Raw genomic sequence first — 576,716 nt, 5'->3', positions numbered from 1 at the left:
AGTCAAGTAGATGACAAGTGTCCCTTCCCTGCCTTGTGGGGTGGCTGATAAATTATTCATACGGCTAATGAGGATTTTGAATTTTCAGGCAAACTGTGATGGCATTTTTAAAGGCTTGCATCACTTCTGCAACATTTCTCCCACACCTGCATGCTTCAGGCAATCAGGTGTTTAAATTACCAATGCAGAGCTTTGCCCCTTCTCCACCTGCAATTGCTTTGCTCAACAAGGGAGTCTTGTGGCTATTTCATCTGTTTGAGGATTTTTCTGTGCTAATTAGCATGAGGGGAAAGGGGAATCCAAGAGGGCTGTCTTAATTAGTAAAAGGCATCACATACCTTGCCTTATATTAATTTTGAAATGACAAGACACATGTGCACTTTTAGTGGCACTTGAATGTATGTTAGCATTTAAGGTCCTTTCATGTTTTTTTCCTTCCTATGGATTGATCTTACTTTAGTGGGAACATATCGGGGAAAAAAAATCTCAAAGTAAGGAAGCTCCTGCTGAAGCAAAGAGCTACATGATGTGAAAGGGTTAATTATGTTTATATTATATGTTCTGTGAAAAAACTAAGCCCCCCAGCTAGTAGGGGAAGAAAGGTCACTGGAACTGAAGAAATAACTGACTCAGTGTCTTAATTCTGAAGGAAATGAGCCCTTTGGAGATGAGATGGATTTTTTGATCTAGATCAGTGAAAGGCATGCAACTATGAAAATAAGCTTTTCCTGTTATGTTGGAGAATAAAGCAGTGAATTAGGACTGGGGATTGAAAGGCAAAATAAATTAATTTTCATTTAGTTTTGTTTTTACCTTTTAATGCTCCACAAGTGATGGGCAATGCTGGATCATTGTCCCAGGCTACCATCCACACCATCCTTAAGAAAACTTTGAGAATGAAGGATTAACAATAAATGAAATTCTCCTTGTATGTGGCAGCCAGCCTTCCATGTCTGGGCTGTAAATAGCCTTACCATCACTGGTCTACCAGATGGCACTTGGTTCTGAGGTTCTTGCATCTCCTCTTGTACCCACCGCACATAAAAGTTTGAACATGAAGGAGATGGTGGAAGGCCTACTGTCTGAAAAGTCCTGTACAGGGAATTGTGTATGTATGTATTGCACTTTGTATATGGACCTGAGCTGATGTTTGAGCCCAAACGTGCCTTCAGCCTACCCTTTGTGGAGCTAAATTTGCAGTGGCTTTTGCTGAACGTGAAGATTAGAGCTTGTATCACTGCTGGTTCACACCTTGGTGAACATCCTAGACAGGTTGGCCCACTTCACCTCCCTAGGGCACTTCTGTCTTTCCTGCTTGCCCTTACAGGTATGTTTCAAGAGTACAAAATCCTTCCCATATATCACTTGCCACAAGGAAAAGTCTGACCTATGGGCGGCATGCAGCAGGGATGCTTATGCAACAGTTTGGGCTTCTACAGCTGAATTATAGATGGCAAATCGAGTTTGGATATAAACAGCAAAAAAATATCTTAAACTTAGCTTATTCTTTTACTAGGCATCATAGAGTTACTGTTAACATAGTCTTTGTAGTCATGGGTGGGTACACAAGAATTCATGTGTGGTGGTAGCCAGTCTTTGCCATAGGTTGTTTTGGTGAACCATAGGTTGTTTTGGTGAAGGCCATGGTAGCTCTTGTGGGGCTGCCAAGGGTTTAGAAATGTGCTGAGGAATCTAAATCCTTGTAGAAACTGCAATGGCATTGTAAAGTATGAACCCTGTAAATCTTTCCAGATTATTGGTCACCTGAAACAAATATACTTGAGAGCTTTGGTGCATATGCCAGTCATTCTTGGGCAATAGTTTTGTTCTGAAAGAATGCCCGTTGAGCAACTACAGCTACTTCACATCACAGCAGTAGGCACAGAGCACGTGTAGTGCTATGCTTACAACAAAAAGTGACCATTTTGAAAAAGCAGATCACTGTGGAAGTTGATCAGAAATGCAACAGAGGATTGTTTTTAATGGCTTTGGGGGGAATATTAAGATTTATTCCTGTAAAGACTTACTCAGCATGTTGCACAAACTCCTCTTAGCGCACTAATAAGTCAATGTGTTACTGAATGCTTAGCCATTATAATTACAGCCACATGTTGTCCTTTTTACAAATAGGTCTGGCTTAATTGCATCATTTTTCAGCAGGATTTATGTGGTCCTGTTTAATCTAAAATTAGTACATGCACAAATGAAGTGCAAACTATTTTCCATCACTGAACTGTGAAATGCTCTCCAGAATAGAGATATACCAACGTGTTCCTAAAAAGATGCAATAAGCAGTCAGGCAACTTTGTGATTTGTGTGCGTGTCTGCACCTATACAATTTTGCTAAAAGTAAGAAAAAACATACTAAAACATACATTAACTGCAAAATGAACAAAAAAGTCAGTTAAATGATCTAAATCAAGCCGTCTTTTGATTATCACCTGTAAAACAAAGGATGGAGGAAATCATAAATCCATCTTGATATTGCTAGCTTTCAGCATTTATTAAATACAGTAAGAGCTAATGCATTTTATATATTACATCAATCTATCGCATGTAAATATATCACATTTATAAGATGCTCTATAGGCCAAGATTGTGTTGGCCTAACTTCTAAGTTACTGTGACTAATATTCCATATTACCTACGTAGCTTTGAGGGCCTAAGGATATGTGTAGGACATAGGGGTTTATGGGTTACCTAAACCTAGGTCAGGTACAGGAATTGCAACACCTACATACTGATTTGAAGTTTGGAACATGTATGATTTCCCAGGGGTGTTGGAACTTAGACATTATAATAGAAATGCATGACCAAATCCCAATTAGACCCAAAAGCCTAATGCTGGAAGCAGATGAAATCCTCTTTCAATCTGTATCTGATAGGGAAAACTGACTTCAGTAGAGTGGAGATCTTGCCATCCAGACGGGAGATTTCCTTACTGTTGGGGGGGGGGATTCTTCTGATTTTTAGTGGGTAAATCAGAAAGCCAAGAAAGGTCCACACATTTCTTAAGCACTAATATATAAGTGCAAAGGCTTGTTCTAGCTCTAAACATGGCAGCTTCTCTATCATATTTTTTTTTCTGGTATCATCTTGGTGAAAATGTGTAGCTGCAATGTAGATAAATGCAACTTTTGAAAGCTACTCAGTTCTCTGTGATACATAAATTGGATAGACGGTAAGAGAAAGGCTCTATTAGTAAAAATGTATGAATATTGAAAAGAGTCCTTTTGGATGTTCCTGATTTTTATGGTGTCAAGGTATTTTTCTTTTGTATGTCTTGATGGACCAAAATTCCAAAGGTTTACTCGAAGCAAGGTGCCTAGTGACCTGAACAGTATGATTTTAGCCATGACAAATGATCATCGCTGTGGGTATGAATAGGTTAACATACTTACAAACAGTACCTTGCAGGTCACTTCCATTTCTCTCTGCTTCAGCATGTCACCACAGTAATTCACACTCTGAAACCTTAAGGCTGTATCTGGTAACACGCTGCAAGCAGAAGCTTCAGCTGAGCTGTCTGTTAAATAGTGCCAGTCCTGAATGAGCACAGTGATCCTTGGTGGTTCTCACCCTCCACGAGACACCTGTCTGTTACTCTGTTTGGCTTAAAGTGACATTTATGGTGGTGTGCATTATCCCAAAAGCTGGAAGATCTGATAAACCAGTAGTGGTCGGCTAGACTCATCGTTCCTGGCAGCCCTCTACTCTAGATCCTTTGAGATGACAGCGAAGATTTGCCTGAAACAGGGCCCATGGTTTCTCCAGTGCTTCATGATTGTGCTGATGTTTGAACCAAGGTACCAACCTTGACATCTCCCTGCTGTCTTCTGCACATTCACAACTTCTGCTTTTCCTGAGAATGTTTATTTTGTAAATTAAAGGCAAGTGCCCAAGCTGAGGGATTTGCTAACATTTGTAAATTGTTTTTGTACCATTTACCTGGTATTTCTCCCACAGGCTTTTCCAAGTGTACTTTTATGAAAGCATTGAAGCACCATTAGCTTCACTTGATAAGAGCAAGTGTGATGCAGGAGTAGAATGCAGGTCCAAGAGTCACACTTGGAAAAACTGTATGTGCGAAAAGGAGACACCGTGGAATTACAGAGAACACTTTCCTAAAAAGGTGTGAAATCTTCCGTGGATGTCACACCACTCTGAGGGAATCAGGCTTGACATAAAGTCCTTCCTGTTGCAAATGAGTTTTGGACCATTTTGGCTTCCTGTGCAGGACATACAAATCTTGCAGAGAGCAGGGAACTGTCCTTGAAGCATAGAGCTTGGGTCTTGTAAAATAATGGTCTACTAAACAAAAGCAAGGGTAGAAGGATGCTCTGCCATCTACTATGTAAGCTAGTAATTTATGAGGTTCTGTGATTTTTGGTTACTACCACAACTGAATAAGCTTTTTTTTTTTTGGTGCTGTATATATGGGTTTGAACATCTCCAGGTAAACAGCTTACAACTCCTCTGATTCTGTTGTTTCTCTGTAGCATGTTCCTCTCTGCACAGCGCGACCTTAGCCTGTCTGCATGCCAGGGGAGCGATCTCCATCTGTTGAACACTTGTCAGATGAACTCCTGACCTACAGTGATCTAACACTCTGCAACACCTGCAAGCTGCTCAACCATGGCCACCGGGCCACTGAGTGACATGGAGCAAGATGCACCCGCAACAGCTTGGAAGAAACTGGGTCACTTTTTTATAGGCTTTAAAATATAATACAAATCAAAACTCCTGATAGTGGTAAAGCTGGAAGCAATTTCAAGCCTTTCTTAAGCAGAAAGGCTGCTCTTGACTGTTAATTCCCAGAAAGGAACGCTGAAACACTAACCTGTCATCCACTGACCACTTCAACGATGTTAATGGAGGCACCTGGACTCGAAAGATAGATGCTCTGCTTGGTTTTCTCAGGCTGGATATTCTGGTATTTCTGGTGTATCTTGAATATATAGAAGCAGCAAAACTTGTCTCAGGGAACAGAGGCATCAGCACAGCGAGGGGACAGATGGTGTATGTTACCGAGACCAAACTACAGTTCGATGTTCCCAAAGAGAGCGATTCCTGCAAGGTAGGAGCAGTTTTAAATGAGCCAGTGAGACAGAAAGTTAGCAAACAAATGCTTCGGATGTGGGTTTGTTCTGATGCCGAGGGATGGGGTGGTCCTCTGCCCTGCCAAGATGCTGAGGGCAGTGCCTGGGCGTGGGAAATCGGTTGTTTGTTGTCTGGAGGGCTCAGCTCCGGCAGACTTGAGAGGAGCCAGTGGAGAGATCATCACCTGCTTTGAAGACTTAGTAAGTCATTTTAAACCGAAGTGCAAGTGTTGGTTTAGGTAAGTTCCATGTTTTCAATGGGGAAGGTCTTTTCCCAACATGCCCTCTGACGAATGACATTCCCTGAATTGTGAGAGTTCATAAACCTTTCAGAAAACTTCTGTTTGATATTCAGGCTTTATTACAGTACATTGATATGGTTTTATTTGCCATATAGTTGTTCCTAGTGTAATTGTTTTTGCAATTAGAAAAGAATATAGACTAAGTGATAGTTACAGTTTTGTTTACTGTGTTGCAGAAGACTTACATTTATATTTTGCCTTCAAATTTTGCAATTTAAAAGAATTTTTAAAACTGTAGAATTTAGAGGGAGTGTTTCTTTATCACCAATTCCTGTAGGCTGTCTGCAGCTAGTCTTGGCTGCAGATGAACTTGAAAAGGATACTTATATGCTCCTGGAATATAAATTAATCCCTAACTTCTCTAAGTTGAATTCATGATACCCTTTTTTATCTTCTCAGAACAAGAGAAGACATCAGTTAAATTGTCACAAATAGACCCTAAACTGTTGCGAAACAGCATCTGATATCCTAGATTAATCTGAAAGGTATGTTTTCAGATTTCAAAAACCTCTCCTTAACCTCCGTTCCACAAATAGCTTTACGCTGAGATGAAGTGTAGACAAATACACAATAGAATCTAAATATCAGTTTCTAATAGGAACTGCTGAGGGGTGTGTGCTATATCCTCTCATAGCAACCATAGGCCACATCTCAGATTTGGAGGCTGAATGGATCCTATTCAATCGTTTCCATGGTTGCACAGAGTTTCATGTACCCGATAACATTAATATTTCAGACCTTAATAGAATAACTTGTATAAAGGTAATTTTTTCCTCTTTATTTCCTACCTTAAATTATTACTGTGTAAATGATTGAATAAAGTTATAACATGAAAGTTATTACATTAAAACTTCAAATGTTGTTGAGATTGTTTAGCATGAGTTCAAGCTGACAGTACTTATGTAAGTGAAATTTCAGGTGCCTCTGGTTTGACATTGTAGAATTTGGCTGGTATAACAACAACGTTTATTTCTTTACTAGCTTGTTAGTACCATTTATCTTAACAAAAGCTTGACTGCCACTTCTTGTCTGGCAAAGTTAAGGATGCTGACAATAGCTGACCGTTTTTGGAAGATAGTGTGAGGCTGAGAACTTATAGGTGGGATGTCAGCTGCGGTAATGTGACATATTTTAAGCCCAGTTAAGTTACATCGGATCAGTGAAAAATTGTTTTTTAAGGGAGTGCCTCCTTTTGTGTTTTAATACTGATGAGTCGGAGATGATTATTGTCCTTGCCTTTGCTGTCACCTAGGGTTTTCAAAGGCTCATCTCTGCTGGAAGTTGTCCACTACGTCATTTTTTATGTCCTTCTGAAAAATTCAGCTGTTAAATGTGGTAGCTATTAGGATAACAGCGCTTCGGAACTACACCTTAGCCAACAGTTAAACTCCCTGATAAACATTGCTTTGCTTGGGCAGCTCCGGGAGACTGGGGCTTTCATACAACTTAAAACCGTAAGTGCTTAGGCTGTATGAATGATTCCTTTCAAAGTACCAATAACTTGTAGGTGCTGTCCTTCTGGGACCAGCCATGGCTGATTGAGGGGGTAGGATAACAGGGAAACCTTGCTATGGGGAAGCAGCATCGTGTAGCTGTCCGTTTGATTTACTGGAGAAAGAAATGTTCTGGCAGTCCCATTTGACATTTCAAGCCTCGGTGGGTATATCCAGCCCTAGTCAAGCATAGGGTATAAGTATCCATCTCAGTACCACAGAATAAAATATGCAGAGGTTTCAAAAGAGCTCTTCAGAAATACAACAGAGAGCTTAAAGAAATTGTCCAAATGTGTGTGACTTTGATATTTATAATGGTTAGTTGCTACTGAGATGTAATCAGCACTGAGTTTTGGCCTCTGCTTTATAACTGAAAGCCTGTGAGAGTGCATAGAGCACCCTAAACCTTCCAGTGATTTATCTGAAGTTTTTATTATCTGGCTCACAGATGTGTATTAAAGTACTGTTTACAAAGAAGAGCTCAATGTGCAAAAAGGTTAAATTCTTAGCTTGTGTAAACTGTTGTTTTCCCACTGAAGTCAACAAAGTTGCCTTGTGATGTACCCCAGCAGAAGATCTGGTCTCTAACGAACATTCGATGTAGCGTTCTTGGCTGCGTCCATGAATATTTCAGAGTGTGCTGAAGCTGGGCTCTGAATGTATTCATTCATAGACCACTGTATAAATGATCAAAGGAGAGACTTCTTGATCTTGTATGTAATAAATCCTTGCTTTCAGGTTTAGTGAACTGGAGACTATCATAGAAATACTTGTTCCTCACGTACAGATCAGGAAGCTGGAGTCAAGTATTACTCACACTGGAAAATGCATCTGGAAGCCCATGAACTGCTTGTCACATCTGACAGAGCAGACAGAAGCATCTCAGCCTTCATTTACTGTGGAGGTGTGCATCATGTCCTTGGAGACATTGCTTGTTGCTTGAGGTCAAATAGAGGCAGAGGAGAAAGGGGCATTTACCTGAATATCTGAAAAATGCAAGCAAAGGAAAGGTGACTGATTTGAAAACAACCAATATGTGTTGGGATAAGCTTATTTTTGGATTTCAAACCATGCATTATAGAAATATTGCCTAGATTTTTAACAAGGATTTTTTTAACAAGGATTTCTCTTAGTTTGCAATTCATCTAGGGGGTTTTTTGCATCTTGCAGGTTTCTTTACAGAACAGTGGTAAATCCTTAGAAAAAAAATGATATGACAGTTTTTCTTGGGTTATGAAAGAAGTACAGAATGTCTTTTGCCGGCCATCCAAGCAGTTGTACTCACATAAGAACTGTCTTAAAGCAACATTTTCTAAGGTTGCTTACAATCTGAAGATATTAGAGAAACCTGTTGTATAAGGAAGACTAACAATGAAAATAAAGATCAGAACTTTTTCACCCTTTCAAGGTTTCTTAAGGGGATGTTAATTCGTCAATAGTGTACAGCAGTGATTCATGGGACTGACAGTGCTCAAATCTGATCTCAGTCAAATAAACACTTTAAAATATTGTAGCAGGGGGATTTGCTTATCTCATGTACATCGCTGTGAATGTTCCCTATGGTACACTGGCTGAAATTTTTTAAAGAAAAAACATCTTCACCAAGGACTTCTGTGATGGATACCCTCCTTGCAAAGGGCAGAGAAACAGTGACAGGTGGAAAATACAGCCTGGTGAGGCAATATTTCCAAAGAGAAATACTTTTCTTTCAGGATAAAATATTTTAACTTCAAATATTAACTCCTTTCAATTCTTTCCCCCCCCCCCCCCCCCCCCCCCCCGTAGAAATGCTCACCTTACACTGACAACGGTACAGTTTGCCAGAAACTCTAAGCGTGTGCCTGAAGATAGACACCCACACACTTCCAAAGAATCTCTGTAGGACACTGATGCATAAACTTACTTTCATACTTCAGTTTGTATTTAGATAATATTTTGCCTCTCCTTCTCCTTCTGTTAGGGAGAGTTATCCAGAGCTGCTACTACTGTTTAAACACGAGTGATCAGAGTGGTCCACCACGAGATGCTTTAGCATTAGTTGAGATGTGATTTCTTTAAATGTGAAATAAAGCCCTTTGTGAATTGTTTCCTTTAGATGGCAAGCTAAGTTATATTGCCCTAGTTACAGGCCTGCCATCCAGGGTCAAAAGAATTATGTAGTATAAGGACTAACAGTGAAGACCCGGGGTATGGGTCTGCAATACCAGTACCAAAGCCCTGCATCGCCCAAGATGGATGACACTCCCATTCACTTAGAGATCACAGATAAAAAACAGTCGGTTTCAATTGGACAGCAGATATTGGCTGTTTGACATATATTCAGTGATTTTCTAGAAAAGTAGCAAGGTCTTGCCAGCTACACTTAGGCTGTACTGATTTATTGGCCCAGTGTTGCATTGCTGGGCATGAGTGGGGATGTTGTGGCTTCCTGGTACCTGGACTCATCATACCTTTTTATGATCGGCAGTCTGAAGTGCCTTGCCATGGCTAAATGACATAAAAAGGAAACAGTAGTCCATCACAATCCTTGGCCATATCAGCTATACAAAGTATGTAAGATTGCCTGCCTGTATTGAATTGATGTTATTTATTAAAAGTAGAGCTGGGGTAGTTTGCTAACATTTTTTTATTTTTTATTTTTTTTCCTGCTAGCTGGGTGATCATCAGAAGTAGCTATGGCCACTTCTGCACACAAACAAAATCACTTTTGTGAATTTTGAAAACCCCGTGGGTTGTCACCCCTGTGGAGGGTGTATGCATCTTTCCCATTCAGAATTCAAGTTGCCTGGATGAACAAGCACAAGCTGGGATTTTTATCATTCGTGCCATGTCTTCCTACACTTAACTGACATAACTCATAAAAAACCAAGTACCAAAATATGCCAAATTAGTGATTGGATTGCTCTGTGCATCTATGCTAACCTGTGTATCACCCCTCTTTGTGCACTTGTTTAAGAGGTTAACAGAGAGTCCTGCCCTTTTGAATGGGAATTTTGCCAGCAGCATCAACTGGGACAAGATTATTGACTGTCTGAGGCAAAGCTTAGAAGATAATTGTTGTGTTTAACTGTTAATTCTATAGCATTATCCCAGTAACTTGTTAGTGCATCTAAGAGTTGCTTGATGTCTATATATATACACACCCACACATGTGCACACACTTGCCTTTGGGAATTCACATGCTCCTGCTAATATGTATGCAAAAGATTCACTGGGCTTTCTTATTTGTAAACAGAAAATGTTTGGACTTACATCCTGATAAAGGGAGCTATTACAAACACAACATGAAGCTGCGTTTATATCTTATGTTCATCTTAGAAGCTTATCAGTTCAGCCTTGCGCACTTACAGCCACGGTTCAAGACGCTGAAGATGAAGAAATGCCAAAAGACAAAGTAATGTTGCATGTTGCTACCCCCTGCCCCCACTACAGGGATAGTTCACCCATTTGGAGAACTGTACACAGACCATTACATCCTTCACTCGGCAGGATCTGTATGATCTGAGAATTGCTACCTGCCACCCGACGTGTCTCATGCTGGGAGACAGGTCTATGAAATAACGGAGTCTGGCTGTCTGCAGTCAGGACTGCTGTACTATATCCAAAGCAAGCTTGCCAGTCAGCAAATGCTGCATTAATCTTTCAGGGAGTGTTTGTTTTGCTTGTTTTGCTAGGCTGAGTTTCAAGCAACTGATAATGTGTTCATGAGCAGTTCTTCTGTTGCAGTCCATTTTTCAAAAAGTGCGAAGACTGATGCTCCCAAGGTTGGGTGGAACATGGGTATGAAGGGTTATATACGATGTCACTTCAATGTGTGAGCTTACGGTGCTTTTGAGTACACGTTAATATATCTGTGCAGGTACATTTGGGACAGTGGAGTTATGGCTCTTTGAAGTCTGCTGAGTGTTTTTACAAATATGCCTTGGACATGGTCCTTCTCTGTTGGCACTAATTCTGCTAGTGGCGTTACCTCACTGCAAATGAGATGTGCATTTGTTTGCTTAGTAGTAGTCAAACCTTCAGACTGCTGAAGGATAAGGCAAAAACTTTATGGCTCACATGTATTTAAATATTGAAATACCTGGAATTTCAGGAGGTAAATGACAGTGTGTCTGGCTTGTTCCCACTTGTACCTGCAGTGCTGCTGCTCTGTCCAGCTGTATCACTGAAGTTACCGTTCTCACAGGCACTCAAGCCCCACCCTTCTAAGTATTTTTCATTTAGTTGCTCCAAGCAAAAATTTAGATACCAAAGTACCTTTTAGGAGGTGGAAAAATCAAGTGTGATTCTGGAGCTTCCCGTGTAGGGCCTTTAAATTAAGAGACATTTTTCTGTCTCTTCTTTTTGGTTTCTTGAAGATACTCTGTGTTATTTGTTGACTTGCAAAATAAAATCTAGCAACGTTTCTACAAGTCAAGAGAATTTTAGCATCCAGGGTGAGAGCAGAAGGATGTACTGTGATCTCGAGGCCTTTTAGCCTGTTTACATACTCTGAAAGAATGTGACTGGGCATTCAGTCTGTTAGTGATGCTGATCAATGATGATTTTTACAGTGTTGGGATAAGACAAATCCAGTGGATGTTCCATGTGCACATACTTCCCCTGGAAACTTTTGCTGAGAAGGGATCTTAAAATCTACTCTGCTAAGAGTACTCCAAAGGAAATACTACACTTTTAAGTGTATTTTTCATGGAAATACATATACCCTGCGTTTAAATTTAAGGTGGAAACGTACTCAGAGAAAGTTACACGTGGGGAGAAAAGGGGAACAGCTCAGTGCTCTTCTGTTTTCTGGCTTTAATTTTAAAGAAATTTTCCTCTCCTTTACTGTTACCTTAATCTTGCACCTTTTCCTAGTCACAATAAAGATGATTAAAAAGGTAGAAATGAAAAAAAAAAAAAAAGCCCCGAAATTCACCACTTTGGGGGCTGGGTTACGCACATTTTTTTGTTTCTTTTTGGTTTTGATGTTTTTACTCTAAAGGTCAAATCGCTTAGTTAATATACTGGTCTGGAAGGACCGCAGGCTCGTGCAGACCTGGCATGCAGCAAGCGGGCTGGCTAAATGGGGAAAGCTGGCACTCTTCCTCGCCTCCTGCAGACATAAGTGCCATGAGAATTCCCTCGATACGGGGAAGTGTTGTGGTATTAGACTCAGCATTTATTGGTGTGATAGCAGGATAGTTCTTCCAGGCTCGAATAAACATTATAAAACCTCGCTTCTCCAAATCCATTGCTTAAATTGGATGTAAGAGAGGGTTTGGCATCTTCTATTTTGCTGTGAATCTCTTTGTGAAGAGTAATGCAAATCCTTATGATCAGTCCTCGGTTGTAATATATATGTGTATCATAGGGCTCAGCTTTGTAGGATGGTCGTGCCCTATTATGTAGCATACTTTAAAGGCTGCTGGTAATGATAACCTGAATACTGTCCAGCTCTTGGTGACGGAAGGTCCCAACATGGACGGATCACAGTGCGGGGTATGATGTGTCAGATGTGAGTTGAACTATGGGATGCAATGCAATGCCTACAAAATACAAGCATGATTTCTCTTGTAAAACTTATCCTCCTAATTTCCTTAAGCAAGGTTTGATTCTTTTGCACATATTCTAGAGAAAATAACATAAATTCCTTGGAAAACCAAAAGATTTTGATATCTTTTGCAATTCCTGCAGTGAGAGCATACAGACTTCAGGCTGATTACTAACTACAGTGCCATGTATATCTGAGGGTGAAAAAATAATAGTGTCATTTCTTTGGAACGTGATCTAAAGTTCACTGAAGTGAATGAAAAGGCTCCTGTTGGGTTTAAGTAGATCCAGCCTTTACACGGTGAACAGAAGACGTGTGTCTGATCTGCTTAAATGTGAAAATGTTATTGGTAATTTATGTTGATAGAAAGAGCACATGGTAGCTTTCTTCCTGCATTTATATAACAGGAGGCAAAAGCCTCAAGTGCGCAGTTCAAAAACTGTAAAGATGTAGTTGCCTATTATCAGCATGATGATAGGGAAACAACAAAAGGTTAGGCTGTTTTAAGAATATTCGATGGAAGGCAAAGCGTTAGGCACTGGTTTCCCGTTAGGCACTGGTTTTCCATTGCCATCCCACCCAAGGATGACAGCTTCCCATTCCTGGCAAACAGTGTCATCTTCAAGCTTTCAAAAGGGGAGATCGTTCATACTGAAACGCCCATATTGATGATTTCTGATTTTTATTCAAGTGATGATTATACTCTCTCTAAAATAACCGAGCTAACAAGTGCAGGAGAGGTTATCAAGGAATCCTGTGCAGCTGGGCCAGGCAGGGTGTTGCAGTCTGTGGAGGTGACAGTCTCCTGGTACTGCTCAATAGCAGAGCAACTAACATTTGGGAATGCGGGAGTGAGTTGTCTACACCAGCTAACAATGCATACAGCTGTTGCCCCTGTGTTATGATGAGTGAGGTTACCTTGGACTGGAATGAATAGAGGACTAATAGGAGAAAAGAAAAACAGCAAATGACTCTCTAAAATGATCTGTGATGGATCCTGTATTTTTAAGATGTCCCTGTGTCAATGTGCTTGCAAAGGGATATCTCCTACAGCCTTGTTTACCATCATTATTTTGGAGAGGAGATTTTTCAGGATTCATATGAATTAATTTTAGTTGATAGTCAAGAACCTCTTAATCTTTGATGATCAGGGAAGTGCAGCTGCCTTTTTTCTTTTCTTTTTTTTTTTTAAGATGACATAACATATGAAATATTTGAAAGCCATGCAGAAGAATATTGCATAGTAGGAAAGTGTGCAGGAATAAGATGGCTAAAGCTGCTCACCTGTAATAACATGATGCTTCATATGTCCAATTCCTGTTTTACATTAATGACTTGATTAAAATCAACATAGTTGCTCTGGATTTTCACCAGTATTAAAACAGGTGAGAGCAGAGGCAAAAAGACCAAGTGACTTCTTTTCTTTTTTAAGTACATTGATTCAATTTGTTTGTTTCTTTGGAACACTTAAATACAGAAAATTAATAGAAATGTCAAGACACTGGGAAAAAACAACATTGAAAGGGAATTTCCATGAATTGATGAGCTGAGAGCTGAGCTGGTACCAGAAGAGTGGGATCAGTCATTGGTCAGATAGTGTATGCTGGATCTCCACGTTTTTCAGCTGTCTTCAAGACTGATGCCTCATGTTACATGAGCCAGAGAAAGCCTGGAACTACACAACCTGTTGTCAGAGAAACATGCATGACCACAAAGCATGAACTCCACTCTCCAGACACGCAGTCTCCAGGCAATTAACTTCTGTGTGCTGTTAGTACTTTGTTTCTTTCACGTCTCCTGTGTATGTATAAAATTCTTGAATTATACTTTACAAGGTGATAGGAGAAAAATCTAACATTTATTTTGCCCTTCTGCAGATTTCTACAGTGTGGGAAAGCTAATTTTTACAGTCTAAAAAGCAACCAAACAAAATAAGTCCTGTTATTTCTCACGTGACATCTTTCAGGTAAACATGAAGTGCATCTGACATAATTTGAATTATTATTACCATTTTTAAAAAAATATCTGTTTTCATAAGCAGATGTTGGGACAGGCATAAGAATAAATCTAAATTTTGGAAATTTGGAATCTAAATTTTGACATTAAAGTACAAAAACAAGAGCACAAAAGTAGAAATTTGGCCTGGGCAGAAGTCTGGCATCACCTTCTCAATCCCGCTTCTGACCTTTCTTTAAGGGGAAATTGAATATTGTGCAGGTTCACTGCAAAGAACAATGTTCCCTGCCATATGCATATCCCTGTCAGTGCATATACTTCATAGATTCGTAGAATCATTTAGGTTGGAAAGAACTTTAAGATCATCAGGTCTGACCGATAACCCAGCACTGCCATGTCCACCACTAAACCATGTCCCAAAGTACTACAGCTACGTGTTTTTAAACACTTCCAGGATGGTGATTCCACCACCTCCCTGAGCAGCCTGTTCCAATGCTTGACCACCCTTTTGGTCAAGAAATTTTTCCTAATATCCAGTCTAAACCTCCCCTGGCACAACTTGAGGCCGTTCCCTTCTGTCCTGTCTCTTGTGACCTGGGAGAAGAGACTGACCCCACCTGCTTACAGCCTCCTCTGTTCCCTCAGCTGCTCCTCATCAGACTCGTGCTCGTAAGACTTGTTCTTGAGACCTTCTCTGTGATCCTTGCAAAAGGAGGCCACTGATTTTCTTGCTGTCTCACTGAAATTTTCCTGTGTAGACACCAGTGCTTTCCAGAAATGTAAGTGTTTTTCATTTTTCTAATGAACAAGCTATATATTTCAAAGACCTACATAAGCTTCTGGGTGCATGTTCACCATAGCAGACAGTTCTGCTTGCTCCTGACTCCCTGCAGAGTAAGAGATTTGCAGTTTCTGTGCCAAACCAGTCAAACCCCACATCTCACATCGTTCACTAGAAAATGAAAATGGTGAGCTGTACATGACGCTCTTGTTTCTGTTCCCTGCCAGCACTTTGACACATCTGGCAGGGAAGTTCACTGTATGAAGTGTTTTCTGCCTTAGTGAGATCTTTTTATGATGTTGCTTGAAAAATCCAGGTTTGCCAAATTCCTTTGTTGTATAATAAGCTATGCAGTTTGTTCCACACATTTATTGCCTGGCGGCTTCTTGTAGTTTTGCAATTTTCTTGTGTTGTACCACTTGGTAAGCAAGACCCCGCTAAAGTCAGAGCATAAAGTTTGTTCAAGGTGCTCGCATATTTTGAAAGTAGCCAGACAGGCATTTTCTACACAAACGCAAATTATTCATTGAATTTATTCCATCTGGGGTTAGTATGTGTGCCTGTATTCTTTGCTAAGTGTTTTAGCAAATACTGAAATCCCAGGTATGTTAAGGGGATCAGCGAAATTCGTGCCAGTATTAAATGAGTATTTGTGGAAAGTGAATTTTAAGTACACTGTGTAAAGCCTATAATGCTTAAAGCTATTTTTTTCAGGTAAATGGTTAAACTCTGCTCTAAGATCAATTTGTCCAGAACAGTAAGAAAGGAGAAAAGAAGTGAAAGTACACTTGTAGTGAAGAACATACAAGCATATGAGAGGATTATGTGGGAAATTAAAATAGGCAGTTGAAGTCTTAGAGGCGTTCAAGAGACTTCATTGCTTCCAATAGCAATTTGTTTATGGAGACAAATAAAGCTAAACCTATTTGGTTTTTTCAAGTAGCTCTAGTAACTTGTAAGATTTGTGTCAGACTCCAAGTAGAAAATGATCACAAATTACATTCCAGAGAATAACAATAAAAGCTTGGTAAGAGGAAAGCAATACTGAAGCTTCTTCAGTGAGCTCAGTAGCTTTAATTGCCTTTTTTGGAGGATTTCATAAAACTCTGAGCCCATTTTCTCTTCTATAGAAGTATTGCAATTCATCTGCACTGGTTTTTTTGCTTGGTCTTGTTCTTGTCTTTACCAAACTCACATTTCAGCTGTGTGCCTCTGGTTATTAACCCTGTGGATTTCTTTGAGATATGAGAGCTTGTTTTCAGTAACCCATAAGCCTCCAAAACCCACCACAATAGAGTGACACTCCACTCACACCCCGCTTTTAAAGTCAAACAGAAAAGCATCCTTGTGCTCTTGTATTTCTAGGAAGTTACAGAAGCTTCACTTCTGATGCAACAGCCTTGGTCAGAAGTGGGTAGCCTTTTCCTCCTTGGGGTTTTTGACCTTCTTTTAAACTGGGAGGAAGGGATTTATCCTCAGAAAGAGATAGCATTCTTCATAAACTTATGCCCTGTGGATAGTCTGTGGTTTCCCAAGGGCCCCACACTATCCTTGTTATCTAATAGAGGATGGCAATACTGGGAGATGTAGAGGCATAAAACCTTTCTGGGGCAGGGAGATTAAGAAAGCTTTTCATTCTCACTGGTGTTAGAGGCCAAGAGAGATGAACTAAATAGTACATTATCTGCTTACGGTTTTACTCAATGGAGTGGGCTGTATTGTATTTTACAGCAGTACAATGGGAAGAAATATATCTTTAAGCTGGTTTTCTACTCACTGCTTTGATTCATGGTGGCAGGTCAGAAATGTTATGGCTCACCTGGTAGTCTGAATGATCTTTCATCAAATTTTAGCCTTGCAAGTTGGACTCCACATCCTTTTAAGTACAAGCTTTTCATCAGAGGACTGAAAATGGTTACTTGTGCCAGTTAGACTCCAGGAAGTCTTGTTAAGCTCTAAAATAGGGACTTGCAGAGCCTTTGGATCTGCTGACAAGCATTTCAGGCCTTTAAATCTGCAGGGCAGAACCTGAGGGAGGAAGACTCCTGTTCCAAAAGCACAGGCACACTTGTTTAACATCAGAGGACCTCTTACAGCCCCAAACAGCAGGCAGGTTCACTGGTGGAGTGGTCAGATCTTGGCAGGGTCCCTCTGGCTGCTTCATGCTCTCATGAGGATCTGGACATTTTTTCTAATGAAGAAACCTCCTCTGCCTGGGCTTGTTGATCTGCATGGACTTACCATGGTGGAAGCAGCTTTGTTTGCAGGCTTTTAAAAACAGTTGCTCAGTTTGGGTTCTTCCTTTAAAAATCTCCATCACTGATTTACTGCTTAAGAGTTTCAAAAATAGACACTGCTGTGGGATTTGGGGAGAAAGTGAAGATGATACCTTCTCCATAATTGTGTAATTGTTTCTGATAATTCATATTTTTTAAGAACTGTTTTAAAAAGGAGCCTTCTGGTTTTGCGAGGAGGAATCCTGACAGGGCAGAGGGAAGGAGGTGGAGGGGAGCAGAGGTCAGGGAAGACTGTGGCATAAGCTTTCCCTTCTGTTACCTGCAGCCACGTTTAAACCAACTGTTGCTGTATTAAAGAGGATTTTTTTTAACATCTAAGATATATGCATAAAAATATGATACATTCATTCTGTCACTTTAACCAAGCATTTAGAAACAGCACCCTCTACTTTAAATACTTCTCCAAGGTAGAAATGACTGGAGCTTTTCCCCTGCCATCTCAGCTGGGTGACAGCCCACACGGTAAGGAGACCTGGTTCAGCACAGCTGTTCCTCCTCACACAGGTAGGGATTCCCAAGGTTTGCTGTCCTGCCCCACCAGAAGCTTTGGCTATGGTGTATGTTCTTTAGGTTTTTGCTGTCTCCACACCCTCATGTGGATGCCAGTCATCAACCCTCTTAGGTCTGACCACCTCCATCTGGCAAAATAAAGCTGAGGGACTCTGTCCCCATGGCAGGTCTTAGTGAAACACCAGCGAAACCATGGGGACTGATGGTGCTAAATCCCAAGTCCAGAGCAATATTTTAAGTGGGAGTAGCCAACATGATCAATGGAGAAAGTGGGCAATGCTGGACCTTAGTTCTTCCCTTGCTCTCCTCCCCTCATATTTATAGGTTTCTAATTTCCGCTGGATAATGAATATCGCTCTTCATTATAATTATGTTAAAAGGTACCAGCATGATGATTCAGAAACCCTTGAAGATATAGTCATATTTTCAGCAACAGATGGATTTAACACTGCAGATGGAGTGTTAAGAGTGCAGGTAATAACAAACTCAGCAATGTACTGTACTGAAATATAATTGGAAAGTATTAATCATATATTGGTTACTTCAGCTTCACTAAGTAGATGTTTAATTTTCATCAATCTTTTTACCAGATTCCCGGAAAGATTTCTGTGTAGACAGAGTGTGGCTTCTAGGTGAAAAGATTGCCGAAGTTATTAATGACTAAGGCCTTGATCTTGCAGGCGTGTGCCCATGGCTTACCCAGGCATGCAGAATAAAAATCATTTGTGTTAATAAGGCTGTCAGATGGGGCCTCATTCATATGGCCTAAGTTTCAGCTGGTGACTAGTCAGTAGTAAAACTGAGACCCCTCTCAACTTGGGGGCTGCTGGAAACTCGTCAGCAGGAACAACTGGCTGCAGGATTTGGGGCAGAACACGGGCAATTTGAAAAAACCCTTCATAGAGGGGAACCATGAGTCTAAGCTTTTACAGGACTGGGAGGCAGCATGTAGATAAAACTGGGAAAGGCTGGGTGGGGTTTTTTTGCCATTCCTTATTATTTTTTCTAAGGATAGACCTTCTGAAATTATATGTATGCAGAGAAATGTCTGCTGCTATTTCCATAAACCTGTCATCTTAATGTGTTTTTTTAAATGTGCCTCTTCCTAGAGGTTGCATTTGAAGCCTGGGTGATCCAGGGGAGTTCCTCCTCTAAGCAGGCCATGCAGGACCAGGGTAATCAGTATTGCCTGGTTGCAGACCATGCCTCTGGTTCTATAATTAATGCTACTTATAACTAGAATTTCATTTGTAGGATCAGAAAGCGGTCCATGCTCTGGTGTGCCACCTGGGGATGCAGGGAGTACTGTAGGGCACCATTCCAGCTCATGCAGGGAAAATCAGCTCTTCTACAGCAGGAATATAAAATGTGATTTTTGGTGAAAACAGAAATTTTATTCTTTTGAATATATTTTTATAGATGGTTTGTGTTCACAGTCTTCTCCATGGGTTCAGGCATCTGGTGAAGCTGCGCCTCCACTGATTTCCTTACGAGCTTTCCTTTCCCTGGTGGGAGTCCATTGCCGTGACTATGGACTGATCAGGCTTGTAAACAACAACATGAGCATTCGACACCTAACTTTTAAGTTTGGCTGAATGCTTTGGTCTATTGCTGAACTATTTAGTTTTCTAGCTATCTGCAGACCCTGAAAATGTAATGAAAAACTGTAATTCACTCTGGAAAGTTGACTCTCACTTGATGGTACAATATCTTTATCTTACCTGATGGGAAAAAAAGCTCAGGTAATAAAATTCAATGTGACTGGAAATAAAATTAAGCATGACTAGAAACCACAGATGAACATGCTTAATAATGCAAAATTTGTGTGCTGTCTACTTTCTAACAGGCCAGAGAGACTCAAACAGGTACTGAATGATTGACCGTGATAATAAAACAACGGAATGTGAGTATAAATGACTAAATATGGTGCCTCTTTAAGGGTATGGGTCAAGATGACTTGTTTGTAACACAGGTGCCACATTGCTGTTGTTGGCGGGGTGGGGGCGGCTTGTCGCTAGAATGTGAAGAAAAATAGTATTTTTGCTTAATTTTCAATTACACTTGGACATAATTTCTCCCTTATCTTCCCTTGCCATTTAGTCCAGATTATGTGGATGAGCAGTGAGACCCAGAGCTGCAACTGGGATGGCAGGCAAGGATGGGCGTCTGGAGGGGGAGGATCAGCCAGAATCGCTTCTGAGCACCTCTGTGCAATGGATGCTGAAGGTGTTGGCACAAAGCTGGTGTATGCAGCTGCCCAGGCTCCGACACATGGGGTGATACAAAGGACAAAAGTCAGGGTGTGTCAGTTTTCCCAGTTGGATGCAATCTGGAGATCCTTCTCCTATCTGCATACTGGTAGGGTAGACTTTTCATCTTTCTGGCAATGTTCAAACCTTCCTTCTCCCTTTCCACTCCGCCCCCCCCCACCCCGCCCCCTTATTTATGAGAATTAATTGAATCAGGTGATTTAAATTGTTGGGCATCTTTGTTGTGATTTAAGTAGTGTGTTTTAAAACTTTTTCTGCATTTCTGGCATGGAGTCATGTTGCTTGGGAGAGGTTCAGTCTCATTGTTTGTGGCAGGACAGGACATTTGGTACCCATTTGTGAGGAACAGGTGGGTAATGCATTGCCTATACACATAATAATGTAACTTAATACAAATCAAGAAGATGTCTAGGTCTGTAGAGAAGATACTAGGAGGCGATAGATCCCCTTTAATAAATCATCTCACACTTCACTCTGGAAGGCTTAAATCTAGCTCAACCAAAGGGGATTGAGCAAGGAGGTGTAACTTAAATCACTGAGACCTGTGAATCCTGCAGAGCCTCTGTTGTCTCCCCACTGACCTTGGGACTTCTACTTGCCCCTGTTTGCCCTGCATCATCTTAGGATATGCTGCTTGATCTTTCCAATTACTGTGATGATTTTTTTCATTTGTGATTCATGACAAAGTGCTTTCAGATGAAAACTGTAATTCACACAAAATCACAAACCACCAGCTTTATGAAGGCATTTTATTTGCAAGCTCAAGCTGTGTGAAATTTGCTAGATGTATCAGAAAATTAAGGTAAATATCTTGTATTGTAAAACTTGCTAAATTATTGACAAAGGAAATATGCCCTGAGTTAATCAGATGATTTTGTCACTATTGGTGCCTCAAGGATGTAGAAGCAGCAGATCATGCTTTAACACTGGTCTGCTCTCATCATTTGGAAGAGAAAACAAACATTCCTGCGTCTCAACTCCTCATCAGTGTCTGAACTTGAATGAATCAGCTATTGAGCTGAAGGAAATGAAATATAAATTGACATGAAGAAAATGTTCTCCCTGCAGCTGCAGAAGCAGCTATAGTTGTTAAAAGCTGATTTTTATCCCTTCAAAGACCAGTATTTTGGGTTACACCATCCTATTCAATAGCTGGACTTTCTATAAAAGTTTGGCCTAAAGGTACTGATTTAATATTATTTTTTTAAAATTTATTAAAGTGAGTTTAATGAAAGATTGTCTTAATTTCATTTGTGACTTCTGGCACACATTTAGAAAGGAAAATCAGAATACAAGCTACTTTTTTTAAATGTTGGTCCTGTTTCTTCTTTGTTCATTGTCACAAACAGCATTTAGAATTCTCACAGAGTAATTTAAAAAATATGAGTTTGGGGTTGGTGGGGGTTTTTTTATTATTTTGAAACTTGTAACTCAGTAGCTTGTGAGTTTGTGTTGCAGAAGTGCTTCTGTCTGGAGGTCAGACAGTTGCATTTACTCCCCTTGGTTTTGCTGGACTTGCATGCACAACTGTGCAGTGACACAAGATGGTAACTTACTGCGCAGGCATCCTAAACAAACACTAAATAGTCTGTTTTGAGGAGGGATTTCAGACCATTTAGGTTTCCAGGACTGCATCCTGAACCTCTATGGCTGCTGCGTTGAATTACATGGAGTAAATTCCTCCAAATCAGGTTACCGTATTATCTTTGTTGTCTTAAAGGGAGACACTATTTAAATGTTACATTTTTCTGGGCAATTTCTTTGCTATGCAACTGTCCTGACTTTATTTTGAAACCATGCTTAAATACATAAGGGAACATGACACAGTTTCTCCCTGCTTCTCTTCTCACGTATGCTTGGATACCACTATGATACCATTAAGAGAGTATCATCTTCCAAAATGCGTTCATTATACAGGGGAGAAAAAAGAAACAATTCGTTTGCTGGTGTTTTGGAGATGCCTTGTCCAGACCTGGTATCACTCAGTTCTCTACCACAGCAACTTACTCTACTGTAGTACAGGTATCAAACTTATTATTAAAATTAGTTTATTGTTCAAGCCATTGGCATGGAGAACTCCTCCAACATGTTAATCTTTCTTTCAAGTTCAAAACCTGCTTCTTTCCTTCTCCATCTACTTTCAGGGTTTCTTCCCCGACCTGTGATGGCAGCATCTTCTGGGATAGGAAAGAGCTTTCCTTGCTGCTTTGCTCTTTCTCCCAGCAGCTCAGTTAGGCAGAGCGGACTTTTTAATCACTGCCAGTGTTGCACTGCCCATGTGAATACTGCTCCTCATGGGTATGTCTTCTCTAAGTGGATGGCTCCTAGTTGCTGTTGAATAATATATATCTACCTTGAGATCAGCTGCACTGAGCATTTGTGGAAGTTTGGTCTTTTCCTCTTGGATCCTTTAAAAACTATTCCCTGAGATGCCTTCAGTTTTCTTAGAGCCTTTTTTTTTTTTTTTTTTTTAATTAAAGATGTAGTTGATTTTGGACATGACAAAAAGTCTCTTTGGTACAGCATTGAGACCTGCTCAATTTACAGGATTGAATGCTACATGTAAACATCTTTCCTTACATAACTGATATTTCTTATTTTAATACAGTACATTTTTAAAGCTGAACTTTGAAGCTGATCCCTCTATGATGTTTGGTGGTGCTCTCTAACTAAACAGAAGCCTTTTATTATTTTTAAAGGAATTGTACACCATCAGATGAACAGATGCTAACATGCACCTGTAGTCTGTCTCCACTGGGAACCATATTTACTGCTACTGTTTAGAAGTGTTCAGAAAATTTTTGAACCAACTTCATGATGAAAGAATAAGCTTTTATGTGAAAAAGCTTAAGCGAAAAGCATCTGCTTTGTATGTCTAGTTTTTTGGTTGGGGTTTTTTTTGCTAGAACTAAAAATTGATGTATATCTTTTGACTTGAGAATTTCTGTTCAAAATACCAACTTTCTGTGGAAAAAGGCGATGGAGGAGATTTATCTGAGGACTTGTCAAAATTATGTCCAGACATGGTGATGACAACTTCTGTGTTTTAGCTACTTATCATAATTTGTTGATGTTTCAGATACTCTTGTTTGATATTTGTATTCATGTGGCTGAAGTAAATGGCTTATTTGGGGTTTATTCTTGATTTTGACATTAACTTTAATTTTCCAAGACGTTGGCCAATATTTTGTGCTTTGTTTTAGGAGCTGGTGGATGAGGGTAAAGGTGTGGGGTAAGCAAGGCAACTTGGAGACCTTTTAGCCTTATCTCTGCCATGCTTAGTGCTCATATCTCCAGTCAGTCATGAATTTCCAGCATGAATTAAGTATTGTCTGTTGTAGAGCACTGGGCAGGCATCATCTGGACACACAAGACCCAGAAAGACAAAGTCCAACCAATACAAGCATAGAGAAAAACTAACAGCATGATCAGAAGAATGAGGGGTCTATCATTAGAGAGGATTAAGAGTTGGGCTTATTGAACTCAGCAAAACAAAGCCTGAGAGGGAGAGTTACCTCCAGGTATCTTGAGGAAATAAACAGTGGGGGTAAATAAACCCTAGACTATTTAGGCTAATAGGCACTATTGGCACAAAACCAAACAGGCTTAAACTCCTATGAGAAAATTCAGGCTAGCAATTAAAGGACGGTTTCTATCCAGTAGAGGGAAAAGGTTCTGAGCAGCTCTCAAATGGAGGCAAAATCCTGCAAAATTGGAGCATAGCCTGTCTGTGAAATGGACTTTGCATCCTGTTTGTTGAGGGCTGGAGGGGACAGAAGGTGACAGTCAGATCTCTGCGTGCTCCCTTCAAAACTTTAGCTGTGATTATCCCTCCCACCACCAGCGAACCCCCTACAACCCACATTTTTATAGCTCTGTTTCCAGCTCTTCAGTTGGTTTGTGTGGGTTTCTGGACCCGTGCTCTCTGCTGCTCACCAAGGCATGGTCCTTGTGTGGGCACCTTCCTCCAGCTCTGAGGGAGAGACAAGTGCAGTGACTGGTTGCTCTTTTGATGAAGCTCTTCATCCACCTTTATCACCTCATACTGCTCTCTGAGTTCCTAACCTGAATGCTACATCCCTGCCTGCTGACAACCATTGGCCTGAGACTCATGTGGGTACCTTGAACATGATTTCACTTCACAATTAACCTCAGTTACTCTCTGCATGTATTTTTTTGAGTCTATATTTAAGCCTGCATTGTTTTGGCCCAGACTGCAGCAGCAGGACTTATCCTGGGCTAAATCAAAATCACGCTGTTTCCCCAGTTGTAAACCCCATCATTTAGCAGGTGGAGACTGTCATGCTGTCACAAACTGGGTTGCATGGGAGCCAGCAGCAACACTCTGCTTCTCTAGAGATGAGTCATGCTTTTTCAAACTATTTGGCTAATCAGTAAACTGAGATCTGCTGCTTTACAGACAATATTTAATATTTGCTTTGCCTTTGTGCAGTACTTTACATTTTGGATCCTTTGCCATTAGGATTCAAAGCATATAGACTGCATCTAATCCAATTTATCCTGTTCATCTTGGCAATGCTTGCAATGCTGACAGCTTAAAGAAAACACTTAATTTGACTAAGTGTTTTCAGTTTACTTCTCAAAATATTTGAAATCATTAAAGCCAGAGTACCCCTGCACTGCAATACACACAGTTCTGACCTACTTTAGCAAGTTAATTGCAATTTGTGTGATCCTGCCATCTTTCCTTATGCTGTAGGCTGAAGTAGCTTACCTGGTTAAGGCTGGGCTAAGTGTTGGAGAATAATTCTCTTGGTATGATGCTTTTTAATCTGACTTTTAAAGAAGCTCTTAGACCGAAAGCCAGGAATACTGGGGACCTGGTGTGACATGTTGTCTCTCCTGCCGTGCTGTGCTGAGTAGGACAGAAGGGGGGCTGAAAGCTGAGCTTCCCGTGCAGATGCTCTCCTGCTGTAAGGCTGTTTGAGCCCATGCATTCATAGCTATTTGTATTCATTGCTACCTGCCAGAGGTGAGGCACAGCAGAGGGATGTAGAGCAGCCCTGAAAGTGCCCTGATGAGCACAGGTGATTATGAAGGCTGGTTCAGTAGCACTGGAGCGTGCCAGTGCTGATGGGGTCACAGGCGGAGTCCCCATCCTCTGCACAATACACCCATAGCTGAGGATTTGTCACAAACTCTTCTGTGATGGCATCTCACCCTTCCCCTGCTGCAACCCAACAGAAAGAAATGTAATCTAGGCTTACTGTAATTGCCAAACACAGATCCCAGACACCGAGCAGGATGGAAAAGAAGGGAGAAAGCATACAGGAGAATAGAAATGGACCAAATGGATTTATCAGTGTGAGCAGTAACACGTTATGCTAGTGTGAGGCAAGTACAGTTGCAAATGCTATCATAGATAACGCTGAGGTGGCATAAGCACTGATACATGCTAATAAGCAGAAAATACATCCTGAGCTCCTCAGTGGTCTTACACCTTGGCTAGCTCATGCCACTGTGTCTCTTCTGCCAGGGCAGGTTACAATAGCTCATTTAGCTGCTGTGCCTGAAGTTTTGGGCAATGTCAATACACTCCCAACATTCTGGGTGTCTTATGATCCAATTTGTCATTTGGATTCATGTTTACTTTAGTTAATGATAAAAAAAAAATGTGAAATAGTTATCTAATCCTAATTTCTTACAAAAATTGCATTTAAAAAATCCTGTTATGAATGGCTGATTTTGAACTGCTGCATAGGACCAGGTGATTCAATATTGTGGTTTGGTAGCACTGGAGCATCTATCTGCAATGATGAGGCAGCCTGAAATTGGCAGTCATTGAAGGGCAGGTGATATAATCATACTACAACAACAGAGAGATAGCTTCACATTGACGTGATATAATTTTCCTCTGTGATTTCCCACCCCCTTTTAAATGATTTGCTCAAGACTTCCCTTTCAGAGATGTGTGCTGGCAAGTTGCAATACCACAGAGAAGGGAAGGTCCGGAGCTGCAGGAGTAAGGAACTTGGAAAATGCAACTGGTGCGGAAGAGCGAACAAGGTCACTGGTGACAAGGCTCTGCTCCATCTGTGCAGGCACACTCATGAGCAGAAGCATTCCAGCAACGTGGCATTTTGTCACATTATTCCTTTCCTTTTAAATTTCAATAGCTAGTTATTTGCCTGCCTTTGGTTAGGAGACAAAGCCCCTCTCTGTGCAGCCACACAACGGCAGCTATCTCATGTAATGGAGAAATGAAATGCAAATTTCTCCGATAAGGCAGGAATGGTGCTTGTCTGGGGAAGAAGGAAGCATTGTCTGGCCACAGGAGCAGAAGAAGGTGGTGTTGCCTGGTGCCTCTGACAGTCAGTCCCAAAAGGTGGAAGAAACCACAATTTGTGGAGTCTTCCGATACTGCTGACATTAAACCCTTCAATGTTCCCATTTCATCTTTCATAGAATAGGGATAAAAATTACTCTGCTGTTTTGTGCAATTCAGCAAAGCATTTTAACCTGCACTTTTTTTTAAAGTACACAAGGTGATCCCCAACTGTCTGCACAGAGTAATATACATGCTAAAGCATTTTGTAACATTGGGTCTGAGTAACTTGTAAAGGACCTGGAGAAGTTTAAGTGAGGATCATTAAAATAACTGAGTAAGAAAATCAACCATCCTTTTTTTTTTCTTCTTTTAAAATCCATTTTTCAAGGAAGTGGGAATTTTTACATTAAATGTCAATATTTTTCTTTACCTTTTTGTTTATCTGTGGTACAGAGTAAATTGCTAGTAAAAAAAATAGTAAAGTAAAAGAAAATTAATGCTGGAGCAATGGTAAACCTTTGCGATATCGCTCTGAAATTCATTTGTTCAGCATCAGCACCCCAATAAGAGCAGTACTAACATGCATCATGCACACGAAGAGCTATTCAGAGTTGAAATTGGTGACTCAGTCAGGGGACAGCTTAACCTCTGGCATTAGCTAGAACTGGGCAGCAACATGAGCCAGTGCAGTAGTGCTAATTAATGCACCCTGAAGGGACACAACGAGGCATTGGCCCTGTATACCTGAGACATACTTCTGTCAGCACTGAGGTGCCAATTAGCGTTCTTTCATAAAAATAACCCATGTTAAAAAAAAATAGCGGCAAAATTCCAAGTAATATAGATAAAACAAGATTTAGACATAAAATAATAAAGTGGACTCTGTAATGCATCTCTCTAGTTCATTAATTCAATCTAGTTCAAGGCAGGATGAGCTCTGCTGTAGCTGCTGTTATTGAAATGCAGAAGCTTCGTTCCCAGGCTGGGCAGCAGCATCTTTGCTAACCTCGTTCACCCTGCCTGGGCTAACAGCTGACAGCACTTGCACCCATCATCTCGGGGCGATCTCCAGTGAAAAGCAAGGATGAACATCTCAGGGCCACCACCTGTGCAGCTAGCATAGGTGTATCTGGGAAAAGATCTCTGCCTACACTGGTGGTGGACACAAAATAAACTTATTTCAGACTGGACAAGAAACAGGAAAAAAATTGATCCTGTTCTGCTTCTGGTTTAATATTAGTAGTGCATTGTCCTTTGCAGGCATTCAGTCTCAATGAATCTGGGGATAAGTCACCACTCAGCAGTCCTCAAGCTGAAAACCACTGCACAGAGAATCAAGATGTCATGGGAGTATGGCAAGCTCTTGGCTTCATCAGATGATCCATTCTTGATAACTGAGGCCAGGAAGCAGTTTGTCCAGACTAGCTAGAGCCATGTTAATCTGAGTTTGTCTCAGCAGATGCTTTTGGGGTGAATGGGGGGTCTTAAACATGTATCTGTTTGAAGTGTCTCAATGTTTCTGATGAAGACAACCCCAAGGACATTAACTTCGTGTCAAAGACAAACCTTCAGCACAGCTTGCTAGAAAACGCTCTACCCTCAGCCAGCTCCAAGAAGATCAGTGCTGGGATTGATATGTAAGTATATACCCTACAATATGCTACTATTCCTCTCAAAAATATTTTATTGGAGTTTAACGTGGTAATAGCGCATAGTCATACGGACACTACTTCACAACTGCCTGGATGGTAGGAGTGAGGAACCATTTGGCAAATCAGGCCAGACCAAGTGGCATTCATTTGGTTAATCACTAGCTATTAAAATAGCATCAAATCATAGCAACCTATTTGTTTATCATTCAGTGCACAATTTTCTGCACAGTATATTCATAACTGCTGTACCCAAGCTAATTTTAAATGAGCCAACAAAACTACTTTCCAGCTCTTTCCTGGGAAATGGGTCTGTGGACTGATGATCTCTCTGCTTCTGGGGCTAAGCCCCTGCAAAATTGGAGATGATGACATTGGTGTTTAACTTTGAAATAAGCTGATTTTGGATTTAGACTAATTTTTAAAGCTTTATGTGGTTTTAATCTCTTGCATTACTCCAAAGTTCATTCAACTTCCAGTACCTCCAAGAAGGTTATATCCACTATGTTGTCTCAGCATATGAACGGTCAAACGTCACTGCAGATCGCTTTGTGATTTCTGTTAGAGACAATCTTCAACAGTTCCCTGGGGCTCCTCTTTGTCACCATGAATTCAGCAAATGATGAAATCCCTTGTCTTCAACTCAGAAATGTATCGGTAACTTTGATTTTGGTCTTCAAAGTGCTGATCTTCTGTTTCTGAGGGCTGATATCTCACTGGTGGTGTAGGAGCCCTTCGCAGTTACAGGGAGCAGAACAGTAGAGCTGTGGTCTCTGCAGTGACTATGCAATTTTAGTAGTAATGGCAGAAATGGATGAAAGTGTGCTAGTCATGACAGACAATGAAGTTCTCTCATTGTATTACAGTAGAGCTTAGGAGTTGTAGTGATGAACCTCTGGTATCGGCAAAAGCTGAGGAATTAGAATACCTTTTTCACAGAAATAAATAGATAGAGGTTTCAAAATTTCTCCTCTGACACTATTTATGTCCTCCTAATCTAGCTTCCTCACCTTTAATGTAGCTGCAGAAAAATGGGGATAAATTCTGGCTCTGAAGGCAGATCTAGTCTTGCACATATTCCCACAGTGTCCACACTCTCATGTCAGTGAAACAGGTATGTGCTTATTTTTAGGGATGCGATACAACATGGTGAAACCTCAGAGCCATCTTAAGGCTGGCTGAATTGTTGGTTTGGCATTTCATTCTGCACATCAGCTGACTGGTCATTTTATCACCTGTTACGAAATGAAATTAGATAATCTCAATGCCATATGATATACAGTATTTATAGTTTAGTATGTTTTCCATATATGTGCGCTAAAGCCTGTTTCAGGGTCTTTTTAGGGTCCTTGTATTTACAGGATTTGGGTCTTGGGTGAACGAAGAAATTGACAATTGCTAACATTTGATTTAAACCGATACATTGGAGGCCACGTGTGATCTCTCATTAAAGTCCACTTATGCTTTCTGTCCTTCACTAGGGAGGCTGTCAGGGCTCTCCAGGACCAGACCCCATGTCCACCCCACTCTGCTACCTCTGGTAGCAATCAGGAGGGGGTGACCCTGGGGGATGGGAGGAGAAGCCTGTGGGAGGCTGGGGATCCACTCCCAGCTCCCCTCCCAAATGACCAGAGGTGTGCAGTGCCTCCTCCAGGTCTCTGACACAGGTAAGCTTAACCCTGAGGCACTTCTCCAAGGATTATTGCCTGTGTTAGGTTTAACTTCAGGTTTCTTGCTTTCCATCAAAATGCTCTATTCCCCTTGAAATCTTGATAAATAAGGAGCTACAGGATTAATTATGTGGGACATTAGTCACTCAATATGTGTCATTATTTTTTCAAAACAAGCCTAAATGAGCACCACAGAAGGGTCTTAGAGATCTCCATTTGGATCTGATTCAAATGTAATAAAACAGGAGCACATTCTCAACCCCAAATATCAGTTGCCTGATACAGGTACCTACACTGGAGACCTTAGTGAGCTGTATGGTGTGAATACCCTTCACACAATTTCTTGGCTGCTTCTCACCAAAAAAGACCCCTGCGCATATTTCAGCTCCAGAGGAAGCAGGAGCAAAGCTGTGCTAAGCTTTAGAGCACACACAATTTGGTCTACTTGAGACCCACATCTCACGTCCCGCTCCTCACCTCTGTCTCTGCTGCCATGCCTTGGGCACCCTAAGTTCTAATGGCAGCCACAACAGAAACTGGCTGAAGCTGGACCAAGAGTTTTTAAAAAGCGGTAAATAATAATAATGAACAACAAACCCTGAGAGAGGAGAAGCCATGTTCAATTGCCCTGTAAGAACCCAGTGAGCACTTGAACAAAGAGGAGTTAATAAATGTTACAGTCAGGTTTTTTTGGATAGGATTCTTGCAGAATATGATTTCATAATCCGCTGTCTCTAGTGAACAACAAGACCTCTGTAAACACTCAGTATTCAAATAGAAAATTGTTTCTTGTAGGCTTCCATGGCACAAAATAAAAGCTCTGTAAATCTGGGCCTCCATATGTGGTTCTCAGCTGGTGTAAGTCCCTGAATGAATTACATGTGAACAGAGAAATTAATGCTACACACATGGTGGCCAAACTTGAAAGGAAAAATTGCAACTGAGAATATACTGCAGTGGATTGTGAAATATTTGAAGATAAATGGAAGCTTGAGTCCTTGTTGATATAATGCAACATTGATGCATTTCAAGGGATACACAACTATCACAGCGAGGTAGTACGATACTGAGATCATGTCTGGGAGAGTGAGAGGACTCGCTTTTTAAAATCAAAGACTGAATATAAGCAGAATGCAAGATAAAAGGGTAAATATGCAATATTGATTCTCTAGCATAATTTTGAACACAATTTGGGTAAAATACTTCCCCCTTTTTAAGATCTGGCGACTTACTGTTGCAGTAGATGCATATCCTGACCAGGTTTTGAAGTGATTGTACTCTAAAGCTGCTTTTGTTAATCGGTCAATGTTGATGGTGATTTACCCAAGTGTTTTGGTACTTTTGAAACAGTTACGGTCTTTTTGTGGTTTTTTTCCCCACTTCTCTCAACAGAGGAGGAGGGAAGAATGTGCATGTTACAGTGAATTCTAAATGAGGACTGTGCCTCCCCTGTTTGCAAAAAGCCAAGCAGAGCAGTAAAAATAATAAATAAAACAAATGAAACCCTCTTTAATCCATTCATGAGCTTGAGTGTTTCAAGTAGGCCATAATATTAAGACAAAGAGTTCTGAAAGAGATGCATCAGAGGAAAAGGCTATTGCTTAAACAATGTCAGCCTATTTAATTGAATTACGTATTTGTCAGCACTGTATTTTCCCATGTCCAGGATTCTTACTGTTGATTCAAGGCTTAAGGCCTAAATAGAAAGGGCAACAACTGCCATGTATTTTGATCCCAAACAAGCTGTGTCCTTTGAAATGCCAGAGCTCGACATCTGGAGAGTGCTTTGCCATGACAGAGGGCACCAGCCAAAGAGGTAAGGAAAATATGTTACCCCCACAGATTTGACTTTGCCACAGCATACTAAGGGAACTTGACTAAGAATTTTTAAGCCTGATGCTATTTTTGTAACAGTTTATTTGTATTTATTGCAAGGACAACTGGGTCGGGGGTAGTGGACCTAGAACAGGGCCAGGAGCCAGGAAGTCTCAACTCTTTCTTTGAATTGATTTGACAGGGTTTTTTTTTAATGGATAAAATCTATAGCAAATGTCCATTGCCTTATGATCAAAATTTAAACTGTATTCCTTGTTGATCTATTGCACAAAATAAGTGCTTGTATATCCCTTCCCTCAATGGATATCTTATGCCTCATAGTCCACAGCAGGGCTGGAGGGAGCCACTGGCACGTGGATGACAACAGCTCAGGCTGGAGTGGGAGATAAGTAAAACTTGCAAGCTTTAGGCCAGGGTATCTGCTCTGTTTCTGTAGAGAGCTTCCCACCCTGGAATGCCCCTCTGCCCCAGTCCCCTTGCTACTACTACCTTATACATAAGAACAGATAGAAATTTGACTATTCTTTCTCTTTGCCCATACTGGTTTTGTTGATAGATTATTTTGAGGATAACAAGTAATTATGAAAAGCACGACTGGTCCTCTGTCCAACTGTTTGAGTCATGTTTGCCAAAACTTTGGGAGCATGTTCCCACTGGAGTGTCAAACATAAACCATACCGTAGCTAGAGTAAATGTGTTGGCAGGGCACCCTGACTTTGATAGAGATGACACTACAAGAAGGATGCTTGAAATTGGTCCCTCCAAGCAAGTCTCCACGTAAGAAAACACTGCTGAGTCACTTTCTAAAACTCAACAAAATACTTTACGAATCTTACCGAGTGATATTTTCCCAATTTACTGTGCCCAGATCCTCAATCACCTTTACAGGGAGTGTATATAGCCCAAGTACCTCCTTTTCCCTCGCACTGTACTCCAAATGTCCATGCATGTCTATATTTTTTTTAGAGGCTTGGAACAGCTCTTCCCTGATCCGTACATGAGTGACACAAATTAATGCTTACTTCTGTTTATACTGATGTTGGTGGCATAAAATAAGTTGACTTTGGTGCTGTGGGATCATGCTTTCAATATCCTGAATGCTGAGTAAAGAATCTGGCTGGTTTAGACTAAATTGCACTTGTGCTTGAAGCATCATGACAAATGTGACCGTGGGCACCATGTTCTTTGAAACACACCATACGTTAATTGGGCCAAATAAGTCACATTTTTATCTGCCAAAATTGGTAAATATGGGATGCAATAGAAGCAGTGTGTGTTGGATTTATTTTTTTTTAAGCTTTCATTTTTGGATTGGGTGTTTTACTTGAATACCTTAGTGAAATACAGGTAACCAGGCTCAACAGAGCAATGATAAGGAGAAATTCTGTACGTTATTGTCCATGCAGGGGTCTGAGCACTTTAGCTGATAGATCTTGAAAATCTTCAGTACTTCAAAGTACACTTGTCCACCATCTCTCTGCCACTTGCATCAGCTTTTTCCAATGATTTTTTCTGACACTAGAAGAAGTGTCTCATTTCGCCTAAAGTTCAAGGTGAGATGATATTTCTTTCAGTTGGCTCTACTTCTCCTATGCTGTGTCAAGGCATTACTTTTCCTCCTGCTGAACACACAATTTTAGCAGCACTAATTGTAGGCAATTTTTTAAGAAGTGCTAAAATAGGTTCCATAAATAGAAATGTTATGACCCAAGGAAGCGACTTACCCAGGTGGAAGGGTCTGCCTCTAGTGCATCTGTCAACCCGGCTCAAAAAAAAAAAAAAAAGTGCAGCAAAAACTCCCTGGAGTTTTAACCTGCCTGTATACACAGTGGTTTCATTCATAATTCCAGTTCCATGGAGACTAGGACCACAAAACCAGCTCATGGGGGTGCTTTGGTCTGTCTAAAAAGCCTGTGTGGTCCTGTTACCACAGCACTAGAGTCTTCATTTGCCCTCCCAACAGGTTGTAGGAAAAGAAGTGCCACCACCTCCATTCACAGAGCAAGAAGCAGGATGTAAGCAGGTTAAAGAGTTGTGTGAACTAGCTCAGGGATAATGTCAAAGCACTGGGCTAATCATTAGCTTATCCTTCTGCAATAGAGCAAATGGGCTGTGCAGTGACACTGAAAATTTGAAGGACGTTTTGTAAAATCACACTTAAAGTCTTTTGCCGCTCTCTGGCTAACTGAGTTCAAAGACAAAAATGTTTCTGTGGAATCTAAAGATTTCATGTGTCATCTTGCTTAATTATTTTACGAGGCTTTTAGTTTAAATATGATTTCAAATAACACCTGAAATACTTTAAATGCTCTTTTTTCTTTTAAAATACTGCTATTTCACACATTACTTTTCTCAAGTTTTGAGGGATTTGTATTTATTTTAATTGAAGCACTTCTTTTTTTTTTTTTCTTTTTTGCCCATCATGCAGTTCCAGGTGCTTTTAAACTTTTAAACAGTTTCAGCTCATGTCCAAGCTCTGGTTCTGATGTGTACGAAGAACACGGCTGCTCTGAACCCACCACCTGTTAAAAGGATGAATATTAACTTTTATTTTTTCAAAGTGACTTTTTAATTGAAAAATTAAATATTTAATGAGCTATTTCTATCCAAAAGGGAAGGAAAACAAAATTTCTGCAGTTTGTTCCCAAGCAAAATTCACGCTGGCATCTGGTACACTCTCAGCAATGAGCTGGCAGGAATTAGTGCTAACACAGGACACCCTTGGGGGGTACTGGTCTGCACCCCCAGCTCTTCTCCCAGTCCTTGGTACCTTACCTACACCCCTTAACATCTAGCCTGTGTCCAGTATTTCAACTGGAAAACATCTCTGGCTGTGGTTCTTTATACAAGTCCTTACTCCATCGATGTATTTGGGTAAAATTTGGTTCTACTAGCATAAAACCTTGTAATCAAAACAAATGGCATTTCTAATTGAGCAAGGCCCTCTTGCTAATGAAGGGCAGCAGTGCTGTTATGATCACTGGTTCGTGTTTCTCTCCCTGTTCAGGATACTAAACTAATTTATTTATGAAATCAAAGCAACCCACCAGATTAGCCATATAACTAGCTAGCTGCGTTGTTTAGATTCACTTGTTTGCTACCTCATGACATCCAAGTGAACAAGCTATATGTCAATGAAAGCGTTGGCGCTCTATCGTATATTATAGACTAGTCTGAAGTGCAAAAAAAAAAAAAAAGATCCTGCAATGGGGCTACAAGCAGTAATATTTTTTTTCCAGTGAGCATATGCTGCGAGTGGGAAAAGGACCGTATAATGTAAACGGAGGTTTCATTAGCGATGATATGTGGCAGTCCCCGGGTAAAGGAGGAGAAAGCAAATCTGGGAGTCGCCTTCGCAGGCTTCTACGCATCAGGAAGAGGCACGTGAAGGGATGTACTGAGGGCAACGACAGGATCTGCTCTTCCCCTCGGCCACCCCGCGGCCTCCCTGCAAAGGCAGCATGCTTGGCAGGCTCAGGCAGTTTGGATGCAGAATAAGTCCCTCTCTGTGCATCTGGCCTCCAGAAACCACTTTTTGCAAACAATAGGCAAGCAACTCACTTCCACTGAAGTTTTAATATTTCTATCAGAAAAGGCAGAGGGTCTGTTGGGAAATACTTGTGGTCAAATTTTCCCCATGTACCCATCATTCTGGTCTGGAAAGTTCTTGGGGTTTTTTTTTTGGTTTGGTTTGGTTTTTTGTTGGGTTTGTGTTTGGGGTTTTTTCCCCCTAGAAATCTTGATGATTGTCCTGGCTGTGTTTCCTCTCCCCTGACTTCTTCCTCACAGCAGGTCGGGGAAGGTGCCCCGCTGTTTCACGGGGACAGACCAGGCTGCATGCTGAGGACCTCAGCTGAGGGTCTCCATCCCGCCCGCCCGTGGGCTGATGCTACCGGGACTCTGAGGTGGAGGTCCTGGCGGCCCGAGTTCAGCAGGGCTTCCCCAGGGCTCGCAGGTTTTTTGAAGCAACGAGTGAGGGCACCGTGGCCGCCTTCCCCTGCTTTTTATTGTTTAGCTGCTTGGCGCCGCACCGGGGCTCCCGCTCCGAGGGACGGGGCGCGGGCTCCCCTCAGCCAGCGCGGGAAGCGCGGGCCGCGGATGGCCTCTGCTGGGGGCCGCCGCGCACTGCAGCGCCCGGGCCCGCCGGCCCTGCCAGCGGGCGCCGCCGGGGAGGCGGGCGGGAGCGGGGCTGCGCCGCGCCGCCCGTCCCCCGCACCGCTGAACCCTTGAGCTTCGAAAAGGCTTTGGGATCCTCAGGTCTGACCGGTAGCCCGGCAGTGCCAAGCCCACCGCTAAACTGTGTCCCCAGGCGCTGCACTGATGCAGTTTTTAAACACCTCCAGGGATGGTGACTCCGCCACCTTCCTGGGTGGCCTGTTCCGGTGCTCGACTGCCCTTTTTTCTGTGAAGAAATTTTTCCTAATATCCAGTCTAAAGCTCCCCTGGCACAACTTGAGGCCGTTTCTTCCTGTCCCGTCGCTTGTGACCTGGGAGAAGAGACTGACCCCGCCTGCTTACAGCCTCCACTCAGGCAGCTGTAGAGAGCGAGAAGGTCCCCCCTGAGCCGCCTCCTCTCCAGGCTGAACAACCCTGGTTCCCTCAGCTGCTCCTCATCAGACTCGTGCTCGTAAGACTTGTTCTTGAGACCTTCTCTGTGATCCTTGCAAAAGGGGGGCACTGATTTTCTTGCTGTCTCACTGAAATTTTCCTGTGTGGACACCAGTGCTTTCCAGCAATGTGTTTTTCTTTTTTGTAATGGACTTGCGGTCTAGACTCTTTAGCAGCTTCGTTGCCCTTCTCTGGACATGCTCCACTGTGTCTCGTAGTGGGAGGCCCAGAACTGAACACAGTCTTCGAGGTGTGGCCTCACCAGTGCCTAGTACGGGGGATGACCTTTCAGCAGACCCCTTTGCTTTTGCTTTATTTCCCCCCTGCCCCTGGCAGACCCCTCAGGAGTTGCTGCTCCAAAGATACCAGTGCTTTCACTGCCCTCATGCCACAGCCCAGTCGAAGGCAGGCAGCCACCCAAAGGCATCTGCCAGCACAGCCGCCTGCAGACTCACTCCACTGAGGAACCAGATGCAGCAGGAGAGAGGGAAAGAAAGGCGGGGGGGGGGGGGGGGGGGAGAAAAAAAAAAAGAAAGAAAAAATCCCTTCCGCAGCTTGGCATCTGCGCAGCGCACATGCCAAGTGATGTGGGAGCAGCGGGAGAGGAAGCAGCAGTGGGCTGGGGGCTATTTGGCACCCCTGCAGCCTGCAAACGGTTTGGGTTTGAGCTGAGAACCAAACAACGTGCGCTAATGTAAAGTGTGTGTTTTCTGAAATTTGAAAAGCCTGTATTGAAATTAAAAAAAATAATGCCAACTGGTTGATTCTGCAGGCTGAGTTCAGCAGAGTCAAAATCCTCCTAATAAAGGGGGGCCTTTCGCATGCAGGTACGTGGGGTGCAGTTGCAAGGAGAACCCCCTAACTTCTACCAATTTCAGGAGGCAGGAAGGTGTCCCAGGACCATTCAGCACTGACGGTCGGTTTGTACCCCTAACAACCCACCAGACTGTTTAATGCTCAAGCCTGTACAAGCTGGTGTTAGAAGCCTCTGGAAAGTTTGCTGTCAATTACTGTGATTTCCTCTTCCCGACAAAGACTTAAAAGCTGAATGGATCTTTTCAGTTATGTAAATGCACTTTTCCATAAATACTTATTTTGCAGCAGAAACCAAAAAAAAAAAAAAATGCCTGTGGAGGCTGGTGTGTCTAGTTAGGGGCTGATCTAATTCTGCTCACATCGGTGAGGTCGTGGGGGTATTCGGGCTGGCAGCAGCCTAGGTCAGCTCTGAGCGTGGGTGTCCAAGGCTGCCTACCTGCTGTGGATGTGGGCGCTCCCAGGACGGTTTGCAGGGCATTTCTGCAGCCCTCTGTGCATATTCTGTTCTCTGGTGGGCAGCGGGACCAGGATAGGATGTGTTTTTCAATATTGCAAAATCTGAGTTGAATAGGAATTGTCTCACTGCTACTGACATTTTAGGAGAAAACCTTCCCCCTGCCCTCAAATTTGAGACGGCTATATCTGCACCAAGGCCATGAAGATGAATCCATTGCTCCTTGTTTCTGAAGAGCCAGAGGTTTATTCAGCTCCTGGTTTGCCAGCATGGCTGGACGTGAGTTTTTTTTCTCTTCACTGCAAAGGCTGTGTGCTGGGGAATAGCAATGAAATGATTGAGACTGGGGGGACTGGACTTAAGCTTCACTCTCAAACCGGTGGATGTCTGGTGGCTTCAGTAGATGACGATGCCTGCCACCAGCAACGTGCTTTTGGGGAGAGCAGTCTAAGGGAAACTGGGGCAGGCTGCCTTTATGTGGCATCTGAAAAATCCTTGGAGAACAAGAAAGTGGTAAAGATTTTGTTTCTGTATCTCATTAGTTACCCAGGGTGACTTTTAGTGGATTAAGCAAATTATTTCCAGGAATGTTTTTCCTTTAATGTAGTCTTTGCAATTCAAAAACCATTCAAATATTCTTTTTTTTTTTTTTTCTTTTTTTCCCAGTGCATGCAAGCACCTGAAGTTCAGCAAAGTCTGGATGTATTTACCTGTGTACACTTAAGCTGGTGACTACTCCAGTGCTAGTTAAGCCTGTTCTGTGAACAGCTTGATCCTGTGATTCCCCATTACCTTGCCCCAAAATGCATTGAAGAGCTGTGTATAGGTAGGAACCTGCACCAGGTCTCCAGGAGCAGTTTCAAATCTTCCTGCGGTCACTGACTTTTTAGGTTACTTGTTAAATTTGGCTTGTGCCCGCCTGTGTTTTCCTATCACATCAAGGGTTTGGCAAGCCGAGGCCACTGACCGAGTGTGAAGCATTTGGATGCCATGGAGACAAGGGCTATGCTTGTGCCCAGAGAGCACGGCGTTTAGGGAGAGCTCTAGCCTTGCAAAGCAGACATGTTGAAGAACACATCATGTATGAGTCTCTTTCAAGTGCCCCCAAAATTTACTGGAGAAATTGCCAGCGATCGAGGCTTCCTGCAGGGACTGCTCCAAAGTGTGCTGAGCTTGGCTCACTCTCTGCTCCGTAAGTTAGCTGGGGAATGACTTCCAGAGCCCCGTGGTGCTGCTTCTGCTCTTGCATTTGCCGGAATTGCAGCAAGAATAAAGCATTCACCAAGGGCTGCTAAATACGGACTTAACCCCTTGGGAGGGGTCCGAGCTATAAGTCACTGTAGGCAGGAGACCACGGAAGAGCAATATCAAAGTCCTCTCCCTAAGAAAGCGCTGCTGTGAGAGAAGGCAGCTGTGAGGGGACCCTGTAAGAGGGGCAGCACCCAGTTTGGGTGTTGGCATTGGGCTATGAGTTGTATGGGTTTGCATGCAGCCTTGCCAGGCAGGTCCCACTGCAGGACTGGGCATTGGTATTGCAGCAGCAACAAGGATTTCTCTCAGTGGAAGCAGGATGAGCTTTCTGGGACACCAAAGCTGTAGATGTAAAGATAGATCACAACTGATGTCTTAAATTCCAGGGAGTTGGGATGCTTTCCGCCCCCCCCCCCCCCCCCCCCCCCAATAATATGATCTCTATGTTCTAAGTTTTTAGAGAATCCAGGGTTTTCATTTTAATTTCCTTCTCTTTCCTGTAGGACTGATGCTGCTGTACATGCATAATGACACAGAGAGCCTAGAGGATAGTTTTACCGTGCAGCTGACAGATGGCAAGCGCACAGTCCAAGGGACACTTTACATCTACATCACGCCAGTCAACGATGAAATCCCTCATCTTTCCAGGTTAGCTATGTAAGTGACATTCAGTGCATAAAGACTTAGAAAGAAAAAAAAAAAAAAAAAAAGAAATGGAAGTAACCTATCTCCCCACCAGCATCCCAAGCCCACCCACAGTACAGAGGGGATACTGCTTTTACTGCATGTGTTATTCCTGAAAACTGGTTCATAGCAAGGCTGTGAATGCTGCTGCCTGGTGCAGGACCATGAAAAGTCACACAATACCATCCAGCAAAAAACATTCATCCAGAAATAGCTGGTTTGTGGTCTCTGGGTGGAGGCTTGTTTGTATTTAAGTTAGTGGCAAAACTGTGGTTGTCTTCAGTTACGATAGAGTTGCTCCTTTTTCACACTCTACATCTCTCTCCCACTTCCTTTATTCCTTTCTGTATGTATTCTCCATTCCCTTTAATCTATTTTTAACATTGAATCTTGTTGGGAAGAACATGGTGGGGGTTATTTTTAATATTTAAGGTCCAAAGCCAGTTGAAGGCAGTGTTAATGCTCGCGTTCCTTTCAAGAGAGCCAGAGTGCCACCTCTGAGATTAAGGCTTCAAAGAAAGAGGGGGGAGCTACATGGAGAGTAATATTAATTAATTGTCTGTGTTCATGAGCAGTAAAGTCCTTTTGTCATCCTTTCACCATAAAATAGTCTATCATAAGGTTTTCGTATGGGATGACAAGTCTAAACCCTGTCATGATTGTGCAGATATGAGCTTTTGTTTATTGGTTTGTGGAACATAGGAAGAAACAAGGACTGGTGTCATGTTGTGAGACTGAAATGTGGGAATTGTGGTTTCACTCACTTCATGACTGTAACACATGTTTTGGCCTTGATTAGGGTTTCTACTCTCAAGAATTCACATGTTGAAAAGAAAATAAATCCTGTGGACCTGCTGAATCCCTCCTGAAATGCCAGATCCAGTCCAAAAAATTAAGATTAAAATACTGATTTTGATTCTTGTCTTATGTAGACCCTTTAAAAGATCTCCATGGGCCGTAGGGGGAAAAGCATCAGTAAGGCTAATACTTCAGTGCCCTCTCTGCGTAGTGATGGTAATGACATTTTATTGACTCACAAAAATAGTTTGTAGAGCTAAAAATAATTTCTTTTCTCATCCCACAAGAACTATTGGGACTTGGAAAATAAAACTTTTCTCTCAACAATAGAAGAAATCAAGCACAAACTTATATTCAGGTCCAGCTCTTCCCACTAGCAGGGTTTGAATCCCCATTTTCAGGACACTAGAAACCTGTCTCATCACAAAATACCTGGTGAACTTTTAGCTGTGAAGATAAATACAAGTTCTGGTTTTGAGGCATAAATCAGTGCACATATGAAATCCCACATTCTTCTGCATGGGTGCCTGAGGGCCCTTTTATGGGATCCTTTTTGCAGAGGAAAGAAAAAAAAACCCAGTGTGGTTGTCCCTCTCTGGAGGGGAGCAGCAGCCTGTGATGTGCACAGGGAGGGGATCAACACTCCAAACAGCTTTGGCTGTGTTCCCAGAGCATCACGTGTGTGTTTTGAAAAATTTCATATAAGTAGTAAACAACAAGAAGTGATAAAATGGACACGTGTCCCTGCTTCATACCAGCATTTCCTTAGGCGCTTGCGGGTGCGGAGCCATCAAGCCCCTTTGCTCGAGGTAGGATGCTGCCCCCTTCCCTATCCTGCCAGGTCCTTGCAAGGTTCAGATCTGCTGCTGTGCCTTCTCCTTCATCCTACTCTTCTCTGCCTAATCCCTTGGTCTGGTTTTCTTATGTTTCACATCTTTCCTTACTTTCCCCCATTTCCTGCAATTTCCCTGTTGTCGTCTATCTCAGGACAGTTCCTTGCTGCTATTTCTGTTTTCATGCACGTGAAACAGCTTTGCTGGATCCATATGTTTGTTCCTTCCTAGTGTGAGCAACCCCATGGAGACGCCCCTTTTTTAGACTTTTAGTTTCCATGTTATTTTTTAGTCCATCAGAGGTGAGCTTCAGATCTCAAATTTCGTTTATGCATTCCCAGTCCATGGAGCACTTTTAATAAGGGAAGGAAATGTGCCAGTATTACCACTTTCCACCAAGCTATGGAACTGGGAGCGTGCACTGCTTCTGCACAGAGCCATGAATCCAACTTGTAGTTTCATCAAACCCCGTGAGGCTGAAGGGCACCATAAGAAAAAATAATGTACACGTACATGGTAAAGCTTTCTGTCCCAGTCCCATGGGAGCAGATTTGTTGAAATGTTTTAAAAAATTCTATCTGCTTGATGCTAAGATAAGCCTGTTTATGCTTAATAAATTGGAGAAATTGTTAAAAAATACTCCATCCATATAAAAGCACGAGCCCTGTACTGCTGCCAGGAGATGTGGGACCTGTGGTGTCATACTGAGTAAGTGATGGTCACACAAATTAGAAAAGCTTAGGTAAAGATCCCTCGCTACCACAGTTTTCCCCAGGTTGTGAAAATGTAACAGGGAAAATACTAAGCAGCATTCAATCTTTCTAGCCAGATCTGCCTCTTTTGGACATGATCATAGGCCGTGTACCAAGTGGTGGAAGAAAGAGAGACGAAAATAACATCTTTAAACAGTTTGAGCTCCCTCTTCCACCACTTTGAAATTAGAAGTAACTAAGAAATAAGGAGCCTCAGGAGGAACTGCTGCCCATTGCCCTGTGCTGGGTGCTCTATCAACACATCCGTGCCCTTTCTGCTGCAGGTCATGCAGAAAAGCTGATGGCCTTGTATTGTAATTATGGTTACCCAGCTTCATTATCTTACCTATTTTTTACCCAGACTCTCTCCTTAGTACAGCTGCTTTTCCAACATCAGCCTGGAGAAATCTGTCAATTTCTAGGCACTTCAACTTCTATCCCGAGGAGCAAGGGTGACGTTGGAGGTGTTGGAACATAAATTGTGCTTTAACTTTGGATGAGAAAGTGTGTGAATTGTGTAACCTCTGTGTAACGTGGAGATACACTGAGATGGAGGAAGCCTGGCTTGAATCATTAAATCCCCCTTAGTAAAGGGACAGTGACTTCAGCTGGTGTTCTTTTTCACTGGTGTGTTGTGTCCCTTCCTATTTCTTTTTTTTTTTTTTCTCCTCAGAAATATGGGTTTGGAAGTTGAAGGAGCTGAGAAAAAACATTTTCAGTGCTGGGTCAGAAGCAGACTCCAAAGATGGTGCAGGGGATGAGCTTGACTGAACTGTCCCTGTGTGCCCAGGTCTGCAGTTGAAGGCAGTGGTAGCTTTAGGGCTTTTATTTCTCCCTTTCCTGGGGACAAGTGAAATCCCCAGCTACCTTCTGCAGCAACAGACTTATTCTGGAAATGGTTTTGTTCTTGGTTGATGGGGCAAGCAGCAAGACCAAACATAGGATTTTATTTGAAACTCTCCTGTTTTTAGGTTGCTTTGCCCCTATACCACCTGGAGCTAGCACAACACACCTATGTGACATCAGGGCAAGCTAGAAGCCATCCTCCAGCATCGCCCTGAGGCATCCCAGCGCTGCTGGGGAGTGACTCGGAGTAAAATCTTTGCCTCTTGAGCTCAGACCCTAGAAACTACTTGTTACAGGTCTCCCTCCACCATTCCTCTCTGTAATGACACATTTTAGTTGACTTTTATATTGGTTCACTAAGCCACTGTGCTGTCTTCTTCCTTTTATAATTAAGCAACTCGAGAAATCCTTTGAGGTCAATAAATTCTGAGGAGGCTTACATAAAACAGAATATAAAGTGGAGAGCCCTGCCATCAGAAGCCAGTAAAAGTCAGCCTCTTTGTGCGACACCTCTGCAAATGGCATTATGTCATTGCCTAATATTAGTAAGAAACAGTAAGATTATGTTTTTTGTTCAGAGCTATAAAAAGTAATGAGTCTCACATAATCTGCTGAAGGGAAGGGGATGGGGAGAGCATGAGAGGGGAGGAAGGTGACTGTAAAAGTGAACTTCCATTTTTTTGGCCATCCTGAGTACATTAGGAAATCTAGCTCGTAACACCAAATAGACTTTAATGTGCTCTGTCCCATGGATTTAATTTATTTTGTTTTGCTTTGCTTGCCGGGAACACACACAGAAAACCTTTCAGGAGTCAGGTGGTCTTGTTTCAGTAAATACAACTTAATAATCAGAAGCTGGAAAGTATTATGGGGTGGGTGAGGATAGTGTTATTCATCCTGGGTCATGATACAGTGCTGCGAGTGTCTCAGATGCTGCTGCTCCCAGCTTGATGAAGCCCACAGTATTATTCTCAGGCTTCAAAAACAGGGTGACATATTTCTGGTGCTAAATATTTACTTTCTCACTGTCGGAATGTAAGTGCCCAACCAACAGATCTGTGGAGTCATTCATTTTGGGAAAGGAAAGAAGCGATCCTCTAAGGGAGGCTTTGTGCTACCAACCTGAATATGCAGGTTGTGTGAGAGTTAAATATGAGCTGTGAGGGCTGGGGACACAGCAGACCGCTTGCCCACTGTAAGCCAACACGTTTGTGAGCAATAATTGGTAATAAGGACCGGGCTTTACACGGGGAGTCAAGCACTATAGGCAATAGCTAGTTGGCTTTTTGTCCTGCTTGGTCCTAGTGAAGGTGGAAGGATGTCAAAACGGGGTGGGAAGAGAGCTCTGCAGCCTGTGCTTAGTAAATACTGGTACTAAATCTCAGACTAGGGTGAGGCAGGGGGAAATATTTTAGCAGTGATATTCTGCAACCAAGAGTTAGGAAGGCTTTTTTTTCACACACCATAACTGTTCACTAATGCATGCATGAACTAACTGTCCTTTCTGTCAAGTGCCTTCATTAGTATTCTTTTTCTTTCTGTATTGGAATTAGACTGAAAGAGAGATTATACTGAAAGTTGGCTAGCTATCAGTTAGTCCAATTTTATGTTTTTTTAAATGTGTGCTTTTTATAGGGCTAAAAATTGGTCCGGAGCCTCTGCATTAGTAGCAGCTACTAGGGCTGGTGGCTGTTAGCTCTCTCTTTAGATCCCCAGTTGATTCTCATGTGCTGTGGGATATTCATCCCAAATACATGCAAGTCCCTCAAACACCACTGAGCTTTTCTGGAGCTTGTCAGTGCTGATGAGCAGGGAATAGCATAAGAGCCATCAGCGACAGCTAGCGTTGGGATGCGATATAATCAATATTAATGCATGGAAGTGCATGTCCAAAAAAACAACAGATATGGTGGCAGCCCTAGAAGGTGTTACAGCTTAGCGGGTTTTAAGTGGTTCTGGGTTGGAAAAGATGCAGGGTTTTCATGTGCTAAGTGACTTCCCGCCCATTTCTGCTCCTCCATGCTCTAGTAACACCAGGCTGCTGTTCTCAGGGTACTGCAGTCCTGCTTCCCTTGTGTATGTCTCAAGTGATCCCTCTCTACATATTTCCAAGAGATCACTACTGTTTTCTAACTTGTCTTCCTGATATATAGATATATATTTATTTTTTTTTACCTTGCCATCGTGGCAAATCAAAATTATCAATAAGGGGCTATTTGCTTAGGACCATCAGAGCTGCTCTTGCCCTTTTCTCTTTTTCCTTTCTGAAATTTTATCTAACAAGTGAGAACCTCTGGATTTACCCAGAGTAGCAAGGTATGGGGCCACATAACAGGCATGTGTGGGACCAGTAACACCTCTGATAATGTCAGCAAGGGTTGCCAGCCATCCAGAAATCTTGCATGGGCCACAGCATATGTATGGTGCATGGCTTTATAGCCCATGCACTGCCGATCCAAGGCTTCCTGGAGTGAGCCAGTGCTGCGCAGTTGCTTTCCACATGTGCCGCAGGTTTGGCACGTCTTTGAAGCATTGGACCCTGCTTGTCCGTGCTGCTCCAAACGCACCCGCTGTAGACAGCTGGGAAGCCCCCACCAGCCAGATGGTCAAAAAGCTCCCTGCACCTGAATCCTTAAAAGCATTTGTGCTCCAAAAAATTGTTTGTTCTCCAAAAAGGGTTTAGCCTAGACATGGGCAACTCTAGTTCCGTGCAGGGGGCTGGTGTGTGAAACCACACCGTGTCCCTTTGCCCATCCGCTACAAACATTACCGTGTCACCTGGGGTGTGAAGCTGCTGCTTGTGGTGTCTAGACTTGTGATTACTGAAAATTAATTAAACTGAAGGAAATTAGGCTGGAAGGGGAGTAGGCTCCTGGGAGGGGAAAATGGAAGAGAAAATAGGATGCTGATGTTAACCCTTTCCAGCTACTGAGACAGGAAGGGCTCTTAAATGCTCTCAAGGCCCTTGAATATGTGTAGATAGTGAATTGGTGTGATTTCAGGAGCTCTGCTCCTTACATGCTCAGACCCTGTGCAGGCGGTGTCTGTAGCCCAGGTGTGACGAACACGTCAGAAACGGGCAGCCTGTTCTCCCTCTCCCCGTGTCTTTTAAGTAAGTCTTTTTATTGCTAGCCAGACCTGAAATAACTTGCGGATCAGCAGTAGGTTTGAAACGAGCTGTTCTGATTGTGGATAAGGTCAGGGGAACGAAGATGCTCAGATGTTAATCTGGTAATAAATCAGAGCTTTACGGGGATGGGATGGGAGGTTGGGTGGGTGGCAGAGGGAGGTGGTTGCTGGTGGACTGGTCTCCTCTTGCTTTTGCATAGCCTCTTACCTGCCCTTCTGTCTCTTAAAATCTCCCTTATATAGCTTTTCAGCATGGTGTCGGAGTGCTTTGTGCCTTCCCCTTGGCATACAGCCACCGTCTGGCTAGCGAGCAAGTACAAACTGTAACACCTGGGTGTCAGCTATGAACATTAGGGTGTGCTACAATGGACCCATCTGTAGTACTTGGCACATGCCGAGGATTTTTATATGTGGTTGGCTGAAAAGCAGGATCAGAGAGAGAGAGGAGGGAGAGCAGGGGAAGAGGACCCCACTGGGCACGCGGAGAACATCATTTTGGCAAAGGTGCCAGTAGGTTTCCATGGGCTTGTCTGCTTCTCTGCTCAGCTCATGCGTTCAATAAAAATATCCAGGTTGTTACTAAGAAAAGCAGGGGTAGATTTCCCCAAAGAGCAAGCTTAGAAGCCTCATTCTTTGTCTCTGGAGAACAAATCTAATGCTGTAACTAGATTTAATAAAAATACATTTAATAGTAATAGATATAATAAAAACCTGATTTAATAATAACAAGTTTTATTGTTCTTCCACATGAACCAGGTCCTGTTGACTGACCCCCTGAACACCACAGGGTTTATAGCTGGGTTTGGAGGAGGGAGTGCTCTGCTTTTTAGGCTGGGGCAGCTTTGACAGTGTTGTGTCCTAGAATAAATTACAGTCAGGAGGGTATGGACAAGGGCTGCCTTTGGTAACTCCACACTGGTACCTTGAGCCCAAAGAGTCATAATGGTTTCCAGTTTTACTCAAAGGATGGAAAAAACATGTCCCTACCTGAAAATGTCTATGTATCCATAAGAAATCCCAGGTAGGGAATGAGTTTACAGCAGTAAAAGGAAATGTAGCCTATTGCATCAGGTTCACCTAAGTGAAAACTGCAGTGCACTGAAAGGAGAGGAAACGTGGTTTTTTTTCCCCCTTTATCTGGCACTGATGTGTTTTAAAATGCATGGGCAAAGTTTGTAGTTTATTTCCTCCAAAGGGGCCAAGTCCTCCTGGCATTCTTATGAACAAGCTCATTAGAATAAAATCCATTATGCGCATAACTAATGACACAAATTTACAAATCTGTTGACAATTATGACCACATCCCTCATTGCATTTGCTTGTAGCTCACTGAAGTGACCAGGTGAAGGAGTTCAATCCAGAAGTTTTACAGCTCAAGAGCTCCAAGTGCAGCCATGTGAGATATTTCCCAACTGGATTACAAAGCTGTCATTAGGCAGGGCAACTCAGGAGGACCAGGGCATGAGACCGTAAACTGTCCTCAGGAGATTTGAAGTCATTTTGAAGGCAGGGCGAGATATTTCTGGCTGCATAGACCAGGATTTTTTTATTATTTTACTTTGGGGGGGCGGGGGAGCACATGCGCATGCACACAAACGAGGACTGTTCCAAGTAGTGCCTGGCGTCCTCTGGAAATGAATAGAAATCAAATTGAGATGCTGGTGTCCTCCGAGTGTTAAATATTTCCAAGTTCTTGCCAGGCGGGTGTAATTTATTGAATGTAGGTTTTGTGAAATAGTGCTCCTGTCAGGGGGAGATTGGCACCAGAGAAATGAAGGCGGCTAATTCTCAGGGGGTCCTCCCTGGCAAAAACCCTCTATTGAGTCCTCATGCTACTTGTGCTCATAACTGCCGAAAAACCAGGAGTGCCATCTGCAAACTGTGATTCATAAACACTCTGTCAGTCTGCCATCTAGCCTGACATCATAAAATAACAAGAAGCAGCATTGTAATAAAGAGAGGAGGTTTGCAGTCGACCAATTAAATGCATCTAATTTATTTCTGTTACAGCTGAGGCTTTATTTATTAGTAAACAGCTGCATTTGTTACACTTCCCCCCCCCCCCCCCTTTTTTTTTTCTCTTTACTAGGAGTGTGCCAACTGGCACTTTTGATAATCCATTAATCCTAAATAATCATCTGGATACTTCATGGTTGGTAGGAAAAAAAAATAGCAAAATAGGTTATTAAAAGTTAAAATGTAACCTTGCAAGGAGGCTGGAAAGCGCTTCTCTGCCTTGGGTTTGTATGAGTTATGGCAAGCTTAAGTTTGCAGGCCAAGTCCTACGCTCAATTTACACCTGCAAGTAACTGGCACGACAGCCAGCTGAAAGGGCTATAAATCCTGGAGCAGGATCTGGCCCTGTGGATATTTTTTTTAAGGACAGCCTGTTTGTGGTACAAGAAGATCATTTGCTTGTTTGGTTTACTTGCCTCCTCCTTTCTCAGCACTAACTTGATTCTCAGCACAGCTAAAAATCTGCTAATTGGTTGTCAAAGTCTAATTAGCTGATATTACAAAAAAAAAAAAAAAAGATAAGTTTGCCTTTTATAATTGGAGTTGACCCCCCCCCCCCCCCCCTTCCCCTCCCCTTGAACCCCCTGGTGTGTGTTAATTGAGCTCCAGGACTTTCAGTGTATTTTAATGCACTCTCTTTTTCAGTGCCCTGGAAAGCTTTGCAGTTAATGAGACAATAATATGTACAATCAAGTAAAAATGTAGTAAAAAAACGAGGCAGAGCCGTATGGACTCAGGATAGTGTGAAGGTGTGTGGAAGGAGGGAGCAGTTCATCAGCATCCCTAAAGCAGCTTCATGCAGTCAATAATGTCCCGTAATTTTTAATTTACCTTCCTGGGCATTTCCTTCCCCTCACCAAGGGGAATCCTTTTTTTGCTTGAGAATGTATTTTACCAGTTGAGGGAAGAAGCCTGTACTCTGTGCAGGAGTCAAATGAACACAGTGAGGGTCCTCAAGAGGCCAAACAAGGTGAAACATAGGTCTCCACTACGTTTTATTCTCTCTGTATGGGTGTATACAGATATAAATACAAAATCCCCACTGTAGCCAGAAAGCAAGCCCACCTTGATGTCTATATGGGCTGTCACACCTCCATCCTGCCCTGTACCATTCTTCCCATAGGACCCCAGTACCTCCCAGTGGCAAGTTAAACGCTGTGGAGAACATCTGCCCTGTACTACTCCTGCCATGGTCACCTCTGGGGGAGCAGCGTGTGTTTTCTTTTGGTAGCTCAATTTTAAAGCCTATCTCTTTTTATATATTAAAAAAAAGCAGCGTTAAAAAGAAGTGAGCACAGGTGGGTGCTCTATATATGGGTGCTCTTTTTCAATATGTACAATAACATTGAATTTACTTACTCAGTCATGTTTTCCTCTTTCTCCTCCTCCCATCTTCCTCCTCCACACCTGCTTTCAATCAGTCCCCTCTGCCCCGCCTGTCATCCTATCCTCTCTGCTGCTTTTACCACAAACCCACTAATGTTATATTTCAAGTCAAACTTTCAAGCCCACGACATTTAAGCAAGTGAATCAAAAAATCTAAGTGGCTTCACCAGCCTTGCCAAGCAGGGAGCTGACATGGCCCCAAGGAGTGTGCAGAGGATGCTGGTGACGGCTGGAGTTGCAGCTGGTCACAGGGTTTCACCCATCCTAGCAGTTGAAGTCTGTTTTTTTCCTAGACTCTAAAAAACAAAACCAACCAACCAAACAAAATAAACCACACCATATTAAGGCTAAATGTTGCTGCTAGATGAACAACTTCAGATGTACATGTCTCCTTGTCGTATGTCGTATATACTTAGCAGTGTGTACCCTGACCACAATGGTTATCAGGCCAAAAAAAAGAAACAAATAAGAGAAGTAGTGAATCAAACTACCTAGAAAACCAGATGTGTATTTACTTATTCTTTTGATTATTGGTATAAACCTGGAGACTTTTTAGGTAAGTTGTTTTAATTAATACCTGCTTCATGGTAACTAAACTGTACTGGTTGATGGCTGACATCCCAGTTCAGCCGTGTGCTCAGATCAGTGTGGTTTAAGTATAGGCTTGAAAGCTTCATCCTTGGTCTCATAATTAGGGACATAAGGAGCCTGATTTTTCCCCCAGCATTAAGCAATGGGAGTGGTAACCTGCTGCTCAAAGGAGCAATCAGGAGGGTTCTTTCCATGTCAAGGGTTTGGGGGCAATTTCCCATCATTGCATCTCTGGAGCAGATCTGATGAGGTTAGCAAAGGTCAGGCTCTGATTCTTGAAAGGCTTTTGGTGTTTTTGACAGACTCCTGTTTGCAGATGTCATCAATGGGGCAACGCAGCAGGGTGGCAGGCAGTAACAAAAAGCTTTTCTAATAGGGACAACCTAGGTGACCATCACTGTCCTCTGCTGAGCATCTAAAAAATGGGAGTTTTCTCGCTGTGGGAAACCTGGCCCTTTTTTCCATGTGGGCAAAAATGAAGTAGGGTTAACTGCACTTGCCTGTTTCACTGTTGCCTCCTTATTTTATCTTCTTTGTTTGGAGTTCATGTAAAGAAAAAGAGTCAACATGAGCACTGCATCTATTCAGTCAGCTTGGGCTTGACTGTGGACTTCTGTAACCCTTGAGCAGAGTGTACGGCAGGTTGATGTCCTGCATCCCTGGCTGCTTCCTACAGTGTTGTCCCATCCTTTGCCTTTCTAGGTCCTCTCTCCTTTGCACTCCTCCTTGATCTTAGATCACATTTGAAAATAGCCTGAAAGGGGTCCCTATTCAGTGAGGTCTCATCCAAATTTAGTCTTTTTCAAAGATGCAACCCAAAAATAAGAAGGACCTAACTTCTTCTCTAACACAGCACAAATGTGTTAACTGATGCCACGCACTCCAAGACTGCTGGGTTTTGATAAGACTCATTGCACTGGGGAAGGGGCTGGGTACTTTTACTTTTGATGATTTTTCTCAAACACAATCATATTTTTTCTATATGAAGGCAAGCTAGCTAATTGTATTTATATTTTGAATGACTACAATGTCCTTAGACTGATTTCCTCAGATAGTAGTAATTTCTTGAATGCATCAAGTCTCATTCATGGTTTTCATTTGCTATGCTAGCTGCAGTGGAGAAGTGGTGTTAAAGGGGATAATAGCAAAGGTGAGCCATCAAATGGGGTGGAAAGCATGGAAATTGTTGCAGATTTTGTTGTGGAAATAAGTTTTTAAAAAACCCAAACCTTGACAAGATGCTGTTGGCATCCATCTCCATTTAATAGACACCTGTTGTTTCTGAAAGTCAGTTGGCAACATAATAATAAGGCAAGAAACAGAAAAAAAGCTCCTGTGGAGTCTGGGCTAGAAATGCCACTATTGTATATTGTCATCACCAGGCTGACTGACAGCAATGGAAGCTGATTGACGTTATTCTCTTGGTTTTGCAATATCCTTGGATAAAAGCTTGTCTCTGCCTCTGCCTTTGGCAGGTCAGCCATTATGCTGCCACCCTGATTCAGATAAAAAACAAAGAGGGTTATGATAGAAAAGGATGAACTGGATATGACTAGGTAAATCATCGCTGCTCCTCTTCTGAGAAGACCAGTTGTTCAATTTTCTAGCAGCCTCAGTTTTCTGGGGCTACTCCTTTGTAAATGTGAAAATTGCTCTGGCCCTTGGGTGATACGGTGGAGCTCTTCATAAATAAATCTACTGGAGCCAGAACCTCTGTTGCTGAGGTTACAGAATCACTATCGGCTTAAAACACAGTGTTTGCACTTAATGCTTAATTCATTAACACGTTCTGTCCATTGGCTCGTTTGGATCTATTAACATAATTGTTCTTCCTAAACAACTGGGTCATTCTGTCTCCCCAAACAGAAAATCAGAGCTGGCTTCAGTATTTTGGACAAATCATGCAGACAGATAAATGCATGTGCTCCTCTATAAACTCACCTGGGCTGAGATTAGATAAAAATGTTGCAATTCCACTTAGCATCAGCCTTGAAATGAGACTCACTGTGGAGCATATTTGAAAACAAATGAGACAGCTCTGCAGCTTTTTCTGTTGTAAATGTCCTGTCTGCCTCTAAAACCTAAAGTAAAAATATTTTCCCAAGCTATTTTGATAAAATTCTTCTCCTTCCCCTGAACTTAAGGACTGACTGTTATCCCACTCTCTCCTTCTGGTCTGGGATGTAACAAGGAATATTTGCCTTTTTAATTTCTCTCCCTTTGGTTTCCCCTTTTACTCATTTCATTTTTTTTAGGTGACATTGTTCTACTCGCCAAACCTGTAACTTTAACAGAGGGTGACAGGGTGACCTTGACGACAGATGTTCCTGTGGCAACAGATGGCACTAGCAAACCCGAGAAGCTGCTGTATGCTGTCTCCCTGCCACCTGTGCATGGTCAGATTGAGCACATCAATTATCCCGGCATACCCATTTCCAGTTACAGCCAGTTGGATGTGGTGGCCCAGAAGGTCTCCGACGTCCATGACAATAGCCATGGAGCCGGTAAGGAGTCACTCAGGTGAGAAGACCTCCCCTTTGCACACCAATGTGCTGAAAAGCCCTCAGCCAGCGAAGGGTTAAGCTTGCCTCTCTTTCTCCCCATACCACTCGGTGCAATTTTGATGACCGATATGGTTGTGGGGAAGAGACTGCTGCAGACAGTAACATGATGTAATTTTATCATTATGGCAATTACATACTTTATTAACTGTAATAGTGAAGTTGTACAGCCAAAGGCAATAGGAGTCTTGCAGGCTTAATTTTGGGGTGTACCAAGGTAGGCTTTCATGATCAATTAGCAAGTGAAATTGAGTGATTTAGGTACATATAAAGAGTTTACTATGTTTCTCAAGGTTGCCAGTGGTGGGAAAGGAAAAGCAAAAATTCCCCATCTGTGGCTGTTGTTACTTTCTGGGCAGTTTGTTCTCCTGAAGGGGAAAAAAAAATAATAATCGTAACATTGTCTGAAATGATCAGGAGAACTTAATCCAGATGGTGGTGTCATTTCTAAGAAAAAGCATATGTTGGCCATTATGATACTTAAATATAATGGTTTTACATTCCTCTAGTGGGCACAAAAGGCACACAACAGAGTTGGCGGGGTTTTTTAATCTTCTGAATGGTGGCAGTGGTGGTGGAGTGGTGGGAGATTTTATCTTCCAAATGGTGTGTTTCCCAGAAGATATGGCAAATTCAGTTGAAGAGAGCCTGCTGTAAAAGCCATGCTCCTATGTAATGTAAATTTGTGCCTTCCTCTAACCAGTAACAGTGGAGAGGCTTAATTTACTGGGCCCTTCAGATTATCATCATTTTATATATATTCTTCTGGCTTTTGCTTTTTTCTTTTTTTTTTTCTTTAACATGTTTTTCTTTCTGATTTGCTTTAAAAGTTATTTACGCTCCCTTTGCAGCAAAGTGGGCACTATAACTAATTTTATTCTTACCATGATTAACTATGAATAATTTCCTAAGAAATGAGTCAAATTAACAAGGGGAAGAAGGAATCAATAAATCATGAAAGCAGCCTATTTCTAAGTGGGGTTAAAACCACCATTAAATAAATCACAGACTAAATGATGACCCGCTTGGATATGAGGAGAGGGGGGGAAATGTCCATTTAAATTGCAGTGAAAGGAAATATGAAAGTGTGGGCCAGCATCTGTGGCCTCCCCATGCCACACAAGGAGGGGTGCACAGGAGAGGGAAGGAGCTTTGGGGAAGGACCCGGGGACAAGGCAGAGAGGAAAGATGTGGTTTCCCTGCATTTCTTGCTACAGCCCAACTGCGGGGAAGCAGCCAAGCAGGGATCAGAAAAGCTCTGGCTTTTGGATGTGGAAGCATAAATGTTGTTTAATAGCACCTTCTGCCTCCATCTCTGCTCTGCACGGGAGCTCAGGAATGCAGAGGCTGACCTGACCTTGCTTGAAATATCTGAACTGTTTTCACTCTGCTTTGATATTTCATTTTTTTTTCATTGGCTTTCATCAGGTTAATCACAATTTAAACTATTTGGAGACAACTTCAGAATCAGGCCCACCATGCTGCTTAGGTGCTTTATATTATGTGCTTTTAATCTGGCATTAAGGATCATACTTTGCCTGACGGCACACAGAGTGCAGTAATGTTACCTAGGGCTAGATTTTCATCTTTCTTGCTCATTGAGACTTATAAATCTAAATTTTACACAAGGAATGCCATCACTTTTGCAGGAGAGTGGCTCATCCATCTTTACACCAGTATATAAGACACCTTTAAACTGTAGAAAATTAGGCAGAGTTTCCTTCTCAAGTTTTCTGGGGGAAAGAAGGGATCAAAATGCTTATTTGTTGGTTAAAAGAAAGAAAAAAAAGGAAGGAGAAGCAAATCAGCTTGTAACCTCCCATTTGCAATTCTTTTTATGATCTTTTCTCCTCCCTGAACACATGTATGAAATGGCACCAGCTCCCTGCTCACTGGGAAGAGGTACCTATTACCTTGTGTTATGGGCCAAAGATTGTCAGCTGGTTTAAATCAGTATATCTCCATTTGCTGAAATGATGCCATAGCCATTTAAACTGTGGCTTATAAAGTCAGTTCATAAAGTAGCTGAGAGGGTCTCTTTCCTAATGTACTTTGTGGCTGTGGGAGCTCATCTCTTTTTTTTTTATTTGTGGGACCAGGGAGCATCCTGTCGACTCCAGGTGACATGGTGTCTCAGGACCTGTTTGTCCTCCCTCTCCTTTGCCCACCTGGCTGCCGTGGACAGGATTTGGTGCAGGACTTCTGGCAAAGCTATGCATGAGATCAGAGGGCCAGAAGACACAGTGGTCGCTCCCTGCCCACAACACCTCCAACTGTTGGTGAGAGGAGGCACTTCAGAGCTTCCTCCAAAAATGAACGTGAACCGGTGAAGCCTCGTGCCTTCATCTGTCTTTCTGAGCTGGCACTGAACCAGGGGAAGCACACAAGCATCTCCACCCCAGTGTCCTCTGTGGTGGTCTCAGCAGGTGAATCATGCTTATCTAGTGCTTCTGCACTGATTTTTAATCTTGGTCTTGCTCTTTAATAATAGATGCTGCTAAACAGAGTAGTGCTTACAGAGCAACTAAGAATGAAGCTTGTTTTTTCCTAAGCACTGTATAAACACAGCCGACTGCGTGTCCCTGGAGTAGATGGACATGTGTGGGGAGGACTGGATCCATGCGACAGCCACAGAGCTCATCTCCGTTTCCTGCTGCTTGTGGCGGACAGAGAGATGGGGGCCATGGAGAATAGGCAGGGAGCAGAGGAGCAGCAGCGGGGCCAGTGCAAGGTGAGCTGGTCCAAGGAAGGGATTGCAAAGGGCAGGACCGGAACGGATGGTCCAGTTGTCTCCTGCCTCCCTCCTCTTCACATTTCCTTCAAAAAAAGGTGTTTATGAGCAGATATGGGACTACCTAGCCCAAGGATGTCAGTGGCCAAGTTCTCTCTGAGGAACCTGCAACTATGGCCTCTCTCAAATATGAGGGAGATGCACCTGAAAGGGAAGGTGTAGGAGGAACCTGAAGGATAGGGCACCTGCTGCCTTTCTCCACCACAGGGATGTGAACGGGTCCAGCAGCTTTGCAGGGAAGGGCTAGGGTTGAGGGAGAGAGACAGGGGACTTGTCTTTCAGACATGAAGGGGTTAAAACACAGGGATTTAAAAAAAAAATCCTTAAAAAAAACCCCCACACTCACACACACACACTCACACACTCTCACAAAACCCTGCACCCTAAATTAATTTCTGCTGGTAATCTATATCGGGTTAAATAACGCCTCATTATTCTGCAACACAGCTGAGGCTTCTCAAAATGTTTATCTTGTTTTGTAACTGGTACCTTCTGGCATATTCCAGTGCCAACTCTCCTAGCTCTTGCTATATTTCATTCTCACTATTTTTGGAATGGAGCTGCTGGTTCCAGGTGATTTAATAAATTGCTTTTTTTTGTGTTCCTTTTAACTTACCCATCTGCTCAACACATGCGTAACTTGCAATCTGTCGGCAGTTTGCAGAAAGACAAACTGTCAGAGCTGCATGCATTTGACAACTTTGTTCCCAATTAGATTAGTGGTAATTTTAACAGATTTCAGGGCAATCGAAAAAAGGGATGACATGTTATTAAAGCATCAATTTTGACAGACCCAAGCACATACAATTTCAGTGTAAATTATTTTAAATGCTTTAATTAAAGCTATGAAAGATTTACCCTTTTAAGCGGTAAGTGATTGCAAGACAAATATAAAGGGAAAGTGGATAACAGAGTTTCCTAAATGGTTTATGCTGCGCATGGCAGTCCACAAGTCACCACCACCATAATCTATGACTGTAATGTTGGAGGCATAGTTAATTATTCATAGCCTCATCTCTGGAGCAGACGTGATTAAGAACATGAGGAGCATTCAGAGATCTAAGCAGTACCTATGCAAACCAGAGTTCAAGCCCCTCTTAGATCATTGCTCTTAGGAAACAGTTTAGGGGTATCTCACGTCGTGGATATTTTTATAAATACGCTTTCATTTTTGCCCCAGTTCGGCTCTGGTTTAGATGGCCAAAACCCAGTGCTCGGGGTGATTGCAGATTTAGAGCAACTGGGTTTTTTCTATACTTGAATACACTTTACAGGCTGTACAAGTCCTATTAAAAAAAAAAAAAAAAAAAAAAAAAAAGAAGAAAAAAAAAGAAAAAAGAAAAAAATTACAGCATTTATTATTTAAACAGAATACAGCACTAAATTCACCACTCCAGGAGCACTCTGCCACATGTGTAGCCCATTTAACCATTTAAATGATGTTGTGAATTATGGCCCCCTTCCAGCAACCTTCATTCAGGCAAGGCTGACCTTGGCTTCATGGCAAGAGGGCTGGCCTTGGCCCCTTTTACCCAGCCCTTGGGTCCCAGCTGGAGGACCATTGGCCTCCCTGCAGTTGCACCTTGATTGTACACTCAAACATTGGTCTGAATTAAGAGTCGAAACCTTCCAGGACGATCGCTCCAAGGGTTTTGTTTGTTTTCTTTGTGGCTGACTGTGCAGCGCAGAGCTGTCTCATTTTCAGATTGTTAAATGTGCATATTACTTTAGTGTATAAACTATTGGTCCCACAACCCGCACTGAAAGTTTATTTCCTTTTTAATTCAGGGACTGTAGGGCTTCCTGATGCTATTTGGAGGGAAAAGCAACAAGCACACTGTTCCCACCCTTCCCTGCTTCTTAAAATCAAGCTTGCATGCATCTGTTTTGGGGTTTTCTTGCTTCCTTTGGGTATGGGTATGACTTGGTATGACTTTCTGAAAAGCTTATAAGTTTTTCTTTGGAGGTTGCTGACCCAAAGAGTTGCAGTACCAAAATGCAGTGGAAGTGAGAGAAGCTGCTCCAGCGAGCACTGCAGGAAGCTGGTCAGAACCCATGATCTTGTGCACTTTCCAACTGTTTTGACTGCTGGAGTATGCGGTGATTTGTAACTGGCACAATGAGGCCAGCAGATAAGATGAAAACCTGATGGAAGCATCTCACCACTTTTGGGACTGGTTTTGATCTGCATGCACGTACTGCCAGTCTGTTCTCTGATTTGCAGATCTGTGAATCAAACTTTAAAGGGTTTTGCAGTTGGGACAGCTCCTAAATCCTCTCAAATCCCTTCCTCTAGTGCTCTTCTCAGCTGGTGTGAATCAACAAGGCTCCATTTGATTCAATCAACTTATTCAAATGTGCACTGGTTTAAGATCCACTTTATTGTGTGTCTGTCGATGAGTGCTGGCCTCTTGGGATGCCTGAGTTTGCCATGAAAAATCACCTTCCTTCTTAAAAAGTGAAGGAGACTGTGCGTGAGAGATCAGACTGTAAGAACAAGATTATCCTGGTCAGCCCCCAAATTGATGATATTAGAAGGCCAACAAGAGGATGAGACCAACGTGATAGATAATGGGCAAGCAGACAAACGTGGGCAACTAGAACAGATTATTTCAATACTGCTTGCAGACCACCAGGCTCACACATAACAAAATGCCTGCATGGTGGACAACAGCATGGGAATCCTGTCCCCAGGTAGCCCTGCACAGCCTCTCAAAAAACCTTTTGTGCAGATTTTCTCCTCGACCTCGTACAGCCATTTGTTTGTGAAAGAGACTGTTGTACGTTGAGGCCAGTTTAATAGGATGACAGTATTCCACTGGCAGAAGGGAGGTGCTAGGAAATTTGGAAACTTTTATTTCATTGGTATGGAGTCAATCATGGTTTTCTTGTCAACAGACCAAGAAAGGAGCCAATAGGACCTGTAATGCAGATGAGTCATTAGCTGTCTACAGTGGTCTTCTGATGCACCACTGAATAGTATTGAATGGCAAGAATATCATGTAAAGGCTAAGACCTGGCATGAAGAAGGTTGGAGTAAGCAATCTTTTGAATCTTGTGGCCTTCTCCTTGCTCATTAGCGCTTCCCCTTCCGAAGGAGCTCTTAATCATTTCAGTTCAAAAGACGATACACTGGAGATACTAGAGACCTCATCTTTATGATGAATTAGAGTCATGATCGGGGCTCATAAAGCTTGAAGTCTGAAAAGTCTTTCAATTTTTAGTAAAATTATCTAAAGATTGTGGACCAATTAGAGTTTTTGAGATCAAATTACTGATGAAGGTAGTCTCTGTAAACTAAGCAGAGACCTAAAATTGCTTAATTAATCAAGTCACATACAAAACAGAGAAAAAAACCCTGCTTGCATACATATTGAGCTTTGCTGCCTAATCTATTTTATAATGTTTTGCAATTAACAGGCCAATGTTCATCAGCTGATAAATAATTAACAGCTGTTGTTGTTTCTAGGGCATGACGTAAAAGGCTTACATAGGACAAAAACTAGCTTGAGTTGTTTGCCAAAACTCTGACCAAACATACACTTACAGCTCACAAAACCAACTTTCTCTGAAAAATTGCACTTCATGGTATCTTCAAAGGAGTCCTTTTTATGAGTCTGCCAAGCTTACTAGAAAAAAGAATTAACCTGCTCTTTTTGTCAGCCAGGTACTGGAAATCTAAGATGAAGACTTCTCTTTTTTGCTGGCGTTATTCAGACAAATCAAGGATTCAAGTGTAAATACAAAGGTTTTTTTATGATTCATCTGCAGCTCACTAGTATCTATAGTTTTCCTGACAGTACACACAGGGTTCTTTGATTGTTGCTCAAAATCCTCTGATCTGGGAGGAGGGAGATCTGGATTTGGTGAGATGTGACCACCCTGAGCGGGTTTAAACAAAGGTAGTGGTCTAGTTGCTATTAATCTGAAATAACTAAAAATCAACTTGCTGTAAACTCTGGTGACAAAGTGGAGATGCAGAAAACAGATCAATTGGGAACACCCTCTGAATGCATCTTGCTGACTGTCTCGTCAGCTTGCAACTCTTTTATTTGCTTACTCACATCTGTTTCAAGTGAGAGGTGGGTCTGCATGAGCCTTGAATGCCAACAAGAGCAATACCTGCAACTGGATTCACACTGGGGGAGAGCTCAGTGGCTTCCTCCAGAGCTGTTCTGATTTATTTATTTTTATACTACAAATTCATCAAGCAATTACAAGTGCTCTTGCCTGAGAGAGGGGGATAACTCCTGTTTACAGCACGCACAATCATCTATGATTAAGCAAGTTCATACCATGCTCATGCAAAAGTTCAGTCTCCCACACAGACAGGCTTTACTCCGGTTGTAAAGGCTTCTACTGTACCAGAAAAACATTTCTCTCGACCGTGGTTTTTATACAATAGTTTCACACAGTTATTCAGATATCCTACCTTCAGGCCAAGGAGCATCAGAAAGAAAAGGGCCAAAAACTTGAACATGTCTCCAAATAAAAATTGTGAAGCTGTTGTAGACAGTTGAGGATAGATGTGATGTATTTGTGGCAGTGAGTGTCACTGAAGAGGTTTTCTGTAACATTTTGTACTATTTGGAGTTTCCTAAGTGTTGCAGGCTTCATGCCCAGCTATATCGGTTTGCTGTAATACAGCCAAGTGACCAAGGTGTGAAAAACTAAGGCCAGGTCAGTATCTGCCAGGATGAGATGCAGTCTCTCAGCCAACTGGGGATGGTTGGAAGTGATAATTGCTGCTATGAGAGAGCTGAATGTACTTGTGGATTCTTCTGGGGTTTTTGTATATAGGTGCTCAATCGTGAATGTGTGCTTTAACCACAAACTTTTCCAAATTCTCTCCTCTGCATGTCGACATCTCCTGTCACTCGGGTTCAACTTCACCTACCTGTTGTGTATCCCTCAGGTTATCTTGACTCAGCATTGGGACCTCGTCCTGGAATTGGCATGATTGCATCTGGGGAAAAATAGAGATGTTTGTTTGCTGTGCCTTGCCAGCACTAAGAACACTTACCCTCACTTGTATATAAATATTGAAAGAGCTGGAGATATGTCTTGGCCGATTTGATACCCCAGGGTAAAGAAACAGGCTCAGACTTTGCTCTGGACTCACGTTGCTTCTTGCAGGTGAGATGGCAGTGCCCAGTCTAAGTGGTGTTGTATAAACACAGAGAGACCGGGAAGGATCAGAGTGGATCATCTTCCTCTCTGTTGGTGGGAGGGGACCTCGAGCTGGTGGCAGCAGAGCTGTTTCAGCTCTGGGTCTGGTGGAATCTGGTTTGTGCTAGGGTAGACCACAGATCACAGCAATACAAGCATTCAGCTTCCCCGTTAGAGCAGTCTAACTATCCTGATCAGACTTCAGCGCTTCATGGTGGACATTGGTTTACTAATGTACGTAGAAGGGACCTCTTTAGAGGTGGCTGAAGGAGCAAAGAAACACTGCTTTTCTGTATTACACCAGGACTGTTTGGTTCAAGAGAAGAACCAGTCGCCTGTGGCTCCTCCTCCAAACCATGGTGCTAAAATCAGGATCATTCGTGGCTCCTGTTGACTGCTTGTCTCTTATAAAACTCTGGAGAAACCATTGCTGTAATATGATCACAATCTGTATTACCAGTGGTTGCAGTGCCCTCAGAATTAACAGGGAGGCTGAGCATGCGGTCAAAAGTGGCTTAGATCGGAAATTACTTGAGATCCTTAGCCAAGGGTGACCTGTGTATGAACACAAAATCTGTAAGGTTTTGTCTCTCATTTTCTTTTGGTAGTAACTTAGGTTTTATCCTTTCTCCCCCTTTATCTTTCAGACTTTCCTGAAAGCAGATTGTGCATCATCTTGCAAGAGTAGAGCTCTGTATTTTAGAAAGGACAGATTTTAAAACCAGGGTAGGTCTCTCCACCCCAGTGGGATGCGTACCAGCCTACTGGCAATGGGGTCCCACCACTCTCCTCAAACGTTCCTAAGCCTCCTGGTACATATATAAGCCCTCCATCTCACCCACCGAAGGAAACCCTGTGCCTTTAAACGCCCTCCCCATGACGGGTACAGACTTTTCTGCTTATTATGAACTGACAGGTTTAACATGTCGCCTGCCTGGTCACCGGAGAGAGGTACCTCTGGCAAAAGTTCAGAAGTCAGTGTTTTGGAAAGATTGGTTTGACCAGCTCTCAAGTGAGAGCAAATCCCAGACCAAAGGCAGTCAAATCTTCAACGACATTTAACCGCTGTGGTGCTGTAGCTTGCTGGCATCCTTTTAACCTGGAGAGGAGTGTTCATTACGTTTAAATCTTTAAGTTTTATTTATTATTTCTTTTCTGCTCTGCTGGCAGTGGAAACCTGGGGTGAAAGCAGGTTGTTTTGACTTAATTCTAATTAATTAATTAGCTTGCGTATGGTTCTGGCCCAAGACTACAGGAAGGACTGGCACTTTTGGATGTTGCCTTGGTATCTAGCCTTCTGTAATATATGGCATTGCAGTAAGAACACATATTCCCTTATTGCCTCTTCAGGGCTTGTTATTGAAGGGATCTTAAGATTTGCTGCATCTTGCTTTAAAATTGCCAGTTCACAAACTTTTTTTTCATCCTTTGGTATTTACATTGAAAGGTAACAATTTCTTGAAAAACAAATGAACAAAAAAGAGCATGCAAACAGTTAATAGTAAGTGGTGCCCAAATTACATATTTCTTAAACTCGTGGCCTACTTTACTAATCAGTTGTCATAAGATGTCAGATGGGGACCCATCACTGAAGAATTGCAGAATGCAGCCAGTGAAGCAACTAATTAGTTGGACAGTGGCATGGAGGTGTGTGTCCCCAAGGAGCTGAAACGATCAGAGCAGGTGAGGAAAGTTTGGACGGATCAGTATCTCTGTAGTATAAAACCCAACACTTGGCTGAATCACAGGGATGCCAAGGGTGAGGGCAGCACCGGTCCCCCATCAGGGACGTGAACAGTAAGGGACTGCAGTACTGCCGTTTCCAGAAAGAAAGGCAAGTCAGCTGAACGCTTGAAGGAACATGACCTGAGATGTGCAGGAATTAGAATAGTTGAGCAGTTTCTGGGTTTCATTAGGGAGAGCTGTAGCTGGCTAGCTTGCTCACCGATGGCTTGTTACTCACTCCTGAAGCCTTTGCTCCCCTGCCACTGCAAGAGCTGGCGTTGGTTATTCCCTGCAGGCACCAGGCATGCCAGCCATCACAAGTTAGGTGATGGTCATTGAGCCAGCCAGAGGGGAGGGTCCATTGGCTCTTGCTGCAGCTGGGGACAAAAAACAGCAGTAAAGGACCCTCAGACTTCTGGAACAAACATAAAAGCCTCTGTTGTGAGCTAAAAGATGTAAAAGACTAAAGCTTATAAACTTCTGTAGGTGGCCCATACACTCCTTTAACACAATTGAAGTTGTTTTAAGAGTGCTATGTGACTTTGTTCTCTCTTCCCTTCATCCTACCCCTTTACAGGTCCACCCCTGCTGCACTTCTGAAGTGTTGACTCCCTATACAAACTCCAGAGCTGCAGCAGCAAAACAGATGCGCTCCAAAACTCCTCCAAAGGGAAAGCCCCACCACCCCACAGGACCTGAGAAAGGGTCAGTGTGGGACACCAGGAACCTCTTCACATCAGCAATTCACTCACTTTCACAGCAAAAATGAGGATCTCAGCCTCTTCTCTTTGGGTAGGTGGAAAACTCAAAACCAAGTATTTGATTTGGGGTCTTTAGTGCAACAAGTCCTCAGTAGAAAATCTTCCTTTTGGTGCTTTGATTTTCAAAATGTTATTGCACATTGTAGGAGCAGTTGCACCAGATTACAAGAACAGTTGTATTAAGTATTAATAAGTCATATGAAGCCATATGGTTGTACAGATTAAGCACAGCTATGTCACAGGAATTACCAGGAGATTCATTTCCAGACCTGCAAGTCACTTTTGGAGCCTTACTCCTGTAAGTGCTTAATTCAGTGCAGTGGACAACTGCCACCAAATGGGACTATCCAGCGTTCAGCCTGGATCAGCAGTTTCAGGACTGGCCCTACCCAAGGAAGAGGATGCTGATGGAGGACAGTGATCCTCCCGTGATTGTGTGGCCAAGGCTGGTGGGTGGGTTTGGAGGATGCCTTGCACAGGTACTGTGCACCACATACACACAGCAAACCCACACAAATGCTGTCTGGAGGTGTAAAAGTAAAAGGACACCAGTTCTTTTCATCCTGTTGCATTCAGACAAGGTACTTGCTCAAGGGACAGATTCTCAGTTCCAAAAAAGCTGTTTCGACCTTTGAGCTGCCAAATTCCTTCCCCCCATTACCTCCCATCTTTCTTTCCATTATAGCACAGCTACTCTGAGTCATTGTTTATCTAATTTAATTAACATTTGCCAGTGCCTGCAACCTAAAACACTGTCTTAAAACATTTGCTTGAAAAGCCTCCTTGTCCCAGAGCTGTCATTTTTTAGCATGATGGATAATGGATAGAAATAATTATCCTGAACAAGGTTAGACAGCTTAAATAATTTGAGTTTCAAGGAATTAGTAAGCTTAGCTAAACATCTTATTTTTCAAGACATTAATAATAAAAGCACAGTGATGACCATAATGGATTGTAAAATCTGTACTCTGCTGAAACGTATGTGGTCTCTCACAGGTAGCTGTGTTTGCAACACTTAACCCAGGGAGATCTAAATCAGTGCATCATGTGACACATCATCAATCCCTGTGTTGAAAGGACTTCAGGTAACTTTGAATCCCAGATGAAATGCTTCCAGGGCTGTGAGTGCTGGTGTCCAGTTCAGCTGGTCCAAGTGGGAGGGCAATGCATACACAGGTCCTTGGGAAGACCTGGGTCCTTAGAAAGCCAGTGTTGCAGCTGCGACCCCTCTAACAGCCCTGGGAAGGCCAGAAGAAATCAGAAGGTGGAGACTTGGTGCAAACAGAGTGAGCTATTTCAGGTTTACAGAGGTATAACAGAGAGTGGAATTGGGCTCACTGCCCCTGCATTATTTCCCCAGTCCATAATTTTGGGGAAAATACAAGTTTTTAATTAATCATTGACCTTTAGCTTTGAAGAAAAACAGAACTTCAACATGAAATTGCCAAAAAATGAGAGTAACAATTTGTAATTGCTTGATTTCGCTCCTATAAACCCAGGTGCAGCCAGCCCTCTGCGGTGCTTTGCACTGCGCAGAAGTGGGCTCTCCTCCAGGGACTCTCAATCCAAGGCAGACAAAGAAAACGCGGAGAAAAACAAGCATCTGGCAGAGAAGTGCCAAGCTACATGCAATGGGACATGGGAGATGCCTCCTCTGTGCCCTGCACATTGCACTGTGACACCTTTCAAATAATAAACCTCCTCCACCCAGTGAGATTCACAGACCTGATGTTGTTCCCCTCAGTGCAGAGCAGAGAGTCGCATCCTGCTGCCCATCGGTCATAGTGAATGTTCTCAAGAGCTGCCCAGCCATCCTGCATGGACCCGGCCATGGGAACCAAGTCTGGGTTATAGGCTCCTGTAGTCTAAGTTGTTGAATGGATCAATGTGATGGAGATTTCTGCTTAAGGTAGATTTTTTTTTAATTCTCATTCACCAAGTTTTTCTATTTCTGGGGTCTGCAGGCAAATTAAATAAAAAACTTCGTCCAAAAATGTCCCTTTTCACTTCTGAGAGCAAATAAAAATTGTCTTTGTACAAGAATTTGCAGACCCATTTGGTAAAATCCAAAAGTTTCACTTTGACACTCACTTCTTATGTTTTAAAATTTGTTTTTTAAAGATCTCTGCATCGGTGTAGAACGATTTAAAATTCCTCTGGCAAAGTGCAGTTTTATTGCTCCAGAGCTAGCATAAAGCTGAATGGGTGGCTGTATTTCAAGCGAGGAGCTGTGGGAGAGTGCAGCTTGCAAATGGCAATAGAGCCTAGAAATTGAACTCTAGCCTTTCTATTCAGTGCTCTTTTTATTATTAAGTCACAGAATAAGTAAAATGTTATGGGGACACTTTAAATCTACACTTGTTTGTACAGCATCTGATGAATATGTGATGGGGAAAGAAAATGAAAAATGTGGGGATGCTGAAAATAAGGAAAAGATTGGATGTTGAAGAATCAAGTATGGTAAATTATATGATACAGTAAATCTGTAATGCTAACCTGAAATACAGCAATACAGTTTTGGTGTGCTCTCATGGTTGTGGGGATTCTTTGGGGTAGGTGCCTTCTGTTTGGTGGTTCAGAGGATGGGACATCTCTGTGGCTCAGCAGAAGGCAGCTATGGCCAGATGCTGCCTCAGCTGTAGCAAAAAAATGTTATTTTAATATCTAAAGATTCATTTTGTTTTGATTTTCTTTTCAGACATGAAATAAAATGGTCCAGAATTGAATTGCACAGAACTTTTTATCATGCTCATGAAAATGCTGGTACAGGTGGCAAAGACAGGTGAAAATGTGGAGCCATCATTCACACCAGCATCACGGTAGGATATGAAAAAGGTTTGGGTGGAGGATGCCTGCAGGCTGCTATTAGCAACTCTTAATGATATGAAGACTCAGTGTCTGGTTGATGCATCTAATTTAGACTAATGAGTCTTGTTTTGTTTTTAAGGGCCAAGAATTTTCAGCTAGAGCTGGCTAAGGTTCACCTGCAGGACTACAGTTTAATGCAGGTGGATCCTGGTACTGCGGTTACTGTATTGTTTTGTTATGGCTCTTGCAGCCATCATTTTAAAAAGGCACATACTAAATACAGTTCAGGGGAGAGATCTGTAGTGCCTCTGCCCCTGCATGTGAGCTGGGCCAGGGGAAGGCTTTTCTCCATGAACATTCCTGAGGCTGCAGATCCCTGAGGAGCTTTCTCCATGATGCTTATTGTTACTGACACCAGTCATGACCGTGGAGGAATGAGGGGGCACAAAGACATTCATGCTGCTCCCGTGCTGGGGTGAGACCCCACTGCCTGTTACTTCCACCGTAAGACAGTGCAGGTGATACACCACCAGCATTTACCCAGTGTTTCCCATTGGGATCCAGCCTTCCTGAGTGTTTTGGATAAGTATCCTTATCCAGACAGGTGTCAACATCTCCCAGCATGGAGAAAATAGGAAGAGGCAGAGGACCGCAGCCACTTTTAAGGCAAAGATGACAGACAACCACCCATAACGCTTGCACTATGAAGGCTGTGATTTTAAGAAATGGCCTGCAATTTTGGAGTCCTTAGTTGTGTTTTTATAACCCAGGATAGGAGACAGAATGCAAATAATGCTCCTATTCCTATGTTCTTGAGTGGGATGGAAGAGAAACCTGCTGCCCCTTGGAGCAAGAGAAGCCAGCTCTGCCTTTTTACCAGAAACAGAAATCAAGGGAAAGGAACCGTAACACATGATGGGTATTTGTTCCTTGGGTTTTTCTTTCAGTAGCACAGTTGGGGTTTTGATGTAATTTGTTTCTCATGCTTGTGGATGTGTAATATGAGGCAGAGCACTTATTATTGGGGAGCCACAACCAATAGATGAATAACACGGTTGGGTGCCAATGTTAGCGTTGGCTCTGAGTAACCATCATGTTGGTAACCTGCATTAATTGCTCATGGCAAAACCAATGGGTTGGTTTTCCTTAGCAACTACTTTGTAATTACAGAGTGAGTCCAACAAAAGCAGTAGTAAAGTATAATTATGTAGTTACTTTTTTTTACAGTTACCAGGTCGTTCTTGGAGATATATGTCTATAATTAATGTGTTGCTGCTGTGTGCTGGGTGGCTGGGAGAAGCCAGGCTTTGGAGCATGAAGTAGCTGCAGTTTCCTCTGTTGATGTTTTTTTAGGAGGTGTAACAGCTTCTGCTTACCCTTTTTAGCAAGGAGGAAGCATTGCTTTGCCCCCTGCCTTTTGGTCATGGTGCTTTGGACAGTTCTTGACATGCCTTTGTCACCTCCTTCCATCTGATGGCATCTTTGCTTCTTGCCTGCCCCATGTCTGTGAAGCATTTTTGGTTGTCCTGCAGAGATTTTAGCCAAACACCATGGCAGAAAGTGCTCTTAAGACATTAGGCAGCACTGAGGAAAATGTGTGTGAGCACAGAAAACTGTTGTTAATAAATGCAGCTGTATTTTTTAAAGACAAAATGCAGAATGGATGCAGTGGGTCTGCTTTGGTCATGTCCTGACTCTTCCGCACTGTGCATGATGCGTAGAGCAGATTGTTTAGGATTTTTGTCTATTGCAGGAAAAGGAAATTTCTGTGCAATCTCAAATTTTCCACATGAAAATTTCAGGTTTGTTACTGCATATTCTGATGGGGACAGTCAAAACGCAGATCTTTGTTCTGGATTAGTTTGGGATCACACTGATATGCTGAAGTCCAGCAGCCTCAGCTGAATACCCTCATCTGATGACATCATGGTGCCCCATTGTATGTCCCATCAAACATAAAACAGTTCTGACTTTATTTTTACTCTGAAAAAAAAAAAAAAAAAAAAAAAAAAAGCAGTATTTCAGCATTTGGCTGAAAACAAATGCCAGTTGATGTTCTTTATGTCTATTAAATAGGAAATCAGTGAATAAGAATGCATGTGAAAAATGTTCTTTAGTAATTTGGGGTTTAGTTGATAATAACGTCGATCTTTTACCCAAGATTTGAAATTCAAGCAATTAGCCAACTTATGCAATATTTAGAAAACGTGTGATCTTCTGATTATTCCAGTGGAAAATGTTTAGGAATTTGCAGACCAGTCTCTCTGGTGAGTTTAGATGGAGGGATTCAGTCAAGCATCTGCTTAGGTCCCATTGATGCTGTAAGACCTAAATCACATTCCTAAATAGCAGTGCTTTCCCAGATGAGGATTCAGGTTGGAAAAGTGCCTCCCTGTTGAGTCTATTTCAAGCCTTTCTCACCACTTGTCCTTCAGTGGGATGGATGTCCAGGGGAAGGGAGTACTTCCCCCAGGTATCTCCTGTTCCCTGCAGCTGGATCCAGTCTTGGCTGTGAGTTGGGCACAGCCCTCACAATTTAGGAGGTGGTTCCCATAAACCCAGAAAAAGGCTAATTTCAGGCTGTTAAGAGTTTTGGCTCTCAAAGCCTTGGTTCCCCCCTTCTGCTTTCTGCTCAAACCCTGGCAGGTAGGTTTGTGGCTGCCTAATGTGAGTTTACTCCTTGTACAAATCTGGGGTGTTGATGAATACTACAGAACTGCTCCACCGTTTGACCAGGGTATGTTATGTAGGACACTTGCCACTATCTCTCTGCTGAGCTTTCAGTGATTTTCAAAGGACAATTGACTTTTTCTAAATTTAAAATGTATTTCTATGGAAACTGTGAGGCTAGAAGAATGATTTGAAAAAGTTTAATACCTAAAGGCAGATAAGATGACGGCAATAGACAGATGTACAATGGTGCGTGGGATATCCCCATCACCCTAAACAGTCGAGCTGAAGGTGTAGGCAGGTGGAATGGAGGCTATGTCCAGTGTTCACCACTCAGCCTGCATGCCCTGTACACCCCTTGCATGGTGCTTAGCAGCCTGTCTTGTTCCCTGGGACCACGGGCAGTCACGGCCACTGGTGCTGGGAAGCAACCCAGGCAAACTGGAACCATGGAATTGAAATGGGATGTGATAAAAGCACACAGAGGAGTAAAGCCTGCGCAGCTCACTTGGTGCAAACTGCAGTGTGCCCTTGTCTGGGTGCGGAGGTCGGTGGTGGTGCAGCACTTCCACAGCAGCGCCTGCATGGAGGCTATTTCCGACTCCCATAAAAATCTTTATGTCCCTGTGATCAGGATTCTGTGATGCAAATTTGCTGTGTCAAAGGAAGATGCTGCTGTAAATGAATTAGTACAAGAAGAACTTCCTATTTAAGAAGTGCTGACTCTGCACTCTCCCCTATGCCCTCGCTTTTAAAATTGAAGTCTGGGTTTGCTGCTTGCTATGATCTATATTTAGATACTTGTAAATGAAGTTTTGCAGTCACATGGCTACGTTCTTGTATGGCTTCATGAAGCTGGTTTTTCACATTACAGAGATTTATACGTTTGTGTTTACATATTGCAGGTGTTTCCATAAAAGCTTGGAGTAGCCACATTAAGGAGGATGGCCTGAAAGAAAACCAAGACGTGTTTAAAATTATACCGAGCACACCTAAAAACATTGTCCTGGGGCAAAAGAGTGAAGTGTCTGCAGAAATGAGGGACTCACAGACAGGTAAGATTGATGGATGTAGGCTTTTTGGGAACACCCCCTCCAGGCAGAGGGTTGAGCTGTGCAAGGGGGCAGCATCCCTTTCGGGATGTATCTCATGCGATGTCCCCAGTAAGCTGCTGAGCCCCTAGCAGAATATTTCAAAATGTCAGAGAGTGCTGCAGTGCTGAGCTCATGCTATGTAAATGATAGTCTGATGAATTATGTGCTGTACACACTACACACAAATCCTGTCCAACCAGCCCTGGAAGAGGAGATAGTATTCTTGCTGGTGTGTCCTCTGCTCCAGGAACCTTGCCAGGAGGACACACCATAATTTATGCTCTGCTGATGCTTTATAAAAGTTGCAGCCTGTACCTTGGCTGCCGTGCTGCTGACCCCAGCATCCATGTCACCCACTGGCCCCTCTGAGCCTGGTTGCTGCCCACATCCCCCTGTGCCTATCCTGAGAAGGCTGATGTGTCAGCTAGCCCTCCGGCTGGCGCATGCAGAGCAGGCAGGCAGCCCTGCCTTGCCTAGGCTCAGCACCACATCAGACAGAAGGTCAGCGCTCTCCCTTCTTCGAGACTGCACCCAGCGCTGACTCGACCTCAGCTTTGCCCTCCTGACTACTGAAGCCTACAGCCTGACAGAGAAAACAAGGTGATAATTCATAGGGTTCTCCTTAGCTGAAGAACCAGTCTCTGCTAAGTAACAGCTACCAAAAGCAAAGGATGATCAGCATTTAATTTAACCGGGTTCAGGACTCAACTCACCTAAAGCTTTAATGCAGCATCTTCAAGGCACTGCCTGGGTGGGAAGGGGCAGGCTGACTATGGGAAGCATAGGGAAATTTCACAGTAAACTAAAATACTTTTGAGACATTGAAGGGAGATGGCCGAAGTTTGGGGAGAAAGAGTTTGGCTGTGGGGGAAGAGTGCTTTCTTTCACTCTCCATCTCTTTTTCGATGGTGTGCTGTAAGCTTGGCCCAGGGAGGACCGTTGGGCAAACCCCACGGTGGCTCCAGATAGGGCAAGGCAGGGTGCAATGGGGGGCGACGGGGCACCCGGGTGGGTCACAGGGCCGGGAGCAGCCAGGCGGATAGGTGCCCGGGCCAGCACACCCAGAGGTGCCAGCCTGCCTTTTTTTGGAGGTTTGTTGGGGAACTGAAAATCTCCAATTTCCTGCTGCCACAGACAAGGCTGGGTGCTGGCCCAAACGTGGGTCAAGAGTGACACCCTGTGGACAAGTTGCTCTCTTCGTAGCTCCGCCAGGATTTCTCTTCCGCTGCCTTTTTTTTTTTTTTTCTTTTTTTTCCTTCCTCCCCCGCTTTGGCTTTCTATCCCACCCACCCCCCCTCCCCGTTCCCTTTCTATCCCCCCCCCCCCCCCCCCCCCGCCAACACTTCCTTGCATACTCCTCCTCAACCCCCACAACTAGCTGCTGCAAGCCGCGCGGTGCGCTGGGACCAGCGTTTCTCAACTCCTTACGAGTGAGGGGCTGAGCAGACCCTCAGATCCCTCCCCCGTTTCGTTCCTTGTTGCGTTTTCCCCTTTTTATCCATGGTTTCATCCGTGCGGCTCAGCGAGGGGCCGCCGCTGCCGACCCCGCTCCTCGCCGCCGCTCGCCCCGGCTCCTCCGCCGCGCAGCTCAGCAGCTGGAGCCGGCTGCGCTCCCGGGGCTCGTAAATCTACTGGCTGCTCGCAAAATTTGGCAACTATGAGCCCAGGCTGTCTGTTAAACCGGGAGAGAAACTGCGTGGGCTTCCCTGCAGCAAGCCCCTCGCCCTCCCTGTCCTCCGCAGCAACCCGAGCTGCCCCCCGGGGTGAGGGTTCCTGCCCAAACGCGAACACTTCTCCCTCCGCCAAAAAAAAAAAAATTACAAAGCCTGCTTATTTTCTGGTCACTGTTACAGTCCCTTCCCAACCTTGGACCCGTTGGGCTTGCACTGCACTGTCCTGATGCTCTTGGTGTTATCCCCAAAGAGGAAAATCTGGTGTCCCAGAAGAGGTTGATTTGACACCAGCTGATGACCTGGAGAGGGTACGGCTCTATTTTAAGCAACAAATAATTCAATTTTATATTGGTGAGAATTTCCTCATCACTCATTTCATTCTGCAAGTCTAAAAGAAACCATAAGGTTTTGGCACACCTGAGTGGGAGAGGGGTGTCAAAATCCATCCAAGAGTTTCTGTCTTTTCTTACCCCCAGCAGTTTAACCCTGGCAAATCTGCACAGACCTATATATATACACACACACAAACATCCAAGGGCAGAGACTGGATGGAGATTCCTTAATACCCACAAAAGAAGCAAATATAAAGGCAGTAATTTTTTTCCAATTACATTTATATGCCTCCATTAACTCTACTTTAGCTGGCATAGTTTACATCTTCCAGAAAACCAACTTCAGCTGCACCAACTACCATCTGTTTTGCTGAGAGGAGCTGCAGGTTTTGCCTGGATGGCCTATGCAGATTCTCTGCTTTTCCCATTGTATGCAAAATCTTGAAGAGGTGCCCTAGAGCAAAAAGTCTTCCTTTATTTTTATGCCCTTATGCCATTTTCAGCAATTCAGACCTGAGCATGCATCCTATCCTTTTCAGATGAAAAGAAAGACATCAGGTCTGTTAGTCCAGCTCTGGGATTCTGTAGAACAAGGTTAGGTCCAAAAAAATTGGAGTCCGTATTTTTCCAACCATACTCATGACGTACCATGTGTTGTACTCTAGCCCTTAAAATTAGGAGGCTGCACCTGAGCAGGCTTCAGAAGTGCTCAGGAGGCATCAGAAAGAAAAAAAAAAAGGTAGGAAAAGCTTCAAAAAATTTGCATCGTCCTGGGAACTTCCTAGTGAACATCAGAAGTGGGAAGATCCAACAGGTAAAGACTGTGGGTCAAGGAGCTGCTGGTGGCTGAAGAGTAGGTTGGTTGGTTGGTCTGACTTCAGCAAGTGAACAAGGAAGGTTGTGGCAATGCTACTGGGCTGTGGAAAATGGGGGTTAGGGACCCCAGCATGAGTACAGGGAGCCATGTGCCATCTCCAAGATGTGGCAAAGCTGAGAAATCCCCTCTTCTCTTTTAAGATCCAGGGCCACGTCTTGGTGAGAAACATTTCAACACAAGTCCTGCCTCCTTGGTTGAGATTAGGCCACTTTGGCTACAGGAAGGTGTCTTCTTGTGCTCCTTTTGGTCTTATGGGATGGTGGGACAATATGTCTGTGTGCCATGGAGCAGGTGATACAGTCCACCCCAGAGGAAGCTGCCACTCACAGGAAATTTATTACTCATAATCTTCATCATTGTATTGGATGGTCTTGCTAAAGATGTGCAGCCCCAAGTCCACCTGGCACCAGAGGCTTGGTGGGAGCTGTGCAACAGCCCAGCTACGACAGTTACTGGCAGAGTTAGCAATGAGGTCAGGCCATAATGGTACATTTTAGAATTAAAATTTTGTTGATTTGAGGTGAATAAAATAACTGTGCTGCCTAGTTTTCAAAGAATCATTTAGTTTTTTGAAAAGTGGAGTATGCTTTTGGAAAATGTGCAGGCATCTTTCAGGATGAAGAGCTCCATGTGCAACAATCAAGTTCTTACCTTTTAATTAACAAAGCTTTATAAAGAATTTCAATTCAGAATTACTAAACAAAGAAACTGTACAGGCCCCAGATGGGATCTAAAGTTTCCAAAAGACATTAAAAAAAGAGAAAAATACTGGGCCACATGTTTTTTCTTATGTCTCTTGAGTCCATTTAATCCAGACATCTGACACGCAATTCAAATTTCCAATAGTTTTAGGTAACTATGTCCAATTTAGAAACCACAGCCTTCAGCTAAGCCTACCTACCTCCCAAACCAATCCGGAAAACCAGCGCACTTGCTGATACTCTGCATTTTCAGATTTGCAGAGCTTTGTTGTGCATGTTCCATGTATACTTGGGTTGAGTTTTCTGGCTCTGTGCAATCCATTTAGATACATTTCATAGACCTGCAGTCAGTGGTCACAGTCAGATAAATTATAGTTGCTAATGGAGAGCCTGTTTGTGCTTTCAAAGAGTAAAACCACTATAAAATTGATCTCCTCTGTTGAGATGCCTTGGACAGTGGTTGTTGTATGGCAGTTCAGATGAGATGGAAGCAAAGGGCTCCCTGTGGATGAAGAACTAATGAGTGTTATTTTTGGCTCTGAGGCTTGGGCTGAGTTCTTAACCTTTCTGTGCCTGAGGGTTTGTATCTCAGAAGTGGAGATTAAACCGCGTCTTCATGGTGGACAAAGCCAATCTGCAGTGGAAATCCTGAGTTTAGATATGGGCAAATAACGTCCTGCTATGTGTCCTTCCCTAATTCCCTGCAGCAGCCCTCCTTGGTGAGGATTTAATGATGTTTAGGAGGAGGCTGGTAAGGCAGGGGATGCATTAGGTGCTGCTTTCCAGGCCACCCTTCTCACCTTACTCCCTAAAGCTTGTGTCATCCTACCCCACAGACCCCAGTGCCCCAGTTGAGCTCGTACTGTGCCATTGCTGCAGAGGTTGGCATCAAACATCCTCTCTTCCAGGGCCCCAAGGAAATACTAGATGGTCAAACGTTACTTCCAAGAGAGCTTGGCTGAACAAAAATTATGGAGCAGATTCTCTGCTGCGAAAACACAAAGTCAGAAGAGATTTTGTCAGTCTTCAGCAGTGAATCCTCTTCAGCTGGTAAGCGGCCATCACTTTATCCTGTAATCTCTCATTCATCTAATCTATTTTTATCTTTCCATTTCTCTTTCCAGTGGGAGCGCTCGTACACAGTCGCAAACTCTGCTACTGGGGAAAAAAATAGGATTTGAATCAAATTTATTGCTGTTAATTTCTTTCAAATGAATCATGAATCGGAGGGGGCAGCTAGCAGTGGTGAAATGTCTGTTCATCGGCAGCGTAAAAGAAGCTTTTGACATTGGTGATCAGGGAAGAGGCCAAGAGTGGAGCTGGTCCCTGGTAGGATTTAGGGACTGGGAACATGGGAAAGCAAAGGGGAGAACTGAAAAAGTTGCCTAAACCATTTTGCTATCCTTTACGGTTTTCCTGAGCATCTCCCCCATTCTCCTTCATGCAGAGGTGACCTGAGCAGAATCAATATCCTTCCTTAATAATAAAAAGCAATAAAAGAAAGTATAGAATGAATCAAGACATTCTCAGCTGATGCCTCATTTGGGGTGATATTTATGCCCTTCAAAACCAGCGGTGCCAATTGCTGCAGCCCCATTGACTTGGGAGGACTTGTCCTGATTTTAAGGAAGTGTCTCAGAATGCAATGCATTTTGAGCAGAAAACTAGTGGCCAGATTATGGTCCCCCGGTGAGAACACAACAACAGACTTTCATCAGCCTCTTTTTCTGTATATATGAGGGCTGAGAAGTAAGGAGGGAAATGCTGAGTCTGCTAAAAACTGATCAGGTTCTTGTGGGTGCTTTGGAAGAGCTGGTATACAATTATGAGGACATTCTTACTGCTGGCAAATTAACAGCTTAGAAAAATTACGGGGGGGGGGGGGGTGAGTGAGAAAGAAGACATGGCAATTCTGTTAATGAAACAGAACAATGAAAATCAAAGCTAAAGATGGAAGGAACTGAGTGGGCCCCATCCAGTTCATTGCCTGCTAGGCTGGATTTCTGCCTATGGTAATTCATGCCATAGCCCTTGGAAGTGAAAACAGATTTCATTTACTACTGAACAGTACTACTCTGTGTAGACAGAGTTCATGGCCTCACAGCATTTCTGAGAAGGTATTGTGGGATTATTGCTCCCACTTTGCAGATGGGCATGGCAATGCGGCTTGAATTCTTCAATTTAGGCCCTGGCAATGGAGAATCTGAATTAGGACTTGAGTGTCTGAGGGCTGTCCCTTGTTTCCTGCTGTCACATTGCTTGGCCACTCTAGGAAGTATTGCGGTTGTAGAGGTCCTGGTTAAGACTGGTGTTCATGTGTGCAAGGCTCTGCACAAAGATCATCCCTGGCATCAGGGATTTATGCCTCAAGGGTCTGATGGCGGAGCTGGACATAAGATGCTCCTCTGATCGGCAAAAATCAGCTTCAGCTTTAGCTGCACCTTAAGGGAAAAAAGTAATCTGAAACTTTTGGCTTGCTTTTCTTTTTCACTAGTCTGACGGGTAACAAGGAGAGCCCAAAGCTACAGCCTGCCCTACGAACTAGCGTCAAGATAGTGGATGGCGAGTCCCTGCTTGCTCACATCACCAACACCGCCGCAAGCGCAGCCTTCCTTGGAGAGCTTTGGCTGTGAAAAATGCACGGTCTGTTGCAAAATAGCATAAAGCAGGTAAAATTAGCATTTGGAGAAAAGTTCTTATGGAAAAAACTATACATTCCCTGAGAGCCAAATGAAAAAAAACCAAAACCCAACCAACAACCAACCCTCAAACCCAAGCTTGCAGAGTCTGCTGTAATTTATGATATACCATATGAATCTAACTATAGAACTTCATTTAAAAATTTTATAAAGACTGTAAATCTACAGTGGAATGTTCTAGGGACAATCTGCTGGCAGAAACCCGCACTCTGCAGACTGACCTATGGGAGAACCAGTTTGTCAAGGGCTTGATCCGAAGCCCACTGAAGACAATGGAAATACTCTCATTGACGTCAGTGGCCTTTAGATCAAAAAGCCCCCAAAGCCCAGCATGGAAAAACGAGTAGTAAGGAGAAGCAAACTGCTCTAATCAATAGATGCTGCTGTACGAAAGTCTTTAACAATAACTTAATGGGCCATGATGAGCTGCTTTGGACACTTTTATTTTGTATTGTATGTATCTTATAATCTTTCTCCTGAAACTTTTAGTGGAATTTATTTCACTGGAGAATTTGGGAGAACATCTGCTGCAAATGATGGGTAAAGACATAAGCTGTTGTGGGTGGGGTGAACCTCAGGAGGTTCACAGTTTGGGTTTGGCTTCTGCCTCAGATTCTTATCTGAACTATACAGATCTCCTGTGGCTGAAAAAATTGGACTGGAAATCACAAGAGTACAAGACTTCTTGTGAGATTTCCAGCACTTTTCTTATGGTTTTGACTGAACACCAGATGTGGAAAAAATATTTAACAAAACTGGATCCAGTTTTTTTCATGTCTGGTTCTAAAAAGGGATGAAGGTTCAGGAATCTAATTTTATCCTTTCCAGTTTCACTCCTTGGTAAGATTCAGTTTAGTTTAAAAAAAATCCAAAATGCAATTTAAGCCCAAAATGTAGCTATTGCAACCAGCCCCCAAAGAATCGTTCAAGTAGATGAAACTCTAAACATTACATTGACCGTGAACAAAATTAAAACCTTATGTCTTTGGCAAGTGGAGTGCAAAGAATGAACAGGGTGAATGGTGACCATTAGGAAACATCCCCTAATATTCTTACTCTTCAAAGATTATTTTTATTTGCTTTCCGTGGAAGTGTATTTACATTTTTGACCCTTTCCTGCCTGCTTCCACCAAACAACCAAGCTCTTAGGCTTTGCCTAGCACAGATATTTTTAAAAATACTTGAGCAATTGTGCTTGCCACCTGGAAATTTTAAATTTTACACCTGACTGCAAAACTTCCTATTCATCTAATAGACTTTGCAGGCTGCTCACACAAGCCTACATTACCTTTTGGGTGTAATACCAGTACCGGGATGCTGAGTCACTAACCAATGGCAAGTTCTTCTGATCCATACATTCTGTATGTTCTTTGTGGACAACTCACAGCTAGAAAGGAGGGTCACTTTTTTAGGTGGTTTACTCTAATTGTATCACCTACTCACGCTTGCTTTTAAACTGGTGGTGTTTCGTTAGAGAGGGAAAGAAAAGGGGGTTTTGAAGCCATATAGTGAAGATAGGTTAGGGGAGCTCTTAAGTCACAGGAAGATTTCATGATGTGTGTAGGCATCTTTGGGTGATGGAAAGTGGCCTGAAGTAAAGTGAACGTCATATCTCAAAGGATTTGAATCACAAATGCTGAGAGCAAAGCTGAGTAACAGAAAATCAAACAAATCAAATGAGGAAAAAAAGTTTAAAAGTGTCTGTGCTGGTGTTGACCTCACTCACTCCAATATTTTAGCACTCATGATTCCCTCTGAAATTCTTTGATTCCATTTGGAACAGCAAGTTTGTCCCTGTGGGGTACATAAATCCAGGCTGAATGGAAACTGAGCCGGCATATCTTTTAAACTCCTCATTTGGTTTGTAGTCTCACATGCAAATCAAATGCAACTGATGAAAAGGCAGAATATTGTCTCATCCAGAAGCTGTGGAGCAGTGAACCGTAGCTCCAGCACCCGAGGAGACTGCCTAGAGCTCACCATGTCTTGTCATTTGACTGAATTTTTGGCAATATCGGGATATTTTCTCAAAGATCCAGAGCCAAGCCTCCTGTGAACCTCCACTGTCGTTTAACAAATAGCAAATAAACCAATTAATAGTGGCAAGAAACAGCTCTGAAGTGTGGACACCAACGCTGGAAAAGGACAGGGAAGAAAAACCCCAGGGTGTGTTTTTAATCCTATTATTTTGGGGGGAAGGAGGAGCTCTGGTGAGCTTTCAAAGATTTTATACATGTCTCTTTGGGCCTGGGGAAGGAGCGGCTTGTGGAACGAGACATGCCAAGACCCTGTCAGTGCCTCTGCTCCCACTGGAGATGGGGCTCCTGGCCCCGGCGGGAGCAGGACAGGTTTTGTGCCCGGGGATGCAGCTTCCTCAGGAGCCGATTTCTGTGCGTGCATGGGGAGGTGAAACCACTCTGCTTCTTCCTAGAGGTCTAGAAAATGGCCACCAGGATGGACACTCCAAGAAAAATACTGGGTTTTGAAATGCAGCTTGGGAGAGCACTAAAAAAGGCTGCAGAAAAAGGGTAAGGAGAGGAGGGAAGAGCCCTCCCACTGCTCTCCCCACACTTTGCTCACAGGGCTGTTACCTCCAGCCCATGTGGAAATAGTTACCTCCAAATAACACATCCTGCGGGACTATTTCTAGTCATTTCACAGAAGCCTTATTAAAAAAATAGAGACTTTATTAACCTGAGATTCAGGGACTTGAATTCATGATAGAGGCTGTAAACTCTCAGCCTATGGTTCAGTTTTACAAGGACGATTTGAGGGTTGGAAAAGGAAATCTTGTGGAGAGAGGCTTAAGGAGCTCAATTTGGTGAACTTAGCAAAAAAGCAGATCACGCAGTGACCTGACTCTGTGCAGTAAATGCCTTTGGAGGAAAAAATACCGCATACAAAAGGGCTTTATAGTCTAATGGAGGAAAACATAACAAGATGCAATGGCTGGAAATTTAAGACAGGCAAAATTGAGAGACTGGGAACGGAGAGGGGGCTGACTGCTGGGACAGACTGTTGAAGGGGGCAGGGGATTTGTCATCCTTTTGCATCTTGAAATCAGAACTGGAGGCCAGCCCAGATGACTTTGGTGAAACATATAGTAGTAGGCTCAATTAGCAAGTGGATGTGTGAAATTATTTTCTTAAGGATTTATATTGAGCGTTAAACTAGATGATCTGAATTGTCCCTTTCAGCCTTAAGATTGAAGGAAAGATGCCAGAAAAGGAGCTAGATACCCAAACTCTACCAATCTGCAATTGCTGGGGCCTCTGGGCCCCTTTGGAAATGCTGTGAAAGTGAAAGGAGAAGTGCTGTATTCTGGGCACTGGGCTTATGGAAGGACAGACAGAATTATGCATGCCATCACATGCTGCTAGCACAAACCCATTTGTAGCTGGTTTTCCTTCTTGGCCCCCCCAGCACACTTTTCATTTTTATATTTATTTTGTTGAAACTAAAAATATATCCTCAGAGGCATTAGTCATTCTGCCCACATATTAATAAATTGCATAATGATGCCACCAAGCATCCAAAAACCTTTCAAACCATTATATATTATTCCTTTCAATAATATTCTAAAAGGCCAGTGAGGCTTAATGGAGCCACATGGTATTGTATTTAATCCAGAAATCTGGAACTGTCTAAAATCTCATATATAAATTAAGATAATATACAATATGTTTTTTCATTTAATTTGGTTCTCCCCATTTGGGTAGGCTATAACTCCATAGGGCTATGTCTTGTGCAAAAGATTTTTGTCTACCGAATCTTAGATTTGTAATGTTGCTCTTGCTTTTAATTGCTCGGGGCTGTTCTCTGTAATAACTCAACCAGTCCTTTGCCAGCTAAAGGAAAGTTTAATGAAACCACAGTTTAACTGGGCAAACTTTAAAAGTCATGCAAGTTACAAGAGGTTTCCTGGGACTTTTCCTTATGGTCTCTCCCATACGGCTCCTTTAGTGTTGCTGCTGAGAATCTCACTGCTGTGCAATGGAGATGGTGAGCTCTGCAGAGCACTGAACACTGGTTTGCAGGTGTCTCCTTCTTGACTCTCCTTGGACTCAGCTGGGTATCTGGCATTTACACACAGGAATTTTTAGGAGATCAGGAGCTATTGAGTGAAGAAAACCAAATCCAAATGCAAATATTTCCCAGTCTGGAAAAACATAAGGGCTTTAGATTTGGATTCTGGAGCTGGGGCTTGCTTTCATATGTGTCAACTCTGAACAGGTCCACCTCTGCTGTACAACTTCTCCAGAAGTTTTTCACATACTTTGCCAAGTCATGGCAGATGTCACAGACTATAAGATACAAAGCTACCTCTTTCTCCTCCTTTCTTTTCATCCTGAGCACCCTTCATGCTTTCAGAATCTCTGGCTATCACTGCACTAGAGTGAAACAGGGCTGTGGAATGGGAATGGTGTAGGTCAGGACTAGAATTCATGATTCTTCTTTTTCAAGTCTTGTAATTTGTAAACCCAAAAAAGTGACCAAAAAAAATACACACCCATTTTCTGGATTTAGAGATAAAGTGCTCCAGAAGGTGAAGGGAGAAAGTAAATGTTCTTGGGTATATTCTGCTCTGTAGTTTGACATCCTGCAGCAGAAGAAAGCCAGGTGTGGAAAGTGAGATGATTTCTTGTGGGGATAGTGGAGTAGATGCAATGGAGGTGCTGAAATCTGGGGCATACCTTTCGTTTGAGAGAATGTGTAGGAGAATTAAACACAATCTGGGAAGTAAGAGGCTTGTGCATTACAAGTGAACAGCTTTGAATCATATAAGCCCAGGTTTTGGTTGATCACGTGAATTAAACCTCCTTCAGGCTTAAATACTTCTCTTTGTTGTTTCTGGTTTGCGTTTGGTTTGGGGTTTTTTTTCAGTTGGCTTTGAATTTTCCTTGGCTTCATCAGGACTAGACATGACCTTGGACAGAAATATTCTCAAGGCTATATAACCTGGTTTTGACAAGATTTTGGTAGGAGCAGAGTGTACAGAGGCCCCTTGCTCTCCCCATGTCCACAGAACTGGTCCAGTTTTAGAAAGCTGTGTGACAGATGCTTATTATATTGACAGCTCTCCTTATTTTCTTTCCCTCCCTTCCCAGTGCCCCACTCACCAGAAATGAAATCTACAGCTTTCTCATCACTTGATGGAGTATGGGCAAAGCTGCTGGGCTTGTGTGTCCTAATGCCTCTCCAAGCTGGGCTCTGCATTGCTGCTGCTACGCAGATACCAAACTGCAATTGTAATAAACACCTCTAGGTGCTTTATTTGTTAGACTGAGAGTTTCCCTCCTAGAAATATCTGGGAAATATAACCAGACCTGTGTTGGTGTCCTTACAAACTCCAGCATGGAGGGCAGCTCGGATCACAGCAGGATGCATCACATGGGAGGCAGGAAGATTATCCTTGACACCATGAAACTTCAGCAGCAGCAGCTGTGAAGAGAAAAACAGGAGCGAGTGTTGGCCCTTGAGGCCACCGCAGCCCCATCACCTCTGCCCAGGAGGCACTAAGCTGTATCACACCTCCCTCACCACCTCTGTCCTCTCCTGGGTCCTTCAGGACCCACATTTAAAGTCCAAATTTGCTCCTGGGGCACTGATCCAGCACTTGTAAAATGTTATTGTAGGGGGTAAGTGAAAATTTACTCACTTTTGAGCAGGATGGCAAGGTATTTTTCTTGCAGTCCAGTAATTCCCTTAGTTTTTATTGGTGGTGTTATAGACTAGCTTCTCCGTGGTGCTGGGACTTTGCCTATATTGCATCCTTCTTCCTATCCAGTTCCAACAATAAAACCCTCATGTTTTTTTGATCTCTGGCTTTCATGCTTGCTGACACACTCTGGAAAATTTAAGAAGGGTGCAAGGAATGGGGTAGTCACACTTGTTAATACTTATCCTGTTGCAGAAGGAGCAGGGCTGACCTCAGAGCTTGGGCTTTGGAGAATAGTTATGAGAACGATTCCACTCAGCTGAAACGAAATCTGCATGCAAAGCTTGTTTGGTGCCTGGAAAGAGCTAGAAGGAAATAAAGGTCTTATATGATATATTTCCACAGTTAATGTTTTTTCCTGTTTACAGAATCTCACCAGAATACTGGGGGTTTTGTTTTGTTCATCTGTTTTTCATAAGGATAAATATCCATGCAGTTTAAACATTTTCATTAGATTCAGACAAGAAGGAGGATGTGGGGCTATTTTTTTCTTTAATTGTTGATATCTCTCTCTCTCTCTTTTTAAAAAATGGCTATTTCTTAAAACACTCCTCAGAAATAAAGAGTCAGGTAAATCAAAGAGACGGGGAAAGTGATTCTCTTTAATTATTTTTAGAGCAATTTTGAGTAATGTAGGCTAAATTAAAAAAAATACACAAGCAAGATATTTTGGCTAGGAAGCATGTGTAATGTATGAACAGCAGGAAAAAGAAAGCCTTCCTTTCTAAATAGAAAATCTTTGAAAGTAACAGGGGGAAACTGATGGGAAGGGCTGAAGTCCATATATTCCCACCTCCTCCGCCTTGTGCTCTCTTAAAGGTGAGCTGCAAAATGCAAAAGAGAAATGTGTTAAATTCAGATGACTCGCTTGGGTGTCAGGAAGTGGCTCGAACAACCACATAAAGTTAACTAACACATTTCCAGGTTTTTTGTTCACCGCCCTACCCCCAGTCTTCCCTGCTCTTCCCATGAAATCTGTTTTTTTGCTGCTGTGGTTTCAGCCTCCAGGTGGGAGCGCAGCCACTTGTCCACGCGCAGCCACTTGTCCACCCGAGCAGCACCCCAACAGCCCCCCCCCCCCCCCCCCCCCCCCGCTCCGGGGGCTTGCAGGGAGCCAAGACTTTCTGGGAGGATTTTACAGAAAGTAAGAAAGGAGGAGAATTTTAAAAAATGTATTCCTAATCTAAACACCCTGGCTACAGGAGAAACAAGACAAGCTGTGAGGAATTGTCTGGTGAGCTTGCTTTGCCATTCAGCTTTTGTCTGGTCAATGCATCTTATTATCATTCACCTGCTCAGCTCTAGGTCTTCTTCAGCAACATGGTTCCTGGCATCCATGGTGTTGAGCACTGTGGCCACAGGAACCCAAAATGTGAGTAATGCTGTGTTTGCCAATGACTGCTTTCAGTTGTAGGCATGGAGAGAAGCAGTTGGATGTGGGGAAATGCTTTTTGAGCTGCAAGTGGCAGAATATGTTTTGCAATTCAATGTGTGAGATGAGAGTAAGTCTCGTTTAAAACACTTCGAAAGTGGATTAGGTCACCAAAAGAAAGTGTCAAAGGCAAGACACCCTGATCCATCAGAAACAATGCCACTGCCTGTTGCAGTGTTTCCCATCCCATGGACCAAGCATCCTGCAGAGCCCTCCACTGCAGCAGCCATGCCAGGGAAAAGGCACAGATATGTGGCTGTTTCTCATTAGCTTCCCCTTTTCCCTTTGGAAATGCTCCCCGTGCCTTTCCCACTGCTGCTTGGCAGTAGGTGTGCTAGGGAGATGTTTTAAATCTAAGTGGGGGTTATCTGATTTACAGCAAATAGATTTTTCATTTGAAATGGCAACACACAGCATCCTGTGCATTACCTTGCTTCAATATAATATATACATGCACACATGCCATGCATTTATACCTAGGATATAAAAATATTATATCATTGCAGTGCTGTGTATGTGTCTGCATAGAGCTAATTCGTGTACAACAGCATGCTTATCAAAGAACACTCCTTAATTGCATATTAGTATTTTTTAATTAATTATTAAGTTGTAAGACTCTGTCACAAGTCTCTCTGCTGATTTATGTTCTCTTTAGCTAGTGAGAATGACTTTTGCAGCAGTTCCTAATTTTAGTCTTCTGTCCTTTAATAATACACGAGACCTCCAAATCTGGGGGCTTGTTTAAAGAATAAACCCAACTATACATCTGAGACTCTTTAACTAAGGAAAGCCAAAATGGTGTATGAAAACAACGGCTGCTTTCCCTCTCTTAGGGCCACTTTGATTCTGTTTTCCCCTCTAAAAAATTTATCAGAATTGTTCACTCTCTATTATGGCCAGAGAAACAAGCTGTGGATTTGGAAATATCTCTGTAGCTTAGTCTCTGGAACAGAAAGTAAGTAAATTGAAATAAAAAGAGAAAGTGAATATTAATTCATGTTTCTCCTTTGGGAGAAAGATTTAATGAATTTAAAAAGGAGGTTCTGCTCCTACTTCACGTCGAATTTTATGAAGTTGCCCAACTTATCACGGCTCAGTGGAGGAGGCACAACATTTGATAAAACCATAACAAGAGAAATTCAAGAAGCAATCCCCTTGCAAGGAGGGGTGTTATTCATGCAAAGGATCACTACTTCTTCCGTTCTGTAGCTCTTTTTTTTAATTTTTTTTTTTTCTTTCTGGTGTAAGCACTTGTCAGCAATGCTGAAGGAAAGAAGTTAATACAGCAGTGTGGGGACTTTGGGCCAAATGCATGAAATATCTGTCAAGACATTTGTGGAGGTGTTCAGGATGTGTCTCCCATGTTCTCTGGCAGGAGCAGCAGTGGACCTGGGCCTCACCAAGGGCTGCTCCCAGCTCCACCTTTGGAGCCACCGGTTGGTGACACTGAAATGCCTCCGCCACAGAACACGATGACAGCGTGGCTGGCGCCAGGTAGGTTTGGCAAAGCACAGCCATGAGCCCTGGGCTGATGTGCCCAGGGGTCTGTGCACTGCCATGTTCACAGTACCTTTGGCATTATAAACTGGCTAGCCTGCATTCCTTGTTTCATAAAGTCAGAAAAAAACCAAGAACCCAATGTTTTCACCCTGCTCCTTTCTTTTTCAAAGTGTCATGGCAATTTTCCCTTCACATCCTGCTCTGGCAGCCCAGTAGAAAGATGGTGATTTTGTACTGTGCTGTCTTACCTGAACCTGTTAGGCGGTAACTGGACACTGCAGGAGGTGAGAAGGATGGGATGCGATTTAGCTATGGGAGAAGGGTTTCTACATTGAAGTGCTGATGCCAAAACATATTCCTGCACACCGCTGCAGTAGCAGAGCTTGTGCAGGGAAGGGTCAAGGCAGCTGCTTGCATTACTGCATTATCCTGCATCCCTCCTGCCTTCCCCCTGAAAATCCTGATCATCTGCCATGGCCACACTGATGTCAAGATGTTATGACCACAATTGCTGCAAGTGGCTTTATTTTTCATCGCCACTTACCTTTTCTGTTCTGTCCACCTTGCTTGTGGGTGGTGCAGGGATCTTGTTTTATGTATTACTTTCTTAATACAGTGCAGCCACGCCATGGTTTCCCTTTGGCAGGAGGGACTGCATGGCAAGACTCATGTTTACAACACATTGTGGTGCAACAAGCATCTCCAAAATGTCCATTGCTATGAGAGCCTGTCGCCTTCTCTTTGCAGCCATCCTCTCCCCTGTCACCTTCTCTTTGCAGCCATCCTCTCCCATGACATGTAATGGCCCCCCCCCCCGCCCCCCCCCCCCCAATTACCAGTTATTGGAAGTTTTGAAACTTCATAAGATGCAGTGGCTTCATTTAGACAGCAAAGCTGTGTATTGAAATATGAATTAGTAGCGTGTGTATCGGCAGGATAGACCATCTGCTATGCTCAGCACCCGGGTTTGAAGCTGGTTGGCTGGCAGGACAGCATGTGTTTACAGAAAACCCTAACAGTTGTAAAGGAGCCATTTAGGTTTATCGTGTCAATTCCTGTACAACTCCATGAGGAGAGATTCCTTTCACAAACTCGCATAAAAAAGATAGATAGACTAGTTTTGACCTCTCTCAAAACATTTGACGGTTGAGCTTGTTGCAAGTATAAAATATCTAGAAGAGCAAAAAAAAAAAATATCTTGTCATTTCCCCCTCTTAAGCATTAGACTCCTTGAATGCAACATCCATTCATAGCTTAGTTCTTGCATTATAATTTAACTGCCTTTTATTTTCCTTCTGAGATACAAACACAGGAGCTGTACATGATTTTCATACCATATTATGTGAGCCATTGTGAAAAAGCTGTCCGGAGTAATGGCTCCATTTCAACATGATGCATATGCCAAGATACAGAGATCATTTATTTTTCTTAAAAGTGAAATGAGGATGAGATTAAAAACGTTATGTTTTGCCTATATGAGCAATATTCCTCTAATCAACTGTTCCAAATATATTGCCTCTTTGTAGCTTCTCTGTAATACAAATCGTCCAAGGTAAGGCACGTTGTAGCACACCAAAGGGATTTATGTTGCCACATAAGCATCCCTCTTACCGGGGCTATCACTTGCAAAGCACTGATATACCAAGGACAGGGCAGAATAAAACCAGATTGGCCCTGGGGATAATTCTGGAATGAGTGCTCAGTTACTTTCTCATACATGGAGGAATTACTAAAAAAAACAAACAATTACACTCGTTACTGAATGTGCTGAAACCCTTGCTACTGTTTAACAGGCATCTATATTGTACGTATAGTTCATGTGCATATGGAGGCAGAGTAAAAAAGGACCATTCTTCTATGTAAAGCTGAGGCTGAGACCAAGACCTCTGGTCATGGTCTCCCATGCGTGACTGTGTTGGACCGAGAAGACAAACTAAGAAACAGCCAGATTTGAAGCATCTCTGAGATAATTCATTCCAATGTGCAAAAGAGAAAAAAAAAAAAAAAAGTATCTTAATATATCAGTCTTAAGACTTCAATCATTTTTTTTTAAAAAAGTGCTTGTTCCTTTTGATGGAAAAACCTATGAAGCAAAATGAAAGCTGACAAGATGAGAGTTGCCAAGCTGGGGGAGAAAGCTGGCTCTTGCAAACATACCCTGGCCAGCCACCTGTGTTATTAAGGCCCCAGGTATGGATGCTTTAGGACTAGTAACACACAGGGGATCATAAGCTGCATAAAAAGTGAGTGTAATTGATATTCTAAATAGGAATATAGTATGCTGGTAATTCACAAAGAGCACTATGGCTTATATGAGGTAGTCAAGCTTAGGTAAGGACAGGAGACTGGTGGGATGAAGAGAATGTTACTCTTATATAGCTCAGGTGTTGTGCTTATTAAAATCCTCTATCTAGGTCATGCCTTGAGTGCTTAGATAAGAAATACAGATAAGGAATTGTTTTTACTGTCATAGAGGTTTAGATAACTTTCTCTTGCAAACTTGTGTATATATAGGTCCATATAGATGTGTGTGCCTATGCATATGTGTGTACATGTATACATAAGGTCAAATTTCCTTTATCCTGACCAACAGCTTTGTGCTGGTGAGAGTCAGGGATTTGGTGCTCAATAGTGGAGGAGCAGAACAGGGTGAATCAGGACTGTCAGCCTCCATCTCCAGGAAGGCAGCAGATTAATACAAAACCATGAGCACAGGTTGTCTGCTGGGGATTGCATTTCATATTTAGGTCATCGGGGAGTGGAGGGTGTCTCCAGACGAATTGCAGAGGGTCACTGCAGGGGAGTTAAGTACCCAGGACCCGGTTTGGGGAGCACTGCATCACCTGCCACATCCCTCGGTGACTACAGGATGCTGCAGGCAGTCCTGGCCCATTCTAAAAGCAGCTTGTTAATGCAGCTGGGTGAGCAGAGCCCTGGAAAGCTACCTTGCAGAGAGTTTGGCAACCCAGCTGTTGGGTCCACCTCTCTGCCTTTGGGTGACCACCTCGATTGTTTGCATTAAGACACTTTCTTGGGCAGACCGCAGCAACCTTGTTTCAGAAGAAATGGCCTGGCCCGGGAAGTCTGCTGGAAAAAAGCCACTTGGGGGAGTTAAGTAGCTGATTCAGCTTGCACAAGATGCCATGGACAAGTCATCTGTAATGGAGCCTAAGGCTGGATCTTATTTTACATTTGCAAATATCACAGTCCAAAATTTCATTTTCATATGTAATGCATGTGCCTTTAGTTTCTTGTTCTGACTTTGTTCTTGATTCAGCTTGTAACTCAAGGTAACACATGGCTGCCTCACCCATGGACTAGAAACACAGTGACTTTGAGTGTTTCTATGTGCCATTGCTCTTTTTATTATTGTTAATGTTGTTGTTGTTATTGTTATTATTATTATCCACACTTCTTTTGGGAGTATTGTTCTAGTCTGCTTATTTCTGTTAGGTGGTGGGATATGGTTTAAAGAAAAGAATGACAACGCCTATGACAGCAGCATTTTTCAGACTTTTTCTGAGCATCCCTCATGAACGGCTGCGGATGGGTTTGGTGCGCTTCCCTGCAAGGAGCTGAGTGGTGCAGCTACACCATATCATCTCGCTGCCTATTTCAGGCTGTGTGCTGTACCCTTCTGGGTCAAAGCGAAAATTGGAGAGGATCGCAAGCCAAAGTGTGGAAGATGACTCACTGGATTATTTTCTACTTTTCAAATATAACCCTTGCATTCTTGCCAATATATCGATACAGTCAGGCTCTCCCTCCTGCAGCAAGCCTCATGTATTTGTATTTACATATACTATGTAATGCCTTAGTCAATATTCGCCCATTTTTTTATATTTTGTTTTTCTCCCAAACAGGCACTGAAAGACTGAAACTGCAACCCACCTAATACAATTTATGTAAATGCAATGTACCAAGGGTTCAACTAGCAATGTCTTTGGTAGCCATGGTCCTTCTTTCAGGACTTACTGAAACTAGTCAGAATGGCTCTGGAGTACCGGGCAACCCACGACCTGTTTGACTTTCAGGAAGGAGAAAGCAGCTCAGATGAGGTATGTTCTTACACGGAGACAGGGTGAACGGGTGACAAAAGCAATGCAATCAGAGCTGGGAAGGAAGGTATCTTTGCTCCTCTCCTTTCTATAATGATGATGCTCTGCAAACCCCAGCCCAGCTTGATCTGCATCTCCCACTCCCTGTTTTGGGAGGGAAAAAGGGGATGGGCTCAGGTCTGAGAGGACTGAGTTGAGGCTGTTGTTATTGGGGAAAACACAAATACAGGGCTCACAGTAAGGAAACAAGGTTGATGGTACCTCAGTGGGAAACCTCACCAGCAAAGCACTTAATCTCAGGGATCATTTTATTTTCAGAATGTGGGACATAAATACACAGTTAATTGTGACCGGAACCCACAGCAATAACCTGTTTATGGGAAAACTCTAGTCCTAATCTAGGAGAACTGTAATCTTACCCTGCCATCTAAAATTTGTTGCTTTATTAAGATTACATTCTCAGCCAAAAAAAAAAAGTGAGTTAGTTTGATATGTTTATTGCCCTTTGTCAGGATGGCAATATTTTTTTCTGCTTTGAAAATAGATGTTCCTGCTTATATGGCTGTATATTTATCCTTTCTTTTAGTTTTTTCATTACTGTTCCCTTTAATCATTTAATGAGGAGTGTTCAGGTTCCTGATGATTTAAAATTATGAGTCGCAGAGACACTGGCAATATCTTTGCTAGAGTAACGTTGATCCTCTAACTTTAAGACTTTCAATTCAAACCACATGTTTTTGCCACTAACTCCAAAAACAACCCCTGGAGTTGTGTGACTGTCACTAGAATATAAACCATAGCTATTCTGCAAACAAAAGCCACAGTATTTAAATTGTGATTATGGTCAGAAAAGTGACTATTTTAATCATTGCTCTGGTTTACTCTGGAGATCTGCTCCCTTTGCACATTCCAAATATCTCTGCAGATTTTTATAGACTGAAAGGAGATTTTACTGCTTTCCACTCCTCTCAGTCCTACGGAGGCCAGCCAATGCAGGGCAAGTGAGCCAGATTTGTTCCAGGCTCACACATCAGCGGGAGTGTGAGCTGAATTCCCCGGCAGGACCTGTCGAACAGACGATGTGCCCGCCAGGACAAGCAGCCACGCTTTCATGCCCCCCAAGAGCTCACAGGGTACAAGGCAGTTAGAGGGGGGGCAGAATAAAAGACCAAAACTGCAGTGTTTTCCGATAAATTTGATTGTTTTCAAAAAGAAAAAAAAAATCTCAAAAGGCCCTGTGGTCTGGAAAGGCTTTTTTGAGTGCAGCTCCTGGATGCCACCCTGCTTCAGGGGTAGGAGCTCCACACAAAGGAAAAAAAAAATTTTTTTAAAAAAACGGCACTAGGTACAGAACATGATGCAAAAATCTCAAAGGGATTTTCTTTTCCTGCTGGCTTTGAGGAGATAATTCAGTCCCTTTAACATCTCCCTTTTGTGAACACTTTCTTACAGCCTTCTGGGTGCTGAGCTTCACCCTCTTTGGACTCCTACAAACCCAGTCACTGCCTTCCCCCTGACTCTCAAGGCCCTTTTTTGTGCGTTTGCTACATCAAGAATCAAATCCTATTTAGAGGGTGGCTGCTTTAACTCTCTATCTGCATTTATGTAATGTATATATTTTGTTTCTGTGAAAATCTCCTATTACAGTATTGGGAATGTTCTTCTGATATATGTGTATTCAAAATATATGTTGGTAGGAGAAGACCTAATTCATTTTAGATGGTTTTATTAGGCGTCTCTTAACAAATCCCAGAGTATGTAAATGAAATATAACTATACGTACATATTCATCAGTCTGTTCTTGGAATTAAATATGAGCGCTGTGACATTTGGTTTTAAGGAATGACTAATTAACATGTGTGCAGGATGTTCTCATCTTCCTGCTTTGGAGTCCCGGAGTCAGGGAAAAGCAGACAAAACATATTTCCACTCTTTCTATCGTAGTTTGCAAAGCAGAAAGCTGTTCATGACAGCCAAGAACTTCTCAGGCTTTTTTGTACCTGTTGGGTGCTGACATGGGGCCCCTTCTTGAGCATTTAGTGTTGTTAAATGTCATCTCGTCTGTGCTGGGGCCAGAATCACATTTAAAAAAAAGTGTTGAATCTGACCTGGCTTTTAATAATTGCACCAACAAGTCGCAGATCACAGTAAAGAGCAGGACAACTTCTGGAGTACAGCCACTGTTGCTGGTGATTTACCTCCACCACAGGATGCTGTAAAACTGGGCTGAGCCCTAAGATGTTCCCCATTCCCACCATCCCAGAGGTGCTCTCTAGGAAAACCTGGGCTGGATCCTGCAGGGGTGTTTGGGGTTTGGCTGCCTCGATGCCATGCTTGGGAACACCAGGCTTAACTGCGCTGCTGGTGAAAGTGCAGAGAAAAATCTACTTTTGTTTTCAGTGGGGCTGGCTCAAGTCGCTTTTGTGCGAGAGCGTGTGTGCAGGGCACACACTTTTTGCAGCAGAAAAAAATAACTAAAAAACCCCCAACAACTCACCATAATTTCTTTCTGAGGTGCTGTGGGAGGGCGGGCACACCATGCTGCCCCGTCTGAGCGCTCCGGAGAAGTTGACCAGAACAAATCTCAGCAGGAACACACAAACCTCTATTATACCTTTTAAAAAGCTCCCCATTGAATGCAACCGGGCAGATGGGAAGGGCCCTTTTATTTCCTTTTTCTTTCTCCGCCTGAGTTCATTCTCTCCCTTTGGGGAAGCCAGGTTCAAAGACATGCCAAATGCATCAAAACCTTCCCAATAAAGTCCCTTTCACCTCCTGGTGGAGTGGGAGCGTGCTGGGAGCGCTGGGTCCGCCAGTGACTTTCAGGACTGTGTGTGGCAAATTGTGTGCACAGCTCCCAAAACAATGCCCTGAATCGGACATCTAATTCCCTGGAAATTAAATCCCTCAGCTGGTCAAGGAAAACAGGAGCCAAAGGGATTAAACAGTGCAGCAGGGAGAATCTTTGGGGCTTGATGGGGCGGGGTTTGGTTCTTGTGGGTTTATTCGTTTTGGGGGGTTTTTTGGCAGAGGGGTAACAAAGTAGTGCTTTAGTGTTTCTTCCATCCCCATTTTAATTTGAACCATGCATCCCTCCCTTCTCCTCGTAATCCCTGATCCTCACTGCCACGGGAGAAAAATACTTGTCTCAGGTCTGTGCTGATGACCCAACAGGTGAGCTCCTTCCTGGCAAGCACTGCCCTGTTTCTGGCTGCAGAATTCATTTCTGTGGCCATGGAGTGAACGAAGGGGGATGCTGCAGACACAAACCCCCTCCCCATGGCTGCAGGCATCCCGCATCACGTCAGGTCCCCGCTAGTGCCTGCAGCTCCCAGCAGCTCCCTGGCAATTTGCCTTTGCTCAGTCCTGGGCTGTTTATCCCGGTACAAACTTGGCCAGGACTGGAGCCGTTTGGGTGTCAGGGAGGCCAGAAATGAGGCTGAGGCATTCCCATTGATTTTTTGCTGCCAGTTTATTAAATATGAGAAGGTCCAGCCATGGATGCTCTGGTACAGCGCAGCGAGTGGCTGGATGCTGGATAAAAGCGCAGTCTCTGCTCCTTAGGAAGCGATCTTTCCCCACAGGGCTACTTTTTAACTGCTACAAGTCAAAACTTAACGGGCCTAGCAGTGGCAATTTTTTTTTCCCCTTAAAAAAATCAGTTTCCTATGTATTTTTACTGACAAAAGCCTGAAGCTTCCTTTATATGCTTTATTTTCTTTCTCCTCTGAAACGATCGTTAGACAAAAGCAGTTTTGCTGCTGGTTAATCAAGAGAGTGATGTGGCCCTGCATTTTAATCCTAAACCAATTAGCAGGATTTGACATCATGCCATTAGACTGCTTGAAACAAAAATCAAGGACAGCGTAATGCAGCTAGAAAAGAACAATAACCATCAGCACTGCCCTGTCAAAGGGGAAGGAAGAAATTTGGCTGCGTGTGTAATTTCCAAGCAATCCCCCTTCCCTCAAACCTGAGCATTCAAATGAGGGAGCTAAATAATAATGAGAGGGGAAAATGTGCAAGCTGTAATCACATGACCTTAAACTGCACCAGTTTTAAAAGCAGAAATCACTGTTCTTGCTCCTGAGCCGATGCAAATTGGTTGCAGTTTTAAATCCTGAGTTCTGTTTTATGATTTCTTGAGCGGGTGTTTTGTGCTTTGCTTTGCAGGCAGGTTGAACGCACACCGGGAACGGCAGCATCTCTGATGCAGCTGTAGAGTGAGGGACCCTGGTGTGAACATGCCAGCATCCCTAAGAAACAACTTCCCGGTCACGTAAGTATCTGCTTTGCCCAAACCACCCTAAAATAATTAATGAACAAAGCACCTTTTAGCAACTGTACTTTTTGCTGGCAGAAATGCACCTTACAGCTGATCCCACAGCGGTAGTGCAGCCTTAGCCGGTGGCAGGGACTGGAGCTGGGCTGGCAGGCATTAGCCTGGCCACGGCTACTGCCGGCAGGCAGAAATAAGCCTGGCGAAGATGTGGTGAGAACAAAAATGCAGGCAGGCCCTGGGGTGCAGTATTTGAGGGATGAATGCCTAAAGCACATCGGGGACTCCGCGCCTTGCTGCGCTCTCGAGGCTGGCAGTGGAGAGCTGGAGCCAGGAGTGAAACCCAGCGTCTCATAAAAGCAGCATATGGATGGAGCACAAATGGATGGGGTTTTATGTCCTGTGCAATATTTTCATTGATATTTATTTTGATTTAATTTGGCTAATGTGCAGGAAAAATGAAAATGCGCTATGCTACTCAACATCTGATGAGGAGACGAATGCTTTTTAAAATTAGTATTCCCACATAGGCAGTGATCTTTAAGGTCTGCCCAGCAACTGTGCTGGAAAATCATGAGTCACTCCATGTAAATCATGAGATGACCCTCAGAGCAGCAGACTTTTTTAAAAAATGTTGAATTGTTTCAGTTAGCATTACAGTTTCTAGTCTTTCTGCTTCAGCCTTTTGTCCGTAACTTAATTTTCCTTTTAATAAAAGTGGAGTTTCCAACAGCCTCAAACCATTTCAAAGAAAGGGAGGTTTTAAAAAAAATAATAAAATACCATGAGATTCATGATAAAATGGTGAACAATGGCAATGGTCGTTATCCCTGCTTTGAGAGAAGAGAGGTTGAAGCAGAGCCAGGGAGGACAGGAGCAATGGTCACTAACTGTAGCGTGAGGTTGGAGACCAGGGTGCAAATCTCTGCGAAAGACTTCCAGGGTGAACCTGGGCAAGTGACATAACCCTTCCTCTCTCGTAGCTGCCATCTGCAATACAGGATAAAAAGAGTCCATTTCCTCCACGGGGACCTGTAGAAATAAATGCCTTAAAACTGGTGAGGGGTAGCAGCGATGGCAGGGCCACGTGCAGTCTGGGAAGGAACAAAAAATAATTCTGCAAAGGTGGTAGCAACAGATAAATCCTTGCCTTCCCACCAAAGCAGCACTCCAAAGCTTTGTGACTCTCAGTTTTGGGGGGATAAATTTGTGAGAAGAGGTTAGGGTGGGTAACGTGAGCAGGGGCTGAGGGACACCCAGAGCATCCCCCCCAAACCCCGCGCTTCACCCCGCTGAGGCATCCCCCCAGGGCTGCCTCCTACTGCAAAACTGGGATTGTAATGTCCCAGTTCCCTCGCCTGTTAATAAAGGAACAAAAAGCGCATTTGCCTCCTCAAGGGTGTTGTGAGACAAAGTTGGTAAGTGTTGAAAAGAAACCCAAACCGGAGGAGAAAGCTGGCTTTGTTGCCTTCGGACACAGACCACCGCAGACCTTGCTCAAATTTTGCTGTAACATCTCTTGAATGAAAACGTGTTCTCCCAAAAAACCCATCAAACACGTCCTGACTTGAAACGGCTGCCAGGGTAGTGAAAGGAGCCGCAGATTATAGATCCTCGGGGCTCTTGTGGCAGCAAAATGTTTGTCCCGTGGATTTGGGCTGAATCCAGCGTATCCAAAAAGTGCTCAGAGTGACTGTTTAACCCATCCTGTAGGGAAAAAGAAAAAAAAAAAAAAAAGAAAAAAAGAAAAGAAAAGAGCTAAACAAACCAAAAAGGCAAAACAAGAAACAACAGCAAGAAAACCCCTTTATATTAAAATAGTAATAAAATTGAGACACTAGCCAGGGAAAAGGAAATTCAGAACGTCAAAGGGTAAACCTCAGCCTGATTCTTAAACTGAACTGGAAAATAAAGGAAAAAAAAGAAAATTAAATTCAATTGGTCAGACTTTGTAAACTGGGCTTGGGGCTTAATAAAGTAAAGTGCTCTCCGAGGACAACAGCAACACTGAACTTCTGAATCTTCAGAGCTGGAGAGGGCATCTTAAGGTACCATGCAAAAAGATAAGATATCATCTAAAAGATTACTGATCCCGTGTTTCTTCTACCCTGTATCTCGCTGAGATCTACAAAAGTGAAAGCCACGTGCACATTTTTTAAACTTTTGTTGATATCACAATGTGCATACTGTGATGACAGCCTCTGGAGGAAAATAATGATGATTTTTTTTTTAAATAGGAATATGTTTGAAAAAACCTGTTCTAATCTAGAGAAAAATCTAAGAACAGTAAAAAAAAATTCTCTAATCCAAGACTAGAACAAAATTATCACAAAAGGAAGCAGAGGAAGGGGTGTACCCACAATCTGCTATAACTGCAGAATTAATTACTGAAAATGATGAAAGAAATGGAAGCTTTAAGAGAATGGTGGTTTTCTGCTGTATTCTGGGCAAGCAAATATATCAGTCATCTGAGATGGTAACAGGATTCAGAGAAAACACTGCAACTGCTTGGTGGATTCCAGGTGCATATTATATTTGTAAATACAGAGTTTTTATCCTTAGTAAAAAAGAAAGACTTGCCTCTCTGAGATCTTTGGGTTTGCTTGTTTAATTCCTAGCCTCAGAAAACAAAACCTTTTTTTTTTTGAATTATTTGTCCATTTTTGGTTTTCAGCTGCAAAGTCAGTCTCCTTAGGCTTGCATTAATTTGATGTGTATCCATCTTAATTCAAGCTGATCCATTTTAATCTTGGCAGCATATCGATAGCAAACGGGGACAAAACGCCATTCGGTGAACTCCACTGTACCAGCAACACCAGAGACAAAACAGAAAACCTGGGGATGTTTCCTGGAATCGATTCCTGGGCTGCAGCTCAGTCTTCGTATGTATATGATTTTATTTTATTTTTTTATAGCCGAGCAGTTATCACCATAATTGTATTTGTAATTTCAAGGGTGCATTATCATACTAATGGATGATGAGCACTCAACAGTCACGAGAAACATTAATTAAAAAAGAAGTCCTCCTGTCCTAGCAGGGAGATTGTTCCCTAATCCCCATTATGGAAATCGGTTAAGCCAAGAGAATATTTCCTTTATAGTTTCAGCTCTTCAGAAAGCCTTTGATGTCCTAAGCCAAAGCAACTACCCATCAGGAACTGAGAGACGTACTTTGTTCCCCCATGCCAACTCTTTACTTATGTCTGTCATTTAATTTCCCCCATAATATGGGGGAAAGTCTTAGCCAACATCTTCATTTTTGTTCATTAGTGAAATCATGGTAATAATACCACTTTGCACTTAGCTCTCTCCTAGGCACTTTGGTGGTATCTGTCACTGTGGTGTGTATAGAGAGAAAACCCTCCATCCAAAAATCACCAGTCAGTAAAGTTTCTGAATATAAAAAAGGTTGAAGCACTACAGGACTGTATTATTATCACTTAAAACTCTGAGAGGCATTAAAATTATGAGTGTGGGAAAGGTGTAAAATGTAGCTGGCTGCCTTGGTATCACTGGGGCTGTCAGTGAGCTCTGCTCTCCATCTCTGCCCCAGGCTTAGCAGTCACTCTTCTCACTCGGTCTTGCTGTTTCTTCCTCAAATAAGAGGTCATTTTTTTGCTGTGCCAGAAGGTGCTCTGTGCATCCATTATTATGCTGTCCTTCACAGCTTTAATCTGCCTAGGTAAGCTGCATCCCTAAATAGTTTGAAAGGCGATAAAATAGGTACACAAAAAAATTACCGCAGCTTCTATGTTCTAGAAGGGGTGGGGTGAGGGGGAGGGGGGATGTCCTGAAGAGCTCTCTTTATTAATATGAGATGGCAAATATTTTTTCCTGTTTATTAAATCATGTGAAAGGTTAATTATGGTTAGCGACTGTGGGTAGAAAACAATTCTTGGAAGATGCTTTTGTAACAACAGGTTGGCAGTATGCAGAAGCCATCTGCTTCCTGCAAATGTTAAGGTACAATCTCAAACTTGTGAGGTTAAAAATTACAGATTGCAGAGTAGTTTGGTAGAAGGAAAATCCATGTTGTGTTGATGTAAAGTTGCTCAGTCTCCTTGACACACAGCCTGGAAGGAATGCCAAGTTCCCTAAAGGACGGTATTTGGCTGGAGAGGACCCTCGCTTGGGGTATTCTGTACTCGCACTGGCTGTCTACAAAGCTAATTAAGCTGTTTTTGTGCAGTGATTCATCTTTTTTAATACAGAAATTAGTTTCAAATCCTGACCCACGAAGAAGAGTGGATTGTGGATATAATATTCTGCTTTCAAGGAGGGAATTCAGCTTCTTCCATGGAAGAGGATAAAACGCTGTCATCGTTATCAAGGTGATGCGCTCATGAAACTTGTTGCTTCAATCCACCTAGTTGTGACTGCAAAGTCTTCATGGTAAGGACTGTCTGTTTGAAAAGGAAGAGCTGTCACCCTCATTTTATAGAGTAAGCTCGGCAAAAAGATATTAAATTATTTGTCCAAGAGCATGCAGGGAGGTTGTGGCTAATGGAATTAAACCCAGATTTTTCAGATCATAGTGAAGTGCCTTAACCACAAAATGATTCTTCCTCTCTGTGGGTCAGCTACTGTAACTTCAGTATTTGGGCTGGGTTTTCAAACGTTTGTCTTCTTCCAAGGATCGAGTTTAATTCTGCTGAATTTTCCACTTCCATGAAAAACATCGCCCAGTTTATCTTTCCTCTCTACAAATAACTTTTCCCAAATTTACTTTCTCCCCGCCAAGGAAACGCAGGCTGAGACACCAGTAAGAGGAAGGATGGGGAACTGCCATCACCAGGTCTGTCCCTGTTGCTTTTCAGCCAAATAGGCAGAAACTTTTTTATTTTGTTTCCCCCCCAGACACTGATCTGGGGCAATGTCATGCAACCTTCAGCCCCTTTCCTGCTCTCATAATTTACTTACAAGACCTCCCCATGCTTGCCCCCAGGAGCTGGCTGCTGAAAGTCTGCCGTGTAAAAAGGCTCATTTCCAAATGTTGCCGGTAACGGAGACACTGAGTTGTTTACTGTGCAATAAAATGATTCAGGGCCTCATTTCTAGTGCCTCTACCCTGAGCAATTTTGTCAAGGCTACGCATGTGTACAGGGCTCTCTTCTCCAGCACTGCCTTATTTTTTGACAGATGCTTTCCAGCTAGATGGCTTCTTCTTTAAAGCATTCTGTAAAGTGGTTTTATCTTCCCCCTTTGCGCTGGAGCTAGTGATCCACTCCATTATCGACACCTCCTGCCAAGAACGGTGACCTGCTGTTAAAAGCCCTGCGGGTGGAGGAGGAAGGGGCTGACCCCTTGGGCAATGCTGCAGAACACCTTGCCATTAACTCCCGGTCATTTATCACAGCCTTGCTGCCCGGTGCTCACAGCATGACTGCCCTCACCAGAATCGTTAGCGGCAGGACCTGCACTAATCTGCATTGTCCCCTTCTGCTGCCATCAGTGCTGCGGTCTCATTGCATGCACGGTCCTGAGCACGGCTTCTGATGGGCTGCAATTGATGGGTTCTTCTATTTCTGGGCTGAAACCACTGATGGGGAAGAAGGAGCCAGCTTTATTCATCTGCCTGTCATGTTGTCAACAGGCCTGGACCTTTCTTTCTCTTCTTCCTACTCTCATCTCTTCAAGGAAATTGAAGATCTTTACGGGTAATATCAGTAACGCTTTTATCAGGCTTCCTGGAGCGCCCTGTGAGAGTTGGCTGCATGTGAGGGACTGAGGCACATAGAAATTAGGGATGAGATTTTTCAGTCCCACCAAAGGGATTTGGATGCCCAGCATCCATTAAAATGAGTAACAGTTCCTGTCCCGCCCTAAATGGCCGGAGCCCAAATTGCTCCACGAGATGGAAACCATCTTGGTTAATGCATGGACACTTAAGCCCTCAGCGTCTGACTTCACTTATATTTTATTTCCAGCAAACTTAGTTGATCATGTCCAATGAAACACTTGCACCCCCCCACCACCACCCATTACCCGCTCCCTGACAGCTCATCGGGCCATCGCTTGCCAGCTCCGCTATCAGGGGAAGGTGATGAAGGTAGCTAATTTGTTTGCAAGTTGGTGAATGATGTAAAAGGTTCCTCGTCCATCATAATAAAGGCTCTCGAAAAAAACGAGACAAATGGTCCTTCCTCTCATTTCGCCTGCACTATACGGGGACATTTGAAACTGAGGGAAAGTTCAGTGTAGCCATATGTATGGAGGCATGCACACAAATCACAGCTGCTGTTAATTGGATCCAGAAATCTAATTGGTCCCTCATGGTTGGCCAGCATTACATATAGGGTCATAGCAGCGGTGATGTGGGATCCGCAGGGACTTGGTCCACTCAACTTGGCAGCCTGGTAACAGGGGGCCGTGCTGGCACCATGGCCCGGGCCAAGCTGGGGTGCTACTCTCCGTAGCCAGGAGCGCAGAGCTGCCCCAAGCAGCTCAGGCTGCTCTTGCTTTCCCTGACCTGCCAAGGGGGCTAAGCTGCTTGGAGCATCAGCATGGGTCGCTCACTAAGCAGAGCAGGCATCCAGGGCCCTGCCCAACTTGAGGGGGGATGAGGACATAAAATAATATAAAATAACATAAAATAATGTAAAATAACTCCAGGTGGTTGAACTGATTAATGCCTCACCCAGAAAGCATCCCTACACCCAAGCGTTGAGAAACACCTCTTAAATTGCCAGAAATAGGATGTTTCCTGCATCCCCTTCCTGCCCAGTGTGCATTGCAACCTGCTTCTCTGTGCTAAGGACTGTTGGTCTTTTTTAACCCTTTTTAGGACCATTATCATACCATCCACCTCCACATGTGAGCCGAACCAGTCGCTTGGGACTTGGACGTTCCCAAGGTACGTAGAGCCAAGGGGCCTGGGAAAGTGGGGAGGAAAGCCCCAGGTTTTGGTCTCGGGTCCATTTTAGTCCTGGAGAAGGCTCTGAGTCTTCTTATATTATGCAAATCTCCTCAGCCAATCCTGATTTTAATAAAGTTGATTAATCATTGTGCTGTGGACAAGGACAGTTATTCCCTGACTTATGCTACGGCGTTTATTGAAGCTGTATCCTTAAATGAATTACTGCAGGGATCATTAAATTTTGACTTAAATTGGACATAGTAAGCTCATTTAAAAAAATAAAAAGCTTAGCAAGTTATATATAAACTAGAGGAAAAATTAATCTTCTCAAACTGTCTCCCATCTTCTTTTCAAGCAGGAACCTAAAGGGCAGATTTGCAAAGGGGACTTTTAATTTGCAGGGCAAATTTTCACGAGGGCACTTTGAAGCTGCATTTGTGCAAATCCTAAATTGAATTGTGGGCTCAAGATTTGGTGCTTTATTCTCATTCAGCTCAACGGGTCCCCAGATTTGGGGTTGGCAGTAGAAATATTGCTCCCCTGGAGAGAGAAGGGGAAAGCTGTCGCCCTGCCCCTGCGTAGTGCCAGAGGGCTCAGTGGGAAGTGGATGCCACTCCATGAACAGGTAAGGGTGGATTTGGGGGGAAAACAGGGTGAAATGGAAAAGCTGGCAGCATGTGCCCACTGCCTTTGCCATGGTATCATTGGGAGCCATGCCCTGCACTGCGGGAGCTGGAGGGGAGCAGAGACCCAGAGAAGAGGCAGGCAATTTTTATTGGGATTATGCTAAAAGGTCACATAAAAGATCCCACCATTGGTTGATGGCTTTAGGGTTGCAGTATTCATTCACTGAGGGTTTTTAGAGGGAGTATGGAAATGTTGAACATAGGTCTAGTCTTTTGCTTCGCAAGCATTTTAAAACAGTTCAGTACTTGTTTGTTTGATTCTCCATGTATAAAACTGTTGACGTTACTCCTCGGTGCTGAGGATACCCACAGGAATGACCACAGTGCCTCGATGCACCGGGGCATGGGTGGGAAGGAGGTTTCCAAGCCCCTGTCCCATCTGCTGCGGTTTCCTGAGAGCATCCCTGAGAGCAGAGCTAGGCAGACCATCAGCCACTCAGTTTGGGGTAGCAGGGGAGCAGGTACGACCCCACTGGGTCCCTCCAGATGGGATAGTACCATGCAAAACCCCAAACCCCGAAGCCTGTGCATAGCAACATTCAGTATGCATTTATTAAATAAAAGAGGACTGTACCTCTGCCTATGGATATCGGTTTCCATTAAGGGGGGAAGACTATAAGCAAAAGTAAGGTGATAAAGCAGGGGGCTTTGAAGTAGTAATATTCAGATCCCTCTTGATATCCAGCTTGTACATTCAAGTCACACTTATTCATCCCACCTTACGCATCCCAGTCACACCATCCCGGGGGAAGGGGTGAGCTCAGAGGGTAAAGGGATTGCAACTACATGCACTGCATCAGCCTGTTCTCCATTTTCCATGCCTCTCTGTATTTTAATTAAAAATCTTAATTAATTTTTCACTTTGTGTCAAAACTTCTTTCAGCACGACTATCAATGATGGACATACCTCTTGGGGAATGAAGCATTCTGCTAGAGAAGGGGAAGATACTTTTTTTAAATGACTGTTGTGCAGCAAACCTGGAAGGGCTGCAGTTTACCACCTCTTGCTTGGTCATGGCAGGATCAAGCTGCTGCTCTAACACGAGATTTCAAGGCAGGTACTAATATTTTTTTAAAATGCAAACTGTGCTATGCTTCGGATCTTTAATACATAAAATACATTTATTTAAACAATAAATGCAGAACCGCATATGCATGCCAAAAAAACCAGAGGGAAAATAACGTAAAGCTTCCACGCCTCTGTGCTTTGTGCTTTCTGGCTGGGGGCTCAGCAGCCGGGGTGTTCGCGTCTTCCTCTGTAACCCCAAAGCGCTTTTTCTCTCCATGGAAATTTCTATTGCATCGCCATCTCGTGGTTTTCTGCAAAAATTGCTGGTGCTGCAGAATGCCCGCCTTACACTGCCGGTGTTTAATTGCACGATGACACCTATTAAAAGGTAATATCCACTGGACATGAGGTGCATAGGTAATTGCAATTACTATTGCATAGCCGGGCCCTTAACAGTGAAGCTGGGGAGGGAGAGATGCGGGGACTTCAATTACAATTTGTGCACTCGTGGGGCTCGGCGCTGCCTTTCACATTGCTGTCCGCGTGTGGGCTCTCATCCACGGCCTTGTTACTCACTCTCCTGCGTTACATGGACTTGGGAGTGCTGGAGAACATTGTCCAATGGATTTTGTTTTTGCAAATGCAAAGAAAGGTATATACATGGGAAGGACCAAGAGCAAACTCTGCTCCAAATGATTCAAGACACCAGGGCTGTTATTTAGAGGATGATATACAGCATGCTTATGTCTATGCAATAGACACATTTTCTTTCTTTCACATCTTTTTACTTCTTTAATTAGTTTGAGCTGCACTGAAACGATGAAGGGCAAAAACCAGATTTATGAAGTTTTTTACATTGTAATTTTGGCACTGGTAATGGTTTGGAAATGGTCACTTACTTCAGCCTACACTACTGTTTCTGTTTACACAAAGGTGTGGGGTTTGTGAAGACTACAATGAAGTTTAGTCACATGGACGTGCCTCGCACCTAAAGTTTATAAAAGGCTGTCAAAACCTGAGCTCTCAAATTAATTTGAACATGTCCCAGCAGTGGTCATCACCAGGTAAAAAAACCTCCAGGCCTTAAATCAGCTTAGTGAGGCAGGGCTGTGCAAGAGCCCCTCTGTGCAGGGAGGTGAGCAGGGGGCTGTGGGTGCAACGAGGGATGGTTGTGAGGTTGCAGGCACAGGGCTGTGATTGCACGGAGGAGTTGCCACAAGGTTGCAAGCATGGGGCTGTGATTGCAAGAGGGGATTGTTGTGAGCATGGGGTTGTGGTTGCGAGGAGGGATGGTTGCAGGGCTGCAAGCCCAGAGCTCCCCATCTGCACTGGGTGCTCTCTGCATCCCCTGGACTGAACCCTCTGCCCTGGAGCTGGGCTCCCTGGGGCTGCGTGAGCTGCCCCAGACCAGAGGGACCCACAACAGCCCCAGTCTTGCAGTCGCAGCACCTTTTCTGGCTGGTGAAGCAGCGTGCAGGGGGTGAAGCACTCCAACCCACTGTGGAGATGAGTTGCAGAAATGATCATCAGGCTGAAAAATCTCAACTCCAAGCATGCCAGCAACAGCTCTCCAGTCCAGCCCGCTCTGTTGCTCAGGTCAAAATTTCCTCACCATGGTTTCATCCTGCTGGAAATGTAGTAAGTCTTTCCAGGAGGCTGCATATGTGCCCCTGGTTTTCCTCAGCAAGGCAAGGAAAGCAGGAATGTTGAAACTCAGCCGGAGGTTGGGAAATTGCCCCCCTCTAATACAAGCCAGACCCATGGAAACCCTCCAGGTCTCAAAAGCCCTCATCGGCCCAATCAGGACTTTGATGACGAAAAGCAGAATAAAAGTGAACAGGAAGAAAGTGAGTTTAAACAAGCTCAAACAAGAAACAGCAGATTTTGAGAAAGCGAAGTGAGCAGCAATGGGCAGCCCCAGCTGTTTGAGCTGCCCCAGAAAAAGCCAAGAAACCATGGAAAATGACATGTTGTGGTGAACGGCACAGATCCCCAGGTCTCTCCATAGCCATGTGCATACGACCATGAGCACTATGAACAAGGAAGGACAATGTGTAAATCACTAAGCAGTTTTGCTGGTGAAGAGTCCAAGTGAAGCCAGTTTTTTGCTCAGCTTTGGCGCTTTCTGCTGACAGCTGCCCCATTTTCCCACGAAAAATCACCCTGAAGGTGCTGGCCAGTGGCCTTCTGCTGCACATCTCCAGGGCATATCAGCTCTGCTGCCCCATCCTCACCCCTGCTGGGTACCCTCCACACCCCCTGTTTACAACCAGTTGGAGGAAAACACAGGGTGCTGTCCCCCCCATTGTCTCCCCTCACCCTGCTAAGCCTCAAACAGGGTTTTGCTTTGCTCCCAGGACCATGCCATGCGCTTCATGCTGCTTCCCTCCAGCCCAAGGAACGTCAGGAACAAGGCAGTGCAGAGGCCCTTTGGGCAGGCTGCTGGGTGGGACGTTACTGTTGCATTTGGGACTACTCTTAGGGCAGAGCAAACACTGTTTCGGTAATGGCAGCGATCTGTGGGTGCAGGGAGGACGGCCTGCAGCGGGACCTGGGGAGGAAGGAGTAGTGTTTGGCACACAGCACCTTTGGAAGTAGCTAATCTATATTATTAGGCATTGTAAAGCATTTCAAGAGGCAGGTTCCAGCTTACGTTTCACTCCACCATGGAACAAGTTCAGACACAAATGAGACATGAATGGCTTCCTTTACACCAGTTGCCTCTCAGCAATGTTGAGATTTAATTAATCCCTTTCTGGGAATAATGTACAGTATTACCCTAATCTCTAATGCAGGATATCAGTGCTAATGCTCAGCATAAAAACTGAGGCTTGTGAAACGTACAGCTGGAAACACGGCCATGCCCCCACCGGTCGGACTGCTGCGAGCAGCTCTGCTGTGATCTGGCTGGCCTCAGCATGCCCGCTGCTGGGGGAGCTGAAATACTTGCTGCTGGTGGTACTCAGGGCTGTGGTTTTGTGCTGAAGCTTTGCTACAAGCCAAGAGAATTGTACAGCCATGTGCGTCCCAGCTTTCCTGTTCTCTGCTTCAGTCCTGGCCATGTAGCCAGTCCAGCTTTTGGTACCATATTACCCACTGAAGGGGAGCAAAGCCACCCAAGGAAGGCAAGTCTTCCCAGGCATTGATGGGAAATGGGTTCATGCAGTCTTCCTTTAATTTAGCCTTGCCAGAAAACCTGCAGAGAAAGCTTCAGCGGCTGGCTCCCACCTCCCAGCACCTCCCTGGGAGGTGGGTGCCCACATCAAGCTGGTGGAGCTGCTCAGAGGGGAAGGAGGCAGATTTCACTCAGGAGTGTTTGAGCAGGATGGGCGGCTTGTGTGTGCTTAGCCAGCTTTGCAGTGAAGGAGGATTGCCTCTTTTTCTAGAGCCATCAACTGAGAGACAGGAGCCTGTGTCCCTTGGGTCGCTTTGGTAGCACTGAGTATTCCTGACAGCCCGTCTCCTCAACCCTCGAGTTCCTGCTCTCCCCTCGGCTCTTGCACATACACGGCCACCTGCTGCCAAACTGCCCTGACCCCATCTGCTCCACTTTTCATCTGCATCTCCTGGAAACCACTCTTCTTCCTCACCCTTTGCCCTAGGTTATCTATAAAGGGCTAATCCCAAAGCTAGTGGTGTCAAAGAAAGGGCTGCCATTGACTTCAGGAGACTGCAAGGACCTTAGCTGCTCACTTCAGGGTGGATTCTTAATAGATGATTAAACAGAGGAGAACAGCACAGGCTCATCATTGGGACACTTTTCTAAGTGAGCCTGCATGTGATTTCTTTCCCCCAGGAGAATGCAAAATGTGAGGGATTGGAACAGGTTGATGCTCACCGGTGTTCTTTGACAGGGCTTATCTTCATTTGCATTTTTGTAGGTGAGAAGTGAAACGCTGGTCGGGTTTTGAATGAAAACTGCAGCAATTTCAGTGCAGAATATCAAGACATGTGCTCTGGGTCGTCATGCACAGAATCCAACTGGAGAGGATCAAAGGAAAAGGGTCTATTTTTGGTTTTACATCTACTAATTACTCTGAACAAATGAGCAATGCATCTGAGAAGTAATCTTTTTTCAGGTTTCCATCTGGTAAAAGTCTTGTAGGTGCTGTAACTTCAGAATAATTTCAAGCCTGTACTTTTCACTGAAGACTCTGAAGTTGGAGTCAACCAGTGAGTGGAAGAATGCAGATTTGCTTTTGTGTCATTCATGTCCATTCAGAAAACTACTAAAGCAACGTGCCTCAGGGCTTTGGACACCTACCTCCGATAATACCGGACACAGTGAGTTTTATAGTTGGTGCAGAATGCCCTTTGCATAGTTTTCAGAAGAAAAAATGTTTCAGAGGATCAGTCCTCTGTTCCTCATATATCTTCTAGCTGTATTGGTAGGTGGCCTTCCTTCGCAAACCTCAGCTCACATCGGGGAAGGTTTGTCCTGGTATATTGAGGACAGATGTATACTTCACTGCGTTAACACCAGAGCTGGTTCCTACTTCAGGGCTTTCTGCTACGCCTTCCCTGGGGGGATATGGATGATATGCTAGGGAGGTGTAGAGACATCACTCTTCTGTTGGAGTTCTCCTAGGGCTAGTCCTGATGACTGACTGCAGCTCAGAGAGGCTATTTTCCAAGCATTGTCTCTGAAGACGGTGGAGGGCGGTGGGTGCCTTCAGCGGGTGCTTGGATCTTAACATGCCCTGTCCTGGTTTTGCCATCGCAGTACACCAAAACTCCATCATTCCTGTAGGTGAGTCATGACCCACTGAGTATCAGATCAGAGATGTCTTTCCCCCTGTTATCCATGTCCTGCTTCCCAGGAAGCATTGCGTTAGGCATAGGCATAGCAGCAGTGTCAGGACAAACAAGCCAGAGCTCAGGCCATGGACCTCCATGGGGCCTCTGAAACTGGTACGTTGAGACTGGGCATCCTGGGACCCAGTGGCTTCCTCTCTGCAGCTCTTCTCAATGCAAGGCGAACTGGTGTTACCTACATTGCACCTTTCTAGCTCTTTGTCTTCTGAAGACCTGCTAAAGACCTTGAAGCCAATTTAGAAGGGATATAGGGAGGAACTGAAAATAGACAAAATGACCTTGACTTCTCAGAAAGAAGTGAAGTATTTCTCAGGGCTTCACTCAGTTTTGAGAGGTATGAAGTTGCACAGCTGGGACATGGTCTGACCACATCCACACACACCACCTTTGCAACACTCAGTGCTGTTGCAGACAGTGACATGTCAAGAAACATTGGTTAAGGCAGGCACTCTTGCTTTTGCAGAACATATTTTAAATCTGTATTTTTATGCAAAGCAAAGAAAGAATGAAAGACAACCGAAAGAAAAAAAAGAAGGAAAGAATGAATGAGCAAATTAAAAACGAAGGAAAGAATGAAATTTAAAAAATATTACAGGAGCCCAGCGCAAAGAGATGTTTCCTTTTTATAATCTGCCGAGTTATAGCAAGGTGAGAGCTCCCTTCACCTCTCCATCCTGTTCTGCAGTGATAATGAAATGGCACAGTGGGGAATGGGGAGGGTTGTGGGGATGTGGGGAAGCATGAAGGAGTCAGAATTACACGTTGTATGTACTATTACTTCAGTCCTATATGAAGGGTAGAGTCTTGCTATATTACACCTAAGGAATGCAACAGTACTTAAAGACTGAACATCACCACTTCTCAAAGATACATGGATTAGTACAGATTTGCAGGCTGGTTCCTTGGGAGGCCAGTGGTAATTCTGGGGTCAATTTCCCAGCTTTCTGTGAAACTGAGTTTTCACATAATTTTTGAACAAGTTCCACCCTCTGAATCGTAGTGTCATGGACCTGCAGAAAGGAGTGGGAGCAGAATGGGAGACATGAGAGCTGTTGCTTTTTAGACCGATTATTGCAGAGTATTCTGTGCATCATTCTGAATTTGAGCTTGTTTTTGTATGGAAGTAACTGGCTGGCAAGATTGCTGTAAGTATTCCTTGTAGAGCTGTGTTGGGGGAAAAAAAAAAAAAGATTCCTTTTTTACATGGAAAATTGTGACTTTATAACTCAAAACTTGAAAAATTTCAGCTGAAAACTGTGGGAGACTTCCCTGATGTGGCTTCTTGTTTTCCAACAAAAACAAAATAGCATAGATGGAAATGGAAAGTTTCTGTTTTCATTTAGAAGGAAAGTTTCCTACCAGTCCAAATAGCTGGTAGTCTCCAGCCTGGCCCCTCTGCCAGCCTCTGACTTCCCTGTTGCTCATAGATCAGTATTTTCAGGAGGTGGCGGAAGTTTTGCAGAGCTGAGAAATGGTCCGTGCTTGGCCCCAGCTGCTTCTGGGCGTGGACAATGTCCATGGTGTATTTGCAGTCACTTTGCCATGGATGTGCAGCCTAGGAGTTGATGGAAAACTGACACCCGTGGCTATTGGAAAATAAAAATCCGTTACCAGGCTGTTATCAGTAATAATTTTCAGTGAGAAAGGATTTTTTAGGTCAAGAAATATGGAAATATAAACTCTTTAACCCTTTGTGGCTGAAAGATTTGTTCAGGAGTGGTAACGTGGTTGGTGGCAGCTGAATTCAGCTGGGGTGGTTCTACTCACCGTGGCACCTCTCGGAGCTGGGGTCCCCTTACCTTAACAACCCATTTGCATTTCCAGGAGGGTTTGGGACTGGGAATAAGGGCAGCACAGAGACTGCATCTTAAAAGCTTGCCTTTACTTCAGGGCAGAAGAACCCACGGGTTCGGTATAGGGGCCTGACGCTGCAAGCACAGCACACCCAAGTGCCCATCTGTATTCTCACCCATGAGCTATGGGCAGACTGGGGATGCTGAAGGGGCCCCATGCAGTGGTCTCCCACTTCCTGGCAGCACCATGGCCACCCGTGCATGGTGTCACCATAGGCAAGGCACCTCCAGTGACCTTCAGAGAAAGAATTATATTTGCAGGCAATAAACTGTTGCCCACATATCCCGTCTCCAGCTAAAGCGCAGCCTGTTAAATTAAACCCATTTTGTTAAAGGTTTTTAATGCTGCTTGCCCATATGCAGAATTATGTCTTTAAAGATTAAAAAATCCAATATAAACAAAATAAATCCAGGGAGCTGAATGCATGAATCATTATTTTAGTACATATTGTCCATTCTAATCTGCAGTCCAATTGTGAAGTCATTCAAAATGCTGCTTCTCAGTAATTAGCAGGAATCTAACTCAGAGCCAATTTCTGATTAAATGTGCTTAAAATCAATAAAACATCATGAGTGATTAGAGTCACGTGTGATTAGCCCTGTCGAACAAAGCAGAATAAGTTATGGCCTCACTTTAACTTGTCAAAAAACAGAACTGGGGGTGGGAATGAGGAGGAACAGCTGATATTTCTATAAAGGGTTTTTCCAGTTCTCTGCCTTTCTCTTCGCTCCTTTAGAAAAGTGAAAGGATTGGTTTGTTGTCTGAAAATTACAGGCTGAAGGGGAAAGTTTGGGGCGGCTTTGGCTTCTCTTGTGGGTTTGTTTAAGGATATGCTGGGAATGGCCTTTTTGAATCCTGCGTCTCAGCTGCAGGATGTTTACCTGCTTCCCCTGGAGTCACCTCTTCTCCAGCTCAGTTCTGGCTATTTGGAGAAGGAAATACCTATAAGATTTATACTTTTTTTCCCCCTGGAAGAGGCACAAAGATCTTTTCTCCCTCTCTGTGAAAGGGAGAGATGCAGTGTCATATCTCCTAAGCGTAATAGAAATAAAGAGCAGCAGCAGCTCAAAACCAGATATTGATTGAAAGCACGAGAGGTAAAGCTGGTGGTGAGGTGGTTTTCCTCCATCACGCTGCTGTGCGTCGGGACAGCTGACAACACCCCTGCCCTGGGGTGCCCTGGACACACACCACCACCCTCTCCATCTATTCGGGGTGCGGCATGAGGTGCCGGTGATGGAGAGTGGCTTTTTGGGCAAACGGCTTTTGGCAGCATCCCCCCAGAATGGCAGCTCGGGGCCGGGGGGGCGGAGGCGTGCCAGCACCCAGCTGGGAGATGGCTGCGATCTCACGTTGGGTGCGTGGGGGCTGCGTGGGGTGGCAGAGCTTCTCCCGGCGCTTGGCAGGGCTCACCAGCAAAGCTTCCCTTGACGTCAGGAGATGGAGAACAACACTCATTTATAGCTACAGCTTCTTCACTTACAGCTGTGTGACCGCATCCCCGCCGGTTGGATCCTCAGAGGAAAATCCAGCTGTAGTGCTTGGTGCTGCCGCGGATCTGGCCCTAACAGCGATGCTGCTGGGGCTGCTTTCTTCCTACCTCAGTAAGCAGAACAAAAACCCCACATCCACCACGTGCACATGGTGGTGGGTGAAGCGGGGAGGCTTGGGAAGCATTGTCCCAAGTGTTTTTCCGCTGCAGACTGTGTTTAATTATATTGTTTCGTGGCCTATTTGAGAGGACATTGTTTATTTCAAGCGTACATCCGCATGCTCATTTCCTGCTCTCGGCAAGGCTCTGGCCTTCCACCCAGTGAAGCTCAGGAATTTTTGGCAAATTCTGATTATGGGTTTTTTCCCTGTGTGCAATCCTGACACGTCCCCTCCTACAGACAGACAGAAGTTGTACGTGGAGCTGCTCAGGACTGCTCATTCCCATGAGACTCCTTCTCTGCCTGTCCCCTGGTGTAACAGCTTGTCACACCTGGGAGATGCGATAAGCCATCAGGGAAAGCCATATTTAACTTGGGCAAAGGACCTGGAGGCACAAGGAAACTTCTAAGAGGAGCCCTGCTGTGGGCAACCCCACCATCTCCAAGCACCAGCTGAGTTTTGGGTTGGCATTTCTTCCAAATGAAAAGGTCTTGCAAGCCTGCAACTGAAATGAAAAGGCAAAGAACTTTCATTAAACGGTGTTCTTGAGTGAAAATCAGCGGTCTAGGTTCAGTGAGGGTAGGCTGTGTATCACAACGTGCTGTAGGTCAGCACTGCCAACATGGGGATGTCACTTCTCATCGAAAGGCAGTGCACACCAACGGGGACAACGCACCTGGTTCGCCCTATATAAATGTTCTCTGATAGGTTTTCTTGCTGCTGTTCTTGCAAGCTGCTGGTCTTTAAGAGCAAAAATAATGCAGAAACAGAGAAGCAGATCCTCAGCAGATGTCCATGGCAGTAGCTGGGTTGCCCCCAAATTACACCAGCTGAGCCCCAGGGTCTGCTGTGCTCTGAGAGATAAATCACCCTGCACTGACCTCCTGGATCCAACAGCAACGCGGGACCATCTGTGCTCGTCCTCGATGCCACGGCACATGTGGGGAGATCTGCCGCTCAAGGCGGTCAGAGTCAGGACCATCCAACACAGGGTGCTGAATAAAACCCAGAGCTGAAAGTAGGAATTACATAAATCAGCTAATTATTCCTCTCCCTGCACCCCCTGTGCATAGTTTGGTGTCTGAGTTGGGGTTTTTTGCTTTTCTCCAAAGCAGCTGGAGATGGGATGTTGAACATGGTGTGTTATTGCTCCTAGTGGTATTAAAGAAAAACATCTCAAGTGCTGGTTGGCATGTTTTGATTATACGTGAGGGTAAAATGAGTGCCAGATTTTGAGTGGGGAAGACTTCTTCCTCCAGATCAGATTAGCAGGAGCTGTCGCGGGAGCAAAGCAGGGAAGCAAGGCATTGGGGGGCAGGGGGAGCCCTGGACGTACTCTCTTACAGTTAATTTGGCATTTTCGCTGAACAAATCCCTGCTACAGGAGGCCAGAGCCCTTGGTGGTTCCTTTTCTCTCTTCCTTTGGTGTTACTATTTGTGGCTTTATTTATTTGTACTAAAAGCCTTAGGCTCATTATGGCATTTTTGTGAAGTGTTTTTGTGGCTTGTGTTGAGTGAGTGTGTGCAGAGCAGTTGTTCCCTGGACCCTTTTGGATTAATGTTTGTCATATGATTGCCTGTGATTTCATGACCTCTGTGGCTGAAGTGAGCCCTGTGGGTTTTTTTATGTATGTGCAATTTAGCTTTTAATTAAGGCCTTGTTATCCAGGGAGTTGCAGCTTGGTTGGCTCGTATGCCCCAAGGTTCTCCTGGCTTGATACTGGAGTAAGGTAGCCCATATTTGGAAATATTCAGCTCGTTTCTCTTGTTTCAGTTTTCCAAGCAGTTTGAATTAATCTTCAGTCTTCTTTTCCAATGTTTACTGAAGAACAGCAGGTTTTTTTAACACTCCCTTTTATCACGCAGTGTGATCAGTCGAGCTCAGACAATGCGTATTCTTGCTGGGGTCTGTTGCTCATTTAGCAGTCTACAATCTACTAATGAAGTGCAGATGCATTGAGGAAGATCCTCCCTCCGCGGATGAACCCTGGACCAGGATGCACCGAGGAGCCGTGTCCTGCAACTCGCAGCAGCCGCTTGCAGGCCCAACGGGCCAGAGGAGTTGTGCTGGCTGTTAGGAGAGCTACTCGTTCCTAAGAGGTTTTAGATGCTTTGGTCACCCTCGTACTTCGACATGTCAGCACAATTTTCTCCTTCTTTTCTGTTTTTCAGGTCCCTGTGTTTAGCTCTTAAAATACATATTATACATGGGCCTAAGGTCTGCCTTTTTGTAGGAAAGCGAGCAGTTTCTTTTGCCGTGGGTTTTGGGTGCTCGGGCTGTATCACGTGCACAGGATCCATTTTCAAAGCTGACTTCTTTTTCATGCACGATTGCTCTCAGCTCTCTCTAGAATACCCAAAGAATCTGGGAGCTTTGGCAGACACCTGGCTGCAGATTAACACCAGATGACCAGAGCAGATAGGTACCAGACTTTCATCCTGCCCCTTCGGATAAACCTGGCTCCCCTCTTGCTCCTGCCTCTCCCCAAAGCAGGGATTTACCTGACAGCAAGTACCCAAGATATCCCCACACTCAGCTGTCTTACTAAAGTAACCTAAAGATTACTACCAACAGCTTTCCATGCATCTGTTTTGGAGACGTTTAGCATAAAGGGAACTCAGGTTGAATTCTACGGCGGTGGTTTGGGGTGTAGTTCTGGACAGTCCCATGACATCTCTATGAGGAAGCAATTGAGGTGCCTCAAACACCAGAATTTCAGTACCGGACCAAATTTTGAGAACTAGAAGGCCTTGAAGTATTTGTAGGCAGTGCTTTTATTGATTAAATGCAAATTTGTAAAATCAGGATCCAGAACTGAGCTTGGATTTGATACATTTTACAATTTCCTTGTACATTAGGTGGGCTCCAGGATCTCTTGTCCTGGTCCGGTTTTAACAGCTTAGTGCCTCATTCTTAGAGAGCACTTCTCACTGCCGCCTTTGTTTTAAAGCTATTGATTCCTGCTTCCCAGTTTTCCAAGCTCAGTGATGAGATGTTGAGCTGGGTGCTACAGTAATCTAATAATCTTTAGAAAACGTTCTGGGGTGTTTAATATTCTCATAGTGGCCAAACTCTGAGTTCGGTCAGTTGTAATCATCACACTGGAGCATGGTCAAGATGCAGTCTGGCCTGGACCCTGTGGCCATCTGCCCGCAGGGAAACCAGCTGCCTCTCAAGGTAGAAATACCCTTCAGACATCACGATAAATCCCATTTTCTACCAACAAACCTTCATTCTGCAGCTTACCTCCCTGTGTGTGAATGACCGTACTTTTCAAATAGGTTTGTTGGTGGTTGTTTATGTTTCACATGGCCTCTTGGAGAAAAGCCACACCAGATAGCCTGTCAGTAACCATGAGTAGATTTGCCAGACCTTGCAGAAATCCACCACCAAGTACATGCACCTTGGTGGGATCACCTGGGAAGGCAGGCGCCTGTAAATCATTTGAGCCAAGGGGTTTAGAAAGGCAGCTATGAAGGGACAAGATCCTCCCGAAGGAAAGGCACATTCAGAGCATTTTAAAAACTGATTTCAGTGATACAGGATGAGTCATGTCTACTGACATTGACTTCTCCATCGGTTGCTGAGAGAAAGGGATGCTTGCGATGCAGGAATTACCTCCCACTAAGTTCAGATGCCTCAGATGGGTCAGATAAATCACACTTTAGTTACTCATTTCTCTCCACGGATGCTAAAGGGAATCTAGACCCCTAGCACTAATGTAGACATCAATCCCGGAGACTTCTAACATCCATGGAGATGTGAATCTCAGCTGGGTTGTCTCTGCCTCGAAGCTTGAATGTGAGAAAAGGGAAGGCAGGCTGACAGCAAAGGCAGCAATGAGAGGCATAAACCAGATGCAAAACGTTGAGAAAGATAGAAGCTATAAGATAGCCCATAGTCCTGGGAAGCTAAGAGCGCCTATCTAAGAGTGAAGTAGCAAAACAAGAGAACAGCAGAGAAAAAAAAGCAGGGCTGGACCAGTGCAGGAAGATGAAAATTTCCTTTCAACACTAAAAGTAACAGTTTCTAAAATCCACCTTCTCTGTCCCTCCCAAAATGTAAATGCTAGTAGTTACCCCTGTGAAAATCTGGAGCAGCTTTGTGGTAGTAAGTAGCAGATTCTTGGCTACTGGAGCCTCAGTGTGGCAGATGGGTTTTTTGGAAAATGACACTTGCGGAGCCCAGCTGGTAACCACAGCTGAGATCTCCCTATCAGAGATCTTAGAAGTCAACGGCTGTATCGGCTTTGATTTCACTGGAAACAGTGGCTGGGCTGCTGGAAATTACACCCAGGTGTTAGGTGGAGAGGTCAGACTTGGCCAGCGGCTCCCAGGATGATAACGGACCCGTTTCAGGCAATTCCCCGTGTTTACCACGAGAAATGTCTGCATTAACTGTGATATTGCTGGAACCTTTGGCACATGATTTTGCCTTTTTAGGTGAGCTATTTAAAAATGTCCTCCCCTAGGTTTGGGTGATACTTAGGTCTGGTTTGGCCGAGGGTTGGGCATCTCTTTCTCTCCATGCCCAAGGCACCTTGCTTTGCAGAGGCCAATCTGCTGCCAGCCTGCTGCTAAACCAAGCCAGAAACAGGCATTTTCCACCCCCCAGCAGGAACGGTTGGTATTTAGAAACACTTCCCTTCTGAATCACAGGAGAAACTTGGAATATTAAAAGATTTTATTGAATAAAAGGATAGTACACTGTTTTATCTGACATGTGGGAAAATGAAAATCGATCAGCAATTTCCCTGAAAAATAAACAACGCAGCATAGGGGAGTTCTCTTGGTGCTGCTGTTGAAATCTTTATGCTCCCAGCAAATGTTGAAGAAGTGTTATTTTCTGCAGGAGAGGGGAAAGCATGTGGCGTGTCTGACCAGTTGCACTTGCTTCCAACTCAGAAACATCAGCTGGGTTTTGACTTTATCCCTGCTGAGGGCTGGATATTGTTTCCCCAGCACAAATGACTTTGTTTTTGTTGAGTTTTATTATTTTTTTTCTTGCATGAGGTCTCCCTGTACCCAATAATAAATGAAGGGACCTCCAAGTGTTTTCAGTGTCACCTGCAAACTGGCTTTTGTGTTTTCACCTTCTCTGAGATGAAGAAAATACAGTTTTCTTTGTACCATCTGATCTGAATGCTGTTTAACCCTCCTTTTCCAATAGTTTCTGTGTCCTCAAACTTTGTCTCTAAAACTTACTTTTTGCGCCCATGCCATATGCACACCCACCTGGATGTGTTATGTGCTATGTTATGTTTTATGCTGTGTTAAGTGCTGTGCACACACACCTAACCATGATGTGTTATAAGTAGAGATAGCTGTGGATTTTCCATCCTGTCATTTTCCAACAGAAAAAGTAGATTCAAAAACATCAAATTTTGCTGTTGAAAAATAGAAGTCCTTTCCCACTGTATGCACAGCCCCCAAATAAAGCCATCATTGGGAAAATTAAAATTAAATATTTCATTCGGGGATGGATTGTTTGTAATTAGAGTGTGTGTGTATACATACATATAATGTTTCAACTAAATGTTTTATTTTTCATTATTTCAACCAAGTGTTGAGCTGCTTTTGCCAGTGGTGAAACCAGGAACGTGAAAGCCATGGTTCAGTCCCATACCTTCTCATGGGATATCACCTCTCCCTTCACATGATGCACAGTGATCATCGCAGTGTTACAAGTGATGGGAAGTGGCATTTGGCCAAGGCCACAGACCTATGGAAAAGGGGAAAGTCCTGATTCCAAGACTGGGATTTGACGTTTTACATCATCACTCTCAGAGAAAGGGGCTGGGCTGCTCCTGAAGGTATGTCTGGGTCCATGAGATACTTCCCATCACCCCCAGGGAGCACTGGAGAAGGTCTCCAGTTTGCCAAACTAGCCTTTGTGAGTGGTTTTATGGAGGCGAGTGGTTGCAGGGGCCTTCTTGTTGCCATTCCTGCTTTAGGAGAAACCAAAGAAGGGCTGCAGTGACTTTGGACAGGGTCAGTGGAAGTGATGGAGTCAAGCAGCTGATGAAGAAGTTGATTGGTGTGTGGCTGGTCTCAATTTATATTGATCTCTACAAACAAGGGAGGCAAGTACATGTTCTTTCAAAAAATATTTTAATTTTTTTTTTTAAATATTTAAAAAAATAATTGTAGAAGTCATTGCTATCCAGTGAGTAACTGGAGGTGTACAGGTCTGGTGGTTCTGCTTTGCTTTCAAAGCCCTAAGGCACTTTTAAACACAGAGTGATCCTGTTGCTGCTGCCTGTACGAGTTCACAGTCATCCTCTGATCAGTTCTCCTCTCCTCATCTCCCTAAAAGTGATTAGTGGTTTGTCCTTTCTGTTGTGCTTCTCAATCGCTTCCTTTGCAGCAGCCCAGGAGAGCAGGAGATTCCTGCTCATAAGCTCCAAGTGCAAAATGCTGTGGCCAGGATGGAAATAAGGAGAAGTAATGCTGGCCGTACTTTAGCCAGACTGACATGTGGGACACCAGAAGACACCAATGCAGAAAGCTGGAATGAACATTCCATTTGTGCAACATCAAAGAAAAAAAATAAATGTAAAATACAACCAACAGACAGGCTATATTCAGGGGTCTGCTTACATGACATAGAGTTTGGGAATTACATCTACCCAATGGAAGTAAACTGTTTTGAAACCATTTTTTACCAAAGTTGCATTTTCTGAGACAAGACACCCCATGAACTTCACTGGAGAGGTTATTTAAAGGTTAAGTCATAGCACTGTGAGTAAAGCATAGTCCTGAAAGTCAAGAAATATGTGTTCCCCTCCCAGCTCCGTGGGGATTTTACTGCATTACCAGTAACAAGTAACCTCATCTCCACGCACAGTGTTTGTGCATTCCGCCCCTTTAACCCATCTTAGTCTTTCCTCTGGCTTCATAGTCTCCCAACCAGCTAGTGAGCAGCTAACGTGCCAGCTGAACTGAGGGTGTTGGAGCTCATACCCTGCCTAATGGGTTTGTTTGGATCTGATTAGAGCAGTTTTATGTAGCTGGGTGTACACATGGCTGCTAGAACCATGGGATCTGAGCTCTCTTCCTGGGTCTGTGCGACTCTCCTTGTTTGCAACATCTTGGTTTTTTGGCAAATCAGAGTGCATGCTAAGTACGTGCTAATACACAGACTGAATGACAATATATTATCAGAGGTTATTTCACTCCTTTCTCACCCTCCATTTCATGGGATTTAGACACTGTACACTAACCAAGGCAAGAGTTATTTAGATTGTTTATTTTTCACAGAGGAGATTAGTTGATTTTTTAGGGAGAGGGAGTGTTTGTTTTGTTGGTGTTTTTCTTATAAATAATTTTCTTTTGGCATCTAGGCATGCTGGAAAAGGAGAATTATCTATTCCACAACTACAGCCTTAGCTATGATCTAGTTATGTCCTCTGAAATTCGTGTCAGCTTTCAGAAATGTCTATTGTAGAGAAAACATACCATTATGGCTATTCTGCAGTATTTAAAGGACAGAAGCACCTAAGCTATTGCTCCCCTGACTTCTGTTTCCATTGAGTGAAAAATATCTTACAGACAGAATATCGCTGATCACCAAACACAGTGCAGAATTGTTGCTTGTTTCCTATTCTCTAACAGGGATGCACCAAAAATAGAAACAGCTGCATCTTCAATTGGGTGAAATTTGAGTAATGTTGATGCGCTTGAAATAAAATGGGAAAGCCATGCGGAGTGAGGGGTTTGATCTGCTAGGTGCAAATGAGACCAAATTTCAGAATTCTATGGCGTATATAGTTCTAGATTTTCCATGACCCAAAACTCAAGAACATTTGAATCTAGGGTTCTAGTTTCTTCTTATAAAGACAGCAACATCGGCACAAAGGTTTACAGTAGTCTGCTCAGGGAGTGCTCTCACCAGGAGATGCTGACAGATGTAGCAGACCAGGGACTGCCAGATGATCTCAACGAGATTTTAGAGCATGAAAGTAAGAAAGCTGGTTTTCTGCCTTAACCCTGTTCATTTCAATGATATTACAGGTTCTAATAGAATTTACTCAAATTGGTGGAATTTTTCCAAGAGTTAAAGTTTTAGAGTGCCAACCATTCAAGAACACCTGCAGGCTGTAATTCTGAGGGATTATACGTCTCTCTTATGTAGGAATATACAGGAAAGTAGCCCCCAAATCCAGGACCCTCCATGGTGCTGTCTTCTGTTGTCCTTGCCTGTAAGGCTGAACCTGCAGGTGTTACTTAGCATGGGTGTTGGACCAGCTACAGGTCTCCAGCACGCAGCAAAGCTGTTATTTAATAGACAAATACTTCTGAAACAGTCAAACTGAATGCAATTTCTGCACATGAAATGGATAAACTAAGTGGTTTAGGTCTTGCAGTACCTAAGTATCTTCAAAGACCCCAGCCCTGAGGTAGGACCAAACACGGGACTGTTGCACCAGTGCTCGTTGCCGTGCTCCTTAAGGAGACAGCAGCATGAGCGGGAAACAGGGTTGTAGTCCTATTGCAGTGCCACGTTGGGGTGAGTTTGTTCCTCCAGGTCTGTCTAGGGCTGCCTGGAAAGCTTTGGAGGATCCTTCTTACTTGGCTACTTGTCAGCTCATGGAATCGCACCTCTGTTGTCCCCCCCTTCCCATTCCTCTCAGCCTCTGTGGGTCCCCAAGGCCTCCCAAAGGCTGTCCCTCTGCGACTTTTACATCTTTCACATACTTGGGCTCATTTGTCATGTCCCCCGGTTTACTCATTGCACGGTGATGCATATTTACTAATTCTAACATTTCCTCGTTAGTCATTCCCTCCAGGCCCATTAATCACTATAAATTCCCAAACGAGAGGCTGCAGTACATCGCTCCTTCCAACAGACAGCTGACACGTAGTAATTAGGCAGCTGAACATAAAAATAATGAGGCTGAGGCTCCCGCAGATCTCCTTCCCCCTCTCAGCACCTCGGGGGCAGACTCTCCGCAGCGCACGGCCCCGCACGCCACCGCTCCTGCCATGGCTGCACAAGCTGCTCCCTGACACGGATGTGCCCGTTTTCCTCTCTTTACCCCCAAAACCTGCTCTATGATCCATCAGAGAGGTACCCAAGCATTAAGCTTCATGACTTCTGGCAGTAACCTAGACACTGAATTATTTAATCTCTCTGCCTCCCCTGTTTCCCTGTCATGAGGGGACTCGTCCAGCTCCCATTGTTCATCTCTACCTGCTGCTCCAGAAAATCCTTGTGCCAAGCTGCCCTGCCAGTTTGCCGCAGACTCGCTAACTCAGAGCACACTCTTGGAAATAATGCATCTTTCACAATGGCTTTACACCCTGGAATAAATAGCATGATTCAGGCATTGGTTTGACTGCCATGTGCAACGCAGAAATGGTCTGAGAGACCAAAAGGATCTTTGTGTCCAGCCTAATTTTCCTGTTTTCTTCTATTCTGTCTCCTCTGCACAGTTAGGGAGCAGTTCTGCAGTCTTTTTTGTCTCTTTTTTCCTTTTCTTTTTTTTTCTTTTCTTTTTTGTTTGGTTTTTTTTTTTTTGGTTGGTTGGTTGGTTGGGTTTTTTTTTTGGGGGGGGGGGGCGCAGAATGCTTTGTGACGATCACTTTTGTTTGCCACAGAAATACCCTGGAAATGGAGTGCCCATGGAGAGGAACGCAGCACCATCCACTCCAAATTACACTGTCGTATCTGGCATCACTGGCCAAACTGGAGTTAATGGGAGGTAGGAAGAAACTTCCCCTGTAGCTCTTTTTTTCTCCTGCTCCCTTCTGAAGCAATGTGTCTTGGCTGCATTTGGCTTAAATAGACCCTTGATCTGCTTTGTTTATGGTAATTTCTTTATTCCTGTGAGAGAGAGAGGCAAGGCAGCACCGAACTGATATTGTTCTGGGACTGCAGATGGGCAGATGGTTTGAAAAAATGACTGCAAGATTTCACTTGCACTCTGGGCCTGTCTTTCACATTTGGGTGCAAAGACCAAGTTTTGTCTTCTGTCACGGGGAGCCTAATTTAGATTGCCTAAAACTTGAAATCAGTTTGAAGACAAATCCCCAAGGTCAGTGACTCCACAGATTTGGAGGTTAAGGAATTGAGGTTAAGAACTGACAAACGAGGATGTCGAGGCAAGATTATGGAAATGAGGATCTGTAGCAAATTCTCTCTCGTTTCCCCCTCGTAACCTCCTAATGACATTAGCGCCTGTCTTTGACAGTCCCTCCTCAAAGGGGAACTTACTTGAGCACTAAAGACGCTTTTATGATTCCCAGAGACACACACAGGAAAACATGTGGGCAAATCTGCTAAGACCCAGATATGGGACGCAGACCTTAAAAGCCCTACACCGACTTAAAAGAAATGACCTGAAATAAGGAAGAGAGCAAAACCACAAAACACAGTTGGCAGGTGGGCACCTGCCGCCGTATCCCCATCCCGCTCCCTCTGCCGAAAGCAAACATCCTTTTTTACCCTCACCCTGCTGAATGTACTCAGTTGAAAATTCAGTCTTCACACCTCCCCAGTGAGCTGGAGCACTTCTACTGTCCCTTCTCACAGCTGCAAAGTTGCGATTCAGAGGGATTAAAGCCAAGATCATAAACCATTACCTGTTAACGCTGCCTGCTCAGCTCAAACCACTCATCTCCCAAGTCCTCAGAGTGAGTTAGCATTTTGTGCAATGCATTTTTGTTGTTACTAATGCAACCCTGCTCGGAGGTCGCTGAACTCTTTTACTCCAGGGAGAGTTTCTGGACACCTGGTCCAAGGCCAGAAGTTTTTTCTGTATCTCACCCACCTTCACAGAGGAACACTGTGCCGGGCATGGGCTGGATTTATTTCTGCAGGGTGGTGGTTCTTTGACTAAAACACCAGACGCACATTTTCCTGCAAGGTTGTGTCTCACCTCACGCATTGCAGCTTGGCTGCTGCAAGTAAGGTTTCCTCCTCAAATCAGTGTAGCAGCAGACCTTTCCTCCCTCTTTTGCTTTTGATCTTCCCCACTGTAACTACACAGAGAGCTTACCGAGAACCACTGGATGAATAAGAGGCATTTAATGGAGATGCCTTTACCTGCCCATCAGGTTGGTCGACTGAGCCATGGGGCTCACTGCTTCTTGTCTGTAGGACTTTTCTACCGGTGTTGGAGAGATCAGGCCCATTTCTCTCCTGTGATTAGATGACAGAAAGCAAGGTGAGCACGCTCCTTTTCTTTTAATATATTAGCCAGTGATGGCTAATGAAAAGCTGAAAGATAGTTTTTAACTGTAAAGTGAGTAAGATATAGCCTGTACGGGCAGCAAAGTATCCACGTGGATGGAGGCATTAAGTATGGATAAATAATGTACATGGCTTTTTGAGAAGCAACTTATTCACCTGTCTAAAAGACCTGCCATCCTATTGATCTCAGCTGTATGAATTTATGGCCTTGTTATGAATTTTCTCATGCCTCAGCTCCCTAACATTGCAGCATTCATTCAAAGTAGCTATAGCTTTACAAATAGATTTTTTTTTTTCAGAAATAGAGTTTTTCCATCTGTTTGTTCCATTTTCCCATCTGTTCCTACAGCCTCATAGTCTTGTTCAACCTGTTTACAAAGATTGCCTTTAAGTGAATATATATATTTTTTTTCCATTCCAGGACAATTGTTTCTTTCACAGTGGTTTGATATGTTCTTAAAGTGTCTCTCTGAACTACTCTGGGAACTTTTTTCCTAACCCATTTACCTTTCCAATATGTGTTTTAATCCATCGCTGTGACCATACGCTTTAAGGCCATGAGGAGTTCTTGTCTGATGCACAGTGATTCCTGCGGCAGGACTAGATGGTGACCTGTGGCTAGAGCCCTGTGAGCCAGCATGCCCTGTAGATGGCATTACAGTGTCCTGCTGGGGACCACAAAGGTGGGTGACATCAGGGCATTACCAGTAGTGCTGCCTTTGGCCAACCAGGTGAGTCAGTTTAGGCGTGTTTCTTTTTTGTTACACTAAAATAGCGCTCGCTGCTGCCAGAAGCAGGGTGGCAGAGAGCCCAGCTACTGCTCTTTGCCACCATACGGGCTTTCCACCACGATGCCATTCAGTTCCCTGCTCAGGAGCATTTGCTGCACTCATCTAGTGTGACCCAGGTGTTGCTCAATAGCTATAGACATCTTCTAAAGAAGAGTTATCAGACCATTCAGAAACACAAGCAGCTTGTGATAAGAAGCAGATCTATTTAAATTAAGACTAACTTACCAATAAATAAACTGCCTGTTATCAGTAGAGGCCTTCACTAAAAATGGTCTCGCAGCACCTCTCAAGGGTTCCTTTCACTGAAGAATCTCTAGTAGCTTCTGAGTGGTTACTAGAGATTAAAGTACCCAAGGCAGTCCCCAGCCTGTGTTTGACCAGTCTGAAAAAAATGCTCAGGAATCGTCAGCCAGTATTGTATTACATTTAGATCAGAAGCTGGATTGGATTTGTCTCTGTAATTGTCTGAGAGACACAAGTAAGCACCCTTCGAGAAGCTATCATTTCTGCCTCAAAGAAAGCACAAATTTGCATCTCTCCAGGCCACCCAAAAAGTGATCTTTGATTTGTCAAAATAATCCTTTATGCAAAGGAATTGAGAGCTTGGAAGATATCCAAAAATGTGTTAATCTACACTTTTTCAATTTCTCTTTTTATGTAAGGAGGGGGGGAACTAATAATAAGCTTGTAAATCATGTGGTTAGGTTTAAAGAAAAATGCTTTGGGAAAGTTTTCTAGCCTTCTGCAAGACATTTTGGTTTTATTCCTTCTGTCTCCACAAGGCTTTTGCCTTCTACCGTTTGCCAGCAGGAGGAAGATTGGAAAAATTCTACTGGTCCTGTCATCACAAGGGACAATTGTGGAGTGGTTTTATTGTTACTCTTCTCCTGGTAGAATGAGATCAGACCCTCCATTTAGCTAAAGACAAGGCATCTTCTTTTTCGTTCCAGATGTGCTAAGCTATTTGTAAACAATGAGGCCTTTTGTCATATTCAGCATGAAGTTCAACACTTTGCTGCATGTTCATGAGCCTTTGAAGACTGCCGTGCTCCACTGTTCAGGTAAAAGGGCTCACAGAAAGTCTGGGGCAAAGGATACCCCAATTCCTGGTTTCCATGCAGGAAGACTTCCCCAGAAGAGCTCATAGCAAGCACTGACCTTCCAGACTAAATGCAACATCTACTTCTTTTAAAGGTTTATAATTAACAAGAGCACCTTGCTAAGACATGTGCATGATGCGGGGGGAGCAGCGTTTTGTAGCAGTCCCTCCTTTTGCTCTTGGTGGTGGCTTTATTTTAGGGGGGGTCTTCTGGCCACTTGGAGCTAAGCAGAAATAAGCTATAAACTTACTTCTAAGGGCAACTGTCTGGGCCTTGGGTGTTTGGGCACAAGTGTCAGTCCTGCGTGTTTGCTAGCAAGCTCAAGGCTTTACCTTCCAGCTCAGCTTAGTTTGATATAAAGTTTATCTATTACCAACCTGTGTTGGTTTGGTTCCCTTTGTTCCCAGAAAACAAAGGCTCTGTGTTCACAGCTAAATCCACACACACGAGGGTTTCCTTTAGCTAAACAAAAGCCCACTAAATAAGAACGTTTCTCCCTTCGGGATAATGCTGCATTCCCCCCTGCTTATGGTATGCAGCATTCCCTTAGTTCACTTATTTTGTTACTTTTTACAGTTCAGTTTCCATACGCCGCTCGCTGCTCATGTGTGGTGCCAGTGCTGGTGGTGATGAATTTCTTGTGGAGCTGACTTGAGCAATGTCTCTCTGAAGTCATCATTTTCTGTCTCCCCGGCGTTTAGCTGAGTACATAGTCTCCAAGACCTTTCACCAACCATCTATCAGCGACGAGTTCAAGCTAAGCAAGAACTACGCTGTTCCAGAGGCTGAGCAAATCACATGCCTACGTTGTAACTAATTATTTCTATTGGCTGATTGTTTTTTAATGTGTCTGTTTTACAGGTAAACATTTATCTTAGGAAGGCAAAGGTAATAATGATGCTGGGGTTTATTCATCGCCTTCCTTTGGAAACTGAAAGGCTGAATGTTGTAATAGGTGTAATTTAGCTGTACAGTCACTTGATTTTCATACCCGGGCAGTATGGGCATCTGGGATTGCTGGGCAAGATTGGGGAAAGCCTGAAAAAATAGTGGAGCCTCCTAACAGGACTCCACAAATGCATGACATTAGCCATGCGGTCTCCAACCCCCAACTCCTCATGAGCCTTCCTATTAAAATTGAACCTTTCCTAACTGGCAAATTCTCTGGAGAAGCCAATATCTGGTACAAGGAGCCCACCACCTAGACCCCACATTCAGGCAGCACAAGAACATCAGCCATTTGTGATGTTCAACTCACCCTTACGCTCCCAGGTGCAAATCAGAGCACAGACATCTTGCAGGCATCTCGGCAGCTGCTCTGGCAAGCGTGGTGCTGCTTCTACATCGGTTGTATTGCAGGAGCACTTAGATGTGTCTCAGGGCACATACCCATGGATCAAGGAAATCCAGAAACACAGTGCTCAACCCAAAATGCTTATGACTGAAACACCAGGAGGGTGGATGGAAGCACAGGAGACAGAAAAGCAATGTTCATTCTTGCAATTTAGCACCAATCAGGGGATTGCAAGAATGAAACGGACCCTGAAAAGCCCTTTCAAGCTTACAAAATCAGGAAAAGTAAGAAATTCACCAAGTTAAAATTCTTGGAAGGGAATGTCATATGCATATGCTGTAAGGTAAAGCCACGGGCAGATAGGGCTGTCTGGGTGATGTCCTCACCCACGTCACCCCTGCACGTTTTTCGAAGCTGTTTTTAAAGAAGTCTGGGTCTTGAAAACAAAAAGCTATGGCTAGAGATATTCAGGAGTGGCATTTGGCTGTCTTCAGTTTAGCATGGCCAGCCTTGGAGACCTGAACCAGTGTGAATACCACCAAGCGCTCAGTGGTGTCCATGAGCAGTGGTCCTGTACAGGGTGAACGTTTGGGTCCCCCATCCTTGGAGTTTTCTGCTTTGGAAGCATCCTTCTCCTTTTTCTTCCCACCGCTGCAAATATCCTGCTTTCAGTGGAAATTTTACCAGGGCCAGGTTTTCTTGCCTGCCCTCCTTGGGCAGGGATGAGGAGGAAGACCTTTACCTGCTGCTCTCTGCCAGGCAGGGGGCACCAGGAAGGAAACAGGACCCAGCCGCCTGGCAGCGGCTTTTTCGGCTGGATTTCGGTTTGCCTGCTGGGCTGGGGTTGCAGCTGGCTGGCCTGATCTCCTTCCCTCCCACCGGCTCTCACTGAGAGCAGAACATGCCTTCTCCTGCTGATTTCTGCTTGCCATATTGATTGCAGCAGGGTATAATGGAGACAAGTCAGGCAGAAAGCCAGCCACCCTTGGGAATGATTAAAGAGCAAGCAGAAAAGGATAGAAGTGAGGAAAAACAGGCTGACACTTAGGACGTGGCGGATCTGGAGCAAATTGTGCCCCTTTCTCCACCTCGCCCCAGAGCGGTGCCTGGGACAGTGCAGCAAGCACCTCTTTTTCATCTCTGCCCAGAAGAAGCATCGTATCGACCCCATGTACACGGGGAACAAAATCCCCCCCGAACGTGTACAATATCCCTATTGTGCATGGATTTGCAGACTGATTATTCAGAGTGTAGCCAAGGAAAGGTAAGGCTATGACCCATTGTTTTCCTGCGATCAATTGAATACTGTCATTTGCATTTAAAACGCTCCGAATTTGCACTGTCAGTATGCCAAACAGCTGCTCGGGCTTTTCAGCATTCCATGGTGACAATCACACTATCGTACATCATTGGCACCAGGATTTGCAATACTCTCAGTGTCAAAATTTTGTGGTTTTTTTTTTTTTTTTAAGAAAAAAAAAATCCCCCCCCCCCCCCAAATACCCAAACCTGTGAAAAATCCGCTTTTAAAATGATGGCGTTCGATGCTGCTAAGCAGGCCTTCACAGATGCCAACATATCAAAATTCATCTCTTTTCTTCCTCTCCTACAATTAAAAGGTAGTTAAGAAAGAGGCTGTTCCTGATAGATCCACCTTCTGTTTTCTCCTTTGTATGCGTATTATTCATTAGCAGTCTAATAAGAGTTTCAAAATGCTCTGTGCCTCTGCCAGCAGGGCATATGTATGTAGACATGTGCTTGTGACAGATAAGTACATAAACAGCATATTGGCACCAGAAAGACATCTGTGCCTAGAAAAACGCTTGTGATATGTACATAAATGACATTTTAGCTCTAGTCAAGTCCTTGTGGCTTTGAGAGGAATATGTGACTGTACTCTTCTCTGTGAATACTGAAAAGGTGCATCTTAGAAGGAAGAGTATTTTAGAGGTTTATGGAGAGTTGGAGGAAGAGCTTGGATGCGGGAAGCCGCCCCGTGTGAACAGCCGGGGTTGCAGCCCCGGCTGTGCCAGGTTGCGGCAGACGGCGGCGGAGCCTTGCCAGGGGGATCGTGGGCGGCTGCCGCCGGCAGCGCCGTGAGCACGGCCCCCTCGGGGGGAAGCACCCGGCACCCCCAAAATCTGATTCAATACGTCCATATGGGGTCTGCCGTGCCAGGCTGGCAAAGGTGATGCAGCTCCTGACTATGACAGGAATCAAACCTTGGCCCGAAGACCAAAATGTCAGGGGGTGATCCAGGGCCTGGAGGCACGGGGAGTGCTCCCTGCAGTGCCTCCTGCTACCTGCATCTATCAGCTGGCTGGCAAAGCTGAGCGCCATCCCTTCACCGCAACTGTCTTCTGCACCAGAAAAGGGACGTTTTGGTCCGCTACAGAAGGGGACTGAGCATCCCATCTTCTGGGATCCTTCCCAGGTTGCACAACGGGACACCATAGGTCTGGTCACACCGCTTGGTTTAGGCTTGTAATGCCTCACTTTGCACATTCATGGTGGCGATTGCCTGCCTGATAGCTTTAATTAGTGCTGCAAAGGTTGTAGAAGCCAGGAGGTTATAGGTGAGAGGTCTATGGGAGTCCCAGGAAAACTAGAGAATATTTGCATCTAGTCTGAGGTAGGAGAGAGAGAAGATGCAAAACTGGAGGCACTTTAGTATTCGCTGCACATGCACGGCAGTAAATATGGACTCGGCGCCCTGAGTTTGGGGCTTGGACTCAGAACCCGGGATGCATTTGAGCCCTGAGCTCCCATGGGAGCACTTACAGCCCAGGGAAATCATCCTAAGCAGGGAACCGAACCTGAAGGACTGGGCTCCACCATGCCTTCCCTGAGCTTGCTCCAGGTGCCCCAGCACTCCCGTTCCTGGCTCTCTGCAACTACAAATCTCCTGTAGATTTCGTTGTACCCAGTAAAATAAATCCTTAAAGGAAATGAGTGTCCATTGCCTCCAGGTCCATTAGGACTCACCTGGGCTGGATCATGAAACAGCAGCTGCACCTGTGTGAGATCCCCCTGGGACGTGGCCTTAACACACACCTCGGGGCAGTCGCTGCTGTTCACCTGGCTGCCCGTGGTGAAAATGGCATTGCTCCTTTGGGTCTGACATAAGGAGGAAAGAAGCAGTGAAATATTCCTTGGTGTAAATCAGGATGGAGCCCGTCAGTTGATGTGACCTGAGCAGACAGCTCCCCAGGTGGGTGGGGGTCTCACACCACCAACGTGGTGGATGGAACCACAGCGGTGGATGAGCTGTTAGTTGCCTGAAAAAAGTGTTTGGGGGAAAAATTGTCTCCAGTCATTCTCATTTTGCATGTGATTTTTCCTACATATGTTTCTAATCATTAAGAAATTCTGTAGCTTAAATAACGCTCTGAAAGTACGGTAACTGTTGGACTACATTCTGTTGTAACCTTATTGAATTTCACTTCTCTGGAAAAAATAATGGGATACTATATCTTGAAAAACAAATGGTAATTGCATTTTTAACAGAATGTTTCTCTTTGTGTTTCAAAACCTTCTGCACACAGTTAGACATCTAGCCAGGGAAGAAGGTACAAAGCATATGGGCCAATTTCTGTCTGTTGGCTGTTCAAGATGCCTTAATATTCAAGCAGTGATGTGTGTGTGTCCATGCAATATGGCACTATTTGTCTGCATGGTATCCACGAGCTCAGGTGAGGCTGTCAAGAAGTTGAGCACTGGGGTCAGAAGAGGTATTCAAAGGGGAACTGGGGAAAGTGGCTTTACATCCTGCTCCTGATTAGATGTGTGGGCGTACATCCTTATATTAATTCACATTTTGGCTATTTGGACCACAGAAGACCAACGTTCCTGTGTTAGTGGTGCTGACCAGAGGCATGGGTTCATCTTTCAGGTGGCCAGGATCTTATAGCCGTCGGTCTTGTGAAGATTGCAGAAAAAGGGATTGTCCAACACCTTCGTACTGCCCACGCGCCGCAGCCATATGACTTCCTCCTCAGTGCTCTGGGGATTTGCACATTACCACGTGCTGAGAACTGATTTCATTAAAGCCCGGGACCCAAAATAGCATCGTCTCAATGCAGTTGGTAACATGCTGGTGTTATTGTCTACCGAGGTTAGGAGAGCCCTGGTAGTACTGGAACGCTCTTCCCCAATTTTTCGTAAAGCTGGCGTGTTGAGAACTTTGTGAAGAGATGCATTTGGACATGGGAAGCTTCAAGGCAAAGTAACAGGCTTGAGGTTTCTGACTGACAAGACACATGTGAGTACATGCAAAATGTGCTCCTCCTGCTAAAAATAACATTTCTCCTGTCAACCACGATGCATCCGCCCCCACAACACCACCCAGAAGAACACATTAACACCTTGGCTTTGCACGTAGCCCGATTCACAGCAGCCACAAGTGGTAGAGGGATCTGCACTCTGTGTGCATGCTGACAAATCATATGGCATAGCGCAGAACAGAGGAGTGAAACTGGGCTAGCAGAAGTTGACGCCTTATCATCACAGTCCCTTTGAGCATGCTGTAGGCTGACACCTCCACCAACCGAGTCATCTCCCCGATGCCAGGATGAAGAGCACGAGCCCACTATCCTGATATAGCCTCTGGTAAGCAAGGCTCAGCTTGCCACACCAGGATGGGTGGAATAGGTGCGTTGACGTAGACGGGTACGGGAGCATCACGGGGGCATGGGCACAAGCAAAGCATGCCCGACCACTGCTGCTCACAGCTGTCCTACAGTGAGATGTAAAGTATACTTTATATACCAGTGATGTGAGATGTTCCTCCCATTACTGGTCACCACTTGGTGCCTAATACCATCCAGAAACCTGTAAATAATATTTTAAGCCAAGAAGCGTCAGGCTGCAGGTCAGTGTTGCCCTTAAAGAGGAGTCCTGCCATGGCTAAGGTGCGGGGCTGTCATACAGCCCGTGAGCTTCTACTGGCACTGCAGTCACCAAGGTAATGAAAGACATGGTCAGCAAAGCTTTTAAAAGTGGGGAAAGACTAAGGAACGCCAACATTTTTTCCCAATTATTATTTCCTAGGAAAATTTGCTTTTTGCCCTGAAAAACTGAAGCTTTCTGAAAAATGTTGAAGGCAAAGATTTACTTTCCTTCTGAACTTCTCACCATAACTTCTAGGCAAATAATTTGAAAAATCATTATTGACAGCTTTGCTTTGGTATAAATTTAGATTGTTTGCAAAGTAAATCTCTTTAAAAAAGCACCAAACAAAACCAGAGGTGGAAACAAGTTAAGCTAAATATTGGCAGGTGGCTAGAGGTAGAGTTGCGGTCACAGAGGTCACTGTCGGTCCACTGCAGTTTTACCCTGGGACAATGTGAAGCTTTACACAAAGAAGATTTTCGGAAAACCCAGGAGATTTAAATGCATAAGTTCCAATCTCTCCTTTACCTGCCAAATGCATGAGCCTATGTTCTCAGTCACAAAATTAAGCTTCTTTAATTCTTGTTCAAGTGGCTGGGCAAAGGGCTCCTGCAGTGCTTCCCTTGTCTGAACTTCACCTGATGGCTCTGGCAAAGCCTGGCAGGCTTTGGTGGGTGCAGAAGGCCTCCAGCCCTTTGCAGATGGTGCTTAGCACTTAACAGGATCAGCCCCTTAGCGACATGTATGATGTCCATCACCTCAGATGCCTTACCGTTTCTTAAATTATGCAACGCCCACCATATGTAATTAGCCAAGTAAGCTGCTTTCACCTAACCTCAAACGTTTGTAATGCTTATAATCCCATCTAGGTGTCTGTATAAAGGAGCTCCTTGTTAAGGGCAGGAGGGAGGAATATTCTTCTGTAAGAAAATTAGGGAGTTGTCAGAGATGTAAAGCTAAAGGTTCGCAAGATTGCTTTCGTTTGGCCAAGTGTTTTGAGGTTTTGGGATTGTTTTTGGAGATGCTGGTGTTTAAACTTAGTTATTCAGCAGGTGGTCTGGCAGTAGCTGTACGTGATAAAGGAGTTTGCTCATAGCAAGTCCTGTCCCCACTAGGCTATCAGCATCTTAGCTTGCTGTTTTCTTTCCAGTCCTTTCTTACTCCTGTTTTTGCAAATATTACAGCAGCTTCAACTTCCTTCCTGGGATGAAAATCCATGAGTTCATCAGCCAAGATGGAGCTTCAGTTTTGGCCTGATTTGGTTTCTCTCTTGACAAAGCTGAATGGTTGGACACTCTTGGTGGTTCTGGTCATGTTCCTTTTGATTATTGACTTTGTGAAAAAGAGACGACCCCGGAATTTCCCTCCAGGGCCACAGGTCTTTCCTCTTGTGGGAACCCTTGTGGACTTAAAGCAGCCCCTCCACCTCGCACTGCAGAAGGTAAGAGCTCCATGGACTTTTCTCCTGCTAACAGTATTTTAACTCTTCAGTGACTTTTGTCACCAAACCTGTGAAGCAAGGGTAGCCTCTGAAGAACTGGCTAAATAGTAACCACATGTGGTAGATGACCTTCCTGGGTTTTATCTCTTAGTATCTTCTCCTCTTCCATGGGTGTAGGAAGGTCCAATGGGAAAGAAACCCATAATGGAGGAACACCAACGCGTTCCTCCTCTTCCTTCCCATCTGACTGCTGCCATTTTCTTCTGGAGCCCAGAAAGGGTGCAGAGGGGCTGGACCAGGCTGGGGCATGGATGGCAAGTGCTGTGTGGGAAAGGGACCATTTGGACAGTGAAGATCACCTCTGGAAATCGTCTTGTCATTGTCTTTGCTCAGAGGCCAACAATTTGCCCCATTACATCTGAAAGAAACATTTAAGACCCTGAGTTAACGATCCCTGTGGCTTCTTCTGTGTTGCAGAAAGAGGCAGTGATTGCTCTGGAAAGGTTTCCAGAGCTTTGACTCCCACCAAAGCCAACAGAAGAGGGTTATTCTATGCGTGCTGAGTATGCTTCTCTGAAAAAGTGGAAGGAAAGGTTCTGACTTGGTGGTTGCAAATATCCTTTCTGGTGATTATTTATCTCTTGCTTGTACTTAGCACGCTGATGCCAGTCTATGTACCCCGGGTTTTCACAGGCCACTATCACAGGTGTCCCCTAGGGGAACCCTCGGTGAAGGCTGAGGCAGTGTGCTAAGGGTGTTTTGTCCATACACACAAGTATTATTAACAAAATTAATCATGTTCATTTATACACACACTGACTGAGACACCCATTTGGCCCCAGACTGGTTTCACAAGTCTCCACAGCAGTTCAGGGTGATGTCCTTTCCTGTAGACTCACACTAAGAAGAGGATGGCCTGAGCTCCTTGGCAGAGTGTGGCCTGAGAGACAACATGATCACCCTTTGCTCTTAGACATCAGGGAGCTGAACGCTGCACAGAAGACCCTAATGGTAGCCAAGTCTGTGCAAGGTAGATAGCTATAATTTGGCCATAAATGCATTCAGGCTTAAAATTAGAAGTAGGTTTCTAGGCATTTGCAGGTGGAGCCACTTTCTAAACGAGACAGCTGGAGCAAGAAACCACACTGCTTTAGACAAAAAAGTTGATGAAAGGAATTGCCCTCAGCAGCAAGAGCCTGGGTATGGTGACCCAGGTGGTGCCTTCACCTCCTACCCTATCTGTGAGGAAGAGGGACGGAGCAGATGCCCCTCAGTTACAAAGCAAGTAATGTCCTTGTTACAATCCTTGTTGCAAGTTAAATTGATACAACTGCCTGGTGAAACCCAGGTCATACCTGCTAACAAATACAAGCAAACTATCTCTCCCACACTACAGCTCTCCAGGATTTTTTTATGCCGTCTCCAGCCTTCGTGGAGTAGTTCAGATTGGGCGGGACCTGTGGACTTGGGTTTGGGTTTTTCTTAAGTCCACTTCCTCCAAATGGGACTAAATTCGAAGTTATTTGAATTCATAGGTAATTCGGGTATTGTCTAGGTCAGCTTTGAAAGTTTCCATCTTCTTGCTCTCAGAGGGTGATGAACTCTCTTTCAGCTTACCGGTCGGTACGGGAACATCTTCAGCGTGCAGTTTGGAAGCCTGACGTTTGTGGTAGTCAGCGGGTACCAGATGGTGAGAGAAGCTCTTGTCCACCAGGCTGAAATATTTGCAGATCGGCCAAATATTCCACTCCTCCAAGAAATATTTAGAGGCTTTGGTAAGCACAGCTACCAGGATTTTGGTACAAAATATTCATCTCTTTACAATGATAAGAATTAGAGTGAAAGAAACAGTTTGAATTCAACCCTTGCTAACTTCACCCATGAAGGTGAAGTTAGGTTGCACAGAGTAAGGCAAGAACTTAATTCAGTCTAATGATCTCACAAGTGTACGTTTTAATCTCCTGGGATTTTGGGATGGTGATGGAATCAAAGTCAGGTCTTGATGAAAGAGGAGAAATAAATGCAAGCTGCCCAGAGATCAATAGGCTTGTGGAGTTTTCTCCTTGGTTTTAATTTCTCCTTCACTTTTTTCCCCTCAGTCGCATGTAGCTCCAGAGACGGGGTATGGTGCTCCTGCCTGCAGCTCTGCCAACAGTGTGATAGTACTTATAGTATTTTGGCTTACACCTTTTTTTCCCACGCAAAGTGACAAAGTAACAGATTAAAGCAAATCCATAAAGCTAGATCTTTAGCATAAGCCAATTACTCTTGAATTTTAATTCCCAGGCAAAACTATAGTTTTTTCCAGGTCTGTGGGGTTCGTTTGCTTTGGTGGTGGTGGGGGGTGGTGGTTTCAAGATGAATGGCCATTGCTGAATCCTATTGCTCGTGTGTGACCCAGAGCAAGGTTTGTTTGCTTGTGTTTTCTACCTGCAGGGCTCATATCATCCAATGGGCATATATGGAGGCAGCAGAGAAAGTTTGCTTTAGCAACACTGAAGAGCATTTCTGTAAGTTTTGAGGAAAAAGTGCAAGAGGAGAGCCGGTACCTCGTGGAGACGATTGAGGAGGAGAAAGGTGGGTGGTTAAGGTACAGCCCTGCGCCCCAAGCTTCCAGCTAAATGAACAACAAGGTGTAAAACTCTCAGTCTGACGAAGCTCCTAACACACAAAACATCTCTTCTGTTGTTCAAATCTCTACCTTATGCTTCCAGACTGTGCCTTTTACCACTATTGTAGACCTCAGGCCTCCCATTTTAGTTCTTCCTTACTAATATTAAGCAAACATATACTAGGTGTTTATTAAAACTTGCATGTTTATATGGCTAAGAAAGTCTCTCCCGTATTCCGCAAAGGATTAAATGCAGCTCTCCTGCTATCAGGCATGTATGCTCAGAGGCTTAGTTAACCTCTGGTTGTCCTTGGTTTTGCAAAGTATTTTAAAACTTGTTTAGTCAGGCTTTCCTTTTGTATCACGCACAGATGAAGCGTGTGCCTTGCTTTTTTTATGGTCCAGCTTTTAACAACTGCCAGAGGGATATTAGTAAGAATAATTTGTATGTTGGTACATGGGTGATGTTGCACTTCAGCTTTAAATAGAAGCAGATGGGGTTTAGCTAATTCTATGGAGCTATATATAGTAAACAAGAAAGATCTAAATAGGAATTGCAAAATTATATACTGAACTTGCTCCATTTTAATTGCTGTTGCACTGAAGAGGCCAAATACTTCATGTTGCCAATTGATTATAGTCCCTTATAGTCCTAATCAATAAACTAATTAAGCCACTGGTTTGGGCCTTTCTTCCCATTAGTAATGACAAATAGCGATCATGTCCATCACTCTAATATCTGAGAACGAGCCCAGTTTAATTACTTTCTTGAAGAGTGGAGAGATTAGCAGTCCTGTGCAGAGTGCCTTGCATTTCAAAGTGATGCTCCCCAGCGTACTGACAGCAGCTCGGGGCTGGACTGAATTCCTGACCGATACTAGTCTCTCATATCATGGCAAGTAGCTCTCCAGGCTGCCTAAATGTGCCCTAGGAGGTGATGGTCTCAGCTCGATAGCTCTTCCAAGGAATGCAGATGTGGTGAATGTCATACCACACTTTGCTCGTACTGGAGCTGATGTGCATCATGTCTATGAGCCATATGAGCTATTGCTGGGTTTTACAGGTGGGTGCAGAGACTTGCAATCCTCTCCTTCTCCCCTCTCTCCTCCATCTCACTTGATTTCTTTTTGGTGGACATTTAATGGCCAGTGCAGTGGCATTTTTGCAGTGTGGCTAGTCCTAGCTCCTTGCCCTGGGCTGAGCTTCAAGGGACCCTCTCCTGGTGTTTAAAATTGGCACCAAAAAACATGTTGTAGCATGCAAACCTCAGCCATAGCGTGGCAGGCACCTGGTTGTTTTCCCTGGAAAGCAGTTCAAGCTCTACTTCAGCAGCTCTGTGCTAGCATCGGTGTGTGCCAGCAGCTTGGGCTGCAGACAGGAGGGGATGTCCTGGGAGAAAGGATGTCGTGGCCCACAATGCCCAACCTCCCATGGGGTGCTGGAGGTGATGGGGGTGGTGAGGACCCCAGGATGCAGGGCGAAGCCTTAACATCACCATGGATGAAAAGTAGGTGAGGTCTCACCCCAACTTCACAACTTGACCTGGTAGAGAATGTGGTTTTGACTGAGATTTTTAAAGAAAAAAAAAGCAAGCTCTTTCATTTTGTTCCCTCCAGGACAACCATTTGACCCTCATTACAAAATTAATAGCGCTGTTTCGAACATCATCTGTTCCATAACTTTTGGGAACCGCTTTGACTACCATGACAACCGTTTTCAGGAATTACTGCACTCGCTGGCTGAAACGCTGCTGCTCATTGGAAGTTTCTGGGGCCAGGTAAAACCGGCTGGATGCTTTTCTAGCTTCAGCTGCATGTAAGTGCCCAGAAACCAGAGTTTCTAAGGCACTGACATAACCTGCTTCTCACTGTAGAAAAGAGTCATGTTATAAGGGAAATGACCACAAGTATTGTTTTACATTACACTGGGTTTCTACACAAAATCCATCAGGAAGGCAAGGAAGAAAGTTTAAATTACTAAGGCACATGGAGAAAAGAACACTACAGGATTGTAAAACCAACCTTAAGCCTGACATAACCAAAGAACAATGGAAAAAGCTTACAAATATCTATGTTTCTACAAAAAGAAGAGCCAATTAGTAGCATGATCTGTGAAAATTCCTATCTTTTCCCCCATCCCTTTCCCAACCAGTTTCTCAAATAGCTTTTTTTTATTACAAAACTGCCTGTGAGTCCAGGTGAAACTAGGTGGATTTGGGGACCACATACCATGGGTCAGGTCTGATCTCTGTCCCCTCCATGGACCCAGCACTAAGGGGCTCCTCTGGGTCCACATTGACTTTGACTCCAGTGGCTATCTCACATTAGGTGACAGCTTTGGCCACCCAATATGAGAGAACTTTATCAGCAGAAAACATCTGGCCGATTCTTATCTTGTTGGTACTTGTTTACATCTGTGTAACTAAATTGACCTTTGTAGCAAAACTACTATATTTTTCCCTGGCAGCAAGCGGAACTAATAAATTGTACTATCATCCCAGCTATGATACTGGCCCATTTTTAACTCAAGAAATGTTCTTTTGCTCTTTTTGGTTTCTCACCAGCTGTATAATGCTTTTCCTTTGGTCATGCGATGGCTGCCAGGACCCTTTAGGAAAATCTTCAGGCACTGGGAGAAACTTCAATATTTTGTGAAAGGAGTGATCGCAAAGCACAAGGAGGATTTGGACCAGTCCGAGGCAGGGGATTATATTGACTGTTACCTGAAGGAAATAGAAAAGGTAAGAGGGAAATACCTAAAGCCACCTAAACCTTAACCCACAAAATCAGCAGATGAGACTCAAGGCTGCTTTGGCAGAGGAGCTCATGCCTCCTGCGTTGTCTGCCCCTCCCTACCTCTTCCACTTCAAACTTTTTAGCAACAGCAGGAGGCTGTTCACTTTGCAAACACACAGATTTTTTGGTGTTTTTTTTTTTTTTTCATTTGAAAGTATTTACACTTTGCCTCCTTCCATCTTTCATTCTGTCACACGGCGTAGGAGGACTCTCAGGGAACATGTTCACGTTTCTGAGAGCTTGGAGGCCTGTGCTTGCTGTTGTGAAACTCACATTTAAAAATGCTACCTGCTTTCAAGAGTCACCTTACTGCAAACAGGATAGCTTTCGGAGCAGTCCGTAGGGCTTGAAATTCAGCAAAAGTGAGGGGTAGAAGTTTCCATGTCCAGGGGTTGTGGATAATAAACTAGCAGAAGGACTTGATTTATGTACAGGTGGTTTTAGTTTGGGTTTTTGAAAGCATCCTCTCTTTAATAGAAGTTTTCATCCCCATTTTTTTTCCCCAAGTTTAAGGATGACACCAGCTCATATTTCCACGAGGAAAACCTGCTGTGCTCCACCCTGGACCTCTTCTTAACTGGGACTGAGACAACGGCGACTGCCATCCGCTGGGCTCTGCTCTACATGGCCGTGTACCCCCACATTCAGGGTAGGGCCACCGATGGGTCCTTCATTTAGCCCAAAACTAGTTAAGTGAAACTCACAAAAGAGTTATTTCCAGCTCTACCACATGTTGGACATCCCTGTGCCCCACGTTTCTTATCGGGAACCTTCTGAACACAGATTTTTTTTTTTTTTTTTTTTTTTTTTTACTTTTTGCAGAGAAAGTGCAGCTTGAAATCGACACAGTGATCGGCCAGTCCCGCCAGCCCATGATGGCCGACAAGGAGAACATGCCGTACACCAGCGCGGTGCTGAGCGAGGTCCTGCGGGTGGGCAATGTTGTGCCTCTGGGGGTGCCCAGGATGTCCACCAGCGACACTACCCTGGCCGGCTTCCACCTGCCCAAAGTACATGGACACCACCAGCCTCCCCCTCATCCCACCATCCCACCCAAAGCATGGTCTGCATGGCCCAAGTCCCAAATTTCACCAGGAGGGGAACCAGCCAGCAGGATCTTATGGAGATATCACAGCTATATAGAAAATACAAGCTCTCCTGTAGTGCTGTTATGGGTCTCACCTACTTGTGGAGGAGGATTGTGAGATCCTATGGTGCTGGTCATAATTTTCAATTTTAAGAGGTTTATCCCTTAAATTAACCCGCCACACATAATGGGAATAGAAGGCCAAGAAAAAAAGGAATGCAAAGAGTCTGGGTTTGTTATTTCCACAGAGTATTAAAAAGTAACACTTGATAAAAGCCAGGTAACAGGGATTGATGTATACACACCATTCTGCAATTATGAAAGCAAATACAGGATTTAGATATAAGTAGTCTCTACCATGTATATGACTGGTTGAGTCAAGGAAAATTAAAAATAAAAAATCTAGGTGTTTTGCTCCACACTGACTAGAATATTTCTTTTTCTGATGAAGGATGTGGAGATAAACCAGATCGGGTTTAAAAAGCAAAATGTGATGAAGTGAATCGATTGAAAATTATTTGGTTAAATTGCTTCAAATTCCTATGGGAACACAGTGTTACCAATATAAAGTTGGTGTATGTTAACATCACCGGTGACAGCAGCACAAGGTACAGATCAACATTATGGTGATATATAAAACACACAGAAGTGAACAATTCTGCAGGCTTTCACTCTTGTTTAATTACATAGCTCAGAAAAAAAACATTTTGCCCTTAAAAAATGTAGTTTACGTTGTGTGTGGAACGGAGCTAATAATACACTAGTCTGACAACATGTCGGCTCTTCTCCATCACATAACGGCCCGTTTTCTCCACCTCTTGCAGGGCACCACCCTGATGACCAGCCTGACCTCGATAATGTTCGACAAAAACGTGTGGGAGACTCCAGACACCTTTAATCCTGAACATTTCCTGGAAAACGGCCAGTACAGGAGGCGGGAGGCTTTTCTGCCCTTCTCTGCAGGTAGAATGATGGATGGGAAGGTGGTTTTCCTTTTTGCAATGCTTTTTTTTTTTCCCCCCAAGACACCCCCTCTGGAGTAGGAGGTACTGCTCCTTGCCCAGCTTCCAGCCCATCCCCAGAGTGAAAATCCCAGTGGCAGTTAATACTGACTGCTGGGAGTGGGAGGGAAATCAATTTGTCACCGCAGGATGAAAAAGTGACGCTTTTTTCCTCTTGTGCAAGCTGTGTAAATGTTTTGGGTTTTTTTCGCCGAGTTTTCCCCTCTTCGTCTATCGGCACAGCCACCGCAGTTTGCTCAGCAGTAAACTTCTGGGGAAGGCTTCTGCAGAATGTGTGGGTGAACATTGCCACCTAACCTTTCGAGGAAGAAAAGCTCCCGCAGCCTGTGCAAGGCCGCGCGTGCGGGAGCCCCAGCGGTGGCTGACGCTCGCCCGGGACTCGGTGAGGTTTTTACTCCTTTTCCAGGCAAGCGGGCCTGTCCCGGGGAGCAGCTTGCCAGGACCGAGCTCTTCATCTTCTTCACAGCCCTCCTGCAGAAGTTCACCTTCCAGGCGCCGGCGGCTGCCACGCTGACCTTCGCCTTCACGCTCAGCCTCACGCGCTGCCCCAAGCCCTTCCAGATCTGCGCGCTGCCTCGTGACTGAAGGCCGGCGTGGGGCTGCCCTCCAACCCCCTGCTTCAGCCCTCCGCAAGCCAGAAAGTGTCCCTTCGGCCACCCGCCCCGCGGAGTTCGGGCTGAAATGGTGAACTATGGGCATCTCGTACCCACCAGCAGGCGGGTGGCCACGGGAAGGGCAGAGGGCCACATCTTGCATGCTGCAGCAAGGACAACCCTTGTGGCTCTTCCCTTCACCTCCTGCCTCCTCCCCTCTATCAGTTCAACAAAATGCATGAATTTAAAAGCTTTATTACTTAATCTCCACTGTCCGCAACCCCCAGGGAGGTGTTTGCCAGCTGTAAAAGCATGGGAACATGTTGGGTCCATGTTGGCTCTTCCATAGGGGATATATCCACCACCCAGAGACCATTTAGCAACCCCTAAATCCGAGTGCTGCAGCACACCAAATGACCATGGGCTGTGTTCCAAGGTGTCCATGGTCAGTGGGGGCAGCTGGCCTTGGACGTACAAGCTCTGGGTTCATGCCTTAGCACCAATTTGGACTTCCAGGTGGCCTATCCTGAGCCTCAGGTGGGCTTGGGCTCAGTGTGCTGTATGCCCCCTGCACCATCACTTTGGTGCTTTCTGGTGGAAATATCTGAGCTGAGATGTTTGCAGCAGCAGCGCGTATTTTTTTTCTCTCATAAGGATATTGAAATTTTAGTTAGGAGGCTACAGGGTGCCAGAAGCAGCTTCCACCAAAGGCCAACCCAAGCAGGATGGCACGAGGAACTGTGCTTCCAGTAGGTCTTGAACGCCTACAAAAACAGTATTGCAATTGTGGAAGCAGGAAAGGTTTATCCAGATAAGGTTTGTGCTAATAAAATACAAAGTGGGAAAGAAAAGTTGCAAAAAAATAATTGTGTGGGGTTGCTCAGGAGTGGTTTAACAGAAGCCCAGCAGCATGAGAAGTAGCAGTGTCAGAAGGGCCGTGCCCACGCCAGCTCACTGATGGCTGAGGAAGGAAATGTGGGCACGGAGGCTTTGCGGGGGGAAGGCAGGAGATCTCCACGTACCTTCCGTCCCTGGCAAAGGTTTATGGCCACGCACGGTGTGGGGCTGAGGAGGTGGCTCAGGGGTATGGCACCCTCTGTGGTGGAGACACTGTTTAGCCCATGCTGGGGTCTCTCTGGAAAAGAGTTAATTAAATATGCAACTTGTGGAGAAGTTTTCCATTTATGTGACCAAGCACTAACGCTTAAAAATGTTTTTTCCTGTGTGCTTTTGTTTAGAATATAGCCACAGCAAAGATTTATTCCCCACCCCCCTTTTTTTTTTCTTCCCACCTTTCACAAGTGACTTTTTTATGGGCACCTACGTAGGGCACTGAGTAGTTAACAGGAAAAGAGGATTAAATCAAGTTTCATTTCCACTGGCTTTAGCCTCCATCTCTGCAATAACCGCCTTTGCTGCCTTGCAAAGCAATCACTGTGCAGTGGCAGATCTATGCCACATGGGAGAGTCCTTTGCACATCACATCCCTGCCACGCCGGGCACCCCGGGATTTTGTCAATGAGCTGTCCTTCTAACTGATCGCTTTAATCCTATTGCACTTTTAATTAATGTTTCGCAGTTACAGGCTCCCGTGGTGGTTTGTGGGTTTTTTTCTTTCTTTCTAAAAGAGAAAACATAAAAGATCTGTGGACTTTTTTTTTCACCTATGAAGTTTTCAAAGCCATTCAGGACTAGCAGTGGTTTCTCTCCATTTTTTTTATTCGCTTTGGTGTAGGTCTGAGCTCTGGGATGGGGCTGCAGCTTGTATTATTTGCACTGGCTTAGCAAACAAGTGTTGAACTCTTCCCTCTTCCATTTCAAACTTGCCTTTCTCTGTTACTTTAGGGTTTCCTTCCCCATTCATGGAGAGAATAAAAGATTGAAGTTGTCTTCTTTTTCTTTTTCTTTTTTTTAAATCCATTGAAGGGGAAAAAAAAATTAAATGTAATGATCCCAAATCATAAAGGCAGGAGGCGTGAACATGGAGGTTTTTTGAGTAGAACATCTCATGTGAATGAGGGGGAAACTCCTGCCTTTCCACAGGGCTCATGCCTAAGTGCACTTAAAAGCCAGAGGTAAAAAGAGAGCTTCTCCTGAAAAACAGCTTCATCCCCTTTATGTTGCAGAATAAAACAATGATTTAACTTCTCAAGTTTCTCAAACGTAAAGGCTTTGCCCTCACGTGTATGGCATCACTCTGGTGGTGCTGCTGCATCTCTGCGCTTTGTCTTCAGCACCGGACAACCCCATCAGCCACATCCAATGTCCCCAAAAGAGAGAAAACGAACCCGAATCACCCCCCGGGGCACGAGGAGGCAGCTGACAGCCGCAGCAGAGCCACACAGTGTGATGGCAAACTGCTGGTGCAAATGCCCTCGCTTCTTCTGCAATAAAGCACAGCACACAGCTCCACGTCCACTGTGGTGTAGTGCCTGGCCAGCCGCCTGCCTCGGAGCCACTCTCGGGTGGGAAGATGGTTACAGGTCCCGCCAAAGGGCCCAGCCGGCTCAGCCGGGCACCTGCTGTGGCTTTGCAGCACCTGCCCCGGGTTTGTCGGGCTTTGGGCACGGCTTCGGCATGGGCTGCACGCTCGACAGCCACAGCGGGTGGGAAGGGATGGCGGGAGGGCCTGGGGCAAGGCCGGCTCCCGGCCGGAGCAGGGTGCTCTGCTTGCACACATCCAGCCGAGATGAGAAAATGATGGTGCTTAGAAACCGCTGCAGATCCTGGACGGCTTCCAGCCCACATCACCCTGACACACCGAAACCTCAACCAGTGAGTCAGATGGTTTGCGAAAGGTTTGTGCAACCTTATCTCGGATGGCCCTGCTGACCTGGGGCTTGGTCTGGGACTCTTCATATCACTGAACGAGCTTCTGCAAACTCGGAAAGCGTGAGGAGCTCAGAGCGGCGGGAGCCTCCCCGGCACTGTGAAGCCGACGCTGGGACACGGCACGGTGAGGGCACCACGGGGAGGAGAAAGTGGGACTCACGTCAAGCCACGGGCTCATGGGGACAGCATGGCGCGGCTGCCAGAAGGTTTTAATCCTGGCCCCGCAAAGCTCCTTTCTGTCCTTTAGGCAAGGACGTGGATCACTGGGGTTTTGTAAAGCAGCGGTGGGAGGCAGGAGGGGAAAGAGGGAGCTGGGGGTGTTATGGTTTGTGTTCAGGGTTTTTTAAATGGGATCAGAGGAAATGCTTGAGTTTAATCAAACAGTCCTTGCTGAAACATGGGAAAGCGGGAGTTCAAATGTGGTCTCCAGGCCAGGTCAGCAAAAGCTGCTTGATGCTGTCTTGTGTTTGTGCCCCCAGCACCTTGCCCATCTCCCCCCATCCCTAGGGGGTTTGGTGGCATCCCTTGAGCTCAGCCCGCCCTGACCTGCCACAAGACACATCCCTGTGGAGCTCCACCATCCACCCATGCTGTGCTTCCTCTGGGAGAGCATCTCCTTCCAGATGCTCCTTGTCTTCCTCACTGTCTTCCTGCTGGTCGCCAGCTACGTGAAGCAGAGGCAGCCAAAGAACTTCCCTCCCAGCCCCTTCTCCCTCCCCCTCATCGGGCACATGTACCTGTTGAACTTCAACAACCCCCAGGCCACAGTGCAGAAGGTACAGGGGTGGTGGGCACCGTGGGGAAGGGGGCGGAGGGGGTTGCAGTTACACCACCTTTGCAGCATGGGGAAGGGATTAACCCCAAGCCCATGGCCCATGGGGACCTAGAGGCGGCAGGTTCTCCCTTGGTCAGCAGGAACATCATGAAGTTTGCCTGGGTAGGAGGAGGGGGACAAAGGTGGAGCGACCTTTTTGGACAAAGGGCACGACATGATACCATGCACACGGTGGCAGCTGTAGGAGCCCCATAGGCCTGGCCAGGGACTGGAAGGGTGTTTGGGAAGGGCATGAAAAACACAGGACTGAAAAATCAAACCTGGACAGTTTTACTTGAATTATGGCCAGTTAACACCAACTCCTGATTAGTGATTTGGGAAAAGAGGAAAGAAAAAAGACTGAGTCAAGCAGACACTTGTGCAAACACCCTGTCTCCCCTCCTGCTCTCAGCTTCCCTTATTTTCATGTGTCCCTTGCCAGGGCTGTCCCTGTCCCGACAGACACATGCATTGCAAATGAAAGCCCTTTTATTTATTTTGCCCCCCCCTCCCAGCTTTCTGAAAAACTTGGGGACATCTTCAAGCTGCAGCTGGGCACCACATCGTTTGTGTTCGTAAATGGGCTGCGGATGGTTAAGGAAGCTCTAGTAAACCAAGGGGAAAACTTCATCGATCGCCCTGAAATTCCAGTTGACAAGGAGATCTTCAGCAAGTTAGGTGAGTTATCCCTCAGGACACGTATCTCAGCTGTAAGGTCAAAGTGTTGACCCTGCGGAGGTCCAAGACAGCTGGAGATAAGACAGAGCCCTGGAGCTCTCTGCCCTCGGTGGAGGGCCCTGCCTTGGCTCACAGTGGGGTGTTCCTGCAGGACTGGTCTCCTCCAACGGGCACTTGTGGAAGCAGCAGAGGAGGTTCACCTTGACCACCCTCCGAAACTTAGGCTTGGGGAAAAGGAGCCTGGAGGAGCGCATCCAGGAGGAGTGCCGATACCTCGTGGATGTGTTTGGGGACGAGCAAGGTGAGTGCTATGACCCTCATAAGCTGTGCTGAAGACAGGAACCGGTATGGCCCACTATAATTTCACCCATGATTCATTGCATGCTGGAAATACAACTCACCTTGCAAGCGATGCTAGCACCCTGCCAGCATCCCAGCTCACTTTTACAGGCATTCTGCCTCCTAACTGACTGGTGAATGCAGCTAGGTAACACCCAAAGCGTTAGTCATAGCCCACCCTCAGCCTACTGCTCTCTCGCAGATCTCTGGAAAGTCCTGGGCGTGTGTAAATCCCAATGTTTCCGATTAATTCAAATGACGTCCACCCTTCTGCAGCTCTTGCCTTCCAAAGTAAACAAACATCTCCGTAGTCTGATTGTCAGGGTGTTTGCCAGACTTGGCCAGCTCATGGGGGTGCCCAGGCATCCCGGGAGAGCAGTGACACAAGAGGGTGCCCATCAGGGCCGCTCATTGCACTTGTATTTGTTGAATATTTTATCTCTGACAACTGTTTCCTACTTTTCTGTGAAGACTGGAAGAGAATTGATCATTCCCCTTTCCTTCTCCAGGAAAGCCTTTCAACCCCCACATTAAAATCAGTAACGCCGTTTCAAACATCATCTGCTCCATCACCTTTGGCAATCGGTTTGACTATGAGGATAAGGACTTCCAAAAACTGCTGAAGCTCATTGACGAGACAACTAGCCTCCACGCGACCGTCATGAGCCAGGTACACCCTCCTGCCACCAACATGGATGCTGTGCAGTTTTGCAGGGCCATAGTTTCTTCGCTGTAGTCAGCCTCAAAACTCATAGTGTTTTCATCAGCAAACGTCGTCATCATTCCCTATTCCTTCACACAGGGTAGATTTGCCTGTAATTTCTTCCTGCCTATTTTCAAGCTGGGCAATGGTCATATTGCTCTCCCTCACCCCACGCCACCTTTCCTGCCCATCGTGCCCACTGTACCATCGGGTAATACACGAGTCACTCCGTAACAGGAATATCAACCCCTTGTAATGGTCTCCTGGAGCTGAGCTATTTCCACAACTCCAGCAATTCAGTGGCATCGCAGGCTCCTTCAGTTTTGATAACAGTCCTGTATTCCACTCACCCTTCTTCTTTTGTGTCCAAAGCTGTACAACTCTTTCCCGTCTATAATAAAGTTCTTCCCTGGGTCCCATCAAACCATTCGTAAAAACTGGAGGTTGTTGAAAAGTTTCGTGAAAGAGAAGATCAACAAACACAAGGAGGACTGTAACCTCTCAGAGAACTATGACTTCATCAGCAGCTACCTGCAGGAGATAGCCAAGGTCAGCAACATGGAGCAAACCCTTCCGCAGCGGGGCTTAGAACTCAGGAGGGATGAGAAATGAGCCTGAATTCCCCATCGGAGCTGCCTGTGTAGCCATTTAGGAGCTTAGGACGGACATCGGGCCCAGAGCACCTGTTAGTGGGATGGAGGCACGGGGGGGGGCCAGCAGCGTCTGCCAAAGTCCTTGGGGTTGACTTGGACTAAGCCAGTGTCAGGGCAGCCCTTGCTGTTCACGTGGTACTAACGCACCTTTTTGTGAAGGGCAACGGCATCTTCCGGGAGGAAAACCTCGTGGCATGTGCAACCGACCTGCTGTTTGCTGGGACCGAGACCACGTCCACAACCATCCGCTGGGCTCTGCTGTATATGGCCATGTATCCAGAAATTCAAGGTACAGTTAGAAAAAAGGTGGTTTTCCCTGCTTTTAGCCCTCACAGCTTCATGGGAGCCTCTTTTTTTTGAGAGAGAAAAATGGGGAATCCCCCTACACCCACACAAAAGAGGTGCACAAACAGTAGCAGGTGTCCCAGGTCGGTCCTTGGGGGCCCCTCACAGCAACCCCTTGTGCTGTTCCAAGGGTGCTGGTTTTTTTTCGTGAACCTTGGCTGATCCCTGCTGTTTCCCACCAGCCCGTGTGCAAACAGAGATTGACACGGTCATTGGGCAGCTGCGGCAGCCAGCCCTGGAGGACAGGAACAACATGCCCTACACCAACGCCGTCATCCACGAAGTGCAGAGGAAAGGCAACATCATCCCTTTCAACGTGCCAAGAGAGGTGGTGAAGGACACGGTCTTGGATGGCTTCCACATACCAAAGGTAACCTCACTCCTGAGCACTGAGACTTGAGCAAGGGCCTCCCAGTTCCACAGGCAGGATCCGCCAGACCAGCTCGCTCCTGTGGAGGCAGGAGGGGCAGAGCTACAGCCTTTCTGCCCTGGCCAGAGTTCAGTCCTAGCGAACACGTATTTTTGCCATCCAAACGTTCTCCAGCATGTTGAATGGTGCAAAGCACTGCAGGGTGACACCCCTCCACACCCCCTATCGAGGCACAGATCCCATCTCACTTAGCTTTTACAGGAACTTTGGCCCAAGATTACAGCAGATAAAAATTATGCTGGTGAGGGAGAAGTGTGGGTATATAATAATGCACCTCTGAACAGGCAAGAAGTAGAAAACACTGCCTGTGCGGGGGGTGATGGACAAATAATTGCAGCAGAATTTGACTGTGGATGTTCTTCACGAAGAGGAGAATGGAAGATAAAAATGTCCTTCCTGCTGCCAGTGACAGAGAAAGTGTGATTTATTTCTTTTTCACCTACTAGGGCACCCTTTTGCTCACAAATTTAACCTCCGTGATGTTTGACAAGAATGAGTGGGAAACTCCCGACACTTTTAACCCCGGGCATTTCCTGAAGGATGGTCAGTTCTGGAAAAGAGAGTCTTTTATGCCATTTTCTATAGGTAAGATTTGCTGGACCATGGTGCTTCTGTGCTGAGGCACTGGGATGGGGCTCCCAACCGCATGGTGGAGACACAGAGGAAAATAGCGATGGAAAGGGCAGGTGTTGGCTGCACCCTGGAAGAAGCCACTCCAGCAGTGCTCAAGTGGCCACCCCAAAGCACCTCACCCATGCTCTGAGCCCTTTCTCATCTCTCTTCACATGTACAGAAGAGAGATGAGGATGAATAAGAGACCCTAAAAACGGCAGAGACCCTAGAAACACCCTCACCAAGGGAAGAGCATCGCTCTGTGCTCCTGCTTCCACGTGGCTGAGTTCACCAAGGGCTTCGCTGTTGCCACCACAGGGTACCCCAGCCAACAGCTTCCCCGGGGAGACTGCTTTTAGCACCCCTGCTTCCCATACCAGCCTCACACACCACCTCTGGTGGCTCTTTGGTGCAGCTCAAACAAACCACCGCTCCCAGCACGGCCACGGCCAGACTGTGCACGTCAGCACAGCTCACCGGAGCACGTGCCCTCCGGGGGCAGCCCGCGCTGTAAAGCCCATGGCGTTATCAGAGCTCAGTTTGGGCTGCAAATCTCACCCTGGGAAGGGGGTGACACAGCTGGACCACGGTCCTACGGGAAGGCAGGGGCTTTCTCAGCAGTGAAAGCAGCTGGGCAGCTGGCGCAGGCTGAGGATGCCATGGGTGGCTGTCTCCACAGGGAAGCGTGCCTGCCTGGGCGAGTCGCTGGCCCGCTCTGAGCTCTTCCTCTTCTTCACGGCTCTGCTCCAGAAATTCACCTTCCAGGCGCCCCCGGACACCACGCTCACCCTCCAGTTCAAGCTAGGCATCACGCTGGCCCCACAGTCCTACGAGATCTGTGCCGTGCCGCGGTAGGGAAGCCTGGGCCACCATCCTCGCAGGGAAAAATCCTTCGGGAAGGATGCTGAGAAGGAGCCCTCGGTGGCTCCCCTGGGCAGTGGTAACAACCGCCTGGCTCCAGGGAGAGGCTGGGTAGTTTCTTTTAAAGCAATTGCAAAATAATTTCTTTTCGAAGCAGACCTTGCACTCTGTATCACATGAGAAAGGCGATCAGCCTGGGATCTCCCAGGGCACTTTTAGGCTTGCCATATGGCACTGCAAATGAATGTGGGGCTTGGGGCTTTCCTAATTTTATGATGGATGGCCATGCTTCACCATGGCAAGAGAACGAGCAAGACTTTAGGGATTGCTGTGTTCAGGCTGTGGCTGTGTACTGTGGAAGAGCAGTACCAGCCTGTGTTTTATCACATTAATAGAACATTTTTTGGTTTTGTTATCCTTGGCATGTAATCGGGTAAAAAAACCCCAAAAGTTGCTCTATAATATCTCTTTCTCCTGCATCAATAAACGCTTACCAAAACATTTTTGTCACGAAGCGTTCTGCAAAGTGAAGCCCAACAGAGGTGATTTCCAGCCTTCAGCCGTGCCCAGAGCACCAGGGGGTGGCAGGGGGCTGCGAGTCCACCCAGGCAGGGCCTGGCCCACGTCACTGCAGCATTGCTCTCCGTTAGCAGAGGGGCCGGCACTGTAACAGCAAAGGCAATTCCTACAGAACTGATGAAAATAAATGTCCCTGTCAGTACAAGTACACTAGCAGGTAAACCATCAAAGCCTGTGGCCAGGTCCTGGCTTGCCACAGTGATTAGGAGTGTAACACCCACAGGGAGCATGTGGGGAGTGCTCTCTGCTCCGCCAGATCTCTAGAGCTTCCAGCCATAGAAGTCACAGGTCCTGCCTTTTGGAATATGCTAAATCCTGTTTACCTGCCCAGCATCATCGAGTGGCTGGTGTGGCCGGGGTGGGTAGAGGGGTGAGCTCCAGCAACAGACGATGCACAGCTAAACCTGCTTCACACAACAGTCTAATGAATAAAAAGGTCCTTTGGAAAATACCGCCAACAAATTACTAATGTTTCAAACCACCACGTGTAAGGTGAAACAGTTCCAAGATTGACAGACAGCTGATGGTTAACACCAGTAAATGCATCAACTCCAACTGTGGCACCACGGGACCCCAGCAAGGCCTCCAGGCACAAGAAGATGCAGCTCCCAGCAGTGGGACCGGGGGCTGGTGGGAAGGCACGGCGCCGATAACGCACACCTCCACCTCCTGCTTGCCTTCCGGAGAAGCGAGGGGAGAGCCATCTTTTCCTGTTCATTTTCAATTTTTCCTGCAGTACTTTTTACATGTTCCTACAAGAAACCAATTTTTCCCAGCACCTCTTCCAAGAATTAAGTCATCTCCTGAAGGACGTAAAAGCATCTTTTTTCATGCAAGCATTAATGCCCAGGTGGGTTTCAAATCCTTTTATTTTAACCTGCATTTTCTTCTCCTCCGAGTACACAAGGGAGGAAGCATGGAAGGCTGGGATGGCCCTGCAGACCGGCTCATGGAAACACCCTGTGGCCCCACAGCTGCACACTGGGGCTACACACAGCCATACAACATAAAGCAAAATTTATAGCTGGTGAGCACGGGCTCTGGCAGGGCTCTTTCAAGCACAGGGCTTGGCAAGGAGGCTCTGCCCCCTCCTCTAATTTTCTGTGCCAGACACAGAAACAAGAGGTTGGACTAAGTTGCTGTTTCTGGCACTTGAGACCCCTGTTTTGCAGATCCGTAAGGTGGAAACGCGAGAACACGTGGTAGAAACTGAACCAGCCTATTTATAAAATGCAGGAGACCCGACCAGGTTCTCACCAAAGGTGGGATGAGACATCCCCAACCCCAGGTCTCCACCCCTCCTCTCCCCACGCCCACCGCCCTCCCGACCTGCTCCTGGCAAGGGGCTTCAACATCTTCCCTTCGCAGCAGAAACTAGGAAGTTCATTTGACTTTCTAGACCTTTCTTTCTTTTCCTTCCTTGGGAGAAGCAGAAGGGGAAGGCTGGAAGCAGGCTGAGTGCCTGGAATCAGCAGGGAACAGGAGAGGGGACCAGTGACAAGTTTCTGTTGTGTGCAGCATTACTCCCAAAGCACTTCCAGTTCACAGGTGTCATCTGAATTTTATTTTTTTTTCTCTCCCCAGTGCTTGGCTAAGATTCCCGTTTCCTTTCCCAGGCTGCTGCTATATCCAAAAGCTTCCTCCCCCTCCTCCCCGGGTCACCGCTGGGTTAGCTGTACTCCGAGCAAAGAGCACATTTCAGAGGACTGTTTGGCACCACGTCGCACGCACGGCTGACCTCACCCCCTCGGGGCTGTACTGTACCTGCACCGCTCTTCCAGGGACACGCATTGCCTAAACATACAGACCTGCTGCTGCGGTGCTTGGTGCCCAAGAAGCTACCAGAAACGCCACAAGCAAACAGGGCTGCAGACGCAGGCTCTGCGCAGGCAGCCTGCATTTGAGCATAGCTTCTTGTGACTCAGCAGGTGGAAACAGAGGGTCCCGGTCCCCGCTGCACACAGCACCCCTCGCTTGTGCCCCACACCCCCCCCCCCCGCCCCAGCATGGGTGTCCTGTGACAGCTCCCACATGGGCTGAACACATCCTGCAGCCTGGCCCGGGCTTCCTGCACAGCTGGCAGCCCCTTCCCTTCCCTCCTCCCTCACACACACACCTGCAGGTTTTGTTCCTCAGCATCTGAAAATGCTGTTACATTCAGCCTCAGAAAGAAGGAAAAATGGTGCTTCCACGTCTGGTCATTCACCTCACCCTCACCGGGACCCTTCTGCCGCTGTGAAGGCCCTTCCACAGCCAGACACCACACAGCTCCCCACCCTCACAGGGGCAGCAGGCCAAGGCAGGAGAAACTGTTACTTACCCACGTCAGGACAGTCAGGCTGAGGATTATTGTTCAGAGAAAGGGAAAACCTGTGGCAAAGACAGGTCTGGCAGGGCCCCTAAAAGAAACTTGTGACATCATCTCCCTGCGGATCTTCACTCCGGAGGGCTGAACGGCTGCCTGCTCTCATTCCCAGCCTCGCTTCTGGGTTGAGGTTTGTGCCCAGGGAGCAAGAAGCTTTCAACAAGACTAAGAACTGGGCACATAAATACCCTGCACAGCAGGCTGAAGAGGGCAGTCTGTTTTCCAAATAAAACCAAGCACGGTGATTTAGAAGTGTGTACCTGTCTGTCCTCTGTGTTCTCTTAGGTGGGGCTGAGGAGAGCACAGAGATCCTAACTTCTTTCAGTAGCAATAAGCAATCGCTGAAGTCACTCAACAGCTCACGTGTAGTGGCTTTTAGTCTTTCCACTTCACAAGGTCACCAGCGAGCGCTCAGATGCCTGTCAGCACACTGAGCAGAGGTAACCAGCTTCGGGGAGGAGCAGAACTGCAAGCAGGAATGAACTGAAAAGAGGAGGGGAAGGTAGCACAAGCCTGATTCGTTGTTGTTACAGCAAAACATACACACACTCATCATACATACATGTTACATATCCTGTAACATGACATTTTAGATGGTGTAATCAGACGAACTGGGTCTGCATATTGACACGCCACCCAGAAACACGGATGCTTACATCAGCTGTGGACTATTAAACACACTGCTTGAAATAAAGACACCAAAGAATTAATTTTAAAAATCTTTATGTGAATATAAAAGAATTCTTTCCAAAGAAAAATAAAACCAAAAGTTTAAAAATTAGTGCAATTTTTCAAGTTCTAAGCAACACAGTGTTTACAGTTGTTTTAAACAGAAGATGTAGACACTGATACACTGAAAACCTTAACTCCAGCTTGACTATGGGAGGAAGGGAAAAAGCAAAAAAGTTAAGAAAATTACTTTACTAGACATTACTACCTCTTAAACAATTGCTTTCAATTTCTAATTCCTAAACTATTTATGGCTACCTAAATAAAACATCAGTATTGCTTATATTACTTATTTCCAAGTAAGTGTATACTGTAGAAAATAGAATACTCATATATATATATTTTAAAGAACAAAAACAGGTGAAAATTTATTTTCAGTGAATGTTTTCTTAATCCACTATAATACAGCTGTTGCAAAAGAATCTTCTCAAAACTGCTGCCTGATCCACCTTGAGTAGAAGAACCTACTAGTCCAAAATTTGGATTATTGCTACAAAACACTTCATTTACATAGTGGCTATTTTTAATATTTTATTAAAAAAATAGTAACTGATATGTCAATCAGAACATATTTTTGTTTCTTTGGATCTATATCACCCTATTGGTAATATATTTGGATCTATATAATGGAAACTGGCTAAAGTTACTAATAATGCTGAACAACTTTAGCAATATTCAATGACTTAATCTCATAATTTGCATCTGTTCCTAACTGTGCTGTCTGGGCATGATACGAATCCATCTTGCAGCAGAGACAAGTAGCCTCTTTCTTTGTCCTGCCTCAGCAGTGGTGCACATTGCATCAAAGAACATCGCATTGACATTGTTCTGCTGCTACGTGTTGCATACAACTCAGCTGTAACACAGCAATGCTATTAGTAGCCTCTTTTGTTTGACATGAATGAAGTTAACGTTGAAATGGTACTCATTCCAGCGCCCCTTTCTGCACTGCCAGATGAGCTGAAGTGAACGCAGCACCACGGCTTACGATCAAATCTTTATTTCTACAGATCGGTTCCTCATTCATAGGACATAACCCCAGTTTAACCAGTTATTAAACAGCCACTCTGAAACAGGTTCTCAGTCCCAAAGAAACACTTAAGTTATAGTTACAGGCTTTGATTTTAACAGTTTGGAAAACTCCCAAGTAACATTTCATCTAATACCTGAAAACCCGATTCATTTTTGGCAATCCCAACAGGACTGTTGGGGATGACCTTGCCCTGAAAAAAGGCTGATCCCTGTTTGTAGTTCTGTATTTAAACTCTTCCATCCCTAGCCAGAGGACAAACTTCCAATTAAATGATAGGGAGGTTCTTGGTCATTTTTGGTCCCAGGGTCTGCAGTTTTGAGAAGTGTACATCAAAGACATTTGCTCCAAGTTTTTCACTATTCAGCACCCGGTATGACTACTGGCACAGCTCCACTACTGTGAGAAGTACAACAAATGCATCAACCCTACTAACTAGATGAGTATTTGAAAGACGTTCATGAAAGTTTCCATGCTGCAGAGAACGAGCATTAAGAGACCCATTCAACACCATCGGGGACAGTTTCACATTTCACTACGACAAACCAATGTACCAGGCTTTAGAAACGTAAGCACCTTGCTAAGAGTTAGTCTCGTGTTCCACTGCTCACCACCACCTCCCACACCACTAGCAGATTAAACAAACAATTGTACCTCAAAAATACAAACCCCAATAACATCACTGCAGCAGTAAAAGACCTCAAAACGCAAGAGGTAGTCCAAAGAAGCATAAAGTCCTGAAGAACACCACCTGACAGACAAAACTCTTCAATGGCAGTTTGTCTGGCATATTCTCTGCTCATACTGTATTCAGCATGAGACTGGCTTTTCTCGTGTACGCAGAAGTTTTGAAAGAGGAAATCTCTGCTGGATGCCTAAATGTATAGCACTGTAAAACTACCACAACTAATTAGCAATGCTAAGTATTAAAAATGAATACTTCCCTTTTCTTTAGCATTGCAAGCAATGCCCAATAAAGAATTTGAGATGCTGGGAAAGGAAGAAATCAAAGAACAAGCCACACTGAAGGGCATGCAAAATGGAGAACTAGTAAAATTTCACAATTCAAAACTTAAATTCTCCAAAACTGAATTCCGCTCTCAAAAACAAAGATGGCCTTTGGTGAAGACAGACATATGTTTTCATTCACGCGTATGACTGAGTTTTATATTATATCATGGACTAGTACAGCACCCCCAAATATTTAGTTTAAGTGTACTCATTTTATCTTAAGGGAGCTCCTTTTATCTTAAGGGCTGCTGTAATTCTGTTTTATTTAACTATGGGTATAAATGAATTTGTTCTACATGGTTTGCAACGAAAAACAGACAATAACAAGCTTCCTAAAAATACAGTTCCCAACAACAGTAATATATTTGGTACAGTGACACAAATTTTGTGAAAGATAGCAGCTTCCTGCACACTGATTTCAGATAACAATCCCCGGTCTTCTTCGATCGAGATACTGCAAAACTATTACAGTTTATGCCCTTTCCTCCCTGCCAACAATCCTTACTGCCAACAACTAGCAAAGCTATCTTTCATTCATCTGCCTAGCAGTTAGTTCAGAATAACTGGAGTGAAACAACATTTAAAAAAAGAGGAAAATTAGTTTCTATGCACAGGGTTGTATAAATAGCTGGAAATAAATGGGGTTCCTTCCCACCTAACTCCCTTTCTGCAAATAAATGCAATGTACCAATACGCCAGACTTTTAAAATGTAGCCCAGACTTTTGAATTATTATAATAGCTTCTCTTCTTACGCAGGAAAAGACAGCTTATTTGGCTTTAGTGAATTCAACATCTTAAAGACAGGTTTTCCTTAATGTATATATGCACAAACTTGATCTTTTCTTTTTTAAATAAACTGAGTAGCTCTGCTTCTCACTTGAGATGACAAAACAAATCCTGTCTTCTCTTACAAAAAACAAGTCAATCGGTACTAGACCTCTTTTTCTTTTTCTATAAATACAAGTATTTTCTTGCTTTTAAAATTGTACTTCACATTCCAAAAAAAGTACTTTTTCAAACATGGTACCAATCTTTTACATTTATTTTTAGAAGAGCCCAGCAAAAACACCCAATATTGCCAGTTTCCTGAAGTACATTTTTGCATAACATCTTCCCATTACAAAAGTCAACTTTCTAGCCCAAACCCATTAAATAAAGTTTTAAATATATAGTGCCAAATTTTATATTTACAATATATTCTGAAGGCAAATATAAATCTTTTAAGTTGTGCTTGTAAGTACCTACTGCAGTTAAATCTACTTCTACTTGGAAAACTATGTGCTACCTTCTAGATGCACCACTGATCAACTTAATCGCTTCTCGATAGGTTCTGATGTTGAATTTGCAGCTGCCCACCATTCTAACCTCCTCTTTCATCAAGTAGTTATAGTGGAAGCCATAAAACATTTAAGGACACTTTAGCATGTAAGTTTCCTTCACGGTCCTTCTGGTTTAATCAGATGTTGCACCTGGTACTTTAACAGTGAGATTCCTTCTGGTATTGGTGACGTGGCGTTGCTGAGCTAGGAATGAGCGCCCGGGACCGTCTCTGCAGGTACCGCTACTGCCAACCAGCCTTGCTTCCATACCTAGCTTCTGAAGAGTGAGGCTCTGCAAATACATTAAACAACATTTACACTATAGCAGAAAGAAGAGAAAAACCCATCCAGCTTTCATACACAAAGCTCATCCTTACTTAGCATGCACACCAAATTTTTTACTGTATTTCTTATCTACTCTTTTCCTGCCATCAAAGGTATGAACCAAGGTTCAAGGAATCAAGATTCATTCACATTCATACGGAATGTGTTAATTTTAGCTTATTGTAAAGTTGGTCCTTTAGTAAGCCATTTAATTTTACTTTCCTTTTTGATTTCCCATTCCAGTCTGTCTTTATGAAACTATATTGAAACATTGCTTCATGTGAAGATGAACATCTTTCCCCAGCCCTCTGCACAGCAATCTAAGGCCAAATGTTCTAACCTCCTCTGCAACACTGCTACAGGATGAGAAGGTGGCTCTCGCTTATTTCACAAATACTGCGCTAAAGATGCTGAACATCTAAATCAGGAGTCTGGAATCCTTTTGAACCATGGCCTCCCTTTGTCTCAAGCCCAAAAACTTCAACAACAAATGCTACTGAACATTCTGGATTCAGGTAAAATTCCTGATGGAAGCTTGTGCCAGCAAATCGTACATTACTAACATGGAAGTCATGGCCTATGCCAAATTTTAAGTCTCCTGTTCCAAAGCACAAAAGTAGAAAAGATGTAACAAAATAATTTGATGAAATAGTTTATTGTTAAAATATTGCTAAAAAGAAAAGAAAAAAACCCAACAGAGCAAGGTAAGATTTCACGGTCACATTTAGCAAAATGTGTTGTTTTGGTTTCTGAAATACCAACAAATGACCTTGTGACCCACCTTGTTATACCAGGCAGTTACAATTAGTTTTTCCTCATAATCACGTAACTTCGCAAGTTTGTATTCAGCCTGCAAGGAGAAAGAGAGGAGAGAATCTCAATTAAAACAAAAATAATCTGCATAAATTTACTGCAGTCCATCGAGGGAAATAAACACATGCAGCAGAAATGCTTAAAAATGCGGAAGAACTTGTAAACAAATGACTATGAGAGAAGTTACGGACTCCTTCAGGAAGAAGCTAAATTTTACACAAGTTGTAGTTCAACTTTGAAACATACTTTGAGGGGGTGTGTGTGGTGGGATGAAACTGTCACGAATGAGCAGTTAAGTCACCTGAAGACTCACCAAAGGTATGAGTGAAAAAGTTTTAATCTGTTACTTGCTTGTGATAGAAATGCATGAAAGTCTAGGGTGTATCAGAAAGTCTATAAATAATTCAGTAATCTTTTCATCGGAAAGTCAAAGACAAGAATGTATCTGTAGTGGCTGAACATTCTTACGTTACTGAATTGCTATTACATAGTATACTTAGCTAGTATGTACACATAGCAGAAAGTCTGAGGCCACAGCATTTATAAAGTCAGCCCTTTCAGCTTATTATAACCAGTCCCATCAATATGGCTATAAAACCAAACTGCTGCATTGCTCAAGTTTTTTTTAGCACTTGTACTACTGTCAACAACCCTTTCAGGATTTCAGCCGAGCAGATTTTACTGAATTAACAGGTTTTACTCTTCTATATAGGACTACAGTGTATGAAACCACCGATAACCAGGGATGTAGTAAATTAAAGAAGTCACTGCCCAAATACCTAGTCCCTCACGCAAACTAAGTTACGCTACTACTGAAAAAGGTCACACTGCAGCGCTGAGCAACCTACTGTAAGAACAGCAAAACTATTAGCTTTATGAAGTATTTTGCCTGAGTTTTTCCAGAGGGTTTAGAAAGAATCCAAATTAGTGTTTCAGTTGCACACTGAAAAACACTGCTGAACAGTAAACTGCTGACAGACTTACACTAGGATACAAAGTTAATTAAGCCCAACTAAGAATCTCTAGTTTTGATGGTCTGCGCAGTTTCTAACTGAATGCAGTGTTGAAGGGTATCGGATCATTGGGATACAGCAACTTGAGTGTCTAATACCAGAAACAGCAAATATGTCAGAAGTCACTATTAAATATTAAGTTTTTACCTCTAGTGCTTCAATTTTTTTGTCTTTCTCCATTATCTGTTTTCTGAGCAACATAATTTCTGCTGATGCGGGATTTAGCTTGGGATCTAAGGTTTTTATCACCTGTAACAAGGCAAAACAAAAGCATTACAAGTCAGGTTTGATTCACAACAGCTCCGCATCTCTTTTGCTCACAGCTGAAACATGAAAACAGACTGAGCACTAGTAAGGCAATTATAATGAAAACTAGGCTGTTACACCGGAGGTACATCAACGGGTACAAAGGAGTTATTAATGTATCTCATACTTTAGCTAAACCCCATTCGCTCACACATTTAACTGACTGCAGTTAAGCAATTTGACTAAAAATGCTACAAGCAGCTACTAATTTTAATTGAGAGGTGGGGGGGAGACACCTCAAGTCGATCTGTTTGAAAATTTAGGAGGGAGGAATGTTTATGCTCAGAAATATGCCACTCACATTTCTCGCTTTCTCAAGGTACATTTTATATCGTTCTTCCATTGCTTTCATATCCTCATCTTTTTTTCGCAAAGCTGCTTCCAGCTCTCCAATCTTCTGGGCTATTTACAGAAATTATCAACACACACGTACAAAATAAAAATAGACATAGTACTTTCAAGGCTTCCATGTTCTCTTGATTTGACCACCCTCCCCCAGAGAAACTGTTTAGCTACTACACAATTTCTTAAAGTTGCTATTTCTGTTTCAGTTGTACCATAAGGTCCCACCTGACCTTGAATTCCAATTGCAGAGTACTGTTCAACAAAACTAAGCCCCATGAAACTCTCCCTGCCCACCACGTGTAAAAAATCCCTCCACCCACCCCCACTGCAGGTTTAAAGCTAAGCTGTAGAAGAAAGCCTTATCCAGAAAAGTATCCCACAGCCCAGTGGCTATAGGAATTTCAGAAGAAACTTAACACAGTCTCAATAAAACCCCCAAAAATGATACACAGAACTTACGGTTCTGACTAACATCAGGCTGGAGTTCTGCAAGATCAGCCTCCTTCTTCTGTAACTCATCATGAACTTCATTCAACTTTTCCCTATGAATGAAAGGTTAGGCAAAGTATTAAGCTCACAAATAATTTCATGCACTGTTTTAAGACTGAAAGCCGAAACTTGATGGTGGTAGTGTTTAAACAACTATTTCAAACTCTGGCAATGCTTTTGAATTTAAACAGAAATATTACTACATATTTTTGAAGAACCACAGAAGTTGCAACTTGTGAATTGAGTCTCATTTACCTAAAACTAAAAACAAAAAAAGAAAATAAACAATAAAAAAACCACTCCAGCATCTCCTTAGCAGGAACTACACCTGCTGAAAGGATGGAAGTATTTCAGAAGAATGAAACACATTTTAGGCCCAGCAAGAGTGACTGTTTCAGTACCCTGTTGGAGAATCAGAACAGTTATAAAGCTATTGGTGATGAAGAGACACTTAAGTGGATAGTAGCATTACAAGATTATCAGGATCAGAGTAGACAAAACTAGAACACTATATACTTAACTCACCACATGCATGATTCTCCAATCAGTGGCTTTGAAAAACAAGACATCCCTACAAAGACTTAGGCCCTTTCTGTGCTACAACAGTCAAATTATTTAGCATAAATAAGCTACTGCAGATGCATGTGCCTTACTTACATATGTGCTGCCAATTTCTGCTTCAGGTTGCTAGACTACGAAAGGAAAGAGTTAAAATTTAGTTGTATTTCTGTATTTCATGCTGTGCAATGTTAAAGTGCTCTTACAAATCAGCCAAGAATACTTAGCACACCTAAATAAGTCAAACCAAATAAATCCTAAGAAAACTGCATTTTTTCATGCATTTCTGTAACTGTATTCGTATTTTTTGCGTTGCACAGATACTAATTCCAGCATCTTTTTTCTTTAAAGGTATCCTTCTTACTACACCACTCTTTAAGGACAAAAGCAGTGGATTTTAGAAGTAAAGCAGAAGGTAGAAACGTTAGTTCCTTAAAGAAGGCAGGGGAAAAGAATCACATAAAACACGAGCTTTTCAATTGAAATGCAGTTGGTGTGGGGGTCTCGTGGATTCTCATACTACAGAAACTAAGCTCGTCTGCTCTGAATACAGTGGAGCCAATTCTGTGTTACCTAAACTGATGGAGTTTGGAGACAGGAGAGAGTTTTTACAATACATTGAACAGCCTCAACTGTTTAAGATCCTTGCTTGATCTTTTGAAATGTGTGTGTTGTTCAGGATGAGGAGGAGAGGGGTCGGGTGACCCAAAGGGGTTCAAAGGTTGCTTACTCTTACTGCTGCATAAACTAGCGCGTTTCAAATTGACCTTAAAAAAATAAAAATAAAAACGCACCAAACCATGATCTTGCCTTCTCAGTAGTTATCAGCACTAGACACATTGAAAAACAAGAGGCACATTTAAACAAAGGAATTGATGTTACACTGAAGGATTTTAAACACAGCCAGCAATATGTCTTCAAGGTCAAGAAGCCTGAACTTTAACTTACTCCTTCAGTCTTGGATCCCTGGTCCTGTAAAGTCTTTTGCAGATCTTCAATCTGCTGTTGTAACCCCCCAATACGTTCTTCATTTAGCCTTTTAGGGAGAAAAGAAAGTTATTACCCATCTAAATAGATCACAACAGACAGATTTTTTGTTTCATATCTGGATGATAATTTTTCAGAGGGTCTACCCAGCAGGACTAAGCCACAAAAAAAGTGACTTCAAATGCTTTTTTTTTGACTTTAACTTCTGCTGAAGCAAACACATAGCAGCTTTATTAAACATTTCAGAATAAAAGACCTAGAATCATTTCAAGTTTTGAGACAACTACCCAAAATTCTCACACCCCAGTAAACTTTCAGCATTCACTAACTGAAAAAGAAATTCAGACCATGTCCCAGTATTACAACATGATTAGTTTGAAGTTCTAGAAATAAGAGTTTATGTCCCTTATTGGTCTACCAAGAATCATTCAGAGCTAAGAGCGTCCTATAATCAATACTTCCTTCAGAGTACGCTACACACAGACCTACCACATTTTATAGCTACTTTTGTTTGCCTGCTCTATATCCTTTTGTTAATGATTACACTGCTGAAAGAAAAAGGATAATTGGCTTCCTGCACAGTGCTATACTACAGATGCAAGCCACAAGGCCACTTCTGAAAAATTAGAAATCATTTTTTGCTGTATTTTACGATGCTGTTTCACCTATCACCTTTTCTCAGTTTCTAGTTCATTCACTGTCCGATGCTTTTGCTCCAGCTGTTCCTGTAGCTCTGTAATACGCTCATTTTCTGATCCTTCCTGTTGTAATAGAAGCATCTTATTTTCATGCTGCAGCCGAATAAACATTTCTCTGAATCAAAAACAACAACAAAGTCACTATTAATTAAGAGAAAGGTGACTAAATGTAGGAGGTAACATTCCTGTTCACTCCCTCAACTTTAAAGTCAGTGGAACAATTCTGCTTAATGATACAGTTGGGCTAACAATCCAACTTCTTATTGAAAGGTAACTTACAATTTTCAAATATCACAATAGTGTTTCTTTAAAGAGATATGAGCAAATTTTTAAATTAAATCACTCCAAAGCCAGATTTTATTGTGCCTTTACATTTCACGCTGCCAGACTTTAGAAGTAATATTAGCTACTGTGTATTATTTATTCACTCTGTCTGCCAGTGGCAAGATAAGAAATGTTTCATTCAAAGAGGATGTTTCAAATCAAGCTTTATATACAGCAATCTGATATTCTTTTAAGAAAGAATGCAAACTAATTACAGTATGGGGAAATAACTATGAACAGCTACGTGTGGATCCAGACAAGCATCAAGGAGGGAAAGCAAGAAGTGGGAGACAGGGTCATGTTGCCAAAAATACTGGACTTTCAGAGAGGCAATATTATGACCCACCCACAAAAATCCGAAAACAACCTCAATCTTTTTGTCTCACCTATATTCTACCGGCAGAATTTCAGCAGCAAGATTCTCATGGCTTTTAAGACGAGATCCACCTGAAATTGCATGGGAAGTTTGATTTAACAAACTTAAAGAAATCACTGATACACATAAAAAGCCTCTGAAGATAAAGCAATACCTGTTTGACTCAGGTGATCCTGCTGCATCTGTGAATACCGGAGCTCTTCATTTGTCTCTTTCAATGCATCACATTGTACTATCAGCCTCTGAGAAGATATATCTGAGTTAGAATTAAGTCATACTGCACCACGTTAAGACCAAAGAACATTAACAAGGAATAGTACTGACACACACACACATTCTAAGACCTATTTTATGTTTTAGATGCACACAAACATACACAGGAAGTGCTGAACTCATTTTTATGGTAGCACTGCTTCTGGGAAGGTTTTCCTCTTGCAGATTTAGTGGGTGTTCAAATACACTCTCGTTTCAAGGGACTTACCTCTTTTTCTTTGATTAAAGCTTCATGTTTTTCTTCAAGTCGCTTCATTTCAAATGCTAGCTTATCAGCTCTTTTTGACTCTTCGGACAGTTTGTTATGAAGTTCTTGGACCTTTTCATAAAAAGACTATATTCAGCATATGGATGCTGCAAGATGCTACCTTTAAAAGCTATGTTAAAACCTTCACTCCTGCCCAGTTCAGCCAAAATAAACAGCTGGGCCTCCAAGGTGCGGGGAAAGATGGGATGGGGGGACCCATGTGTTTGGGGAGGGGGGCAGGTTTGCTGTTTTGTTGTTTGGTTTTGTCTTCTAGGGTTTTGGGGGGGTTTTGTCTTTTTTTTTAAAAAAAAAAACCAACTCTTGGATCTCTTAATTACTAATGAAATAAGTGAAATTGAAATAAGAGCTTTACAGTTTAAAAATGAATCTCCATGAAGAAAGTTAAGAATATTACATACAAGTAATCTCAGTAATAGCTTAACGATCTCTCGCAGGCACACAAAGTACCTCAGTTAAAGTAAAGCCTGCAAACCACGGACAACCAATCTGTTGAGAAGGTAACTACAGCTAAGCTTGCAAGTGTAATAAACAGGGGGAAACAAAAGTGAATGGCAGAGTATGAATGACTGTTCATGAATAAGAAATTCTAAGGGGACAATACATGTTAATCCCATGCGCTGTTAAATTAGATGTTTGATTTGTTTTGGTCACCAAACCATATCTAAATAGAACTGTTTTAATTAAGATTACTATCTGAAGAAAAAGTAACATCTTAAATATAGATGTAGCCTTACCTGTTTTTTGTAGGTTTCTAGCTGGGCACGTGCTGCGTTGGCTTTCTTCAGCTCATCCTCCAAACTGACTGTATTGTGCATGTACATCATGTTGGTTTCCTGCAGAGATTTGACTTGCCTGCGGAAGTCATTCAGGTCCTGTAGCTTTTTACGATACACTTCGACAGTTGATTCCAGCTTACTTGCCTTGTCTGCAGTAGCCCTTAATAAAGAGGAATTAGAAGAACAAGTACATTTCTTCAAAAGATTTTAAGAAGTCAAATTCTGCTGTCATGCACATTCAAGCTATTTCCACAGACAGATGCAACGTGCTTAACAGTTAAAAGTTAAATCTTACTGCTTCGTTTTAAAATGCATAATCAATGAAAAATTGCATTACGCAAAGATCACTTCTAAAAACTGAGATCACCACAGAGTTTAAGTGGGACTAAGACTGAGAGTCAGATGCCAGAAGTACAAGCAAGGGTTAGTATGCCAAATATCTCTAGGGAATTCTGTGGGGTGCAATGTAAACGCACCACAACATCCTGTGCTAGATAGTTACCTCAAAGTACTGGTAGCTGGTACGGAAAAACATGCATAAGTTCTCATTGTGGGATTAGACATAATTAGAATGTAACTGCACTGTAAAAATGATCATTAGCAGATATGACCCAGAACTGTCACCTGATCATTAACAAAAATCTACGTGGTAAAAAATATTTGGATCATAAATACACAAATTAATTTTAATATTTGTTTGACATCTGCTGTATCATATCACTAGAAGCTAGTACAAGACCATTATGGAAGAAAATCTACAGTTAAGATTTGTTTCAGATGTTACTTAAGAACTACTATAAGTTAAACACCTGAATCCACTTTTCTTTCTATGTTTTATTCACACTATTTTATAAATAACAGACCTGCTTTTGCAGTACGGTTTGCTTTGGATATTTCTTGGGTGGTCTGATATTTAATGTAGTTTACACAAGCTGGAATGTTATGTTACATTAGCATCAAGGTTATTGTGAATTTCATCTCATTTTGTTAATCATGTTGCTAACCTAAATCTAGCCTAGAATGCTGCCACTAAAAGTCACGTTAAAGCTCTAGCTTCATATAAGCTTTTCTACATCAGAAAAGGCAGCCTCTTGCCAACAGAAATGTCACCTTAATAAGGATGCAATCCCCGCCCCGATCTCTTTAATTCTTGCATAACTTACAACCTTCCATCCCATATGAAGAAGAATAATTTCTGCATTCATTAATCCTGCTTCACAGAAAAATTTTATGCTGCTATTCTTATGCAAACAACAGAGCCTATGCCTCAAAGCTTGCACTCCATCTCTGCTTTGTCAAAGGGCCCTCTTCCAACATGTATTTTAGATCTCATTCAGATAAGATCTATCTGCAGAAGTAACACCTCAGAAAAAAAATCTTGTTAAATACAAAGCCTTGGATTTAGCCATTAAATCCTCCTAATGTGTGTACAGGGAGCGCTCTCTACTACATACCTAAGAACATCATTTTCATCTTTCAAGGCTCTAGATTCTTCTGCCAAAGAGGTTAGCTCATTGTTTCTATGTTGCAGTTCAATCAGTTGTTTTTCTAGGTCTTCACAATGGACACGATAGTCATCTTTTGCAGCTTCAAGCCTACCAGATCAGAAACAGGAACACTGTTAAGAACTCATTGCTATTACACATTTTTAATTTTGTACTAGAACTACTGAAAATAAACAAGACAAAGGAAACCTACTGATTTAAGTAGCCAGAAAAACGGTACTGTAAGCATGAAAAATGTTATGGTCCACGTGTTTAATCACAATGGATTGTATACTGCAAGTTTGCCGTATCAGCACCAAGGGATCACATGAAAAGTGATACCTTTCCCCCCATAGGGATCACAGGGAAAAAGACTAACACGTAAAAGAAATCAGTACCGTAAAGAAATATGGTGGGGTTTTGGGGGGTTGAGGGTTTGGTTTGCTTACACACAAATCACTTTGGCACTCATTTTTCTGCATTCTATCACCTTTCTTGAAGTGTCAAATGGCTACAATACAGCAATTAAAAAGTAACATTTTCTACAAGTAACAGTTTTTGGGTTTTTTTTAAAGGTAAGGACTGTCTTAAATATGTTTATACAGTTCTAGATGCCCCATCCCTGGCAGTGTTCAAGGCCAGGTTGGCTGGAGCTTTGAGCAACCTGGTCTAGCAGAAGGTGTCCCTGCCTGTGGCCGGTGGGTTGAAACTAGATGATCTTTAAGGTCCCTGCCAGTTCAAACCATTCTGATTCTATGACATTGAGATGGAAAATCCTGAAAGAGTACCAGAAATTCTCATGATATATTTGAAATGACAAGCAAGGGATTTTTGAGAGAAATCATTTCATACCTGAAGTTTTCTTCTTGCAGTTGTTCCAGCTGCAACTGTGCATGAAAATACTTTTTTGCAACCACAGTACTTGGATCATCCAGAGAGTCATCTAATTGCTCTAGCCTATCATTCATAATCTCATTTTCTGACATCAAGCTGTTTTTTTCATCCTGGAGGGCAGCCACCTAGTGCAGATAAAACAGCATCAACATTGTAAGACCTGTTCGACTGGAAAGAACTACAGCAAGACAGCAGTACATCACCAAATTAGTTTATGAAAAAGGCTGAGCGTTTAGAAATTTTAGAATGTAATTTACACAGCATACTTGAGCGTACAGATGCTTTAGTGTATGACAGTTATGAAGCACTAAAGGAAAAGTCCCTCTAAAAAAAAAAAAAGACAAAATTTTTGTAACTGAAACCATGGTAAAGGCAGACAACGTGAAACGGAGAGAAACTGGTACTTTCATTAAAAAGGATACCATGGACGCTACACAAAAAAACCCCTAAGTATTGGTGTAAAGATACTCTCCATCTTGCTCGTACTTAACCATAATAAGCAGGATGGCACTGGCTAGCACACCAACACAGTACTGCCGTGCGCTCAGCAGTGAATGGTTGTGCAAGAAGCGGTTTCAGGCGCCGTAAGCTAGAAAGCACACACGCAAAAGAAAAAAAACCTAGACAGCTTTATACAGAGCATGCATTTTTTGCAACAATCAAACAAGTTTGATATTGGAAGTGTTCACAGCTAAGCAAATGAGAATACAACACTTTATTGAAACAGTAAGTATATTAACAGCCATAAAATGGGGAAGGATTAAGAGGATAGAACCTTTAAAGTTTTTCTAGTGAAAGTTGTTGTGTTAATTTTAACATCCTGTCAAACATAAGAGCATGTAGCACGTGTTAGTTAACTGGCATTTAAACAGGGACAATATGCTTTTTTGGTTATGTTTTCCTGAATCATAAAGAAAACCTACCTTTCTTATACTCTTGGAAAATATCAAGGAAGACTGAGACCTTACAAGTGAATTTATTAAGAATTAGTTTAAATGAGAAGCGTCAGTCAATACTATGGCTTCAAATAAATAAAATAAAATAAATATATCATGGTGACATTATTAGATTAAACATCAGATATAACGTAGAGCACACAATATTAAGAAACAGTTTGTTTGTGATCACAATTCAAAAGTCTATCAGGAAGACAGATGTAAGAAAACAGCAATTAATCTACCACTTCATTAGGTGCTGGCTTTCTAGGTTCACTCCTTTTTACATACCAGATCACTTTACCATACACATGCACACAAAACACCTGAGTAGAGAGCATATCTGAGCCCTGCTCAGTGTCATACTTCCTGTTCAAGGTTCAGCCACTCCTTAAATATGCACATTCACACTTCTAGAATAATGTTAAAAGAACACCCACCTCAGACTTAAAAAAAACAAAACAACACAAAATTACCACAAAACTCAGAGCGAGTTTTTAACCTTTTCTCAGTTGCTTTCTGATAGCTTTCTCTTCTCCTTTTCTATTATGTCAACGTAACAGAAATGGTGTCAAAAGTCAACACAAATTTAAATTAAACCACATCACGTTACTGAAGAGCTATGGTGCCATTAACTCATCTGTTTATGCTCAGCAGTCCCTTTCTCTCAAACATTTTTCATGTCCTCACCCGGCCCACACTGTGTTACAAGCAGCTGGCTTTGCATAACCTATCATTACTTATTAGAGAAATCTCAGAAGAGAAGTTTGTGGGAGACAGAAGAAAGCCTGGGACTTCTCTAATGAGACATACTAAGTCCTTAATGGAAGCAGAAAGTGCAAGTGAACTGTTATCCTAGCACCTCTGGAAGTATGAGCTTTTGGACAGTGAATACATTTTTTGAAGTTTAACAACTGTAATCTGTGAGTTTAGCTGCCTAATCAACCCTCTTGCCCATTTAAAAGAAATCATTTTCTCCGGCAGATTCTGCTCACAAGCATTTTCAAATCTCTGTTTTCACTAGGAAGCCTTACTACAGCCTCAAGAAAAAAGGAAATGAAGTATTCTAACAATAGCTTCCTGGGCATGGCAATTACCTATGAGCTATTCTGAGCATTCCACTTTGTCAGTTGTCATTGCCTGTGAGAAATGTAAAACTGGCCTCTGGTTTTGTGGTTTGTTGGGGTGTTTTCAGAGGTTCATACAGCCGGTATAGTGCTCTGGCTCCTACAAGGAGACGCCACCCAAATGTTCTCTTTGTACAGAATCAAATCTGAGATGAACGGCCTTACCAGATAAACCTATTTCTATTCTCAGATTGTAGTGCCATAAAAGAAGAATCAGACAGAGGGCTAACAAATGGATTTTTTTTTTTCTTTTTTCTTTAAGAAATTGATTAACATGCAAGTTCTGTTTATTGTTATGAAGTCCTCTCTCCTTCTTTTAAAGAATGACTTGATTAATTTCTATACCCATTAAAAACAAAAGTAGGCCTATTATCAGTGTGGTTCGAAAATGTCAGCAAGAATCTATTAGTTTCCATTATTTTTGTTTCCTAAAATATCCTCCATGTGTAGAGCCTGTGCACAACTGTGTAGAGAATTCTAAAAAAAATTCAAATTTTAGACTTTCATCAACTCCTATTAAAAACAGCACTATTTTCCTACAATTATATTTAATGACTGATTATTAATGAACTGGATTTTTTGGACACCGTTCAAAAGACTAGAAGAAGAAGTGACTAAAAATGAAATGGGCAATTTTTAAAGCCATGGTAACATTGTTTTGATGCTACCTGCTACTAAGGGTAAACATAAAGCTAGCAGACCAAATGACCTTTGAGTTAGCAGCTGGCACACTTCCATCAGAAAACTATTTCCAGTAATTGCATTTTGGAGTAGAGAATGATTGCTTTTTCCCCAGAAACAGCTAAGAAATCTCACAGAAACTTAAATAATTCAAAATGCACTTTGCCTTCCAGAATTTCTGCATCTTAATAGCAGCACCACTACATATTAAAGAAATAAGCCATTCTTACCTGTAAATCTAGCTCTTGACATCTTTGTGCCAACTCTTCTTTTTCTGCTAGAGCTTCCTGAAGATCTTCCAAAGCTTTTTTAAGCTTTTAAAAAATAAGACAGTCAGTCATTCTGGCCCATATCCAAAGTACTCACAGTTCTAGCTTTTAGAGCGTCTCAATTGCTCATAACCAATTGTTTAAAAAGGATGTGTTAGGTGCACACACTGACACAGAAACCTACGTGTATGCTGTTAGATCAGGATCTCTGTTCGTTTCACCTGCATTCTAAATGACTACCACACGTAATAAATTATTGAAACTCCGAGTAACATCCAGATTCAACAACAACAACTTAGGCTAAAAGCGTAGCAAAACCAAACATAGGAACAATCACGTTGTCACAATTTCAAAATCACTGCCTGTTAAATCAAATGCCCTTCATCTCAGAATAGAAATACTGACGTTCCTTCATGGGCAGATACTTTTAAAGACAACTTCATTTTATGCACAATGCCTTGTAGTGTTCAGGTTATCAAGAACTTTCATGGCCCCTTAAAAATAACCCGAAGTGTTTAGCCTGACATGGCTGAGCCTTGATGTGCTCCTAGCTGCTCTTGCAATGCAGGTTTGCACTGGCCAGTTTTACCCCACCCAGAAACATGACATAGCAGTCACCGTTGTGTTGGGTTTTTTTCAAAGAATGCTACAAAATCACAGATAACTTTTCACTTAATTAGCAGTGAAGAACAGCATTACTTTATTGTATATTCTCTGCCTACATCTGTATGTTGCTCTGCCTTTTGTGTACCAATATGGTTTAATCAGATCAGCTCAGAGTGGAAAACAGACCAAATAGTCTGTGCAGATAGAAGACAAAAAGAGTGCAATTTATTGTTGTTTATTATTTTTTTTAACTTTTAGAATTGGAGAGGAAGAGAAACCCTCCTCTTCATTTGAGGGATGGCAAAATACCAACTTATTGTTCAGTCTTGAATTACAACAGCAACAAATACCAGGCAGTTACCTGCTGTTCCATTTCACTTGATGCATCAGACGTGGAAGGACCTGTTATTTCCTTGCTCATGAGCTACAGAAAGGCCACAGGAAAAGGAGGTTAAATTAGAGGTTAAATTCACTCTCTGTTAAGTACTAATTGGATTTTCCACCATGTCCTTACATCCTTCAATATATCAAAACAGATTAATGATAATTTAAAAAAACAACTTCATAGTTGATAAAGAATTTAAACAAATCTAGAATAAAATTACTTTTTTTTACCTCCCATCTCCCCAAATTAACCAAATTAGCAGTAACATCTTAATGAATGAAATCTGTGATCTGTTGAAGTTACTGCCATTCCCTAGTCAAGTTAAAATGGAGTGAACCAGAGGATGAGATTTCACTCAATTAATTTACTAGTCATCACACTTCTTTTTGTCATGTTAGTTGCCATTAAGCAAACAATGGGAACACCAACATAGTTCTCACTGATCTCCAGTACAGTATGTTTGTCAAGAATTACAGGGCTTTACATCTTACTCAGGCATTATAGTATTATTTCTGGACCTTCTTCAGAAAGAAAGTTTGATTAGTTAGAATAAGGTTTATGGATTTATTTCTCTCAATAGGCCACCCACAGCTTTAAAGACTATATAGACAATTTAAATCTACATTTTCAAACCTACTACCACTGATACCTTGATGAGAGTGCAATTATACATAACATTTTCTTCAAAGGCAGTATCTAGTTTCTGCCTCCCTCCACACTCTGCCTCACAGTCCTGAAGCTCACAGATGCAAGTGACTGTAGAGCTGTGCTGTGAGCTAGATCACTAAGATGATCCAATGCAGAACAAGTTAAGATAGTGGGGGATAAGAGTAGAAGAGATGCAGCTGGGAGTTTGTAAATCAGATGCTGGAATGTTCTGTCAGAACAATGTAGCCTCAAACAGTTACAGTCAGCTTAACTTTGGGTCCAAGACTACAGCACTGGGACAGAAATTTCAGTACTTGACTCCACTATACCTGGCAGTTGGCAACGAGATACATTTTTTGTATGGAACAGGAAATCTTAAGCATTTATTGTATTGCATTGTTGTATGTTTGGGCATATGAGACTGAAATAAAAACCCTTAGGTTGGGGTCTGAGACTTTTTGGTCCTGGATACTCCCAGATAATTTAGGGAAGTACTTACGCTCTTCCCTGACCTTTGCTTGGACAACAGAATTCAACAAGATGAACAAATGGATATTGAGACTTCTCAACTGACAGCATTAGGCTATCAATTATTACTTACCTCTTGAATAGCAGTCATGACAACATGTTGAACAGACTCTTCAAGGGTCATGATATTTTGTATGTGTTCTGTGGAAAAGAAGTGGCAGTGACTCATGACGTTCACCTTAATGGTTTGATCAACATGACATACTATTTGCAGAAAGATCCAGAAGAAACTATTCTCTATAAAGCTTCTTCAAAAGAGGTAGCACTCTTTTTATACAGAGCACTACCATTAACCAACATTATTATCCAGTAATATAGTAGATAAGGATAAGAGATTAGAACCTCTTAAGTGAACAGATTTATATTACATATAATAGAGCAAGGAGATTTAAAGACATCTGTATTTACATGGTTCTTTGTTCATACATTCACCTATGTATTATACATAAGATTTTCCAAAGAATCACTAAGCTCACAATTGAGTTAATAAATAAAACTCAACAGAAAAAAGTAATTGCCAGCATCTGCATTCCCAGCGCAGCCTGAGGGCTTACTTCCTGAACACGCTTTTATAAGTCATTTCAGACTACCTGGGAATTGCACCTACTCTACTAACAGAATCATGCTGACGATTCCTTTGCCGTCAGAGCATCGAGCATTAGCTCCGGTAAGGGGAGAGAAAACACAACTAATTCAGTCTTGAGCCTCTGTAGACAAACAAAAGGCAGTTTCTAATACAAGCTTTTAATTTAATTTGCTTGATTTACATCCAAATAGTTTTAGGTCTCAGTGCATATTTTAACAAAGTACAAATAATCCACATGCACTTCGGACTATTATTTTTAAACCCACCCTGATCAAAGTTTTGAGTTTTATTCACAAAATTTTCCCATAGATTTTCTGCTTTTAAGTGAACTCGTTTCAGAACAGGCATCCAATATATTAACAACAAAGACTTTTTGATAGATAAGAAAAGTTTCTACATCTCCTCCACCTTAATCGCCTGAGGCAGTCTGCTGTTAGTTGAACAGGTTAAGGTAGTGCGTACCTTGTTTCCTTTCACAGTTGACTGCACAACCTAAAATAAGCTGCAGAAGCCTTCCCAGTTCAGTAGGATCTGAGTTCTCTGATATCCGGTTTAAGTCCGGAATAAGCTCTTCTGAAATCTGCTGACCCAAGAACTGAAAAAAATAAAATAAATAAATGAAGAAAGAAAGTAGGCTTCCACTTTTGTACACAAAAATCTGGTACAATGTAAGAAATCTGGACTCAAGTAAGCCATCCAGAGAAAATGGTCCATTAATAAGTTTGCTACTGTAAAACTCATGGAAGGGAAAGATTTTAAGCATTAAACACGGAGATACACATTAAAAATGCTGCCTCATGAGGGAATACATAGATAGCAGTACCGGATTAGCAAATCTGAAAAGGCCTTGATCCAGCAGAGGTTCTTAACTAATTTGTTACAGGGCTTCGCACATGAAACGCAGCTGTCACACACTGTGCCTCCCTTGCACCAGCAATGACTGTCCCAAATGCCTGTCTCCACCCCACCAGCGATGTGTGTTTGGGGAAAGGGGTACTCAGTGCACTGCTAGCCAAGGGCCTTTACCATGCTTGGCACCTCGGATTTTTCTCTGAATAGGCCTAAACGTAATCTAAAGTACACAGCATTAAAAAATATATGCAATGAAGTTATTCACTTTAGTAACAGTTCTGTAAAATTGTTCTGGCAAAACCACAAGTTCGGAAAGTCTATTAACTAAGGGTTTAGTTAGCTGACCACTTACACAAAAAAAAGCAACAGTGGTAAGTTAAAAGTTCTTGGCTAGACCTCAAATATGAGAGAATAATTTGGTCTACCAACATAATTAAAAAAAGGAATTAAAAATGCTTCCAAATCAAGTTGCTCCCTAATCCTTCAAAAAGCTCCACATAAACCTGAAGTAGTTCTTCTGGGCTTGCCAGGGAGCCTCAGTCCTGGCAACACAGAGAGGTTTGGCACTCAATACCACAACCAAACCCAGATGAGACCAGGAAGCCATAAGATGGTCTGGCAAGTTTTTCTATACCATACCCATTACATAACTGTAATCAATCTCCATACAAAATTCAGCTTGCTTTTTTTTTTTTTTTTTTTTTTTTTTTTTAAACTAAAATACAGCACCCTTTTACGGCTACCATATTCATCCTGCATGAGAGAGAACAAACTATAATCCCTACAGTGTCCATGAGGATTTGTAACTTATCTCCCAGCTTCCAAGTGAGTAGGGTTGCCGAATCTGTTTCTGTTGTGTACAAAAGGATTACAACTTCACTAGACAAGAGCAAATACGAATGCACACACAAAAGTCAACAGGCTTCTGCAGCTCAGTCCTTATGACACTGACCTGGGCAATGACGGAGACAATGACGGTCTCCAGATTATACTCAAAGAGTCTTATCTAAAATACATCTGCTCCAATTTATTTTATATTCGCTCAGACCTCCCGCTTAACCAGATAACTATCATATACTTTCTGCCAAAAAAGTCCTTAAAATACATTATTTTGACAAGAAAAAAGAAATGCAAGCTAGGTGAAGGAGGACAATAATCAAAATGTTTAATTATTAGAAAACATAAAAATTACTTTTTCCATACCTCATGATAGTAGTCCATAATTCCTTGCAGTATCTTCTTCAGATTACTGGACTAATGGTTGTACATGAAAGATAAGGTTACTGGCTTTTATTAGAATTCTTAATTTTGCTGAAATTAAATAATAATTTATAATAAAATGTTTACATAGCAGCTCTACAAGAGGACCCTATAATGACATGGGAAGAGATATACCCCAACAGGAAATCCCCATACAACAATGCTGGAAGGCAGACAGTTCAAGTTAATTTAAAATAACCTAAAAAAGTTTGAAGTTTAAGCTTAATTCTGCAGGGTTTGGACAGCTAGACACTCTCAGGACAAAGACAATGCTCAACCCCACAAACTTTCACTGACTTCAGTTTTGAATACCTTTATTCTCCAGTTGTCACCAACATCATCTTTAATGCGGTTTAGCCAAGATGCATCAAACCAAGCAACATCTCTGAAAAAAAAATTAAACAATTAAACATAAATAAGCTCAGACTTAAATAAGATATGACATTCCCAGCATTAAATCATCATACGCTTGACTACAGTGTCTAATGAGGCACGAATTCCTGGAGATTGCAAGTTATACCTATGACACAAGAAATTTCCATCCTGCTGGCTGCACTAAGACACTACTTTCCAGGGAAGGAAGAATTTCTGTACATGCTTGAGCTAGCTCCAGCTAGGAACACAAGGATAAGGCGGCCTTTGTTGTGCTGAATTTTTATCCCTGACAAAGTGATCCTAATGGCATAAAGAAACATCTTCTTTTGACTAGTGCTGACGTTAAGTTTGGTTCCTACTTTTGTACATTTGGGTTTTCCAACATTCACTACAATTTATCAAAGGCATTTACCAAGAAAACAACAACAACAACATTTTAAACTACTGACATTTCATATTTTTGTATGTCTTTGTTTCCCTTGAGCAGAAGTATATTCACTTTGCCAGCATAAATAAGGATGAGTTGCTGAGTGAGGTGTTTACACACATTGAGCTGCCAAACAGTACATCATAGCATATCTAACAATTTCTCAGCTTTTACACAGCACTGTTTATTCATTGGTCTCAAAGCAGTAAGAAAAGTCAATTATTATTCCCACTTGCATATAAACCAACTTGTTTATAAAGAAGCTTGCCTGAAGCCTGTGGCAGCCCAGTACCGCAAACACATGGGAAGTGACCTTCAGCAAATCTTCACTAAGCAATCCTAAATCAACTTTTGCCATGCTTCAGGAAAAGGGTGAGCTCTGTCCTTACACAGCACATTTAAAAATCTTTTCAAGCAGTCAGAGGGGATTCTGGATCTGGCTTGTGGGTTTTTTGGGGGGGGTCATGGGGTGGTGTTTTAAGTAATTTCTTAGTAATCAAAAATATAGTTTGAACAGGAGATGGTAATTAAGACTTCTCCTTTGTTATCTGAGCCAACAACAACAACAATAAAATTGCAGTGATGACTTGTAGCATGACACTCTTCCAATAAAAGACTTGTGTTACAACCCTCTGAAGTAACTGCAAATTTCAAAACTAGTGTGTTGCTCAACCCAGTACCATTTGTCATTACATCAATAACATAGGAATTATTCTGCTTTTGATAATGTTTAATAATAAAATTGCCAACTAAGCTTCACATTCTTTCTTCCACACAAATAGTAAGCTATCATTTAAATTCCAGAACTCAAATCTAAATCAACTGAGCAATCCCAAGAGGAAGAGAGCACAAAGGCATGCCTTTTGAACTTTTAATTCCTCATTTCAAAGAGGAACATATTGCCTGAAGCATGGATATCCACGGAAATAGTGTCGATGGGAAAAGTGAAAAAGATCCCATCATTCTTCCCAATTACCCTTAAGTATGAATTTAATACTGCAGCATTCTAATATCTCATCACCTCCTCCAGTCTATCGCTTTGTTCAACTATTATATCATCCCCAAAACAACAATGCAAAGGCATATTTTATCTTCTGCTATAAACCATCCACTCTAAGTTTCTGTCTACTTTCAAAGCAACTATGCATATCAAACAAAACCCTCAAGAAATTAAACACCTCTTCTTCAAACTTAAGTATCAACTTACATTTGGTGAAGTACCTGTGCCATGGCAACCCCATTAGTCAGGTCCTGAACATCTCTGCAAGGTGCAGCAGTATTGAACGTCTGCAACTAAAACAAGGAAAAAATTGTGTTTCTTGCTCAGAAGACAGAAGGACAGAAAATTGGTTACCATTTTCCTGTTCTTCAAGGCACAAGCATTTAGCATGGTGTCTTCCTACTTGATGCAGTTGAAAACCCTTTTGAACTTGCAGTTTTTAAGCCAACCCAATTATCTCAATACTTGTGACTGTTAATTATGACGAGTAGCTAAAAAAGTTTGCACTACCATGTTTTGCTTTTTCATTCTATTCCTTATATTGTAAATCAGATTATGGAATACTAACTTGGGAAACTAAAGTTGTATTTATCCATACCTCAAATTATGTTGCAGTGCTTAGTTCTGGACACATAACTGCCTAAACAAAAAATGGCATCAGAACAAGGGGCAAAAGGTGAGGGGGGGAAATCCAGCCTTTTACTATAAGCATTTAGTAACAGAAGTCACGACACCAACAGAAACCCCTGAAATTATTTGGGGGTTAATAACACAAGGGAGAAAATAACGAAAATAACACAAAAATAGTGGAAAACAGCCATCTGAGAGCTACTGCGGACTTCCAGGATATGAAGATACCTGAAAAAACCTGAACCATTTCCAGTCCCGTGAGCTGGCAAATTAGTCCCCTGCAATTCGGGAATTCCAAAATCACTCTAAAGATATTCCTGTTTAAATATGCACCTTGAAAATACTGATATAAACCCAAGAAACTTTACTATAACCTGAAGTTATACATCTTTTCCTGGTAATAATATTTTATTCATATATTATTCCTGGTATTTGTATTTTATATTTATTTATTTATTTATTTATTTTCCGAGCATCACACTACCTAGTGTTTAAACACAGGGCTGGACACAGTTTTACCCCAACTACATATTTCTATCTAAAAATTAAGCAACAAAGTCCCAGTTTTCACTCTCCTCCTCTATTACAAAACCAGATTAGGGATGGAATCATTTTATAAGGAGTTGCCTGATATAGTCTATATTAATTGTTATATGCAATCTTTGTATTTTAACTGGTGCTTCCAGGCACAAGTACAATTACAGCACAAGCAAGATGCAACTCCCGTCTTAAAGAAAAAAATCTAATAGCTCAAGCATTTTGCAGCTAGTTTCTCCAAAAGCAACATAAATGATGAATACTTTCAATATGACTGCATCCTTAGAAAGCACACCCAGCAGACAGTCCTATACGTAAGAACCCCATCATCAATGTGATGTATAACACTAGTTTATTAAGACATCCACAGGCAGCTCTTCTGGTGCCCTGCTAATTTATGCCTGTAATTCTGATTCACATAAAAATCCTTAAAATACTGAGGTACCCAGGTCCTCAGACCAGACTGTCAAAAGCAACCGTGAGCTCTGCAAAATATTTCCTAAGGTTCCGCAAAGTTGTGTCTTGGAGAACCCCTGGAGCATAGACAGTGTATTTCCATTTAACAGTCCTCAATGAGGTTTTCTTCCATTAACTTGGCCAAGACACTTTTTGCTGCCACAAACTCGGCACACAGACATTCAGCAAGGTATCCCCTCTTGTCAGTCGGTCACCTGCTAGCTTTGCCTCATCTCCACTTCTTGTGTGGATGGTGAACAGGCTCCTCCCCAGTTGCCTTCTGCAGAAACTCAAGTCCATATTGACCAGTACCATACCCATCTCCTCCCGCTGTGTCTTTCCCCCACCCCACAGCTCTCATCTATGCAGCCAATTGCCATATGGAAGCTCTTCCATACTTCCCATGAGGGCAGGAATTTGTTCTCTTACTTTTCTGGTTTTCAAGCATTTAAGATCTGTACGATGGGATAACCTCAATCTTAAAAATGTTTTGCCATTTTGGATACTATGTGGTTTTTTTTAAACCATCCCCAAGCTTATACCTAACATTTTGATAGAATTAGCTATTATAACCTCAATGTTTTATTCCCCAAAACCCAAACAGCTCAGAACAAACTATTCTAGGCAAGAGAGCTGTCTGCACACACATGGCAGTTCATCACATAGTTAAGAAAACAAGAGCTCATCAACGATTCTTTCAAGTTCAGCCTTCTTTACAATGATGAATAAAACAGAAAGGAGAAAGTTTGCTGTGAATACGATTAGATGATGTATACGCAGAACAGAATGGAAGCAAGAACAGATCCTTATAATCTGTTCACTATGAAACCCAGCTTCTTAAACTTACTATGCATACAAATGTCCTAAACTACCTGTCCATCTGTGAGAGGGCTTTCCCAAACATCCTGTGACCAGAGGTCACTGGTGAATAACCTTATCAAGTGTGTTTGGGAAATGGAGCTACTCAAACCAGAGTGATGGAAACGCTGTTTGCAGCTGTGAGAATTTGAAGCAGTTATCATCTACTCTATGTTTATAATGAGTGACCATATACTTTGAATATTTGCTTGCTTGCTTGCTTCAAAAGAGTCTAATCAAGCCAAGAAGAGAAAAATATGGGAAGCATGTGTTTTGTTTTTTTTTAATTTGTTTTTCAGTTTTAAAAAAGTGGGGTTTAAATCTTGTATTACAGCAAGTGAGAAGTCAGTAATCCCTGGTAGGTTACATAAAAGATTAAGTAGAACACCACAGTCTAAAGCAACTGTGATTGACAGCATTAGTTTCTAATGCTACAGCAGCCTGAATGCCAACAAGAACAGGCACGAAAGCTTACGAGTCAAGACGGAGCACGCCAGAATTCAGAGTTTTACGGCACAATACTGTCATGCTGCTATTTGTATGCACCCCCTTCTAAACCAAATAAATTGGTAAGTACATATAATACCATTTCACCCAAGCCTATTAGAGCAGGTAAACAAAGCCTTAGAAAACCCTGTGACATGCAACACTGCTTTATGTATGCCAGTATCTCCAAGAATAGAAACAGCTAATTAAAAGTAAGCAAAAAGCAGGACTGGGAATCTTAGTTTCTCCATATATTTAAAAGTTACATAAGCACCTAGAAATAATAGAAGTAGTATTAATTATGGGTTCTCCAAACCCTATACCAGCCTAGTCATTTCCTCAAAACAGATTTTTACTATACTTGCAAAACCAACGAAAGTAGTAGGCATGGGGAGGAGGCAGGTAGAAGCAGCCAGGACTGTAGCAGTACTCTCTCCCCCCAACTTTGATTAGTTTTACTAAATACAGCTTCAGGGCCATGCTGCTACTCGTGCTGAAAACCATTTCAGGAATCTAGCTTAAATGTACCCTACCACTTGCTACTATAATAGAAGCAAGTATTTTTCTCTCAGACATACGGCTATTATGCTCACAATATACATCTGAAAATGTAATTTTGTGGCACGTAACACTTAAATGCCTTTTCTCTGGATCTGTTGAAGGCTCTTCCAAACAGCTGTAGATGAAACAGGAGTGTTCACATTACCCAGTGAAATTCAACCTATCCAACTCTTGGGAAGATACGGCCTCAGTTTCATCCACATGATGTAGAGTTGAGGTTCTCTGTTTCATACTCAGATTATACACACTAGGGACAGAAGTTTTATGGAGTTAGTCAAAGAGATGTGTCTCTGGACAATGCACGTTTTATAACACAGAATTTGTTAAAATAAAAAAAAATACAAGATCTGGCGGTAGAACACAAAAAATCATGAGCATCTCTTTGCTATATTAATGAGTAAATAAATTGAGAAACCTTTAGAACCACATAGAGTTACAGAACCCATTTCTCTTCAGATCTTCAGCCACCCCAGATCATTTCCCCCCCTATTATTCAGAATGAAATTAAAATTGAAAGAATGTGTCAAACATATCTTAATGTTAACAACTGGTGTCTACTACATTGTAAACTGGGTCCAAGAAATAGGGTGTTAAATCTAAAAACATGCATCTGGCAATGCATCTGCTGACTGTTGCACAGAAAACCTGAACACACAGAGTTGTATGTACGTTGACATTAAGGACACTACACAAAGCTCTTTCAGGTTAAGGCTAGTTAAAGTTCCATTAGCATTACCTTTAAAAGTCATGATGTAATTACAGCTATGCATTCTGAGGATACTAGAAGTGAGTATTAGGCTTAAAATATTTGAAACAGGAATTGTAAAAATTTTAAGAGAGTTCAGCACTGCTGACAGGATTTTGAGAAAAGAGTTCAGGAATGCCCTGCTTTATTTTGCAACTGAATCATGATGAAGTTATTCTTACGTGACTACTGAGAGGAAAACAGAAGGTTAAAGAGCCCCCAAAAAAGGAAAGAAAGGTATGTATAGATTAAGTGACAAAAAGATATCCACCTCAGAAAGGCAAGCATAAGGCAACTGAAACTCTAAAGGCCAACAAAACATCGGAAAGATACAAGATCACTACAAGGCAAATGGAGAGAGGAAAAGGAAATAGTTTTTTCAGTGATTTATTAGACTTTAACTTGTTAAAACTTCTGTACTATCACACAGAAAGTAAAAGGAGTATCTACTCCGCTATGTTGCTATCACTTTTGCCAGTTTCATTCCTAGATCTCGACAATGCTTCTAAAACAGTCCCTTCTTTCCCTGATTTACACTTCACACAGCCAAAACACCTGCTATTGCCTCCTGCCAGGTAACTGTGGCCTTCCCTGCCAAGATTTCATCTGAAAGTTGTATTTAGCAGAGCCCACCCTTGCCAATAATGCAGCATCTACAAGAGCAGAATTACCCACAAGGAAGCAAAAGAAACTTGTTAAGACATAAGGGATAAAAACAAAGCAAGCCTGATCAATGAGACGAACACATAGGATTTGATTCCGTATCTTAAAGGTCTTTTCCCACTTAACGTGATTCTATTGTTCTAAAGACGTGCTGCTCGCACAACCAGCGCCCACGTTTCGGTGTGCTGCGCCTGGCTAACCCCTGCCTTCACCTATCGAAACCTGGGATGAACCGTTCCGAGGTTTCTGCTCCCGGCAACTCAAATCGAATTAACTGCACGTATTTATTATTACTGTTAATTACTGGGCAGTTCCCACACTGAAGCCACTGCTGCAGAGCCACTCCGTGGGCCTACAGGACACTCAGAGGACCCCGTCTGCGCTCCGCGGGAGTCGGGAAGGCCGTTTCAGCGGCTCCAACACGCGTCTGTCACGCAGGCCGCACGCCCGCAGCCATGGCTGTCCCCGAACCGCCTGCGGCTCCTGCCACCTGCCGCTGGGGCAGCTCCCCGCCCCGCCCCGCGCCTGACAGGAGCCCCGGGCGGCGGGACGCCGGCCCCCGGGAGCCGCTCGCCTCAGGGCGCCGCCGCCCCCCGCACGGCCAACAGGTGCCCCCGTACCGCTGCCGGCCGCCCGCCGCCCGGCTCCGGCAGGGACAGCCCCTCCCGCCGCGGGAGGCCGCTCCTGCAGGCCCCCTCGGGGGCAGCGGGGACGCGCCGCCGGCGGGCAGGGAGAGGGACCCCGCGCCACTCACCCAGAGGATGAGGCTGTCACAGAGCAGCAGGTCGGCCGGCTTCGCCTCCATGGCGCCGGCCTCTCCCGCACGGCCGCCCCCGCGGAGGGCGGCTGCGTGAACGCCCGCTGCAGCGAGCGCGCTCACGCCCAGAGCGCCGCGCAGCTGCCGTGACCGCGCGCGCGCCCCCCCCCCGCCCGCGCCGCCCCCAGCGCCCCGCTCCGCGCGGGGGGGGGCGGTGCCAGGGCGGACACGTCAGCGCCCGCCCATGCGAACGCTGGGAGTGTCAGCAGGTGTGGCCAATCACAACGGAGAGGTGTAGCTGTTCGCGCCAATCACGAGGGCATGCTTTAGGGGCGGGAACGCACCGCACAGCGGCTGGTCGCCTCTGCAGCCCGCGCTACAGCCGCCGTGCGCGAAGCTAGGTTGTGTCGCGTACCAGCGGGGTGCGGCGTGGGCCGGGCAGCCGGTTGGTACAGCCCCTGCCTGCCCTTCGCGGCCCCGGGCCTGTGCAGGGGAGCCGGCTGGTACAGCCCTGCCTGCCCTCCGCTGCCCCGGACCTGTGCAGGGGAGCCGGCTGGTACAGCCCTGCCTGCCCTCCGCTGCCCCGGACCCGCGCAGGAGGCGCCGCTCCGCCTCAACATGGCGGCCGCTGGCTCCTCCCGCGCCGGCGGCCCGGGCCGCGGCTGCCTTCTGGTGGTCGCAGGCGCTGGCGTGGAGGTGACGGGGTGAAGGGCTGCTGGCCTGGCTCAGGCTTACTTGTGTCTAACGTGTAGGTAGGTTAGTGTGCCTGTACCGGCCACAAATGTTGCTTTCAGAGCAGGATACAGAATTGTTTGAAAAATACTGTCGTTAAGTGAGGCAAAAATGTAAGTTCGTCCTTCTGGGGAGGCAAAGAATGGAAGGCCCTTAAGCACGAGGCTGGTGAGCAATTGTTTCACACGTTCTCCAGGCTGGGGGGACATATGCCCCGCCCAGTGGCACAGGTGGGATTGAGAAGGTCAGTGGCAGTTTTGCCTCTTTTTAGTTTATACTGCCATTTTTTCCCCTCTGCTTAGCCTCATAGGCTGTTACCAGAACCAGCCAAAACCCACTAGAGCTCAGTGTCTCCCGGGTGGCAGTGCTCACCCTGCTAGCCCGGGTGGTGAAGGAGGCCTGGCAGTTCGAGGGCCACTGCTGAGCTCCTGCCCAGCAAGGCTTCCACGCCCCTGGCAGTGTGCAGGGCATGCTGCCCAGGCTCCACCGGCAGCCCTGTAATGACTGCCTGCACAGTACATCAAACACCACCAGACAGGCACTGTGCATGTTCATCTTTGGTATTTCACTACATGATGTAAAAGTACTTCTTTGTTTGGACCGTTTCAGAAAAAAAACTTGCTTTCTTCTGCTATATTTGTTTCATAGAAAAAACCTTCCTTATTTTATCAGATCTTGGGTATGCCTGGTTCAGATCTTGAATACCCTGCCTCACACACCCCAGAGAAAAGACTTAAGTACCTTACACTAGGAAGATGTGATTACTCTGTCTCCTTTGCTGTTTCAGGACAAGACCTTCAGTAACTTTTCTCTCCAACAGCCTCTTTTACTAATTGAGTTGAACAGTTATTTTGTGTTAGGTGATTCTGTTGAATATTCTTACATTGCCTCCTACTGAAATGTGCAGGATGGCATTAAACGCATCAGTGTTTAGGTCAGTCTAAGAATTGACTAACTGGAATAATAGCTGTTATAGGCATCATACACTCTTCTTTTTTTGGCTATCCTGCTTTAAGATACATGCTTTAATTTTCGGTTACTGATTCTACTTTGACTCACAGAGATTAAAATTGTGGTGGATGACGTGGACAGTATTTACATGACTCTTTCTCCTTATGATGCTGTCTGGAATTGATAAAAGCTCGAAAGTAGACTTTAATTTCTGGACACCCTTTGACTGTTTCCTTCACCGAAGGTTCTTAAAGAGATTTGGTTGCTATGAAAGATTATCAGAAATCCTTATGAAAAATAGAGTAAGGAATAAAAGCTTTTACTATAAAATCCCACAGAGTTCTGTGCTAGGATTTGTACTGTTGAGTGTGCTTATTTTAGGTTTTTAATATTTTTGCTTTTTTATGGTAGCTGTTGCTAATTATTTTTTTTTTTTTTTACCCCTCATCATTTGCTTACTGTTTCTCCTTTCTGTAATTTCATGTCTTTTCCCTTCTCAGGAACATCATAGCATCTGTCACTTACTACCAACCTTCACCCAGTTTCCTATGTCCCATTTCACAGAAACATAATTCTGCATTTCAAGTTACTGATTTCGTATGTTCTTTCTCTGCAGATTCAACCTCTCACGCTTGTTTTCTTTATACAGTGTCTACAGGCAACTCCTTTTTATTCTGGGTTTATGCTACATAAGCCAGGGAGCAGCAAAAGCCCACTGCCTTCTAGGGAATATGGAGCAAAGAGGGAGAATGCAGCCAGTGGGGCAGGGGCTTCACCAGCCAGGGCCTCATCCCACAGTATCCAAGCAAGGCGAGCAGGCAGGGCCAGGGCTGTTCAACCCCGAGTTCAGATGATCAGGCAAGTTCATGGTGATGAGGCAAATACAAAGTAAAGCCCGGAAGGTAACCCGCCGGTCAGGGTCAGGCTAAGAGAGAGCAGCCAGAGTTCAGGCACAGTCCCATGATCACCAGGCAGGTGCACAGCAACAAGGCAGTTCTGAGGTCAAGCTGGGAATTCAGTCCACAGGTCACAAGTCCACATCAGTGGAGTCCATGACCAGGCACAGGCATGACTGTGACTCTGCTGAAGGCGTAAGGCTGAGCTTAAATAGAGTGGGCCAGGGCAGCAGGTGTGGATGGACGCAACCAACTGAGGCCATTCAGGTCTGTTTGTGCACTTGGGGCCCTGACAACATACTCTGTTTCAGTGGGGTTGTTTTCCATACATGCAAAAACTACTGCAGAGAACAGCTTTCCACTAGAGGGCTAATACCCCTGTTTCAGGGTTGCTCCTCATTCAAAAGCATCTAGAAAATATTATTTATAAAGGATGGCTATGCTGGAAAGGCATTACAGACTGTCGATAGCACAGGGAGCTTGGCTGGTATCTGTGGGAGAGGCGTTCATCTGAAAGACAAGGCAAGGCTACACAGGTTTGGTAATCTGGGGTTATGTCAGAAGAGATTGGCTGACCCATGCACTCCTGGTTGGTGCATCCACGTCAAACAGCTGACTCCAAATGACTGAGTGCTCACCCAGATAAACTAGTATTAGCACACAGCAAGGATCTTTCTAAGCAAAGCTATGTTTACAGCATACTGAACTCTACAAAAAAACAAAATACAAGTACATACGGAAATCTGTGTAGCTATTTTACATCTTTCAAGTTGCAGCTGCACAGGGGCACAAGGAACACAGCAGCACTGGCAAACTATGCTCAGAGATCTGCTGTGGGGCAGATGAAGGGCAGCTATGTAGAGTCAAGTGGTTTGGTTTTATGTTTTAAGCCTGAAAATTTCTTCATGAGCTGCAGCTTACATGAATGTGTGTCAGCAAATTCTGGTTTTGTGTGAATCAAAGATTATGACCTATATTAACATTCTAGAAATGGGGAAGACTAGCTTGGCACCTCATGCCAGGACTGCAGTTCAGTCTCCTGATGTCTAATGTCCACTGTTACTACATTTTAAAAGTCAAGTTAAAGTACTTCTTGCAACGGGAACTTAATTAAAATGTGTTCACTCTTTTTGATAATGAATCCCTTGCCTTCTTGACAAAGCATCTGGCAGTCTTTCAGTAAGGGTTGTCTACCTTCCTTAACAAAAAAGAATGGCATTTGCTACAGTAAGTTAAGTTGCTAGGCTTATAAATCTGATTCCTAAGGATTTTTTATTTTCAATGGGTCTTACATTATTATATTCAATAATATGAACAATATTTAGTTCAGACATTATTTGGTGGCTTGCTCAAGAAAGCCACATATCCAGACACTTGAGTTTTCCCATACCCTGTGTGGCAGATATGCATGTCTGTTGTAGTTTAAAAATATTCTTGTTGGAAAATACTAATCTACAGGACTGCATCTAAAAGGGATTTTCCGAGCACTTGGAAACAAAGACGTCAGAATGTAAAAATACCGAACAGTGACACTTGGTGGTTAGTTATGTAACTTGCATGTTTCTCACCATTCGAATACATGAGATGAAAAATACCATTTTTTCAGTCATATTTAGTAGCTAATGTAATTTATGGAAGTCTGCACTTCCCAACGATCTTCCAGAAGTTTTAGAAGCATTAAATAAGCCTCATGATGTTCTGTGGCACAGAGGCATATTTGAATTTTTCAAATGTAGAAACTAGAAACTCACCAATTGCCAAAATGTGTTGAGTTAATCATTACACAATCAAACTGATTTGATACATGCTGTATTCTCTGGGCCACGTGTCCCTTCACATCCTGTCATAATCTCTTACATCTTCCTGGCATATACATTCCTACTTCCTTTAGAATCAAGCTATATGTGTATTGGAAGTTACTATATTGTCACGAAAAAGGCATTGGCTATCTGTTTATTCTCAAATGTGTCCAATTTAGAAGTTACTGTTATCAAATAAAGATTATTTAGCATAACTAACACCTAAAAATCATAAAATATTAAGAAAAAAGCCATTAATATGAACTCACATTATTTGACCGGCTAAAAATTACCCATACCTTGCTGGTCTCACGCAGGTTTGTGTTTCCTGATGGCACAAGAGATTGTCCAGGCTTCCAAAACCAGGAGGTCACTAGCAGTCAGCACTCACAGCCTTGAGATTACAGCTGTAGCCCCAGGGCCTGCAGGCTCCTTAGAAAGTTGCCCAAGAGACCTGTGTCAGCTGTAAGAGTCATAGCAATCACTTGCTTACTCCATTCAGGTGTTAAAGCCGGCAGGGAATGACTTCATTATTGCTTTCCAATCTCTCCATGAGTTGCATTTTACAAGACATGTAACTGCCAGGGCAGGCGGAGGTACAGAGAAAAATCATACTCTGAAAAGGAGCTGTTTGGGCACGTGATACCAGCTTACTTCCTTAGGTCTACCTGAGAGGAACAGCTCGAGGAGGTAGAAAGAAAGGCTAAAACCAGAAACAGTAAAAAGAGACAGTCCTGATGGTTGGGGTAGGTGACTGTTTCAGTGTTAGTGCCTATGCTTTTCTATGGGTTTTGTTGGGGGCAGGAGGTATTGCTACTGGTGTTTTAGGCGAGTAGGAAGATACAGGGTATACAGCATATGTCTATATTGCACAGTTGGCCAACATCACTGGCTACTGTGCTGTGTTTGAAGGAGATCCCATTGCTTTTTCTCTAAAGAGGCTTTATGGTACTTTCCAGCTCAATTATGCCCTGAGGGAAGTGGGAGCAATGTCATGATGATGCGTGTACAATTTTTCACTAGGTAACTTAAGTGTCTGTTTTGTTAAATACTCCTGAAATATTTTGTCTGACTGTTACAGGAGATGAAAGTAATTATTATCTATTCATTATCAAAATAGTAGGAATTCTGGATATTTTGTATATTAATTTTGAAAATTAATACTTTTTAAGAGAGTGTATTCATCAAAGGAGTCTTGTATTCAGGCTTTTCTGAAAGGTAGAAATATTTTCACATGGAATAAGCATCTTTCAAGTATTTTCACATTAGATGGAAATACTTTCATCACTTGAGGCCCTTTCTTGGAAGTCATTCAACTATGAGAACACTCGCTTTTAATAAAAGACTGTTTAAGCCAGTGGGATTCCTGGAATTCCTGCGCCATTTATGCTCTTCTTTACACTTTTTTTAGCACATCTTAATGAACATTTTCTTTGATCCCCACAGACTTAATGGTGGTAAGAAACAGTCATCTCATTAAAACTAGGAAGGCTGTTTTACAATGAATTTAGTTTTGACTGGAGTAATTTCTGGGGACCTTGGTTACAGACTCTCGGGTATAGTTACCGTAGCCCATGTGATACTGTCAGTGTGTATATGGAGTACAAATGCATGTACACCTGTTATACAGAATAATAATATCTATTATAGCAGTTTCAGGAAAAAATGGCAAGTACTTTACAAATGTTAGTTAAGGTTTATCGTATGTCAGTGAAGTAAGTATTGATGAACTGAAACAGATGTTAATTTAACAATATTGCTAACATGAGCTATGCAGATCACATTTTATTACAGAGAATACTAAATTGCAATAGGTCTCTATTGTTAATCTCACATGTAAGAAAATAAACAAAACCTGGCAGGATCCCTGTTGACAGTTTTTTATCTCTTATTAGCAAGAGAAGGGGAAAGGAGCTGACTGGACAGGAAGGCTGCTTGGACTTGATCTGACACAATTTTTAAGCAGCTTGCCTTAGTACTCTTCAGAGCCACAGGCTCTGCAGAGATGTGGCTTCTTTTTGAAATTATGCATGTGAATATTTCTGACCAGTCCACTGTTTCTCAGTTTTCCTGGGGAAAGGAAATTGACTTTGCAGAGTCAAAAAGAAAAAGACAAGATAGACTATATGAGGAGTACCTTACCTGGTCACTCCTTAAAGAACTAGAAAAGATGAATGCAAATAATGATGGGTTATCTCTGCTTTAGTATAATGTAATTCTGGGGGGTGGGGGGTGTAGAAAAAAGGTGGAAATAATGCCACAGAGCCTTATTTATAAGTTATATAAGTTATATATAGCTTATAACAGAAGTTGTGATATCTCATTAAATTCCATAAAAAGCTATACTGGAAACAAAGCAGGTCAGAGGTGGAAAACTACCTATGTTTATAAAAAAAGGCTGTGACCAGATCTTTGTAATTGTACTTTTTGGCTTCATAGAGCAGGAGAGTAAATGGTTAACATCTTTAAGGAATGATCTACCTCAGTTACCTCAGGGAAACACCTCAGATTTAGGAACTTTTATGAATGGTGACTCCAGCAGGAGAAAATATTTACACCTCTACGACAACATTTTTCCTCAACGAGACCTCGCTTTGTCACTGTAACTTCTCCTCCTAGCATGCTCTATCGCTGCCTTAGCTGTTTCCCTAACATTTGTCAATCTCATATCTATGTTTCTCTATTTCTGGCTTTTTGTTTACTTTCTCACAGATATCTGCACTTCTATTTTAGTACTCTTATCTTTTTCAGTGAACAAGGTCACAAGCGAAAGTGGGCTTTGGCAATTCCAGTATTAGCTGGCTGACGTTAATTGACTTCATGGAACTGTTCGCACTGTCACGGTAGCAGCTCCTGGCTTTACAAGTTCACATATATTAAATTTCTCAGATACAATTTCAGTTGGTGCCTTAACAAGAAAATGAGTACTAGGATGTGGGCTGTGACAGAGACTTATTTGTCACAAGCAAATGCGCATTCAGACTTTCAAATCTTGTTTCCACAGGTGCACTGAAAAGGCAGGGCAACGTTGTAACTCTTAAGGTCCTGTGTCCCAAGAAGACCGTTTGGTTTGTAGATTCTGATCCTGAGAATGTCCTTGCACTTATTTAATATTGTGCACCAAATACCTCCAGTTTTCACCGCAGTCTGAGATTACTCCATGAGTAGGCTCATGAGCATGTTTAGTTTCAGGATCAGGGAAATCACAAACTTTATTTCCAAAAAGAAGTAATCCCTTTAGCTTGGTTCTGTGCCAGGGTACTGTATGTAGTCTTGGACAGAGAAACTAATTCTGGTAATATCTCTAATCTCCCTAAACACAAAATAATTTTCAAAACTGCATCCCATTGTACCTATCTTATACTATTATCTTGTTTTTCAGAAGCATTATCATCAGCATAGAAGATTCACTGAATAAAACGTTAATAACTTATTATTTTTAAGTGGGAAATTAACAGTCATTAAAGAGTATTCCTTTCCCAACATCTATAAGTTGGTGGGGAAAATTACTAAAATACATGATTTTAAATGGAGTATTTAAGTAGTGTTCTTTAGTTGGAGAAGGAAAGTGATCAAAAATAGAAACACTAGGTGAAAAATGTTGTAGCTATCACTTGCTATAAAATAACACAGTAATGTCTAAACCCCAACCATAGCTACACAGACTAGGATAGCGCTATAGGTATGTAAAGCATGAGATGTATTGTTCTGATACCACAACTTTTCTATATTAAGCTAGTTAGCATGCACCTGACAAAATTTGAGTTCAGATTTTCCATCATTTTTATATGAATGTGATTTTCCTTTTTTTCTTTGAAAATAAGTCTCCGTCTGCCTAAAAATTTTGAACACATTTTCTTTCATATTTTAAGGTTCTCTTGATATAGCATATTCCAAAGAGTGAAAGCCAACTCCTACAGCAGGGGGGTCGAGTCTCTTGTTGACAGATTGCTTTCTCTAAGCAGTGCCAGGGAGGTTGCAGTTATTTTTATTGGCATTTCTAACAAAACTACCTTTTGCACTCGGATCATTTTTTAAAGATAGAAGTTATTATTGCCTGATTTTACTAGTCATTTGCTTATGTTTCCATTTAAAGAGATTTCTGTCTTGCTTTCCTGATGCTCTTCACTGACAGCTGGTCTGGTATGTTTTGCTCTTGCATAGGAACCAGGTTCACAGTGGTTCTGATGGCTTAGCTCCTCGTTTTAGCAGAACACTGTGAAGCCTGCCTACGTATCCAGCAGCCACCACTATTACATCCCAAGACGGAATTAGGTCACAGCTGGGACACACTGGGAGTGCATAATGCAAAACTCCACCTCAGTCGAACCCCCCTTGATTTGTGTCAAATGCCATTACGTAGGCCCTGCTTCAGAACATTGCTAGGAAGTGTTATTTCACATCTTCATACTTCTCAATCCCATCTTTATATTTCTCAGGCCCAATTTTTAGTTAGGCTTTTGTAGAGTAGAATAAGAAACTTGGTTTGTAAAATTGGGAATGAATAATGCAATAATACGAGCGATTGGCATGAACAGACCTGTTGGCTTTGATGGGACTATTCGACTATGCAAAATAACTTGGGCACTAAGTGTTTGCCAGCTCAAACTCCAAAGCCAAAATGACAAGCTTATTATCAGCAAACAGTATCACTTGCAATGTAGTTGTGCTTTAAAGCCTCAACCAAAGATCTAGCACCAAAAAACCCAACCTACAGTTAGACTAAATGGATCTGGGATTGTAACTTTCAGGCATGTGCTGAGACCAAAGAGGCTGGCAAGGCAATAGGAGTAACTGGCCTCGGGCAATCATGGTTTTTCTGATGTAATGTATAGATTATAATTTTATTGTGTCTATGATCTTTCTCAAAATATTCTTGAGCTACGTGAAGGGAACCTGCTATTATTTAACAGTCTTTCTCTGGCAAACGGGTATGGTCAAATTCCATGAGTTAAGCTTAACAGAGTCTCACTTTCCCCATTAAAGACTGGGTGCTGATGGAAATGCAAGAAGACCGCATATTCTCTGCTGCTCTGCATCTAGCTGTGCATGGGGCAGGGGGAAGTGCTTTGAACTGTAATGGTAACTTGAGCAATAATAGGTTTAGAGTGACCTAAAAAATGGAACTCAAATCCAGCTTATTGAAACAATGCAGAATTTAGCATCCAGTTTCCAAGACTAGTGTGTCTGTTAGGTAAGGGCATAACGTCTGCAAAAGAGCCATAGTGCTATGCATACAGCCCCTGGCAAGTAGAAGGAAATCTGGGCTCATTTCATCTTCACAAAACGTTTATAATATTTTTGCTATTATTTAGTTAGAGGGGGGCTTACCTCTGTATTAAAACCATTCAGATCCTTTTTTGAGTTAGTACTAATCAATTGCTCAAATGGCCTAGCTAAAACAGATTTAATGTGTTCAGACCAATTTTCCAGTGTATAAACATTCCTGTCTAAAATAATCACAGGAATAAATTACATCTTTGTTAGCAGCCTTTATGAATTTAACAGAGTTAAATTGAGCAAAGTAGCTGGGAAAAGGTTGGAGAGAAGGAGCTGTGCTCAGATATTTGGGGAGTACATTGGGGCAAAGCACTTTACTAGAACAGCCTGGAGAGGATGCTACTGCTTAGACTGTGTCAGTTCTGTGGATAAAGTAACGGCTCCAGCTTCTGCATCTGTCAGTCTGGCACCTTTAATAAGTAATTAAATGTCACTGTAGAATTGTATACATACTTGGATAAATAATAAATGACAGCTATCACACTAGCATGCGAGCACACATGCATACCCAGGGCAGGAAATCACATACAGCATTTCATTTGTTGCCAATTTATCTGTAACAAAGTGAGGAAGATGCCCTGGGGTCTGGTGACTAACAAGGAGCATTGTTTATGCTACAAATCCCATCCGGTTATTAGTCTTTGAAAAGTGCTTTGTTTAGCTTATCAGTGCTTCAGCAGGAATGCCAGGGGCATTATTTTTGTTCTAAGTGTATTTCTGTTCCAATATTACTGACTCCCGTTCCACCCCTCCATAAGAGGTTATGTGTTACCTGAGGGCTGAAAATTAGGCATGTGCTTCAATACCTTGTTGAATCAGGATCAGGATGGTTAACACTGCACAAAAACTAAGCCCTTAACAGGTTTCCTTATTAATTTTGCTGCATTAAATTGGAGGACATCTTACAGAAGTCAAGCCTTTCTTAAGTCCCATGTATATATGCCCATCAATTAAAATTATTTTAGCATGTTAGACTTTCTGCTTAACTTCCCCACTTTACTTGATAATTGGCAATATTGTATTACACACTCTGGAATTGCATAACTGCAGAATTAGATTATCACAAGTGTCTGGCAAATTTTAAGCCTTTTACAACAGTACTGATAAGCTGCTACTCTATCAGATGATCAAAATACCTGTAGTGTGCCCTTGATCAAGTTAATATTTAAAAATAGCAATGCAATTTTTAAATTAGGTTCAAGTATCTTTTCAATTATGTTGAACATCTTTTGGAGGGAGATTTCTACAATGTTTTAGAAAGGGAGGGCTCCTGGGTTTATTTCCCAGGAGTCCTCTGCTTTGTTAGCAGATTTGCTTTACTTGAGGGGAAAAAACCCAAACCACCACATTTCTTTCATAACCATAATTTAGAAAACCTGACAGATCCTTGCCATTGAGCAACTAAGTTGACAAAGACACGTAGCTGGCCTTAATGAATGATTTTACACCACCACTATCAGCTGGTGTAACTCATTCAGGTCCTCTCAGACATCTCTGGAAGGAGGAATGGTAAGCCCAACTTTGTGTAGTTCTTCTGAACCATGGTAGGAAGTGTTCATTAGAATAATATCAATAAATAACCAAAGTATTTATTTATACTTTTAATCATGAGATTACTTTTGGAAAATCTACATGAACTGATTCTTCCTTTTAAAATATGTCATGTTTTTAATTGCCTTGTGATTAGGATAAATATGTATTGTCAAAGAATGAGCTGTCCAGCGTATCCTCCCTGATCATCTTAATTGTCCTTGTAATTGAGGCACAGAGCAGTTGCTCACCTATCAAAGGAATCTGACCAAGAGGTCACACAGTATTATGCCTTCCTAACAAGTCTGAACCTCAAAGCAAGGTCTCTTTTTCTTCTAAATAATGGCACATGTTCATGGAAACATAAATAAATATTTGTTAGCACTTGAATCTGCTAAGTGCTTTTTAAACTTTAATTCTTTCTGTTAAGCATGTTGATGAGAATGAACTCATCACTCATGCTTTAAAATTAAATTTCCTTGTGGTAGAACTGAAAGATGTTGTGAGCTGAGGTGTATCAGAGAGATAAAGGTTTATACCAAGGAGCTTCTGGCTTCATAATCAATGTGATCACACCTTTCATTTTGCATGCAAGTATTAAACATTTATCAAATCTAGTGGCTGTATTTCAGTACAATAGACTTGATTTTGCAGAGTTGTACTATAATTATTTTCTGAAATGCTCAGCTTTCATTTTAAGCCAAAAGATGTGTCCAGATTTGAAAAGATCTCCTTATTTTTCAAAAATCTGACTGTTATATAGGGAGCTTCTGGCCTTGAACAGTTTCAAAGCCTGGCCCCTAATGAGATACCTACATGGAGAATTCTTTTGCAAATCTGACCCCAAAAACAAGTAACAGCTGTGGTGCTCACTGAGAAAGGAATATAAACATAAGGGCCTGATTTTAGAAAAACTTTAAACTGTATTTAAAAATAAACAAATAAACTTCCCATAGTCTTTGCCACCCAGCAAATTTAAAATTTGACATAAAATACATCGTCATCCATTGCAATCCCTATAATCTTAATCAAAGTCTTCAAAAGTCATCTGTCATATATGAGCATGTATGTCACAGTACATTCAGCTTTCTTCTTGCTAGTTCGTGAACCTGGAGGCGTTCATTTTCCTTCTGTACTTTTTACATAGGGAGTCACTTTATGTCCATTATTGAATTTAGGCGCATGGTCTGGTGAAAATTGCTGCTGGTGTGCATTGGTGTGGTGGTGAGGGTTTTCTCAGTGGACACGGTGATCGAACCAATTTGGTCAGTGAGAGCACTATGCCAGCATCCCCTATGTGGGTGATGGCTTTCACCACTGAGAATTAATTAAAAGGTGACCAGTGCCACCTCTTGAAAATTCGGAGCCCTGCCCAGTTCTTTCAAAGAATACTCTGGTGCATTTGAGAGGATGCTGGGTCCCCAGCTTTACAACGTAAGAGTTGAGACATGCCCTGTGTTTAATATTACTGTTGGCTAGTGGCAGGCATCTCCAGTACTTGGCCTGGGTGATTTAGGTATAATCCTTACCTTTCTCAGTCTCTGTCTGTGCTGGATAAGGTGCTCAGGAGTCTAACTCTGGAGTAGGGAATTCATGATGGGGAAGATACCCACAAGATAGGTATTGTGGTACTTAAAATTTGAGGTGGCAGAGTTTAAGGCTTTCTCTGGATCTTTGGAGCCTAAGTCTGGTTTTGACAATAATTTGCTTCTGAACTTTGGAATTTGGTTTTGGTTGTGTGTTGTTTTGTTGTTGGGGTTTTTTTGTTTGTTTTGTTCCACCAAGTGAAGTAAATTGCCTTCTACTGGACTATACATTTTACCATCCCATTCTGGCTGTAGCATGATTCCCATGAACATGGCTTAGAAACACCAATATTTTATGGTTTTTAAAAATGACTCTTAGACAAAAGCTGACATTAGCTGTTCAAAATTAAGAAAATTGTATGGAAAATCTTGACTTGGGGTATCTTCATATAACATAATGGGAGTTGTGGGGCTTTAAAGTATGAGGAATTCTTCAGTTTCCCTCCATCTCAGATTTGGGAACAGACTCATTTCAAACTTCACCAGTGTGAGCAGTATGAATCCTGAAGGAACTTTCCAACTTGATCTTCTGTGCCAGCTTTGTGGCACTCTCTAATCTGACTGCAGCTAATCAAGGTACTAGAACATGATGCTTCTGCTGAGAAATGATGCAAGTTTATCTCACTCCTCCCACAGCAGAGATGTTTCTGGCAGAGGAGCCTAATTTCAGTATGCTACTTAGAAAACTACTTCCATAGCCCCCGTTTTATTCATCAGAAGTACTGCACAGTATCAGTACGGCAGTGTCCAGGCCTGGGATTTTCAAAAGGGAGATAGGAACCAAGATTCAAACACAAGGCTATGAAATAGTAGCTTTTATGGGCACTCTCAGAGTTTCCCACCTAAAATATTAACTGGAATGACAATTTTAATTGTGCTGTTTGTAACTACATGTAGAACTACTGCATGAGAGGAAGCTCCCTAAAAATCTGTCATTTTATGCAATTATAATTGCATAATTATATATTATATATAAATATTTATTTTAAGACACAAAATGCTAACTGCCATAATCACTGTTTCAATTGCTAATTCAATCTGCTAGTTCAAATGTTCAAAGGCTGGCTCAAGATTTTGAAACGGGTAAATTAATTCTGGCAGACTCATAGCTATGTCAGATATCATCTGTCTTCTGTTTCTATCAGGTCCAGCTGGGTGGTCCCCTTATAACCAGGATAAAGTCAACTTGGACACCATTTTGAGTTCTTGGACCCAATAAATGAGAAATTTGATTATGTGCATATAATCTTTTAAAAATAAATGAAAGATGTGGCATGTTTTTCCTAGCCTGTCTACTCAGGACAAGGCTAGGTCACTGATGTCTTTGCCGAAGGTGACCCCAAGTCTCTTTTTTTCCCCCAAAAAATGCTCTGTTAAGAATGGCTATACCAGTTCAAAACCAGGGCAATCTGCCCTCTCTGCAGCAATGGATGCCTAAAGAAGAATAAAGAAACATTAATGATGCTTCCCCAGAATACTCTTTCATCATCTAGCGATTTATGGTTCAGGAACTTCCTCAGTCAGGTGCTACCGTTGCTTTTAATAGTACTTGATGCATAGCACCTGTTGAACTCAAATTTCCAGTATCCCTAAGAATGTCCACTGCTTAACTGCATATGTAAAGAACTGCCCGTTTATTTTTTTTCCTCTGAATCTGCCACCTGTTAGTCATACTGCAAGAGCTGGTTGAGTTTCCCACCTTGGGTCACTGAAAGAAAAAGAAAATAAAAAGCCCTGTTTTGTGGTACTGGGTTTGAATGATTTTTCTTCATTGTATACATGCACATATCCTTCACCTAGTGTTGTTAGTGCAGGGTCATTGTCTGGGTCTTTTCTCAAATTCGTAGTCCTAACTCGAACTGAAGTGCTGTGAGAGCAGAGCTTGAGCATTTTCAAGGTCTCAACAGGGACCTGCACTCACCTGATGAGTTTCCAGCCCCTTTACCTCGTAGCTTACCTCAGCAGCCAGGACTGGTATCATATGGCAACGCATCAACATTCAATTTTCCTATTTTCTAAACAGCACAAACACTGTTTCTGTGCACTTGCTCATGTAACTCAGCAGAAGGTGAGTCATCTGGAAAAAAACTATAATCATTTGTCCCCTAGGAGTCATATAGTAAGTTAATTACTGTACAACACATTCTGATACAAAATACAGGGGCAGTTTAAACCTCTTGAGGTTGCAAAGGGCAAGAGAGCTTTTCAGAATTTCCATTGATTATGGTCTGGGAATGCTGGGTTTCCTGTGACTTGGTATCTATTGCATAATCAGGAACACATTTGGCTCCCTTTGTTGTATGAGACAAGCTAAAGATATGTGTGTATTATTACTCTGCACAAATAAAGAGTAGAAACCTAATCAGCTTATGTCATGTATGCAGTGTTTATAAACACAACTGCTCTAGGGCAGTTCCTCAGCTGATGAAAACTTACTGCATCTTGTATCAGTTGAAATAATGCTCTTCTGAATCAGCAAATACCCCACCACTACTGCATGGGAAGTAAAAATTTAGGAATGTGATGTGCCATATGAATTTTTAGGATTGTGTTAAAACCTGCTTATTTGGAGTTCACGTGTCAGTGTACTGGACTGGAATCAGATCGTTGCTCTGTTTAAGTTATTCGTATCCACTCATCCCAGCTTTGTTGGGCTATTGTGTGGTTGTTATCTCAGCAGGAGATAATCTTATCAGTGCATAGAGAGGAAAATCTGAAAACAGCGTAAATGCCTTCAGCATCTGAAATATTTCTGTTGAGAATCAGAAACAAATACCTTTACAACTTCACAAAAAGTAAAGGAGAAAGACTTTTCTCAGTAGTTATGGCGTGTTGTTTTAAAACCTCCAGTTCTTCTAATTTACAGATCCTCATTATAGGAAGGAAGGACTGGTATTAAAGGTGCTGATTTAAAATTACTGATTTGGTGAACTCGTAATTGTAGACATGCCTCTGGCAAGAGACCCAGTTTCCTGAACACTCATTTGGCAGAGCTGGATGATGGCATCTCTCTTAGAAATACTACATTAGAAAAAATAATTACTTTAAAATATCTTTGTCTATTGTCAAATGAGCTTGAGTCTTCAAATTAATTCTGAATCTTCCAGTATTTGACATGCAAAATACAGAATCTATTCCATTTTCTCGTTATAAAAACTTCCATAAATACATCAAATCTTTGGAAGTGTATTCATTGATCTGTCATCAGGTGCCAGGTACCAATCAGGTGTTGGAAAATAGATAGGTGCCAGTCAGGTATATGAAAAACAAATTAAGAAAAAATCCAAATCGGGCAACAAGGGACAGCAGGCATACAGTGATACTGTAATCTCAAAGTACGCCATTGTCTCATCTGAATGCCTGACTTCAGTAATGCAAAAATAATACCCATTCCCTATAATGCTGGACCTCTGTGATCGTTAAGAAACATGTGAAGTTCATAATTTTTTGATCAAAATACAAATTAAAGCTGTAATTTACACCGCCTCCTGTTAAACCTCACTAAGCCTGCATAGGCAGTGGAGGACAGTCAATAACCTTCAAGATGCTGCCTTAAAATAAAGGAACTTCCTTGGAAGCTCCCTCCCAATTTCAGAAGTGCCCCTCTGGTTCTGGGACTGATAGAAACGTTGAAATAACTTTACCTTGAGAAAGAAAGGACACTAACCACACCATTATTACATTTTCTTCAAAGACTAATCTCATCGTAGTTACGGCAGTCAAACATATGGTCAGACGTAAGTTTCTCCACAGTGTGCTAAAACTAAGAAGGCAGGTCCATCATCCATTACAGACCAGCTAATGCATCATAATAAAGGTAGCAAAACCTTTCCATGTGGTAAGGAATCAATAACAAGTAAGAACAGCTATTTTGTCTCCAATTGTATCAAGCCATCCTGGAATAGATGAATATATTGGCAAACAGGCTTTTACTGCTTACAGGCAATGATTTAGGAGCAAAGACTGGAAGACTAACGTACATCCTTCAGCCTTTCCCCTCCAGAAATATGATAATACACTTTGGAATTTAAAATGCCTCTTTATCATTTCAGAGGCTTACAGAATTCTTAGCTTCCCACTCTAAAAACAAAGCTCAATATTATTTTTAATTATAGACTTCACTAAGCAAAGGGAAGGATTGATTGGAAGCAATTTATTTACTTAAATAAAGGAATCTCTTTGCTATGTAGCCTATGGCATACACTAAGAGTACCATTCTGCCACCCAAGGAAGGCAGAGAACACACTGGACTTGATTTTAGTACATTTAAGTGCTAGGCATAGCTACAAAGGAGGAAGAAATACGGTAATGATTAGTTCTGTGTGACAGCTATACTTAGTTTCTGTGACTCTCTGCTAATAATAGTAAATTATTATTAATGAACTGAATATGTCAATCAAAATACTAATTTACTGAAGACTCTGTACTACTACTCTTCCAGGTCACTCCAAATTTGGCAACATAGTAATCACAGTGACTTGAGCTGCCCCATCTGCCTCCAGACAGCTACTCTCCCAGTAGAAACCAACTGTGGACATCTATTCTGTGGTAAGTTCTCTGGACTGGCAGTGCAGTGTTCAGACAGGGTACTACATAAAGCACTCCTCAAACAGAAATCTGAAGTCCTGTGTAAGAACCAGGACCAAGCCCCTCTCCCTGGAATTAACGTAAGTGCTCTCACTAGAAGCAGGAGAAGTCCCATCTTTATATCAATAACTGTATTTTTATTTGCTCATTGCTTTCACATCTACAATGTGCCACTTTTGAAATACCAAAGAAGTCTTAAGATGACAAGAAGTAACAGATCATCTCACAGGATACTGTTAAATTACAACACAAACTCATGGAATGGGTAAAACGCACCAGAAAACCACACAATGTATATTCAACTGTGAAAAAAAAACCTATTACAAAAATCAGCAGTCAAACAATCATACAGTTTGTAACTGTGAAAGCTCAAGACATAAAAACCAGGAAGTCTTACCTTCAAGTGTGAACTCACTTCTGAGAAGACAGCTTGTCTTTTTAATCAGCAGCAATAAAAAAAATCCAGCTATCCCATAAAATTAACTCTGCTTGTATTTATATTGGTGAAAACTGGGAGTAAGACACACTGGACTTAGGTCTGATTTGGTTCAACAGACTTGTTTCCCATCTAAAACATTTGTCTAAAGTAAAACAGAAGTGATCTAGAGCATGAAGGCATAATTACATTGGTTTGTAGTCCTATAAAAGCTTTATAAACAACTAAAATAATATATACTGAAAGTCACATATTAATTGAAAAAGTGAGTTTCTAGTTGTGTATAAACGTTCTTATAATCTGTTTATTGTTTTTCAAGTAAACCCATGTGGTCATACAGGAGAAAAATATGCAAAGACATCTCATCATGATGTATGCTCCAGTCCAGCATCTGTCTTAACAGGAAATGGACAGACCCAGATTTAGAGGGTCCTTCTGTTGAGGCTACCCATGGTGTGCTCTCCTGTCCCCCTCCTGTGCATTTATAGTCACTGGATAATCTAAGTAAAACCATAATTCTCTAGATAAATGTGTCTGCTAAATGCCTTCTTTGAGGCTGCTAAGCCATATGGTGAGGATTACAAAATTTAAATGATTTTTCACAGGGAATACAAGGATGAAGCATAGAGTAGTGGAGGGAGTTACGTTCATAATTGCATTTATAAAGAGGATTTCAGTATTTCTAAGGCCCACATTCTGCACTAGAGCCAGTGTGAGTTTTGCATCTGCTCTGAAAGGTGGCAGGATAAGGCCACCAGCATACTTGGACTGAATGTTACTTCTCTCAGACCTCTGAGATACATCGTCCAGTGACTTTACAGGTGAAGTTTACAACCTCACTCCTTCAGCTGCTTATCAGGTTCCTTGCTGAACGCTGTCATCCCCACAGCATGGCTGGCAGAAGAGCACTGGAGTTCATATTCTGATGAGGCTGAAACTGCCCATGAAGGTTCTTCAGGGCGACTGTGCAGCACAAGACCAGTAGCCTCTGGCAGAGGGGCAGGCAGGCAGCTGGAGGCAGTACTGTCTGATACTGCCACCGCAAGTCACATCAGAAGACACTGGTCAGAACCACAAAGCTCCATTCTACTGCGCTGGCATTTTACAGAGACCTTAAAGCAAGTGCAAGTTACATTTACAAGCCATTGATGCTTCTTCCACCGTGTAAGAGCGTTATAAAAAGACCTAAGCACAAGGGAGAACAAGGGGCTGTGTTGTTAATGCTGGTGCAATAAAAGCACAGTTTTATCTTTAGGAAGTGTCATTTTTCTCTACGCTGAAATGACTGCTCACGCAGCACAACTCCTTATCACCACTGCCGCTGTCTCTGTGCTCTGAAACCACAACCAATCAGTGGATCACCAACAGCAAGGGACACTTTGTAGGGCTCATCTACCTCATGAGCGACACCATTTAATACTTCAGGTTGTTTCATGTTTTCATAATAGTGTTTTATAACATACAGGAAAAGGATGCTTTGAATATAACTCACTCCAGGACAAATGGTAAGTGTATGGCCTCAAAACGTGTTTCAAATAATGTTGTGATAGTTAATAATTTCAAGTACAAAGATAGACATAACAACAAAGATCATCAACTTTCCTCTTTTGCTAGCCTGGTTAATTTTCCCTTTTCCATCTGTGAATATGACATAATGATATTTTACTTTATTTTGAGATCTGCAGAGGAGAAGAACCATACACAAACTTGATATATTTTATTATCATTAGCTGTATAAATTTAGCTGGGCTTTAGTTTCCTCAAGTACATCACCATTCACACTCTGAAGCATTGATTCCAGTGCAATGCATTATATATGTTATGACTATGTTTATATAGTAGAAATGGCCTCTGTAACATGTCTGTTTTTCATGCCTTAAACCAATAAAACTTTACATTGGGCTTATCAAAACCATTCTGTGTAGATTTAAGTCTGTTGTGACTGAAATCGGTAATAAAACTTCTCTTGATGCCCTGTGGAGCAGAGCTAAGGCAATGCTGAGCTCTCTTAATAAATTCCGCTCTGGTAAAAGTTTTATTTAAAAAATGTGGTCAACCCAGAGCTTTTAAAGAAGATTAATGTGGACTTATAAAAAATGTCTGATTTTATTATTAGTAGTAATTCATACAGTTTGTCCTGAAGTTTTCCTTTTCAGCTTCAGTTTGAACCATATGTTCAGGAAGTTCAACTGAAAAGCGATCCTTGAGCAATATTATTTCTTTCTAATTAACAATAACCACAGAGGTATTTTAGAGAAACCTACAGACTCCCTCAGAAGGTTGTGTAGCAGGCCAGATTAAAACAGGATTTTGTCTATATTATGAAAAATTCACTGAAGCCCAAATAGGTCAACTTCAGAGGAGTCCTTCCTTTCCTGTTCTACTAAACAAAGGATTCTGCATGCAGCAAATTTTAATTTCCATGTGTTTTTTTTTCTAAAAGCCCTTGAAGAACTATGGGATCCATCAGTGCTCCGTTGTCATCGCTGAGACTGAGCACAGGCACAGCAATGCAGCCATGTGGATCACGATACGGGATCTGGACCCACTGGGTCAAAGCGGTTCTTCGAGTCAGGTGTGATGTTTGTCAAACATGGAAGTTCAAGCAAAAGCTGGAAGCTGGCTGCCAGACTGAGTATATACATACCGCATGGGGATTTAAATATAAACACGGCCATGTGCCCAGCCAACTGGTCTGGATATGGAAACATAATAGAAGAGTCATAAAGCAAAACCCTGCACACAAATGAAAACAAAAGGAAGAAGCACAAGCCAGACAGAGCAAGGCTCATAAAAAATATCTTTTGGCCAAATTTAACATCCCTAGTCTGAGTATGTAAGATGTAACAGATAGCATCATGAACATTTTTATACTTGATTTCAAACACGGTTTCTCTAATAATCCCCTTTTCAGTGACAGGGTGGGTGCAGAAAACCCTGCACTAAAAAGCACGTGAAGATTCCTTGTTATACTACTGCTTACAAGAAACTACTTGCTGATTACTTTTAAGAACAAAGAGCATTTTCCAAGGCAATAAAACAATTCCAACAAAATGGCAGTGCAGCGTTCTGCTTGTTTTCACTGGGGTTCTTGTCAAATTTGATCAGTTTAAATGTTGATTCATTTTTTTCCCCTGACCTGTCACACTGCACACTGCACCCGGGAGCTGAAAGTCAAGCTGTGCTGCTTCTGATTAGATGCTATTTGTGCTTTGCTGGTTTTGCTGTTAGTGCCAGCACTGACATTCATGTATGTCAACCACCACTGTCAGCTATACGTGCCCTCTAATCTTACTGTCCTCAGACTCTGCCCTCTTTCACACCTGAGACCTCGGGACGTTGTATTTAGAAGTTAGCAGTTGTCTGGGTAAGGAGAATTGAACAGAATGCAGCAAGTCACTCCTCCAGAACTGTGCATTTCCAGAAGGGTAACAGAGTTGAAATACAGTTTGATACCTGTACGATACTTCATCACCAAAATACATGTTGTGCCACCGGGAGTCTGCATGCCCAGGCTGTCCCTTGGCTGTGCACGTTGGTTTATCTGCCATAACTGGCGCTCATAACCCCTGAAAGCCATACCAGCTCTGGAGGAACTCCACATTTATGTGCTGCCTTTGTCCACAGCAGCCAGCACTGCGCTCTGAAGCGTGCCTGTATTCCCGAGTGCTTCAACAACAATCCAGGGAGCTTCAAGCATAAGATGCTACCCACAGGAAAAGAAACTGACTCAAAGTCTCTCTTAGGAAGCCCATGTATGGCTGTATATACCAGCACAGAAGAGCTAAGGCTCTGGTTTTGCACAGTCACTTTGCAGAGTAAAACTATGTATTAAAATGAAAGAATTACATTTACTTTCAGAGTCAGTTGTAGAAAGAGGGTTTATTAATTCTGACAACTTCCTTGTAAACATTAAATATGCTCAAATATATTTCATGCATCTTAATTTCCTTTTTGTTTGTGGGTTTTTTTGTTTTGTTTTTTTGTTTGTTTGGTTTTTATTTTTTTGTTGTTGTGGGGTTTTTGGGGTTTTTTTGGTAGGCTCCTGTCTGATCACATACTGGAAACACAGTCCCTGGTTAGCAGCAATAACCTGCCCTCTCTGCAGACAAAAGGTGAGACTTAACCTCCATCTCCACATACCATTATGATACATATAAAAATGACAAGCTTGCGCTCTTAATAGCAACTTTGTTTATCCTCTAATTTTCTGTAGCGTTTCAAAACCCACTTAGACTTGAATGACCCTGCAGCCATTCGCATTTATCATTTGACACGTCATGTCAGGCAACTCCGTGAAATATTAAACAGGCCTCCAGCATTTTACTTTTGCATAGTTCTCTGGGATAACACTCCATAAAAAGCAATATGGAAATTCCTAATCTCACCTGACCCCAGTCAGAGGCTGCCTGTTGTACTGGAAGGTTGGACGCGGGGTATAAAAGGAAAATGTTCTTGCTATTGTGGAACTGCCGGAGCTGGACAAAGGTCCAGTTGCAAGAGAGAAACTACAGAGAGGCACATACTACAGAACGCTGTCCTTTATACTGGAGATTAAAATACTCTGTGCTAATGCCAATCTTATCTTGTGAAGGTGGTTCTTCTGGATAACATCTCTTGTGAAAGCAACAAGATAAGCCAAGCAAACAAATTGTACATGACATTAGAGATTACAACAAGTGTTTCTCAGGGCAGCCTCGACCCGTGAGTATTTATACCTCCACATTTACCCCGTTAGTAGCGCAGAGGATTGAAAGAGACCCAGCAATGAAAACTAGTTTGTATCATTATGTGAATTACCTTTTACACACTTACTGGCAATACTGTAGTGGAAGGGTTACGATCCACTGCTGGGTCCAGCACTTTCTGGTAAAGGTGCTTCTTGGAGTTCCTTAGCTCGGAGCAGTTCTTCTGCAGTCATCCTGGCAGGGAGTAGAAAGCAGTGTGGGATGCAATACAGGAGGCAAAGCAGAACTAGAGATGGTCAGGCTGGAACTTTCAAGTATGAACTTGGATTTGAACTCCAGGATTTTAACTCGCCTCTGAAATTTCAAATGTGATTCCAGCTTAGAAGCAGCTGTTTTTTACCCCAGGTATTGCCAAATTTGAACAGTCCATGCTGGCTCTGCACTTTCTTGAAGTGGGAATCCCAGCTGGTACAGAAACATGACAGGCAGTGGAAATGATGTGAAAGATGAGGGCTGAAGGCACAAGTGAAGCCCAATCTTGACAGGACGTAGAACATCACCAAAGCAAATCTTCCTCTCCTGTCACAACCTAGTAGGGGTCCTGAAAGGACTGCGGGGTCCGTTTCGATCTATGGACTAGACTAAGCACTGTGGAGGGCAATATTATTTTTCAACCCAACAACCTAGCATTAATGAAGAGGAATAATCACACAGGCCTATGGCTCCTGTCCACAGCCAGGCAAGACTTGAGGCCTCATTTTCAAGCATTCATATCCTACACTTGATGCCAGGTTTTAACGACAGGCATATACTCAGTGCAGCCATTAAGGCTCAGTTTTCAAAAGGATCCAATATCAAGCATAAATACTTTATTTTCAAAGTGCTAGGGCTGCAGGGATTCCTTTTAGAAGTGTGCCGCCAGATACTGCAAAATAATTGAACAGCATAGGTGGATTTGGACAGCACAGAAAGGTTCTGCGTTCAAGAAACTGGAGTCTAGAAGTGCTTAAGAGACACCTTGAACCAAAAGAACTGCATGCATCAGAACGCAAAATTATGTCAGTCATCTGAATATTTAGTTCGCAGGTTACCTTTATGACATACAGTTACTCCTGACTCTTGCCTTGTGAGGAATCTTCATTTGGGGTGGTCTCATATGGATTTTTTTTCCTAAGAGTTGCCATTTGCTCCTTTGGAACTATCATATGCTTGTCTTCTCCGTTTGACATGAAGCCTGGGCCTCTCTGTAGGACACTTAGAACAGCTGATGACATGGTGGTTGTTTCCTTTCTTTTAATTTGCCTGATAAACATTTGTCAGCAAATTGCACCTAATGGGGTAAATACGGCAAGGCCTGCAGCTCAGAGCATGCGGCCAAGGGCCTGACTGCCTCAGACTTGGGAGTCCTTGGTCAAAATTAATCAAGCAATGACAGGCTTCTCTCTGCAGGCAGCGTATGATGGATTTGTCGTTCTGTGGCTGACAAAGGCTGAAGCAGGACGCGGTAATACTTGCCGTGGCCAAGTGATTCGATGTGCAAGCACTTAGGCGGCTAGTTTTACCCTGTACACTTGCTAGACTCTTTCATGCTGCATTTTTCTGTAACTTATCTTCATACAAAGTGCGTGAATTGAAAATGCCTAAAGCTATGAACAGAGCTTAAAATTACAATGCCAATCAACTTGCAGCTGAAGGGTTTTACAGCTCTTGAGCTTTAACATTTTACATCTTGGCTCAATCTGAGCAAAATTTTAATTTGAGAACTTAGCATACTGTACAATTTGCTAAGTTTGCTAAGTCTTGTATAACACAAGGAATGTTAGATAGTATCACTACAAAATCTTGTATCAGTGCTTCATGTTATCACAGCTGATTACACATCCACTGGAATACCGATTTTTTTACAGTTCTGCAATGAGTACAATCCTGATTTTGAAACAGATAATACGATACTGGTAGTTACACTGGCTTGGAAGTAAAAAGCAACTATAATGTAGAAGTATTGCAAGGGGGAAAAAAGCATTAAAAAATCATGCAAGAAATGTGAACAAATCTCTGGGTAACTTTCGTATAAGCCTCTGCCAGGTACACAGCTTCCTTGAACTCTGTGCATCTAAGCTTTGTAACAGTCAGCATGACTCTCTGCTTCCTTCCTAGACTTCTTCATACACTCCTTGTGATTTCCTTGTAAGTCTTGGTACCAGTTCAGCCAGAGAGATCAAGGCCAATTTTATGATGATGATATAAATAGCAGGAAGTTTACAGAAAGTTTGCCCAAGTTGGGGGGTGCGTGTGTGCATGTCTGTTTGTGTTGAGCTGCGAAGAGTTAAAAACGCTGGTACGGTACCAGACAACCCCACACATCAGTCCCTATATAATCTGTACATTTGCCAAGTACTTGGAGTCAGTGAACTTCATTTTTACATATGAATTGTACATTAAGCTTTATGAATATTTATTGCTCACAATACACTGGTCTCCAACTGTTCTTTCCTTCTACATATTTTCAGCCAACATATTTTATTATGCCCTTGAATTCTAAGATATGACATACCATTATGTCGCAGTCATTTTCTTGCTTGTTACACTCTTTTTGTTATGATGTTTCTTCATTTTTTTTTCCCAGCAACTTTCATTGTCTTTAATTATGTCCCTGAACTTGTGAAGCTGTTTCTTTTAACAATGCATACTTTGGAAACTGCAACAATTGCTTTTCCATGAACTACAAGGCAGGAAGTGCATTGTTTCTTTAAAAAAAATTACCAGATGTTTTTGAGTGCTGACTGCTAACATAAAAAAGCACAGAAACTATTATTTTCCAAGTTCTCTAAGTGTAATTTTGTTATTGTGTAACTTCTGTTTGCATTTAACTGGGAATTACTGCCAATACTAAAAAAATGGAATTTCTACCAAGCTAAGTGTATAAAGATGGAGTCCATCTATGTGAATACAGACTCCTTGGAAAGAAACTGTAGGTTGTTTCTCTTGCATAATACACTCACCAGGAGAGTGGCAGTTAGCAGTTTGAAGAAAAGAAGGATCCTCGTGAGTGACCTACAACAGAGTTGTAGCTGATCTGAATTACACTCTTCTGTTCTCTCACCCCTTGCTTCTTAATCCGCTCCTTCAGCTGGGGACCCTAGTTTTGCTTTTTAAACAGAATTGTACCTTTTATTAAGAAGTAACCTGCAGGTGGCAGAGAAAGAAACAGCTTCTGAGAGAATTTCACTGGCAGTGCTTGGATCTTGCAGGATCAAAACGAATTGTACTGTCAGAGGTGAATCATTTTTGCTGTATACAACCAGCATGTCCACACTCTCCTTGCGCACCCAGTTACGCCACAACCTCTTGTCATGAACCTGGCAGTACCTTGTAGGACCGGCTATCCTGGGCAACCTTCAGAATCACCTGGGAACAAATAAAAGCCTTCTGTTGCCTGGGTTTGGCCAGCGGGATTCTGGGCCCTGACAAATGCAAGTCTAAGGAAGGAAAATGAACCCTCGCTCCCTCTGCGTTCCCTGTACCTGCTGTTGCAGAGTTCAGCTCTGCAGCTGGCGGCCCGTGTAGGCACATGTGCTCTGAGCTGGGCCTGGCTGGAGCAACATGATGAGAACGGACAGGGAGAGCTGGGCTCTTCAGGGCTGACTCCCCGTAGGCAGCTGGCAGGATGGAAGGGAATGCACCTGCATTATGAACATATTTTCAGTGACTGCATCTGCCTGACTTAGTCCTTCAATGTCAACAGCGGGCCGTTTCATATCTGCGCAGTGATTAATGCTCACTGAGGGCAAGTTACTTGCAAAAGACAAAATGGCACAAATTATTGACAGCAAACCGACTGCACTGCAAGAATGGAGGCCAAAAAAAGAGCAGGAAACAGAAGAAAACAGAGAAAAAGACTGCACAGCTACAAAAGCGATTCTCAAATACCAGCCACCAAAGAAGAATTATAATCAGCTAAAAAATACAAACCCAAACTGAACTTGCCAATGGAAATCGTGTTTGGGTCTCAGCTGTGGCAGACACTAAAATAAAAAAGACCATGCGTGATGCCAGGTGTAGTTACCTGTGAAAAGCATGGCAAAGGGCAGCGATTCAAGTCCCTTGAGTCATGTCCGCTGTCCCTTGTGCTGCTCCTGCTTGTGGCCAGTCTAAATACAGCCCCTGGGGTACCGGCAGCTGGCCGTCTTGTCTTCTGACCGGAGCAAATGGTTATTCCTTGGCCCCGGGGTGCAGGGATTGCCGACAGAAAATACTCAGTGCTCCGCAGTGAAGTGAGTGCATTTTATTTCTCATTAAAAATTAAAATGTAGACCTTAAATGATAAAAGCATATTTTCACCATGGACAGTAGAATTACCCTCATCGCAAGAGATTTGTTATCCCTGCTGTTCCCCAATTATGACTCCAGATCAGAAGCTGTTCATGATGGAGCGATACTCTCTCTGATGTTCCACAAGTTTCAGAAACACTTCGTATTTCTTGTCATAAAATCTGTGTAAGAAAGTTAATTTCAGCAAAGCCTGAGCTTTTAGGATTTAAATCCCCTGTAACAGATATGTTTACTTCCTTCATTTAGCATCAGAGCCGCTCCGACTCTTCCCTAACCCCAGCTCGCACAAGGAGCAGAGTCCTGCCGGCAGGCTGCCGGAGCAGGGCTCCCCCCACAGCTGCCATTTCCCGGTACAAGGACACCTTGCGTTTCCCCTCCCGCCAGCTCTGGAGCTCAGAGGGCTCTCCCTCCGGCGGGGAGGCACGGGGGCTTCGCGCCCTCCTGCCCCGCACGGCCGCCGGGCTCCCCGCAGCCGCGCAGCGCCCGGGCCCGAGGGCGGGCAGTGCCGCCGGCCGCCGGCAGGGGGTGCCCGTGCGCCGGGCGGGAGCGCCTCCGCAGCGGGCCCCGCAGCGCGCCGGGCGGGACGCGGGGATGGCCGCGCCGCTGGGGACCCGCCGCCGCTCCGGGGAGGCCGCTCCGGGGGGCAGCTCCGGGGGGGGGGGGGCAGCTCCGGGGGGGCCTGGCGCGGCGCCGAGGCAAGGCGGGGGCACGGCCGGGCCTCCCCCGCCGTCGGGTGCCCGTGTAATCCCTGCCAGCCCGGGCGGGCCGCGGACACCGGCCGCCCGCGGGGCTCGCCGAGGCCGGTATTACCTTTGATGCTCGTGGTTAGGCTGCACGACTCTCCCGATTTTCCCCATTTTTGCCATGGCTTCCTAGTAAAAGACAAAACACAAACTGGAAAAGCCTGTTTTGATTTAAAATACTTTTTGACAAGAACAAGATGTTTCAAAACCAATCGGAACATTACTGATGTATTTTGTTTCGGCTGAACAGGCCAGATGGCATAAAATATGTTCAATCCCATTATATAGTAGTCATGAGAACAAAGTGCTGCAGACCCCTCAGTAAACCAGAATCTGTTCCTCTTTCTTTCTGGGAGTCCAAGGCAGAACAGACTTATCTTTTATTATTTACACCAACCAAAAAACACTGCATCCCCGGAGGGGAGATTTCTCAAACAAAATGATACCGTACGTGAAATCCCTTAATCATATTCTTAAATTATCAACTCGCTGCAGCAGGGAGGACTCGGGCGTGCTCCAAGAAGCCAAAGGTAACTCGCAAAGTTCTGCTATGGAGCCCACAGCCAGCCGCGCAGGCCAGCACAGAGGTGTGAGGCAGCCCGTGATCCTGCTCTGCTTTTGGCCAAAACAATGTCAGGCAAAGGGATCTCACAGAATGCCCCTCTGGGACAGTCACCTGTGGAAGGGAAAGGACCGAATAATAGGCTCCTTTCCTCATCTATGCGAGATTCTGATTTTCTGTGGACTCTCCTGAGCAAGCCCGCTGGAATGAGACACTAATGAGTGAATGAGACACTAATCACATTAATAGAGGATCAAGCCCTCAGGCAAGGGTGGAGGCAGCAGGCACAGGCTATTTTCAGTGGAAGTTATTTCACAAGGAGCATGAAAGCAGTAGCTTTCAGATGGAACAGTATCAAACACAAAAGATCAGGATTCAAGAATCAGTGTCTGATTAAATCAGTATCATTGTTCATAGCTTTTAAGCAGGACCTTAAATCTGTCTTAATGTCAGTGCCTAAAGCACAGCACTAGGAGAGTATCGGAATGACCCCTGGAGAACAGTCAGCCTGTGCTGCGGCTGGAAGCCATCTAGGCAACTGCTATGGCTGGATTTTTAAAAGGGTTGGATGATTTTATAGGCTGTAATACCTGCTGTAGTAAAATCTCTGCTTTCCACTAATCCAGCATTTCACAGCCAGGGATCTCCTAGAACTGCACAACGAAGATGAGCAATGTGAGCACTGTTTCGCTGGCCCAGGACAGGGCAAGCAAGATGACCAGCAGCCTGTACGTCTTTCTGGGTTCCCCATTTCCCCTGTTAAAGAAACGCGATCATGACCTAAATGGCAGGATGTGAGCGGGCTGCCGTGCAGCCAGCAGGCACTCTTTCTCCCATGCACAGCGGTGTTTGCTCAGCTAGGCACGAGGTGCCTGGGATGCCACCCATGTGCCAGAGCAGCCGGCAGCCCCCAGCTCTGCCTGGCTGCCTGAACCTGCCGTATCACCTGGCATGTTCTCGGCACGTTTGCTTCATCCTTCAGCATTGACAAGTCCTTTTATACCGCAAGTCCGAATTGCTACTAGAATGTGAAACACCTACTTTCTACGTTTGTCAACCTCAGGGGGTTAATACTGGATGAAATTGTGGCTCTACCAAAGTAAAAAGCACTGCCAGTGATGGTGCAGTCAGGGTTTTACTCCGCTAGGGCTTCTGATAAAACAGCAGGGAGTACTTCTGTGCACTCACATGCCCGTACTCTTTCATATGTGCAGAAGTTGATTGTATTTTGATTCCCCAAGAAACACCCTTGAAATAACACTTCCAGTGAGATAGTGTGTTCTTTTCCCTGGGACATGTGAGCCTGCTGGCACAGAGACTCTGCACACCAGCCAGATTAAAATACTGGCATGGAAAGGTTGGTATCTTTCCCAGTAAGAGAAATGGGCATTTTATTCCCTGTTCTTTAACAGGTGATACTAGCCCAAGCATTGTTCCTGTTTGCAATAGTTTGTCTTTTACAACTCCCTTGCATGGCCAGCTGGATTTAGAGGCTACCCCAAAAAAATGAACAAACACACAGAAAAAAACCCTCTCGGAGTAAAAAACAGTTCCCTCTGTTACAATCAATACTGCCTCTCCAGATAGCGTGTGTCTTACAGAAAACATAAGGCAAAGGCAAAGCCCCTCGAAGCACTGTCACGCATGGCAAGAGTCACCTTGCTTTCTGCTCCCTGCTTTCTCTCTCCTTTCGAATTGCCCTGGAGATACTGAACAAAAATAAAACCAAGACATCTAAAAGGTCTAAACGTATCAGACAAATGCCAATTATTTTTTTTTTTCAGGTGCAAAAAAAATGAAAGAGCTGGACCAACTGCCATACACCCCCTCTGCACAGGCAGGCCCTGCCAGCTGCTGCCCCGTCCCGGGCAGCGTTCAGAGAACAGGACTCGAACAGCGCCTATCCCAGGACACGCGCCGCTTCTGCCCCAAGTACCCCACACACCTGTGTGCTGCCTTACTCTGGGGCCTCTTATGACTTCCAGTACTGAAAAACACATTACTGCTTCTTTGGGAAATAAGCCAGCCTTTTGAGATAGAGATATCTTCAGACAGGTTTTGTTTTTATGCTGTTCCTCATTAATTCCAGGTCTCCTCAGGCTGGTTCAAAAGACAAGACACCAGCGCCGACTCCACCAGGTGTGGAAGGTGAGGGCAGCCTGGCTCGGCCCAGCTGCCCCGCTGGCCACTGCAGCCCCGGGCCTGGCTGGGGCTCCCTCCCGCACATCCCCTCGCTCCCCACCTGTGCCTCCCCCACACCCAGCACTTGCAACACTCCAGCTTTCAGACCAAGTGCTTTGCAGCAGCCATCTTCAAAGGGTGAAACCAAGGGCTGATGAAAGCCCTCCCTATGAGGTCTCCTCAAACCTGAAACCCCTGGCACAGAGACCCCGTCCTCCCACGGGCAGCAGCAGAGGGTGCCACTGCTCCCAGGGGGCCCGGAGCAGAGCAGGCTGGAGAGATCCCTAAAGGAAAACCGGCCCCTCAAGGCCGGATCAAAACTAGGAAACAGGACCTGGCTGCTGCTTATCTTCTGCTGGTCCACCCGACTATCCACCTTTAGCTAAGGAGGAAGATGCCAAAGCAATCTTTCCAGTTTATTGGCTAAAATACGTATTTTTAAATCTACTGAAAATACATAGGTCTTTGAGAATCCACTGCATTAAGGTCTCACAGCAACTACCATGGTAATGTGGAATGACATGTTAAAAAATATACACCCAGCAATTTTTAACAACTCACTCATTCTAGGTTGCTCAAGATACGCTAAATTAATTCCCTCTCAATTTGCATTTTGGTTGTGTGTTGTTTTGGTGGTTTTTTTAAGTCAGTTTGGTCATTGTTAGTTTGAACAAAAACTATACTCCCAGAGGAGAGTCTTTTCAACAATTTTCTGGGGGCAAAGAGGAACAGAACGTTGAAAATATGAATTTATAATGAAATCGGAAACAAAGGAACGTTAGAATCGCATTACTGAATCGGATCAACCTTGTGCACTGCTCTGTCTCCAACAAAGCCTTAAATATAGCGAAGTGATAATACTGCTGTTCAGAAATAGTTTGTTTGAGGGTTGACATCCAAATCTAATTCCAGTCACCAAGAATTTCACAATCTTAATTTGAATGACGCTCTATCTTCTTTGTTTGCCAGTCTAGACAGTACAATGAATAGAGTGATTTGAACACAACGAATTCTCTCTTAAAACAAAATATTTTGTAAAATTGCTTTTTAATCATTTCTTTTCTCTCTTTCCATAAAGGCTATGCTATAAATAAACCCTGAAAGTTCGCATTTGATCATAATTTCTAAAGGCTGGGCAAGAGGCAAGTGAAGGGTTTACACAGAAAAAAAAGAGAGGCACTGTGGAGCAGAAATAAAGGGATGCATTCATGATTTCTAACCTTTTGTTAGAGTGTCAAAGCTGAGACAGATACAAGCCAGTAAACACTCTGCTTACCATGAAGAGTTAGTCAAACGGGGTTACCCTGCCCCGGACAGAAGGAGCCCAGGCCCAGGGAACAAAATTCTCCAAAGCCCACCACGGTTTCAGAACAAGGTGCTGTTTTGCTGCTGGAAGGGTGACCCAGCAGGGGAAGTCAGTAGGCATTCAGGTTCATTCCATACTGAATTCAGCTCTTCGGCATGATCTGGGGCAGCGGTAAATTTAAGACGCCAGGGCAGCCTCAGCAGGCAGTACACCTCCCAGGGAAAGCCTATTTTGACACAGCATATAAAAGCTGGAAATTTCAGCTGTCGTCCTTTCAATAATGGAAAGGAATCCCTAAGTCTGATTTTCAGTAGTGACTCAAGGACTCCTGTGGCTGATATTACTGAAAAGTAATGGGATGTAGGCCCTTAAAAGCACATATCAAATGAGAAACCAGATTTAGGGATGCCAGCCTTCGGTAAGGAAATCAATTAACATAATCCCACTGAAATTAATGAGCTGGGAACATCAGTCCCCTTAAGAATTCGGGCTTCTGCTTTATTTAGGTACTTTAAAAATTGTATCCAAAGTTAAATGGATGAAGCATTCAAGCACAAATGCAATTTCCCGGCTATGTTCTCCCCACTTACTCATTTCGATAATGTTTGGACTCCTACCTAGTGTAGTCATTAATAGTGAGAACAACCACATACCATCTAAAGCTTTACTGTACAGTTTCAGTGGCTGGAAGCATTTGGCCTGCACACACAAAAGCATACAGCAAAGCTCACCAGACTGTGTGGGTATACCGTGCTCCAGTTATAGCAACAGCGTGCCAGCTACTCGGGGGAAGGATCCTCAGACAAATGAAAACACAGAGAGGCACTCGAATGCTAATTAACTAAGTCTGGTGCTGGTCTGTGGCTTGTCCAGTGACAGCCGTGGCTCTGTTGCACCAAGAATGAGCGGCCTACGAATGAAGGATGAAAAATACCTCTGCCGCAAACCAGTTTTGGATCATAACTTATAACTCATTCGGGAATCTCGGAACAAGCTGGCACAAGATGGCTTACCCTTCTTCTCCCCAAACTGAAGCTGTTCATTCGCTTCATCTTAGTACTTATGCAAAAGGAGGAAATGATACTAATTTTCATTGTGCCAATACAAGCCAAGTGATCAAATGCTGCCATTCTTACAGCAAAAAGTAGTGAGAAATCTGTACAAGCAAATGTGCTTCTTCACATCATTCCGGAGAATGACACGAGGGTATGCATGGAAGGTCAGTCTCAACTCCTGAATCACACAGACCTTTGAAACACGAATTTACCTTCCCTACCCTGAAGACATTACTCAGACTCCCACTCCAGCCAGTCTTGCCTCTCTGGTGTTTTTGTACAGCTCCACAGTCACAGATCCAGCATCAGAGGAAAAGAATTTAAAAGTTACCCCGTTCACAGTAGACTGAAATGTAGGAACATTCTTCTCCACCAGATTTGTTCTGATTTACAGATTTCAGCAGGTGTAAGTACCTTCAAACTAACAGTCTGACTTTATACTTCTAAGTCCTCATAACAAAAACAGTAAATAATGTTATATGTAATAACTCTTACTGCTCTTCAGCACCGAAGAACCTCTCTCTCACTCATCTCTATTCCACACACATAAGCTGAGACTAGCAGATGCTAACTAGCATCATTTTAAGAAGTCCAGCCACAGATATATTGGAATTTGAGGGGAAAAAATAGATTTCTTGAAATGCTGATGTTCAAGAAATACTTTTAAACTTTTCTAAGAACTGTAAGCAAGGCTGCTATTTTCTTATAGGCCTTTATTTAGGGATTACTTACTTAATAGCCTGGAGATGCAATATTCACCTTATCTATGCTTAGGGGAGTTACATGAATATATTTATGTAACACAGCCCTAGCAGAACATTACTTTTTAGTGGTATATGACTGCATGAAGAAAGCATGTGATGGACCGTATACAATATTTTTTTAGTCGTTTTTTTTCCCCCCTTAAATTTGTTTGAGTTATAGGGGCAGATCTTGGCAGCATGCACAAAGCCCAAAATCTGTAACTCAATTCTCTGTGGTATTCTGAATGGAGTGAGCCAAGTTTTAAACACATTATGGATAAATATTAGAGCTGAGCAAAAATTTCACACCTAAGACCAAAGTGTGAAAATTTGGCTTTCATTCACTTAGTGAAAAGGTGGAAAATTTCACACAAGCTTGTATTTTCCTTTTGCTCTGTTCCAGCGTAGATTTCTATGTTCATATCAAACCTCAGAGAGACAGAGAGAGTTTCTGTCTGTAAGTGAGACTACAGAGGAGGGAGAAGAGGATGGAAGGATGGAGGTCCAGCGAGCAGGACACCAGCTCAGGACTTGAGTTCAAGTCTGTCTTCCAGGAAAAAGTCACTGGCCTTTTGAATCTCACTATCCATAACTCAGTAACAGCGCTGGCCCATCTCAGAGGAGTATTTTATGCAGTTGTTGAAGACTGTGACAGCAGTAGCGGGGAATCAGGCAGGTAGCTTAGAAGAAGCACAACACTATTCTACCCCTAAACCATCCAACTTCAGTTGACAGAGGCCAACTGGATGGATCCTCAGTACTGAGACAATGCAGTTTTCTAGTTCAAGCACTGAATCAGGAACCAGAAAGTTTGCAACGGACTCCCCAGGTCACTGGGACATGTAATTTACTCTCTTAATTTTCAGTTACCTCTCTCTGAAATAGGCTGCTCCTGTTATTTTCCCCCAGGTTTGGTCTAGCTTGTACACAGTTGGCAAACTCTAGGTTTGTCCCTGACTTTGTACTGTGGGTGGCAGACGGAGCTCTCAGTCCTACTGCGGCCCTTCATGCCTCATTCAAGTACGTATCGCTTGACCCATCCTCCACCACAGGAGCATGGCTTTCACTCCTTAGTGTCAGAGACAGGAACAAATGGAAAAGAGATCACATAACAGTAGAGACAAGTGCAGATGAGGACACAGTACATCTTCTACCTCCAAAGCACCTACTTTTACTCTGCTTCAGTGACTACACTGAGTATTAGACAGGCTGTGGCCACCGTAGCTTGGCATCGCACTGAGCTTGTGCTTCAGCCAGGCCGGCCAGCCAACAGACAAAGCCATAAGAGGAGCAGCAGTGGCAATGCAGCTGCTGTAAAGGGTGGCTTGTTGTGCTAGCGATGATATTAATTACTTATTCCGCAGACCAAATTTAGAATGGGATGAGGGTCAGCTATGATTGCTACATCATCTATCAGCTGGAAACTATGTTTGGGTCTAAGCTCTAGCCACACTGCTACTAAATATAGGTTGGTTTGTTGTTGATTTGACTCTGCACTCCCCCAAGTTGCCTTTGACTATCAAATAATTAAGCAGTTTGCTTTGTGAGGGCTCCACTGCTGGCACCTCTTAGTGCCCAAAGCTGCTTGGATGCAAACTTGACAGCTTAGCAGGGGTTTCAGCTTACCCGGGCAATGGAAAGAGCCCAAGTGTTTAGCTCCTGTTTCAGTTTCACAGATTGCTGGCACTAGGTGCTGTGAATCAACAGTCTGTGGGCAACATCTAAGCAGTCTGGGGCACGGTTTAGCCACACTTACCCTGACATGAGCTTGTATAACTTATTCATGAAGCGTATGGCCACTTTACAATGCCTGTGTACGAAGACCCAAGGCAGCTTTAATAGGGCTAGCCCAGGTACTGATAAGATGCGATCACAGCAGCGCGCAGGTCTGCCCAGCCTGCCCAGCAGGGTGGCTTCCACAGCCGAGCCACAGCTGGCAGCTTCCTTACCGGAGGGGAGGCTCCCTGACTCCACCACCAACGCCAGACCGTACAGTTCCCTCACCCCCTCCTGAGGTGGAATACATTTGTTAACCACACACAGCATCACTGTTACAATAGACTAAGAAGGTTTGTCCGTATAAACCACATGAAAATACATTGATTTAACCCACTTTTTAGACTTGGAAATGTTATGCTGACAAGTAGCGCTGTTTAACAGAAAGCAAGCTCACCTGGGAGTCGAGAGCAGATCCCAACAGCAGATCCTGACATCAGATCCAGATGCAGAGCACTGTACTACAGCTACAAGCTACATCAGCCCTACTCGTCACTGCTGGTGATGAAGTAAACTAAGCTTGGGAGCGCTGCTCCTCGCAAAACCTGGAATAAGTTATTTTGCTTCTCTGGCTCCCTTCTCACCCTCTGTTGCACTATCTATCCTAAGTTTTTTCCCCTCAATTTTAGGTGGTAAAACCTTTGGGGTAGGCAGGGCAGGTGTGTGATTCCACAGTGACCTGCACAACAAAAGAAATGAGCTGGACAGAAAGCAGGAGTCGTCCTTTGGGCAGGAGAGGGTAAAACAGAGAAGCTGAAGAACAAGCACCCACACAGGATATCCTGACACTCACTCGGCTGTGTACTTGACACAATATTTAGTTGAACTGCACCACTTCCTTTAAGGTGCAAAATTCAGATTTATTCAGCTGATTTCTTTTCACGTTCAAGCTGAACGTACAGCTTTCCTTGCATTTAGTCATTGAGTTCAAACTTTTATTTGCCATCTGGCAATGGATTGGGGTTTACTGGGGGGAGGGGATAGAAAAGGGGCTTTTTTTTTTCTTCCTTTTTTATTTTTTTTTTTTTTGCATCTGTATTTGCTTTATGAGCTATGGCTAAGGCATCGTTTACACATGGGGAACTGGACTGGGTTCTCTCAATTCTTTCCATATGTTCACTTATGCTGTCAAAACATTTTTTCGATCTAATTAATCTACACATGTCTCTCCACTTCCCCACTCGCTGGGTTTTACCATTTTGGGGGTATCTAGCTGCGATTTTGTCAGCTTCTGCCTACACTTTGCTTTAGGGTTACTCCCTAACAAGAAAACAAAACTATTTGCAACATTTCACTCTTCTCCATCTGCTTATTCCTCCCCTATGTCCAACACTGCCGAAGGAGAATTTCCTTTTCCCCTCACCTTTCAAATGTATTCTTTGCCATTCTCCAGTGTCTACCTGAGGTTAATGAGGGAAATCCCTGCTGTGAGTTTTGATTTGGGATTATTTTTTATCTAGTTAATTTGATGTGTGGTTTACTATAAAAAACAAAACCCACCCTGTTCCTCAGAAATATGCTTACATTTTACCCAATCTGGACTGCATTTGGGAAATTACAGTGGACAGGGGCTCGTAAAAAACAAGAGACCTTTAAAAAAAAAAGTCTTTCACTACTGTAAACCTGTAGAAGGTTGAGATGTTAAAGCAGAGAGTGAAACTGCACTAAAATATGAAGAAAGCCTTTCTAGTAACCTTACAGACATCCTATCTCCAACAAAAAATATCACTTAAAAGAAAAACTGGTATTTTATAGATATCCAAAGTGTGGCAGGCAGAGAGTAAAAGCTAGAAGAATCGAGAAATCGGTTAAGACTCAGAGCTGGACTGCATAGCCGTTTCTCCTCATGAAGCACAGTACAGGACAGCTACTGTGACAGAAGGCAAATGGTTCCTTGCCATGATTGCGACAGACAAGAAGTCAGTAACCTTTCCTAACACATCGTTTCAGAAAGTATTTTTCTTTCCCAAATTAGGGGCTACAAGTGGCTCAACTAAGTGGGAGCTGAAGCAAGGCATGCTGCTCACCGCAGGGGGGGTTGACTACCTGATCTTTAAACTATTCTATGACACGGTTCTGTGATCAGCTGATGATATTGTCCCATTTTGTTAAAAACCAGGCATCCTCTCCTCTCTGGGTCTGAAAATCAGAGGCAGCCAGGGATGAGAAGCTACTGCTCTCATTTGCTGTTCTGCCATTACAACTGTCCTTCAAGAAGAGCGCTGCTCCTAAAAAGCACTTTAAATGCTGGATACATATCGCTACAAATTCCCTAAACCTGGGAAGCTTGGTCTGACCAATGGGACAGCCAGTCTGTTGCTAAATGTGCTCTAACACCACCAAGGGAGAATCTCAACCTGAACTGTGAAATTCCCGTAGGCACAGACCTCAGAGAGACTTGTATGAGGACACTGTAACAGTCACATCCCAACAGCTGTTCTGCTCTCCTTGCTCCTAAAATGTTTGGCTGCTATCTCTCGGAGACCACTGGGAAGTGGTAAATACAGTTCTCTTTGGCATTACAACTTCCGTGTAAGTAGGAACCTCTTTCTATGCACAAACTGTCTGTGCATTGCAATTACATTTCTTGCACAGAAAAACCTGGAGGCACCAACTTACACAAATTCATTGGGAAGAAATTTTTCTCATCGATAAAAGTCAAAAGTTACGCGCATCACTACTCTAGCTGTCAGGCCTGACATTTTTCCATACAAAAGCAAAACCAAGGGCTATTAATCCCCACCTGCCCCAGAGCCATAAAAGAGCCTTTGATTACAGCATTATTACATAACCTCTTTTAATGAGCAAATCAAACCTGCCATCCAGCATTGCCAGCAGGAATTTTTAAAGGTATCTGAGGCATCTTTTTCCTTGGGAGATCTTCTAAGAAAGCATCTGTATTCATTTGGCAAATAGAAACAGAGCACATTTTATAATTGACTGTGCCCAAAACAATAGCTGGTTCTGTCTGAAAACACACCAGTTAGAGTTAAAAGTGCAGTTAGCATGTGAGTCATCAAGTGGTAGCAGAGCTTGGCTGGCTCACAGCCTGAGATCTAATATAGCACCATCCTGCCCCAGGGGTTATCTTAAAAGCTGAAATCTTGCAGAGAAGAGGACACTAGACAGCCTCCACCTTCCCACCTCCAAATTTTGGCTAGGTGGGAGGGTGGACAAGCTTGTTTATAAGCTATCCTTTTTATCTCTGGGAAAGGCGAACACCACAAAATCCCTCCAGAGGGATGTTCTCACCGTACAACACCCAGCTGGGTCACCATTCCTACTTTTACTTTGCTGTCCCATCCTGTTTCCCTTTTTCTAAGCTCCCAGTGATCTGCACCTTGTGGCTCCTATTTCCAGGCAAACTTTGCCCCTTCACTCTAATGAGAAATTTCTAACCCACTGCTCCTGAAGCGCTTACAGGGGACAGCTCTTCCCAGCACAACTTCTGTGACTGTAAGAGGGCAGTCAGATACATCGGCTCCCGAAATTTAATCTTGGACAAGTCACGCAAGCCTTCTACACCTCAGCTTCTCAGATATTCCATGGGAATCAATAACACCGCTAGATTAATATCAAACACTTAGGAGGGAAATCCAGCCCGTGCGGGACACAACTGAAGAAAAAACACTTTGTGCTTCACGATTCAGCTGATCCTAAGAATCGAGCCAGTTCCTGCTGCTGAGGGTCTGTCCTTTTATTTAAAGACAGCAAGCTGAGAGAAGAGATGAATAGCAGAGACTCAAACGGCTCATGGAGCTTTTCACTTGTAGGTCACCAATCAGAACCTCAGCGAGGTCAGCGAGCGTTTGTGAGTTATCGTGGTATGCAAGCTGTTTATAGTGCCCTTTGCAAAGGGGATTTATTAGTTTCAAATTAATTTCTATTGTATGCAGTTTTCACAAAATGAAACCCTCCACTGTTACAACTTGGTCACTGTTAACCCTTTGCAAAGCTACACAAGACAAACTGCTACCACCACCTGAACAGCCTGCCTTCTAAAATCATACTTGAAGAGGTGTCCTAACTGTGAACTGAGCCTGGATGACCTCAAAGAGCCTTTCCTAGCCTTGAGTAGAGGCACAGCCATGAGAGGAAAGTTGTACTGCAGCTGCACATACTGTTCCTCGCTCGTGCATAAATCGGGAAAGGCAGAGCCCAGCTCTGCAGGCTTGTTCTTTACTCCCCACAGTGACTCTGAGCCCTCGCCGGGTCTGCTCGTTGAGAAAGATAAGTGTGTGTGCTGGCAGCAGCACAGGCCTATTCTTTGCAGAAAGTACTTTCTCAAAGAAAAAACAAAACAGAAGAAGCAAAAATGAACAACTATATCATTATCTGATGTGCTGAGATCTCAGCAGAGATCATTTCAAAGATCCATATTGTTTACAGCAGCTGATGAGTCTAACAAGTGCTGAAGCTGTGCTCTCGCTTAAAGTGCTAACATATTTACAGTTTTCAATCCTGTCCTTAGCACTTATCTGTCATTTCAAGATGAATGCTCCTTTTGTACAGGCTAATTACTTGCACGAATACTCCACTAGCTCAAGATCCCAGATTTGTTTCGCTTTTCCATTAGCAGCAATTTTGTACTTTGGAAATTGCTTAATACAGCAAATCTAAAAAAAAAAAAAAAAAAAAAAAAAAAGCTGTTTTTTATTCAAAGGTATTTCTTTGGCTATGACAAGTCTAGAATAGGGGGAGGGAAAGTGAATTACTTTTATCTGATGAAAGTCCTAATTTTACCGTACAATTTTTCTAAATGCACTTACCCATTGTTCTGCTCTGGCTTGGTTATTGGGATTAGAATAATTTGTGAAGAGCTATATAAAATAAGACTTTATCAGATCTAACTGAATTACTTGATAAGAAGTGGTTTTCTCATGCTCAACATTTTTTTCTCTATATATAGTACATCAAAAATTTGGTCGGGTCCCATCCTGCCCCCTCCTCTTCCAACAAACAGTAGGACCATGTGCAACTGAAAAGCTGTCAGTCATTTCATTTTTACAGAAGAGAAGGAATGCAGGCCATTCTACAACTGAGTAACTTAATTAAAAAAAATACAACCCAGACACGCCAGAAAAAGGATACATTTATAACAAGGAGGTCTTATCCTGCTGAGTGTTTTACATTACATTCATTGGGTTACTGACCTGTCACAAACCAGTTTCAGATGCAAATCAAAAAATGCTCAGCAATGCAAGATGCATCTGTTGTTTCTGCTAATCCTGATCCCACTGCAGTTAAAAAAAGGATAACATCTGATTTTCAGAAGTCTCCAGCGAGCATCTACAACTGCAGCTTAGAAGGCTCCATACTTGAGCAAAAAGAGCACCCAGTGTCGCAGCTGCGTGCTAAATGTCTAAGTTACAGCGTTAGATGTCTAAGGCTACAAGCCTGTGAATGAAAATGCTGATCTTGAATTGGCCTTTGCTGCTCCTAAGGAACTGCCAATACAAACTATGAGTGAATTTGTGTTTTAAAGGATGTGGTCTCCCATTCCTGCCCAAATATTTTCTAAAAACAAGAATTCTGCACATGAAGTGCATTTCATTGTCAATGTATAACACAACCTCTAAAAGTAATGAATGCTGTAAATATTAAAAACTGATATAACCTTTAGAGTTGTAGTAGTGTCATACTGCCTAGGCCACCTTTCATATTATATACACCGCAATGAAGATTACCACACATAATAAACTGGTTGCAGTTCTCAAGTAAGATTCTGTTTTCCCGTTCAGAAACCAAAAGATATTCCAATTATGTGCAACTGAGTTGTCTACCGGCATTTCCGTTCTTACTTAAATCTTCCAGAGCAACACCATTAGCAGCATCATAGATTTTCTTTGCACTTTTAATTCTATCACTTTTAATGTAACTATAAGACCAGCCTCTGAGGTACTTAAACACCGCTACGTCTGCTTCACAAATCAGTTGGATGAAGAACAAAGTTAAACAACTTGCCCAACGTCACAGAGTCAGTGGCAAAGCTGGCAATAAAACCTATGTACTCTGACCCTCAAGCTAGGTAACATATATTGTTTTCTCATTGCAAAATTCTGCTTTTATTTATACAGAGGTAAACTCTGAAGAATTTGATACTATAGCGGTTTACGTCAGATTTGAACTAGTACTGCTGATGGCAGGGTGTCTGCCATCACCAGGCTAAGAAGAACGACATTGGCAAATGCAGCTTTTTTTCCCCTCTGTCACTAAAAAATACTACCCTACATTTTACATGGTATTTGTGTGATCTGTGAAGCCGGGCGATTCAGTTCTTATCTCCAGGACATTAAACAAGCCTGCTGATTTGAGGTGTCTAACATTTCTGAATGTTCATATCTGTTCATACTTGAGGAGTTACAATACAAACAGGGATCCTGATACAGAGAAGCCCTTCTTACTTAACCCTTACTGCTAATGCTGCAGAAAAACCACTGCATGCATGGGTGGAATACATACACAATCCTCTCCAACCCAAAACCCTATTGCTGTGTTGCAGATGTAAGGCGGTATCTATCCATAGTACGCTTTCCTGCTTTCTGAAGTCACAGGCAAAAGAATGGCAAATGCCATCATTCGGACAGACTGAGAAAGTTACAAAACATAGCAAGAAACATAGATTGGAGGAGAATTAGGGAGGTAAGTTTAAAGGCCGCTGAACGAACTGCTCGCGTGAAACAGACCCTGTGTAATTAGCCACTAGGGGGAACAAGAGTCATGCTGCTTAATTAAGGTGCAGTCACTTCGAGCAGGGCGCCCCGAGGGTTACCTTGCCCGGGGAAGCTGGCTGAACACTTTCCCTGTAAGCCTTAGAGTGGGACAAAGCTGTTCTGACCTTTGTCTGTGTTTCACTTTCCCCCTTCAGGTCTGTATAGGCCTTGGCAGAAGCAGTGAACAAGACCTGAAGAATTTACACATCTTTCATTCTAGCTGCAATTAACTAGGGCTGCACCTGAAGCACCTGGTAAAAATATTTAAACAAAAACCTGGGAGCAAAAGGGGGGAGACGAAGGATAAGGAAAGGACCAAAGGCAAAAAAAAAAAAAAAAAAAAGGGGCAAAAAAGGCAAAGCTCGATTTTTCAGACAGTGTACACTTTGACGTTGGCTCTTTCAAAGCAGAAGGGAAGAAACCCCACATGCAGGTCATATGCAAGCTGCCTGAGAACCGCAGAGCCATGCTCTGCTGATACCGTTGGACTGAGGCAGTGGTTGGGAGGATGGCAAGGGACCTGCCCCCACTGGTGCCTGCTGACCTGCACCAATGAACCTGCATGAGAAAAACCAATGAGGCAAAAAGTAAAAGCCCCTCTCGGGCCACTTCTTCTCTGCTTCTGCTGAGGACCCAGAGCTATTCAACAGCATGGCTAGGACTGAGTAACAGGCAATCTTTCCTATTACCATAAAATGACAAATAAGTAATAGTTACAGCCTGCAAACACAAGACTCAAATTAAATAGAGTTCTAAGGGGTACACTGTAACTGGAAGCAGGATGCTCCTCCGATTAGAGCCAGCTCAGCCTAAAGAGTATCAGATGTTACTCGGGCCTTAGAAGGCCTGAGACATAAACTATGCATGTAAGAGAAAAAGAAGTCAAATGACTCATGACAGAGTTTGTTTTAATATAAATGAATTCTTCTGTCTCTTTGCTTTTAAAGACTTGCCATTTCAGATCCTGAACAGCTAACCCAGGCAGCTGGCTTCCTTAGCCAGTGTCCTTCATTTTGTGTATCAAACGCTGGCATTTGCAAACTCATATTCCTTTGGCTAAGGGAGGGCAGTTTATTTTAGCATTGTGATCAATGCCATCCTAAATCTTTCCTTTTCCAATCCAAGAACACTGGCACAGCCCAATAAGCGCAGTGTGGATACGCTGTACGCACAGAACAGAGCATCACAACCCTTTACTGAAGTCCTACAGGCCTTGGGAGTGGACCTGGGGGATGCAACACTGAACAAGCTTCAAACCATCCCTCCCTCTTTGCTTTTTATTATGTGAGACACAGGTAAAGGACTGAGACATGGAAAGAGTATGGAAAGAGAGAAAGAGAACAGAAGAAAAGGAATAAAATTAAAGGGAAGAAGAGAAGAGAGAAAAGAGATGAGAAGAAGAATCAACAGTTGAGAAAAAAAGTGAAAAAAACTAAACAAAAGGGAACACAAACAAGAAAGTGGCAAGAATACAAGAAGAAAGAATAAACAACATGAGAGCGGGAGTAGAGAGAGGGAGATGGCGGGGATATTGGGGATTTAGTGCCAAAAAAGAAACCCCCCATTTCCCACTATACCTATTTTCTTTCTCGTGCTTTTCTTTCTCTCTTTCCATGCCTTGTTCTCCTCTGGGATGAGTGAAGCTTCCACATCCAGAAAGCCACAAGCGTGGCATTTTGCATCTCACGGCAAATGTGCAGGCTATCCAATGTTTCCACAGGGGCAAAGTTATACAAAGCAAATGAAAAGGAAAGCTTGCTCAGTCTGCCTTTCATGCAATGCAAGAACCATCCCTTAGATGGGACTATTGCAAAATTAAACAACCTTACAACCATGACCAGTAAATAATGAGTAATGTGCTTGTGTATACAAAGCCTTTACACCAACCAGTCAAAGAAAGTGAGAATAGCTCATCACAAAAAGACCCCATTTATCAGAAGGGCTTCAAACAGCTTAGCATCTTTAGGGCCATTACTCATCTCTTTCACCTAAGCTAAGTACCAGCTGCCAACCCAGAGGATAACACATACCCAATTTATCTGCTGTAAGACACTCGAACACTGCTTCCCTCAGTCTACTCTACAGATATAGGATTCAGCACCTAAACTACTTAAAGTTAACAGAAATGAGTGATTTCATGACAACAGGTTGGAATACACTCGTCTGGGACAATTAGGCAAAAATTGTCTTACTAGACGTTTTGAAAGCAAAAGGAGTCTGACAGAAGGCTACTGGACTCAGTATTTCGCTGGATATATTCAAGGTGTTTAACTCAGTTCTGAGCTACAGGGCTGGGCAAGGAAGGGATCTTCAAAACGCAACAGATTGTCATCCTCCACCCCATGGTTTGGGGAGGGAGAGGTTGGGCTGGGCAATAGCGCAGCCCTCCCCACATATTCTTGTCATGCAAAGACTCTTCAGAGGAAAAAATATTGATTAGAAGTTGGTTTATTTTCCAGGGTGTTTTCCCTTGCTGGATCCCCTGCACGTCCAAAGCTCCAAAAGAAGTAACACAGTTGGATCTAACACTCCGCAGTCCGCTTAGTGAGGAGCGCATTGCCACATCACTTTTCCTTGACTAAAAGAATGTGCTCCCACACCACACTCCTCCCTAAAATGTCTACCTGGTAAAGGACTAGCTGGAAGCTGTGCAGAAAACAGCAACAGAAAACCCTTCATAGAATCGTAGAAGGGTTTGGGTTGGAAGGGACCTTAAATACTATGTAGTTCCAACCCTGCTGCCACTGACGGGGACACCTTCCACCAGCCCAGGCTGCTCCCAGCCCCATCCAGCCTGGCCCTGAACCCTGCCAGGGATGGGGCACCCACAGCCACTCTGGGCAACCTGTGCCAGCGCCTGGCCACCCTCACAGTAAAGAATTTCTTCCTAATATCTCATCTAAATCTACCCTCTCATACTTTGAGCAGGTGCTCACAAAACCAGGCCCTACATGTGTCAAAATGTGTTTATGTACTGAAGGTCAGTAATGCTCAGGGGAATGCAACCCTTAGCAGTACTACACATTTCTTAGCTGAAAACTGCACTTGTGAAAAACGATAATCCAACTCGCTTTTGCTGCTTATACACGCTTATAAGGCACAGCAAGGTACAGGCACAGTGGTTCTCCTTATTTGTGTTCTTCTAGTGTTTTTCAGCCCTCATCTGGAGGAGTATCTTTGTACAAAAATCTGCAGCTTATGCTTTTCTGTGCCTTGGTGGTTAGCCTTTCTGCCTGATTTCTCTCAAGAGTAACAATTATGGTCTTGCTAATCATTACATGGACACTTGTCCCAATAAAAACAAAACAGAGCCATGAAGCTATTTCATATGGATTCTCTACATGTCACTGTCCAATTTCTGGTATCAAACTGTGTCTCAGAAATGCTTTAAGCACAGCGGGTGCGAGAAGTTGCTTCAAAACAAGAAAGCAAGCAAGGGTTGGGAACGGTTGTTGTAAGTCTCTATGAAACCAAGGGAACGGGAACCTGTGCCTTAGCTGAACCAAGAAAGGAGGATGAGAACTGGATTCCAATTCTGAGAGTGAGGAAAGCCAGTATGCTAAAAAGCAACTGCCTTCTATCACTAATAAAACTAATAAAGGTGACAGGATCTCTCCTCTACCATTTCAAATCCCTGGTTACATGAAAGGGAATAAAGAAAAACATCTTTACTGTTAACCACAATAAAATTAAATGTATTGGAAACACCTAGATAGTACACAGAGTCTTGTTAAACTATACAGATAGGGCAAATTTTGAGAAACAAGCCCCTCTAGGCATCTTTAGGAGAAAGGGCAACACAGTACATGTAAGTTATAAAACTTCTTAAAATATAGGGGTGACAAAAGTATGTTCTAGTAGTACAAACTACTGGCATCAAATCCCACAACTAAATGATCGTTCTGTCCTTCAAAAAATTTATTGTGAAAAAACCTCAAGCATTTCAGACAGCTAGTGCTGTGACTCTACATGCTTGTGCTTTGCCACAGAACAGTCTGATCCCCTGTGCTGACATAGCAAGAGTGCAAATCCCTGATGGAAAATTAATCTCACAATGTAGCCAGACTGAGTTTCCAATTCTCCAGTGCATAACTTGAAGGTTGTTCTGCTCAGCTACTGAAGAGGTGAGGGCAGAGAGACTTTAACTTGTTTGACATCCTGAACATCATTTAAGCAAGACACGCTCTGAAAGGGACCTTACTGGCTACTGACAGTCACAACAGATCCACAGTATCCTCCTTTGTACTCATCCTTCCTGTAAAATATTGCTATCACACTTTTCCCTGCTTAAATGGCCTGGACAGAAGGGGAGTCCAAGGTCCGAATGACTTCAGCTCTGTCTCTGAATATGCGGGTAAAATCTGTCCTTAAAATAGAAAGGAGATGGATCACAGTATATTTTAAAGTACGTATCTCTCTCCTATAAAGACACATTTATGGTTTCCTCATATTTATGGTTTTCCTCAAGAAAAGCCAGGGCCAGCAAGCTAAAAAACCTGTAAGGTTGTGATATTATTAACCTTCTTCTACAAGATGATCTTAGTCTTAGTATGCTTGAAAAAAAAATCAACTAATTGTACATCTCCTCAGACAAACCCCACCATGGTCATTTCATGGTTTGTTACAAAAATATACAGCAGCAGAACCTGAACTATTCTAGGCAGCATGTTTTCTCCTGCTTGCCAGGTCTTGGGCTCACTGACAGATGAGAAGAATACCATTGGTTTAGTAGGAGTCTCGACTTCTGCAGATTAACAAAACATCAGCTGATGTCAGTTTATTAAAAGCTAAAAGACACAACAATATGTCTTAAACCCACAGACAGAAGAGATTATATTTACCTACATACGGTTGCTTCTAACGTGTTAATCGGGTATGTGCGTGCAAGATAGAGAATTCAGGTTAAGTCAATGGAGCTATGCCAGTGCGCAAAGCCAGCTACACCTTCAGCATAAAGACAGAGGATTAAATAGATAGGTTTCATCATTTGAGCGTCTGAGATGGCTTCATTACCTTTTCAGTCCATCCTCGTAAATGTGGAAGAAAAAGTAATAAAATCTTTATCACCACTCTCAGACAGAATTAATAAACAGGTAAGTCACATTGATATCTCAACACACCGTGCCCCTTCTCCTTCCACCGATGACCAAATAAAAGGCCAGCTTTTATTTAATTTCATCACTGTATTTCATTAAACCACCTACTTTTAGAAAAATAATATGGCACACCTTTAAGTACTGGATTTCTGAGATTGTCGCCCCCAGTGTTAGTACTTCTGGGCCAAATACTCAGCTAACGTAAATGGGTAGTTCTGTTACACCAATATAGCACACTGAATTACTGCAGCTGCCTTTCCTTGGCATTAAAGAGTTACTGAGAAATTCCAAATCTGAACATTTGTGCGCTGGATGACATTTAAAATGGAGCTTGCTAAGTTTCCACAAAAGGACAGCACTTAACAAAAGACACCATCTATTGTATCCTATTACCTACAGCATCCACAGCTTGTTTCCGAACGGGTAATAATATGAACAAATTGCAAGAGCTCTAATAGCCTTTTATCATTTCAAGATGTGTCATCTACCAGTGAACTGTGTATCAGATTCCTGTTCGGGCTCTGCTCCAGCACAGTACTTCAGCACATGGGCAGTCCTGCTTATCTTCAGCTGAGCTTCTTGCCTGCTTGAAGGTTTGATGATGTACCTAAGTGCTCGGCTGGATCAGGGCACTGGAGTAAACCGGTGTCACTCCTCTGAAATCCTGGAGCAATACTGACTTACATCAACTGAGGATTTTGCATTATGATTATGGACTAAAATCATCTGTCATTTCAGTAGCTGTATGACCTGCTACAACAAACTTTGACATTTTCTTAGACAAGTTTTTACCTGTAATAATTTCAAGTGATATAAACCGACTACAAATCATCTAGTCTGACAACGAACCAAACGCTACTGTACAGCACGCACTGATCTGATAATACATCAAATGTATGACAACATATAGCATTAGACATTGCGCTCCACCAAGAACATTTAACAGCAACAGAGTTATTTCTCTCAACTCCAATATAAAAGGCAGCCAGCAGGATGATATCAAATGATGGCAGCTCTGCTTCTCATAAAAGGACCTTGGGGACTCCAAGGAGATTTGTGTATCTGCACTTCAACAGCACAGCAATGTGGAAATGTTAAAGTTAGTAAAGCAAACAGTCCTCAAATGAGAAGGGCAACAGATGTCAACCAGTATCACATGTCAGTAAACAGCAACAAGACAGAGGGTACTTTTCTTAGCACTTTTGTGAAAGCATCATGCTATCAGCTACAGCCACATCTCAGCTGTTTGACCCTCGAAGTGGTGGTGCTTGGGTGTGTGATTAACTCCCACCAAGAGAGGATCTCCAAACATATTGAAAGACTGTCCACTAAAGTCAGCTGAAAGACAGTAGAAATGCTTCTGTATATTTATTGTGGCTTGAAAAGTGAAAAAAAAATTATAAAAAAAAAAAAATCACACTCTCAAACTGATTGAAAGCTCATTCTGTACTTGGCAGAGACAGACAAGCATTTATATTTCTCAGCTTTAATACAGAAGGATCATCCTTAGGGCAAAAGAGTAGTTGTGATTCATCTGCTTTTTACCCTTACAGCAAAGACTTCTGACAGTAAGGCCAAAACATGCTAACTAAAAAGGCACTCTTTGTACCATAAACACTAGGCCACAAGGAACTGGACAGTGGCCATCAAATCACTGCCTTTTAATTTTTCTCTCTCATCTATATTTCTCTAAAGATTTCTGGTAAGAAGGCAGCTGACTCTATACAAAAGCCAGAGGCATTGCCAGTATCTTGGTGGTTTCATGCATGCCATATTGAATCTAACTTTATTACACAAGGAAAAAAAAAACCCAAACCCTTTCAATCAGGCAAAGATGTATTTCAGTGTCAAAACACCAGGGAAAGAGGTAAAGGGATAGAGTTCTACTGCCGAGTCACTGCTTTGAGTCCAGGCCTGGTTAGCTCCAGTGTGCTCCAGAGCCATCGAACACCTTAGCTGCTCACATGGAAAAGGGTTTGGCTCTCCTCCAGCGGTGGAGCCCACATCATGAGCTGTCTGAGACATCCCTTGGTAACTTTGCTGCCAGTCATGAGAGAACGACAACTGAACAGACTGTGAAGGTTCAGCTCTCTCCACCATTAGAATACACTAACTGTAGATATATAAGCTATGCACTGAACTGAAAGTCACTTTTGTCTGGAGCGCATGTCCTGTCAATTGAGACTGATCGGATACAATCCTGGAAGGAATTTTTTACAAAATCACTTAGATGAAGAGGCCATACCCAGCCAATACACTACTCGGAAAGGCAAGAGCTGTCTCCTAGCCTTGCCCATGGATGGTCTCCACTAAACCTTGGGCTCAAGCTCTACACATACAAATCTGGAGCTTTTGAAGAAAAGGAAGGCAAGATCACAGCCCCTTAACACACTCCTTGTATGAAGCACAGTGCCTAAGAACAACCATCTCCTTCCTCTGCTTCTCCAAAATCCTCTGATTAAGCGAACAGGAGAAAAAAACCCATCCCAACACAGCAGGAAGGCCTTTACTAAAAGGTGCATTAATTGGGTAAAGCAAGCCAGCAAGATGATTAATTTGCTGCTCTCCTTCAACATTATGTTTACACAAGTTGATTATAGCACTTAATTACTAATTCACCCTGCTCAAAAACAAGAGTGCTTTAAATTTTTAATGAGATGAGGGAAGGCAACATTCCCTAACTCAACAGGGAGAAGTAATTTTATTTCCTCTTTTGATTTCCCAAGTTATTACCATTTCTAAGGAAAAAACTATCCCCTCCCTGATCTTTCACTCATTTCTTGCTTTTGAAAATATGGAAATCAACAAGACACTTGTATTAATTTCAGTCCATGACCTGACAGGTAATGCTTTGGAAGAGGAATAGAGGATCAGATCTTCAACTGAAGCATGTCCATTGAAAGAAGTGAAACAAAATTACACCAGAGACTGCCCAATCCAGAAATGGAAATAGCCTGATCCCCTCCAGTTCTGTCAGCAAAAATGTTGAGTATGTCCCAGCACTATTTCTGGGTGTTCTTCTGCAATACTGTCTATTCACAATTGCCAGTTGGTCCATTACCAAGGCTGTGGACTAACTGTTGCACTGAAGAACGTTACATTCATGGTAGTCCGTAACATTTTCATTGTTAAGAGGCGAACACGCTGCATATTGTATGTTCTTCCTGGCTGATCTTTATAAAACTTGTGTCATCTGTGGGTTTTGTTATTCGATGTTATCCTCTATGCTACACCAACCAACAACTTCCTTAGACAGCTGAGAGGAGAACTCCATTAAATGAAGCATAACCAAGCAGTGCACAAACAAAGCTTTTGCGAGTTCCTCGAGTTCAGATTTGTCAGTGATTCATCTCCCCTGCACCACCATCATTTCAGACCCCTGTCCACAATACATCTCCCTCACAGCTATGGACTTTGCCTGTTACTTGAAGACAAGCCAGGTGACCATGATCCACATAGCTTCTAGGGCTGCTTCCAGGGATGCAAATTGTACCTAAGGGGTACTTCACTTGCTCAGTGCTACTGCTGCTAAATGATTCAGCTAATCCACATTAGGTAATGACCTAACACCCCCTTCTACAGAATCTGGCTCATTTTTATACACCTCCAATCTGCTTTCATTTTTTTTCAATGAAAAAGCTTTTTGCTATCTTTTTGCAGGATATGCCACCAACTTGCATGACAATCAAAACTAACAAAGACAAGACTACACCTCCCTTACAAGTCAATTTTACGCCTGAAAAATCTCGTAGTCATGTAGACTCTAATTTCTAGCTCAATGTTTTAGACCAGAAATGATTACAGAAAGCTGACTGCAGAAAGTTACCAGTAAAAGCTATTACAATAAATCATACAGTTTCGTCTCTTCCATATCAGCTAGTAACAATGACACGCACATTAATACAGCAAATCCAAAATAAATCTGGTAATCTGGTTTCATACAGGTAATTTTATTAATTGCTTTAATATGCAATTAAGGAATAGTCAGTGGGCTGCAGGTTTTTATAAGGCAATAATCCCGTTCCCTCGTGTATGGCTTTGTCCCAAAGAGTAGGCTATCAAAAAAAAAAAAAAAAAGAAAAAAAAAAAAAGAGCTGGATGCCTGCCAAATCAAACAGCACCTTCTTCCCATTTTCAATTACATACAAGTGAGGCAGAGTAACGAGGATATACTGGAAACTTTGACATTTATTTATTGAACATTTTTACTGAGAAGGAATTGCTGGCTTGCTAAACCGGAAACTATATTTTTACTACAGAAACAATCACATAGAAAACCAGGATCCTGCTGCTCAGCATGAAAAGAACAGCTAGAGCCAATAAATGGACCCATCTAAGCCAGCAACGTTAAGGTTATTTCATTCAATGCAGCACATATTTCAAAAATCCAAAACCCCAAAATATAGTGTATACATCAAAAATCCTTATGTCATACTATGTTACACAGCACTGTCTGCTGTGACCCGGCCAGGCTGTGTTACAGCCTATAGGCACAACAATCAAGACACAAAAAAATCACTCAAAGAAAAAGGGTGTAGCATTTGTAGGGGCAAATTAAAAGATAAGCCAAATTGCAAGAGAAAATTCAGATTTTCTCCCCTTTCTGGAGATTCTGGAGACTAAAAACACCAAAAGATGAAACGGGGAAGAACTCGCCACACTGCATGTTCTTTTTTCTTTTTGGATAGACCAATTGTTTTAATTCAGTTTTACCACAGAGGAGAAAAATGCAGGGAGAGTAAATGAAGAGGAAAATGGGGAAGTCAACATTCTTTGAAGAAACAACATATGGTGACCAGGCATGAGAGATAGAGGTTATAAATCTTTCCTTGATAGAATTACCTAAAGATGAAATTGCAGCTTCAAGGGGCTTGAGCTTTTAAACCCACACTAGAATCTTGCAAATTAACCTGTATGGTTACAAATTTTGCAATAACTTTAATTTCCAATGCTTCTCAGTGAAGGCTCAGCATACTGAGAATTTTGGTATTAATACAGATGTGGTCAATAGAAAGCATGAAAACCTTTACCCCACAAATCACTCAAAATATGCACAAAAAGATGAATATTAAGAATTAGAACAAAATGCTGCATCCTGCAAATAGTCACTGCTGTAGTATAGAAAGGGAAAAGAGATGGGAGATAGGCTGGTGCTTGCTTCTTTGTGAGAAGAAACCTGTTTAGGGATACCAAAGGAGAGAGGAAAAGCTCTTTAGTGCTCCAGCCACTGCGAGCAACCGCCCACCAAAGTGAAGGCCGAGAATCCTGTTGCCTTGTGCACTCTTCGGCCTGGGTTCACCATAGAGCAGTACCCTGGTGAGCAAGCTGCCCGTCCTTGTAAAAATTGTCCTCTGAAGCAGATGCCTCCCCATTTCAAATTCCAGTAATGCAACACCACAAGACTAAGCATCAGGAAAGTGTATACAGGGGTACGACAGCAACCACCACAGCCACATACTTTACCCCTAAGGAAATACCATCCAAATCCAATGCATTTCTTAACTGTTAAGCTAAATAAAACTTAACTCTAGTTATTACATAAGGTACCCTACAGTTGGGTCTTCCCTAGGTGACCCATCTTTTCTTTCCTCTATGGAAAAGTAATGCCTTGGTAGATATGAAGGATCTTGTCTGTGTGTCCTGATTTTGTGAGTGAAGAACCAGCTGCCAGAGCAGTGGCTCTGACCCGGCAGCCCCATACCCAACCCCCTACAGTGACAGAACACACAAGCAGGGCAGCTCTTCACACATAATGCACATTACACCCCAAAGCATCAGGTTTAGCACGCGGATGCAGGAACAGCCCTGCTCCACAGACTCCCCACAGCATCCCTCACTGTGCACACAGCACATGGGCACATACGTCCTAGGAGATCCCCCGGCAGAAGCCTGGCAGCACTTCTGCTGTTGCTTCTCACTAGTGGGTTTCACATGTCTGTTCAGCAGCCAGTCCTTTTGTCAGTAGAGCACGTTAAACCCAGACTAAGATTATCAGAAGTGATTTTGAGGGATCCTGGCTTTGCATGCTGTTTCCAAGCTGTCCTAAAGATGCATGAGTTTTAGAAAATGAAAAACAGCCAGCCCATGAAAACCTGATAGCTTTTAAGTGTTTTGATTTTGATGTTGAGTGGAAGTGTCCAAAAATCATTCTGAGAAATGTGACCAGTCACTGGGACAAATATAATAAAAATTCCCATTCAAACAACCACAGACATAAGGAAAGAGATTATGGGTAAATAACCCACAATTTTCTCCTTTACTATTAGACTGAGCAAGCAAAGAGCTTTGGAAAGCACAATAATTAAGCACAAACCATCTATTAGAGGACAGGTAACAACCTTTACTATTTGCAGACTACAACAATGCTGTGTGTTTGCAGCAGCACCTCTAAGGAAGGTTTGCTTTGGAAGATGCATTAGAAAAATAATAAGAGAAGTCTATGGAACCACAATGCTAAATATGCATTTACACCTCCCTGCCCCCAAAAAGACTTTTATTAAATTTCTTGTTTCTTGAGCAGATGTAGCTGAATTCTGTTAAAAATATTTTTTATATAATTGTACATATTTGCTGCATGATACAACTGGTATTGCCATAGGTGGCACCTCTTTAACACCAATCTTCTGAACACACACTAAGCCAAAACACTTTGCAGGTGGTTTCTTCACACTGCAGCGATGTTGTGGCATCCTGGATAGGATTCAGAGCCTCACCTGGCTCCCAGTGATCACCACCGGCAGTATGATGGAAAGACACATGCTACAAATGCCCAGTGGGATGTATAACAGCAGTAGTTTCCAAACTACTTTCCCCTTTTCCATTTCAGTGATATCCCAGGGAAGCTCGCAGGCTTGACCTGTAGCTCAGTGAAACAAAAGGCAATTCTCCTGCTGACTAGCAAACCCTGGAACCAGACCTTACACAAATAGCTGCTGAAGCCCTGAAAAAGCCAGAGGCTGCCTTTGGGAAACCAGACTCCCTATGCAGTGCTGAGGCATTGCATTGCAACTTGCATTTATTCTTTTTCTTTATGTACTGGTATTAACTTACTTGGTTCAAGCAGAAATGGAAAGGGAGCATAAGGAAGTCCAGCTCCCAACAGCCACAGGTAAGCCCTTAGGAGAAGTTTACTCCAGGACAGGAACCTGCACTGTACTTAGGACAAACCAAAAACTATTCCCACAACCAAAGAGGCAGGTACCTCCTGACATACCGTAACAGTAAAAGAGCAAACACCTTTTAAATTACAAAGTCTGTGACGTGGCTCACTCAAAGGACCTAGTTTCACTGAAGAAGACTTCTGAAGAAGTGTGCTACAGAGACTGACATATATGTACGCATGGATAAAATACATTTATCTGCTCTGACATTATTGGATAAGCTTCTGAAATATTTCTATATATAAGGGCAGGGTTACAAAATAAAGGTAAACGAATACACCAAAATTATATAAAAACACATCACAGAAAATCTCACATTAGATTTTTCTAATGGTTATGAAGACAGACTTAATAAAAAAAGTTTTGCGATGTTCGGTTGTTGCACAGTAGTGGAAACATCTTAAACTTGGAATGAAGTACCTACGTATTTGAAGGCAGAACATTAACAGAAGAATTAAATATGAAGTCCTGTTACCAGAAGTTGCTACTGAAATTACATTTTTCAGAATAAGTTCTCCTTACAAGCACTTATATCATTAAATACATACATATATATGTATGTATATATATAGTACTACATGTATTTGTTGCAATGGGATTCATTTTAATGGAAAAAATTCTTATGGAAGGAAGCTGCTCTTCCTGCTAACCTACATAGCACTGCAGAATAGTCACATTTGGAAATTTCACATTTGGAAAAATGCCAAATATGACCCAGTTCCTCAGCTTATGTTGAGCTTTTTATTGATTCCAGTGGAACTGCATCAACTTAACTAGGTCAAGAAGCTGACCTCCCTATTCAGAAAATATATTCAGATAAGTTTTTGTGCAAAATTTTATCTACAAATTTCTCTGCTGGATGTTAGTGTACCTAGGGACCATCCTGATAAATAATTCTGTCCAACTGGATGCAGTGTACTGCTCAGTGCCCTTGTGTAGCATGAGGAGATGCTTTCCTTATACTAGAGGAATTGCCGGGTGGGAAAACAGATAGGATTTTGGGCATTCAGACCTTTGGGTTTCTGTATACTACTGTTGTTTGTAAGAATGCAGCCAAGTCATGCTTTGGCTGACCCACTGAACATAAAAGCCTTACTGCTACTTTTACAACTGTTAGTGGACAGAAATAACATGAATAAACATGAAGTTCCATCCTCATTATTACCCCTGCATTCACTGTGGGCAAGACAAGAGGTATAGGTGTGTCATTTTTTACTGCATAAATAGTGCTGTGCTGTTTCTTATGTTTAACATCCCTCAATACGCAGAAAGGAAAGTAGGACAAATGTAACTGAGATGAAAGTGTGAACTTCTTGCAGGATCAGAGCCTTGCCAAATTCTTTTTTTTGTCTGTAAAATTACATGGCCTAACTTCATAGACAGCAGCTTCTACCTGCATGTCCCTACAGTCAAAAGACAAATGAATCTTCAATACACCTAAATGACACAGGGAGTAAAAAAGAGGGTGGAAGGAAAGCGATGCTGGCTCTTGTCCGGCTGTGCAGAAGGTACAAACTTTTCCACTGGAATTAAAGCCTGCGCATGGTGCCAAATGACAAAGTGTAAAATGCATTAGAACTAAAACAAACAAAAAAACCAAAACCACCACCAACAACAACAAAGGTACTGCATACCTGTATAGATGCAAAATCCCCAGAAGCACAAGCTCCAAGAACAGCAGCACCCACCAAAACAGACTCCACTTCTTTCGACAGGACAACAGGCTTGCCTATGCAAGAAAAAGCCATGCCTCTGTTAAGAAGAATACAGCAGTACTGCACTAGCGGCACACTAAACAATTAAAGCAAAAAAGCCAAAGAAAAAAAGAATTAAAAAGGACTTGAAAACCACATTCGCAACTCCATTCCGAGCTACAGTCTACTGTAGATTAATGCAAATTTCTCTGCTCTGTGGTTCCAGGCTCCACGAAAAATGCAGAATTTAAATAAAACAATTTCAGCAAAATATTAATGCAGAACACAAAGCGTATAAAGAACAACCCCCCAGATGTTTGACACTGGGTACTCATCTCAAAGGGCTTGGTATAAACCTGTTACCCACACCCTCCAAACCCACGTGCCTATTAAAAGTTGACCTCGAGGGGAAAACAGGGTGGTATCCTTTTTGTTTCTTTTGCAACGGACAAAAAAAAAGATTGTTTGTGTTTGTTTTTAACTACACAGCCAACAAAGCCAGTCTGGTTTTGCTGGAAGACATGAAAATATGACTTAGTAAACTTTCACAAGCTATGTATGAAATAATAAGAGAAATCTTGTCTTCCAAATTGTGCAAAATACTTGAAAACAAAATTAAAACACTGGAAAAACAAACAAAAAACCTCAATATATATTCTGAAGTAAATTAAAAATTGTTGTTTCATCACCCGTGGGTACTATCATGAACATACTTTCCCTCGGTTCACACAGTTTTCTAAGGTCTGTATTACTACTGTAAAAACAGCAGGACGAAAGACTAGTAAATAAAAATCAGCCCGCTTTCTTAATTCTCCTTAAAAATCTGAAACATTAGTGTAAGTCCAGGTACTTTTCTAGCTGCCCTTTAGATGCTTATCCTCACTAAGTCCAAAAATTTAATATTCCTACAGTATTTGGCATGTGTCTAAATTTCCATTACTGAGATAACTTCATTCAATGAACGGTGATGCAAACACAGTGCTGGGAGGAGGGCTTCCTCTGTGAATAGCCTCAGTGATATTATGCCCCAAAAAATGCTGCTCCTGAGAGCCAGCAGTAAGATGAGAATGAGCTGAAATTTGGAGGAAGATCTAAAGTGAGCCATGAACAACTCCTGCAGAGGACAAGGCAAATACACACTTTTCAAAATGAGAAATAAAATTATTCAGATAAGAACCAATTATTGACCTTGCACCCCCCAGGCATCCAGTTACATTATGCTATACTTTGCACTGTTCCACTGTGTAAAGTTCCTTACAACTGTCTGTCGGCGCGCAACATCAAGGTTCCACAGTGGTGTTTATGCCATCTCTTCCTACAGTTAGCACAGGCAGGGTGGCGGGGAAGGACTGAGGGTACAGCGAGACCTTGTTGCGTCACTGCTGGAATGACTACTGACAGCGAACCGGTGGCATTACAGCACCCCGTCAATTTCTCTGCCCAAACACATCCACCTTAAAACCACCGGTGTAGGATCCGTCACCTCAGCATTCCTCCGGTTCAGAGGGACCACAGCTTGGGACTTGGGTCAGCCTGGAACAGAAAATCTAAACCCCAAGCTTACAGCTACACGGCTCTTCGCCAGGCGTTGAAGCAGTGAGCAATTTCCAACGTGCTCTAAAATTTACTGCACATTTCCCGCATCATCAGAATGAATACAGAATTCTTACCAGGCAAACAAAAAGATCAAGATACTTTTTAAGTGGCCTGCAAAATTATCTATTGGATGTCTGCGTGGCTGAGTCATGGGCATTTGCAGCTAACAATAATATATTCAGGTTTTTTTCCTTTCGGGAAAGAATGGGGGATTGATCCTGGAATGTTAGTTATTTTATCTGATAGGCTCTAATGAGTTCAACATAACCAAGAGCATTTCAGTTAGATGAACTCTGACATCCCTTGTCAGTCACTGATTTTCCAAATGGGGGAGAACTCCAGGCTGCAAAAAGGCCTTTTTGTAATGAATTGTACTTGGCCATTAGTTACAGTCAAAGAACTTCTGATTACATTTTAATCAGAATACCTTTTCACAGATCTTTTATTTTACACATCATGAAACAGCATCCCAACTCTGCACGTAGCTGAAATTCACCTAAAACACTGGAGTTACACAGGAAACGCGTGGACTTGGCAACATCACTCTTCACAATCAGAAAGCGTCACTTTGTCTATAATGTGTTTAGTGCATTTTAGGTTCAGTCGGCACTGTGCTTTTTGCTTCTCCATTTCTGTTTTCATCTCAGGTAAGTATATAAAGTGTATTTTCATCTTCCCTCCCGCATCAAGGTTACAAAGTGTGGTTTGACATTAAGGCAAGTCACATCTCCAGATCAAATGCCCCAAATCTAAGCCTTAAACTTTATTCGTGACAGATCAACTGGTCTTAATTTGAAATATACCCCAAACACACATCATTCAAAGTTTCTGTGAAATCCTTTACACTGCATTTTGTTATTTTTTCCTCATTTTTTAAAGTATATTCAACTGACTTACAGGTGTGCTCAGATGTCCAACACACACAGGCTTAAGGGAGGCCAAAAATACCATGCCAGCCTGAGACCCCTCCATAACCAGCCACACAGCCAGCACCTTCCGCCCATCAGGAATTCTACAAAATCAAATGCAACACCATGCAGGAGCAAGGATCCAGAAATCATCCTCTAAACCATATTACCGATACAGGTATGGAAGCAATTCAGAAAAGAATTGTTCTATATAATGGATACAAAGCCCAGCATAAGCAGGAAGCGACAGAAGCCCAACAGCATTCAAACAGGATGAAGCTAAGAGAGGTTCTAGTAAAGCACATCTTAATGCCAGTCATGCTCACAAAATGTAGCTCGCATTATCCTCATCTTACTAACATCTTGTAATCGGACTGAATGGAACAATTTCTATAAAATGGTTCACAGAGTTTTTAAAAACCTGAAGTAAGTGAGAAACATCCATACAAAGTTCTTACATTTGTTCTATTGCACTTTCCTAAAAAAATTGTAAGTCTAAGATCTGCAGATTGGAAATCCTGCTGGACATTTCTCCTGAAGTCTGTTTTCTAACAATACAAACAAAGGAGCTTTGTTTGCACCGCATCTCTATGTTATTCAAATGTCTTTAAATTTCAGGAAATTCAGTCTTACAGGAAGTAACATTTCATTACACACTTTTTGGCCAACCAGCAAAATACAGTTCTATATAAAGAAAGTATTTATTTTTCCAAAGACAAAGTATTTAGCCACCTAAAATAAAGTACTTTACACTCCTTTCCCCGCACTTCCTCTAACTTACCAGTGATGTCCGCGTGCATCTGCACAAAGAGAGGGTTCTTGCTCAGCCCACCGCACAGAAACAGTGTGTTGATATGATGCCCTGCAGCCTGCATGGTTTCCAAAATATGTCTTGTTCCTAACTTCAAAAAGGGAAAAAAACCCCATGAAACAACAAAAACAGATGAGCACAGGAGAGCAGCCACAGGAACAGATCTTAAAACACAATTTGCTAAAAAGAAAGATACTCTTAACTGCCCCTACCAGTAACCTGAGGGCTGGGAAAAGACCTGCAGGGGTACGGCCTCTGCTTTGCTTCCAGCCAGTAACAGGCACTGTAATTAAGAACTAGAAAAATCAAACAGATGGCACAAAGAATTGGGAAGTACATGGGCACAGCATACTGCAGTAAACATCCTGGGGCTGGCCGAAGAAGTGAAGACTTACCAGTCCGTGAAAACATGGGAAAATAGGCCTTACGGGGAAGTACTGACTAGGGGGAGGACAGGGATGATGAGAAGACACACAAATGGGCACCAGGAAAAACTGACGGCAGTGATAAGCTGCTGTTTGTGACCAAGTGCAGCAGGGTACAGAAAACATCTCCAGATCCAGAACTAAAGCCTACCTGGCAAAGCCATCGCCACCAAAAGCTTCTATTTACTTTGTATAACAGCATCTGAATATCACTCTCAGTAAAGAGATTTCAATTCCGAAGCCAAATAGCAAAACAGGACAAAAAAAAAAAAAAAAAGGAGCAAATAAAAACCTGTATTTTCTGTCTTTTCAGCAAAAAGGAAAACCTGAAGAATTTGGTATTGGCTTAACTATTTCTCTTGGCCTTTGCCCTATGAAAAATAAAATGTTCCATTTCATGCCTGGATTAATTGAAACATCTAACATGTAGGCACATTTTTAAACTTTGCGTTTACAGTCTCCATTCTGAGAAACTCTGCTCCATGAATGATGAAAGCAAATGCTTTGCCATTTTTTTTAAAAAAAATCTTTTCTCTTTCTGTTTGCTCTGCTTGCCTCCCACTACTCACTGAAGTCAACCTTCTCCCTCTCTCCTTTTGCAAGAACATTTTCCATTTCTTTGACAAGCTATTTGTCCAAAAAGAATTCCCAGCTCCTTATACCTTGGAAGTTAATTTTGAAGCTCAGACTTGACAAAATGCCAAATTCAAGCCAAAATTTTACTCAAAGTGACTCTTTGTAGGTAGATTTCCCTACAAAGCACAATCTGGTCAAAGTTTTCACAACCTGCCGTTTCAGTTTGCTTTATGCTATGCGTTGCAAGTTCGTTAAGAGGTCTGCAACCTGCAATAAACCCCTCTTCAAATAAAAGCTACTGAAAATTGAAGCTAGCGAAGTTTCATCAGACTGGAGACGTCACTACGAATGACTGGCACCATTCAGGGTAGGCCTTCAAATATATTTTGTTTTTCCAGGCAAGCAGTTATGAGGAACTTTAGCAGCCGCAACACCAGCTGGCTAAATCCATCGCTTCCCTATTGACACAGGAGGCTAATTTCTAAATCACACAGCCACAATTTTAATTATGGAAAAATAAACTGCTCTAAAAAGAGTCTGTCTCCTCAGAATGGGCTTGATGGCCACAATTATATCTCTGATCATGTTCTCATCCGTCTTAACTGTTGCATTGCATTTTGCAATGAATAGTTAAAAGGATATTCTCTTTTCACTACTTCTGAAATTCAAATTTATTAACAACTTCTCTCACAACATACACATGTCAAAGGCCCTGAGAAAGAACATGCTGTGAAAATTATTTTGTGTTTACCTGCCTGGAAAATTGTATTCACATGGCAATTTAAATTAAAACCAGACTTATTTCACTGGGGCGGGGTGGGGGTGGGGAACAAACTAATTTAATCCTGGATTGGAGAAAATGCAAATCGAGGGGCTTCAAATGCAAATTTTATATAAAAAGAAAAAAGCCTCTCCTACTGAAAAGAAAACTAGAGATTAACATTCTGTGGGCAGGCCTACACGTTTTACATGATTTTTACTTGGGTTTAAAGTTTGTCTTGCACCCCTTGAAGACGGCTAATGGCACAGGGCCGGGGCTGTCCTGAACTAGAACTGTTTCTTTCAACAAAAGTGAAGCTAAAATCGGGAGTGACAGAGTACGGGAGGAAAAATAAATTTCCGAGGTATCACATTAGCAATTAGCAAATAGTCAAACCCAAGTCTCCTCTGTCAACTTTTTAGTTACTGTTTCAAGAGTGTTTTAGGAAAACTGAATTTCCATTAACTTACAATGAAAAGAAAACTACGGTACGGCCTTGTTATATTAAATCTCATGATCGGCACAATTAGCTACCAAAAAGATATGCAGATGCTGAATTTAGTGTTCAACACAGTATCTGTGTTTTACAATAAAATTTGAGTTGTATCATATAATGAGATAATAGGTGACTTTCCCAGGATTTCCAGCAGAGAACGTTTCCACTTCATTAGCACGATATAATTAACGGAGCACCTGTTCAATACTGGAAAGTCTCTTTCAGGGGCAGTATCAGTCGCTGGCATTGTTTAAACTCTCCTAGGCATTCTTATTTAAATGGTGGGATTATACTGAAGCATCAGGTACAACCAAGCTATATTCATCTTAAAAGGGGTCAGAACTCACAACAATGAATTCCAGGCTGGGGTTAAGTTCTCATTATTTGCTGAAGAGGGAGGGTTAACACATAAGATGTACAATTCACAGTAAATTTACAGCAGCCGCCCACCCTCTACATCCCAGATGGCTGACCCAGCCTAGCAAAGTTGTTGTTTAACCAGTAGAGGAGTTTGGAAGTTTTCCAACTGAACAGAGTTTTGTCAGGAAAACTCCCCAATTCATCACACTGTTAATGTTTTGCAAAAACACCTCAATTTCAACAAACTTAAAAAAAGACCACAAAAACCCAAAAAAACCCCCAAAAACCCCCAAACACAAAAAGGATGTCAAAGGAACGTCCATTTCAGTCACCAAACCCCCAGGGACAGCATGCCCCATTGAAAATACCCAGCACCAGGGTTTCAAAACAACTTCTTTGACCCAGGTTTTCACTTCAAAATAGAATTTCTTGTGAACTGGAAATCCTGGGTTCAAAAGAAAATTAGGACAGGAACGAAAGTATTCCAATAAAGTGACCCATGTCCGCAGGCCAGCCCATGAGGCAGCTGCACAACGGCAGTCCCCCCTGCCCTCGCGGAAGGGCAGCCCCCAGCCGCCCGTGCGACACGAGGCAAGGAAGGGCTTGCCCTGCAGCAGGGAAACCAAGGGACGAGGGATCTGCTCGGTTGGGTCCCTAGCGTAACCAACTAGATCACAGCCCCACTCCAGCCCGCCGTGGCACAGAGTTCTGACTCCTCTAACAGGCAGGCAGGGGAAATCCATGGATTTAGGAACAATCTGAAGCTGAGGCATTTAGGGGAGCGCAAGTTCCTCCATACAATTGCCAAAGCTTTTTTTCCCCCCACTCCCTCATCTTCCCCCCATGTTAACACTGCCCCACATAGCATCAGCCTCTTTCCTCACATCTGCACTAGAGGCAAAAGCTTTTTAGGGGAACGTTTTCTGCACGGTCTGTCGCTTACCCTACAGCAGGGAGTAGTCACCAGTGTGGGTAAACAATATCTTGCTCCTTTAAGAATTCCATTAAGAGAATTCATCTATTATTAGAAATCTGTTTAGCAGAAGGGAATGATCAGTCTGCCACAGAACACAACACAATTCATTTATTCTTTTATGCACTTAAAATGGCTTACAGCAATGGCTTGAATCGTGGCCAAGTAGATAAGGGCAAGTTCATCCAGACCCCGAGACAATGTTAGTCCAACAACCTGTGCAAAGATCAAAAAGAAAAGGTACAAATCCAGCCAAAGTAAAACTATTATTTTCTACGGTTTCTTGTTGTAACAAGTTTTAAGTGCTAATTCTAAGCCTTACTTTTGTGAGCTGTACACATAATGTTATGTTAAACATGTTATTCCTGATCTGGGGAAGAACCACATAAATTGTTCTTGCCCTTGCAAAAAAGTAAAGAACAAACAGCATATTGTAGGGGATTAGAGATAGATTAACTCTGACAGTTTTACGTTATGACTCAGATATTGCTCCTCAATGTATTTAATGTAATAATATGAAAATGCTATTACATAAAAATAACTTTTTAAAAGCATTTCTCCCCCTCTCTTCCAAGCACCCTAACACTGAAACACAATTAATAATTAAAGACTATATCTTAGCCTCCTTCACTCTGACATAAATCAATACTGCACTGTAGTTACCCTGGATTAATATCAGCATAGGCAAGACCTGAAAGCAGCCGTAACTGTGGCAGAAAAAATGTGTTGCCATTACCAGTAGTGTCTGCATACAGCCATCACATCAAGGAAATTGTAACTCTGCTGCAGCCCATAATTCTTTTGTAAAATAATACAGGTATTATTAGAACCCCAAAAATATGTAAGCCATCTTTTTTTCTTTTGTTAATGTTTCCCTCGTTTGTGGTCCAAAATGTGTTGCAGCGCGTACGCCTGCCTACCCCTTCCTGTCTCAACCTCAGATATAGCAGATTTTGGTGCTGGTGAGTAACTTGAGATGCTCACTTCAAGGACAATATGCCATTTTGAAGTACATGTTTACATTAATCACCAGGCATTTTGATATCAAATCATACCGTTATGACATTCTTCTGTTACTAGTTCTGCACAGTAACATCGTGGCTTGTGACCTAGCCAATCTACCACCGTAAAGTTCAGTGAAGGGAAACATCCAAACATTGAAAGACGATGGAAAATCCCCCCAGCAGAGGTTCTCTGGTGAGCTTCCAAACGCTGCTCTTTCTGGTCCCAGACTGCAATGCTCTGAAAATGTCTTTGTACAGAACACAATATTTCAATCCCTTCAGGTTCCAAAAGGAGCAATTTTAAAAACACAAGCCAGAATCAGATCAGGTTTGCCTTTGAACAAAGGTGTATGAAGCACCATAGTTACATATTTCCTATCCAGAGAGCATCTGTGCCCATTTCTAAAATCAAGCAGAGGAGCTTTGCAGTTCTGTTGAAATTTACTACCCAGCAACTGTAATAGAGCGTATTTACTGCACATTTATCTGTTTAAATCAAGCAGTCTCTCCTTAGAATATTTAATTCCTTTCCCAAATAGGCATACCCAAATTTATCTTGAAATTCATTGCAACGGATATGCAAAATTCAGTAGACAGGTGAGTTAAAACCAGCAAGTGCTGCTAGTCAGTGCTCTGAAATGTGATTCCTAAGAAAGATATTGGGACACACACAACACTCCTCATATTTTCTGAAAATAAATGTGGCTGTAGTGATATCTCAACTACAATGATCTCTGGTTTTCTAATGTTAGCACACCTCAAAATGCAGCAAGAAACCCAAATCCTATGGGATAGTTTAAATAGCTAAGGAGGAGTATGCTCAAAATTGAGAAAAGCTCCTTCCAAGCTTTTTTTTTTACTTTTTTCACCCTGTATTGACCTTTCTGCAAAGACAGACTGTTTCTTACCATGCCCTTTAGTGTCAGATCTGTTAAGGGAGATCTGTTACCATGGAAATCTGGCCAAACATGTAAATCAACAGTGAGGAAACCCACAGGCAAAGATTTCTTAATCAGATCCAGGTGACTGTTCAAGTACGTATATATACTGTGAGCACTAGAAGAAAAACAAGTTGGAAAAAGAGTGGGGGAGGTTATTCATCAAACATAAAACATTCGTACTACCATCAAATGCAGAAAACCCATCAATGAACGGCAAATCCCAAATCAAAAACAAAGGGGGAGAAAGGCAAAGGCGAGTGCTGGCGGAGGCCGTGGGGCTGCGGAGCGGGGGGTGTCCATGTGTGCATCCGCCCCGCAGGCCAGCCGACCCCTGTTTGACAGGAGGAAGGGAGAGAATGGCAGTTTGTGATCTTGAGCCTGTACGTTGACTCCTACAGGCCCCGAGATGAGCCAGAGCTGTTTGGTATTTGGGGGGCAGTCGATGCTCGTCTCAAACAGAAAGGTGCTGACAAAGCTAGAGGAAAGCAAGCTGAGAGAGAAGAATAAGGAGGATTCCAGACAGAAACAAAAATCAAATTCTTTCACAAATATTCAAAAATTTCTCTGATTAATCAATAGCACTGGACTTACAGCTTTTCTTTTTTTAAACCATAATTATTTCACTGTGTGTTATGATTAAAATGCAGCGCTAAGGGTGGAGGACAGAAAGCAAGCGGCTGCTGTTTTAGGGAGGAGCTGAACATGGGCCTAAATAGATCGTGTCTAAGTTCAGATACTACACCCAACTCCACAATATCCAACAGACTTTTTCCTGGACCAAAAGTAATATTAGGACTAACAGTGGATTCCTCAGTGCTTTGGCTTGCAATGACTCTAGTGACATTCCATTTTAAAAATGCTGCAATTATGCTCAGAATATTTTTTCAAACACTTATGATAAACAGATTCATATATATTTTTCAACTCCTTGAAATCTCCAAGTGGGGCATTTAATTCTAGACATGTGAGTCAATAACAGCATCTAACCCTAATTACAATTGATTAGTCATTGTCTCATCCACTGTAGACCCAAACAGTGATATCCATTTAGCCTCTACATGTATATTCAATCATGCACTAATGAGATCCCTAAGGGAATTTGGCATATGCTTTACTAGTTTGACTTCTGACCTGCTAGCAGCTGTATATTTATACTTTGCATTCAACCATTCAGCTGCATGTTTTTTCAATTATACCTTACCATGTGTACGCTATCAGAGGATATCATTCAAAATGAAGTACACTTGGAAGACATTAAAATAACTAATTTACATCATTATTCACGTACTTTAAAATGTACTTTATGTGTCTTCCTGGACCTGAATTATGATAATTTTGAGGTCACAATCATTTTTCCCCCCTTGTAAAAATGGCCCTGTTTTCTACATCCTTAAAGACTGCACTATAAGCAATACATGCTAAGGACAAAGTAATTTCATTTCCAGTCTAAATCATGGCCTGACTGTTCTGAAGGAAGAGAAAGGAAAGCTTCACTCAACCACAGACCTACCAGACATCCCAGCTTCTATCTGATCTCCATCCTGCTTGATTACTCTCACAAGGATAAGCCATTCGTGCAGCTCTGACAGAACACCAGGACTGTAGAAGAGGCTGAAGTTCAGCCAAATACGCTGAAGACCCACATAACCTTGGAATTACACTTTTTTTTCCCCACACCTTTTAGTGTTTTTTTTTTATACATGTAGACATGGATTCAAGGCACTACATTTGGACTGAGTGACTGGCAAAAATCCTTTGAACACTTGCCTGTTCCAGTTTACCATGTTTCTGTTACACATAGTATTACACCATCAGCTCTCTGGAGCTTCTTCTGTTCTATGAGAAGGTATCGGTAGCAGCTGGATCTGACTTGCAGAGTTGAGCACAAGCTACTGCTATTAAAAAGGTACAATGCTGAAAGTGGAGAGTAAGAAATCAATGCAAGTTTGCCCAGGGTGATGCTCATATTTGGAACGTCGCTTCAGAAGGCACAAGAGGCTGGTATTTAATCTGTTCAGGAATCCTGGAAGATGCCAGCAGGTATCTTTCAGGAAAAAAAAGAAATCTAAACATTTTAGATTTCTAAATCTAAAAAAAGGGCTCTAAAACATCTAGAGGTACAGAGAACTGCCAAATATGATGATTATATTCCTCTTGAAAGATCCCAGAATTGCTGATAGATAACGTGTGTGTAACTTCCAATGCTTTTTTTCAGGAGACATCTCTTCAAATGGGGAGAGAGCATTGAGGGGTACAGGAAAGAAAATTCTGTCCTAAAACAGCACTTTACAAAATGCCAAAGGGCATATAATCTTTGCTGTCAAACAGTTGGACACTTTTTTTCCTCCAGAAGATTAGAACTGTGATTCTAGGAAATAGAAGTATTCAAACTTTAAAGCATAAATTATCATATTATTTCTTTCTTTGTTGTGTTTTTTTTTTTCCTCTACTCTAGCCTACCTATACAGGATTTAACTTACCAGTGATGGCTAGATGACAGACCTAGACAATACATAGATTGAAGAGCAAAAGTGCTACATACACAGCAAGTTCTGCAATGCAGTGAATTGCATGAAAAAAAACAATTTTGTTGTTCACAGAGTATGCCAATTAGTTAGACCAAATGCTAAATTTACAGTCGTCCAGAAACTCCTCATGTAATTCAACCCTCTCCACTTCCAGTAAAAGGGAAGAGAACATAGGAATAGTACTGGGAGCATTGCACAAGACTGGTCTTCAGCACAAGCGGTCAGTAGGAGCTGGTTTCTGGCAAGTCCATCTAAGCCGCTCACGCCCTAACAAGTTACCACAAATTACCGCAACAGTGGTAAATGCAGCTTGCAAACTCTTGCTGCTGGTACAGGCGAAGGAACAGAAGTCTGCCCAGTGAAGCTTCTGAGATCAGCCGCCCAAGCAGGCAGTTTGCCATTGCAAACCTACTTATTAGCAGCGTTAGGAGCTTGGGAGAAAGGAAAGACAGGTTTAGGAAGGCAGAAGTAGGTGATAGACAGCAGCAAGTAAGAGGCACGGATTTGTGACCTCAGATGTTATTTTTTAATGATCCAGACATGCACGTGCTTTTTGTCACTACAAAACCAGCTTAACTCTCTACAGTACTGCACCTAGCATGCAAAGTCAAGGTAATATGCAATTGCACACCTAAGTATGGAATTCTCATTTTGTTTTCTTTCAGTGTTCATTTGCAATGGCTGAACAGATAGAAATTGCTACACCTGCACAGAGAATATACTAAAACATAATAAACCAGATTCTCTGAAATATTCTGCTATTTCCAGGTGAATAATTTATCCTCATCACCAACAATCCCCCAAAAGGAGACACTATGTTTTTATTCACTATATGACAACGTAATTGAGCATATAATCCAAAGTTTGGGCCAACACTGCTCGCAAAAAAAAGGCCTCACATTTGCATAGCTACTGCTACTAGTCCCTATGATAAGGCTGAAGCTTGTGCTCCATCTGCAGAAAGAAATGAAGAAATAAGGAGAAAAAATCAGTTCAAATTGCAAAGTTCCTGATTTTTGTTTATTCAAACTAAATGCTTTAATGAATATTTGAGAAGGATAGGGAGAACGAGGATGGGGGAATTAAAAAGAGACTTGTTTACTAAATTTATAGCTATCCAAACATTTCATTAGGAGAGTATATCTGGAAAGCATTACAAAAATACCATTGAGCAAATTAACTTTATAAAATATTATCAACCTTTCTATAAAACATTATATCCCTTTTTATCAATGCTATCCTCCACAGTTTTACTAACTGCAGGAAACTCAAACCAAAAGTTACAACACCATATACTCAGATAACACGGCGTTCTATTCCCAGTATTTTGTATTAGGTGTCCTACTCACATCACAGTCCGCGCCCTTTTGCACCATGAAATTAGTTGTGGTCAGCCAGTTCAGTGCCAGACCTAGTACACACAAGCAGGCTACTCTATACTCCTTTTTCCGACACAAAAAGCATGGTTTATCCTGGCATTACAGACTAACCTAATTGTTTCTCTTATACTTGTGCTTCATATGGGGGCACTGGAAAAATGGCCTGGAAGCCAAAATTTTGGAAAAAAACCCCAGATCAATCCTTATTCCAAACATACACAGATGGATTTATTTCCCGATTTCCTTTCTTAAAGAACAAAGAGAATTCTAGGAAGCATGAAACCATTTCATATTGAATGAAGTTCAATACATTTCTGGGAATACTTTTTTTAACAACAAATTAAGTCTTTAACAAACAAGTAAGGCATTGGGCACTACAAAGCATGGAAGGGTCATCCAGAGAAACCAGGTAGCTTTATAACCCCAGGGAGGACTAAAACAACTGTGTAACTGCCTGTGCTTCATACATTTACCAGGACTGACCCTTGCCTTTTAGACTAGAGTAATAAACTGAAGATAAAATGCCAAGTTTGCTGTTTTTTTCTTTAATCTAAAGAGGAAAAAGAAATTAAACGTTAATCACATTTTCATCCAATGTGCCTAACTGTTCAGCTAAGATCTCTCTGGGAGTGATGTGAACCATCTTAAACAGAATCTAAGCCAAAACAGCTTGAGAAAGTCCAGATCTGACAGAAGTGTCTGGGCTGTCTTCATCCACCTCTAAAGCAGGCCAAACTAAAATTCCACATTGTGCACAGCCTCCTGCTCAAGGAATCCTGGAGTTACCTCCAATTCACTCCTACATCTTAGTTTTGTCTGAAAATTCATCCTGGGTTTCTTCTCTGTTCTATTTGTGGTGCCAGGCAGGAGTTTTTCATGCAGTGGTTATACCTTCCTTCATATGACTGTTCCAAAGATAATGAATAATGTATTCCTAATTAAGCTATATCTCATCCTTGGAGCTTAATAGAGTCACCTACAAATTAAGACACATCATTAGCCTAAGGCATAAAGTGCTGAACAGGGCTGATGCTATGGTGTCAAGAAATACCCTGGACTGGATATGAAAGAATTTGAAAAGCAGTAAGTTAATATCACCACTTAGATACGCTGAAGGTATCTGAGGGGAGTTTAAAGCTTTCATCTTTGAGCAATTACCTGGCAAGCTTTTGTAAATACTTCCAACCCACTATCAGACTTAATTCCCATTTCAGAATAAGGATAGACTGCATTATCAATTTGTAAGGCAGGTATATGATAAAGGAATAAGAACAGTGACCTGGCTGCAGCTTTTGACTGTAATTCCGGGAAGGCGACATGGCCTCGGACCACATGATCTATCTGAAAAAGAGGAAAGCAAAATTTTTGGGACAATTACATCTTAAAAATTCAGTTGCAGAAAAGGGTAATACAGTGTCATAACTTTAAAAAGACAAGACAGCTTCAAAATTACTCATGAGGTGTTAAATCCTAACCCTAATGAAGCCAATGGCAAAACTCCCACTGACATTACTGGATTCAGGATTTGGCTCAAAAACAGTAAGAAAAAACAACAAATGCTGCACCAAAAATAGGCAAAATGCTAAGCATGCAGCTCCTCAGCCAGAAGAGTAAGCTGAAAGGATGACTTTTTTCCTGTCCAACACTACCTGAAAGCGTGTCCCCTAGCCTCTCCCATTCTCTTGCATGCAGACCCTCATTGGGATTCTACCAGGAGCACCACCTTGGCCCAAATCCCTACAACTTTCCGTATCACACTCTTATAATAAAGCACAAGGTGTGTTGTCATCCTGACAGATGCTCCATATGTTCATTGCAGGAAACAAAACATATACCCTGAAAAGCAATTATTGCTATAAAGAAAGATCAATACAAGCCCTGTCTTATAGTAAATTGATAAATCAGCTTCTCCTTTCACTCCAGAGTGGATATCATTATTCACAAAACAAAGCATCAGGTAGAACAACATGGGCTTTTAAGACAATAATTCTGCAGGTTTTGTGGCCTCTTGATAATATGCCATCAGAGGTGACAGTAAAAGCTAAGGAGGCAAAACTACAGCTGCTGAAGTTCACCGAGTATAATCGGCAATAACTATAGGCATCAAAACCTTCTGAATATAATGAACCATACACATCTGAACACAGCAATAAAAAAAATGCACGCCTGTTCTTTCTGAGGTTTGCATCAAAGACAAAACTCAAACATGTGCATGCATTAAAAAAAGCTCAAGCCTGAATTCTGCAATCTAGCATAATCTTTTTAGAACACAGGAACAGCTCACAAATTCATAAATAAATTTATAAACAAACACCACATATACGTGTGTGCTATGAAAACACATTACACAAAAATGTGACAGAAGTTACGAACTCAGATATTGAAATGCCCTTAATTCAAGATATGGCCACATGAGAGTTGTATCTAGAAATCCTCTCCTGCATTCTGGAGTTTACAGTTTGTGACGATGTCGTGGCATCCTTTGTCTCTGCTGTGCAGCATCCTTCTTCCTACAAATTTTGAAAATCCAGTGCAAAAGCACATTTAATACACAAACAAACAAGCTTTTTCAAAACAAATGGGAGTTCTTAATTCTTCATTTGGATTCTATCTGAATCAGTTTTCAAAATCCAACAGACTTTTCAACAGCTGTAGCAATAAAAAATTTTTTGAAAGGGAAGTGTATCAGTTTTACTTTTGAGATGTTCAATAGACTGTTCAAATTTCAGCAAAATAATTCACCTTTGGGCATAGATCAAGCAATGAAAAGAATCCCAAAGCATGTCCAATTTTTTTGTTTTCACAAAGCTTTAAGTATGAGAAAGCAGGATCTAAAAAATACTCCTTCTTAAAGACTAGAAAGGTAATGAATGCAACCTATCCTCCACACAGGGCACATACACTGTTTCCTCCTATGGCTCCCGATGTGGTTTTTGTACATACAACCTCAAGAAAACCACATGAGATACTCTGAGAATGTTTTAATAAGACAGCTTCCCTAATATACCGAACAGTACTTAAAGCTGACTCCTGTTATGGGTCCTAACATGACCATACATTTTTTCCAGCAATTTCTTTAATGACTCAGGAATGTCTTGTTCTCTGATACTAGAATGGAAAGGATTTTAAAAATTGTTGCTCTGAAATGCCCTATCTCCCATGGTACATTTTAAGTGCAGAACCACCCTGAGCCAGCCAAGAAAAAACACTGACTTGCTGTATCCTCTCTAGAGCTTAGTTAAGTGTCTTTACCCACTCCAGATTCAGCACATAGAGGCATCTCCTCTCAGAAGTGTTCTTACAGAGAAACGCACAAGGCTTGCTGTTTTCCTTTTAAAGTGGTGGTGTTACTAGCAATAATTTAATTTTACTTCTGGTTGTAGCAGTTACCTGTAAAATGGGACACACTGGTCCTAGCCCCGTCTTGACCTGGAAAATGTAAAGCTCACAAATCCCACCTGCTGAGGGTGCTTTAGCCCTGAGGCTACGGATGGGCTGGCGATGGGCTGGGATGGGAAGCAGAGGCTGCCCGAGAGGAAGAGGCATGACTCTCCTAGGGAAGCTGTGACACTGTACAGAGAGGAAGGTCAGATTCACGTGGCCAAGGACAGGGCACAGGAGGGAACACCAACCCACAGCGCAGTGCTTAGGTGTGCCTGGGCTTCCTGATCCAGGATGATTTCTGTTTCACATTCAGTGACTGTTCCATATGGAATGTATAAATGCAGTGATGCCCCAATCTACTACTTCCTGGACGTGTACTCCGATCACTAGGCTTTTAAAAAGGTGGGTGGTGCTAGCTCTGAGTAAGCGAGCAATTACGCCTGCAATTTGGGAAAGATTAAACCCACCTGTATGTCTGGTGAGCTTACAGAGGATACCCACAGGACCGGGCCTGCCTCCCGGAGTTTCTCAAGAGGACCTGCTCACCCTTAAGAGCAGTCAGTATTTCTACAGACTGAGCAGGGAGACACACAGGGAGCTTTAGAAACTTCCAGGGTTAAGCAGCCACTTAAGGTCTTGCTGATGCTTTTGGACTCAAGCCTAAATACTGTTTTATACATCTAGCCTGTCTTTAAATTTGACTTCAGCATTTTAGTTCTGACTGACCCCTGTAAATAAGAAAATTCATTTTTAGAGAATCCAGTCTGGTTTTAATTTTTATTGACAAATTAAACTAACCTAATATAGTTAGACTCATTGCACTCAAGGAAAGAGCTGAAGTGACAATATATGCGGTATCTATATAGACAGGAAAACACATTAATGTATTCTTATTCTGTCCATATATCTTTCATTTATGCTCATCAATGAGCACAGTTGTTCCATATAACACAGTATGTTACATATATATATATATAAAATTGTCTTTATCTTGAAGTCTATCTCAGTCTCCTGCTAAACTAAAGAATGAATGCCCGTCTGCCTGTGAAATAATAACAATCATCACCACCATCATAAAAGGAAGACATGCCCTTAATGCTCTGCCCCATGTATAATTCCCTATCAGAACACAAATGAACAGTCTGTAAGTGGCATAACAATCAACTAATTGCCTACTGCTTTCAGCAGCACGGTACCTCGTACGATCTTGTGGAGGTGTTTCAGGTAGTGCTCTGTCTGAATTGACGGTGAAGCTATCCCAAACAACAGGAGTTATGGCCAACCTCTCATCTCGGACTCTGTGTCTTCAAACACTTACCAGTTTTCCTGTAGCACTTTGACCACCCTCATTCAACCACAATCCAGGTACCATTGCAGAGAAATAAGGTCCCCAAACACCAGGCACAAAAATGGGTGTTTCACTGATCTGGAAAACCAAGAGAAAGCTCTATTGAATCAAACTGCTTGTCCAAGTGGGTACTTCACAACTCATGCGGGGCAGCTATCAGTGTCCAATACTGAAAACAACTGCTGCTCCTCCACTGGAGTTATTAACATGACTGGAGAGGTATAGGTAGAGACTTACTCTAAGGAGAACGTGGAGAAATATGTCCCTCATCTGCATCATTTTTAGATGACGTGACACAGCTGCAGCTACTGATTGCACAACTGCCCCCATTCACTCCCATTTACAGAACAGCTGGGTCTGGCCACGCAGAAAGTAAGAAATTTCAGAAACAGGAGTTATACTGTACAGGGAAAAAGCAAATGTCTTGCTTCTCCAGAAAAAACACCTTACTTAGAGCGAGCAGCTGGATACAACACTCTGCTTGGCTGTCATCAGAAATACAGAAAATACAGCTAATGTAACAAGCAACAAGTGTTTACAGAGCACTCATCCCGTATATTTTCAGAGTTAAGATTCGAGAGGGAATCCAGCTGACAGAGGGCCTGAGGTCCCTGAGATCTGCCATCAACTCCTGAGCCTTGCAGTGGAAGCCCAGGCTCCAGCGTGCTCAACGGAGAGTTGGGTGCTTCGGGTGGAAGCTGCCAACCAGGGCTGGCCAGAAGGGGATTTGCTTGTGTTAGCCACAGGAAATATTTGCCTGCATAAACATTAGATTTTGCCCCTTACTTCAGCTCTGCTTTACACAAACCACTCCTTCCTTCACACCTGTGAACCCTTTCATCAAGGCAGATATCTAAGCACTATCTTCCAGAAACTGAGCAGGACTGTATTCTGCTGCTTGCATACAAATATACCACCCACGTACACAGCGGCAGCAGGCTCCCATGCAATATTTTAGTGGTTAGACCACTCAGGATGTGGGAGACATTGGTTCACTTCCTTTCTCTGCTTCAGAAGATGCAAATTACCAGTTTATAAGGGCGGAGGGCATCTTCCTTCCACTTACAAAGCTGTTTCACTTTCAATAGACTAGATAGACTTTCTAGACTTACTTTCTAGTTCAGAAAGAAAGCCCATGGAGGTACAGTACCTTGTTGAGCATAAGGCATAGCACACGACTGGGAATGGGGCAGTGGAACTCGGGTCCCAGTACTTGCCACAAAGACTGGTTACGTATTCTGCACTGGCTGAACACATACAATTCTTGCAGCAGGGGCTGGAGAAGACAGGTCATCCATCTCCTGGCAAGCTACCTGCTTTACTTAGAAGCCTGATTCACGTTTTCTCTTCCAGGACCAACAGAGGTATACCCATTCAAGGTATACACAACACTTTTTCACTGGAAAAAGAGAACAGCAGTGCAGTCCTACACCATCGTATGATGCATGAATGCACTTCCCACTACAGTCCATGTACATGGGATGCTAAATCTGCAGCTGTTGTTCTCTAGAAGGTGGGAAATGCTCCAAGAGGAGGAAACAAGAGAACTCCCTAACAAAAAAAGTCTGTATGTTTGCAGTGTTGGAACAGCAAAAAAGAGGTGTCTTAGTCAAAGGGACAATGTTTGGGTTTTTTTATTTAGACCTTGCTCTTCATTAGCAAGATTCTAGACCCACTGAAGGATGTTTAAGGTTTGCTATTGATTTCAGTAAGGCCTGGACTTCACATCAAAATAGTTTTGAGGAGTAATTAAAAAAATCAAGCCTGTTCCTGTTAAACTTGATGCACATTCTCCCTATATTTAAACAGACCAAACTTTAAAAGAGTTTTTGCTAGCAGCTAGGGAATATGCTCCAAGATGCAGTTTACTGGCATTTGTGCAACACACATGTTTAGTAAATACACCAGCAGGGAGGTTTCTGCACAAACAATAGTCTGTTCAAGCCATAAACTTACATTACAGCTGATTCTTGTCATGAAGTTAAGTAGGAAAACAAAACAACAAAAACTGGTTCCTCAAACTACATCACTACAGTGTCAAGCAATCCCGATTTCTCGTAGGAACACATCTAACAAATACGAGATTCTTGCTCAGTTCTCCCCTATCAGCTCTAATGTGCTGAATTACTTTCGCTAAAGATGTTTGCGTGCACATGTGTGTCTGTGTGTCTGCGTAAGATTTTGGCTGCCTAAACCCATTAAAGAGCAAGAATAGCTGCATTGAATTTAAAAAGGCATTTATGACTCCAAGTGGACAAAGCTACGTCAAAAACACTGCAAAGACATTTGGTTTTGTTTTGTTTTCTCTTAAAACTACAAATTAATACAGCTTTGAGTTTTCAACACCTCTATGGGGGCAAACCTTCTTTTACAATTTCAGTAACAAAACGAAGTGCAACAGAAAGCAAACCCTAAAATAACCTGATTTTTAGACCAGTTCCACATCACCGACCTTACTGAGAACACAGCAGACGGCCAAAATTCCCAGTTAGTATCTGCTCCAAACTAGTGATGGAAGATGGTGAGAACCCAAACGTCCCATCTCATTCCTATCCTGTAGTTGGGGGCACAATGCATCTCCCTACAGGTGGAAGGAACATTTAGGGCAGAAGGGGCCCAGGTTTTTGAAGTCGCATCTCAAAATATTTTTGATGCAGCAAACTTTGCAGTGCTCTGTACTCTGCTGCAATTTCTGAAGGAAGAATCTAGCTACACCAGATGTAGCAAGCTTAAAATCCAACTGCTGTGTAGTCTGAAAAATCAAATAGTCTAAGCATATTAAAACACAAGATGCTTTGTGAAATCAAGAAGGACAATATAGTTAAAAAACACCAAACAAACAACAACAACCCCAGCCTTTTCTTCTATCATAAGTCCACAATTTAGCAAATTGTCCTGTAAGTCTGATAACACTGAAAGGTTTAGATTGATTAAAAGACCAAAGTCTCCCTGGAGCCAGCACTCCTGGCCTAGTACTTTGGACACCCACAGGAATTTGCCAGGACAGGATATTTCCGTCCTGGCTCTTCTCAAATTACGCTGAGACTTTCTTATCATCTTACTACTGGAGTACCGTTTGTACACATTCCAGCAAACTTTCAACACATAAACACAGCAAATGAGGGAGTTGCGTATCACCACACTGGTGAATATAGCCCATAGGGTACTAGGTTATCATTTTTTTCTGCTTTTTAACCAGAATAAAGACCACCAGCTATCATGCCGGGCTTTATTCATACTGCATACGGCATCATCAGATTTCCTATTTCCTCCTTCCACTTAAAGAGTTTAATTCACATTTTGTAGACTCTGGATTGTGATGCATGTGGAAAGTAAGAAAACTGGGAAATAACATACTCCCCAAAACAGACACACAATCTTTGGGAAGCAACAGGGTGAACATTCTTCCATAGATCTATGGATAACAAATAGCAAATGGTTTCCATTTCCCCTCCTTGAAGTATTTGGACGATGCTTAAGTTTTCCAAGCCATGCAGCAGCTGGCATTTGTATTTTCATAATAAAAAGTCCAAGTTCTGTTTGAGAATACATACCACCCAATCCCACTAAAACACATGACCAGACATAAGCGTAAAGTTGGAGAAATAGTGCAAAGTTTGCCGCAGAACCCAGAAGATAAGCACAATTTACCAGACTCAGAGCTATTTTTGTTACACTAATACCACGTCCTTTTCATAGCTTTCTATTGCCTTCAGACATTCTTATGATGATATAGAAGGATCAGTGTGTTGTCATGATTTTTTTTTCTTTAATGAGCTTAAATAAATCCTTAATCTTTTTAGTATAAAAACAACATCTGTTTTAGATTTATGGGCAATTGATTTTTATTTTTAAAGCAAATAAGAGATGTCATCCTTCTTTGAAAGTTAGAATACAAATTCAAAGGGAGCCTCAGATTTTCTGCTTTCTATTTGAATTAAAATCATCCTGTGACACCCTCCTATTGTGAGGCATATTAATGTTTATTATTCTTTACATATAGTGAAACTGAAACACAGAGAGGATATTCTCTGCTAGACATTAGAAAGATTTCTGCACATCAATTATGCAGCAGGAATCTGAAGATGGGAGATGAGAAGAATCTGAACCTATTCACACTTTGAGCCATAAGCAGCATCTATAAATATTTCAGTTGAACATACACAGAGACTACTGCCCTCAGCTGTGATGATGCTTACTTACAGAAGTATTATACTCAGACAAGCAAATCCACCTCACAGTTATTTGATCTGTGGATGGCGAAGAATCCTTTTGTGCAGGAAAATGTCACTTTTCTATGTCTGCCCAACACACACATTCCTGCTTGCTCAGCCCATCATTTCAGATGAGATGAGCATTAAGCAGTTCCAAGATTCCTGTTCATTTGATGGGAAAAGAAAAAAAAAAAGAAAAAAAAAAAAAAAAAAAAAAAGAGTTCAACACCTTCTGAAAGGGAGAAGGGGAAAAAAGTTCTGTTTGGGAGGACTTAACCTCAGTGTGTGCTTTATAAAAGTTCATACTAATATGTAAGATATGTAAACATTATAGAGCAATCAGAAACAAATGAAATGATGAATTCAGTTTAACAATATTCAGCTGTGGTGCAAGTGCCAGAAGGCTCTTTTTGTTATGAATAGATCATTTGGATGAGTTACAGACCAGATTTCAACCCTGGTGTGTGCTAAGAAAATCAATGTCAAACTATCTAAGATCAGAAGGTATCAGCAGCACATCTGGCAGCCCACAGAAATGAAAAATGTCTTTAAAATATATAATGCTATATAGAACTAAGCTAAAGTATGAAAGGACCTGCTTAAATGGCACTAATAGGAGATCTGTAATGTATTTAATTTAGTTTAGCCCTTCCCACTTGCCTTTCCCTCTAAAGCAAAAACGGAAAAGAAACCCACCTCTGTTGTAAAGCCTACGTGGAAAAAAGCACTACTTACCATGTACAGGCTAACGTGCAGCTCGTGTAAGTGAATCAGGGGAGTCAGTGCCTTTAATCCAAACTAAATTCAGCTTTCAGGACTGTCATTTGGTACAAGGAGTGGAACAGGACACAGACCTTCACAGACAAGAATCACCTAGGCATACAGCCATCCCATAAAATGAGCAAGTTGCAATGTGAGATTTATTTTACTTAGCTTTGTTTTGCTAGACTAGCCATAATGATCAGGCACATGCTTGTGTTTCCTCCTTAGTTTTATGCAAATGTTACGACAATCAGAGACAAGATAAAATAAAACACGCCACACTGGTGAGAGCAGCTTTATGGAAGCATGAATTTCAGCAGAATTTTCCTCCTGAGTTGACACCATCTGTTACTGGTACAGGCTTACACAAATTCCTTACAAGAATAGTATTGGAGAATTTGGCTACTACCTGAAAAGCGCATCATTATATTAACAAGGTATACTGCTATATATCCATCTCCTGCCATTTTCATTTCTGCTTCCTAATATTGGGACTCTGATACACAGCAGCATTCTAGTATCACAGAATCCCAGAACGATCAGGGTTGGAAGGGACCTCTGGAGATCATCTAGCCCAACCCCCTGCTAAAGCAGGGTCTCCTGGAGGAGGCTGCACAGCATCGTGTCCGGGCAGGTCTTGGGTGTCTCCAGAGAAGGAGACCCCACAGCCCCTCTGGGCAGTCCGCTCCAGTGCTCGGTCACCCTCAAAGTAAAGAAGTTCTTCCTCATATTCAGGTGGAACTTCTTGTGTGTGTTTGTGCCCGTTGCCCCTTGCCCTGTCGCTGGGCGCCACTGAACAGAGCCTGGCCCCGTCCTCTTGGCACTCGCCCTGAAGGTGTTTGTGAACATTGATAAGATCCCCTCTCAGTCTTCTCCAGGCTGAACAGGCGCAGCTCTCTCAGCCTTACATGAAAACAAAATCAAAACATGAAAACAAAACAAAACAAAACAAAACAACCTATGGTCACAACATTTTTAGAGTAACCATTTAGTAATGAGAAGCTAGGTCAGAAAATCTGTTTGAAAATCACCTCACTTACCAGCTTCTATAGCCAGAAATTCAAAATAACAGCTGCTTTTGTTAGGCTAAGGCAGGTATGAAAAAAGATCTAAGATATTAGTGGAGAGTAGGAAAAGAAACAAGGAAAAGCACCGTATCAGTCACCAGCTAATAAATGCTCTTTACAATTCTGGACTTTGATCATTGACAAGTCAAATACTTTCATTAACTTGTCTGCTGACTTAACCTTCGGAGTTTCTGACTGTGGACTGAGAATACTGACATTCATTCAATGCAGGGGTTTTACATTGATGCATAAAATCCTGTATTAAGAAAACTGTATCATTTTGCTTCTGCTGACAGATGGGCCTTATATTGCTATTCTACCACAACTCTCTGACAAAGAATGAAAGAGATTAATAAAAAAAGAAGAGAATTCAAAGGGAAACCCAAGAATGTTTCATTTCTAGGCTTCTGGTTCAAACATAGGTCATAGTAATAGCTACTGAACGTGTGATTTAATAACAGCACTTTCTGGTGGCACATACATATTTACTGGGCAGAGTTAGGGCATGCAATTGTATTTTCAGTGATTTTTTTTTTTTTTTTTTTTTTTAATGCTCTAAAATTGCCACCCTGGCATTATTTCTTAAGCACTAAATGGGTCGAAAACTAAGCTTCTCCATAACTCTGGAGGCAATTCTCTAGGTTAAACTTACGGTAAGTACAGTAGATTTCTTAAAATACATTTGGTTTTAGCAGTAATAACACATTAAACACCAAACAGCATTCAAGCTTTAGCCTGATGTAGAATATAGGTAAGAAAATGAGGTCTTGGAACACAAGAAATCTACTTCAGAACATAAAGGAAATTAAAAATTATTAATATTCCAACTCCTACAGGTCATATACCACCAGTAATTTATTTGATTATATTTTAAGCTTACATCCCCTGGCCATCATTGGTTTGTTATGTAGCTGCATAGCTTGTGGTGGCAAGTCACATAGCTCTCTTACATGTGACAGGTTGGCATCCCTTGGCCCATCCACAGTGACAGAGTTGCTCTGCAATGACGACTAGGCCACAGAAGTTTTTGCACAGAGCTAACTTTATTCCCCTGGAAGCATGGAAGTTATGTGAATGACAACAACATAGATTCAGAACGTGGACTTTGGGATTCTGCCTGAACAATCCGTCCACGGATGATTTTGGTAATCTGTTTACATACAGTTGAAGAATTCTGGTTTATGTGATGAACTTACTTCCATAAATGCCTTGCAGAATATGCACTCCATCATTTGTTGCCAAAGCCGTGTCACAGGTTTACCAAACCCAGAGACCTGGGAAGTTACTAAACCTTAGAGACTCCCATTTAGTTATGAGAATAGCAACAGAATGAATCAAAGCAAGACAAAATTGTCCAACTATGTCTATCGAGGTTGCACAAAAAATAAAAAAAAAAATAAAAAATTCAAAGACATCAGGCAATATTTTTGCAGTATAAAATACTGCAAGATAAGATTTCTGACTGTGGAGCCAGGCAGGATTGAAAGAGACAGACAGAAAGGCAGCTATCATCCAAACAAACAAAAAAAAATTACACAAGAGAATCGAAGGGTGTCTGTAGTAGGAAAGTTGAAATAGAAACATGTATTCAGTATTATTTTTTTGCCCAAGCTGGTTTCTTTTCTGTAGGCTATAGTAAAGACATGTTTTTATGTCATTTGTGTCCCCTCAGTGCCTTTAGTCTCATGGGAGGTAAGTGTAAAGGTGACTGCTTGCAGGACTGGAGCTCTGGCAGAGGTGTATGTGCCTACTCAGCTCTCAGGGCTGGAGGCAATTGCCCTGAGGGGTCTCAGAGGAGAGTTTACACCCGGAAAACGTAATTAAGAGGTTGAGAGAGAAGACAATGATACTTATTAGACACCACGATAATATTAAGAACACAGGTCCAGAACATTTCAGTCCGGCAGCTTAGCAAGGGTGCAAGTGCAGCAGACCCACACAGGAGCTGTATGACAACATTAACAGAAAGAGCTTTTTGATTTTGCTGCTTATTCTGCACTTGGTAATTATGGCAAACTTGTATGACAAAAACCAAACCAATCAGAACCACACCACCACCGTTAATTAAAATGTATCAGAATTAGAAACATACAGAGAGTACACACCAAAATGCAGACTGGGCTCTGAAATTTCTGATGATGATTTAGAGCTCGTATTCCAGTTCAATCTCTGCTTCAGTTATTTTTTGGACAAAACACCCAGTATAACTTACAACTAGGAGACACAGATGAATTCTTAGGGACTACTGTAACCTCTTAATCCAATTAGTAACCCTTAGGAGAGGAGCAGCAAAATGTGAATGACATGCATGCAGAACTAATTTTCTAAATTCTCCATAAAACATTAACTCGTCTACAAACTACAGGCCAAACAAGGTATGTGATTAATGCCCAGCAAAGAAATCACACTCCCATGGCAACTTGATTGCCTCATCTCCAAAAATATTTCAGGTGACTTATGCAATGGGACTATTTACTGCACAACCTGGCTTTATATCAAACAAGAATTAATTAGAGGAAAACTTCACTGAGATTATTAAACATTTCCACTGTAAGATTTTTATTCAAGGCTAAATAAGGAAAGGTATTTGAAAATTCTTTAAATCTTATGATTTTTAATGAAAGAATATGTTGAATCACAATAACATTAGTTATTCAACTTGTATTTAATTTATATTTACGGGTATAAAGAGAAAGTAGCCTGGATCAGTGCTTCGAGCCTTGGGAGCCAAAGCCTGAACTTGTACAAACCAGCATATTAACCATCAGCTTCCATGGAGATATGTTGACTTTTACTGCCTGAAGATCTAGGCTAACACTTGGATTTAGACACTTAAATAATTACTCTGACTTTCAAAAAAGCCGAAGACCCACATTTCCCATTGATTCCTGGCTCAAGAACTCAGGACGTGGAGCCAGCTGTTTAGCTCCCCAACACGGACTTGGGCACCTACCCTCAGGAAGAATGTTGGCCCTAGGTTTTTTGTGTCTATAAAACTAAGAATGCTAACAAATGTCCATACAGGTGAGAGACATCTTCAAAGAAGGGACAGCAGATACTTAGATACAGAAGAAGAAGAAGAAAAGAAGAAGAAGAAGGAGGAAATCCACCTGCTTCTTCATGTTCATGTTCTTCATTTCCTAACAGTATGGAACAAGAGAGCTCTTGAAGACAGCTTCTGCAGTCAGTGCTTTGTCTCCGAGAACAGCACACTAGCTCCTTAGGCACGCTTCAAAAACTGAGAACTGGGTGTAACTTTACTAGACATGCTCTTCACTAAGGGGGATGACCACATACTCAAACATTTACTGCTTTAAACTAAGCCACCAGCAGAAACTGTAAGGCAGTATTTGGTGGTTTCCTCCATCACCCAGAGGATCCTCGTTCTTAAAACAGTTGAACACATCAATTAAAATGTTGCTTAAAACTGACGACAACAACAACAAAAAAAAAATCAAATTTTGAAAAAAATAAAACACACCCCTGTTTTACTCAGCTGTATTTTACTTTACCTTTTAAAATGCAATCTATCAGGCCCTTGCCAAGAGCAGGGAATGCAGGAGGTCACAAGCTGCACTCGTATAAGTAACTTTTCTGGAGGTCTGCCACCAGAAGCCAGTTTGAAGTTCCATTTCTGAGAAAAGCCTCTGACAATGGATGCTGTGGGGCTTACCTAACTCACCTCACTCCTTAACAGAGCAACAGACCCCTCTACACGGTGGCCCGTTGTTAGATAGCAGCCAGGTCCAGCCTCTTCATCTGAGCTGACTGTGGGTATTTAATGTTTTTTTTCCAATATGCTGCATCAGTTTTGAGCCAATTGTATGTACAGTATTAGTATGTCTTAGGGTACAGCCACATGAATAAATTATTATGGGCAAAACTAGGAGGTCAGTTGCCTGGCAAAACCACCTCTACTCATCATCTTTTTGTGGTGTATCGTGTGACAGATCCCAGGGACCTCGCACATTCCACAGGAAACCAGGGCCAGGAGTCCTACTGCAGAGTTGCTGACATTGTGCAAATACACATTACAGATTACTCAGTTAATTTCTCAGTCTGCCTCTACTCTTATTACTTGACCATACAAAAGGATTCTAAAATTCTTTTTTTTTTTTTAATACTAATCTTATGAAAGAAGCTTGCAATGATATCAGCCTTCAAACATTAGCCAGCAAAGCTGGACGACTGAGATTTGTTTTAAATAGAATAGTATTTTTCACATTATAAAATCCTGCCATTTTCCTGAGGGGAAAATACAGTGCAAGAATGGTAGCCATCTCTCCTACTGTAAACTTTTGACTTCCTCTCTTTGCACTCAAAACTACAAAATCAAAAGCAGAATATAAAACCAGAAAACAAGAAAATTATATTGGAAGCAAAAAGCTCTTCAATTGGTTTGCCTTACTATTATCTATTTTAAAATGGTGAAAATGTTAATAACATATCATTTCTTTGCCAAAAAAAAAAAAATCAATCTCCTTTTCAGCCAGGAAAAGATGGCAGTAAAATGAGAGAGACAGACAGAGAGAGAGATATGAAAATTTCAAGCATGATTAAATCAAATCGAGTGACTACGTATCTTATTTTCACTATTATTGCCTACCTCATCAGGGCGAGGAAACTCAACTGCACAAAATTCGAGTCTCACTGCATTTAGGGCTGCCATAAACCTTCCCACCTAACCTGCTCATAAGGACAGAATAAAACCAGGGTGGGTGCTCCAGTCCATAAACGGTACTGAAATCCCAACAACCTATGATACTTAGCCACCAAACTCTCACAAGGCTCCCAGTAATGTCTTTGTAGCTCCCTCCCATCCAAACAAATCTCCTAGCTGTACATGCGGAGCCTGTACCTCCATGTACTTTTTGATAAAAGCATAAGAGACAGCCTACAACCTATATTCTCATTCTTTCTCTCTATGCCATAATAAAGGAGCTGGGAGGAGGATTAGAGATACCACAAACACATGACCCATGACCCACCGTTCAAAAGCAGATGATGCACCATGGAAAAAAGGTGCAATGAAGTGCTAGGAGATGCGATGCGTCTCTCAGCCACCTCATCCTACCTTTCACCCAGGAGCACTCCAGCCACAGAAGATGGAGAGGGCCGCGTCTGAACAATGTGTTCCTCAAGTCATGTTTCAATTGTTTGCTGAAATTTGTCTGCTGTTTACAAAAGATTGGACCTGTAATCGGACATGAATGTTTGGAAAGTGGTCACTTAAAAGCACAAGCTAGAAAAGGAGCATGTCTTAACAGTACCCGTATCAGGACCATTAAGTAATCACCCTACCACGCTACCTGTAGGCACTTTGTGAGACAAACAATTAGAGGGGGGAAGTATAAAAATCAGTGTTCTGGAAAAGACACAAACTTCTCAACCTTCCATGAGATCCACTGAGAGTGGCAAACTTCTGCCAGCAGTCTTCTGACCACTGAGAGATGACTTTACTGACCCACTGTCAGCAGCAGACTGTCACGTTTGCCTTCATGTGGGTAATCCACCCATGAAAGCTAAAAAACTCCAAGCCATCTATACAAATTAGGGTCACTAACCTCACGTGTGATGGAGGAGAATGGCAGCTTGCGGTTAGATAGCTCTACTATATTGGAAGTTGGATCCTGAGACTCCTGTTATAGAGGCAAGTCCTGAACACTGTTCAGGTAAAACTGAAACCAATGAACAGAAAATCTGAGCAGTAAGATCTATCCTTCCAACTGAGCAAGAGACGTAAAGACCAAGATGGTAGAAAAATAATCCTGAGACCAATGGGCTGGGGAGGCTGCTTGAGATCCAGCAGATGGTCTTCTAAAAAGGCATCATAAACTAAAAGGTGTTAGAGGGGTAGATGCACTTGTTTTATTTGTAGAATGATGCTGTTTTCTTTGTAGAAAGTTTCTGAAGAACTGTCAGATGGTTGAGACACTGGACTCAAGAACTGAGAACGGTCTCCAGAGTGGGGCTGGAGCAAGTGGATCAGACAGCTTCTGTATCAGTACAAGGAGCATCTAGAGAGCAGTTTCAGATTAACAGTTAGGTCATTCAGAGTTATATATGAGACAGGTCTTCAGGAGATCACAACGGGAGCAGGAAGAAGTCTAAGCATAACATCTGCCTCTAGAACTATCCCTGGGTTTGCTCTCCCCAGACACAGAAAAACAATACTGGTGTCCTCAACAGAAAATCTGCACCTCTGCAAGATTTTATTTCTTGGGTGTGAGGTTAACCTCTTCTGTTTATTCCAGGAAGCAAAAGTGGAACTAAGCCTGGGACAACCTGAGAGTTTCACCTCTGGAAGTAAAACAAGAATGAATTAATGGGTAATCATTCCAGACTCATTCAATGTCCACTGTTTCCCTCTGCCTAAATCAGAGATGCAAGAACTTTAAATGCCTTATCAGGGACCCTGACCAAATGCCCAGCTTTGAAACAAAACCTTTAAACTAGATGAATTTTGACTGCTCCAAGCTTGAAAGTTCACATACATTACTTCTGCCTTTTACCAGTATCCATTAGCACAAAGCATATTTTATGTTTCAGCTTGAGAAAGTATACAACAGGCATGAAGTAACAGATCATCCTTTTCTTTGTATTCCCAAAGGTCAAGGTTTCTTACATAAATTAGTAAAAAAATACCTTTAATCTGTTAAATTGATTTCAAGATCTAAAACAAAAAAAACACCACCAAAGCACCCACATTTCATGATGGATTCAGAAGCTTTTTGCTAAGCACTTGGGCACTAGCAGTTCTGCATTGATTTATTTTCTTGTTTTATTTAGTGAAATGTCTGGACACAGATATACAGATTAACCTTTTTTTTTTTTTCTTTTTTTTCTTTTTTTTCTCATATTTACTGTGTCGCCTTCCTTGAAATGGAAACTACAAGTATTTTGATAAATGGATTGAAAGGTTGTCTGGTTACAACACAGCTTCTACTTGTGTCCTCTGCTGAAATGCTATTACGTACCCTTCCAAAGCAATGCTGCTCCATGACTCACAGCAGTTACTTCTGTGCCTCTCATAACAATAGCTCACTGGGGATACAGGGCCTCAGATGAGCTTGAACAATTTATACCACCCATTTATTTTTACTTCTCTTCCAATGATAGATACTCACTGTCACAAAATGCCAGTTTATGGGAAGATTATAAATTTTCCAGCACAGATAGCTAACTGCAGGCCACTTTAAACACGCACTTTATAACACTACAGTTTGCTGCTGTGCTAAATTAAATTCCTGAAAAATCATCACAATATGAACTAACTCTTCTCAATGTTTAAAAACAATGAAAATCAAAAAGTCAAATCAAAGCTCTATACGGCCCACTAACCTGTGTTAACAGTGGCCAGTAACAGATGGGAAGGGCGTAGGAACAGGGTAAACACACAATAATTCTTCCCCAAAATATCCTGCCAGCTTCCAGTGAGTTGAGGTTCCAGCAAATTTCTGTTCTTACTTCCAACCAACAGAAGGGGTCAAGTCTTCAAAAGTGAGTGCCTGACTGCAAACAAAACGCATTTTTCATGAACAACCTCTCACTAAAAAGCTCCGTTTGTGCATTGGAAAAGAAATTTACTGTAATGCTTACTAGTAGATTAGTGTAAGTCTTTTACGAGATCACTGGAGGTTTTTAAGTGTCTAATAATCATTCCTTTAGCTCACAGCCCTTCAACTTCAGTTCTGGTTCCTAAACAAACATGCCTCAGACGCCACTTGCAGTGTTCTTATTTTAGGAGACTAGTGAGACCTCATCCCAACCGTAAAGGTTAGGAACTGTGCGTATGGAACATCCGTGTCACAAATAATGGTGGATGCTGCACCTCAGTGACCAGGTACAAAACCAGCTCCACCCTCCAAATGATACTTAAGAAAAGCCCACCAAGCCTCCCAGCCAAACTCCATGTAGTCCAAGACAGGCCCAGCCCTTGTCACTGGGGCTAAGACGTCAGTGTGACACGGTGGGCCAGTACAGGAACTGAGGGCCTCCCTAAGGGGTTTCTAGCACTGACCTTCTCCCAACGAGCTGATGGCAAAATTGTGAATTGTAGGAAAATATGAGCTATCCTATCTCATACCCCTTCCTGGAGACTGTATTGTAAGATCCTTGTCTTCTCTCAAAAAGTATTTTCATAGTTCCCTCTGACATGCATGCTAAGTAGATCAAGTCCTGATAACCCCAGTCCAGTCAACTCATCATCCTTCAGATGCTGCCAGTCCTGAAGGACCTGGAGCATAGTAGCTGATGTGATAGAAATTCAAGTCAAGGGTGGGAAAGAAATCTCAGATGTGGCATTTAAACAGGAAACTCAAGGGGGTTTTGCATGTAGGTATTATTCCTAACCTCACTATTTATGGGGCAGAATTATTCTTCAAAACAACCTGCATTCTTACTGCAATTAATGGGAAGTATCAAGGAAAACTGAAATCTTTTCAAATGAGGTCTGGTGTATTTATTGACTCTGGATGCCCTTCCCACATGCCTTAAGGCCCTTCTTATTTATTTGTTGCATGATAGAGTTCATTTTTGAGATTCATTTTCCTTTTTCACCATTACGTCAGTATTCCTTCTATATTAGTGAAGGCCACTACCAACAACAGTATCATACTTAAAGGTAAAGTCTTCTGCAATACCGCTGAGTTACTGGAAGCAGATTTACATTACATGGGATATGCTATCACACACTATTTTAAACATATTTTTAAACGTTTGAATAACTAAATGGGTAAATCCTGAGAACCTTACTTGGTGTTTATTCAGCCCTTACTTACTGAGACAAACTCCCAAGGACAAAGTAAACACTGAGAGAGGACCTCAGGCCTTCACCCACAGTTACAAACAATGAACTCAGCATAAACTGTGATTCCCGGCTGACACTGGGAGAAAAGCAGCAGCTAATGCTTCTCCTCGTTTTGCTTCCAGAATGATTATATGAGAAGAGATTTACTTTCTCTCTAATAAAACTTGCCCATTCTAAGATCTTCCCCCACCCACAGCTGCAGCAGCAACAGGAAACTTAGAAAAACTACTGATTCATGAGAGGCTGAATAAAATTGGAAATGGAGGAAAAAAGCCTTAGTCAGAAGCCTACTGCCCAAATACTGATGAATTTTGCCTGACTGGGGGTTGCTGGTAGAAAAAATAAAAAGGTAATTAGAAATACCATTGCATATATACCACCTTGGACCATGGAGCCCTTTTAACACCCAGCACTCACATATCACACTGTTCATTAGAAAGACCTCTGTCTGCACAACTTCAGTTTCATGCTCATATTACAAGTGGGTAAACTAAGGAAAGGCAACAATCTGACAGAATCATACGGCAAACCAGAAACAGTAAACAAAACCTAGGATTTTGACCCCAAATTCCACACTACTCATTGCAAATACGGTTAACTCCAAAATTTTAAAAGCAACAGAAAAGTATTACATTGTTTTTCATGCAATAATTGTATTCTTTTGAAAATTCTATTTAATTTTTCAGGGCCCAGAGACAACACAACTGACGACCAAGGACATCCCTTATCATACCTCATTTCACTTGTATTTTGATTATTCTTTTACAGTTCAGTTCTTGTAAGACAAGGAGCACAAAAAGGAGTCCTTTTTGTTCACCATGAGATCTAGACACACAGAATAAACAGGGTGTTTAATAAATTCATGCCTACTCACAAGAATAAGATAAACAAGGGAGCTGGAAAGGCTGTTCATTATAAATAAATATGCTTGTGATCTGAGAGAAATCCCCCATCCAGCTCTTTTCAGAACAGAACACTCCAGGAAGACACTTGGATTAGCTCAAGACTGTGGGCTTCAGGCTAATACTTCTTCTGAGTCTAGAGAGGAGCAATCAGAATTGGTTAGTTTGCAGCGTTGATGAGAGTGTTGTACCTGTCAAATCTGATATCGTAAGTTTGAATAATCTAGAAGAGGAAAGACAAAGATCTTCTCGTGTAATGCAAGAGCTGCTGCTGCTGCTGGACTTGTGTGAACAAAAATGAGAATGATGATACTTAAAGAATTGATCAAAATTAAGTTGCTTTATCCTGTCCCCTGCAATGGAGTGATGCTATGCTATCCAAACGTCACTGAACAAAGACAATTTTATAATTTTCCTAGCTACAGCATCCAGAATACAACCTCCTGCCTACAACAGAAGAAACAAAATTGCCCAAACTCTATTAAAATATACAATTGTTAGGGTTAGGAAATCAAGGTGCAAGGTGCAAGCCTCTAGAGCTGGACCTACTAACGGGTAACCCTCAGTGCCACATCGCTCAACGTAGAGAGGCCCAAATTAGGCAGCCCAGTATTTCCAGCAGCCAGACCAGGTAAATCTTAACTAGTGTCAACCTAAGTACATAAGAAGCTCATTCTCTCTTGCTCACTCTTCTAAGGCAAAAGGTTGGAAAAGGAGTGAGGAACAGGAAAGGAGCCTGATTAGCAGTCAGACCTGGAAGAAGCCCAACATAAGCCTATATATCCATTGTGATTGCGTCAAAAAGAATGGAAAATCCAAGGAAGGAAGAAAACAGATCTCTGGTTTACACACTGTTTATCATGTAGTGCAATATACTATTGTCTATAGCATGTCAATGCTGTCATTTCAGAACACAGAACTTTGCAACGTACAAGGCAAAATTTTCAACTCCAATGTCATATGCTCCCAAGGCACTGAATAGGTGCAGCTTGTAAAAGCGAAGACATAACAATTAAAAACCTATTAAACTATGAAGTGCCTCGGTCTCCCACCTAATAAAACTGGGATAACAGTTCCTGCTCTCCTACCCCATTCATTCACTGTTGCAAAGAACCCCAAGACCACCAAAGAGAAGACACTGCAGAAAGGCTTAGTATTGTAAGTCTGACACCCTAATACGTAGCTGTGTGTCACACAGAGCAGCTGCAGTTAACCACAGTATGGAAAGCACTGCGCCTGTTGGAATTTTCAAAGCAAGTGTTTTCACTGATGTCAGTGAGACGTCTCTAGAACATGAGCCTTCGTATAGTCTCCAAGCAGAATATTTTTAAAGCATTCACCCCGTCCACATCTGTTCTTTGAGTCTTTGAACTCAAATGATCTGCTCACAAAAGGGAAGGAGAGTTGAATGTACCATTTTCTGGAAATGTTACCAAGCATTATCTAGGTTATATACAAGAGAGATTGTATTGCTTTCAGCTACATTCCCCTGCACAGGCTGATTACCGGCACCGCAATAGGGTGCAAAACTTGGATGTCTCTGACAGGCACACACTAAATAGGCATGTCCCATTCTCCCAGTCACCGAGGCATACCTGAGCTTTGAATTATGTCAGGCCAGGAACAAAGGAATCTTACTCATAACAAAAACTTTTAATAACTCATTTACTGAGAAAGCCTCCCTTTCATCTCTGCCAAGCTTTAGGAAAGGCTGGGAGGCAAGCAGAAATAAACATTATACAGACTCACCACTGCTGGCTCTAAAGTAAACTCTCCAACTTCCTATTTACATTTCAAGATCTTAAGCTTTGTGGTTTACTAGTTCTGCAAGTAAGTGCTTTGGGTTTTGGAGGCTGCCTGCACATGATCTTCCACCACTACTGAAGTCTTCCTAGCTTTTATTAATATAATAAGGAGGTCAGAAAAGCAACAATCTTTTATATACCCTGCTAGCAGAAATATTTTACTTCTCGCCTTTTAAAAACAAAACAAAGCAAGCAAAGCATACAATGGCAAATTAATGCCAGCAAAGGGGATATTACAGTTTTGTTTGTTTCTTTTTCAAACCAAGGATGCTAGAACATGGAATGAGACAGTCTCATTAAAAGAAAAGGGTGTGGAGGACTTCTTTGAGGGACAAGTAGAAGAAGGTGGCAGTTCATGGATATATAACCCTTCTAAGGCCATAGGCTGAAAAGGCACCTAAATAGGCTCTGTGACCTTTTCCTCAGAACACTAAATCTGCGTACACTAAGGACGGGCAACCTGTAACAACAGTTGTGAAGTAAATGTGGTTTTCATTTCATGCAGCCCTCCCCAAATGTAAAAGGTCTTCATTAGCTGGGAAGTCAGCACTGTGACTGCTGCCAAATGCAATATATAAGCCAGTAGATCTGAACTGAATGAGGACAGAGCAAGGGAGCGGTTCCTGCGATACTAATTTATTTCTCCCATTTGAAAGACACTAGCTCTGTGAGTCATGTGCAGAACAGGCCTTACAGAAGAGAAGAATATGAAAAAAGCACGAGGGCAGGCACTTATCAATTTCATAAAACTCGCACAGATCATTTCAAAAACTTCCCTAGGCTGCCCTAGCTTCAATAGGTTTGCTTTTGTTTTTATTTTTTTTTCCTACTGCATTCCTCCTGCTTCTCCCCACTCGCCTGACCCACCAAAACTCAGCCCCTTTCCCCTGGTCAGGAGAAGGACAAATTGCTGCCTTTGCTAAACCCTGGGTCACAGCCAGCTGGCACTCAGGCGTGTTGCCCTGGGTTTCTGGCCCTGTCCCCTCGGAGACTGCACGCTTCACGTCAGGGATGCATGTGCAGCAGTGACTGAAGAGTGCGAGGCTGAAGTGCTGCACGCAGTCCTCCAACTCACTCTCCAAAAACACATTGCTTAGTGCCATCCCACTAGATTAAATATAGCTGGCAAAGCAAGTACCAGCCTATTTAGTCCCTGCAAGTTTCCCCCTCATCACAGATGCTTTCAAGCAGCTGAGGAGTCCCTGTGTAGTAATTACTCAAAAGTCTGCTGCTTTAACAATGCGGCATGTTCTGAAGAGGAGATTCTCCTATTGGAGCCAAAATACACTGAATCCACTTGCTGGTCTGGCTCCCACCGAGATTACAGAGATCAGGCTATGAGAACACTTTGAGCCAGCATGTCTCTGCAGCCTCCACTCCAGGATGTACTGCAAAGGACACGTACTGTGCATGCTTTGGGGGTGGAAACGTGCTTTACACTCTATTTGTGTGAACAAAGCTGGCAGCTTGGGCGGATATTGTGGAGCAAAGAAGCTCTATTGTGTTTGCCAGTCATCACGAGAATCAAATGAACAAATTTAGAATAAACAAATTGGGCTGAAGTTCCTGTAGCAGAAAACAGGCAAAGACTAGTCAGGCTTGGTAAAAGAGAGTACGGGATACTCTTCCTGAAATAATCTGTAGCAAATACTGGGACAGCAAAACGATCTGCCCATTTTACTGTTCGTGCAGTTGCACAGGCTCTGTCTTTTAGATCATCTAGTAAATGTGAAAAGACAGAAGATAAACTACTTGTGCCCCTCCAATTAAAAAAAATTACTAAATTACAAGCTTCAAACCACATACACATTATCACTTGGGGAAAAAAGAATTGCACACCAAGCTAGGTGAGTCAGTTCCCAGTGACATGAGTCACAGAAGTAACAAAAACAGATAAAAAAGAAGAGACTCTATCTAAACGTGGAAAGGTTCCCTGACCATCCCAAAAAAGAAGTTTTGAGCACAGAGAGCTGATAAAGAAGGGACGACTGAAAAAGCACAGAGAGCACATCGCCAAACAGAGACAGGGAAAAAGTATCAGAGCCTCTGGATAGGAAGGAACACATACCTTGTATATTTGGGACTCAAAATGCCAGCAAATTCAGACCCCCCTGCCTCAGTAAGCTGAAATCAGGCCAGACAATGTTCCCATTAGAAGCAGCTCTGGCTACTTCCTTCAGCTGTGAATCCAAAAAGGTGTTAGAGCAAGAATGACAAGTATTTTCATAATGGAACAACTGTGCTGGGACAAGTGCAAAGCAGAACACTGATCTCTGTGAGCCTAATTCACCACAATATAGGCAGAAATGAGAATTTCTATGTGTTTTACAGACAAAGCTAATTTATGTGGATCTCTCCTACTTTGTTCAATGTGTATAAATAGCACATACCCTGTACGCACACAAGACTAGCCAGGACCCCATACTGCAGACAACAAAAGAGAAGATGGGGTGTTGCAAAAGAAGATCCCTGCTCTCCCTCACAATGGGCTTCATTATTTCTGAATCTTGCAGCTCTGCACGCATGTGTTCCTTGTCCTCCATAAAAGGCCCAGTCTTGGCGATGAGGCAGTGCCCTCCTAGTGACTCCATAACCCTCAGCACTCTCAGTATTCCCACTCCAGAACTACCATTTATTTTTGCTTACCTTTTTAAATTACTTTAAAGTCTTTTCACAACCTCTAACTACCAAAAACCAGTCTCAGACCGGTCACAGTCAGTTAGGTGTCACATAAGTTTACCCAAACCTTACAGTCTAACGAAACATTTTACTTTAAGGAAAAAAACCTTCTCATTGTTTTGTGAATTTAGTGCCCGCAAGAAGAGTGCTATGCTGGTATCAGGTAGGGAAAACTGCAAGATTTATAGGCTAGAACCACAGAATGGTTTAGGTTGGAAGGGACCTTTAAAGGCATCTAGTCCAACCCCCTGCAGTGAGCAGGGACATGTTCAACTAGATCAGGTTGCTCAGAGCCCCGTCCAGCCTGGCCTTGAATGTTCCAGGGCTGGGGCATCCACCACCTCTCAGCAACGTGTGCCAGTGTTTCACCACCCTCATTGTAAAAAATGTCTTCCTTATATCTAGTCTAAATCTACACATTTTAGTTTAAAACCAGGAAGAAGCAGCAGTACTGGTAGATTACTTGCTGCAAGGAATAGGAAATTTCTGTGCCCAAGTCCCCTGTCACGTTGCTTGTTCATATAACTTTTTTCCTGTTTCTTAACTGGCACCCGAGAGTTAACTAAATCCTTGGTGGTTTTAAATATCTGCAAAAGGGCAATCATGCTTGTGTTCAAGACTGGGACAACATAATACAAGGTAATCCGTACCTGAAATCCCCCTGATCACATAAAGCTTTCAGAAGAAAACAAAGCATTTTTTAAACCTTTAAAATATTCCATAAAACCCGTAAGACACTGGCAGGAAGACAGGCCTTTAGGGAAACCAGTGACCTTATTCCCAGAGGTTAGGGCATGTCTGTTAGACCCATGCAAGATACTAGTTAGGACTAAGATGCAAGCGCCTATTTCAGTGCCTCAAACCTGCTGCTATTTTACCGTGAAAAACTACTCACACATTTTGTGTAGTCGCCATGGCTACACAAGGAAAGTCTCCTAAAAGTTTAAAATCTACATGTGGGTGCTAGAGCTTAGAGGCACTGCCTGGAAAGCATGATGACATACAGCAGCCCACTCAGAAAAGTCATCCACTGAGTATCCGTCACTTGAAAGGAAAACCTGTGCTGCAGAGTCAGGTCAAACCTGCAGCCAAAGAATCCCAGCCCTAAGCTAAGGGACAATCCCTCAGAAGTGAAAGGGCAGCTTATTTGCCATTCCAAATGCAAATTCTGTCGATGACTTATGCTAGAGCAAAGGAGGCAGCAAAGAATCATGTAAAATGAATAACTGTCCAAAAATATTCAGAAAACCATCTTTTCTTTTCTTTTCCCTCATGGATAATGGATGAGCCCTGAGGTGGCAGTGACTTTCAACAACTACCAGCGCAGACCTGGACTTGGATCAGTAACCTAATTAAAACATGCCTTTTGCTTCTTTCATGAGCTATTCAAGTATCTCAACAGAAACACAAAATACTTTGTGTGTGTCTGATTACCCCAAACTGTCAGTGGTTAATTCCAGAAGTGTATCCTCACTTAAAAATGGTAGTTCTACCACAAATTAAACTATTATAGCCATGGGTAAAATTAGGTTCCACATTTGTACTTTCTAAAATATCAAAGGCATGATTAGCAAAGTCTTTTGTTCAAGATCTCTAGAGTCCTTGAGGTAATGAAAACTGGGTCATGGAGCAGTTTCTCTTAAAGTTAATGCTGTGTTCAAGCAATACCTGCTTCTGTGACTCATGGAGTATTTGGTCTAGAGAATGGAAATACTGTACCAACACCCCCCCAACGGTAGTACCCCTGCTCTCCCCCAGAGAGGAGGGGGGGGGGGGGGGGGGGGGGGAGGCACAGCAGATGATTTTGAACAGTTTCCTATTACGATCCCTTGAAAGAAATCCAACTGTACTTTCACCCTGCTTTCTGTTTTCTGAATTTCTCCTGACAGTTGGCTCTTTCGTTTGCCAGAACCACAACAAAGGACGGCCTTGAGTTTCCACACAGGCCATTTTCTCCCTCTCTCGTCTCTGATCATCTCACAAAGGTATTATTGTTGCTGGCTCACTGGGGCTCAGTGCACCTGAGGCAGATCAAAGGCACTTTTTAATGCCCGCCTGACCACACAGGTCTCTCTCCCACTGCATTAAATTAAACTTGATGATTAATCTCTGTAGCCCTGAGGGTCCCTTGGTGCACACGGAGAGAGAAAATATATATTTCTATCAAAACACAAGTATAATATACTTTCATTTTATAGCCCTAATTAAAAAAAGGAACAGCTAATTTCAGCCAAATGCAGCTGCATATAGGTCTCATTAAAACACAAATACAACTGCTCTGTGTGCTCTGCATTCATTTCATGCAGTATATGCAGGTAATAGATAAAAGAAGAGTAAACCAAAGTCCTTTCACAGATTAAATCCAGAGCAGTTTAGAATTTGCTTATTGTCTGTTGGCTAGAATTGTTATACCTCTGAGCAGATGAGTGAAGGAAGGCAGTTAAGGAAACAATTATAAAATGCTGAGTAGTTACATTTAAATAAGAACCTACTTAAAACTAGCCAAAAACTGCACAAGCATCTATTCCTGAGTCTGAACTCAAGTGATTCAGAGCTTTAAAAGGTTCTACCTCGTCTACGGGGTGCAGTCTGCGTATGACTTTGGGGTTGTTTTAATGACCGAACAGAACATTGATTAACATCAACGTGGACTTTATCATGTCACTTTTGTTACATTAGCATATTTAATGGACACACATCTGTCATGGTCATGGAGTATGCACATGAAAAATGCTGTGAAAGTGTTTATACCGATATGCCATCCTCTAGCTGGGAAGGAAAACAACTATAGTTGTGAACTGGGTCTACATGAGAACTTACCAATATGCATAATACTAAAAATTAATAAATAACCAACACATCTCCTCCTCCAGGGCTAGTTATACTAAAGGAATAAGTTAGAGCCAGCTGGCCCATTTCCAGCTGCTCAACATTGCCCTTAGACCTTCTGGGGAAACTGTCTGCAAGCTCCTCGGCTCATTTTGGTCCAGTATTATGTCTATTAACCAACTCATTTTAACGATTTAAACTAACTCAGCTAAACGAAACAGGTTAGGAAGAGTTCACAGAAACCGCTGCTTCTGAAAGGGCAGAAACCTCCATCAAAAAAACTGGAAATAATAAAAGTAGTGGCAGGCTTGAAGGGTGACTTCTTCCCCAAGAGTTGGTATTTGCAGGGTGCCCTACCTGCCTAGTGATAGACAAAGAGATACCAGTGTAATTTTTCAGAGACAGAGTAAGCTAAGAGTGATGGAGTTTGAGGTTTGAAACTCTTGTTTAGGAAGAAATCCAAATATATTCCAATTGGCCTACAGGATTCACGCTTTTGTGAAATGCTCTTCTTCATAATACTGGGATTACTCACATCTTTAAATTCAATCATGTGCTAAAATGCTTTGCTGAACTACAATCCATGTGACAAGATCACTATTTATTCATGCTCAAGATCACCATGTATTCCTGCTGTTACTACGAAGACAACGTAACTTACTGTTAAGCCTGACATTTGATTATCAGCTTCCTTTCTTTTTCTCTGCTGGAGCTCTTTCCATGAACACTTCTAGCATTCTCTCTCTCCAACACCTCTAGCACTCTCATTGCCATTTGCTCATTTTGGAAAAATCCAAGTTGTAATCAGTCTAAATTTAAGACCAAAATGAGTTTTAAATAAAAAATGTGGCAGAAAAGGGTACTTATCTAAATGGAATGCTTTCAGACTCATACATTTTAAAAAGGTATAAATTTCAAAAGCAGACACTAAATTTTAATTGCAATCTCAGAAAAAGCTTTTGTATTAATTCACTGAGAAAAATTAGCAAAGTGAAAATTGCTTATTGGGGCTTTTCTTTCTTTTTAGTCACGATACTTATCATAATTCTATACATCATGGCAACTTTCAGCAGTAGAAGGATTTATATTGATTAAGTGAAGAGGTGGGGGAGAAGGACTGTGACTGAAGACATGCACTCCTTCTCCAAAGACCCTATTCTGCAACACATTAGTGACAGGCTTGTCATGGATAAGTCAAGCTTAGAGTCTTTGGCTCACATTTCAGGCTGCTCTTTAAGCCACTCTAGCATCGTGGGTTTTACTTTCCATGTCATTTTTCAGTATTGATTTCTACTACTATTAAAGTTCTTGCTTAATACCAAATGCATGGTAATATATAATTAATATCCAAAGGTAAAGATAGAGTTACCAGAAAAAAATTCAAGGAAAAGGGTGAAAAGGACAAAGGTCATTTTTCCCTTCAAAAACGTCAGTTAATATATTCTGTACAAATCAGAACTACGCATACAACGTACCCCCATGTGGCATGACGATGTTCCACAGATCATAGCAACTCGGGATGTAATTGGCTGGTTCTCACACGGCAGGTTATGTCCTTTCACATCTGCTCCAATTACTCCTATTAAAATAAAATTAAAAATCTATTTTACAAAAGAGCAAGCCAACCCTCACAAAACAGAGCTCTTCCGCACATTGCTGACTATCACACTGCTGCTACAAACTGAAAAAGTCAACTTAGTCAATAAACAAAGTTACTTTATCAAATCAGATTAAAATGTAGTTTTATACCAGATACATAAGGACACAAGATGATTTCTCCTATGTTCATGTTTATCGCCATAATCAATAAATGTTATTTTGACAATAATCTGACCTTTACTCTCTCAGGTAGTACACTCACATGCAGAATAAAAGACTGCCCTGCTGTGAAAGGCAGTACAGTAGACTGCAGATGTGTTTATTTGTTCACAGTTTATCATGCATACACTGTATGATGTGTTTTGTCAGGGGATGAGCTGGAGAAAAGGGTAACTTGGCAGGAGATCGGAAAGCTGCCAGTTCTGTTGTCTTAACTGTGGCTGCTGTTCTGTCCATGTCAGATGGAACCATGTAAAGGCAGATTACTCCTTCCCTTAGAGGAACTGTGCTCGGCTCTAAGGAGCTTCTGCGTGCAGGACAGGGCAGGATGTAGGACAAACTCAGCAAGCACTCTGCGTGCAGCAGAACCACAGACCCAGGAGATGCCAAGAGCTTGTTTACAGAGTGGGGAAGACCTACAGCCAAGCTTCAGCGCACATCACATCCTGCCTAGTTCACTTAAGGGGAGGCTAACGTGGAAATCCTGCCCTCTCCTAGGCTGCATTCCTGCATCACATTGCCCTGCACCCAGCAAAATGCAGCAGCCCAACAAGTAATAGTCTTTTGTTTGTCTTATTTTTTTTTCTGGATGACTACTTTTCAACTGGCAAGCCGGTCACCAGACCATGCGTTGCATCTGTATATGCAATGTGCAGTCTGATGACAAGTTTGCCAGTCCTGCTAGAAAAAAAGAAAATCTTTCTCCTCACTGTAGAAGGATCATGAAAGCATTTGCTGGACATTGTGAAAGATGCCAAGTGCTATTGCTGGTCAGTATGCTACATTTCATTAACACCTTCTTGTTTAGGTCACCACTGCAAGATTATGTTATCAAATTGGTCTGTTGAGGTTTGTCTCACCACGATTGCCATGGTTTTCATGGTATTATCGTGGTTGGAAGTTAGCTAGATAATCAGAAAATTAAGGTCTAAAATCTTACAGCCTTCAAAAATTTGTCCTTGCTTTATCCTAGCTGGCTCATAACTATGTAGCAGCATAGCTGTCATACACAGACTTTACTTGTAAGGAGCAACTGAAAGCTAAAGGTATGGCTTCTACCTTTTATGTTTCATTTTTCAGTGCTCAAACACAGACATGCATGAGTTCAGATTAAGAATTTTGGATAGGGTAGTCTTAAAGGCAATTTCCTGTGCTAGGCAACGCTGTGTTGAAGTTTCTTAAAGGAGTTAAAAATGTTGCTCACACTTCAGAGGGAACAGGTCTATTAAACTGAATTGGCAGCAATTGTTGCAAATGTATTTTCATAAACAAAACAAAATTGAAGATCCTCATGTTTAGATATTTTTTAATCACTAAGAAAACACATTCTGCAAAACATGCATTCTGGGCCTTTTTGAAATCAGTGGGATTTTTTCAGTGGCTTTACTAGTTTAGAGTTGCTAGAGTCTTCCTATTTGTGATTAATTGAAGTCACACACCAAATACTTCTGGAACACTCTCATAACAACGAAAGCTTAGATATTTTATTCACTAAAAATAACAATGCTGTTATAAGTCACTTTCACCTTTAACTTAGTTGGATTTTTTCAGACTCTGAGGCAGACTCAAAATCTGTTGAAGATTCTTAAGAGAGACTGAGAACAAGAAGTCTGTATACCACACAAACTGTAGGAGAGATTTTAGAAAAGCAGGCAATGCTTAGCGTGTGTACTTTTGGATCCCTTCCATAGTGACAAAGTATTTTAGATACTGTCCAACAAATTAACTACTTTTGCTGAAATAATACTGATGTCTTTTTAAAAGGTGCAATGAAAACATTATTTTTAAGAGGCCAGTCCCAAAAGACTGGTCTCCCATACTCACGTTTCTACCTGTAGGCTCTTTTAAATTGGTACAGTAGGTCAAAATGTAAGGCATAATTACTCAGCTTTTAGATTTCTATTTTTCCTTAATAGGTATCAGATGGAGTGATTCAGGAGTCATAGATGACCTCCACAGACACACATTAAATAATTCTTTACCTTTAACTTATTTTATTCAAAACTTTGAAGCTTTCATAAACTTCAGGAACCTGTCCAACAAAAACATACTTTATAGCCAGCCAAAAGCAGATCCATACAGTGCATCAAAAGTTATTAACACTGAAAACAAGATGTCCATCATGTCATTTTGGTTTAGCCTGCAGGATATGAAAGAGTCCTTTTCATTACTGTGCTGTTACAAACTCTTTTTAAAACAACCAGCAGAATGTCTTCAAGAATAAGAACAAGGACATCCTAACCTAATGCCTACTAATATACAAGTCATAACCTTAAAAAAAAAATGTAAACCTCAGTATTTCAATGCAGATCACCAAAGGGTAAGCACTAAAACATACATCATGATGTACCCTTTTCAAAACAAAAATTTTACATCAACTACTAGAGCTATTTATTTCCAGTATTTTCACATTTTAATTCAGTTTCAAAGATCTTATCTCTATTTTCTTTTCTTTTGTCCCCCTTTTATCATTACTAAAAGATTAATTCACTGCCATCCTTAGTATCTTTTAATCAGAAGACAGTTTCACTTCCTAGTTCTATTATCTGTGTTCTCCTTTTGCTTTTCTGTTTTCCTCCAGGATTTCCAGCTCTGTATTCTGTATTCCAGCAGTACTCTACACAATGTAGGCTGAATTAGACTTGAAAAAGAGTCAGGTTCTTGTTATTAACAGCTATGAAGGAGAGCCATGAAGAATAGCCTCACTATTCAGTCTCTTTACATATATTTGCACTCTCCAGCTCTCCTTTTGCTCCTGCCGTCCTCTTTTTCTATTTAAATCTTTTCTTTTTTATTGTCTTTTCTACTAGTTTCACCACCTGTTACCCTTCCCAGATTCAAGAAGGATGAGTTTCATCTTAAATCTTCCTCTTTTCCTAGACTCTACTCAGTTGTCGTGTGATTAGCGTGCCGGTTCTCCCACTGCATTATGGACACTCTTCCCTCTGTAATGTGTCTCTCCCTCTCTAACAACCTATAGGTTTTTTCTCTCCCAGCAATGATTTCAGTAGTCTGCTAGTGTTTATGATGCCATCTGGGAAAACATATTCTGATAAACAGGACTACCATAAGCAGACCGTCTCTATCCACTGAAGTCTTACTCTGCTGGATGCCACTAGCTATGTATTTCTAATGTTAAAGCTTCTTTACAGAAGTCTATAGCAAATGAACAGATAGCTGCTTTCCATTCTTCTTTAAATTCAATTCATTGAATTCAGCACATGAAATTTACTGGGTAAACTTTTTGTGCTCTGAATCCAGTACTCACATAATGATGCCAATTAAATGAGGACCCTTCACCATCATTTTCATGTGCTCTGTGACAATCCCGTTTTTCAGCAAGTTCATTATTTCAGGTCAGCTTATTAATACATCCTTTTCAAGAACACAAAACTGCCAGGGCACATAGTCGTAAACACATTTTTATGCAATTAGGATACTAATTGACGCAAACAGATTTTTAAGTCGCAATAGAGGGGAGTCAACACATGTTCAACTATGACACTAAAACTCAGTCCTCATTTTGCATCTATATCTGTATCTAATCCTTCTGAGGTAATAAGAAAAGCAACCTGTATGATTACTCAACCTCATCAGAAATAGTTGTCAGAAGCAAAGTAAAAGAAGTTAAACATTTTGAGAGTGCCAGGCCACAACTTCTAAAAGAACAGATGAGATTTAAAACATCACAAAAACATTTGAAACAAAACTTGTACTTTAGAAGCTAATCATGTTTCATTTAGATCTAGAGAAAAATCCTCTGACGAGCAACAGATTTCCATTGAACAGTGCTGTTTCAATAACACAGAAACTTTCTGAGGCAAGACTTTTTTCTGAATCATCAAACCTAAAAAACCTCAATCTACTGCTGAAAAAGTTACATTGAATCACTCTGTTATTGACACTATTTAGATAAGGCTGAACAGCACAGTATGAAAATGAAGTCGTGGAGCCTCACCAAATATATTTCAATTTAGTTGAATCTGGGCACATCAGAATATTGTGCTGGAAAAAAAAAAAGCATAGCTAAGCATCAAGCCTCCCACTCCAGTTATGCATAAAAAGTTCAAAATGACAGAAGGGGAATGCTGTGCAGTGGCCAGTTCCCTCTCTACTCTTATTTGCTCATTTAGATACACATTATTTACATACTCTAACCTCCTAGACCAAAATCAGTGGTTTTGGTATATATCCCACATTGTGCTAGCATGAATGTATGCAAAAAAGTCTCTGTTGCATTATTTAAACAAAGCATGAACCACTTCTAAAACTAAGAAGGAAAACGAACTATGAACAAGCCTCAGAGGTGAGACTTCTCCCTTAGAATATAAATTTTTTTTTCTTCCCTATTCCCAAAGTTTTGAGCTACGGAAGATGCAAACGCTCAGCACACCAGCACGCTAGTACAACGGCATTTCAGTACAGGAATGCAAAGTGTAGAACTAGCAGAAATTAATAAACAATTTGGAAATCCAGCTGAGAAGAAATGAACAGTGAAGACCATTTCTATAAACAGATATTCAATATTAGCAGTTATTGTGATTTTTTTTTAATTTTAGTTATGCTACTTCATAAGAATATCATCAGAGCAAATTGCTGGATATGAAATAGGCTGTGAGAAAAATGGCTTTCTACAATTAATTCAATATATTCCTGTTTCAAAGAATAGTAAATATATTACTGAGTACCTAGTCCTCCAGCATGTGCATCGATGAGAGATGCTGCTACTGCGATCCCTTCAGGGAGACCGAGATCTTTTGCTGCTTCTGGCGTTAGGCCTTTTCCAACAGACTCTCCAGGAGACAAGACGTGGTTTCCTGGGCAGACACAAGAAAAACCAAACACCTGTCAATTTACTAAACAGAAAAACAAATGTGTATGTTATTACAAGAACTCCCTTCCTCTCCCTCAAGTTAGTGTGGAATATATAAAACAAAAAAGTGCATCAAAGAACTCTACCTGATTAAGAAGTATCTTTCATTATCTGTCTGTATATTAAATACAAACATGCTAGATCAGGCTGTCCCACAGCAATTTAAAAGTTCAAAAGGACTCAATGTCCTATCTAGCCACAGAGAAAGATTTCACCACAAGCAATTAAATCCTGCTTGGCATCTTTCCAAGAGATATGAAATACTTCTGCAGCAATCCCAAGGTCCTGTGGTGGTTGCTGTGTAGGCTGCCTGCAGCCATCCTCCTGTGCATCTGAACGAGATTCAGCTCAGCCCATGCTCACAGATGAAAACTGCACCTGTTGCACAAGGCAGGGGCCAATTTTTTCTCCCCATTTCCACCCTTTCCAGCAGTCTCTACTAGGAATAATGTGTTATAGTAACAGAAACTCTGAAAAAGAAACTGGCTTAAGCAGCAGATTTCCTCCTATTGCAGCTGTATTTCCTCACAGACTTAAATAATCCCTTTTTGAGCCTTCAGTGGCCTTATGATGTATGAAGAACATTATGATCCCCCCAAACTCAAGCAACGCAAGCCCTCCCTCTCAGTCCTGTCACCAGGGAGCCTGGTGGCAAGTCCCACCTGCCTTTGTCTCTGCTACCATAATGCACGTTAAGTTTTGCCTTGTGAAAAGAGATTGTTTCAGTAATTAAATCATGGTGATAGAAACTGCTCAGAGCTTAGAAGAAAAAAATCTAGATTCATTAAACTTTCAGAATTTAAGGACACCCCCCTCTCTGGCTGCTGAGTATAATCACAGCCGAGGCAGTGAGACTGACAGCTCCTGGAACTGCTACACTTCCCTCTTTAGCTAAAGATTTGGTGGGTGAGAGGCAGTGAAAGGCACAGTGGGAGCTCCCACATACCTCCCTGCCAATACCACGGCCTTTAGTAAATATCTGTAGTGTTTACTAAATTCAACAAATCTTCTGGGCAGAGTTGACAAACCTCCTTTTTAAAATAACACAAGCCTATTTCCACAGTCCATTCTATCGAGAAAGTTACACCTAAAGCACGTTCTGATGTGCAGAAAGGAAGTATAATATAACATCCTCCACAACAGAGGTTAAGAGGAATAGCGTATCACAAAATAACAGGAATATACTAATGCCCATGAGCATAATCTGCTAGAACTATAGTCATACTACCTTACTGCTCGATGCAAAGCAGGTTATGATATTAAATTCACATGCGGAAAATGGGTCTTCAGTTTTACCCATCACTTAGTTCTTTGTCTTCTCTAAGTGATACAGTGTAAGGAAGGTGCCCGCCTCCTGACGGATGCAGTGTACGCATATAGACTGCATGCACCCCTTCTTGGTGTTCGTTTCTCCAGAGTTTCTATTCTATTGGCAGCCACACCACCACCTTTGTAACGCTAGGCTGAATCTCATACTGGAAATTTAAAACATGTATAGCCAAAATTTGCACACTTGACTTTGGGTTTATATTCAAATATTGGGGGCAGTAACCATACCTCACCATCTAGCTCATAAATAAGGAAGTGATGCCACTAAACTATCTTCTCACAGGAAAAAAAAAGGTCTCTATTTTATTAATTCTTAGTGTAAAGTCAAAACATTGTGCTATCTTTTGCACTTTTTCCCCAGTAAGTTGGTAGATGAGGCTGTTTCTCTTCAAAAGAACTTCTGTATTACTTTTCTGGTTTTTTAAGACATTGGAGAATAATACCAGTAAAACAAAGTTGCCTGTTTCTCTTGACATTCAAAGAATCCACCTGCAGGTGGAAGGAAGTTCAAAAGAGTTCACACAGCTAAACCCACAACTTTTTCTTCAGAATCAGTTGCCTGACCTGAAAGCATACAAATACCTCGTATATACTGCACGAGGTGAATTTAATCTGAAATAAAACCTCTTTCCAGCCACTCAGTTCCATGGTTGGCTTGTTTATAATCAATCACGCTGGTCAAACATTTTAGTGTGTAATAATTTGGCGGTTAAACTGCATTTTAGAGATCAGGGCTACTATTAGACAAAATCTTTTCCTACCAACTTCTCAATTACTATTTCTAGTTAATGAGCACTAAGGGAGCAATTTCAGAGATAAAGATAATCCTCTCCTCTGCAGCAGCAGTAGAAAATGACCCTATAGATTCCTTTGGTGCTAGTTATATGTCAGAAGGACCAGCAGCATTGCTATCCCCCCATGGGCATAAAGCATGTGAGAACACGTGGGGCCGAGTTTGTGATCTGAAGATGCAGCATAATAATGTTGTGTTTTTGAAAAATGAACTAACAGTAGAGTATGCCCCATCTGGTTTAGAAGTCAAGGTAAACCTGAACTATTATTCCTTGACCAAAAGCACTTCCCGACAATCTGGGAAGCGACAGCAGATCGCAGTCACCCATGACAGGGACTGTGGAGTCTCCTAGGTCACCCAACAGTCAGGGAGTGCGGAAAAGAGGTGCCAGCATGCGAGTGCAGCTAGGAGAGGATACTGACTCTGCCCCTCTACATCATCCTCCCCCCTTCAGAAATCAGTGAAAGCTCTCCTATACCCATACAGTATGTTCACAAGGAGCTTTGTAAAAGGGAAGCAGCAGGCTCTGCATGGGCGCTCCCTGTCATCATGGAAGCTGCCTCCCCACCCACGCAAGCGTGAGTGAGTGACTGTAGAACGGGCAGAGCCCTGACTGAACCGCATGGGCAGACACCTGGAAAGGGGATTCGAATTTTCATGGTTTACTGTTCACTGAAGAACTAGAAAACTCAGCCAAGCGTCAGCTTCCTTAGAATGTGTATGTATAAAGCTATTAAATGACTAAGAAAGAAAACACACAAAAAGCAACAAAAGAGGAGCCACAATTTCAAAGTAGAGCATCTGAAACAGATGACACTCCAGTACTAGACTGGGAGAGGGTGAGTAGATTCTTACTTGAGCAAAACACAGTGGCTTTAGAAGCCAAGGGACAACTGCTATAAAAATCAAGGTATTCCACTGTTACACACCAGCCCTTCAACAGCAGGTGCTGCCACCCCTAAATCCTACCTGTCAGGGGGAAGACGCTGTCAGAGAGGGAGGAAGGGAAATGAGAGCCGCCTGCATACAGAGGCGGGCAGTGAGCGTGACAGAGGGCTGCATAAAAGAGGCAGTGAAAGGACCGAGTCTTCTCAGGGCTCCTGCCAAAGTAAATGTATCGAGTCTTTTGTTTACAGTAGTCTCCTGTGCAAGTCATTTACCTTTGCCATAATGACTTCCAAAATTAGACCTAACCAAACAAACCCATAATGGCTGAAGCTGGAGAACTTTCTGTTTCGGTAACGCAATGCCTTAATCCACAACCTTTTCATTTCGGATGAGACACACTATTTCTAGCTATTTTTTGCCCTATAAAGCAGAGAGTTTACAAAAGGAAAAAGCCGTCTGAATCTCTTCCTCCTCTTTTATCCTTCTTCGAAGACTAATGTTAGAATTTGCTATGATCAGGCTTTGTTTAAAGAATTTATGTGGTACCAAGGACCCTTCTACCTTTTTAGGCAGTTACTACAGCAACCAGCTATTTACCAGACGCAACACACACGACAGACAATAGATCTTCAGTCAACTTTAGTAATCAAAATTCGCTGTAGTGGCTTACTAATATTTAACAGAACTAGGTACTTTAGGACATAGACCTTTTTAAAAACAACAAAAGCAGAGCGCAGCAGGGGGCCCAGCTGACTCAGCTATGATATACTCACTGCCAGCAGCTTTTCATCTACCACGCAGAACGGAGCTGCATTTCATACGCACTTATAGTTGGCTCTATAAGTGCACAAAAGTACAAAAGGAAGAAAATCAAAAGGAGACGTCCCTTTTCTTCACTAACTTGATGCAAGTAAACTTGAACATGGATATATCAATCCCTTGTAGAGATTCCAGCAACCTCAGAAAGAAACCCAACCGAAGGGTACATCCTGACTCTGTTTTATAGCCTCCCCCAAACTGGACAATCGAAATGCTTTTTTAATTTAAAAGACAATACACAAAAAATATATCCTGTTAAATATGCAACATAGAGCACGCGCTGAAGAAGTTATCTAGTTAAACACACGTATAGCTGATTGTTCTACAATTTTTAACCCAGCCGACCAGCAGAAATAGCGCTAAGATCAGAAGGAAGCAGAATAACGATGCAGACTATAAAATTGTACTTTTCATTTTTTTCTTAGGACTGAACGCATGATGGTTAAAAGGTGTCAGTAACAGTCACATTTGGGCTTTTTTTAACCTGGAAATACCCTCCATAAAATTTCCTGGTTGGCAGTTAAAAACTTCAGGATTTTCATTCAGGAAAACCAAAACAAATTGTGATACTATAGGCCAGCTTATTTAAAAGTGAGAAAAACAGTTGGTTAAACAAGATCACTTTGGCTTTCTTCAGTTCAAAATTCATCTCTGTCTCAGCAAGCTGCCACAGTAGCTTGAGGCAAATCTGATTTGGGTCCTTTCCATCCCACTCTCCCATACAGCTTATGCCTTTGGCTGAACTACATCTCAACTACCTAACATGTAATTACTTAAGGCAGACATATTAGGTTGCTAGATACTGGCAAAAGCAAGCAACCAATGTGCAGGCAGATCCTGATTCATTAAGCTGAAAAGTAAATTGGTGTGCAGACCATAGGTGGCTACTTCAACAAAGACTACTTCCTTCTTGTCCAAATGAAAGACAGCTACTTCATGTATAAATGATAAGCTTTCCTGATTAAAGGTCAAAAGAAAAAGAAAAAAAGCATTCTGCATCATTGGATCATTAGGCATGTACATTGACGGACGTGACTGAGTTTTCGTTACTAGATTTCAGTGAAACAGTGCAGAATGAACACCTCTTGTAATGCATGGTTCACTACTCACTATGCTGACATGCATGTGGGTACACAATACATAAATTCGGATGTCTTACTAACTAGATGCAACGTATTTGCACCCAAACTCAGCTACCTGATCTCACATTTTTGCTTGCACGCAATAATCTCAACAGGCTGATGACTTAAGATTTATGGCACTTTACAGCACAATATTTCTAATAGTCTCTCTAAATACGAAGATCATGGATCTAGATGACGTGACTATCGCCACACTTTCAGAGTTGCAAGTAATCAGACTTTTTTTTGGTACAGGACATCACTAGGATTGTACAGGCAATTCTGTATTAATTACAGATTATTACTTAACAAAATGTTTTTTTATTACTGGATGCTTTTCAATGATTCACACGATAGCAACTCCTCTTTGAAGAAACAATTAACTCTTTTTCAAAACCAAAAGACATGACAGACCAAAAATAACCTGATCAGTTACTCAAAGGACACTTTGGAATCTTTCAGCTAAGCTTCTGCACAATTTTACTCCCCACCACATTCACACAGTACCCAGTTCTTATACCCATACTGAGAAGATACTGATGCATAATAAAAAGTTCAGAAATCACTCAGGAAAGCACTTACAAGGATTTAGGAGTACAACTGTCCACATAAGAGTTTTGGAGAAAAACCTCATGCAGTTCAGTGTTTTCCTTTAACACAGAAAATGTCAATCTCTGCAGTTCAGGCATGTCACTACAGTCTGCCAGACAGGAATGGCAAGTTAAAAGTTCAGATTAAAAAATAAAGTGAATTCTTTAATTAATTCATTACATTTAAGAAAAGACAGTAATTAACAATCAACAACCTTCAAGTCTGAAGTGGGGTCTCCACCACAGGAAATTATAAAATCAAGACTGGTTCTACTTTTAAACTACTTAAACATTCATTTTGTGGAGTCCAACAGCCTCTGACATGGAGGAAGTGGGCAAATTGTTTGATATAGTCCTTCTGGTTCTGTGAATCCTGACTCATAAAGCAGACATCACTGTTTTAAAAGATATCTCAGTGTGAGGCTTAAGCAAAAAAAGACAAGGAACAGATCAGGACCAGGGAGAGGAAGATTCAGGTAAAAAGAAGAAACAACCTAAAACTAATCCGAGAAATGCGCTTTTTTTTTTTCTTTTTTTTTTTTTTTTTAGAACTGTAGGAAAAATAAGAAAGGAGGATAATATGTGAGAAATTTAAATACTAAACAATCACAACAGGCTCAAAGTCTTCTCAAAGCTTCTCCTATGACTTTTAAAAACAGAAATTAAAAGAAAAAGCTCCTAGTTTTCAGACCAGAAACAAAGAGAAAGCTCAGAAGTCCACTATGTTGCCAGAGTAGAAGAAAAGATGATTCCACAGGCAGACAGAGTGAGACCAGAACTCTAAAGTAGGCAGTAGGAAATTATTTATTCTTACTTTTTGAAAACTCTAAGGCTTTTACTATTAATCGTCTAAGCTATGATGGAGCCTGAGGATGAAAAAATACCACACAGTACTCTTCAGTTCTTGCAGCAGGGAGGAGGAAGAATTGGAAAGGTACAATCTGCCAGCAGGACTCGCCCTGATGATAAGCAGGGTGAATGATGGTTCTTCCCCTTACAGTGCAAGAGGAATGGAAAATGTCACCCAGAAACACTGTGAAGAAACCTGAGCTACCCAAGTGTAGCCCAGCCTGTTACAGAACAGTTATTGGAAAGAGGAAGAATATCTCAGGCTGGAGAAATTGGCTGACGGGACACTCATGAAATTCAAGAAAGGGAAGAGCAAAGTTGTGCACATGAGGTGGAAGGAGCCCATGTACCAGGACAGGCTGGGGGCGGACTGCCTGGAAAGCAGCTTGGCAAAAAAGGCCCGTGAGGTCTGGTGGACACCACGCTGAACATGAGCCAGCGACGTGCACTTGCAGCACAGGTGGCCAGCAGTCTCCTGGGCTGCATTAGGAAGAGTGAGTGCCACCAGCAGGCCAAGGGAGCTGCTCCTTGCTCCCTGCCCAGGCCATGCCTGGAGTGCTGTGTTTTATACTGGACTCCCCAGTACAGGAGAAACGTGGACATACAGTAGCAAGTCCAGAGAAGGACCCCAAAGATGACAGAGGCATGTCATACAAGGAGAGACTGAGAGACTGCAGACTTTAAGGCCAGCAAAGAGAAGGCTTGGAGGTGTGTGTGGGTTGGATCTTATCAGCATGTATATAAACATCTGATGGGAGGGAGTAAAGATGATGGAGCAAGACTCTTCTCAGTGGCACCCAATTACAATGTGACAATGTGCATAAACCAAGATACAAGATACAAGATACAAGAAATTACATTTAAACAAAAAAAAAAAACGTTTTTCTTGGGGAAAGATGGTCAAGACACTGGAACAGGTTGCTCCAGGCAGATTTTGGAGTTTCCATCCTTGGAAATACTCAAAAGTCAACTGGACACAGCCTTGAGCAACCTGCTGTAGGTGACTCTGCTTTGAGCAGGAGAAGCTGGACTAGATAATTTCCAGAGGTCCCTTCTAACCTCAACCATTCATTACTCACGTGATTCAGTGATCTCAAGATGGAAAAAACATGAAATAAAATAGAAATCACAGGAGCGTGTAGCTTTTATGAGAAAAATTCTTTCTAACTTCTTACTGCTGAATCATATATTATGAAATAATGCCTCAAGCTCTAAGGAAGGAGACACCCTAAAACCTCTCTGCACTGTGCCAGTTTCAGCTCCTTTACAGTTGCTACAGCTCTTGGACAGACTGAAATGACAGGAAGCCAGAAAAATGTTAGCATATTTGGAACACCCTTCACTTGTAAATTCCATGGATTTTGACAGCATGTAAGTGTAAATATCCTCTGATTCATCCTTTTAATTTTGTTTGAAATTGTAACATGTTGTAATTTATTAGGGACAGCAAAAGACCAAAGACAGATACTTTAGAGAACCCTTTTACTTACTATTCTCTACCATTTGCAAAGTACAGTGTTCAAAGCTCATTGTTACAATAAAGCTTCACGAAGAACTGGCAGCTACAAACTGACCTGAAAAAAAAATAATCATCATCCCTTTCTCTCAGCCTTCAAGGAAATCCCTCATATACTTCGAAGCATCTGGCATCAAAGGCCTTGGAAAAGATAGAAAACTGGCAGAACTAATGGATCGACTGTTCCTTTCACAGCTGCTGGAGCATAAGTTAACACTGACTGTATTCTCCCAGCCTGGACTGAATCTTCCATTTTCAGCCTAAATGTAAATAAATTAATAGAACTTCCAAGTAGTAAAACTGACTACTACTGACAAAATACAAAACATAAGCAGACTCTATCTAAGTGAGGTATATAACATTATCTTCATTATAGCTATATCTCTGTAATACCATTATCTTCATTAGCTTTCTATACGGAAGTAGACACTGGCACACACAGGAATATAACCATTCATATGATAACAAGTTCATGAATAAACAGCCTGCTGGTTTGTCACTTGTCTGAATGCTAGAGGGCTGCACCCGTATTTGAAAACCCAGCATATTGTAAAGACTGCGCATGCTGAGTGACAGCAGGTACCAACCAAGGGAGTCACAGCTATCAAGCCCCAGATGATATACCATTTTCTTTATCATCGATTTGTGAATACATACTACAAATGAAAAAGCGTTAGAAAAGAACATCCAGTCTTAAAATTCTATAGAACCTTCTTTTCAGGGTATTCAAAAATGGCACATGCAAGTGCCCAGGTACATGAAAACATCAAGCTTCCAGTCCCCGAAGTCCAGGAATTACGGGAAGAGTTACAGACAAGACATTGCAAAGTGCTAGGGCTGCACACTAAAGCACAGTGTGCTGGAACAGGGAGGTGACACTATTGTACTGATGTATGGGAGTAACGACCACTAACCATAAATGCACTTTAGAGTCAGGCTGAACCCTTCATAACTGAAAATACAGTGCAAAAATTTAAAAAAAAATATTAAAAAAACCCTCCAAACAAACAGAAGAAATCCTACCAGATGTGGATTGAGGCAGTCTATAGGAAATGGGAAGCATTCTGCTTGAAGGTGGCTAAGAAGGACAAGTGGGTACAAGACTCAGAACGGCTTTTAAGTAAAGAGATGTGTAAGGACCAGAGGGTGTTCTTCCTTACAATACCATCACCTGCAAAGTCAAAATCAAACATGAAAGAATTCTACCAGTCTTATGGTAAAGCAGGGCTACAGTTTCAGAGATACAAAAGAGACAGAAGTGCTGCTTGAAGACAGGCATAAAACTCTGATCTCCATATTATCCAGTTATATGAAAGTTTATGGAAAAAAACCCCAAGTAATTGTAAGCAAGTTTATCATTTTGTGAACAGGATTGTTAACGACAGCTGTCTACAAAACCCTATCTGCTGATATCACAATCTGTCCATGCAAGAGTTATTTTCATTAGCATATTAACCTCAAGCACTCAAAGTTCAAGGCAATTGCTGAGCTTCCATAAAACTTGTGAGATTTAAACAATCCAAATGCAATCCAAATAATTTTCTCAGTTCTGCCTCAGATGTTCATAAAAATCCCATATGTACTAGTTGTGTATTAATTCACTTTTGAAGACGTGGCTGTAAATTCCTAGTCAGGAAAAGCTGGGAAATGGGTTTATGAAATCCTTATCATGTTGAAAAGCTCTATTTCCAAGTATGCAGCTTGCTTTAAAAACCCCACAACTTTATTAAAATTAGTGTGCTGCTCCATTACAGATGGAAGAAGGTGACAAACTGTCCTTTACAAAAGACAGTATTTTAGTCTTCAACACACAACCTACAGGATCAGTGAAACCTATTCTGCAGTATCTGCAATGCTCTCTCAGACAAAGGTGCCATCTTCAACCAAAAAAAGACCTGGTATAAAATATTACCATTCAGTAAAAAATCATTATTTGGTCCCTTAAGTAGCCCCTGAAGTAGAGGGCTGTGGTGAAAATTTAGCAGGCATTTTCCTCCAAATGGAATCTACGCTTCAGTACCCTAAGAGGTCTATAGTCCATGAAATTTTAACGGAATTGTTAATGTCTTTCCAGGTTTTATAATACCACAAAGAGATACTCATCATGTGCTTTCACCGCAGCAGATAAATGCTAATGCCTGGAGTACACAACACTTTCAGAGTGGTTTTGAATACAAGCCATCTTGTACTCTCTTGGTGGGCAAATTAATGGGATCAATAAATTCTGTAGTATCTCCAGATAAGACTCTTTACCTTCACAAACATGATCAAATAAATTCACGAGGTATAGAAGGGACCAGAAACAACTCATTATGTGGATTCCCTGAAAAGTTAGTCTGCTCTGAGAAATCTAAAATGTCAAACGCCTGGGAACTTTCATATGTGAACCCACACCTTAATGTGGGAAAAGTTTGTGGAAGATCCTAAAGGTCAGGTGTGAGGGCCTCCTTATCAACAAGGTCATATGTTAAGTTAAACTGAAACTAAGAGAAGGGTACTACCTGGAACCACAAACATCACTCTGATTACAGTAAATAGATTTTTAAAGGGCAAGACATTTTAAAAGTGATGTTTAAAAGCATATTTATCAGAATAATGAAATATGTACATTAAATAAGTTGTTCTCAGGGAATTTCCATAAATATTTCCAGTGTCATGAAAGTTAAAGGTACTCCAGAAAAAACATCTAGCCATACCTATCCATGTCTAATTCCCTCTGATTGGAAATAATAATGATTTCACTAGAGATTTAAAAAAAACACCACCACCACATACCTTTTTGCCTACTTTACACTGGTAAACTATGTATTTACTTTTGTTACAATAAGAAAATGTTGCTAATTGTATCTTGCCACATTTTGCTTTGTTTAGAAAGAAATGATGATTCAGAGCCTGTTAATCTCTTAGGAGTGAGATGTAAGAAAAACACCATTGTCTCTCTTTACAGGGGGAACATGCAGGCATTAAAATACATCCTTGTATCTGAGCTAAACAAACCTTGAGCAGACATCCACAGACTTGGACAAGCTTGAGAACAGAAAAGGAAATTCCTCTAGAATTACTTCAGACTTGTTAGAGTTTCGGTTTTGTTTTCATTTTAGGAGGAGGTTTTGACCATGTACAACCTCCCTTCAACCTACTTCTACCTAGGTTATCTGGCAATTTCAAGTTCCTTAATCTGCAAGCCAAGTCTACTGCTTCAAATTCTTTTGTGTCAGCTGTAGCATACCGTGACGTGCTTTCTGGAAGCACACACTCTGACTGTTTGTCCATTCGAGTTACTTAAACAAATTGCCTTCCTTTTGTATAATGTGCTGAAGTTAACAGCAGCTGAGGCTGTTCAATTATGGGACAGCACCCTGAAGCAATATTATAAATATAGCTTGAGTTGAGTTTATTCATGGTGTGATCCCGTGTTCGTTGTGCTCAGCGTGGCATTTGTGGGCTCCTGGGAGGAGGTCTATGCAGTGATGGTGTCTCACCACCAATGCTGACACCTTGGGAGTTGGTAGGAAGGAGTCTTCCACTGCACAAGACCATTCCAGCTGCAGTTTGACCAGTGCTGCTGTAGTGACTCAATGGCACTTTCCCAGCAGGTGAATGTACACTATCCTGATTAATTTGAATTAAGAAAAGCAGAGCTTATTCGGCATGCTCTTCCCAAGTCAAACAACACCAATCACTCATTAAAACAAACAGATCCCCCAAACTCTCATTGGAACAATGCTATCATTCTCATTTTCCCATGTACAGGGACACTGATAAGATTAGGAGTGGCAGAGAGCAAAGCACTTCCACAGCACACAACACAGACCTCAGCAACCTTGAGTAGCTTCTGGGCAGGGAGTGAGTTGTTTTGTTTTGGTGGTTTTTGTCTCCTTCTGAAGCTAAACCCTTCCAAGAAATTCCAACAGGTGCGGTTTAGAAGATAAACCCAAAGGAATGAAGGAGTAGTTGCTATCTGGTTTCCACATTCATACAGAGAGCTCCATACTCCCTCTTCATAGATACATGAATGAGGTCACTGTCCTGCTTTTTTTCTGATTTTATCACACGGCTAAATATAATGAATTTAACACTTCCTTTTTAAAAAAGGAAAAGGTTAGGCAAATGGGCATGGAAAAAAGCATATAGTCTATCTAAGGCTAGGTTTCAGCATTATTATGCAAAACAAAAACTGTCGGATACTTAAGATACACCTAAGGTAATCAGCCCAAGAATCTGAAAATCAAAGGATTTCTCAAGGTGAGTAAAAGTATGTGCTCTTCAGAAGCTTCAAGTTCTAGCCTACAGTTTGGTGCATTTTTGGAGGTCAGATTCTGCTTCTCCAATTCCAGCTGAGAGATACCCACGTATTCTATGGTTCATTTCTTGAAAATCAACACAACTGCCCAGGGAGCTAGACACTTTCCCCATTAACTCAGGAAAACATCTTTGTCTCGCAAGAAACACCTATCAACAGAAGTTAATTTACTGATTTATTTTGTAAACATTGTGCTTTAAAAAAAATATAGACCTGATATTGGACATTAATGATTTTAGCCTTGCTAAATGTTGTGCCATATATAGATTAGTTTTATGAGGCTTCCATCACAACAAAAGACCCTTTTTATTAGTGGCTACTTTATCATTTACAACATGTATGTTTAGTTACTCAAATGGCAAATTGCTTTGTGCTGTCCTTGAAGTGCATTGCATAAATATTGTATTAAAGCCTTAGCTTACACTTCATAAATAATTTATTTTAAAAATACTCTTCCATGAGACCACCAGCTGCCAAGATGTTCAGTTTTCTGGTAAAAACACGTATTTATTGCAAGTCTTATTTTAACTTGTTGAAGATTTGCTAAAAGCCACATGTGATAGATGATGTAAGAATTGTATTCAAACTAAAACCTCAGGAAGCTAAAAAGCCTGATAGTCCTAGCAGGTTTCATATCTTTGCATAAACTGTTTCACTTGCAGGGGAAAAAGCTGAAATCTATTCAAGGAAGTTTCAAGTACAATTTCTGATAACCTGAAAATGACTTATAGTATATTTTGTGATGATCATAAAAGTTAATAGATTTCATTTCACTACAGTCCTCCCTACACCATTTCCATTTCATGTTACTGCATTTAAACTGCTGTACAAACTTGTTCAAAGTGCTAGACATTAAAAAAAAAAAAATCAAAGGATATTTCAGATAATTAACTTTGATGAATGAGCATATTTTAATTCATGTCTGGTAATATTCTTGTTAATGACATGTCTGCTTAGGACATCCATTAAAAGTCCATTAACTTAACAGGGAAAGTCTAATAAAGTTATCCTGGAAATTTTCTGGTATATTAACATTATGGACTTTTAATGAATATCTGCTGTAGGAATTGCTATTAGCAAGACTGCCATTCTAATTAAACTTAGGGTCTAAGAGAGTGTAAAAAACAGTATGACGATAACAACAAGCAGAAGCAGCACTTTTTTTGAAAATTACTGTAAGGGAGATGGGTACAGATCACATGCTATCAGTAATAGCTATAAATTACTATGTTGTGGCTTTTTTTTTTCGTAGCCTGCCATCCAATATACCCATATCAGGTGTCATCTTCACATAATCAGTTGCTGAGGCTCCCATTTACTTGTTAGTTGTTGCAACTGAGCAGTACTGAAAGGCTAGCTACGCCTTTCAGAAGGGTAAAAGACAGAAAATTTAAACACAGTTTTTCATTACAATGCAAAGTAACAAGTGTACTTAGGAAAGCTGTGTCCTATGGGCACCCAGCCTTGTTATCAACCCATCTGAAGCTTCAAGTTCTGCTACATTTCTGCTGACATTCACAATAATAGAGGAAAAGATTTTTTTATACATAGATATCTTTTATGTATATATATATATATCTTTTTTTATATATATTTAGCTTTTTACGTATATGTATAAAACAAGAAAACTCCTTGACGCACCTATTTTTTCATACTTATCCTTCACCAAATCTTCCAAACCTATCATTTCCCAGAAAGTGTCATCCCAACCTCCATCTGGAGTGTACGTCCACTTGCACACTACTGTACAGAGGGACCTAGAAAAGAGACAATACAGCACGGAATCAGGCAAATGAACAGATTTGGTTTTAAACTTGTGACTTGAAACAACTTTGTGCAAAATGATCTCTTCATTCACTGGTGAAAAATTCCAAGCACAAAGCTACCATTAAAAAAATGGTTCCTGTTCGGAGTGATGTCTTGAGATACCTTAAAAGGACCTTATGTTTAAGATTCTTCTATGCTGAAACAATTCCTAGTCTGGGCACTTCATTACATAAATCAGTCAAGTAACAGGTCATGCATATGCCTAGAAGGCAGCATAGCATGAACAAAACAGCAAGAAGCTCAGAGAAAGATTCCTGCTTTTCCAGGCTGTACCTAAACAGCCATGTTTTGCACACAGCATTTCCTTCAAAAAACTTTCTATTACTTATGTTCAAGCTGAGTTACAATTTTCAGGAGATTATGGACGCACTGATATTTAGGTTAAATGGCACTGCTTCAACACCTGCAAGTACAAAATGATTTTATCAGATGAACATGCACAAGCCAATTGCATCCAGCTACCAAAGCTTCTGCATAGCATGTGTTCAAGTACCATCACTAGGTCCGTATTTCAGCAGAAGTCAATGACAATTCAGTGACATGCTGAAACAGCATTAGCCATGAAGCAACTGAGTGTAATATAAAGTTCTTGTTTCAGGTCTCGTTACTGAATAAACTGATGCTAAAATTCCCTGACAGTATGGTTTCACGGGGCGGACTACAGGAGCAGAATACAAACAAAAAAAGAAGAGCACTTGCAGAAATGTCTATCATAACAAATAGAATGCTTTTCTCCTAAAATGATCAAAATCCTCAACCTCTCATTCCCCCCAATACAAATAACATTCCTGAAGATTAACTATTACACAGATTGTTCTCTGTCTGAACACTAAGAGTCATCTCAGAAGATCAGCATTAAATTGTGCTTGAAAAGTCAATAAACTAAAAAGTATTAAAAATGCGAAATACCACTGAAAACTTCAGCTACCTCTTCCCTTGGGAACTACCATACCATCAAGCATAAGACATCTCAGATGCATTTGAGGGAAACACATCATCGTAACTGTTCTCAAAGAGAAATCACTTTCAGAGGAATTTTCTTTGTGAGTCAATTTTAGCCAAGGTTTTAATAACATAGTAACAGAAACTAGCAAAGAAATCAGCAAAAAACAGAAAAAGAAAAGCTATTTTTATTTACCATGGACAAATCAAAGATAAGGCTTCTAGACACTGAAACTGTACACATAGTAAAGCCAATTAAGAAGAGGAAGAGCCTGTTCACACAGCTGGAAAACTATCTGGAACTTGGATTCACCATATTTTGGCAGTTTACAACAAGAACCAAGGATGTACAAGTGAAGGCAGGATTCTCACAAGGTGGGACGGCTAAAGGCGCTGTTCTCAGTGTACATCCTCTTATGTGACACTGAGTGAAGACTGGCTGACTATATGGACTCCCCACACTCCCACTTTCTCATCCAGGACAGAAATGTACCTTTTAAATACATCATGTCATTCTGTTCTTTCAGAGTGACCATGTTTTTACCACCAGAGGACTGGTGATGTTCACTCACAACCCCACTGTTTATAGGGGTGCATTGTTTGCTCTTTGCAACCAGAGAACTTATTAACATTACACATTTTGGGGAAAAAAAGAAATAGAGATAACTATTTATAAACACCATGGAGATTATTTGACTGTTACTTTCCAAACAGTTTTCACACACACACACACACACACACACACACTTTTTTCTCACTAAACAGTTTAAGAATAGACCAGACAATTACAATTTAGTGTCTGGTTTGAAAACAGAAAAGCATGTGACCTGTAACTACAGCAATGACAATGTTGATATAAGAAATTCCAGTTTCCAAGGATTTAAAAGACAGACACTGAAATGTAATTAGGACCTTTGACAAAAACTGTGTGAATAAATTCTAGGCTGAAGAAAATACTGGGGAAAAATGAACATTTTCCCCAAATCAGCTCAAACCTCTCATTAAAAGGAAAAATAAAGACAGGATACTAGAAATAAAGATCATCTCAACACTTCAGGAAAAAATTCTAGACATAAAGAGTAAAACAATAATGTACCAAGGTTCCCCAAATATGGTAAATACCAAATCATAACAAATTATCATCAGAACCGAACATGTATTTTTCTAATTAGATCAATGTTAGGAACTATTGCTACACCCTGAAAAATGCTCCAAGGACGAGAGCTAAATGTCACGGCCCCTCACTTTCAAAGATCACGAAGCAACTCCCTCGGAGTTGCCATGCTTATCCAAAGAGAAATGTGAGCAGCCTTGCTGGACTCCAAGGAGCATGTTTTAAACAGGGGGTAGCTCTTCCACACAGCCCCCTCTGAGGAACACCACATTACATACGCAGGCCCACCGAAACAGCGTGAATGGGACACCTTGGCCCTCGCCATCCACTGAATTCCAGCATCTCCGAGCTCTCTTACTGCCTATGGCTGGAGTGAACATACTCTAGTATGAAATGGCAATGGGGATGTGATTTCATCCTACTTGCATAGATCTACAAATGCAAAGTGCTTACAGAAGAAGGACAAATTGATAATTTCTGGTTGAATTTTTAATACAATATAGAAAACATGAACTGGGAAGGACACCTTTTCCCAAATGAATTAACTGGCAGATCTGTATTGGAAGGTTCTGATATGAAGACCAACTTCAAATCTGAGCTAAAACACTAAGCCATCAGATTTTTATTTTCATTGCCACAGCAGGAACCTCAAAACACTTGTTGTAAACACAGTCCAAGCATTTACACTTCTCTGGAACTTAAGCTCCTTATTCCACCCTTGCCACCACTCAATTGCAACGTAAAAAGTACATGTTTAATTGAACAATGTAGCTTTATCCAAAGCCCTAATATCTTACATAAAATATTATACTGCAGAATGTCTTTCTCAAGAAAAAAGAATTTATTTGACATGCCTGTAATGACAGATTAACTTCACTACATGCTTCAGAAGAACCTGGATGCGTTGAACTCAAATCCCTGCCACTTACCTGATGAGGTGCTCTAATAATTACACACAGCTGCTCAATTTGTATACCTAGAGAGCTGTAGGCACATGTAGAAAGAGCAGTTTGCTCATGGGTTTTCCACTTTTGAACACCAATGGCATAGATATTATTAGCTTTATGGGCCATCACTCAGAAATTTGCCTCTAGAGTATCACCCTGAGAAACTGATAGCACAACTCATAACTTGGAAAAACTGTATCCAGAAAGGCATTATGGTAAAGAGGAAGCCAAGGAATCAAATCACTATACCTACAAAGAAAGCCTCAACTATTAGAAAAATCTGTATTTCACAGCAACTCCTAAACTTTATGAGATGAAGGGCAGACATTAAACAGAAACAGCACTGATACTCACTGTGGTATATCCCTTTTTTTCCTAACTATTTGGCAGTATTGCCTCAATTATTTGGCCATAAACACCAGACTTGCACTAGCTGAAGCTGGATGAACCAGATGGATGGAAGCAAATGTTCCCCTTACTTCACTACCAGGATCAACCGGGTTCAAAGGTGCTGAGTTAACAGGCAATCATCTAGGCAACAGTCCTCTCCCAGCTGCCTAATCTAACGCAGGCCTTGAGCAGACATGGTGCGGAACCCTCAGCAGCACAGGCCATATTTAGCCAGGCTGAAATACCATGAATTTGAAGACTCTTTTCCTCAAGCATATTCCAAATACAATGAAATGAAAGATTTCCTTTCTCTGTTCGGAACAAAAAGTTTTGCTTAGCATACTCCTACTGAAAAAAGCAACCCTTTTGTATGGAAATTTTTTATTTTATTTAAACCAGATTTTCACAGGAACATGATTATGTTTAGAGTTTCTTACAAATTCTAGTCTACAAAAAACTATAGGATTTTACTTGCATCCAACAGCCTAAAGAAAGAAAAATCCCTGCCACATTCATTATAAAGTAGATTTGGCTGGGCACAGCTTATTACACAATCCTTTCTATTACTGTTTAGCTCTGAAGTTTTGCACATCTCTTGCTGAGGACTGACTGCAGATGTGCTGAAGTCCTGTATGACCAGAATCTCAGCACACTGGAAAAAAACACCAGCAGTATGTCCTCACAAGAAAACCATGAGGTTCAGGGAGTCTGCAGTGGTTGAACACACACTGATAATTCCCAAAATGCTGTCTGGAAGGTACTATTTGCCCCACTAACTTTCAAAAGGATCCAGGGCAAGTAGACTCATGGCCAAAGCAACTCAGGTGCTCAAAGTTAGTTGATATGTGGCTCTTCCCACACTGTCTATTCATTCTGAGTATTATCTCTCACTCTGTTGTACTTCTTGGAGACAAGGAAATTGGATACACTTGTTAAAAAATAGGTAATACTGTATGGTCTTAGTTATCTGCATAAAAATGTACCTAAAAGATAAAGGTCGCAAAAACCTTCTCCACATCTACTTAAGAATTGCCAAAGTTTTATGCTTTGGTCCGTTCTTTGCTGACACCATCTCCCACACTCCAAAAGGGATAAAGGAAGCATGGTCGTGACTACCAATTCTGCAGAGATTCTGCCCTGCCTGGGAGAATACTTGCTATCTTTGACAACAAAATACAGTTCGGTGTGGGGGTGTGCTGTGGTGGTATCCCATAACTGCAGCGGTCTGCTGAAAGTAATCACGATTTTGAGTATAGGTTAATAAAAAAGTCCTACTAACAAGAATAGTTAGCAAAAGAAAGAGTTTTCCCCTGAAATGTGACCCCAGTAAGGCATTAATACATGAGGTTGGTACAACACCAATATGATACCCTCTTATTCAAGAGGGTTGGTATGATACTAGTTAGGCCTGGAAAAGGAGTCAGCTACTGGCTTTAAAGGCAGAGAACCCTGTCTTGATCAGCTGGAAGTGAATGGAAGCTTTGCACTTGATTCCAAAGCAAAAGGATCTACTTCATTCATTCTTACTGCTCAGAAATGAATTTAAGCTCATGAACATAAATAATTTACTGGCATCACAAAGTATGTTCAATGGATCACTTCCACGAAAACTGTCTTTGCAACCTGGCTGTCGTACTGAGGGTGGCTTGATGGTGGTGAACTATGAGCAACTGCACCTGCTGAGGACCGTACCAAAGCTAAGCCCTACAAAGGCTAGCATAGGGTACAGTGAGTTCCCAAAAGGAATAGCATGCAGGAGGACAAAGTAACTTTCTGTGGTCTGTTGGCCAGATTTATTTAAAGCTACAAAGCCTGAAGAACTAAGAAAACTATGTGACATTCTGAAGGCCAGAAGGAGACCTGAAACAATGGAGTGTGACTGTCACAACATCAAACATGTTTTTTCTTTTGTTCTGCAAACTGTAAATTCAAAACAGATTTTGAATTCAAACTGAAAACCAGGGTTTAGGTCCTGCTCAAGTGAATTTCTCCACATGCTGACATCTGGACCAAGCTGTCAATGTCCTCCCAGATTATGCACCCCACAGTCTTGAGGCTTTTTACAAAAACGAGCAATTCACTGCTCTAACACAGTCACAGATTTGACTGTGTTTTTTGCAAACATGTTCCAGACAAAAAATTAACACACAGCACAAATCCTCCCAGCATCCAGGCTTTATATTAAATAGAACTGGGCATTGGTACTACAAAAGCCTGAAATACAGCAGACGTTATCACGGAACAATAGGAAACATGTACTTATTCTCAGCTCCATTATGGCTAGTGTCATATACATTAATAAATGACCTTTGAAACAGAACCAGATTATGAGATCCACATACACGGCTGGTATTTCTACCTGCCATCAATCTCTCTGCCTGCTTGGTGTATTTGGCAGCTTTGGGGGAAATGGGAAAAGAAGAGGGCAATTTGTCCTAAGGCAATACTTCTCAGGTAACAGGAGAAAAAACGTGACACCCAGTCAGCTAGTCTTGAAATGTGTAAAAAGTATTGGATACTGCCCATATTAAGTGCTAAAAAGAATCAAAGAGCAGTGGGTTGAGTTCACAGCAGTGCGAGAAGTGCTGCACCTGTTGTCACTCAGTTACTATAGTAGATCTCTCAGGCAGATTAGTTTGAAACCACAGGGCCAAGTGAGTCTGGGTGTGCTCTATTTCACATACACTGTCTGCATTTTACTCATTTCGCCTATTCAACAGCTCTTTAATTGCATGTACACAAACCAAAACATGACAGGGTCTGGTCCATGCACCCAACCGTGCAAATCCCAAGTTCCTAATATTTACAACACACCACTTTTTATTATTATTGCCTTTGAACCAAAGCCTATGAAACTCCTGCCTGCTCAAACGCACTGTCTTAGTACAGCAGTGCAACCTGATTCTTGCCTGAAAAAGTTTTCTTCTAACAAAACATTAAATGTGCCAAACAAAAAAGACAGGTGGGGAAGCCTGTTCGGGACAACTAGCAGACACATTCTAGTTGCACTCAGAGGCCTTGACTTTCAGTCTTCGCATGTCTGAGGCCTTAAACCTAGCCAATAAAGGTAGCAAGCAAATTACTGTAATCAGTGTTAGCAATTCTACTATAGCTTCATCCTTTCTATGCTCTGGTAACACTTATCATAAATAATAAGAAGTAACACAACTGACATTTAGATTTCTTAAAAGAAGTTATATGCCACAGCCAAAGCGAAGCTTTCTCCCCATTTTGAAATTTTCACTAAAATCGCAGAGAAAAAAAGAAGATAGATAATATAAATAAGTATGTATATATTTATATAAAACTCTAGGATTAATTTCCTCCTTCTGTATGATGCAATGAAATGCCAGTATTTATTAACATTAAGGTCAATGGCAATTTTGTCATATTTCACAAACTCCAGTTTGCAACATTCAAGAGTTAATGTTCCAAAAATTATTTGGATGTTAATTTTTCTGTTTTCTAGAAGTCTTCATTATCTCAGTTGAAACATCATCATCATCATGAGGAAAACTCAATCTCAGAAAACAGCTCTTCAGTTTCAAAAAATAAGGTTTTAGTAGAAAAGACTCGTTTTTGCTAGAAGTGTGTAAGTTTGGTAAAAGATACCAGTACACCCAGAAGACAGTGAACTGCTCATGACTATAAGCTGGATACATTGAAGCTAATGATGATGTTGGTATTTGACTATATACCTTTCCAAAGCCTTTCAGGGCATTTTTTTTTTTGTTGTTGTTGAAAAATATTATATTGTAGTACTATATCTGGCTGAAAGATTTCACACGTCTTCTTTAAAATCTGTGTTCAAAGTATTTGTTTGACAAGATACACTATTCCCTCCATTTTTTTCTGAACACTGCTGACTCTGTGAACTTGTATGATCCTAACAGACTCCATTACAATCAACAAGACTAAATTTTGGTTTTGAAATTGTGAACTTGTATTCAGGAGCTTTACTGGCCTCACATCTGGAAGGTCAGAAGTCTCCCTGGACTGGTGGCACAGCTTTTATTTAAAAATGTGAAACGGGTCTCCCTTCCTTTACCGTAAATCTCCCTGCCAAAGCACAGTCCATGGCAGAGTAATGTACTCTTCTAGGTGAGAGGAAGGCTCTTATGGAACAGCAGCTACATCGCAGCCCTTGAAGGACTGGTATCCATCAAATGTCTGACCAACGCAGGTAGGCATTACCCCAGTACTTCAAAACTTACTTATCAGCCAAAGAAATGCATAGGGCTGCAAGAGGCAATGGCATTTGCCCAACTTCCACTAAGGTGAAATGAGGAGTTTCTCTTTCGAACCTTAGAGATATTAGATCAGACTTCCTCACTGCTTGAGGAAACGTATGCTACAGATCCAAGCACAAAAATGGTCTCTGGCTCAAAGGGCAGCTGTCCTGAGGCAGGTGAAACAACCACAGACGGCCACGACTGGTTTTCTCATGCAGCAAGCAGGAGCTCTGACTCTGGCAAAGGTTGCATCGCATGAAGAAAAGCACTAGCTAAACTTGTTTCACAAATACTGTCTCCGTGCCCACTTGCTGGCCAGTCCCATTTCAGTATTATACAAGTTCTCAACAATAGCCAGGAAGAAAATACCAGAAAGCAATTTCTTGTACAAGCATAACATAGTCTCCTTGCAGATTTTTTTCAGGACCTCAGCAAGATGGGACATTTCAAGGCAGACACTACCAGGGGCTTTTAGGCCTTTTGTCAGGATACAACATGTAAAAGCAGGACTCGACTCTACCAAACGCACACCACCATGCCTGCATGTTAGAAGTCCCACTCAGCCCTTAGCAACAATCAGTGGGCAGGAAAGAAAATTTTTCAATTAGTAAATCAAGAAGTTAACATAACTTCTGTAAAGGGGAAAAGGGAGTAATTAACTCAAACCTCACTCAAGTATTTGGTGTTCATGCTGTAACACTTAGGAGGTTTTTGGCTGGCTTTTTAAATCACAGAATTTTCTAAGCAAGCATGTTGCTTACTTAAAGGGACAGATTTTATTGTATGAAAAAGACAATTCACATTTGCAATTTTCTACACCCACATCTATAATTAATCTCCTCTGATTACAGCCACTCCCTGACAAGATTCCATGTTATATTTAAACTCTGGGTGCCACTTTGAAAGAAAAAAAAAGAACAATAGGATCATTTTCAAAGACTGCATAGCAGCACAAGGTTTCAAAGCAGCAAAGTGCTTTAAACTCTGGTGTCAACCCACTGACGACCCCAACCAGAGTTAAGAGTGACCTCTAATTACCACCACAATAAGCACAGAAGTCTCTTGAGAAACAAAGTGTAGATGTTTCCTGTACTCCAGAAAAAGTATGAGACTGATACTGTATTACACAGATAAACCTCAAAATGACATACTGTTGGGAAAACCATTTCTGCAAAATTCAGACTCCAAGGATCAACCTACATATGTAAAATGCTGTGTTGGGTAAGTTACCTTAAAAATGTAACTTCTATATGTCTTGCTAGAGATGTGAAAGCATGCATTTGATATACAAGTATTGAAGGAAAACTGGCATGTTTTACTTTTTCATCAATACATACACACACACACATATTTATACACAGATATTTATTTTGGATTGGGAGAATGTATCTGTTTGTAATTGTTTGCTGTAATCTATTTAAACCTGTCCTTTAAAATATATAAATAAATGCATCAAACACTGCAAATGCCAGAAGAGTCATGCAGAGAAGGTGAATCACACTAACTACACTGAGATTACATTTCTTTTACTAGTTGTAACAGAGTCTAATAAAAAAAAAAAAAAAAAATGTTCCTCTTTAGGAACACACTATGAAAAGATTTAGAAGATTTAAGGCTCTTAAATGCAGTTTTCCTAGAAGAAGTTATGTCATCAGACCTGAAGGGAACCACCCATCTCAAGTGCAACATATCGAGTCAGATTAATCCCTTGTGTACACCCAGTAATTTCAGCGGATTCACACCAGGGATGCATTTAGCTAAACATGTTGAGTTGGACCAGAAAGTATAAAATAAGAATATTTTATCCACCCACATACGCCTCACCATGTCATGAGGCAAGGGGAAACAAACAGTCAGCAGACTGCCTGCTTTTTTATTAATTTCATTCTGTATTATATTACAGACACCCAACCAAGATTCAAGCCCATTGTCCTCAGCATTGTTGAAAAACACATAATGAGACACAGTCCTAGACACAAAAATGTATTGTCTAGACAAATCAGACATAGTATGTGGGATTGGAAATACTAATCTATTCCCTCAAAAGATGGCAAAGAGAGGCAAAAGAAATCGAGTGACCTGGCCAAGGGTCGAAGAGTAAACCTCATTCAGACCCCTGAATTGAATCCTGAAGTCCAGAGACTCAGTCTGCAGACCCATTCAGATACCATGATGCTGAACATATGAAAAATCTACCTATGCACAGCTGCAATCTAAATCTTTAAATATGAGACTAACAAAAAGTGTGCACATATATAAAATTGAATCATTGTAAGTTTTAAAAGCTTAATAAGCAGAGGAGAGATTATAAAAACAATCCAAAAATGGCAAGACAAATTAAAAGCAAAACTGGAAATAAAGCCCACGTATCTAGCTGCTCCAGCCCAGCAGCCTGCCCTCTGGACATAACTCCTGTCATTATGCAACATCAGCAGTGCTTCAGTTCAATTTATTCAGAAAAATACAATCTTACAAGCTCAGTATTTCTAGCAAACTGCTGTTATAGGAAGTCAAGTATCTATTTCAATTAAGAGCTTGTACTTAAAAAAAACACTTTCTCCTGTTACCTTCTTCAGGCTGTTAAAACTATTGCACAATTAAAATGGAAAGTATCAGTATAGAGAGCCGGTATATAGCCTTCCTCTGGAAGTCTAAGCTTGAAGAACTTCACCGCCATTCAAGGCTTCATCAAACACTCAATGAAGTTAGTCAAAAGATTAAGCAAAGACTACAAGTAACTGAGAAAAAGGAAGCCAGGTTTCAGGCAAGCTCCCTCACCACCGCATGGCTTTTCACAGGGCGAGATTACCCTCTCCAGCAACAGAAATATCTCCCAGTGCAATACCGGCAGGACACCGCTACTCACATCCACACGGGCACCACCTAACACATCTGTCAGCACCAGCTGGTGCTTCAGCTGTTGGCTGTCACACAGCCACACGTATTCTCACATCTTTTAGCTGTATTAGAACAGATTTTATTATTCCACGGGATTGGCATCAGCGGGCTGTAGGAAGATTGCTGTTTATCCTTCTACTGTGTGAAAAGTACACAGGGGACATGCACAACCAACACCCATGTTTAGGGAGCACAAAGGCTTAGGAAGTGCTGTGGACTTTTCCAGTGGTTTAGAAAGTGTGGCATGATGCTGAGGGCAACATCTGCCCAGCAGCCACGTGGGCATTGACACTCTATACACTGACTAGTAAAGTAAATCTTCACGTGAGCAACACCGCATGATGTGGTTTATGCTGTTTTCATATAATTGAGTAGAATTAGGATGGTGAGGGGAAAAAACCACCTTCACAGCCCTAACATTGATATTTTGAGAGAGAGAACTATTAGTCTAGAAATCTCTTCACAAGTTCACTATAAAGACACATTTTACTAATTAGTAAGTAAATAATGTAGCACAGTACTTGAACACGTGCGCAAGTATAAAGACCTGAAGAAAAGTCCGTAGAGTTAATGGGAGTTTTTACCAGCTTAGTCAGACTATGCTGAACTGGAACCTTGGCTGTCATGCACTTGTGGCCAGACAAAGCCTAAGTGAAACCAGAACAGAAGCAGAGAAATTGCCAAGGGTACTGCAATAAAAGAAAGTTTTAATAACTGTATTTTGATGCAGGCTGATCCGCTTTCACGTGCGCAACTTCAATACTGAGCCCTCCTTTACTCAGGTAAACCACCAAGTCTTACTCAGGTTAGGAAGACAGGATTTGGCTACCATGTGCACCTATATCAAAGATGCACATCCGAGATTCCTACACAGTCAATGAGGTGTGTTACCTCCTATCACAAAAGTCAGCTCAGTCAATGTATATTCTTAAAATCATGTCATTCCTAAACACTACATAATTTGGTCAAAATTTACAGACATTAGCATCAATTTTTAAAAAAAATTTTGATGGTTTGATTTTAAAGGTGGGCATTTCAATCAGAGGAAAAGCAAGCTGACTCATTTTACATAAATCATACGCTGTATTGTATTTTAATCTTTTAAATGACAGTATCATTTCACCTATTTCTAGAGTATTTAATAATAAATAACAACAATAAAAAAACAACAATAATAATGGCTGGAGTTTACAGTCCTTTAGAATTGTAATTCATATAAAAAAGAGGTTAAATTTTTTGAGCAAATCTCAAGAAGCAAGGAGATCAACAGTAGTATTTCTGATTTTGCAAACCAAACTAAGAAAACCTCATCAAGTAGAACCACAAGGAGTTCTGAAACAGGCAACAGACGTGAGTAAAAGCATACATAAATTTCCATAAACAATGAAAAAAACAGCTTATTTACATCAGTAGGGAGAGGAATGGGAGATCAATACCGAAAATAAGGTAGGCTAGAGTGTAGATAAAGTAGGTGTCATTATTCCTCAGAACATGGCAATAAAGACATTCAAACAAAACAAGGAATCATTACACAATTGGAAAAGGCTATGGGTATTGCTGGGACCAAATCCGTAACAGAAAAAGAAAAAAAAAAAAAAAAAAGGAAAGAAAGAAAGGAAAGAAAAAAAGGAAAGGTAAAAAAAAAAAAAAAAAAAAAAAAGACTACATTACTTGGCTATCTAGACTGCTTTGGTCATAATAACAGAGAGAAATAATATAAGGGAACATAAACTGTCATTAATTGAGCATGATTTAAAAGAGCTATCCCCAGAAGGATGTTATCATGTTGTCAATTCTAGGATTCCTCTTTCCTTTATTTCCTCTGAAACAATTACTGCTGCCATTTTAAAGGAGAAAGGACTGGACAAAACGACCCTTCACTAACTTGTTCTAACAGTCAAGCAAAACACCCCCCAGGTTCTTCAAAAAGTGGCTACAAGAAAGATGTTACTCTTCTAATTTCAGATACTTTAGCCTGTTACACAAGGAAGGTGGACATCAATGGTTTTTAAATTCATTTAAATCTTAAAAACAACTTCATCTGGGAATGCACATCCACAGCTCTCTCAGAGACAGAGCTCACCCTCCCAGGTAAGCTGGGTAATGCCTGAGCTTGCCTTACACTAAACACTGTGAAAGGCGACGGTTGAACCAGAAGGGTGGAGTTTACCACTATTCTAAACTCTAATGAATGCTTTCATGCAGCTCTAACAGCACTAAAATATTTGTCTTTTGCTTTCCTGATACTTGAATTATACTGCAATACTTACAGAAAATACACTTGCAAATTCTGCAAGCACAGAGAAGAATGGACTAAAAGTAAATTCAAAATCCCTATGTTAGCTGCCTGAAAAAATTAAGACTGCTTTATTCCCCCTTTAATGCTTCATATCTTTTTAATGAAATAAAAAAATGGGGGGGGGGGAGGCTCAAAAATTCCCCTATTTCCGTGTTTTACCAAATGAAGTGATGGAATTTAAAAGATCACTCTTCACAGAAACCCTGTGTAAGAGAAAATAAGAACAAATTTTTAAAATGAAATTTTGCAAGCTACTATTTATCTGTGAGCTTGGTCCTAAAAAGACTTAGGTGTGAGTAACCTGACCTGAACGAATGGTGTCTTTGACGTCAACTGGAGCATTTAAGTCACTTGTTTGCATAAGCAACTGCAGGATTGTGCTTGACTTATTCTACGTAGACAGTCTTTACTAACTCCTGCAATTAAGTCAGCAATATCAGGCTGTACGTTTTGTATAATTAAGCCATCTTCCTTGGTGTAAAGTGGTTTGCACCTTGACAAAGAAAAGCATACTAAAACCTAACTCAATGATGCTCTAAGATGGCTTTAGAGGTGAAAGGCCAACTTTTCCTGCCGGAAGATGCCGGAACAGAAATCCCAAGGTCTGATTTTAACTGAGTTGTCACGAATGGTATGAGAAAGAAAGACCTGCTGTCCTGTAGTAATCAGAGATATGCAGCTCTGGACTGCAGTAATGAAAACCATAAATAAATAAATAAACAAACAAATCTACACTCAGATCAAAAAATAACAGCAAGTGCCACCTAAAAGGCAGCAGTTACTTAAAGAGCATTTTCTGGAAGAAGGAATAACGTGTCATATCATGGGCTAAATCCACAGTATTTTAACTGTCTGAAGATGCTCTTGTCCTGTGACAAATGGTGCCAGTCAGATTACTCAGCTGGAGCAAGACATCAGATGAAAACTTCTCTGGGTGGACTGACCTTAATTTTTCCAAATTCACAATTTCTTCATAATCAGTGCCAATTAATCTCAATCAATAACCTACAGACTCTTTGCAAATCATTATACGTGTCACACTGAAATCACAAATTATCCTTCCTGGGCCATCGGTGGACAAAAAGTTCAGAGAAGAAAAGTGAACAGCGTAAGAACAGTTCCCCGGACAGTCATACAACCAACAGCCTGTTCATACCAACATGCTTGGATAGCAAATAAAAGGACCCAGACCAGCAAAGCACTTAAGCACATGTTTTAACTTTAAGCACGTGCCTAAGTGCTTTGCTGGAAAAAGGCCCAAAGAACGAACATGGTTAACTGAAAAGCCCTTCGGAGTTGGACAGACAGCTTTGTTTTTCCATTAACTCTAGTTGCTAGTAAACACACATTTGGTCTCAGCATCCTGCCCAATATATTTAACCCATATCACAAAAATAGTGATCTGGTACCACCAATCTCTTTACTCAGTGAAGTTCCACAAACTGGGAAGTGACAGAACTGCAAGACATGCTTGGGATTTAGTTACTTACAAGGCACGAGTAGAAGCAACACCTTCACAACTCTCTAACAGGCAAACCCACATGAAGGCCCTGATCGTTAAATACTCTTTAGTAGTTGACCACACAAGCTTGCATTGTCCTGACTCTTCAGCTGCTTACATCAGGCTCCACAGAACAACCTTGGGACACCTCAGAAAGAGGACACCAAACAGTGCCACCAGACCGATAGCTCTTCTTCCCGTCTCCTGCTTTCAATGGAAAGAAAGCCAAACTTGGAGAAGACCATTTCTGACGCTCGGCCTTGGGAATGCTACAGCCTTTTTTATTACCTCCACCTTGGTCCATTAATAACATTTTTATATGCATCAAATTTACCCCAAAACCAAAATGAAAACAAAATTCCCTAGAATAGCTTAAGCAAAACGCTTAAGTTAAAAAAAGATTGGAGTCCAAAAATGGAAAGATGATTAGGGAGGTAGGTGAATTTGGAATGAAACAATAATAAAAAGCCCTAAGAACACATCATATATTCATACTTCTTGAATCATTAAGGCTCTGCATGACAGCTCTCACAAGCACTGGTATGGCAAACTCACTGACTTTTAAGCAGGAGTGAAAGTGGTTAAGCCCTAGGACAAATAATTTGAAAATCTCAGCACAAGTCTGATCTCAGAGAGTTTAAAGGAATGCAGACTGCCCAAAAACACAGCAGCTGTTTGTTTTTTCTGCCACCTTTCCAAGGTTCATGTCTGGAGTGAGGATAAACAGTTCTGAAAAAAAGTTATGTGGAGTTCAGACTTTAAGAAAATAAAACATCAGACTAGTATTTCTTGCAGAAAGATTAAAAAACCCCAAACCTTATATTATTCAGCCCTGGAAGTTTTCAGGTAGAGCTCTCAGGAGCAGAGGTAGATGGCTTGAGGCTTCAATATATTAAAATGATTTCTCTAAACCAGTCTGCATTTTGAAAAGCTTGGCCTGATGTGGTTTTCTTGAGCAATACTCCTCCAAGCAGAGTTTCAAATTTAATAAGGTAAAACTGTACTCCCTATTTTACACATGCGTGTGCACACACACACACACATAGGCCCTTTCAGACAAACCAACAAGTAAACAAGACAGTGGATGAAACCTTAGATATCAGCCTGAAGTTATTTCCATCGGCACAGCAGATATCATAGTTTCACGGTAATTTGTGCTGTCATTTTGGACACCATTCTTTTTACTCTCACTCTTCCTTCTCTCCTTATTGTTCTGTTTGCACCAAAGCAAATGAGCATGTACTTTAATTCATTAATTAATATGTATCTTGATAGGTTAGGCAAGTAGAAATCTTTTACTTAAAGATTTTATTAGGTATAACTTTCCTCTGAGCTGCAATTGAAGAGACAGAAGCTAAGAAAGAAGCAGTTAATAGAAATTTACTTAGATTGCCAGCAGAGCTAACCGGTGTAAATTAGGATTGTCTGTGTTGTTACAGGCAGGTCAGAAATAGCAGGAAATTTCAGGCACCATGTTGAGATTCAACATCTGTTTATGAACTGTCCTTATATGCAAAATGAAGAGTTGCTACATGACAAAGTATACAAAACCAGGAAGTCTGAAACAAACTGGAATCCCTCCAAAAAGCTTTCATGTTATATTCATACCTGGTGGTACTGGGGCATCAGCATGAGGAGTGGTGAACACTAAAGGACTCCAATTTATCTTTGAGATACAAATTATATATATCATGGGCAAACATTACCAAACACAATATAGAAAAGATACTGTTCTTGAAGGGGACCATATCAACTGCTCTTTCCAAATCCAGACTGCAAGAGTATGCCCACAGAGCTTGGGAGATGGAAGCAGGGAAGCCAAGAATGGCAGGAGATGGGACAAATATGAAGAACAGGTGTCAGCAGCTTATCATGTTCTTACACATTCCCCATTTTCTCTTCTTTAAAGGGAGATGAAAGGACCATGCATCATCAAACTCACATAGAGATGCTGCATTCAAGGAACTAAGGACAACACCGCACCTACCTTTCCCATTAGGTTGGGAAGTACACTCAATTTTTTTCTTGAAAATAAAATTATATCACAATATCGCTTTTTCTCAAAAGAGCCTGTATTAGTTATTTTATATACAACAACAAACCATCATCAGAAACTCCCACAAACAGTTTCATGGAGGGAATCTCAGACAACGGAAAGTACAGACAAATAGCTTTCTATGTATTGTGGTACGTTTTCCCCCTCTCACCACTTTTAATTAAATATAAAACCACTGTAGTGTGCAGATCCAGCCTCACCCTTCAGAAGAACGAGCTCACCTTGGAAAATGAGGTTGGAAGGAGAGAAGAGTATCTTTCAAAGCTCTAAGTTTCAAAACTGTAGGTTTCAGTCTACAGCGAATGAAAGCGGGAGCTACTGCCTTCATCCTAACAACATGTACTACATATGCATAAATGCAAGTGGGGTTTGGGGGCAGGGAGGGCTTTGAACATAACAGGCATATCTCTCTTTGCACATCTTCAGATAAGGTTTTCCCAATCAACTTCTGCAGTATGAAGGGCTTTCCTACTTTCTTGCCCACTTAAAATTCCTTATGCAAGGGTACTAAAGGCAACTGGTATGCCACTTTCCACAGGCTCCCATTTAACAGACACTGGCACATGGAGCCCGGGAGTGATGGCAGGAGAGCCACAGGGCTGAGGCTCTGAGCTACCTGCAGCCTGCCAGGTAACACAGGGACAGGCTTTCTGAGGAATGTTTCCAAATCCCCACTCAGGAGAGTCCAAGTACTGCAGAATACCAGCAAGCTCATAACTCAGGCTGACAAATCTGAGATAGAACACTCGAACTAAAACGAAGTGGACAAACACAGGTTTTAATTTAACGAGCAGCTCCAGGGGCAGTTTAAAGCTGAGGGTGAGCAATGCGAACCAAAGATATATAAAATCCAAATATTATCTGAAGCCAGCTAATAGTAAAATACAAAATACAGAACTTCCCCTTCACTACAAAATTAAACAGCCATGTTATCCATGTACAACATCCTATCCACAGGTGAATGAACTTTCCTATGTATGCAGCGTCTGACAACCAATAAGCATAACTTCAGTCATCTTTGCTGTATCACACTGCAGTCAGTATTGCTTCACCTGTTTCTCTCAAGTCAAACAGTTAGAATCCTACCATCGAAACTTAATTAAAGAAGGTAGTAAGAAAATAAACAATCTTTCTTGGAATGTCTTTGATTCCGTAAGTACATACACATTTCATCCACTGAAGACTGAATTACAACTTTCACCTAATGAGCAGCTTAATGGAACAGCACTGTAATAAATAACGGGGAAGGAAAAAACAAATCCTTGGTGATTTCATATAACATATTATATATTTATATAATATCAGACTCACTATCTGGCAACATCAATTTGCAAGCTACAGTAAAAGTGTTCACTCTCTCAATGTAAGCAGAAAGCATTACCAGGCACTTACACCAAATCAATAACCAGATCTTACTTATATATATTTAAAGCAGCAGATGTTCTACCATGATGCAAAAATGACAGAACACATATGTGGAACTGTCTGGTTTCTTTAGACACATTCTTGAAAGCACTGTATCATTGATCTAAGATTATTTTTATAGGCAGATGACAGGTCAAGCATAAAAGTACACTATTTTAAAGGTTACAGAGTTGGCAAAATTGGTATCACTGCCACGGACAAAGAATAATTTTCTTTTGAAGTCTTCGTTGTCAGGTTATTTACATTTCACAGTTAAAAGGCTCCTCTCTGGATAATAGGAATGCTAAAACAAATACGAGAAAAAGTCCTATGTAAGCTAATGCTGCTTTAAAGAGATAATGTAAATCAACCCTGACACCATCAGTGTCATCCTAAAGCACGATGAGAATTTCCAGTGAAAGTTACTAACATTAAACAGGTTTAGATAGCCAGCCAACAAAAATAAAGCAAACATGTAAGTAAACTGCCTTCCAGGCCTGGACTGTTGTTACAGACATGTATTACAGTGAAAGGGATAGGAGGAACACTCCAGTGGTGAAAAGCCTTTGTTTGGGAAGTCTGGAGGAAGAACTGGTCCAGAATAAATAATTTACGGCGTGATCTGTGAAAATGCCTATGGAATAGGACACCTAATTCTCACTTTAAGTTAGACAGAAAGCTGGATGCCCAGCTAAACACTTTGATGAATGTTACCCTTCAAATTATATGGCTCTTTTCCCATCCATAAAATAATAAAGGCACTTTCTTAAGAGCAGCATTTAAAGGCTGAATTTATTAAGACTATTCCATATGCAAAATATTATAGAAGAGTTAAGTTTAAAAATTAAAAAAAATAAAAAAATTAAAGACAAAAAGTGTCCCTTGTGGAATAATAAATTTAAGTGAGTTTTAATACTTTTAAGCACTACATGAACACCTACAATGCACAGACTTCATGCTACATAGCTTTTCCTTCACTGGATGAGAACACTCCTGGAATGTTATTGTTTTCAGGGGGGGTGTTTTTTAAGAATTTACTGTGAATATATGCATTATATATGTGCACACTGAAACACTGCTGGGGCTGTAAATGACCCAGGAGATCATAAACATGGCTATTTTCTTATCTGGTTCAAATTTATGCAAGAAAGCAATTGTTACACAGCTTTTGCTGAGCAGAGACCCAATCTCACAGGGGACAAGGGCTTTGCATGGGGCTTCCCATGATGTTTCACATAAGGAAGAGTTCAAAGAAGACGACAGATTGTTTATAACATGCCTTGTACCATGAGGGTCTGATCCTTGATGGTGCTCACAGAAGCTAATGCAACAAAAACATACGCCTTCTGAAAAACAAGCCTGTATCTGAAGAGAACCAAGACGATTGTAAAAAAATGAGATGAAGAGAACTGAAAGACAACAAGCTCCTCTGTGGTTTCTGCCATGTCTTTCCTCAGAATTTAAGACCGTAACACCACAACCTCGTTCAGTACTCCTCCCCCACCACCCCAGTTTCAGTGAAGCACAGTTATCCAGTCCCACCATTACTTAGCATGTCAGGAAGCCTGATCTCAAAACCCCCTAGCCATCTCTTTACAAACTTTATTAAGGAGAGATTATTATCTGACTCTCAGAGAAGCTAATAATTACAGTATTCATATATATAGCTTCTGCACAGGATCAACAATGAAAGGGTTGTTTAAACACAGCTCCTTTGCTTCGATGGAAAACTTTGTGTGTGTACAACTCATCAGCTCAAGAAAATGTTAATGACTATTATGGAAAAATATGACAGAAACACTATCTGATGTGCATAGTATATTTATTTAAGAGGCTTCTTAAGCATTTTGAGACTGAAGAAAAGACCTTTAACAGCAATGACTATATGACCTCTGATTTTTAATTGTTAATTTTTTTTCAAGTGCTGGAGAATGTCTTAACCATCACACAGACACTCTCTCTCTCTCTCTCTCTCTCTCGTACACACACTCTCAAACTACCACACTAGGCAAGATCAGAGCTTAACAGCCAACAAAACACACATTCAATCCCTGAGATCATTTTCCTGAAATAGAAAACTACATATGTTTCTCAAATTTCACATCAAGCCACTGCACAGCCCGAACTGCAGGGAGAACAGCGCCAAGGCTGCCTTTGGGCTTGGGGGAGTAAGAACCTGAAAACAAGATGATTCCTTTCATATCACCACGTTTCTCATCCACAATCTAAACTTACAAACACCCGCATTTAACAGCATTTCTAGCGAGGGTTGCTTATCAAGCAGCCTTTGCTTTGTCAAATTAAGACACATCGCCTTGGATTAGTGAGACTCCCTGAGTTCAAAATGACTTCATGGTTGGCTCAGAGTTCACTGTCTCTGTGGCAAGTTGCCAGTAATACATCTACTACCGCGACTGCCCCCAATCCTTTTCTATACTGACCTAGCTGACTTTTTTTTTTTTTTTAGCAGCAAATGAACACAATAGAAAACTAAAGGCTAGATACTGTCACAGCTAATTAACAATCCTAACATCTTAAAAAAAAAATCGAAGTAGTAAATATTTGAAGATCTGAATGCAAGTCTCAATGTCTCAATGTATGTCAAAGCTGTTGGAAAGGGACAATGCAGTTTTTCTTCATTGTGCAGAAACAGTTAGACACTATGAAGGGCTCCTGTTCTTGTGGAAAACACATTAAGCTTCTTTTGCTAATACTTTGTAAAGGGCATTTGTACAATAACAATAGCTAAAGCTTCCTGTTTGCCTGTGTGCTTCCTGGCTAACGTTAACGAGACCTGCTAACAATTTTCTTATTAAGCACACAGAACTCTTTCAGATTACTCTGTAGACTCAAGGACATATTGTTTTTAAATAATAATAATAAAATCTAGCAGTAATGGCCCACATTACATCTGCCCTTCACAGTCCTGACAGTTTTTCCAGGTATATGTTTCCTATTTTCTTACACTGGATCAGTCTGTGTGTCACCAGCCTCCAAAGAACATGTTTTGAATTTATTAAAAGCCTGATAGAAGTAGAATTTGCTCATTTGGCAAAGATACTGTCACAGGGACACTTGCTTTTGGCTCCATGACAAGAAATTCATGGTACTTTGTTTGTTCAATCCACAAAAACACCATCCCTCCCCTCCCAACCAGCCCTTCAAGATAATTCTCCCTTCTCCAGAGATTTCTCCAAACAAGTCTGCAAGTCTGAAGTCTTGGGTTTCATTTCATAAACAGGACACAAAACCCGAGTGCAATTCAGGATACTGTCACCGCCACATGGGCTGCAGCGCTAATCACAAAAGCTTTCTGAAATATTCCCTAGCCCCTTTCTTTCCAGAGAGAGGACTAATTTTCAGACGAGGCATATTCTGAAGTAGGCACAAAATATAAACAAGCAGCAGCCAAATGCCAGAATCCCAGCCAAAGGGTATACATTAGTCATGGCAAGGCCAGAAAGGAAGGGAAGGGCAGCTGGCCCCAAAAAAATGGTGTCTGTGCTGCTCCAGTTACCACATCTCACTAAAAGGATTGCCCAATCCTTTAAAAAGACACAGGCATCCTTCAGATAATCATTTAACTCACACCAGTTTGTTTTTTCAACAGCGCCTCTAAACACAAGCTCTTTTTCCAAACTCTCCCGCTCTTTCAAAGTTTCCAGCCTATCTGGATAAAATATTTGGTGAGGACTGCGCTAACCACAGTGATGGAATACCTCACAGCCCTCAGAGTAAGCAACCTGTTAAGTGTATGTATGGATCAGTTTAACAGATGAAGGACAAATACAGGAATGAACAAGAATTAAATCCTCAAAGGTATTCAGCTGCCTAAACACCTCCAAAGATGTAGGTTCAATTCACGTCACCAAATCTCACAGGGAACATAACCGAGCAGGGACCTGAATCCAGATTCTTGGATTCAACAGCACCTTCCTAGCTTTAATTTTTTTTACAAACTTCCATCACTGCAGTTCAGCAATGGACCAGACTCTGCTCCTATTTATCCCAGCGTACTCTGCATCAAGCCTGCTAACATCAGAGGAGTTCTGGGGATTTAAATCAGTGCAACAGAGCCATCTCTAGCCCTAATGATAAGCAACTGGCAACAGGTTACAAATAAACTTTAAGGACTTAATCACTGCTTAACATCAAGAGTCAGCTATTTAAACGTTGACAAGACAAGGGACTAGCCTCTTTCTCAGAAATGAAAGAAAACCATTCGTCAAGGTACCTTCCTGTCGAAAATACACTGTACATTAAAAAGTTCCCACTCACTCTCACACAGATACAGCTTAATGTTAGTTTACTTCATTCCCAGAAATGCTTTTTTTGAACTACAAGCTTTTCCCTTTCACTTTGCAGTCTGTAATTACCATAACAGTATACATCTTTTTTCTTTTAAAACTGATTTTCGCTGGAGAAACTCATCACCCCGAGATCTGTGGGAAAGAGATAATTTGCAAAAGTTCCCCCAAAAGTATAAGAAATACCTGTTACACCCTTTTCCCTGCCACAATGGCTAGCAGTTGAAGACTGAGTGGGCAAGTATTGCCACAGGAAAACTATTTGGGTGAACATTCACACATGAGGTGAAGCCTCTACTAGAGAACACATTACTTTCCCCAACTATTAACATATCTAGAGTGTAGTAATATGAAAAAAATTCTTCTGCACAAACATCCAGTTTGTTCCAACTTTTTGGGGAAATTTTGGGAGGTGGCTCGTAGCATGATGTTGGACACTATCTCAGTAATGTCAGCCTGGCATTCTTCCCTATGTTTCCAAATCCTTCTCCACAGGTTTAATCTCTGGTTAGAGCTCCTCTTAAACCATGTAAATCCAGTACAGACTAGCTAATTTCCCAATGAACGAGTTGCTTATGGTTGGAAGTGGCACTGAAGCAGAACAGCGGACCTAAATACACACGACCTTTGAGAAATTTGTGTGTGAATTCTACCCACTTTAACAGCTCAGCCATATTATCTGCAATGCAATCCTTCACAATACAAGAAACACAGTAAAATTGTAGATGTGCATCTCGGATAAGAATTCTCCATTCATAATCCAGTAGCCTCTAACTAATCCACATAGGTATTTAGATTTTATTACGATAGCTTTATCCAAAATACCATATAAAGGAAAAGTTATCAGAGATTATAGATGGTGGGTAGAAGAGAGCAATGAGTCACACTCACCCTGAGTAAAAGTGCTGAGCCTCTGAAGAGCTTTGCTAACATGTCTGTGAAAAAACAGCTCGCTCTCCCTCTCCACAACAGCATTTCTGAAGTAAGACAACTGAGTATTCAAGTGGCAAAACCAATACTCATTGTTGCAACCTTGGGGGACAGGAGCAGGGAAGTTCCAAAGTTTTAATTTTTTTCACTAAAGAGCTGTCAGTAACATTTTTAATGCAGAATAGTAAGCCATCTGGATTACTCAGAACAATTCAATGGTCTTTCATCGACCCAAAGAAGAAATAATAAAACATAACTATTTTTAATATGGACTATTACAGGCAACAATCTTCCAAGAACAATGGGAATCAACGACTTGGAACTTATCCTTTGCAATTCATGGGTGGATGCTGTTCAGTGAGATCTATAGTGATTTCAAAGACAGTAGGTAAATATCTCAGAATATATTTGAGTCTCCACCTCTGAGGTAAGAAGCACTGACTGTTTATTATATATCCACTGGAAAAAACATGACAACAAGGCAGTTTAAGCCAGCAGAATTAAAGGTGAAAGACAAACAATTTCATACTCAGAAACACACATCAAGAACTGCTTTTCAAATACTCCAAATCCTGATCTCACACCCTACTTAACTTTGTGCACCAAGTAATCTCACTGAAGCCAAAAAGACTGTATGTAGTTTTCAAATGTTGAATATATATAAAATGTTTTGAAAGGCTCCTTAAAAATTTAATGAAGCAAGAGTAATAGTTTCAATGCATGCAGAAGTCTTTCCTATAAAAGTGCCTTTGGAACTGCATTTGTTGCAGTAAAATCCCCATCAACAAACCAAATTTTAAAAAATAAATCTGTCTTTTATCAGGCCAAGTTATGTATGATTCACAATGACTAACACTGTGTCTTGCCCTGTGAATAGGCTCCTTTGTGCTCAAAGGGAGAAAAGGTGGTAAGAATCTTATACTTGACAAATTCACACTTCCCTAGTATTAACAGCATATGCAGGACAAATTACTTGACTTCACCAGACTACAAGGAAACTCCCAAGAAACAGGTGTGCATGGGGGAGAACAGAAAAAGGAAAAAAAAAATAGATTTGATTCCAGCAAAACATTTCTTGTCCGTATTTTCCTGTCATTTTCTTCCTCCTTTGTTAACCCATAAGACATTCCACTAGAGCCAAAACAATGGGCTTAATTTTGGTGAGTGCATTAAGGCAGCAAAGGAGGATGTGCATGAAACTGTTTTATCCAAAATAGAAGACTCTCAACAAAAGGGTGCGGAGAAGACTTTGTCCAGAAAGTCTTTTCCCAACATTCCTTTCTTCCTTACAATATTCATCAATAAAACAAGTTTTTGAATAATCAAAATGTCATTTCTAAGGGAATGAACTTGCCAGTAAAAATTCTGTCAGCTCTACTTTTAAGTGTAATTTTCTGTAGTTTTGTTGTTTTGGTTTGTTTTATTTTAAGAGATATTCTCTGCCTCACCTCCAGAAAGTTACAGCTAAGAACACAAAGCCAAAGCCAGGCAAACCCAAGGAGCTGTCATTAACCCCGCACCCTCCCTTTTCAGACAGACTTCCAAAGCAAAACCTGAGCTTCACTGAGCTTAGACAGTCGCAAAATCCACTGCAAGCCATGACGCCTGACACCAGCTGACAGCACTGCTACACCTAGTGCACAGCATGACTCTTACCCCATCCTTCTTTCCCCGTCCCCACACCCACACATAACACTGCTCCCTAAATTAAGGCATCCATGAGGGACAGTAGGCAGGAACTCCGTTATCGTACCCTAAGCTCCTATATAACCCCTCCCAACTTCCTTTTAAACTTCCTGCCATATATTTTGGTTGCAAACAAAGTTGCAGACAAGGTTGAACATTTCAGTCTCAAGAATTCAGACTGTACTGTACAGGTTAGATGAGCACTAGAGAATACAACCATTGGTTCGTAATTAGTAATATTTATTGCAATCAAAGTTCCCAGGAGGAATTAGGGTCCTACAGTGCTGGGCACTAACGACACCCCAAAAAACACCTGCCCTTTCCCAAAGGCTTCACAGAAATTATAACCACTGACAGGTACATGCAGCAAGCAGACAGACAAATACTACGTTGGAATAGCAAGTACCAGGCATGGTGTAACTCTAGCACAAGTTTTGTGAAAACCACAGCGGATGGGAATTTGCAGGACCAAGAAAAAGGAATCTAGATCCCCCGCTAACACAGCATCAGTTGTTGGCAGCAATCCATCCCTTCTACTGCTTCAATACAATCATTCACTTTCCAACAGCTAAAGAATCAATCATAATAACAGTTACATTTCTAAGTCTGCAGGAAGGCATTGCTGTTCTTTTCCATCTGCCCTCACAAACTCCACTAGGTTGGAGGTTAAGAGAGATGGGGAGAGGGAAAGGTAGAGAGAGGGATTTCTTTTACACTGTATGGCCACCACTATTAAAACCAGGAAAGGCAGATGTTGCTATGGATCAGGGAAGCTTCTGGGAAGAGCGGGAACTCTGTTCATCAATGCTGGAGATACCTCTGCTCTAGCAAGAGAAGAATTCTCTTTCAAATATGTCACCATTCTCTCTGAAACTACTTCACTTTATTTAAAATTAAATTCCAAATTTTATTTTTTCTTTAAATCTTATTTATTCTTTAAAAATAAATTCCAAATAATATTTGACTCCAAGCTCACATGGACCATATGGTATTTTAGCTTCTTCTGCCATTAGCACAAGGTGAACATTTCATGATTTGCTCACACATTTATCACATCTATTAATCATCACCTGGCCACAAAGCCAAATTAAAACTGTGTTTGGAACTGAGTTCCAACCAGGGTCCCCAGCCAAGTCAGAAGTACTATTCTTACTTGAATTAAGAATAAAACCATGGAATGAAGACACTCCCACCACATGCAAGAGCAGATGAAAATGTCCCCTCGTCCTATTAAACAGTACTTTTAGTAGACAAAATGCAAGAATCTGTAACCCACTACTCAGTCGTACCTATTTTCTGGGTCATCATATCCCCCAACTACCTCAAAAAGTTTTTCTTCAGGACAGGTGGCTACTTTTCCCACACCTGACTGTGCCTGTATTTGAAGAGCACTTGATATGTTACACTCTTGTACTGCTTATGGTAAAAAGGCAGTCACCACTCTCCGTCAAGTCCTTTGACCAAAGGGTGCTAATTCTAAATCCAAGTCTTCAGTACTTTCACGAGATGGAGATGCTGCATGGCATATCCTCTGGGAGCCTGGGATTTATCCTCTTTAAGTTACAGCTGCGTCAAGTGGCAAGACTGCTTAGATTGCAAGATCTTTGGGGTGAGAGTTATTCTTCTGTTACATAGTTATACAGCATACAGCAGAATATGACTGAAAGTCCAAGGGAAGGAAGATTTGAGATACAATCTTTCAATTGTCATCTAGCAAGTATTTGCACAACTACTCACTTTTATTATTCTTTTTTTAATATTTTTTTAAGTCAAACATAGCACTTTCTTGCTTTATAATGCAAGATATTTAACAATAGCTGTCAATCATGGAGACTAACTGGGGAGAAAGAGTGCACTCAAAAAGAACTGTGTCTGAGAAGGTATCTTCCATTTCAAGAGAGACTAAAACTATTCTGTGACCAGTTTTCATTTCAGACTACTGTTTGCACACATTCAGCATCATAAATTGCTGTGGAAATAACTGTGTACTGCACCGAGCTGACCATTTAATTGGTCCATAAGACTTTATTTTAAATAAATAACACTGTACCTCATTTTTCACAAAGACCTATTTATCTGCAAATGCGCTTCACTTGCACTGGTCATTTTAAACAGGATTTTAAAGGAGTTCTCTCAAAGGGTTTTATTATTTTCTTTAAATTTTATAATTATTTATAAATTATAAAAATATTTAATAATATTAAAAATTAAAATTATTTTTAATATTACATTATTAAAAAACCAAAACTTGCTCAGCAAGTATTCTAGGACGCTTTTCAGGAGCAATACAGCTGCCGTGTTTTACAGTGAAGTGAGTATTTTAAACAAGATTTTACCAGATCCCTCCCACATGGCAAAGAAGTGTTTTCATTCATTTCTCAAAAAAGTCAATAAATTCATCAACAAAAACAGATTTCAAAGAGTTATTAGAAGCATATTTCACAGTAACTCGGGTAATCATATTTATGTTCCAAAATGGAGTACAAGACCAATTAACTGACAGTTGTAGCAACATACTGTTATCTGTGAATTACACTGCTCACAGGAACAACTGTGTTCAGGAATGCACAATGGAAGCAGGAGATGGGCTCAAGATGTTTTGGAGCAGGCTGAATTACAGACAGATGTACATAACAGCATGTCCAGTCAAAGTGAATTAAAGCAGAAGCATACATAAGTAAACAGACAAAGATGACCAAATCATAATTAACATACCTTGCAGTGACACCTGTGGCTTTCCAAGATAAAAAATCAGGAAGATCAAAGAAATAGCCTGCCTTCTCCCAGCACGATTCTTTCAAGTTCTAACAAAAAAAAAAAAAGAGAAAGAAAAAAAAAAGCAGATATTAGAGGCCAGGCATGCTCACATCCTTATTTTAATGCATTTACAAAAACCTGGCATTTATGTAAACATGACAAATTTTCCAAACCCAATATTCCGATCACCCAGTCTGCTCTACTCACTTTACAGTGATTTACTGCCTGAAGAACAGAGCCTTTTCCCCACCACAGACTGATCACAAGAAAAGAGTTTCCCATGATGAGTTCATGGAGACACATGTTTCGGATCGATAACATAGGCTCTCTCAGTTCCCCATCAGCTGCTCAATGTCAGAGCAGTCTCAAAGTCATAGACAAGTCTCTCAAAAATAATTTGATTGAAGAATGCCCTGCTTTCTAAAATTAACCATTTTAAATTTATTATTTTTGAGTTATAAGTACAGGAAGAAAACAAGCAGCTCTGTGAGCACAAGAACCTGTAAGCTTTCAAATTTATTTCAAAATAACTGAAATATGATTGAAGTGTATAAGAACCTGTAAGCTTTCAGTGAAGCTTTCTTCCACAACTAGTACATTCGGGAACTGTCAACTGCCTGATTAACCAGTAACAATCAGCTTTAAATCCTCACTCCAACCCTACAGTTGCTATCACAGCAGGCACATGAATTCACACAAACAACTAACAGAAGTTTATCCTTGCTAACTCTGCCCCTCTGCAAAATTTCCTTGAAATTCGTTAACAACACACCAAGTAGTATGAATGCTATTTGAAAAGAGGTTCAACATTGTTTCTTCAGCTGAGGGAACAACTGAAGACAGCTACAGGACAACCCCCTCCAGTTAAGAGTGGGATACCTGCATGCCTCTGATAGCCATGTGACATTTCCAAACTGCTAATTTACAGAGAGTTTCCGACACTATACTCTGCAGAGAGCTTAGTGGTGTAGAAAGCAAGAAGTCTATCAGAAGAGGTCGGTCATACCAGCTGGGCAAGGCTCTATTCTTTGTCTATCTCCAAAGTTCAGTCTGATTTCAGCTTATGATAGCAATGCATATTCTTAAAATCTTTAAGATTTTTAAAATTTTAATTAAAAACCTTTAAAATTCTTAAAACTTTTCTACAAAAACAGTCTCCACACTTGCCACAGGTATCAGCCAATGATGAGTGGGAAGAAAGTTTCCCCAAGAGTAACATTTTATTCCAGCGTGACATTAAGAGTGGGCATTGCTGTCCTGCAATACAATACCATCGAATGGCCACCTCTGGCCACAGCACATTAAAATAACTGAAGAATATCAAAAGCAAGCGAAAGTCAGTCCTGCTAACCACAAGGTTCACAAATCAGACTTCCACAGGAAAGTAAGACTGCTTCAAAAACTCCACCAGCTTTTTAAATAATTGAAACGTGACATTTTCTCACTTAAGAGCAGCTGGTGTACTAGAAATGCAAATCCTAGCTGGGGTCATTCGGGCACGGAGCCCTGCTAGACGGCACACCTTCAAGTAAGAACACAAGTCAGGTCAATAGTTGCACCTAGCAGGCTAAGGCAAAGCTGGAGAGGTACTTCAGAAGAGCATGAAATGGGAAACTATGTGGGTCCTCATCTCTACACAAGAAATTTGAGGGGTGATTTATTTGCCTTCTTGTCTTCTGGCTTTCAGGTCCCATCTTTTTCATCTATGTTTCGTAAGTTCAGGCCAAGACTCTTGTACAGGATTCCAGAAGCAAAAGACTTTTTAGAGAAATAAAAGTATTAAACACTAAGAGAGTCTCAACTGCACAAGCTTTGTCAACAGCAACTCAAATCCTTCCCCCAAAAACCCTGGAAGAACCTGTGGCACACAGCTGAACAGAAGGTCAAAGTATTTTAGCAAAGGTTCTAGGCTTTGTTATTAGGTTCTTCTTTTCAAAACTTTTTTCCCCCCCAAATTATTCTGAAATTGTCTTGTTAATTATTGACAGTTTAAATTATCTGCATTTGAAAAGCTGCCATCAGTTTTCTCCAGCAAAAATTAATTACATGCAGTATCAAGCATGTACATGCTGAATTCAAATAAACGATAATTCCATTTTAAGAAATACTACTTGGCTCTACAACTTAATTCTGATACTATGCGACATCAAACCGAAATCTTACAAGTCCAGAAAGTTACTAAAATGGAATCTATCAATTCTGGAAATGAAGGTCAATTAGGTAAGTACAAAAAAACCAAAATTTTGTTTAGTTTTGGATCATGCAAAGAATCTATCTTCTTTGAGTTTAGTTCTTCAAAGCTTCTAAAACTTACCAGGTTTCCAGTAAGTTCAAAAAAAGAAATGCTCTGATTACAACTTTTTAATATAAAATGCACAACCTTTGGATGCCTGTCCCTGATCAGTCGGGTTTAGCTTACCTCCTAGACATATGTGGCTGCTACTGACATCAAATTTAACTTTGTATGTGAATCCAAAGGTGCTCCACAGTGTAGTACAAAGGTCCTTCAGCCTGATTGTTTCGATAATAAAAGCCATTGTGTATTGTTAGCATACCTGATAGTCTTCAAGAAGCAACAGGAGTAGTTTGGCTACTGGACAGAAATCGGATTAATAATAACTGTCCTCTTCAAACAAATTGTTTCATCTAAGATACTCCTTGGATCCTTCTTCTATTACTTCAAGAATTCCCAAAAGCCACATGTTAGTGACACTAAAATATGTTGTTTCATGAACATCCAAATGATTCATTCTCTGCCATCTTGATGCTGTGTCATCACTAATTAGTACAGACAAAAAAAAAAATCATAGCATGCCCTGATGCTTTTTTCCAAACAAATTTAAAAGTCTCCATGTTTTCGACACTCACTGAAGTTAATTCTAATTTATTTTCACTCGCAGTCAGGAATCTGTGACCACATTAAAAGGACTGTGGAAAAGATCTGGGAATGTTCCCAATGCTGTATTCATATCCTGCAACTCACCCTCCAAACTCACTTGTAAAGAAGCTAACTCAATCTTTCTATTTTCCAGGGGTACTTATGGAGTCCCCTTTCTTTAGCTCTCTCTCTGATTGTTTTGGGGTTTTTTAACAACTATGCCTCCAACAATAGTTTTTTTGAGATGCTTACAGATAATCCCAAATACTTGGGGGCAAAGAGTTTAAGAATTATAATGTACAATGTCTTTTAATCTTCCTAGACAAGAAAGTCTAGAGGAGGGATCAGGGAACTGAAACAGAGCACATGAAAGGCCTCCATTGGCCATTTATTCCCTGTCAAGTCAAAAGTTTATCACGAAGCCACACTGCACAGTTTTGTATTGTGTTAAAACACCCACACAGGCAGAATTTCACGTGAGCTCCAGCATCCAATACAATTTTTTGGAGACTCGGTTATATACCGAATATATAACCTTCCTATAAGATAAAGTGATCTTCAGACATCTAATGTTTGTGAAAACTTTTCTTCCAGCAGAAATAAAATGTGTATATGAACACCAAAGATGTCCTGACTTTTGTCATTGCTAGTACAGGTTAAATATGAATCAGATTATCTTAAATGCCATTATAGACAGCCTTTGTATCAGATCCCTGTTGCCCACAGGATTAACTAAATATGGGCTAGAAGCAAGACATCTGATTTAGCACAGGATATCAGTCTGAATTTCATGGCTACTTACCAGCCAAAACCCACAAATTCAAAAATCATCCCAAACCGGTGTGTTAGAAATCTAGATTAAAACCAGGAGGGACAGATGGAAGCAGAAAAGTCTTTTACCATTTAGTGTAAAAAAGAAAGCTGGTGTGAGCATTCAAGTTCTACATCAGGTCAAAATCAAAAAGTAGTCACTTGAAAATCAGAAAAGATGCTCATTCACCGAAGAACTGTCCGCTTTTCCCAATTCAACCCCGAATTTGAATCTCAATCTCCCAGGCAAACTGTAATAGTAGTGTATCACTCTCTTTTTCTAAATTACAGAAAACAAATATACATTGTGCGAAAGGAAGAGAACAACTGAAGACTTAATGCACATGCTCATGAGGATGTCCCATGCCCTGTCCCAATTCAGAGAAGGCAAGGACTTCGAATTTGGATCTCCCACACCTCAGATCAGACGCCAAGCCATGCAAACAGAGCTATTCGGAGATACCCAAGATAGGGTCTGAGCAAAAACTCTATCCTTGCCAGTGCCAAGGCTGCAAACTGATCAATTTTGCAACTACCAGTTGCACACTAACTGGTTAAAAAAAATAACTAACTGAATTGTCAGATTCATCTTAAGGCTAGAACTGGGGCAGGGGGGAGAGAGGGGCTTGGAAAGTAACCTCTTAGAGTAAGTCTACGCTGAAGGTGGAGAAAACTGCCTTGCTGCAGTCTCTACCACCAAGACACTGTCTTAGACAGATGCAGGTATTTTCAAATCCCTGAGGCACCCTGAGCGTAGCACCACAAGTCAGGCAAGCATCAGAGCCCAGAGTCCATCAGAAACGGCTACAGAGGGACAGACCAAGCACATCAATGGCTGGGTCGGCAGAAGACTTGTAACAAGGCAAGAAGGACAGTCTACATGCATGTTGTAAGCCTCAGCACACTGCAATGGAGAGATGCAGCTGAGAGACAAAGTAGGACATACTTAGAGGTGTAGGTGCTTCATATCTCCCAGTTGTTAACCCTTTTTTTAAATGGTACTTCTGCTTGATTAGCAACTGCAACTAAAAGCCAAGCTCAACAGTCCAAAGTACAACTTAGGCATACATGTCTGTACTACGTAAGAATTTTGAAACAGAGCTGTTAAAGCATTTATAAACAATTCTAATCAAGAGTTCAGTTCCAAACTCAGTAGCCTGGACTCATTCTCACTTAATATGGAATTTATTATTTAATTTAAAAATATTCAGTCACATTCAACAAAACAAAAAGTCAGCTGCAAAGGCAGCAAGCAATAGAGAAGACATGCATCAACAAAGAAGCTGCTGCCAAGCTCATGCCAATACATCCACTATTCTTCTTCCCTCTATAGCCACGGAAAGATGTTTTAATTGTTTCTGTAAGTTATCCCACTGGTGGCTTCAAGTCACAAGTATATAGAAAGAAGAGCAATGATGCATAAAATGGCAGTTGTAACTGAAGATGTGAACTGACATACAGAGAGATCACTGACCACTGTGCCAGAAAGAAAAATAAAGATTACTCAAAATCTATTGATTTTAGTTATTAATTGCAGAGGAATGATGTGCTAGCCAGTTACTCTGTGAAGTGATTTTTTTGCTATAGGAAGTCTCTTCTTTGCTCTTATACACCATGTTAAGAACAGGGTTGTGAAAGCACGGTATAGATAGACTGGATTTCATTTGGAGACAGTTACTAAGCAAATACCTACTCCCAGTCCAGTATCCCCCACCCATTTAGAATAAGCTACAGCATCTCTGATTTAATGGGACTAGTATTTTTTAGAAATAGCTGACTTGTAATGTCATTAGTATAAGGAAAACATAACAAGCATCCTTTTGTTTTGGCACAAGCTACAGTAAAACTTCCAGCCAAAAATTAGTAAACAAGACTTTCCCCTCTGCTACCTCTGGGAAGAAAAATGCTAACAGACTAATTCTAGAGCTGGACAAACCTTCACTGCAGTTTTTACATTGCTCTGTTTAAGCTAAGCTCTCACTGCTGTCATGTTGGTTTGCCATACCATAGACATCCATACAGTCATTTTGTACTGACAAACATCTGTAGCAAGATATTTTCCAAGTGAAGGAGTATGTACCTACATTTTCAGTTCATATGCATGCCAGATATACCAGAACTATCTACACACTCATTCAGGCAGTGAACATCCAATTTCTTTAGCCAAAGTCAACAAAACAGCACAACCTGCTTAGCAAAGCTGCAAAAAATATACCCACAACTACAGAAGTAAAGAACTATTGCATTAATGTTCTGCAAGATAATTCCAAATAACGAAGAAATCTAAAGAAATAGCAACAAGAGAAAGACCCAATAACCTGAGATTACTTTCCTTTTCAATGAAGTTTACATTTGAACTTATCTTACTGACTTTAGGAAGACTTGGTCAGAATTATCTTTCACCTAGTTGCTAAATAATTGTGAAAGGATAATGATTCTTTATTTCAACTTCATCTACAGTCAACGGTCTTAATTGAGCTGACCACACTCAAAAGTCAAATGTGATGGTATTCACAGAAATCACCTTTTTAAAGAAATTTTAAAGAAAATTCATATATTCATATTGCTTCATATTACAGAGTTAACACTGGACTTCTCTTTTATCATCACATGGTCCACGTGGGCAAAGAAATACAATGTTCCTCATAAGTGGACCACAGATGCGCACACTTTAACCAGACTGCCCCATAGGCTCTGCAGTAGCGGTATTTGGTTGAACATTTACTGCAAACAGCTGTCCCCAACATGCAAACTCCACTTGCAGTGATGGCTTTCTCATATGAACACCTATCTGCAACCACAAACATCAAGACCACCCAATTAATTTCACATAGGCTAACTACCAGGTGCCAGAGGGTAAAATGATTCAGCAGCAATCAAACCAAACTGAATCTAAGCCAATACAATTCAAACAAGACCTCAGAAGGCCTATTATGGCCTTCATACTTTAGTTTCTTACTTCAAAGCTAAAATGGAATAGAGATGAAGAGCTGAAAGAACAGAATAACCCTGAAGCCTCCAGCCACTAGGTAAATCCTTATTTTGTGTACAGTGGGAATGTTAAGGAGATGAAATATTAAAGAGAAAGCATTATATAAAAGTTAAAAAGAAGCAGTTGAAAGTAACTTGGGACTTCAATTAAAGCTGCAGCATCCCTCTGCAAATAAACACAAGTGTAACAAGAAAGCCGATAAGGACCAGCATCTACTTCTCATACAACTATGTCAGCTCATTCCTCATAGTGAGGTCATCTTCAATTCTAGTAACAGGATGATGTAAATGGAAAAGCACACTGAAGTCACCTTAGCCCTCTCCCCTTCTCCTCCCTCTTCATTACTTCTAACCAATTCAGAGTAAATTTGCAAAGTCATATTATTTAGCAGAAATTCAATTCCTTTCTCTGAGAGACAGCCTAATCCCTCAAAACTTAGCAATACTGCTGAACTGACCTACATCAGACCCTTCCTCACAGAGGTCAAGTTTTCAGATACTACAGCTAGGAGAGCCCAGGGCAAAAGTGAGAAGATAGGATCTCTTAATGTGGCCTTCCATAGTCAGGTTAGCATCATGGAAAGGGAGGGGGAGGCTTTGATGACAACGTACATGCAATTAATCTACAGGTATAACAACAGTCCAAATGTTCACTAAGTATCAATACCTTAAATAACTTCATTCCAAAAGTGCATCTAGTTAGTCTACTCAATCGCTAGTCTCCTAAACGACTCTTAACAAAATAATTTAATTTACAGTCACATTTCTGCAACTTCTTTTTTATTAGCAAGACTGCAGTTTCATATGACTGAATCCATGAAATATGGAACATGGAAAAGTCAAGGGAAGTCTTGAATATTTACCAGTTAGGCAATAAACTAAAAAAGAAACATTTACATTTATGCCAGCCTAAATAAACTTTGAAGCTCAAGAAAACAATGTTAAAGAGTTCTGAAGAACTGAGGATCCACTGGAAGGAACATATTTCATTAGGACTAACTTAAATGTTCTTCCAATTACATGCTGTTTATTGTTACAAATACATAAAGTTTGATTAAAAGAAAAGTATCAAACATTTTCCCAATGACACAAAAGTTACCCCTGCTAGTTACTTCAATGGATTTATAAATTATTCTTAACTATTATTTTTATATTTATATTACACTATAAAAAGTACCAGGATACTTTATCATAACTTCAGGTATAAAGCAGTTATTTTCCCCACTGCACCCACTCTGCAAAGCCTAGACCAGCGCAAGCAGATATGGAACGTGCACAGCTCCGATCCCAGGCACAGATGTACAGGGAGAAAATAGCAAAAACATTTAATAGCAGAAACATTAAATTCCTGAGGAGTTCAAAAAAGTTCCAGGGAATTCAAGGTGAAAGTCAACAGTGAATCTTCATATATTAGGGTGTACCCACTGACCTGGAGCATGACTGTACAAAGTGTACAGCTGTGCTTTTTGTTTTGTTTATAAACATCCATGTATTGTACATATTGTAGCCATGTCAAGCTTTCTGATCAAAAACTTGTCAGAAACATCACGCCTACCACAGGGGCACAGGCCCAAAGCACCTTCTGGATACACCTCAGTTCGGCCAGTTTTGATTATGGTTGGTCATAGAAGAATGTGCCCAATCCATTGCTTCCCCTTCCTGGCATTCTGTCAGGGATATGACAACATTAGGGAGGAGTAGTAAGAAAGGAATAAGGAAGGAAAGGGAAAAAACCCCATCCCTATGGTCCATGGCATGGAGATGTTGACTGGGGAATGACAAGGTTCACCGTCTCATACGTTTCAAGGACTAAAAGGCAAATGAAATTTTAGGAGCATGTTTCAGAAAAAAAGGTAACTTCACACAAAGTATAGTTAAACAGTGAAACTCATTACCACAGGACACAGTGGGTGCAAAACGTGCCATGTGAGTTCAGAAAAAGATTAGCTAAGTTCATGGAGCAAAACACTCACTACCAATCAGACAAAAAAAATGAGGCAAGCAGATTTCTGGTCTGACCCATTATGGCTCTTGCATCAAGCAGCAGGCTGCACCACTTGCAGTCAGATGGCTGGAAATAGTTCTGGAAATACTGGGAGTGCTTTCAGAAAAAACTTGAACCAACCGTACATATTTGCAGAGGTTGGCAGAAAATTCTGGGAGAGCATTTTACAATATAGCAACAGATTTTTGGGATGCTTTGAGAGGGATCTTATTTTAAAGCAGCTCCTGAGACTGCAGTGCTCACTGGAGCAAGCAGTACCTCGGTAGGAAAGGTTATTTCAGCTATGATATAGAAAACATAAGCAGAGGTGAGGATTTAGTAAAGATAAATGAACTTCTCAGATCTACAATACTTTAAAGAAACCTTGCTGGTAGCAGATTTGGTGACATTTAGTAGTCAGGGAAGCTGGAGAGGCTGAAGGCCGCAATCACAGACAGCCAGGCACACAGTGCGGGCAGCCACTATGTAAAACTCCCCCAGGCAGTTCTGCCAACACATCTCAGCCCTAACATTCCAAGCTCACAACAATTCCATTTTGACCCTCTCCTCAGCAAGGGCCACGTTTTTACAGAGTCTAATTTTATGCCCATGAAGTTCCCACCTAGCCAACTGATTTAACATGTGGTCTGCGCAAACCAGGTAAAGTGCAGTTATTTTCTGAATACCAGTTGTCACAATTATTAAACAGAAGCACAAGGGAATAGCAGTTTAAACTCCGCAAAGCCTTCAGATAGTCTCAGTTAACAAGCATACAATAAAACCGAAAAGTTTCTTTCTACTTGCTAATCTTGTGACTCTCCCAATGGATGTGAAAATCAAACTTCCTTTTTACCAGTTTGTGCATTACCACTAGCTTACGAAATAATCCTGCAATCAGAATAGAGTATTTTTTCCTTGTGGTATATAAACTAGATCAAAATCTCACTCTGCCACACCTCTGGGAACTGTGCAGTATTAGCAGGAAAGAAATATACTAAACACAGAAAAGAAAGATCATACAACTCAGAACACATGAAGGAAACGTTAACCATTTTATAAGTAGTTTTCCTGACCATGCCTTTAATACCCATGTCATATTTTATTCCTATATAAAATATTAATATCAAAAAAACTGAAGAGACGTAAGTATTTATTATTTGTAGACCACTTGAAGACACTCCAGTGAATAACAACATACGTGCAAACTGGTGTTTTAGCTCACATTTGGAGAACCTGACATTCGAAGGTACTGTAAAATTTGTCGTCCTTGGCAAAAAGTGAGCACACCTGCATTACATGAGGCTGAATTTCAGCTGTCAGGCTAACACGAACCTTTGATGCTAGCCCTAAAAGTCATGCAATACACAGGCACATTATTGTGATTGGCTGTCACTCTTCATGCAATTCCTTTCATCCTACTTTGCAACGTGTATAGAAGCAGTAAGCAAAGACTCAATCACATACTTCTCCAAAGCTAAGAAGTTTAACACTACACGCCCACATCTCAACTGATTACAATCACCTCCATAATAAATATTATTGTGCATTCTCATGAGCTGGCTGAGGTGCTACTGTAGATGTTGCTTAAGGTTGCCTGAGTTAAACAGGGTAAGCTTAAGCAGTTTAACAGTATGTCTTTGCTAGTCCACACAGGATGCAGGAACTGTTGTGTGAGCAGCTCAGCAAGCAGATCCCGAGGTAAAAAAAGCCCTCTCTTAAGGATAATAATCTCCTTAGCTGGTATGTCAGGAGCTGAAAGGGGACATATGAACAAGCCCTGTTCTATAATGCCCTTCTGCTACTGTTTGGCAGTTAGGGTAAGGTGAATTCTATTTCCTACCCATTTGCTCATGGAGGGAACAAGTCCTGCAATGCTGGCCACCCCCTTTATACTACATCAATTATGTCACAGGGCTTTGGGACCATAGCACAGAATTACATCTCTGGGGACCACACTTAGAAGCCCCATAGTCTGGGCTTTCCTGATCAGTCAGGTACTGATATTCCAGACCTTGCAATATAAAAATGTTTTAAACACAATGGATTCACCTAAGGTTTTGAAAGCTTAATTTTATTATTTATAAAATGACTGACATATGATACTCATAGCTCGAGATGGAAAGAACTAGTAGATGGATATTTGTTTTTCAGTATAGCAGCTACAAAGAACTATTCTCTATTATCGTTAATCTGTCAGTACCTGCTTCTACCAGTTAATTCCTTTGACCTTCCCCAATCTGCACCTTGTTACTGTATCATGGTTCCTGTTTGTAAGGACAGTAGACTTTGGCTGCTTGAAACTGGCAGCAAGTAATTTACATTTGTGCTTTGTTAAAATGACAGCAAGCATCATTGAGACCAAATGTAAAAGCCAGACTGCAAGAGGTCATAAAAAATTCAAGTGGCAAACATTTCTCCTTTTATCTGACAGTTATTATTAAAAGGCCATACATCATTCTGTAACACACAGAATTTAAATGCAAGAGACAGAGGTAGAGTTCATTACGAACAAAGCACCTTCCCTCTACAGTGGTCTATTTCCTACAGGTGGGACAGAACTAAATTGAAGCTCTTAACTGAACAGTTTCTCTACCTGCAGAGCCAAAGACATCACACAACCCCTCACTGTTGGATGCAATACCTCGCAGGCAGTACCTCTGGCCAGGACAGCCCATGGTGAGATGGTGCCTTTTTCAAATTGCCCCAGAAGTAGCACCCACACCTCTGTAAGCATCCCCAGCTACAGTAGTTGGAGCAGGAAACACTCCTCCATAACTAAATCCTAGGATGCTTTGTAGACCTATTCGCTACCTGCAGCTAAATCTCTGTGTGTGTGTGTGTGTGTGTGTATATATATGCACACACACAAAACCTTAAAATTAGGTAAGAAAGGCATATTAAATGTTTCCATCAGGAAACACTAGATTTCAATAAAATCAAAGATATTTCTAAACAACTGAGAGGAAAAAAAGAACCTCAAAACATTTTAATTACAGCTTAAGGCTGGCCTTACTTTGCACACCTTTGAGCTGAAGACTTTTGTTTTAGAAATTTTGTTTGCAGAAATTAAAGGGCATTACTCACTAGTAAAAACACGCCACAGTCTTAGGTGTACTCACTTCCTTTATCCACAGCAATTTAGGTGGCTGCATTTCCACAGACATCACCCCCCCTACATAGCTCAAAACCCTGTGTTGCGTTGCATTGATGCACTCAACTTGACTGACTGCACGATGGTCCATCCACATAATAACATTCCTATAGTTTTGTCCTTGGGAAAGAAGAAGAAAAGAAAAGAAAAAAAGATGTTATTTTAGGTCTGGTTTAACCCCACCTCAGTACTGTAAGTTACTAGACTCTAAGCCACTTCACACTTTCAATTCTACATAGAAAACTTAAATTCTATTTGTGTTAATAATTCACAGTAGGTATCGAAAGATAAAATTCTAGCCCTCTGAACCAACTTTTAGACATGCTGAGCATTGAGAATGCTGACTGAAACCAGTCAGGCCTGTGAGCATCCAAGAACTTTGAAATGATGCTCTTACAGACTGTACTTCATGCAAAGAACCCAAACTTCTCGACAAAGTACCACATATTTAGTTAAAAATAAAAAGAAGCATTTTGGTGACTATGAACTAAAAATGTGACAAAATATGAGCAGTTACGTTATAAACTGAAATTAACTCAGCTGTCAGCTAGTTAAGACAGTTACAGGGATTCTTCTTCCTGTTCTGTTCTGAGAAGAACTACCCTAACTCCTTTCAGAAATTCAGAAATACAGTTTCAGGGGGTAACTTGCCGAAATGCTTTTATTCTGGATGTGGAAGGAGAGAGCATTTGGCAAGTCTGCATAACACTTGAAAACAAGAAGCAAAGAATGTTTTATCAAAATTAACCCACAGAGGACCTGCTAGACAGGTAGAACACAAATCCAGATGATACTTCCGATTCCTCTCTTGCTGAACTTCACGACACAGCCACTCATGCATAATCTTGAAAATACACTCCGAGACAAGGCAGAAGTATGAGGCACACCAGTATTTCTAACATCAGTTGAAATACAACTTAGAACTGTGAGACTGCCTGAAACCACACCATCGCACACCCATATGAGTGTTACAGTATTCAGCGCATCCTTGTCTTTTTATTTAACAACATCACTGCATAAATTCAGAAGTTCTTGGGGATATCAGAGAATAAAAAATGAGAACTGAATTTGACTCAATAGACCAAAATAGCCCCAGACATCATTAGGCACTGAACTGACTGTAAGAGACTCTCAAACTGAAAAATAAATAATCTCATCTAAATTTAGTGAAGGACATTTTGGGGGCAAAGCTGGTTTTCTGAGAAGGATAGGAGAAGATGACAAATACGTCTGAGAATAGAAAGGGAACTTACACAGAATTGTGATTATTGCTCTGTAACTACTGATTTAGCACACACCTAATCTTAAATGGGATTCACTGGAAACAAAAAAGCGCATCACAGACTTTTTGAGTCTTCTGAATCATCTACTCAAAAACTAGTAAGAAAAATAAAATGTTTAGAAAAAGGTCACAGACTGTTTCTGTTGTTCAGCGTAGTCCCAGACAAAGATGGAACATTACTGTGATATAACACACAAGCTGAACCTCTTGCCTGCAGCTTCACGACAGAGCAAGCAGTTAAGACTATAGCAACACTAACATTTTTAGCATTCCTTTAGCCAGTGTGCATGGGCATTTATACGCACTATAAAAGCTGTGATTAGTAAAGTCTGAAGGAGGAGAAAACACACAGGAAAGAAAACATGAGCATAGATTTCTCTAAGAAGCGCTCTCTGAGCCAAGATGAATGTATTTGATCTTAGGATGCCAAACATTTGGCGAAACAGCAAGTAATTCTTATCTCAAATTTAACTTTGCAGCAAAATTATAAAAGTAAAAACAGAAAAAAAGTCCTCTTGTAATAAAGATTCTCTGTCATCTACACCTCCAAGAGCCAGCCCCATAACTCAGCATTTGGATAACACTGGAAGTTCACTCACATCAGTGGCACAACGTGCACAGTAACACCAATTTTTGTGCTGGAGCCCTACCTTCACAGTTGACTGCCAAAGGTTGGAACTGTTTATCCACAACAACAAGGGAACATGTAGCATCAAAACCAACCCCTCGAATCTGGCTAGCATCTACTCCACGGACCACTTTCTGCAAATACACAAAACAGACAAGAACACAAATATATCCATATATATGCATGTGAACTAGTCAGCACAGAAAACGAGTTACAAGTTAGAAATGCAAGCTCGAACTCCAGAATTTCGAGATTCAGTGTTCTTTAACACCTCTAATAAAAAAGACATCAAATTACAAAAAATGCTTTGGTTTTCAAAACTGAATTCAAAGGTCCATGGAAAAATCTTTAATAGCTTTTTAATCTTACTAGTCACAGGCTTGGATAAAAGCAGGAAGCACAAAAATACCAGAAAATCAAGGAAGCAGAAAACTAGCAATGGTCATTTTCTCTCTTTTTTAAAAACCTGGAGCTGAGCTGTATGTGAAACACGGACATAGGATTAGGGCCAAGTGTTTACAGTTACTTCACTCAGTTCCCACCTGTAAAAGCAACGACCTTCTAGAACTGCTTTGGTAATAATTGTGCCATAGCTTTTTGTCTTGCAATAGTGAAGGGTCCCAAAAATAAAGTTGGTCAAAACCTGTAGCAGTGATAATGCCTCTGCAATGCATACATTTTCAAAAGCTCTGCTACCAGTTTTGGATAGCATACTTTTTGGAAGATTTTCAAAAAAAAAAAAAAAAAAAAAATATCACTGCCCCAAAAGGTCTGAACTCCATGGCTTCCAGCAGCACTGGAAAAAAAACCCACAACACCCACACGGATTAAGTGCCAAGTGAGGATGCAAGACACCTAAAATGTAGTGCAGTAATAAAATGCCACTTCTCAGCAACAATAAAAATATCATTATTTTAATTAGTACTATAACGAAAGACTTTTACTAGACTTGCTACAGTGCCAGTCTCTTACTGGCTCTGCAAAGCTATAGTTTCAAAGACCATATTTTATGGCTTACATATAAGAGATTGTATTTAAAGAGGTCCAGAGCAAGAACAAAGCAAACCACAAAGAGAAAAATCACACAAGTAGAATAAAAGACTTGCAGTGATTTATCATCAAACTGTTCTTCCCTATCAGTCCTGTCACTCCTGCTTTTCCTTCCTTCCCCCTCACCTCATCTCCTTCATCTCAGGGAATTTCTGCAGAGCCGAGCTCATTAATGTTTGAAAAGGCTGATCAATAACAAGAGAATGGGTGAACTGTCCATCTGCAAATTACCAAGCATATCATTAATATTTAAAAAGCCAACCTTAGAACACAGAGCAGGCTGGGGCTTTATTAAGAAAGATGAAATGGCCTACATGTGCGCTGCCAAGCAAGGTCACTAATTTGCTTTTACCACCAGCATGTACGGGCAGATCGTTGCATCAGAACATACAAATTCTCTCTTATGGTGAGGTTTACTTCATTCTGGATTTATGCTTGATACTATCCACAAACATTTATTTTTTTTTTAATCTTATAATACTGGATCCTCTTATAATGAAGATCACAGGTGACAGTTGTTAGGCACCATCCATAAACCAGATTACGATTTCTCTAGTATAAATGTTCCTTTGACTCCAGTGCAGCACAATGCAAATCTTTAAATACATGCAGTACCAGGTTTTGAGCAACCCTGACTCCTCAAAGAACTGTCTCGTGGCTAGAATATACACCAGCAAAACAAACCCCACAGATGTGAATCCTGAAGGCAGTGGCTAAGTCATCCCCCTGAACTAACAGCACAAAGGAATTTATTTTCAGTTGTAGCACAAGCTTCTGTCGCTCTGGCCTTCAGCTCCTCACCTATCTAGTAGATGCCATGAGGCTACATCAGCTGTATCCTCAAGGTGCCTTTAATGCACAAGGACGGTTACAAATTATACAGTAATACAGCATGCACAGAACTGAATGGTAAAGGCCAGTGACTGGAAGACCTTAAAACTTTCAAAACTCGAAGAGCTACCTGCAGCACACATCTCCTTCATTTTGTTTTTCTTCACATACCTTTGTGACTGAGCAACAAGCAGCCCAGATGTCTGCAGAGGATTGCTCATAGTGGTCTGGTTGGGGCTCCCAAATTTGGATTGGCTGATCTGCATGTGCCACTACTGTCCCAAACCTGTCTACCAAAGCCGCACGAACACTTGCTGACCCGACATCAATTCCAACATAGTATTTTACCAGACTTTGCTTCTTACTGTTCATTTTTAATAAAACCTGTTGGGGAAAAATAAAAAAAGAGGTTAAGAACAGATAAAATGACTGATGATGGAAAACTGCGCTGAACAGGACAGGAGTGATGCTGTACAGGCACTTTGCTTACTAACTCTTTTTTGCAGCAACTCTTTGCTTGGTATTTTTTAATTAATTTGAGTTTTCAAATCTTGCACTAGTTGAACCATTTTTCTTCAAATGTTTGCTTTTAAGTCACATGGCACAGAAGCACCTGAAAAGCAAGTTGCAAATTTGCCCGTAAGAATATGCATGCTATGATAAAGTCCACGCACTCACACAGTCGAGGAAATGAGCAGCAGTCATGCAGTACCACGTCTACGTAAAGAGAAAAAGAGGGAAGGAGACAGGAAGGGAAGGAAAGGGTACAGTTCCAAACTCAGCAGCAATGAGGGGCTAGTGCTTTACACAGAAGGGAAATTTCAACCCAGACACTCCTGGGTTTTTCTGAATTCTGGCAGATGGGGAAGCTGCTGATGCCTGGTAAGTTGAATTCACCTCTGGACAAGACAGCAAGAACCACCACAGATAATGTCATTGCCTCAAGGCAAACAAATTATACTCCTGAAGCAGTGAAAGGGGTGGTGTGCCTGGCTCCACTGAACCCTGACCTGAAGAGGAACCAGCAGCCAAGAGCCGCTGCCTCCCATAGAGCCAACCAGCTAATGACGGGAATATTACTGCTGAGTGAGACAGTGAGCCAGGCTGAATTTCTGCAGAATCTGAAAACAGTTTCCCCTTCCCAAAAAAGTGTTGTAATGCTGATACTTAAAATAACTAAATGACAATCTGGTACATACTATCCAATTTGGAGCCCTTCAAAAAAAACCAACAACCAAACCATCAAACACCTGAGAAACAAACTGATTACATTTTTAAGAGCTATCCATCATCAATCCACACAATTTTAAAGACTCAGAAAATAATAAGCTGAAAATGTGTTATGAGAGCATCCCAGGAAATCTCTGCCCATTATCTGACAACCTACAAGAACAAAAGTGAAGTTAATTGATTTAATTATTCACAATGTGTTGCTTATTTCACCATATTATGTTTAACTATTTGACATTTAATACAGTGACAAATGCACTGTACTTAATTTCTCACAGTTTGTTCTTAATTAATAGTTAACATTTACATTTTAATCAAGCTGGGAGAGTACTAAGAGCTGATACAGAGTATCATGAAATGTCAGACAAGTATCAAGTTCAGTGCTTGTATGAACCCACTAGGCCTCGGGAACACATGAAAACAGCTGACACGTAGCTTCTGAATTCCAGAAAATGAACAGATCAATTATAATGTCATGAATACGCAGTATTTACAGAGCACCAAAATGGCTCCACTTAAAACCAGCCCATCTCCCCCAAAGAAGTGACCTGGATTACTTCTGTATATGGAGGATGAGTTGGTTAGAGGGAAGGGCACAGGCAAAGGGGAAAAGATTCGGAAAGCACCGCTTAGTAGAACAATAAAATTATTCGCATTTCTTTTTTTTTTTTTTTTTTTTTTTTTTTAAATAACCTGAGTTTGGTGGCAAAGGGTAGCAAAAGCCTGATAGAAAAAGCAGTGGAACAGAAAATGGTGAAAGTCCTCTTTCTACCTTCAGACAATAATAGCTGATCATATAGTAATGGAAATGATACTCAACTTTAGACCTCTTCCTGCCCCACCCCCCAGAAACATCCAGAGTACAGGTCAAGATCTATCCTTGGGTGTCAGTTTGAACATAGTGGTGGCACAATGTCAGTAGCTGTTGACATCTATGGTTGCCTTGTAACCACTGCTCTTGATGGGCAGCTGGTCAAGTAAAGACGAAAAAGGGAGTCCCTTATCTCAGAAAAGCCCAAGCACCATTCTAGATAATAATTAAGCAGCGTAACACCTGAATTAGGACAAAGTTTCATTTGCACTTAAAACAGCATAAGAAACCTACCCAGCTTCCCCTCATCCTACTCCGTAAATGGTTCATGGAAATGTGGTTAGTCTGTGGAGATCTGTTATCACAACCTGTCCCATACGATCATTTTGTACAGCCTGAACCTGTCATTTCATGCTTAGACTATGGCTGCGGGGGGGCAGGGACCATTTCTTCATTCTTCACTTTGACAGCCTTACCATGAGGGAGTTCTGTCCATCACTGGAGCTCCTAAGCCACCTGGTACAAACCAAAGCAGCCATCACACCACATTCTGCATGCACCACGGTGGGGTCACTACACGAAGCTGTACAGATCATTGGCTTCTAACAACATCAGAAACTAGAAAAAAATCAGCGTTACAGAGCATATTGCAGTACTGATGGAACTACCAACTACTCTCTCTCAGCATACTGATTCTGCCCAGTAGATTAGGTGCAATCCACACTAATCTTGTTAAGCAAGGTCATCCGTTCAAGCGATGAGCAATCAGCTAAAAATAATGGTGTGCCATGAGTCTAACACCTAGGAATATTGGCAAGAAAGCTCGCTTTATTTTCTTGGCCCTGGCTCTATGACCTGGTCAGACTAACAAAAGCTAATGCCTCTGTCACAGACAGGACAGTTCTCCTGATATCAGTGATTAATACTGCATCTGTCAGCTGGGGATACTTACAGCACTCTCCACATTCCTCTTAGCCCTTGGCTGTAAAAGCAGTTTTAAGACATTCTTTGCAACAGATGATGTTCACTTTTTAATTTTGCACTCCATCTCCTCAAAGTTTAAAAGGCTGGCTGCAGATGCTGCTAGCTACTTGCATGAAATTTTACTATAAAGAAATTGCATAAGACTGTTCCTGATACTATCTCACGAATTTCCCTCTTTTTCCCTATTTCGGCACCGCCTTTAGCTGCTGACTCATAAAAAGATGAGAATAAACCACAAGCTGCAAAGCAGAATTTTTTTTTTTTTACATAGGCAAATCTTTCTTACTTGCTTTTCACCAAATACAAATAGCAAAAGGAGTATTTTACATCCTGCCTCTTTCTCTCTCACACACACGCGTGCGCACAATATTATTCTAAATTTTTATTTCTCTTCTTGTTATGGCAGCCTTGATTTTAGCTCATTAACGTGTTTTTGCTACTTAGAGAACAAGCTTAACAGATGTTAGAGAATGAAGCTCATAGTACCTCCTACTCAGCACTTAAAATTATGGCTTTGCATTGGATTCTTCCCACAAACATTTGAAACCTGGAACCCAGTCAGCCCATGTAATGTTTACTTTCCTTTTTTCCTTACTAAGCAATGAGGATGTGCATGTGTGAGTGCCTGCGCAGGAAGCAGTTTGTTTACGTGCTCAAGCTGTACATATCAGCCTAAGCATATCCACTATTTTATTTCTGTAAATCAGTGGACATCAGAAAGAGTTAAATGACAGAGTCCAAAACCAAGAACAACAAACCAATTTTAGCTGGTCTTTCTCAGAATAAAGCTCAACTAGATTTATAAAGCAAAATTTCAATATCTTATGAAAAAAGGCTAAAAGTAAATATTAATCCTTTTTTCAAGCACAGCAAGCACTAAGTTACCCAGCCTGTTCAAAGTATAGCATCTCTCTGATTGGATCGGATCTGCTTGCAAAAACATAATTTTATGCCAAGAGATTTTCTGGAATACCAGTCTCTTGGTATGCCACCTATTTGTCAACTGGATCCAGAAAAAGCACTATCATCTCTAGGTCATAAGTGTCACTAGTTAGGGACTCTGCCTAAAGGTCTTTCTTGAGAACCTAAGAACACAGCAGTGAGGTTGGTGGATAATATTTAGCCAAAGTACTTTAATAAGAATTAAAAAAGGAATGTTGTCATTCAGTTTTGTTTACAGAAGATTCCTTTGGTACAAGAAGAAGCTCTAAATCAGAAAGGAAGAAACTCTTTAATGGAGTTCAAAGGTAGAACAAGGTCCCTTGCTTTGGAATCTGGACGCCAACCTTCATTGCCATGTGCAAAGAAAACTTTGTTGTGCAAAGAAAACGCTGTTTTGGATTTTGTAGCCAAAAATACAAATTGGATTCTTAGCATACAACTTCTGCAGTCAATACAATCATGAGGAAAACAGCGAACCAGAAAAACAATTGAAATAAAAAGGTCCAGTCAGATGGATAAATACCTCGAACACAGTACTCCTAACAAGACACCAAAATATCTGTTGTATGGGTGATGCAAGTTTATGGCCTTCCCAAGCAGCAGAAAGCAGTGCTGATGGTATCACTGACCTTCTACACCCCTGAAGTATCTATCTAAATCAGGAAGCCCAGCTTCCTGCAGCCAAGAAAAAAAAGCCTCCAAAACTTCAATAGAGCTTTGCCTGTCCAGAATTAGGGCCTCATATTAACAATTTATTGTTTGGATTTGCAAACAGAAGGAGACAGAGCAAGAGAGAGAAAAAAAAAATTAAAGACATGTCCAGCTTGACCGTGTTAGCCCATGACTATAATTGCTAAGACAAGGACAAGAAGCCAAAATTCCCTCCAAGCACTAAAACAGCAATGGCCTCTTTCTTTGCAAATCACAGCAGGGATAGAATGGCTTTTCAAACAACCATTTATGATCAAAGGACTACAGCATATGATAAATATTTATATGGCTCATTAAATAATAGTCTGTATAAATATTATTCAAAATGTGTGTGCTGGAAACCACAGACTTCCCAGTTTATCCTTAAACAAATGTGCTAGTTTCCCCACATAGGCAATGAAAAAAAGGGAGGGGTGAAACTGTCATTTGCAAAAATATTTCTTTTTTTAAAAAAATCTATAACATTGTTTAATTTGAAAGGAATGACTAAGTAACCAGATGACTCATTACACCTAACTACTAAACTCAGTCTCTCCTACAGTACTTCATGGTTATCAAATTGCCAGGACGTACCTTTGTTAAACTTACAGTACAGGAAGGCTGCACACTCCCATGCACACAGGCCGCAGCTCAGCAGAAGAATTTATCAGCAGCAAGTATAGATTTTGTGGTACCGTCTGCTTAAAAACCAGGAATTATGAAGGACTGGCACATCTGTTGTAAACTTTGATCTTTGGAATGCTGCAGGCTGCCCAGACCCAACAATCATGGATAAACAGTATGTTTTTAGTAGTGCAGCTGTACTTTTCTACGGATTACCAAGAAAAAGATTAACAGGCTCAAATTAGGCTTCATAATCCTAGTGTGAAAAGGTCTAAATGTGTTAAATAAAAGCTGCTTTTCACTTGTAGAAAGGAGATAAAACAAAAGAAGCACTTTTGACGTTATATTGGCACTTTGCTGGCTTTCTAGGGTTTCAGTAAACTAACAAAAGTGGTGGTAGTAGAGTGGCAATCTCTTCTTGAGGACAGTGAACATCCCTTCCTCTTCCAGGTTTTTTAATTCCTGTTTGGATGTGAAAAGACAAAGGTGGCACATATCTGTGTGGGACAGTGGGAGCAGATGGGGAATTCTAACACTGTGTTGAAGGGCGGGACTAATATAGAATAATACCCCTAAATGCCCAAGGGACTATGCTATAACTATCAACAAGCATTTACTTCTCAGCTACCCAAGAGCAAACAAAACAAAAACAAGGAACAAAAGCACACCTCCTCTCCCCTTTTCCCTTCCCAAAACAGAAACACGTACATGCAGGAGATCTGTGTCTTAGGAATGTGAGGGCTGTATTAACAATAACAAAACTGGAATAAAAAAAAAAAAAACCAAGCTGGAGAAAGCATGCTTCTTCACTCAAAACAAAACACTTCTAGATTATTTCATGCATTCTCTGGTAAAGCCGGTGGAGCTTTCTCACATCTTATAATAAGGAAAACCGTCTTCAAATAGTGAGAGACCTCATTTTAGTAGTAGAATCAGACCCCAACTCCCAATCCCGTAATACCTAGATTGTCCCACCAAAACCTTCCTAATTGGCCCCTCAACACTGTAACATAGTCTCAATAAATTCCACCACAGGACTGAAAATATTATACTACTTTCTAGTATCTCTTTTTCTCTCTATAAATAATTCACTACATACTAATCTTCTGTAATGTCTCTCCATATCGGTTTTTTCCCCTCTCTCAGTGTCCAAGACAAAGCTATTACTTCATCGCTGCCTTCTGCCCTTTACTTCTATCTTCTGTATTTTAAATACTTTCAGGCCAAACTACTTCCACCTGCTCTGATACAAAGCAAGATATATCCCAGTTTATCCTGGTGTAACTAATTAGCAGAGATGAAAATGACTAGACAGTATTCTAAGAAATGAGATCCAAAATTTATTTATTTTCAGCTTCTCCTGCCTACATAGGTATCTCACTCATGAACAGCAGAAAGATGTCAGCATGACCGTTGTCAACAAATATCAAGCTCTTAAATGTACAACAGTTGTTTTTCTCTATAATCTGCTCTAAAAGAGATTTGTACTAAAACAGAAGAATGACGCTCTCCTTCCACTTCCTCTCTTGATCTCATACTGGGTGATACAGTCCATAGTCCCATTGGCATGAGCATAAGAGCAACAGCATTCTGTACCCTAATTAAAGAGAAGAGCATGGCTGTATTGGGTCATAAGAAAGGTCCAGTTAGTACAGTATCATGCCACAAACAGCAGAAGCCATCAGAAAAGCGTATGCCTGCCTGCCCTTTTCATCCAGTGATACTTCCCCAGGACACCTTCTTCCTCCTGCTATCTATAGTAGAGACACTTCCTGAGCCAGAAATTTTATCTTTAGAATTAGCAGACTTGGAAAGCTTTTTCCTCTCCAAATTTGTTGGAGCCCTTCTTGAATCCAGGGAAGCTTCTGTAACTGCAAACTTCTGTGGTAATAAGTTACAAAGTTCTGTGTAAACAATGTAAGAAAAAGCCCTTTCATTTGTTCTGAGCATGCCACCTGCTAGTTTTGTTTGATGTGCTCAGGTTCCCGAGCTACAGACATTAAGCAACTGCTCCATATTTACCTTCTCTGTGCAGTCATGATTACATGGCATTCTGAATCACCCCCAGAAGGCTCACTGCAGCTATCTACAGACCCTGGGTGATGAGCTGAGCTCACAATCTTAACAGGGTCAGTTAAGTCAAAAAGCATTTTTTCTGCTCTCCAACTGTCAGGGATGTGTCAATAATAAGTACCATAATACAATGCAGTAGTAAGTACTACTAAGCAGCAAGTAACAATCTCAAGACCACTCTGGGCAAGTAGAAATATTGCTCAGAGATGCCTACAGTAGAAAAATAACATGTTGTTATCAAGTGAGAGGTGCTGCTTTGGAGCAGAGAGGTAGCTATGAAAGGCCAGGGAATTCCAACTCCAGGTACTTCCCAAAACAGTGGCCCTCAAAGTCTGTCTAAACAGAAGAACCCAGGAACTCCTCCCAACTATGAGCATGGAGAAGACTTAAGGCTACTGCTCACCCTGGTTTTCTTTGGAAGGAAGATCAAGGTACCCATGTGGTTATTGCATGCCCTGATAGGCTCTGCACTGCAACAGGCACAAGGCTAACGCCACAGCACACCTTGCAGAGCAGCCAGGCTGCCTGGTCAGAGACAGCCTGGGAGGCCAGCGGCAGAGCAGCTCTCTCACTCTGATTATCAACATCACAGTGGTAAACTGGGCTGCCCCGTTTGTCCCCCAGCCTGTAACTATGCTGCACAAAAGAAACAAGTTCAGCTCGCTCTCTGCTCCATTGCTTGTTCAACACCGGGAACAGCAGGAAACAGCTGCAGAGGAGCTCTCAGGCAAAGGAAGGCTGAGCAAAGAGCCACCAGAACACACAAAATGAGAAGACTGTTTCCTCATGCTACTGAGGAAACCCAACAGCTCCAATTCCGTCCAAGGCTCTCTTGGCCCTGCCTGGACTGGACCATCACTTCAAAAGCAGGGTCTGATTCTGCATCCATTAAAGTCAGTGGCAAAAATCCCAGCCATATTAGTAGTTCAGGATTAAACTCTTCGACACTTGTGAACATCACAGGTGCACTCACACGGCTGCAGCATTTTGAACGCTTGCCATAACCTACAATTTGTCAAGCAGAGGAAATGTTGACCAGTTTATGCCAAGACACAATCCTCACACAGGAAAACCAAAGGAATTAAAAGAGGGTATATATCAGCACCCTTTCTTCTCCACACCCGGAAAACAGCAACCGATACAATTCGTGCACACCAACCTATTTAGTTCCATTCCCTCCTCTGACACCGCAGCTGCATGCATCCCTAAAGGCTGTACTAATGATCTGGCAGACAGACATGTCCCAAATGACACTGCAGAATGCTTAAGCTCTGAAAGAAGACACTATCTTGTTTACATTGACTGTGAGGGGGGGAAAAATGCCATCTGATTATTACATAAATTCTAGCTGTAATAGCTTCATGACTAGTTGAAAGGAGGGTAACAGGCTCCAAAATGACTGATGGATCCAAGTGGTTGGATCCATCAGCTTATTAACCTAATGCTACAGAAGGTCTTTCTTATGCCTGCATCTCTTATCACTTTGACATACCCCACGCTGGACAGAAAAAACAATCTCCATTCGTTGCTTGTAAAACAGAGGCAGATTCCTGTACTGTGACTTTTGTATTTTTTCATTGTCTTCTATGCTATAATGGAAATGGAGGAACAAATTTTAAAAACCCAAACCACAAAACAAACACATCGAAAAAAAGCAGCATACAGTAAACAAATCCCTGGCACAATACTGTTAATTTACAAAATATCTGTTTAAACTATAAAATATAACTTGAAGTAGAATGCAATTCAAAAGGCACATTTACAGTTCATGTAACCATATACACACTAACTTTAAACCGCATTCCGGGAGCAAAGCAGCCTCAGCACCATGAGCTTCAGTGCAGGGTACACATGCTTACCTGGAATCCTGGGTATTTAAAGCCATTGTGCTACTGTGGGTACCAAATTAGCCAACTTAGGTTAATGTCGATATTCTAATCACATCTCTAGATTCCAGTGCTGCATCAAGATTGGATTTGGCACTAGCTGTGTGATTACGTATCAGCAAATCAGTATAAAAATAATTTGTTCTGAGTTCACAGTTTTATAAAATGACAAAACATCAAAATTAGCATTTTGGCTGAAATCCACTGCATTTCCCATCAAGACTTACACTTTTAAGCAACATCTGAACCAACTGTCTATAATTACTCCTGGCAGATACTGGAACACTTAGGCCAGTAGTAGATGCAACAGTGAAATCAATTTTTAAAGACATGCTGTAAACCACTTTTTTCAAGATGCTCAGCCCAGAAGCAAACATGTCTATAAGCCAAATCCACAGTTTACTACACAGTATTTGTTCACTCTTGCATAGTAAGAACATGAGAAGAATGACAGCCCTAAGTAATCTGTAATTTTAAAATTAAACATTTATTTGGGCTGCAATTCCAAAAAAACTAGCCCTGAAGTTCCTGTCACAACTGCTTAAGAGGAACTGAGCTTGGACTTTTGCTTAAATTAAAAGAAACACAAAACCTGCACAGAAATCAGATCTCTATAGACCATACAAGCGTGACATGTCTACACCCCCTTGGTTTTTGCGGTGAAAGAAGCAGCACATCTATTCATCTGAACCCAGTGAGTTCTCTTCCTTCTGCCTAGATACACAGCTGAGGGGGTTTGTTTGTTTTGTTTTTATCAATACAAAATCTGCCTTCTTAATGATCTTATAAGTCTCTTAATTTCAAACTCCCACAAAGACAAGCCTGAAAGGGTATGAGGCCAACACCTCTCTGTAAGTTCCCTTAAACGACATTCTCAAAACATTTCAAAAGTCAAGAGCTTGTAAGCTTGCTTGCCTCAAACAGCTGAAGGTCACAAATTCAGTTCAAAATTTATGAACAGTCTGAGTACTTTCCCTTTCACACATGGAAATGCAGAGGGGAAACCAAAGGCAGCTCAAGACACCAGCCAGAAGGTATTAACAAAAGTCAAAAAAAAACCCCCAAACAAAGCTGATCAGCGATTTCCCTTTGAAAATGACACTCAGAAACATTTCTACCCAGGCCATGCCACTACTGTCGATTTTGCACATCAAGTTCTTTGATATTCCAGTGGCAGGTATCAGGGAAAAATTTCAACATGACCTTAGAAAAGCCCAAGACACAAAACAGGAACATACAGGAGAGCTAACCTGATCCTCTCCTGTAAATCTGCTAGTTCTCAGGAAACAGATCAACCTCTAACAGAATCAAAAGAAACCTTAAAGGAAGAATGCCTCATGGAAAAAGAGAAGATAGACTCATTAAGGAAGTACAAGCAACAAAATGGCTAAGAGCCCTTATTTGAGAAGAGGAAGACTTTTTTTAAGAGAACCAACATTTTAAAATGCTAATTTAGCTGAGGACTGTTAGAAACACAGGTCAGAGTAACAGAAGTGGCTAAGAATACTTCTCAGCATAGTACTAGTTTATTTAGTCTCTCCTGACACTATGTATTTATTTCTGGTCTGATTCTAACAGCTGGGAACAGCTGTCCCTGTAAGAACCCAATTCCCCGTCTTCCTCTTTCATCCGCCTATCCAAGGCACCCTTCTCAGGACAAAAACAAAAAATCAAACAGCTTTTTTTTTTTTTTTTGCCTTTTTTTTTTTTTACCATATGCCAGCACATATTCCTGAAGGAAAGGAGCCATTAACATTTAAAGGCACTTTAAAATTTCAGTATGTTTTTGTACTATATTTAAGTACAGTTAGAAAAAAACTTAATTTCAATAAATTAAGCAAATGGTCTTTGAGGATGAGGGACTAGGTGAGGATGAAAAACGAGGAGACCACCTTCACAGTAATGTTTCTGTTTATTGCTTTCTAAGATCCTCAGAGATGAGAGCGCCCTCTCTTCTCCTTCCCTGAAATTTAAGCATCTTCCAGAGAAGAAGCGCTGATGCTAAATTTGTTGAACTAACAGGTCCCAGGCACCTCAGCAGAGAAAGAATCTGCAAGGTCATCAGTTCCTAACTGGTGCAGAGCACGTCACTAGCAAAGAACATGGCCATTACGCAGAGGTCTGGAGCAGAGCTCCCACAATTAAACTCCACCAGGTTACTGGGGTGGGCTCCATGCCAGCCCACAAGCTTTATGAGAATGCAGGAGCAACTGCCATGTGAAGGAGACAGCACTGCAAAGGTGTGAGAAAGCAGAGCTGCAAGAGGAGGCAGGAGGCAGCAGTGGAAGCAAGCAGTGAGAAGATAGCAGTGCCAGCAATACCTGTGCCAGAGATACAAGACTGGAAATTACCAACTTGCGTAATGGCAAAAATTACATTTAAGGAAATCTCCCAGGGATCCGGTTGATTAGGCAAGCATATGTGATGGAACGTCCCATCTGCCTACGTCAGGTCACCTGAGCGCTGCCATTTAAAGTTCAGGGAAAGGTGCTGGGGAAGATGGTGACTCCCACGCCATGGCCTGCAGGAAGCACTGCGGGGGGGAGCGATGTGCCCCGCCACAGCCCCACGAAAACTCAGGTGCCCCCCAGGCACTGCACACCCCTGCGCTGCCCGGGGCCTGTCAGCACAAAGGGAGCGTGAGGAAAGGCAGAGCCATTCCCATTAAATTCAGGTGTTATAGATAGGCTGTGCCGTTGGGAAACATCAGTAAAAGCAAACTTGGGGAAGCCAAGTGGGGAGACTGGAATGTAAATCCTCTAATGCCCCACCAGCTACACAAACCCCAGGCTCTGCGGGGCATTTGGGACAGCTGAGGGGACGCGCGGCCTGCACAGGCCGCAGGGGCCTGGGGGCGCGGCAGGGGGGTGGCGGGGAGCTGCCCGCCGGCGGCGGGGCGTTACACAGGCCACCACGGGCCGGGCTGGACTGGGCTGGCGGTTTTGCTTTAACGGCAACCCACCACCTCGAACGCGCCGGGGCGCCTCCCGCAGCACCGCCTCACGGCCGGGGAAGGTGCTCGCTGCGGCGCGGGACCGGGGCCTCGCAGGGCCGCGCCGCCCCCGGTAACGGCCGCGACGGCCGGCGGCGCGCGGGGTTGAGGGAGGCGCTGCCCTGAGGGGGCGGCCCCGCCGGAGGGCAGCCCGCCCGGCCGCGACCACTCGCCACCGGCGCTTGGCGAGCGTCAGTCACTTACTTGTCCCCACTGAAACACTATCTGAGCGGCGCGGGGCGCGGGAAACCGCGCTTATCCTGACAGGGCAGTTTCCCGCCGGGCGGCCGCTGCCGGGAAGCGGAGCGGGCCGCGCTCCCCCCGCGCCTGCGCCGCCGCCCCCCCGGGCGGGAAGGGGGGCGGGAGCGGCCCGGCTCCCCCGCCCGCCTTTGAAGGCTGCGCCGGCCGCTGCCGGCATCTGGTTCGCGTTTGGGGCCCGCGCGTGGGGCTGGCCCCGGGCGCCGAGCGGGACCTGCCGAGTGTCGGCTGCCCGGGAGGGCCGAGCGCGCTGGGCCCTGTCAGGAATTCAACTGATACCAGGGGCTTTGCCTCGGAAAGGGAATCGTATTTCGCCTTTATTTAAAAGCGAATAAAACAGAAACAAGGAGAGGGGCTGGCGCTTTTTGTTAAAGGGCCTGTCGCTAAATCGTATTTCTCAGCCGCAGCCCCGCTGCCCTGAAGTGCAGGAATACGGGGGGTTGCAGGACCGTTTGGCATTTCAGCGGTTCAAGAAACCATGTCAAATACCGAGGGAAGAATAAATGCAAAGAAACAAGCCGAAGAGTATGTCTGGACTGAGGACATCCTCCCACCTTGACCCATAAATATATAATCACTTCTTAAATAAATAAAACAGGACTGCAAGCCACGAGTTAGATTTTCTGCGTGTGGTTACCCTGAGAGCTTTACATGAAAAGTTAGAAGGTTCCTGATGGGAGGAATAAGCCCTGAGTTTAGCTCGGGGTTGCTCAAAATGGAGGGAGGACAGGGCCGTAGGGACCCCAGAGGGGTCCCCTGAACAGGCAGGCCAGTGGTGGCAGGGCCGGAGCCCACCCGGCCCCCACGGCCCCTCGGCAGCCGCGGGTGAAAACCCTCACCTTCCCGCCATGTCCAAACCCTTCCGAAGAGGCCCCAGGGAGCTACCAGGGACTTTTTCCCGTTATCCCCCCAGTATTCAACAGCAGGAAATCTTGTAGCAAAAAGCTCTCTTGCAACATGGTCTGAGTTTTCCCACTCGGGCCCAGGCAGAAATCCTGCAGGAACAACCTTGCTCAGGGAAAGATGAGTGTTGTCTCGTGGTTAGCGCACAGGGTTCGTGGTCAGGAGCTGTGGGTTCTCATTCCAGCTTTGCCACTGAATCATTTTGAGAGCTTTGCTAGTCACTTCGTATTAGAACCAGTTAGTAATTTTCCGTTGGAATGATTTTCTGATGGAAAACACTGCTTCTACAAAACTGAAATCTGGGTGAAAATCGACATTCCATTGGGAATAACTTGCATCTAGGCAGGGTAGGAAAGGACAGCAGACCCAAACTGAAGTATTAGGAGTTTTCTTGCTTCACTCCAAATGTCTTGCTTTGAATAGGTAAAACGTTTTTTAAAAATACCACCCTCCTGCCTGCAGTTCCAAGTCAGCGCACTGCATGGTGGGAGTACGTGCTCTCGTGCTCTGCTTTGCTCCTTGGGAGGTTTGCACCTCTTCGTAGTGGGATGCAAATTTCTCTCTCCTGAGACATCCCAATCTGAGTCAGACCCGTCCAGGCAGGCAGGCAGGCTGGCCCATGGGAACAAACCCTAGCGTAGTCTACCTCTCTGACCAAGGAAGTGCACCACGGAGAGAAAGTACAGAGTTCAGAGACACAAACAAGCTGTTTCGTATTAGTTCCATGACCCAAAACAAAATACTTGGACTGTGGATATACTAAAGTGTTTTGTTCAACTGAAAAGCAGCAAGATGAAGCCCAGAGAAATGGACTGAGTGTGCTTCTACTATCTCTGGCAATCAAATCCTATAAACCCTTCCATCCACATGCTGAGCTCCAGTTTCTTGCTCTTCACCCTCTCAGCTATCTCCCTTCATCACTGTTTCGTTCCAGAATTATATTCCTTTGTTCATTAAAAACTAATTGCATTATTTGTGTCCTCCACATATTCAGAGATTGCTGACACTTTCTTTTAATATAAATAATAGTTGTTCTCCTCTCACAGTGTATCTGTAGACACCATTTAAATCCCTTCTTAACTTTTGTTTTGCCACGTTAAACATTAACCATTTACATTTTCTTTCATAACAGCAAGTTTTGGATTATCTAATAAGCTTTCTCTGCACTTGTTTCAGTCAGAATTCATCTTTTCTGAACATAAGTGATCATCGCCCAACAGAACGCATGATGTTCAAAACGACATCTTGCTAGTGACTTGTACAATGACAATAATAATTCCCTATGCACCCTTTTAGTTACAGACAGGGATCATTTTTGCCTTTTTTACATCTATGTCACATTAGTACCTCAATTTATCCAGGTCTTTTTGCTCCAATAAATAGGAAAAAAAACCAAACCACCACCAACAAAAACCCAATCAAAACACCAAAAACCTCCACTGGCTGTAAGTACAGACAAATGTATTAACTTTTCCTTATTACATTTTTCCATTTAATTCTACTTCTCTAGAACTCACATGGTTTCTTTCCAAGGGGGTGACAAATGAAGATATTTTCAAGAACAGTTACAAGATCTCCAGCCTCCAAAATCAAAGCCCTGAAAATGCTGTTTTCTTTAATGAAAGAATCAAAGTTAGATTATCACATATTCCCAAGACCACATAGGGCTTAATTCATTACTCCTTTGAAATATTCTGAAAGCTGAGGGTTAAGAGGTGTTATATTAGTGCAGAATAATGATGATTAATTTGTGCTTTGTATCAAATATGGGAAGAGTAGATATGTGTGCAGAGAATCCTCTACAATTCCAAAATCTTTCTATAAACTTGAAAATACCTTATGGATTCATGTATATAGAACACACGACCGCTTTTTTTCTCTTTAGAGTGTGGCTGTTGTAGTTTTGCTTCAGATATTACTGTTTCAAATAACTTCTTTTTCAAAGATTCTGGACAGATTCACTTTAAAATATACCTTTTTGCTTTTTTATTACAGAGTAACTAATGCAAATTCCATTTTAAATGTGCTTTCTGTGTGACAGGAACATTCTTTTTTTCATTATTAACAAAAGCCCATATTTCAAGCTGTAGGGATACAGCTTCAGGTAGCATAAATCAGCATTGTTCTGAGATGGCCTGCAGTCCTCTCAACCAGCAATGCAGAACAATTTAGTGGTTTTAGGTGACAGCTGGCATCTTTGAAATATTCTCTTTTTCAGTACTAGACTAGATGTGACACTTGCTGGAGAAGAAACCTTGCATAAATCTGTCTAAAAAGACTCAATCATATTACTTCACTAGCAGTGGTAACCTTTCGAGGCCAAAGTCCAGACAGGTTGAGAAATGGAACATGAGTACATAAAGGTGACAATTCCATTAACTGCAATCAAAGAGAGAAGTGAATGGTGAGATAAAGACAAACGACTTATTCTATAAAGAAAAGAGAATATGTGTGCGAAGGGGAAAGAGACAGAACGTACATTTTCCAGCCTTGTCAAGGAAATAAAGATTCAGTCCCGCTCCACTTATAGCACCACAAAAATGCCTCTTGGCCTCCCTGGATGCAAGCCCTGGCCCAGCATCCCAGCCTCCTGTTGAATGGCAGTGCGAACCATTGTCACTGCAGGAGCACACCTGCACATAACTGAGACACTCCAGCAGAAAACTACGTGCAGGATCTCTTGCTGAATTACTCACCATAACCATGCTGGAAATGCAAATGCTGGGCCTAGCTTTGCAGTCAACAGGGCATTTCACAAAAATAAATAAGTGGGAAAATTGTTGGCATTTCTATATCCAGTGATTCAGGATTCTCAAATATACCAGGCAAGATCTTTCAGTCCAGTGGGGTGCACGTCAGCCACAGAGGCTGAACAGAAATGGCTTTGGGACTTTCTTTTGGGCCCCAAGTTGGAAAGCATGGGTACACATTCATAACTGAAACTACCGCTGCAGGGAAAAAAAAAAGTTCTTCTGCAGGTTCAGTGCCAAACTTCAGCACAGATAAAAGAGAGATTGTCGGGGCATATCTCATCCAGTATCCTTCAGTGAGGCCAAGGGTGGCATAAGCAGCATCGTTAGGACAACTTCACATTACCTACGGTTTTTCAGAGGAGGTGGAAGCTTAGAGACTAGCCATGCTGGCTACAGAGCTGCTTTGCAACACTGGAAACAAAGCCATGAAGGGATCTGATCTATTATCTCTCAAATCTTTCTAAATTTAAGATACAGAAGAAATTAATAATGCAAAATCTATCTATATATACAACCTTCTCCCCTTTTGCACTTTTCCCATTTATGTGTGGCATGTTCAGGAATTTCTGTGGAGAAAACTTCATCTAAAACCAATTCATGTACCAAAGCAAAACAAGCAGGTAAGCAAATTGTTTTACTTACAGAAGCAGAAATGGATCTTCGAGCATTCAAAAATTCCACTTACTTAGGTATTGATTAGCATAGCAATTGAAGGGAACAAAAGATTTATAAAGGGTCATGTAACACATGCTCTCTTAGGCAGTTAAGACAAGCACCTGAGGGTGGTTTTCAATCTCATTTTTAAGAAGCAGTATAACACCGGTATAGGAAGTAGAAGCTGGGGAATACTCTGGATGAAATGCTTACTGTGTCATTAGACCAGGCTTATTCATTCAAACAGGGCAATAGGGAAGTAAAAACAAACTGAATACTATGCAACGACAAGAAGGGATTTTTGAGTGTACAATAGCAAAAAAAGGAAATTTCCTTTGGGGGACTTTTTCTGTTTTTAACAGAGATATTAAGTTACTTTTAGATACGAGAGCAGTCAAAAAGGGAAATCTCTGTTTTACACAGCTTTAAATATAGCTACAAAAATAATTCAGGTTTTATCAATTTCTGACCCGTTTCCTTACATTTTGGGTAGCTCACCTTTTAATACAAAGGTCCAAAGCCGACACAAACAAGCATACAATGTTTCAGGCTCCACCAAAACTCCAGTGTCTTGCCCTGGGCCTGTTCCTGCCTGCCCTCTTGGCTGGATACCCATATCCTTTATTCTCAGGGGAATCAGCCTTCCAAAAAACCACTTGGCACTTGAGTCAGGGCTGCTCTGTTTTCCTAACGTTCACAGCAGGCAGGATGTTTTCGGACTCTGGTACCCAAGAGTTGAGCATTCCAGACAGCACGGGGATTTTTCATTTGAAACCACACTGCCAATGCCATAAGAGTAAGTGAAGTTCTGTGACACTGTGTGATCCTAGTGGGAAAACAGGATGACTTTGTTGCCATACAGTGATACACAAAGGGAAAATGTGCACGACTCTTGCCACCTTTATAAGCCCTCCTGTGGTGTGAATGCTGAAAAAATTCTGGCTTAAAGTCGTGTTTTCTCAATTGGTTCTCCTCTGGGAAGACTGCCAGAACTCCACAGATTAGGTTAAGGATAAGACCCCCCTCCCGAAATGCTTGGCCAGAGAAGATGCCCACTGCTGCAGCATAGCAGTGGGGTGCTCAATAGCCTTTGCACACATTGCTGCTGTACCCATCCATGCTACCAGCATGTGAAAATGTTCTGTCTGCTCCCCAGCACAGATTCAGTCTGTGAATACACAGTGCAGATAGCCCTGCAACTTTTGCATATCCCTTTACACTAATTCTTAAAGATTAGAAATATGACTTTATCATTAACATTTAGATGCAAGTAATTCCTGAGACCACTAATGTCAAGGCCATCTACAGCTGTGCAGCCTTTGCCCTGTGGAGCAGAAACTACATAGGTGAGGGCAGGTGAGTTACAATTCACAGGCAGGACGGGGCTGCTCACCGGCCAGGAGCAGCCATACTGCCCTGCTCTGTCCGGAAGGGAGATTTGCCAGAGCCATCTTCCATCATAGCCCTGTGCCAAAGTCCAGATGTGCAAAATCGTGAAATCACAATCTGTTGAGCTGGAAATGAATTTCACAAGCCAAGCTGTGAAAATCTGTCAAGCTCCTTAAATTTCACAATACCTTTACATCGCAGGAAAAATAACTAACAGAGGTTAAATATTTTTCTGCAACATGCTTTCAAGCCTTTTTCCATAGAATAGGACCAGCTTACGTGAAGCAGTTTGTCACAGTGGTGCTACATCATACAGTGATGTAAATCCAGTCAATGTGGAGAAAGGTTGAAGAAATCTTAACCACACTTCAAGCAGCACGTCCTGTTGCCATGCCTGGGACTTGCTGCAAAAGGCAGATCCTGTTTTGCCCTTTGAATTCAGAAACCAGTGAACACAGTCAGGGGAGGCCAAGTACCATCAGCATCTCTTAATTTGTAAAAAATATAACTGTCTGTTCTCCAAGGGTAATACAGGAATCTGTACTTCCCAGATTACAAACAACAGGCAACTTTTCTTTTAAACTCATTGCAAAATGTATAAATGATGTTCTAAAGCCAGCACTGTAATCTTTAAAATCTTAAATTGAAGAGGGGGTCACTGAATTACATAAAAAGAAGTTTGTGGGATCATTTAGCTACCTCAAAATCATACACAAATAAACCAAACAGCACTATGAACAGGAATAAAATCACCATATATGAAGCTAGTTCCTACAGCAGTTAGATTTTCATGCTCTGTATACAACCCAAAACAAATTGTCTGCTTATAATTAAAATATGAGACTGTTTCCAAAAGTCTTGCCTCTAGGGAGATAATTTTATACCACAGGGCAGATTCAGCCCTGGTGTAGTATTTCTGATTTTCATGGAATGACACCATTAAAGAATTTGGCCCAACATCCTACCCACACTGATGCAATTCAGCTTTTAAGGGACAGTTATGGGGTTTCCTCCTAACTCAGGCCAAGTTTCTGGAACAAGGGAAGTCTGTAAAAGAAACCGTTGGAGGGATGTTTTAGTCTGGCATTTAGGAATATTCACATACTAAAAAACGTCACAGGATTTATTTTGTACGTCTTACGCGCTAGAACTTCTTGCTTTTTTTCCTTTTCTTACAGATACACTGCCAGTAGGTGGTCACAGCAAAACAAGATAAAACCCCAAGAAATGTAACGGAACAATTATAGACAGCCATGAATAGAACGATATTTGTGGACCCAGTTAATTCTGCTTCACCTTTGTTATATAAATCTATTTTCCAAACTTAATGTATTGCCTGAGCTTGTAATATACAATTAACAGAATGTCTGCACCACACAGGACTCTGGAGAAAAATTTAAGATGTTAATGCTCCAACATTTTACCTAACTTCAAATATTTTGGGCATGATTGATCTCACATACTGCTTTGGATTTATGCTTTGCATGACAGGTGGAAATCAGAATATACACACTGATGCTCTCACTGATGTTGAAAACTTCTGACTTCTGTGCAGCCTCAGAGAAAAAGAGCTATAACGCTTCCCTCCTCCTGGAGCTAACCTGGTCTTTCCTAAAATCATACAGCTTCATAGGTCATGGCCCAGAAAACAGGAGTTTCCCCAGCTCTTCCTGCCAGCCCTACACGTACCGGGCACCGTGACGAGGGACGGTTTGCAAATAGTGGAAATGTGACGCTGTCAGAGGTCTGGGGGAGATTATTCCATTCCCTCTGCAGATGTTTGAGCTGCCCAAACAGCATGAAGCAGATGCCTAGGTTTTTAAGGCTTCCTGGGAAAATCAACACTGTTTCAAAACTGTATCAGAACCGAAACTATGGAAAGATTAATCAAGCTTAGGTCAAGAGGGAAGAAGGATGCAATAGCTTTTGACAACAGTGAACTGGTAAATGATGTAGCCAATGCTGAGCTCTCTATCAAGTCAGAATATTCGGTGTATCACATCGCAAACTCCTTTAGAGTGTTGACATAGTATTAAAAAGAACATGGAAAAAGACAGAGCAACCAAAGGTACACTTTAAATTTCCTACTTGCATTCTTACACTAATCAGACAATTGTAAAGCCTTAGTATAAACCAAATGGAGCAAATGCTATCAGTAAATTAAAACATATGTAAAAATATGTGTACAAAAGTTTAAAAACCTTTTGGTGGAGAAGACAGCTGCAGTTCAGGGTTTGCTCCAGTCAGTTTTAAGCACGAGCAGCAGAATGGAACTGCTTTAAGCCATCTTTAAAATCACGTTCTAGTTGCTAACCTTTGGATTTTACCGTTTGTTTTTCTAAGCAATGATAAAAAAATCACAGCTTTAATGAACTTAATCATTGACCAGTCTGGAAAACTGAAAGTGAAATAAAAAGCAAGACACAACAAAAATCAGAAAAACGGTACATTTTTGCCGTTTCTGTCAGCCACCGCTATGAAATGTCATTATACAGCAAGATAAAAAACTGAGGAAGGAAATAAATGGTAACTGCACTCTTATTTTAGGCTATTTTACGTCTGATTGTTTCAAAAGTAGGAGGATTATGAGACTGTGCATGTAACTCCACCCTCTCCAAGAACTGTCAGAATCATTGTTTATGAGCGCAATCCAAACACAAGAACAGTTTCCTTACCTACAGTATGCAGTAATCATGGAAATATCACGGGATATTCTAATTGACACCTTGTCCCCCTCATCATGACATGCACTTGAAAGTCATCATCTTGAGAGATACAGGACTGGAAAAGTAGGATGGCAGATAATTATCCCGTGGGCTGCAGACATTTCCCTCAATGGAATCCCAGCCACTGAGGGACAGCAGCTAAGAAGTGAGCCCATGAGCCAGGCACAACTCCACCATGATGGGCACACTACCTGCTAGAGCTACATGTGGCTGCTGTGAGCACAGGGGCCTCTACAGATCCCCCTAAACTGGTGACAGGGTTTGAGGAGGGAGGAACACCTCTATACATACTCTCTTTCACTGCCTTCAAAGGGAATGATGCTGTAACTCTGTCCACTCATTGGTTTGTAGATTCTTCTGCTGTAATGCACATTTCCCCCTTCCCCCCCCACCCCACCCCCCCACCCCCCTCCCCCCCGAAAGGTAAACTATGAAGAACTGGAAGGAGAGAGAAGAAGCTTTTACTGAATGAAGCAAGTTTTCCAGAATAAAACCTCCAGAATAAAACCTTTTTGACCACCTATTACAGTCAATCTGATCCACTAGTGCCATGCTTCAAGTTTACTCAGATTTTTTCCTTTGCTTTATGGCTTTTAAATTAACTGGCAGCTCAAAGTTTCATCAAAATCTATTTTGCATGCTTTTTCAGCCTTTAAAAAATACCCATCCAAGAATTATTTACTCAGCACCAAGCTTTAGGACATCACCTTGGTATGGGAGGAAAAATATGCTGAGAGTTGCTTTGTTTTAATATGTCAGTGAAGGGAAAGGAATCCCAGACAGAGCTGTGGATGTGACTGTTTATCATCCTTTGATAAAATAGTACGTTCTAAGTTAGCTCAGTGTATTTGTGTCGCTGAGTTTCTCATGTTGTTGAAAACTGACACCAATACCATGATCTGAATAACTTACAATTTTGACCCAAGAATAATATCACTCTTTAAAAGAAAGACCTCCAGAATTAAGATTTCAGCTGTTCCATCTTGAGCTAGAGGACTGTTTTCCAAGCTGCTGCCTGTATTGGGCTTCAAACCAAAACCAAATGAATGCTAAGGAGGAAGCCTAATGTACAGCAGTTAAAATATATGGAGGGGTTTGGGTTTTTGCAACATCAAACCCTTCAGAGTAAAAAATATTTGCAATTTGGTCCCACTGGAAGGTTAATTTATCATAGCAGAACACACTGCTCTCAGACAGTATCACAGGCTGGTCCTGTTCTTGCTACATTAACTTTTTCTCAACCAGAAGAAAATTAGTGTCACCTGTGGTGATGGTTGTCTGTTAGATTGTTCTCTTCGATCATATATATACTCCCATTAAAGGGAACCAATTTGGAGGTTGAGAGTAAGGCTAAGGATCTCAGTGGCAGTTTTGGCCTCTTAATGGCCTTTTCAAGGTAATCCACATTTTACCAGTGGCCCATAATGTTACCTTCATTTCTGACTTGTTCCATATTTATTCCACAGAACTTTGCCCAAAGCCTACGACCACAGAGGCTTACTGACTGCAACTCCTCCCAGCTCAGCTTCCAGCAATACATCCCAGCCATTCGCAGCTTCTTGAGCGTGTAAAAACCCACACTGGTATTCTGGGTTGAGTAACCATGTTCCTATACACCCACTCCACTCAATGTCCTTAATATTGGGTAACAGGAAACCAGGGGATGAAACAATCTACTACTTTTGGTTTCTGAGGTTCTGAATCTATAAGCTCTAGTTCTAGGGGGTATCTGCTCTTTGACAACACTTCCTATATTGTGTTTCAGCCAGGAAGATGGATGTACCTTAGTTAAAGTGAGTCATTCACTGAACCTAGGCCAAACTTTGAAGCAAATCTGGGCCAGTTTACTGCCTCAGGAGGAAACCTGGGTTTTGCATGAATTAAATGTGAAAATAAGCAGAGCCTGACTGACATCTTCTCTGAATTCCAACTGTAAGGGTAAAACCCAGCAGGCATGAGCCTTAGGCATGACAAAAATGAGAAGGGGAAAATGAGGCTTCCTGTCTCCCCTCCAAGAGCCAGAGAGACATGTTACTCAGAACTTAGGGTAAATTGTTAATTATTTATACACTAATTAAGTAATGTTTATAGAATGTCTTACATATGTAAATCTCTGTAAATATGCTTACATTTTTCCTGCAGTCTCCAATTAAATGAACTTTCATTACAGAGCAAAACAATTCCATACCAACTTGTTACACCAGTTTTTTAGCTAGGCAACTTTTCAGCTAATGGTCCCAGCTCAAGCTGCACTATTGTATTTCTCTACGGAAATTTCTGTGCTGGTTTGTCGTTGTTTTAATTCCATCACAGATCACATTCTGTTTAATGATAATTTGATTTTGCATTGCAAGACCCAGATGTGCATTAGGAGGTCACAACCTTTCCATTTATCTCTTAAAGTAACTATTTTTTCCCCAAGTTCCATCAGGTTAAAACAGTTAGCAATTTTTCTCCTTGAAGTGTCCCTTCAGCTTGGCCAAGATATATAATAGATCAGTGTAGCTACAAATGCATTACAACATTAGTCATCAATTAGTTTTAAACCATCGCTGTAATATATCATTTATCTAGCTTGCTGTAGCACTATTGTGAACATTTAATTTTTTAAAGGCATCTTGATTTTTTAACCTGACGGCTGCATCCCCCTTTTGTCTCCTATACAGACATCTCCTTAAGGAACAATAAAAATTAGATTTGTTTGACCCGCTCTCAGGGTTCATTTAAGCGAGATGGATTTTAATTGCTCTGCCTAGTCTACCAGACAGCTTTTATGTAATATTCCAGACATTTACGCACTGTCTTTTCCCTTGCTGTAAGCAGGTGTGTGTGACCACAAATGCCTGTAAAGCAGCCCTTACAATTCATTTCACATCTCTGACAATCCTCTGGGAAATTGCTTACTCTGAGGTATCATTGGCATCAAATTAAGGGCTCCGGTCATTGCCACCTTCCTCCTAATACCATTTTCTTTTGTCCTTAAGATGCAACTTTTTGTGTGGCTAATTCTAAAAGGACTTTGCTGAGGACTCTGTTCCTTGTGCTTGTGTTATCACACAATGCAGATGACTCACCTCTGCAACTTCCGATAGCGGGAATGTGCACAGAGCTTTACCTGTCTCTCCCCAAATCCACATCGTTCTTCTACCATGTGCAATACATTTGACTTAGATTTATGATTTGAAAGGCTTGAAGTATAGAACAGCCAAGACTGAGAGAAGCATGTCTATGCCACAGACGTTTAGTATCTTGAAGTATCTCTAACTTCAATTAGTAAGTCACGCGAGCAAGTTATCACAGCATTGACTCAGAGCCCGAAACACCCTGAACATCTCTGCCAGCTTGGAGTAGAGGCAAAATGAGCTCACATTTGCCCACGATGAACCTTATTTGCTCCAGCTGCTCCAGCAAGGAGAGCAGAACCTCATGCGGAGAGCTCTCTCCCTGCTGACTCTCCTCTTCCATGGGTGATACAATCTGAAGACAAGGTCCTCTATTTTTCCTGCTCTCCCCATTCCTAAAAAGGAAGATTTGGCTGTTCTGTGCATTACCAAATCAGCACAAAAAAATGGGCCTCCTAAGCAGTTATTTGTGCCTACAGCTGGTTCTGGTCTACTCTCTGTTGGACACACACATATGTACTTAATTCCCATTTGTGCTGGATGCCTATTAAAAGAACAAATCTGCAAGTGAGGAGGGTCTCTTCTACCATGTCAATGGAAGTGAAATACGTAAATCTCCTGCATGCTGAGGGTGAATGTATGCTGAAAATGCTTGGGAGAACAGCTGTGAAAAAGAATAAGCAGTTTGTATTCTGCTGCAAAGTGTCACTGATCCAACATGCTAAGCTGATCCTTATGTAGTACATTGTGCTTGCTCCATTATACTGTCTACTGCTTCCATGTGTGGGTAATTCAAAATGCACAGCATTTCAGACAGTGCAGAAAAAAGGGACAAACCTGGCTTCTTCCACCACCGTATAACCAGTATGGTTTACAGCTACAAAGGACCACTGGGTTGGAAAGAACAATTCCAGTTAGGGGCCTCATGCAGGGAGTGGAGATGGAGATCGTGGTGAGCCATGGAGAGAGCTGGGGAGAAGCAGGGGGAACTGCCTGTCTTTCCCAGTCCAGGAAGCCATAAGAAGGAGTGGAATAATCTTCCTCGGTGCCACTGTTTTTCTCCTCTTTTGTCTGCCAGGGGTGAATTCCAGTCATTGTGAGACTGGTATGTGGTGATAGGTGAATCAAAACATTTAAATAATATTAAGGTTTCTGTAGGAGACTGAAAAGAAGTCCCGTTTCCTTTCCTTAAAACAGAACTGCACAGCTCAAACCATTTGTTTTCCACCTGCCCTGTCTGAGCCAGCGCCTGAGCCCGATGATAAACTGCACACATGGCTTCCCTCTGGACAAGAGAGAGAAGCAGCAGAACATGTTAGTTGGTAATTACAGCATCAGTGTCAGATGCTACATTTAGAAAAGTCTTAGAAGACTTTTACATGACATAGGAACTATGATTACAGCAGTGACATCAGGAAAGAGATGGGAGGTCCAGTCCACTTAGTTTGCATATGGACACATAATTCTTAATTTCACATTCTGTTTTTGTTTGTTGTTGGTTTTTTTTTTTCCTAGGGCTTGTATATCCATCAATAACACATGCCAGTATTTTTTACTTCCTTGACAGAAGCACTGGAAATCAGAAGCCATTTATTTAGTACCCAACAAAATCAGAAATAAGAGCAGGCCTCAGCACTAGAATGCACATTTCTAAGCCTCCGAGGACCAGATGCAGCGGAGCTGGAACACTTAACAGCTGTAACGGCCACCGAGGAGTCACATTTGTTCAAGAAAAGTCACATTACTTACATTAATTGGATGTGTCCAGCTCATCCTGAGTCCACTTAAGCCTTGGCAAACCTCTAGCTCCAAGGCATAACAGAAGTATTAATACAGATATTCCTTTCTACTATCCTATTTACATAATGACTCCCACCTTTGCAACCTAATACTTATTCTTTGGAACACAGGGAACTCTTGACTCATATTTGGACTGGGATGCCAAAACCTCCTAAATTTAGAGATGTTTGGAACAAGAGAGTTTGGTTCAGGCCCATCCACAACATCAAATTAAACACAAGTCATCATTTGCGCGAGTGACATTTTCAGCATGTCTAGAGGCTGGCGTGAGCTGACATTCTTTCTCCCAGTAAGATTTACAGAATTTGTGCATTGAAAAGTATTGAGGTAAACCATGGTCTGAGGGCCAAGTGCATAAATTAGACCTGTCCCCTCCCTTCAGTAAATTACATATATACATGCTGTAGGTTGTCTAACTATGCTTTTGGCAACTTGAACAAGCCTGTGTGAGTGTGTGTTAGCAGAAAGGGAGTTTCTGTCATACTCACGCATTTACATTTTCTAAGACTTTGGTGCAAGGAGTATGTTGAACATCATTTTTACCCTCCATTCACATCAGATTCTAGATTAAACAGACAGAAAAACCCCATAATATTAAAAGTGTCGGCACATACTGCACTTTCTCAGCAGAACTTGTGTTGTTTGTACATCGGTTTGGTTTAAATTACATAGCGCAATTTAAGGTCAGCAAGAAATGCTGGATTAGCACCCTCAGAGACTGAGGTCCTCTCCTCATTCACAGAACAAGTCCAGATCAAGAAATGTCAATTAAAGCTTCATGCACGATGCTTCTTCCTTAGAACACAGCTATATTACCTCAGGTCAGTGAAGTGTTTACCTGTTCCTTGAGCCCTCTGCTTATACGGCAAAACAAAATGACCAGTTGGCATGATGACAAGGGGACTGACACTATCGAACTGCTTCTTTAAACACTGTCAAGATTTTTATGAGCTGCATATTATATGCAGTAGTCCATGTACCTGTGAAATAACTGAATCACTGTCTTCCATGTGTCAAAATGATGCCATTTCTGGGCTGTTCCATCTTCCTCCCACAGATCTACCACATAGAATGCATGGCCTAAAAACCCAAATACACGTTGCAGCTCAGACTGGCTCTTGGTGACTTCTAAAAAAGTAGTAAGAGTGAATGCCACTAGGAAACCCACACACTATCCCAAAGGGATGCAGTCTGCACTCTAGGCTTTCAGCCTTTCCAACTGGATTATCTGTGTGAAGCTTTTCTCTATGACCCAAAGAACCAGTAGAATTATTTTTAATTGAAGGCTGAAAGCCTCACATAATCAGACGACAGAAGAACTAAGGCTTTCTGAAAAATGGAAAACACAGAATTATTTTGGATTAAAACACAGAAGAACTGAATATTGTGCATACAGTTTCTCCCAGATTTCCAACAAATTCATCCTCTTGCCAGACTTCTCGCTCAGCCCAAGGCCTCCTCTTGCAAAATTCCACGGTATCCCATCTTCCAGGCTACCTGAAATCTCTGTTTCTCCTCAGATTCTTTCCAGAAGGTCTTCCACAGATCCATGGCATTCCAACCCTGTGGCATTCCTCAGTATCCCTTTGAGCAAGTCCAGGATGTGCTACTTTGCACGATCTGTTCAGGCTCTTTCTACCACGTCCTCAGCCCCTCTTAATGTCTCCTGTGCAAGGTGAGGGAGATGAACAGCAGAAGCAGTTGCAGGAGTGTCTGGACAGAAGGTCAGAACTCTGTTCCTTCCCTTAAATCCCCCGTGTTCACCTCTTAGCAAGCAGAACTGTTGTTCCAGAAATGAGATCCAGAAATTATTTCATTCCAGAAAAGAAAGTTACAGGAAAGGTTTCCCTTCTTCCAGTTCTTTCTAAAATGATATGAAGGAAAAAACTTGATTGTTAGGGGGCTGAGTTGGCAGTGGGGAGGAAATCTTGTGTGTCTGTCTTCCCGAGCATTCTGTCCTCTCCTTTTGGCATTGCGTGTTCAGCCCCGGTTTGGAGGTGGCCACTGGATGGGAGGTAGATTTACCTGAAGAGGGAAAGAAAGTGATGGGAAAGAAAGCGATGACAACTAAAGTGGGCTTCCAGTTCCCTGTCAGCACCTGACAGGAGGAGATGGTGCATAACGCAGTGAATGCTCTCTCCATACCTCTGGAGCCCCCGGCCCTCTCTGCTGTGCTGGTCCTCCAAGCAGCAGAAGCCAGGCTGCAGGGGCAAAGCTGACAGCACCTTAGGGATGACTCAGCTGCTTTGGTGTCAATGGGAGACCAGTGACAGAGCACCAGCGCTACTTCAGCAGCCCCCTCCTTGGCTTTGCCCTCCTGTTTCCTCCTGTGCCTCATCTACTTCTGCTTCACAGTCCCTTCCCTCCTTTGCAATTAGGACTACACTTCATTAACAGCCCCCAAAACACAAGCCTGAGTGCAATTCCCAGACACATGGCTCCGGAGACTCTTTCCAATGCACACCACGTTTTAAGAGAAATGCTTCCTGTTATGCCACCCGCTCCTATTCCCAATAACAGAACAGCCTGGTAGCAACTACAGCAAACTCGTGGTGGGAAATGTAACAGTGGAGAAGTATTCAGCATTCACAGTGATTTCCTTCACTATGATTTAACAGAAATGTAGCTGGCATGGCCTGAATATAAAAAAATGGTCTTTTGACTTTGCTGCTGCAAAGTTATGCAAATTCCAGAACTTCTGTTTCTGTACATAAAAATTTTCCAGGGGAGAACATGCAGAGGAGACAGCCATGTGCTGTGGCCTGAACAAGAATGGGGGAATTCAGAGTCTAGTCCCAGCTCCACTCGCAGACAGGTACTTTGGCTAACTCTGCTTCTGCTTTCCATCATAAGACCAAACCCAATGATAATAAAAATCACAATGAAAGCAATAGAAAAATATTTGCATAATTATTTAGCATGTGTTTGCATGCTTTGCACGTTAAACAAGGGATTGTTCCTCAACCCACAATCTCAGGACAGATAGGGAAGTAGAAAATGGGTAGGAGAACAGGAATGAAACCTAGTATGTGCAGAAGTAAATTCAGCTCCACAGAAAAACAAGCTGAAATGCATATTTAAGAGAAGCTAAATATGCAAAGACTCAGAGCCTGGTGGAAAAAGTCAGGGAGTTCATATTGGAAACACAGGCTTGACACAGAAGGAAGTATGGAAATAATTGTGGAAGAAGCTGATAAATGGGCGGACTGGGCTGGAAATACTGGTAGAGCTGAAGGCAGTATCGTGACAGGTGTACAAACGATGATGATGACGAATAGGTTTTCAGTTTGGACAGTGATGAAGCATGAGTCCTGCTGACTAAGGGTGAAACAACCCAGACAGTGACTGTTGGATTCCGCTGCCCCAGGGCAAGATGCATGGGGCTGCATCTAGACCAAGGCAGGACTGCCTGGGAAATAATGCAGCCTCTGTGCATGTTATCTGCAGATCTCAGCCGCTTCCAGAGCAGTGCTCGGAGCCAAGCACCCGCCTGAGGAAGATACTGCTCCACAGCTCTTTGATATGGCACGTTTACCAGCAGGTTCAACCAGTAGTTCATTGAAACATGCATTCGAGTCAATGGGACAAACCCATGTGGGAAAACTGTGAGTCAGGTTGCTGCAGGAGTGGCACCCCTGCCCTGTGCCCAGCCCAGCGCTGTTCCCTCGGCACCCAGTGAGGGTCTGCCACACATCTCCATTTAAAATATCAAGCCCTGCCTCACCTGGGACAAATTTACTGCTTTGATCTTTAGACCCCACTTTCTGTGTATACGCCAGATGAGGTTTCCTAAATGCTCGGACATCCATGGAGACACAAATATCAACAGGAATTACTGCAGAGATATGTCACCTTGGAGAATTTAACTTACTGTGTCCCGTTCGAGCTTTGGCAACTTTTGGCCAAGGCTGGTTGTATGATTTGTTGAACTAAATTAGGGAAAGGTGGGTTCAAGAACAGAAAGGTGGAGCTGAAGAGGAGCTGAGGTTTTCGTACTCAATGAAGTAAAATGATAATCACCTATCAAGAAAAAAATACATGATAGGTGCCTCTGGCAGTAAAATTCTTAAAAGCATCACAAGCTACAGATCACAAGAAAAAAGACAAAGACATAAAATACAACAGAGAAATCCAACCATGGGAGAACAGCAAGAAAAACAGCTGGTTCAGATATTCATACTGAGAAAACTCGAGCTAACTACCAAATATACCCTTCCCACCCAGAAACAATTCGGGCTTGAAAAGAGCACAAACATCTCTTAACATCCTATATCATTAATTGCCAATTCTACTTGGTGTCCAAATGCCAGAACATTAACATCTGAATTCAAATATGGTGTGGTCCTTACCATCTGAAAGTAACTACATACTTTGCCCCACAGTACACTCCTTAGGGTTCATGTCGGGAGAAGCACGACTTGCCATAGGGAAAATATCAGTCAAAATATTTTTATCTTATATTAAGAGTCATTCACAATCTCCTACAGGTTTTTTTGCCACAAAACCAAGGAAAAGAGAGGTTGTTTAAGCACTGTCTAGTCTCAAAGACTGCAAGTGGATGCCCATCCAGTTTTCCTATAGTCTGGTGTAGTCTTTCTTGATGCAACACGCATGTTTAGCCGTCTGCAAATTCCATAGATGTTTTTAGTAAAAGTGGGAGGTAGCGCTACCAAAGGAGAACACGAGCCAAAGATGTTCTATTATCCACATCCTATTAAAGGTCAGACAGAGCTCTTACCTCAGTGCTATGATGTGACCAGAAACTTAATTGAAAATATACAAAAAGGTTATTAATAAAGAGATGAAGCCACAGTAAATTTAATACAGCTCACAGAAGTACTTTTGCTAGAAAGAGAAGGTTAGATAGATAGGCCTTTAATTAAGGTGTATTGCTGGGTTAAGTGTAAATTTTCCAAGCAAGCATGAAGATAGAAAACTGATAATTGCTTCCAATTTATATTATAAAAATCAGTCATATTCATTTGACTACCTATGACAGCCTTACTTAATTCTAAGGTTCATTCACTTAATTGGAAGGGACAATTCTTTGAGTTAAAACATAAGGAATTGAAGAAAGAGACAGACAGATTGCAAGAATTGAACGAACAGCACTTTACATGAAATCATTAAAACCCCTCATCCAAGATTCTCAATAGATTCATGTTTGCTGTCCTCAAGGGATATTTATTATCAAAGCTGAGTAGGAAAAGATGGGAAATTACATCAGAAAAAAGTCTCTAATGGTCTTCTTCAAAACTGAATCTGAAGAACTCCCTGTTTCTATTACTATCATAGTTTTTCCATGTCTCAAAATTAGTGTAGACTAGAAACTCAAATATTTCTCTCACTGACAACTCTTGAAACAATCGAATAACTGGTCAAGTGTAACCAAAAGATAGTCACGCATATAAACTAAATTTGTTTCAACCATATTCTTGTCTTTTACTTGTTCACAACAGAGCGTTACAGTTTGAAGAAAGCATTGCTGTAAGTATTCATACAACTCTCTTTGCATAAACCAGCCTCAGAAAAAAAGCCTTACTAAAGCAATGAGTCTGTGGGTTTGGGAGTTATCCAGTTAGTGATAAGGAAACAATACACGGTGGTTTAAGTGGCAAGTAACAAGCAGTGATGATAAGAGCTAACATTTAAAAGTAATAGTCCTAGAGAATACAAGTCATTCAGAAGACTAAATGTAAGTATCACTTGTTGACTACTATTGAATAATAAATCTACATCTCTTTTTCAGGTAAATTGTCTTAAAAAAAGAAGATTAAGTTCTGAGGAGGGTTGTTTAGTTTTTTGGTGTGAATATTGACACAGCTTCAGTGATGCCTAACTGCCTGCTCTCCTTCCCCTGACAACCAACACAGGACAGCTGTTTCCACATTTATGGTTACTGGATAAGAGATATAATTCCGTAATTATAATCAACCAAGGTGCACTGAATTTAAATCTGTCAATGCATAAATCAAAATAAGTGCATCACAAATACATTCCTGGCATGGGCAAGTGGGTTCTGCTACAGACGAATGCCTCAGCAGCACTGTGCCCAAGTCATTTAAGCAACCACTTGAAAAGCATCCATAGCAGAAAGAGGACCATAAAAGTGGGGAAAGCTGAGGCAAAGACAACGATAAGCAGCACAGAGGCTAAATCTCTCCCTGCCAGAAGTCAAATGATGTTAAAGAAATTGCGGATGGTTTTGGTCTATGTCTCTGGTTTCTGAAGCGAAGTGACAGGGGATATTACTCCAGCAATGGATATAAAGAGAAGGTTAAAACATCCTGATGCTGATTGTTCAGCAAATATAAAATAATAATGTTGTGAAAGTATTTAATACTTTCTATTTTCAAAGTGATGAGCAAGCTTTAACTAATTAAACAGCACAGTTAAGAGTAATGAAAAGCTCAGATGTTAGGTTTCTAATAGGAACAGAATAATAGATTGAATGAATTGTCTTTAAACAATTTAAGACTAAAAGAAAACACCAAAACATTCGTATATTTACATGAAAGAAATGAGATCTCAATACATCAAGAACATTAAAACTAGCAACAATAAATTTTTGTCTGTCAGCAGGAAGGGAAGACAGAGCTCCAGAAAGCCCAGGGAGGATTAGGGAGAACACTAGACAATCGACAGTGAAACAGACACAAAGCTGGGAACGTAACTATAAAGTGCTTGAGGAAATCCCTAAATCCACTGGTATTAAAGCATTTACAAAGACTTTTCAATTCCATGGCCAGCCTCACTATCAGGAGAGTTCTGTCATTTCTGACACTGGAAGCAGGATTAGGGATCTTCAAGCCAGTAAGTTAAAAAAGCTTTAGTGAGGTTTGAAGTGACTTCATGAAACGCACTTACAGTGGTTTGCTCAAGAAAGACACAGCTAATAGCTACTAGTAGGCCTTAGCCGTGCACACAGAAAGAAGTAAAAGCAAGGTAAGATATAGCATGAAACCGAAGCATTTCAGCTGCTCAGCGGAGCATACACTATCAGAGTTCAGTGATACCTTATCAGCGCAGTGAGATTCCCCCCTTCCTTTGCTTCTGCCCCTGTGCTATGCCTGGCACCCATTGATGTGGCCAGACAGCTATTTGTGGAAGTACATGGAGAAATGGATCACTGAAATAACCCAAGTAAAAACCAAAAACTTCAAATCAAAATCAGGGGGACGGTTTGTTTTCTTTAGCCCAGATTATTTCCATGATCTAATTTAATGCCCAGCTTCACACACAGTTGGACTGGCACCAAGAGGAGACAGTAACCTGCAGCACAAGGCCAGAAATGAACTTCCACGAGTAGAAGAAACATCTCAAAAGTGCCTTTATTGCTTTGTTTTTGTTTTCAGTAAATGTAAAATAAGCCGCCTTCAGGAACAGAGAAGTAAGCTAACTTCCATTTTCCAAGGGTAGAAGCAAGCATCCAGGCTGTTATCACGGACTTGCTGGAATGTTGTGTTCACTCACACCTTACCCTTCTCACTACCTCTGAGAGGGACAGAGCAAGCACATTAATTTGGCACTAAAAATTAGTTCTGACAAACCTCCACGTTTTCTAAGAAATAAGCCCTAAAAAGAATTTGTCTGGTGTCTGAATTGGAGTAAGATGTGAAAGGCCAGCAAAAGCTGAAGAAATATAATGGAAACTCCCTTTGCTTTCAGAAAGTACAGGGTCTAGATAAAGCATAAGGAGGGAAAGGGATCGTGTTATTTCAGGGAAAAAATAGCCAGGGTTCTTGCCCAGAGGGACAGACCCAGCCATTCTTAACTGGAAGTGCTCCCCTGTCCCACTCTGTACCAGCTTCTGCTTCTGCCAACAAATTAGAGGGTTCTTAAATTACGTCTCTATTGTGCAGTAGTTCTAAAAGGATGCAGCATACGTAGAAACATGTAGCTGTTAGATCAGCTTCCTCATTTGCTTTTCTGCATATGACACCTCTTTTACTTAATCCTTTTTCTTGTCTGTGCGCTCTGAAGAAACTATGAAGCTTTGCATCCCAGTGCTTACCCAGACGTGAGGAGGTGGTGCCCACCCATCCAGCCCAGTCACCTTTTCTCAACAACCTTCACTCATCCCCTCTCCTGCCACCTCCGCATCCTTCTGTCTTTTCATTTGGATCGTTCTCTTTCATTTTTAAACCTCTACATTTTCCTATGTGCAAAGTCTTAACAGTATGGGGTGGCACCTTCACCTCTAAAGCCCTCTGAAAAGCACCTTTCCTTCATGAGGTCACCCCAATTAGCTAATATGCTGCACTTCTTTTTAGAGAGGGATGAAATTGCTTTCTAAGCAGTTCCATGAAACTGGGACAAAAGAAACCTACTTCCCACTCTGCCTTTGTCACGTGGACTCTGACATAGGGGTTGTTTGCATTTCCCTCATAAGGGACGTTAAGAAGACCCCTTAGCCTTTAATTGGCCAACTATTTGCACAAAATCCATAGGAACTTTGTGTATTTGACCTCTGCTTCTCAGTCAGGTTGGGTTAATATCAGCCAAAACCATCAACGATTACTAGAAAGGGAACAACAGACTATCACATACATACTGGTCATCAGTCTTGTTTCCTTTGGAAACTTAGCTAAAATAATCCTAGTAGCACTTACCTTTTTTTCAAGGACAGCCTTCATGAACAAAGATACGATGTTGAAATAACTTTCTAACCATTCAGGTATCATTCCATGTTATACATTCTTTTTGGAGAAAGCTGAACACAGTAATTAAAGCAAGGTAGAAAGAAAATCTGGCAAAGAAGAAAACAGCACAAGGTGCTGTTGTCTAAAATAAAGACACAACCTATGAAAAGCTTGGCTCTCCTCCCTGACACATCTTCTTCTTTGACTGTCCAATGTTGTGGGGTTTTGACAGATTCATTTCTCATTCAAGAAGAGAATGAGACAGCTTATCTCACATTTCTTTTGCCAGTTCTGTTCGTAAAACAATGACTTCACAGATTTCTCATTCTACTATAGGAAGAAAAAAAGGTTTCCAAAATCAAGTATTACTCAACAATAAGCAAATAATGTAGAACAGTTTTGCAATATGGTAATGAATTTTGTTAGGCCTTTGTTAGGGCCCAGCCCAAAGCCCTGTAATGTCTATGGAAAGACTTCAATCAAGCTTGATCAGGCCTCATAAATACAGCTATTAGTTCAGACCGAAATGTTGATAATGCACAGTGAAATAACTTGGGGCTTCACTCAGCCTTTTCACAAACAAGCGTCAGCAACATCCATGGGAATTACGCATATGCAGGTGTGGGTAAAAAGCAAGTACGTTGTCTACATCAAGGTCTCCACTTAGGTAGCAAATGTTATCCTTAGGACAACGTATCCAGCATGCTGTCAGTCAGCCTTACTGATTATTTTTCCAAATAACAATCTGCAAGCAGCCGAGTGCCAAAATCACTAAGTGATACAACAGCAGGAAGAGGCTGAAATGCAAGCTAAAGCCAGGGCCAGACACGACCCTTCCCTTTTCTGTCTAGCTCTGCTGCTCCCTTCTCTTTTCAAATTGCATTTTATTCCAGAATTATACACTTATCAGTCCTCTGAAAAAAAAAAAAAGGCAGTAACTTCTACACTGTCCCCTAAGCCCTTCCATCTTGGTCTGCTTCAGCCCTTACTACCCCAGCTATATTTCACCTCTACTACTCTTTCTCCTGGGATCCAAGGAAGGATAAGTGTGGCCATCAGAAAGAAAGCCTTAAAACAGCCTTAGTCTCCAGGGTCCACAAGCAGGTTTAGTAAAGGAGATCATGTCCAGCTCCTATGTACACGTGTGTATACGTGTATATATATTGTCATAGAATAGCCTGGGTTGGAAGGGACATAATGCTACTTCCTAAACTTCTAGCCCTGATAATACTAGAATGATATGAAACGGAAAAGCAGGAGTAATTTATACGGTCACCGCCATGGTAAAAGATAACACTTTGTAAGCGGTCATATGCTCCCAGGGACAGTACGCAGGGCTGGAGGCCAGAAGCCTGAGCTCATCCTGCCGCTGACATCCAGTTCAACCTTAGGCAAATTATACGGCTTGATCCTAGACCTGCTGAAGTCATTGGCAAAGGTCTGTTTGACGTAAAAGGAGGGGATCAGGTCCCGCATCTCTCCCCTTCTTTTGTTGCAAGGTGTCTCTAGGGTGAAAATGTGTGAAGTGTTTCAAAGATTTAAAGTACTATGGTTGTCATCCAGCAATTCCAATTCATGCCTGATCATTTTCACTTGTGGGAGTAGGCCCTTTGGCTCCATAGTCGTCATTATTTGTACCATTTCTAGTATTATTCATAACACATCTAGTTTTCTGGCATATTTTTATTAATTTTAGAAGTGGAACATTTTTAGCAGCATGCTTTACATATTCAATAGATGCATGATATTATTAACCGAAGAAATGTCGTAAGAAACACAGAGGAAATATTCTTCTTATCACATTCATTATTTAATTGTCGACAGTTACTCTCAAGTCAACCTTCTGCTGTTCAGAGAGAGTTGTCACAGGCCACTTATACTGTTTCATCGGGTCTTTTTAGTGAGTCTAAGCCAGGATTCATTTTTCTTTGGTTTCGAGTTTACTCTATCAAAATGAAAAAGCAAAATCACATCTCAGGTGAGGCTGTAGCAGAGCTCAATTCCACAAACACCTTGTAGGGATTTTTTTTACTCCATCAAACACAAATTTGCAAATCTTGGCTCATATTGCATCTACGTGATGGAAATCTCAGCAGCCCCATAACGCTGCCAGGGTTTGTAGATTGTTCTCTGGATCCTCAAAGAGAAGTAAAATAAAGTGGGTCCAGAACAGATATATGGGTTTGGCCATGTTTGCCAGTTTAATATTGTGACTGAGTCGCCCAATTCTTTTCCCTTCACTATGCTAATAGTTGGAATTGCTCGTTCTCTCCTCTGTCATCTATTCTGTGGTAGTGTTGCTACAGAATGAATCAAATGCCTTCCTCTAGGAAAGGGCCTTACAGGGCAGAGATTCACAAGGTGTTCCATAGATTAGATGCCTCCCTTCTTTCCATCCCAAAAGGAGCGTCAATGAGCCAAAAATCTGCTACAAATGTCACTTATAAAGGAAAAGAAAGTTGCTAAGACATATTCAGTACATGGACATGTCTGGAACAAGGTTAAATGAAAAACTGCTAGCATCCACAGCACACCTGCAAAGCGCAGATATATCCGTGTATCTGTCAGTGCCAGCGTGACTATTTCCAGGACCAGTTTTCTCTGATTGATTATATACAGTTTAGGGGATTTTTTTGAAAATTTCCATGATTGTTTTCATACAAGTTAGACTTTGGCCTTATAAAGAGTGTCCTCTTTTATTGAATACAGTCCTTTGCACGTGGCGATGAACTAGCACTAGCCTTTATCTTACTTAACTTTACCTGTCTAACATAATCAGCAGTACTAAACTACCCACCCCAGATTCCCTACATATTCTGCGGAGTATTAGGAAGTGGTATTAGGAAGCAACTTCAAAGGGCAATTCATTTCAGCCCAGCAGAACAAAGACAGACAGGATGAGTCACCATCTCAGAGTACCTACTTGTCCCCATTGAGAACAGAACAAGAGTTGGCTGGCTTGTTTAGACTGAATGCTGAACTTCAGATGGCTTAAGTTAGGTGAAATGAATCCCACTCTTTTATTCAACATCAAATTCTGCTGCTTCCCACAACCTAAATTATTTTAGTCACCAGGTGCCTTACTCACTGCCTTTTGCTGTTTTGTTTAAGGAGCTGATTTACGGAGTAAAAAGCCTTTCCTAGAAATGAAAAAGAAAACGCTTCTTACATTTTTAACTTTGCTTCTGTTAGCCAAGGACTTCCTGCAGTATGGCAAGGTGTGGGTGTGGTGAACTCTCTGCGTGCAAGAGATGCCAGTGATGCTGAAGTCAAGGAGTAGGAGATAATTTCCAAAAGCTTCCTGGCAAGCAGTTGGTCAGCCGGGTGTCAGAAGAACACAGAAATGGTCTGGCTTGGCTGCAAGAGCCGTGTCGGTTGGTGGAGGAGAAATGGGCACTTTCCAGGGAGCACAATGGGAGTAGATATCCCAATCCTATGGAACCTCAGCAGCAGCTGGGGGTGTCCAATTCCCTCCCAGTCCCCTGAAAATCTGAGTGGTGGATTTTGAAGATGCAGCTAATGGATATCCTGGTGACTCAACATGAGTCAGTCCAATTAAGAACTGAATCAGGCTTTCCAAATATTCCCATGAAGCTCCTCCTCTGAAGACTTCAAAGTGCATTACAAAGATACAAAGTGCTAACAAGTAGGATAATCCAATGATGATATCAATTCTGGCATGACGCCTTCCCATGTGACCAGGGACAAGTCCATTTAGAGGCAAGCTTATTACACATTTTTTAGAAGCCACACAGAATTTAGACTGAAATATAATAAAGATTGCATCTTGAAAATCTTCTCTGTGGAATTCTATAAACTGGTTGTAAAATTTTATAGAAAGAGCATTCCACTAACTATTGCACTCTGGGGGCTTTCCTATAATAAATACCTGTCCTGCTCCATTTTGGAACATAAACTGAGTTTTATTGCTCAGTCAGATCTGTTGTCTGAACCATGTAGCCCTAAAATCATGATTTTGCTATCAACCTCCTGTTTGTCTGAGGAGAAAATAAACAAAAGGCAAAGCTGAACAGAACCATGTTAAGTAGTTGTTTAACTCTTCCTTGATGGAGCTATGAAGTACGGCATTAATAGCACACAAAGCAGCTGTAGAGTTTTAGCACTCCTTTAGTTCCTTCTGAGGACAATGATAAAACCACACACTGGTTTCATGTGGGTGAAAGTGCTGACTGGATTCTCAGAAAATAATACTGGGCCAGCCCTGCAAAATAACAAATAGTTTGTCAAAAGCAGTGACTGCAAGGGCAGCTGAGCACACTCAGAAGCTTCACTGCTGCTGTCACAACAAAAATGTTGGGGGCCTAATACTGATCTCACTGAAACCACCAGGAAAGCTGCTACAAGCACCAACAATCCTCAGCCTCAGTCCTCATGCAAGTGCTCTTTGTTGCAAAATACGATAGCGCAAATCAAATTTGAGAAACATTTTGTGGGCGGCAGACGGTATGTCTGTCCTATACATTGCATTGATAAAGTATACAAGTCATCACTGCAAACACTTGCGCAGTATCTAGACAGTATGAGATCTGCTTAAACCACCTTAACTGCACAGTGCCCTACCGCACGTTAGCGGCTGAGTGGCGGTGGAATCTCAGTGCAGCAAGAGTGGATCAAGACCCTATAGCTCTAGGTACCATGCAAAAACATCCAGATGACCTCAGACAGTCCCTGAAAATCCCAGCCATTCTTGTTTTACCTGTGGGTTCCCTGGTTGGAGAGGTGTTCCTCCAAACTAGCATTTGGAGCAGAAGACTGCCAGCATCGGCCTTGTTCTCATGTCCCTGTCACACAACCAAACCCACCACTGGCACTAGCTGCCTTCCTTGCTCGCAGCTTTCACAGGGGTTATATCTACACTGTGAACTCGGAAGGACCAGGGCACAGCTTTGATCCGTGATCCCAGGCTGTGTAGCTGTTAGAACACAACCTGGCATGGCACTGGCCTGTCCCGTCTAGCGCTCTCCCAGACGGTCCCTGGGCACACGGGAGACAGCGAAGGCCAAGGACTGTTCCCAGTAGGCCGTCTGGATGAGGCCACCTGCTTGGGATGTAGGAATGGGGGGAAAGAACTGAATCATGTGGATATGAGTCATGATACACTACTTGGTGTTTGGGTTATTTTATTTTCTAGCCATAGCCAGGGAGACTAGGGAATGAATGGTCACTCTTCCTGAGGCACTAAACTACTCTTGGTGAAAAAAAAGTTGCTCACTGAAAATAGCACTTTGGTGAGAACATGCAAAGAGAAAGCTCATTGCCTTTGACGAGGTTTGCCCTGTGCTGTGGCTAAGCTGAGGACTGCAGTCTTTTGGGCTGCCATCCAGCTGGATTCAGCAGCAATTCATTCACTAGCAAAAAGCAGAAAAAGAAACAGGAAAAAACGATATGAGGTTACCATGGCTACTGGACTGTATATTTTCTTCTGACCATTATCACAAATTTTGCCATCCAAACAAGCAACAAACGTCAGAAGTAATGTTTGGGTTTGGTGAGCATTCATTTCAGATACACCACAGGGAAAGGTACTGCCTCTGAGCCCAAGCAAGTGGCACATTTTCATCTGTGGGCAAAATACAAAGCACAGCCATCCAGACTTCTAAATGCTGGCCCTGGAGCTCCTTTTCAGTAATATTTCCCAGTTATGTTGAACTTCTAAATTTCTTTTGTGATGGTTGTTGAAAATAACAGGTCAAGAGTAGCACCACATAAGGTTTTCTGAAGGACTAACATATATTAAAAACTATAGCATTTTGTAGAGAAATGGCACAAACTTTGACTTTGTAGATGTTGTAGAACAATGAAGAGAGGACAGAAACAAAAGCCACGTAACCAGTTCCTCTTATCAGTGATGCTGGACTGCAGAGCAGATTCTCCTGTATTCATTTATGATATATTCCAGAGCAACAGGTGGAAAGACAAGTGGTGTTTCTTCTTCGCTCCCCTGTGTGCCCGGTCAGCTTATCACTAGTATTCAGATAACATAAAATACAGCTTAAAAAAACTCACAAAATTTTCATTAACCACTAACCCTCCACTTGCTTTCCTATTACTCTATTTCATCCTGCTTCCCTATTACAACCCCTACACCCTGGTCCACTTCTGGGAGCAATACCTGGATTCTGCATCTGCTGCAGAGCCGCCTTCCCTCACTTCCCTGTTTTAAGCAAGCTCATTTCTTTAACATACAGGCAGCATTTACAAGTTTGAGGACTGAAATGATCTACAGAAAATTTCTTATCTCTGCCCAGATTTCAAGCGTGCAGTCTAAGGACCTGGCTAAACCAGAACCTCAGTGCTGTAGATTTACCGTTCTTGTAACTCAGACATTTTTGACAAAGTATAATAGATCAAAAAACCCAGAGAGTTTCCTTAGATATCTTTGCCGGCTAAACAGTCTGCATGAACCACAAGCTACTCCACAGTTAATAATAACAACCTTCTCCCCCCAGCACTTGGACTACAAGCTCTGAGTCACTGCACAGTTGATTTGAGCTTAACCCTAATAGCTCTGTTATGTCGTGACTTATTCTTAAATCTTCTTGGAAGCAGGAGAGTGTCAACAATAAACTTGTAAGGTTTAACACTCTAAGACCAGGTAAACTGCTTTATCTCAATTAAAAATATCAGCAGTGTCCTTTCCACTACATCACAGAGCTGTAAAGTAATGCTGGAGCAAAAGCATGTGCCTGCTGGTATATGCCTGAAGAGGTTCTGGGAATTAATTCTGCTTTGCAGAACTATTCCAGTTATTCATGTGACTCAGCGGCTGAGACCGGGATCTTCCTGCACTCACAGGGTGACGTGCTGATTCAGGCTGGTTCAGCAGCCCGGGATAGGAGAGACACCTTATCAAAAGAAAAGCCCTTGCTGGGGACAGGCTCTCCCAGTAGCTGAAAGGGAAATTTCCATTCAGCTATCTGCACTAGCCTGGTGGAGCAAGATTAGCAAGCTCTTGTTAGATCTGGATGATTTTCTTTACTCTGGGTAAGAAGGGAATCATTCTTTTCAACCAATAAAATATTTCTTAGTGATCTCAGGGCTAAAGGCTAGCATTGTGTCAAAGGAAAACAGCACTCTGCACCTCTGCTTTCCAGGTCACACCTAGGAGTATTTCAGCCACACTCGGGGCTCAAGTTTTATTGATAAATGTTTTAGAAGGGATTAAAACCTGCCAAACCCTTGTTGTGCACGTTGCAGACAGGAACAGTAAATTGGAAGTATTGACCAGCACCTCCTAGACTTATTCAACTTTGCATGTAATGACTGATTGAGACATCCATAATGGATTAACCCCTTATAAACCTACTGCTAAAAGTATCTTGACCAACAGGTCCCTCATCAGCCTATTATGCACAGCAGATAGGAATCACCTGATTAAATGCAGGCATCTAGGATGGAAACCTGAGCATCTCTGCCAGTCACTCCACACTCCCTCTGTGGGTAACACAGTATAGGGAGTGAGTTCAGTCCTCCAAAAGCAAACATCTAAAGCCCGTCTACCCAATGGTAGCCAAAGCATTTTAAGTGACCTGCCCAGGATCTTACAACACAGACTGTGGCAGATCAAGAAGACTCACATCTAATTCCTGCCCTTATTCTCAGCTCACAAGACCACAGCTGCCCTATAATCACATAATCATAGTTCTGCAATTCTTCAGTGAAGCTGTGAATGCATTTAATCAAGGGTCTTAAATCTGCCAGCTCCGGAAAAACAGACTTCCTTTAGTATTATGCACAATCTAGTGTTTTTGTAGGAACAGCCAGTGTAGTCGATATAATCTCGGCCACCTAAACAGTACAGTATACAGGAGTACCTGGTAAAGTGCAGGGGTTACATCTCACACCCTCATCGATTTGTCCTGATACATATAGCAATTGCAAAGTATTTTTGCCACGTATTGTACCAATTGCAATACCAAAGTATCGCTTCCTGCGCCTACTGTTCCTCCGCAGCCTCCCTCCCCTGACCTTACCGTTGGATTTTCCCTTCAAGAAACATTATTTTCTGTCTGCTCTGCTGCTCACTTTCCCTCAACAAACAGCACATTCAAAATATACAGGTAATACTGTGTTTAACCCTTCCAATGGGTAAAGGAAGCAGCCCATGATACATATGTGAATAAAAAAAAAAAGCCATCTGCTGACACAGGCTTTAGTAGTATCAATGGATTGGAGCAGAAGAGATACTGCAAATAAAACTCAAACCAAAGCTGACCACAGTAGAAAGGAAAGGGAAAAAAATAAAATATCTAAAACTATCTCAGGATGTTCTCCCTTTCCACCCTAAAGATCTGGAGGACTTCTTAATTACTGGTCAGACTACAGCTGCTAATGTAGCTACAGCCTCTCACAACTGCCTCCAGTCCAGAAAGCTGTAAATCTCACCAAATTTCTACATGAAAAGCATCAGGTACTCAGAGACATAAATGCACATGGTATTTGAGGGTTAAAAAACAGAGGAAAACTATAGCCTGGGAAAATTAGGGGCTTTCCATTCCCGGTGTAATGGAAGGCCAGATTTAAAGTTTAGAATGAGAAAAGTCATTGAAAGGAATTAGACTTCAAGCTTCCTGAGACACACAGGCTTTGTTTTGCAAGGCTATTGATAAATCTATCAGTCTCCCGATTACTGTCCCCCCCACCCCCTGAAAAAGCCTCTAGAAATGGAATTTGCTGCCTTAATTGGAAGGAAAAGGGTTTAAAGAATATCTGCTGTAAGGTCTCTCTGAAGAAGGAAAGTCCCTGGAGGCAAAACAATAATTGGTTTTGACCTTCCGCAGTTAAGGAGGCGTTGGTAAAGACGAGACTTAAACACAGCCTGACAACTGTGAGTTCCAATCAAATTCAGAAAGAGACGGAAATTGGATAAGCAAATTCCTTTTTGTTCATGACCCCGGTCCCGCTTTCCTTTCCCCCTGCAGCATGACACATCAGAATCTTTCCTGCGTACCATAAATCACTGGCAAGACAGCAGTAGCCTTTGAATAGCTGTCTTATGTTACGTTCATATCTTCCAGACAAGCAGTATTAGCAGTCCCCTGTCTACTCTGGAACAGCAGCCATGCTAAGCGCAGCACAAAGGCGAGCTGCAGCGAGGAAGGAAGCAGTGTGATTTCATTGCTGTTTGCAGCACGGTGTAAATTCCCTCTCTCAGAGTTTGGAAGAACTCTTCACAGTAGCACTAGTAGCTGCTTGCCAATTTAACGAAATTTGGTTTTGAATGCAGAAAGCCCCAATCCTCATTCTGTCAGAAGCTGCAGCTGACCAAATGCTTTCCTTTTTGTAAATTTAAGCTCGTAGAGGACACTCTTTGCCATTCCCTGCCACTGCTCTGGGAAACGTAATGTTTCCTGTGTTACCTTCCGCATGGCAAGTGCATCTTGTCTCGGTGTCCTTGCGAACTCCTGGCAGCAGCTGGAGGCACCTACATGCTTCCCACAGCCTGTGCCTGTCAATACTCATCATCTCCGCTCAGCAACGCCAAGTGCCCTTCAGCCTGCCAAGGCCTACCCAGGCTCCTCGTATTATTTGTTACCTGCAAGCTCCACCACTTTTAGGTAAACCAGAGAACTCGAAACTCATTTCACTGTGTTAAGGACATCTTCAGTTAATAATGCCTCCAAGGCCAGCCGAGCAAATTTTTCCCTACAATGGCCCTGAATGCAAATTTACAATTGAATGTCATTATACTTGAAAACATAAAAGAGAAATGGCAAAGACTCACAACACAAAGACCATAGACCAAATAAAAACGCATGAACTAATGGTGAATTTTTCCACCTTAAATGGACAGCCAATTTGAGATGGTCACCACTGAAACCCGACTCATGTAATTTGCAGATATGACTCACAAGAGCTGGAGGTCCAAAAGCAATAAAAGCACAGCTTGGAGAGGTATCAACACTTTGGAGACAAAAATTAGTTATTTTTAGGGTCTGATGAGACAGAGGTGAAAGTGTAAGTGGTCTACTTAGATCAGTGTGATGTCCAGGTATTTTTGCAAAGCTGAAATGGTTTCACTTTCTCCTGGAAAGGAGCTAAAAGCCAGGAATGGCTTCATACAGATAGGATAGAGTTACAAGAGTTACAAGCAGCAGGACTGTCCCAGAATGCCAGCTCCACATGCTTTGACCTTTTCTCAAGTTTTGGGAAAAGTTGCTTCTTACACGTGCCTCCTTCAGCTGAACCTAACCCCTGTTCCATTAGCCATGGCTCTTCCAGCCTTTTAGGTGTCATGACAGCTGACTTCTGCTGAGCCTGTGGAAAGGGCGCAGCCCCAGAAGCATTCCCTTGATCTTTTAGGCCAGAAGTGCCCCAAGAGCGAATGTGACATTCAGAGTGTAACAGTAAAGCAGAATATCCTGACAGTATCCAGGCCATGCTGCAGCTGCTGCAAGTCAGCAATGCTTAGGCTCTGACCTGGCACCTTACGCGCTCTCCGAGACCAGGGGCATTTGGCCCAAGCCTAGCCCCAGCAAGCAGCAAGCAACCGGTACACACAGTGCAACCCCGACTGATCTTCGGAAGGACCAGATTTCAAACACATTTCAGAATCACAGAGCTCTACCATTTGCATCCTCCAAGTCTCTGCTACCACCAAGATGCTTCCCAAACATGAGTCCTACCCTGCCTCATTTCTATTTAAAAAGATTTGGTTAATTCATTTTGATTTGGGGAACTCTAGCAACTGACGACTCTCCTTGCTCTGAATTTCATTCCACAGACTCAAACTTCTACAATGCACTGCTCCCAGTTTTTCTCTCCTGTCCTTAGGAAGTATTACAGACTATGGCCAGCCAGCACAAATTAGGAGGAGAATGAATCCTTGTCTATAATAATGTTGAAACTGTGTGTAGGCAATGGGAATTAATAAAACTGGAACAGGCTCAGCACTGGCGCTTTATGTAGGACAATACGTACCTCCTGAGCTGGGTCATGCACCTAGCACGTCCTTGCCGAAGTGCCAACTCTGCAGAGGAATGCTGACACTTACAGGGGTGCTGCTATGTACTATAGTAGTGCAGAGGCTTCTGCAAAGAGCCAGTGAGGCAGGTTAGCTGGGAGCATATCAAAAATCTATAAATAACATTATATAAACAAAGTTCCATAAAAGACCTAAAAATATCAAGAGGGAAGTTTGTCAGTTGTTGGGGTTTTTTAAGTTGTTTTATTTATTTATGGAGTTCTACTGAATGGGAATGAAGCTTTAAAGCCAGATAAGAAAAGAGAAAAACCTAATATTCAAAATGCAAGCTGTTGCGTACCTTTAACGCCCCTAGAAATCAAACGTGCTGAGTTCCCATCACAGTGGCACAGCCTAGCCTAAAACCATGGTGCTAAACCATAGTTGACTATTTACAGTTGTCACTTGACGCTTGCTCGGTGTTCAGAAAGGATGATCCTCGATCTCAGGAGGCCTCCATTTAAGCAGCAAGGAATTCTTGCCACTTTTTTTTGTTTCTGCTTCTTGGTTTTAATTTTCATGTTTTAACTTCTTATGTTTTGTAGCACTTAACAGTGAAACAGGCTTCAGCCGTTGATCTCAAAATAGTTTTCAGATCTCACACAGTTTTCAGAAGACAAACCAGAGTCTTAGCACACTGAAGCAATTTACCCGAGCTACCTGGTCAAGTCAGTAGCAGCAAGAGCCCAGCCCCTGCTGTCATCAGAAGGCCATAGTGATTCCTCCATCTTCTCGTATTTTCAACACTATGAGTTGCAAGAGGGGAAGCCCATGATGGCAGGGGTTACATTAGGGCAAGAAATGAGCCAAAACACGGCTTCAGTGTTACTTCCCAACACAGAAGCAGGGCAGAGTTTTCTATCATGATCCTTTAGCTCTCCCCGTTAAGTGCTATAGTGGTTTCTCTTAAGAGGAGGTCAGATGAGGACCCGAGACAGACAATTTTCACATACTGTTCCAGCGCCAGGCCGCAGGAGAGAGCCCAGCAGAGGCTTGCCTTCTGCATGGCACCTCAAGTTTGAGATCTCCTCAATTATCCATACGCAGCTGTTCTGGGAAAACACGCCATCCTGCTGGGGTGTGAGCATGTCTGCGGAGTCACGCCATGGCACAGAGGCAGCAGCTCTCTTGACTTGGAGGGCACTTTGCCCTGCATAGCATTTTGGGTCACCACATTTGTTTTCAAGGTCTCTTGAATCCCTCAAATGTACATTTTAAAGATCACCCAGGCAGAAGCCGCCGTGCTTTCAGTGACACCTCCGTCGAATTCTGCTCTCCTCTAAGAGGGGGCAACCTAGCTCTCCCCTGCCCAGACATCCATGCTATGAGAATGACACACCGCCAGTCACACTGTTCACACCAACTGTGGCAGTAAACTTTATTTCAACTTTGACATTTAGTTCCTGTAGAGTGACTCATGACCGCCTATGATGCTCCGTGTAGGGATGTAAGACTCAAAAGCCAATGCAGAAAAAAATCAGCAAGCTATAGAAATCAGAAAGATGCATTTGCTGAAACGAGGCACCTCATCATTTTTCCATACTCCAGGGAGGAAACAACAGATGAGGACAAGTTCCAGTTGCTAGGTATTTTTGCAGAGAGAAGCTGGCAATTTATATTTAAAGGACTCTTTACTAAGTCTACTTTCACCTAGTGCACTTTCTAAAAACAGTCTGCTAGTCAATGGTGTCGCCAAAACCATTTAGCTTAACAAAACCATCAGGTCTTGCAGTTTCCAGAGTTTTAGGGAAAAAATGGGACCGTGAAGTTGTTTAAGAAGGCACTGAATAAAACCATAAGGAATATCACATGCACTCCTTATCTTGTTCAGCCTGTGCATAATCCTCGACTGACTGACAACTCCTAAGAGAAACTTTAGTGATGAATGACAATTTGCGTCCCTCCTGACCAGGTCTGAGGTTTCTCAGGGGAGGTGGTAGGTGACAGCAGAAAACAAATTTTGTTTCTGAAGGAACAGTGAAGCATGTGGGCACGGGGCTTTGTTGTCTTGAGGAATCCACCATGGTGAAGCCAGGGCATCAACCACTGCTGACCCAGACACAACTGAGTCCCCTTCGCCTGCCACTTCTAAATTTACTAGCTATGTTCTGGATCTATTTATGTAGCTGGTGCTGAGAGAGCACTAGGAAAAAATAATAATTCTTAAATTCCTAAATTAACTTTCTGTATGCGCATATCTAGAATAACTTCACAGATATCGATCAGGACAAACATGGTTGTATATAAGTTAACAGTTTTGGTTTTGTAGGTACTAGAGATTTTCTTAGAATGAGTGAAGACATTCTGAAGACAAAGTAACACACAATTTAGCATTTGGCATTTACTTAGAATCTACATTATGTACAAACACATCTTACAAGGATGTGCTCTCACTTTCTCAGAGACTGAAAAGATGCTTCTTTGAAACCTTTAATTTCACAAGGAATACTTCCTCATACCTTCAATGTATATATGAAACCATAAAACCTACTTTACAAATGGAGCTGAGCTCTGAGGTCAAAGAGAGCTCGTAGATTCTCAAAGCAGTAGCTGGTGTCAGCTGGAAGAGCTCTGGATTGCTGCCGAGCTACGATGACTTCACCAGGTGAAGAACAGCCCAGAGTGCCCAAGTTTGCCTTAAGTTTCCACCTATAGGCATAAAACACATTACACCAAGCTCCTGCAGCAGAAAATCTGTAAACAGCTAAATAAGGGCCTATATGTATCTGCTGACTGGAAAATGTCCAAGGTAACTTACTCAGAAACCCAACTCCTTTCCCTCATCTTGCATCACGGAATCATTTATTTGCCTAAAGGCAGTTTGAGGCAATTAGTATATTCAAAGGTTGGTATTAAGACTGCTATTGATAGTGGTGTGGGGAAGAAAATTGCAGTGCAGTGAACGTCGGTAATCTGAGCATTTTTGGAGTAGAGCAGTGTTCAGATTAATGAACGTCGATGCTATTTCAAGGTTGTGTTTGCTAATATTAGTATGTAGTCAGACATACCAAAGCCAAAGTTTTGACTTAAGACAAAATGTAGCCATGGCAGCAGGAGTGGCAGAGGGGATAACACATTAACATTTGGATTAGCAGGTTTTGGAAGAAAGAGGTTTCAGTACATTTAATTAGCTTGTCTTCGAGTTCTTGATCTTGTTTCAAACCACCGAACGCTTAAGGTCTCTCATGAGTCAGTGTTTCTAACCCATGACTTGCAGGAGAATTTTTGAATACACCTAAGCGGTTTAGAATCTTACTAGTTTGTGGATGAACTTACACTCCTGAAATTGCTCTCCAGGACCTGAGTGCTTGTCAACAGGTATAGCTAAACATAACTTATTCTTTCACCTGAATATTCACCCAGGTTAAGAGAAACAATTATATTGCTCACTCCTATTTCCAGCTGAAGTGTTATCATTTTTGCTTCCCTCCAACTTGGAAATAATTTTTTAAGCTCTAAAAAGTCTCAATATTTGTATTTTACGTAAGCAGCTTGGAAATGTCAAGCTTAAGCATCTGATATAAGGAACAACCCCAAGTTATTAGACCCCCTTGCAAGACTAGGCACTAAAATGTGCTTGGGCATGATAGTCAAGTGATGCTTATCCAAAGTTATGCCTTCTGTGCCTCACTCAGACCACCATGGCAGAGATCACGTCAGTGCTTCCACTGTAAACTTGAAATAGAAGTTGCAAGTGAACCTGAAAGCCAAGCAGAAGCTTTGACAAGGGCATATCCATTTCGGTGCAGATCTGTACCGGAAGCAGCTCACTCAGTTTTAGCACGTACAAGGAATAGAAATACAGTTAGTGATTCAAACGGAAGGTTTTGCACTTGCATGAAGAAGCCTGGGAGAAAAGGCAGATGGTGGGAAGGTCCTGTACACCAGCTACTGGAGCCCTGTCCCCACGACCAGCCCTCAGGAGCGTTAACCTGGCACAGGAGTGAACACGCTGCAGTCAGGATTTACAGTGGCAAAGAAAGGGACAAGAGAATCATGGACATTGGTGCTCTCTTCCACCTCCCCTCCCCAGGTCCTGAGATCTGTGGTGCAGGAGGATGGGACAGTAATTCCCGTTACGCATTTTTTTGGTCCAGAGGGATGAAGTGCTAAAACGGAAACATCTTGGCTGTGCCTAAACCCCCTTGCTTGAGTCCAAGCTTCAGCTTGACACAGCCAAGGGGCTGGACCTCACTGCACCTGGACTTCAGGACAGAGCTGGCGTGGGAGCCAGGTCTCCACTTCTGTCAAGCTTCTCTGCCTGGAGTCCAGCTGGCCGGCTGCGCTGTGACTAGACACAACCACAGAGAAGGGGCAGAAGAACAGTTTCATTAATTCCTCCATCTGGCACAGCCTTTGGAGAAGCTTCGGGCACTTGATATCACACAAATACTGTAGAGAACATTGCAGAGACCCCTAACTTTGGTGGTTGTTTATAAAATAGATGTTTTGCAGCAATGTATTTCCAGAAGGAATTATATCATGGAGATATTTTGCTTTTATTTATAGTAAAGCCATTAGAGAGTCACAATGTGCCAACAGCACCACTCCGGTACACAAGCTACCACAAGAGCTTTCTTTTCTAGGGGATGGGCGGGGAGGGCGTGGGGAAGCAACTCTGCCACAGCTTTGTGGGGTATTCGTAGTCAGAGGGTGACCTGACAGCGACCAACATACTTACCTAACATATACTAGTCCTTACACAGACTACATCACACAATCTACATGTTGCTTATTTGCAACCTAATGCTAGTCATTAAATAAATATTAAACTGATAGGTGGGCAACTTAGGCATGCAAAAATAACACCAGATGTAAAGAAACAACTCACATATTACAAACACACGAGTAGGTAACAGAAATGCAAAGGGACTGTCAGGTAGACTAGTCTGCTATCATTAGAGTAAGTAAAGGTACATCTCGAACAGAAAAGAGAACATCTCACTGAATAGTCCACCAATTTAATAGGCAGCTTTTCCATTTGCATTAAACATTTATAATTTGTGAAACTTAAAGTCATTGAAGTTGCTTGATAAACAAATAGGAGGAATCGTTTGACAGATTCTGGGGTACAGGAGGAGGGGTAACATGCTTTCTACAGGTTTTTACAGTATACCATAGCATCCAAGTGCCCTCTGGTAATCCCTTAAAAATAATCTCTTACATCTTTCACATAGGATCCTTTCTCCACATAATTTCATCTCATTAAGTTTTATAGAAATGCAGCCACCTCCCCAGATTCAAATGATAAGCCTTCGGTTTCTTTTAACAAGACATCAAGTATGGTACAGATGCTCTGATCTGGGGTCAATTTCAATTCTTAAAAAACAAATTACTCATAGTACGTGTTCAGCTCATTATCCATGTGGGAGTAAAGGAGTGAGAAGTAATACTGTTTACCTACCTAACTGCTCTGAAACTAGCAGATTTCCCTCGCACTGCTCTACTACTTTTCTTCCATCATGACTCTGAGAAGATAACTTGCAAATAACAGTCTATGACCAACTCTGCTATGAAGTAACCTTCACAGTTAAATAGACCAGTGGCTATGTAGGTATGTATGCACAACAAGGCATGTACATGTATGCAAGGCTAAGCCCTGAATTTGGAATTCTGAATTTGAATCAGATTGTGTGAAATTCTCACTTTACTGACCTCAAAGTCAGAATTTCACCCTGGGTACTAAAAAACATTTTATTCTGCTCCTCCTGCCCCCCTGAACTGCCCAGTTTGCAATAAAGTCCATTAAAACCTCTCTTACAAATCCAAAGGCGCACTGAAACCAATGGTTACCTTCAACCAGTCCAAATAGGAAAGACCCGGAGTTCCTAGTATTTTATCACACAGATGTGTCATTAGAGAAACATCTGGAAAGAGCACCACATGTTTGGCTGGATGACTCTAGAAGAAACAGGTGAAAGGAAGCAACAACAGCTTGCTCTGTGATTGCTGAGATGACTGTGATACAACACGCAAATGTGAGAGCGCTGTGGAGAGGACCTTAGTTCTGCCTGATAGACTAGCAATGCATAACTTAAGGTATTTTAAAGGCCAGCTGCTGGAAATGAATAGTATGCAGCTCTCACAAGCGAAGTCATCAAGGAGTTTAGCAGATTTTTCAGAGAACCTAAGTCATCTCTGAGTCACTGGGAGATTCACCATCTAAAATCCTCTAGGGCATTCTGGAGGATGAGCCCTTCAATACCGTGCATTTGACAGGAGTTTTGCTTTTAACAGCATGAAAAAAAAATAATACTGTCCCTATTTTTCATCCCAAAACTTAACTCAAGTTGAAATTTTCCTCTAACCTACCCCCACTATTTTCAAATTGAAATTGCCTTACTTTTATCCAAACCTAACTAATCTATTAAACAAACTACTAAAAACTGGACCTGGTACAACCATAGAAATGAGGTTTCACACCAAGGAGGACTCTCTCCTCCTGTTTAATAGTGGGTACATCTAACCTGTCACCGACATTTCCACGGCAGGTGCCAAGTACCAAGCCCTGGCCTCCCACAGAGTATTAAACCACCGAGCACACCAGGATGGCTGCCACTGACTGCTGCTGCACCAGAAGCTCATGGACAAGCCCATCCATACACAGGTTTGCATTTAAGTCTTGCTGGAGTCACTGTTAGTGTCCCAGTATCCCACTCCCCAGACCTTATACCGTGAGCACCTCTGTGGTGAACACCCCTGCCACCACACAGAGAGGCTCTGCAGAGCAGGAGGAAAATGGCCCGCTGTGGACACTGCAGACCTTTGTCCAGCTCTGGCTTTTAATGCAGGAACAGCAGCATTTCCCATCTGGTGTAGGATGCCACCCTCCTTCCCACAAGCAAGCATGGAATTTGCAGACATGGCGGGAGATGAATGCTAATCTCAGCGCGGCATCTCTCATTTTACTGCCGTTTAAAACCTAGATGAAGACTGTGCTGTCACTGTTCTGCCTTTAAACAAGCCCTTTCATTTTGGTGCCTTGTGCAGGGCTTTTTGTTTTGCCTTTGGGTTCCTTTTAACTTTGATTCTTTTATGAGGGTTTTTATCCCCCTTTCTAGATGTCCCACCCACTCAGCATCACTTGAAATGAAAAGATTAGATGTCAACTACTCTCCAAGTACAGCATAAAAGAGAACAACAAATTCTACCAAGGAACTTTCTCAGACTGTAAAAATAAAAAATGAGTTTGTATTGGCAAAGGCCTCTCTTGATCTGTTAATATCAAGGAAGACAAAATTATCTGTGTTCTTTGTGAAGCAGCAGTTGTTTTAGTGGGGAAGGAAGCCAAGACAGCTGTTAGATAGTTCAGCACAAAATACTGACAGTGACACACCAACAACAACACCAGCAGTGAGGGACTCGGCCAAACCGCCAAAACACCAAGTATTATTAATATTGCTGCTTTTAAAAAGTTTGACAAACTGCAACAATTGAACAATTTTCAGAGTGAAAGATGACTTTCTAGTTCATCTTGGCCTACTGCGCTTAGAGGACGCTACAGACAGAGCAGCAAAATCTCTCCGATACAAAAGACACCACTGCGAACACGGAAGCCGGACTTGGTCAGCACTCAAGATTCAGTGGGGAAGGAGCCACCCAGGGTTAGTTTGGATGCCAGACTTTATTCCTTTGAGGAAGGAGAGCCCGTGAGATTTCAACAGCTTTTGAGGAGTCCTCTGCTTAAGCTACTTGAACAAATGGCTTTGTCCACATGACCTGCAGCATACCCAACCCCATGACAAAGGATTATGAAATCAGTTTTTCCACTTCCTTCAGGGAGGATGAAATATGGCGCGCTGCGGTCGGGAGCAAACCAGAGGTTCCTGACTGGGACCTTGCTCTCACCCTGTCATCTTGCTCTGGTGACTTGACCTCTCCTGCACATCATTTTCTCCATTTGTTCTAACTTCCCAGGAAGGGTTTATTTGCAGATCTTTAAGACTTCCAGATAGAGCTGGTATTCAAATACAAGGAATTTCACTCTGTTTTCAGTCACCCTTCCTATACACAGCACCAGGAATAAATAGGGCTGCAGCCATACAGCTACAGGTAAGTCGCATATTATGTTCAGCAACAGAGATGGTAGGGAGCAAGATTTGGCCCATCAGCATGAGCTCCTGCCACCAGTGCAATGTAAGCTGTTGAAGACTGCAATAAACTTGCACTCTGGCCTTGTTTGGAAGGTTTCATGTCCAATTTCTCCCCTTCCAGGCCCCTGTGTCCTCTGGAAAAGCTTTCTTTTACTCAACTACACCCTTCTACATGGCACTCTTCTCTCCAGCTGCACCTTCAAAGCTTCGCTAACTCCAATTACTATCTAAATTGCATTTATGGAAGAAAAGTCATTTTCTTTGAGTGCAGAATTACATGTTGGCTGTTTTCTTATAGATTTGGATCACAAAAGAATTTAGAGGGAAAAAAAAACCCAACAACTTACAGCCCAGCTTGGCTCTCAGTAACAGCCTTTGTCCTGCATCAATGGATGTAGTAGAGAACGGAGCGTGATATGTTTTTATAATAAAGAACAAGACCCCATAGCTCTGATGGAAATCAAAGTCCTCTACCCCACCGACAGAAATGCTATGGGCCTGTTCCAAAACAGAGCTCAGCCCTAGATCTCCCAAAACACTCATTGCTTATACTTGCGGAGAAATTATAATGAACACCCTTTTCACAGCATCCGTGACTCCTGCAACCTTTCCCCCCGCTCCTCTCTTTTTATTAGGGATGCATCACATCCTAAATTCTGTAACAAACGTTCTTTACAAGGCAAGAATAATTTACAATGAGTGTTTTGTGGACAGGGAACTCGTACTTTTCAAAACCCTGGTTTTGCATGTGTATTCAGCTCGCCTGCAGCCTGCACTGTCAACTTCAGTGAAAATTCCTGAGATCCTCTAACCTGCGAGTGGGAACCTTCCCAAGACAGAAGTGGATTTCACAAGCCAGCAAGTAGACAGAGATAACTCTGAAGAATCTGGAAATCAGTAGAAATTAACTGAAATTAAACATCCACAGCAAAATTCATTTTCAGTGTATGCTATTTCACATTTCAGTTTTATGCTGTCATTCAGCAAGGTTTTTACTCAGGGTGCAGATCCTTTTTACTCACCAGATTGAAGAAAACCTTGCCAAATGGGAACTTTTAAGAAGCTGCCCACTGAATTCACAGGAGATGAAAGTAAAGTTGCAGTTCTAACAGCAACATCACCTGACAAAGTCTTTGGCATTTTATATCTAAAAAAAACTTTTCTGCAACTTCTCAGCATTTTCAACAGCTGGATATTATCCTGTATTCGTAGGCAGGTCCAAATATAAATAGTAGTTTCTCTACTGACCCACATACTTGGCCTATATTCAGAGTCTTTTAAGATGTTTCCATTAGCCGCAGAACAGTGTCAGGGTATTTCTCCAGTGTAATCTTATTTATGAGGTCCTGTTTCCCAGAACAAAACAGGACTAGATCAACCAGAGTCGGGCTCTTTGCTCACAGTTGAAAGCCTGTTTTCCTCCTGTCCTTCATGGACACATACCTTTTTCCTCAGCATCTTTCAGGGCCGCATTTCCAGTTTTACTTCCAGTCCTTACTGTCTGTCTGCCTCCTCTCTGGCTACTCCCCAGTGCTTCTGCTCCCAAGGACACACAGCTGCCCTGAACAATCCCCTCTGCCCACACAGCTGAATTTCATCCTAGCTAGCAAATGTTTGTTTCTTTGGAGGTAATGGCTCCTTTTTTAGCTTTCTTCTGAATAGAACCTAACCACTTTTTACATCTGTTCTGAGAAGTTATCAACACCTCTGGATTCAGTGTTATATGAAGGAAGCAAGGCTAAAAAAGGTGAAAAGCCATAGGTGATGGGGGGAAATGGGAAAATAAAAAACCAGGAACAAAAAGGAAGATAGCAGAAGCTGAGGCACATGGCTCCACAATTACTACTTTTTAATATTTTATAACTTCATTTACTGTGCTCTTGACTCATCTGGTCTGTGAAATCTCCAGTCCAGAGAAATCAGAGTAACTGAATTCATCTAAGTACAAAACCCATGGCTCAAATCCGCTGGCCTTTATCTGGGGGAAGTCTTTTATTGGAGCTTTCAGCTGGAAAGAGACTGCAAGAATTTGTGGCTGTGGAGGATGCAGTTACAATAAATATATAATTCATCATGGAGAGGTTTGTTAAAACCGTTAGGGATAAAATAAATGTTCTTCTTTCCTATTGAAAAGAGATGTCAGCTTTTCTCTTACGATTACTCAAAGGGCTAGCCAGGCAGAATAAAGGCTTATTACATTAGAAAGCATATAGAGCCCTTTTATGAACTCTGGCTGCAGCCATTCTCTTTGTGAGACTCTTTGTTTCAGTTTGTTTTTCAGCAGCTGTATCTGATCTGTATCTTGCACACTTTCATCCTGTGACAAAACACAGCTGCAAAGTGACTAGAAGTTCCTCATCTGTCCATCTCTGCATGTTCTCACAGATGGGACAGGTATGTATGAGAAGCACCGAAACCAACTTATGGGTGTATTGGTATACAGTAATTAATTTTACACTGAGTCACAAAGTCTGGCTATCTCTCTGCTCATCTTTCTTGGAAGACTGAATGATAGCGCCATATCACAAGATACTGGAGTTCAGCAGTACAAAGTGAAGGCAACTGCCAGCACAACAGGGTGACTAGGATTGCCACCCCTTGAAAACAAGGGTTTAGGACAGAAAACCTTTGTTTTCAAATGTAGAATGGGAAACTACTCACTGTGCGTTTAATCCAAATCTTCCACTCTGAAAAATGCTTGACACTCAGAGTGGCAAGAGCACAACTGATGCACAACAGCTTCAAGCACTTCCTTGCCCAATTTACAAAGACACTATCATAGTTCAAAATATTACAGTCCCACTGTATAAACTGTTGATGCTTCGTTTAGACAAAGCTGCCTCAAGAGAAAAACATATTTACGTAAGTGCATCCCTGTGTCTTCCCTACCCTCCCCTACTCCCTACCACTTCAGGAGTGCCACTCCTCACAAGCTGAGGAGGAGAGGAGATGCAATGACATTTGTAAGCTCGATGGGGGAACGCAGAAGACATCATGCAGCCGCAGGCAGATTTTACACAGTAAGGCTGCAATGAATTCAATGCATCTTGGACACCAAAGGAAGAGACACGAATATCCTATGACTGCTGGACTTGCCATCTCCCCCAAAGTATCCCTTCTCTTGAAGTTTCCTAGCTTCTTGAAGCACATCCTCTCTAAGGAGCTGCTCACCACACATGGGTTACCCTATTCCAACCCTGCAAAAAGACCACTAGAAACAGCCGCTCCCAAAAGGCTGCGGAGGAGCCCCCTCCTTCCTGCCTGCCCCAGGTACTGGTCAAGGGCTGCTGAGAATCCCACAGCTGCCAATTGTGATTTACAAAGAGGGAGCCAAGATACACTAATGACTGCAACTCTTACCACTAATTACCACTTATTCAGGCACTAATGGACTTCGTTGGCCGATGTAAGTCAAATGTAAAAGCCTTCGCAATTTGAAAAGAACCATTTTGATTTATTAAACATTGCGGATCTCAGGCACCGATAATGGTAAACATGCCCACATTTCTCTCCACAGTTAAAGAAAGGAATGTACACAGCAACACCAGCTGCACCTGCCGGGCCGACCACGTTTGACCTGGGCTGCACTTATAAGTTATACCGGTATTATAATTTGAGTTCAAATACAAACAGCAAAAATAGGAGACTGGCAAACATCTTACAGTGGATGTAGTTCTCAGTCATGTTATTTTTTAATCTAAGAATTGCTCTCCTCTTCACGCAGGAAAACCAGCTGCAATAGTTATATGGGGCAATACATAAATAAATGCACGGTGAGCAATCAGGACACCTTGCCACCAAGAGGTAAATCTCCATGATGCTCTGCTGCTGCTCTGTGATGACAGAGGTGGCTCTTTGGAGACTCTAGTACTGATGTACAAAGCCTGCCCACCCACCTCCCTAGCGCCTGCATTCCTCCTTGCTGCATGCTACCAGTGAGATCAGCCTCTGCTCACTGCAAGATGCATGCAGCAACAATTCTGCTTGCTGAAATATACAGATACTGAAAACACTCCACCTCCTCATCATCAGGAAAGCAAATTGCTGCATCATGATACATTTGCAAAGAACAGCACACGTCTACCCAAAACATACTTACTTCGATGCCTGCCACTGAGGGACCTGGGCCAGGCACTCCTCTGCCAGAAACCTTGCTGAAAGCAAGAGGAGTTTCACACTCCTCAGGAACAGCACAGGCAACCAGAGACAGTAGAGAAGGATACACGACATTTTGATAATTTATGATTTTCCTTGGGTTAGTTTCAACCCCTGCTGCATTTTGTTGTTCCAGTATGCTGCTTTCTTTTTGGTGCATTGTTTGAGATAAAATTTATTGTTAAACTGACTCTAGTGGACACCTGGCAGCACTAGAGTGCAAGTTCTGCCACTTTGAGGCACCAGAGCAAGAATTAAAATGCTGGGTGGAAAACAAGCTGAGCCCTGATGGTGTCCACCATGGGTCCCATGAAACAAGACCAGATGAGACAGTGACCCCTGTTTCAGCTATCGCGTTGGGATGACTTTCTACTGCTTTCATCAGTTTTGTTTGCATCTTTCTAACAGGACTTTGAAGCTGAGGAGGTCTTGTTCTACAGAACTGCTAGAAGCCTCAAGAGACATGATGTTCAGTGTGTGAGAAAGAAGTCAGTAACACAAACTTGTTCCCTTCCAGTTTTGCACCCGAGACTAATAAAACCATGCCTTCTCTTCAAGGTACCGGTTCAGATTCAGTCCTCTTGGAAATGACAGAAAGCAAAAGAGCAAATATTTTGCTGATGGGAAAATCTGAGTTATTTTTAGCCAAAAGGATCAAAATTAGTTCATTAAGAATTTCTAACTGATAATGTCAAACCGTTCATATCTGTAATTAATCTTTAATACCGTAGTAATTTTTAGAAGCTAAAAAGAGCTACGCTCTGAAACAAGGAGTCAAAATGAAAGTCACTATTTCAATCTCAAGTACTATCAACATTTCCACTGAAAACTTCATCAAGATGAACTTCCCCCAAATTCTAACTCTGCCAAAACAGCATTTTCCAAACGAAATATAGTCTGTTAAAATTAAAAAAAAAAACCAAAAACAAAAAAACCCCAAACCAACAACAATAAAAAAACCCACAAAACACCACAACACAAAACAAAAGTGCCAAAACACAAAACCTGGCTACCTGACAGCCTCAACCTCTCCAAAAATAACTAAGCCAAATCAAATCCACCCACCTTCCCTCTCCATCATAAAGGCCGCCTCTCACAACCTGATTATGAACCTCAGCGCACGCTGTGGGTTTGGTTCAAGCTGTAGGTCCTGGAGTCAGGCTGATTACAGGAATACCCCACGGCTTGCCTACACTAGAAAGGATTCGCTCGGAAAGAATTTGCTCAGACAGAAATACCAGTACATCTGCCTTGGTGAATAGCTATGGTGGACATCGTAGAGCAGCAGCAGCTTTTTCCCCAAACAGACTGGTTTGAAGGTGGAAGCCCATTCCCATCACAGCATCTGGAGCACAGCTGGCGCTGAGAGGTATGAGTTTCTCACTCTCTTGATGGATGCTGCTGTGCCAGTAGAGCTTTCTAGTGTACATCATAGCACTCACTGAAGTGAGCGAGGGCTTTTCTTGCTTTCAGGACTGAATTTTAAACCTAGCTAATAACATTTTGGCACCTGAGCTGTGAATTTTTCATTTGTGGGGTTGAAAGAATGCACTAGTTTAATTAAGAAACTAAATGAAATCAAATGAAAAAGGAGCACCACTTCCAGAAACTGATTTAAATGCTCTTTTGGAAATTATTAATTATGTACTTAAGTTTAACTTTTTACTTAATGAACATTTCTACACACAAGTCACACTTTGCTGTTCCTCCATGACTGAGGAACCGAACTTCATCTCATCATTTAGAGATGTGAAGAATCTTCAAAATTATTTTGATTTGGTAGCTTTTACATTCACTTTGCAGCCGCTTTTCATGGGTGTGATTGACTTTAGTAAGAGGGACAGCAAGGAAACAAGGGAGATCTATGTCCCACACCATGTTAGGCTGTAGCAGGACAGGAAAGACAAGAAGAGAGCACCAGTGTTTCTCAACTGCAGTACATTTGCAGAGAGGGGGTCTAGGGGAGGAGAGAAATCAGGTAATCACTCTGTTGAAAAGAAAGGTGTTTCCGGGTCACCAAAAATTCCAGAATTATTCCAAGTTTTCTCCAGTCTTCTTTTCCACTGCAAAGACCAAAACCTGCCCTGTCAGATGCCAACCAAGCTGTTACTTGTTTTGTTTTGCAGGTTGCTAAGAAACAGGGCTGTTTTTGCTTACTTGCCTCCCTTGGGCTATTTCACAACACTTTGTAATATACACTGCTCTTTTTTGTTGCACATCTGGTTTCGATTTTAGGTTTCAGAACCCCCTCTGAAAACTGAGATATTAGTTTTTCATATCTATCATCTAGACAAAGTGCATCAGCCTGTCAAACTGAGTGCACCGGTGAGACACATTTAACCCTCTCAAGTAACTCTCAAGTTACCCTCCACAAAGCTATTTTCATTTGTTGTTGAGTTCAGACGGTGGAAGTAGCTCAAGTATTGTGTCTAATTTGCTGTGTGAAATTAGCTGCAACCACCATTAAATTTTAGGTATGAAATAAAAGTACCCATTTCTTCAAAACATTACACTGGATAGAAAACCCTCATGCCTCGCAAACGCTAGCAAAGAGCGAGCCATCCAGTCGATTAATTGATCATCAACCCAGCAGATGCCTGACAACTTCTCCCAAAGCTTCTAGTCTTTCATTTTCATTGGAAGCAACTACTTACAGAAAAGCAGCTAACGAGCACGGAGAGGGGTTCTCCTGCGTCTTTGAAAAATAGTGTTGCTGGATGGCAGAACAACCCAGCTTGTGCTCTGGGACAGCTGCAAACACGTCCTTCGGCCCCAGCACTGCAGCTGGCCATGCTGAGTTCCCAGTGCCCCCAGCTTCAGGTAAGTCAGACCCTGGCCTCACAACCCATCGTCATGGTCCATGCAGCTCATTAAGAGATTTTCCACAGTACTGATCCAGTACAAAGAAACTGATGGGGATAACATGTATTCCTGCTCTGCTGATATCCCTAAATTAAATGATCCTTACCTAAGCCCTCTCCCAGAGCCATTCCTCATAGTCTGCATGTAAAGCTCTGACACAGAGGAGCTAGGCAGAGCTAACAGTGTTTCTTTAGTCTTCACCCATCTGGTCCCAGCATCATTTAAAGTTGTAATTAAAATTTATATCACTAGGCTAAGGTCACTCAGAAAACTTATGCCAAGAACTACATACATTTGACACCCTGCAGAGAAAAGAAACTGCCTCTGCTTCATCCTGATGGAGTGCTCCCCCCACCACCCCGAGTACTTGTCTCCGTGCCCTTCCTGAGCTGCTCTGGTGACCATCTGATCTTATAAAGTTGTATCCCCACAATGAACGACCATGGTTTTCCTTCTTTTTTTGAAGGGATAAAGTCAGTGCTAATCAAATAAATCTAATCAAATTAAGCTAAGCTGGACCTTAGCCTTTCAAGTTGGAAAAACCATTCAAGCTTTGTACAGTGTTGTTCCTCATCTCTATATAGGTCTAAACATAGGGCCACCATTCAGAAGCAATGCATATAAAGCCCTGCTCCCTCTCTGGGACTTCAAACACATCCATACTGGTTCCCCCTCCTCCTTGGTTGTTAACTTCCTCTCATGCATTCTCAAGAGCTGCTTCACAGTCCTCTTGCCCTACTTTTCATGTACAAATTCTTCAGGGAATCCTCCTTTTTCAGTAGGACAGAGGGACCTGCAGGTTTTGGAGCTCCTGTGCAAGACCAGGGCTATTCACTTTCCTGGCCCGCTAGCTTCTGGCAGTGCCAGTGCCAGGGAAGGCCTGTAGTGCAGCAGATTTTAACAACACACATCTTTCTGAGCATCACCAAAACCATCATTTAAAAAAATACACCAGCCAGGAAAGCCAGGTCTGGCACCTGTGCTTTGTGCTGGATGAGGTGCAGGCTGCCGCAGCCTGTCTACACTGAACTGGGGCTGCCGGGACTCACAGGTGGGAAGAGTAAGGTCTTCCACAGGGTATCCACCTTCTTCAGCAACACCAGACCAAACGTAAATCCACAAGCACCACATTACAAACCTTAAGTGAATATAAAATTTAAAGTCTGGTTTTCACCCTTCTCCCGAGACCCATCCCAGCTGTGTTAAACATTCATTCTGAAAAAGTTATCGATGCCATGGAGGTTTATACCATTAAAAATAGAAATTTGGAGATTCCCAAATTTTTGTCTCATGGGCAGACTGCCCTTTCCTAAACACAGGAGTACAGGATGATAGAGGACTGCTCCACCATGGAGAGGCTGCAGGTTTTTAAGACTTGGGAATTTTAGAGAGCTGCCGAGTTCTGGCCACATTGCCAGTGGCTGCACCTCCGGGTAACGTCCCAGCCCGCACAGCTCCCCCCTGACAGGGCACTGAGCGCAGCTCAGCGCAAAAAGGGAGGTGTCTGAAGGACAACCAGGCAGCGCAGCATGGGATCTTCCCTAGCCGGCCTTCTCCCAGACACAGCAGAAGGCAGCAGAGCACAGAGCTCCTCTCGGGACACTGCACGGTGAGCCCAGGGCCAGGCAGCAAGCCCTCTTCCTGTATGGGACTCGCAGGAGTTGGGCTGGGACTTACTGCTCCAGGGTCTCTGTTCTCCACATAACCACTGGTGCTGTGGTCCTGCGGCGCAGTGGAGATTGAGAGCGTACAGGACAAAAAGCCTGAGGAAAAAACCTCACAATAATGCATACGGTTGCATCCCATCATTACCCTGTTACAGCTTTTTAGGTGCTCCGGGGGCAAAAAGCGAAACAAAGGTATCAACAGCAGTAAAGCAACAACCTTCCATGTCTTCGCATCAGGTCTAAATCAACGCAATACTTGGAGCCCTCATATCCAATTCTCCCCCACACCCCTTTTTCTTCTGGTGTAGTCAGGATTTCCCCTCCATGCAGCCTCTTGCCAGTTCAGCCCTGGAATGATCCAGGCAGCTCCCTCCACCCAGCAAGAGTCCTGCCCAAAACGCTGTCCTGCCGGCGTGAGCTCACCGTGACCTTTCAGCAAAGCACAGCCCTTCGTTCCTCCTCGTGTTTCGAGAAGCCTGTGGAGCAGTGCCTTATTTTCAGCTGGTGCGCTTCACGCTTAACCAATTAATATCTCTTCCTGCAAGGCGAAACAGCGCGGGGCGCTGTACCGGGTTCAGGCAAGTGGCTTGTCCCGATTGATGGAGGTAGGTGAGGAGAGGGTTAAGAATATTGTGGAGCAGTGGGGGCATAAGAGAGCTTAGTCTGGAAGCAGTTTAAGTAACCTAAGGAGAATCTGATACAGACCAAAGAGACACAAGTACAGATGCATTTAATAGAAGCTTCTCTCTGCTCGAGATCTACAGCTGAGACTCATGCAGCAAAATGTGCTGTTTGGAACATACTGTGCTCCAACCACGATGGCTACGGAGGAATGGGAGCCAGTATTATGTGCTGGTGCTCTTAAGGACTGAATGTTCACTTAGCACACACGTTTGGGGAATGTATATTTATACATACATTTTGGGATGCAGCACATCCCATCGTGAACTTGGACAGCAGCTTGCTCTTCGATCTAAGAATTCATCTATTGAGAAATCCCAGTATTGTGTAAGTAAGGGCACAGCCCGACAGGCTGTTCCAGCAGCAGCTGAGCCAGGTTAAGACATTACCACCTCCAGCCTGGCCACAGCTGTTTATCCATTGCCCCCCATTAGGGGTTACCACCCTTTTCCATGAGCCACATAACCACATGTGTGGACACTCCCAAATCTGGCTCTGTCAGAATGATCCAGCTAAGCTTAAGTACTTTTTAGTAGGTTTATTGTTTAGGCTTTCTTTTTTTTTTTTTCCTTTTTTTTTTTTTTTTTTTTTTTTTGAGCTAGCTCATCTTGAGAGTGATAGTTTCTTGACTCGGTTCAGCCGCAACTGGAATAGCATCTCTGACCATGCTCCAATAAAACTGTTGCAAAATTGCATCAGTCGGTCTCTTCAGTCAAAGCCTGTAAGCCTCCTCTAAAGATAACGAATTTAATACTAATTCCCTCAACAGTCTTTTGTTCACTATCTCACTGTTTCCTAAGTATTACTGGAAATTTAAATATCTCGTGGTGAATTGATCACTTTTGTTTGCCGGAGTCTGAATTCTCCGCCACCTTATTTAAGGAGATCTAAGATAATCAACACTTTGAAGAAACCCCCTCCAGTGCCTCTCTCTTCCAGAGAATTTATAGTTTCCCTTAGGTGCAGAACTGCAAGAATCCAGTAAGTCACTGGGGAACTTTAACAGAGACTGTTGATGCATTTACACTATTAGTATTATTACTTTATTTCATTTTCATTTCTTGGCATATGGGACTTAGAAGGCTTGTCAGGCTAGGGCCTCACATAGCTGTGCCAGGAGGCAAGAAAGGTAGTTTGGGGAGACAAAAATATTTGCTTCGCTGACCTCTGCGTTTGGCTCCTAACTCAGTTCGATTTGTATTCACGGCCGTGCATGTACTTTCAGGGAACACGCATAACTCAGGCCAATTGTATGAGATTGGAGCACACAGAGAAGCCCTACTTAGGCTCTGACATTTAGCAAGCCAAGAGGTTTGAAAATGGAGCCAAGTCAATTGCCTGGCTTGGCTGTATGAACCAAAACACAAGCCTCGCCACTGGATTTGATTATATACACATGAAAAGAAAATACATAAAATGATACATAAGGTTCTTGTAACCTCCAAGAGCTGATGCCAGAATATGCTTATTGGCTTGGTCCTTCCCTGGCTCAATACCACAACTGAGCACAGAGCTTAGCCGAGGCCACGCTCAAGTTTTCATCAGATTAACTCTTCAGCTTAGGTCAAAGCACCCCTTTTCGCATGCTCTAAGATCTAGCTTTTCCCTCAAGCCCCCAGGGAAAGTAGTAGCTGACTATATGAATGCAGGATTTATAGCCCTTAAAGCTGGTGCAAAAGGTGCTATAGCTGCCCACAAGAGGAAAGTAAATTGAATTAAATGAGATTAGGAATCTACACAACAGAATAGCCAGGAGACTGTTTATGCTAAATGCAAAATACTTGAATGAGCCAGCCCCACATAAAGTGTATTTTTCCTCTGCTACAGATCCTATTTATCTTTCCACACAAACTGGGGTCTTTGGCTATGCATTTCTTAGTTTAATTACACTTAATAATTTAGTTAGGAAGCTTAACCCATACAGACTACCAGATTGATTTGAACAACAAAAGCCAGCAGACACTGAATGTTATATTTCTTGGAAGAATATGAGTTATTAATAATACCCCTTCCAATGCAAATATTTGTGCCTTTCTCTACTGTCTCACTATTCTCCGGATACCTTTTTCTTAGTTTGAAGTATTTGATATGATTACCTGATACGTCTAACAACCGAAGGAACACATAACACTTTTGGGAAGGGCTTAAAAGCAGACATTATTACTTTACCAAATTTTACTACAATAACAGGGAGACTAAATGTTTCCCTGGAAATGAGCAGAGCTAACAAGATGTTAAGTGTTTTCCAGTAACCCTTGTGCAAGGTGCTATTGGCAGCTTTCTGAGATGATCACTAAAGAGATCCTCTGAAAAATAAATCAAGCCTTTACCCAAAGAACTCAAAAACTGAGTTACTTCAACTAGGTTCACTTCTGGAGAAGAACCTGTCCTTTCAGAAACATCAAACCCAAGGGCTTGAAGCAAATAAAATTTTCCTGGAGGACAGAGAGAAGCCAAGAGTAACATTGCAAGAGCCAGTAATTAGTATGCGACCCGTGGGACAGGTTTGTAGTCCCCAGAGTTTCTCAGCAGTAGTCTTAGCCTTAGCATCTCTCTAGCAGGACTGATAATACATGGTCGTATCAGCCATAAAGTGCCTGCAAAACACAACTCACAGTTTGCTTTCCACAACAGTGGAGTCCCAACATTCAAGTATATCGTATCTTCTTCTAAGGGATATGCTGCTCTTGTGCAGCTAACACAGGTTAAATGGTCTCATCTTTAGGATTAGATAAAGACTCTCCTTATAGTCTCGCAGCTGATACTCTCTGTGCCTTCAGCCCAAGCTTGCTGCCTTTTCTCAGATGTGTCTGCTGGCCACATCACTCTTCAGCCATGAATCAGCGATACAGCAACCTGCCATACCCCTGCAGAACGCTCTCCCAACCGCTCTGACTATGGTTTTGTTGAGGCCGACTTCTCATTCCAAACTAATTACATACATTTTTATTATATGACAAGGAAAAGTTCTCATTCATCCCCCCAATTCAAATTTAATCTGCACTTTAACTCTAAAACTCTGAAACATGCAATGGGGAAAGGTATCATTTATACTGGATGGATCTCCTAGGCTGGTTCCAGGTGGTGGAAAGCGACATAAGTTATTTTGGGAAATCTCAAACAGCTCTGGGACACTTCTCTCTGCTCACCAAAAACTATCCCAGTGAGTAACAAACGTCACTGGGACCATAAGGCTTCCACCCACCCAGGTATTTCATCGTTGATTGCTTGACGCATTTCCATTCAAAATACCTCAGTGGAATTCATGACAAAATGGACCAAGAAATCCCACCAAACTTTGACGAAATAAAGAACTGTGAGAAAACCAGTCACTGCAGAGACAAGCTACATTCAACACAGCATCCGAGCTGTTTTTCTTTCTTCAAACACCTGCTTACATTTCCAAAGCAAAGCCAACACAAGGAGAACCTCCTCATTACAGCTCTTAAACCACACCCAGGTTATACTCTCTGGTAAAGTAGCCGTATGATGCTCTTGTTATAGCCCTTCCTCTCTCAGACTACTCTGAACACCATTAATGAGTTACAAGAAGCTCAAATCTGTCAGCGTACCCTTCTCAGCCTACAAAGTGTGCGTGACCAGACAGACGCTGCAAATGAAAGGCACATCCCACCCCACCTCAACAGCCACAAGACAGGTCAAGCCACAGAAAGTGGCTTAATTGATGTCAGTTGTGGGTTACGTATATTTTTGAGGGCCTGGGGGGCTGCAGGTACCTCTGCACGTGCCTTTTTTTGAGTGCACGTATAGCCTACATCCTGCAAACAGTGGAAGACTCAGTGGCTCATTGAGCTACCTTTGAGAGCTACGTGTAGAAGTGCAACAATGCTGTGGTATGGGCTGCAGGCTGGCTCCCTGCTACTCCATCCAAATCCTTTGTTCCTGCCATCTGCATTGTTCCTTCCATATTTTGGATGAACTGCATTCCCAGGGAAGTATTGAGACCAGATCATCAGTGACATGTGAGCTGGTAGGCCACCGCTGAAGTTACGGAGTAATGGATACTGTGGTTTGCTTCTCCAGGTCAACTCATAACGGCAAAGAAATAGAAACCTTTTCCTATGTTCAGTGGATTCTGTGTTCAGATTGCATCTTCTTCCAGAAGAGAAACTCACTTCAGCCAGCTCTGCTGGCTTCTCTAACACTCTTAGCACACACATTTATTGTTCTAACCTAAAGTAATTTACTGCCACTACAGTTACTCCTATACCAATGTCTCTTCAGATTTCAGAAACTCCTGTATTCTGCGAACAGAAAGCAGTTCAATAGTGCATTCAAACTCTCCCATGTAATTTGAGGTTTACTCTTTTCACTTTCAAATGAAACGTCTTTGAATTAGTTTTTGCCTTATAATAAACAGATAATAAACAGATTCTTGGTTTCCTACAGTAAAAAGAGAAAAGACTGTAAACTTCAAACTTTTACAAGGGCACATGGGACTATTCTTTAATTTCACTCTCTGGCTGTGGAATCTATACCCATTAAAAGTGAAAAGCTGAGATCTGATTACTATTTGTGCTGTTACAAGTTTGCATTTCTACCCCCCCAAACAAAAGGCAAAATGGGCTAATGTTCTTTTACTTTCCGTTTTTAGACCTTTTTTTCCTTCCTGTTACAATGTGGCACCAAAATGCAAAGTTTGAATTTCCTAGAGCACAAAGAAACGAGCTACTAACTACACATTTCTTTTCTGAAAAAGTCTTTACAACAGTATTACATTGAAGATGTAAAATATTTTCAATATTTTATAAACTATGAGATTTGGCTACTAAGTGGTAGAAAGAGCAGTAAAATGGACCCCCTCTTTCCTTGCTCTGAATCATACTGATGTGATGATCCAAGTATGTAATTCCTTCCCTGTTTTGCTGTATTTCTCTGCAGAAGCATAATATATACTAATAACATAATTGAGTTACAGACATAAATGGAGACTGGGTTCATAAAAGCTAGCATGAGATGGCCCATAATCTAACCTGACAGGATGGGAGAGGGCAAGAAACAGCAGAAGTTTCCATCTCCTCATTTTATTGTTGGAAATATGACATAGTACATAAGGCCATATTTTAGAAGATGCTAAGCTTCTGTACATCCTGTTGTTGTACTATAGTAACAAGTATTCCCTATGTCTGAAAAAGCAGGATTTTATTTGAAGACAGGAAAGGGGTAGCAGAACCAGCATCCACATGTCAGGGATGAACAGCTTTCTGGATCTCACTGTGGATGTAACCGTATCCATGCAGCATCTCCCTGCTGCACCCCAGGCCCAGAGGCAGCTGCTGGCCCTGCCCAAGCCGGGGCACAGCCCTGCTCCTGCCGCAGTTTGCCAAGTTTTAAATGTCGAGCTGTCTGTTTGCAGCAAAGCAAAATAAAGCCTTGCAGTCCATGTGCAAATCAACAGCACATGGATGAGTTTTCTCTGTGTCCCCCATGACTTGCATTGGGTTTGATGGTAGAGTTTCAGAATGTCCCGGGCTTTAAAGGGTGTTTGGGAAGTCTGCTTTCTCGTACAGTTTGGAAAAAAACCTTAACTGTTTCATTAGAAGGTGTTATTTCAAAATTTGTTTTCATTCCTAAACAGAACCATAATGATCCAGCCAATGCTCCCAATGCAAACATGCTTAACGCAGAATGGTTTTTAGAGCAAACCATACGTTCCTAGACTTCCTGATAATATACTTTGCTGTTACAACAAATATTTTTCCATAGGTTTTGAGTCTGTGTTATCAGGGTTGTGATAAAGTTTGTTATTCCCCACATACAGAGATTAAAAATAGAAAGCATTATGTGTCAACTGAATTATTTCCATTGGATCAAATGAATCCATCTCATCCTGATTTCCAACCTTAATTCTAAACATTTCTTGAAGGAACTGAAAAATACATAAATATGAACAATCGCTTGAAGTAAAAATATGCAGGGTATGTTCTGAAGATATTGACATGAAATGACTGACATTATCAAAGGATCTCCTTGCCTCAGGATACCTAAACGAAATTAAATTGTTTCTGACAAGTTCCTGAAGAAATTTTTTGTTCAAATGAAACCATATTTTCAAAGAAAAACATTTCAGAGAAAAATCTGTGTCTCGCCCATTTAGCGTAGAGTCCCTGTGCGACTCATTGACAGAGGGGAGCTGTTTGCTGTGCCTTGTAACTTTCATTCTGAATTTGCTTATTTTTAATGCTCTGTGTCAGAACTCAGTGGCAATTTGGGGATTTTGCTTGCTTTTTTTAGTTTTTTATTTTGTCTCAGTATGAGTCATTTGTGCTGTACATTGATGTTGCTGCTGTTTGTAAACAGTGGATTATGAGTTGTTCCTAAAAACTAGAACAGGTTTTACCAGAAGGGTGCCCAGCTACTGCCTTTCCCTTAAATATTTCTTTCTCCTATTCTGTGTGCGTTTAGCTACACACTCAATTCCACATATTCTTGTAAATGTAAGAGCAGAATAAATTTAGGAACCACAGCACTTTCAGCTGCCCCACCTCATTTTCACACCAGAAGTTTCTAAACTACTTCTTACAGTCAGCTACTACAGATATGCATGAGCAGCAAACCACTGCTGCCTCCAGGCATGTCTTGTCTCCACGCTCATTTGCAGCATTTTTCTCAGGACGAGTGGCATGGGGTAGATTCTGAGACTGTTGGTTATTTTTGCAACATGGTTGTACTGAAATCAGGAAAATTCAAAACAGTGTATGCTCAATAGAAACAGAAATGGAAAGCCAAATTACTTTCAGACAGAAACTCAACAGTGTGAACGCTTTTTGGGTTGGGATGTCCAGTCTTCTCAGCCCTAGGGTCAGTGGTTAGTTCTGGCAGCCCTTGTGAATCGTATGGATCAAGGAGTCCAGGTAGATAAAGCATCTGGTTGGATGTAAATACTGTAGATGGATTTCAACTTGCACTTTCTAAGCTGCCCTTTAAATATCATCCACACACACACACAGACTTCTCCAAGACAAAAGGCTACTAAAAAAATTATGGAAGAAGCCTTGTAATACTTCCAGTAGGACTCCAGCAGCTATACTGCGTGTTGAGCCTCTCTCACGCTGTATCAGCATTTCTGCTTCCATGCTAAAAACTGGAAGTGAAAAACCATCTTGTTAGAATAACTCAGAATCAAGAAGAAGTACAGAGCCAGGTTGCAAAACCAGGAAAAAAATCAGAGGGAAGTAGGTGACCAAAAAGGAGGAAGCAGATGGTTTCTAAATAATCCTTGTATTTGTCTAACTGGGTAGCAGAGTTACCAATTAACCAATCCAATAAAAGGAAATCGGCATTTTAACCCAATTTCTTATGGCAATGCATGGAAACATCTCCTGTTGGAGTCATTTCTCTCTCATTTTTCTCTCCCCAAAGGTATCCATACCCATCTCACAAGAATACCATGAAATTCATTTGGTAAACTTTTGTCATATAAAGGAGAGAGCTGAAGAAATGCAACATTATTTCATAACAGTTTCTCAACAGCAAGGTTTTTGATCTTCATAACATTATCCAGAAAAAAGACAGACATTTCTGCTCAGCTGAACCCAGCTGGCTGTGTTAAAAACATTTCAAAATCTGCCACTTCCCCCCCCCCCCCCAATGTCTGTTAATTTAGCTAAAACAAATCAATTAAATGTCCCAATTACAACTGAAATATATAATTATATTGTGCACTCAGTTCAGTGCATACTAATGAAGCAATCACCACCTTCTCATTAGTCACTCTTGAAAATTAAACCCAAGTGGGAGCTGAAAAATGTTTTTCTGTATCTTCAAACAAGGTACTTGATCCATTCTTCACTTCTTTCTAAACTTGAAACTTGAGCAGAACAGCAGAAAAATATACAGGATCTTTTTTTTTTTCTTGTAGTTAAAATTCAAAAGGAATTATCATCCCCTAAGGTGGATCAGCTCACTTATAAATTAGAGACTATCTTTAACATATATGTTAATCTTTTGCCAAAAACTTTTAGCAAATTAGCATAAATTCAAAAAGACAGTGCATAGTTCTTTCAAAATTACTTTGCTATAATGTCTACCTCCAGGTAGGCTCCTAAGCAGGTAAGGCTTGATTTTAAAAAATTGTAAAGTCTGCTCCTGTGTATGACATCTATTGGACGTGAGACCGCTCGAACTACTGATCTGCATACCTGCTACCATTTTGTAGATAGATGTTCTCTCAGCTACATATGCATGAAACCTACAGATCTGCCTAACTGAAGGAAGAACAGTTCAAAACAAAATTTGCATAATCTACTACAGAAAATAGTTGGTGAAACACTTTACCTAAGGATTCTCATCTTAATATCACTGCAGCTTTGCCTACTTCCTCCCCCTACTAACAGCCCCAGCCCGACATGCCAATGCCATTAGAAGAGGTGGGTGCACACAGATGTGGTGTGGGTGCACCCCTTCTTTCCACCCAGGCAGTGGACGGGAGACGGGGTAGAGTCCCCATCTGCCAGCATCACACAGCTGCAGCCCAGCTCTCCCTGCCCAGCCACTCCTAATGCTAGCAACAGCCAGGACAGGGAGAGGGGGGACCTGCACAAATCCTGGTGTTCCCTCCTCAAGCTGTTGCTGCCACGGTTATTGCCGTGCCTGGTACTTCAGGCTGGACAGACACCTACAGCAGCGAGGACATGGTGCGGAGGCACTTAGCAGCCAAGAACAAAAGGAGCAGGAGAAGTTTACAGCCCGCCAAAGCCACCACGTAGCATCGTGACACAAAACTCGGTAGCCTTAATTCACCACCACCTTGAACCCTGTACAGCCACATACAGCTGCATAAGGTAGCCATGAATCTTTAGGATGTCAACTCATGGGGCAAAGGTTACCTTCTGAATTTGTTACAGCACATCACGCGGTGGAGCCATGGTTTCTCAGTATCACAGCAACACATGACATATTGATAATAATTCTGACAAGGCACCACGTAGACCCACTTGCTTCACAAGTGTGCAGCAAAGAAGGATTTGCCCAGTAGGCTAAGAACCTGACACGTTCCCAGAACATATTTCTGCAAGGCTCAGTATTTTTTTCATATCAGGAATGAGCAGCTCTGAACTCTTCATAACTTGGATATGTCCTCTGTTTTGCAATTAATTGAATACTTCATCACAAATCTAATTTAGATGAAAAGTATTTTGGTGAGTGTGCTTTGCCTGCCTAAACAGAAATATTATAGCAGCTACTTAAATGGTAATTGATAAATGCGTAAAATTACTACCATTCAAACTGCAAATCAGTTAGCAAAATTCAATGAAAGTTTAAACATTTCATTGCATTAATGATATAAATGCATAAATTTACAGAGAACGGCATCCAGGCATTTGGCAGTCTTCCACTGTATTTACTTAAAGGTGATAATGCATTTAAAAAGCACTTGAAACAGAATATGTATTAAGTGCTACTAAACTTACATAGATTTATTAGCACAAGCTTTTAGACTGTCTATGCCCTGAAGCAAACTCATTTTTATTTCTGGAAATTAAAAAAAATAGAGCGATAGATCACTTTAAGAAACATCAGAGAGGTCGCTATGGTAGTTATCTTAAAATACAGTATTTCTTCATGACAAGTGTCATTCTGAGCCTTTAGCTTGTATGTCACTGACTGATAGGACTGCCTAAGAAATGTTGGTAATATCCGCAGGATGTTTCATTTACACATTAGTGAAAAAAATGGTACTTTGGAAAATTCTCTAGCATCTCCAGACACTAATGATCCGACATTTCTAGCACCTTAAAGTGCCCTGTTTTTTCAGACAGCGCTGAAATCCTGTCCATCTAGAACAAAAATCAGATGCCTTTAACAGTGCTGCTAGCCAGGCATTTCAAATTCTTTTGGGAACTTCAGGTGATGAACATCACTAATTCTCACAACAGACGCAAGCAAAGACAGTAAGAAAATATCTGCAGGTATTTAACGGCATTTGCAAAAGTGTTCTAATAGCATTTGCAGGACAGAGTGCATGCAAAAAGAAATACACTAAATACGTATCTCAGGATAAATCCACAAGCTAGATATGTGCCTGCATCGTTATCCTCAGTGAAGAGAGATCAGTAGATCATCTTGAAGAGTTAAGTGGGAGGCAGGGCTTAGGACTTCTCTCTGAGCTGGAATAAAACAACGTGATTGAGATGGTTGGTCAAAGAAATCTGGGAATTGTGTGTTGTGTGTCACAGCAGCTTGCGATGGGTTCCCATCTCTTCATTTCAGGAACAGTAGAGCAAACAGTATTTGTGGCTAAAGAATTAGAGTAAACCTAGCTACTGTGAAGAGTTCACATGCCCTGTTCCTGTATGTCAAGGCCCCTAAATGCACCTGGACCTTAAACACAAATGTTTTGTATAGAGGACATGGAGGAAGGGTGGCATTTCATGTCACCCAGCAATAGCAAGGCACAGCATTCGTGTCCCCCGAGTCCTGTGTCGGGGCTCTCTCTAACGCCACCAAGCCTTCCTAATTAGTATTCCTATCACTGTTAGAAACAAATTACTGCACATTTGCCACACGAGCGTTCCTGCTTCCCACCGAGGTCAGAGATGCTGGCACTGTACGGCCTGCATCCTGAAGCCCCCACACCCCCTTCAGGCTGCCAACGCAAAACTCCCCACTGTCTCATGCCTTGTGCAGCCAGCAGCGTACGTGCATGTGTAAACACGGCCCTCCTCACCTGCTACAGACATACACGTCCTGCACTCGCGGGTTTTTGTCTACACTTACAGGTAGGCACCCTTCTCTTGGCTGGTACAGGTTCTGAATAGGTGAGCTGGAATGAGTAGATGACAGAGATTTCTCTCCATTTCGATGCTTTTCTGGCCAAAATCCTTGCTAGGATTAACTCAGAAAGACCCTTAAATACAACTGAGAGCAGGACTTGGCTCAGGGAGTGTTCCCCAGTTTTATCCCTTACAGCTCTTCATTACCACCTTCTAAATCTGTAATGAAACCAGGAGTGTTTTTACGGCGCTCTGTATTAGAGCATTGCTAATAAGTAGCTCCATTAAAAATAGTAAACATAAATCATTTATTCATTTTATGCATTTCTAAGTCCACTTGAGAATATTTTTGGCTGAACCAAGACACAAGGAAGGGTGTTAATTATTATCTTACTACAGCAATCAGTTAATAAGGCAGTTATGAGAGATGTTTGTTCGGAGGTTCTGGGGTGCCCGCAGGCTACTGAAGTCATTGTCTGGGGAAGAACACCACTGCTGGAGCTCGCAGGAGTCTGATGGCACTAACCCAAACCCCCCCCGGCCCCTGTCTGCCAATTAGCTGAACAGAGAGAGCAGACATCAGGTCTGAGCAGGGGAACTGTAAACAAGCGAGCAGGTAGGAGCTCCCAGCGCAGGTCTCGCACGGTGGAGAAGTGTCTGGGGCCCCCTTCGAGGAGGCTGGCAGGGCTCCGTCAGTGGGGAGCGCAGTGCTGGAGGGGGGAGTGGGTTTGGGTTCCTTCTGCTCCCCCAAAACGGCAGCAGCCTTTTCTGGGCTCCGTTGTTTCCTCAAGCCGAGGAGCAGGGCTCTGCACCTCTGCAGCTGCACATCTCTCATCGCTCGCCTTGCCAGCTCCCAACCCCCTCCACGGATGAGTAAAGGTAGTATCTTACAAAGCTGAGCACCTTGATGCAGCTCTGCTTTCCCTACTAGCCTGTTCATCTGGTGTGAGAACCCCAAATGCTTTCAGTCTCTTCCAGGAGGGAATAGTTCCTTTATTCACTCTCCTGCTGCACCAGAAATGGCCTGACATCCAGACCAGTGTGGTAATGACCAAAAGCCATCGACTGTCTGACTGTGGCCAGATGGCCTTTGCTTCCACTGTATTCCCAGAGAGGTCAATACCACAAAACCCACTCTCATAACTGGTACCTTCAATCCAGAGGCCAAGGACAGAATGTGCTTTAAGATTAAATGCTAAAAGTTAAGGTTCAAGGAGAGCAACAGGTTGGGGCATCTTGCTCCACTTCTGTCTGATTTCTGACTGTTCAGCGCTCAATAACTTCTATTTTCCATTCACTATTGCAGCAGCAGGGGTGACAAGAGCTAAATACCTCCACCAGTGACTTGCGGAAGGAAGGTTAACCTAGTCTCCTGAAACCAAAGGAAAACCACAGCTGCCTGCCCTCAGCCTAGGGTGTGTCAAGGAACCTGTCCATAAGGAAAGTGTTTCTGGTTATGAATTATATACTACAAAACCCCTGTGGCCCTATTAGAGATGCACTTTGAGGTGCTCCAGGGGTAGCCTGTACAAGAAGCTAAATTCTCCCGGTGGGACAGAAGAAATACAGCAGTTGCTGGAGAGGAGGGGAAGAACCAACTTTCTGATGTACTTCAAAGCCAAATAATCTGACTCCTGTCAAGCATCAACAGGGGATGATTTTATGTAACCTCAAAACACTTAAACTGATTTGCAGCCAGAAATAATTTTAAAAATGCGGGCCCTTTTACTTGTCCTCCCTAATCCAACTGGCCCTCAAAATATGACTGTATGAGAGACAGCCCATTTAACTTGCACATGGGAGACCCTATTTGCTTGAGACAAAGCAGTCCAAGAATAAATCCAAAATCTGTTCTACAGTTTAGGACAGTACCTGAGCAGAGGACTGTTCCTTGTCAGTGAGGGAAATACTGTCATTCCCATTTTGCAGATGGTAAACTGAGAAAGAACGGGGTTGAACAGCTAATCCAAGGACACAGGAAAACCTGTAGTCAGGCTGAAAAGTGAACCAAGATCTCCTGACTTCATCCAGGGCGATTGTTGTTGGGCAGATTATTTTTTTCTCTCAGGAGATTCAGTAAAGCTTTCAACAAATCTAGCATGAATGGTCCAGAGCTGACACTGTCTCGGGAAGCTCCTCCTCCACTGGAAGAAAGTAGATGGAAAATAAGTATTAGACACATCCAATTTATTATTTAATAATCTATCAGGTTTTATGCTGGAACGGCTTGCTCAGAAATAGAACCAGATTTCTGTTTGAATGAGGATGGCAGGACTGGAGCCTTGGTATCTGATCTCGCTGCTGGAATTCATCTGGCAGGAAGACAGCTCTGTCTGCATATACTGCAATTTTTTACTAATCCTTTGATTCTTCTAACCTATCTCTGTCTGGAGTGTTAACCCTCGGTGCAGAGGCTGTGCTCTCCGTCATACCTCTTCAACACCTAGCATGCCAAGACCTGATCTCAGATGGGAGCTTCTCTAAAACCAACATAACAACAACAAGAACAACAGTAAATTTCATTTGCTCCCAGAGGGAGATCTGAAGAGCATCCTTTCTTGGACAACCACTACCCTGACAGAGCTCTAGCATCTCTCTGCCTAGAGAAACTCCTCCTTAATACAGACAGTGGGACATTTCAGAACCATTATACCATACAGTTCAACTGACACTTTACAAGACAACTTCACTTTTAATAAAGAGGTTAAATTGATTCCCTCCCATAAATTCAGTAGCTACCCCAACTATGCCTCATTGAGAAAACTTCATCTGACAAGGGTAATGAATTATAACCAGGATAAAATGTTTCATTAAAATACAGATATGGGAACTTAGGAAGCGTGTTTTTTGTAAGGATAAAACCAATTTTGCTTCAAAAGCAAATACTTAGCCATTTTTCAGGTCAGTAAGTTGAAGTCTGGGTGTTATAAATCCATCATCAATGTTTTCTTACAGCTATAGTAGCTGACACATCTGAATCACTGGGAGCTAAAAGCATGCCAGAAGAAATGAGCACCATCAAAACACATCAGAAGGAGATGTATAGCAATTGCTTCTCTAATGTACCCGACTGCTGACGGAACAATATTATCTTGCTTTCTCTGAGAGTGGCCGTGTGTAAAAACGAGTTCATAATGAACAAATGTCTGTCCATGAAGGAATTGATTTAAGTGTATCAATTAAAAATTAGCCCTAGTATCTTCTGAGGGATGGTTTTAAGCATAATTAATGCAAAAAGCTTAACAGCACTCTTCTTAAGGTTCAATCAAGTATCTCTGATAACGGTGCATATGCACTACTCCCCACGTCCAGGGGAGTGTAAATGACTCCCTCTTGCACTGATCCACTTAAGTAGTTGTAAAATCTTGATTATATCCATGTCGGATGGATTTAGTCCAGAATAAAACTGACCAGAAAATTATTCCTCCCTCCCCCATAAAACATTATCATTTCATTACAAAAAGATGTTGATGATTAAGCAAACAATTGTGGATAAAATCATGTCCAAGTTTTTGTTTTTCTGGTGAAAAATGCATGTGAAAAAGGAGCTTTTTCTTCAAAAAGTTCAGAGGTCGTGTTTATGTCTAGATTCAAGTAAACAACAAATTTGCCCGTTACATTTTGATCAAGAGCATTATTTGCCCTAGATGATAATACAAGTGAATTCACAACCAAAATGAAGTTATAGCTTTAATCTGTGAAGGAATAAAGTCCTAGGGATTACTACTGTACTATCATTAAGTGTAGGACACTTTGCAAAAATACATGTTAGAGACAAGAGTTTCAAAAGTCTCCTGTAAGCTGAAATACCCTAAAATGGAGGTGCCAAGATCTTTGGGTTTGAAACTGGTTTTGTCTCATACACCCATAGTGCTTGGTCTTGTTGGCCCTTTCTTCTCTGAGGCAAGAAGCTTGTTCTAACACACTCATCTGCAGTGGACACATTTGATCTTATGACAAGAAAGGGCACATGAGATTCTCCAGAAATAGGAGAGCCTGGGGTCAGCTGTGGGGCATCAGAATATTTCATCATGATAACTCACTGCCCAAGTCAGAGAAGTCCCATGGAAAAAGCATAGCAAAGTGGGAGCTGGGGGCTAAGAGAATGGCTCCAGCATGTGGTATTTCAGATACCTCTGTCCCAAAGAACCCATTTTCCTCATTCTCTCTAGAATTTTGTGATACTGGTATGCAAATAATGAAGTCAGAAGAACTTGTGTCAATGACTTCTGTAAGAAAGACTAAAATCCAGCATTTCTTTTCATTTTTCTATACAATTAAGACAAAACTGTAGGAATCCTGAGGAATTCAGTGCTTCAAAATCTAAATTTTACAGTATGTTTTTGGAAGCATTTATATCACGAGAAAACATAAGGACATCCTGCCACTCTAAATGCATTCATATTTCAGGTATACGATACCACCACAGTTTCAAAAACAAGCATCTGAAGAAACATTTTTTTTTTAAATAAGGTATTTTTTGTGGCCTAATGTTAAATGATGATGTCTGAAGAAATCTGGAATGGTATTAATCATTTAAACTACTCATTGATTTAAATACAAATGTACTGATAGGTGAATACGCATCTACTGGTTACATTAACGTGCCTTCACAAAAAAAAATATTTCATGTGATACAATGAAATGCTGCAAAAATGAGTCATTACCTTCTAAATCTAAACTAAGATCTTTAAAAGACTGAAATGATGGAAGATTTTGAAAAGCCATATTTCCGTATTTTTGGAATACCATGCCTCCATTTTTAAGGCTTGATTTCTTTAAGTATTTAGAAATCCCTTCCCACTGCCATTCAGAAGAGTACTGAAAAGTCAGTGCCTGATTACTCAGTTCTTCGTGACTTGGGACCTCTAAGCCCTATGCAGCATCAGTGACTGTCACATCAGGAAATACGAGCCTGGATATGCAGTGCTTTTGCTCAGTACACCAGAACTAAACCAGTCTTCAGTGGAAGAGGACAAGGCTTGGGCTCAGTTCTTTCCTTCTTAGTTTACAAACCTGAAAGAGGAGCAGCGGGAGGGATACAGAGGCATCTTCAGGCTTTCAATGCTCCCCTTGGTTGCTGCATCAGTTTAAACAGCTGTAATTTATATCATGCTCATAGGAGAAATAGGAAGCAGTAATCTGCTTTGTAGCCACAGCTACTATTTCACATGTTCCACCCAATGCATGCCATTATTTAAAGACTGGCTTGTGCAACTTCTCTATTTATTACTGGCTTATTTTTCCTTTTGCTGCAAGAATCAAGCTGACAGCTATACACGTGTACCTGCAATATGAAATCATGCTCAACAAGAAAAAAGTAATTAAGATGTTAGACTCTTGGCCCATGCCCTGAACACTGACAGAAATGCACCACAACTGTGCTGCCCTGAGAATGACAAAGATGCAATGACAGAATTGCAAGATACAGGTACATGCGCTCCATGAGCAGTCGATGGGAGCCAAGGTTCCAGCTGCAGCAGCAGCTGTGGAAGGCAAGTTCAGGCAGATGATAGGATGATGGACGGTAAGGCAATGATGAATCCAGGGAACAGACAGCTGTTTAGCTACCAAAGAAAGGGACCTCGTTAATACCTCTGAGCATGCCTTTTTGGTTAATCCTGCAATGAAGTGTAACATGCCAAGAAAGGCAAGTACCCTTCTATCCCATATACTGCAAGAGTCTTCTTGGTGTGGTCAGAGCCACCACCATGGCCTCTCTTCCCGAAATACAGTCTGCACATGATAGGGAGAACAGAAACACACCACTTCTCATATGGCTTTTTTAACAAAGCAATTCTAAGAGCATAGTGGTAGAAATTCTGGTATGAGACTGCTTAAATTCAGCTGGTCACATGCTGACCCTTCCTTTGGACTTCTTAGTCCCAAAGTTTAGGGTTTTGTACACCAAAGACATCTCCTTCATATCCTGGGTGTGTTGATGGGTGACCTGTATCACAGACAGTCAGCAGGACTTAGCAGTGTTGTTCTGCCAGATTTCAGCGCTCCCCAGGAAGGTGTCTCAGCTGAAGGACTCAGAACCCACCACATTATTGCAAGAAGATTACATTATTCCTGATGCAGTAGGAATAGAAAACATTCTGTATTGTAATATGAACACAGTGTAGCCTTTTTGCACAGCAAAAGCCTCCAGCCACAACAGCAGCAGGAATTAAAACCACACTTACAAGATGTCCAGATACAGTATATGTTTTATCATTATTCTACAAACATATGTTTTGTGTGACTTGGTTCATTTATTTCCTTTTGGTTTTCAAAAGCCAACACATGGCCCTGAACAAAAATTACACTTCATGTTTTATTTGTTCAACTCAGTTAAAATCACAACACTTGTTTTGTAGAGTTTTACATAATAATGTGTTGTTTTCTATGTAATTTAATTTCAGTAAACTAGCCTGAAATAATTTAAAAAGTCTACGGAGAGTTTGTGAATGCATTGTTAGGGACTTGGATTTTAAACATTTACTCATGTCAGACTTAAAATTTGATTTGAGTGTGGGAGTTAGCTGCTTCCCTGTTCGTACATGGAGACAAAACCCACAACATGCGACAGGATAAATTCTTCCAGCTTATCCAGGACTAAAAGGGAAGGCTGCTAAACTCTGATGCTCATCTATTCAATTGGAGGACTAGTGGGGACAAAAAGAGGTGGTTCAGGAAACCCATTTTTCAAGTACAGATTTCAAAGAGGTGGGAACCGATTGTCTAGTGGAAGGCTGGGATTGCCTGATAGCACTGATGGACAGACTGGGTGAAGGAGATATGTGACAAAGGAGATGAGAGATGACAGTCCCTCAATGATCAGTCTGGAAAAAGAAAACAAAATGTCAGCAGCAGTAAGAGAGACTGAATAAACTGGGGGAGAAGTCATGAGCTGGGGGAGACCTGGACATCTCAGAGACACTGACCAAGACCCACAACGTTCTATAGAGCAGCGAGAAAACCAGTGCAGGATTTCTTATTTTTGTTTTTCCAGGTCTGTTGTTAATCATTTTTGACAGACCTAAAGGATCGCCTCCTGCTGAACAAGGCTGGACTTCTGGGAAAGAGTGTGCTTGAACAGGGGGAAATGAAGGAGGGTAGCATATGTGGCTGGCATTCCTGAAAGCCAGGTAAAATGCTAGTGTGGTTGCATAGTAAGGGGAGTCTAAGAGAGAGATGACCCTGAGCAATGGGGCCAAACACATCGGTCAAGTTGGGGTTGAACTAAGGGAGCTTCCCTGGGTGTTCAGACACGGCATTGCTGTAGCAGTGAGTCAGAAATGAGACAGAAGCGACTCACAAAGGATGAAAACACTCAACACAAGCACCCAAGGCATCAGGAGGCTTTACAGCTCTGAAAACCCTACAGTGTGTCTAACTGCAGCAGTAAGTACCCACATGACATTAAAAGTTGGTGCTAGATCACTTTTAAAAACAGCCGAATCTTTCCAAAATTGTTTCCTCCAAACCAACTTTCTCCTAAAAGCCCCTGGAAAACAAACAAGCTGTCAGATTTGTAACATCCAAGACTGTATTTCTCGTCCTTACCCTCCTGCATGCATCTGCTTTTCTTTCTTTTTTTTTTTTTTTTTTTCCTCTTCTGCTTTCGTATGGACAATGTATCAAGCAGTGGGATTTTGACATCAGAGCAGAAACTGGTTGCGACATAGCAACGCATGACGAGCAGAGAAAGAGAAAAGAGGGCAGCACACCGACGCTAACAAGCTTGTCGTGTATCCGGCACTGCTCGTCAGCTGTGACTGCACACTGCGCTCCTAATTTTGATATGACGGCCACGAAGGATTGTGTTCCTTCATTCTTGCTTCAGCTGAAGCTACGCTGCAGTTACAAAGGTTCAGAAACGCTCAGCATGCATGTTTTAAATTACAGATAATGCATTTTGATATGCCTTTTTCTTGGATCTGTAGACAAAATGACTGCAGCGGGGTTTGAAAAAAATCAAAGGCAGGTTTCCCTGGGAGATACATATCAAGCTATGCCTGTGTCTCTGGAGTGTTGCAATACAGCTTGCAGCAACCAGGGAGAAATCAGTTCTCCTTTCCACAGCAAAGGTTTGAAAAACAAAACAATTTCTTATATCTAAAGAAAAACAGCTTCAGTGGATTGGTTAAGAAGTCTTCCTCTGTATTTTTGAGGACTGACCAACATCAGGACCACAACTCCAACAAAATTAAGATTAAGCCTGTTGTCTAAAGAGATTGCTATTATACTTACATTTCTATTAAGGTTTCAAAGTAACATAGCACTAAGTTGCCAGCAAGAAGGGGGGGGGGGGGGGGGGGGGGGGGAAGTAATGAAGTTACAGTCCCTTATTACACAAACGCAACTTGAGACTTTTTTTAGGATGTTATCTATCAGCCTGTCTGGCAAATGTCTGTCTGGTAATAATGTATCCGTCTGCTGAAACAAGCCTAAATAATGCAACATTATATCAATAATTAATAGGCACATAGGTCAACAAGTTCAAGACTAATACAGGCAAATGAGAACTGAAGGAAATGGCTCGTTTGGGGCAGCTGCCAGGCCCGACATGGCAAGCGCAGGTTTGCAGGAAAACGAAGGCAGGAGTGTTTGCAGTGCAAATGCCAGAGCACAGCGTGCTTCAGGGAACATAGCTCTCCATGCTTACATCTGCTCAGTCCCCACGTACTTACTCACGGAAACCAGGAACCCACCAGGGTGGCACTTCCCAGGCAACATGGGATCGCTTCCTCTGGGAGAGAGAGGCAAAGCCTGCTCTTTGATTCATACCTTCACTGAAATTCCCAGAAATGCTGTTCACCACCTGAAGAAGGAGGGAACAGTTCTAAAGGCTGCTGTTTCCACCACTGGGTGTACAAATCTGGCACACAAGATATTTTTTTTTCCCTATAAATAAAATGCTCTCACCTGCCTTTACCTGTCTGTCAGATGCCAGAGAATGGCTGAGGCTTTTTTCCCTATAGTCAGAGAAACAGATGTATTCAGATGACGACTCGCATCACCCCAACGAAAAGTTTCTAAGGGGGGTGGGAGAAGCACCCTCTGAAGGTGCCCCTCTTCATAGAGGGAGACCAGACAGCTACCATGAACTAGACACTTTTTAGATGGCTAAACACAGTGAAACAAATGAACGCCGTGCAAAATGTCAAACTCTGCATCCTTTCCAAGACTGAGTGGGCCAGCGAGCATCAGCAAGATCACATCTCATGTGGATGCAGCAGCACCAAGGGCAGGTCTTGACCTTCAAGCCTCCTTAGATGCGTGCGCTGCTCCAGTGAGCTCTGAGGCCCTGTGGCACACCCAGACAAACAGAAGTTAGCTCACAGAAGAAAAGAGCAATTACAGTATCCCGTGCTCTTGATTTGGGAGTCTTTAACTTCTCTAAGCACATCTGGTAGTCCAGATGAATCGTGAGAAAAATACGTATTGCTGATTTTAGTACAAGCTGACGATAATAGCTGAGGTCACCTACCAGCCAAGAAAATTTGTGTCTGAAGTAACCTGAGGTATTTTAAAATGGAAAAAGAAAAGAATCAAACTTGCCATATGAAAATGAAATTAAAATCAGAGCAGACATCAAAATAGAGATATGGAGAATCGGGTATTAATAACATCTCTCTTCTGAGAAGAGTACAGAAAGTCACGGTATTTCTAATTGTGATTCCTCACCAGCGGTCAAACCAGGAGCATGGGCTCCCATCCCATACAGAAGCCTCCTGACATTACTTGGGATCCAGTGATATAAATAAAAGACTGAGGTTGCTATTTGTAAAACAAACAAAGGAGGCAGGCTATGATTGTCAAGACTTCATCACCTGCAGTTGTGGTCAAGGATCCACATATCAGGTGTTCAAGCTGATCCGTGCACACACACACCCCCTACACAATGGGACCCCTTAACAATAAAAAAGTTACTAAACATCTCAAAATGCACACAAGTGCAGTGTGGTGTGAACACAGAATCTTGGTGAAGCAATTATACTGTGTATGACAAACTTGTCTTAATAGTAGTAACTTAAATGCATGGGGGAAAGAATTAGATTTTGGGTAGGGTTTTTTTTTAGTTGGTCATTTGGGTTTTGTTGTTTTTGGGGTTTTTTTTAAACATAGGTCTTGTATAAGAAAACACAGCAAACGTTGCAGATACATTTTCAGAAAACCACAGCTTACTTACAACCAAGGCAGTACAGAAGGGAAACTGAAAGTAGAAAAGAGAATCACAAGCTGCAAAGGCAATTCTAGTAACAAGTCATTTTAAAAAGCAGATGACCAAGATAGAAAAATCCCAAATTAATATTTCCAGTAAACTTTGCTTTTAAAGTTGTGTGATAACTTAGTTACTGAAGATTCTGTCAAAGGGATTTTCTTCAGAGAGAAGTCCTAGAGTATACAGAGGCTGTTTTGTGCTCTCGCCTGTTTCTAAATAGAAAACACTGATTCTGCTCACTCAAGGAATTCCACCAAGCTCAGAGGAGTGACACCAACGAGTTAGGTCAATACATGATCCATTTCTGAACTAAGATGAATTCATAACAAGAAAGTCATGCAGTCCCACAGTTCACACAGTCAAGGCTCTGCAGAATGCATTATGAACCTTTCCTGTCTCCTTCTTTTAACAGAGCACATGGTTTTTGGTGTGCAAAAGCGCCAGAGGATTTGTATGCATTACCTCATATTCAAGAGACCTAAGCACTTGGGAGTAGATTCTACAGAAATTAGTGCCTAAATGCTGGACCCACTTTTTCTCCCAAACTCTTTGCCTAGGTAACACTGCTGCTTTCCAGGGAGTTTCTGACCCACCCAGGAATCCACCTGTAGAGGCAGTGGTTGAGTGGGGCTGTGTTCAGTCAGAGCGCACACCCACTGAATTATAGAAATCTGCATTTAGCCTTACAACGCCAAGATTTTACAATCAATACCATTGCAATTTATTTCTGTAACTTACCTCTGGACAGAGGTACACATTGCCTAAGGAGGAATGAGGAACGCCGTGGGAAGTGCAAGGGGCTCTGCATCTCTGGGCAGTGACAGAGGAGCAGGAGTGCAGCACCCTGCTCCTAGTAAGGGCAATGTCTCCATCCCCTCCTAGTCCCCTCCCAGCTTCCATGGGAGCAAACCCAGGTGCTTAAAAGCCCCATGTATACATCTGAAGTCCTATAGATGATCTTGGACATGGCTAAAGAGTGAAATGTACCTCTGAGAGCACCTGCAACTGATTCCAAGATGCAAGACACTGAATAGGAAAAGGAAGTATCTGGCACCTAGACTTAGGTGGAGTGCAAATTTTGCATATTAAAGACACTACAGTTGTACAGAAATGATCAGATGAGATGACTCCTGGCAAGAGGTATAATATGTACTTGTATAAAGAACCTCTGGGACGGAGACACCCAATTCCCTTTCATTCTGAGTGGCTAATTCCCTTCGTCTTTGAACATCCACCTAGGTTATGTGGGATGTCATTAGGTTCCCTGCTTCTCTCCTAAGGGTAAAACAGTGAAGGCCAATTTTTTCCAATAAACAAAATCGGATTTCCAGGGTTCACTTCTGGAGTAAGAGCAACCACTTCATAGTTCAAAAGTAATTGCTTTTATCATAAAGTAGGATTTTATCAAAAATCCCTCAACTTAGTTGTGCTGAAATCAGAAATCACCTTTTATCGGTACACATGGTCCTCACCATCTTCTGACACTTGTACGGTTCTGTCTCTGACCCCTCTTTATGCCAGCTCCATTTTTGTTGTACAAAGTCCTCTGTTCTACAATGCAAAATACTCTTCATCAATTTAGACAAAAGAACTAAACTTCAAGAGGTACTGTGTTTGCACAGAAGAAGTTTGGGAGTCAGCAAATTAACATGGTTTGTTTTGTATGTCCAGTTACTCGATCCCAACCCCTTTCTCACCCATATAGTAGGAGGGGTTATTCTTCTATTCATGCCTCACTGTCTTTTAATGGATTTAGGGCACAGCTCTTAAAAATGTATAAGAGAGACAGGCATCGCATGATTTTGCTATGGATATTTTATGAGCAAGTCTGGGTGAATGCCGTGTGCTTGAAACAAAAGACTGCACAATTTGCTACCAAGGCAGGATCTGTGTTATTATGTCTTGCATTCAAGGGTTCTGAGAAGTCTTGGGCAAGAAAAACAACAAAACAAAGGCATGGGAGAGACACCATGGCCTAGTAAATGGGTCAAGACAGCACCGATACACTGCTTTCATTGTTATTAAGACCTATAATTCAGTCATTTGTCAGAGAACAAATCCGACTTAGGAAGCAGCAGCCTGGCCCCTCCTTATTTTATTGGCTGTTATTTGGGGGTTGCATTTGTCAGTTAATTGACTTAAACTACTACCTTCAAAAGACAACACTAGTACCTAGGTGTTTTTTACTTCTGCACCTGCAGCAGCCACCATAAGATATTTTGGTACCAAGAGCCCCTTCAGCCATTATTTATCAATGGAGTGATTAATTTACATCTGGAGCATAGACTTCCACCGCTACTGGACTGATTAAAGGCTTTGGTTATTCAACTGACAAAGAAGACATCACTGATGTTCAGGCACCTGAATCTTTCAGATGTGTTTTCATAGAAACACAGCTAAGGGAATCTGCTTCCCTGAGGAAGTAGGGATGTGCTTAGTACTTGGTACCTTCCCATTTCCAGCTTGACTGTAATTCCCATGACACATCTTTAAGGGTAAGATCATACTCACCGAGGCCTTGGTCTACCAACGGTTACTAAATGCAGTAGGTTGGATGCAACCTCCAGCCCAGCAAGTCCTGAAAACAGCTGACTGCCAGAGGCTGGCAGGGCATCCCAGGAACGAAAGCTGTTCACTGTTTCTTACCTTCTTTCCCAAAGTATCTATGATGACTGATCCCTTCCAGACAAGACATGGGAAGGGTGGTCCCATCTCCTAATCCAGTGCCAAATTTTCCTCTTTCATATTCTAATAACTGCAATCTCCATGAGCAAGAGTGTGATGAATAAGGACGTGATACCAGATCCAGACAGTCTCCCCTAGGGAGAGTTCCCACTATGCAACAGCAACAACCCAAATTCTCTATCATCAACTTCAGTTTGAGCTTGCAGACACTGGCAGGTGGTGTTTTTTTCTGTGGGTTGTTAATCTCATTTATCATGGTGGGCCTACAAGGAATGAAGCACTAAAGCTCTTGCAATGCTTAAACTATTCACTGAAAAAGACAGACACAGGATGGAAGTGGGGATACAGCACACAATCCACTGCTCATCAGCCTTTCCAAATCTGTTTCTGCAAGTACAGCAAATAGCATTCTCTTCATACTGTTTTCACTTATAGGTAACTACAGAGCAACACACTTATGTAGTGCATTAGGACTGGAGAGCTGAAGGAAACTGCAAAGCTAAGTACCAGTAACACATACCCAAATTCTAACTGCAAGCACATGCATATATGAGCAGCACCCCATCTACAGCTAAAAATGCCAGTGTCTTTCTTGTAATCTTACTCAGAAGCGAGGTTTTAAAGAATCAGCTTTGTCAGAGGCATAAGATTCAATCTTCTGTTTCAGTGCGATTCATCATTAGGGAGGGCATGAAGGAATTTTTACACATTACTTTTACATGTCACTATCTCATTTTTCCTATTTGAATCTCTTACAATAAACTCAATGGATCCACAGTTTATACAGCAACCCTGTAATAATACTCAGAAAATACAGAGACTTTTGTAAATATTATCTTATTATACCAAATGTAACGACTTCTATTTGCTATTTATGGGAATGCATTTCTCAAGATGCTTCATAGTAGAGAAATGTAAATACCTCTTAAGTGGCAGTTTCTATAGAAACTTATTTTTCCAGTGAATTGCAGAATAAACAGCCTCATTTTCTACTTTGCTTTAAACCTCACAGAAACCTGCAACATCTTTCCAAAGTGGCGGATAATAATACTTCGCAACTCTGTAGCCATTTAGGTCTTTGAAGTTTGCTGTAAATATGAACTACTTACGCCTTCAGGAGTATCCTTAGGCAATAGCATTAGTCTCAGGAAGAAGGGGAGGTAAAACTGCAGGTAAAAGACTTTATACAGAGCAGGATGTCACTGCCTAACAGCTTGATGTGCACTCACAACTTTATTGCTGGCTCTATCACAGTTCATCTTATCCCAACCTCAGAAATCATCAGTTTTACTCCCATCAAGAAAAGGTCTCTCTCAGTAGTAGCTCTAGAGTGAGGGTGGAATACAACCCCAAAAACAGACAGCAGCAGAAGTATTATTTTTCAGAAGCTCAGTTGGTTTTGCCCAATGGATACGTGAGGAGTTAGCAAGTTATCTCAGGGCTGGCCATGCTGCTGCACAGCAAAGCAGAGCATGGAACAGCACTGGTCTGGAGCTGGTTTGCCTACCAGATTTCAAGAAAGCTAATATCAGAAACCCATTTTTCCTGGCATCGACACAGCCTGAAGAAGCTCCCATGAAAGTGGCCATGAGGAATTTCTGTCCTCCCCTCAGCCTGTTAAGAACCGCTGTGCCCATCAGGTAAGTTGAGGAAGGAAGCTGAAACTCAGTTGGGCTGAGCAACCACTTCTGATTTTTTTGCTACGACACTTCTTTTACAGGGAAAAAACATAAAAACACTTAAAACATGGTATGAGTGCAGAGCCCCACTTGCCCATGAATGATGCTTTCCAGTAAGAAACAGAATGTGTTTCCCCAGATCCCTTCCCACTGCCCTGGGGATGTTGCTGCTCCTTAGGCTGCTATGGAAAGCTGCCTGGGCATCAGGCACTTAATCCCCCAAGGTGTTTAGATGCCAGATCTTCATGTGGCTAATTGTGCTGCACATCCCCCTTACTGCCATCCCCAGTCCCGCACAGATGCCGTACGTTAGTGCTGAGATCACAGCCGTAGGAGTCAGCCCTCCTCCACACACCAGATGGCTCGCTCTTCTGCGTTTGTTTTTAGTGCTTACCTATCTGCTCCTCAACTTCTGATAGTCATGTGAATTTGAGAAGGGAAAAAAGAAAAGACTTCCCCGACAACTAACAAGGGAAAAAAAGTTTCCTTTTCATATGCTATTTCAAAACACAGAGAATATACTCAAGAAGCATTCTGAACCTTCTCAGAAATTATAGAAATCAAGAAATAGGGGCAGTCAGAAATGTGGAAAGTTCCTCGGTATCCAAACAGTGTGGGCAGCTCAGTCAGTGCTCTGCTCCAGAGACAGAAGGAGACACGCTTCAGACCAGTGGACAATAATGCCCAACATTTTGGCTGGCTTCCAGTTCCACTGCATAATGAAGAGCAGGTATTTTCCACTTTAACCTTGTCCTTGCTAACCCAGTGGTATTTAAAAGATGGTAAATCCATCTAAATTTAGCAATCAGAATCTGATTGCACTCTCTCACTTTTAGGAATGGACATGTTTTGATTTTATCTAAACAAAACAGCTTGTACTTCTGTGCTACCTTTGCAGTAAATAAACATGTAAATATATAAATAAACAGAAACTAGTGCAAGTGAGGCATTTTACAAATGTGTGATATTTCCTCTCTGGACTTCAATCTGGTACAGCCCTACTAACTGTTATGATTTATTCTGTAAGTTGAATGAGATCCAGCTCCTGGGGGGGATATATAATTACGTCTAAAATTTTTTTTCTCAAACTTGATTGCATGAAGAAGCCTTAAAGTGTGACCCATCTGCATTCTCAAGACTTGCAAACAAGAAGGCAAATGGGGAGACCTCTAAATGATTTTTTTAAAAAGCATCTTAGGAACATCTTGCAAAAGCCTATCTTGACGTAGACACGTAGATACTTGACGTAGACACGTGGTAATGCTTACATGCTAAAATAAAAGACAGGTCATTTTATGCCTAGAGCCTTCTATCATGTCACAACAGTGTTTGTGCTGGTGGCAGAACTGCTTTCCTGTGATCTTCCCTCTCCTGTTGCAGATCTCTCCCACCTCCTGCTTTGGGCTTCTCAGCTTTACAGTCAGCGCAATCAAAGAGCACGCAGAGGGGTGATGTGTGCCAGGTGCCACCTGTGGTTCCTGCTCCCCGCAATGAACTAAAAGGGTGTCCAGCAGCTCACAGAGGTGATGGCACCATTAATACCACTGCTGTGGCCTGCATGGATATGGCCAGAAGTGCATCATCTCTTCCAGACAGGGATATCAGTTTTGGAATGGACCAGAAAGACAAGTGTTACCTCAAATAGGCAAGCTGGGTATCCTCACAGAAAAATCCAGGTTTTTTTCTTCCCATCACTGTACTGTCCTCCATTTTCTTCCTATGGCTAGAGATTGATGAACATCCATTTTCCTTTTCCCCACTGTAATGTCTGTTGCTCTCACATCCTGGTCCCACTTAACTACGTCCACATCCTTCCATACCGCAGAACCCCATTCTCCCCATCAGTGGTCTCATTTCCTCCCCCATTTCTCCCATCACCACAGCCCCTATCTTCTCCTATTCCCAGCGGAGAGCACTTTGCTCCCCATCTGATTTGAATTCCTCCCTCCTTACGTGGGCGATGAATCATTCAGAGTAATGGCATTTTAAAAACTCTACAGAGAAGGTAGGTAGACGCAAACCCGAGTGGGAGTGCATATAAAGTACAGTGTTAGTGGGTACCTTCAACCCCAAGACTAGAAGTTCCCAAACTTCCCTGATGTATAAACAGTGCCTAAGGGCTGGATGCTTCCTGCTGGACATATGTGTTGATGGCAACTACCACAGGCCAAACCAGTGCCACGTTATGTATATGAATATATAACACTTAATATTTAATCTTCATTTACCATTTATCATTATCATATCATTTAATTACATTATACCATTAACATATCATAGATCACAAAAGATTCAGGAAGAAGTCAGAAAGATTATCTAGAAGAAAAAAACCCAACCATAACAATGAAACTGTGTTTCCATTCCATCTCAACATTTGGGGGAACAGACTTTTCACCTTGAAATGCTTCTATGTCATTAATAGTGCCCTTTCTATGAAGAACCACCGAAGGTAAGTAACATTTTTCAGCTTTTGGCCTATCAACTACTGTCTTTTCTGATTAAACTGGAGCTTAATTCTAGTCTTAGCCCTGCACAGATTATCTTAGTTCATGTATCACCAACAAAAAGCCCTTCTAATTAGAGGGTGATTGGAAACAGTGGTCATATCGTCTCACCATAGGCCATGTCTCAGTGACATTTTCATTCTGAGTCACAATTTGATTCAAGGCAAGAAATAAAATTTTTACTGATGGAAGTTCTGCAGTATTCTTTATCACCTGAACACATGAAACAGAAAAGCTACAGTATGTATTTGTCCAGAACTTGATGTGCTTAACAAATAGCATGTTGTTTAATGACTTTACTCAGAACACCTACATGTTTTGTTCCTGTTACTTGTACAGCTCTTACATGTGACAAAAGAGACTAATTTTTCAACAGAGGAGGTAGAAGGAGGGGGAACAGCTTATGGACTTTTAAACATGTCTTCTCTCTGAGAGGCAAATATAATAATAACAATATGGGGCTCCATACCAGCTGTGTCTCAGGGACTTCTTTTAAACCTGTTTAGCCTATAATTGAAGGATAATTTTCCTTATTGCCAACTGTCAGCTCACACTGACATCACAAAACCCAACAGTGTTCTTTCTGGCTTATGTTTCATCACAGTAAAGAATTCTGAAATCTGAATTTTCCTTTGTGTGCATGAGTATAATCCTGAAAATTATGGCCTTGGTTATATTTGCGCAATACCCTGTACCTGGTAAAAACTTTGCGGTGCGTATGTACCCCCCCAGTCACCACGTGCACTAGTGTGTCCCTCTTTCTGCTCCAGCCATGAAGCTATGGCTTGGCCACCCCTGAAGCTCCCTGGCTTGTTAGCTCAACTGTGATTGCCATTTGATGTTCAGACCTCCCCAGTGCATCCCCCAAGTCAGCTCTCATGTAGCTCCGTGTGCCTCTGGGATTTCAGCCGATTGAAGCTATGCCTGCCCGAGGTGAGCATCTTCTGCTCAGGGAGAGGCGCATCTGCTCTGCCATCCAACTTCCCTGGGTACAGAGCTTTTCCAACCACCTTCTATGTGCTTCCTGCCTGACCAGGATGAACAGGGACAGAAATAAGGAACTGTAGAGCCAAACCCACAAGCCTCTAAAGAGCTATTAGAGACCAGTGTTCTTTACACACCCCAAACATAATACACATGCATAATAAACAGCCAAAAAGAGCTCAGGCTGACATAAAAACCCTACAGTCTGTTACAGGGCTGAAAGAAAACTTAGCAGACAGAAGGATGCAATGTTGCATTTTCAAGAGAGTCACCTCTTGCGTTGAAAAATCTATTTAAAACCAATAAAACTTCTGTTTTCCTTTGGTCATGCTTTTCCTGTGTCTGATCCTGCCACAGCACAGATTCCCATGGTGTAATTAGAGACCACAAATGACAGAGAAAAAATATGTGCAAGTGTTACACATAAAAGTATTGAGGATAAAAAATTGTCTAAAATCTCTAAACTTCTAAACTCTAAAATTCTTCTAAAACCAAAATTTTTGAGTAAACTGACATTGCAGGTTTTTTCACTTGGATTTCAGACAGAGGCTAGCAAAATTTACAGTAACAAACATTTTAATTGTCACTCAAATCAGAAAGTGACTCAGCACTGCAAGGAAAAGCAAGACTAAATGTTGTGAAGTTCTGACAAACCCAGCTGAGGAATGAGCAAGCAGGAGTCCAACTTGGAAGCAGACGCAGAGTATGCTTCTGAAGAAAACTTTGCTGATTGTATTTTGGAGGGGGGTTGTCACAGGGCAGTTTCACTGCAACGTCAAATCACATGTGGACATCGAATCCAGTGCCAAATAATTCCTCGTGGGTATAAAACCAGTTGAAAAATTCCAGGAAGCCCTCCCTTACAGAGGAAGCCAATTCAAAGTCCCCAAATACATCCCAAAAAACCCACTTTGTTTCCATGTTTCTCAATCACAGGCACCTCTTTCTGGCTTCAGGGCAACTCTACCACTATTTTCAGACTTCTCATCTTTCACCCATATGCACAAGACAGCTGGCCCTGATGAACTCACCGGCCCAGCCTCTGCTTGTCTCTGGCTTGGGGTAACTTGTACTGCTTACAGATAGTGTTTCTTGAGAGCAGCCCCTCAGATAACCTGCACACCCAGATAACCCCTGGTTCCCTTCCTGCATCTCTTGACAGATCTGTCGATTTGTCCAGCTTCTGGAGGAGACACACTGAAACCAGGAACGGAGGGGTCAGGTGAGGGGTATCAGAGATAAGGAAGATGGAGGGATCTGGGGGAGGGCAGGGGGAAAGGGAGGAGGTTATGCAGGGCCAGAAGCTGGAAATGAATTACAGTTCGAACTAGTGGTGTGGCCTGCAAACCTGAGGCCCAACACAGCTGGCAAATCTCAGTATAAATCTCGTCAGTTTCTACACTTCACATACAAAATGAACAGAAACATTTTCCTTCCTTTGGCTAATTTTTATGCAAATAAGAGACAAGGTCCAGTTATAAGAAGCTGTTGCTCCCCGGTCCAGGTTCACATCAAGTCTCTGCTTCACAGATACCAAACCATGAACACATCGCGGCTGGGAAGAAACGCTTAATTCCAGATCCAGGCTGGAACAACAGATGAAAGCTGGCGGTTGGAGCAGCAACTGGCATAACCTCAAATCTTTAGGAGAAGCCATCAAGGGACACCAAGACTGATCTCTTCCTCTGCCTGTTGCAACACATCTGCTTGGGCCGGGATTCCAGGCCATTCCCTTACTGACAAACGTCAGCAAGCAGCGTGTGCTTTTGAAGGCTATTACATCTGTGTCCGACTCACACTCACTCCAGAGGTTCCTGTTTCATATCCTGTTCTGATTGCTCTACATTTATCACGTAAATTAATTTCAAGTACACACAGGGGGGTAAAAAAGTTGGTATGCATAAAGATTATAAAACCTGAGAATTTGTTAGGGGTTATAATAAAGCCTGGTGTCAAAACCACACTCCCACTACACAAATACACACGTACACCATGAACCATGGGTTGTATTTCAAATGAAAGTTAAGGCACAAAACCAAGCCATTTGGTTTCCAGCAACCTTCTAACATGCGCCTTTGGAGACCTCCTAACTTTCTGAGTCCTTACAAACATCACAAACTGAACGCTAGAGCCAGCAACACTTACTCCTCCCAATAAACTGCACTGATACAAGCCCTTCAGAGGCAGTGGGTCTCTGTGAGACAGGAACAGTGAGCAGTAACAGATTCAAGTGCTGGCTTCAATGAATTTGAAGGGAAACATTTCTCTCAAACAGTCAGAACATGTTGCAGAACTTTGGAAATTTTGTGTTTCTTACCTGTGGGACAGAGAAGTTTTAATTTCTAATAAACAGACCTTTTTGCATCTGAAGGCCATACTGCTGCAATGAGCATTGCTCTGACAGGGCAGACTGCCACAGCCCTTTTTGCCATCAGAGAGCTCCTGAAGGCTGTGCTGCCTATGCCTGCTATTCTTGAAAACAGAGATGGGATTACAGGCTTCTGTGGGGTGTCCTCAACTCACACCCACAGAGACTCAATGTGCAGTTCTGTGCCGACATGATTCTTCCAACCATCTACTCCTGTGCTGGGCACTAATCCAGGGAAGTTAAAAAACCCTCCCCCATGACACCCACTCAGCACTACAGTATCTGTTTCCCAACCCTTCTGATAAGTGTGACTGTTATTCTGTTCTAATATTGTCCCAAACACAACATGCCCCTAAGTTAAACAGTAAAGGAGGATAATTCAAACTAAGCATTTACCTGCAAACAGTTTTCCAACAAAAGGGGTAAAAAGATATCCCAGCCCAAACCCAACAGAGCATCACAGCTACTGCCTTCGGTGTCTATGATCCTCTAACAACTGTGACCATGCTAGGACATCAAGGGCTAGGTTCAGCAATCAGACTTGAAATACTTCATGCAATAAAACACCAAGTGCAGGTTGTTTGGCTCTGGTTTTCATGCTGTAGGTTACAAATGTTTTGAAAAATTTATCTGTCTTGCAATCAGTAAATAAGCAAGTCCTGAGACCCTTGATGTGGGAAATGTATTTCTCTGATAGAAATATATTCCCATACCATCACCAAAGGGAGTGTAAGTCCTCAGTGAGTAGTAATACAACAGTCCTACTGCTGTAGCCTACTCAAATTGTCTCTGCGATTACCTCTATCCACCGAGCAAGAACAGCAACACGCAGTTAGTGCTGTTTTTCAGTAACATCTGAGAACAGACCAAACTCTCCAAGTTCCTTGGTTAATGCTATAGCTTACTGGGCTAAGGCTGCGCTTCTATGAGCAATGCTTAAACCTGCTGTCAGCTCTAAAGGTGCAAGAGGTAGAGTATACCCACTTAAAAGACTTGGTACTAGCTCCTATTTCAAGCTAAACTTCATCGACACTGTTTATTTAGAAGTTAGGCTTTAGGATTCACACACATCTCCTCTCAGTCTCTCCAAGACAACAGTAAATATCTTTTTTCTTCCAACTCCCAATATGAGATGTGCCCTAAAAAAATCTCCTGGATCATTTAAATACCAACATAAGGATTCTTGCAACACAGGGAGAGAAAGAGGGGGATGTATACCACATGAAAAAAAGAATTTCTCCTGCATCATCGGTTCTCCTTAGAAACTCAGAGGAGACTGTTTTGTGTACACAACACTGTCTCTGTTACAGACTTCTTTGAAGTCTGAAGAAAGGGATGTTGCAAAAGGGAGCTCCTACAGTGTGCAGCTCATCTAGTCTGCCTTTAGGTCAACCCAGATGGAAGAGATAGGGCCCTCATGGCTCGCTTCACCTTCATCTCTCCATTTCTGGGAAGGGTTTCATCAATGTCACAGAGAAGATGTTCAAGCATGCTGCATTCTTGAAGCATAAACCCCCTCTTATTTCACTACAGACACAGCAGATCCAAGTGGATCACGGAGAAGGTTATTTGTACCTATTTACAGTACCTCACAATGCAAATGAGCTGAAGACTGAATATGCAAATAAATGCATTTGAGGAACCAAAGAATACAGTTTTCTCAGTCACCAAAAATGCTCTGCTCTTTTTGTTCTTCATTTATGCCTGTCTTTCTGTTTCCTAAAAGGAATCTTGAATAGTGCTTAAATATATATAACTGTTTCTAATGTACTATAAAGAACAGTGATGAGTTCACACTTCCCTGAACATGACCTGAAGGCTTCAAATTTATTCAGACAGGAAAGCACATACCTTTTTAAAGATAAATTATGTGACTACAGAATCAGATATAATTAATATAGTGTGTCCTCATTCTCCGAGGGGGGTGGGGGGGAGGGTGGAGATTATCACCATGAAATATCAGCCACAGATTAGATAGGGTATGAAAGAAAAAGATTAAAATGTGAATCGTGGCTCTTGTTCAGATACATATCTTTAGCAGAGTAAATTTCACCTAGTAAGTCATTTTAGCTCCATCAACAAACCACTAATCTCTGGTAATGGTGTTCCAGGTTACCGACTGAGTTGAAATACATGGGAAATGAATGAACGCAGCATGCAGATCCTGGATACCTGTATTTGTGATGCTGTTGACACAGCAGAGGCTCGGTGTGCTCCTGCTGCAGCCATGCTTCCTGTTACTATAAACATGCTCTGTTTGAAAAGGGGCTACTATGGGCACACATGTGCAGTTTATAGCTACTTTTGTGCCAACATAAATCAAGCCCAAATGCCATCTCAATGACATAATGTAAGACTTATGCTTAAGGGAGTCCACATACATAAGTGGGTTCCAAAGTAATTAATTTGAGGAGTCCACTTACTTACATTTCAATCTCACAACCAGACAGTGTGTGCCGTGGTTCCCTTGACTTTTTAGCGTCAGACTCCCCAAATTTCACTCTTCCATTTCCTTCACTTCCTCACCTTTCAGGGTCAGAGCTTAACACCGCAAAGGGAAATGAAACAGAGAAAAACAAAACGAAACAAGCTGCAAAGCAGATTAAAGCCACGTTTGACATTCAGAGGTACAGGGTTCCTTTTGCAGTTACAGGTATGAAGTAGCAATAATTTTGTGTCTACAACTCTCAGTATAAACATGTTTTTTTTAAAAAAAGGAAGTTTCCTAAATGCATCCCCACTCAAAAAATGTCATGGCTCTTTAAACATATTCTATTTAATGTTCGAGTCAGCTGTTTTTTGGGGGTTTTTTCTCCTTAGAAATGGTCTGGGAAGTAGACAGAAACCATCTTACATTTCCCTCAACTCTTACTGCTCTAAATGCACGATCTCTGAGGCAAAGGTCTTTGCAAAGCAAGCCACAGAAATATGTGCTTCTGCTTGTTAGAGAGGATGGATCTGCCTGCCAAGTGTCTTCTCCTGAGTGAGACCAAAAGAATTGCCATCAGCCTGTGGCTCTTGCAGAATTCCTGCTCTGACTGCACTGTTAAGCAACACCCCACACACCAGTCTGCTCAGAGAAACTAACTTGCTAAAGTCAGGGTCCAATTCCTTTCCCACGAAAATCAGAAAATTAACTCCTACTACCTTCTGTGGAGGCTGGATCAGATATCAGTGAAGAGACATGCAATTAGTCATGGGACAAAATGACCCATCCAGATTCAAGAGGAGAGATGTTTTATGGGAGGTAATTACCCAATTTATATATGCTGCCCTGAGTCAGTGGGCATGAGGCCATTTAGCAATTCATGGGATCAGCCTCAAACCAAGGATTCCCATTTTTTTGCAGCCCAGAAAGCTGGAACCGTTTCACACAGCCAACACGAAGGTTATTAGCTTGGTCCCACACTTCTCCCTATAAGATGCTCACAGCTCATTGGGGAGGTCAGAGGGATTACAGCACATTTTTGCAGATCCTAGTCCATTCTTAAACTGCAGTGTTTCCATATTTGTTTGAGCAATACTAGTGCAGAACCTGTCATATCAGACAGGCTGCTTCAGTCTTCATGCTTTTTAAAGAAGAGAGGATAGTGATAATGAGGACATTTCCAATGAGATCTCCTCTGGTTCATTTTAAATGTTCACCCTCACTTTCGGAAGGGATTTCACCTTTGTTTCTGATTTACTCTGATGAATGTGTAGCAAGTGCCTGGGCTGCCTCAATACTTAATGCACGTATTTCCAGGAGTTTCTATAGACATTCATCATTCTAGCATGATCGATATATAACGAAGGAATATGAGAAGCCAGTAACAAGAGGTCAGACTTCATGGACCTGATGAGAAAGGCCCAGAAAAAACCCGTAAGAACTGGTAAGAGAGCATAACAAAGCATGGCAATGACTAACCTTTCCTGTTAAATAGGTGTTTACACAGCCAAATTCTACTAAGCTATTAACCGGGCAGAAAAGAAAGACCCTCACTTCCAAGTGGATTATTCCATTTCTTCTTTCTCATTTGGGACCTAGAAAACAAAATTTCAGAAAATGATGCCGTGGTTTTGAAAACACTAATACAATTTGCTGAACACCAGTGGTTTCTTCTACAACAGCTTAAACAGACATACAACACCTCCATGATTATGAATATCTGAGGGAGGAACCAGATTTTTCGGTTTTACACTTGGAATTAATTCTCCTGTACTTGCCTTGTGTCTGAAGAGAAGTAAACAGAGGGGGGGAAATGTGGCTAAAGGAATTATTCAACAAAATCAAAAAATGCATGTGCACACTCTTACAAAAACAAAGAAAGCATGCAGAGAGTTAGGTTTCTTACGAGAATCTCCTTTATTTTAGAGGAGAAAATGTAACGATTGTATGATTGTAATGTTTACGTAAAGATAAATGAGCAGGTAGAATAACTGAACAAAGCCATTAAACAAGACTAAATTCCCAGATATGATTTAAATTAATTCATGGCCATATAGGACCCTCTCATGTCAGAATACAATTCAGTCTCAGAAAAATCAAAATAAATGTTCAGAGTTTTAAAGGGTGGGTCTGCAGTTCAGAGGTGAAACAAAAGCAGCTTTTCAACAAGTCATCCCAAATTTAGAACCGAATATTCTTCTGCTACAAGGCAATTAGACAATTCTTCCAACCTGGAGATGGAAGAGCCCTGAAAGAAAATGCAATGCAGTAATCAGCCACACTTAACACAGTAACAAATCAGATGAGAGTGGAGGAGTTTAAATGAATGTGCAAGTAGGAAAGAAACACAGTACAGACTTGAAGCTTGTCTAATTTTTTTGAGGTTTTAGGAAAATAAATGTCTTCCATCACATCTTGTCTTTTGCTTTCATGATCATTTTGCGATTTCCAGATTTTTACCAGCTACAAAGAGAACATACTCTACTTTGCACATGATGGTATGATACCCTATGGTGACAAAATGATATCCTATGCCAGATTAGGGATCTCTCTGGTCCTTACATATCTGTGGTTGTAACCACTAACAAAAGCTTAACAAAAAAGTAAAAGGAAGTTTGCAATAGGCAGCTATGGGCAAATCTGCCCACAAGAAGTTTCTTTCTTCTCCCTAAAAGTCAAAGCCTGATCTGCACCCTGAAGTAATACCTCTGCCTTATACCACTCCTAATTATTTTCAATCCTTGGCGTAGTCACTGTAAATACTTTCATAAACTGGATAAATGCACCTTTTTCAGGGTTCTCCTGAATTCTTCTTGGTGGTATTTTGTGGCAATTAATTTGTTTTATGATCTGGATACCTTCAAAGATGCCTTAATCAAGAGCACATTCTGGCCTCACCACAAAGCTCCTAAAATTCTTATGCATTAAGTCCAGACAAGCCACTCCAAAAATGCAGACAGGTGCCCACAGGACGGGCAAAAATGTCAGAATTTCCCCATGCCGGCTGGTAAACATGTGGCCCAGCTCCCTGCTCATCAGCTTCTGCCACAGGTCTGGGAAAGAGAAGGTTTGAATCCAGGGAGTTACTCTTCCTTAGCCAGCTCCAGGGAGCTGCACCCACCAGACACTGATCCTGGGAGACGTGCTGTGGAAGCCTACCTTCCAGCTGACCTTGTGAACCAGCTGCTGGCTGCAGACAAGTCCTTCAGCGAAGAGTGAGGGATGAAGGAAGTGGGAACAGGGGCAGCAGGGACACTCCCTGCAGCCTCCACTACTCCCAGAAGATGTGCTTTTGGGGAGCAGGGGCAGGGAGCCTGAATTAGTGGTTTTAAAGTTGGGGGAAGAGGTGCAACAAGTCTTAGGAGTATGTGGGAGCACACAGGAAAGAAAACGAGGGAACTGCTGCTATAGATCCTTAGGTCAGTGTAATCAGCAAAGGAACACACAATAAGCCAGGAATGAAATCACGGCTGGAGCAATGATTTTGTGCCACCAATAAAATCCTATGGGCAGCAGTCATTGAAAGGGTAGGCTTAGCCCGGGTTTTTCATACTTAGGAGCACAGGCAGTCAGCCTAGCTAAAAAGCTGAGAGGATGTGATTTATGAGGACAGAGCTAGGTTAAACAACAAGTAAGGGCAGACATAACAGTCTACAAATACCCATAGGAGTGAATGTCAAGGAGTATGAGGAATTGTTTTGAACAGCAAGACAAATTTCCTAAGACTGAGGTGCAGTGGCTTGTGAAACACTTGCCCAAACAGCTGAAGTTCTGTTGGTCACGACTAGCCTGGGCAAAGCACGAGCAAAGGAAAGGCAAGGAACAATTCTGTGTTGCTGGACAGGTGAAAGAGATCATTCAAATCTGTCTCATGTTCAGATGAGTTCCACATCTCCTTCACCACAGAAGCTATCTGCAAAGTTCAGCAAGGTAGATGAGCTGGAGACAGCATTCTGGAGACATACTGCAACTGCTTTTCCCATTACAATTTTTGTGATAGCAGCAATTACAAACCTTATTTAATCAAGACTGTTTCAGGTTGATTGTATAAATGAAGAATTCACATAGCTGCTGTTGTAAAGGAGTAAGCACATAACATCACTTATAGCTAGAGAAAGACTACCCACCACAGCAGTTTTACTACTGTTAACATCAAATTTATCCTGCACAGAGGGTGAGCGTTACCTCATGCACCCTTTCTCATGCCCACTTAAGCCCCTGAAATAGCTCTTACATGGACCTGAACTTTGTTCTGTGCTGAGCACCTGCATGAAGGGTAAGATCCAGCCTAAGGTCATGTTTCAAGGAGGTAAAGATTTCAGTAGCGGGCCTACAGAACATGCCTGGTACTCCCCACATGGGGAAAAGAGCTGCTGGGGCCACATCGAGCAGGAATGCAAGGGAATGCAAAGTAAAAAGTAAAAAAACCAAAAAGGACCTTTGAATTTTGTTTATCAGCATGGCATTGCAACTGTGGCAAGGTGAGGAACAAGAGGCTACAATTCACAAGGTAGAAAGGGAGAATGGGATTGCCTCAGAATCCCTCAGATTGTAAAATTATCACCTAATTAAAGGAAATAAACACAGGTAAAGGGGAGAAAAGAGCTCCTGCATAGTCTGGAATTGTGATAAGGGGAGGGGAAAGGACTAAAACAAAGTAAATGCACAGCCACAGGCAACAAATGTAACCCTAAGATACCTTTTATCTCCCTCTTTTCTGGCAGATGTCCAATCCCCAGTCCCTGCGGAATGGTTTGTGCACCAAGGAGGATAAAGCCAACAGTTTCCTTACTCCCTCCTGCCCTGAGACATTGGATCACTAATGTGGAGCACTGCTTAACTCAGAGAGGGAACCTAATTCTCACTTAGCCCTGACTCTCCTGAAAAACAATCCCAATGCTGGTGTCCAGTGACAAGAAAGGAGAGACCAACTGTTCCTTGGCCTCTGCATGGAGGAAGAAGGTAAATTCCCTACAACTACCCCCACTGTACAAGACTTTATATTTTTTTCAGAATGCAGAAGTGAGAGGTGAAAAAAAAAAAAAAAAAAAGAAGAGGAACCACATGTGACTCCTGTGGTGAGGAGGGGACTGAAAGAAACCCAGGAAAGCTGGCCGGGGGGGGGGGGCAGGATTTTTTTAGGCTGAGCACCATTAGGTGGGTCACTTGATGGCTACGTGGTTTCAACACATGCACAGAACAAAATACACTGCTGGAGTGTCATAAAGAAAAGAGACGGATTTCAGAACAACCTAAAAACAAGCTGCAGTTTGTCTCCCATCTAGGGAGGACCATCCCAGCTAGGAAAGAGCTGACCATCCTAGAGGAAATTCTGCTCAATATCATAACAATATTTCAAAGCATTTTGGAGATTTTGGAGTTGATTAAAGAGAAATTCAGGCATAAAAAACCAAAGAAGCTGAGGAACTCTTTTTGTCAAAGGTTTACAACTGGCAGGAAAAAACGTATTGAGGAAGAAAAGCCTTGTAATTAAATCCTTAACTTGAGATTCAGGTTCTTCTTCTCACCTTAGCTTAATGCTCAAAACACATTCACAACAAGAGGTGCCTTACATATTTGTAAACACTATGTTGCTTAAAGGTATGTGATACAATATAAAATATCATAATCCATGGCATGCTGCCAGGAGGCTACAGTGGGAATAGCTGACTGACTATGCAGTAATGTCATTCCCGGGGTAGATGTATCTAAGAACATTCAGGTAGTGTCATGGTACACAAAATTGTGCCAGGGAGAGATTTTGAGTCCATTGTGTCGGTTTCTGTGTTGAGGAAGGAGAGTGTCTTTCACCTCGCTGACTTGTATGGGGCTTTTTCTCCTCAAGTTTTTTTGGAAAAATCTTGAGCAGGAAGCTAAAACAATTACCTGAACAGAGCCATAAATACTGTAAACTTTGAGTTTCCCAAATAAGCACTTTCTCATGTACAATAGCTTCCCATGAGTGAGACTACCTTCTGCCATTCACTTTCATTTCATTAGTTTTGTGGTGTGTCACAACAGATCACACTAAAAACTGAGGTAGGACACAAATAGAAGAAAACAATCCTTACTGTGAATCTTTACTTTTGTCTGAAATCCTTTTCTGGATGTTTATGGCATCCCATAAAGTTGCTGAAACATGCCTGCTCTATTTTTAATTGTCATTTTAAATGCCAAAACCCAGAAGTCTTGCTTATATTGTATGTGAACACAGTGTCTGCTTATGTTCAAACCCTCAGGCACTTTAAATAACTCTACTGTACACAGAGAACGTTGTTCATTTTGTTTTTACAATTTTTGCCTGTGTAGAAGGAGCTCTAATGTCTTGAGAACATAAATGTATGTTCATAACCAAGGAGCAAGATCACAGCTGGAATCTACCTGAGCCTCGGATCATATTTCAGCAGTGGCATAAAGCAAAAAAGCAACTTATTTCTCTGTTTAATTTACAAGAGCTACAACTGGAACAGCACATACTAGACTAACTGACGTAACGCACAGGTGAGTGCATGTTACTGGTCCACCTCTGTGCCTGATCCACAGGGAATATCAGCCTGTTTCAGCCAGACTTAAGAGCCATTACCACTGTAGCCCTAGAGGAACCTTGTCCAAACCCTGGTGCATTAGTAAAGGTGGCAGCTGCCATAACAGCCTTCTGTGTAGGCTACAAACCTGGGACATAAAATGGGGTTCTTTTTATTGATTCCAGTCAGTTTTGTACCAAGCCTCCATTGTTCTGTCTTAAAGAATAAACCATTACATAGGACTCATAAGTGATTTTGCTTTTTTTCTTTCAAGGATTAAACAGGAGCACATCGTAATTTCCTTTAAATGCATCTATTATTCATCAGTATTCAGTAAGTTTTATTATGGGCTTAAAAACAACAGTATATATATCTTCATACTCAATTCCGATCTGCTTAAAACAAGAACATGTGTTCTGAAACTCATATTCACTGTTTAGATGTGATTGGCCATGAAAGTCACAGGGTATAATACGTGTTCCCTGAGTAAAGACAAGGACAAGTATCTGGCCAATGTTCATTTTTCACATTAGTTTGCTGTAAATAATCTTACATGCAATTTTGCCACTTCCTTTCTGTTGGAGTCTCTGCAAGTAGGTTAGCATACCAGGGCTTGCAGAAAGCCAACACACAGTATTTACAAACAGAGAGGAAATAAATTAATTTCACTGTCTGATTCAACACTGGAGGAAGGCTTTTTGCTTCACCCACCATAATAAGAGAAGGTACAATCCCTCCTCTAGTCTGGCCATATTACCAGACAAGGATAATTCTGCTGAGTTAGGGCTACAGACAAGGGGACAAAGAAAAATAGGCTTCATTTTTCAGCGTTCATCCCATACAGCCAGTCCTGTAATAGCTGTCATTATTTGTAACATGCGCAGTAGAAGCATAGATGGAGAAAGGAAGCCATGCATGTAACACTCTCTTTTTAAGCAACCATCGTTTTTTGCAATGATATGTATAAAGGTCATTTGGGGTTTTCCTTCCCTTGAAGTTGGGTTTCCTGAGAGGAAGGAGAGCTGAAATACAGGAACAAGTGGCTGCACACCATTTCCAGCACCAGTAGACCTTCCTCATCGACACAGGTTTAGGAACCACACCTGAATCTCCAGACTTGCTGATGTCCTCTCTTTAAAGGAGAGAAGATGGGGAAGGAGATGGGTGGAGAAGGTGAAGAGGTTGGTTGTGTCCTTTTAAAGGCCTTGCAAACACAGCAAAACTGCTCCCATACCCTTAAATCTACGATAAAAAGTAGGTTGCAATACAAGTGGGAAATACAAGGAAATGTTTCAACCAATAAAATGTGCTGGACTAGCATCAAACTTCCGCTTAAAAAGCTATTTATAATAAACAACAATTACTTACAGTATCATTGCAAGATCACTAGAGGACTCAGAGGTCGAAGAGTACCTGGTTCATCTGGCTGTGACCTGGAAAACAATGTGTCACATATCAGCAAAAACCACCAGCAATCAATGTATTTTTTACGAGGTCTGTTAGAACAGGAGGAAATGTTCAAACCCGGACTGCTGGGCCACTCTGTGACCTAATCCTGGTCAGAGAGAAGAAAACCTGCCATTCACTAGATCACCACTGATAAAAGAGAAAACCCTGAGTTTACTAGATAAGAACATCAGTTTGTCTGGGTTGCAAATCACTTTTAAGCCTCTAAAAGGGTTAACGGGACCCTAGAGATAACAAATACATTATGCAGCTGTGTAGGTGCTAGGAAGATGAATATAGGTTGATTTTTACAAACTTAAGCTATGCAGAGTGAGTCATAATTTGCACCTTGCGTCATTTAATAAATGGGTCTTTTGAAAGTCAACCCACTGTGAATGGGCTGCCAGCTCTCAAAAAGCCAGAACCTTGCTCACCGGCCCACAGGCTGCCTAGTTGTAGGATCAGAAAAGCTGTTCTCCCTAGGTTATAATGTGATGGTAATAATAGGATCCAAACAAACAACTATATGTTTGTGGGTTTGCTGCATCTCTCTTAAAAGGTCAAAAGGTTTCGATTGAAACAACTTTTTATTTCATGAAAGATTAATCCTTAATCATAAATATGTGTTAATCTCATTGCTGCTTCTGCTGTGCCTTGTAACATTGATTATTCAATTATGTCTCACATCCACTTTTTGATTAATACCTTTGTTAGGAAAACCTTGAAAGTTTAGATAAGTAACGTTTGCCTTTGTGCATTTCAACTGTAAGCTTCTGTGTGAAGGAAATTTTTCTATTTTGTAGTCACCCAGGGAAAAGAAAAGCAAGTGGAGGGAGGTCTACATGTTCACAGGGATCTCAGCACTGAGGAGACGGAATAATCATCTTTTGTTGAATACGAAAATAACAAAAAACAAAGTAAACAATACCCTTTTGTTCTGAACAAGAAAGGCAGGGCTTTAATAGTCTTTAAACGAGATAGAAAATTTCCATCCAAATGGAACCATGGAGTAGGTAGACATATTACAACGTTTTGGAGTTCAGTGATTAAATTTAACACTGTGCCAAACAGTGATTAGTTGATGAAGGGCGTTCATAAACAGAATAGAAACAAGGGAAGTGTGGCTCCGGTATAGCATTAGGCCTCCAGTGCAGTTTGGTGTTCAGCTTTCTACTTTAATAACAGGGTCAAATAAAAAAAAAGTTTAATTTGATTTATTTCCCTAAGGAAACTCAGTGCAATTGTAAACATAAGCTGACTGGTATATATCACTGAAACTTCAGCATTCAGGGTCAGATCCAAGAAAAGGGCTTAGGTACCAACTGAAGCGCAGAAATGTATCCTTTTCTTCAGCATTTTTCCAGCTCACTAGCTCAGTCCCCCGGCACGGAGTACTTGTACATGTGAATCCCATTACTAGACACTGAATTCTCCTAACTCGCTGTGCAGGCAACGTAGCATCCTAATTAAGACTTCTGAATCCCTGCCTCAGAGCTGGGTGCATATGTCCTTTATGGATTTTTGCCTTAGTGCATTAAAATCCCCTATCCAGCCCAATGTGACACATTGTCCTTAACACCGTACATATGAATCAAGAGAACAGGAGCACAAATAATTTTTAACTTCTCTGTGGTCTCTCTCAAGCCTACCCAACCCAGGCAGCAAGCATGTAGTGCACAGAGAAGTCAGCAGCAATACATGAGCCCCATGCATACAGACAGCAACTTCAGCAAATAGTCACTGGTTTTGCAGAGGACAAGCAAGATGGTCCCTTGGTTTTTTCAAATGAAATATTACCACCTGGACTCTGAGAAGCTACCTCTGAAGGAAATAGAATTTTCACTTCAGTTTCTGCTAAACGAACTGCTTCAACCCACCCCAGCATCTCAAGTATCGGTATCTGAGGTCTCACAAAAGACTCACATAAGTCTCACAATATATAAGCAAAATTAAACTGAGATATACGTGCAGTAGAAGACATGACAGTTCTTTTCTTCCTTTTCTATCATCACCTGTGCCTACGTTCCAAGCAAAGGCCACCATCATTCTAATTTGAAGTCCTCTTACTTTATTTTGGACCAGACCTGCTCTCATCTGCATTAGTATAAATCTATTGTCTCTTCATGGACTTTGTCCAACTATATTCTGGTGTAAGCAAGATCAGAATATTATTTTGGTGATAATTTGTGGGGTTATGCTAAAGGTCAACATTGGTGCAGGCCACAGATTTTGGTGAAATCTCATATATTTATGGGGAAAATAATTTACAGTTATGAATTATTATAATAGTAACATGATTTGTTTTTAAATGGTAACTTGTGATTGCAAATGTAATAAAAAAATAAAAGAATCTTGCATAAAATTTTCAACCCATCCATCAATTAACAAGAATTAATCACCAAGGGTGTTATGTGTGCTAAGTTAGCTGCAGCTTTCATTACAAGAAAATAAAAAAGTCTAGCAAAAATTGTCTTGGAGTCTCTATTTAGCACTTCAAATGAACGGTTGTGCAAAGCTCCTACTGGAGTCCTAGTCATGGGCAACTTCCCTGACTGCCAGAGGGCCAGGGAGCCTTTCTCAGCAGTTGGAGAAGCAAGTGATTTGCACCTTAAGAAAAATTTCAGACTTACTCTTTGCGTATGATTTGTGTTCCAGGTGGTGGTAAGATGTAAATCCTAGAGCCTTTCTCCACAATGATCAAATGCCAAGAAGTGGAGCAGTTTACTGGAACTGCAGCAGCTTCTAATGTCTTTGCAATGACAGCTTTAACTAGAACGGTACAATATTTTATATTCTGTAAAGCTGAGCTAGACCATTTTGGCAAAGAGTCTGTCTGCCTACCAAGGGTGGGGTAGGTAGTTACTATCTATATAATGACTTCCGACTGCAAGTGGGTCAGGTAATTCAAATAACTAGCCAAAACTGCCTTTGGTCGAGTCTGGTGGAAGTCTAGCCTGTAAGTAAATATGTCCCTCTGCTACAGACTGCACATCCTCTGCCATGTGATGTCTCAGCCATTTCCTGGTACTGCCACTCCAACGACTACTTCACTTCATCTCCCTCCGATTGTAACATCGGCAGTTTCACCACCGAGGCTGCTGTTACTGCACTTTCTGGTGTCAATGGCCTGCTGTGAACTGAAAAAATACCTGCTGGAAAAAACAGTCAAGCACTTGAATGACACCAAAGGCTCCTTCTCTCTCTGCCTTTGTTGTAGTGCATCAGGCAATCAGCCAGTTTGTCAGTTCTGCTTGTCCGGCTCCAAACCAAATGTTTCAGAATCCAGCCTGCACAAATAATCAGGTTTTAAAAAGAAACTGCAGCAGAAGATCAGCTTGCTGCACGTGATCAGTGTAATGCTTGGCTTTCCCTCAACCTGAGCCTGCATGCCTTACATTCAAACACGTGGACTGTGTTTGATCCTGGCATTTGGACTCAGATAAAAGGGTGTGTGTGTGTGTGAGTGTGTGGTGGGGTGGCAGATCCCAAACTCGGCAAGATGGCAGAGGCGCTGCCTTGCATGGTGGTTAAGAAATAACTCATATCTGGTTGAAATGTTACAATAAAGGTATGAAATAACTTGAATGGTAAGAAGTAACTACCAGCTCCCACAGTTCCTTCAGGCACTACGGACGGGGCAGGCTGCCCTGCCTGATGGCAAAGCTCATTTCTGTGCAAAGCAGCCTGGCCATAGGCCTGCCGCGCAGCAACCCCTGAGAGAGCTGCTGGGAAAGGACGCAGCGGTTATTGAAAAGATCCTGCAAGTATTCAGAATATAGCTGTTTGCCACAACATTTTGGGCAACATTGTTCATATTGCACCAATTCACTAAATTTTCTAGGTCTGAAAGGGAGTGGAAATTTTGACAAGCTTTGCAGTTTGTAACAACTCTCGCTAAGAAAGTCAAACTTATTTCAGCAGACTACAGTTGAACCACAAAAAGAGAGGTCCTGAGGAGCAAGGAGATCCTACAGATACAAGTCAGCAAGACCAAGAGGTGTCACCATGTTTCATAACTCAGTCCTTTACTGGAAACCAAGTCAGCAAAACAAAAAGTTGTTCACAGGCTCTGGTGGGCTTTGGATTAGAGTGATGCCTTCTGGGGAACAGCTTCATGAATCCTGGCAGTTTAGAGTAGCTCTTTTAAAACATTTCTGAAAATGAACTAGATATTTCATAGAAATATGTTATCTTGAAAAGTTTTTGCTTGTCTGTGTTTCAAAACAAGCATGTTCCTGTAAAGAACAAATGAATGTCACTATTATTCCTAAATGTATTTGTAAATTAATATTGTAACCGTGTCACTTAAAAATACTCTGTTTTGATCTTCACAAGGTTATCCCAGTTGCTTCACCCCATAAAATTAACCACAAACACAATACTGAATGAGTCAGAACACAAAGCTGACTCTAAGAGAAGGGATAAATGCCTCCAGAGAGCACAGCAAGCAGGAGGCACGAAGCAAAGTTAAGGGTGCAGCAGTGTGTGGAAACTGTTGAATGAACAGGAACACTTTTCTGGAAAATTCTTGTTTATTTCAAGCTTTATTTCAAGCTCCTTCACCTCCCACCAAGGCAAACGACTCTTGCAGGGTTTGAAACACCTGATGTGATGGACCAAAGTCTGAAGTGGAAAGATGTGAACTACAAGATTCAAGCTCTGAGCAGGAAGGTGGGCCACAGGCTCCGGCACTTCTGCGCAGGGGCTTTGAAATGAGTTTCCAAGGGGCTTACACAAAAGGTCCTTTCAAAAGTGCTCCATAAAATACACCTGAAGAAAGACTGTTAGGAGTAGACTTGGTTTAGCTCTGCTCTCGTCTGTTTAGCTCAGGTGTTGTTTTTTCACACACAGAAACACATGTACAGACCTAGTACACCATACAATGCCTCACTAAAGTCTTCAAGTGGTGGTTATAACTTCATCCAAGATCAACAAGACCTTTTTCCACAAGCAATCCTTTGTGTTTGGGAAGCCTTTGCCCTCAATTTTACTGTCTCCCAATCAACTAACAGGTGCTCTACAGTCAAATGTGAGCTATTTAAGGGCAACCTGCATAACAACTTCCCAGGCTGGCAAGCAATCTTAAATAGTAGGTAGGTACTGGAATGGGTAAGTTTTATTCAGACAAACAGGAACACTCCCAACAGGAAGAGGAAGGGGGGGTGGGGGGTGGGGGGGTGGGGGCAGGGAAAATGATATCCTTCTTGGTTTCCATTTGGTTTTCTCTTTCCTATGTTGGCATAACAACTCTCACAGAAGAGAATGAGGCTCCCAAAACCAGACACCGTGGTAATCACATTATACAGTGGTGGTTCTTGAAACTTTCCAGTTTTGTTTTGGTCAACAACATAATATGCTGTTAGTATACATATTTTCTCCACTTTCACAGGGCACAGATAGCCATATACTGCTAATACTGAAAGCATCTCATTTCAGGCAATTTGACTTTTATTTTTTTTCCCTGAAGAAAGCACTTTAGGGCAGGAAAAAAAAAGTGAAAAAGCTCTCTCAGCTAGATGCCAGATGTGTCATTTTGCATTGTAAAGCCACACCAGAATTTTATAAGCCATGCAACTGCTCATTTGCATACCATTCCCATATCAGATTTTTAGTCTGTTTCTAGGATCAATGCATTGATGTTTCTCATACAAAAGTTCCTGCTAAGAACATTGTATATATGCTGCCTTATGCTGCCAGATGAGTAGAACCATACTGCTGGTTTCTTTGGTCTAATGTCACCCAGGAAAGTCTTCTGGATTTTTAAAAATTCATGTCAACCAGAAGAGACTGCTGCTGTGCTCCGCTGCTGAGGGTCTTAAAAAAAGACATCAGCCAAATCAGAGGATGTGGTAAGGGTGTCTGCGTATTCAAGTTCATTCAGATGAGGAAAGAGAGGAGAGTATCCTTTGTCTTTACAAAAAATATCTCAAAGTCTGGTCTATGTCCCCAGTAACTTGTGAATTGCAAGGAGCAATGGAGTGCTTTCACTTGGTGTATACATGAGTAAGCAATAGGTTCCCATTACAACTTCACCAGAGCCCCTCCACGCGCAGAGGCAGAGGGCACAGGGTGGCACGTGGCCTCAAAGGTAAGTTGGTTCAGAGGTGTGTGGGAAGGCCTGTGCAAGCAGCATTACTGGAAAGAAGTCCTGTGGTCAACAAATACGCGTGAGCCTTCACAATCTCCTGGATGTATAAAGTAATACTAATTTGCTGAGATGCTATACAATTACTCAAGAGAGAAATCCCTGCGTAAGTGCTAAGCTTCCAGGCAATGATGAAATTATACTAGGAGACTATGACATTACTGTAAGTGCCATCGTTTCTGCTACTGTGATGTTTCAGTCTACATAAAACCAAAACTCTTTCCTCTTCTTTGTCCTCTCTTTCCCCTATGCCAATACACAAGTACTGGCACTGCATCTCTTTTATATTTAATCAGAACTACTGATATTTATGGGGCATGTGAATACATAGGCAGGAGAAACAAAGAAGATGTTCACAGGCACTGCTGGCTGTGAAACAAGAAGGGCTGTATCACAGGGAGTATGTCAAACCCATAAATGGTTAGAATAATGAAAAAGAAGACTACTTTTACTGTGTAGTCTTAACACATTATACCAGGCCTGATAGCACACACACAGAGGAGCAGCCACACCAGTGAGAGCCAGCAGAGCTCCACAAACTATCACATAATAGAATGCACAAAGCAGCAGGCAGGCCACAGCATCACGGATGCAGCTAGAAGACAACCAGCATCTTCCTGTGTATAATGTGACATTTACTATGATATATGGATCTCTGCATGTGAACTGTCTCTGCCTGCACCAAAAAAAAAAGGCATCTCTTGTGCACAACCAGACAATGGCTAGAATTAGATATACACAAGAGATGACAGTTTACATCATTTAAACCTGGACAGGCCTGCTAGACAGACTGGAGGTCAGCAGGTGCAGAGACTTGCTCTTTGCAGATGCTTACTCAGTATCAGTTGTGCAACAGGTTATCAGCGTGGGTTGCTTCCGTATAAGGTCATGACCCGAAAGAGTGGAAAAACTTGTTTTGTAGTAGTGGAGGGATTTTCCTGAACTAGGTTAAATAATATTTATTTAACTAAAGCCTGCAGTTGCTGGAGTTGCTCTGGACTGACATTAGCATAGCTGAGATCTTTCATCTTCTTTCATCTGCTACAATGCAGAAAATCAGTGCCTATTCATTTTCGTATTCATTCGATGTTCATACCGGAAACTCACAACTGGTTTTCTGGATTCCTTGATCCTTCAGACAGTTTCTCAAACCACAGGAAACTTAAAAATATCACTGGTTCCAGCCCAGCCACACATTGTTGTTCTTGAAATCTGGGTTAGAAAATACTTACAGTCTCTAAAAGAGAGAGACCTGAAGTGAAGCACCTCTGTTACTACGCTCCTTTATTTAAACTATTAACCCTGAGAACAGAAGAGCTACTGAAGCCAGATTTGCAGTTCATTTTGTTCCTTGACACCGATTCCTACATGTATTCTCCAGTGCCTAGTAAGTATTTCACCTCTGCAGCAAACATCCCCTGGGGAGAGGGGGAGCACAACAGTGGGAGACACAACTTGGGCCTCTGCACTATATTCGACTTTTTATTTTCACTGAACATCCAGGATTTTATTTTTAAGACCTCCACCCTTCTAATTTGAAGAACAGGTTGAAAAGTTACTGGGGGAGAAAGTCAGACATCTCTTTAGCAAACCATGGTAAATATTCTCTCTGCTCTGCAAGGTTTATCATCTAAGGGAAGCAGGTGCTAGTGACAGTTTTGCAGAAATCCACCAGAGTACTCTACAAAGCACTTTTTAGGATTATTTTCAGGAAAGCAGAATGCAGACCTCACCTGGCCCAAATGACAGCCTCTACTGAATGCAGCAATTTTGTATTTATCTACCATTCACCCACAGACTTCAGGGGGGCTAACAATACTGTTTCCCCTGGCAAAGACCCCTATAGACTAATCCAAAATTGATTAACAGCTCCAGATTTGGACTGTGATGGACGCTATAATGGAGTGCTCCTCCCTGCTAAACATGCCTGCTGAAGTGTTTTATTAGCCCACGCAGCAACTGCAGCTGCCTCCTTTCTCCCTACCCAAGCACACTTGCAGTTAAGGATCTTCCTGGTTTGCAAAATTAGAGACAGTACATGCCCGAGCAGCTAGGGCTTGGTATGGTCCAATAAAACAATGAAAGAAGAGCAACAGATGTGTCACCTTAATCCAGTTTAGGGACCTACAATTACTTAATATGCATTTGCCTATCTTAACCAGCCTCTCAATATTATACACTTCTTCTCTTGCCCCCTTTTTACACTTCAGCTGCAATATTTCACCAACTCAGGGGACAATTTCCACTGCAAAGATGCTTAGTATTTTCAATTGTAGTTTGCTTGTGAAGAGCCTACAGCACCTTCTTCATAATCCTTTTTAAGTACAGACTATTAACAAAGGCTTGTAAGTGTCCAGACAGAATCTACACAGAGTGAAGAGGTTATGATTTGAAATTATGTTTCTTTTCCACTGTAGGTGGATCACTATGCACTTGGGAGTAAATCTGCTATCTTTTGGGAATGTTTCCAGTTAACTCCATTCTAACCACATTTGCTTTGCTTGGTTCTGCTTCAGGAACTGAAACTAGCTTGGCTCCAGCATTAAATAACTGAGCAGGAAATAGCAGAAGGTTTACCATATACAGGCTGGCCAGGGGTGGAGCGATATATTGAACTAAAAATATAGCAAAGATTGGTTTGGGACATCCAGATTGGTTCCCTTTTAATTAGGAGATATATAAACTCCCAGTGCTGGTGATTAAGTTATCTTCATTGAAAACACATTCACATATTCAAATGTCACCATGCTTCAAAAAGGGAAGTGTTGAGACTTAAAAGCATTAAGCCCCAAAATGAGGATCTGGTCAAAATATGCATTCTGCACTTTGTCAGTTTGTCTCCGCACCCTTCAGCCGTCAGGGTGCCTCCCTCTGCCCCATCCCACACACAAGCAATGGGGTTAGAGGAAACTTTTAGCTGCACATCAGAAAATTCAGCAATAATGCTAACCTGATAGGAAATTTCATCACGGGTGGGGATAGTGTTTATTTGGAAACTGGAGGAAAGATAGGAATAGCCTCAAGCACCCAGATGAAAAGGGGCAAGCAAAATACAATACTGCAAATGCGATATAAAATTTGTGGAAATTTTGCCAAAGGAGTAGTTGCAAATGAAGTCCCAAGTCATTAGCAGGAAAGAATCAAGTACCAAAATACCCTTACGATCAAGATTTCAAATCCTTCAAACTACTGTCCAATCTTTTAATTAACTTGTTATAAAGATGCAACAAAAGAGAGTTTGTGCCCTTAGCTACCTCTAATATACACTAAGGTAGCATCGGCGCAATCACTGAATCAAGGCAAAACAAGTAGAAACGAAATCCACTTCCAGTCTTGGGTAGCAAACTCTAGGTTTGACTCTATGTTACTCTTTCAACAATAAATATTTTACTGTCTCCCAATCACATTCTGGAAGAATGAATCCTACTCCAGATCTTAACTAGACTGCAAAAATAAAACCTAGATGGCTCATTTATTGATACTGTGAATTATCCAAACAAGTAATTTTATTGCTATTAAGCAAAATATAACAGCTGGAAAAATAAACCTCAAGCTGTCGTTGAGAGTTCAGCTACAGAGAAAGAAAGTGAAATGGTTGAAACAAACAGAAAAAGCACTTCCCAAAGAACGCTGAGAATGGGGTGAGCCCTTGTTTGCTCTGATTACTGCCAGATCGATGTGGCTGTTTGGTTTGATGGATGAAGAGATAGCAAGTCAGGTGGGAAAGTGCCCCCATGAAAGTAAACCTGCATTGTATCTAATCCACTAGGGAGGAAAACTGTGGGAAAAAATATTGTTGGCAAAGTACAAGGCACGCAAGCCTGCTATACTATTCTTGCTGTTCTTCAGAGGAAGACAGGAGCACAGATGTTAATGCAAGGGTCTCCCCAGCCTGGGGAAAAAAAAAGGGGGGGGTGGTGGCAAAGAAAAGAGTGCCTATCCAAGAAAGTTACTCCTATCATTATAAGTCTCCCCAGTTCTATTTAAAGAAAGGAAAAGAGCCAACAGAAGAAGCTGTGTTTTGCAGCCCTGCATAAACACCCGCAGATAAGGGTGGTACCAGGTGTCAGCTAGCCCTGCAAAGTCACTGAAATGTCAAGGATTGTTTTTCCTCTACTCCCTTTCTCTTTCCTCTGACTGGGAACTGCCAATGTTTATTTAAAAGATATCCCTTGTATTTGGCAAGAATGCCAGCAGGGCAGACGTTAATGGATTATTATTTGGAGCTGGAAGCCTGCCAAGGTGATAAGGATAGCCTGCCTACCCAAAGGCCCAGAGCCATGCCATTAACAGTGGGAGTCAGAAATGAAATTGTCCTGCCAGATGCTTTGCTATACTGAGTACAGCAGAGACTTTGAAAGCGAGCTGCCTCCAACTTATGTTTGATCTGACCTACAAAAATAATTAAATAAGTAAAGAGGCAGACACGGGCTATAACGGGGGACTAATCCATCTGTAAGACCCAGGTCTGATTCCTCTCTTTTGCAGCAGTGTGGAGAATCTGTTCAAACCACCGTGAAGTCACTGCAAATGTTTCTTTCTGTTCACTTCTCTGCCCTTGAACTAGATCTCAACCTGGAAGCCCTGAACTCAACTGCTAAAAGCAGTGCAAGTCAGAGACCTCATTGTACTGCTGCAGCTTCAACAGCAAAATGACAACAAAAACATACCTCATTTTTAGCTCTGCTCTGAAGAGGAGCCTGTCTTTGTGGAGCTATCCCCACAGTAAAATGGTTAATGCCAGTACCCCCTGAGAAGGCAAGCCTGAAGGAATGTGGTATTTTGTGTCTGAGATATATTTAGATTAACATTGTTTACTATTAATCTTCCTCTCCGCAAAGCCCTTTCTTTCCCAACAGACAAAAAATGACCAGTATCGCTCCACCCTTGTTATCATATGTTCTTTGGAAGACAACCTTTTCCATGGCCCATCAGACAGCATGGACTATAATTAAGGTGCTTATAATACAATTTAGTAAAAGCAGGAGCTGGGGCACAGTAGCATTTACTGCTGTGATTGAAAACCTTAAAGGTTATGTGGAATTTACCAAGTAGTAATTTTATCTGTTTGGAGCTGGCAAAAAAAAGAAACTCTGTGCTCATTTGAGAAGCTGGTCTGCCACTAGTGAAGTTGAAGTAAATAGAACTGCTTTCCTGCTTCTCATGATTGCATGCAATGAAGTATTACCCCAGACAGCTGTTCCCTCTGAAAAGACAACACGCATGAAGATTTAGGGGTTTTTTTTTCTCTGCATTTCTTTTTTCTCACCTTAAAAATGCCTAAACCAAACCCGCAGGCTCACATACTATTACCTCTGGGAGAACACACAGCCCACCTTTGCTGGTGACCTCTCCTGGACTACGTTAAAATCAGGTTCAGAACATGGTGACACCCTTACGTAGAGCAGTCAGTCATTTCATACCAAGAGTGATGGCTAATATTGCCAAAGGAAATTCAGTGCCAAAATAAAAATACATTTCTTTACTAACTTCTGACATTTTGTTGTGCCTCTGTGCAACTGTTCTTGAGGCCTTTAAGTAGGATTGTTCTCTGAAACAGGTCTCTACCAGCAGCACAAAATTCAGACATCTGGAGCTGTAGAGCCATCCTCAGTATCAAGGTCATCATAAGGAGTGTCAAGTACACAAGTCAAGAGAGAACTAATCTAACAGCAAACCTGGGGTCTGGAACTCGGGCTGACTTTTCTGTCTGCTTTTCATACTACGCTAATTTTGCAGACATTTGAGTACTTGCCCTGTAGCTCAGGCAGCATAGTACAGCTGATTCTGAATGGCTCTGTCCTCTCCCTACTAACTGTCTGAAAGAAGAATAAGGTAGGAAAAAAGACCCCTCTTTTCCATCTGATATTTCTGTCCGGTTTCTTGATGGGAAGATATATGAGGTTACAAAGACAAAGTCTTTTTGATGGATGTATCAAGAATTAAATGAGATCAAAGTTATTCTACTTTCTGAAGGTAATTTACATTTTTAGATGGATGCCTAAGCTGGAACACACAATTTAACCAACTCCAGACTTATTTTACTCCACAGTCCTCAAGTGGAATCTTCACAACAGGAAGGTGTGAATTGCTGAAACTCTACTGGGTTGTCAATGGTGAAAGTTAGTGAATTCTTGGATGTAGCTTTGTATTAGCATCACTTTCTGTGGTGATCATTTAATGTGGAGGTTGTTTGGTATCTAAGTGCCTTGGTCTCACAGCCATGAATTACTGGAGCTGAAGAAAGGTAAGTCACCTATGCATGTCGTGCATGGGGTCTCCAGGCTATGATGGCACAGGTGAAAGTTTGTAGAGAAGAAGAGTGCTGCTGCAAAGAGGGATAAACAACTCAGGCATGTAAACACCACTTATTGTTTCTTTATCATTCACTAGGAAACAAAGATAGTGTTTCTCAGCAGCAGTTTTACCATTACAAACAGCAATCTGATTCCATGGTATCAGAGCTTATTCCTAGCACTAGGAGTGGGTGCACCAAGGAAGGACAGATGGAGGCTGTGCCACAATCAACATGCAGTAGGGTGTCTGTCCTCACCCACTCATCTGCCTTCTCATTCCTCTCTGACTGCACTGGGACTGCTCTGACCCCACCCCGTAAGCTGTTTCTTTCATGCTGTCTCCTTAGTTGTTTTTCAAGAGCTTTCTTGCTGCCCACATGTGTCTCCTCCTCCTCTTGGATGCTGTGGTTTCTACAGAAGCAACAGATTGCTGTGATGTTGTCCTTTTGATCTAATGAGAAAAACTCCTACAACAATGATGTGCATGTGTTTCTTTCCACATTATTTAGCAAGGGGGCTTGGAGACACACATCTCTCCCTGGATCCTACCTTTTCTGTAGGTCCTACCTTTACTGCCACTGCTCTCTCAGCTTAATAAGCTTTTCCCTCCCCCAGCCCTAAATCTGCAACACTTCTTGCTCTCACCAAGCAGCCATCAGTCCTCACACTTTACCTGCCCTCCCCGTGGACTGCTGCTACTGTTCTTCGAGGTAAAACCGTCCACACAGCAAGTGTGGGAACGATACCAATGTCACTTCATATAACCTGATGTGCAATGCTTACTAAGTTCTTAATCATTGTGTATTTTTCCACAGCTTGAGTACAACACAGGGTTTTCCAAAGTCAGACACAAAAACCTAGCTGGCTTCAGTCAGGGCTCCAGGGTCACTACTAAAATACCATACAGCACCTGCCCATTTTCTCTGCTATTCCGTCTCTGGTAATAGCTCATCAACAGGATTAGCTCTTTGTGGTTGAACAGGGATATCAGGTTTCTTTCTCATTTTTGCTCATGATCATTTTATTTCTGAATCACAGACTCAAGAACGGATTTTAAAAGTGGCAATGATCATTCCATGTACTGGTACTGTTCTAAGATCTCAAAAAGCCTATATTCTCACACAAATAAATTTAGCCTTTCAAATCATTTGGGGAAGATAAGAAATAGTTGTACTCATCTTACTACAGGCAGTGAGGTTATTACAGATCTGCCAAAAGACAAACTTGGGCATTGGTGGTAAGAGAACCCAGCTCCATAACATGCTCCCCAAATTGTTTTCTAAATCACTTGGAGCATCACCTAACAAATAATCTGAGTCTCTGTGCCGTGGTTAATCTCAGTGCAGAAAGCAGCACTGCTTAGCACAAAAGCTAATTCTCACCAATCAAAGGAAGTATAAAGGTGCATTTTCTTGGTAATTACAGTTGTACCTATCAAAGGGAACTTACCACAACGGACAATATCAAGTCTTTGTCTCTCATTCCCTACAACAATGCAATAGACCTCAGGATTATCAGTTTCTTTTTAGAAAATTCCCTTTATACATCTCACCTTCTTTCTTGGCACTTTATTGGATTGCTATATTTCTCTGTAAATTCCACCTACCTTCCAAAGTCCCCTGTCTCCCTCCACAACAGCACTGGTGGGCTCCTTCTACCACTGGTACTGACTCAGCCTGGGACCACGTACAAATCACTATGGCTCCCAGGGCTGCAGTCTGAATCCCATAAAACAGCTACTTCACTTCTGGAGGCTTGATGACTAAGTATGCCAAGTGCTCAGCTCCTCCCATGCAGACACCTGATGAGAGTGTCACAAACTAATAAGGGACTTGTCAGCAAGGTCCCTGTGCTCTCTTGAAGGAAACAGTCAGAAAAGCAGACCTGATACAGTGTGGGAGATGGGCTTCACACATGAAAGCTGGCTCTTTGTACGCCTCTCCCCCAGAACTCCCCTATCAAGACCACAGTATTAATCCATGTGACATGTCCTACGTACATGGGACAACCTCATGGAAGATCAGACATATCAGTTCCTGTGTGAAGCCACCTTGAAAGATCTGGCAAGCCTAAGCACAGTAAGGTTGTGTGCATAACTTGGAGTAAGTCTGAGCTTACTCCATTCGGCATATGATGCAGAGTCCTCTGTTCATTTACAGATGAGCCAGCATGCAGTCTGAGGGCATGGTTGGGCTCTCAGAGAGTGTGTTCAAAATGGATGGATGTTCATGGTCCTGCCTTGCTGTGACAAGAAAGACATTTTTAGCACCAGAAAAAACATGGGCACTCTGAAGTTTGAAAGGAGTACAGGTGTGTACATGCGTGAGACTTGTCTTGTATAGTGTGTCAACGTCCTCTCAGAGAGATTCAGTTTGCTTGGCAGTGATGGAGAATCCCACATGTGGTGCTGTCTTAAAGCTGAGATTCCCAGTTTGGGTGACCTCCTCCCATGCACTTCATTAAAGTGGAAAGAAAAAAGAGCAATGCTCCTGGAGCTCACTTAGGTCAAATATGAGGTTTCATTTGCCTGTTTGCCTCATTTTGCCGTCATCTTGAAGGTAAAAATAGGGGGTGGGAAGGCACCAAGAGAAAAAAGCACCATAAATCATTCATTGTATTAGCAGGAGGCTGGATTGGCAAGCCTTGCTCATTTAGCTACCTTAAACTTCATCCAACCTGCTTATCCCCAAGCTGCAGGAATAACAGACCACTTGAAAGGTAATATTTTTACTATTAGTGAAGAAAGGAAAAAATGTGATCTTTTCTGTAGCATGGGAATAATTTTTCCAGAACTACATAGAATGAGCCTGAGTGAATACTGCTATTTTTGGCAGTAGCCCTCCTGCTTAGCTCACATCAATAATTTTAATGCTTTATTTGTGGTTTGGGCTGTAAGCAATGGTGAAAGCCTGTGGAGAAAAAAAAAAAGTGGCAAAATTTGCTAAATAATTTTGAGTTCATGACATTCATAAAAATACACGCATGTTTTCAGAATTCTTAGAGTCCATACATGCTCATAAAGCTTAACTATTGAAAGCATTTTATTTTACATATGCAAACATCACTGAATTACTCTTTATGAGGTTTTAATTGGACCTTTAAGGTTTCAGTGGTTACAATGACAGACTGTCAAACACATTCTTAGATTCCTGTGTCTTGCAATGTCAGTAATACAGAGAATCACATGTTTTGTCCCAGTAGCGTTTTTCTCAGTATTTTTCACTTTTTATATCACAGCAGCACCAAGAAGCCCCACTCAGATATCAGGGCTCTGGTGTTTCAGGTGCTGCATAAACAAAGAACTAAGCCAGGCTTTCAAGGTCTCAAAGCACTTTACGTTTTATGGGGAGATACTTCACTACGATAATTACAGCTTATGTTGTATCGTCTTCCTTGCTCTCCTACAGCGGTTTTGACCCCTATGTAGGTGGCCTGCTCTTCAGAGCTGCGGAGATCCCAATGCTCCCTCCGAACATCACTTCTCCTCCTAGTGCCACTGCTTACTTTTTCTTTTCCCAAATCTGCTTTGGGGAAAAAAAGCAGAACCACTGGACTATATCTGGAAAAAGATGTACTATAGGTGGGGATTTGTCCAGCCAAAGAATATGTTGTCTCCCAAAGCTCACTGCAGACTGGTCACAGGGCTTAAACTGCTATTTATTTCAGAAGAAAAAGCTTGATTCATAACTGTAGTAAAACAGCAAAGCTCAGTGAATCTACACTGACCAACCCAAAATAGAGTTGGCTCAAGTCACAGTAATATGGACTGGGTAAAAGCATTTCATCACAAAAAAACACAAAAAATGCAGACCCATCTGAACACCTAAGACTGGACAGAAAAGGGCTCTCTTGCTCCTGAACTGCGCCCTTCCTTGATTTACAGGACTTATCAAAAGTATCTTTAATTTGTCAAAAATACCCACCAAAAAAAGTATATAGTTGACCATCCTTACAAAAAACACATTAAAGCATGAACCAGCTCATAACAGTCCCAACACACCCAAATATTCACAATCTCTTAAGTACAATAGGAATCATATTCTAGTTAGTCATACTGCTCAGGTTACTGTAGTTTGGCATGTATTTAATTACGCAGTTGGATCAGTCAAGGAGAAGTATTAGCAGGGACAAATTTTGTCTCCAACAAAATTAAGTAATGAAGATACTATTAGCATTCATGAAAGAACAAAGATATTCTCATATTTTTAACAAGCAAACAACTACACAGAAGCATCAACTCAAGCTCAGCACATCTCATTTAGGACTGTTGCTATGTGAGTAACTTAGGCTGGAAGAGCAACTCTGTTTTTTCCTAAAAATTATATGTTGAAGTTCTATGAATTCTGCAGCCAACATCAAATTCAAAATGATCACATTAACAGAAGGAAGAGTAAAAGTGCAAGAAGGGAAATTCTAGTGCCTTTCTCTAGTCAACAAATACACATTAATGATGTCAAGCTGAAACTTACATATACAGGGTTAAGCGACCAGTAAATTTCATTTTATTTTTTTTTAATTGGAAGCTAACAGGGTAGCAAGGCCATCTGAATCATGTTTACAACACCATGTACTGGTTGCAATTAGAAGTTGTGGATTTGATCATTAGTTCACTGGTTTAAACACAAATGCATTGGCTGAAATACAGTCATGCTGGGTTTAATAACAGCAATTACAGAGTGCATTATTCCAGTTCATGTTAGTACTGTGAAGACTTGGGGGGAAACTGCTTGGCAGACAAACTCATCTTTTAAATCCTGTGGAGCAAACAACTGACATGCTAGTGCCTTGCTCTTAATCAAAGTATACCCAGAAAGTACATCTGTACCAGTTTCCCAAGCAGGCAGTCCAGGGCATTCAGAGGTACAGCCCAAATAAGCCCATTCTAGTTGTACTCCTCCTATGTTTGAAGAACCTCAAAAAGCATCAAGCCAGACAGCAAGAATAAGAACGACTTATAAATCAGTGGCCCTCTGGACTTGACATGCACCCCATGGGCAAGAGACCAGCTCCAGCGAGTGATTCAGAAAACATAATGTTCTCTCTTCAAAACGCAAACCCAATCCTAAAATGTAGCGATTAAGAGTATTCCTGGAAGCTGAAGATAGAGGTTCAAGTCCCTCTGGAGAAAAGGGACTAGAACTCAGCTTTGTTACAGCCCAGGTAAGAATTCCCTTTATTAGACTCACTTTTTAAATTCTATACATCTAATTATTAGTATTTGATTAAACAGCGATGCATTCACAATGAAGAAAATAGTATCTATGATCAGACAAATTAAAGATGAAACTAACCAGGATCACTAACAACTGCATTTTCTAGCAAAATTGCAGTTCTGAAAAATAAGCGATAATTATAAAATATTAATGCACAGCCACCTTGATCAATTGGGTGTGGCTCCTCAAACGTTCATTACCAGTAACAGCAGAATCTTCGCTTAGAAAATGAGTTTTCACAATGTCTTTCTGCAAGGTGATGGGTTATCGTTCACCCTATTGCAACGTGTTCAAATTGTGTAGACTACCCCCAGCCCAAGAATACCCCTCCCTTTTCACACATCTCTTCAAAACCAAAATTGATATTTTAAAGTATTATAGCTTTGCTGCATAACCTTCAAGCTCAAGCCACTGCCTGAGGCACAGTTACTGTGAATTATTATTTAGAAAAAGATCAGCCAGCATAAGGCAGGAAAAGCACATTCATTAGAAAGAATATCAGTATCTATATACCTAGAGCCTGACATACTAGAGAATTGCTGTGGTATAACTTGATAAGAATGAGTGAATTTACAAGAGTATAAAGCTAGAATAACAGTGGTTGAAAGGAACTAAATAGGAATCAGCCTCAAACTGATTAGGGGCCATAAAGGAACATGTGGCCTCAATCATGACAATGCTGGGTTTGAGAACAAAAGCTACTTCTCCCTTTCATAGGGACAGTTCTTGAATTACATAGCCCTTTGAGACAGGAGACATGCTAGGCCATGATATGCAGATAACCACTAAGCTAGGCAAAAGACTTCCTTCTGCTCTACACTAATTGTCTTAAGCAGGATTTTACAAATAAAAAGCACTACTTCCTAGCCCCTCATTTGAGTATATTCCACCCGTCACAATATATTCCAGGGACCACAAACCACAAGCCAAACATGCCCTCTGACTTCAGTTCAAATAGCATATGGCCAAGGGTTTCCAAGTTATTATTTGATAATACTGAAAGGTATTACAGTGTGTGGTCCATCAAAGGCATCTGAACAGTTCATTCACCCTACAGAGAAGGAAGGCTTCCTCATGCTGGTGTATTTTAGCCTGCCTGTAATTTGAAAAGGATGATTTTTAGAGCTGGTTACAATTTGAACCTTCCAACTTTGAGCAGGTTTTGGGACCATAATGTCATTGTTCATTAGGGAGGGAAATATGAAAAAAAATCCACTAAAAATTAGAAAGTTTTAGACAACTGTATTTGTTTTACTTCACATTCGGAGGGATTCAGCATCCGTGTCATGTTACACAAAGTAAATGCAATATAATGAACTCTAGTTCAGAAGGTAAGCACGCTTCTGTAGAATGAAATTTATCATGATGCCTCCTCACATATCAGGAAATTATATATATTAGCCCAGCGTGCAAAACCATTATGGAAATGTCCTTTCCCCCCTCCTGTCCTTAATAACTTCCAAACAAACTAGCAGATTTCAAAGACATTTAACAGAGCCAAAGAGGTTTCTAAGATATTAAACTTCTAGAAACTGTGTGAAAATAGGTGAGTAGACAAAAAAAGGTGCTTAGTGCTTCCAGCAAGGGGAAAGGTTGCAAAATGGGCTTGCGCACTTAATGAGACATCGTCAACCGTTTTCCATGCTGGAAGAAAGAAGTATGATGCTTTTCCCAGTGATAAGCTATGTAATTACAGTTTTGACCTTATATTCACTACAAAAATCCAACACAGAAACCCAGAATCAATGTATTTTACTACTCCTTGTTTGGGCTAAACTCCTTGTTTGGAAAACAAGGTAATAAAAAAGCTTTCTGGTTAAAATAGTTAAAATGTGATGGCTGATCTGCAGGTGAAAGCAAGTGCGTGAAGAGAAGAAAATAGCAGCATTCTAATTAAAAAAAAAAAAAAAAAAAAAAAAGGAGCACCTGCTAAGTTTGATCAGATTTCCTCCTTGGGTTTACCCCAGCCTGCAAATATAAACAGATGGGGTGCCCCAGGTAAAAGATATCTGGCAGCATGAAAAAAATCTCTTCCCACTGGTAATGAGCAGAAGGATCACCTTAACTTAGTAAAGTAAATATTATTTTTAGCCAAAATATTAGTTGTATTTCATGGGTTTTTTTTCCTTCAATTTCTGAACAGATTACGCTGGGTTCAAGGTGAAATTATTTGGCATGTTGCTAGGATTTATCTGTAGGAAGATATGGATTTAAATAAAACCCCACCCAAACCAACAGCAAACAACCACATGCCACTGCTGTCACACATTTCATTTGGGTCATTGCTCCAGCCTCAAACTTATCATTTGTACTGGGCAAAGACCTCCTGAAGCAATTAATTCTTTTTAAAGAATTGTAAAGACAAGTAATGTTCATGAGGTTGAGTGCAGTTTCACCTTGTCGCCTGTGCAGGAATCGAGGAAGGCTGCACAAAGCAGCCATTCAGAGAACAGGAGGGCTGTCATTGACAGAAACACTTTCCAAAACATTCTTAATGGAATTTTGGTGGAAGGTGTGACACAGCTCCAAATATTTGTTTCTTTGTTTCCATGGGAACAACAGCACAGTGGTTTAATAATAAAACAACATCCATCCTCTGAGTTTGAGAGAGTTCCTTGATTTTTGTTTTGAGTTAAAGATTTATTTTTCCATGGGTTGCCTCTCTCCCCAACAACCAAGTTGCACAGTTTAACGCCTTTCAGTACTTTGGGGAGGGGATCCAAAACATGAATGACAAGTCTTGCAAAACTCGTTATTATCCTGCTGCATGTTATAAGCTAAGCACTGCATTAAACACATTCTAAGAAGTCCATATTTTGTAGAGTTAGGTTTTTTCGTATCAGATTTTCAATGTACGCAATTGTTCAATCAACCTCTCTCTGTATTATGGAGACGTGACATAACGTCATTGGAGGGAACAGAGTCCAAAAGTTAGGGCGTAAAACGTTGTCAGCACTTGAACTTTTAATCCTAGTTGCAAAATGAAGGGAGGAAGTAAAAAGGCAGTTATTCACACAGCTTTATTTTACAATTTTATTCTATCTAATATATTCTCCTTTCTAGTCTATAGGAAGAGGAAAAGTCTTCCAGAGGGTGAATCAGAGCAGCTTACTTGAAAAGCTCCTGCAAAAGGCACCTCAAGCATCTGCTCAATTAACTACACAGAGAACCCAGAGACAGTGCCCTCCTATGTCTGGCACCTATAGTAACGTTTAAAGTTGGGCTGCTTTTACATTTCCCAGGGATTGTGTGTAATTTTGCTCAAGTTACTGTACCGGAAAAGGGTAGGTTTGTGTAGAAAAATGGAATTGTGAAATTTCATCAGTGGTTTTGAGACTGAAGGGCTTTTCTCCTCATGTGATAGCAATGTATGGTCATACCTTATTCCCAAACCTGGTGTACAAATACAAGTATGCACAATGCTTACTGAAATATCTGATGCTTTTGGGCCATCAGGTGGAACTGAAGTTTCAAAATACACAAAGGATGTTCTTGCCTCTCAGTAGGATGTGCATGTTTAGGTACATTTTATGCTTTTTCTTCTCCTACGCATTAGAATCGTATTATTTTAAAAACCATGGAAATTGCGGCCTAGGTAGCCGCTCTGCTAGAAGCGAATCTTGTTATGATAGAGTATGGAAGAGTATAGGGAGAATCTCAGCACTAGTAAATACTAACCATGCCACTGGAAAATAAATAGACTGACAAATTACTGTTGACGTAATCCCTGTGAGAGTGTCTAGACTAAGGGAGTCAAACCTACTGTCCGTAGGCTGAAGCTGGCTCCCTGGAGTCTTTCCACCAGCCTACAGTTTCTTGTGCAATATCCACTGCAATTCAGCCGGCAGGCACCTGCTTGCTTGTCGTCCGAGAAGGCCAGAGAGTGTAGACAGAGAGACGGGGAATTAATTCTGCTCCCTGCCACAGCTGCCTTGCCTTTTACTTCTGCTCCTCCAGCCCAGAAGCAATGCAGGAATCTCCCAAATATCTATTATCTCTCCATCTCTACAGCCAGCGTAGCATCTCCAGATATGGAGAGCATCTGATTCTCTCAGTCTCACTTTGTGTTCTAGGTCTGAAAGTGGTTACTTTTCTGCAAGAGGTATTCCCTTTTGTCTCCTGCCAAGGGAAAAGAGAGTGAAGATGCAAAGGAAAGATATTTTTTTTTTCAAGTGGAGATGAAGAGAAGGATACTGGAAGAAACCCAAGCAAGAGCCAGAAATTACTAACATGGAGGCAAAAGCCCAGAACAATCAGAACTTGGTGGAAAAACTGGGATAGAGATTCCTTGCGAAAGCAGCCCCTGAGGAGCAAGAAGTAAAGCAAGAGACACAGAAATGTTTCATTCAAGGCATTTTCATCTTCAGGCAAAAAAAAGTCTTTTTTTACTTCAAATGAAATCTGTAACATTCAAAAATAAATAAATCTCTCAGCAGTGTGACAAGAGTGCAAAATGTGTCTCTTCACTCATCACCCACAGACTTGAACTGAAATAGTAATTTGGCCCTTACCAAGGTGTACAACCACTTAAATAGCAGTGCTGTAAATCAAAAGGTCCCCACAGTCTCCACACAAGCAAGAGTTTGAAGGTCACCAAGCATGATGCAAGTGTCAGGCATGAAATATTTCTAACCAGACCTGGTGCTTGTACCTTATCATCAATACTGGGGTGTGTCTGTGTGTGTGAAATCTATGATCCATTTGCACTCCTCCATGTCTGTCAGGATGGGGTGAGATACGGCAAGCAGAAGCTAACAAATTGGTTCAGTGCACAGTCAGGTAGACAACTCAGTACAGCCACCCTGCTAAAACATAACAAAAACAGCTTCCCCAAGCAGGGTGGAAATGATAACTTCCCTGAGACTTGGCAGATCAAATAGTTGTGGGCAGTTTTGACATTTCCCTAACATTTAAATCTCTCATCAGGCAGGTGACTTCATTCTTCATGCCAAATAAACAATTCAACGCTTGCTCACGGTAAGGAGGCTCTTGAAGTTATCTCCATGCCATCACATCACCAACAACATCAAAGAGTAAGAACACCCCCTTCCCAGCAATGGAAACATCCCAGTACCTTTGGCAATTCAAGGCCTGATCCACCTCCCATTTTGTGAGAGGTGGCACAACATGAAAACAGACTGATGCATGAGCTGCTACAGACAGTGATTCCCAGCAGAATCTGCTTTGCTCTCAGCACCTGCACGTGGCCTTGATGGCCAGCTGTGTACACCACCACCATGGGACGAACGGTCTTGCTGTTTTCCAGGCAAGTGACTATTGCTGCCAGTTTGATTAAATTACAGATGCTTTGAGAGACTTAAGCAAATCATCAAAAAGAGCAGAGCAATCAAAACTAGCAGAGCAATCAAAACTATCAAACACAAGAAATCATTAGTTGTCCTTTGGCTCAGGAGGGAAGAGGCTCTGCAGTTACTTGGGAGTCTTGAGAGAGAAAAGCGCTTGACTACTCGGGCAGAGAATCCAAATAAATCCTGTTTCCTTGGGGAACTTATGCCTTGCTCTCAGCCTGCCTTTCAGATCAGTCTCTACTTAAGCTCTTTCACTGGACTTTTGGCTGAAGCCCACTACCTATGTGTTGTTTTCCCCACAGAGAAAAAGCAGCTGCTTTCCCAAGGCCTGAGAAGACCCGTCTGACACATTATACTCAGGGCAGAACAGGCAGCCAACAAAACAGGCAGGGAGCCCTCCTGCCTCTCGGTGACATTACAACTGATCTACACAGACCGACCTAATCTTCTTCCAGCCAAACAGTGCTTTTATTTTTTTTAGTTGCTTCCACCATCTCTGTTACCAATGACTAAGACCAAAGAGAAAAATAAAGTACAGAGAAGGAAACCAAAAAACAACCACCGAAAAAAACCCCTCTGTCAAAAAAACATGCCCTACGCCAGAAGTATTAGTTAACAAGTCTGATTACTGGAAGGCAGTCTAAAGCCCTGCTTAACTAGGAAAAAAAACCCAAAAAACAAAAAACCTCAACCCAAAACCTAAGAACAATATGTGAATTTACTCAGTTCACTTCTCCCCAACCTTTACTGGGGGCTGTAACCCTTCTCCAGAGGGAACCATCCTCTCAGTTAATGTATCCCCATTACACTCACCACATGTGTCTCCCCTGCCTCCAGGAGGGACTAACCATGCTCTGAAGCACAGACAGAAGACCCATGAGACTTCCAAGGTAAAGTAGCTTTTTTTTTTTTTTCTCCAAATAGATGTCACTCAGGAAGGAAGTTCAGACCTTTCGAGCCATTCTGAGATTTTGTCTCCTGTTCACCTACATCTCAAACAGCTCCGAAAATGACTCAAATTCTCCCAGTTCCAAGGAGATGCAGTGAAGCGCCAACTTTTTGCTCTAAGATCTCCAGATGAAAGGTGATACTCAAGTGCCAAATACCACAGGTTTCTAGTGGTCTCCAATATCCTGAAAATATGTTATTTTTAGTATGTGGTTGGCAGAGAAAGGAAGTGTTAAATCTTGGACCAGTATCAAATCTGACTGAAAATTAGCAGCCAGGAACATCCTCTTTGATTATTTATTACACTTTCCCATATCTGAATAGCCCCAGAGGGGTAGTAACAATGACAATCACTAGGAAAACACCTGACAATAGCACATTAGTAGAGAGCATTTGCCTGACTCTCCCCATGAAAACATCCTAGAGTTTGTTTCCTCATTTTTGATGAGCAGACTCCTGGCACAAGTAGGATGGTCTTCCAGAAAAGGGCCCTTCAATCTTTGCTGCAACTCCTCCACCGCAACGCTTGTAAAAAAGCAGAAGGAGACAAGAAGAAAACCCCAGACATTCCACTTGCAGAGGTTCTGATGGTGATAGAACAGCCTGTGGAGCACCAAGTCAAATTGCCTGTATTTACAAACACAGCACAAGAAGCACATTACAATTGGTCAGTGCTCATAGAGGCTTCAAGGTCCTTCCTCTCAGTATTTCCTAGCTACTTTCTAAATTAAGAAACATGATCTGCTGCAGTTTTAACAGCATTTGATCTGGATTACATTTGGCATGGTGCTGGGCTAGCCCCATTTAAATCACTGGAGTATCTACAGGCACCAGTCAGCATAAAATTGGAATTCAATGCCGCTTGCCCGCAGGGTGGACACAGCCTAAGAGAGGGGTGGTTGAGCAGGACACAGCTTTAGCATCATGTTTCTCATTTATTCAATACTAAATCAAAATTCAAATGTCAACACCATTCTTGCAGTGCTCCAGGTTTGCCCGTGCTGTCAGACAGCAGCTGAGTCAATGGCTGTGAGCTCTTCAGCACCATCCTCAACAACTGCCACATCTCCTGCACCGCAGGACAGTCTCACTCACCTGCTTCCTGCCCATTGTGTCCAAATCTCTCATGCCCACAGTGCCAGGCTAGGGTCTGTCTCTGTCATGCTCCCTGCCCGTTAAAGGCAGCAGGGAAGCTTGATCTGTGAGACATCAACCAGCTGCATCTGCACAGGGAGTCACAGAGCAGGAGAGGATCCATGATGCTGTACTGCAGCTAGCACAGGCAAGTGCACTCCCAAGGTGCAGAATATTCAATGAGATCCTTTAAAAACGTTGTTTTCTTAGTAGCAGTCAGTGCAAAGCTATTGAGAACCTTTTCTCTTGGCAAGCTGTGAGGCTTGGCTGCCATCTCCTCTCACCTACTGAACCAGCCAGGCTTATCATCACCATCAACCCTCACCTAGAAGCAGAGGTTTGAGTTTTGATTCCAGTTTTAGCTGCCTTGCTGTAGCAGAGATGAAGACTTAGCTCCAACCTGCATGGAACGGCCTCTACTGAACCACAAAGCAGCATTCAAGTACTGCTCCTCATCCCCCCAACTCCTGGTGTGACCCCAGAGTATACTATGAGGTCTCAAAAGGGCAGACACGCCAGGGCAGGGTATTTCCTCCAGTCAAGGACAACATGGACAACTGTCACACATGCACTGCTCCAGAGGCAGTATGCGAATAGCTACAAAATGCACGGGGAAGCCTGCAGTGTTGCTAGCTAATAAGGTCAATACAAATGACATCAATTCCTCTAGGTCAGAACGAATGACAACCGGGACATGCCACAGAAGGCTGCATGGAGAATTCACAGATGGACAGGCAATCTCAATTAAACTGTCCTCCCCTCCCATTCTCCTCTGAATTACTGCTCTAAACCCCCTTAATTATCTAAACTCAATTAGTCTTAGAATATTTGAAGCTTCCTGTTCAGACTAATTTCTCTCTCTTTCCTCATCTGGAGTGCTTGACTTGCATTAAACAACCCTTAGTGCCTGTGGTAAGGAGAACTTTACAAAGGCAGGTCAGGACTTTGGGGTATTCACAATCTCCCCTCTATCCCTCCAGTGTCTGAGAAGACCATGCACTCAGTCGATGTGTATATCTATCTATCCAGATGAAATTTCAGCATCTCTGACATGCTTTTTTAATATACCTTAAGCCAAACATTTTCATTGCTAGCAGCAACTATCATCCATTGCAGCTATTTTCACTCCTAAAGATTTCCGTACGTACTTTCCAAAATAACTTGCAAAGCAGTAATTTTCTATTATTGCTATTATTATTCCTGGGAACAAAAAACCATGGTGTTAATTCCAACAAAAAAGAACATCGGTGGCAAAGCAGATAGTAAGACAAGACAATAGAAGGAAGCAGTTAAAAGATTCCCTTTCATTTCAGCAATGCAGCTTCTTCGTGCTGACTGAACCTGCACGTTTTCATTCAAAGGACAGCAATAAAAATCACTGAATTCAAAGCCTCCTATTTTAGGCTCTGCAATGATGGAGACCAACACGAAGACTTCTCTCGCTGTCTATTTCTGTCATTTTCTATTACAGCCTTGTAAGAAAACTCAATCATAAGGTTTTTTACCTCTCCTGAAGTCTGAGTATCTTATTCTCCCTACAAAACATGCGTGAATATAGGGCCTTTTCAGGCAAGGGAGCCCATAGGATAATGGCCCCCACAGGGTTGTCGGTAGACTCACACCTCCAGGATTGGCTAGAAATTATTTGATCATTCATGTACGGAGCCAGACAAAAGGTTGTTTCTGTCCCCCCAGACAAGGTTTAGAGAAAAAAAAGTATTTTTTAGCAGCAATTACATGTGCACATGGACTTTTCAGCTTCATTATCTTGATTCAATCTGATTTTTAGATGCACCTGTGCAAAATACGTACTCTGAGTTGAAAATTAGCTACTTTAGCTTAAACCTATACCAAAAAAATCTTCAACTAACCCTAAAACTGTTAGTTTGCCTAACAGGTTGTACTAAATTAATGTCACATCTGTACTTAAAGCAGTTCACTGATGCCTCATGCAGGCAAACTCTCACGGATAGGAAACTAAAGCACAGACAGATTAAATGCATTGCTCAAGATTAAATAAGAAATCTCTGGGCAAGCCAGAACTGAACCTAGTCTGAGTCCCGATTCAGCACATTAACCACAAAGCTGTCTCCACTAGCGTACTTACTGCCTATGCTATGGTCGCTGTGTGGGATGGAATGCAAGCTGCTTTATGGAGAGCTCTACTGGGGAACCAGGCATCTCTAAGGTGCAGTAGCAGGATTACACTTTTCCTGTTTAAGAAGAAACCTCTCTCTCCAGCCCTCCACAAACATAAAATTCTTCTGGCCCAGAACTGGCTGGAAAACAAGAATTCCGTTTTGCAACTATTTTTGAGGGTTTAGCATTTAGTTTTATTCTTGCATTGGGATAATACTGAAATAGAAAAGTAGACATTTTTTTTTCACCAAAGCCAAAACAAAAAATCGGGGGTGGGGGTGGGGTGGGGCAGGGAAGGAATGTTTCTCTCCCATGTCCCTTAGAAGTGCTCTTATTGAGAATACTACCTATCCCCTGTACCCTCAGATTCTCCTGTCCTGCAGTCTCTTCCCTCCAGAATTTTTATCTCTGAGTGAAAAAGGTTTCAAAGAGACCAGTTTCATGGAAACAAATACATATCTACCTGAAGTTCTGCTATTAGCATCGGAGTGACATTTTCTTTAGGCACGTAACGACAATAACAGGAGAAGGCGGCTATAAACCACATTAGCTCTGGGCCTCAAAATTCAGACCATAATACAAAGAATCACTTTGCACAGTCTATAGCTGAAAATGTCTTTCAGGCTTGCTACTAGGGAATGGCCCATTTACCTTTCCAGGTCACATTTTGGGTTTGGTTTTTTGGTGGGGTGTTTTTTTTGTTTGTTTTTTTGGTTTTGGGTTTTTTTCCTCTTCATAGCTGTTGATACACAGGGAAATGATTAAGCTTTTAATTTGTTTTGTAAGCTTTTAGGCTGCAATCTGACATACATTTTTCATATGAACCAGGCAATAGCGTAACTCCTCTTTCAGGTAAGTATCAATTTTTTGTGCCTATTTCACCTTTTACAGGGCATCCATGTACAGAGTTTGGAAGAATGTAACTTAGGTTCACTGCGCAGGTATGTTCCCACTTTCCAAAAGCCCAGCTGGGCTCCAACAGCTATCACTGAAAATACCAGGTTGTCATTTTATCAGAGAAATTTCTGCAGCATCAAACTTCTATATAAAGTCTGGCCCTACAGGTGTAGGAAACACTTTAGCTAAAATGCTATCGCTTAAGCAAATTATAAAAACCTGTGAATGCTGATTATTTCAGCACCCAGACAGGGATAAGAAACCTTTTGGCTTTGACTTGGATAAAAGACTCCTCCTTTCACCAATAAAACATTATGGAAAAGACTAAAGTAAAGCTAAAATGATATTACCCAAAGTTATTCTAACAGCTTGTAAAGACAGATGAGAGTCATTACATTATTTATGCACACAAGGGTACCGGGATAGACAGGATTAGATGATTTACCCAAGATCAAACAATGAGTCAGTGACACAGTTTTCTGCTGTCCAGTGAAAACACGGATGTACAGTAAGCCGAAAAGAATTCATTTATTCCCCATATCAAAAGGATAAAGGAGAGAGCATTCCCTCGGCTATCCGAGCTCATGGTTCCGACAAGTGTTGATAGAACTGAATTTGGCAAGCAGGAAATTAGCTGCACTAGTCACATATGCAAAGCATTTGCTGAAAACAAAAATCTCAAGTTACTCAATTAACAACAGTTTTCACTTGCTGAAGCCACAGACCTATCTATCACAGCAGCAATTTAGTTCTTGCTGCTTTCTGGAGAAGTTAGGATACAACCCATTCAGTATTCATGGCACAGCATAATCAGCCAGGACATTGTGCAATGCCAGTCTTGCCTCATGTCTGCATTCAAATTGCATGAACTGAGTTACTTGGTTTCGGTCAACACCAGCTTGGATGGTGGGATTCTGAATTGTTCATGGATCAGATTGGGCTGATAGGATCAACACGAAGAAGGAACAATTCATCTGAAGGCTTGTCAACCCTCAGAATGCCCTGAAGTGGGCCATATCCTGCCATAAATATTTGCACAAAAATCCTGCTGACCTCAGTGGTGGTTCTCAGTACAAAATGATGGCAGGATGTGGTCACAGCGATCTTTCTAATAATAGGTTTTCCATTGAGATCAATGGACATTGGGCCTCATTTCATTGCCAAAGCTTGGTTCTGAGCTCTAAAGAGAGACATTGTTTTCCTGCAGCAGGGAGCACACAATTGCCAAATTTACTTCTGGCAAAGGCAGAGGTTTATTTTTAATGCTGAATAACACCAAAAATGTCTGATATTAATTAAGAGAGTGCCTTCCTTCTGCATATCTAAAAAAAAAAATCTTCCAATGTTGCTGTTGGAAAGACACACAGAAAACATTAATATATCCATATTTAAAGTCAGACATAAAATAAGCAAAAACCACTTTTCTGTTACCTGAATGCAATTCTAAGGTGAGTTCTGCATGCATGGAAGTAGCAGGTGCTCAGCTCTTAACAAAAGTAAAGCCAATTTAATACAGGTGTTAAAGACCCAGGCCCCCAAATAAGTTCCTCACAGGCACATTCCTAAGTCTGTAGGCAGCGCCCTTAACTCCATTTTTCCTGAGCCTATCCCTCCTTTAGTGTTCATTACAGCTTTGATGCCTATATGTAGAAATCCTTATCTCCAGGATGCTAAAGGATGACTAAATGTTTTCCAGTGTTTTATTCATTATCTCAGTTCAACTTAAACTGATTTTAATCTTGTGGTTCTGCTACAAAGATAAGCAGCAGCCTGCCAGGGAAATAAGCATTTCACAGGTTAACAGCACAACTCTTCTCAAGAGGAAGCAGGCTTGCTTTCTGCCTTATTTTCTGGAAAATGTTAAAACAATAAAATGCATGAGAAGCAGTGGAGAACAAGTTGTAAAGGAGCTAATTTCCTGCTTGCAGCAGCTCTGATAAATTTCAATCTGGGATGACAGGGGCTGCGAGAGCAAGGGGAGGGACAGCTCTCTTCCTGGAAAGCCAGACAGGATAGGATTGATTTGAGACATCTTCATAGCCAGAACAGCCAGTATTGGCTAATCATCAGAAATCAGAGACTTCAACCTACAGAGAACAGAGAGCAAGGAAGACATCTGAATCAAACCCTCAGGTTCCAAATGTGTAAACTAACAAAACAGTAACACACACACACAACAAAAAAAAAAAAGCCCCTGCTCACACACAAGCCTTCCTGGAGACTGACAAATGCCAAAGGAAGTGCCAGTGCCCTGACTAACAAAAGAATCCTGAAACGCTGCAGGCTCCAGTGCCAGCAGCGGCAGAGCCGGCACCCAGTTGAAAGTGGGTGGCTGCCTGACACGGCTGCTGCCGGATGGAGCAGACAGCTCAGCATGAATCATGGGGCAAAGGATTCCTTCAGTCCGGGAGGAATCGGTACAATACACAGGCTGCCTGCTGTTTGCTGTCCTTTTTTTTTTTTTTTTTTTTTTTTTTTTTTTTAATACTCCTGACTTTGAGAGACCAGCCGTTTCCTTCCTGATGTGCTACGTGGGCGTGCAACCGGGAGATGACTACTCATTGATGGCACTGTGCGTATGTGAGCGGCTGCATGAACGCGATAGTGAGAGGTGCCAGACTGAAAACCCCCAGGGACTGAACTCTCCCAGGTAGTCCACACAACCAACCACTGCTTTCAGTGGCTACTACACAGCAGATCTCCCATCATCACCTTCTCAAAGGGACCCCTTCACCAGGTCATGTGCTTTAGACACACACATACACAGAGGAGATTACTATGAGTCAACCCCACTGCAGATTTAAGACTTTTGGAAATCCTTCCTGGAAGGAGGAATGTATCTGTCTTCCTGGCCACATGGCTGGAAGCAGGGCAGAGGGTCACAGAGTTTTCTTACACCCCCTCTAAAAATCTACAGGAGCACTTTAAATAGGGCTACAGGCAAAGCTGGCTTTGGTTTACTAAGCCCTCTTGCCCCAGAATGGGGAGGGGAAATACTTCTATTATGCTGACCATGTATCTTCACTCTCATCTCTGTATGTCTGGGAATTATTTGAACCAAGACATCTTGAGCCTGGGAAACCACTTGAAATTATTCTCCCTGGCCATTCAGGCTTTTGGTCTCTCCATACACCCCAGGTCTGTTTCCGCTAGGTCCGGTTAACACGTAACAAGTTACCTTCTCTAAATACTTCAAAAGGCAGACCACTGATCACAGACACGAGACCACCACTGTGGAAATTGTTAAGTCCAAAAGACTAACTTAATTAGGCTCTATTCACTGCTATTACCTCTAGACATGTTCCACAGATACATTTTGATTTGTGCTTTCCATAGTATAACTCTCCTAAATATGTCAGAAAAAGAGAGACTGAAAACACAGTCAAAGGGAAAGTGATTTTTAATCAGATACATACTGTTCAATACTACTGGCAGTTGGAGTCTTTGCATTTATTTCAGCGGGCTTTACATCAGCTCTATCACCAACTGGCAGACTACTCTGAGGAGCAACTGTTTTAAAAGGTAGTCTCCTATGTGTGCTGCAGAACTGTCAATACGTAGAGAAGAAATGCAACTGAACCTATCAGAACAGACAATGCAAGAAAAAAGGTCTGGTCAAGTTGGCACCCTGCATCCCCAGAGCAGGAAGGCCACACCTTCAGCCAGAGCCAATGGCTTGACAAGAGTGACAGTGACATGCACCTCTGCTCACATCAGAAGGAAGTAGCTGACACTTTGACCTGACTTCATGTAAACTTTTTGTACCTTCTACTGCTGTGCAGCGGAGCTTCCAAGTTCAGCCATTGCCTAAGTCTCTTGCAGCATTGCTTAACAGTGATCTTCCATCTGCTCTTTCCCATTAGCATCAGTGACATCTTGCCCAGTTTCAATCTTTCTCCCTACTTTTTATCTTCCCTTTCTCCCATCAGTGAGTACGATTCACTCCATGTTTTATTCTTCTCCATTAATCCTCTTCTTTCTTTTCCTATACGTGCCTCCTCTGCAAAAGCAGAGGAAATCTCCTGGTGAAAGTCTGCCCCTGAGGACTGACTTCCATCCCCTTCTGTCCTGCCACCTTTCTACCACTGGAAATTCACCTCTAATTTAGCTGTAACCCACATTCATGATCTCAGCAGTATTTTCAGCTTCTTTGACCAGCCCTCAAAGCCGTTGCTGCCCAAATACCCCCTTTCTTCTGTCCCCCTCTTCTCTCTCTTCATTGAACTTGGCTTATCACATCCAAGAGATAACCTGATAATGCACAATTTATTCTTTTTCTTCTCTGCCAGTAAGGCTCTCTCACATCCTATAAAGAAACCTCTTATCTGCTTTCCCTTTAGCCTCCCCACTGATCCACAAATCAATCTGGTTTTCTTTTTCTTTACCCTTACATCTTTCTTCTGCTCCAGTGCTTATTTTCTTTCTCTATACAGCACAAGCTTGTGCAAATTTCTGCTAACTTAAAAGAACCCAAATCCATTCTTTCACCAGCTCTGCCTTTTCAAGTATTGCTCACTCTGTGTCTCCCGTCTCCCACCTCTTCCTTATATTTCTAAGATCACTGGGCTCACCATTGGCAAAAACATCTGGATTTCTCCTCTTCCAGGCTCATGCCGGATTCTGCCCAGCCGACCTCCTTCATTCCACTAAAATCATTCTTCCCTCAGTTTCAAAAGGCACTTGCCAAACTTTCAAATCAATATGCTATCTTTTGTCTCCCAGGCTTGTCATCCAACTTCAGCACTCCTAATCAAACTCTTCTGGAAGTTCTGTCATCCCTTAGCTTAGATGGCTCTTTCTCCAACAATTCCTCTTCTCCCACTCCCATCACTGTGCACATGTCCTAAGGAGGGTCATCCAATGGCTTTCTGTTACCCATCTTTTGTCAGCTTCAGTTTCCTTCTCTACAGAGAGTGCAAGAAGCAAAGAAGAAATCTCATCTACAGCTATGAAAAACATACAGCACTTTTACACAGACAGAAATCTTTCTGCACTCCAGACCTTCAACCCAAGTTCAAGTTCCATCAAATACATGCAGACAGCACCAGGAGGTTAGAGTTTGGCTTTAAAACAACAGGGAGGAATGCGATGTTCAAAGAAGAGAACATATCACTGGCTTGAAAACAACTACAAACATGCCCAATGCATATTATTGGCCATATTCTTAACTGATTAAATCTTTACCAGCTGAGAAATGTTTCAGAAGTACCTATTATCCTAAGAGTGGCTGCAGAGACAGTCAATATCCTTCCCTATCCTCACCCTTGCCTTTTTCCATTCACTTAATGAAACAGCTTGCAACTCACACTGCTCTTTATGCTTGTGTTTTTCATGACAATCAAGTCCAGCAACAGCAGCAAGTTAATATATTTACTTTGGGAAAGGGTGAAAGGAACAAGTTCTGGTTATGGTATCCCACATTTGGTCAGGATCCTGCTTGGCTAACAACGTGTGTATACTGATAAACGTCCTGGTTTACAGGCACACTTCCTGGTGCCTATTGAGCCATGCTCTGCCATGGCTCCTGAATCAATTCAGCATGGGTGAGCTGTGGGTAGGGGAAAGTTCACAGTTAGTTGCTCACTGCTAACAGAAAAATGGTTTAGAAATTATTTACTTCAAAGAAGTGTGTCTCCAGTGCCTAAAACCTGTAATGGTTCCATTGTATTTTTTTAACAGGTGATTCGCTTCCACTAAGTAGTTCTGATCTTGTTGAGAGTGAAGTACATTGCATCTTTGTGGAATGACAATATATCATCCCTTCTACCCACATTATTTTTCCTTCCGCTTAAACCACACAAAGACATTAACTCAGGGGTCCTCAAACTTTTTAAACAGGGGGCCAGCACGCAGATTAAGTGGCAGGCAGTCATCTGCGGCTGCTTGGTTTCCCCCCCCAACCCCCGGCGGGGGGTGGGGGGGGGTGGGGGGTGTCTGTAAATACTGGGGGCCGGATTGAGGACCCTGGGGGGCCGTAGTTTGAGGACCCCTGCATTAACTGATCAATGATCCATCGGTCACCAATTAGAAAAACCTGGAACAGTACACTATGTGCAGCAGACTAAACAAAGTAAAAAGTAAATCCTTCACATCTGTATTTCCACTGTCTGAAAATTCACTGATTTTGACCTGCGACAGGAGAAAAGTCCTTATATAACAACACCACATGAACAGTTCTCATCCCATTTCATATGAACAATTCTCATCCCATTTCTGTGGTTTCAAAAGTATAATACTCATATCCTCAAAAGTATCACTTAACTTTATCTCCACATCCTACAGTGATTCAGTCTTTGAAAAGAAGAGTTGCGCTCTTGAGTTCATCTGACATTTCCAAATTTAAAACGAGGCTGAAGTAGAGTATTGGCATTTACAACAAAACCACAGCATAGTAGTTCCATAAACCACTCCTCCAGCTTCTAAGACCCAGTTGCCTTCAGTGGACCACCACTTCAAACCTGAACTTTGCTGACTAGCTTAAAAATTTGTTCCTGGTATCATGTGACAAGTTTCTGAAGCTCACATGTGTAATGGGGTATTTGCTGCTAGTATGAAAAGAAGAAAAAAAACCCCAAAAAATATAGTAGAACATGAGGTTCCAATTGTCTGAAAAACAGTAACATCTGTTAGAGTCATGAGCAGTTGATTAGCGGAGTTCATTTTTAGGGTAAGGCTTCAGTAGATCAGCTCTTCTATCTAAGTATATCACTGTAGTTGCTGGAAGCATTACAAAGAGTTACAAAGAATAGGCGGGAGAGATATAAACAATTTCTTAGGGTGCTAGTATCCTTAAAAGCCAACTATAACGTATTGGTCTTCAGCACTGCTCTACATGATACCAGCATGTGAAAATAACAGCTGTACTTAAACCCTGCTTTTATCCACAACAGCTAAACATCTGCCAGTCTTTCAGTTATAAACCTATACTATTTTTGAAGCTTAGAACTACAGACTGTAAAAATTCTTTTGGAAGATAAAACACAACATACAAGCTGTCAGTCTGAGCACACTTCTTACTTGCAAAATAATCACACCAAGCAGGGTTCAGTCTACCAGTGAAGACAACGACAAAAACATCAGTTGCTTTTTAAGATGCTGCTTGGATATGAACGTAAAGCTTTTCCAGCTCACTGTAGTAACATAAGGATTCACAGCTTGGAACATTTGCACAAAAAGCAGAGGTTAATCAGAAATGCTAATTTGGCCCATGTGCACTCTAAAGCTCCAGTGAGATTGGATAGATAGCTGAGCTGTATATACTACTTTCATTAAGGCTGCTGCTGCAGATCTGTGTTTATAACACCACAAACCTTGGCACCCAGGAATACAAGAAACCACCAGGAAGAAGATGTCTTTAAGGTTAAGCCTCCCTCATTAGCCTGAATATCTAATAGAAGGTTTACTAGGAATCTTCGACCTAGCTCTTGCTCAGTTCCTGGTGTCAGTGGCCTGACCTAACCTCCCAGTTTCCTAGTGCTCCATCTTCATCCACCTGTCACCTCATGCGTATTCCCCATCCAGGAATGGGGTACTGTTACATTAAAAATAACAACTAAAACTTGATAGCAAGCAATTTCACTTCCCCTTCCTGACTTTACTGACTATTTTGTCTCTAACAAAAACATAAAATAGCAAATACAAACAATGTGAAAGATCAGTGGGTTTTGTGTTCAGGTACATAGTTTGATTCAGCATACTGTGCAACCCTACTATGACTTTGGGAAGACTGTTTTATTATACAGAAATTCAATGGTGCCCCCTTTTTATCATGAAGGACAAACTTCCAAGATGTTACAGCTACCTAAGAAAATGGCAGTTACTGAGGGATTGTCAGGGTTTTGAGTTACTTTTAGTCTACCCTAAAGCAGAAGAATCTCTTCACACTTTTTAAAGTAAAAATTGTATTTGACGGTGGAAATTATGATCAGGTGTCCCTAAAAAACTTGCTTCCATCTGAATAGATCCAACTTCTGCAAGTATTCTTCTACCTTTCAGAAGATATGGCACACCCACCCTTGAAATCCCTTCCATGCTTTCCAGTTCTCTGTAAGATTCTTCTTTTAATCTTCCTATCATTAAGACCCTATCATATGCCTGTTTTCTCTTACCTAAGCTTATAGGTAGGTGGGGAATTCACCTGAAAGCACTGTTCTTGAGATGCTAGTGAAGGCAGAGATGACCACTGTCTCTAAACAACAGAGCTGATTATCCTTCCCTATCTAACATGTAATCAACTTCCAAACCCACATGGTACAACATGCAGTGAACCTCTGTGGAGTGAATAAGGTCCAAGCATCAACCTAGTTTGGCTTTTCTAAACACATGTGAATCCTTTTTCTAGTGTTCCTTCCTGAGAAATACAGTCCAGTTGTTTCATCTGTTGACCTTGATGACTCGCTTGTAACTCGCCGGGACTCTTCCCTGTAACCCCACTGGGGAAGGAGCCCAGCTCACTGTGTAAACCCGGTGGGCTGTATCACAGTTAAAACACAGCCAAGCAGCCCAGCTATGAGTTTGGAAGTATGTGCAAAGCTTCTCTTGAAAACCCAGAACTGAACTGTGTGCAGACTACCTTGTTTGAGCTTCTCTATAGCTCCAGCAGATTCTCTGGGTTTTATTAGGTCCTCTGTGAGGGTGCAGTACCCTGGCAGATGCAAGGACTTTCTTCAGACCAGCTTGCTTTCTATGAATTAGACTGACCCTTTGGCTAAATTTAACTTCTGTGGAATGTACATTAATTTCTTCTCTGCTCCCATGCAGCCTAAGACTTCCTGTATGAGGTTCCCCGCTTTGTTTCTTCAACAAACCTTTTTACAACCTCTTCACAGTATATGTGAACTTTTACAAACTAAACTGAACTCACTAGATGCAAGTCAGATAGAAGATGAAATTTAAAAACCTACACAGGCACAGCTGTATGCCTAATAAGCTAATTATTGACCTAATAAACTCAGGCCCTTAGCAGGGGTTATTGTTTCAGGCCACAAGCTACTTTAACATGAACACTTAACTTCTCTAATAGAAATAGTTTACACCTGGCTATCTTGACATATGAGCAGACAAAGCTGAAGCTCATCCGTAGAAGACCAACAGACCTGCCCTAGGTCACTCCTATCAGGTCTAGAGACATTCACTCCCTTGTTAACGTCACTAGGTAAGTGCCACCTTTTGTCCAAAACTGCAAAACAGAACTTTCCTGGATTGCTGTAAAGATTTAATGACTGACTTTGCTACTGCAAAGACCACTCATGATACAAAAATCGCATTGCATCAGCTTCCTAATATCATAAAACTCAAATTCATATCAAAGACTTGTGTTCCCAAAATTATTGGTGCTGATGATGACAAGTTCTTAGCAAGAAGTAAGGGCTGAGATGAAAGATCTTTGGTGAGCCACAACATTACCAGAAGCCTCGGGGACTCAGATGTTAGCTTTCTCTCTGCCATGATTTATGAACAATAGAAACCTCTAAATGATCTGCTCATTGGTGAGTGAGCTGTGGTACAGCTCTGTGCAACTTTGCATCAGAGATGGAAGAAGATGCACTTAATCAGCATAGAATGACACAGAAGTGGAAGACACGGCTCCATCCCTTCTCCACATCACCCATTGTGCACACCCACAGTCTCTTAAATAGCAAATAGCAAACTTGTGCTACCAACATATAGTCGTTGCTAGTACTGCGACAGAAAACACACATAAGTATTGGATGAACAGTGGTTTGGGGATTTATCTCATTATTTGGCTTAATAAATAAATAACAGGATAAATAACAGCAACACTCAACTGCCAGGATCTGCCTAATTTCTTCCTTCTCGTCCTGAGAACAGATGGAAACAGCTCCTGTAGGATGCTTTGGACTAGGCAGAACGAAGTGAAGGGGCACGTTCCTTCCAGCACTGAAAAAGCCTCCAGGAGCCACAGAGCACACATTGCAGAGGAGAGACTGCTTGGTTTCGATGTCTGTATCCATTATGAGTAAGTCAGCGGTGCCCTGACAAGAAGGCCTGAAGAAATTGGGGCGTGGCAGCTGTTTGGCACAGTGAGAGAGGGCCCAGAAGCCTACACAGAGGGTTTCCTCTAGGACAGGCTAGAGTACAAGCCAGGGCAGGAGGTTCCTGTGCCACTGTGAGATGGGCTCCAGCCTCTGCCAGAGCTGTGTGACTCGGCAGGGGGAGGGAAGGCAAGACTTGGCAACCTGGGCTGTCTCACACAGTAGCAGGTTTTGTTCTCCACAGGACAGCCTAAGCCCTATGTGGCATGTGTTCAGACTCTTCAGTAAAGGACTGCAGTCCTTGTCACTATCTGGTCTTCTGCTTAATAGCAGTGGACCATACCACTTAATTCATGTGGCATACAGGACTTGATGTGCCCTGATTTTCCCCCGCTCCAGCTGCCCAAATGATGGTTAGCAGGCTGAAGATGAGTGACGCTTGCGGGACTGAAAGTCTGCTGCTCTTTTCCCCTTGCAGCAGTCAGACCTGCCAGGCCCAAGAAGCTGGTGCATCTTCTTCCAGGACACCACTCCCACGCAGCACAGCAAAACCAGGACTGTGATTCACGAGTGGAACCACTTCCCTTGGGACAGATGTAATGGCTCCCATTTCCTGCCCTCTACCCTACCTAATTTTTAAGGTTCCCATCCGCACCACAAGAATCAAACAGCTTGCACAACAGCTACTGTCCTGCTGTAGCTTACGGCCCAACACTTCAAGGTGTTACTGGTTAGTACCTTTAAACGTTGGGCTGTACCCATTTGTGATGAGAGCCCTAGAAATTGCCCCCTTCCTTTTAGTAAACTCCTTTAGTATCATCATATGTTGCTCTTAGTGCCCATGAAAATACAGCTTATGGGGCCTGAGTGTTTAAGCACCCTGACACTGTTTTACTACTTTGCCTTTTGCAATGCAGATGGCATATCAATTTGTACAACCTGGAGAATACAGAGAAGACATCTCACACGTCTGGAGATGATGTATTTTCCCTCCCCAGCCCAAATGAATCCTGAAGCCATGACATTTATAAAAGCTTAATCATACATTGCTAAGTTTTTGGCAAACCAGATCAAATATTCTTAATGAAATCTTTTTTAAAAGTGGTTAAGACACTCATGGTCTCGTGGACTCCCGTGGACACGCTGAACACCCAGACCTGTGGCTAGCACTACACCTTGTGTGCAAAGTGGCGTATTTGGTCTGAAGACAACATGACATCTGCTTACCATTTCACTTCAGCGGGACTGTGTGATTAGAGTTAAGCAGGTGACAGCAATCTGTGTTATAGCCTTTTCTGAAAAGTGACCATCTCAAAAAGGTTCAAAGTATGATACCCCAAAAGGAGATTCAAAAATAGCATTAACTGTTTTTACAAATCACAAGATCATAGGATAATTTGTGTTGAAATGGACCTCAGAAGGACATCTAGCTCAACCTCCTGCTCGAAGCAGGGTCAGCTATGAGGTCAGATCAGGTTACTGAAGTTTTAACTAGTCCATTTGCCTTTTGGATGTCTACTGCAAGCACTGAAGAGTTTGGTCTTTGTATTAAAACAGAAGGATTTGCACTTAGTGAAAAAGAAATGGTAACAGTCTCAGAAGTGCCAATGAATATGATCCAGAGGCTACCAATAGTCAATTAATAACGAATGTTTTCTCAGTACTAACTCCTGAGTTTTGATTTCCTACGTACTATTTCAGCAACAAGAAGTAAGCTGAGCTGCAATGGCTGATTCTTTAAATTCTCTTAGTTTGATTTTCACAAGTGGCATTGACACTGACAGCTTAGAACACATGAGCTTGTAATGTTTACATCAAAATACACATACCATGAAAGTGTATTTGTGTACTGACCAAGTACACTAAATTATTAGCTTTACATAAACTACCCTCAGAGCCCATCCCTGGAACTAATAACCTGTTCATTAAAGTTTCCTTAGATTCTTAGTGACATTTCCTGATAATGGTCCCATTTATAAGCACAGATTACATTTAATATGCAGGGCTTTAACAGCATTAGCTTGTTCTAAAGTGTGCTTTGGCCAGTGTTATCAGAAATGTAGTTGAATATGGTTAAAGGGCAAATTCTGACACCTTTAGTCACCTTTTCCCACAACAAGTCTCACTGAATTAACTGGAGATCGATGATTAGAGAATGAACAAAGGGCTGAGACTGCACACAGGGCTAACACAAGGGTTACCATTAAACAGTGGGACTTCAGAATACCTCTGTGATTGAAGTGGCCCCAGGTTTTCTAAAATTCACCTTCAAAACCTTTACAAGTTTTCACTGTTTTATCAGCATGGTTAAAGCAGTGAAACTTTCTGAGGTATGTAGATTTCTATTTTCTGAAATGTGATTTTACAATTCAACTTAATTCGCACACTAGAAGGAGAATATGTCCTTAATTTCACTATAACTGTGTTCAAACAAAAGAACACAGTTGGAATAGTCTATAAAAAAAATACTAACATCACTAAAGCTGACAGAGTTTCTCTGCTACAAATTTGTACGTAAACAAAGACTAGCAAGAGCCCCATGCAGAGCTGCTGCGTTTTGGACTAGGAAAAGCAACACAATCACAGGTTGAGAATGGCACTACTGAGCATGAGATGGGGGCTGTTAATTCAGACTGATTGTAGTTCAGGTGCATTCAAGTGCTTTGTGTATATAGGGGACTTTTTATAAAAATCATAAAATGGTTTGGGTCGGAAGGGACCTTAAAGTTCTGACACCCCTGCCGTGGGCAGGGACACCTCCCACCAGCCCGGGTTGCTCCAAGCCCCATCCAGCCTGGTCTTGAGCCCTGCCAGGGATGGGGCACCACACCTGCTCTGGGCAGCCTGTGCCAGTGTCTCGCCACCCTCACAGTAAAGAATTTCTTCCTAATATCTCATCTAAATCTATCCTCTTTCAATTTAAAGCCATTTCCCCTTGTCCTATAGCTACAGGCCCTACTAAAAAGCCCCTCTCCACGTTTCTTGCAGGCCCCTTTAGGTACTGAAGGGCTGCTATAAGGTCTCCCCAGAGCCTTCTCTTCTCCAGGCTGAACAACCCCAACTCTGTCAGCCTGTCTGCACAGGAGAGCTGCTCCAGCCCCCAACACACCTTCATGGCCTCCGCTGGACTTGCTGCAACAGGTCCATGTCCTTCTTATGTTGAAGGCCCCAGAGCTGGACACCATATTGCAGGTGGGGTCTCATGAGAGTGGAGCAGAGGGGGAGAATCACCTCCGTCAACCTGCTGGCCACACTTCTTTTGATGCAGCCCAGGATTCAGTTTGCTTCCTGGGCTGCAAATGCACATTGCCAAGTCATGTTGAGCTTCTCATCAAGCAATACCCCCAGGTCCTTCTCAATCCGTTCTCCACCCAGCCTGCATTTGTGCCTAGGACCTTGCACTTGGCCTTGAATTTCAGTTCAGTTCTAACAGTCAAAAAATTCCTAAATTTCTCTAAAATTTCTAAAAGACCTTGACAGTTTAGTCTGCTTTAATGACACAGTATGGAAGACAGGACACTTTGCAGCAAAGATGTTCTTCACTTTAAAAACTACATGTGGGCACTTTCTGAATTCAGAATAACTAGTGTACTTCTAGCAGTGCTCCCACTATCATTTCATGTGTGTGTCTTCCCAACAACAGACATCCTTCAAAGCTCTGGGTCACAAAACATGACACACTGTGTATGCTGGGACCACTACCAACAGCTGGCCAAAAATCCTAAGGGGAAAAATTTCTTTATTGAGTGGTATTTCCCATATTCCAGCACAACCTTTCCTGACTACTCCTCTACCTTGTCTGGCAGAGGCAGGAGCATCCCTTTTCCAACCAGGATTTATTAAACAATCCTGTGCTACATTTAGTGTCCAAAACCTATAGCTGTAAATGGTTTTTCCTCCTAAATTATCAAATTCCATAGTCGTTGGTCAGACATGCCATCTCCTGTCTCATTGTACCAGAGTTGCTATCACCCGCTTCCTTATTGCCCAATCAATGTTTCTAATTGCCCTCTTCCTTATTGTTTGATCTCTGTTTCTTCCTAAATAACTCCTTTACTACCATTCAAACATGTGAATAACTTGTTTTAACATGCTTTACATGACAGATGTATTGAAAGAACAAGCAGTATAAAAACAACGTTAGAAAATTCACAACAGATCTCAGCCAACAATGTGCATTAAAGGAGTACATGGCATTTTCCCTCTTTTCTTTTCTAATCTATACCATCAGAACTGTTAACCCCACCTACTAAATCCACAGGCACACACCTAGCACTGGTACAAAAGGAAAACGAGCTAGAAAACACCTTATAATCTCAGAAAAAGAGAAGATGAGGATGGTATGACAGATTCATAAAGAGGAGCAGTATTTCATCCTTGTAACCGTGGAATCCAGTTTTGTAATAATTGTTTGTGCTGCTGACTTCCTTCAACACCTGTGACCCTGCTTGTCATGGCCTCATTGCCTGCTGGAAACTTGGCAGAAGGCAAGAGAAGAGATATTAGGGAACAAACGCTACATCCTGAGAGAGGCCATAAAGTCCAAAGGTTGAACAGAATTGCCAGGAGCAGTCTGATAAACCAAGGAAGTATGTGGCTCTGAAGAGACAAACTGCTGTGCCCGAGTACAATATGTGCAAATGCCACGAGCTGCACCCCAATGTCTCGCACACTTGAAAGAGCACATTACCCAGGGACTTTTCCCAAGAAGCCCCCTTGAAAAAGAATTATTCTAAGCCCCTTTTTGAAATAAGTATGTGACCACACGGTGCACTGCACATGCCAGAATTTCACAGATCTTAAATTTGAAAAACACTCCTATTCTTTCAAATTAAGCTAGGATGATTTGTTGATTTAATAAAAAGAAAAAAAACCCATGTAAAACCCCTTCTGAATTAGCATATTCAAGCCTTTCTGAAATCTGGCTCCAGTAAAGAGCTTGTCCTTAAAAATCTATCAGACTGTAACTAAGCTTGTAACTTGGCATGTGAAATAAATAAGCCAATAATCAGATCCTTCAGAAAATTTCACTTAAACCTGTAAAAATATCTAATAAAATAATCAGCATTTGAAAAGGTTTTATTCAGGAGGAGAGTACAGCAGCTTTGGTTTCATGTCAGGAAGAGCACGGGGCATTAACAACCAAGTTTTTTCCCCCCCTCTTTCCTATCCACCACTCACTCAGTTACACCAGCACAACTTTTTATGAAGCCACACTATAAATCTGAACAGCAAACACTCTCCTGGCTTTCAGAATAAATCAAACCAAGCGCACAGCATGGCCCCCACACAGAACTGAGCAAGCACAAGGGAAGAGGCAGCGCAGGAATGGCAGCCAGCGGAGGGAGGAAAAAGGACATGAATTGCTTTGAGCTCATATTGCTGCTGAGTACTTTCTATTATAAAACCATAACCTAATATGCTTTCAAGACTATGGCTCTGAACAGCTTCACATTGCGCACCTCCTTCCCTACGCAAGACCCTACAGGGATCTATACCATTGCAGAAACGTGCCTGTGTGGAGAAGTTTGCAGGCTCTGACACTGCACTCTATTATACTTTTCATCATTCACTGAACGAGAGGATAACCCCAGCAGTGCTTGTAAACACAACAGCTTCCTCGAGAAACAACAGCAAAATCCATAAGTACAGCTGTCCTTGTAAGTAAAATGCCTGACTTGGGAGGGCTGTCCTCCCGGGGGAGCTCAGCTGTGGGAAGCAGGAGCAAGGAACTGCCTTTTTAGGACTGTGGCTGAGCAGAGCCGGGAAGCGGGGAGGCAGGAACGGGGCTCCCGCAGCAGCTCGCTGGCCTAATAAGGAGAAAGCCAGGTATTTCCCCAGGCCTGACCAGCACCCACACAGCCAGCAGCAAGGTAAGGCGAGGCAGGGCCCCCCAGCAGGGCTTGGCCCACCACCTGCCGGGGGACCCTTGGCCACAGCCACACTCCTGCTCTACACCCCTGCTGTCTCTGGCCTCCCAGCATTTCAAATAGGCCTTATTAGGAAGCGGAGAAGCTTAATTAATTGAAAGATCATTTTCAGATCTGTGAATCCAGATGGTTTGTGGGTGAACCGTACTTGATTTTAATGTGACATTTCAAGGCATTCAAGGCAACATCTTGGAGCGCGAGTCTCTACTGTCAGGCATCTTTTTAGCTACCTGCATGAGAGGGCAGGTTTTCGGAGGTGATGAGCAACTGGATTTTCAGAATACTTTAACAGAAGGGGCAGAACACTCAAAGCCTCAGACACTCAGCAATTTTTTTTAAGCAAGCTTTAGGAACACACACGATTAAGACTCCTCCTCAGTTGCCTAAAAATTAAGGCTGCTTGACAGAAAAGCAAAAAGATTTTACATTAATTCAGTTTAAGTTACATTTTGTTTTGTTACCTGTTTATTATTCTAGGGACCAAAACAAATTAAACCACTTCAGGCCAAATCCATCTATATAGGGTACGTGTGTAAGAATCCCTGCCCATGAACTGTCCCATATTGCTCTTTTTACTTTCCTGACTCTAGTTTTATGAAGTAAAAAGAGAAGGCTGTGAGCAACATAGGAAAAAAGTACAATTTCCCCCCAACAATATCCATTTTTAAATTTGATTTTTAAAACTTTCTCAGAAAATGGCAACAAAAATGGAGTGTTCTTGAATATTTTGTTTGCGGGGGAAAAAAAAATAATTTTCCTATAGATGTGGTTAAAGAAACATAAATTACAGTATAACATTAAAATAAGACACTACCCATCCAGGAACAATACAACATGCCACTTCTGAATATAAAATGGTTAACTGAAATTCAAAGAATTACCCACACCTTTTGCCATCACAGTTCCTTGAGGTTAAACTTTGATAACTGCCTGTCTTGAGATGCTGCATAGCATAGGTTTAACTGAAAGCAGCAACTGTTACCCTAGAGATATGAGAACGGCTTGGTAGTTTTGATCTGTACTACTTTTTGAATCCACAGACAAATATCTGCTCTACATCATGAACTACTGCCATCATTAATGCCTTCAAGTAATAATCGCAGCAGGAAGAAAAAAAACTTTGATTAATCTTGCCACATCCCACTTGCAACATATTGGCAAGAAAACATGGAGGAAGTACTAATTACCCATGGATAATGACAGGGCATCCGTTTCTAGGATTCCTTATGAGACTCAGGAAGAAACGAGGCAGGAGACAGCATAAAAAAATTACATTAAACAATTGAAAAGTATCTAGATACGGGACAAACTTATTCAGCATGAGCTCAGATATTGTGTAGGACTTTCTCCAGTTGTTGATTGGGCTGGGATTACATTTCTATAGCTCCAAAGGAGTGCTAGGGAAGGGTGATTTTCATAAAAGGAATAAAAGTTTTGACACCAGGTTTCATAATGTAAATTCATCCTTTAAAATAACTTGCTTGCCAAAGTAGTTCAGCTGCCAGAAAGGGAGAAAAGCAGGCAAACTATTCCCTTAAAAGCAATGACTGTGCTATGCTGCTCAGGTACACAAGGCATCGCTCCAGAACCAGGGAATGTTGGCTCATTAGAAGCAATTAAAAAAACTCTGAGGGGATTTTAAAAACAACAACTTCCAAAAACAAAACATGCATATATACCACATGCATTTGTTTATGCAGCTGTAATGAGTGATGAAATCCATTTATGAGCTGAAGTCACAAGATTCTAAGCAGGTCTTTGTTTAATCTCAGTAAGTCATGACATTTCCCTACTACTTATATTAATGTGACTTGGATGAACATTTTCAAACTTACGCACTTGGTTTTTAACAGTGCTTACCAATCGCGCTTCTCATCTGCTTTGCTGGAGACTGAATAGTCTACTTCAGAGCCCCCACTTCGATTAAGGATCCTAAGGACAGATATAGAAGTCTTGTTTTAGTTTAACATATGCCTGCAATTCTTGAATTCAGCAGATAGTCTGCAATTCTTACTCAAACTGAGACTCTGCAACCTGCAAAGGGTGTAAATAAAAATCAATGAAACCATTAGTGGAATGAGTACTTACAGCATCAGCCCTTCTATAACCACAAAATCTATCCAGATGGATGTCCTTAAGAGACTTAAGAAGGTTTGCTATAGACAATGGCTTTCATTCCAGCACATTGCTGTGACTTGGAAGAATAAAATGAAGATAAATGCAGCTGTTTGCTGCTTACATTAATGCAGCACTAGTGCCCTGAGTAACAAAGGTAGGACAGAGTACACAAGGAAAAAAACCCAACAAAACAGCACAAATAACTATTAAGTTGCATATGCTTTTTGTGTATTTATAAACTGTGCTAGGCTTTAGATTTATTATTATATAGCTTTAACAGTATACAAATCAGTACTCCTGCATATAAATCAAAACCACATTTTTAGCTTTGATATTAAGGAAAAAAAAAAAAAAAAGGGAAAAAAAGGTACTTGCCACTGCTGCTCTTGTCATTACACTTCTATTAGCTTTGCAAACAGACCTGATGCCTTGTGAGGATCAGATCAAAACTAAATTATTCCACGTGTGCTGTTGATGTAATATTTTCTTTATATTTCTTTTAAGGAGGAAAAAAAAGATTAAGACTCCTGACCTGAACAAAAAGTCAATCCATCTAATGCACAAAAGCAGGACATCCCAGACATAGAAATTTTTTTTCCTTCAGACCTTAAAGGCTAAAAGAGTGGTGCTGTCTATGTCTGTTCTCCATTCTGTTTCTCATGCTTGGCTCATTCATCTACAGCTCTCCAGAGTACGAAATGAGCCAGGAGAACAGGTGGATTTTACCACGTGTCACCAAATCAAGATGGCAGAAGGATACAAGGAAAATGCAAAAGTCTTTCACCTAGAATGTTTTGTTCCAAGCAACCTGTTGTTTATATGCAAAAGCATAATGTACAAGACAATTTCTTCTTGGACCCAGCCTCAGGAGGAGTCTAAAAAGGCCAAAGCCAAATATGCATAACCAGCAAAGTTAATGTATTACCTAGATGGCATGGAGTATGCTCCTGTACCTTGCATATTTTATGATTATTTTTGTTGATATAGGAATATAATATGCACTACTGCCAGTGTCTTTCCTGATGTGAAAAAAAGTCCTAAAACAATCACCAATATGAGGCAGCCAAGGAAGCAATGGGACTCCTGAGATGGAAAGTGACACTTTTTCTGTCAATTTCAGACACACACCTATTAGATGCAGGTTTATGTTACACACCAGTACTACATGGACTTGGGAAGACAGATCACATTCTTAGTAGGACAGTATAAACACTTTGTTACCTTCAATTTCCTTAGGATGCCTGCATCACTCAAGTGAAAAACACAATGTATACAAACCATACCAAACACGAATCTGTAATACTCTTAATATCACATCAATTTATATATGCTAGATATATTCATTGAAAAATACACTCAGATGCAACCTTCCTACATAAATTCTAAGTCTACAGGGATTTCATTTTATACTCCCCCTTTTCCAAAGCCCCATTATTTCCTTTAGCTTTTTGGGATCTACTATACCAGTGTGCCAGAAAGAAAATTACTAACTACTGAAGTCAGAGAAACAAGTGAAAAATGCATATCGGTAGAAAACATCATTTAATGTGCTAGTCCACATGAACTAAACCCAGCTGAAAAGTTCTGAAAAGGCACGCTAAAAAAAACCAACCTGTGAGAGTGGTTAAGTAAACAGTTCCCTTACTGGATTTGCTATAACTGACTAAAACCTTTCTTCCCCTTTCCACATTAAAGGAGAGCCCTAAAACCACATTTTGCATATTTTATTAGTTCAAACCTTTTCTAACATGGTTCCCAGGGCAGAAAAAGTCTAACATACTTTAAAAAATGAATCTAACATTGTTCTAAAATAACAGTACTATAACCTGGTGGAGTGTGAACAACAGTACTATCAATAAATGTCTACTCGTATTCCCAGACCCAGAATGGAATTCTAAACAATTTTTAGCCTCTCAGATTCAAAATTTATTGAATGTGAACTTGCACACTAGCTTTAGTAATCAATGTTACCCATCTCATGCCTCTGACTGCTTTCATCAGAGAGAATAAATGCACATTTGGAGAAAGAAAAACATTTTTGTGACTGTTTTAAAAATCGTAGTTGAAAGTTTCTTGAAAGGTCAGAAAGCTAGGAGTTATCTTGCTAGAAACAGATTAGCAGGCAGAGTGTAGGCAAGGTGGTCAGGGTGTATGGGAAGTGTAATCTATCAGATTGATAGCACCACTATGCATATGGTACAATTATATCTTATCTTTCCAGCCCTGCAACCAAAACAAACCACACTGAAGTCTTGGATTCAGATTCTGTTGTGTTTAAGTACACACCCCTTAGGGTGGCGACCCAGGACACACCACACATCTTTTACTTCATGTAAGACAAAATCAAAACAAATATAATCAGTATTTTTCCTTTCAGGACTCTCACTGAGACTCTTTGATGTGCTTTCCCTAATCGTTTTCTCTTTTTAATCATCACGCTCAGGGGTTTCTCTGAGCTTATAATGGTCTAGTTTTTATGTAACCTCTTCCATGCGGGCGCCTTCCCAAGCTCCCAACACAGCAACTGTTGTAACAGTACACAGCAACACTACACCAAAGGATACCTTGTCCAAATGAAACCAAAAGGGAAATTTAGATGAGTACATTCTGCTTAGGTTGGAATTTTGGCTCAGGCACAAGAGTTAACACTCCTGGTCTTGCAAAAAGAAGCTCTAATGGAGATACTGAAAATGAAAGTATGTCTTCTACTTCAAAGCTGAAAATCTGGCCACTCCTGTAACATGTTTTTCTGCTCAGGGAAATTTTACTTAACTATACCTATTGATGAAGGGGAAATCCTTGGTCCTACGTGTCAGCTGTGGGTTTGCCATTCACTTGAGACTCCACCAGTATAATTTAGTACCCATGGTATAAAACCAGTTAAATTTCTAATTTCTATATGGCTGCTTGCCAATTTTTCGTTGTCTTAGGGGCAATTATTCACATTTACATTTTATCTTGATTCTCTTTAGCAATATCTCTGTTTACACAAAGAATCCCTCAACAGATTACCACATTATTTTCAGCATTACCCAAGAGGTGCATTGGTATACTAGAGTTGTAAGATTTTCCAGATCCACTATTAATAAAATGCCTAAATTTAAAATAGGCTCTACATAAAACTCACATAACTGGAACACCTATAAAAAGTCCTGTAAACAGCTGTCCTACATCTAAGCTCCCAGTAAATTGATGAGATTCTAGAGTTAATTCCTATTTATCAGCTAAGACTTACTGATACCACTGATACTCATCTCTGTTCTCTGCTATGCTCTGTCAAGACACTGCACATGGAGGAAGCAGGAGCTAAGACAAGAACTGGAAACATTTCTTTCACGTGGGAAGGTGTCCTGCTAAGAAACTGCTTATTGAACCTGACAGGGAGTGTATAAACAACATTAGAGGGAGTGCTCACACATGTACTCCCAATAAAGGGGAGGACAAGGCAGCGAAAGTCAAAGCTATTACAAGACAAATACAAATTAAATACACTGGTTTTAATCTCCAGGATACTAAAATATTTTTGAGAGCTCCCAGTGTTGGTGGGGGGAGGGTTAGGGGGAGCAGTAAACCCTACACAGACTTTTCTTATGGCTTGTATCACCTTTTCCAGGAAAATCATTCTAGAAAAAAGCAACAGAGGATTTTGAAACTAAAGAAAAGCACTTGCTAAAAGATAGCTTGCTCTTTGTAAAACTTCCCATGAGGCCTGAAAAAGCACCCTGAGCATGCAACTTCACCAGACAGCTTTGCATATGAAATGCTGTTTGTTTCAGAAATGGTTGTATACTTTTACTAAGGGGGTTATTCCTGTCATTTGTCCCCTAATTACTGATCTGTGAGAAACAAAAAAAAGGAGTCAGAGCTACCACAAAGATATAAGCATAACTATTAACGTTCATGGGATTTTCAACATCCCCCCACCTTATCCTGAAACTTTAACCCTTGAGTGAATGCTGCCATATACATTTCCTTTGTTTGGTTGTCTGGGGGGCCACCTGGAAAGCACCAGCATCCTAAGAAGAAAACTGCTATTGTTTATTCAGAATTCCCTTAGAACAAAATCTTGCTGTCCATTACCATTTCCCAGAAAGGTATATTGTTCTGTCGCCACCCATCTCAAATTCAAGTGCAGAGACATGTTTACGGTACGTGCAGCAGCTCAGATAGGCTGGGCTGTTGCAATCCTGTTGCAATCCTGTGCAGAAAACAGAACGTTAAGACTGGCATGCTGCTCCCACGCCCTCCCCTTTTCAGGCTTTACATTAACTCAGTGACACCCTGCTAGGCACAAGGTTTATTTACACAACACAAAGTCTTGAGACAAGCCTTTGTTCGACTGCAATGTTGACAAGGCTTATGAAGTGCTACCGACTATAGTAAAGGTGTATTAAGAATCAACCGAGGACCACGTATGAATGAAATGTTTTGCAACTCGCTTGATTGAGTTTCCAGCTGCAGCACAATTCTCTTTTAGCCAGAAGCTGCTGAGACAAACGAGCAAAGCTCCTGGCTTTCACAGAGACCAGTGAATTGCACTAACACGGTGGTTCCACAAGGACTTTAATCTGGGATATACGGGTGACACCCTGAAAAGAAGCAAATGCTTCTCTTCCCAGCCATTCAGGTTTTTCGCTGGGATAGATTTGAACGGGATGTATTTCCCAACACACTTCACCTCATGGCTGTGTCAGCGCAAGGGAGGGGACAGCGTGGGAGCAGGAAGAGGGCAGGACTGCCTCTTTTGTCAGCAGTGCCGGCCGAAAGCACTTGCGGAACTAAGGACATTGTGAATTGCGCTGATTTACATCTGCTACAAAGCGCTCCTTAGTTTTCCTTAAAAATGACTGCTACATGTATAGCATTTTAAAACTTAACGTACAAGTCAAAACAGGCAAGAAAGCTTAGGTGCAAATTTATTGGGTGGAAGTGTCCAAGGGGGGCTGTAAGCTTCACCTCCCCAGGACTGACAATACCCACTCCTGTGAGGAGGGCGTGGCTGTTGCACCCACCCGCTTCCCCAAGGGCTGTAAAACGTAGAAGAGTTCCTGTGTTTCACATGATCATCTTCTTGTCAAAGTTTTGGACTAAGGATCAAAGGCTTTTTCTTTAAAAAAATCTACCTGTGTGAAACTGGAGAGGTGCTGATCACTGTGCCTCAGGTTCCCCCCTTCTGGGAAGCTAAACATGTAATACTTCCTCCTACACAGCATTTTTTACATTAACAACTCCAAATCATTGTCAGAGCCTCTCACAGCAGAGACTCTAAAGGTAAAGAAAAAACCAAACCACAAAACCCCTCTAAAAAAGCAGACACACAGCAACTGCAAGCTATTTGGTCAAAATGTCAGAGGGTGAAAATGGCATAAATCTAAGTGCCTGTATATGTTCTACACAGTCCTCAGTCAGATTCAAAATGCATTACAAAGCTGATTAACCAATAAAAACATCAATCATTGATATCCTAAAAGCAGATGAGGCCAGTAACAAATATTTTATACCAATAAATTAATCCCAGATCTTCCAGATGAAATTCCATTCTTTTTTTGTATCTTTTTTTCATAATGCATCTTTAAATAAAAATAGTTCATAACACTGGTAAAGCATTTAGTCCCCATAGATCTGCATGCTTCACTAGAACTTCAGTCTCATTATACCCATTTTACAGGCAAGGAAACCAAGCCACAGAGATGCAAAAAGTGATTAAGGGTCATTCAGCAGGGAGGCAAAACCAGGGAAGACTACAGATCTATCCCATTTGAGTTTATTCTGTTCTCCTGGTTTTCTCTGCTAGTATAGAGAAAATAAGTTTACTTCTCATTAAACTCTCAAGGTTATGTCAAAGAGATGAACAAATTTTTGTTCCACTTTGTAAATTCTCATGGTTGTCCTGAAGGGATATATAAGCCCACCACTACTGCTACAGGGTTAGGCAAATATTTTGCAGACCAATAACAGATGTAAAATATACCACTGTTCTTATTAATATTTACATAATAATCTAGGGCTGAAATTGGCTATCATTGAATTGACCTCAGATCTTTGACATAAATGCCTATTTGAAGCACCTGGCAATAGGCTGTAAGCATCCACACCCAGAACTGCTTTGTCTGGGCTTGCAGTTTTGCCAGCCACACAGCTTCTCCTATACTGACTGTAAGGAATGCAGTAACTGGAAAACATCAGCACAAAACATGCTTATATAGAATAAGGCTACGTTGCTCTTACAACACACGTGCATAACCTCTCTCACATGACTTACCTGAATCCACGGCCCGCTCTTAGCTGAACAGAAGCCTCTGCAGATATGAGCACACCGCAGCTGGTACCCAGATCTCTAAATACCATACAGCCATTTTTGCCTAGTTGTGCTTACTAGAAAAAACAAACAACAAAAAAGTAAAATTTAAAAAAAATCTGAATTTCAATTAGCAGCCATCACAGCCCTTAGGCCTTTGCTTTATTATTGTCCTTTTATCCTAAAAATTTTCCTTGATCTCATGAACTTGTTTCTAATATATTCAAATGTTATGGCTTTTTATAAGTTTCATATGTTCTTAACAGACTGTGTAAACAGTCCTGTGAGCTGACCAATGCGCCTGCCAAATGCACTGCTGGCTGCTCACGCAGTACTGCTTTCAGCACACATGTGAACAGTGGTCCTGAACCCATTATAAAAAGAAAAAACCCAAGATCTCAGGTAAGGATCGATACTGATTCTGGACTAAATTTTTCATCTCCGTTTCCTTCTGAAACAAGAGAACATATAGACACTGCAGTGTTGGCAACTGGATACAATTTTTACCAAAGAAGAGAGGAAAGAACATCAATTTTGAAAGTTTTGAGTATCCTGGTTGTTCTCCTACAGAAGTCCTAAGGGGCTGCTGTGGACAAGTCTGGGATATTCCCATCCTGTGAAGGGACAGGGCTGCCCAGACCAGTGGGGAGCAGCTACGCAGTCGCTGTGTGATACATCAGCTGTGATCAGAGATCAGGTTGTTTATTATTAATCAGACAAGACTGAGGAAGAGTAGCAGTTTAGTAGCATCTTCTTGAAAACTGAAGTCTTCAACTCGTGCTTTCAGGTACTATCCTACCCAGGCCATGCCCTTTCCTCCCTACAAGGCCTTCCTTGGCTATTTGGCAACCCTAACTGCTCCCACACCATGACTCCAACACAAATGACTGTCATCCAGAGTAAATGTTTCCATTTGAATTACATGAACAGGCACTCTGTAAACTTCCCCACAGGCTCCGCCACTATAATCCCTGGGAAGGAACAAACTGCAAGACTTTCACTATTCCATCCTTTCTCTGTTTATTGCTGCTACTGTCAGAAACATGAATTCAGACAGGTGTCCTTACATCTGTCAGCCACTGGTGACATTCAGTAACAGAAATTCACTATGTCCATGCCTGAACCCACAGCACAGAGAAGGAAAGCTTGACTGCTCACTGGAAATCCCTCAGCTCTATGGTGCTTTACACTAGGCTTTTTTGGTCTCACGCAGTCCTGCTTCCTTTCCTTCTCCTGTTGCAAGCACCGCTTTATCCCAGGTTGCCAGGAGCCTACTGTTCCAACAGCTGCTAAGACAGAGTGAGGTGTCAATTTTGACAGGATGCCAAATTTTTTATTAATCAAAAATCCAAGCATTTTGTATTCATTCAGAGACCCTAATCAAAACTGAGCCATTTTACTAAGGGCTCTGAATGGTTAAATCCAGTTATTCTGAGGCTTTCAGTCACAATTGGCAACTATGTATCAATGCAGTTTGTTGCCACTATTTACTTTGTGTTTATTGAAACAATAAAAGGCCAGAAAAACTAACTTCAGTTCTCCACAGTGAAACTCCACCTCAGTAACATACAAGCAAATGCACACTTGCAGTGGAATCTTTGTCCCCAAACACATTAAATATCTTTTCAAAGGTGTTCACTTGCCTTCCCACCACTCAGCATTAGTATGCTTCTATTTGTATGGTAAATTTTTTCATGCGACCAGTTCGCAATGCTGAGCACAGCCGTCTGCTTCCCATATGCAACACATCCTCCAGCGCCTCCTCTACTGCTTACCTTCACTCTTTGGGCTCCCACTGTGGATCAACTGCTATTCTGCCAGCCTCCTTTGTGCACAGAGGATTTTTCCGACAGTAAGCTCCACAGGATGGGAACTTTGCCCAATACACTATCTCTCAGAGCACCGGCTATGCTATGGCATAGAAATAATGAACACAGAGACATTAATGGTGTGACATTTAGATCTGTAACATCCTAAAAACCATGCGGAGCAAGGCCCCAGGGCTCCTTTAAGATTCATCTCTAAACAACGTAGTTAATTTCTATTTGGTCAGTTTTTTGATCAAAAATTATAATATACATACAGCTGTTTGAATAAAAAAAGATATAGTTCATTAGTTATTTGAAAATACAGTTCTGAGCACTTGCAGTGACCACTGAGATCCTCTATAAAGCTAGCTGGGAATGGGACAAATAATAGTCAGAAACCTAGTATAACTATTGGGTAAAGAGATCATCCTATCCACTTTAGAAGACAACCATATCAAATCTTTCATTCGTGTGTTGCTGTACATAAACGTCCAGGGTTTGAATTGCTCAGGCAGCATTCTTAAGAAAACAGAAAATATTTTTAGTGGTTCCTCCCTTACTTCTGCAGTCTTCCACTGTGTTTATTGTGCGGCTGTCCTGCCCCAGAGGTAACCCAACAGGTCTTGCAAAGTCTCCCAGCTTTGCCCCACCTCCATCGTTCACAATCTTCTCTCTCTAACCTACTCATTTTCCTTCATTCCACAAACTATTAGTTTCAAAGAAATTCAGAGATTAATTAAAATGATTGGTGGGATGAGTAGGTGAGGGGGACAGGCCAAAGGGCTTGACAAGAAGAAAGATGAAAAGGACTAAATGCGTATAGCTTGGTTATGCGATGACTAATTGAGGGTGGAGGAGATGGACATGATATTCATTTACAAGTGCCTATAGCTCTGAAGAGCATTTTTCATGTGCAAACCGAAGACTAGCTCAAGAGTAGCTTTCGGTCTTGTTGTACAGATCTGGTTCCAGGGTCCTTTGCTTCAAGCTGTGAGTCTCACTCTTCCCCCAGCCTGTGCATTACCAACCCCCTCCCTTGTATCCTCATTTTTTTTATTTATTTTAAATTTCAGCTCAGCTTTCAGCCAGATTTAGCTCCTGTGTCTCTACCTAGCCACGTGAGCTCTACTGGGAGCAAAGAGCAAAAGGAGAGGCCATGGAAGCTGGGGGTGGATGAGGTGGCACCTCTTTACCACACCTTGGCTGCTTCGCTGCAGACTTAGGTGGACTTGAGCCGGCTATGAAAACACACCTTGAGGAACCAGGGAAGAACTGTGAGCAGAAGCACCTGTGAATTATTTTACTTCCACTTAGCCTAAAGAAACTCTGTTCCTTGTGCCCTCTCACTCCCAGCTTCTTTTACTATGCTCTGATGTAGTAAATAGAAGAAAAACACTTGCTCCTTCTGACTCTTCAAACTCTTGTCTCCCTCAGTTGGGGAAACCTGCTCTATACTAATTCCTTAAGCAATTGGGGAAACCTGTTCTGTACTAATTCCTTCAGCAAGTGAAAAGCAGTACAACAACATCCACTAATTCCCACTCTTAGTCATTTTTATGCAGAGGTGAAGCAGGATATCACATTTGAAAGCATGAAGTAAAACCAAAAAAAAGAAAGAAAGAAAAAATCTATATAATAAAAATAATTGTCTATATAATAAAAAGATTGTGGTAACATCTCTGATGAGGGGAAAAAGCAAGATAATGCAATATATCTAAGTTTAAAGAAAAATAAAAACTACATGGAAACAAGCATTTTCTTTCTGCAAGTAATGTTTCCAATATAAAAGAGCAGAAACTGTCGGGGGTTTTTTTGGGTTGTTTTTTTTTTTTTTTTGTCAAATGGTCCAAAAATAAGCCAAAAGCATTTGTGATAAAGGAGTGAAACAAAATAACAACCCCATTTAATCCTGGACACCAAATATAATTTAGATGGATGTGGTATGTATCAGAAATTTTAATTTGTCCCTGAAAAGCCATTTAATTATTCAGATTATCTGATTGCCTCAGTGAGTCTTGTATTGATTGATTAGAGAACTTTATAAATCAAAATCTGCATTACTGCTGCTCAACACATCTGCCCCTCACAGCAAGAGAGATATATAGTTCATTTCCAATCCCTACCCACAAGTCAGTTTATTGAGACATGTAAATGGCTATGGTTTATAAATGGGTTGGTAAGTGTTCTTTCATACTACTAAAGGAATATTTACTTAAGGATGTCAGGAAAGGGGTAAAAAAAAAATAGCCCTAAAGTAATAGCTGCTTAATAAATCAGGGCATAGTCACCAAAATTCCCAGCTTCTTGGCTAACGGCCACGAAGGATCACCGTCTCTCTATTCATGGGCCCCACTTCTGATCTGCAGCACTCAGTGAGTCTCAGGTGGTGATCTTGGGGCACTCGGCTGAAATCTAAGCTGAGACCTCTGCAAGCGCCTGCTCACCAGTCAGTCCCGAATTAGGCAGAAAATCCCCTGGGAGCAGCAAAGAGCATTTGTCTTTGATTTCAGAGCTCTCCTACTATGCACAACCTTTATGACCAGCTTGACTGTGTACTGCTAGCCTCGACCAAATAACCTCTAAGTGAGTGGCAATTACCATAATGAGCGGACTGACGGGTGGGTGTCCCCCATAGCTACAGGCCTCAGTAGCAACATGTCTCCAGCAAACTGGAATGTCTAGTCCTGAATCTGTAAGAGGAAGGAAGTAGAAAACTAAAATGAGTGGAGGATTAAAATAAATAAAAAAAATTAAATTACTTTAAATGAATCCCTCCAGCCCGATCAAACACTCACTGAAGCTAATGAAAAACTTTCATTGATATAGTGGGGCTGAACTGGACAGACTATAAAGGCACAGTTTTTCAGGTTATACAAATACATATTAAATAGAGTGGTTAAAGCTATACTGGCTATGTTCCTTGTAGTCTTAACTTGGCTTTCTAGGACTAAAGAAACACACAAAAAAAAACCCAAAAAGATAAAACAAAGAAACAAAACTCTAACAAATAAAATATGTCAGCAATTAATGAGAACAAACTTAATTAGTATTATTTGTCTATACAGAAAACTGACTAAAACAAATTATTTGCATGGTTTCCTACATAACAGGATCTGAAAAGAAAAAACATACATTTTTTTAGCTTAACTTAAAAATAATTCTTATTTCACAATAAAAACTTCCACACAGCAAACTACTTAAAATTCACGTCTTACATTTCTCCAGAATTTCTTCCTTGCATAGACAAGCCCTTTACAAACATCAAAACTGCACGCTGACACAACAGAGACAGATCATTTATGGACTATCTCTGGGGATTGTTAAGGCAGCAAGGACCACCACATCAGGTCTGACTAGATACCCTATCTCTAACAGGAGCTAAGAGCGGATACCTGGAGAGGCACACAAAACCAGGGCACGCACACAGGCATTTTGCCTCGGGATGCTCTCCCAGGCACAAGCCATTAGTACCTTTGGGATTTCAGAGTCAAAGATGCACTGCCTTCATCTAATCACTTTAAAATTCCTCAGTCCACACAGTGCTCTTGCCAAGGAGTTCCACAGCTTAACTACAATTCTGTGAAGACATTTCTCTGGTTTACTCTGAACCTGCCAGTTCCATTTGATGCCCCTTGGCTCTTCTGCCAGAAGAGTCAGTTGCTGGCCTCTATTTATCTTACATGTAAAGATTAAAAAGGAGTTAAACAACTTCTAGCATTCACTGCATTAATGAATTTCAAAGATTTTCTTATGCATATGCAATAACTTACTGCTGTTTGACTAAACTATTTGCAGCTGAAGCTACAGTGGCAGCCGAGTAGTTCGAGTTACCTGCAACACAGACAGGCACTGCCAACGTCAAGGCTGCGTGTATGCCAACAGCACACAGCAAGCCCCCACTTTCCCAGGCAAAACTTTGTATTTCATGTCATGGAGTTCACACAAACTTAGAAAGAAGTGTATATATTATTTGCATAATTCCAGTTAGCATACAAAGCAGCACTAGTGCCCACCATGTGGTCGAATGAAGTCAGGTGGGCACACCAGAAAACAGAGAAGAAGAAAAGCAAAATTATCAACAACTACAAACAGGGGAGCCAGACCTTCACTTTTCTTTCACAGCTGCTTGCATTTCTGTTTGCTTCATTGTTGCTTCCTATACTGTAACTGATAATTATGTCATTATGTCTAGGAAAAAATAGCACTGCAGAATTTGAAAGTGCATTTTGAAACCTAGACATAAGTTTGTCAGCTTCACATATCAAAGTGATTGAACCAGGTAGACCAAGTTCTTCACTGACATAAAAAGCTGGACCATCCTACAACAGCAGGTAACAGCTTCGCGTTGCAGGCATATAGAGGGATACAGCAGTCCACCTTCAGTCCTTGTCCTACCCCATATTGTCACTGCCTGGCCTTGAATAGCTGCTGCACTTTATTCTAGAGGTAGCTGCCTGTCAGCATCAATATGCACACCTCCCAGAGAAGGGGGTGTGTGGGGCTCGGTGAGGAGGGGGAAGGTAAAAATAATGACCCCCAGCAGTAGGGCACAGCTTTTCACTAGGGCTGTGCCGTGCTGATGCACGCCACGCTCAGCACGACATTACAGCAAACCACAGGTCACCCATCTGTTGCTCCGAGGTGAACATGCCAGCACAGACTTTTCTCCTCGAACAGGATCCTTCAACTCCAGCTTTTATTTTCCCTCCCCACTAACCCGTACTTCCACAGTAATACTAGGGCACTCTTTCTAAAATTAGGCCGCCGCTGTCCCCTCCCCTTGGAGGACGAGTTTAGAGAAGCCCATCTGGAACCAGACTTTTTCCTGTCAGGGTTCATTTCCCCGGCTCTGTTCTCCTGGAATGTTTTTGAGACCGAGAATTGCCATCTCCGAGCTAATGGCACAGCCATGCCCCCGCGGACACCCCCACCGCGGCCGGGCGGTACCGGACGAGACACCTATCACCCAACCCCAGCTGTCCCGTTGGGAAGGGGGGAGAGGGGCAAAGGGCCGTCCTCTGCCCCACAGCAGCGCGGCTCAGCGTCCTCCGCCCGGCCAGCGGCGTTGGCGGAGCTCTAGGAGCCCGGGCCGCCCTTCCCGGCCGGCGGGGCTCCCCTGAGAGCCGCCGGCCGCGTCTAGAAGGCAGGCGAGGGCGAAGCCTCAGCCGCCGCCAGCCCCAGGCACGCCTGGCCGGCGGGGCGGGGAAGCGCTGGGCCCCCTCAGCGGGGAGCACCGCGGGCGCGTAGGCGGGGGCCGCCCCGCGGCGGTTGGTGCCCGCCCCGGCCCCGCCGCGGCCAGAGCACCACCCCCGGCCCTGCCTGGAAGCCGCACGGGCGGCGGGACGGCGGCGAGGAGGGGAAATCACGTGAGGCCTCCCCCGAAGCGCCACCTGAAGGGCCGTACCACCGGCGGCGGGAGGGGGGGGGCGGAGCTGGTGGGGAACACACACAAGCAAACCAACAGGCCGAAACCTGCCGGCTCCAGTCCGCCGCAGGGAACGGCCGACAAACAAATAAACAAACGGCGGCGAAAACAGGCAGGGAGCGGCAGCGGCGGGCGGGGGCCGAGCGGCGGGCGGCCCCTCCGGCGGGCGGTTGGTACGTGGCCGTTAAGGAGGCGCCGACAGTGGCCAACCCCGCTCGCGCTCTGGACGCGGTAACCAGATATTCAAAAACAAGACGTCAGCCCACAATGCCCCGAGCCGCCGCCAGCATTACCTCATCCCACAAGGCCCCGCGCCGGCGCTAAGAAGCTTCTAGGGGCGGGGTGGCCATGGCGACCGGCTGATATGCACCGGGCCGGGCCAGCGGCCCGCCTCCCCCGGGAGAGGCGGCGGCAGCCAATGGGGAGCCCGCGGGGTGACATCATGGGCTATTTTTAGCGGGTTCCCGGTCGCTGATAAGTGAAGGGCTCCACGCCGGGAGCGGGCTCAGAGCGCGGGGCGGGCGGGCAGGCAGGCAGGCGGCAGCGCGACTTCGGCCGCCGGGGGGAGGCGAGCGGAGCAGGCACTGCACGGCCAGCACAGCAGCGGAGCCGGGCAGGGCGCGCAGGAAGGCGGGGAAAAAAGTACTCGCGGCAACTTGTGCCGGCGGAGCAGCGCGGCGGCCCCGCGGCGGCGGCAGCAGCAGCAGCAGGAGGGCGGCGAGGCGCCCCACCGCAGCCCCGCGGGCCAGGCCAGGCGGGCTCTCAGCGCGGCGGCGCCAGGCACGGCGGGCCCGGCCCGCGCCGGGAGGACCCTCCTTGCCCCGGCGCAGTAAGGCTCTGCCTCCTCCTTCCCCTCCCCGCGCGGCCGGGAGGCTTGAGGCGGCCGAGCGCAGCGGGGCGCAAGCGGCGGCCGGGCAGCTTCTCCGCGCTGCCGCAGCTCCCGGCGCCACTCCGCGGACTCTGTTCTATGAGTGCAAAGATGGAGCCTACTTTCTACGAGGATGCTCTGAACGCCAGCTTCGTGCCGCCGGAGAGCGGCGGGTATGGATATAATAACGCCAAAGTGCTGAAGCAGAACATGACGCTGAACCTGTCCGACCCATCCAGCAACCTGAAGCCGCACCTGAGGAACAAGAACGCCGACATCCTCACCTCCCCCGACGTGGGGCTCCTGAAACTGGCCTCGCCTGAACTGGAGCGGCTCATCATCCAGTCCAGCAACGGGTTAATCACCACCACGCCAACCCCGACGCAGTTCCTCTGCCCCAAAAACGTTACCGACGAGCAAGAGGGGTTCGCGGAAGGCTTTGTGAGAGCCTTGGCGGAACTGCACAACCAGAACACCATGCCCAGCGTGACCTCCGCCGCTCAACCTGTGAACAGCGGCATGGCACCTGTGTCCTCCATGGCCGGCAACAGTAGCTTCAATACAAATTTGCACAGTGAGCCCCCGGTGTACGCTAATCTCAGCAACTTCAACCCCAACGCGCTCAACTCCGCACCTAACTACAACACAAACAACATGGGCTACGCACCTCAGCATCACATAAACCCCCAGATGCCGGTGCAGCATCCCAGGCTTCAGGCTTTGAAAGAAGAGCCTCAGACTGTACCTGAAATGCCAGGGGAAACTCCTCCCCTGTCTCCTATTGATATGGAGTCGCAGGAGAGAATCAAAGCCGAGAGAAAACGTATGAGAAACAGAATCGCAGCATCCAAATGCCGGAAAAGGAAGTTGGAAAGGATTGCCAGGTTGGAAGAAAAAGTGAAAACTTTGAAAGCCCAGAACTCAGAGCTGGCATCCACTGCCAACATGCTCAGAGAACAGGTTGCACAGCTTAAGCAGAAGGTCATGAACCATGTCAACAGCGGGTGCCAGCTAATGCTAACACAACAGTTGCAAACGTTTTGAAGAGACTGTCTTAAACGAGAACTGTGATATCGTGGTATAACTAAAACAGAAAACCAAAAGTGGTAGATGCATAAAGCTAATGGGAAAAGCTGAAAGGCTGAGTCCTGCCTGTGCTCTGCAAAGCGCATGTGTGGAAAGACTGGCAAGCCTTCAGCTTGAGTTAGTGAAGCGGCCGGCACCACTCCGAGAAGTGCTGTTCCTGCTCAGATCAGATGTCAGATCTTCGTTTAACATTGACCAAGACCTGCATGGACCTAACATTCGATGATCATTCAGTATTAAAGGTTAAACTGCAATAGAAACTGTAGATTGCTTTATGTAGTATTCCTTAAGAAAAAAAAAAGTGGGAGGGAGGTTTGTGGGAGGCTGATAAACAAAAAAGAACTATTCTGCCTGCCTTCAAGTAAATTGTGTATGTACATATCTTTTTTATTTTATTTTATGAAAGTTGATTAATGTCAATAAACTACTTCATGACTTTGTAAGTTATTTTTATGTTGTTTATTTGGGCACTGCCCAGTATTGTTTGTAAATAAGAGGCTTTTTTTTAGCACTCTGAGTTTACCATTTGTAATAAAGTATAATTTTTTAATGTTTCTGTTTCTGGAAAAATTCTAGATGGTTCTATTATATTTAAGAAAAATAAAATCATTAAAATGCATTTCCCCCTCACACTTTTTTTTTTTGCTAGTGCCCTTTGTGGTGAACTCTGAAGAGTAGGGATTATGTTAAACTTACTCTGTAATGATAGGCATGTCCTGAGGAATGTGTGAGGAGAGGGAGAAGCTAGATCCTGATCACTCAACTAATACAATTTTTGGAGTTGTCCTGAAGTTGTAGTTCCCAGTCATAACCTGACTAGCTTGCTTGCCATATTCTAGCGGCCCAGTTTAATCGGCTAACTTCAAGCAAGTTGTGGAGGGGTAGAAAACCAGTGTATGAAATAGCTCTATAACTGGAGCAACTGGCTACTTGATCTGATGTGCTTTTTATTAAAGCCCTCAAGAAGGTAAGGCAAGCAGCTGTACTTCAAAAACAAAAAAACCCCAAACACCACCCCCCACCCCCCCCAATAAAATAGGCTGTATGCTTCAAAAATAGAAACATTCACCTTTATTCCTATGTTCCTTCCCAGAAAGGAGGTGATCCTTGTTTTTAATACTTATGACAATGCTGCTGTCAACAGTAAAATAATTTTATAACCCTCTCCCTACCTTTAAATCACTTCTCTTTTGGGTGTTATTGTGGGTTCTAAACTTTTTAGCAATAGAAAAGCTGGGAAAACTGAACCTAGTGGGAAATCAAAAGAGCAACTTGCTGAAAAACAGCAGCTCCTGTTGCTTGTTTCAGCAACTTGCTGAAAATAGCAACTTCTCTGGCGCTTCCCATGTATTTTTTTTTTTAATAAGATAATCTTGATTTTTAGTACAAAGGCAATACAAATACATACCTTAGAAACATGCTACTTAACTCAGGGCAGTGGGGGAGAAACAATTCTACCATGATTTTCAATACTGTACCTAATTAATTTAGTTCAATAAACATATTTGAAGGGAGACCAGATGTTTTCCTGCTTGCCATTTAGAGCCAAACAGCTAAGAGAAGATAGATACTATAAAAGACAACCAGAAAACATTAGAAATTAATTATTAGTGAATACTAACTTTTCAGAGCAGGCAGTCTTAAAAATTTCTTTTTTTCCTTAAAATAGGAATAAGCATAATTTTAATTGAAGTGACAGTCTTGTTTAAGGTCAAGTCACAAAATGACTAGATAATTGGATAGATACACTGTTACCAAGATCCTATCCTGAAACTTGCAACTAATGTGGGTCAGTTCCTTACAGGAAGCATGGAAGTATTTCTCCTCTAAATTCCCTCCCCTTGTATACATTTTATCACACGAGGGGTCGTTCTAACGTTTAAAATATGGTAATCCCTTCCACATCATAATCCAAGTGTCAAGGTAGGCACTGTTTAGGTGGTGTTTGCTGCTGTCAGAGGAATACAATTGTAACAACACCAACCAAACAAAGGGTTACTAGGAGGATACTGTAGTTTGCCAAGAGTACATTTTGCTGATGTCAGCAACCCGGAAGGTAAGTTGATTTTGACCATATGTAGGAATAGACAGCAGAGGGATAATACACAGCACTGCTGGGTGTGGTTTTACAGGGATTTAGCAAGTGCCAACTAGCAAAATAAGCAGGGCAAGGAGATTAATTACCTGCAAAGGTGCATGTTTAACTCTCAACAGTGCTGGGTTATGGAATAGATGTTACTAGCAAGCATTTTGCTTAATCACCTAATTACGTAAAAAATAAATACATTATATAAAATACTATGTTAATTAAATACAGCTGAATGACAGTCTGCTCCACCCTATCCTAATACGCACACAGACATTTAGCATTGCAGTTATGTGTTTTCTCTCTCAAGTTCGACATTCTGTAGTTCAGGCTAAAAAGTCACTGAGGAATAGCACTACTTGTTAAGCGGGCATCATCTGGTGGGTTGGTTTCTGTGACACAAGTTACTTGACTTGGTCCAGTTCAGGAGGTACTCGTGTCCAGTCAGAGAATTTACTGTCAAGCAAGGTGGGTTTTAGTGCCAGTTACGAAGTTTCACAAGGAGAGGAGAAGCAATTTAGGTGAACCCTTTCTTTGGTCTCACATCTCGTTTGAGGATCAGGCCTAAGACAGGGCAAAGCAAGTTTATATTCCTGCTACCTCCATCTGTTTTGTAAACAGTGTGGTGGGCTGTGAGCCTGTTGCTATCTGGTTCACTTCAGCATAGATGAAAATTCAGCAATCTGAGTATGTTACCAGATCACTCAGTGATCAATACGCGCAACTGTAATGAAAAATGTGAGTGCATTTGTATGTGGTGAAATGCAAAGTTTTAACACTTACTTAACTGCCAAGATTAAAATTGCCTAATGGACTATGTGCCTTACTTCTATAAGGAATAGTCAGTTCTCTCCGAGATACAGAGAAACTCTCTTTTTGTTGCCCCAGCTGTACTCACAAGGGAATATTTTGCAAATAACAGCATTGTGAACATGTATTTTGTTTGGCTGTGAGTGTTGTCAACGGATTCAGGAAGTGAAGTCAGAAAAAGGCAGGGTTTCAAACAGGGCAGGCTACACAAATGCCTAGGCAAAGAGCCTCTAATCAGAACAACATGTTTGGGACACACAAATATTAATTACAATTTGGGTCTGTATTAAAACCAACAAAACCCTCACACTTTACCCCGTGAACAGAAGTAAGCTACAAGGGGAGTTTGACTATGATTGGATTTAAAATTATACAGTGAGTAAAGTACTGGTCATTACAGAAATAACAGTAGTAATCTAACATTTTATGGTGGGGAAGAGTTACATACCAGCAAGTTTCAATCTCAGAACACAGTAGCAGTTTAGAGTCCCGATCCTTCAATTGCCTACATATCTGTAGGTCCAAAAAACACTAACCTCAAAACACGGCTGTAGGTCCAAAAAACACTAACCTCAAAACACAGCACTTCAAATACCAGCCTAAGGCAGCACACAACCATTTAACAATGAAGTCTAGCGACCAAGGGACATCTTAGCTATCCTTCCATTATATAGAAAGATGTGACCAAATACAGACAATATCCCTCCAAACCTATGTGAAAAGTGACCAACAGTTTTGTCTCACACAGAAGCCTGAGAAATCCACTACAATAATTACTTTCTGAAAAAGTAAATAGGACTTCCAATGAAGTACATTACTGCATACACATTAGTGATCTTATCCCCACAACACTGCAGGAAGCAAAGAATCTAACTTACAGGTACCTAGGTTACTGTACAGGAGGCTTACATCTTGTACATGGTATCACACAGCACGTATGGCCACTGCATGATGGGGTGTGGAGCCTGAACCAGTGGCAAAATTGGAAGTTACAGAGCTGGATCAGCATGGTATTTTGCCTGAGTGAATAACCCTGACCAAGGCTCTGGGGTTATTAACGAGGCAGCATTACTGAATAGAGTGCGGAGGCAGATGGACCAGCTCAGGCTGGAACAAGCTTGGGCATCAGTGGAGTACACCATGGAGTGCGGTGTACTGTGTCCATGAGAAGCACAAAAGCAGAACTTAAAAAAAAGAAAGAACACTTATCTTTAATATCAAGCCTAGCACCTTCTCTGTTCTCCATCTCTTCCTCCCTACACCTACGCCCAAATCTTAGGTATAACAGCATAGAGTTACCCACATCAAGAAATGCAAACCAGTCCAGGCAAAGTTTGCTGTGTAGAAAAAAAAGTTGCAAACATCATAAGTGAACATAAAATATTGCCAACAGGCAGATGGACAGCAAGCAAATAATATTTTAAAGTAACATATACACAAACCCATTATGAAACAGAATAGACTTTAGCAAAATCTAGCATTAGCTTAGGGACAGGGGAAGGAAGGTAGTACTAGCTTTACAACTAAAGAAAAGGAAAATTCAAAACTTAGGTGGTTTGCTTTCTTGAGAAGGTAATTCTTCCAGAGAAGCGCTTGTTCTTTAGAATTACATGCACTGCCAGCACCAGTGTCTGCACCCAAGGACTGGTGGCAATCGTAATTCTACACATATACATCATTGTTGACATGAACATTATAATACAGCCTCTGAACAGAGAATGGTGCTTCTTACAAAGAAAACTTGTAGAATCATCATATAATTTACCGTGAAAGCCTCTGACGACTTAAACAGTTTTAGAGTGGTTTTGCACAGCAGGGCCCTCTTTTCCAATTTTGCACATTATTCTTTGCAGTACATTTTTGTTAAGGAACAACAGAACTACAAAAATAACATTAAATGTTCATCACGGTCCCTTCTGTCCTTAAATATTCTGAAATACTACAAACACAGTTACAATGGGGAAGAAAGGCTTTTTTTAAAGTTAATTAAAATATTAAAAACACTGCTAATTTTATTAGTTATGGAGTAACAACAGACACTAGGGGAAAACAAAACAAAAGCCTAATTCAGAAAAATGAGTAAAGTGAGTAACCTATTTTTGAAATCTTATACAGAACTCGATAGGTTATGACTGATCTGATTAATCCAAATCTCCATAAAATACGTAGAAACTAACTCTGTAAACAAAAGTGGAGGAAGAACTAACACTTGTTTTCCTCAGTCTCACAATTATTTTGTGGTTTTGTATTCTCCAAGCAATCTTTAGGTTGATTCCTTAAACAAAAGGACCAGTAACTTGCTAGAAATTCCCCTGGACTGTGAACTTTGTTCCTTACTCTCTTCTAAATTAAAACCAATTCCCGTGAAACCTGGTAGTATAATAACAGCAAAGATGTGGGAAACAGGACACAATTCCAGCAGATGGAGCTCAAAAGCAAACAGTCCTGGAACAAGCTACACGAATGCCTTTTTCGCTATTCGCTCAGATAGTGTAGTAACCAGAAAAGTCTTCAGATGAAACCTGCTATCACACCAACATACTAAAAAAAAAAATACCTGAAGAATTCAGGGAAGCTGTTAAAATTAATCACTGCAACGAGTAGGGAGATCCTGCATCATTTTAATCATAGAATAACCACTGTTATTTCAGGGGACTCTAAGGGTTCAAAACCGTCCATCCATGGCTGTTTTTCTGAATTCTCACCCACGATGATGAATTAGTGGGCATGACTTTTAGATGACTGCTGTTATCGTGCCTTTTATGTCTCAGAACACAAGTTGTGAACACACACACAACGGAAGTATAATCCAGTGAACGCTGTTATTCAAAAGCACAAAGCCATTCACATAGCACTCATATTGAAAAGAGATAACTTAAGTTTTGAATCTCCACTGAATGGATTACTGGTAGGTTTAAAAGCATGGCCTAGCACTACCAAAATTGGAGCCTACCTTTTTCAAGTGATGCAATTCTCAAATTTGCTGACCTCTATGTGACTGCAAATCAAAGTGCCATGGCACCTATAAAAAGTTCATTTTTCATTTGTGTCCAAAAGTAGTTTTAGAACTTTTAATGGTAGTAAAAATTTTGAGTGGCTGCACCTACCTTGCAAGTTCTGGTTGCTTATTTTCACCTTGAGAAATGGAACACAAGAAGATCCTTTTTAAATGAAGCTATATCACTTTAAAGATACAGCTCAGGATTTATTCAGTTTAACTTCTGGCACCTAAGTTATCTAGGTTAGGAGGCACCACAAGTTCTCTTTATGGTTAACAGAAAAGCACAGGCCTCTTCAGAGAGTGATTTGGGTAAACTAAATTGCTAATTGGAAATGCCTGTATGTCAGCAGTCTACTTTTTTTAATTTAGGAGCCTCTAGTCAGATAGGATGAAACCTATAGGGTTTGATGATTATCTGATTAGAGTCAGGAGGGACTTCCTTCTACTAAACAGAAAAGTTCTGCAAACATCTACCACGTGTTAGTGATGAACAAATTTCCGTATGCAAAGTTTTACTCTACTACATCATATACATAATGTACGCTCTTTTTTCCCTATATGAATACTAAGGTATCCCCAAACATTAACTGTTCAAAACTCCTTACAAGAAGCCATTAAAAACAAGACTTACTATGAACCCTCTAGTGGTGTCTTAGGGCCACAATCAAGAAGTGATCTTTATCATGCTGAATAATCACCAAGTGTCTGACCCAGTTACCTGAAGAGGAGAAAAAGAACCCAAATTCTCAAAGCAAAATCTATTTCTAGTTTTCTTGTTTAGTTCTGCTACCATAAAGGTTGTCCGTTCTCCCTGCTTCCTGATAAAGTACTTCTAAATATATATATATTCTAATTAGTTAACAAAGTGCTTTTATATGCAAAATTACATTAAAACTATGTAAAGCTATACAGCAAGTACAGCTGACTTCAGGACTGACAGTACAAGAGTTCACAGTTAGTCTACAGGAAGGTTGCTGACCAAAGCTAACTCTTCAAAAGTTAACAGCAAAGCTTCCTTCTTTAAATGATGGAATGTAAGCAGAATTTAGTGGTCTTTGCTCAGGTTTCCTCTCCTTGAAGCAGAGGTTTCTAACCCGTATCTTTCTAGGGCAGTGCTGCAGGTACCAGCACATCTTTCCCTAATTTCCCACTACATCAGTTTTCAGGGCTGTGACCTGTGAAAAGGCAGGCTGCTTTTCTCTATGCAGATTTATTTGTGCTTTTAATACATCAGCTTGGTTAGAGACTTCTGAATTTTTTTTCCCACTTCTGCACCCCCAAAACCACCTAAGCTTAGTATATTTAGGGAAGTGCCCCTGACTAAGCTTCACAAGTACTGACAGCTTTTGCTTCTGTGTAATTTTGTGAAAGTAACAATATAGTTGACCAATTCGATTCTTTCTCAAAATGTTGATTGACAGTTACCGAAAGGTAGGACAAGTCCTAAAGATGCTGGATATACCAGCTTTGGAAAACAGGCAACTGATAAATATTGGAAAGAAAACACATTTAAAAATCATATATCTTCTTACATTGGGAAACAGGGATGTCAGAATTTCCAGAGCAGAAAGAAAGAAAGAAAATGAGCAACAGCAAAACATTTTGTCCTGAGAGGTTTTTTTCTTATCACAAATTTGCTTACCCTCTGACTAAACATTTATTTTCATAAGAAAGTTACATAGCTCTAGCTCTTTAAAACTGATGGTTCCAAACTGGTACACAAGTATACACCATGTTACTTTTCTGATGTAACCTGGGGCCTTGCTGCACGACTCTGGGTAGCTTTAGCCGTGGTGTTTAAAGAAGCTACCAATAAAGCAGTTTAGGTTTATATGCCAGTTTGTAGGCTGCAGTAGCTAAACAGCTGGCTACTACTCCTACAAGAGCTGCTGCTGCCAGGCGAGCGCTGACAGATCCGCCTCCTGGCCTTAGGGAGCTCAGCTTTGATGTGTGTAAGCATTTTCTTCACACCGGTGCCAGCTTGAGCAACCAGCTTTTCCCTCCTCCTTTGCCTCTTCTTTTCCACTCCCTTATTTGTGCTGGTAGTGCTTTTTGGAATATTGCAGGATACTTATTTTAATCTGTATTGCTCCCCTTATTCTGTTAACCATGAAGGTCTACAAACACCTGAAATGATGGGGGGCAACAGGGGAATATAAATATAGGTACAAGCAGTAGGGATGTGGCATCTTCTGAAAGAAATGCTCACAGCAATCTTCAAATTACCACAGATTGAGTCATAGCTCTTAAATTCATTCTTCCCAATTTATATTACGCTACAAAAATGCCCAGGCAGATTTTGCACCAGTTCTACCAACTTAATTTGAATTCACACTTTTGGTTAAACAAGCTCAACTTCCCATATGGACAAAACTATAAAACGTGGTTTGACTTTCACAGTGAACATTTTTCATGCACCCATTAACTTGAACAAGAACTGTGAGTCCTTAGTGTACCTGCTTTATGGAACTGTTTTTGTTAGATGACTAACTCTATGCATATATATATTTAAAACACTTTAAAAGGGCAGTGAGGTTATTATTCAAAGTCTTATAAATGGAATTTCTTGCACATGTTCCTGATATCAGCTTCCATGTCTGTTTTGAATTTACTTACAAAATACACTACCACACCCAAAATTAGTTTCATGCTATTTCCTTGCCCCCCTCTGTTCACTGTTATCATTCTTATGTGCAGAAATTGCTTCTCTGTTTTTCACTGGACAGGAAATGCCAGACTGGCAATATGAGGAAGGCTTGGGTTTTAACTTAATGTTAATTGTTGTTGCTTCCATGGTTATATGTCTATGGGTTGAATGTGGCATCTTGATTAACGAAATGCTCTCACAGTTAGTATCTGTAATACCTATTTGCTACTAGCAAAGTCAGTTACATTTCCAATCAAACTCTGAGGGTAACAATGGCAAACTATGGTGACAAAAGCAAGAAAGTAATGAGCTCAGTGAATGAAAGACCTTACAAAGTTACTCTCTGTTAGAAACAGCTCCATTCCCAAATGTGTTGCAAATAGGAACACCAGCAGCTCAGCTGAAGAATAGTGCCATGTTATTTTCTGTAGCCTTTCTAATGGTACTTTCTCCTGAAATTCAGGTCTAAGCATTTTCACACTTCCACAGACCAATCTAAGAAGGAAAAGCTAACATTATTCCCTTTGGGAATACACGGCCCATCATAGCACTGAAGTGCAGGCCCATCAATCTGTGAAAGCAGGCTACTAACAATCTCACCCTTTCCTGCCTCTTTAGAGAGGGTCTAACTTCTATGGTGGCAGTAGTGATCTAAGGGCATTAAGAAGAAATAAGACTCCTTGCCTAGCAAGACCTAGCAATTAACATACAAAAATAAAACCAGATTCCTCAGTGTTTCTGGGATTCAGCTGATACCACATCAGATAATAACACAACAAGTAATGACTTAAGAGTTCAAATTCCACCTACAGCTTTACACAAGGAGCTACTTCACAGTCCCACACACGAGCTTCCATAACTGCTGGTCGCGTGAAACATAAGGGAGATCTATAGCGTAGGAGAGAAGTACTGACCTTAATTCTCCATTTTCCAGGCAGCCCAGGTCTTGGCTTAAAAAACAAAACCAAAAAGCCCCAAATCAAAGAACTATGCCTTGGCCTAAATCCTCCCTCTGGTTTGGATTTCAGAATAATACTGACGTCACAGAGATCTACACTCAGATTTAAATGATTCTATGACTCCATGAGTCTATGAGTTAAAAAAGAGAAGTTTTATAAGCATAGGTTGAAAACAAACAGAAACTCTCCATGTATTCAGGAAAAATTATCACTTTGCTTATACAAGCAAAAATGATTATTTATAATGATGGAGCTCCAAAAATACATGAAAGGCTCTTGAAATTCATGAGAAGAGTCAGAATAAAAGTACAGTTCTCAAATACTGACAATTTTTTATGGCTTTCTATTTCTTTTCTTGTCATCCATCAGCATTTGCATAATCTAAAGCCTCTCACCTGTGATCAATGATATATTAAAATGTATTTCGATTCATTTATTAAACTATATTAAATTATATTTAAACATCAGTGTACTCTGATCTAAAACTGGAGTACTATGACTCAGCCAAAACCCCTAAGATTCTTTAAGTTCATTTGCCTAATATACACTTGCCAGGCCTAATATCACAAGCCTCATCCTAATCTTGAATTTTGGTATTATTTGATACTTTATGCTCTGAGATTCCTTCCTTAACTCTGAAACCTTAATTTAAGCCAGCTGTTCCACAACAACTCAACATGTGTGGGATTCTCCCACTAAATAAAAATTATAACTATGTTTGGGGTTTTTTTAAAGAGATATAATGTCCGTTGTGAGATGGCTCCTTTTAAAGACAAACTATCAAAGTTGGTTCACCCATGTAATGTGAAAATGAATCTGTGCAGAACAGCTGCGTATGGTACTTCAATGCCTTGACCATGTTAGGGTTTCATTTACAAAGTTATGTTGGCTTTTTTAGCTTTCCATTTTTACTGAGCTATACATTTTGTTTGATGCTGAGAATTAACACATAAATATTAATATATTTGCCCTCTCAGCATCATGGTATGAGCCTGTTCTTTAAGGTAGTAACATATTGCTGACAATGAAGATCACGTCCAGTTAATCCTCCTCTGAGCGCAATGGTAGTTCCACTGCTGTTCACAGACTACTTTCATGGCACATAGGATGCATGTGAATCGCTGTTTGTGGGAACCTGCTTATTTTGCCTCACTTTTATCCAAGACAGTATGTATCTCAGGAACAGAGAATGAATGTAAGCTGATATACCTCACTTTAAATTTTACCTTTGCCAATTGCTTATTATGTTGCTTGACAGCGATGGCCACCTTTCTAACAACAGCTGCAGAAGAGGAGAGGTGAGGTTTCTACTATCCCCTCCATAAGGTCACAGGCTGATGGCAGCCTCCTGTGCCAGTACACCATGCTGTGGATCAGCTGAGCCGGATACATGTGTCCCAGCCCACTGCCCCGTCTCTGGGAGAGGCAGAGGCAGAAGGGTGGGAAAGGTAATGGGTTAATCAGCACAACCGCACACAGGAAAGCCTATGTGTCACAGCTCTTACTGTGCTTCTGTGAACAGCAACATCCTTTCACCAAATATTTTAAAATACTTATAGTGTATATAGTATATATTTATGCAATATATTGGTATGAGGATTAACCATATATATGCAACAATAAAGACATTCTGCATCCTGCTATTAGAAGCACTTAGTTCCCTTATACACAATATAATACTCTATAACCAGTATTTTTTATTCAAGTTGATTTTCTTCCAAATTGTGTACACTGAAGACTATTGTTCATGGGAGAGGGTGTATATGTATATATATGTATCTATAATAGACCATATTACAGATATGCTAAAAATACAAAAAAAATTAGCGCTGAAATATATAGCTTTTCAATACCATTTCAATCACAAGAAAATGGGAAACAGGCTGTAGAAAAAAAGCACTGACAAACCAGAGGCCATGGGAAGTAAAGGGTTAAAAATCAGTCCAGTATTTAAGAGTAACAGAATGTTTTCCTGTAAACTCCTTCTATGGTGTGATCTAGGGGAAGGTCCAACTTAAGTGCTGGATGTTCATACAGGATTTCCTATGACTAATGCTATCACCATTCAAAATTTTTAATTTAAAGTGTGGGTGTTATATACAGATAGGAAATTTACCATTTAGAATTTCTTATTCGAAAATGAATGGAAATTACTCTGAATTTCAGATTCATTTGCTGTACATGGAATGATAGTATAAAATAAGGAAGTCACTAAGTGGTGTATGCTGGGATTGCCTGCCAAGCTTTTACACAAGTCTTTTATATCTGAACAGGATTCACAGGAAGCTTGTACAGGAAGGCCTTTTCCTTCCTTGTTTTTGAAAAGCTTTGTTGGATGGAAATTATGCTACTGACTGAAAGAAGGGAAGGGGAACAAAATACTATCCTGGTGGTTTTGGTGCCAGTCCATGCAAAACTGAAAGTTACACCTAGATAACATTAATGCAACCTGTTGTAACATAAACTAACAAAAACCAAGCCTACAGAGCACACAAGATGTTTTATAGTTTTTGATTTAAAAGATTAAAAAAGAAAGTAATACAGGTACCAAACCAAAACAGTATGGAAAGTGCAAACCTGAGACGTAATCTGTTACAATTAAGCTAAATTTGCCAATATTTCTAGCAAGCATGCCATGGCCACGTATATTCTCTAGGAGGTTTGCTCTGAATTATATTGCAAGCTATGACTGCTTCAGACAATTTTTAAATAGTGGTATTTTATTTGATTAAACATGAAGTTACTAATAGCACTTGAGCTGTCACTACAATATCCCTTCTTTTATTTCTTAATGTCATGTTGATACCATTTTCATGATGCTATATTAACTTTCAGTTGAAACTAAGCTTTCCCTATGTCTTGTGACACAAGAAAAGGTTGATTCTCTAGCTCATCTCTTTACTTACTGTAGCTAATTCATGGCACAAGTATGTGCAAACAAATGAAATAAAAAACCCCACACCACTATTCTTTCCTTAATATGGGTCTTCTAAAAGCCCTACCAGGCACATTGCTATTTTGTGTACTGATGCTATACACATTGAGCCAAACAGTTTGCTTCACTGGAAACCGTAACAGCAGAAAATATATCTACAGGTAGACTACAATAGGTCTAGATGGTTCTTCAGCATCTACCACGTCACCTGGCAGGTGTCCCAGAGATGCTATTTAGGCAATGGGGAAAACAAAACAAACCACCCCCAAAACCTTAAAACTTTCTTAAATAGCAAATGCTTCTACTGCATAGCAAAGGAGAACAGAGTTGTAACTTAGTGTGTGGATGATAGAGGAATAATGGTGGAAGAGGAGACTCAAATAGGCATAAGGCAGTAATACTCAAAGGATGAAGACGTAAGTAGTACAGGGGATAATGGAAGACATTAAAAGCATTAGAAAGAATCACTGAAGAGCAGGAAGGTCTTGTAAAGACTGTTGGTGGAGGTGTGCAATTCTCTCCAGCTGACATCAAACATTCACAGTACGAAAGCTATTATTAAAAAAAAAAAAAAAAAAAAAAAAAGGATGCTGATAAAATGAGTCAAGCTTGCACTTTGTAGAGTAGCTATGGCACAGGTAACCACCATATGTATTCACGTGCTGTGAGAAAAGGCATTCCTAGAGGAAAGAAAATCCATGCCCGTGTGTTTTCATTGCTGCTGTGACCAAAGCCAGTTCAACAAAAAATAAAATAAGAAAAAGCCTCTTTATGCAGCAACCATTTCTCTGTTCACAGTGCAGACTACAGGAGTAGGGAATAAAAGAATTACTTCCAGGAACAGGAATAGAGAAGTCTGAAATGAAAGCTTCAGATGAGAATGCACATGATTTGCAAAGCAATGGAAACTGAGGGGGCAGCTAGGTCATGCCTTTCCCCTGCTGCATGAATCATTCTTTGAATGGAAATTTGAGTAGGAAGACATAATGGCTTGGGAACAAAGAGAGCTGCTGGAATATCACAGGTGCAGCTGAACAGAGAAGGATGTTTTGGGATATGCCAAGGAAAGCAAACACCACGAATCTGGAGGAGTTGTCAGGCCTTTGTGATTTAGGGAGCTATCCAAATCAAGGGTATTTCTCATGGAGTCAAACAGAGAGGAGTATAGCTGAGGTCCTGATTCAGTGTTCCAATTAATCAATTCCTTAATGCTAAAGCATAATTCATATTTCAGAAAAAGACAGGAGGTGCTAATGTCCTGCTAAATGTTCTGGGAGTAAAATTTACGTTCCACTGAGGCACCTCTCTATAGTTAGATGCATAATTATATACTTTGCTGAATTGCAACTAATGTGAAGTGCAGGAATCCAGATCGTGACATACAGGAAGACACATACATTCTGGGGGAACCAAAATCGTCAGTCAAAGCCAGAGGATTCAAACAGAAGACAGTGGAAGCTGTCAGAACTGGAAAAAGCAGATAACATGTGAAAGAATCAGCTCTATATGCCTCAGAAAACCCTCTAGCAATGAGAAATACTGTGAAACTGAACAAAAGGTACTCAACAAGTTACAGAATTGTGAACAGATGAAAACACTAATAGGAAAGAAACAATTACATGCCGATGGTCTTCTAGCGTTGCTCTACCAGGAAAGTTAAACTTCATTCTGATGTACAACAAACATAAACTGAATGCAACTAAAAATCCAAAGTTATCTTAACTAGTTGATCAGGATAGAGTACAACTGAATGATAATAAAGGTAATTGGAAAAAATAATTATACGTGTCCACATTTTTTCTAGAAGAAGGAAGGAAAAAATGCTAATCAAAACAAAAAAAGTGGTTACAAACAAGCCCCTTGAGTAACTTGGATTGTGTGAAGACTACAGGTGCTATATATTTAGACAGAACAGTGAGAATGTACTGGTGATAACTCAATAGTAAGACAAGTAGAATTTAAATGAATGTTATATTTTAGCCATTTAATGTGAAATAACCAAAATCAACTTACTTCTCTAAATACAGAATTCTAGACAAAGAAAAAACTAATGAAGACAAGCTAAACCAGTGCTGCCAGGGAATCTTTCTCAATCCTGAGTTTTCTTTCTTTTCCGTACTGCAGTAAACAATGCTGTTGAAAAACTCAGTAGCAAAGAAGTAATGTAGGAATTACAGTCACTCAAGGGTCATGAAAAATCTTGCACAGAATTTTTTTAAATGGTGCTAATTACTGTCTTCTGTAAAACTATGGCAGTAAGAAAAATCTAAAGGACTCAATGTAATAGCCTTCCAAAGCTCAGACAGCAGGGAATATAGAAACTGTGTTCAAAGTAAACGGACAGAGAAACAAGAAACAAAGCTAGAATATTAAGAAAATAAATAAATAAATCTTATGGAGGCCTGAAATGACAGCTGTGGAGAATGCAACAGATGCAGGGAATCTTCTCTGATGTATTACGAGAAGCCTATCAGAAAGGCCAATTAGACTCAGCCAGGCCCAACCGTTTCAATTGCCCTCTAACAGGTTTGAAGAGGGAATTAACTGAGCCCCTATTCAATCTGCTCTCCCACCTGCAAGACTACAGTAGCTTTTTGCTGCTGGTGGTGTCACTAGAAACCAAAGCTTACCATTGCTCATTCAGCAGACATATTGCATTTTTAACAGAGCAATTTAATGTAATTTTTCTTACTGGAATAAAAAAATATTGATATTGTTTTCACACCAAATTGAAATAAGTTTTATATTTCTTCAAGTTCTGAAAAAAGCCAGCTGTGGAACTAAAATGGATTTGAACATTCTTTTGATGTAATAAGTAAAATTTATATACATTTTACTGTAAATGGATTCCTTGGAGACGGCAATATTTCGAAGTGTGTGTGTGGAGACTTCATTAGCAAGACACTGTTTAGGTAAATATCCGTATTATGTCTGATGCTTGACATTAACTGTAGCAACTTAACAAATAATAGCAATTAAAATTGGTTTATGACACAGCAAAACATTATTTCCTTTCAAAGTCACATTTGTCTCTAGTCATATCTACAGCATTTTATAATCAGCAAGAATAAAATTCTGCTTGCACACTGGTGCAAATTCAGAATAGCTTTTCACAAATTACATCTACAAACCAGGTTTTGCCAAAAGGCTTCTGTGGGAGATTTACTGGCACTACAGTATTCACCTTCTGGGCGTAATGCTACCAGTAAGGTTTGCCCGACAAGTACAGGGCATTTAAGGAGGATCTTGGTCTTCAGCAGTTAAAGATCTATAAAGTATTTTCTTCTGTAAGATTTGACTGACAAAGTGTATGTTGCTGACTCAAAACCACAAGGGCTTGTTTGGTTTAAAATGGAAAAAAAAAACCTGCCAATTTTGGAGAACAACCCTGGCCTTCCCTGCATTTAGTTTTGCTGATCCTTGAAGTTGCCTAAGTATTTAGTAGCTTAATACTTTTACATCATTTGCATCTTATGCTAATGAGATGAAGGGTAGCATTTTACTTGAACTGCTTTCTATTAGCATTGGTCTGAAAGGACACATTTAAAACCTCCCTCTAAAGGTATAAAATAAAAATCATGACACTTCAAGCCAATGAATTGGAAAATGTTTTCTCCTCATAGTAAAATCAGTATCAGTGTCCAGGTTTAGTCAATAGATCAACAGGCAATAGTTGTTAAATGTAAATTAAGCTTGTGACAATAAAGAATTCTGCAGAATAAGTATGTATAGACACCAAAACCTAGTAATACTTATCGCTTAGAAAAATTGCAGTATTTCTTTTGGTTTTAATTTGCACTATGAAAATTGCAGTAACTAAGTATGTGTTTCATCATATCACCACTAACATTTTTTGTTTGTTTCAAACCAACTTTTATTTTATTTATTATGTTCTGAAACAAGAACATTGCTTTTCTTTAGCTCTGTGAAGCTAAATTAGAAAGCTTGTTTTCCCTCTACCTCCACTATGTAGCTTCTCATAAAACTACCTGGCAAGTAATTCCATGAAGAACTTTGGAAAAATACTTAGATTTAAGTATGCAAAAACCTGAATGGCAAAAAAATGGTTTCTAATTAGCTTGGTCATTCTTCACTATATTTGCATGGTAAACTGAAATAAATGCATGGTAAACTGAAATAAATTTGGTCACTCTTCACTAATATTTGCATGGTAAACTGAAATAAATGCATGGTAAACTGAAAAACAATCTTAATCCTTGCTTTGGCTGAGATATGTATGTTAAACCTCATTCCTACAGTTCAATCCAGATAGACAGCCTGCTCTGTCAGCATTTACAACCACCAGTGGCACTTTGCAGATGTATATTACCCACTTAAAATTACCCCAGGTTAGGAACTTCATAAAAGTACATACTAATCTCTGGAAAAAAAGAACATTTTGTATTGTATGAGTGCAGCGCTTAACATGATCTTTGTTTGTTTATACTTCAGGAAATAGTACTATAATGTTGGGGTAACATTGTGACTTTTATTAGAAATACAGTAAAATACCCGAGTTACTAAATCAGCTGTTGTATTAGTACTTAGTATTTCAAAAGCATCCATGAAGAGTGGACAAAGCTGGGAAGCTGTGACTTCTGCAAAGTACCTCTTTCAAGTGTAGGACCCAGCACAGGACTCTCCAGGGGTGGTTATGGCATGTCGATGCCTAAGTTGCAGAGAGGATAAGATGGGAGCCCAGCACGCATGTCCGAGGTGCAAAACATGAGCCTGGGCAGATCAGCTTCCCCCCAGCTCCAGCAGGCCCCCACTCAGGCTCCTGCTGATACACCCTCTGTGTCTGCCAGTACCACTCAGAGGACATCACTACTCTAGGGAACACCTCCATTTAAATACCAGCCAGGGTAGAGATTTCTCAGCACCAGGAAGGCCCCAAGCTTACTCTCTACAGAAATATGACTAATGCAAACAAGACCCCTCAGTGCCAAAGCTCCCCTTTTGACTTCCCTAATTTACTGCAGTTAATCTTTAGGCAAAACTAAGCACTACATTTTGTCTCTCTTGTAGACATTCTGACGAGTCAGCTTCTATTCCAGTGTTACAGTAAGCCAACTACGCTCTAATCATCATCATGAACACTTCTAGCACTGCTGTTTCTCAATCTAGCTATACCTAAATATAGTTAAACCTCAGCCAGCTAGGCCACACTTAGATTTCTGGTTATCCAAAACAAAGCTTTCTTTGTGAGCCATGTTTATTAATGAAAATGCCTTGATTACCCAGATATATTTCTCCATCCTTCATGATGTTTAGATAATGATGTTGGCTTTATTATCTCTTACAGACTAGCATTTCTACAGTGAGCTACGTTGCCAGTAAACAGCTGGCATTACTGCGAACGATTGTCTTAAAATGAAATTAAAGTACACATTTGGGAAACATAAAAATATCACGGTGAGTGAAACCGTGTTATTAATGTTTGGCTTCCCCTCGGTGTTATCAAGAAGATGCCCCAGAGAAGGTGAGGAGTGACTGGCAGTCCCTGCGTTGCCTTGCAGGCTGCTTGGGCAGGAGGCAGGCCGGGAGCCGGTGGAGGAACGGTGACCTCTGCAGGTCGCGCCGGCCGCCTCCTGCCCGACTGCGCCAGCTGGAGCCTGGGTTCTGCTTTCATCTTCCAGAAATTAAAACAGAGAAAATTAGATGCGTATTTGATGATGACATAGCAACATAAAATAAACTAGAAAACACAGGCACGTGTTAATTTCAGAAATAAACGTTCATCTTTGAGAAGTCAGAAAACAATACATCAAAGGACAAAAACTTCAAAGCACTCTGTAACTTCAAAGCACTGCACCGACATTAATAAACACTTAGGACATGTCTGTGAGGTAGAAAAAGATTTCCTTTTTAAATGCTTGTGTAAACAGAGCACAGAGATTGAGTGATTTGCCCAAGGACACAAGTTAGTAGCAAAACTGAGATTGCATGTCAGAAATAACTGGCTCGAGTCTCCCAGCTACAGGTGGGTTAAATCAGTTCCCTACATGGACACTTACTCAGTGGAGGCCAAGAGAGCGCTCTTTCCTATCAGTAGCATCACCGGCCCTTTTTAAGGCATGCCCTAAAGTCTACCGTGTTGTTTTCAGCTGAATATCCTCCCACAAAGTCGGTGCTGAGTATATGTAGATCTAGCTGAATTAAGGTAGTCTTACCTGTACACAGAGTCTTCCTCCTGCATTTAACAATGATATTAGAGCTTAAGTGGTCTATGTGAACATTTCCAGTATTTCTCTGTCACAACTATGTATTCACTACAGGCTTCTTGACAACACACTGACTTAAAATACAATCAGCACACCTAGAGTGTGAAGATTCGTGGATGACACTGCTGAAGCTGAACCTGCACTAGTACCAATCACAATTCTTTACTACATCCTTCTAGCCTAAAACATACCATTTCCTCAATGCATATAAAAGCTTATCTGCTATACACCCGTACTGCAGAACACAAAGATCCTTAAGTGCTATCTGACAAAGATGGAAGCAACCGCCACCACTTTTTTCTCAAAATAACGTAATAAGGAACAGTCCTTGGATACACAGAGCTAAAGAAGCCAGCGGAAATAAAAGTGGATTGTGAAGTACTTAGCAAGAAGAAAAACCACATTATGCCTCTCAGAAAACAAATAAATGTAAAAGACAACAAAGAAGGCCAAAAATTTGCCTCTTCCTCTCTCCAATTTATTTCTTTTCTTAGATATTCAGTAATATTAAATTTTGCCGTTGTTATTTTTAATGAAGAGCTTCCTGGTGATCCCACATGTTTATGGTCTCATGCACTTAATCAAAGGAGAAGAGATGTGGAACTTTAATATATTTCCCTTCTTTAAAACATTTACATGTCAAATAAATAGAGCTAATAAGTTTAAAAAATATAAACAAAAAGAATGCTTCAAATAGCCAATTCCAAATCTCTTCTCAACCGTTTGGGTTTTTAATCTTTTGTTTAAAGTCATTGTTGGAACAAAAGCTTAATTCTAAAACTAGTTAAAATATTAATTAAAAGATAAAAGCTTTTAAAACATAGTTTCTAAACATAACTCCATGCAAGCTTCCAAAATCTTATGGTCAAATGTGATTCTTGTTTTAAGACAGAATTTCCTAATAAGTCACATACTCATAATTAAACCTTTTTTAAAAAAAATGATTATTATATTTTGAAGGCTGATTTGCATCTAGTAACAAGTAATTTGCTGCATATTATTTTGCCAAAATAAAGTCCCACAGCGACTCTGAAAGAGATGCTGCCTGCATATATTGTTCAAATGTTCCTCCTCAAGGCCAGTTAGGAGTACTGCACCCCTTCATTTGTACTGTTTACTAGTAAAATTTCTGTATTCAGAACACTAGGACATTACTGTCATACTAACAGACTCGTAAAGAATATCACAATTTCTGTTTCTAAATTTTTCAGGAGTTCCAAAAATTCTTGTCCTGTCTGCATTAACGATACTGCTCAGCACTCACAAAACATTCTCCATTGCCAGAACTCAAAACTTTCTTGTGAAGATATCAAGTATTGCTATCTCTGTTTTGCATGGGAACAATAATAATGATGACATAAAGATCCCGTTTCACCAAACTTTAAGTAAGGACTATTAATTTACTCAAGCCATGAATAGATTTTCACTACTTGAAGTCAAATCTGAAGACTAAATAACTTGCAGATCACAGGCCCAGTCACGCAGATTTGGGAACACAGTTCAGACCTCCTAACTCCCAACAATAAACCATAGTTTTCCATGTTATGCATTAACAATCCTTAGCTAAATGACAAAGGTTTTGCTGTTCTTGGTGTAGTGCCCTTCTTTGCATTTCAGAGGAATTACTGGGCTCTTAAATTGGCTGCCAAATTTGCTGACTTGGTAACTGGCTGGCTTTCAAAATATATATTAAAAGTCTTGCCTTTCCTGGCTATTTCTTCAATAAAACTTTTTTTTTTTTTTAATAGAGTAAGCTTTGCAATCTTATAAAACTAAAGTCAACAGAAAAAAATTAAAAATCTTATCAGTCACATTGTACATGCTGTTAAAGAAAATACATGCAAAGGCAGCAGGACCCAACAGAAAGGGCACTGAACTAAGAAACAGATGGCAAAATGTGCCATTTGCTTAAATAAGGTCAAGCTTTCAGCTTTTCAGCTCATTTTTACTTCTAGCTCTTACAGAACTCTAATATCAATTTCTCTCTCAATTGGTTTCAAAATGTGTAGATGATTAATATTTTATTTCCTTCTCTCCAGGAGGAATTTTAACACCAATAAGTTAAATTAATTACAGCTAGATTCAAAGGTCCTACACCCATATTGAAAACTATACATACTCACAGATTAGAAACTCTATTTAATTACACTTAAAATGCTGCATACTGAATCACACACCTTAATCCACCTCACGTAAAAGAATGAAGTTCCAGACAGACTCCAGGTTACAGCAGGAATGACAAGCTAAACAGCCTTTAAGTTAAATATACCTCATAGACTGAAGTTGTAACTCATATTAGAAAGGCTGGATCACTTTTTATAACTAGCTGCTTACACAGTTTATTTTTATCTAGGTCTTCATGTTTTCATTTCATTATATTATAGGGCTTTCACCTACACAGCTGGCAATGTGTACTCTTTCATTTAAGATCATACAAGGTACGTAATCATGGCAACAGTAACTATGCTGTGAATTTTCTTTTGTCACGTTTAATAGACTGGTCATCTAGGCACCTACAAAAATCAGCTTGCCAGAGGAACCGAGGAACTTGATAAACAAATATCTTCTATGCAAATATCAGATTCACAAAATTATTTTCTTTCATAATTATGCATAAAAAATCTGGAAGAAGTCTTCCAAGTGGAATATCTTTACATATCACAGATTTTTGTTTTGTTATTAAACTTCACTTGTTGCTAAGGAAGAACAGAGAAGATCAAAGGACTTCTAACAACTAGAAAACCGAAGGTGAGGGAGTTTTTATTTCCTTTTCATTCTTTAAAGATTTATCACTGAACTGCAACAGTTGTTGATTGATAGTTCTAAAAAAAAATGTGTAAAACGATGTGAGCCTGCTTTGCTATTTCACATATAACTTCAAACACCAAATAGCTCAATTCATGTTCTGATTATCAACATGATCATGCATACAACTAACCTGTTTACAAATCCATATGCAATTGAAGTCCTAAGGACTAAAAAAGAAGAGCTGGCAGAAGGCATAAACGACCCAGACCATCTTCTGAACTGGCTGATAGACAATGGTATTTTTAGCCCAGAAAAAAAGATGGTCATGAATTTCTACAGGACACGAACAGAAAAGAACTCACGAATTTTAGACATACTGATTTCTCAAGGTGAACGAGCCTGCAGGCTCTTTTTTTACCCATGTTTAAAGCAAGTGGAGCCAAAACTTTACAGCAAGATGAGAAAATATGTCAGTGAAGTAAATGAAAGCATTGGAGATGCTAGAAGGCAACTGATTGGATATTTACTCGAAAAAGACAAGTTTTGGTTTGAAAATAGCAGTGAATGGCACCAGGAAAAAAACCACAGTCCTAGAAGAAAAAATCAAGAATGGGCTATTAAGAAGGAAAAAGCAGAAACTCAACTTTCAAGGGCAGCAAAACCTAGAAAAAATTCTGCTGATGTTGGCGTCTTTGATGCAGTTGCTAAAGGCTATCTTTCTGAGTTAGAGAAAACATTGAAAGATAATGATATAAATGCACTAAACTCTTCAAGAGAAACACTTCTGCATGTTGCAGCCGCCAATGGACATCTAACGATAATGGAGTACTTGATCAGCAAAGGTGCAAAGATAGATGTGAAGGACAAGGAAGGCAGAACACCACTGCACAGGGCTGCTGAGAAAGGCCATGGTGATGCAGTGAAAGTGCTTCTCCGACATGGCGCTTTTATGTACGGTTCGGATGCAGAAGGCAAGACACCACTTCATTTGGCTGCACAGAATAACCACAGTCACATATTGAAGATGTTCCTGAAAGAAGAGGCAAGAAGCTATAGGAACCAGCACAACTTTTTGCACATGGCAGCTCTTAAAGATGAGAGCAGTGTGGCAAAAATGCTTTTAAAGGCTGGTGCCTCCACTGATGGAAAGGATGAAAAAGGATGGACTGCTCTCAGTTACGCTGTTTCTCAGGGGTCTGAAAATACTGCGAAAGTACTGCTAGCAGCTGGAGCCAGTGTTGATTCCAACATGGTCGAAAGAGCCTTCAACAGCAACCACCCATCCATCTTCAAAACACTACTAGAATATTCTAAAGATTTGTCATCTGACATAATGGAGTCAGCTCTTTTTAGAGCTGTACAGAAAAATCTGCATGGAATCGTAGCAGCTGTAATTGACAGAGGTACAGATATAAACGTTTACAATGAAATGCAGTATACTCCTTTACTCCTGGCATGTGAAACAGGCAAATTTGAATCAGCAAAAGTTCTCATCGAAAAAGGAGCAAACTTTGGAATAAAGACTCCTGCTTCAGACACAGCTTTGCATCTTGCAGTTCAAGCTGGGGCTGCTTCCATCGTAAATCTGCTTCTGCACAAAGGGATGGAAACTAACCTTATGAACCAAGCCAATGAAACCCCACTCCACGTTGCTGCACTTCATAATAAAGGAGCATTAGTTGGCCTTTTAGTTAATGCTGGGGCCAAAATTGACGCTGTCACTAATGAGTTTGTTACTCCCCTGCATATTGCAAGTCGAAGAGGTAACACTGATGTTGCCCAACAACTGTTGCACCACAAAGCCCATGTTAACGTTAAGGATAAGCAGTCAAAATCCCCTTTACATTTTGCTGCTGAAAGAGGAGACAAAACAATGGTAGAGATGCTTCTGAACGCCAAAGCGGACCCCAACACACAAGACAAAGAGAAAAAGACTCCCCTGCACGCTGCAGCTCTGAGAGGACATCTCAGTGTCGTGAAAGTTCTGTTAGCTAGACAGGGAAGATGTGGAGTTAAGGACATGGATGGATGCACTCCAATGCACTATGCAGCCATTAAAGGAAACACAGAGATCATAAAAATTCTTCTGACATCAGGGAAAAATAAAAATATTGATGATAGAAACATTTGGAGAAAGACTGCACTGCATACCGCAGCGGAATATGGACACAGCGACTTGATAAATCTATTGCTGAGCCACGGGGCGGTCATTAATGCCTTAGACAGCAGCAAGAATACCCCATTGCATTGTGCGTGCAAGGCTGGTCATTTTAATGCTGTAAATTCCCTCATAAACTGGTCACAAGGAGATAAAGCAAACTTACTAGCTGCTAATAGTCTCAAAAAGACCCCATTGCAAGTAGCAGAATGTAATAAAACAGAAAATCAGGCTCAAATTGTAACACTTTTGAAAAAGAAAATGTTAATAACAAAATGAAGATGTAAAGAAAAGACTTCTAAATTTAAATGCAGAATTCTCTCTCAATGTAATTTGGATAGTACTTTTGCCCAGTATGATTAAGAATTCTGCTAGGGCAGTCAGAGTTAACAATCAAAGCAGGCCATGGAAAAAAAGGATCTTAAAGACAGTGTTGAACTTCTAAGTATTGATTAGCCTTTTGCTTCTCTCACGAATCTCATACTTGGAACCTATTTAAAAAGCACCAGTCTTAAACTCATTGTGTATGACATCCACTAGTAGAAATAAAGATTTACAGAAAAAAAGATGCAAAATAACTTTTTATATATATGTGGCTATTAGCTTGTATAGGTAGCTTAGTTAAGCATTGTTTGGTAAAATCAAATTTTATAAAGCCATCTATTATGAATAAGGAGACATCTGCATCCTTAAGGATATAGAGCATAGAGATGTTGGAGTCGATAACACTAGTTTTGTTTAGCTTGTGCAGACCTAACTGCAAAGGTGCTGTCAAAAAGAGATCGATTTGCTCTCCCTTTCAGTCCAGCCATGCATGCCTGCTCCAGGGTTGTATGCCTGAGCTGATCCAACTTATTCCACAGCTGTAACTGAACCAAAGGAGAAGCAGGGTAGCAAAGAGCTGAACAGCACTGGCTCTCCTGAGGTAATATAGTATTAGCTTGGTTTATGCTTGTTGTAATTTTAGTCCAAATCAGTTTGCCTCACATGGGGCACCAATTGCCGCAGCACAAACAAGCCAGTGAGTGACAAAAGACTTTACCATCAGTCAGGTTCTACTGTCCATGCCCTTTCTCTATAGTCCTGAGGCCAGATCACTCAGCTCCTTGTCTCTGCTACCTCTGCGTTCTTCCTTCTCCAGGCTCCTCCTCCATCCAGCCTCCCCTCCCACACTCCTCAGGGCTATTAGCGGAATGAGCTACAGCTGCACATCTTCCATGTCAACCAACCCACTGCCTTCGAAGCAAGGCTACAGCTGCATATTATCAATGTTAATCAACCTACTGCCTTCATTCCTCTACCTATGCTTATTACAGTATTGCTCTCTGAGCTAATTGGAGATCAGAAGACATCTCCCTGCAAATTTACAAGTGTGGGGTTGCTCTGTTCTAGCTTTACTAGATTCATTCCCCATGCTAATAAATCCTACCAAGAGGCTTGGTATAAACCAACTAGAGGAGTAGTGCGTGCTCAGAACTCTCCTAATGCCATGATGTCTAATAACACCATTACGTCCCTGCCCATGGCAGGGTGTTGGGACTAGATGATCTTTAAGGTCCCTTCTAACCCAAACCATTCTACGGTTCAGTATTGGACTGGACCCTCTTTAGACATTTCTGTATTATACCCTATGACATGGCATTGACAGATCCTGAGATTGTAACAATTATTTTTCTGTCTTTCCTCATGCAATGCTATGTCTAGATTTTCCTCATGCAATGGTATGTCTAGATTTTGTGTTTTGAAGTAGAGATAATGAAAACAATCATATTTGCTGTTTATTAATTTCACCTTCAAATCAATTCCAGCACAAAGATGTTCAGAATAAAAAGGTTGCAACAGAGTTTATTGGTTCAAAATACTCGTATTGTCATCTCTTAAAACAGAAAAGCTTTCTTGAGTCGATGGAAGATTCTCTGTGGTCATTTTCTACACAGCGATAATCAGCCCTCCTGGCTCTTCACACCTCCCTTCAGTACACGATTAGAAGGCCAGTTACCACGAAGGGCCAAATACTTCTTGTGAGGTGAAAGACAGACTTAAGAGCGTATGAGAGTAAACCTGTGATTTTTATAGCTGTATTTACAACACTTCAACCCGACCCACACAACATCCCGCTGCTGTCACCTTCCAGATGAACGAAAAGCCACAACCGCACGCTGGGAGGCACACAGAGGCCAGAAACACCGACACCTGCGGCACGATGCACCGCCACAGGGTCCCTCTTCAGCCAGGCCGGGCCGGGCTCGCCGCGGGCAGCTGGCTAAAGCGCCGCCAGCCGGGACAGGCGACTGCCGGACGGGTCCCGCCGCCCCGCGGCCCTGAGGCAGGGCGGCCCACCCTCACGGGACTGACCCCCCGGCGACAGCGGCCTGGGCGGGTTCCGACCTCCCTCTGCCGCAGCCCTGCTCTTCCTCCCCCCGCAGGCCCCCGCGCTCCCCCATGCCTGCCTGACACCCACCCCTCTCCCCCGCGCTCGCCCTCAGCTGCCCTCGGCGCGCCCCGCCTACCCCTGCGCCATCTCTCCGCCTCCGCCCCGGCTTCTCCTCAGGGCGCGGCTTCACCAAGGGCTACCGCGCACGCGCCGCGCCCCGTTCCCGCCCAACCGCCGCCGCCGCGTCTCGCGAGATCGTCGGGGCCGGTGTCATGGCGGCGGCTGCTGAGGAGCTGGAGGTGGATATCGAAGGGGACCCGGCAGCTGTGCCTGGAGAGACGGCGCCCGGGTGAGTGAGGGCCGTTTGGTGAGCTGGTAGCTCTGCCGCGGCGGTAGCGCTGCCCCTTCCTCCTGCGGCGGGCAGGGTTTGTGCGAGCGCGGCGGCAGTTAGCCTGAGGAGGCGGCGGGGGGGCCTGCCACTTTCTGAGGTGCTGCCCGGGGTCCCGGCCGCCGTCGGGCCTTCCCTCCGCCTCGGGGGAGAGACCCAGGGGTCTCGCTGAGGGGCCCCGGGGCGCGGGGGTGGCGGTGTGGAGCGTCACCGGGCAGAGCGGGGGCCGCGGGGCCTGCGGAGCCGCTGAGGTGAGTGCAGAGCCGGCGCCGTGGGCCCTGCGGCCCGCGAAATGGGGGCGCTCGGTGGGAGTGCTGGGAGAATCCTTTGGGATACACAGCCCGAAGGAAGAACCTGCGTGGCATAACGGGTGGTGAACTTGTGGGCACAGAGGGTTCAGACAGCTGGACGTGGGAAGGTTCAGAAAACTGGTTGGACAACATCATGGTAAGGGGTCTGTAAACGTGCCGAAGTGAGTGAAGCAGCTGTAACTCCAAACCTGGCTATTACACAGGCTGGGAGAGGCTGAGGGATTGTGCCAGAGGCAGTGGCCGCTCGCACGCTATCCTAGCGCAGCACCTGCCACCGCAGGAGGTGGACTGCTGGCCAAAGGGCACTCCTCATCTGGCCCATCTCTCGACATGCTCCAAAATACAACAAACAGGACTTGTGTTGGTTTCTGGCTGTACATGGGGATTTATCCTTACCTCTAAAGAGGGGTTTGAACTGCTGATGCAAAGCGGTTTGGAGTAGCAGCTGAGTTTAATTTACTAGCATTGGAAGGGATATAGGGCTAACGAGTCTTTAGAGAAGTCTGAATGTTCTAGAAGCAAAAGATTTTTGAAAACGAGTAATTACGTGAATTACTAAGGAGATTTTATGCTGCATTAAAGTAGGAGACAGTTGATCAATGACCTTAATCGGTGACAAATTTCTAAAACTAATAAGTAGTTATTTACAGAAAAGATCAAGTACGATCTGAAGTCCCTCAGAGCACTAACAACCCTGTACAGTAGGATTCTATTAAACCTCATGTAAGTATGAGCTTTCCTCGGGAAGAAAACAGGTTTGTCTTAAGAACAGGGTGGTTTTACCTTATTGGGGGAAAAAAGCAGAAATGTCACGTGGAGATAATACAACTCAATAAAACTTCTAATATTCAAAAATGCAGTTCTTTATTTGTCCATAAAATTCTGTTTTCTTTCATGTGTGTATTTTTACATAGTCACTTTTGCTTTTAGTTTTTCTGGATGAGAATTTTTACTATTCAGGGTTTCACTGGTGTCTTGTACAGTCCGCAGTGAGATAGGTGAGGAGTTGCTACTGAGATTACTAAAAAAGATGATTTACTGAAGGGGGGATTTATGCTGCATCTAATGGAATACAATAAGAGGGTAACGTTATATAAGTCTGCAATATAATAATTTAGTTTTAATACCTAGTTCTGTCATCTTCTGTTAATGTTGTTGTTATCTACTGTATCTTTTTTTTAACTCTGACAGTGTTAATTTTGTTTGAATATGTTTGCGTTGTTTTGAATGCTGGAATTTTTTTCAGAGATGATGAAAACACAGCTTCAGGCCTGCTGCAGGATCATTATCTTGATTCATCTTGGAGAACTGACAACAGTCTCGTAAGTATTTTCTAAATGAATGGTACTTCTAGCAAGGTTATCAGAACTTCTGTTTCCTCCATTCTCTTCTCTCCATGTATCTGGTCTTTCAGGTTTTTAAGCAGTCCTGTTATGTATTGATTCTTGATGCTCAAGTAACACATGACAGAATTCAAGTATTAAAACGTACTTGCATTGTTTGCAGCCATGGACGTTGGATAGCAGCATTAGTGAAGAAAACAGGGCTGTCATTGAGAAAATGTTGATGGAAGAAGAGTATCCTTTTGCCAGTTTGCTTGTATGTTTTTCCGTAGAACAACAAAAAACACCCTGTTTCCAAAGGAACTGGACGAACCTTTTCTTAAGATCACTGAAGCACTGTCATCTTGTAGGTAGACTGCAGAAATCAGGGAGGACCCCTGAATTAATCATCTAGCTACCTGAAGCTTCCTCTGATGCTTCTGATTCTTCAGAAAATCAGTCCAAAGCTTGTAGACTTAAGCTGGCGCTGGCACCAAAACCAGCAATATTTGTCCCCACTTCCACTGCTTGTTCAGTGCCACCTCTGGTGTTGTGCTGATGCGGCTATTTGTGTGGCTTCATAGTGAACCTGATCAAATAGCTGATCTGGCTAAAAATAGCTAGTTCTTTTTGCTGAATTGTTCTTCACTTGGGCTGGTTTACTGTCTGATTTTTGTCTGGCATCATTCATACTTCTGCCAGTGTGCAAGATGAAAACAGGAATGAGGAGCTGCTGCTTTTTATTTTTCTCTTTTTTTAAGCAGTGTTTGCTTAATTAGTCTTACCAGTAGTAGCCTCTATGGCTTAAGTTGGCCTTGCCAGCTGCTAGGTAGGTTATAGTAATAGAAATCATGGGCTAATTTATTTTCATGCTCTTTTTGAAGTTGCGTGTAATAATATACAGTAATAGAGAAACAAGAAAATAAAGCAATTAGTTTTCCTAATAGAATGAATTATTGAGACTTAATTTGAAAGTAGATAAGGTACCAGCACAATGAAAATTACTTTATTTATATTCTAAGACAAAAAAGAGAAATCCTGTTGTAGAAACAGGATACCCAGTTTACTGCAGGTAAAATGAGTGTGGGGATTCAGAAGTCAAATGTCACTTCCTTGTGCGTTAGACCATTTCACACACTTCTACTAGTTTATTTCAGTTTTGAAAGCAGTGCATATTTGCTTCTACATGCTGAATAATTATGAACCAGTGTAATTTATATGATTATTAGAATTTTCATGTGTACAAATATCTCTGATGTTTTGAAAACTTAACTATTTCAGATATTATTTATCTAATAAATCACTTTCTGAAAAAATATGGCTCAATCAAAAGGAAGTGGAGAAAAGATCTATGAAAAGGTAAGCTGTGTTCTGGCAAAAATTATCAGTTGGATGAGAAGAAATGAAAAATCCTTCCAGAATAAGGTGGTTTGCTGAGATACACAACAGCATCACAATTATTAATTTTTATTTTCACTTTTTTTTTATTTGCAGCCCACATAAGAAAACTGGAAAAGTCATGTATGTACATTTTAATGAGTGTGTTGCATTTTTAAGTGTGGCATCTGTTTTTTATTAAGTTAACAGATACTACTTAAAAAAAACCCCAAACCTTACAGTTCCTTAGTTCCTTTCTGTTTGGCTGTGCAAATTTGGTTAAGAGACCTTTCAATGCAAAGAAATATTGCCGTCTGTAGTAACTGGCTTGTAGTAAACTATTTTGGTTTTTGTAGCACAGTGGTCCTTCTGAAAAAAAACCTTGTTAATTCTAGTCAGCTTTCTTGCCTGAACTTTTCTGTTTGCTGCTTCTGTGTATTTCTATACCATTAGTTGCTGGTGAATATTGTGTTGCCTTGCCATCTTCCTTTGTGATGGAGATGCTGACATAATTCTCAATATTTTATTTATCAGTCACATTCACGTTTACCTTGAGTTTTACCGAAGATGGGGAGTAGTCTTCCTGTCAGAAGTTGCCTTCAGTTGCTGGGATTTGAGAATACATGTTTTTAAGAAAGCACTAACTTCTGCTTCCTGTTTTTCAAGGGTGCGATCACCTGCAAAATCAGCTAGCTACTCGTTGAAGTGGACGTCTGAAGAGAAAGAACTGTTTGAACAAGGACTGGTAAGTTTCTTTATATAGGTAGTATTTTGAATAGAAGTCATTAGTTTATCTTAAATAAAATTATATTTAATATAAATAAGCATGTTTTATTTATCTGTTTCTGCTTTTATACTTCTAGTGTGTAAAAATAATTGCCATCTACAAAGGCTGTAATGATAAATCAGACTTATATTGATGAATCCCCCCCCAAGATGATTTTGTTTACCAGATTTTGTTCATGTGGGGCTGATTACAATTTGAGATCACAAACTATTTCAAGTACACAGCTTTATGGATTTTACAATCATAATGCTTTAGTTAACTACAGGAAATATAATGTGTTCTTGAGGCCAATCAGCTAATAAAGTTAAGTCCTTTAACTACTGTTGTAAGGTTTTTAGAGTATATGGTGGTACAGTGTGGAGTGTTTGCTTTGTCAAGCACAAATTTGTTTCAGTAGAATTCCTTGGGTTAGTAGGCAGCAAAATTCACCATGTACTTCAGCTGGGTGAAGATGATCATCTAGTCAGGCAGAATAGCTATAATTCCTACTGTTGGATGCAGTTTTCTTGGTACAATATGGATAGTGAGGTTCTTTACCGTGGGTTTGTGTTACTGTTTGTACATTTGTATGTATTTTTTTGAATTTTTTGAATTGAATAATTGAGTTTTTAAACTCTTTTGACACATAAAGTGCAGTGTCTGGTATGTTACAGTTTGGGTAACTTAAATGTGCTTTGTTGTGCTAGGTGAAGTTTGGCCGCCGGTGGACGAAAATTGCCAAGTTGATTGGAAGTCGTACTGTTCTACAAGTAAAGAGCTATGCTCGGCAGTATTTTAAGAACAAGGTAAGCAGCGTTATCTCTGTATTAGCAAAAGGGCTGTTGGGCAAGTGTGCTGTTGTACACATAGCTTGGTTTAAATCTGTCTTCTCAAGGTACTGCTGCTAAAAGTATGTACTCTATTTATTCCCATATTCAGAGAAATGGAATATGCTTATTTGCAGACTTAAATATGAAGTCAGAATTGATTGCAAATTCCTAGAATGGCTTCATTATTTTTATTGTTGGTATAAATAAATAAATGTATACACTTGTAGTCTCTTATGCTGTTGGTCGTTCGTCTGAAAATACTTGTTTTCCACTATACAGCTGTGTGTTGTAGTTTTAGCTTTAGCCTTATTTGAGACTTAGGGAGAGTTTTAAGAAGGAATTACTACTGTTTAGGTTTATTTGATTATTAATGATTTATTTTCATTTGAATAGAAATACATACTAATTCACGCTTGGGCTAGAAGTATACCTATAATGCTGTGTAGAAGTCAATTGTGATAGATTAAAATGTATCAAAAGGATGAGATGAGGAAGAAACGCTTCAGATTATCTGCTGTTCAAGTAAAATAGTTCCAATTATTTGGGAGTCAGAGGGGATCGTTTTGTTTTTCCCTCCTAAAAATACTTTGTATTTTCCTAAGGCAAAAAATGGTGACTCTCAAAAAGAAGAGCAAAGTCAGCGTGGGAGCAGCCTTCCCATTGAAGATGGGATAAGGGTAGAAGCATGGTCATCTGGGGTCTTGAGAGGCCGTGCAGACCCCAATCTGAATGCCGTGAAAATTGAGAAGTTGTCAGATGATGAGGAAGTAGACATAACTGATGACATGGATGAAATACTTTCTCCTACCTTCCAGCAAGAAACTGGAAAATCTGAATCATCTATTTCAAAAAGTCCAGTTGAAGAAACAAAGGGAGTGGAACACGCTTTTTCACCTGTGGGACACAGTTCTGCAGCTTCTTTACCTAAAGAAGATCCTCAACATACCAAGCAAGATACAGTGGATGCCTTAGTATTTCCAGGTGTCGCTGCAACATGTTCTCAGCACCTGAATGGTGATAAATCTGTGAGTTTAGATTACCACCAATACAATAATTTTATTGAGAAAGCTGAACAAGGCAGACTAGTAACATCTCGTGGTACTAGACCGGTAACTGACCAGGAGCTTAATGAGGAACAGAGAGACCTGGCTGATAATGGATTGCTTTTTCCTTCTCCCTGCCAAGTGGATGAGGATCATCAAGAAGAAGCAGAGGAGCTTAAGCCACCTGATCAAGAAGTGGAGGTTGACAGAAGCATCATTCTGGAAGAAGAAAAGCAAGCTATTCCTGAATTTTTTGAAGGGCGGCAGGCCAAAACACCAGAGCGTTATTTGAAAATTAGGAATTATATTTTGGATCAATGGTAAGATGCAATAATTACGTTTATTGAAGTAAGTGGTGAGGATGACTTGTGTCCTGCTTTGTTGTAGTTAAAACACTGCTTAGTACTCACAGCTTGCTTCTGAAAAGAGTAAAATTAATTTTATGGTGGCATTATAAAGATTGCCAGTGAACAGCTCTGATTATTAATGCTTCTTTTGAGTCTTCCCAGGTTTTTTTTCTGGCATTCTGGAAGCTAAAAAATAAAAATACTTTAAAGTGTTATGAAAATGAGTAGTGTCCTATACCAGAACAGGCTGCATCCATTTTAGTTATGTTAATTTATTACAATTTTTATCGTCTTGTAAAAATGCATATATGGTTTTAATAAATCGTTCCTCAAAATAACTGATTAAATTAATTCGGTAATGAGGTCTGTAGCATTGTAGGTACTGCCTTTACAGAAGGGCAGCTAGAAGAAATAGTCTGTGCTAGAGCCAATAATGTTGACCAAAATAATGCTTCAAATTAAGAATCAGTTTGGAGTAGTGCTTGCACACTTGAATATTTTATATTCCATCTTCAAAGAATCAGTTTAAGGAACTGTAGTGATTTGTGGGAGCCAGTTCAATACACAGGTTATTCTATTAGCAGTTCAGTTCTGCATGCTTGTGTCTGTTAGCTTGCTTTTAAGTAGGCAGAATTGCTGAGTTTAACTCTGCCCTTGTTCACTTATCTTGTGTATTGACAGCTTATTCTAGTTGCAGAGAAACTCTAGAATTCCGTACCAGAGAAGTGTTGAGCTGAAACAATTCAGTATCAGTTTAAAAGCAAGTAATAAGTGCATAAAGAGTGAAAACAGGTTTATTTATTACATCGAGGAATCCTGTGATTATATGAGCTATTTAAACTAATCTAATGAATACATTCTATCAGTTTAACTTCCAAGTAATTCATTGCTTCCTGGCACCAGTCATGTCAAAGAGTTTATTTTAACACATGGGACATAAGTTTCACTCTGCATAATTACGGATGTGTGTGAATAACCCTAAAATAAATTGCGTTTTGTGAAGTTTCTTTTTTTGCTGTGATTGCCCTGCACAGTGGTGTGCATTGTGGAAGGAAAAAAAACACTTCAGTGGCTCCTCTTAGCCTCAGCTTAAGCCACACAATTCCTTCCTCCTTCCATGATTTGTTTTACTATTTGACAGTGTGCTATGCTTTATTTTAGGGAGAGATGTAAACCCAAATACCTGAATAAGACTTCTGTACGTCCAGGCCTGAAGAACTGCGGTGATGTTAATTGCATTGGACGGATCCACACCTACTTGGAATTAATAGGAGCAATTAACTTTGGCTGTGGTAAAGATATTTTTATTGGAATCAATTCAGAACGCATCTCTTGTTTGACTGTCAGGGGTTTTTTTATTAAAATGAATGTTTTCATGTGAAGGCTAAACGTTAAGGTTAGTAGATGTGTCTTTAAAAGAAAAGTCGTAAGTTCACTTCATTGAAGCATGGATGACTGCACTGTATCAGAATCAAGTATCCATGTGGATAATCTTCCAAATTCTCTGTACTCTTAATGTCTTAAATAGTACTTGTTGTTACATTTAAGTTGTGAAGAAGACAATCTTTCTTTGGACTGTGTTTAGTATATTTGTGTTCCAGCCTATATGGCCATAGCCCATTTTGGTGCTAATGTTGAAGGACTACTTAATGTTAGGGTGTACTGCTGACACAGAAGGATACGCAGTAATCCTTACTAGGAAGGACTTTCTGAGAAGATTGTCTCTCATGACCTTTGAAAATCTTAAGGAGTTTGTAACCTGCTTACAAGATTATGGATTTTTGGTTTTACACAAGACCTTTTCTCTTTGCTTCCTCTTCCCCCCACCCCCCGCCCCCTGTTTACCACACGCCAGCTGCATTTTTTTTGTTTTGTTCTTTTCTTTGTCTGGTGGATTTTTTTCCTGATACTTGCTGTATCTGAAATTCTGCCCTCCTTCCACATATGACAGAATTCAAGTTTTGTTTCTTTTTGCCAACTGAATTATAACTGCTTCCTAAATAAAAACCAATGTCTTCATCCTCAGGGCTAGTTTTTTTACAAGATTCAAACATTAAAATTAGGTGATATGTTAAAAGCATATATGTACACCTGTAACATAGAGTTATAAAATATTTATATGTAAATTATAAAACTTATATGTAGTTTTAGAGTCTCTGGGTTGATTTTGGTCTGAAGCTGAATGACAGTCACCTAGGAGAGTAGCAATGTCCTGCAGATACATTTCGTCTGAAGTAAATGTTACTAAAAATAACAATAAGGAAGGAGGTTTTCCTGTCTTAAAAATGCTGTGGTAGTGGGCGAGGGCTATATCATCAGTCAGTAATGTGACCAAGAGGTGTCTATTCACTGTGGGCTTTTTGTTGCTTTTTTCTTTATGGCATTTGTTGTTAATGTCTTACCTATGTCATTCTTGGGTCTGTAGCAGTAGTAAGTGGCTACATACTTTACTGAAGCACAGTGCATCTCTCTTCTGTATCTTGTAGAACAGGCTGTCTATAACCGGCCCCAACCAGCTGATAAAACACGATCCAAAGAAGGCAAAGACACAGTGGAGGCATACCAGCTTGCTCAGCGCTTGCAATCCATGGTACGTTCTGGTAAAGGGGCGGTGGGCAGCAGAAAGCATTCAGTGTGAAGGAGGTCTTCTCATTTTCAAGCTAGGGCATGTCAGGAAACATCTTCCTCTCGTTCAGTTTGCAGTTTCATTGGTATGCCCTGTAATTTGAGTGTCAGTCTGAGTAAAAGTTCTGCTGTCTGAGAGGTGTCTGCCCTAATGTCTGCTATCTTACACGCTTGATTTCTGTTCAGGTACTTCACTACGACTGTGTTTCAGTCTTTTCCCTCAGCCCTCACCCGTTCCTCCCCACCTCTCTGTAATCTGTTAGCCTGAATTAGCCAGAAACTACTGGATTGCAGTGGTAGTATGTAATTAACTTGCTTCCATTTTAACTGTTAGGTACGGTAGGTATATGATATGGCTTACAGAGAGCCTTATGCACACAGTTAAGTACGATGGTAACGCATTTATAACCACATGAACTACCAAGGCCTGCCAGGTTTAATTTTCATATTCACATTTAACGTAGCATTTTTAAAGTACTTCTTCACAGCAATATAAATCGATTGGTGAGAGGATAACTAAATCAATCCCACTAAAAAAAATAAATTGAAATGTAAAGAACTGTAATGTACACTAGATGTAAACATACTGGGTTTATAGCTTTTTGTATTGTCTGAGCTATAAATCAGAGCTGGATAATAATGTGCTGTTGCTGTCAGAAATGTTGATGATCCATGGAACATCAACCAGGTGTTATGGTTTACAGGCTTAAAACCCAAAAATTTCACTGAGGTGTTTCATGACAGATGGTGAACTACTTCATTCTGCAGGACTCCAGGGTGTTCTTTCTTTTCTGGAAATATGTCATAGTGTCAGTAACATTTGTGTGGCAGTAGCCTTTTGGACAATGTTCTTACGGCTGATGAAGTGAAGCAGTTTTTTCAGGAGTAAGAACCTTGACTGACGTTGATTTGCTTGCTGCAGCGTACAAGAAGACGGCGCGTGCGAGACCCTTGGGGAAACTGGTGTGATGCAAAGGATTTGGAAGGACAAACATTTGAGGTAACCCTTCTGTTTTTTAAACTTTCCTTAAAGAATTAATTCTGACTAACTGCTAGCAGGTGGTGTTGCATCAAATAGGTAAGGGAAACAGTTGTGTAATAGGTACTTAACCTCTCTTTGTGGAAGCAATAATTTGAAAATGATGTAGCAGCTGTTACATCTTTATGCTGCTGATAAATCCAAATGTACTTCGGTGTTTGCAAAGGTGTTCCTGTTGTGAGCGTGTAGTGCCCTTCACTCTTCTATGCCCATAAAGCTCTTCGCCTTGTCTTGTGGGAGATTTCATGACCCTTTGTTTTCAGTTAACTGCCTTACTAAAGCTAACAGTAGGGGATAGGAGAATGACGTGTAAATGTTATTTTTTCAGTCCTGTATGGTTTCTTTGTGTTTATAATGCACGTGATTGAGTCTTAACATTCTGGGTATAGCAATATCCCCAGAAATACTGTGGTTTATTAAGTCCTTAGAAAAATCGTGCAAGTTTAAATATTTCATAGAAGACTCGGAAAGAAAATATCCACTTGTTCATTCCTACAATTTCAAATTATACAAAAAGTGAAGAACTGGAAACATACTGGTTTTGCTGTCTAGAAACCCACTTATATTTGCAACCTTCAGTCATGAGTATCTGTAACAATCCATAATGTTATAACACCATACCTGTTTTTGAGTAACTGTGGTTAGTAATTCCAACACTTTCTGCAAAATACATATTTGGATGGAAATTTAGTTTGAAAACACCCCTAACGAAGGGTCATGAGAAATTCTGGGCATGGATTGTAAGGGTGGATTTTCTCCTTCGCCAATCACACTTGCATTTGTGCATGATTTGCTGTACAGGCTGTGATTTTACTGAATTTCATTGACTTGGAGAATGTAATAATTCTCTCAGCGGGCGTCTTGTGGACTAGATCTCTGACGGTCATTACTTTCACACTGCTCAATTCTGCTAGGGCTATTGCCCACTGGCTCGGGTAGTCCTGTAACGCAAATCGACAGCATCTCGAGAGGATGCTGGTGTTAAGAATTTATTCTGGGCTGGTTTTGCAATCACTACTGAAAGAGCACTTAAGACATTAAGGTAGAGTTAATTTTTTAAAATTTTTTTAGCATCTATCGGCCGAAGAATTAGCAAGAAGAAGAGAGGAAGAAAAACTGAAACCTGCAAAATCTTCTAAAGGTTCGAGACAAATAAAAAGGTATTATTTGATGTACATCATGTTTAAACATAGGTCTTCTAGAAGTGAAAAAAATGTCTTGCATAGTGTCAGGCTGGAACGCCGCAGATGATTAATATGTGTTATGGTCTGAAATAACACGTGCAGTTTGAATGTTTCATATGGAAATTCATGAGTGTGGGTAGTGAAGTTTCTGTACTTGGTGGAAGTCATCCTAGTATGGGATGGGAAAATCCAGTAAAAAACCCAAGATTATTCCTCCTCTGCCAAGGAGACAGTGGAAAACTTGAAACGTTCCCTCATTGTCCTACATCTTTAGAGAAATTTTCTTTCATTTTATAGTTCCTTTGATCCCTTTCAGCTGATACCGTGCTGTTTGTTCACTGAAGAAAAACAGGTATGTACCCATGAGTGAATAATCAAGAATGCTTTATTATTTACGGTACTTTTCTTATACTCATTATTGTGTTTATCACTTCAGGAACCTTTTCAAGTGAAAGTGTCTTCCGAAGCACTTTTAATAATGGATTTGGTGAGGATTAAGCTTTGTCTTTTAAAAAGCTATGATGTATATGTTGTGTTGTGGTTTTGTTTTTTAATGGGCAGCACCAGAAATTTGAGAAATGCAGTACTTTGCATTCAGACCTAAAGCGAGAATCTAGTATTAAATAAAGATTAAAAACCCCTAAAGATGCATGGGGTTTTTTTATATTGTGCTTAATGTACAACCATTTACCCTCTAGAAAACCTAGTAAGAGTGTTACTACCTACTACAGTCTGTCATACTTGAAATATAATTCGCTTAAAGCTACTTTCTGCAATAGACTGCCATTTTGAAATCCTGTACATTAATTTTCTACTAGTCTGGGAATTGATGTTGTGTTTATAGAGCAATGTGGGGGGGTGGTTGTTGTTTTTGGTGCTGTTTGATCTTAAGAACAAGAGGTTGTACCAACATTTGTGCAGTTGTTCAGCGTTGCACAGGGTTCAGTATTTAAAGCTACCATTGCTGCATGTATGGAAGTGTATAGTGTATTTGTGTAACGTGTATATAATAAGCAAGCGTAATCTTTTCTGTTTGCTTTAAGTGGAAACACTGGGTATTTGAGAATCCCTAGCTGTCCTAAGTTTTCCTTCTGTTTGTCATTGAGAAGTTACTCCCTTGCAGCTGTGAAGCCAATGTATTCTGTTGTCTGCAGAGGGAAACTAGGAGAAATGATACCACTTGGACTTTAATTACTGTTTAATATCATTTTAGCACTCTCATGTATCTATGGCAGAAGTAATAGGGCTGCTAGGTGGAAGATACTCTGAAGCTGATAAAATTGTAGAAGTAAGTGTTTGTCTTCTTATGTTTTCTCTAAAATACTAAAACTGTTATGATAATACATATAATTTGAATAGATGTAAATATTACTTCTGAAGGGCAACAACTTAAATATATGAAAGTTGAAGTTAATTGTTGTAGTCTTGAATGTTAAGAGTTACGCTTATGTTCAAGTGATGGCCTGTCCTCTGTCATGAGGAAGATCTGGTATATGACTTTTAAAATTCTTTAAGTTTTATTGAACTGATGGAGATTTCTTGCATTTATCCATCTGGAGACCTTTTTAACAGGTTTGTGCAGCAGAGCCGTGCAATAGTCTCAGTACAGGACTGCAGTGCGAGATGGATCCCGTATCTCAGACGCAGGCCTCGGAAACGCTGGCTGCCAGAGGGTACAGTGTTATCGGGTGGTACCATTCCCACCCGGCCTTTGACCCCAACCCCTCCATACGAGATATTGACACTCAAGCTAAATACCAGGTACTTGTTGGTGTGTACATTCAAAATAAATAAATAGGAAAAAAAAACCCCACCCCAACCAACCACCCTAAAGCCTCTCTGGCATTTATGATCAAATACCATTTTCACTGTAATGCATCTTAAAATCAGTTTATTGATAAATTGACATTAATTCATTTGTAATGTCAGAATGCTGTTCTGAAAAAGGTTGTATTTCTTGTATGTGTCTTTTTTTTGTGTGTGTTTTTGTATTTTCTAGAGTTATTTCTCCAGGGGTGGTGCCATGTTCATTGGAATGATTATAAGTCCTTACAACCGAAATAATCCTCTTCCATATTCCCAGATTACTTGTCTAGTCATTAGTGACGAGATCAGTTCTGATGGTTCCTACCGTAAGTATCAATATTTTATCCACTGACTTCATTTTTCTTTTCCTTTTGGATACTAAGAGGAGAAACTTTGTCTGTTCTTGAACTTGAGAAACAGGTATTTGTAGATTTATGCTGGTAACTTCTGCTGTACAGAACCAGGAATTTCACTTAGAGTAATCCTGCAAGTAGTCTGTGCTGTCATGACAAGAATAAATAGGTATAAATAGAAGATTATTTTTCTGTATTAACATTTCCCACAATCTGTGAAAGAAATTAAAGGTTTGGGACAGGGGTTGGGGTTGTTTACACACAGTATCCGTATGAACAGCTGAGAAACCCGCTCTGCGTGTATTGCGTAGACTTTGCTGTGTAACAGAATTCTGAACAGATCCTCTGATCAAGGAGACAGAAGTGTAATACCAAAGAATTGGCAGCTCTAGCGGCCAAAAATCCTTATTTGAGTAACTTTGCAGTCAGAAGGTCAAAGGATCAAACTTGCCAGCTGTCCAGGAAAGCACAAGATGGGAAAGATGAAACGGTGTGCTGGCATGAATCCCAACTGAAGCAAACAAATTCTTGATTAAAAATATCACTGGCGTTTCATGAAAAAGGGGTGATTTCCCTTCTTGAAGAGTTAAGAACGTATCGCACAAAATTTATGGTGTTTCAAGTGATCAGATCTCCTTCCCTAATGTGAGAATTCCCATGATAACAGTCTATGGTTATGGTAGCTGCCTCTTCGCTCTCCTCCTCCCTCCACCTGTTTGTCACGATTTTTGCATCCAGACTCCAAGGTTTCCAGTTTCCTTGGCAAGGCAATAGCAGAGGCCGTGTGAGCCAACAGTTCCTCCTCTTGTTTTTTCCTGTGGAAGTACACAAGGGAGACCATCTGCCTGGAGGCTTGCTTCCTCCTCCCAGGGGAAGCGAAGTGGTGGCCACATCTGTGCAATACTCCCTGTTCGCCGTACTGACAGTCCCCTGATCTCGCCCGCATCCCCCATGCATCCCGCCCTCATGGTGTGGGGGTAAACTACGTAGAAACTTCATCTTGATTGTCTGAGAGGACTTCATATTTATGTCTCTCTCCTGAAACCAGCTTGTTACAAAATGGTGTCTCCTCTGGCTCTTTAGAAAAATTACAGCGTGGCAGCAGTGGATAGAACTATACACTCCGCAAATGAATAAGAATGAGTATTTCATATGAGCCATAAATAGTTAAAAACGCATTCCGCGTTGAATGCTTTTCACATTTGAGATGTGTTCAAATAGCAAATTGTATTTATTGCTCTCTTTTTGCGTACCCTGAGGTCTAGTTGGAAAGCATGCGTTTCATCTCATTAAATTATTACGCTCTTGGAAAGGCTTTTTCTTAATTTATTTTTAATGACTTACTGAAATTTACACTCTCTTTCGTCGTGATTTTTGGTAACTGAATCGTGTTCTGCAAGTAATACTCTGGTGTTCCTTTGGAATACTTTCAAAATTCCTCTTCCCCCACCTGCAATAAACTAGAATTTCTTCCTTTAGGAGAAAAATTCCTCTGAAATCTGGAACAATAGTCAGCCGCTTCATCAGCCAGTTCATACATGAAAAACCCCACCTTTTTTATTCACTTAACCACATAGCTCTTAGAGTACGAAAATGGGACTAAGTTGTAAAAACTCAATTTATTTCACCATTTTTCTGTTACATTGTTGGTTTCTGTGGGCTTCCTTATGGCGTGAGGAATTGGCGAGGGCAGGGAGGAGAACAAGTTTGTTCCCTGCTCCACCAAAATGAAGTTTGGAATCCGAAATGCGTCAGACTTTTACTTTAATCTCCTTAACACTGGCAAGTAACAGAGCTGCAGCCTTCTGCAGGCAGGAATAAATTATGAATGGTGATGGGGAAGGAAGGGGTTGCGTTTAGAACTAAACAAGAAAAAAAGCTGAGTGTACCAGCAACACTGAATGACCATGTTCAATTGATTACAGGCCTGCCCTACAAATTCGAAGTACAGCAGATGCTGGAGGAACCTCAGTGGGAATTAGTATTTGAAAAAACGAGGTGGATAATTGAAAAATACAGATTCTGCCATAGGTATATGTCTCCTTCTGTTATAAAGAATAGCCAGTTTAGAATTCTTGCATGTTTATATTGATGTTTTAGTAAAGGTGTGTGGCTGCTTTTGACAGCACTACTATTTGTTTTTCTTCCAACAGCAGCGTCCCCATGGATAAAATTTTTCATAGAGATTCTGACCTGACTTGTTTGCAGAAAGTAAGTTTTCTACTTTTAGCTTTTTTAATTTAATTTTTTTTTCAAATACAAATTTGCTTTCTATCAGCAGAAGTCACCTGAAGTTACATTTTTACAAATCGGAGAGGTAAACTAATCACAAAAAATGACTTCTGTGGTGCAGCTTATGTAGTTAAGCACACGGTGAAAATCAGAGTGCTCGTTTGAGAGGGTTGGGGGCAGCGGTTAAGTGCAGATACTGAGTTTTAACCTCTGTTTGGAGGAGAACGGATGGCAAATTAATCATGGTTGAGTGTTGTATGCCTTCAGTGGTGAGAGCTGCCTGTATTTCAAGGGCAGATCTGGGCTTCCTAGTCCTTTGTTCGATCAGGAAGGCAGTGCTGTGCCGTGCTGCTCATGCATAAGTGACAACTTTAATTTTCCAGTCAGCGTAGTCATTGCTAGCAAGTTCTAAATAACTACAGCTGTAACATTAATTGCACAAACAAGACAGAAAATCTGCCCAAAGCTAAAGACATAAACAGAAAACACGTACACAATAATTACCCACTTCTAATTTTTCTTTCCCTCTCAACATGACTTTACTTACAAACAACTTAAATCTAAAATTGACTTGGTAGAATACTCTTGAATTTAGCTGTTGTGTAATTGGTTTTAAATCACCCATGTGTTCTTGTGTGACTGTTCCTTTTTAGAACATATATTGTACAGTTGAACGCTTTCTGTAATGTTAATCCTAAATAAATAAATCAGAATAGTTTTGGAAAACTTACTGGCTAGAAGGGGAAAAAAAATAAACTCAGGAAAACTGACAATTAAAAAAAAGAATCTTCTTTCTTTTGACTAGCTTTTGGAGTGCATGAGGAAGACTTTGGGCAAGGTAACAAACTGCTTCATTGCTGAAGAGTTCCTGACTCAGATAGAAAACTTATTCCTTTCCACGTACAAGAGTGAGCAAAAGAGTAATGCCGAAGAAAATGGGGATGCATGTTCAAATGAATTGCCAGTCTGATGGCTTTAACAAAACACAGTTATGGAATTCTGATTTTATTTTTTCATTTTCTTTCTCTCCTCCCCATTATGTCAGCTTTTGCAGAATTATTGTCTGTTTTAGTAGTAACTGTTAAAGAATCCAGTGTCATCTTATTGTTACGGTTTAAACATACTTTGAAAAACCCCTAACGTGTGTGGGCTGACTACATGAGGAATACTTAATTCTAATGTTTTGTAAAAAAACGAGTGCCACAGTATTGATTGACCAACAGTCTGCTGTTTTGGAAGAAGGACAACCTGTTGAGAATACTGTGCTTTAGTTTCCAAGGGGAGTTTGTCCTCTCTCAAGTCTTCCAGTTTAGGAATTTTTTCTTGGTTTTTGTCTACAGGTACACATCTAACTCGGGATGATTTTTTTCCTTAATGCTTTAGAGATTATAAATTTGAATTAATTCACAAAAGAGAAACTGAAATGAAAATATTGTAGCTCACTGATTTCAAACTTTCCTGATATCCGGTCTGAAGTTTTATTCAGTTGTTGTTTAATACATCATCTGATTTTTTTTTTTAATCCCCCCCCGATCCCTGTGATCAAGTAGCTTTTTGGCATCTTCTTTGCTGTCTTGCTTCTGTATCGGGGAGGAAAAGCTGGCAAGTTCTCCTGACTTCTCAGTAGTGGTTGTGCTTGTTTCCAGTGGAAATGATAACTCCTGTCTTATTGCAGGTTGCAATCTTTCTGATCTTCCATTCTGTGGGGAGGTGTTACGTTGTCCTGCCAGATCGCTGTGGTTTGGCCTCTTCTCATTGCCGCTGTTTCCTGTGGAAACAAGAGCTCTTGACTGATGGCAAACTGAGGGCAACAAGCAGAAAAGTATTTGTCTTTTTAAAGAAAAAACCCACCAACTTTTATATTGAGTCTTCTCTATAACGTGCAGTTCAATAAAAGTACACTGCTTTTTGTCAGTTCTTCAGTTAGCATTTCGTACAAGTATATATTCATATAAATTAGTCATAGGAGGATTGATCTTGATCGAGAAGTTTCTCGATCGCAGCTTGGCAGTGTTTCCTGAGCTGTATCACTTTAAACCTTTACAGAAAAAATGCGCTTAAATTTTGCTTTTGAAGTCATGAGGAAACCTGACTTGTACACAGTTACAACTATTTACACAGATTTATCTTGGGCAGAGTTTTTCAGCGAGGTCTGAAATATATTTGAAAGGATAAAGCAAGCAAGACCTTGACTTTATATCTAGAGGGGGGTGACAATGGACTTGGTTCAGATTTTAAAAAAACCTATATGTGCGTATATCTAGTTCTACGTAACATAAAAGGAATTTTAAGATTTTATATGTTTACATTTTTAACTTCATCTTTTCATTTGTATAAAGAGTTTGAAAAGCTTTAAAATTGTAGAGCTGCATCCCAAGGAGGGAACTCCTTCCCAGGAAGTTAACAGGACTTTGTTTGTCACGCCTCATAAAACGTTAGGCTCTTTCTCCGTGGACGGTGCAGAACCCAATTTTAGGAAAATGTGAGCCCTTGATGCTCAGTGGTTCTCCCAGTGCAGATTAAAGAGCTGCGGGCTTAAAAATACTGGGGAGGGTCTGTGCTCTCTTCTGTGTTCGGATCTGCTGGTGGGTGCAGCTTCACATCCCGCTACTGTGTATCATGTACAAACTTGGTGTATCCATCTACAGAAGGCATGTTGACTCGGTCTGCATATACTCTACAGTGTCATCTTTGGGACTTGCTAATCAAAAATCCTGCATGGCTTTCTGTATTTCTAGTTTAAACTACGCTCCTGGTGAGACAGCATTCCTTCCCTGCTTAGCTCAGAGTGGTCTGCAGCGTCAGGTATTCTTTTGCAGTTCTGCGGAGGTTACTCTAGAAAAATCACCCACAGTATAAATGTGTGTACTAAAAGCTGTAATTAGTTCTGATTTGTAGGAAGATAATTTTGATCCTCTTGTGTAACAGAAGTATGAGGTAGGTAACGTTTGTTGTCCACATATGGTCTGTTTCCAGCGACTTCAGGATGGAGGTCGGTATTACTCAGGTAGTGGTAACTGTGCTGGCTGCTTCTCTCTTTAATGACTAAAATTACTGAAGAAAGACAGTTGTTGTATTGGATTTAACAGCGATGTTGCACAAGGCAAGTTTTGAGTAAAACATGCTTTTGAAGCAGTTTGTCTCTTGAGAAGAAGACCTGGTGCACTATGGAGCATTTGATGTGCACACTCAGGCTCCGGATTTTAGAGTTCATTAGCAGGCTGGTGTGAGCGGAAATGCAACTGCTAGTACCAGCGTAACCCAGTACTGTCACGCGGTGTTGTATGTGAGTTGGAAGTAGCACATTTGTGATGCTAAGTAATAATTCTATCGGCAGGAGCCGTGGTAAGAAAATGACTTAACCTGCTTTTCATAATTTATTTTGACTGTGTGGTTAACCATATGAGTTTGGAAGTTGCATGCTTCTAAGGAGATAAAAAGCTATTTTACTAATATTACCAGTTCTGCTACCAAATACATATAAGACATTAAATAGTTTTCTTGCAGAACTAATTTTTTTTTTCTGTCCAGCTTTTCTTTTCACGCGAGCTTTGTTTGTGTACCTCTCGCAGACTAATCTGCCCTTTCTTTATGTAAGACCAGCTGTTGTGCCTTGCCAAGTTGTTGCTCAGGAGGTGGGAAACGTTGGAGTACCAAATGGAATGATACAGTTTAAACTGGAAGAGCCAACAGTTTAAAAGTTAAACAAAGGGGAAAACCCAAACCCCCCACCCCCCATGGTATTTGCCAGAAGTGACATCCTTTATGAGTGTTGACTGAGTCAAGTATCAGCAGTGCGTCACCGGGATACGTGCCTCGGGGTCCAGGGGAGGTGAAGGGAAGGCCCTTTTATTTTTTTATTTAATAAGTAATTTTCCGAGAACAATTCAGTTGAAGAAAACAAACAAAGCCCTGAAACAAACAAAACCAGACCTCAAACCAGCTGAACAAAAAAGGTTGACACTTGCCATTGTTATTAAGTACCTTTTCCCTTTTGCTTGCTGCTTTGGTGTTCCTGACGTGGTCGAGTCTGCTAATAAAGACTGTATATGCAGTACCCTGAGAGGTGTGTCCCGTGTCTGTAACGGCCGCTGGTCTCATGAGCATCATCACATCTGCTCGCTCTTTACTCCGAGTCACGGGGTGGTTGTTGCCAAGTTTAGCAGCACTAGAGGGAGCTTTGTTTCAGCCGGTACAACACCGGGCTTTGAACTAGGAGCAAAAGTTACTAACCGGTTATTGCTGGGGCATGGGCACTTCTGGCTGGTGATGACATTTTCGGGGCAGTAGCTGTGTACGTCGCTATAGGTTTGTTCCTTTCATTTCCTCTTAGAAACCCTCTGCTTTGGTCTCCTCGGGCACGTTATCTGGTGGGACTTGGTGGCAGGGATGCCAGGAGGGTAGATCGCAGTTTCCACAGAGAGCATCCTGGCTGTGGGATCACCGAGCCAGTGCTGTCAGGGCTTGTCTTCACGGGCAGCTCCAGGGAACTACCGCGGTGACCATGGGGTTGCCTTTCACACCAGCATGTTCCTTACCCCCCTCTGATTCAAGCTGGTTGGCTCCAGCACGGTTCCCGCCAGCCGCAGGAGCTGGATGAGCTCCCCGCGTGGCTGGCAGGGCACGGGGCCTGCCCGGCAGTACCGGGCCGCCAGGCCGTCCTGTTGCGCAGGGGGAGCGGCGGGGCAGGTGGGAAGCGAACAGCAGGGAGCTGTTGGGCGCGTCTGGCGGAGCACTGCACCCCGGCGCCTGCAAGGGTGCTGTGCTGCTGCTGCGCACCCCGCCGGGGCAGTGAGGGGTGTCGGGATGCGTGCAGGGTGACCATGTGGCCCCCCCAGAGCTGGCCTGTGGGAAGTAGCTGGTTGGTAACGCCCCAGTGAATATTGTAATTGTGTTTGATACCGGACAAAGTATTTAATGGCCTAGATAAAAGCATTCTGGTTGTTTAATTGGAAATGCCTTGCTGTTTTACATAGACCTAGTGCCCTGGGTTTATGAGATTTGGAATTGTGCCGAGAAATTGTTTCCGTGGAAGCAGAGATCACTAAAGAAATAACGCACTCCCCATCTCCTACAGGATTATTCCTCTTACAGCCTGCTGTTCTGAATAATTAACTCTTGTAGTGCCGTTACAGCTTAGTGTGGATTAAAGGAAATAATACTTTCCTTTCAATGTCATAGAAGCATTACATGTAGAGATATATAGATATTTTAATATCTATATGGGTATATTTATATTTGCGTGTGCATATATATGTCTATATAGATATTTGAAGACTTCTGTCTTTAAATTAAGTCTGTTCTCTCCTTAGTTACAGAGGGGAAAATCCACCAGCAAAAAAAAAAAAAAATCAATGGAGAAGCACACTTTCATTTTGGCAACTGATGCGGCTCTGGCAGGGAAACTTGAAATTATTCCTCCTTTGCCCTTGTCTTGCCACTGTTCTACGCTTTTTGCCTGGTGACGGGTATTTTGTAAAACTACTGTGGTGCTTCTAGCCACCTTTGAGGGAAGGGGCAATGAATGTAGTTTTTAATTAAGGTACGAGCAATGAGCGTCTTCCACCAGTAGGGAGAATGGCCCATCTCGGGGAAGCTCTCCAATGATAGTACGAGGCTGAGACCAAGCATGACCACCTGTACACATACAAGCAAAGTACTATTTCCTGAAAGTCCTGTTTCTGCCCATCCATGTGGTGCTTTCTGAGCACAAGGGCAGCGCAGCTCTTGACTGTTGCTGTACGGCCATCGCTTCCCTGAAGCCAGTTGTGAGCTGCCGAGTTTACAGCAGTTGAGGCTCTGTCCTCCAGAAAGAAGGAAACCAAAACTACTCTCTCTAAAGTTCATAATGTGAAATAGAATAAAGACAAGGCATGAGTATGTAGGTGACAGTTAAATTGATCTTGACTTGGAAGGAGGGATATGAAGTTTAAAAAGAAACAGATTATTATAGGTAAACAAATGACAGAAATTAAAAATGGGAAGTTACTAAACTTAGCAAAGGTTCATCAATATGCCAACTTGAAATACTTAGCAATTTTAATAATAATTTTCGCTGTAGTTCTCAATTATTTTCTAAGAAAGGTACCTCCTGTTATTTTTTGCTGAAGGAAGGGGAAATAGAGAGGTGTGACAATGTGCTATGAAGCAGCCAGGAGTAATTTGAAGAACTTGTCTCATCTCTGCTCCCTCAAGAAGTGTATGTTTCTGTGGCTTATTTAGAAACAGGCCTGGCTGCAAAGTCCGACTCCGGATTGTGCCCTTCTCCAGGGGCTACAAGGCATTTACACCTGGAGCTTGGATTTGAAACTTGTAGTGTGTCACAAATACTCCGCTGGCGGCCAGCTCCCCACGGCTCCCTGACGTAAGCCATCGGTACAAGCAGCCCAGCCTGCGCTGACCTGAAGCAGGGCGGGCCCCCAGAAAAGCAGCACCGGCTGTGAAAGGCGCAGCTGCGGGGGTGGGCGAGTGGCGTATACGCTGTTCTGTGGCCGTTACTGGTCCCAAAATAACGACTTATAAAATGTCTGACGGTTTGACAGACCAGATGAATGGGCCTTGCTTAATGCAAAGTGGAAAATACCTTTCAGCTGCTGCCAAAACACATGAAAACGGTAACGTGTGCTGTGTAGATCATTAGGGCACCTGGGAGCAACTGGAGTGTACTGCAAAAGGCATTACTCGAAGTTCAGATTTCCTCAAAAAGAACTAACAACTTTGTAAGGGTAACACAGGCATGAAAATCATTCCTAGTACTGCCTGGGGGGAGGGAAGCTCTCCCTGCTGGAAGATGAGACAGCTCCCGTGCTCTGTAAGTAGGAGAGCAGCCATCAAACTGATGAATAGTTGTTCCTCCAGATTTGGCAGCTACTCCAGGCAGCATATATAAAACTTCAAATTGCTTTATTTTATAAATACATGAAAGTAGAAAAGAAGTAGTACATAACTGTTAAGGATCTAGACAGTGGAGTAATAGAGCAGCCGTGTGATGGAAGACGGAGGAAAAACCGTGATGGAAGTGGAGGAGTAAGGTTTCTTCCAACAGAAATGGGAGAAATTCTGTACACGTGAATTTACACAGTTCATAGAAAGTCTAAAGAAAGGGAAGGGCGAGCTGCTTGTGCTTTAATCCGTCAGGGAAGCCCAAAGTGCTTCAGGTTGGCCAAACCTGTGCTTCAGGTTGGCTTTTGTCTCTTCCCTGTTGTTTCCTCATCGAATAAGAGGGAGGGCAGGCATCTGCAGGCAGGAGTTGGTGTCACTCCCTGAGAAGTAACAGATGAGAGCGCAGCTTGTTGACATCTCCAGAGATGCCAGTTGTGTTGGAAGGAGAACCTGTTTGGTGGGTCTGATTTGAACCTTGATGAAGGCTGCAGCACACCAGTGTGTACAAGTGAGTAGACTCCGTGAATAGACGGAATGTGCCCAGGAGGGACTGAGAACTGCACCTGCACGCTGGTGGGTTCAGATCACCAGGTGGGCTGTTCAACGCTGCCCGCAGAGCGCGCGCTGATGAAGGCAGAAATGATCCCTGTGAAGAAGAACCATTTCTGGGGCCGTCCCCATGGGCTGTCAGGTACTGACAGTATTTATGATCCAGACTGTGAGAACAGACTCCCAAAGCAGGCAGCGCAATCAAACTGATACTTGCTGGTGTGCGAACACTGCCAGAGTAAGAGAACCGAAAAGGGCGACAAAAGCCTGATTTGCACTGAACTGGTTAGAACAAGCTGCATCTAAGTTGAATTGAAACACAAAAAAAGTTCCCGTGCCTTTGATGTTCCTGGTGTACGCCCTGAAACATCTGCTAGAGAGCCAGTGCAAGCTGCACCCCAAGTACATGGAAGCCATTAACTGTGATGCCCACTTACCCAAATCTGCCTGAGCAGGAGTGGTGCTGAGGCATCTAGGTGTGATGTAGATAGAGCTGATGTAGCATATTACTTTGAAAAAGATGTAATGGATGGCTCTGTATTGCATTCCAACTGCTCATTAACTGCCTCTGCCAATGGAGATGCTCTAGATACTGAAAAAATACAGATTTACTATGCTGATGAAAAAACACCAGTTTTGCGTGAGACAGCTGGTTGCCGGCTTTAGTGCTGCAGTGGTGTGGTGGTGCTGACTGCTGGCTTTGGCATCGCTGTGCTAGTTATTCTGAGGTGGCTGCAGACATAAAAATATGAGAAAGTTGAGATTAAAGAAATGGGTGAAATAAGCGCACCAAGCTCACAGCTGTCCCGATCTGAAAAAAAGAAAGGCAACAACAGGAAGAGGAAAAAAAAAGAAAGCACAAAATACAAATAGTAAGCAGACTCAGCATATGTGGATGGATTTGGAGAGTTTTTTTCCTTTCTACAGATTTGTACAGCGATTGTTCTAAATTAGTTTAGTAAGAATGACTTTTTTTGTGTTTGGGTATAAATTAATTTGGGAGTCAGTTACCTAAATATTTTAAATGCATCCTAATTTAGAAGCTAAGAAAATTGTTACAGCTGTCTATTGAACATAACGCAGAACGCTCTCACTAGTACTGCAGGTCTGGTTCAGCTTGCATAAATACTCTGAGTGCTTCTTGGTTCATTTACTTATAGAAATTCAAATACTTGCCTTGGCATAGAGTTATATAGCTGCTTTTCTGTTGGCAAATACTTTTTTTAAAAAATGTGGAGGTTTGGGTTTTTTTCTGTAAAGTTGCTGGAACTTTTTTTAAGCAAATAATTTTATAAGTATTACTAAATAACCAAATAAGGTTGTGATAAGCTACTCTGCGGCACCAGAGGCTTTTATACAGTCATTTGTCAGGAAGCGTTCCTGCAGTCACTTCCAGATGTGGAGATCCCAAGTTTGTATTCAGGCAACACAGTGAGCTATTCCCACTTGAGCTCTTTAACAAGGTTCTGACACTCCTAGGCAGGAAGGATCCCTTGATCCCAATGCAAGTGTAAGTTAACCTTGGTGTTCTGCCCAAATTCAGACTCCGGTAATAGCTTTCTGTCTACCTAAATTCCCCTTTTTAGTTTTAACAGGAGGGGATATTTTCCAGTGTTGTACAGCTTCACAGAAAAGCTGCACAATGCTTCAGGACAAGCTGAAAAAGAGCTTTATTCTAGTAGAGCTGCAGGGGGAATTTAAGAGCAGAGTGCGATTACTGAAGTTGGAATTTGGCCAAGACACTAGAATTGGACTTCTTTGCTACCTACTCATCTGCTGCGTTCCTTGTCTGGGAGGTCATATTCACCATGAAGGACATTTTAAAGAAAATAATGCTAGTTGTTAGACACTGAAATATTGGCAGTTATATTCTCTGTGCTGTGTATGGGTGCCTGAAGTCCCACCAGTCTAATCTGCTTACGTTCAAAATGACACCGCTACACCTAGGCACTGCAGCAGGGTCAGCTCTTGTATTCTGTTAATTACTTTCAACGTTACTAGTTTGTAATTCTAGTAAGTCAGTAATGCGCTGCTTCTAGGGCAAATGATTAAATACGCACCTCTGATTCTACTGAATGAATAGGATACCAGGAGAAGTGACAATGCTTTGGTTCTGTTTCTGCCTTTATTTATGCAGAAGAGGAAGAAACTCGCTGTTTAGGGCGTGGGGGTGTTTGTTTAATATTTTTGGCTCAACATACACCATTTCCATTTAACCTTATTCTTGTTCACTTACCTGCTGGAAAAATTTGGGCTTTGGGTACACAGAATGGGGCATATACATCATGTTTCCCCAAACCAAAATTTTTTGCAATTGCATCAGCAGTATTAATACATTCACAAAGTTTTGGCGCAGAGTCTATAATTTATTGCGTGCCTTGCAGAAACACCTCCAAGCTGGCTGTTTTTCAATCAAGTACATATATCAGCACTGATAGAAGATTAAGTGAGAATTTAATATCTGAGCTGAATTTTCCCAGGTCACAGGAAAATTCAGAACTCAGCCTAACTCCACACAATTTTGCAATGAGGCTTTTATAAAATGGATTATATTAAAAATCTGGAGCTCAGTAACCTTCGGTGCTGAAGAAATGTAGGATGAGAATAAAAATTTCCTGAGTACGTTGCTTAACCACTTAACTTACGCAGACCTGATAAAAGCTATGTGTTTGAGAGGCTTTTGCTGTCCTTCCATCAGCGAAGACCATGAGATGTGCAGTCTTTTCTGGGCATCTACTGTGCCTTTCAACATTCTTTTAAAATCACTGCATTTTTCTCACTTCTGTCACAAGAAAAAAAACACTCAAGGTGAATGATGCGGGTTTGTATTAAAAGAGAATATAAACATGTAGGCATAATTTTTATTAGAAGAGGCAAAACCGACTAATTGTTGAAAAAATCTTAACAGTTAACAGTTTCAGCATCTTTCTTTGGCTGCTGCTTTTCTTTTTAGAAGGTGAGATTGAGAAGAGAGGTTGTTGTGGTGCCATTCATATTTATATTATTCATTAAAGGACTGACCCATGAAAATCATCTGTTGTGATCAGTTATTTCATTGCTAGTCATCAAGCACCAGAAGACTATGCTGCCAGGGGACTGGAAATGCACTAGGGTCATTTAATAGGAGGGATAAGGTATGTGTCTGCAATTAATAAAAAGAATGCGAAAATTAATTGTAGTGCAGAGCTCAGAGAGCCTCTGTTTGGACTAGATCATTCTACTTGAATAAAACTATTCAAAGCCCCTGTAGGATCTGGATTTTAATAAACCAAACATACCCATTGCTCCTGCTAAGTACTTGCTCCTCTCCTGCTGCTCCAGTGATACCAGCTCTTGAGCTATACGTTAATATCTTTTTTGCACATGGTAGCTCAAGTATTTTATCATAACAGCCCATGATGTTCAGCTTGTGTGTCTTTCTGTCCACTGCTGTTATTACTGAAAAGGAGAAAATGAACTGCTTGTCAGCTTTGAATTTTGCAAAATTAAAAAGCTTTTTATCATTCATTATCATTTAGAAATTTCTAACTCTGAAATTTCCAGTTACCCTCTTCCTGATTACATTACCCTGTTTTAATGGCATATTTGTTGTATTTAAGTAATTAACCTTTATACTCTTTGCAGTGAGATAGTGATGGTGGTTTTATGTTCTAGGTGGCACTGGCTGACAGCTTTCAAGCTGTGCCCTGAACAACACGATGACCATCAATCTTGTATGGGTTTCTGTGGGGTCTGCTCAGGCATAAAGGAATGCAGGGGATTGCTTTGTTTTGGAATGCAGTTTTAATACTCTGTAGGTATAAATACATACATATTTATGCATCTGCTTGTAGGTAGATACAGAAATAAACCCATCGCTGATATGAAAAAGTGCCTTTGTGCTATTACCTACCTGGATTACATAACAAAGGCTATGCTTGCTTTAATGAAGGTAGAGCTGTCTGCTGCCTAAATTATGTCCTGCAATTCCAACTGTGGTGAAGGGCTGCCTTAGAAAGCTCAAAATAACCACTGGCAGAGAAAATAAATCCTGTCTCTGTGCTACAGTTCTGAAGAGGATAGTGCTGCCCTTTCCCGCACAAAGCAAGTTTTGGCCTTTGCTTTCAGCTTTTTGTTAAAACTTTTTTAACCACTCAAGATCTGAGGACTGTGCCAGAAGCAATGCCAGCACTACCGCAAGGAAATGAAAGATAAGGATTCATGGAAGGATTAAAACCCTCTTAAACTCTGTTCCCTCTGTTCCCCTGGTAAAATCCAGTCATGCTTATATATGCAAGTACATATTCTTGAACACATTGACACAAAATCCCTGAATTTGCAGATGACTGGTGTGTATACACACATGTCCATTCCCACACCTATGGAGACACACACATCACAATTTACATTAGAGCAGGGAGGCCCTAGAGAAAGCTCTTGTGCTGCAGATCCCACATTGCATGCAGCCAGCCTGCAGTCTGCTCTGGCTCTTATCAGTGGTAAAATAGCCCAAACCTGCTGCTGTTTTGGAACAACAAAGAATCCTCTTCTTGTTCCATCTTCCCCTGATTAAGAATAATCCTTTTACGGATGTTTACACTGGGATTATGGCCAGATTAGGTTAACAATGTGAAACAAAATGCCCGCTGCATAGATGCACCCAATCCCTCTCTTGTCCTTTAGTATGTCTGTGATGTTAAGCACTTCGTGACAACTAGAGACAAGATCCCCCCAGCAGTCCTTAAAATGTTTAAACCTCAGGGAACCACCTTCGAAAAAACAAACCAATTTCTATTGCTTGCATATTGTAACCACTTTTTCAGAGAACAGTTAAAGAAGTAACAAATATGCCCTTCCTCCACTTCCCCTTAATTGGACCAATTAATGCTATTAAACAGATAGTCTTCCTCATGCAGGTATAATTATCCTTTCCAAAGCATTTCCACTTATTTGCCTCAGGGTTATAAGTACTGCAATTACCTTTTTTTTTACTGCTAAAATTAATCTTAAGTCATTACAATTGCTATCTCTGCAAGAAAAATCAACTTGCAGAACTTTTACAATTATTATTCAGCAGTTCTAACAAAATTCCTTGTACCAGGATTTATCTAGTTAAAATTTCATACACGCCAGACAACCTGACAAGATTCACATCTCATTTTCATGAGGATCCCTATTCCCTGCGGGATTGCACTCTTAACAGTTCTACTCCAGCACAAATCAAGTGCCACAGAAACAATTAGGGAGACTTTGTACTATCTAAATGAAAGCCTGAATGAGAATGAATTTCTAATTTTCCACTGAGATTTTTGTATGTGGGCCCAACAGTACTGGTGGTGTATGCACCCAACCTCCTTTTTCAGCTTGCCTTTTTTTTTTTTTTTTTTTTTTTTTTAATAAACATTTGTCCTTGTAAGGCTTGAAATGAGAAATCTCAGCATTTTTGCTAGTCTGGTTGCACACAGAAAAGCTAAGTGGAACAACTAAAAAGTAATTGGATGTGGCTATACTGTAGCCACCGCACTGTGCACTGCAGACACACACATTTTTATCACAGGTCTGTTGAGTTCTCCTTTTTTCTTCCTATCTTCACATGCTCTTTTCTGTTGTTGATAATAAGGTAGCTTTCCAATTGCCTCAATTCTGCTGAAGAACTTAAGTTTGAGTACAGAAACTTAATTAACGTTCCCCTTTTTCAGTCTCTCAAAATAAATTCTGCATTTTAGACAGCTAGTGAATTATGCGATATTCCCTATTTTCACTGATGTTTCTATGCAGGTCAGTTGCTTTAAAAGCAGTTTAGAAATCACATGCAAGAATTAGAAACTAGGAGAATAAAAGTTAAGTGATAGATTCTCAAAATTTCTGCCAGTTTTGCAACTACTAAGCATCCAAGTTGCCCTCTAAAGTGCAATGGTTGTCAGATCTGGCAAGCTGAAACCAACACGTAATGCTGGAGTTAATTTTCATTACTTCACCTTAAGGCCCTCAAAATCAGAAATTCCTAAAATGTATTTAATCTGCATGTTTATACATTTGGTTCCTTAACCCCCAGTATCTAGTCTACATTTATCTTACCCCAGAGAAGAAGAAAAATAGCTAAAATAGTTATCTGGGTTGACTAGCATCCTGGGCCAGCAAGTCAATGTAAGATTGGCAGCACTGAGTAATTCCCAAAATGCCAGCACTGAATAACTGGCACTAACAAACTGGACATCTGGGATATCAAAATAAATTCCTTAGTAGAAAGGGATCCAATAGTCTTTTTGTGGCTTTTACTGAGAGTCTTTCATTAAAATATTGCAAAAATAGCAAGCAAAGAAAAAACCAGTCCTTACTTGCAACTTCTTTACACGCTTTGGAAAGGACGGACTGTATTGCATTTGATAACAACTTTTAGGAGGAACAGTTTTGCAGCAAACTTCTGTTTGGTTGAGTAATTTCATCTTCTGGATTTTGAATCTACTTTTTTTTTTACACCAACAACATAGATAATGAGTGGAAATAGTTATTACCTGTTAAATTCTTTAGTGGCGTCTACTAACTGGCATGTCAGTGGGGCAAGGGAAGGCAAGGGACGGCTAGTATACAATACAATAGAGTCAGTGGATCAAGACAGGAAATTCTAGTGAACAAGATTTGGAAAAATCTTGGTCTTTATGAAGAGTGTTGCCTACTCTTCTAAGTGACCATGAACTCCATGAAATCCAGAGATTTCAACTGGCCTGACAGGCCAAGTGGCTTTAAATCCAGTTTCTGGCTTGCAGAAGGCAGATGGAGTGCACTCTTTCTATCAAGACTTCAGCCCAACACTAATGAGCAGCAGCGACCTACAGCAAAACTGTAATGACAAAACCATCAATTACTAGTTTTTGCTTGGATTTATATAAAAGCCAAATATTTTATTCTTTTATAATAATTATTTTTTCATTTGAAGCTGAAGACTGTGCACTTTAACTGACAACTTTTTAATTGTGATAATCAAAATTGGTAGCAGGGAGACTTTAGTACCAAATTGTTTCCACCTGAATATACAGAAATACATTTTTTATATTTACATTTAAACTGTTTTCCATTACTTTTAGGGATTCGACATTTGCTTTTGTGAATGACTTCATACATAAACAAAATCTCATTCAGTTCAGTACAACGACTTAGAGAGATACAAAGATACTAATGGCCACATCTACACAGGAAAATTTTACCTGTTAAGCTTTTGTTAATTGTGCTAATGTTAATTGTACTAAGGACTGCTGCATTTGTATTTGTACAGTGTATGTGGAGAGCAAAACCTTTGATAAGCTCGTATCTAGTCAGTCAAGGGGTTTTAACATTGTGGTTTCCTCCACAACAACTTGAAGCAAAGATGTGTGGTCAAGTAATGATACGTAACTCTGTGAGCTCCATCCCACCACGTACAGAGTTCACAGATGTTTCATAAGCAGATCATCTTTGAAATAAATAATAAAAAAAGAGACAACTGTGACAACGTTTCCCATCTGAACTTACTCTACAGAGCAGTTTTTCAGCATTGAAAATTCAGTGCCACGCGGAAATTCATGTGAAAACCTGTATCTCACTTATGACCTCTAAGTAGGTTTTATGCAGTCTTAAGGCACGAAAGCTCACCTTCTGGTCTTCTTCAGAAATGTGAATTACAGTCTTTTTTTGAAGAAGAGATGAGGCTAGTAAGCGAAAACTCTGCTAAAAAGCAAGTCTGAACTTACCTCTACAGAATTTTTTCTCTCTTATTTCCTCAGAAAAACAAATGGTTATAGGCATATATATTCATAAAAGTTCAAGAGGAGCCATGGTATAAAGGACTAGTTAGATCGATTTCTTCACACTACATGTCTACTAAAGAGAAACACCACTTTATAACTATACAATTGCTCAACTGTTTACCAGATTTTCATATAGAGAGATATTTAGGGATGGTATCTGATAGACAGATCCTCTAATTACCTGTGCTGTATTTGCTGCTTGTCTGCTTTGAAGTTTTAATTGTAAGTGATGCCGCTTGGGGAGACCTGCAGAAGTGCAGAATGTAGAACACGATTTTCAGCCCCATCCTTGCACACTCAAAACATCCATTGAGTTTAACAGGAATTTAGGTGAATCAGGAATGCAGACATTGGTCCTATACCCTCTAAGCAGACAAATAATGCATCTGGAGAAACAAATAATAGCAAAAAGAAATATGCAAAGAAAAAAAAAAAGACATTTTCAGCAGACTTAAAATGGAGGCTCTGTGAGGTGGAAGAAATACATTTGCTCTACAGAAGAAATGGTAGAAAGCCTTCATGCTTGGCTTACGAATGGAAAATTCTAGATAAAGGGGACAAGAAAAGAAGCAAATACAAAGTCTAAGAAAAAAGGACATTAACCACAAGAAGACATTCAAGAGAGCTTCCATCTCAGTTCTTGATTTCTTGACAGCTGGGATACACACGTGCCTTAGGTTAGACAAAGTGCTTTTCTGCTGCTGTAGTTCAGCTGTTTTTGTGACTGGGGCTGACAGTCACAGAAATTAATGCCATGCTAACTGACTGGCAGATTTTACTCTTCCTGCTTATGATAACGGAGGCTGGGTAGGTCTTAAAGGAATTATGTCTAATGAAAACAGATTTCCTAACTGTGACTATCTAAGGTTTCCTCGTCCTGGACTCCCAAGATCTGGTCACTATGTATCTTCCTTGGCAGCAGGCATCCATGCTTAAGAACAGTCATAGAAGAGGGCATCAGGAACAAAAAGGGATGGCCTAATGAGTATTTCAGCAAACACTGAGCAATAATTGACTGTGCTCATACACAGAGTGACTGCTGAAGGCAGGATCCGTGCTTCTTTACTTTTGGAATGAGAGGGCCTTTGATTATATGCAAAGACTCATGGCTTGTATGAAGCTCTGGCTGCCCTGTCATTACTACACCACTTCATTCAGCAAATAACCTGTTTTTCACATCACATCATTTAAGATGTACTTCCGCAAGCTAGACAAGTAGGCCAAAAGTGACGTATCAGGTTAGCAGCTTGCTGCTTTCTTGGATTAGGGAGAAGGCAAACATCACCTCCCCACCTACCACCGCTGCAGCAGAGCTAACCGACACCTTCCACTGGAGTGCCACCAGCCCTCTCTGGTAGCAGGAAGCACTTCCAACACTTCAGGACTCCGAAACCAGCAGCAAGCAAGCCCAAGGCATAACAACCCATGATCTGAAAGCTGAAAGGACCTTGAGGTCTGGCTCGCCACCTCTCAACAGCCAGGCCCAGGGACAGGGTCGTCAAGGGCCAACCCCAGCCTTGAGGTGAGGCAGGGCAGCACACAAGCCTCGCTGCAACGCCGTGGGTGAAGCCAGGGGAAAGGGAGCACAGGAGAAGAGACGACAGCAACACGTCTCTGCGCCTCCCGAAGGGACAGCCCTGCCCGCCTCCCCGCGCAGCCCAGCCGAGCCCTCCCTGGCTGCCGCAAAATGGCGGCCACAGGCGCCGCCGCTGCCGCCTCGCGCCGCGCGCGGGGCTCGAGGCGGTGGGCGGAGCCTCTGCGGGGGCCGCGGCGAAAGGGCGCGAGAGGCGGGCGCCGCCGCCGGAGGGAAACGGCCCGGAGCTGAGGGAGGGACGGCGGGTGCCGCCGTAGCGTCGGGGCCCGGCCCGCCTCCCGCCCTCCGCCCCGGCACCGGCGGCGTCTCCGCGGTCAGACCCCACCTCCTCCTCCGCCTCCCGGGGTGGTGAGTAGGGGAGCCCGGTAGAAGAGGTCTTTCCCGGAGCAGACCTCAAGGACGTCCAGCTGTGATGGCGGCCAGAGCTGTGCCCCCCCCCCCCCCCCCCCGCTCGCCCGGGGTGGGCGCTTGCAGAGTGACACGTCTCCCTTTTCCCCCTCCTCACGTCAGCCCATATCACGATAGTGGCGACAGCAGCGAGGTCGGGGGGTTGCTCGCGTGCGAGATGCAGGGCGCTGAGGGACGGCTGCCGAGGTCAGCACCCAGGGGCGGCCCGGGGCGCCAGGCCGCTGCCAGAAAGGGAGGACAGGGAGAAGGCGGGTGCGGCCGGCGGCGCGGCGCCCCCTTCCTGAGGGGAGGGCGACCGTGCTGTCTTCGTGAGGGGCGGGCGGCGGTGCCGGCGGCGGTGGTCAGGGGAGCCAGCGGGTGAAAACGCCCGCCGCGGGGCCTCTCGGGCGGGGGTGGCCGGGCCTGCCCAGCGGGAGGGCGTTTCTTTTTCCATGCTCCGTAAGGGACTGCCGGCTGGGAGACTCTTTTTCGCCGTGAGGAATCGTTTGTTTCTAGGACAGGTGCGGCAGTTAGGCATCCTGTGTTCAATAGCAAAGGTCTTGGTAAAATGTTCAGTAGATCCCTGTTTTCCTCTGTATGTGTGAATAGCACCTGCAGTAAGTAGCCCAGTAGTACAGAAAGGTGATGGTGCAGATGTGTCTTCCGCAAGGGGCACCCGCAGTCATTCTGATCTGGTGGTAATAAAAGCAAAAGGAAAAAAAACCCAAACCCACCTTTGTTTTATTCTCAGTGACAAGGCATTGGCTTTTCCACAGTCAAAACCAGATTGGTAATAGTGCAACAGGATGCAGTTGTAGCTGTGACTTCTTGGGTAATGTAGCTGTTGGCAAACGAATGCCTGGTATCTGTTCAGATGAAGCAAAGTAATGTGTCAGAGTTTCATGTTTGGGTGGTTTTCCTAATACCTCTCTGCTTTTTTTTTCTTTGTTTCAGGGTAACCAACTAAAGAAGTTATGAATATCATCTGTGGTCTAAATTTGCTGGGCAGAAACTGTATTTTCTTTCGTTTGGCTTCTTTGACCAAGCAGGGGAAGTGCAAGAATCTCTGTAGGTCTTATGGAGCATATTGCCGAACTCAAGTCATGTGTACACGAGACAGATGCCAGAGGTTGGATTTGAGTGGAAATACTAGAATCTGTTTTTTGACTGGAAGCCCTGACCCCTATAGAAACTTCACTGGTAAAGGACTGAGGTGTCTTTTGAATGTCCCAAATACAAAAGTATACAAGAATGTACACCACGGTTTGGGAAAGTTTTGCTTCCAGTCTTCTTGGCCACTGAGGGAGAAGCTCGCATCCCTGCAAATCAGTTCTGTAGGGCAATTCCCATGTCATTTTTCTTCTTGGAATATTCAGATCATCAGGTTTTTTCACACATCACCATCGTTACAGGCTGCACCAGTTCCTCTTTTCTGGATTATTGTTAAGCCAGCTCAGAAATTATTTGCTATCATTCTTGGCAGGTAAAACGTTATTCTACATCCTCTCCCAGTGTAAGATCCCATTATACAAAGATGTGTGCATGAGTTTGTGGTGAATGGCAGGTGTATTTGTAGTGATTTCGGTTTAATATCCGTACAAAATGTTGTAGAACTGGGGCCTAAACTGATGCTTTGCTCAACAAGAAGGTTTTTTCATTATCAGAGGTTATCTTTTGCTCTACTCATTCTCATTTACATGTGGTAGAGGGAGATGAGCCAAGGTGCTAAGGGGCATTTCTTCTGTGGGAGGGAAGAAATGGAATGGAGTAGAAGCCAGTGACAGTATAACCTTCCATAAACTCATGAGGTGAGACTGTAATAGAGAGTACAGCAAGGGCAGACGCTAACAAATTCCTTTTAAACTATGGCCTAAGTTAACACTGTTTGTATCTTACAGGAGCATAAGAAATTGGTGGAAGGCACTTCCTCCTAATAAACGGGAACTTTTTAAAGAAAGTGCAAGAAAAAATAAATGGAAGATAATGCTGGGTGTGAGTAGCTTAGGAGTTTTATTTGTCATGTTTTACTTTACTCACTTGGAGGAGACACCCATCACTGGGCGCGCTCGACTGTTGGTGTTTGGAAAAGAGCATTTTAGGGAACTGTCACAGATGGAATATGATATGGTAAGATTTTAAAGAGTTCAGACGACTCTAAAACTGTTAATACTTTTTCTTTTAGCAATGAGATAGTCCAATTAATGAGGTGGACAAACTGGTGTCCTTGGTAAGTTTTGAACTTCATGCTCAGAACCCTACAGAGCACCTCCCTATCAGTTACCTCTTTGTCCCCATCCTTTTTGAGAGTTCCCTTTCTGTCAGCAGACCATGAGGGACACGTGGTAGTTAAAGAGCACTGTTACATGAGTGTAGCAAATATTTGTTACTGTGTTATTGTAATATAACAAGAAATATAGAAATCTGTTAGAAGCAATAAAAGCATAGCCAATAGGTTTATGTTGAGATCCATCTCATTTTCTATGCTGATTTGAGCATTCTTTGGCACTTGTTTAAGGCCCTCTTTTCTAAGCTGTCACTTTGTAAGGTAATACTCTCCACCTGCATTCAATTCTACTTTTTTTTTTCCATTGGATCAGCTCATTTTTCTTTAATTGGTTTCTTCTAAACTGTCCGTTGGACTAACTTCTGTTACTTTTGAGTTCTATGACTTTCTGTTCTAAAGCCAGTGAAACTTGATAAGCCATATAGAAAAATGTCACTGTATTCCTGTTTGATAGAGAATGTGAGATAAGAACAGAATAAGTACAAGGATATATTCAAATTACATCTTCTGTATAAATTTGTCCACCTGACAAATTACAACAGAAATACACAGATACAGAAAAATTGTAAATTCAGATGGAAATCCAGGAAGGTATAGGAAGGTTTGCTAAATTGTGATGCCAAGCTCAACTTGTGTATTAGGAAAATACCAGATACAGGAGGCTGTAGGACCAAGTTTATGCTATATTATTTTTGATCTGTGGTCAGTTTACTTCCTTCTAAGTTTATTAATCCTTAACTTGTGAGTCTGAAAGCATGAACTGTAATATATTGGCTTTGGCTATATGAAAGAAAAATGTATTAAAACCTAGTTGTAACTAAGTTGTGTGTAAGCGCTAAATTTGTTCAACAGTTAGTCTACTGCATGTGTGTTCTGCATGGCAATCATGATTTTTTTTTTTTTTTCAAAGTGGATGGAGGAATTCAAAAGTAAAATGTTACCTGAAACAGATGCACGCTATCAGGTTGTGGAGAGAGTTGTTGGTCATTTATCTGAAAGCAATAAGGACATCCCGCAGGTCTTGGCGCTCAAGTGGATTATCCATGTGGTGGACGAACCAGGTGTAAATGCTTTTGTGCTTCCAGTAAGTTGAACCCAATACAAAAAATATTAGTAATATTGAAACAGCATTTTATTTATGTGTCTTCTAATTAATTTTCACTCTCTTTGTTTACAGAATGGCCAAGTGTTTGTTTTCACTGGACTGCTAAATGCAGTTTCTGATATTCATCAGCTGTCTTTCATTTTAGGACATGAAATAGCTCATGCTGTGCTGCAACATGCAGTAAGTATTTAAAGAAAGCTGTCTACATTTTCTAAATTAAATCTGATTACTTAAGATTTTCCCCTGTCATTACCGACCAAAGTTTCAGTGTGACTCTTTCTAATTAATGAAAAGTTGAGTTTGAAATGAAAGTGTTCTACTACACTATATCCTTATTACTCATGTAGTACTTAATAACTGTCAGAAGTCCTGTAGTAGTTAGCACCAAGTTGACCAGTACTTTTTTCATAGCCGTAAAACTGGACTGGCTCGCCATTAGCAATCATTTAGAACTTGGTCCGCAGATGCCTCTCCTGTAGTGCACACATAAGGAACTGAGGCACTCAGCAACTTGGTTTGTTACTCCTACACATTAGTATCTAAAGAAGTAGATATGCTTTATTAAAGTATTCTAAAATAAATGATATTTTTATTAAAGTAGCACAGTTCTAGAATACCTGGAGCTTGATTCTGCATTTACAGATGGTTGCTTTCACAGACTCAATTTTTCCATATCCTGACTGGATGTCTTGAAAGTGGTAATTTTTTGCCATTTGAACAGAATAGATGTATTAATTTTGTTGTACTTTGTAGGTACAACTGTAAAAAAAGCGGATGGTATAGAAATATGGCTCATACTGTTGTAGGTTGAGATGATTTGCTAGAAAGTGCTTCTTTGCCTCCAAGTTGATTTCTTTCTGTGCATGTAATTTAAAAAATTGTATTTATTACCTATCCATCAGTTTGAGAAGACATAATGAGAAGCCTGTAAACATAAAGATCCTGCTAAAATTACAAAACTAATCTGGAAGTGGGTAAATACATTTTGAAGGTAGTGGAAATATAGGAGAAATGCTTTACTGTGTCTTGTATGATTTTGGGTGAGCAACAGTTCACATCATAGTTTCTTGGGCTCAGTTGAGCCAACTAACTTGTTAAACTTAAAAATAAAAAAAGTATTTCTGAAAATAAAAAAAACAAACTTACATATCTTGTATGGAACGTGCATCACCCAACTAGCATAGGGAAAAGTATTGCATGATCTGTCTTGTAAATGCTCAGATCAATTTGTTGCATGTCAAATAAGAGCTCTGAAAAACAGAAGAGTTTAAATTCCTTTCCTAAGAGTGTCTCAGCTTCTGAAATTAAAGGAATGGAACAGAAAAAAAATTATGCCTAGTGTCCCCTTATCCCATTAGTGTTCCTGTCTAAATGATGTCTATCTCTTCTCCAATTAATGTAAAGAACAGTCTTCTAGGTCTTTTTATAGATTTTTTCATTCCAGCTGAGGTGTTCCATGGCCTTCTTGCTAAAGAACTCTGTCTGCATGCTGCCATCACCTTATCTCTAGCTTTGAAACTCTCTAATTGGGAGATAGCCAAAATGTGTGTGTTCCAGCTGTATTTATGCAGTTGATATGGATTCTGGACTGAAAGTACTTTGTATCTAACCGGATGTTTTGTGCAAGGAAGGGGGCTTGTGCTGCTTGCCCTGTTCCTGGAGCTGCATAGGAGAAAAAAAAAACCCAGTGATTTTTGAAGTGTTTCCAAATTCTGTTATGTTCAAAAGAAATGTCAGACAGCAAGGAATGAAAATGGGACATTTTTTATTTGCAGGCAGAGAAAGCCAGCCTGGTTCACTTCCTGGATTTCCTATCACTCATCTTTCTCACTATGATTTGGGCCATCTGTCCTCGTGATAGTTTGGCAGTTGTTGCCCAGTGGATTCAGAGCAAATTGAAGGAGGTAAGACTGACATTTTACGAGTCTGACATTCTGAGATCCACGGAAAAACATTTTTACCCTTGGGGAGATAGTACCACTAAATAGTATGTTTGAGGGAAAAAGTGAATAGGAGAAATATTACAAGCAAAAAATCAATATTTTAGTATGTTTTTGAATGAAATATGTTTTTATGAATCTGCATCTACTTTAGTTGATGTATATTTTAATTTGCCATCTTGAAGAACTTTAGGTCTCCCTAAAAGAATGATATCTTGAGTCAAGCTGGACAGGCTTAATGTTGTATATGTTGAAATACCATGTTTTTATTTTGAGTAGTTGTCAAATTGTTTCTAAACCAAATACAATATATGGAATTCTTTAAATACATTGTTAGCGGTAAGAATGGTTTCCAAGATAAGAAAACTGAGAATCTAAACATTCATTTAAAGTATAAATGCTGTGATAAAACTTGCTGAAATAATTTTTCAGACAGCATATATTCCAATAAAGTAACGTTCAGAGGCTTTTTCTTCAGTGGTCTAATTTACTCTGTGCCTCTGAACAGTTACTGATCTATTTCTTTTTGAAAAATTAGGGTTTTTTTAAAGAAATTTTGCTTACATCCTAAAACTTGAATCTGAATTTAAGTGAAAGAGCTCTTTGGTTTCTTCGACTTCTTTTGATGCTTTTCCCAAGATTTCCCTCTGTTCCTTAAAAACATGAAATTAAACATAAGCAATCTGTTTTGGTAGTTCTTATGCTAATAGGTAGATGTGTTGATTCTGAACATAAATTATCTCTAAAGAGCTTGGATATTTGTACAAGTAGCTAAGAAACCAATACATTGATGAATGCTAGCCAGCATTTTGAAGAGCTGAATTTGGAAAAAACAAAGTGTGAATCAATCCTGAGACTGCTCATAATTTAGACAGCAAGATTTAACTCCCTGTCAGCATCTTTCCTCCCCTTCTAGTCTAACTGCAGCTCATATTTTGGCATCGTGGGCTGGAGTTATGCTTTAGATTGCAAATGGAATCTGAGTTTAAGCTTGTAGTTGTGGTGTGCTATAGGAAAGTTCTATCCTATATGAGATATTATACAGTAATGTCCTAGTTCAAAGCTCTGATCAAATCATCTTCAATAACATTAAATGTACCCATATATAATGCAGAATAAATGATTAATACTTGCAAAGCTTTCATCCCACATACAGAAGATGCTGAATAGAAAATTTTGTTGCTGTCACCCAGAAGTGCAATGTCTGTTTGCTTCCTCTATTCAATGTTTGCCTGTTGCCCTTATGTGAAAAGGGATCTTTCTGCACAAATTCTCAGGGTGTTCCTTTTCCTCTTCTTCCATGACTATATTTTACTTTTTAAAGTTTTAGCATCCTACTCTATGAAAGGGTAATGTAAGTCACATTATGGTACTTGCTTCTGTTTCAGTATTTGGGTTTTTTTATGACCTCAGAGGCTTAACCTCTTTTACCTACTGACTCTTGTTTGTTTTCTAAGTACTTTCCAGTGACTCTGTAGGTCTTTTGGCATGCTAGCTCCAGTTCTGCTTTTTTCTCCAAAGCTAGTGGGTATGCTTGCCTTAAGACATCGTTCTCTTATGAGATTCATGCATGGTTGTTCTTTAGTCTTGTATTTCTGAATTGAAACATGTTGGCTTTGTTTTTACAGCAGGAGTTATTTTATATGGGAACTATAGTTTATCTGGCTAACTGGGAAATGGTGTTTTAGGAATATATGACAGACTAGCCAGGGATATCTTTGCTGTTTAGTGAATATATGCACTCCAGTAGACCTAGAGCATTTCTCAAGGCAATAGGAACACATATTCCACTTTGAATAATGACTTTGTCATCGGAGGATTTATAATTGCAATGTTTACGGTGGTCTGTAAGGAAACTTAAGAATTTAGAAAGTGACTTCATCTATGGTTACTTATAAACCAGCATATTTGGCTTTAAAAAACCTGTAGAGAATCAGCTTTGGTTGGCTTTTATTTTTGACCTAGTAAAGAAAAACTGTTGGTACTACTTTAGAAAGAACTAAGAAGCTGGAGATAACATTTATGTACTCAAGCACTTAGCCCACTTCTTTGGTGCTCTTAATTTGTAACTGTTTTGTGGTTTGTTTGGGGTTTTTTTTAGCTCTGGAACTTACAAGGAAGACTTATTTTTATAACCAGATAAAGAGGTGATAAAACTTTTTTACCTTCGCTAACCTTGCACGTCCTCATTCTTCAGTTGATATTTCCTAATCGATGTCTAAACCAGAATGTTGTGACTTGTTCCTTATGTCTGCAGGAGCAGGCTGCTTTAACAGGTCCTGATTCACATTTGCTGTAACCTGATATACTAGGGCAAGGCTGCCCGAATCTACTTGAATTACATATACTAGAAGATCGTGGTATATATGACTAAATAACTATTTGAGAAAACTACCACTGTCTTCTAGTGTGTGTTAATACAATGTTGTACCATAGAAAAAATAGGAGAGGAGTTGGTCAGATTTATGTGTTCTAGCTTGATTTCTCAAGAGCAATTTGTAACTTGTGTTGAGGGGGGTAATCATGACAGACGAGTGGTTTCTGCATGAAAATGTTTATGGCTACATTCCATACTGTGGGCTGTTTACCATACAAAAGTAGATCATACCAAGTTTAAAGACAATCACCATAAAAGTTGAAGGGAACCACTGGAGTTTTTTTACGTATAGTTGTACAACAAAAATATTATTGCCAATAGAAGAGTGAAGTGAAAAGGTCTAGTTTAAAGTTGTCATTGACCCTTCAGTTGCTGCCAAAGTGCTGTGAGACTGGCTGATGCAAGGGGCCGTGAAAATAGGTATAATATGAATTAATTTCCACTGAATACAGATCAATGAATTACATATAATGGAATTAAAGATTCATTAAGAAAATCAATACTGATCACATGCAATGTGAACATTATGAGCAATACCATTTCTTATTAGGTTAGAAAAATAGCTACAATGCTGTAGCTTTGTACACATTCAAACCCAAGAAATAGAGCTTTGATGTGTTTTTTTGCAGTTCATGTTTGATAGACCATACAGCAGAACATTGGAGGCTGAAGCTGATAAAGTGGGACTTCGGTTTGCAGCAAAGGTAACTACAATTGGTTTGTTTTGTTAGCAATTTACCAGACATTTTTCAGTTTCCATTATAAGCAGAGGGAGTTTCACACTTCATACAGAGGTAAACTGTGTGTGGAAGGGTTCCCAAGTTTTTGAAGAGATGTAGATTAATGAAGTAGTGAGAAATAAAACAGTTTATAGCCAGAATGACTTTGTCTTTCCCTAAATTTTATGTAATAAAATTGAAGTTTGAGAAGTTGTGCGTTATTAACTGCACAGTATATTTATTACTACTAGGAGAAAAAGCTACATATTTATAAAGACGAAAATGCAAAACAGTGAGCTTGCATAAGTAGGATTTATTTAACTGTATGTAAAGATATAAATCGCTTTTCAGATTTTTGGTTCATTAATAGTTTCCATCTATTGTGAGAAGTTCTGAGGAATGCTTTATATATTGTAGTGCACATAAAATATTCTGATCTATAATATCTATTCTTACAAAAATACAGTAATGTTTGAGAGCTTTTGATATTGTGATTATATTTTATGTGATTGCTGATAATTGCAAGATATATAAATATTGTTCTAGTATTTAAAGATTGAGGCTAAATACAGCCATAAAAGTAACATGGCTTTGCTAACGTAAGGTAAAAATTTGGTCAGAAACTACTCAGCATTTTTTTCACAATTTGTTTTTTTCAGCCACTTTTTTTTGTCCCTGTGGATTTACATTATAAATTAAGAAAGTAAGACACCTGTTTCATTTCTAGCCAAGCGCGATAGAGCTGGATAAGTGTTAGATAACTATGAGACCAGCACCATCTAGTGTTAATATTTTATAGGGAAAATTTCCTTTTCTTAATAATTGTTGATATTTCTTCAAGGAAGAATTTTTAAAATTAACTTTGATTCTGGGACTGAAACTGCATTTGTATTTTAAAGTCACCTAAGGGACTAATACAATCCATGAAAAAAATGTCATTGCTGTGTGGGTGCTCACTGCTTTCTAACACCTAAGAGGCAGGGCCACACTGGAAAGAAAGAAGCAAAGTGGTGTCTCAGTATTTCTCTGCTTGTGTAGATAATCTTTTTGTTATGATTATTTTACGAAATAAATTTGAAGGATAAAGCACCACTTCTATATTTTGTTGTGTGTGTGTGGGTATTTTCTTACCTTCTGAGTACCTGTGTCATATTCTCTTAAACAAATGAAATTAATGGAAGAAATCTTGCTTTCTTCTCCCCTCCAATTAAATTCAAATATAAAGAAGTCTGGTGATATACAAAGGCCATTTTTAACTTAGGGTTCCATGACCTTCTATGGTTGAATAAATACTTCATGGAGAGAGAGAGAGAAAGCAATTTTGCAGAATTACTATTTTAACCTGTTGTGGATTATACAGATCACCCTTGAAAAAGGCAGTGTAATCACAAAAAAACTTTGCAGTTCATTTTTAGAGATATTTAAGTATCACTTTATATTTTTTACTCTAAATTTCTTCCTGTAGTTTCGTCTAAATCTGTGGAGATGAATACTTTGTTACTCTGCTGTACAGTGTCTAGCAAATATGACTTGGAATGTGCAGCTGAGTGTTTTGTTCTTTAAGAACAAGTACATGCCAGAAATTGAGTCTTTTTCTCCTGAATTCTGTAATTCAGGTGTAATTAAGATTGGTGGAATTACATACAGATGTTAAAAGGAACAAATCCAGTATCTACGTGGATAAGTTTTTTTACTGCATTTAAATATTTCAGAACAGCATTTTCCTGTCAGGTATGAAGGGGACCATCTAAACAGGCTTTAGAGATCTAAAGTTTAAGATGTCTTTCGTAATTCAATATCCATTAGAATGTGTATTGTATTACTTTAACAATAGAGCAGTGAATACATTTCCTTTCTGTTTTCAGGCTTGTGTGGATGTAAGAGCAAGCAGTGTATTCTGGCAACAAATGGAATTAGCAGAAACCATTCAAGGACAGCCCAAGTTACCAGAGTGGCTCTCCACACACCCTTCTCATGAAAACAGGGCTGAGCACTTAGACCGACTTATCCCAGAGGTGAGCAGAGTTGAAGTATGTCTTTTTCTCTTAAGATGGTTGCCAGAATTTGTTTGGTATTGATTCACAAGCTACTCTTTTAGAATTGTGCTTATCTTTCTCCTTACAGAATTTTTCTGTTACAAAGCTCTTAACCTTTTATTAAATAAGGAAAAATTAAGGTAGCACAGGTAAAAATAAGATTATGTTCTAGAGTTGGATTTTTTTTTTCTGATTTCTGATTGAAGTGTAGCATTTTGCTTTTGAATGGCCTTCCTGGTATAGAAGTGACAATGTCTCATCCATTCTTTTATCTTTTTTTGCCACTTTGGAATTTAGTTTTTTAAGTTGGATCCCTAAACTGTCTTGACTTCTCTTGCTTTGGTAGCTAGCCCTAGGCTGTTAAATAGAGAATGCTCCATCCTATCCTGTGTCTCTCACTGATGTGGGATTGAATACACCTTGAATAGCTGCGCCTCAGAAGAATGTCAGATCCCCAGCAGAAGATTTCTTAATAGCCCTAGTTATTATATGTCTCTGTAGATTTGCAGCCTGCTTTTTTCTTCACATCTCTGTCACATTAGGGAGGAAATTTTACCCCACTCCAAGGAACTTGAGCTGATTCACACAGTTGCTGATCCGTCTGCAGTATTTTCTCTTTCTTTCAGATTTCCTCTCAGAGGAATGCCGAGTGGATAGCTACTTGGGGGTTGTCTTAATTTGATGTGCTACTCACTGGTAGCTGAAGGACAGAGAACCGTTCCAAGCTTAGTAATGTTAGTTTGTTTAGTGTTTCTTTAAGTAGTGGGGTTTTCAACTACAGAAAATTAACATGTATTGGGTTTTGCTTAGTTTTTTGTTTTTAAAATAGTGTTAAAGCACTTCACAACAGTACTGTTTTTCAGGAACCTAAATTGTGTTTGGAAATTTGAAATAGTTTCTTATCATCTCTTTTTAAAAAAAAACTCTCAGTCACTCTTAAGTCTTTCTGAATTCCAAACTGTAAGACAATTGAAGATTTATTGGCAGAGGGAGTACTAAAATGTTGAGGTGTTTGCTGTTTTCAAAAGAGAAAAAAAGATTTTCATGAATCCTTTGATGAGAATGAATGCAGTGAATATTCTAAATGATGGCATAAATCTAAATCAGCATTAGGGGTAGGACGCTGGAAACCAGCTAGGCTGAACATTTTAAATTATTAAACTTTGCAAAGAGAGGGTGTGAGACTTTTGATGGATTTTTCTGACACATTAGAGCAGCTGAATGGAAAATTACGCTTGTTGTGGAGCCTCAGTTTACTTAGATTGAACATAAAGGATTCAGGATCCTTTATTTTCATACAGTTATTGACTGGCTTATAAAGCGGTAATAAAATAAGTTACTACTTATGGTCTACCTCAGGACTGAGCAAATAAGTTAAATAACTGAGCAACTGTGTAGAACTGTTATTTCTGTCTTATCTCTGGTAGTTTAACAGGTGGAGCAGCCTTCATCTTTTTATAACCACTCTCACTTCCAAGAGCAGTGGAGTCTAGGAAATTTTCTTCCAAAAGATAATTGAGGAGGAGATGTTTTCATTTGCCTTTTACCTTAAACATTCTTTGGAGTAGGATGAGAAAGCAGGGGCCAAAGGCTCCCTGTGTTCAACGGAAGTTCACTAGATAAGTGAGGTTGATACTGCAAAAGTGGAATAAAAATGAAAGAAAGTATGTAGAGGTGGTGTTGGAGGCTGCTTGTCTGAAGCGTTGACTCCCCTTCATCTGACCCGTCTTCTTGAAGCTAGTTCTCAGGCATTTAAAGGGAATCCCAGGGCTTTGTTGTTCAGTATTGGCGCCTTTTTTGTTTCATTGTTCACATACCTAAAGCTTTTTAGAACAGTATGTTTACCATATATTAATGGCCACTAGCTATTCAGAGTCCAGGAGGAGAAGCCACAAAGGGCCTTTTTATCTCTAGTATCTCTCTGTGAAGGAACTGTATTTCTTAAGACTCAGTATTAGATCCATTGTGAGTGTTGTTGTGTTTCATATGCTCATGGTTTTGAAGCTGAAATGGTTTCCAGGACAATACAATACCTATTACTAGACGAGCTACTGTAGTGGGGGAAATATGGACAAGTTTTTTGACTTCTCAGGCCACAGATGTTTCTCTGCAGGACTTCTTGTGCAAGCAAGTTCACAATAAGCTGTGATCATATAAAGTGTGAGTTTTTCTTCAGGTAATGAAGTGGCATGTCTCAAAGAGATGACTTAACAGTCTCAGGAAATGTAAATT

General features: G+C 41.8%; 9 protein-coding genes, 1 long non-coding RNA gene and 1 pseudogene across 32 annotated transcripts in view; 9 read left to right on the top strand and 2 right to left on the bottom strand.

The window, feature by feature from the left end:
• Positions 1-92,609: 92,609 nt before the first annotated feature.
• Positions 92,610-97,908, top strand: LOC114013307 (uncharacterized). Its single transcript, XR_003556219.2, has 3 exons — positions 92,610-92,698; positions 95,455-95,580; positions 96,978-97,908. It is a non-coding gene; the product is annotated as an uncharacterized LOC114013307 (long non-coding RNA).
• A 31,809-nt stretch (positions 97,909-129,717) lies between these two features.
• Positions 129,718-138,643, top strand: LOC101922619 (cytochrome P450 2J2-like). Of its 2 annotated transcripts, XM_027792674.2 has the most exons (10): positions 129,718-129,802; positions 130,025-130,281; positions 131,894-132,056; positions 132,718-132,858; positions 134,509-134,669; positions 135,456-135,632; positions 136,195-136,336; positions 136,510-136,697; positions 137,599-137,737; positions 138,203-138,643. In XM_027792674.2, exons 2-10 carry the CDS (start codon positions 130,057-130,059, stop codon positions 138,379-138,381), a joined length of 1,515 nt encoding a protein of 504 aa, XP_027648475.1. In that variant the 5' UTR covers positions 129,718-129,802; positions 130,025-130,056; the 3' UTR covers positions 138,382-138,643. The 2 variants fall into 2 exon arrangements, with proteins under 2 accessions (XP_027648475.1, XP_027648474.1); XM_027792673.2 differs by having other exon boundaries at positions 129,749-130,281.
• A 114-nt stretch (positions 138,644-138,757) lies between these two features.
• LOC101919387 (cytochrome P450 2J2) lies at positions 138,758-147,157 on the top strand. Of its 2 annotated transcripts, XM_027792677.2 has the most exons (10): positions 138,758-141,345; positions 141,701-141,997; positions 142,551-142,713; positions 142,865-143,014; positions 143,562-143,722; positions 144,128-144,304; positions 144,568-144,697; positions 144,936-145,123; positions 145,630-145,768; positions 146,475-147,157. In XM_027792677.2, exons 2-10 carry the CDS (start codon positions 141,809-141,811, stop codon positions 146,648-146,650), a joined length of 1,473 nt encoding a protein of 490 aa, XP_027648478.2. In that variant the 5' UTR covers positions 138,758-141,345; positions 141,701-141,808; the 3' UTR covers positions 146,651-147,157. The 2 variants fall into 2 exon arrangements, with proteins under 2 accessions (XP_027648478.2, XP_055671640.1); XM_055815665.1 differs by lacking the exon at positions 138,758-141,345 and having other exon boundaries at positions 141,356-141,997.
• Positions 147,158-150,306: 3,149 nt separating this feature from the next.
• Positions 150,307-179,169, bottom strand: HOOK1 (hook microtubule tethering protein 1). The gene is made up of 22 exons (XM_055815408.1): positions 178,988-179,169; positions 173,505-173,590; positions 171,808-171,880; positions 171,439-171,489; positions 169,846-169,978; positions 168,871-168,938; positions 167,598-167,660; positions 166,592-166,675; positions 163,577-163,743; positions 162,695-162,835; positions 161,199-161,400; positions 160,405-160,515; positions 160,078-160,165; positions 159,934-159,994; positions 159,198-159,338; positions 158,487-158,574; positions 157,638-157,672; positions 156,951-157,033; positions 156,448-156,548; positions 155,988-156,089; positions 154,796-154,864; positions 150,307-153,982 (listed from the first exon to the last, which is right to left on the bottom strand). Exons 1-22 carry the CDS (start codon positions 179,036-179,038, stop codon positions 153,824-153,826), a joined length of 2,157 nt encoding a protein of 718 aa, XP_055671383.1. The 5' UTR covers positions 179,039-179,169; the 3' UTR covers positions 150,307-153,823.
• A 1,514-nt stretch (positions 179,170-180,683) lies between these two features.
• On the top strand, positions 180,684-204,883 carry LOC106112743 (E3 ubiquitin-protein ligase RNF170-like; annotated as a pseudogene).
• An 862-nt stretch (positions 204,884-205,745) lies between these two features.
• FGGY (FGGY carbohydrate kinase domain containing) lies at positions 205,746-531,383 on the bottom strand. Of its 18 annotated transcripts, XM_055814958.1 has the most exons (21): positions 531,362-531,379; positions 500,503-500,594; positions 497,872-498,007; positions 496,061-496,173; positions 489,541-489,612; positions 443,597-443,661; positions 339,358-339,570; positions 337,328-337,439; positions 335,364-335,515; positions 323,540-323,628; positions 295,933-296,048; positions 281,899-282,027; positions 276,868-276,971; positions 252,296-252,403; positions 248,873-248,934; positions 243,654-243,801; positions 241,883-241,957; positions 238,122-238,242; positions 234,777-234,871; positions 206,618-206,679; positions 205,746-205,968 (listed from the first exon to the last, which is right to left on the bottom strand). In XM_055814958.1, exons 7-21 carry the CDS (start codon positions 339,556-339,558, stop codon positions 205,887-205,889), a joined length of 1,656 nt encoding a protein of 551 aa, XP_055670933.1. In that variant the 5' UTR covers positions 339,559-339,570; positions 443,597-443,661; positions 489,541-489,612; positions 496,061-496,173; positions 497,872-498,007; positions 500,503-500,594; positions 531,362-531,379; the 3' UTR covers positions 205,746-205,886. The 18 variants fall into 18 exon arrangements, 17 of the variants coding, with proteins under 17 accessions (XP_055670933.1, XP_055670932.1, XP_055670934.1 ...); XM_055814957.1 differs by lacking the exon at positions 497,872-498,007 and having other exon boundaries at positions 531,362-531,380; XM_055814959.1 differs by lacking the exons at positions 489,541-489,612; positions 531,362-531,379 and adding an exon at positions 503,623-503,642.
• JUN (Jun proto-oncogene, AP-1 transcription factor subunit) lies at positions 503,666-505,902 on the top strand. Its single transcript, XM_005241522.4, has one exon. The coding sequence runs from the start codon at positions 504,297-504,299 to the stop codon at positions 505,239-505,241; it is 945 nt and encodes a 314-aa protein (XP_005241579.1). The 5' UTR covers positions 503,666-504,296; the 3' UTR covers positions 505,242-505,902.
• Positions 526,869-529,151, top strand: LOC129785226 (CARD- and ANK-domain containing inflammasome adapter protein-like). The gene has a single exon (XM_055814952.1). The coding sequence runs from the start codon at positions 526,869-526,871 to the stop codon at positions 529,128-529,130; it is 2,262 nt and encodes a 753-aa protein (XP_055670927.1). The 3' UTR covers positions 529,131-529,151.
• MYSM1 (Myb like, SWIRM and MPN domains 1) lies at positions 531,368-550,911 on the top strand. 2 transcript variants are annotated; one of them, XM_055814950.1, is made up of 20 exons: positions 531,445-531,574; positions 533,171-533,246; positions 533,431-533,501; positions 534,528-534,605; positions 534,741-534,767; positions 535,290-535,368; positions 536,097-536,195; positions 536,822-537,582; positions 538,771-538,901; positions 540,096-540,199; positions 541,157-541,234; positions 542,345-542,433; positions 542,755-542,809; positions 542,894-542,944; positions 543,671-543,745; positions 544,030-544,218; positions 544,457-544,589; positions 546,542-546,647; positions 546,770-546,827; positions 547,654-550,911. In XM_055814950.1, the coding sequence occupies exons 1-20, from the start codon at positions 531,498-531,500 to the stop codon at positions 547,816-547,818; spliced, it is 2,502 nt and encodes an 833-aa protein (XP_055670925.1). In that variant the 5' UTR covers positions 531,445-531,497; the 3' UTR covers positions 547,819-550,911. The 2 variants fall into 2 exon arrangements, with proteins under 2 accessions (XP_055670926.1, XP_055670925.1); XM_055814951.1 differs by lacking the exon at positions 543,671-543,745 and having other exon boundaries at positions 531,368-531,574.
• A 136-nt stretch (positions 550,912-551,047) lies between these two features.
• TACSTD2 (tumor associated calcium signal transducer 2) lies at positions 551,048-557,309 on the top strand. Its single transcript, XM_027792662.2, is given in 5 exon segments — positions 551,048-554,458; positions 554,460-554,518; positions 554,521-554,635; positions 554,637-554,704; positions 554,707-557,309. Coding segments are annotated over 5 exon segments (675 nt in total). The 5' UTR covers positions 551,048-554,264; the 3' UTR covers positions 554,946-557,309.
• A 6,517-nt stretch (positions 557,310-563,826) lies between these two features.
• Positions 563,827-576,716, top strand: part of OMA1 (OMA1 zinc metallopeptidase) — a 21,313-nt gene continuing 8,423 nt past the window's right edge. Inside the window, exons 1-8 of one of the 3 annotated variants that reach the window (XM_027792659.2) lie at positions 563,827-564,177; positions 564,978-565,506; positions 565,922-566,150; positions 567,218-567,391; positions 567,485-567,592; positions 569,188-569,316; positions 572,359-572,433; positions 574,314-574,463. In XM_027792659.2, coding sequence (XP_027648460.2) covers positions 564,998-565,506; positions 565,922-566,150; positions 567,218-567,391; positions 567,485-567,592; positions 569,188-569,316; positions 572,359-572,433; positions 574,314-574,463 — 1,374 coding nt within the window. In that variant the 5' untranslated portion in view covers positions 563,827-564,177; positions 564,978-564,997. Of the gene's footprint in view, positions 564,231-564,977; positions 565,507-565,921; positions 566,151-567,217; positions 567,392-567,484; positions 567,593-569,187; positions 569,317-572,358; positions 572,434-574,313; positions 574,464-576,716 lie in introns of all 3 variants that reach the window. The other 2 variants (XM_005241521.4, XM_013302492.3) reach the window with 2 other exon arrangements.

This window comes from Falco peregrinus, chromosome 10, assembly GCF_023634155.1.
Source record: "Falco peregrinus isolate bFalPer1 chromosome 10, bFalPer1.pri, whole genome shotgun sequence".
NCBI classification, from domain to species: Eukaryota; Metazoa; Chordata; class Aves; order Falconiformes; family Falconidae; genus Falco; species Falco peregrinus.
This window is presented reverse-complemented; position numbering and strand designations above follow the sequence as displayed.

What these genes read in the sequence shown, in the direction of transcription:
- FGGY (XM_055814955.1), bottom strand. Translation starts at nt 348,062, where the DNA reads ATGGAGATTGTTTTTTCTGTCCAGCGTGGG. An exon ending in CAGTCAAAAGCTGCAGCCAG is followed by an intron (nt 243,802 to 248,872) that starts GTCACTGTTCTT and finishes TTTTTCTTCTAG; the next exon opens with TGCTCACAGTATATATACGT. An exon ending in ATCTGACACTAAAGGGCATG is followed by an intron (nt 241,958 to 243,653) that starts GTAAGAAACAGT and finishes ATCTTTGCACAG; the next exon opens with GTTGTTGGACTAACATTGTC.
- LOC101922619 (XM_027792674.2), top strand. Translation starts at nt 130,057, where the DNA reads ATGAGTTCATCAGCCAAGATGGAGCTTCAGTTTTGGCCTGATTTGGTT. An exon ending in AGAAATATTTAGAGGCTTTG is followed by an intron (nt 132,057 to 132,717) that starts GTAAGCACAGCT and finishes TTCTACCTGCAG; the next exon opens with GGCTCATATCATCCAATGGG. An exon ending in CCGGCTTCCACCTGCCCAAA is followed by an intron (nt 136,698 to 137,598) that starts GTACATGGACAC and finishes CACCTCTTGCAG; the next exon opens with GGCACCACCCTGATGACCAG.
- MYSM1 (XM_055814950.1), top strand. Translation starts at nt 531,498, where the DNA reads ATGGCGGCGGCTGCTGAGGAGCTGGAGGTGGATATCGAAGGGGACCCG. An exon ending in AAAATGTTGATGGAAGAAGA is followed by an intron (nt 533,502 to 534,527) that starts GTATCCTTTTGC and finishes TAACTATTTCAG; the next exon opens with ATATTATTTATCTAATAAAT. An exon ending in AGCAATTAACTTTGGCTGTG is followed by an intron (nt 538,902 to 540,095) that starts GTAAAGATATTT and finishes TGTATCTTGTAG; the next exon opens with AACAGGCTGTCTATAACCGG.
- LOC101919387 (XM_027792677.2), top strand. Translation starts at nt 141,809, where the DNA reads ATGCTGTGCTTCCTCTGGGAGAGCATCTCCTTCCAGATGCTCCTTGTC. An exon ending in ATGGCTTCCACATACCAAAG is followed by an intron (nt 145,124 to 145,629) that starts GTAACCTCACTC and finishes TTCACCTACTAG; the next exon opens with GGCACCCTTTTGCTCACAAA. An exon ending in TTTTATGCCATTTTCTATAG is followed by an intron (nt 145,769 to 146,474) that starts GTAAGATTTGCT and finishes CTGTCTCCACAG; the next exon opens with GGAAGCGTGCCTGCCTGGGC.
- JUN (XM_005241522.4), top strand. Translation starts at nt 504,297, where the DNA reads ATGAGTGCAAAGATGGAGCCTACTTTCTACGAGGATGCTCTGAACGCC.
- LOC129785226 (XM_055814952.1), top strand. Translation starts at nt 526,869, where the DNA reads ATGCATACAACTAACCTGTTTACAAATCCATATGCAATTGAAGTCCTA.
- HOOK1 (XM_055815408.1), bottom strand. Translation starts at nt 179,038, where the DNA reads ATGGAGGCGAAGCCGGCCGACCTGCTGCTCTGTGACAGCCTCATCCTC. An exon ending in CAACTGTGAAAGGAAACAAG is followed by an intron (nt 168,939 to 169,845) that starts GTACGCACTACC and finishes TCTTTTCCACAG; the next exon opens with AACACATACAAAATATCATG. An exon ending in GTCAAGAGCTAGATTTACAG is followed by an intron (nt 163,744 to 166,591) that starts GTAAGAATGGCT and finishes TATCTGCACTAG; the next exon opens with GTGGCTGCCCTCCAGGATGA.